Source organism: Rhinatrema bivittatum, chromosome 15 (genome assembly GCF_901001135.1).
Source record: "Rhinatrema bivittatum chromosome 15, aRhiBiv1.1, whole genome shotgun sequence".
In the NCBI taxonomy this organism is placed as follows: domain Eukaryota; kingdom Metazoa; phylum Chordata; class Amphibia; order Gymnophiona; family Rhinatrematidae; genus Rhinatrema; species Rhinatrema bivittatum.
In genome coordinates this window covers 8145257-8721972 of record NC_042629.1, presented here as the reverse complement: position 1 = coordinate 8721972, position 576716 = coordinate 8145257, and the positions used below count along the sequence as shown (strand labels likewise).

The 576716-nt window shown below is 44.2% G+C and overlaps 1 protein-coding gene across 5 annotated transcripts; it reads left to right on the top strand.

The window, feature by feature from the left end:
• Positions 1-130315: 130315 nt before the first annotated feature.
• Positions 130316-503386, top strand: NCAM2 (neural cell adhesion molecule 2). 5 transcript variants are annotated; one of them, XM_029578508.1, is made up of 18 exons: positions 130317-130511; positions 328363-328437; positions 335011-335217; positions 337302-337445; positions 351452-351589; positions 364927-365044; positions 367635-367795; positions 371202-371347; positions 374940-375090; positions 375498-375685; positions 380671-380767; positions 394614-394787; positions 419293-419412; positions 427370-427491; positions 433155-433335; positions 469292-469496; positions 495299-495415; positions 503037-503386. In XM_029578508.1, the coding sequence occupies exons 1-18, from the start codon at positions 130460-130462 to the stop codon at positions 503146-503148; spliced, it is 2508 nt and encodes an 835-aa protein (XP_029434368.1). In that variant the 5' UTR covers positions 130317-130459; the 3' UTR covers positions 503149-503386. The 5 variants fall into 5 exon arrangements, with proteins under 5 accessions (XP_029434369.1, XP_029434368.1, XP_029434370.1 ...); XM_029578509.1 differs by lacking the exon at positions 337302-337445 and having other exon boundaries at positions 130316-130511; XM_029578510.1 differs by lacking the exons at positions 469292-469496; positions 495299-495415; positions 503037-503386 and adding an exon at positions 448147-452805.
• The last annotated feature ends 73330 nt before the right edge of the window (positions 503387-576716 follow it).

Here is a 576716-nt window from a genome sequence, read left to right as displayed (position 1 = left end):
ATGGTTATCAAAAAACATTAGAAAATCAATATTCTTTGCTTAACATTTATAATATTTTTGTAATAGTAATAAAAAAAATCTAACTTTTGACAATCAGTCCTATAAGTTATACAAATTTTGAAATCAAACTTACTTGCTTAAGTCAGCTTTGAAAATTACACTGGCACAGCTACATGCACACCATTACACCTGCTATCTTGGCGCACTTAGTTTTCCAGAGGGAATTAAAAAATATACTGCTAAGTCTCAACCCTGTCCATAAACCATCATGTGGAATGTCTTTCCACTTTGCACACAAAAGTGCACACATACAGTGTGTTTGCATAGAATTTTATCATATCAGTTGCACAACTTTCTAAAGAGCCATTTCTGTGATTAAAGCACTACTTTACCAGCAGAAGTTCCTTTAAAAATTACCCTCCTTATATGTACTCATTAGCTCTGTGCATCACTGGGAACCAGACTACACAATGGTTCTGAATGTTTATCAGATGACTCCCAATCAAGGATGTCTGGCTCTCTGTTTTATTCACTGTATGGACATCAGCATAATACTAATTATGGATCACTAATTGTAATGACTTCACGAGGCTTGAACAGAAGCATCACAGTTAAATTAAATTGCATTAAATTTTAGAGAATTAATTACTGCAAAGATGATTTGTTTTTAAAAAGTGAAATTTTGATGTGACATTTTTAATTGCTGCCACTGTTTTAATTAATGTCAGCTTTATTTAAATTGGAAGTGAAGAAGGTGCTTAAGATTCTCTTGCTTACCAGCTACAGAAAAAGACAACCTATTATAAACTATTTAGATGCCTGAAACTTAAATTTGGGCCTGCAATTAATATTCTTCTATGTAAGCTCCTAAGTAAGTTGCCTAGCGTTAAAAGTCTGTTTTAAGTGCATAACATTTTTTCTCCACCCTATCTCCACCCATAGTCACCTACATTTCAGGTACTTACATTTAGAGGCCTAATAAATATAGGGGGCAGGGTGGGGAGATCAATTTATTAACAGGTGATCAAGTCCCCTCTAGTAGTAGCTGGAGAAATCAGTTTGAGATCTATTTATTAACAAGTGTTAGCACACATTAACACATGCTGCTAGTAAATAAGCTCCACTGAGCTTAATAAATGCCACAATAACAGCCTCTAATAAGAGGCATTAGTAGGCCAGTTTCAAAGCTGATTAGGAAATCAGCCTCTTGATCTCACTGTACCTCCAAGAGGCAGTCAAAAAGGAGGTCATTGATTGAGGGCCTAATTTACTTTTTTCCTATTCTTTATCTATAGGGACAAAGCTTAATGAATCAGATCCTTAATCTGTTTTTCTTGTCAACAAAGTGAATTATTATCACAGAAACATTCCTTTCCACCCAAGTGTTCATTCTAAAGCCTCTTTCATGTATAAGATGCTTTATACCACAGAATTTTGTTCCATGCAGAAAGGAAAATTGAAAACCATTTGCATGAGTTATAAACAATTTATCGGAATAAACTGGCAATCAGAAAACTCCCTCCACGCATTCTCCTAACTTCATTTTGGGGGAAGTGCACACTTTTTCTTTGAAATTTGATGTAAAGCCTGCATGTAAAGCATATCCATGGACTATGCAACAATGTGGAGAGATTTAAAAAATGATATCATTGAGGCAGATATTTAAAGAAAAAGCTGCCCTCCAACATTTAAGCTCCTGAAACCTAGATTCATCAAATCACTATAAATATAGCGAAAATAGCGCCCGTGATAAAAAAGGGGCGGGTTTAGGGTAATTTGTAGCCTGCCGTATCGCATAGGTAAATACTGCACGCGGTGTGTCAGCACACGTGGCATTGCGTCAGCGCATTGCTCATTGTGTCACGGCGCGTTGCATCAGCACATGCTGCATCATTGTACGCAGCTCATCTAAATTAGTGCATGGTGTGTAATTTTTCCCAGTTTATATATACAGACTTCCTGAAACTGCCTCTTTGAGGGTGTGTCAAGGCATGGGTTAGAGGAGAGGCAGTGAGTAGTGGTCATTGGATTAGGAGCTAGTTCTTATTGCGATTTCTGATTGTGTTGTCCTGTTAAGAACATAAGAAATTGCCATGCTGGGTCAGACCAAGGGTCCATCAAGCCCAGCATCCTGTTTCCAACAGAAGCCAAACCAGGCCACAAGAGCCTGGCAAGTACCCAAACACTAAGAAGATCCCATGCTACTGATGCAATTAATAGCAGTGGCTATTCCCTAAGTATAATTGATTAATAGCCGTTAATGGACTTCTCCTCCAAGAACTTATCAAAACCTTTTTTAAACCCAGCTACATTAACTGCACTAACCACATCCTCTGGCAACAAATTCCAGAGATTAAGGGGCAGATTTTCAAAGGCTACGCGCATAACATACGTGTGTAACCAGAGAAAATCTGCCCCTGTGCGCACCCCGGGATGCGCATATGTCCCGGGGCTTTTGAAAATGGGCGGATCGTGGGTGGGGCCGTGGGCGTGATGGTGGTCCGGGGCAGGGCTGGGGCGTGGCTGCAGTATGGGGGAGGGGCCAGGGGCGATTCCAAGTTCCAGAGGCAGGAGTAACTCCATCAAATAAGGTAGGGGGGGATCCAAGAAAAAGTTCCCTCCAAGGCCGCTCTGATTTCGGAGTGGCCTTGGAGGGAACGGGGAAAGCCATTGGGGCTCCACTTGGGCTCTGCGTGCACAAGGTGCACACGTGTGCACCCCCTTGCGTGCGCCGACCCTGGATTTTATAACACGTGCACGGCTGTGAGCGCATGTTCTAAAATAGGGCATACATTTATGCGTGCCGGGTTGCATGCACAAATGTACGCCCGTGCATAAGTTTTAAAATCTGGCCCTAATTGTGCATTGAGTGAAAAAGAATTGTCTCCAATTAGTCTTAAATGTGCTACTTGCTAACTTCATGGAGTTCCCCCTAGTCCTTCTATTATCCGAAAGTGTAAATAACAGATTCACATCTACTCGTTCAAAACCTCTCATGATCTTAAACACCTCTATCATATCCCCCCTCAGCCGTCTCTTCTCCAAGCTGAACAGCCCTAACCTCTTCAGCCTTTCCTCATAGGGGAGCTGTTCCATCCACTTTATCACTTTGGTTGCCCTTCTCTGGACCCTCTCCATTGCAACTATATCTTTTTTGAGATGCGGTGACCAGAATTGTACACAGTATTCAAAGTGTGGTCTCACCATGGAGCGATACAGAGGCATTATGACATTTTCCGTTTTATTAACCATTCCCTTCCTAATAATTCCTAACATTCTATTTGCTTTTTGACTGCTGCAGCACACTGAGCTGATGATTTTAAAGTATTATCCACTATGATGCCTAGATCTTTTTCCTAGATAGTAGCTCCTAATATGGAACCTAACATCGTGTAACTACAGCAAGGGTTATTTTTCCCTATATGCAACACATTAAATTTCATCTGCCATTTGGAAGCCCAATCTTTCAGTCTTGCAAGGTCCTCCTGTAATGTATCATAATCTGCTTGTCATTTAACTACTCTGAATAGTTTTCTTTCATCTGAAAATCTGATAATTTCACTCGTATTCTTTTCCAGAACATTTATAAATATATTGAAAAGCACCGGTCTAAGTACAGATCCCTGAGGCACACTACTGTTTACCTTTTTCCACTGAGAAAACTAACCATTTAATCCTACTCTCTGTTTCCTTTTAACCAGTTTGTAATCCACGAAAGGACATCGCCTCCTATCCCATGACTTTTTAGTTTTCTTAGAAGCCTCTCATGAGGGACTTTGCCAAACGCCTTCTGAAAATCCAAATACACTACATCTACCGGTTCACCTTTATCCACATGTTTATTAACCCCTTCAAAAAAAGGCAGATTTGTTAGGCAAGACTTCCCTTGGGTAAATCCATGTTGACTGTGTTCCATTAAATCATGTCTTTCTATATGCTCTATGATTTTGATCTTTAGAATAGTTTCCACTCTTTTTTCCAGCACTGAAGTCAGGCTCACTGGTCTATAGTTTCCTGGATCCCCCCTGGAGCCCTTTTTAAATATTGGAGTTACATTGGCCTCCCTCCAGTCTTCAGGTACAATGGATGATTTTAATGATAGTTTACAGATTTTAACTAATAGATCAGAAATTTCATTTTTGAGTTCCTCAAGTACCCTAGGACGCATATCATCCAGTCCAGGTGATTTGCTACTCTTTAGTTAATCTGGCTACTACATCTTCCAGGTTCACAGTGATTTGGTTCAGTTCATCTGACTCATCACCCTTGAAAACCATCTCCAGAACTGGAATCTCCCCAAAATCCTCATTAGTAAACACGGAAGCAAAGAATTAATTTAGTCTTTTTGCAATGGCCTTATCTTCCCCGACTCCCTCGTGTTTCTTGCTTTGGATATGTTTTAAAAAGTTTTTATTATGAGTTTTTGCCTCTACGGCCAACTTCATTTCAAATTCTCTCTTCACCTGTCTTATCAATATTTTACACTTAACTTGACAATGCTTATGCTTTTTTCTATTTTCTTCAGATGGATCCTTCTTCCAATTTTTGTAGGATGTTTTTTCTGCTAAAATAGCCTCTTTCACCTCACCTTTTAACCATGCCGGTAATCATTTTACTTTCTTTCCGCCTTTCTTAATGCGTATAATACATCTGGACTGCACGTCTAGGATTGTATTTTAAACAATGTCCATGCCCGTTGAACACTTAACCTTTGCAGCTGCACCTTTCAGATTTTTTTCTATTTTCCTCATTTTATCAAAGTTTCCCTTTTGAAAATTTAGTTAGAGCTGTAGATTTAATTATTGTCCCCCTTCCAGTTATTAGTTTCAATTTGATCATGTTATGATCACTATTGCCAAGTGACCCCACCACTGTTACCTCTCTCACCAAATCCTGCATTCCACTAAGAATTAAATCTAAAATAGCTCTTCTCTCGTTGGTTCCTGAACCAATTGCTCTATGAAACCATCATTTATTACATCCAGGAACTTTATGTCTCTAGCAAGTCCTGATGTTACATTTACCATTATTACTGAACTGCCAATTGGTTAGCTTCCCTGATTTCTCTTAGCATTTCATCATCTGTCTGACCATTTTGTCCAGGTGGACAATAGTATACTCCTTTCACAATAATCTTACTCAACACACATGGGATTTCTACCCTTATATATTCTACTGAGCATCTAGTCTCTTGTATGATCTTTATCCTGTTGGACTCTATACCCCCCTGGACATAAAGTGCCACACCCCCACCAAGTTGATCCTCCCTATCATTGCCGATATAATTTTGTACCCTGATATAGCACTGTTCCATTGGCTATCCTCCTTCCACCAAATCTCTGTGTGATGCCAATTATGTCAATCTCATCATTTACTGCTATACTCTCTAACTCTCCCCTCTTACTTCTTAAACTTCTGGTTTTGGCATACAGACATTTCAAAGTGCTTTTTAGTTTGTATCAACAACCTGCTTTTCATTTGATAGAGATAATTTGGAAATCTTTAGCTCAGGTGATTTTTACATATAGGCACATGGACTATGTTTGCTTTTAATGGAACACCTCTCTGTTGGGATGCCCTAACCTCTCCTGTTTCATTAGTATCCTTCAAGGATACATTCCTCCTAACCATGCACTTCTGAGTGACTGTCGCCTTTCCCCCTTTTTCTAGTTTAAAAGGTGCTCTATCTCCTTATTAAAATTTAGTTTCCAGCAGCTTGGTTCCACTCTGTTAAGGTGGAGCCCATCCTTTCAGAAAAGTCTCCCCCTTCCCCAAACGTTTCCCCAGTTCCTTACAAAACTGAATCCCTCTTCTCTGCACCTTGATCCTCATCCACCCATTGAAACTCTGGAGCTCTGCCTGCCTCTGGGGATCTGCACGTGGAACAGGACGCATTTCAGAGAATGCCACCCTGAAGGTTCTGGATTTCAGCTTTCTACCTAAAATCCTAAATTTGGCTTCCAGAACCTTCTCTCCCACATTTTCCTGTCATTGGTGCCCACATGTACCATGACAGCCGGCTCCTCCCCAGCACTGTCTATAATCCTATCTAGGTGACACGTGAGTCTGCCACCTTCGCACCAGGCAAGCAAGTACCAAGCGGTCCTCAAGTCTACCAGCCACCCTGCTATCTACATTTCTAATAATAGAATCACCAACTATGATGGCCAACCTAACCCTTCCCTCCTGGGCAGTAGCCCTAGGGAGACTTGTCCTCAGTGCGAGAGGAGGTCCTTGCTACAGGATCACTTCCTGCTACACCAGGGTGATGTTCTCCAACTGGGAGACCTTTGTGATCTAAGGCAGCACTGGGGCTGCCAGAATGGATTTGGGACTCGGCTACTATGTCTCATCAATGTGCATCTCTGTCTGCCTCAGCTCCTCCAAGTCTGCTACTCTAGCCTCCAGAGATCGGACTTGTTCCCTGAGAGCCAAGAGCTCTTTGCACCGAGTGCACACATACAATCTCTCACCAGCGGGTAAAAAATCATACATGTGACACTCAGTGCAAAAGACTGGGAAGGCCCCCCTCTTGCTGCAGGACTGCTGCCTTCATCTTAATTTTGTTGAGTCCTAGTTAAGTTTAGGATACTAAGGGAGTTGAAATTAGAGTACTTTAATTTTACAAGTGAATTTATTAATTATTCAGCTAGTGTCCTATAAGGGGATGATAAACTTTCAATAAGAGCTGGTACAATAGCATGATTTAGATAACAGCCTGATTGATTTTTAATGAGAAAGTGTCTTCGTGCCTAAAATCAAGGGTTGAGTGGGTGGGAAAGACAGACACTAGAATTAACTATCTCTGGCTTACTTATTACCTCAGACACAACACAGACTCTAAAGAATATATCCCACTATTTCACCTTTCTCCAAACTTTTATTAGTCCAAAGATTTCCCAAAGCTATATTTACCAAACCTCTTTAACTATCAATTAAATGGATCTTTACTCAAAGAATTTAAGGGTTTGAGATTCCCACGCCGTTTCCAGTCCTTTTCTCCTGCAAAGAGTGTGGGGCCTCTGGAAGCTGGTGCTGTGTAATTCAATCCCTGGATCACTTGCTGTGACCTCTAGACTCTTCTCCCAGGGGATGCTGGGAACAGTATGCAGATGAGCCTTCCAGTTCTCTTCTTCTGCAAAGGGTACAGGGCTTCTGGAAGCTGGGGCCATGGAATTCAGTCGCTGGATTGCTTGCTCTGACTTCTGGACTCCTCTCCCAGGGGGATGCTGGGAGCAGTATGCAGATGAGCCTTCCAGTCCTCTTCTGTTGCAAAGGGTGCAGGGCCTCTGGAAGCTGGGGCCATGGTATTCAATCCCTGAATTCCTTGGTGTGACCTCTGGAATCCTCTCCCTGGGGATGCTGGGAGTAGTATGCAGATGAGCCTTCCGATCCTCTTCTACTTCTTACTTCTACTGTTCTTTACTGCTTTTCCTTCTGTTTATCTTTACCTTTGTCTGTGTGGGTGAAAGTTTCTGTTTGTCACGTTTGCCATTTGTCTTTTTTTGTGAAGGTGAGTGGAGAACTGTGGAGGAGTGTGGAGGAGGTTAGTGGATGAGTGAGGAGTAAGGAACTGTAGAGGAGTGAGTGGAGGAGTGAGGAGGTGTGCTGAGGAGTGAGGAGGTATGTGGAGGGAGGTGTGTGTGGAGGAGTGAGGTGTGTAGAGGTGGTTAGAGAAGGTAAGTTGGAGGTGTGGAGAGGATGGAGCATAAGAGGCATGGGGAGAGATGACAGTAAAGGCGTGAGGAGAGGAGGCAGGAGGACAAGGGCAGGAGTGTTAGGAGAAAGAGGAGTAGGAGTAGGGACAGGTACAGGAGTAGAGAGAGACAGGCGAGGATGGAGGAGGAGGACGGCAGGCTAGGGAGAGAGAGAGGACAGAGGGGAAGGGAGTGGCGTGCAGGGGAGGAGGGGGAGGAAGAGAGGGGAGTTGGGAGGTGAGAGTGGGGAGGGAGAGTGAGGAAAGGTAGGAACCTCTCCGGAATCAGAAGTGGCAGCCCCCTTCTGGGCAGCAGGACACTCTCATCGCGGGGCTATCAAATTCATCGTCCATTAGATTGAGATGAGCATTACAGGAGTCCTGCAGCATTATGCGCTGCATTTCAGCAGACTGGGCAGCCAAGACTTCAAAGGCAGCCGGGGGGCCAAAGCTGGCAGAATATAGCCCTGGCATCACCACGCGCAGCGGGGTACTATGAAGCAGGGAGTAGGAGCCCCACAGATACAAGGATATCAAAGAGCAGTTGAAAGCCCAGGTGGTGGCAAGAAATAAATATTAAAGGTGGACCAGAGGAGGAGTCTCTTGTCCCATCGTCCTCACCCCCATGGAGGAGCATCTCGTGGAAAGATTGGGACTGGGTGTCTTTGAGGGCATGGCTGAGTGGCTGCATACCATGCGAGCTGCAGCTGGTAAGTTCACCTCACTTACAAATGGGCAGGCAGCAATGGGGGTACGCATCATTTGGCATAAGATGCTCACAATGCTAAGAAGCAACGTGAACCTATTATGCCAAATGAAAAGAGGATATTAACTGCCATTGTTACATATGTTTTGTTTCCACAGCTCTCGCCCACAAAGCGGCCAGTGCCATCCAGGAAGCCCCAGGGACCAGCAATGCACCACCCACTTTGCAGAGGCTCTTCCTCATGGATGCCCAGACCCAGGTCAGTGAGGAGGAGGAGGAGGAGAAGGAACAGCAGCAGGCACAGGCTCAAGAGCCATTTGAGATGCTACAACTCCTGGATTCACCAAGCCCACTCAATGTCTCCCTCAACCTATCTGGCTTCATGGAGGAACAGAGCCTTGAGTGGCAGCCAACAAATTCTGCAGTACCTCAAGCCAGCACACCACAGCGCCAGCCCAAAGCACCATGCCCTCAGCAGGAGCAGCCCATAAGCCCCGTGATGCCAATTTTGGAGGCCCAAATTCCAGCACTCCACACCACCTTCACAGTACCGCCACCAGCACTCCCTCCAGCACCGGCACCAGCACCAAGAACATACCTGCCACCAAGAGGAGGAGTCCATGCACGAGCAGCTGGACTAGCTGGAAAGGAGACATGCAGTACACCTCTGACACATACGGGCAGAGCTAGTGTGCCTCAGGAGGGTTGTCAACAGGCAGAACCAGATCCTGTGAGAGCAAGCAGCTACAAACACGCAGAACGTGATGATGCTGGCCGCAGCTGTCAACAGCATGACAAATGTGCTGACACAGATCCTGCAAAGGATGCCCAAGCTGCCAGAGTCTTCCTGAACATCAGTAGAATCCACACCCTGAAGCAGTCCCTGGGATGACAGATGCCTGAGGGATAGGCCCCCAAAATCCATGCCATCCCCAAGTGACAATTTATGATGTGGCATGGGTCCATAAAAGTTTTAAAGGTGGTGCCATCGAATGGCAAATAAGAAGAGTTGAACCAACAATCCTGGGTGGGCCCTTGTACAGAGCTGGTATGCTGTCTAGATGGGAGAAGCCTGCAGGGACAATCTTCATTACAGAGTAGCCATGCCAGCATGCAGAAGGGATGGTCTACTGTTAGCCATTGTGGTCTAAATGTTCCAAACTCAGTCAGTTGTGGACAGTTGGTCCGGAGGGTACTCACTGGGGAGATGTCCAGATGAATTACCTCCCGGAAGGTGGAGCTGTAACTCAATACAGGCACCAGGCAAGACGAAGTCCAGTTCCAGGCAAAGTCGAGGCAGGCGGCAGGCAAGGCAAAGTCCAGTTCCAGGCAAGGTCAGGGCAGGCGGCAGGCAAAGCAAAGTCCAGTTCTAGGCAAAGGTCAGGGCAGGCGGCAGGCAAAGCAAAGTCCGGTTCCAGGCAAGGTCAGGGCAGGCGGCAGGCAAAGCAAAGTCCAGTTCCAGGCAAAAGGTCAGGGCAGGTGGCAGGCAAAGCAAGGTCCGGTTCCAGGCAAGGTCAGGGCAGGCGGCAGGCAAAGCAGAGTCCAGTCCAGGCAGGTCAAAGTAGGCAAAATCAAAGCTACACACCAACAGCACCAAGGAAACCTTGTTGCAAAGGCAGAGAGCTTCTCCGGGGAGAGGTTTAAATCTCCCCGGGTGTCTGACGTCACCTCCGGGGCCGACCAGACTTTCCCGCCTCTGCCCCTTTAAGGGGGCGGGCCTGCCGTGCTCTCCCTGACGCTGCTTCCTGGATGTGAGGAGAGATGCGCCGCGGCCCGCGCGATCCGCGGCCGGCATCGAGGGACCAGTCTGGTTAGGTAGGAAATCCCAGCCAGGATCACAACAGTACCCCCCCCTCTTACACCCTCTTCTAGAAGGACCAGGCTTACCGGGGTGTGCAAAATGGAAGTTCTGGAGTAAGGTCTTATCCAGGATGTTTACGGATGGTTCCCATGAGTTCTCCTCCGGACCAAAGCTCTCCCAAGCAATCAAGTACTCCCATCGCCTGTGGTTACGACGGACATCAAGAACTTCCCGTACTTGATAAATTGGACCATCCTCAGAAGCAATTGTGGGTGGTTGCGAGGGGGCAGCATGGAACGAAGAATGGATCACAGGTTTAAGCAAGGAGACGTGGAATGAATTATGAATATGGAGATTGGTTGGAAACGATAAGTGACTGGACCCAAGCGTTTGCTGACCAAGAAAGGTCCAATAAACTTAGGAGCCAGTCTCATAGATGGGACCCGAAGACGTATGTGACGGGTACTCAGCCAAACACAGTCTCCCATGTTAAATACTGGATGTTGGAGGCGGCCGCCGCACGGGACAGCTGAGCATTAGTAGACTTCCAAAGTTCATGAAGTTGTGATGCGGAAAGGTGGGCCACCGGAGAGGCAATCGAAACTGGCAAAGGAAGAGGAGGTCGGGGCTGCTTCCCATAAACGATCTGGAAGGGAGAATTCCCATTGGCCGAGTGCTTGTGTGAATTGTGTGAAAATTCGGCCCAGGGCAATAGTGAGGACCAATCATCCTGACGATCATTCACAAACAGGCGGATGAATGTCTTCAATCCATGATTGATGCGTTCCGCCTGTCCATTCCCTTGTGGGTGAAAAGCAGTGGTGAAGTCCAACTGTATCCCAAATGTTTTACACAACGCACCCCAGTATTTGGCTGTAAACTGTGGACCTCTGTCTGATGTAATGTGGTGTGGTAGACCATGAAGATGGAACACATGAAGAGCAAACAGTTTTGCTAACTCAAGAGCAGATGGTAGCTTGGGCGGAGGAATAAAATGTGCCATCTTTGAAAATCGGTCGACCACCACCCAAATAATCTGATTGCCGGAAGAAGCAGGGAGGTCCACCACAAAGTCCGTGGAGATATGGGTCCAAGGTTCCTGAGGGGGGGGGTAGGGGTTGGAGGAGGCCCCAAGGTCGACCAGGTAGGTTTCTGTTGGGCACATTTTGGACAGGAGTCCACATAAGCCCGTACATCCTTGTTACAATCGGGCCACCAATAGTAGCGGGATAGTATGTACAAGGTACCAGCTCTTCCGGGATGGCCCGCCGTGAGGGAATCATGTGCCCAAGAGAGTACCTTGGGACGACGGCGAAGAGGGACCACTACCTTTCCTGGTGGCGCCGTCCTCGTGACGGCCAGGACCACTCTGGCCGGGTCAATAATATAGCTGGGGGAGTCAGGGTATCATCGGTCTCATGCAGTCGGGACAGAGCTCACGTTCTTTGTTGCAGGTCGGTACCTTAATAAAATCAAAACGACTAAAGAACAGTGACCACCGAGCCTGGCGTGGGTTCAATCGCTGTGCCTTACTAAGGTATTCCAAATTCTTGTGATCTGTATAAACTGTAATCGTATGTTGTGCTCCCTCCAGCCATTGCCGCCATTCCTCGAAGGCCATCTTAATGGCCAGCAATTTGTCTCCAATCCCGTAGTTCTTTTCTGCCTGGGAAAATTTGCGAGAAAAGTAGGAACAGGGGAGTAGTTTCCCTTGATTGGAGTGTTGGCAGAGTACCGCTCCAACCGCTACGTCAGAGGCATCCACTTCCACAATAAACGGTCGCATGGGATCAGGATGATGAGAGACAGGGTTTTTGTAAAAATGCAGTTTTTAGATCCTCAAAAGCCCTTACTGCCTCATCAGGCCAATGTCTGGGGTCTGCTCCCTTTTTCATCAGGGCCGTGAGAGGTGCCACCAGGTGAGAAAATCGAGGAATGAACGTCCTGTAGAAATTAGCGAACCCTAAAAACGTTGTAGGGCCCGGAGTCCTACTGGTTGTGGCCATTCTCGGATGCTAGCCAATTTATCAGGGTCCATTTGAAAACCAGTGGTAGAAATAATGTAGCCCAAAAATGGTAATGATTGTCTTTCAAATAGACATTTCTCCAGTTTTACAAATAACCGTTTTCTCGCAGTCGTTGAAGAACTTCTCTAACCTTTATATGGGCGGCCAGAGTTTTAGAGTAGATAATATATCATCTAGATAGATAATTACTCCTTGGTACAACATATCTCGAAATATTTCATTCATTAAATTTTGAAAAACCGCTGGCGCATTACAAAGGCCGAATGGCATTACCAGATATTCATAATGTCCGTCTCGTATAAAGCTGTCTTCCATTCGTCTCCAGGTTTAATCCGCACCAGATTGTATGCCCCCCGTAAGTCCAGCTTGGTGAATATTCTAGCTCCATGAAGGCGATCTAGTAATTCCGAAATCAGTGGGAGGGGTATCGGTCCTTGCGAGTTATCGCATTAAGTCCGGTAGTCGATACATGGTCTTAATGACCCGTCTTTTTGGGAACAAAGAAGAACCCTGCTCCTGCCGGAGATGACGAAGGTCGAATAAATCCTCGTTCCAGATTTTCTTTAATGTACTGGGACATAGCTAAAGATTCAGGCCCAGATAATGGATACACCCAGCCCCTAGGTGGACAAGAATTCGGAAGCAGGTTAATGGCACAGTCAAAGGTGCGATGAGCTGGAGTATCTCTGCCTCTTTTTAGAAAATACATCCGAAAAATCTGCATATTGGATGGTGGTAGCAGCTTAGAAGTGGCTAGTTGAATTCTGGGCTGAGGTCTCTGCTTTAAACAGGTAGTAAAACATCCTGATCCCAAGCGGTAATTTGAAGAGTTTTCCATCAATAATGGGTGCGTGCTTTTGTAGCCAGGGAGGCCCAACACTACCGGATGGACTGCCTTTTCCAAAATGAAGAAGGATATCTCCTCCTGATGGAGGACTCCCGTCTGGAGTTATTGGTGCGGTGCAGGTGGTGACTTGCCCTGGAAGATTCTCCCCCTGAATCGAGGAGATGTATAATGGAGACTCACGATGAAGTGTCGGTAGTTGTAGCTGGTGGACCAGCTCAGCCAGAATAAAGTCTCCTCCAGAGCCTGAGTCGATTAGGGCCAGTGTGGTGAGCGATCCTTGAGGAAAATAGATAGTAACCGGAACAGTACATTGAGGGGTGAGACTGTTCCCTAGGGTCAACCCCTAAGACCTAGGTTCTGTAGTTTCCCGGATGATCGGGGCACTGAGCTAGAAGATGCCCCTTATTACCGCACTATAGGCACAGTCCCATTCTCCTTCGGCGTTGTTTTTCCTCTGTGATCAGATGCCTCCTACCCAACTGCATGGATTCCTCCTTGCCTTCAGTGGATACTCCGGAGGGTTAGAGGAAATCATTGGGGGAGAAGGTGGGAGCCAAGGGAACTGTGCGATGGTAGGCTCTCACTTCCTTGGCTCGTTGCTGTAGGCGACGATCAATACGACCAGTGAGGTCAATCACCGCTTCAAGATCCTCTGGAATCTCTCACGCCGCCAACTCATCCTTGATACGAGGGGAGAGTCCTTCCAGGAAAATTCCTCATAGACAATCATTCTGCCAACCCAACTCAGAGGCCAAGGTGCGGAATTCCATGCGAACTCTGCCAAGTCCGAGTGCCTTGGCGTAGATTGAGGAGCTCCGAAGAAGCAGTAGATTGACGTCCTGGTTCGTCGAATACTTGACAGAAGGTCCAAATGAATCGTGGTAAATCATTCAAATAGAGTCTCCTCGTTCCCAGATCGGGGATGCCCAGGCTAAGGCCTTTCCATCAAGTAGAGAGATGATGAATGTGTCTTGGTTTGATCCGAGAAAACTGCTGTTCTTGTAAGGAAATCGAATGAAGCACTGATTTAGAAACCACGACATTGCTTGGCATCTCCAGCGTAGCGGGGCGGAGCAGGCATGTGGGTTGTTACCAGGCTTGTTTCGGTGTGCGCAGATGCAGGTGTTGGAGCAGCCACTTCTGCCTCCACGGAGTAGAGTCGATAGCCGGTTTGCTAAGCGTTCCACCGTGGCGGTCAGGGGCCTCAAGGCATTGTTGTTGTTGTTGTTGCTGCCTCTGTTGCATGAGCTGTTGAGCCAGGCCAGGAATAGCCTGAAGCCCTTGCAAGTCCACCGGGTCCATGGCCTTTTCAATCTGTTCCAAACTCAGTCAGTTGTGGGACCCTTGGTCAGAGGGTACTCACGGGGAGATGTCCAGATGAATTCCCTCCCGGAAGGTGGAGCTGTAACTCAATACAGGCGCCAGGCAAGACGAAGTCCAGTTCAGGAAAAGTCGAGGCAAGGCGGCAGGCAAGGCGAAGTCCAGTTCCAGGCAAAGGTCAGGGCAGGCGGCAGGCAAAGCAAGTCCGGTTCCAGGCAAAGGTCAGGGCAGGCCGGCAGGCAAAGCAAAGACCGGTTCCAGGCCAAAGGTCAGGGCAGGAGGCAGGCAAAGCAAAGTCCGGTTCCAGGCAACGGTCAGGGCAGGCGGCAGGCAAAGCAGAGTCAGTCCAGGAAGGTCAAAGTAGGCAAATCAAAGCTACACACCAACAGCACCAGGGAAACCTTGTTGCCAAGGCAGAGAGCTTCTCCCGGGGAGAGGTTTAAATCTCCCCGGGCATCTAACGTTCACCTCCGGAGCCGACCTGACTTTCCCGACTCTACCCATTTAAGGGGGCGGGCCCCTGCTGCGCTCTCCACGACGCTGCTTCCTGGATGTGAGGAGAGACACGCCGCGGCCCGCGCAATCCGTGGCCGCCGTCGAGGGACCAGTCTGGTTAGGTAGGAAATCCCGGCCGGCGATCGCAAACACTAAAGCCCTCCTCAATGCTCTGCCCGTATCCCAACCTTCCTTGAAGAGGCCTCCAGTCCACGGTCAAGCTGCAGCCTCTTCTCATAATGTCTCATCTCCTGCTCTGGATACTGGTGTCTCATCTCATCTCAGCTCCTGTTACTGCTACCTCCATGCTGCTGGGTCTCCTCCTGGGCCTCCTACCTCCATGCTTCTGGATCTTTTTCTAGTTCCTGCTGCCTCCATGCTGCTGGATCTCCTCCTCAGCATCCGGCCTCCATGCTGTCTCTTTGCTCCTGGTCCTGCTGCCTTCACTTGAACTCTACTTGCCTTGCCCCTTAGGCTGGCCCTTGAGTGCACCTTTCAACATGGATTGTCTGGAGCATTTTCAAAGCCTCACCATAGCAGGGCTACAATCAGCTCCAACATTAGAGCTATACTGTAGCTATTGGGGATGCTACTTCTGCTTACTATGGTCTTTAATGTAATCCCCCGCTGGACCCCCAGGGACTTTTGGCCAGCCTGGGGGGGCCTCCTGACCCCCACAAGACTTGCCAAAAGTCCAGCGGGGGTCCGGGAGCGACCTCCTGCACTCGGCCGTATTGCCAGTAGTCAAAATGGCGCCGGCGCTACCTTTGCCCTCACTATGTCATAGGGGCCGACCTTCGGCCATCCATGTCCTACCATGTGACAGGGGCCATCCATTGCTCCTACCATGTTGACAGGGGCCGACAATGGCACGGATACCCTGTAACATGGTAAGGGCAAAATGGCCATCGGCGCCATCTTTATGAGTGGCGGTCGATGGCCCGAGAGCGGGAGATCGCTCCCGTGCCCAACCTGGACACCAGGTAATTTAAAAGTTTTTTGGGGGGGGGTCGGGAGGTGGGAGAGGCTAAGGGGGTCGGTTTAAAGGGTCGGGTGGGTTTTTTTTTTTTATCGGGCCATCGGCGCCATTTATATTAGTGGCAGCCAAAATGGCGCCGATGGCCCGAGAGCGGGAGATCGCGCCGGGACCACCCCACTGGACCACCAGGTATTTTAACATTTTGGGGGGGTTCGGGAGGGTGGGGGAGGGTAAGGGATTGGTTTTAAAGGGTCGGGGTGGGTTAGGGGTTGTTTTGGTGTGCTGGTTTTCCCCCCCCCCCCCCAAGACGTTCGGGGTGCAACATGACTTCACTTCAGCATACCACCCCCAGGATAATGGGCAAGCCAAACGCACCAACCAGACCCTGAAGACCTTCCTCCACTCATTCATCAATGACAGACAGGATGACTGGTATACCCTGCTAACCTGGACAGAGTTTTTCCACAACTTGCACACCCATTTGGCGACTGGCACCTCACCCTTCCAACTGCTCTATGAGCAGCAACTCCATTCCCTCTGGAACAGTACTCAAGACAACCTCCAGCAGGCAGCTGAAGCAGCCAAGAAGGGGGCCAATAGACACCGCTGCCCAGCTCCTCTCTTCAAGGTTGGAGATAGGATATGGCTGAGTACCCGCCACATCTGCCACATCCGCCTCCAAGTGCCCTCAATGAGGTTGGCTCCCAAGTACGTTGGCCCCTTCGCGGTAACTAGGTCCAGTTACTTACCGCCTATGCCTACCCTCAATCTTGAAGATATACAACACGTTTCATGTCTCCCTTCTGAAACTGCTAGTACTATCCTGGCCCCATCACAAGTCACCAGAGCCACCGGACGTCATATCTGTAGAAGACTAGACATACCAGGTAAAGGAGGTGCTGGACGTGAGATGCCATCACAGATGCTGGGAATACCTGATCACCTGAGAAGGATTTGAACCTGAGGAGAATACCTGGGAATCCACCTCGAACATCCTTGACAAGGCTCTCCTCCAACAATTCCACACGGCTCAGCCTGGCAAACCTGATCCTTCTAAGAGGGAGTGTAAAGGAGGGAGTACTGTTAGGATTGCCGGCCATGGCCACCCGTGGCTGGGCCCCCTTACCTGCTCTGGCAGGCATCCGGTTCCGGCCCTCTCCACCGCACGGGGAGGCCAGGCCCCGAATTCTGCAGTGGCAGCCTGCCCACATGGCATGACACGTTGCCAGCTCAGCCTTGGTGCCCGCCCCCTAGGTGCGTGTGCACACTGCTCTCCTCCTTTTAAAGGGCCCATGGCGGGAAACTTCAGCGTGGCCCTGGAAGATGACATCACCTCGCCCAGGTATTTAAACCCGGCTCTGGCTTCTGCACTTCGCCTCAGCAATGGGTCCTGCTCAGCTTTTGAGTGCGCTGTTTGCTTGTTCCTGATCCTAATCCCGCGTTCCAGCTTGCCTTCCTGATCCCACATTCCAGCTTGCCTTCCTGATCCTGCATTCCGGTCCAGCTTCCTGTTCCTGTGTTCCTGCCCTGGCTCCGTTCCTGCTCCTGCCCTCAAACTGACTCCCTGGTTTTGATTCCTGTCTAGCACTTCGTCTCTGCTTGACCTCTGCCTGCCCTGACCTCTGGCCTGTTCCTGGTATTGCCTGTCCAAAGTGTCCATCGCCTGCCTTGACCCTGCCTGCCTGATGCCGTATTGCCTTCTTCCTGGACTCCTTGACATTAGAGACCCGCACCTAAGTCCTGCCGGCCCCGGCACCCAAGGGCTCTACCTGCGGGGAATGTGTGCTAGTAAAGGTGAAGCTTCAGTTGGGTCTTCTCCACCTGCATGACCTCCCGATGACAAGGACCACTGGGGACCTTCCCTAGATGGTGGTGTCAACCTCGTCTCGGCTCAAGGGTCCACATACGCAACACAATCCCTGCACCGGCTACCTCAGTTCATGCTGCCTCTAAACCACCATCATCATGCAAACCATTCATCTGAATCAGCCCAACATCGATGGCATTAGGTGATCCTTGCCACTCCACGTTCCGTCCATCACTGCATCCCCACATTCAGTAGACAGCTTATAAACACCAACTACCTCCCTCCCTAAAGTTGCAAGGCTCTGTGACAGCTTTAGCTCTGGGAAGCCTGCACACCCCCTAATAACTCTTAATTCCTATTGAAGACGCCATAGCGGAAACTCTAAAAATGACCAAAGTCTATTTATCATCTATCAGACAATTACTATCCCACTTGAAATTGATTTTAAACCATCAGAAAATCAAAATCCTTGTATTGAACAGAAAATCCACCCTTAATAGAACTATCCAGTTTAAAACCAATTTCATGCAAATTGAGTCTGTTACCCAGGTTCGGGACTTAGGTATTATCTTTGATCATGAACTAAAATTGAATTCAGACATAAAACATAAAATCAGAGAAGGTTATCATAAACTTCATGTGTTAAAATGTCTAAAACTTTTATTTGAATTTAATGACTTCTGTACCATTCTGCAAACTTTGATATTTTCTACACTTGATTATTGTAATTCCCTTCTGCTTGGTTTACTGGCTATCTGTATGAGACCTTTACAATTATTGCAAAATGCGACCGCAAGAGTTCTATGTGGAGGGAACAGATACGATCATATTTCACCCACCCTGATTGCTTTACCCTGGCTCCTGATCAAATATCAAATTGACTATAAAGTCTTATGTTTCATTTATAAATCTTTAAATCATGAAAAAATGAATGGTTAAATGGCTCACTCCATCTGCATACCCCTGAAAGGAACCTAAGGTCTGCAAACAAAGGACTACTCAGTTCCTACCATCAGAACTGCTCATTTATCAGAAGTGAGAGAGAGAGAGCAATTTCGATTGCAGGCCCAAAACAGTGGAACTTGTTACCATGTGAACTAAGGCTTCAGAAAGATTTTGATGTTTTTAGAAAGAACTTACAAACTTGGTTATTTAAAAAGGCCTACGACAGTTGAACTTTACATACCAGTCAAGCATGCTCTTGTTGAACATTTTATTTGACATGTAACATTAATTTCTTTTATTATATTTTATTTCTCTTATATTTAATTTTATGTTGGTTTATTTAATACAAAGATTTTATAATTGTAAACTTTATTTTTTATTCTGCAAGTTGTATTTTAACATTTCTGTACACTGTTAAGATTGTTTAACAGATTGACATTATATAAAAGTAATACATACATAAATAAATATTAGACCCGCTTCAAGCAGAAGGTGGAAAAGGCTCTGTGGCAGGGGTTGGGGGGGGGGGGGCGGTGTGCATGACAGGCAAATTGAACTAATGTGTTCATGTAAGACTGCATATTAGATGTGTCACACTGGCTACTTTCACACCTCCACCCCTCTCTCAACACTAGGTATAAAATGTGAGCATACTAGGGCAAATTTTAGAGTACAAGGCGTGAGGCCATTCATACTGCAGCCCATATGCTCATCTGTCAGAGGCAGCCGTTCTCAAGAGTGCAAGCACTCGATCACTGCTGTCCAAAAGCCGTGTATGCACAAAGAATGCACACACACTGCTTGCTCTGGGGTATGTTTTGCTGTGGCAAGGGAGGGAGCTCCAAGTGCAACATTACCCCCAGACACAGAGATTGACAGAAGGTAACACAGCAAGTTACTCACTGATCAGCACATCTTTTGAGTACGGACTACCTGCAGCACTTCGTGCACCTTCACATGGCCAATGTGTATGTTTCTGGAATATTTGTCAAACAACATTAATGTCTGTGGTTGCTTGTCCTTAACTGCTAATGAGATAGTTTGAGTCTTTCCTCAGCACTGATTATCTATACCTGGCCACAGAAAACACATCTGTCAGAGCCATATATGATACCTACTTTGTCTGAGGTACTGACATGGTCCCCTCAAGGGCTTAGGAGACACTAAATGCATGTCTAGCAAGAGACCAACCAGAAAGGCAAACAACCATCATCATGGCAACCACATAAGACCTCTGGAAGCAGTCGGCCTATGCATTCAGTACTGTGTTCCGTTAAGTATGGAGGCAGCTTGTAGGCTCATTAAGTCATGGTTTATGGTTTATTATTTTTCTATAACGTCACATTGGCGGAGCCTTCACAACAATTTACAATCAATTACAAGGGAAATACAATAATATATTAAAAGAATTAGCTAAAAATTAAAAAGATAAAAAATACAGAAATCATATAACTTAAGTTAAAAGATTCAAAAACTAAAAAGTAAACATCACACATCACTGTTCGATGTAAAGCGCCGCTACAGGCACTAGTTTTACGTTACGCTGTGAACCGATGTGATATCATTGATGAATGTCGGTATATAAAACCTTTTAAATAAAATAAATAAATAAATAAATAAACTCTTCTTAAAACAAATATTTAAATAGCAAAGGACATTATTACTAAATTAAAAAAACAATTTTTAACTGTATTAAGCAGGCAGAAAAGTTAAGCCAATGTGCAACTAGTGCTCTTGCTCTGTATAGGCACATTTAAAGATAAGCCGATGCGTAACTAGTGCTCTTGCTCTGTATAGGCACTTTTAAAGATAAGCCGATGCGTAACTAGTGCTCTTGCTCTGTATAGGCACATTTAAAGATAAGCCGATGCGTAACTAGTGCTCTTGCTCTGTATAGGCACATTTAAAGATAAGTCAATGCGTAACTAGTGCTCTTGCTCTGTATAGGCACATTTAAAGAGCCAAGGGGGTAATTTTCAAAGGAGTTACGCGCATAAATGTAACTACTATTGTAGAAATTTTCAAAAGCCATTTACTCACGTAAAGTGAACTTATGCGAATAAATCCTATGGACGATTCAATGGCATATATTGTAGCAATTTTCAAAAGCCCACTTACTCGAGTAAAGTGTATTTACATGCGTAAAACCCAGATTTACGCATGTAAATGCTTTTTAAAATCCGCCCCCAAGTTTTTAACGCTGCTTTGAATTTTTTCTTATCTTCTTGCAGTCTCAGTTGAGTTGGAAGGGAGTTCCACACTTTTGGTCTTGCAATTGAAATTACACGTTCCCTTACTTGACTAAGTTTGGCAGATTTATTGTTGGCACAGTTAAACGTCCTTTGTTGCTTGATCTCAGATTTTTTTGCGGAACGTGCGGATGTATTTAGCCACTCAGTTCTTTCATTATATATTATATTATATATTATATAGGCTGTTTTATATTGAACCCGATAAAATACTGGAAGCCAATGTAGGGAAATCAGAGTAGGTGTGATATGATCATATTCTATTTGTCCAGTTAATATTCTGGCGACCGAGTTCTGCAATAGCTGGAGAGGTCTAATAGTAGATGCTGGTAAATCTAAAAAAAAAAAGATATAGTTGCGATGGAGAAGGTACAGAGAAGGGCAACCAAAATGATAAAGGGGATGGAACAGCTCCTCTATGAAGAAAGGCTGAAGAGGTTACGGCTGTTCAGCTTGGAAAAGAGACGGCTGAGGGGGGATATGATAGAGGTCTTTAAGATCATGAGAGGTCTTGAACGAGTAGATACGATTCAGTTATTTTCACTTTCGAATAATAGAAGGACTAGGAAGCTTTCCATGAAGTTAGCAAGTAGCACATTTAAGACTAATCGGAGAAAATTATTTTTCACTCAACGCACAATAAAGCTCTGGAATTTGTTGCCAGAGGATGTCGTTAGTGCAGTTAGTGTAGCTGGGTTCAAAAAAGGTTTGGATAAGTTCTTGGAGGAGAAGTCCATTAATGGCTATTAATCAATTTTACTTAGGGAATAGCCACTGCTATTAATTGCATCAGTAGCATGGGATCTTCTTAGTGTTTGGGTAATTGCCAGGTTCTTGTGGCCTGGTTTTGGCCTCTGTTGGAAACAGGATGCTGGGCTTGATGGACCCTTGGTCTGACCCAGCATGGCAATTTCTTATATTATGTTCTAAAAAACCATTTAATCTAATCAATATTGGCAAAGATTAACGCTTGTAAAACAGTTCTAAAATCTGATTGGTCTAAGAATGGTTTCAGCCTTCTCAAAGTTAATAATTTAAAGTAGCCATCCTTCAGTTTGGAGGCTATATGTTTCTTCATAGAAAGCTCAGTATCAAGGATGACCCCAAGGTCTCTAGCAAAAAAGGATGGTACTATCTTAATGTTACCATCGAGTTCCAAGGCTGGGATGGCTTTAAAATTACATTTTCGTTCAAGTAAAATTATTTCGTTTATTTTCATGTTTAAAATTAGCCTCACATGCTGAAGCAGTTTTTTATAGCAGCTATATAAACTTTAATAAATTCAAGTGCTTGTTTTATAGTGTTATCAATTGGTACCAGAAATTGTATGTCATCCGCATACCAAAAAAATTTTAGGCTTAACCCATTAAGGAGATGGCAGATTGGTAATACATAAATATTGAACAGAGTAGCCGACAGAGTGGACCCCTGGGGTACTCCTGTGTATAAGGGAATCTTTTCTGATATGGAATTCTTTATTTTAACTTGAAATGAGTGGTTTTTAAGGAAGGACATAAACCATTTTAAAACTGTATCTGTGATGCCTATTTCTTTTAAGCGACTAACTAAGATGCCATGGTCAACAGCATCAAAGGCTGACAACAGTATCATCAGCTGACAACAGTTTATCTAGCCTTAATGTTATACACAGAGCAGATCACTATCAGCATAGGAGCACACCTGCCCTGCTCATCACATGTGGTGTTAGTCACAAAAGTGACTAACACCACATGAGGCACAGCCTAGAGGACAGCAGCTCTTCCTGGTTGGCCACAGGTTGTGGCAGCCATGTGGATCAGCCAGGGCCTTAATCATAAAACCATGAAAACTTGTGGAGTGTTGTTGGAAATAGAACTGTCTGGAAGCTGTTTGGGGCAGGAGTGCTCAGCCTATGTGCTTTAAGGGTGTTCACAGATCACACCGGGACTGTAAGCAATACTAGGTATTGCTACAAGCAAACTATTCTACATATTTTGGGCATACATACATATGTACATACTTTAGCACCACATGACTATCCTTGAGTCATTATGATGAAGGGCCTTGCAGCATCGTGACATCTCCATATCTGACTAAGGCTACCTGTGATGGCTTAGTCAAAGCCAGGAGCTCCTAACACACCTTAGCGCTGGGTTCTATGATGTCAACCTTTGTTTAGGAGAGATGTATGCGCTGTTAGCATCATTAGAAACTATACTGTGATGGTAACATCTCAGAGGTCATAGGAAAATACAAGTGAAGGCAGGACACTGATTCCCAGTCCTGCCTTCACAGAGCTGGACATGCATCCTTGTGTAGCCTCCATGAGAAGCTAATCAAACCTGCTTGATAATCCAATGGCCAAGGCCCTCACCTTCTGCACATTATTATTTTAAAAATGCATAGCTAGGTGTAGTAGGGTGCATCTGTATAGGAGTGCCTACAAACACCAAGAGGAATGCTAGTTGGAAGGACCTGTGAGCATTGTGGGAATAGCACCAGGTAGCACAGGCACTTTTCAAGAGGCTGTAAGTGAAGGCCTGCTAATTGAGCACTCTGATGTCAGCAGAAGGGTTGCCAACTGCCTCCTATTTTCAGGATAGGTAGATGCAGTGCTGGTTTTGAAGCCATTACATGCTGGTATTTCATCTGATTTCCTTATCACGTTTCCTAACAAATTGAAGACTATAAATATCTGCATACATAGGAGTAAGACCAGGAATGGACAAATATGTCCTGTAAATCTGGAGCCAATTGGTAAACCTAGTCAGCAGTGGCTTTGAAACTGCTGAAGCAGTGGTGTCATCTGTGACTTGGCACGCCCATGTGACACTCAGCCTCCCCAGTACAGGTTTATAACTTCACATGCACACGTTTCTCAGTTAAGGATTGAGGCAGTAAAATGGGAACTCTGTCACTGAAACCTTCAACTGTCTACCTCTACCTTTAGGCTGTGCCTTTAAGCTTCACAGCTATTTGAGATTTACAGCATTTCTAGAGCTGTTGTGCTGCATGCTGGAGGCCCAGCTGGGGTCCCATCACACTTATGGCACTATCTCATTCACATGTGAGCACTAGGATGAGGCCTGCTGGGGAGGACTGGCAAACCAAATGGTGCTAGCTAGGCCAAGCTATTACTTAATGTTGGCAGTTGTACACATACGACCCACACATGCCTCTTTGTGTGTCACTATCAGGAAGAACACATAATGGCAGCCACATGATTTTGATGTTGTTATCTTTACTTTGACTGCTGTTTTTCGAGTACAGTCTACTGCTCCATTGTCAAGATGATTCCTGAGTAGGCATACATGTTTTCTGTTACACACTGACCCAAACAGAGAAGCAGTGAGAGAAAGAAAGATGATAGAGAGGAGAACAGCAGCTAACTCTCTACTGGCCTCCTTTCCCTGGAAGGGGATGTGGTAGTTAAGGCCTAACAGGCAAAGTAGTGTTGTATAAGGTTTTGGCAAAGCTGGTTGCCACTCAGCGTGCTGTCCTTAGCTCGTGCTGGGACACATGGGGGATCCGGGGGGAGATCCGGATTTATCTCCATTTGTAGTCTATGCCATAAAGTGAGATCATGGAAGACACAGCAAAGCAGCACTATATCTACAACTTTGGGTGGGGCATACATTAAAGCTCCATCCGGCTTCTCAAAACAGCGAAAGCGACTTTTGAAAAATCCGAAGGTGACTAGCGGGTAGCACTTAAGGCCTTGTTGTACCTTGTCTTTGCCGGCGTGTTGGGAATGGCAATGGGGGTAAGAAGCCAGGGCCTGCACCCATACCCAGAATCTCCTGTGTCAATGACAGATTTAAGCCATCAATCATAGCATTGTCAGTTGCAGATCTGGATAGCAAACCACAGCATCCTATAAGATTGTATAAGGTAGCCTGTACCTTTCCCTTAGACTTAAAGGTTGATTTGCCTAGCCTAAGTGAATATCACAATGTTCTGGGCCAGTATATGTGCAGGATAGCAGTAGCCAAAAGTAGCTTAGTTCTTCAGGCTAGTAAATGACATCTGGCTATTCCAACAACTGCGTGCCAGGCCCTCACATTGAGCTGCTGGAGTGTAGCAGGCTGCCAACCTTGAAGCAATACATAAGAGCTGCCACACCTGTGTTAGCTGCAAAAACGGCTCCGCATGGTGTGTTTGCAAATGTCCCGGCCAGCTCTGCAGTATGTCCTCCATAGAAACCAAATTGTGAGCCCCGACCCAGGGAATATGGCATGTCACCAATATGCACATCGCACTGCTTCTGGTTGAGGTGTGTGAGGGTCAAGACAAACTGTGGTCGACAATCTAGATGATGCCTCACTAACTAGTAGGGATGTGAATCGTATTTCTGACGATTGAAAATATCGTACGATATTTTCAAAATCGTCAGAAATCGGGGGCTCCCCGAAACTGATAGGAAAAACCCACAAAATTATTCGTGGGGGTTCTCTTATCGTTTTGGGGGAGGGCGGGAAAAACGGCACACAAAAATACCCCCTAAACCCACCCCGACCCTTTTAAACTAATCCCTTAGCTTCCCCCACCCCCCAAAACCTTTTACAGGTACCTGGTGGTCCAGTGGGGGTCCCGGGAGTGATCTCCCGCTTCCGGGCCGTCGGCTGCCACTAATCAAAATGGCGCCGATGGCCCTTTGCCTTTACCATGTGACAGGGTATCCGTGCCATGGAGGGAACACTGGATGGCCGGCGCCATCTTTAAAAATGGCGTGGGTCATCCAGTGCTCCTACCATGTGACAGGGGCTCGGGCGCAGCCGATAAAAAAAAAAAACCTGATCGGGCCAGACTAAAAAAAAATCACAATGTGAATCGGAACCGATTCCGGTTCCAATTCACATCTCTACTAACTAGCCCCACGTAATCAGGCAGTACCAGCAACATGGACACTTCAAGCTTGTCATTAACCAGTGAGATTTAAATAGCTTCCACTGGGAGGATAGAAACAGGGCCATTTTGAAAATGAGCAAGTTGAAAATATATAGCGCCCGTTCAGACACCAAGCTTTAGGGCAAGTGCACCTCACAAAATTTGTTGGCTGCAGCATGGGGTGAAAAAGCTAGGCTCTTAGCCAATGGCTTGCAGATGTAACTGTACAAGCCACTTGTCATGGCAGTCATGCTTTTCCTCCCCCCCCCCCCCCCCCCCCAGCCATCTGCTCTGTCCTTGCCGTTTGCCGCAAACACATAGCCAGAGATGAAATAAAGAGTGCCTCTTACCTACAGGGCAATCGTCACAGTACAGGCCATCCTCAGAATTTTCACACAGACCCAACTGCCTAAGTATAAAGGAATCGGGCACGGCTCCCGGGTACCTGGCCACCACATCGAGGATGCACATTTGACCACTTGCACATTGATGGAGTGGAAGAGCTTTCTGTTGCGGTATATCTCCTCCCTGTCACGGGGTGGGATGGTGGCCACGTGAGTGCAGTCGATGGCTCCCAGAACATTGGGAAAGTTTGCAAAGGCATAAAAGCCTCTCTTCAAGTCCATCAAGTCCTGCCTATCCCGAGGAAAAGCTATGTAGTGATTAATGCAGTCAGAGACTGCTGTGGTGACCTGGTCCAGACAGCATGAAAAGGTGTTTTGGGATATTCCCTCGAAGACCCCTACTGTCGTTTGAAAGAAGCCTCTTGCCATGAAATGCAGGGCGGCCAACAGTTTGGTGAGGCCAGGCACTGCGTGGGAACTTTGTGTGACTGGATTTAAATCCCCTTGGATTTCTTCATATAAATCCAGGATAGCCCAAGAGCTGAGGCGATACCTACAAACCACATAATCCTCTGGCAAGCCCAACAAGGACGTTTGTGGAGGAACGATGTGCTCCCTGTATCTCCTCTGCCGTGGCTGTCCTGGGCCCAGACCCTGCATGGCCCATTGCACTGCTTGTGGTAGTGGGACTTCCCTAGGAGGGTTTGGAATAGGCCTTGCCTATTCTTGAGGTTGTTGCTGTTCCACCTGTTCAGTGAACCTCTAGAAGCATCCAGTATTCCCCAATAATTAAACGCCACAAACATTATGGCTTTAGTAAGCTATACCAGGTAAAACAGGTCTTCTTATTAGGGCACTAAGGCCTGGTAGGTGTTTCTGTTACCATTCCTGTTTTTATCATGCTGCAATAAGGCTGCGATAATACCTGTGATCCACGATATTGGCCACAATAAATACTTTTTTCACTGTGCTGCAAAAAAAAAAAAAAGGTGTAGTTATTTCCAGCATTAAATCCAACGATAGTGTGCATTACTCTATTGTACGCCACGCTACCAGACCCTCATTTCCATTTACTCCACCCAAACTCCTCCCACTTAAATACTAATTTTAAATTTGTATACGCAGTTCACGATGCGGTATTTATCTCGCACGTTAGACCGTTATCTCACATATTAGAGCCCTAATGTGTGCGATAACGCCCTAATGCAAAATGATAAATGACCCTGTAAGTTAGGTGCTTGTTTTCAGCCAAATTTAGGATCCTAGGATTTCAGTTGAAAATGCACATAAATTTAGGAGCCTAAAACATAGGATCCTACATTTAGACCTGCTAATCATTTTTTATATAGGATCCTAAATTAGGTGTCTATTGCTGGCAAGTGCTGCTAAGAGTGATTTTCAGCACTAGACACCTAATTTAGGAGCCTGCATTTAAGCAACGAATGACTGTGTAGTTTCTTCTGGGGCTTGACTTGGAGGATGGGACCATAACTGTTAGTGAATCTTATGGGTCTGTTTAATCTCAGGACTGCTGTACTGTGATCAGAAAGCCTAATCTTTGGGAAAATACTAACTAAATTAGTGACATCTTCATATTAATTGATTTGATTGTGTCACAGTGATATAGGCCTTATCTATTAAAGAAGAGTTTCTAAATTAGGCCAGATCATTAGTACTATAACCAAGAGTTATATGCTTTCTAAAGCCTACTAAACTCCACAATTTATAATGTCAGAGTTCTCTGCACAATTACTTCGCTTAGGCATCCAGGTCTGCTGGGAATATTTCTAACAATTTTTTTGTTCCAGCAAGGTTGCAGTCACAAATTAACATAACCCCAATATTGAAACAACATTAAGAGGAAGCAGGAAAATGGGTTCACTGTCATTGATTCATCTCTCTCTATCTCGATGTGCTTTTTTCTCCTCCCTGAAGTGTAGCTGGAATTAAAAATCATGATTAAAACTAATGAGTGTTTCATGTTGTAATCCCTTCTGAAGTTGATATTAAAGAAAACTCAGGTGAAGCTTCACAGGACTGATAAAACTATGGAGACAGAGGATCATAAACCAGTATAGAACATTATCTGTCCTATTGTCATCACTAATAATGCTAGAGATCAGCACTTTGGAGTACAATTTCTGGAACCAGAAATCTAAATAAATAAAAAACATGATCCTGCTAAAAATTATACCCAAGGAATTAGAGCTGACCACATAACGAATCCTTTGCAGTTTATATCTAAAGCCCTTGTCACTGTTATTCATACCATTTGGAAGTCTTACTGCATCAAAATACAGTAACACCAAGATCTTAACTGGATGCACACAGATGAATACAAGTGGAGCACGAGGTTAACAGTTAAATGAAATTAGGGAAAACATCTACAATTTTACTATATCTCCAACTTTGACTCTTCTCTTCAGTTTGGTTGAAAGTATAGAAACTATCCACCCACCATCCAAGATCCCTTTGCCTTAAAAAAAAAAAAAAACAATCCCAGCATATTAAATACATCTTAAGTGCAGTCTGAAGACATAGATCTTGATTTGCTCAGTTTACACACTGCAAGCCTAGAACAGGTAATTGGTTGCTAGTTTAATTACAAAAAACAAGCCTTGGAATCCTTCACCATTGCATCATGTCAATGTTAGTTCATCAAACTGCTATCAGCACTGGGTTTTTCCTTCTCTGAATAGCAATTTCTTTCATGGGGAAAGCAAGAAGGAAGGAAGGAAAATCTAAAATACAGTTAATCATCACAGCCGAGGCTCTGCTGGAGATCAAAACATTTTTACAAACTAACAGGGTCATTTATTATTTTGCGTTAAGGCCCTAATGCACACAATAATGCCATAATGCACATGCAGGCCAATACAGTAAAACTTGCAGGAGAGCGGGCGAGTGCAGGCCACTCTCCTGTGCGCGCGATTCAGTAAATAAAATTACTCAAATTAGGGCCCGCGGTAAAAAGAGGCACTAGGAACACTAGCGTGTCCCCAGCGCCTCTTTTTGGACAGGAGCGGCGGCTGTCAGCAGGTTTGACAGCTGACGCTCAATTTTGCCGGCGTCGGTTCTCAAACCCGCTGACAGCCATGGGTTCGGAAACCAGACGCCGGCAAAATTGAGTGTCCTGGTTTTCAACCCGCGAGCCACGGGCCGATTTAAAATGTATTTATTTATTTATTTTTGATTATTTTTAACTTTTGGGACCTCCGACTTAATATCGCCATGATATTAAGTCGGAGGGTGCACAGAAAAGCAGTTTTTACTGCTTTTCTGTACACTTTCCCGGTGCTGAGAGAAATTAACGCCTACCTTTGGGAGGGCGCTAATTTATGAATGTAAAATGTGCGGCTTGGCACGCGGGAATGACTAATAGGGTCATCAACATGCATTTGCATGTTGCGGGCGCTATTAGTTTCGGGGGGGTTGAACGCGCATTTTCAACGCGCTATTACCCCTTACTGAATAAGGGGTAAAGCTAGCACGTTGAAAACACGCATCCAAATGCGGGTTAACAGTGCGCTCCACCGCCGACGGTCAGCCCCTGTGACATAGTGAGGGCAAAGGCTATCGGCGCCATTTTGAATACTGGCAGCCGACGGCCCGGGTGCAGGAGATCGCTCCCAGACCCCCGCTGGACCACCAGGGACTTTTGGCAAGTCTTGTGGGGGTCAGGAGGTTCCCCCAAGACTTGCCAAAAGTCCCTGGTGGTCCAGCGGGGGTTCCTGGGAGTGATCTCCTGCACTCAGGCCGTCAGGTGCCAGTAATCAAAATGGCTCTGATAGCCTTTGCCCTCACTATGTCACAGAGGCTACCGATGCCATTGGTCAGCCCCTGTCACATGGTAGGAGCACAAGATGGCACCGGCCATCCATTGTTCCTATCATGTGACAGGGGCTGACCAATGGCACCGGTAGCCCCTGTGATATAGTAGGTCAAAGGCTATTGGTGCCATTTTGAATACCGGCAGCCGAGGGTTTGAGTGCAGGAGATGGCTCCCGGACCCCCCCCCCCACTGGACCACCAGGGAGTTTTGGTAAGTCTTGGGGGGGAGGGGGCAAGAGGGTGGGGGGTTGTACTTAATTCAATTTTAGCCGGGAAACAAATAAGAATTAACTCATGTACGTATCGGGGGCCCCCCCCTTGCCGAATGCAACCTATCTGCCCTCCCAACGAATACGAATACCGAATGAACGTATGGTGTCCCCTCTGCCCATCCCTAATGCATAGCAAAGGGGGTTTTAGCACTGAAAATAACTACACCTTTTTTTCTGTGCATTGTGCCTGCGTTAGCTGTACATTACCGATCGAAAACGATTTATCGCAAATAGCATTCTCTACCTGGCTGCAATCAAGCTAGGTAGAGAGTACATTGTACAAATCAATTCCTCTTTTACCTTTCATTCCAAATGACAGAAAATCTTCACTGATGTCAGCTTTGCTGTTTGTACCTCTGAATGTGTATGTAAAACAACCCCCTCCCCCAAACATACTCCACCCCCAAACCACACCGGAGTTAATATGACTCCTCTTACAGTGGTATAAATAGTAGAAGTAACATAGTGGGCCCTGTAGAAGCTTGCTCCCCCCCCCCCCCCTCTCTCTCTCTTTCTTTCTCTCTCTCTGCTATAACAAGTTTTAAAATATTCTGGTAAAGTATGTCTTTCATCAAAGCCTTAAAAATATGAGAAACCTTTGAGTTACTTAGCAAGATGGGCAAGCTGGGTCAGATTAGATCAGACGATCTCTCTAAAGCAGGAGGAATGGCTTAGCTTATCGATCTATTTCATCTCTGCTGTTGTTCACACCAAAGCTTGACACAAATGTAAATTTGGCTCCAATATCCTGTATCCACATCTTATAAGCCATCTATTTATTTCCTGAAATGCTGACACAGGGAAAACAGCTGCAGATCTGCCACTAATTCAAGGTCATTATGGACACTTGAGCCATTCCTGGATTTGTAACGTCTATCTCATATTAAATCTTTCTGCAGTTATACTTCTGCATTTCATAGTAACAAATATAGGGCAACAAATCCTAGAATGGCTATGAATGGGAGTATAAAAGACAGGTGTGACTGCAGGTACTCCTCATAGCTTTGAGATTTGGAAGTTAAAGCTAAGATTGAATGAGAAGAGGCAACTCTTAACTTATTGCAAACCAGTTTTTCAGCTTCCAATTGTTCTGCTATGTTTATTAACCTTATCCTTGTTTGTGTATTACTTTAATTCCAACTCTTTTTTATATGCAGAATTTTATTACTTTGTAGAGTGAGATTAGGGACTTGTTCTATTTAAAGGTCAGATTAGCTTCTGTAGTCAAGGCTTCCTATAAACCTGCTGTCTACAGCTTTCTCTGTCAGGCATTGCAACAATCCTATAGACCTCCCAACAGTCTCACTATTCTATGGTAGCTAGTAATGAGTACTTATCAATCGATGGTACAAAGTGTTACATAAGGAGAGTATGGTGTGATAAAATGCACTCTAGTCATTTCTGTAGCTCAGCTACACAATCTAGGTTTCAAAATGTTTTCTCAGTAATGTATGTTTCCTTATGTTTATTTTGTTAATGCTCTATATGTTATGGTTTCTCTTTTGGTGATTTATTTGCTATTCTACATGAATTTTACAATTCATAGTGTTCGGAACTGGTAAGACTCTACAGTTTAAGTCTACAAGAGCACATGAAGTCATCATGCCATGCAATGTTACCAATGGGTTCCAAGGACATAAGAAGTTTCCATACTGGGTCAGACCAAGGGTCCATCAAGCCCAGCATCCTGTTTCCAACAGTGGCCAATCCAGGCTACAAGTACATGGCAAGTACCCAAAAACTAAGTATATCCCATGCTACTGATGCTAGTAATAGCAGTGGCTATTTTCTAAGTCAGCTTGGTAAAAAGCAATTAATGGACTTATCCTTCAAGAACTTATCCAAACCTTTTTAAAACCCAACTACACTAACTGCACTAACCACATCCCATGGCAACAAATTCTAGAATTTAACTGTACGTTGAGTGAAAAATAATTTTCTCAAATTAGTTTTAAATGTACTACATGCTAACTTCATGGAGTGCCCCCTAGTCCTTCTATTATCTGAAAGAGTGAATAACCAATTCACATCTAGATCTCTCATGATTTTAAAGACCTCTATTGTATCCTCCCTCAGCTATCTCTTCCCCAAGCTGAATAGCCCTAATCTCTTTAGCCTTTCCGCATAGGGGAGCTGTTCCATCCCCTTTATCATTTTGGTCGCCCTTCACTGAAGCTTCTCCAGTGCAACTATATCTTTTTTGAGAAGAGGTGACCAGAATTATACACAATACTCAAGGGGGCGGATTTTCAGAGCCCTGCTCGCGTAATCCGCCCAAAACCGGGCGGATTTACGCGAGCAGGGCCCTGCGCGCCGGGAAGCCTATTTTACATAGGCCTACCGGCGCGCGCAGAGCCCCGGGACTCGCGTAAGTCCCGGGGTTTTCGGAGGGGGCGTATCGGGGGCGTGTCGGGGGGGCGGGCCGAACCGCGCGGCGTTTTCGGGGCGTGTCGGGAGCTTTCCGGGGGCGTGGCTCCGGACCCACCCCCAGGTCGTTCCGGGGGCGCGGCTCCGGGGGCGGCTCCGGGGCGCGGCTCCGGACCCCGCCCCCAGGTCGCGTCCCGGCGCGCAGGAGGCCCGCTGACGCGCGGGGATTTACGCCTCCCTCCGGGAGGCGTAAATCCCCCGACAAAGGTAAGGGGGGGGTTTAGACAGGGCCGGACGGGTGGGTTAGGTAGGGGAAGGGAGGGGAAGGTGAGGGGAGGGCAAAGGAAAGTTCCCTCCGAGGCCGCTCCGATTTCGGAGCGGCCTTGGAGGGATCGGGGGTAGGCTGCGCGGCTCTGCGCGCGCCGGCTATACGAAATCGATAGCCTTGCGCGCGCCGATCCAGGATTTTAGCGGATACGCGCGGCTCCGCGCGTATCTACTAAAATCCAGCGTACCTTTGTTTGCGCCTGGAGCGCAAACAAAAGTAGGCTATTCGCGCTCGTTTTAAAATCCGCCCCAAGGTGCGGTCTCACCATGGAGTGATACAGAGGCATTAAAACATTTTCCATTTTATTCACCATTCCCTTCCTAATAATTCCTAACATTCTGTTTGCTTTTTTGACTGCTGCAGCACACTGAGCCAACGATTTCAATGTATTATCCACTATGACACCTAGATCTCTTTCTTGGGTGGTAGTTCCTAATATGGAACTTAACATTCTGTAATTACAGCAAGGATTATTTTTCCCTATATGCAACACCTTGTACATGTCCATATTAAATTTCATCTGCCTTTTAGATGCCCAATCTTCCAGTCTCACAAGGTCCTCCTGCAATTTATCACAAACCACTTGTGATTTAACTACTCTGAATAATTTTGTATCATCTGCAAATCTGATAACCTCATTCGTCGTATTCCTTTCCAGATCATGTATAAATATATTGAAAATCACCGGTCCAAGTACAGATCCCTGAGGCACGCCACTGTTTACCCCTTTCCACTGAGAAAATTGACCATTTAATCCTACTCTCTGTTTCCTGTCTTTTAACCATTTTGTAATCCACGAATGGACATCACCTCCTACCCCTGACTTTTTAGTTTTCTTAGAAGCCTCTCATGAGGGACTTTGTAAAACACCTTCTGAAAATTCAAATACACTACCACTACTGATTCACCTTTAACCACATATTTATTAATCCCTTCAAAAAAATGAAGCAGGTTTGTGAGGCAAGACTTCCCTAGGGTAAAATCCATGCTGACTGTGTTCCATTAAACCATGTCTTTCTATATGTTCTGTGATTTTGATCTTTAGAATAGTTTCTACTATTTTTCCCAGCACTGGAGTAAGGCTAACTGGTCTATAGTTTCCCAGATCGCCCCTGAAGCTCTTTTTAAATATTGGAGTTACATTGGCCTCCCTCCAGTCTTCAGGTGCAATGGATCAGTAGCATGGAATCTTCTTAGTGTTTAGGTAATTGCCAGGTTCTTGTAGCCTGGTTTTGGCCTCTGTTGGAAACAGGATGCTGGGCTTGATGGACCCTTGGTCTGACCCAGCATGGCGATTTCTTATGTTCTTATGTACAGATTTTAACTAATAGATCAGAAATTTCATTTTTGAGTTCCTCAAGTACCCTAGGATGCATACCATCCAGTCCAGGTGATTTGCTACTCTTTAGTTTGTCAATCTGGCCTACACAGTGATTTGGTTCAGTTCATTTGACTCATCACTCTTGAAAACCATCTCTGGAACTGGTATCTCCCTAATATCCTCCTTAGTAAACACAGAAGCAAAGCATTAATTTAGTCTTTCTGCAATGGCCTTATCTTATCCCTTTTAACTCCTCAGTCATCTAACGGTCCAACCAACTCCCTCACAGGTTTCTTGCTTTGGATATATTTTAAAAAGTTATTATGAGTTTTTGCCTCTAAGGCCAACTTCATTTCAAATTCTCTCTTAGCTTGCCTTACCGATGTTTTACACTTAACTTAACATTTATGCTTGTCCTATTTTCTTCAGATGGATCCTTCTTCAAATTTTTGAAGGATGTTTTCTTTGGCTAAAATAGCCTCTTTCACCTTCCCTTTTAACCATGCCGATAATCAACTATTTTCCTTATTTTATCAATGTTTCCCTTTTGAAAATTTAGTGTTAGAGCTTTAGATTTACATATTATCCCCCTTCCAGTCATTAGTTCAAATCTGATCATGTTATGATCACTATTACCAAGTAGAGATGTGAATCAGAATTGGAATCGGTTCGGATTCCGGTTCCGATTCACATCATGTTTTTTTTTTCGTCCGGGACGATCACGGTTTTGTTTATCGGCTGCGCCCGAGCCGATAAACAAAAAACCCACCCCGACCCTTTAAAACTAATCCATTAGCTTCCCCCACCCACCCGACCCCCCCCCCAAAATGTTTTACAGGTACCTGGTGGTCCATTGGGGGTTCTGGGAGCGATCTCCCGCTCTTGGGCCGTTGGCTGCCACTAATAAAAATGGTGCCGATGGCCCTTTGCTCTTACCATGTGACAGGGTATCCATGCCATTGGCTGGCCCCTGTCACATGGAGGGAGCACTGGATGGCCGGCGCCATCTTTAAAAATGGCGCGGGCCATACAGTGCTCCTAACATGTGACAGGAGCCAGCCAATGGCACGGATACCCTGTCACATGGTAAGAGCAAAGGACCATCAGCGCCATTTTTATTAGTGGCAGCCAACGGCCCAGGAGTAGGAGATCGCTCCCGGGACCCCCAATGGATCACCAGGTACCTGTAAAAAAATTTTTTTGGGGGGGGTCGGGAGGGTGGGGGAAGCTAAGGGATTAGTTTTAAAGGGTCGGGGTGGGTTTAGGGGTTATTTTTGTGTGCCGTTTTCCCACCCTCCCCCAAAATGATAAGAGAACCCCCACAAACAATATCATGGGGTTTTCCTATCATTTTGGGGGAGCCCCCAATTTCTGACGATTTTGAAAATATCGTACGATATTTTCAATCGTCCGAAGCCCGATTCACATCCCTATTGCCAAGTGTCCCCAGCACCATTACCTCTCTCACCAAAGCCTGTGTTCCACTAAGAATTAAATCTAAAATAGCTCCTTCTCTCATTGGTTCCTGAACCAATTGCTCCTTGAAGCAGTCATTTGACATTTATTACATCCAGGAACTTTATGCCTCTAGCATGTCCTGATGTTACATTTACCCAGACAATATTGGGGTAATTGAAATCTCCCATTATTACTGCACTGCAAAATTGGTTTGCTTCCCTGATTTCTCTTAGCATTTCATCATCTGTCTGACCATTTTGTCCAGGTGGACAGTAGTATACTCCTATCACTATACTCTTACCAAACACACATGGGATTTCTATCCATATAGATTCTACTGAGCATTTACTCTCTTGTATGATCTTTATCCTGTTGAACTCTATGCCCTCCTGGACATAAAGTACCACACCCCCACCAAGTTGATCCTCCTTATCATTGCAATATAATTTGTACCCTGATATAGCACTGTCCCATTGGTTATCCTTCTTCCACCAGGTCTCTGAGATGCCAGTTATGACTATCTCATCATTCACTGCTATACACTCTCTTAGTGGACATGATTTCATCAGATCATGGCTCCAGGTGAAGAGCAGGTCCAATAAAACAAATCAGAAGGCGGTCCCATGTAGCCAACGCAACAAACAACAAAGGGACTACTTACACCGTGGAAGAAGAAACTCTTTCCTAATGTTAATCCATTGTGTTACACTCTCATTCTTAAATGATATTTCTTTATATCAGTCTCACAATTATGATATAAATGTTCAATATCCAACTCTTTTGAACACTTGAAATATATAGTTTACGGTTAACTTGTCTAGTAAATTCTATTGAAATTTTATTATTAATAATACGATGCATTTCTCTTCACATTAATTTTTATTGAGTCTCTATTGAATTTACAACTTCAGTGATAGAGATATTAATACTGTTCTATTTGTGAAGTACTTAATTTCCTTTCAGAAATGATAAATTGGTATTGTCATATCATTTCTCATTCATTAAGAAATAAAGGTCAACAAACATGTTGTTGTGTGAAACCTTTTTATTGAACTAATGTAATATCTTTCGGACTATCTTATGAGAGCAATGCTCCATTGATCAGGTCAGGGCACAAGGAACTAAAGAGGATATTGCCTGAATATACAAGTAAATTATAGGTTAGAGAACAATGCTGTCTTGTTTTCACAGCTGTAGGGAACTGTAAAGCAAAAGGGTGGCATCAACGCTGTTTTTCTCATCAAGAAAATCCTTCCTTGGCTGTTGCTTTGGGTTGATAATACATACTTTTCACTTGTATATTTTCTTTTTTCTTCATTCTAATATTATGTTCTATATATAACCTTATGTAAGCAAAGGACTAGTCTTTATAATAATTGAGATAAGGAAGCCCTTCTGAGCAAGTCACTGACTTGCATGGCTAGGCAAACGCCAGTCCTTGTAGACACCGAACAGCTTGAGTTTTCAGAATATCCTCAATGAATATACATGAGGCATGAATGTCTCATATGTGTATCTCTACAGCACACAGACAGATTTACAAAGTTTCATTGTATACAAATCTCTCTCATGTATATTAATTATGGATATTTCGAAAACCTGGGTGTATTGGAGGCCACAAGGACTGGAGGTTGCCTGCCCCTCACAAAGGCTTATGACCTAATATACAATGCTATAAAATAAATAGTGTACAGCATATATGTTAAAGAAAGAGGCTGATGTACCAAACCCGAAGGGATTTCCTGAGAGTTATTGGCCTCTTCATGTGAAAGTTTGCTACTGATGCAATTGAGCTGGGTAAGAAGCTTTCACATAAAAACTTTCCCCTGAGATGGCCAGAAAAAACGATAATTATACCTCATTGAGGTGTAGCTATCTTTTTTGCAAAAACTGGCATGTAAAGCTGTTTTTGAATGGCAGTTTGCTAATTCAAAATATTGAGCTACTTTGCATGTTATAGAAGCTCATTAGTTATGAATTGATATAAACTTTCGAGCATAGTGGACTACATACAAAAGTTTACAGTTGAGAGTTCCAAAATTGCAAAGGTATTCTCGAGAGGGGATGGAGTAGAAAAACATAGGCAAACAGCAAAATGTTGCCTTTTTTGCCTGCTTTAGGGCAGTTGTTCTGAACCTTTTTCCCATCATGACACATCTGATAGACCACATTCACACATGTGTGACGCACTGCTCATTACAATTAACAGTGGAAATAAAAAATAAAGGCTCAGTATTATTTTTATTGTTAAGAATGACACAAGGGAAAGAGAAGTACTCTGTCTGAACAGAAACTGCATAAATAGTAAACCTCCCATACCAAAACAGCACCAATTTCCAGCACTCAGATGGTAACCACTTTACCTAAGAAAAGGCAACACTGAATTCACCTCCTATTAGGAAAACGGACGAAGCCAAGCTGCTATAGATCCCTACACACAAACTACTCACCAGCTGAATACCTCACCTCAGTCACATGTGCAGACCCTCACCTAACAAAGAATAAAGAGAAACATGCAGACAAAAACTGAACTGGAAAACACAACAAGCCAGAGAGACTGTATGCAGTGTAACAAAGGAAAAAGAGAAACATCACCAGTCCTCATAAAACAAATCAAGAAATATAAAATCAATAGCAGTAAAACCATACTGACAAAATGAGCAGATTATTTCAAAACAGCTGATGAATGTAATATCCAATAATTAAAAATCTCATATACAAAATTTCTAGATACCAATAAAATACTTCAAAATAGCAGACACAAAGACCCAATAATGAAAAATAATATGGATTAAAAAAATGCTTTGCTCTGCATACCTGGGAACATTTGATATCCAGGTGACCTGAGATGGTTTTGAATTTGCAGGAGGAGGGATGGTTTGCTTGCAACTTTCTCCTCACTCTCTTTCAGTCATACACAAACGTTCTCTCTCGCATTGGCTCTCAGTCACTCACATATACACATGCTTTTCTTCTTTCACTTATATAGTCTCTTAATCACTCATTTACACACATGCTGACTTTTCACACACATATATAGGCTTTCAATCACACAGCTACATATATGCTCTTTCTCTCACACACATAGACTCACACACTTTGTTGAAATCAAGAAGTGGATCCTTGGGCCGACCGTTGATGGAAGACGGTCAGGAGGCAGTTCAGGTAAGCAGGCAGGCAGGTAGACTGGCAGGCAGGCAGGCAGGCTGGCAGGCAAGCAGGTAGACTGGCAGGCAGGCAGGTAGACTGGTAGGCAGGCAGGCAGGCTGGCAGGCAAGCAGGTAGACTGGTAGGCAGGCAGGCAGGTTGGCAGGCAAGCAGGTAGACTGGCAGGCAGGCAGGCAGGCTGGCAGGCAAGCTGGTAGGCTGGCAGGCAGGCAGGCAGGCTGGCAGGCAAGCTGGTAGGCTGGCAGGCAAGCAGGCAGACTGGCAGGCAGGCAGGTAGACTGGCAGGCAAGCAGGCAGACTGGCAGGCAAGCAACTTCCTTGGTGACTGTGTTGCAAAGGCAAGGAAACCTAGGAGACGCCGGGTTTAAATCCCCCCAGCATCTGATGTCACAGAAGGAGGTCTGATGTCACAGATGGAGGCGTGTCACAACAGTACCCCCCCCCCCCCCTTTTACGCCCCCTCCTCAAGGGTCCGGGTTTATTGGGATTGTCATGATGAAACTGGGTTAACAGGGACTTGTCCAGTATATTTCGGGCAGGTTCCCAAGAGTCCTCCTCAGAGCCGCAGCCCTCCCAGGCCAATAGATACTCCCATCGGCGGTTGTGGAAGCGTACGTCCCGTACTTCCTGTACTTGGTAAACAGGATCTTCGTTCGGGGAGGTGGAGATCGCATACGGTGTGAGCCGATGGAAACAGGAGAATATCACTGGTTTCAACAACGACACATGAAATACATTGTGGATGTGCATGGAGGATGGCAGACGAAGTCTATAGGACACCAGACCAACTCGTTCTGCCACCTGGAAAGGGCCGCAGTATCTGGATGCCAACTTACGTGATTGTCCAGCTAAGTGGAGATTCTTGGTACTTAACCATACTTTAGTACCGGGTAGAAGTGTTGGAGCGGCACGTCGGTGGTGGTTTGCACAGCTTTGTGCTTTCTTTGCTGCAGAGGTGAGACGTCGCTGAAGGGCTCTCCAGAGATCGTGAAGTTGGGTAGCCACTGTCTGGGCCTCCGGAGAAGCAACATCGATAGGTACCGGGAGCGGGTGTCCTGAGGTGGCGTCCGAAGACCGTTTGAAAGGGAGATTGCCCAGTAACCGAGTGAGTGTGGTTATTATAGGTGAACTCAGCCCAGGGAAGGAGGGAGACCCAGTTGTCCTTTCTCTGCGAAATGAAGCTTCGGAGAAACGTCTTGAGGGAACGGTTCATCCGTTCGGTTTGCCCGTTAGACTGTGGGTGAAAAGCGGTAGACAAGTTTAGTTGTACCCCAAACTTTTTGCAGAGGGCACGCCAATACCGGGCTGTGAATTGGGGTCCCCGATCGAAGACAATGCTCTGTGGAAGGCAGTGGGCCCGGAAGATATGTTGCGTGAAAAGAAGTGCTAGCTCTGGTGCAGACGGAAGCTTAGGTAATGGTACCAAATGTACCATCTTAGAAAACCGGTCTACGGTGACCCAGATTACTGTGTTACCCTCGGAAGGAGGCAAGTCCACCACGAAGTCTGTGGCAATGTGAGTCCATGGTTCTGTAGGTATTGGTAGAGGTTGTAGAAGACCCCAGGGTCGGCCGCCGAGAAGCTTCTGTCGGGCACATACCGGGCACGAGTCTACGTAAAGTCTCACATCCTGCCGGACTCGGGGCCACCAATAATGATGGTTCAATAGATCGAGCATCCTCCCTCTGCCGGCGTGGCCTCCAATGAGGGAATCGTGGGCCCATTGCAGGACTTTCTTCCGGTCTTTGTGTGGAACAACTATTCTGCCCTGTGTAGAGATTGTGGTGCTGGCTAGTTCGATCTTTGCTGGGTCGATGACGTGTTGAATAGAGATGTAAATCGTGTCCTCGATCGTCTTAACGATCAATTTTGGCTGGGAGGGGGAGGGAATCGTATCGTCACCGTTTGGGTGTTTAGAGTATCGTGAAAATCGTTAAAATCGTGAACCGGCACACTAAAACCCCCTAAAACCCAACCCCGACCCTTTAAATTAAATCCCCCACCCTCCCGAACCCCCCCTCCCAAATGCCTTAAATTACCTGGGGGTCCAGCGGCGGTCCATAGCTAAATCGGGGGAAGGGGGAGGGCAGGAAAACTGGCACACTAAAACCCCCTAAAACCCACCCCGACCCTTTAAATTAAATCCCCCACCCTCCCGAACCCCCCCAAATGCCTTAAATTACCTGGGGGTCCAGCGGGGGTCCGGAACGACCTCCTGCAGTCAAATCGTGTTGGTCTATGGCCGCCGCCATTTTGCGCCACCATTTTGCAAAATGGCGGCGCAGAATGGCGCCGGCTGAAGACCACACGATTCAATTGCAGGAGACCGTTCTGGACTGCCGCTGGACCCCCAGGTAATTTAAGGCATTTGGGGGGGGTTCAGGAGGGTGGGGGATTTAATTTAAAGGGTCGGGGGTGGGTTTTAGGGGGTTTTAGTGTGCCGGTTTTCCTGCCCTCCCCTTCCCCCGATTTACGATTTTTTGACGATAAATCGGGGGAATTGGTATTGTATCATGGCCCTAATGATTTTTGATGATTTAAAATATATCGGACGATATTTTAAATCGTCAAAAAACGATTCACATCCCTAGTGTTGAAGGGGTTCATCCTTTTCATCCATGATGGCATTCCGAGAGAGCGCATCCGCTCGAACATTCTTAGATGCTGGACGATATTTGAGGGTAAAATCGAAGCGACTAAAGAATAGCGACCATCGTGCTTGCCTTGGGTTGAGTCGTTGAGCTTGGCTGAGGAACTCCAGGTTCTTATGGTCGGTATAGATCGTGATGGGGTGAGCGGCTCCCTCCAGCCACTGTCTCCATTCTTCAAGTGCCAACTTAATGGCAAGCAGTTCCTTGTCTCCTATACCGTAATTACCTTCGGCTGGCGTAAACCTCCTTGAGAAGTAGGAGCAAGGCAACAAACGCCCAGAGTCGGAGCTTTGAGACAGTACTGCCCCCACAGCTATATTGGAGGCATCAACCTCCACAAAGAAGGGCCTTGACGGATCTGGATGGCGCAGACAAGTGTCCAACAGGAAGGCCTTACATGCCTCGGCTGACCAAACGCGCGTGTCGGCCCCCTTTTTGGTCAAGGCGGTCAGAGGTGCGACCAGTCGGGAATATTGAGGTATAAAGTGCCTGTAGAAATTGGCAAATCCTAAAAAACGCTGCAAAGCCTTCAGGCCTACTGGTTGGGGCCAATTCTTAATGGCGGACACCTTACTTGGATCCATGAGGAATCCCGTAGGTGAAACGATGTACCCAAGAAAAGGCAGCGACTCCTGTTCGAAGAGACACTTCTCCAGTTTAGCGTATAGGTGGTGATTACGAAGGATTTGGAGCACTTGCCGAACCTGTTGCCTATGAGAGGTCAAATTCTGTGAGTAGATGAGGACATCATCTAGGTAGACTATCAAGCAAGAGTTCAGCAGTTCGCGGAGGACCTCATTCATGAGGTGCTGGAACACCGCAGGAGCGTTACACAAACCGAAGGGCATAACCAAGTACTCGTAGTGCCTGTCCCGGGTGTTGAACGCTGTCTTCCACTCATCCCCAGGATGGATACGCACCAAATTGTACGCCCCCCTTAAGTCCAACTTGGTAAATACTCGGGCTCCCTGGAGTTTATCCAATAATTCTGGAATTAGCGGAAGCGGATAGCAGTTCTTTTTAGTAATGGCATTTAATCCCCGATAGTCTATGCATGGTCTCAAGGACCCGTCCTTTTTTGCCACGAAGAAGAATCCCGCCCCTGCGGGTGACGTTGAAGGTCGGATAAAGCCCTTGGCGAGGTTCTCAGCAATGTATTCAGACATTGCTTTGGTTTCAGGTTGTGATAGTGGATACACCCTGCCTCGGGGTGGAGTTGCTCCAGATACCAGTTCGATGGCGCAATCGAAAGGACGATGTTGGGGCAAAAGTTCTGCTTTTTCCTTAGAAAATACGTCCGTGTAGTCCGCATAATGACTGGGAAGGGTGAAGCCGGTGTGAGCCAAGGGAATGTGCTGGACTGGTAGAGACTTGATACAAGATTTGAAGCGGTGAGGACTCCATTGGGTAATTTGCAAATCGCTCCATTGGATCACTGGAGAGTGCTGCTGGAGCCAGGGTAGGCCGAGGATCACCGGATGAACTGAGTTCTCCAGAACCAAAAACGAGATCTCCTCAAAATGTAGGATCCTGGTCTGCATGATCAGTGGTGCAGTCTCGGTAGAAATGTGGCCAGGCAGGCAGGTACCCTGTATGGAAGTAATCCGTAAAGGAGGCTCCCGGGATTGTATGGCCAGGCGGAGCTGATGTACAAGATTGGCAGCGATGAAGTTCCCTCCTGCCCCAGAGTCAATGAATGCCTGAGTCTTGAAAGACCCTCCGGGATATCTGAGGGTTATAGAAACGGTACATAGAGGAGCAGCATTCAAACAACCTAGGAGGCACTCCTCCCTTACTCCTAGGCGCGGGAGTTTTCCGCTCACTCTTTGCACTGAGCGAGGAAGTGACCTTTGCCCCCGCAGTACAGGCACAAACCCATACTACGGCGCCGCCGCCTTTCTTCAGGTGTCAGGGACGCTCTTCCCAGCTGCATGGGCTCCTCGGATGTGACTTCCGTGGACGTGCTAGCCCCCCGTGGGCCTGGTGGGAATGGGCGAGGAGAGGTTGGAGCCAGCGGGACTAAACGGCGGAGAGGACGCCCCTCTTTGGCCCTCTGCTGAAGGCGGCGATCGATGCGGCCAGCCACTTCGATGAGAACATTGAGGTCCTCCGGAAGGTCTCGAGCCGCCAATTTGTAGAGATGTGAATCGTGTCCTCGATCGTCTTAATGATCGATTTCGGCTGGGAGGGGGAGGGAATCGTATTGTTGCCGTTTGGGGGGGTAAAATATCGTGAAAAATCGTGAAAAATCGAAAAAACGTAAAATCGCAAAACCGGCACATTAAAACCCCCTAAAACCCACCCCCGACCCTTTAAATTAAATCCCCCACCAAATGACTTAAATAACCTGCGGGTCCAGTGGCGGTCCGGAACGGCAGCGGTCCGGAACGGGCTCCTGCTACTGAATCTTGTTGTCTTCAGCCGGCGCCATTTTCCAAAATGGCGCCGAAAAATTGCGGCGGCCATAGACGAACACGATTGGACGGCAGGAGGTCCTTCCGGACCCCCGCTGGACTTTTGGCAAGTCTTGTGGGGGTCAGGAGGCCCCCCCCAAGCTGGCCAAAAGTTCCTGGAGGTCCAGCGGGGGTCAGGGAGCGATTTCCCGCCGTGAATCGTTTTCGTACGGAAAATGGCGCCGGCAGGAGATCGAGTGCAGGAGGTCGTTCAGCAAGGCGCTGGAACCCTCGCTGAACGACCTCCTGCAGTCGATCTCCTGCCGGCGCCATTTTCCGTACGAAAACGATTCGCGGCGGGAAATCGCTCCCTGACCCCCGCTGGACCTCCAGGAACTTTTGGACAGCTTGGGGGGGGGCCTCCTGACCCCCACAAGACTTGCCAAAAGTCCAGCGGGGGTCCGGAAGGACCTCCTGCCGTCCAATCGTGTTCGTCTATGGCCGCCGCCATTTTTCGGCGCCATTTTGGAAAATGGCGCCGGCTGAAGACAACAAGATTCAGTAGCAGGAGCCCGTTCCGGACCGCTGCCGTTCCGGACCGCCACTGGACCCGCAGGTTATTTAAGTCATTTGGGGGGGGGTTCGGGAGGGTGGGGGATTTAATTTAAAGGGTCGGGGGTGGGTTTTAGGGGGTTTTAGTGTGCCGGCTCACGATTCTAACGATTTATAACGATAAATCGTTAGAATCTCTATTGTATTGTGTTCCATAACGGTTTAAGACGATATTAAAATTATCGGACGATAATTTTAATCGTCCTAAAATGATTCACATCCCTACCAATTTGTCTTTTATCCTTGCAGCAAGTCCCTCTAAGAAGATTCCATGGAGCGCGTCGTCCCGCCATCCGACCTCCAGTGCGAGGGTACGGAACTCCAAAGCATAATCGGCCAGGGACCGAATTCCCTGCCTGAGTTGGAGCAATTCGGAGGTTGCGGAGGTCTGGCGAGCTGGATCATCAAAAGCTGCCTTGAAATCAGCTACGAAGACATTCAAGTCATTCAGAACCGGGTCGTTCTTCTCCCACATAGGAGATGCCCAGTTCAGAGCCTGACCGTCCAGCAGCGAGAAGATGTAGGCCACCTTGACAGCGTCCGAGGGGAACTGGTTGGGCAGGAGAGCGAACCTTACGAAGCATTGGTTCAGAAAGCCTCTGCAAGCCTTGGAATCTCCCGCGTACCGTGCTGGTGCAGGGAGTTGCGTAAGAGTGTGAAGGGTCACCACCGGAGCCGGAACCGGGTCCGGAGCTGGTGCTGGCGGACCAGCATCCATCCGAGCGGCCAGTTGCTCCACAGTGACAGCCAGGTTATCCAAGACCTGTTGCTGCTGTACTAGCCGTTGAGCCAGTCCGGGAATGGCTTGAAGGCTAGCGAGGTCTGCCGGATCCATGGCCTTTGCAAACTGTTATAATCAAGAAGTGGATCCTTGGGCCGACCGTTGATGGAAGACGGTCAGGAGGCAGTTCAGGTAAGCAGGCAGGCAGGTAGACTGACAGGCAGGTAGGCAGGCTGGCAGGCAAGCAGGTAGACTGGCAGGCAGGCAGGTAGACTGGTAGGCAGGCAGGCAGGCTGGCAGGCAAGCAACTTCCTTGGTGACTGTGTTGCAAAGGCAAGGAAACCTAGGAGACGCCGGGTTTAAATCCCCCCAGCATCTGATGTCACAGAAGGAGGTCTGATGTCACAGATGGAGGCGTGTCACAACACACTTACACACATGCTCTCTCTCTCTCATTTACACACAGGCTCTCAATCACATACTCACATGCTCTCTCACCTACACCAGCTCTCAGTCATACACAGACACACATGTTCTCTCTCTCTTACTTTTGCACAGGCTTTTAAGCATACATACACATGATCTCTCTCACACATATAGGTTCTCAATCATATACTTACATTCATGTTATCTCTCTTACACACAAAGGATCTCAGTCACACACAGTCTCACACAAACAGGTTTTCAATCACACACTGTGTCTCTCTCTCACACACACAGACACACACAGACACACACACACAGGATCTCAAACACATATGCTTGCTCATGTGCTCACTCTCTCTCTCTACCAAACTAGCAGCAGCAGCACCCTCCTCCACTTCTAACCCTAGAGGAAGCAGCACCTTGTCCACTTCCAGCACTCATGGCCTCGAGAAAGGAGTCCCATTTGCTGCAGACGCTGATGCTGCTCCTCTTTTGCTCTGAATTGTGCCACTCTTCTTTGGGCTGTGCCTCTCTTTTTCAGGCCGATGCTGTCTGCACTAGCATGGTCTCTCCTTCCCACGCACATGGATGCTGCACACCATTTCCTCTTCCGGGCTACAGGGGGGCAGGAAGAAGAGACCATGCTGGTGCTGCTGACTCCAGCTCTCCTGCCGCGTTCCACCTGGACTGTCAGCATTTTAAGCCCAGGTGGAGGATGAGTTCCTATTTCGCTGGAGCGGGGGAGCAGCTGGGCCAATGGGGGCCCGGGAAGTGTGGAGACAGACCTGCGTGTGCTTCGCGAGACACTGGTGTGTAGTGGAACTCCAGTTGAGAACCAATGCTTTAGGGTGTTTTCATTTGTTCATCCATATGTAGTCCCTTTCAAAAAGGTTTTGCAAGTTAGCATATGAGCCTCGAAATCAGAAAGTGGATTATGTGAACCATAACAGAAAATCCAGTGACTATCCATAACAATGCAGTATATATATGAGAAGATGAATATTATGATAGAAAAAAGTTGCCTTTGAGGGAAGATATACTAAAATTCCTAAAGCCAAAACATGAAAGAAATATTGCTGAGGGAATGATTATACACCCCAAGTGAGCCAATGCTTTCTCACTATGAAATAGAAGCAGCACTTTATACTGTTCAATCCTACAAATAGAGAGAGATTTTATGAAATCATCCATATTGTATTTAATAGGGATGTAAACTGATTTTTTTGGTGTGTCATTTTTGTTTCAGGTTGTTATCTGTTTAATTTCATTTTTAAAATGGTTTGGAGGTTTTTATTTCATATTTCCCTAATTTTGGACTTAGTCAAAATACAAATTTTATGAAATTTCGTCTTTATTTTTTTGTTTCGGGGTGTTCCCCCGAATGACAACAAAATTGTCTATTTTGACTAAAACAAATGAACATCCCTAGTATTTAATGTGAACTATTTCCTTCTTAGGTCTTGTTCATTCCATGTATAGACAAGGGGGTGGGGAGACTCTCATGGCCATTACTGCTCTAGTGCTTGAGTTCTTCAACCTTTGCCCTCATAATGCACTTGAGATGTATTTTAGTGGCCAGAGAAAACAGGACCTGGAAGGTGCTAATGCTTGTCTTAGAGGTTCAATACTTCATTTGTGCCAATATTACAAAGCATAACATTCTTGTCAGATACTGAGGCCATTGTCAAGTACAATGAAGGAATTTCTATTTTGTAAATGGACATTGCCATAAATAAATAATCTTTATTTATTGTTTTCTAAACTAGAAAGCACATTTTTTGTAGCACACTGCAGCTCCTTCTAAATCAGCATTGGTCTTACCCAAGTGAATTAACATTTACAAACAGTAGCATTTCTCAGCAAAGTCAAGATTAGGCCAATATGTGGTGATTAACGATGTGTTTTTCAAAAGCCTTCTGGTGCATTTGTTTTCTTTTTAAGCTTGTCCAATACTCAGAGGTTTAGAAATAGTGAAGAACATCGATTAATTTTACCCTGTGAGCCAAAATCTGCCTCTTCATGATGATTATGGTGTAGATTTTGAATACAGAGGGAAAGTAGAAGTGTACAACATCTGAATAACTTAACAGCACATTTCTAGTGGCTGTCTATAAGCATTAATCACTGATGCATATTTTTACTAATGTGGGTATACTATTACCAGCTTTTGAGATGTTAACTGCAATTCCTATTTTATCAGCTCCAAATTCTACATATTTAATTCTGTTCATGCTATTGTTATTGCTTTAACTCACTAGTTAAAAAATGTCAAGACGACAATCCTGAGCTTAAATCTAGAGATATTTATGTCCTAAAGAGGGTATTAAAAATGATTGGAAAAAATCTGCCGACAATGTACCTTGGTTCTATTTCCAGGTACTGCACTGTGTGTTCCATTAATCAGTACAAGTTGGAATATGGATTGAACTTGATAGCAAGGAGCAAAATAACATTTCATAAACATTTTCTGCTTAACCTGGCTGCCAAATAGATTTAGGTTCCAAGGCCAATTCAAACCATGTTATAATTATACATACAAGTGAATTATCTGCCAAGAAAGACCAAATCAGTCAATCAGATTGGCTCTGTCCATCTTATCTGCCATATATGTTCCCTTTTTGTGAAATAAGTACCTGCAGTATGGGATGGAACTGGATCCCATCATTTGTTCTGCTTTTGTCATTTACATTTGTCGCTGTTCCCTCAAATTCAGGACAGACAGCAGATCTGGCAGAAAGATATTTGTTGACTTCCACAAATAAAAATAATTCTATCCTATTTTAAAAACTATGACTTAGAAGCACTGCTGATCTAAGAAAATATAAATAGACATTCTGTATGCATCTTTTAAGATTGCAAAATTAATTCATAATACATAATTCATAGTATAAATTGCTGAGCTATCAATAATAAGGCATGAGCTAGATTCAAAAAACAAAAAAAAAATCATTACCAGTTTCATTACAATATACAAGAACCTCATTAACTCATTTCAAATATGCAGTCAATCTCTTGGAATTGGGAGGAGGAAGTGTAGTGAGCTTGCTCCTTCAGTGATGTTGGCTTGATCTCAGCACAAGGAATAAGAAATAATTGACTACACTTCAGTCATTGCACTGCCTCAATGTGCTAAAACCCACTCTACATGTCCTGCTCCACAGATCTCAGTGGTATATGTATGAGGAGTGGGGGTGGGAAGCCATACTGGGTCAGACCAAGGGTCCATCAAGCCCAGCATCCTGTTTCCAACAGTGGCCAATCCAGGTCATAAGAACCTGGCAAGTACCCAAACACTAAGTAGAAAAATAACAAATATCTGTCAAAGGAAAAGGAAGTTAAAGATAATATTGTTTTACATAGGCTTTAAGGAGGTTGTCATGGTCCCAACCAGATTTGTTCAAAACACTAGAGTCAAATTTGCAAGTAGACAAACAGGTTCAGTCTCTCAAGGACCAAGCATGTAACAAACCTGAGACTGTGGCAGCAGGAAGCTTGTAGACTGGAAACAGGAGTGCTGGCCTTTACTAGTTGCAGGAACATAAAACTAGCTAACAATGTTGAAGCTCCATAGCAGCTTGGCTAGGCAGCTTTCTAGCTGCTGGAAAGACATCCAGTGTACCTTTATAATTTCTCCCAGGATGGATCCGTCACATCAGAGTCATTGGTTCGCACATCAGGTTTATGACTTACAGGATCCTGGATTTGGCAATATCATCCGATGGCACAGAAGCTAGGGAAACAACTTGTCTTCCTGAACAGATCCCGGTGTGAGGTGTGCCAAAAGTTCTTTCCCCAAAAAGTGGCCTCAAAGTACAAAGGGCTGCTCTAAATGGTGATCTCAGAATATTCCCAGTCAGATGAGTCCAGATACACTTCACCCGAATCAATGTTTTCTCATTCACAATGAGATAGTTCAGACTGGAGGCCTCCAAAGTCTAATAAATTTGGGGGCAGAAACATGTGAATACAATATTCATGGAGGCCTCAACTTCCTGCTAACGTATACTCCGTGGTCCTGCAAGACCTGGATTTCTACCCTCCACTCTTGCTTGGAATTGTCAAATGCTTACTATACCATGTCTCTATAGGATTGCTCTAGCAAGCTAATAATTTTAAAATAAATTTGTTTACGGTAGGACATGGATTAACTGCATCTTTAACATCTCCTTCATGAATTTCACCAGCTAACTTTATGCAGCTAACTGGTTAGCTCTTTGGCTAGCCAGCTTTGAATATCAGAGCTAGCTAGATAACTTACCTGGCTAACTCAACTCCTCCCAAATACACCTTCAGGACACTCCTAACTTAGCTAAATTCTAGCCTCCTAATTCATTAGCAAGTTAGAATTTAGCTGGATTAGTGCCCAAATTTTCATTTAGCTGGATAACTTCTGAGCTATCCAGATACATGCTTATGAATATGGACCTCTTTCAGTATGTTTTCTTATTTCAGGGACGGGATTATTAGTGTGTTGTGAGCAGACGGCACTCAGGAGCAGACATGAGTGTGAGCCCTTGGGCCATGGCACAACCATGGGCAAGGCTCCAAGGTGCATGCCATGGGTAGGTGAGCACATCCAAACATGGGCTGGACAGAAGCTTGGAAGACTTGGATACTTGGTACACTTAAGCCTCTGCTGAACCTGCACGCACAGAAGTGAAACCCAGCAATGCAGTGCTGGTCTCTGGTATAGCTCTCTGGCCACTCTATAGCCTTTTTGCATCAGCAACTTGGGAATGGCTTGTGCATCAGGTCAGATGAAGACTGAGGACACAAGATATGATGTGACAAAGGCTTGGACATAAATCTGGAGACGTAGACAAAGCAAGGGCTGAAGACTCAGTAGACTCTTGATAAGACATGTCTAGTCATGGACCATGCCGACAGCGACGCAGACTCTGGACTTGGAACCAGCTGAAGACAAGGGATCCAGGCAAAATGAGAGACCAGGTAAGACTGAAGTTAAGCTTTCCTCTGACTGGAACAAGCTCTCCGATTACAAGAACAGGATCTCTGAACCAGGAACTCAGAACAAGGTTCAGGAAATCAGACTCTAAAACCAAGGATGAGGACTCTGAAGACTTGAACCAGCTGTGGACTCTGACTGCGGGCTGGAACAAGAAGACCAAATTAAATCCATCATAACAGGAACATGACCACGGCAGACCTTGAAGGACGAAGAATGCCATGGACAACCATGAAGGTCCTTGCAAAGGCTAAAGGGACTAGAAGAGAAATCCTTTTATAGGGCTGCAGGCATGATATCATCAAATCAGAGAGGGCGTTTCCCACTGTGGTCCCTTTAAATCATGAAAAGAGTTGCCCGTGCACGCCTAGGAGGACATTAGGTGCAGGAGTGGCATCAGAGGCAGGAGCAGCAAGACAGTGGCATTTCCAAGCCACACTGGATGGTCGAGGCAGTATAACCATGAAGAAGCAGATTGGAAGAGGACCCAGCACCACACAGGAGTGGCAGCACAGCTTGCCAGCATAAGCAGTCCCTCTAGGTCACAGTGGAAGATAGCGTGGCATCGGTGGTCAGCAGCAATGGCAGCATTGGGGGTGAGTGAACTGCTTACAGGGCACAGGCCTGTCCCGTGGGCAGTAAGTGCAACATAGTGCTGCTCTGTATGTTTTAAATTTTATTTCAATTCAGTTCATTTTCTGAACCAAATTAACATAAACAATAAAATGGGGTATCCCTGATCCCCCTTGGACTTCCATTCCTGCATCCTGAGGTCTCCTCAGACCCCTCTGACCCTTATCTTTGCCAACAGGCCAGAGCCCATGCTTATTTGGCTTGGGTAAGCCAAGCCCAGCCGGATCTCCCCATCCTCCAGAAATGAGTCAGGTCCAGGGACCTTCCTCGACTCACCATCTGTGGGAGTCTTGCAGGAAGAAAAGTGCAGGAGTGATCCCCACTTATTCTTGCCCCACTTCATCTCTTTAAAAATTGGGCTGTCCCACCCCCAAGGGCAAGGCTAATGCCAAAGTAACATCAAAATGCACCAGCTCCATTTTATTGTGCAGTCATATGGTCTCAAGACCAATTGGATTATTAGTGAGAGTTGGGAAGGTCATTGGGGCCTGGAGAGGTCCCAGAAGACCCTGGGAAGCAGCGATGAGGACCAGGAGGGCCCAGGGAGGTCACACTTTTTACATTTATTTTTATATGAATTGAGAATACCTGATAATGTTGGGGTATTTTCAGGCAAGGCTATTTTCAATTTGTTTCAGTCAGAATGAATCAAAAATGGCCTTTTACAGTTTGAATGCACCATTTGATTTACAAGAATATACACCTCTAACAGGCAGCAGAAGCATATAACCTAAATCACTTCAGACAACCTTTCACTAGTGTTATGAAGTTGATGTCTTCCTAATCCTCTCATCTAAAAAGGTTGCATTAAAATCTGTTACCTTGTTCCAAATGCAGGCCATCTCACCTCTTCCAAGCTGGGATCTTAATTACAACAGATCCTGCATCACAGGCATTACTCTGAACTGCTAGCAGGTAAAATTTTCCAATGAGTGGTCACGAAGCACTGAAAAACTCTCAGGAGGTAAGCTGATTGAGCTCTTTAATGATTCTTGCCAGATAAGCAAATTTTAAAGCAACTGAGTTTGTGGTGAATTAAAACACACTCCCACTGAGACCAAACTTCTGCAATTTCCCCTAGCTCAGTACTCCAGATAAATGCTGGAAGGCACTCCTTTCACCTCCCAAACCTAGAAGTCAACTTGGGATTTCTCTAGCGAACACAATACCCCCTCACCAGAACGTACAGTACCAATATGCCCAACTAACTCAAGGGTGCATTAGACAAGGATGAACCAACTGACTTAGAAGTGGATCTGACAACCTATTACAAGGCAGATTACATGGGTTTTCAGGAACAGGGTCATCATTAGACAAATATGACAAACATAAGCACAGCAGCCCTTGTATCTGAAGGGGCCCCATAGTGATTACACTAGGGATGTGAATCGTTTTTCAACGATTAAAATTATCGTCCGATAATGTTTATATCGTCTTAAATCGTTATAGAACACGATACAATAGAAATTCTAACGATTTATCGTTAAAAATCGTTAAATCGTGTTAGTGCGCACTAACTCGAGTTAGTGCGCACTAACTCCCCGTTAGTGCGCACTAACTCGATTTAGTGCGCACTAACTGAAAATGATACAAATAAACACTTTCCAGGTCACTGAAGGTCAGTTAGGAATGAATATGTGTTCCTATTGGCTGGCTGCCCTCTTATCTATTGATGTTACCAAGGTTACCACTGAGGTGATGGTTGGGGGGATGGGAAATGGAACTGGAAACTAACGAACACCAACAGAAAATGAAACAAAGTGTTCACACTTCCCAGGTCAGTAAAGGTCACTTAGGAATTAATATGTATGTATGTATTCCTATTGGCTGGCTGTGCTCTTATCTATTGATGTTACCAATATGGTTGGGGGGATGTGAAATGGAAACAGTTGGAAGCTTGACAAAAAAAGTAATGTAATGATCAGCACTCACGTGACTAGAACTTGTTTGTTTATTATTTTTGTTAGCAGGCACCTGAAATGCTAGTGCATGTTGAATTTGCCAATCACTGTGCATTTTAGAAAGGTGGTCCTGGCTGGAACTGTACACAGTTCAAATATATGTAATTGATTGTTGGTAAGTGTATTTTTTAAGTAGCCACACTGGCACCAGTATGTTTACTTTTCCTCCTACTTAACTCACTAGCTCAGCTTTGTAAGAAGGGCTTCTCTGCTTGTGTGTTGTTTTTGTTTGGTGTGAGGAGAGCAGAAACATCAGATCTTTATTCAATCTACTACAGTCATCTCTTACAGTGCCCTATCCCTATTAATACCAGGAGTGTTGTGATCTTCCTGCACACAGTGCCCTAACCCTGATACCAGTCTGAGACAGCTCCCTCCCTGCATTACTAGTGAGAGGCTGGCTTCACAGACAGGGGGGAGCTGCCTGACTCTCACTCCTGACTTCCCCCATGTCCCAGCTAGTGAATGGTGTGTGGGTGAGGGGGGGGGGGGGAGGATGGTGAAGTCTGAGACAGCTCCCTCCCAGCATTACTAGTGAGAGGCTGGCTTCACAGACAGGGGGGAGCTGCCTGACCCTCACTCCTGACTTCCCCCATGTCCCAGCTAGTGAATGGTGTGTGGGTGAGGGGGGGGGGGGGAGGATGGTGAAGTCTGAGACAGCTCCCTCCCTGCATTACTAGTGAGAGGCTGGCTTCACAGACAGGGGGGAGCTGCCTGACCCTCACTCCTGACTTCCCCCATGTCCCAGCTAGTGAATGGTGTGTGGGTGAGGGGGGGGGGGGGGAGGATGGTGAAGTCTGAGACAGCTCCCTCCCTGCATTACTAGTGAGAGGCTGGCTTCACAGACAGGGGGGAGCTGCCTGACCCTCACTCCTGACTTCCCCCATGTCCCAGCTAGTGAATGGTGTGTGGGTGAGGGGGGGGGGGAGGATGGTGAAGTCTGAGACAGCTCCCTCCCTGCATTACTAGTGAGAGGCTGGCTTCACAGACAGGGGGGAGCTGCCTGTCCCTCTCTCCTGACTTCCCCCATGTCCCAGCTAGTGAATGGTGTGTGGGTGAGGGGGGGGGGTGTGGATGGTGAAGTCTGAGACAGCTCCCTCCCTGCATTACTAGTGAGAGGCTGGCTTCACAGACAGGGGGGAGCTGCCTGACCCTCACTCCTGACTTCCCCCATGTCCCAGCTAGTGAATGGTGTGTGGGTGAGGGGGGGGGGGAGGATGGTGAAGTCTGAGACAGCTCCCTCCCTGCATTACTAGTGAGAGGCTGGCTTCACAGACAGGGGGGAGCTGCCTGACCCTCACTCCTGACTTCCCCCATGTCCCAGCTAGTGAATGGTGTGTGGGTGAGGGGGGGGGGGGTGGATGGTGAAGTCTGAGACAGCTCCCTCCCTGCATTACTAGTGAGAGGCTGGCTTCACAGACAGGGGGGAGCTGCCTGACCCTCACTCCTGACTTCCCCCATGTCCCAGCTAGTGAATGGTGTGTGGGTGAGGGGGGGGGGGGAGGATGGTGAAGTCTGAGACAGCTCCCTCCCTGCATTACTAGTGAGAGGCTGGCTTCGCAGACAGGGGGGAGCTGCCTGACCCTCACTCCTGACTTCCCCCATGTCCCAGCTAGTGAATGGTGTGTGGGTGAGGGGGGGGGGGGAGGATGGTGAAGTCTGAGACAGCTCCCTCCCTGCATTACTAGTGAGAGGCTGGCTTCGCAGACAGGGGGGAGCTGCCTGACCCTCACTCCTGACTTCCCCCATGTCCCAGCTAGTGAATGGTGTGTGGGTGAGGGGGGGGGGGGGAGGATGGTGAAGTCTGAGACAGCTCCCTCCCTGCATTACTAGTGAGAGGCTGGCTTCACAGACAGGGGGGAGCTGCCTGACCCTCACTCCTGACTTCCCCCATGTCCCAGCTAGTGAATGGTGTGTGGGTGAGGGGGGGGGGGGGAGGATGGTGAAGTCTGAGACAGCTCCCTCCCTGCATTACTAGTGAGAGGCTGGCTTCACAGACAGGGGGGAGCTGCCTGACCCTCACTCCTGACTTCCCCCATGTCCCAGCTAGTGAATGGTGTGTGGGTAAGGGGGGGGGGAGGATGGTGAAGTCTGAGACAGCTCCCTCCCTGCATTACTAGTGAGAGGCTGGCTTCACAGACAGGGGGGAGCTGCCTGACCCTCACTCCTCCGGGGTATTGTGATCTTCCTGCACACAGTGCCCTATCCCTGATACCAGGGGTGTTGTGATCTTCCTGCATGCAGTGCCCTATCCCTATTAATACCAGGAGTGTTGTGATCTTCCTGCATGCAGTGCCCTATCCCTGATATCGGGATGTGTGCAAGAAGATCACAACACCCCCGGTATCAGGAATAGGGCACTGTGTGCAGGAAGATCACAACACCCCCAGTATCAGGAATAGGGCACTGTGTGCAGGAAGATCACAACACCCCTGGTATTAGGGATAGGGCACTGTGTGCAGGAAGATCACAACACTCCTGGTATTAATAGGGATAGGGCACTGTGTGCAGGAAGATCACAATACCCCTGGTATCAGGGTTAGGGCACAAGTTCTAGTCACATTGACTGATCACATTACTTGTTTTGTCAAGCTACCAACTGTTTCCATTTCCCATCCCCCATATACTGTCAGTAGGAAACTTGGTAACATGAATAAATAAGAGGGCAGCCAATAGGAATACATATTCATTCCTAAACTGACCTTAACTGACCTGAAAAGTGTCAAATTGTATCATTTTCAGTTAGTGCGCACTAACTCCCAGTTAGTGCGCACTAACTCCCGTTAGTGCGCACTAACTCGAGTTAGTGCGCACTAATCGGAAAAAACGATTTTTAACGATTTTTTAACTAAAAAATCGTGCCTAAGACGATTTTCTTGCCCTGCCACACGATTTCTATCGTTAAGACGATATGGAAAACGATTCACATCCCTAGATTACACTGTCCTAAAGACATCCCTGCAGCACAGGCTGACAGCAGACGGAGGAAGCCCATTTAGTCTTCTGAAGAAGGCTGTCTTTAGACCGCAGCAGGACCTAGTGTGGTTAGAAATTGCAGGGCTTTCCATAGACTGGCAACTATCTAGGAACTTGCCACCTCTCAGCAGCCATGCCCACAGTTAGATGTTATGGGAGAAATTTGAGGAAGAACTGGTGTAGGGAAGAGGCGGGGTCCGCATGCTTAACCCAGCTCCATGCTCCTTCCATCAACCCACACTACAGAGACATCTTTAGGTCTGTGTAATGTGATTGCTGCAGGACCATTTCAGCTGCGGGGTGCCTTCAGTCACACCTTTCCAAAAACAGCTCTGGCATTGGTATGTTTCATAATTGTAATGCAAGAGCTGAAGCTGAACTTGAGAAAAGCAAAGAGAAGGGAGAAAAGGAAGGGAGGGAGCAAGAGAAAATGCTCTCAAGGATAGGATGTGGATGAGTATGCAGGAAGAATTTACAAAGGCAATTTTCAAAGCAATTTCTGTAAATCTGTCTGATAATTGTGCACTTATATAAGGATAAAGGTAGATTAATGTAACCTTCAAAGGCAGCACTAAACTCAGTCTGGTGATCTACTACTCACTGTGAGGTTTAGTTCAGCTCCAGTCATGCCAGGTTATTTCTCTGACATTGCACTCCACATTTAGAGCACACCACAAGGCAATGGGCCTTCACCTCCTGGCTCCCACAACACAGTCCTCAACCCTCAAGTTGCCAGGATAATGTGGCTTTCTCAGCAACTCCTTTTTGAACTGTTGAAAACCTATCCAGATACTCAGGGGGTGGAGCCAAGTTCCAAGCTAACTGTGTTTGAGGCTGCTTCAGAATAAGCCACTCTGTGGCTGTCCCTGCAGGACACTGTTTCTACTGATCAGACCCTGTCCTAAATCCACTGAACAATGTTTTGCCTTGACATCTCCTCACCCTGCTCCTCCTGTTTTCTGCAAGCTGCCTGGAAAGGCATTGCTGAAGCAGGAAGCAGAGAGCTCAGTGAGAATCATTGCTTGGGGTTCTGCTTGACAAAGTAACTGAGATCTAACTGACTTCCCTGGTTCACACAACAAGTGGAACTCAAAGCTGCAGATCTGGAATTCACAAACTTCAAATTTTGGGTCAGCAATGAGGTTTGTTGACGGAACTGCGGTGGTGCCATGTCCAGAGTTTAGATGATAAGATTAACGTAAGGCCTGATTTACGTAATGGCTTTTCTCCCATCCTGTGTCTATGAGAAAAATGCTTAGTAAATGAGGCCCTTACATTGTCAATTCTCAACTGATTCCATGGGATATCTGAAATTAACCAATGGATCTCATTCTCTCCAAGGGGCAGTGAACACTGCCTGCCTTTGCAGCAGCCTCAGCCCTGGCAAACCCAAAGTGTGGAAGACTCATCCACCCAGCAACACATAGCCCTGATACTGAGCTACTGGATGCTCTGCTTTACATATCGTTATATACAGACCACAGCAATATAGCATTAGCATGGGTCTTGCTTTTCTTTATATACAGACTGCAGCACTACAGCGGCAGCATGAGTATAGCTCTTGTAAAACAATTCATAGAACACCAACTTACTCTTCATTATTTGTTCACAGTGGAGTAAATTTACAACAAGAAAGTTACTCGTATCTCTCCCACTCTTACCAGTGGGATCTGCACCATCCAAAGCAGTTACTCTTGTGTTGTTGATGTTTCATAACCAGAAACATACAATGAGAAGGAAGGAAAATATAGATAGAGTTTAAATTCTCCTGTGACTTCATTTTCTATGATTTTATACTTCAGCTCCTCTGCTTTAATATATTTTGAGTGGTAGAGGCTATGTTACTCATTTTTCATTTATTTATATTCCCATGTCATGAAAACAGCAGCCTTTGCTTTAGCCAAGTTTATAGCTTTAAGTGAAAAACTGCTGAGTACACAATTTTGGGTACCCTGCAGCCCTAACTAACATCTGTGAGGGTTCTCCTGTGCAAAGATATTATATTTTTGCTTTTCAAGCAAAGCACAGAGAAGCGGGGCACAGACACCATGATGTTCTTATTCTGAATTCATAATAGCATTATAAAGCATTGTAGACTGCTTGGTCAATCAGATGGCTTGAATGGATGACAAGTGCATCAGATGTCACTGTGAGCAGGAGAATGGCATTGACCCAATATCACACCAACCATAGCAGAGATGTGGCCCAATTTTATAGCAGCCTGCCAAGGACTGAAGTCCATGTGCAGGTGTTGCACATGTTAGTCGACCCAGAGGCACAAATGAACACCTGCTAGAGAGCAGATTTGGATATCCATGTGAGCATCTACATGCATACTCATGTAAATTGAAAGTACATGCACAAATGCTGTTCCCACTCCAAATCCACCCCCTGGCAATACCATTTAGCAGTACCCATAAATGTAGTGTGAAATCTCTTCCATGCATATTTTTATGAGTAAAACCTCAGGGTAATTTTCCAAAAGTCTATTTATGTGTGTGAATAATCTCGAAAATTACCTCCAAAATGAGGTAGCTTTTACTTACATGAGAACATTCTCTCCTGCCAACCTGGACACACTAGCGATTCTTTCACACAGTAGTGATCTGCAATTCTAAATCCCTCTAACAAAATCATTAGAAAAACAGCATCACTTATTTCTGAATATATGCTCACAATAAAAGAAAAACGTGCGCAACTGATGAACCCCCAAAACACTGAAGTAATTTGGCTGAGCCGAAACCCAACAAAATCCATTCCACCAGATATAGATCTTGGAAATTGCCAATCCCAGCAATTCAAGTGAAAGATCTAGGAGTTCAAATCGATGAAAATCTAACAACGAAAGTCCACATCAAATCTGGTTTCTACAAGTTATGAATCCTGAGTAGACTGAAACCTTTACTTAGCACAGTAGATTTCAGAACGGCATTACAATCTCTAATATTCTCAAACCTTGATTACTGTAATTCCCTATTTCTGGGACTGCTGACTAGTCACTTAAAACCACTGCTAGTACTGCAAAATGCTGCAGCTAGACTATTGTCCGGAGCAAGGAAATACGACCACATCACCCCAACCCTGATTGCTTTGTATTGGCTCCCTCTGCAATCAAGAATAATTTACAAAGTACTTCCAATAATATTCAATAACATTAATCTAAACAACAACCTGATGGGAATAACATTTAAACCACATATTCCCCCACGAAAGCTTAGATCACAAAACAAAGGTGTCCTAGAAATCCAGACCATAAGAGACTCTCATCTAATGCAAACAAGAGAAAGAGCGATAACAATTGCCAGCCAGAAGCTATGGAACTCCATGCCTGAGGACCTTTGAACAATAACAGACAATAAGAAATTTAAGAACAAGTTCAAAACTTGGCTATTCAACAATGCCTAGTCTGACTGAAATCTCCAGTTCGTCATGAGTCCAATAACCATAATATGTCCTGAACAATTCCCCCCTACTCTTTCCCCCCCCCCCCCCATAATCTGGTTATGTTTTCCTTAATACGTCTTTGAAGTGTACTAGTGAACCCTCTGTCTCTGAATGTGTATCTAGGTTACTACTTGTATGCAGCTCCCCTCTGTATCTCATCACGTATTTATGAGTGTAAAACCTGTACACTGTTGTGAACTAGTGATTCTCACATGGAATGACGGTATATAAACCTCTCAAATAAATAAATATATAAATACATAGATAGATAAATATCTAAGTATTAGTATCACCTCTGAGAGTTGGTATTATCTGATCTGGCAGATCTCCACTTTGATTCCCAGCTGCCAGGATCCTCGTGCAGTAATAATAATAGAATAAAAAACAAAAATAAAAGCTTAAGGATTTCAAAGGTGGGAAACGGGAGGCAGTGTTCTATCATTTCTTCATAGCAGAAAGATATACTTGTGTTGAGTGTTTGACAGAGACAATAAGCATTGTGTGACTGCATTTGATTTATGGCTGCACTTATCTGTTTGAATGTGTCTGAGCTTCCATGATTATTTTTCCATGCATCAGTAGCACAGGAATGATACTCTGCGGCCCTTTTCTCAAAGAAGCATCTTATACAACAGATGAGAAGCTGTTTGCAGAGTAGAGAAGCTGTGATCCTTACTCCTACATTGTGTGGAAAGAGTTTGGGCTACAGGTGACCCACATCGCCATGTCATGTATTGCCTGGCTAAGGGAGCTTTTCACCTCCTGTACTACTTTTATTTATGATTTGTTGAGAAAACAATAAGAAATCTTCACAATGTTGTAAGCATTCACACACACCATTTTAACCTCAATCCTTTAAACACAAGCCAAAACAGGTTGAGAACAGAGAGTGTTGGGGGGGAGGGGGCTCTGTATATAAAGATGGGGGAGACCCAGACTCATCCTAACTCTGTATCACTGTGAGATGTATATAAAGATGTGAGAGACCCAGACTCATCCTACCTCTGTACCACTGTGGGATGTATATAAAGATGTGAGAGAGACCCAGACTCATCCTAACTCTGTACCACTGTGGGATGTATATAAAGATGTGAGAGACCCCCAGACTCATCCTACCTCTGTACCACTGTGAGATGTGTATAAAGATGTGAGAGAGACCCAGACTCATCCTAACTCTGTACCACTGTGGGATGTATATAAAGATGTGAGAGACCCCCAGACTCATCATAACTCTGTACCACTGTGAGATGTATATAAAGATGTGAGAGACCCCCAGACTCATCCTAACTTTGTATCACTGTGGGATGTATATAAAGATGTGAGAGACCCCCAGACTCATCCTAACTCTGTATCACTGTAGGATGTATATAGAGATGTGAGAGACCCAGACTCATCCTAACTCTGTATCACTGTGGGATGTATATAGAGATGTGAGAGACCCAGAATCATCCTAACTCTGTACCACTGTGGGATGTATATAAAGATGTGAGAGACCCCCAGACTCATCCTAACTCTGTATCACTGTCGGATGTATATAAAGATGTGAGAGACCCAGACTCATCCTAACTCTGTACCACTGTGGGATGTATATAGAGATGTGAGAGACCCAGACTCATCCTAACTCTGTACCACTGTGGGATGTATATAAAGATGTGAGAGACCCCCAGACTCATCCTAATTCTGTATCACTGTGGGATGTATATAAAGATGTGAGAGACCCCCAGACTCATCCTAACTCTGTATCACTGTGGGATGTATATAAAGATGTGAGAGACCCAGACTCATCCTAACTCTGTACCACTGTGGGATGTATATAAAGATGTGAGAGACCCCCAGACTCATCCTAACTCTGTATCACTGTGGGATGTATATAAAGATGTGAGAGACCCAGACTCATCCTACCTCTGTACCACTGTGGGATGTATATAAAGATGTGAGAGAGACCCAGACTCATCCTAACTCTGTACCACTGTGGGATGTATATAAAGATGTGAGAGACCCCCAGACTCATCCTAACTCTGTATCACTGTGGGATGTATATAAAGATGTGAGAGACCCCCAGACTCATCCTAACTCTGTACCACTGTGGGATGTATATAAAGATGTGAGAGACCCAGACTCATCCTACCTCTGTACCACTGTGGGATGTATATAAAGATGTGAGAGAGACCCAGACTCATCCTAACTCTGTACCACTGTGGGATGTATATAAAGATGTGAGAGACCCCCAGACTCATCCTAACTCTGTACCACTGTGAGATGTATATAAAGATGTGAGAGACCCCCAGACTCATCCTAACTCTGTATCACTGTGGGATGTATATAAAGATGTGAGAGACCCCCAGACTCATCCTAACTCTGTATCACTGTGGGATGTATATAAAGATGTGAGAGACCCCCAGACTCATCCTAACTCTGTATCACTGTGGGATGTATATAGAGATGTGACAGACCCAGACTCATCCTAACTCTGTATCACTGTGGGATGTATATAGAGATGTGAGAGACCCAGAATCATCCTAACTCTGTATCACTGTCGGATGTATATAAAGATGTGAGAGACCCAGACTCATCCTAACTCTGTACAACTGTGGGATGTATATAGAGATGTGAGAGATCCAGACTCATCCTAACTCTGTACCACTGTGGGATGTATATAAAGATGTGAGAGACCCCCAGACTCATCCTAACTCTGTACCACTGTGGGATGTATATAAAGATGTGAGAGACCCAGACTCATCCTAACTCTGTACCACTGTGGGATGTATATAAAGATGTGAGAGACCCAGACTCATCCTACCTCTGTACCACTGTGGGATGTATATAAAGATGTGAGAGAGACCCAGACTCATCCTAACTCTATACCACTGTGGGATGTATATAAAGAGGTGAGAGACCCAGACTCATCCTAACTCTGTACCACTGTGGGATGTATATAGAGATGTGAGAGACCCAGACTCATCCTAACTCTGTACCACTGTGGGATGTATATAAAGATGTGAGAGACCCACAGACTCATCCTAACTCTGCATCACTTTGGGATGTATATAAAGATGTGAGAGACCCCCAGACTCATCCTAACTCTGTACCACTGTGGGATGTATATAAAGATGTGAGAGACCCAGACTCATCCTACCTCTGTACCACTGTGGGATGTATATAAAAATGTGAGAGAGACCCAGACTCATCCTAACTCTGTACCACTGTGGGATGTATATAAAGATGTGAGAGACCCAGACTCATCCTAACTCTGTATCTCTGTGAGATGTATATAAAGATGTGAGAGACCCAGACTCATCCTACCTCTGTACCACTGTGGGATGTATATAAAGATGTGAGAGAGACCCAGACTCATCCTACCTCTGTACCACTGTGGGATGTATATAAAGATGTGAGAGACCCAGACTCATCCTACCTCTGTACCACTGTGGGATGTATATAAAGATGTGAGAGACCCAGACTCATCCTAACTCTGTACCACTGTGGGATGTATATAAAGATGTGAGAGACCCAGACTCATCCTACCTCTGTACCACTGTGGGATGTATATAAAGATGTGAGAGAGACCCAGACTCATCCTAGCTCTGTACCACTGTGGGATGTATATAAAGATGTGAGAGACCCCCAGACTCATCCTAACTCTGTACCACTGTGAGATGTATATAAAGATGTGAGAGAGAAACCCAGACTCATCCTAACTCTGTACGACTGTGGGATGTATATAAAGATGTGAGAGACCCAGAATCATCCTAACTCTGTACCACTGTGAGATGTTTATAAAGATGTGAGAGAGACCCAGACTCATCCTGATGCTGTACCACTGAGGGATGTATATAAAGATGTAAGAGACGCAGACTCATCCTAACTCTGTACCACTGTGAGATGTATATAAAGATGTGAGAGAAACATAGAAACATATAGAAACATAGAAATGACGGCAGAAGAAGACCAAATGGCCCATCTAGTCTGCCCAGCAAGCTTCACACATATTTTCTCTCATACTTATCTGTTTCTCTTAGCTCTTGGTTCTATTTCCCTTCCACCCCCACCTTTAATGTAGAGAGCAGTGATGGAGCTGCATCCAAGTGAAATATCTAGCTTGATTCGTTAGGGGTAGTAGCCGCCGCAATAAGCAAGCTGCACCCATGCTTATTTGTTTTACCCAGACTATGTTATTAGCCCTTATTGGTTGTTTTTCTTCTCCCCTGCCGTTGAAGCAGGGAGCTATGCTGGATATGCGTGACGTATAAGTCTTCTCCCATGCCGTTGAAGCAGAGAGCCATGCTGGATGTGCATCGAAAGTGAAGTATCAGGCACATTTGGTTTGGGGTAGTAACCGCCGACTCATTAAGACCCAGACTCATTAAGACCCAGACTCATTAAGAACATAAGAACATAAGAAAATGCCATACTGGGTCAGACCAAGGGTCCATCAAGCCCAGCATCCTGTTTCCAACAGTGGCCAATCCAGGCCATAAGAACCTGGCAAGATCCCAAAAACTAAGTCTATTCCATGTTACCATTGCTAATGGCAGTGGCTATTCTCTAAGTGAACTTAATAGCAGGTAAATGACTTCTCCTCCAAGAACCTATCCAATCCTTTTATAAACACAGCTATATTAACTGCACTAACCACATCCTCCGGCAACAAATTCCAGAGTTTAATTGTGCGCTGAGTAAAAAAGAACTTTCTCTGATTAATTTTAAATGTGCCCCATGCTAACTTCATGGAGTGCCCCCTAGTCTTTCTATTATCCGAAAGAGTAAATAACCAATTCACATCTACCATTCACATGGATTGCAATCATTAGTTTAAAAAATTAATCTCTGACACGGTAAAAAAAAGGATTTTTCAAGCTATACACGCTGAAACGTATCAAACCACTCTTATACCCATATGACTTTCGCACAATACTACAAGCAACAATATTATCAAAGCTTGACTACTGCAACGCACTGCTATTAGGTCTACCAAAAACTACGCTACAACCATTGCAAATGTTACAAAACGCGGCTGCCTTCATCATTACTGACACACGCTGCTACGAGCACATCAACTCCTGCACTTCAATCGCTACACTGGCTACCCGTTGCATCCAGGATTATATATAAATCCATGACCCTAATTCACAAAGCCATCCATAACTGAAATATGCAGTGGTTCTCAGAACACCTATACTTCAAAAAATCTAACCGACCAACCAGACTCCAGCACCAAGCCAGACTACCGATCCCCTCTCCCAAACTAACCAAACTTGCTTCCACCAAAGAACGATCGCTCACCATAGCTGGAGCAACTATTTGGAACAGTATGCCCTCATAACTGCGCCAGGAACCTTGTCACAAAAAATTTAAGCAAAACTTAAAAACCTGGCTGTTCAAAAAAGCCTACCATGACCTGATTGGGACACATTAAACCTACCATGAACTGATTATGACACTTTCAACCCGCTGACGTCGCTTTTACCATCTCCCACAGTCTCCCTCTCCTTCCCGACCCCCCCCCCCTACCCGAAATACTCCCTCCTAGGTATTTATCGTCTCTTACTAATTGTTGGCTCCTCTTCTCATCTCTTCTCCATTGTTATTTTCTATCGTAGACAACATAATTACCCTCTTAATGTTGATTATTTATTCTCCTAGTTATTGGTGAAAATTACTTCTTGTTTAATGCCACTGGTTAATAAGTTTTATTGTAAAGCCCTTTGCTGAATTAATGTTGCTTGTAAACCGAGGTGATGAGCCACACGTGCCGCGGTATATAAAAAAATCTTTAAATAAATAACTCCCATTCTAGACCTCTCATGATTTTAAACATCTCTATCATATTCCCCCTCATCCGTCTCTTCTCCAAGCTAAAAAGTTCTAACCTCTTTAGTCTTTCCTCATAGGGGAGCTGTTCCATTCCCCTTATCATTTTGATAGCCCTTCTCTGTACCTTCTCCATCGCAATTATATCTTTTTTGAGATGCGGCGACCAGAATTGTACACAGTATTCAAGGTACGGTCTCACCATGGAGCGATACAGAGGCATTATGACATTTTCCGTTTTATTCACCATTCCCTTTCTAATAATTCCCAACATTCTGTTTGCTTTTTTGACTGCCGCAGCACACTGAACCGATGATTTCAATGTGTTATCCACTATGACACCGAGATCTCTTTCTTGGGTTATAGAACCTAATATGGAACCCAACATTGTTTAATTATAGCATGGGTTATTTTTCCCTATATGCATCACCTTGCACATCCACATTAAATTTCATCTGCCATTTGGATATCCAATTTTCCAGTCTCACAAGGTCTTCCTGCAATTTATCACAATCCGCTTGTGATTTAACTACTCTGAACAATTTGATTATCTCACTCGTTGTATTTCTTTCCAGATCATTTATAAATATATTGAAAAGTAAGGGTCCCAATACAGATCCCTGAGGCACTCCACTGTCCACTCCCTTCCACTGAGAAAATTGTCCATTTAATCTTACTCTCTGTTTCCTGTCTTTTAGCCAGTTTGCAATCCATGAAAGGACATCACCACCTATCCCTTGACTTTTTACTTTTCCTAGAAGCCTCTCATGAAGAACTTTGTCAAACGCCTTCTGAAAATCCAAGAATACTACATCTACCGGTTCACCTTTAACCACATGTTTATTAGGGATGTGAATCGTTTTTTGACTATTTAAAACAATCGTCAGATATATTTTAAATCGTTAAAAATCGTTAGAGCCACGATACAATAGCAATTCCCCCGATTTATCATCAAAAAATCGTAAATCGGGGGAGGGGGAGGGCGGGAAAACCAGCACACCAAAACAACCCTAAAACCCACCCTGACCCTTTAAAATAAATCCCCCACCCTCCCGAACCCCCCCAAAATGTTTTAAATTACCTGGGGTCCAGTGGGGGGGTCCCGGCACGATCTCCCGCTCTCGGGCCACGGCTGCGTTTATAGAAATGGTGCCGGTGGCCCTTTATCCTTACCATATGACAGGGCAAAGGTTGTGCCGGCGCCATTTTGGTTCCTGTCACCCGACGTCATGAGTGCAGGAGATCGCTCCCGGACCCCCGCTGGACTTTTGGCAAGTCTTGTGGGGGTCAGGAGGCCCCCCCAAGCTGGCCAAAAATCCCTGGGGGTCCAGCGGGGGTCTGGGAGCGATCTCCTGCACTCGTGACGTCGGGTGACAAGAACCAAAATGGCGCCGGCGCTACCTTTGCCCTGTCATATGGTAAGGGCAAAGGGCCACCGGCGCCATTTCTATTAATGCAGCCATGACCTGAGAGCAGGAGATTGCGCCGGGACCCCCCCCCACTGGACCCCAGGTAATTGAAAACATTTTGGGGGGGTTCGGGAGGGTGGGGGATTTGTTTTAAAGGGTCGGGTGGGTTTTAGGGTTGTTTTGGTGTGCCGGTTTTCCCGCCGATTTACGATTTGACGATTTTTTTAACAAAAAAACCCATGATGATCAGATTTCCCTCCCCCCCCAGCCAAAATAGATCATTAAGATGATCGATCACACGATTCACATCCCTAATGTTTATTAACTCCTTCAAAAAAGTGAAGCAGATTTGTGAGGCAAGACTTGCCCTGGGTAAAGCCATGCTGACTGTTCCATTAAACCATGTCTTTTTATATGTTCTTTGATTTTGATGTTTAGAACACTTTCCACTATTTTTCCTGGCACTGAAGTCAGGCTAACTGGTCTGTAGTTTCCCGGATCGCCCCTGGAGCCCTTTCTAAATATTGGGGTTACATTTGCTATCCTCCAGTCTTCAGGTACAATAGATGATTTTAATGATAGGTTACAAATTTTTACTAATAGGTCTGAAATTTCATTTTTTAGTTCTTTCAGAACTCTGGGGTGTATACCATCTGGTCCAGGTGATTTACTACTCTTCAGTTTGTCAATCAGGCCTACCACATCTTCTAGGTTCACCGTGATTTCATTCAGTCCATCTGAATCATTACTCATGAAAACCTTCTCCATTACGGGTACCTCCCCAACATCCTCTTCAGTAAACACCGAAGCAAAGAAATCATTTAATCTTTCTGCGATGGCCTTATCTTCTCTAGGTGCCCCTTTAACCCCTCGAACATCTAACGGTCCAACTGACTCCCTCACAGGCTTTCTGCTTCGGATATATTTTTAAAAGTTTTTACTGTGAGTTTTTGCCTCTACAGCCAACTCTTTTCAAATTCTCTCTTAGCCTGTCTTATCAATGTCTTACATTTAACTTGCCAACGTTTATCCTTTATTCAATTTTCTTCTGTTGGATCCTTCTTCCAATTTTTGAATGAAGATCTTTTGGCTAAAATAGCTTCTTTCACCTCCCCTTTTAACCATGCCGGTAATCGTTTTGCCTTCTTTCCACCTTTCTTAATGTGTGGAATACATCTGGACTGTGCTTCTAGAATGGTATTTTTTTTAACAATGACCACGCCTCTTGGACATTTTTTACTTTTGTAGCTGCTCCTTTCAGTTTTTTTCTAACAATTTTTCTCATTTTATCAAAGTTTCCCTTTTGAAAGTTTAGCACGAGAGCCTTGGATTTGCACACTGTTCCTCTTCCAGCCATTAAATCTGTGAGATGTATATAAAGATGTGAGAGAGACCCAGACTCATTCTAACTCTGTACCACTGTGAGATGTATATTTATTTATTTATTTGAAATTTTTTATATACCGACATTAGTGTGCAAACATCATACCGGTTTACATTGTAACTAAAAGATAGAAAAATATAATGAACGGGGGGGGGGGGGGGGGGGGAAACAGGTAATTGCAACAGGAAACTTGCAGACTGGAAAGATAAAGTGGAGAAAGCAACTAACTAATCTCTTGTTATGGTGTAGCAAGAGGATTGGTAGTAACTTATATACAAAAGGTAGTAACTTATGTACAAGGGGCTTATACGTATCTCAGTGTGAAACGCAGAAAATGCTGGTGCTCCAATCGGATGGGAATATGGAGGTAAGCCTCGGACAGATCCAAGGATGTCAAATTCCCCCAACTGCACTGCCATTATCACTGAGCACAATGTTTCCACGCAAAAATGAGTCACCCGCAAATGACAGTTGACACCTTTGAGATCCAGGATGGGACAAAAACAGCTCTCCTTCTTGGGCACACCAAAATAAATGGAATATTATTGACCCGTATTTTCTTGAGATGTGGGCACTGGGACCACAGCCCTCAGTCTGAGGCGTCTTGACAGTGTATACTGCACTGTACTGCCTGCTTCTTCTGCAGGGAGACCCTATGAACACTGCGAAATTCCAGCGCATATTTCTCTCATATCACCTCCAGGACCCACTGATCCAATGAGATTTTAACCCCTCTCTGACAAAACACAGAGGTGCCCCCCCCCTATCTTCTGTTCCTAGGGGTGGGGTGGCAAACCTTCATTGGGATGCTCGGGAGGGTCCCTACCCAAGCCTGCGCCCTGTCTGGGACGAAAGGACTGAGACTTACCAAAAAGTCGAGTTCTCTGAAAGGTCGCTCCTCTGTAGGGACAAAAGCGCTTGGATCCCCTGGCACGATCCCTCATGCCAAAGGAGCGCAGCATCTGTTTCTTATCCTCCAACAACCAAGGAATCGGGGATTTGCCCCACTTACTGGCCAGTTTCATACCGAAACCCAGGCTCATGCTGACACTGCACCACTGTGGGATCTATATAAAGATGTGAGAGACCCAGACTCATCCTAACTATGTACCACTGTGGGATGTATATAAAGATATGAGAGAGACCCAGGCTCATACTGACACTGTACCACTGTGGGATGTATATAAAGATATGAGAGACCCAGATTCATCCTAATGCTGTACCACTGTGGGATGTATATAAAGATGTAAGAGACCCAGACTCATCCTAGCTCTGTACCACTGTGGGATGTATATAAAGATGTGAGAGACCCAGATTCATCCTAATGCTGTACCACTGTGGGATGTATATAAAGATGTGAGAGACCCAGACTCATCCTAGCTCTGTACCACTGTTGGATGTATATAAAGATGTGAGAGACCCAGACATCCTAACTCTACCACTGTGGGTTGTATATGAAAATGGGGGAGACTGTTAGGTTCGTGCCTCTTCTCGCCCCTTGCTCAACTCTCTCTACCTTGGAAGTGACTCCCTTTGGCTCCGACGGAGAATTGCGGCCACGGCTTCTCCCTGCCTCTTGGTCCCGGTGTCCCCAGGCTGGCTTGACGCTACGGATCCGCCATGTTCCTGATGACATAAGGGCACTCGCGCGCGCTCCAGACTTAGTACCAGCAAGGGCGTGAATCTCGGGGACGTCCCCTGTACTGATGTCATCCATCTTCACTTTAAAAGGTCTTTGTTTGGTAACCTCTAACGAGTTAGCAAGGAACTCCATCAGGGCTTGCTTCGGCAGTCCACGCTATTTGCAACAACGATCCGAGTCAGCCAGGGGAATCCTTCTCCACTGCTCAGCCTTTTCAAACTTACCAGGAGTACCCGGTCCATGGGGGCTCCACTCTCTCCTCTTGATTTCAGATTGCCAAGATGGGAACCGTTACTCGCTCCTCGAGGGCCTATGTCCCTGAATACCCGGAAGACTCCTCATTGCCTGGAAGCGATCGCGAACGTGATCACAGTGAGTTCTATTGTACATAGGAATCGGTACGTGCTCCACGAGGGCCTACATTCTTATAGCTCAGAAGACTCCCTTCCTTCCAAGACGTTATCGCAGGTACGGAGATCAAGAGTTACATTGGCAAGATTACAGATAGGAACCGGTACTCACTCCACGAGGGCCCATGTTCCTAGGATCCTTTACAGACTCTTCTACTCTAGAAGCCATTTCATATACAACTATTGTGAGTTCTTATTACAGACTGTTTTTTGAAACTAGTGCTCGCCTATGGCTCCTGTTCCTGAATGTACTGAAGATTTTCTGTGGCATAGAGACCTTTGCAGACATCTACTATTGTGAGTGTACCATCTTGTATCTAGTATACCCTGTCTACTCACTACTTCTAGTCCCTCTCTACAGCTCAGCGACCCAGAAATTATATTCCAGTATCAGAAGGACTTCAGCCCTGCCGGACACCTTGACTCACTACTGCCACCACTGGTGGTCCAGCTTCCAATCTAATAAAGAACTATTGTGTTTATTTCATATTCTAGCGTAGCCGGTGGTTCCTCTCAGGATCTCCTCTTGGGGGAGCTGTCATCTGCCATCGGCCCAGGGATTCACCATTTCCTCCAAGTGGTCATTCCTTACACTACTATCACTCTGTGGGAGCCAACCACTACAGACCACTAACACCACTTACGGAAGTATTATATAGATAGCCAACTCCTCTTTCTATGGGACTTGCCAGCCGCCTATATATAACAGATTGCTACTCCGTAGCGGAGGCATGATAGATTGCTATCTCAATAGCATATATACCTATTGTTAGTTCCTCTCCTCAGAAGAGTATCATTGAACAGATTGCCAACTCCTCTTCCCTGAGAGAGTTGATCCATACAAATTGCTACCTCCTTTCCTTACAGGAGCATCTAACAGCAGTTCGCTAACAGATCTTCAGATAGCTAACTCCTCCCCTCTGGAGGAGCAGATCATGACAGATTGCTACTCCTCCCCCTTTCAGGAGAAAAGGAGAACAGATTGTTAACTCCACCCTCCTGGCAGGGTAAGCGATAACAGATAACTAACTCCTCCCCTCTGGAGGAGGAGAGCGATAACAGATTGCTAACTCCAGTGAATCCGGCTGATAATATGAAACACTAACTCCAGTGAATCCAGCTGAAAATTTGAAATAATAACTCCAGTGAATCCGGCTGAACATATGAAAATTTAACTCCAGTGAAATTTGCTTTCAGGAAAAGTATTGGGGAAGCCTAAAATTGAAGCCAGTCTTCAACAATAGAATTGGAGAAGCAGTACTCCTGGGGATTCAGCTCAAGGTATTGGATGTTTGTAGCCCATGGACCCGGCTCACCTTTCTGCCTTGCAGGCTATACTGGGCCTGGCTCAACGCCTTTCAGAACAGCAAGAAACCCTGGAGAAACTTACTGCAGCCTTTCACCAGCTTTATACATAGAAGACACAAGATACCTTACACTTCACTCTACAACCTTCATTGTTTCCTACAAGTCTCTCCAAGACCAACTACATTCTGTCTTATTTGGATGGGAGAGCCTTGTCATGGGCTTCTACCTTGTGGGAACACAAGGACCCTATCTTGCAGGACATATAAGGATTTATGGACTTGTTTAAATCTGTCTTTGATGACCTGCTCGTATGTCTGTTGCTGGATTTGCTTTGGTGGACTTAAAGCAAGGCAACAGATCCCTGGTGGAATTTGCCATTGAATTTAAAACTCTAGCAGCAGAGCTGCGCTGGGACCCTAGATGTTTGAAGACACTATTTAGCAGAGGCCTAGACACTCGCATAAAGGATGAGTTGGCTGCTCATCAGACACCAGACTCGCTGGAAGAATTGCTATCCTTAGCCACTCGGATTGACTGGCGGCTCCGAGACAAGGTGAAGGACCACCGGCCTAAGGTGTTACCTGGGTTAAAACCAACCAGTGCTCCTGCACTAACAAGGGGAACATCACCTTCTGCTGTGGAGAAGAAAGACTTTTTTCTCAAGTTTTACTGTAAACCGGCGTGATGTGCCCTATGAACACCGGTATATTAAAAGCTGTTAAATAAATAAATAAATAAAGAACTGCAAAAATCTGGTCCTGGTCACTTGACGTCTAAAGAGAGAAGATACAGAAGGAAGAACGGCTTGTGCATGTACTGTGGTCAGCCAGGCCATGATGTTTCTGTTTGCCCTAGTCGTCCGGAAAAGCCTGAGTCCCGCAGGAGGACTGTTCTTGAGCTATACAGCAATATCTTCTCCACTCTCTTGTCCAGTCTCAATGAACTCTGAACCAGTGATGGTTTGAATCTACACCTTGAAGGACTCAGGGGCAAGGGACAACTACCATCTCAGATGTTTTGTGGATTACCTGAGGAGTCCATGTGGTAAATTTGAAGATCCGACATTGTATCACACTATGAAATGGGCCTTGGACGATTATTTTCACCACCACTTCTTTTGAGGATCTTATCAACATCACCAGCAGTTTTCTAAATTCTGCAGGTAGTCAAAGTGGTTGCTATGCATGCCATAGCTAGGTGGCACTCTTCATCAACTATGTCTTCTTGGATTTACAAATTTGAGAATATTACTACAGTCTACCTACTTGGAAGTCGTGCTGAAGGACTACATCACTGTTGATTCCAAAGTGGAAGTTCTCTAACTCTCAATATAGTGTTGGTCCACTCGGAGGTCGTGCTGGAGGTTTACAGCACTGCTGATTCTGAAGAAAGAAGATATTCCTAGCTACCAGTATTGTGATTGGCCTACCCGGTGATCATACTGGGATGACAGCCCTGTTTGATTCCAAAGAAGAAGATATCTCTATTCATCAACTTTACTTAAGGATTACTCGGAAGTCGTGCCCATAACCTATGGCACTGGTTGATTCCGAGGGAAAGAAGAAGATGTCTCTACTCAACTTCATTGGATCATTTGGAAGTCGTGCTGGGGGTTTACAGCACTGTTTGATTCCGAGGATGAAGATTTATCCATCCATCAGCCTGTTCGCTTTGCTGGTATTATCAATATCTCTCTTCCAGCATCCTGTGGAAGAGCCACATCAGAAGTGGATATTGGACCATTTCTACATCACTACTTCCACTGAAACCTCAGTGATGTCCATGGCAGCCCTCTCATTGCTGCTGACATCATTATACATTCTACTAGATTCTTCAAATCCTCATCTACCTGTGTTATACGTACTTGAATTCAAGACTTTGAGACCTTGGATGTTTCAACAGAGACTGAACTTTGTTTGCCATGAAAGGCTTGGACCCCAAAACCATCTTTGGGATCCTTAGACCCATTGGATAAAAGATGCTCATCAGTTCCACCTCATGCATCTCTGGTACTTAATCTGGTACCCAAAGAGGAGATCACCGTTTGAAGGGGGGTACTGTTGCGTTTGTGCCTCTTCTTGCCCCTCACTCCACCCTCTCTACCTTGTAAGCGACTCCCTTCGGCTCTGACTGACAGCTGCGGCCATGGATTCTCCCTGCCGGTGTCCCCGGGCTGGCCTGACGCTACGGATCCGCCATGTTCCTGATGATGTAAGGCCACGCGCGCTCCAGATTTTGTACCAGCAAGGGCACAAACCTCGGGGGTGTCCCCCGTACTGACGTCATCCATCTTCACTTTAAATGGTCTTTGTTTGCTAACCCCTAACAAGGTAGCAAAAACTCCATCAGGACTTAAGAACATAACATAAGAAATTGCCATGCTGGGTCAGACCAAGGGTCCATCAAGCCCAGCATTCTGTTTCTGACAGAGGCCAAACCAGGCCACAAGAACCTGGCAATTACCCAAACACTAAGAAGATCCCCTGCCACTGATGCAATTAATAGCAGTGGCTATTCCCTACATAAATTTGATTAGCCGTTAATGGACTTATCCTCCAAGAACTTAGCCAAACCTTTTTTGAACCCAGCTACACTAACTGCACTAACCACATCCTCTGGCAACAAATTCCAGAGCTTTATTGTGCGTTGAGTGAAAAAGAATTTTCTCCGATTAGTCTTAAATGTGCTACTTGCTAACTTCATGGAGTGCCCCCTAGTCCTTCTATTATCCGAAAGTGTAAATAACCGATTCACATCTACTCGTTCAAGACCTTTCATGATCTTAAAGACCTCTATCATATCCCCCCTCAGCCGTCTCTTCTCCAAGCTGAACAGCCCAAACCTCTTCAGCCTTTCCTCATAGGGGAGCTGTTCCATCCCCTTTATCATTTTGGTTGCCATTCTTTGTAACTTCTCCATCGCAACTATATCGTTTTTGAGATGCGGTGACCAGAATTGTACACAGTATTCCAGGTACGGTCTCACCATGGAGCGATATAGAGGCATTATGACATTTTCCGTTTCATTAACCATTCCCTTCCTAATAATTCCTAACATTCTGTTTGCTTTTTTGACTGCTGCAGCACACTGAGCCAATGATTTTATCCACTATGATGCCTAGATCATTTTCAAGGGTGGTAGCTCCCAATATGGAACCTAACATCGTGTAACTACAGCAAGGGTTATTTTTCCCTATATGCAACACCTTGCACTTGTCCACATTAAATTTCATCTGCCATTCGGATCCAAGGTCCTCCTGTAATGTATCACAATCCGCTTGTGATTTAACTACTCTGAATAATTTTGTATCATCCGCAAATTTGATAACCTCACTCAACGTATTCCTTTCCAGATCATTTTTATATATATTGAAAGCACCGGTCCAAGTACAGATCCCTGAGGCACTCCACTGTTTACTCTTTTCCACTGAGAAAATTGACCATTTCATCCTGCTCTCTGTTTCCTGTTTTTTAATCAGTTTGTAATCCACGACTTTTTAGTTTTCTTAGAAGCCTCTCATGAGGGACTATGTCAAACGCCTTCTGAAAATCACCTTCTGAAAATCCAAATACTTTATATCTACGCTACTTGCAACAACGATCCAAGTCAGCCTGGGGAATCCTTCTCCACTGCTCGGCCTTTTCAAACTTACCAGGAGTACCCACTCCACGGGGGCTCCGCTCTCTCCTATTGATTTCAGATAGCCAAGATGGGATCTGGTACACTCTCCTAGAGGGCCTATGTCCCTGAATACCCAGAAGACTCCTCATTGCCTGGAAGCGATCACAGACGTGAACACAGTGAGTTCTATTGTACATAGGAATCGGTACTCGCTCCACAAGGGCCTACATTCCTATAGCTCAGAAGACTCCTGTCCAAGACGTTATCACAGATACGGAGATAAAGAGTTACATTGGCAAGATTACAGATAGGAACCGGTACTCACTCCACGATGGCCCATGTTCCTAGAATCCTTTACAGACTCTCTTCTACTCTAGAAGCCATTTCATATACAACTATTGTGAGTTCTTATTACAGAATTATTATAAACATCTTCTTCTTTTCCTCGGAATCAACCAGTGCCATAGGTTATGGGCATGACTTCCGAGTAATCCTTAAGTAAAGTTGATTAATAGAGAAACCAGTGCTCGCCTACGGCTCCTGTTCCTGAATGTACTGAAGACTCTCTGTGGCATAAAGACCTTTGCAGACATCTACTATTGTGAGTGTACCATTTTGTATCCAGTATACCCTGTCAACTCACTACTTCTAGTCTCTCTCTACAGCTCAGCAACCCAGAGATTATATTCCAGTATCAGAAGGACTTCAGCCCTGCCAGACACCTCAACTCACTACTGCCACCACTGGTAGTTTAGCTTCCAGTCTAAAAAGAACTATTGTATTAATTTCATATTCTAGCCTAGCTGGTGGTTCCTCTCAGGATCACCTCCTGGGGGCGCTGTCATCTGCCATCGGCCCAGGGATTCACCATTTCCTCCAAGTGGTCATTACTTACACTACTATCACTTTGTGGGAGCCAACAACTACAGACCACTAACACCACTTACGGAAGTATTATATAGATAGCCAACTCCTCTTTCTATGGGACTTGCCAGCCGCCGATATATAACAGACTGCTACTCTGTAGTGGAGGCATGATAGATTGCTATCTCAGTAGCGAAATACAATATACCTATTGTTAGCTCCTCTCCTCAGAAGAGTATCATTGAACAGATTGTCAACTCCTCTTCCCTGAGAGAGTTGATTCATACAGATTGCTACCTCCTTTCCTTACAGGAACATCTAACAGCAGTTCGCTAACAGATCTACAGATAGCTAACTCCTCCCCTCTGGAGAAGAAGATCATGACAGATTGCTACTCCTCCCCCTTTCAGGAGAAAAGCAGAACAGATTGCTAACTCCGCCCTACTGGCAGGGTAAGCGATAACAGATAGCTAACTCCTCCCCTCTGTTGGAGGAGAGCGATAACAGAGACCCAGACTCATGCTGACGCTGTACCACTGTGAGATGTATATAGAGATGTGAGAGACCCAGACTCATCCTAACTCTGTACCACTGTGGGATGTATATAAAGATGTGGGAGACCCAGACTCATCCTAATGCTGTAACACTGTGAGATGTATGTAAAGATGTGAGAGACCCAGACTCATCCTAACTCTGTACCACCCTGGGATGTATATTGAGATGTGAGAGACCCAGACTCATCCTAACTCTGTACCACTGTGGGATGTATATAAAGATGTGAGAGACCCAGACTCATCCTAACTCTGTAGCAATGTGAGATGTATATAAAGATGTGAGAGAGACCCCAGACTCATCCTTACGCTGTACCACTGTGAGATGTATATAAAGATGAGAGAGACCCAGACTCATCCTAACTCTGTACCAGTGGGAGATGTATATAAATATGTGAGAGACCCAGACTCATCCTAACTCTGTACCACTGTGGGATGTATATAAAGATGTGAGAGAGACCCAGACTCATCCTAACTCTGTACGACTGTGGGATGTATATAAAGATGTGAGAGACCCAGACTCATCCTAACTCTGACCCACTGTGGGATGTATATAAAGATGTGAGAGACCCAGACTCATCCTAACTCTGTACCACTGTGGGATGTATATAGAGATGTGAGAGACCCAGACTCATCCTAACTCTGTACCACTGTGGGATGTATATAAAGATGTGAGAGACCCAGACTCATCCTACCTCTGTACCACTGTGGGATGTATATAGAGATGTGTGAGACCCAGACTCATCCTAACTCTGTACCACTGTGGGATGTATATAAAGATGTGAGAGACCCAGACTCATCCTACCTCTGTACCACTGTGGGATGTATATAGAGATGTGTGAGACCCAGACTCATCCTAACTCTGTACCACTGTGGGATGTATATAAAGATGTGAGAGACCCAGACTCATCCTACCTCTGTACCACTGTGGGATGTATATAGAGATGTGTGAGACCCAGACTCATCCTAACTCTGTACCACTGTGGGATGTATATAAAGATGTGAGAGACCCAGACTCATCCTAACTCTGTACCACTGTGGGATGTATATAGAGATGTGAGAGACCCAGACTCATCCTAACTCTGTACCACTGTGGGATGTATATAAAGATGTGAGAGACCCAGACTCATCCTACCTCTGTACCACTGTGAGATGTATATAGAGATGTGAGAGACCCAGACTCATCCTAACTCTGTACCACTGTGGGATGTATATAAAGATGTGAGAGACCCAGACTCATCCTAACTCTGTACCACTGTGGGATGTATATAAAGATGTGAGAGACCCAGACTCATGCTGACGCTGGAGAACTGCAAAAATGTTATCAGTATAAAGAAATCGCTGTGGGATTGATGGACCACATCTCTTGCCAGTGTTAACCAAATGTATCAAAGAACATAAGAACATAAGAACCTGCCATACTGGGTCAGACCTAGGGTCCATCAAGCCCAGCATCCTGTTTCCAACAGTGGCCAATCCAGGCCATAAGAACCTGGCAAGTACCCAAACACTAAGTCTATTCCATGTTACCATTGCTAGTGATAGTGTTATGCTCCGGCTTGTGGACCCTTGGCCGATGGGAGGATGGTATACCTTTCGGAAGGTCCGTAGGCTCTCTTGTCGGGTGGCGAGGCAGAACAGGAGGCGGGACCAGCTGACCCTTGGCACTGGAGGCTGAGGCGAATACGGAGGCAACGAAGAGACGAGATGAGGCGCTGAGTCTTCACCACTGGTGGTCTGCGGTCCCCCCGGGAGGAGCCCGTAGGGACCCGACCTCTGGGACTTAGGTGGACCTAGGGAGGTCAGAACAATGGTGCAAAGGCCAACTGGAGCTTCGCCCTGGAAGCCCACGGTCCCCCCAGGAGGAGCCCGTAGGGACCCAGGCCGCTGGGACTTAGGTGGGCCCTTGGAGACGGAGTCTTGGAGGAGTCCTAGGTCGAGTGCCAAAGGGTCGTTGCTCACCAGTCTGAAGTCGTGCACCAGAGAATCACTGTTTGCCAATCCGAAGTCAGGAACCAGAGAATCACCGTAAGCCAATCCGAAGTCAAGAACCAGAGAATCACCGTAAGCCAATCCGAAGTCAGGAACCAGGAACACCAAGACGTAACAGGAGCAAGAAGCAGGAACTCACCGAGGCAAGCAGACTCAAACAACACTCGCAAGAGACGTTGCCAAGTCAAGGAATGAGCAGAGGAAGCTTCCCTATATACTTCCTCTGCTCTGGATCATTGGAAGCAGGTGAGTCTAGTTAAAGGGACCAGGTCCCTTTAAATGGAAATGAGTTGACCGGGGCCATCTTGGATCCCATGGCGGCGGCCATCTTGGATCTCCTGGGTGGAGGAGAGCCGCTGGGGGAAGCAGGACGGTTTCCCCTGCAGCGGGCAGCAAGGGCCCAAGTCGGAGCCCTCCCCCGGGGCTTTCATGGCGCTGAGAGTCAGGTAGGGGGATGCGGTCGTGGGGCGCCACGGCCGCGGAGCACAACAGTTAGCAGTGACTATTCTCTAAAAGTGACATCTCCTCTAAATACGTGTTGAAATGATCCTCTTTCAGCATTTTTTCAGTGCAGTTCATATTTCTCAGTCCAAAATGATAAACTTTAGGGCCCTGTGGAGGACTCTAATACTAAACGGGTTCTTTAGAAGATTTTTTCCCGTGGCTCGGATGCCTCTAGCAATCAGTGTGCTACTTGCTGCCTCGACTTCTGACGATGGGATGTTTTATTTTTGGGGATAATATTAATGTCTATCATTCTGGGTAGGTGTTTCTAAGCCTTCTGACACTTTAGTTGCATATTCTCTATGTGTGTTCGGCCTCTGCATGCCAGATCACTGCACTGATTTTGGCACATAAGCAGGCTGCCATGGTGGCTCTCCTTTGAAACTGTGCCAGCATACTGCCCTAAAGCAAGTGGAAGCAGGCTGCTCTTTGGTCTGGATATTTGATGCCTTCAAATATCCAGTTGCCTGTGCTCCCTACGCCTAAATCCTTACTCAGTTCTATGTTGTTTCTACTCTGACTGCAGCGTTTCTACGATTCCTTTCCATTACAAGGGCAAAGATGGGCTAGAACTTTGTCTAAGAAGAAAGATTTTCATGCTCCAACACCACTGGTGTCAAAGGTTAGTGGGGTGCTGAATGGACATGAAAAATAAAAAGATCGCTAATATAAATATTGGCAGAGAGGATCAATGGCAGTTCCTTCTGCTTACATTAGGGATATGCATTTGGATGATCCAAATGTGAAAAGCTCAACAAATGAGTTGATTTTCAGTTACGCAAACTATTTTTGGAATATTTTTTAGTTCAGTAATGTTGGCTTTTTTCCAGAACATATCTGTCAGATTAAAATGTAACTAGAGAAAAGCCAAAAGCTTATCTTCTCTTTCTCCGTGCTATTAGCTTTAGATAATACAGCCATAGAAGTAGTAATAAAGACACTGCCAGCACTGAAATCCCTTTGGTATCTTCCAATTAAAGGAAGAAGCTTCATGTTGTGTATGATGTTGCTGTTGCAGCTGAGGTACTAACTCAAAATAATAAAAAGATTATATGCTCTATCCAACCCTTCCCCCGGAAAGCCATGGACATGCACAACCACTGCATCTTACAAAATGTCTCTCTCTCTTCATTTCCCCATATCAAGTTAGGGCTGCAGTCAGTATTCTTCTTCTGCCAAGAATATAACCTCTCCGCCCTTGAATTCATTCCCTCAGCTTTTTTTTGCATTATTGAACTGGGCAGCTTGTTTCAAAGATAGTATCAGGTAAGAAATGAATGCCGGCAAATTACAATAGTTAAATACAGAATATAATTTGCAGGTAGTGCATTTCAATTGAAAATACCTCCTCATAGGATATTGTCTGCATTGGTAAATTTTTTTTTGCTCAGGATATTTTCATAAGAACATATGGAACATTAAGGTGGCAAATATGAAGAAGTCACACAGCAGAAATGTAGGCACATATTATGCACCCTCAAGGTTAGGTAGATTTTCAAGATACAGTGGTAAAAAAGAACTCACACATATTGCCTCTGCTGTTTGCCTAGCTGGGGTTCCCAGGGAGAACATAAGAAAATGCCATACTGTGTCAGACCAAGGGTCCATCAAGCCCAGCATCCTGTTTCCAACAGTGGCCAATCCAGGCCACAAGAACCTGGCAAGTACCCAAAAACTAAGTCTATTCCATGTTACTGTTGCTAGTAATAGCAGTGGTTGTCAACTTAATTAATAGCAGTTAATGGACTTCTCCTCTAAGAACTTATCCAATCCTTTTTTAAACACAGCTATACTAACTGCACTAACCACATCCTCTGGCAACACATTCCAGAGTTTAATTGTGCGTTGAGTAAAAAAGAACTTTCTCCAATTAGTTTTAAATGTGCCCCATGCTAACTTCATGGCGTGCCCCCTAGTCTTTCTATTATCTGAAAGAGTAAATGACCGATTCACATCTACCCATTCTAGACCTCACATGATTTTAAACACCTCTATCCTATCCCCCCTCAGCCGTCTCATCTCCAAGCTGAAAAGTCCTAACCTCTTTAGTATTTCCTCATAGGGGAGCTGTTCCATTCCCTTATCATTTTGGTAGCCCTTCTCTGAACCTTCTCCATCGCAATTATATCTTTTTTGAGATGCGGCGACCAGAATTGTACACAGTATTCAAGGTGCAGTCTCACCATGGAGCGATACAGAGGCATTATGACATTTTCCGTTTTATTCACCATGCCCTTTCTAATAATTCCCAACATTCTGTTTGTTTTTTTGACTGCCGCAGCACACTGAACCGACGATTTCAATGTGTTATCCACTATGACACCTAGATCTCTTTTCTTGGGTGGTAGAACCTAATATGGAACCTAACATTGTGTAACTATAGTATGGGTTATTTTTCCCTATATGCATCACCTTGCACTTATCCACATTAAATTTCATCTGCCATTTTGATGCTCAATTTTCCAGTCTCACAAGGTCTTCCTGCAATTTATCACAATCTGCTTGTGATTTAACTACTCTGAACAATTTTGTAATCATCTGCAAATTTGATTACCTCACTTTACGTATTTCTTTCCAGATCATTTATAAATATATTGAAAAGTAAGGGTCCCAATACAGATCCCTGAGGCACTCCACTGCCCACTCCCTTCGAGAAAATTGTCCATTTAATCCTACTCTCTGTTTCCTGTCTTTTAGCCAGTTTGTAATATTTTTAAATATTGGGGTTACATTAGCTATTGGGGTTATATTAGCTATTACATTAGCTATTACATTAGCTATTGGGGTTACATTAGCTATCCTCTAGTCTTTAGGTACAATGGATGATTTTAATGATAGGTTACAAATTTTTACTAATAGGTCTTACATTTCATTTTTTAGTTCCTTCAGAACCCTGGGGTGTATACCATTCGGTCCAGGTGATTTATTACTCTTCAGTTTGTCAATCAGGCCTACCACATCTTCTAGGTTCACAGTGATTTGGTTCAGTCCATCTGAATCATTACCCATGAAAACCTTCTCCAGTATGGGTACCTCCCCAACATCCTTTTCAGTAAATACAGAAGCAAAGAAATCATTTAATCTTTCTCCGATGGCCTTATCTTCTCTAAGTGCCCCTTTAACCCCTCAATCATCTAACGGTCCAACTGACTCCCTCACAGGCTTTCTGCTTCGGATATATTTTTAAAAAGTTTTTACTGTGAGTAAAATGTTTTTACTGTGAGTCGAATTGAAAAAGTAATTCTATGTTTAAGTATTCTTCTCTGTGGCCCAGGAACGCCTGTTTGCAAATTGGCTACATCTAGTCAAGATGTGAAAGTACGCAGCTTTATTTAGCTGCTTTCCACATAGTAATCTTCTCACCCATAGATCTAGGCCTCTAACTCTGTGATCATATGCCTCAATTTCTTTTGAAAACTGTGCTTTTGTCACTTAAAAGGGCAATAGTAAAAGCTTTTTCCATAGGCAAAATGCATTTTACCGGTGGAAGTCAGAGCTTTGATTATTACCCAACCTATCAGTGGATAAAAGTACCCACATTGTTCTTTCACCTGGGGATTGACGAGGCAGTCCTGAGGAGTGGAGAGAGGACAGAGATGTGAACAATGTGCACTTTTGCTTTCAATATTTCTGCACACCCCGTGGGTTAAAATTGTCCGTGGGCTTTGCAGCAGCCTGTGGAGGCTGATTATTGCTCCTAAAATGTACATCTCCCTGCCACAGAGAAACCTCCATTAGCAGAACTTTAATTCAGAACAATCATGAAATGAAAATGTGAGGCTAAAGACATTCTGAGCCCAGTCATAGCTAGTATAACTTGGCTTCCTGTGAAGCCAACACAACCCTGGCACAGTGGAACATCTCTTCACTTTGGCTAGAGTAATGCACATAGAAAACTTTTCATGCTGTTCCACGATTCAGGCTTTTACTCTGCTGCATTAAAGCTACCTTCACCCAATTATCTTTATGACCAGCAGCCTGAGCTGTAAGATAATGACTTACTACTATGGTACTGAACTTCTTCAACTCAGAGGAGTCCATCCTTTTTACAGAGAAAAGGGACAAATCCCAGCTATTCTGCCAATTCTACACCTGTGGGTAAAACAGATCATTAGAAGGCAATTTGCAATATTTATGTTACATTACACACAAATAATATTTGCAAGCAGGATAATTATATGGAAACTAGATGAGGGTAATTATGCCCCATTTATGTGAGAAGAGACCTCGTATCATAAATATCACACCAGTCTAACATATTATTATGCAAGAAGAAAACATTTGCATGCATTAAGAGTATAGGTTAGAGTTATAGTATTTGATTCACCCATTTTGCAACCAAGGTGAATATTTGGGCAGGCTGAATATAACATTTGGTATTCAAAACTAGAGCAGAGGCTGCACAGGCGGCTGAACAAGGGCAAACAGGGGGATTGCTGGCCTGAACCTCAGTTTCCCTTCTTGGACATAGAAAGTTGCTCTCAGTCAGAGAGCGTACAAGGAAAGAATATGGCATGGCAGTCGCCCATGAATTTCCATGGGAGCTCAGTAGGGAAAAGGGAGGCTGGCTGGACGGATTCACTCCTTCTCTGAATAAAAGCCACATATCTAGGTGAGTGAATAGCCATGTCTTATTATTATTATCAGCAGTTTATAACATTTTTGCCAGGTACGATGAGCATCTTCAAATTTGCTTATTTTATTTGGACTCTGAGGATAAGTGAGTGTTTGAACACCCTCCTAACAGTGGCTAAAGGTCCTCTTTTAAGACAGTAATTATTCAGGAAAACCAGATATTTGACTCTTATTCACCTCATGAAGCCCAAAACCAGTGGGAGTAAATCTACCCTTTGGTTTTTACTCCACATAAGGAGAGTGATGCAGGGAACAGAGCTGGCTGCAAGGTTGAGGCTCACAGTACAACATGATACAAGTCCTAGATTTACCTTCCTGGCTCTTTTACCCCTCCAAGAATGTGTAGCAACTTGTGGAATTCACCATCAACTCAAGAGACTGAATTAGTGATTTGTGCAGCTTCCTGCAAGCATTCACAGATATTCACAACTTTCAACAGGATTTAAATAAGGTTTAACATAAGAGGCTGTCAGCATAGGGTCCCTTCCAGTATAAGAAGCACACATGGCTGTCACACAATCACAGTGAAATAGTCCTGAAGACAAAACTTTTAGAGAATGGCATACATCCCAGAGGAAAATAAATCTGAATTATGTAGTTTCTCATCTTCCTCTGGGTAGAAATTGATGATGCATGTTTCCATTCACATCTCAATATTCACACTTGCGTATAGCAGGTTCTGTACAGTGGGGGATGATTTATAATAATAATAAACTCCAATGCCTGAGCACTGCACAAGTGTTACTAAAGAATCACACATTTGTGTTTCAAATGTAAAATATCAAGAAATGTTACAGTACAAACCCAGGAGAAAGGTCAAGGATGAACTGTGTGAGCCATGTGCAGTGGAAGTCCCTGGTCTGTTTTGTAAGGAAAATTGGATATGAGGTTGGAAGCCTTTCACGCAAATTTAGGACAGGCGAGTGTTAGAGGCAACTTTGTTTTAGTAGAAGGTCAGTCTGCTTCTTCTGCTCTCATATTCTCTAAGAGAGGATGAAGCATGTGCTTTAATATTCTGCCCTGCTTTTAAATATTACAAGCATCCCTTTAGTTAAATAGAAGCAGCAAAGCCGCTCGGTCAAGATGATCTCTTTAAGGCTGAGCGTTTATAATGAGGAACTTTTGGATCTACTAAGCTCCCTTCCTTGGGACACAGCCTAACTATCCTGTTTTGTTTTTCAGTGTCATTCAATTCAATAGATGCTGAAAAGAAGGCTCTTACAATCACAAGTGAGTCATCTCATGAGCAAGAGAACTGTGGATGCCAAATGGCAATAAAACAATATTCTTATGCCTGAAAGAGAGATATATTAGCCAGAAATTATCCATTAAATCCCTGTGCAGCTACGTTCTGAAGCTGGCATGGAGTATTAATGTAAACATTGCTCAAATATATATTACCTTATAAATGGCTAAACATATTTTGGAATAAAGCATGCCATGCTAGTGCTGTCTGCAGGATGATATATAGAAATAGTGAAGAAACAGCAGACTGGGCTTACAATGCATGCGGTATGGACGCTGCTGTGCTAAGAACACAGGATATTTTTGTGAGGTTAATAATGGTCACATTGGCCCCAGATGCGGCAAGCTGCCAGCACTGCTGACTTTCACAGTCTTTTTGTTTTTCGGGTTTGAAAATGTTTTCTTCTGTCTCATTTGAAAGTGATCAGAGACCTCAACTCATTATACGAGTGACATTTTATAAGACTGCTGCTCTTCTCTCATTCTAAAGCCATTCTGTCCTGGGGAGAGTCTTGGAAGCCTAATAACCTATAGAGATGTGATGCATGTTCCGAGCACATGTGCAGAAATCAATCCAATTTATGGGGGATCAATCATATTACAATGGACATGTTAGTATGATACACTAAAAAGAGGCATGATCTGATCTCTTTCAATCCTTTTTCCATTTTATTTTATGTTTTCCTAACAATTGTTTTGTTTTATCATCTATTTAATTATAGGCTGTTCATGGTCCAAACTCCACTGAGAATGTTCTATACAAATATTGCCTGTTTCATGCAGGAAAGATATAAAACATATGAAGAATTACCACATAGTCTTAATAACGTCAACAAAAGTATAAGGTGAGAGCTTTTCAATGGACTTGGGATACTTTTTTGCAAAATGGGTTTTTATGCCAAAAAATTGCAAAACGCCTACTACACACATGCAAAAATGCCAAAATGTGAGCATTTGTGCAAAATATTTCACAGAACACGTTTTGTAAAAAACCCCTTTTATTTATTTATTTATTTATTTATTTATTTAGTGATTTTTTTATATACCGGGGCACGTTAAAAACATCACCTCGGTTTATAATAAACAATAATTCAGCAACAGGCTTTACAGACAAATTGAAATAAAGTGGACATGATATATATCAAAATAACAACAAAATAAAAACAAATACAATAAACCAATGGTGATCATATTCCCTAGTTAATGGCAAGTCTAATAATAAATGGTAGTTCAGAGACCAATAAAGTCAAAATTAGCAGAGAGAAGGATAAAATCGGCGTGTAGCAATGATTCAGGGAGAACAGGAAAAGTAATTGGCATTTCAGAAGAGGAGAGGATCATTGAGTGTAAGCTTGTTCGAACAGCCATGTTTTGAGGTTTTGCTTAAATTTCTTATGGCAGGGTTCGAGACGCAGGTCGGAGGGCATTTTGTTCCAGATGTTGGTCCCGGCAATAGAGAATGTGCGGTCTCTTGTAGCGACGTGCTTAATGTGTTTAATTGTAGAAGAGGTGAGTTTGGCTTGGTGCATTTTTCTTATTGGTCTGTTTGATGTGCGGAAAATAAAATGATCGGAGAACCATTGCATATCTTGGTTATGGATCGATTTATGTATGAGGGAGAGAACTTTGAATAAGATTCTAGATGCTACAGGAAGCCAGTGAAGGAACATGAGAACAGGTGTAATGTGTTCATGGCGGTGAGAGTTAGTGAGTAGGCGTGCAGCAGCATTTTGTAGCATCTGTAATGGTTGTATTGTGTTTTTGGGGAGACCTAGTAGTATGGCATTACAGTAGTCCAGTTTTGACAATATTGTAGCTTGTAACACTGTCCGGAAGTCATGTGGATGTAGAAGCAGTTTAATTCTTTTTAGAGTACGTAGCTTGAAGAAACCGTTTTTGATTGTGGCCGTGATGAAATTCTTTAAGGAGAAGTGATTATCAATGATAACGCCAAGGCTGCGGACTTGCTGTAAATTGAGGGAGTCCGATGGTGAAGGTAGAGTAGGGTTAGCGGAGATGTTATTGTGAGGTGAGATGATGAGGAGCTCTGTCTTCGTAGTGTTGATTGCTACCCTTTTAGTAGTAAACTTTCACATATAGCCCACTGTTTACAAACATTTATTGAAATTGCCCAGTAATGAGCTGCTGCAATGCATAATTATGCAAAGCAACTCATTATTGTGCAATTTGTGAAAACAGTCACACAAAAACAGCTTTGCTGGCCCATATTTGCAAAAAAAAAAAACCCAAAAAACCCTACACCTCAGAGAAGTATGGTTAGGTTTTTGCAGCCAGCATTGCATGAACAAGAGTGTGGGCTTTTAAAGCCCCCTCCTCTTGCTCCCCTCTAAAACTGTGGTCCTCAACCCTGTCCTGGGGGCCCACCAGCCAGTCAGGTTTTCAAGATATTCACAATGAATATGCATGAGGGAAAATTTGCATGCACTGCCTCCATAACATGCACATTTTCTCTCATGCATATTCATTGTGGATATCCTGAAAACCCAACTGTTTGGTGGGCCCCCAGGACAGGGTTGAGGACCACTGCTCTAAAAGGTTATGATATTTGGACCACCACCTTTCCTCATAGCCCCCAAAGCTTACTCAGTAGGTTGGCATTGTCTTTTGGGGTTAGTGATGCTCACTCACTATTGCCCTGTTGGCATCATTTTCCACAATGGCACTGGCTGACTGGATAACTTTGTCAGATGATGGGCACATCCAGCCTCACATCTATTCACCTACAGATATTTAAATTTCCTGAAGGCTGCTCAACCTTCCATGAGGTAAGCAAATGGTAGACACACTCTCCACTTTATATAGATTTTTAAATTATTGAATATGGATGCATAAGATGGACATTACCCAGGGTAGAAGCCTTGAAGATTAAAGTTTAAAAATGTACAGGTCGATTTTCAAAGGGCCACACACACAAATACCTGCACGCATTTTCTAAAGGGCCTGGCCACACCATTAGCTGCTGTCCAGGGGAAGCACGAGCTGGCTGTGGACCCTTGGCCCGAGGAGAGCATTGTTACTACCTGTGGGGAGGAGCCCCACAGGCCCACACTGTCAGGAGGCGAGGTCAGGCACAGCAGGGAGCTCTGGGTAGGCTGTGGAGACATCTTGAGGAGGCAGGATGGATTCTCACAGTAGGAAAGAACATAAGAAATTGCCATGCTGGGTCAGACCAAGGGTCCATCAAGCCCAGCATCCTGTTTCCAACAGAGGCCAAACCAGGCCACAAGAACTTGGCAATTACCCAAACACTAAGATGATCCCATGCTACTGATGCAATTAATAGCAGTGGCTATTCCCTAAGTAAACTTGATTAATAGCCGTTAATGGACTTCTCCTCCAAGAACTTATCCAAACCTTTTTTGAACCCAGCTACACTAACTGCACTAACCACATCCTCTGCCCAGGCTGATGATAATACCTGGGCAGAGGCCCCCAAAGGGGAAGGTGCTAGGCAGGCTGTAGAGCGGGAGGTGCGAGATTGCCATGCAGGAGGTACTCCAGAGAGGCAACCCCAAGGGGTAGAGCTGCGCAACGAAATGTCGTAGGCCAACCCACGGAGCAGGGAAGCCCAAGTCAGGTCTCTGATTATGACATGTGCTCAACCCCAAGGAGTGGGAAGCACTGACAGTCTCTGTATAGCATGAAAGCATGCCCCGAGGAGCGGGGAAGTGCTGGCAGTCTCTGTATAGCTCGAGAGCGCGACCCCGAGGAGCGGGGAATTCGGACAGTCTCAGTATAACACAGAAGCAATGCCCCGAGAAGCAAGGAAGTGCTGATAGTCTCTTGGATAGCACGTGGATGCAGCCCCAAGGAATGGGGAAGCGTGGACGGTCTTGTACAGCACATAGGCACCACCCCAAGGAGGGATGAAGCACTGAGGTAGAACTCCCAAGTGGTAAAGGTGTTCCAGGGGGCAGCCCCAAGGAGCAGGGAGCCTTGCAGGGTAGGACTTCGGGTGCAGGGCCAGCCCGAGGAGTGGGGGAGGCCAGGAGATCCCCATGGAGTGTGTATACTGGCCCCTGAGGAGCAGGTACCAGACAGAGTCCAAAGTCCAAGTAGTCCGATAGCATAGCCACAGGAACATGGAGGCAGGAGCTAGTAGAGACATATGGAACTCGTTGCCAAGTCAACTAGCTGGGGGCAAAGGTGGAGCTTAAGTACCTTGATCCGACAATGTCATCAATCAGGGATGCCCCCGAGGTTCCCACCGAAGAGACTTCAAAGGAGGGCCCGGTGGCACGTGTGTGTGCCTAGGAAGGCCTGGAGTCGATGTGGGTGGTGGCGGCGGCATCTCAGCCACCACGAGGAGTCCTGAGGAACGTGGCAGTGGAGACTAACCTGCGCCATGAGCAGGCCCGGAGAGGATAGGAGAATGGTGCAGGATGTGAGTCAGTGGCGTAGCCACGGGTGGGCCTGAGTGGGCAGCTGCCCACCCAATTTAGACCCAGGCCCACCCAACTGACAGCGGAACTGCAAGGCTGTCACGGGATCCCATCCCCGCAACAGTGAAGAGGAGAACCCATGCCTGGTGCGCCACCACAGCACATGTGGGGAAGCGGTCCTGCAACCATATGGCCGACCGATCTTCCTGTTTGGGGGGGGGGGAAGCGGAAGTGCCGCACACAGCTTCCACTTCCTCCCCCCAAAGCAGGAAGATCAGCTGGCCTCTCCTGCTATCTTCGGGCCGTACGGCCGACCGATCTTACTGTTTGGGGGGGGGGGGGGGGGGAGGAGAGCGGAAGCGCCGCGCACAGCTTCCGTTCCCTCCCCCCAGAGCAGGAAGATCAGCTGGCCTCTCCTGCTGCCACCGGCCTCCTGTGTACGGCCGACCGATCTTCCTGTTGGGAGGGGGGGGAGAGGAGAGCGGAAGCACCGCGCACAGCTTCTACTCCCCCCCCCCCAGCAGGAAGATCGGTCGGCCGTATGGCTCGAAGATAGCAGGAGGCCAGTGGCAGCAGGAGAGGCCAGCTGATCTTCCTGCTCTGGGGGGAGGAAATGGAAACTGTGCACAGGCTTGAATGTGTATGTGTGGATGAGAATGGGAGCCTTGGTGTGTGTGTGTGTGGGTGAAAATCGGAGCCTGGGTGTGTATGGGAGTGAGATTGGAGTCTTGAATGTGTGTGGGTGAGAATGGAAGCTTGAATATGTGGGTGAGGATGGAAGCTTGAATGTGTGTATATATGGGTGAGAATGGGAGCCTGGGTTTGTGTTTGGGTGAGAATGGGAGTCTGGGTTTGTGTGTGTGTGGGTGAGAATGGAAGCTTGAATATGTGGGTAAGAATGGGTACTTGAATGTGTGTATGTGTGGGTGAGAATGGGACCTTAAATGTGTGTATGTGTGGGTGAGAATGGGAGGTTGAATGTGTGTATGTGTGGGTAAGAATGAGAGCTTGAATATGTGTATGTGTGGGTGAGAATGGGAGTATGGGTTTGTGTGTGTGGTTGAGAATGGGTGCCTGGATGTGCGTCTGTGTGTGCATAAGAATATAAGCCTGGGGAGGGGTGAGAAAGTGAGAGCTTGTATGTGTGTCTGCAGAGAATGTGAGCTTGGGGCGGGGGAGGAGAGCATACGAGAGTGAGAGCTAGAGTGTGTGAGGGAGTCTGTGAGAGAAAGCATGTATGTATATATGTGTGTGTGTGGAAGGGAAAAAGACAGTAGTAGAAAAGACACTGAAGAGGAATTAGGAAATGAGCGACAAGGGAAAAAATGGGAAAAAGAGACCAGGACCAACTGATTAGAAAAATACAAAGATCATACAACAAAGGTAAAAAAATATATATATAGAGAGAGAGAGAAAGAGAGAGAGAGAGAGATCTTAGCAATTTAAATATGTCATCTTTGGGAATGTGCATTCTTATATTTTTGAATTTTGCTCTTTAAGTATTCCACTGTTCAGACATTTTAGTTTCTCAGCTTTCTATTTTGGCTTTATCTGCATGTTTCTGTTTCTAATTTATAGTCTCTTATTTCTATATTAGGTAAGGGTCAGTCTCAGTTTTGCCTGTGTGTGTGACGGAAATGCAGTATTTCTAGCATATAGTTTCTCTGTAGTAGTAGTAGTAGTAGTCCAGCTTGTTCTGTTATTCCCATAGGTGATGTATTAATGTTCTAGGGCCTGGTGTGGTATTTGCATTGCTGCTTTTTCATAAGGTTGCTGTTTGAATCCTGAGAGTCAGTGCTGTGACTGTATGGCAAGGTTCCAGCTGCCTCTTTCTTTGCAAGAGTTTGTTACTTCACAAAATAGCAGTGGAGGGTTATTTTTTGCTGAGATGGCACCAGAATTTGAAATTTTTTTTTCATGTTACTTGTAATGTGAATTGCCCTAGCTCTGCGCTGCACCTGTTCTGATGATTAATTATATTTTATTATATTTATGAAGATTTCTGGGTTTCTGCAAAGATGGTTCATGAAAGAATACATTAATTTTTGTTTTATTATATGATTGGATTTGATTGTTTTCTATACTTGAAATAATTGAAGTAAATTATTTTAAAGTTTCATACATGACACATAATGGCTGTTGCAAACTACTTAGAAAGCCATTCTAGGGTGCAGTATATGGCATTATTTATCAGTAAGAAAACAACTAGTAGACTTGCATGCCTTGTGCCCACCCATGTTAACCTTGTGCCCACCCAAAAAATCAATTCTGGCAACGCCACTGTGAGTAGACACGATCGCAGCCGTCTGTGACCGACGGTCATAACACCAGCCAGTGCACGGAGATTGCTTCTTCTCCACAGCAGCAGTAAGTAATCAAACAAAAAAAATTAAGAAGGTAGGTAGGGGTTAGGGGTCAGGGAGGAGAGGGGAAAGGGTAGGAAGGATAGGGATAGGAAAGTTCCCTCCCAGTTTGCTCCTTAATTGGAGCAGACTGGGAGGGAACTGGGAGAGGCCCGATTGCGCTGTCGCTCATAGCTTATAAAATCCCCCCTTACGCATGCAAGAATCACGGGCCGCTTGCATGCTCCCATTGGATTTTATATCTTGTATGTGCCGGCTCGCACATGTTATAAAATCGGTGTGTCCATGTGTATGCACTGGTTACCATGCACACATGGACAGCCGCACGCTGCTTTTAAAATCGACCCATATGTGTGTTACCATGTGTCCAATATATGTGCACTTATTTACTTTTTATTGGAGTATCCTTATATGTATTTTGTAACTAGCTCCCCAAAGCCAGTCAAGAAATGTATTGTTAGTAGGGATGTGAATCGTTTTTTAACGATTAAAATTATCGTCCGATAATTTTAATATCGTCTTAAATCGTTATAGAACACGATACAATAGAAATTCTAACGATTTATCGTTAAAAATCGTTAAATCGTGTTAGTGCACACTAACGGGAGTTAGTGCGCACTAACTCGAGTTAGTGCGCACTAACTGAAAATGATACAAATTGACACTTTCCAGGTCAGTAAAGGTCAGTTAGGAATGAATATGTGTTCCTATTGGCTGGCTGCCCTCTTATCTATTGATGTTAACCAGGTTCCCACTGAGGTGATGGTTGGGGGGATGGGAAATGGAAATGGAAACTCAGGAACACTAACAGAAAATGATACAAATTATTGACACTATCCAGGTCAGTAAAGGTCAGTTAGGAATGAATATGTATTCCTATTGGCTGGCTGCCCTCTTATCTATTGATGTTACCAAGGTTCCAACTGAGGTGATGGTTGGGGGGATGGGAAATGAAAACTGTTGGTAGTTGACAAAAAAAGTAATGTGATCAGTCAATATGACTAGAACCTGTGCCCTATTCCTGATACCAGGGGTGTTGTGATCTTCCTGCACTCAGTGCCCTATCCCTGATACCAGTCTGAGACAGCTCCCTCCCTGCATTACTAGTGAGAGGCTGGCTTCACAGACAGGGGGGAGCTGCCTGACCCTCACTCCTGACTTCCCCCATGTCCCAGCTAGTGAATGGTGTGTGGGGTGAGGGGGGGGGGGGGATATGGTGAAGTCTGAGACAGCTCCCTCCCTGCATTACTAGTGAGAGGCTGGCTTCACAGACAGGGGGGGAGCTGCCTGACCCTCACTCCTGACTTCCCCCATGTCCCAGCTAGTGAATGGTGTGTGGGTGAGGGGGGGGAGGATGGTGAAGTCTGAGACAGCTCCCTCCCTGCAATACTAGTGAGAGGCTGGCTTCACAGACAGGGGGGAGCTGCCTGACCCTCACTCCTGACTTCCCCCATGTCCCAGCTAGTGAAAGGTGTGTGGGTGAGGGGGGGGGGGGGAGGATGGTGAAGTCTGAGACAGCTCCCTCCCTGCATTACTAGTGTGAGGCTGGCTTCACAGACAGGGGGGAGCTGCCTGACCCTCACTCCTGACTTCCCCCATGTCACAGCTAGTGAATGGTGTGTGGGTGAGGGGGGGGGAGGATGGTGAAGTCTGAGACAGCTCCCTCCCTGCATTACTAATGAGAGGCTGGCTTCACAGACAGGGGGGAGCTGCCTGACCCTCACTCCTGACTTCCCCCATGTCCCAGCTAGTGAATGGTGTGTGGGTGAGGGGGGGGGGGAGGATGGTGAAGTCTGAGACAGCTCCCTCCCTGCAATACTAGTGAGAGGCTGGCTTCACAGACAGGGGGGAGCTGCCTGACCCTCACTCCTGACTTCCCCCATGTCCCAGCTAGTGAATGGTGTGTGGGTGAGGGGGGGGGGGGGGGAGGATGGTGAAGTCTGAGACAGCTCCTTCCCTGCATTACTAGTGAGAGGCTGGCTTCACAGACAGGGGAGAGCTGCCTGACCCTCACTCCTGACTTCCCCCATGTCCCAGCTAGTGAATGGTGTGTGGGTGAGGGGGGGTGAGGATGGTGAAGTCTGAGACAGCTCCCTCCCTGCATTACTAGTGAGAGGCTGGCTTCACAGACAGGGGGGAGCTGCCTGACCCTCACTCCTGACTTCCCCCATGTCCCAGCTAGTGAATGGTGTGTTGGTGAGGGGGGGGGGGAGGATGGTGAAGTCTGAGACAGCTCCCTCCCTGCATTACTAGTGTGAGGCTGGCTTCACAGACAGGGGGGAGCTGCCTGACCCTCACTCCTGACTTCCCCCATGTCCCAGCTAGTGAATGGTGTGTGGGTGAGGGGGGGGGGGGGAGGATGGTGAAGTCTGAGACAGCTCCCTCCCTGCATTACTAGTGAGAGGCTGGCTTCACAGACAGGGGGGAGCTGCCTGACCCTCACTCCTCCGGGGTATTGTGATCTTCCTGCACACAGTGCCCTATCCCTGATACCAGGGGTGTTGTGATCTTCCTGCATGCAGTGCCCTATCCCTATTAATACCAGGAGTGTTGTGATCTTCCTGCACGCAGTGCCCTATCCCTAATACCAAGGGTGTTGTGATCTTCCTGCACACAGTGCCCTATTCCTGATACCAGGAGTGTTGTGATCTTCCTGCATGCAGTGCCCTATCCCTGATACCGGGATGTGTGCAAGAAGATCCCAACACCCCCGGTATCAGGAATAGGGCACTGTGTGCAGGAAGATCACAACACTCCTGGTATTAATAGGGATAGGGCACTGTGTACATGAAGATCACAACACCCCTGGTGCCAGGGTTAGGGCACTGTGTGCAGGAAGATCACAACACTCCTGGTATTAATAGGGATAGGGCACTGTGTGCAGGAAGATCACAACACCCCTGGTGCCAGGGTTAGGGCACTGTGTGCAGGAAGATCACAACACTCCTGGTATTAATAGGGATAGGGCACTGTGTGCAGGAAGATCACAGCACCCCTGGTGCCAGGGTTAGGGCACTGTGTGCAGGAAGATCACAACACTCCTGGTATTAATAGGGATAGGGCACTGTGTGCAGGAAGATCACAACACTCCTGGTATTAATAGGGATAGGGCACTGTGTGCAGGAAGATCACAACACCCCTGGTATTAATAGGGATAGGACACTGTGTGCAGGAAGATCACAACACTCCTGGTATTAATAGGGATAGGGCACTGTGTGCAGGAAGATCACAACACCCCTGGTGCCAGGGTTAGGGCACTGTGTGCAGGAAGATCACAACACTCCTGGTATTAATAGGGATAGGGCACTGTGTGCAGGAAGATCACAACACTCCTGGTATTAATAGGGATAGGGCACTGTGTGCAGGAAGATCACAACACCCCTGGTATTAATAGGGATAGGACACTGTGTGCAGGAAGATCACAACACTCCTGGTATTAATAGGGATAGGGCACTGTGTGCAGGAAGATCACAACACTCCTGGTATTAATAGGGATAGGGCACTGTGTGCAGGAAGATCACAACACCCCTGGTGCCAGGGTTAGGGCACTGTGTGCAGGAAGATCACAACACTCCTGGTATTAATAGGGATAGGGCACTGTGTGCAGGAAGATCACAACACTCCTGGTATTAATAGGGATAGGACACTGTGTGCAGGAAGATCACAACACTCCTGGTATTAATAGGGATAGGGCACTGTGTGCAGGAAGATCACAACACTCCTGGTATTAATAGGGATAGGGCACTGTGTGCAGGAAGATCACAACACCCCTGGTGCCAGGGTTAGGGCACTGTGTGCAGGAAGATCACAACACTCCTGGTATTAATAGGGATAGGGCACTGTGTGCAGGAAGATCACAACACTCCTGGTATTAATAGGGATCGGGCACTGTGTGCAGGAAGATCACAACACCCCTGGTATTAATAGGGATAGGACACTGTGTGCAGGAAGATCACAACACTCCTGGTATTAATAGGGATAGGGCACTGTGTGCAGGAAGATCACAACACTCCTGGTATTAATAGGGATAGGGCACTGTGTGCAGGAAGATCACAACACCCCTGGTGCCAGGGTTAGGGCACTGTGTGCAGGAAGATCACAACACTCCTGGTATTAATAGGGATAGGGCACTGTGTGTAGGAAGATCACAATACCCCTGGTATCAGAGTTAGGGCACAAGTTCTAGTCACATTGATCACATTACTTGTTTTGTCAAGCTACCAACTGTTTCCATTTCCCATCCCCCATATACTGTCAGTGGGAAGCTTGGTAACATGAATAAATAAGAGGGCAGCCAATAGGAATACATATTCATTCCTAAACTGACCTTAACTGACCTGAAAAGTGTCAAATTGTATCATTTTCAGTTAGTGCGCACTAACTCCCGTTAGTGCGCACTAACTCGAGTTAGTGCGCACTAATCGGAAAAAACGATGTTTTACGATTTTTTAACTAAAAAATCGTGCCTAACACGATTTTCTTGCCCTGCCACACGATTTCTATCGTTAAGACGATATGGAAAACGATTCACATCTCTAATTGTTAGTCTAATAAAAAAGTCTCACCTTATATTTTTTGTTGAACTTTATTTGCATGTATTTGAGTGGACTAATCACATTATTCTGTATATTTTAAAAATACTTCTATACTGCCACTCATGGTAACATTGTAGTGATTTCCAATATAAAATTACATATGTATAATATGAGACAATACTCTATATTTCTGACCTGGACAGTAGTCTAAACTGGAACTAACGACTCATTCAAATTGGCTGCAGAAAGATTTCTTTTTTTTCTGGTATTCCTTAGAGATTTCTATATATACATATATTTTTTGTTAACATTCCCTTCCAAATTCCCACTGAAATAACCACATCTTTAGAATTTGTTTTAAAGGTAATTATTTCACTCTGTAATCTTAGCTGCTCTGGCATGTTGTTCCAGGCAATAGGTTCCACCTTGGAAGAGGCACAATCTCTTATTTCACCCAAATGTGCAATCTTAATTGATGGAATTTCTACCAATCCTTTAATTTTGTGAGTGGAGAGATCTAGGAGTACAGACTCTCACCACTGAACCCAAAAATAAAGATGTTTTTGATGTTGATCAATTGTTCACTGTATCAGACTATGGAATTATTCTCCAGCTGTTTTTTGTTCTATGTAAACCGGTATGATTTACATGTAATGTAAGAATGTCGGTATATAAAAAATCTAAAATAAATAAATACATAAATAACATCAATACCTTATAGTCGATCCATGCTCACTATTCTAGTTCATTCTTAACTATTTGGTAAGTAAGTGAGGTGTCATTGAAAAGCTGTGAAACATCCACATTAACCATGTTCCTTCTGAGGAGCCTAGGAGAGGGGAAGAGATTCCAGTCCTCATAATACCTGCATATAGCTACAAAGATCAGCTATCACTGGGGAAAATCTCTACAACTGAGGAGCAGGTCGACCACTGGAGAACATTAGAAACACATTTTTATGGAGAATTGTGAGTTTGTGTCGCAGTCTGTCAGAACAAACACAGTACAATCATTTACATAGAAACATAGAAACATAGAAATGACGGCAGAAGAAGACCAAATGGCCCATCTAGTCTGCCCAGCAAGCTTCACACATATTTTCTCTCATACTTATCTGTTTCTCTTAGCTCTTGGCTCTTGGTTCTATTGTTTCTCTTAGCTCTTGGTTCTATTAAGAACCAAGCTCTTGGTTCTATTAAGAACCAAGAGCTCTTGGCTCTTGGTTCTATTTAGACTCAGGTTGTCCAAATTCTCCAAAGAATGAGATTGCTTTCTAATTTGCAACACAATGGTTCAACATATTTGAGGGTAGGGTACATTCCTTGCAGTAGACGTCTCTAAATAAATATCAAAACTAGGACAGCCTCCTGTCATGGCGTTTACACTAATTTTGTACTCTAAAGCTCCTTGTTTATTGCTGCCCCATGATCAATGTTTGTAACACTGCTCCAGCATCTTAAAGAAATGGCACATCCCTGCTCACTTGCATAGATCTATTTTTTTCACATGAAAAGCTGAAGTATTGAGTTCATCTCCTTCTTCCTGATACTGTTTAAAACAGATGCCTCGCTGCTATATTTACACACTATACTCTGCATGGCTCACCACTTCTCATCTTCTAAATATATGTTTTCATGCAGCAGTTTTTTTTGTGACACAGTGCAACAGAAAAAGGAAAAACAAAAAAGAAACTGAGCATGATTTAACAATTAAAAACTAAAATTAGGGCTATTTAGGCTGTGAAGTAACATTTTCAATACCTAATTATACATTTCAGCCTGGCATTTCTGTGCTCAGTCACATTTTAAGAAGATCTGTGCACAATGTGCGGATACAGTGCTTTCTCAGCCACAGCAATAGACTGTGAAAATGTGTCCATCTTCTCCTACCTGCAGTAATTGATTGGAAGTTGTCCAATAGATTATAGGATCCAAGGCAGCATAGTTTTACCAGAGATAGGTTTTGTAGACAAATATAATACATTTCTTTGACCAGAAAGTTAGATCAGGGGAGAGTGCTAGATGTAGTGTACTGGATTTCAGTAAGGTCTATGACATGGTTTCACATTTGCAACTTATAAACAAACTGAGTGCTCTTGGTATGGCCCCTAAAATGACTAACTAGGCTAGAAACTGGTTGCATGAAAGGCGACATAGGGTAGTGGTAAATGGAGTTCACTCTAAGGAAAAGGGTGATTATTAATAGTGTGTCACAGGAATTTGTTCTGTTTAACATTTTCATTAGCAATATTGTTGAAGGGCTTGGGGAAATGTTTGGCTATGGACAATACCAAAATCTGCAACAGAGTGGAAAATATGAGGAGGGATCTAGTGAAGCTAGAAGAATGGTCTAGAATTTGGAGGCTAAAATGTAATGCTAAAAAATGCAGTCATGCATTGAGGCTGCAGAACCCCAAGGGAGCAGTAGTATATGGGGTTGCAGTTCTTCTGTGCAAAAAACAAGAGCAGAATCTGGGGTGATCATATCTAATGATCTATTATTACTAGGGATGTGAATCGGGCTTCGGACGATTAAAAATATCAGACGATATTTTCAAAATCGTCAGAAATCGGGGGCTCCCCCAAAACGATAGGAAAACCCCACGATATTGATTGTGGGGGTTTTCTTATCATTTTGGGGGAGGGCGGGAAAAACGGCACACAAAAATAACCCCTAAACCCACCCGACCCTTTAAAACGAATACCTTACCTTCCCCACCCTCCCGACACCCCAAAAACTTTTTACAGGTACCTGGTGGTTCAGTGGGGATCCCTGGAGTGATCTCTCTCTCCTGGGCCGTCAGCTGCCACTAATCAAAATGGCGCCGATGGCCCTTTGCCCTTACCATGTGACAGGGTATCCGTGCCATTGGCTGGACCCTGTCACATGGTAGGAGCACTGGATGGCCGGCGACATCGTGTGCTCCTACCATGTGACAGGGGCTGACCAATGGCACTGGTAGCCCCTTGACATAGTAAGGGCAAAGGCTATCAGCGCCATTTTGAATATTGGCAGCCGACGGTCCGAGTGCAGGAGGTCGATCCCGGACCCCCGCTGGACTTTTGCCAAGTCTTGTGGGGGGTCAGGTGGGTCCCCCAAGACTTGCCAAAAGCCCCTGGTGGTCCAGCGGGGGTCCGGGAGTGATCTCCTGCACTCGGGCCATCGGCTGCCAGTAATCAAAATGGCACCAATAGCCTTTGCCCTTAGTATGTCACAGGGGCTACCGGTGCCATTGGTCAGCCCCTGTCACATGGTAGGAGCACAAGATGGCGCGGGCCATCCAGTGCTCCTACCATGTGACAGGGTCCGGCCAATGGCACGGATACCCTGTCACATGGTAAGGGCAAAGGGCCATTGGCGCCATTTTGATTAGTGGTAGCCGACGGCCCGGGAGCGGGAGATCGCTCCAGGGACCCTCACTGGACCACCAGGTACCTGTAAAATGTTTTTTTTGGGGGGGTCGGGAGGGTGGGGGAAGCTAAGGTATTAGTTTTAAAGGGTCGGGGTGGGTTTTTTGTTTATCGGCTCGGGTGCAGCCGATAAACAAAACCACGATTGGGCCCAATGAAAAAAACCCACATGTGAATCAGAACTGGAATCCGAACTGATTCCGGTTCCGATTTACATCTCTAATTATTACTATAATATTGGTTTGTGGTCTTTGTGCTTGATTTTAATTTTGCATTGAAAGTTTATTTTTGTATGGTCTTTGTTTAATGCTGCACATTTTAAAATTATTTTGTATTTATATTATTTTTATTTGGTTTCTATTGTACATTAGCTAGAACCTTTCAGGACTGGGTGATTGATAAAGATATGCTATAACTAAATAAATGTTAAGGTGACAGCAAAAGCCAGAGAGATGCTTGGGTACATAGGGAGAGGAACAGTCAGCAGGAACAAGGAGGTGATATATCATTTGGCAAAGTGTGCAGAATTCTGGAGACCGCATCTTCAAAAGGATGTAAACTGGATGTAGTTGTTCCACAGGCAGTTACTGAAACAGTTAAGGGTCTATTATAGAGCAAATAGGGACAGACTTAAAGATCTAAACATGTACACCCTGGAGGAAATGTGAGATGGGGAGATATGATAGAGACATTTACATACCCCCAGAATCTCCAGGGTGGCATTCTCTGAAATGCTTCCTGTTCCACGTGCAGGTTCCCAGAGGCAGGCAGAGCTCCAGAGTTTCAATGCATTGATGAGACGATGGTGCAGGGAAGAGGGATTCAGTTTTGTAAGGAACTGGGGAAACTTTTCGGGAAGGGGGAGACTTTTCTGAAAGGATGGGCTCCACCTTAACCAGAGTGGAACCAAGCCACTGGCACTAACTTTCAAAAAGGAGATAGAGCAGCTTTTAAACTAGAAAAAGAGGGAAAGCCGACAGTCACTCAGAAGTGCATGGTTCCGAGCAATGTATCCTTGAAGGATACTAATGAAACAGGAGAGTTAGGACATCCCAACAGAGAGGTTCCAATAAAAGTAAACGTAGCCCATGTGCCTATATGTAAAAAATCACCGAAGCTAATGATTTCCAAATTGACCCTAACAACTGAAAAGCAGGTTATTAATACAAACAAAAAACACACTTTGAAATATCTGTATGCCAATGCCGGAAGTCTAAGAAGTAAGATGGGAGAGTTAGAGTGTATAGCAGTAAATGATGAGATTGACATAATTGGCATCACTGAGACTTAGTGGAAGGAGGATAACCAATGGGACAGTGCTATATCAGGGTACAAATTATATTGCATTGAAAGGGAGGATCAACTTGGTGGGGGTGTGGCACTTTATGTCCGGGAGGGTATAGAGTTCAACAGGATAAAGATCATACAAGAGACTAAATGCTCAGTAGAATCTATATGGATAGAAATCTCGTGTGTTGGGTGAGAGTATAGTGATAGGAGTATACTACTGTCCACCTGGACAAAATGGTCAGACAGATGATGAAATGCTAAGAGAAATCAGGGAAGCTAACCAATTTGGCAGTGCAGTAATAAAGGGAGATTTCAATTACCCCAATATTGACTGGGTAAATGTAACATCAGGACTTGTTAGAGACATGAAGTTCCTGGATGTAATAAATGTCTGCTTTACGGATTTAGTGAGAGAGGTAATGATGGTGGAGCCACTTGGCAATAGTGATCATAACATGATGACATTTAAACTAATAACTGGAAGGGGAACAATAAGTAAATCTACAGCTCTAACACTAAACTTTCAAAAGGGAAAATTTGATACAATGAGGAAAATAGAAAAAAACTGAAAGGTGCAGCTGCAAAGGATAAAAGTGTTCAACAAGCATGGACATTATTTAAAAATACAATCCTAGAGGCGCAGTCCAGATGTATTCCACGCATCAAGAAAGGTGGAAGGAAGGCAAAACAATTACCATCATGGTTAAAAGGTGAGGTGAAAGAGGCTATGTTAGCCAAAATAACATCCTTCAAAAATTGGAAGAAGGATCCATCTGAAGAAAATAGGAAAAAACATAAGCATTGTCAAGTTAAGTGTAAAACATTGATAAGACAGGCGAAGAGAGAATTTGAAATTAAGTTGGCCACAGAGGCAAAAACTCATACTAAAAACTTTTTAAAATATATCAAAAGCAAGAAACCTGTGAGGGAGTCGGTTGGACCATTAGATGACCGAGGGGTTAAAGGGGCTCTTAGGGAAGATAAGGCCATTACAGAAATACTAAATGAATTCTTTGCATCTGGTTTACTAATGAGGATGTTTGGGAGATACCAGTTCTAGAGATGGTTTTCAAGGGTGATGAGTCAAATGAACTAAACCAAATCACTGTGAACCAGGAAATCACCTGGACCAGATGGTATGCATCCTAGGATACTAAAGGAACTAAAAAATAAAATTTCTGATCTATTAGTTAAAATTTGTAACCTATCATTAAAATCATCCATTGTACCTGAAGACTGAAGGGTGGCCCAATGTAACCCCAATATTTAAAAAGGGATCCAGGGGTGATCTGGGTAACTATAGACCAGTGATCCTGACTTCAATGCCACAAAAAATAGTGGAAACTATTCTCAAGATCAAAATCGTAGAATATATAGAAAGACATGGTTAAATGAACACAGTCAACATGGCTTTACCCAAGGGAAGTCTTGCCTAACAAATCTGCTTCATTTTTTTGAAGAGGTTAATAAACTTGTAGATAAAGGTGAATCAGTACATGCAGTGTATTTGGATTTTCAGAAGGTGTTTGACAAAGTCCCTCACGAGAGGTTTCTAAGAAAACTAAAAAGTCATGGGATAGGAGGCGATGTCTTTTCGTGGATTACTGGTTAAAAGACAGGAAACAGAGAGTAGGATTAAATGGTCAATTTTCTGAGTGGAAAAGGGTAAACAGTGGAATGCCTCTGGGATCTGTACTTGGACTGGTGCTTTTCAATATATATATAAATGATCTGGAAAGGACTATGACGAGTGAGGTTATCAAAGTTGCGGATGATACAAAATTATTCAGAGTAGTTAAATCACTAGCGGATTGTGATACATTACAGGAGGACCTTGCAAGACTGGAAGATTGGGCATTCAAATTGCAGATGAAATTTAATGTGGACGAGTGCAAGGTGTTGCACATATGGAAAATAACCTTTGCTGTAGTTACATGATGTTAGGTTCCATATTAGGAACTACCACCCAGGAAAAAGATCTAGGCATCATAGTGGATAATACTTTAAAATCGCCGGCTCAGTGTACTGCAGCAGTCAAAAAAGCAAACAGAATTTATTTTTTATTTATTTTTAGTTTTTATAAACCGACGTTCCTGTATAAAATACATATCACACCGGTGTACAGTGAAATAAAAACTGTCGCCACGTGGGTGGCTTACATTGTAACAAATAACATTTAAATAACAATATAAATACATTTAACATTTTAACAGATACAGTGAAGATTAGAGGAGATTTGAGGAGATTACAGTAAATGAGATTACAGAGAATGTTAGGAATTATTAGGAAGGGAATGGTTAATAAAACGGAAAATGTCATAATGCCTCTGTATCATTCCATGGTGAGAGCACACCTTGAATACTGTGTACAATTCTGGTCGCCGCATCTCAAAAAAGATATAGCTGCAATGGAGAAGGTACAGAGAAGGGCAACCAAAATGATAAAGGGGATGGAACAGCTCCCCTCTGAGGAAAGGCTGAAGAGGTTAGGGCTGTTTGGCTTGGAGAAGAGATGGCTGAGGGGGGATATGATAGAGGTCTTTAAGATCATGAGAGGTCTTGAATGAGTAGATGTGAATTGGTTATTTACACTTTCGTATAATAGAAGGACTAGGGGGCATTCCATGGAGTTAGCAAGTAGCACATTTAAGACTAATCTGAGAAAATTCTTTTTCACTCAACGCACAATTAAGCTCTGGAATTTGTTGCCAGAGGATGTGGTTAGTGCAGTTAGTGTAGCTGGGTTCAAAAATGGTTTGGATAAGTTCTTGGAGGAGAAGTCCATTAAAGGCTATTAATCAAGTTTACTTAGGGAATAGTCACTGCTATTAATTGCATCAGTAGCATGGGATCTTCTTAGTGTTTGGGTACTTGCCAGGTTCTTGTGGACTGGTTTGGCCACTGTTGGAAACAGGATGCTGGGCTTGATGGAACCTTGGTCTGACCCAGCATGTCAGTTTCTTATGTTCCCATGTACAGAAGGCGAGCCTTAGGTGTCACAGAAACCTCTAGAACTAGGGGTCATGGGATGAGGGTTAAAGGAATAATCTAGGGAAATATTTCTTTATGGAACAGTGTAAGAATTCAAGAAATCTTTGGAGAAGCATAGAGGATCTCTGAGTTAGAGGAAGGGGTTTTAAAGCAAAGTGGGCAATGCCAATGGCAGACTGGATGGTCCATAAGGGCTTGTTGTATGTTTGTATAAGAAGAAAATAGCTTTAGGTACATGTGAAGACAAAATGATAAATCTCTCCCAACTGACATATCTGCAGTAATGCAAATGCTGTTATTTTATCTGAATCAAACAATCACTTATGAAAAATCAATTCAGATTATCACTATTGTCACATAGCAAATCAGTGGGCGTGTACAGTGTTCCCTGAATCTCTAATGCGTCAGTTCAGTTCTAATGAGGAACGGGAGCTGCAAAGCTCTCTCAGTTCCACAGATTAGTATTTTTGGAAATAATAATGAATAAGACAGGGAAATGGCTTTTGAAACTCTAGACATTTCCCTTGTGGTCTGTATGAATGGGGGCTGTAGGCTGCATGCTTGCAAGCACCAAAGAACTGACAAGAGTGTTACTGCTGCTCTGAGATGAGAAAAGCAATGAGGTTCCCTCTGCTTTCATTCTCAGTGGCATTTTGAATTAGCATTGTTTTTATTAATAAAATGTCCCCATTTCTTTTCCTAATTTCTACTTACATCAATGCAAGCCTTCTCTGCCCATATCAGCGTAATCCACTCCAGGTATAAATGAGAACAAGAAGAGGCATGAAAGAGGGAGATGCACGGAGTAACACTCCTTCCAGAAGCAGAGAAGAGAAACAGCAGCATTAGACAGACTTCCCGTATGGCTCTATCTCTAAACAATTGCTTTCTCTAAATCATTCTTTTCATCATTGAAGATACTGAATGCTGTGCGATACATTCTCAGTTTCTGTGTGTTACTATTCTATTTGAGAAGAGGATTACAGTAGGTAGAATTGAATTCATAAATTAGACTTAAGAGTTGCAGCTTTCTGGGGAAACCTTTAGCCCATGTCTGAGTCTGGAAAGCAGAGGATTCCCCAGAGGGGACCTGCAGGTTGCCCACAGACACCTGTCACACTTCAGCTGCCTGCAGTATATTTAGGACACATTAATATCACTTACATTAGAAAATAATTCATGCACTGACTCCGCATCAGTCACTTGGCAAGTGAAATCCCACAGAATATACAAGACAAGCATCACTGAAGACTGAAGATATACAGATTTACCACCTAACTCTAGCCTGGGACATGCTTCATGTGGCATATAGAAACAAATCCTATACTACCTGATGGCCAATATCTATAATGATGTCAAAATTCTCATATGAGGCACTTATTATTCCCAAACTATCACATTTGGTGTAGAATCCAAGACAACTAGAAAGGCATTGGATTAGATTTCAGAGACTGAATAATGATGGCTAATCTTGTTCTGTTTTCAAAGAACAAGTTTATATCTTTTTTGAATATATTGAACACAATGGTCCTTGGTCCAGTTAATGTGCTACTAGGTTCATTAACATTGGGTGCTATGTACTAAACATTTTCCCATTGACACAAAATGGGAAAAAACCCTTTAGTACCCAGCACGCACAAGCATTTACCAGTCTCTTCTTACTTCATCATCTTTCCTGACATAGTTTCAGAAGAACTGCAGATATAACACATATATACAAATGCTCCTGATGAGTATTGTCCTTCCTATACTACTCCATACTTTCTCCCCACCTTTCCAACTTGTAATTCTCTTTATTCATTACTCATCTTCCATGTCACGTTAAGTATCTTCTCGCTGGTTTTACAATGTCCATCCATGAGCGTGGCCCTTTTTTCATCTTTCACCATTTATTCTGCCATCTGGAATTCCACTTTCCCTGTATGTCCACTGCTGCCTTCCCTCTTTATGGGATAGGCCTGATCTTCTCTTTTTCTTCTGTTCACCTACTTCCACCTAGCTGGTTTCTGTGACTTCTCTCTTTCCATGCTCCTTTGCATCCTTGGAGTACAGAATGTTCCTGAGGTCAGCAGATCCACTGCCAGACTTGTCCCATCATGTGCACCCTGGGAGGATTACAACATCCATTCAGAGTCATCACTACCAGAGAGATGAGCACAAGAGTGATGGAAAGCAATGAGTCAGATTGTATCCATTTTATTCATCAGTCCTGAGCTCTTGAAGGATGGTGATACATTTATATAATTATGATTAAATTACATGATACTATTTTTTATATCTATCAATACTGGTTTGGTATCAAGTTCTGTGTTATATTTGCTCACATAGTACCTTTTACACTCAGATAATGTAGTGTAATGTTTGTATAAGTCTTTCAAATAGATTGTAGGTTAGAGTTTTTCTTGTATATTTGTGACTTGCTCTTGAAAGTAATGACCCCTGCACTGACCTGGAGATCGACAGTTTGTCATGGACCTTATTTCCACATTGTTGCAAACGTGGGGGATGCGGTCACTTGCTCGAGGATAGTGAGCCCTTGAACCATGGCATGACCCCAGAGCGAGACTCCAAGGAAAGCACCATGGGAGGCGAGCGGTTCGGGCACAGGCTGGACTTGGAACGTAGCTTGGATTAGGAAACATAGCTTAGTCGAGACAGTTCATGGAACTTGGAACATAGCTTGAATCATGAAACACAGCTGGAAGTCTGGAATGAATCTAACTCAAACCTCCGCTGAATCTGAACGCACAGAATGAGACCCAACAACGCAATGCTGGTCTCAGGGGTAGTCCTCCGGCCACTCGATAGTCCTTTCAGACCCGTTGCTTGGGAACAACAAGTGCGTCAGGTCAGACGAAGGCCGAGGACAGGACACGGCATGACATGGACTCAGAAGACCTGGATCTTGACACAGAGACTTGGAACTGGAGACAAAGACTCGGAAGACTTGGAACTGGGGAGAGTCAGGAACAGGAGGAGTCCAGCCTCTCAGGGCACTGCACCTCAGTGCACCCTACACAGCCCCTGTGGGCTGGACATGGACCACACTGTCCCACTGCGCGCCCTACACAATCTGCCTCAGGTTGATTGCGGACCACGCGGGGAGTGGGACAGGCTCAGGACTGAGACTCAGACGAGGACAAGAGTCAGGTCATCACTTAGAACTTGGAACAAGGCTTGGAACAAGGAAAGGCAATCTGCTCGCTGGTCAAGCTCCACAAGCCTGGAACTAGGAACACGAACAGGAACTCAAGATTTATCTTGGAACTTGAAACTCTAGAAACAGGAATAGACTCTGAGGACTTGGAAACAGGCCCTGTGTCAGGAAGCGCCCTACACAGCTGCCCATGGCTGGTCATGGACCACGACGCTGGCATGCCTGAAGGAAAGATGAGGGAGAATCCAAAGACCAGAACATCAGGAGCTTGATTCAGAAGACTGGACAAAGGACCAACGAGAGACCAGGAACACAGAACAGGCAACATGATGGAGCTCTGAAGGAACAAGAAAGCCAGGAACTGGGATGAACTGGAACAGGAGAATCAGGAGCATCCAACAAAGAAACCAGACCCATCAAAACAGGAGAAGACCACGGAGGACCTTACCAGATGAGGAGACCCTGGACAACCATGAAGATCCGATGCGAAGGCCCCTAGGAACTGAAGGAGAGCCCTTTTATAGGGCTGAAGATAGGACGAGGTGATGACATCATCAGTTGGGGCCATGGAGCTTTTCCCGCCGCTGGCCCTTTATTCAAAAGAGGTGCACACGCATGCCTATGCAGAAGCCTGGCATGGCAGGAGTCTCAGTGTTGGTGGCGTCCCCGCCTGGAATGAGTTGGAGTCATCACTGGCGCTCCTGCTGTGAAGATCAACAATGGCAGTGGCTCCATGCCATGAAGAAGGAAAGCGGCTTCGGCAGCTTCATGCCACAAGGAGAGGTATTGGGTCTGTGGCAGTGCTGGGCCCAACAGCAATGGCAGAAGCGGCGGCAGTGTTAGGCCAAGTGATGGTCAGTGGCATCGGCAGTATCCGGGCTGCAGTGGCCCAGCTGCAGAGAAAGCAGCAGGGTCGACGTCGGGCCCAGAGGTGAGTGAAGTTCTTGTGGGATGGGCTCCACAAATGGTGGGCGTAATAGCACCCCTTCCTCAAAGCCCCCCTCTTCAGCCTCTTCTCTTCGGCTGAAGACATGAAGGTATTGATACCAGCTGGGGAACTTGGGGTCCAAACACAGGATCTAAAGATGCTTGGAAGAAGCTGAAGCGAGGAAGCATTTGGAGCATACTGGACACAGACGCAATTAAAAAAAAAAGAAGACATAACCCAGATTTAACTGTAGGCACAGGTGTAGTAGCTTCTAGGTGTTTTAGTCTGGATCTTGGGTCTTACTTGATCGAGACAGAAGTCTGGAATGCATTAGCCTCATCTTCCTGCTGTTAGCAATGATGGAGGTAGTTAAATTGAAGCATGATTGCTTAATTCTTAGAAGTGGAAGTGTTGTACCATAGAAAATGAGTAGCTAAACCTGCAGATTACAACATCTGTGTTCTGTTAACCTGATTAAGATGAGACCATCTGAATAGCAGATACTCAGAATTATCTGGTTCCACAGAGAACTGGCCTCATGGATTGTCACCTCAGCAGCACCATTGCACTTTTCCTGGGGGAGGAATAATTAAGTACAAACTGAGAAACAGCAGCATGCATCTCACCTTTTCCTGCCCCCTCCTCAAGTTTCTCCAGGCAGATCCTCTACTTCCATGCATGGGACAGTAAGAGTGAGACTTATAGTTTCTACTTCCAGTCAGCCGGCAATAATCTGCACTCCAAGAAAACTCAAAATAAATGGTGTTTGCTAATTTGCATTGTAATTATTCAGATTAGTTTCTTCATTTCAAAGAGGCAACCCATAAAACAATTCATTATTTCAGCAATTAAATGATCAGCAAGCTAATCAATACAGCACAGCTTCTAATGCTCTCATGTATCTTGCTATTGCTCCTATTAGCTATTAAAATACTCCAAAATCTATTTTTTATTTTCTTACAAAGGCAGGCTGAGGCTGTATTAGTAGTTTACAGATAGACCAAAAATAGAAAAAGGTATTTCTCATGCTACATAAAGCCTATTGTTAATGAGTTTGCTATCACAATGCCCTGTAGTAATTATCTACCAAGGTAATTATTAAATACAGATTTGCTTAATTCCTTACAACTAAATTGTCATGAATTGCTGGACTAGGCTCAGGGTACACCACCTGGGGAGTGGTATAGGATGGCTGGTCAGGGCATGGGCTGGTCTTCTGCCTAGCCAGCCCCTTCCCCCACAAGTTGGGACCTTGGGATCTGGGGGTCAGTAGAGCTTGGCTGTGGTGGTAGTACATCATGCTGAGCACAGTTAAGGACTGGAGCTTGAGTTGGAACAGAGTGAAAATAAGGACAAGAATGCGGGCAAGGACTGGAACTGAAGCTTGAGTGCAGGCAAGGACTGGAAATGGACAAAGACAAGACAGGAAAAGGCAAGGCAAGGACAATATGGAACAAGGAACATAAAGGCCTGAAAGCAGTTATACAAGAAGCCCATAGGGTAAGGCCCTGAAGGGCAAGGCAAGGAGAGGCCTAGATAGTCCACAGAGCAAGGCAAGGCCAAGCTAGTTAAGAGATCAGGAAAAGGTCTAAGTAGGCAGCAGGGCAAGGTAAAGAGAAAGAAGGCCCAGAGGCCAAATGGCAAAGGTAGGCCTGGGTGGGCCACAAGGCAAGGCAAGGCAAGGCCCAGTGACCACAAGACAGGGGTAGGCAAAAGGCAAGGAGCAAGAAGGTCTGAAGACCATAAGGCAAGGCAGGGAAACACAGCTAGGGTAAGGAATAAAGGGAGACTCCATGCAAAAGTGAGGAAGGTTTGGCAAGGCTGGATTATGTAGGACTGGAGTTTGGGTGTGGTACAAGCAGAGAGGAAGAATTTGGCAAGGCTGAAGACTAGGTTCACCGAGAACGCCTGGTGTATAGGAACTGCACCGCAGGTTGAGTTGGATGCCCTGTGAGGAGACAGCTTAGGTGGCTAGGAGCAGAGCTCACTGGAGGCCTCTGCAGGTGGGGAGGCATCATAGTCATCTAAGTAAGGATACAATGAGGCTGCATAGCAGACGAAATCATAACATAAATGATGGTTCATTACTGTATACTTTTATCAAGAAAGAATTATTAAATTCCTTGAGAGTAACAACCTTGCTCAGGGTACTGCCAGTAGAATATATGACATGGTATTACATGGAACTTCATTGTCCTAAGCAGCAAAGAGCCTGCCCTGCATCATGGAATAACTCATCACAGTTACCCAGATAAACTGACTGGTCTGAAAATCTTCCTTCTTAGAGACGCTAACAATTACACACAAGGGTCACAATGGCCCAAACCATTGCCAAGAACTTTTCCCTAACAACACCCTTGTAACAAATAATTAATGAATTCTAGAACAACAAATCCATAAAATCCAAAATAGATCAGGAGTACATGCTTTAACTGTAGACTGGAATGGAGCAGTGGACTGACAACCAGTGAAGATGGTTCACATCTTTCTTCTCCCACTGATGTGCCTTGTGATTTTGAGTGAGTCATGTCATCATACATTGCCTGAAGAACCCACCTAGGGGGTCATTTACTAAGCATTTTTCCCATAACAGAATGGGAGAAAACCTTTAGTAAATGAGTCCCTTAGATTGTAAGTGTTATGACCGTCGGTCGCAGACGGCTGTGACTGCTATTACTCACCTCGTGTGCTGCTGCCCTCTCTCCTATGGGAAGACTCGAGGGTGTGGCTAGCCGCCTCCGACCCTCATGGCTCCATTCCAGGACTCCCCAGGGCGGCGAGGATGCCGCCGACCTCCATGTCTCTCCCGGGCCTTCCTAGGCACGCGCGCGCGCTCTATGGCCCTCCTTTAAGGATGCCAGGCGGGAACCTCAAGGGCGTCTCCCCTTGATGACATCACTAGCCCTGGACTCTTAAGCACCATCGGGGCCTGGCTCTAATCGACTTGGCAACGAGTTCCCTCCTTGCTGAATCCTGCTGGTTCCTGCTCCTCCCGGCATGAGACACTCTCGGGTACTTGCTCCTCGGGGGCCCTGCTCCTGTCTCTGGCTATCTGCTCCTCGGAGGGCCCTGCACCTCAGACACTGATTGCCTTCTTCCCTGCTACTCGGGGTTGCTCCAGGAATTACTCCTTCTGTGAGACTCTACTTCTGTGTACCCTGCTCTGTGGACCATTGCCAGACTACTCTTCCTGTAAGACTCTTCTTTGGTGTACCCCGCTCTTTGGACCATTGCCAGACTACTCTTCTCGTAAGACTCTACCTCGGTGTACCCCACTCTGCGGACCATTGCCATTCTATTCTGCCTTGTGCAGAGCAATGTAGGTGTACCCCACCCTGCGGGCCACTGCCTCACCGCTCTGCTTTGTGGAGACCCAGCACTGGTGTACCCCGCTCCGCGGGCCATTACCATTGCTTGTGACTAGCCGCACTCCCCCACTCCTTGGGGTAGTGCCTGTGAACTTGGGACTGTGCTGCGGTCCCATGCTCCTCGGGGCAACGCCCTGCATATCGCTGTCACTACATTCCGCTCCCCACTCCTCGGGGTAGCATCCTGCCTACCCCGTTTATTGTACCGCACTCCCCCGCTCCTCGGGGTGGTGTTCTCCTGCAGTGCCAGAGACCCCTGGGCTTCCCCGTGTCCCAGGTAAGCCCATGTCATTCCCTCGGTGCTAACTCTCTCTGTGGCTCCGCCCCCTGGGGTCACCCTTGCAAGCACGTCTCCATACCTTCCTGCATTCCCCGCCACTCGGGTCCTGTCCAGCACTCCACCACTAGGGGGACCTATCCTGGCTACCACATCTATACCCCAGTCTCCTGCTCTCCCACTTCTCACTGGGCTGTGTCACCTGTAGCTCAGACCTCGCCTCCCGACGGTGAGGCTCAGTGGGGCTCCTCCCCATGGGCGGTACCACCTCTCACCTCGGGCCAAGGGCCCACTAACCTACAAATCCTAACAGTCAGAGAGAGGCAGAGACCTATCTTCTGTGCCTGAACAGTATCTTGCCTTAAGCATGGGTTTGGAAAAGTAAGTAAATAAATCAAAATACAATTCTAATTGTAGCGTAAGTTCAGAATGCAAGATAGCTTGTTGTGGGCCATAGGCAGTAAATGAATTTCCTAGTTGTTTAATTCCAATCCACTAGCGGCAGAATATAATTTTTGATGAAAAGAGTTTAGCTTGTGAAAGTAGGTCACAGATGTATTAAATGAGTCCAATAAAAGGGTATTGCCTACTATGTTGACCCTAACTTCTACACATTGAAAATACAAGCAGTGGAATGCAAACTATGAGATCTAGACTGGGTACACATCAACTGAGAATCCGTCACAAATTATTCTGAGGCGGTCAGTACACTGCTTTGTTTGGGCTTGGATTATACTTCCAGTTAATCCTGACAAACCTGGTATCTGACCATGTCTCAGCCAATGTTTTCCTATCTTATGGTGTGGTAAAGAGTGCTTTACTGTAGCAGAGGCAGATACCCCCAGTGCCTTGGAAAGCAGCAGAACATGGTGGTAAGGTAACAGACAACCTGGCAGGTCCTCATGTATTATTAAAGGCATTGTTTTATTTGATTCTCAAACATATATGTAACAAGTAGAATTTTATTAAATGGTAAGAGCCTGAGGAAACCTTTTGGAGAAAAGCAGTGTTTTCTCATTTAAATAAAAATTGCTGAAACACAATAAGTTGAATGTGGAGCACTTAAATGCAGAATTAGTGCTTTTTAATGTGAATAAAGTTCATTTTTATTTCATTGATTTCTCTGCACTTAACACGATAGAATCAGGGCGAGTCTGGTAAAACCAGGACAGTGCATCATTGTTGTTGGAACTGCTTTGTACAGAAAGCTTTTAAAAGAATAGAGCCTGGATGATTTATATTTCTCTCATGCTCTGTACAAGTTATCTTAATATCCTGAGCCAGGAATGGTAAGTACTCAGCTGATTAAAACTTTAGAACAAAGAATGTGTGCTTAAGAGCAGGCTGGACTGTCAGCTCATCCCATCGCTCGACACACAACACCCCTACATAAGCAGTTTTCCTTCAGTGCGCAGAGCCTAGTATTAGATTCCTAGACACAATGTCTCTCAAACGTAAGGACGCAATCTCCTCGCCCTCTGAAGGGACGTGAAAGATTTCAGGAAGGATTCTAAATAAGGCCTAAGAGGACCAATTTCCTTTCTGTAGCATCCACCGTCCATGCCCTTTCTTTGTCACACTTCTGCAGTCCTGATACTTTCTCTCCACATGGACTCCTGAGAATGTACCTGCCTGCCCATCCTGAAATATTGATACTACTGCCTCCTTTTCTTTCATCGCCCCCAGACTGCTGCTGTCTTCCATACCTCCCTCTCTCCACCTCAGCTACAGCTGACCCTCCTCCTCCTTTCCCACTTACAGCTGAAGCTGCTGCTTCTGTGGCTCAGTCTGCTCTGCCTCTGCAGGAAGAGAAGCAGCATCAGCGCTCACTGCTGCAGGGAGGGAGAGGCAGCAGAGGAAGGTTACAGGGGCAGCACAGACAGGTAGGGAGAGGCAGATAGGGAGAGGCAGCAGAGGGAGGCAGCAGAGGAAGGTTACAGGGTCAGCACAGACAGGTAGGGAGAGGCAGATAGGGAGAGGCAGCAGAGGAAGGTTACAGGGGCAGCACAGACAGGTAGGGAGAGGCAGCAGAGGAAGGTTACAGGGGCAGCACAGACAGGTAGGGAGAGGCAGCAGAGAAAGGTTACAGGGGCAGCACAGACAGGTAGGGAGAGGCAGCAGAGGAAGGTTACAGGGACAGCACAGACAGGTAGGGAGAGGCAGCAGAGGAAGGTTACAGGGACAGCACAGAGAGGTAGGGAGAGGCAGCAGAGGAAGGTTACAGGGGCAGCACAGGCAGGTAGGGAGAGGCAGATAGGGAGAGACAGCAGAGGGAGGCAGCAGAGTGATTTGGCAGAGGCAGGTAGGGAGAAGCAGCAGAGGGAGGCATCAGAGGAAGGTTACAGGGGCAGCACAGACAGGTAGGGAGAGGCAGCAGAGGCAGGTAGGGAGAAGCAGCAGAGAAGAAGAGGCAGCAGCGGCAGGTAGGCAGAAGAGGGAGCAGAGGCACATAGGGAGAAGCACTAGAGACAGCAGAGGCAGGTAGGGAGAGGCAGCAGAGGCAGATAAGGAGAGGCAGCAGAGGCAGGTTGCAGGTTTGTTGGGGAGCAGCTCCTGTGATCAGGGGGCAGACTGCATCAGCCATGGTGTTTGTCGGGGAGGAGGTGAAAGGAAGGAGATGGAGAGAGCAGAGGGTAAGGGTCACCAGGAATAAAATTGTGGGAGGGAAATATCAGAGACTATAGGGCTTAGAATTGGGGCTGACAGGGAGTGAGAGAAGGGAGGTGAAACAGGATTTGGAGGAGAAATTGGAGGGATCATAGCAAAATTGGCATGAAGGTAAAAAGAGAGATTCAGGAAGTAATGCCAGGCAAATTTCGCAGTGGCCTTTCTGTGAGGGGTAAGAACATCTATAGCAGTGGTATTCATTCCCAGCCATTGAGCACTGCCACAGATCAGGTTTTCAGGATATCCTTCATGAATATGCATGAGATAGATTTGCATGCACATTGCCTCAGTTCTTTTAGTATCTATTTTTAGTTGCTTGTAACCCATTCATCACATCGATAGCCATGAAAAGTGAGGTACGAAATACATAAACACAATTCAAAACCAATAAAATAATCATGGGGAAATCTATCCCATGCATATTCATTAGGGAACCAGGCCCGTTGGCGGCACTCGGGGGCTGGGAGTAAAAGCCACTGGTCTATAGAGAGAGCGTTTAAAAGAGACGATGGGGTCTAAAAGTGAAAAAAGGCAAGAAACCGAAATGAAGCAGATGCACACAAAGGTAGGAAAGTCTTTTGCTTTCATGAATTTAACATTTGAATTCTAGTGAAAATGAAATTTTCTTGTATATTAGTTGGTTTACAGCTGCGAACAAATTTAGAAAAATATGTTACATAATTGCTGCAGAATCTCAGAAGCTAGGTTGCAACATTTTCTCATCCCCTCCTACAAAATCTACCCCTGTACTGTTACAGGAGCCCGAGGACCTTCCCCTGGTTCCTCTGAGCAGGGCATTAGTGCAGTCAGTGCTCCGTCTTTGTCTTTGATTATTCTCCATTAACAGCATGGCTTTTGTTCCACTACTATGCAATTTGCACACATGAGGTTCATAATTGTCTCTGGGAGGCAAAAGAATGCAAAACAAGAATAATCTTTCTTAAGTTGCTTGGTGGAGCTTTCTGGAGCAGGAATGACAGCTATCAGCTGCTGAAGGCATTCTGCTGCCCCCCTATATCCCCTCAAATGCTTTTAGAGCTCATCTAGCTAACCTTCAAGCATCACATTGTCTTCATTACAACTGGAAAACTTACCAGCCTTGATCAACCCAGTTCTTCAAGCATTATCGATTCATTGCTAAAAGCTACTCTTTATAGAAAACATGAATTGGCTGTAGCAGACACTCATTGCTCTGGATGATTTCATATCATATTGCACTTGTGTGCCTTTGCCTATAGAAAGTTGAAATGAGAAAATCCTGTACTGAGGCAAGTGCCTGTTTTCTCTTTGTGTTCCTGCTTCCAGCACACATGGGAGGTAACATTTTTGTGCTCATAGCTTGAAAAGAATCATATTAACCTTCTTTCCAATGCACTATAATTAAATATTTAAAACTGTTATTATTGTAGTGTAAACTGGACTGTGCGCATCTTCTCTTCACAAGACTATATAATTACTGCTATTATCACAGCGATGGCAGTGCATTAGCAGAATCTGATTTCCTTTTCAGTAAATTTAACAATGATCTTGTACAAATCAAGCCTGGACAGGCATAGATATATATTCTGGGCAGAAACTCTTGCTCCATTGATCAAAGTACTTGAGCTTCAAAACTTCTTACACAACTGTAATAAAATCCTGGATGCTTCTGAAAGCTGAGGCAGAAGAACTGGCGATTTCCAGATCCACTGTAAGGTTCATCTGCAAGATCTCTGTTGTGGCCATTAATTTGCTCTAACCGAGCTTCCCCGTTGCTTTTATTCAGAAACTTCCAGACTGTTATTTGAAATGCTTTGATGATTTCGTTCTTGTTCACTGTTAAGAAAATAAATAAAAACCCTATTACAGACAGAAATCTGACCTTTCTAAATGAAATAAACCTGGATGCAGTGGCCATGGTGAGAGTGCATCGAGCTTCCAAGAACAAACTGGGATAAGCCATAGGTGTTGGAATGGAGTGGGCCACCTGGGCCATGGGCCACCTGATTTCTTCAAGATAGTCTCTGTGCAGTGGAGTCAGCACTGCTTACACCATGTGACCAGTCTGAGCCCGGCTGCTTCGGTGTTATTCTATGTGGCACTGCTGCTGCCTCCTCCTATCATTATTATGTCTGCCGCCACCTCCTTCCCACCCCTTGCCACTTCATATCCTCATCTTGTCTGCTGGGCTGAAGGACAAGAAAGCTGCTTTGTTGCCTACAGGGGGACACAGGCCATGACCGGAGACATCTGATTGCTGGAGAGGAGGGAGGGTCTGGGTGATGCTGGGAGAAAAATGGGGTTAGGAGATATTGGGCAGAGGGTGGAAGAAATTAGGAAATCAAGAGAGATACTGGGCATGGAAGGGGCAGAAAAATGGGATCAGGGAATGTTTGGAAGAGGGTGTCATAGGAATTCTGGGCAGAGGGTAGAGGAGTGAGAGGAGTGAGAGAGAGTAAGGAAGGACATTGGGCAGAGGATGAGTAAGAGGTTAGGAGTCCAGTGGGTTGGGCAGTATTGGGGGAGGGGAGAGAGCAGGGCAGTAGACACTGGGCAAAGAAAGGAGGAGGGGGTCCCAGGGGAGTGAGAGGGTGGAGCTGGAACTTGGGTGGTTTGTTTAGCCTTGCATAACCAAAAATGGCATTTGACAGCTTATGGGATAAGTTGAATGGAGCAGTAGTTACAACAATAACATCAGTGCTACGGCTGCATCAAGCTTCTAAGAAGGTTGGGGTAACCTGAATGGAGGCACCGAGATTAAAACCCAAACTTCAGAGAGCAAGGCGTGGGGAGGGGAGATGTTGCTTGATGGATTGTTAGAAAGCTTGGTGCTGCTAACACATGGAACAGGATCTGAGTGCTGGAAGAAGAGGAGGTAAAGGTCAGCACATGAACAGGTTCTGAGCAAACTATGCAATCACTTGGAAAGCAGTGAAGGTCCAAGTAAAAGACAGGGGGAGAAGGAGATCGCTGTTGGGTGTTGAAGAATGTCAACTGGGCAGATCGAATGGGCCAACAGGGTCTTTTTCTGCTGTCCACTATGTCTAACAGGCCTTACATGCAGCTACATTCTGCTAACAAATTAAACAGAAGAACAGCAAAGGCTCAATTAACTTAGTAAAATCGACATGCATGGCTTTTGTTCCACTACTGTGCAATTTGATTTTCCCTTTGGAATCTGTTAAAATGCACACATTTCATATGCAAATTGTAAGTGTTTGACAGTGAGCCATCTACTTCAAAGGTTTGATAATGGTCAGTATCAGTTCTGCATGATGAGGGTCTCAGGTACAGATAATTGTTCACAACATTTTACAAGCATTATTTGTGCATTATTATCACATGATAATTTTCCTCTAGAGACTGCAACCGCCACACAATCTTGGCTATGCCTCCAAGCTATAAGCTTTTATTTTACTAAATGTACATCTTTGGAAAAGATATGCCCCGTTACTGTCATGGTTTGTTTTAACGCATCCCTCCAGTACCACCTTCCCTTTCTGCTTCCCCATTCCAAAGTTACACGGAATGTGTTTCAAACCTTGAGGCATGTTAAATATCGCACTTTGATCCAGAACAGGGAGCAGAAGGAGCTTGCCAAAACTTCATACACTTTTTTTCCCCTCATGAATAAAAAGGGAATCCTTTTAATGATATCCAGAAAACATGGCAGTACTACAGTCATTATTGTAGAACTGATCCTTTGCAGGTCCAGGAGGGAATGTCACAATGCACTTATTGTTTTGTAGGAGATTTATGCTCACATTTTGGTAAGAGATAGCTTTTATGAGCTTGACAGTAACATAATAAAGTATTGAGCGGCATTACCTCATCTCCATAAAATGTTTGAATTCATTACAAGTGAATTAATGTGTACCTTCAATTCTTTAGAAAACCTGCAGTCCATAAATCCGGAGGAGCCCCAAAATACACCGGCTGTGCTTCATCAGGATATGGAAACGCTAATTTTTCTAAATTTTATCAGCTTCCATTCTTCCTTTTAGGCTGTAGAGACCTTTAACTATTAATTACGTAGTACAGAAAAGAAGATTTTGTATTTTATATGTCTGATCTAGTTGGTGTATTATAGTTGTCTTGCTGGTAGTTACTCCCTCTCCCTGCTGTGAAAGTGAGTGCAGTTTTCCCAAAGTCCTCACTGTGCTCATCTATCTCTCTAATAAAGTAGGGATAAGCTCTCATTTTGAAATGACATAGAAACATCCATGTTGTTTCCCATCCAAAGTGACACAAAAAACCCCCAACATTTTGTTTCATGTTATATCATTTTAGTGTGTGCTAAAATGCTTTAATGCATCCGAAATGTAATGCAGAATGCATCATACATAAGAAAAAATATAAAACGAACACAAAACAGATTTTTTTCCTATGCACACCCTGTACCAGAGTGAGCTCTTTTTTTTTATTTGGTGTTATGAAAGTAAACATGCCAGTAATTTGTTCTAGGCATTGATAAAGTCATGTTTTGCAATAACTTGATATTAAGTTACAGCAAAACTTGATTTCAGACTGGTGTGTATATACAGTGTAGGACAGCAAAGGATGTTTTTTTAAATAGAAGTGTGAAAGTGAAGCAGATCATGTGCTTACGAGCAGATGTTGTAATGTTACAGCAGAAATGCATGCAAGCATTACCTCCTCTCTACTCATCTGTGCTTAGACAATATTGAAGCTATTCTTTGCTCTCGTTTCCACATGCCCCTTTCTGTTGGGTCACCAGCTCTGTTTATGCTCTGGTGTTGAGTATCCCTAGGGATGATACTGTCTCAGGATGGATTACAGCTACCTTCACGAGCATACCATCCTCAATTGTTCCACTACTTCTTTTCACTCTTCTCCTCCTTCTCTAGTTAAAATATATCACACCACTTTCCATTGTATGCCTTCTTTAAAGCATATATATATATAAACATATATATAAACATATATATATGTTTATATTTTGCATCTTCTCAGAACATTGCTGAACCACAATCCAAGAAGGTAATTTTCTGCAACACCTGAAACAGAATATCAGCCAAATTTTCAGTTAAGCTAGATTTTTTTTCTTCATTTTTGTTAAACCAACTCAATTTCTAAATGTAGATGCCCCCATGTTTATAAAAGTCATTACTTAAGAATTCTGATTCAGGAACCTTTTCATTTATTTGATTAAAATAGATTTGGGAAGAGGAGAAAAGACTGATCAGCGGGAAAAGACAGGTGAAAGCAGTGATCATCCTTAATGATTAGAGGGACAATGCAGGTCTACAACAGACCTTTTTCTAGGGCAACACCGTGATAGTATGCCACAGCAACAAAGAGCTTCTTAAATATTCATTCCCTTTAGAATCAGGGTAGAACAAGATTTTGACTAAATATACATTTAAATAATTGTGAGGGAAGCATTCTGCAACTTTCTTCTATTGATAAAATATCTATCCTACAAGTTCAAAATCAAACAAGAATAACAAAACAAGCCTTCCCTGGAGAGACATACAGAGCTGAAAATGTACACTAAAAAAAAGGAAAGAGAAGGGGAGATGATACAAACACATTCAAATACCCAGCAAGCTTTTATGTACCAAAAAGAAGCGTTTTCCAAAGAATGAAAAGCAGAATGACAAGGGGTCATCAAATGAAGCTGAAGGGAGAAAAGCTGAAAGGGAATGTGAGAGAATCCTTTCACTGAGGGATTGGTGCACAGCTCAGCAGAGGTTACAGGAACCACAACAGTGGCAGAATGGGAATTTAAGTATGCCTGGGACAGATACAAATTACAAAGGCTCTTGAGTGGTGGCTGGAAGGAGGGAGTTAATCAGTGATTGAGTAGTACAGCAGGGGTATGCATAAGATAGATTTGCATGCAGTTTTCATGTTGGAAGCCCCTACAGTCCCAACATACTGCGATTGGTATCTCAGTACCGGTCTATTGTTACACAAGGCAATAACAGAACATTTCTTGACATGATACACTGCAAGTATAAACAATACAGGTAACACACATGGTTTGGATAAAGCTTAATTCAAGTTTACATATCCAGTCCAAGTCAGTTCACAGTAGTTCCTTTCCAAACACCAACACAGACAATTCTTAAGACACAAGTTTTACTTACCAACTTTAATTCAAGGTTTCAAGGCTTCTCATTACATAATATTGCAGTAGTGCACATAGGTGGAAGAGGTAATTGGTCTTTGTCCAGGATCCCAAAAGGTACCCTGGCTTTCCAGCCATCTAAGTACTATGAACACCTGCCAGGTGTTCCAGCATTCCTTTTTAACCTCCAAGAACCTGTCTGAGTTTTCAGGGGTGGGGTTTGAGGTTTGGGCTGGAACCCACACATGCAAAACTTCTCAGTCTGCTTAACTGCCTCTCCAGCAACCTTTCATAGACAGATCCTACACCACTGAGTAGGGAAGACTCTAGTTCAAGGCTAGCCACAACACGTTTTGCCCTAATGGAGGCAGTGCATGCAGATCAGGGATGTGCATTTGTTTGCGATGAAATAGGAAATATAGACGATATTTCCTATTCTGTCGCCTTTCGGGGGGTTGACAAAACGATAAGAAAACCCACGGAATTTTGTGCGGTTTCTTAGCGTTTTGGGGGAGGGAGAAAGGGTACATTAAAAAAAAACCCAAACCCACTCCAACCCTTCAAATTACTTAAGATGGCGCCAGCTGTCCATTGTTCCTACCATGTGACAGAGGCCGGCCAATGGCACTGATAGCCCCTGTCACATGGCAAGGACAAAGGGCCACCGGTGCCATTTTGTTTACTGGCAGCTGTTGGCCCGAGAGCGGGAGATCGCTGGACCACCAGGGACTTTCGGTCAGGAAGGTGGAGGGTGTAATTAATTAAATCTGGTTGGGGTGGCTTTTTTTTTTGGTTCGGGACAGCCGGAAAAAAATCGGCCCGAACCGCGGGAAACAAAATTTCCTGCGGCGAGCCGATAATGAAGGCCGAACCAAAAGGTTTGGCCGAATCACATTTCTAATGCAGATCTCTTTTATGCATATTCATTGTGGATATCCTGAAAACCAGGTCTGTTTGTGGTTCTTGAGGACCAGAGTTGGCTGCCCCAGAGCAGAGTCTATAGGAGTACAGTAGACAGGTGCAAATGGGAGACCCAGGTGATCCTTGTCTGATAGCATATTAATGTTTCCAAGACAAACACATATTGTAGTACATTTTTTGTGCTAGGAATTTGGTATTCCAGAGTGAAGAAGCCAATAAAGTCAAATATGACTGTTTTGTCTACTTTCAGAAATACAAATGCATACTACTTTCATTACGACACTACTAGATGACTATACAGCACATCCAAGAATTGCAGGTGATGACCCCCAGCATTAGTGTCAGAACAGCATGCCGTTTATCATCATGGCATCATGCTGAACTTAAAAGTGAAGCATAAAATAGTGGAAAAGTTGCATAATACAGCCAATGAGCCTCATCAAGAAGATCCTTCAAACCTGATTCAAGGAGCCAGTCTATCTTAAAAACAAGCTGACAACAAGAATCCTTTCTGGGAAATTATCAAAACAGGTTTGTGCTGACCTGGTTCGATCACATAGATCATGCCCTTAGGCAAATGAGGCCCAAAGCTAGTGTCTGTTTACTGCATTAAAATTAGAATAAAAAGCAGTAGAGATGTGAATCGTGTCCTCGATCGTCTTAACGATCGATTTCGGCTGGGAGGGGGAGGGAATCGTATTGTTGCCGTTTGGGTGTGTAAACTATCGTGAAAATCGTTAAAATCGTGAGCCAACACACTAAAACCCCCTAAAACCCACCCCCGACCCTTTAAATTAAATCCCCCACCCTCCCGAACCCCGCCCCCAAATGCTTTAAATTACCTGGGGATCCAGCGGTGGTCCAGAACGGCGGCGGTCCGGAACGGCCCCCTCAATTGAATCCTGTTGTCTTCAGCCGGCGCCATTTTTCAAAATGGCCGCCGCAAAATGGCGGCGGCCATAGAAAAAAATGATTCGACGCAGGAGGTCATTCCGGACCCCCGCTGGACTTTTGGCAAGTCTTGTGGGGGTCAGGAGGCCCCCCCAAGCTGGCCAAAAGTTTCTGGGAGTCCAGCGGGGTTCAGGAAGAGATTTCTTGCCGCGAATCGTTTTCCGTACGGAAAATGGCGCCGGCAGGAGATCAACTGCAGGAGGTCATTCAGCGGCGGTCCGGAACCCCCGCTGAACGACCTCCTGCAGTCGATCTCCTGCCGGCGCCATTTTCCGTACGGAAAACGATTCGCGGCAAGAAATCGTTTCCTGAACCCTGCTGGACTCCCAGAAACTTTTGGCCAGCTTGGGGGGGCCTCCTGACCCCCAGAAGACTTGCCAAAAGTCCAGCAGGGGTCCGGAACGACCTCCTGCGTCGAATCGTTTTTTTCTATGGCCGCCGCCATTTTGCGGTGGCCATTTTGAAAAATGGCGCCGGCTGAAGACAACAGGATTCAATTGAGGGGGCCGTTCTGGACCGCCGCCATTCTGGACCACCGCTGGATCCCCAGGTAATTTAAAGCATTTGGGGGGGGGGGGTTCGGGAGGGTGGGGGATTTAATTTAAAGGGTCGGGGTGGGTTTTAGGGGGTTTTAGTGTGCCGGTTTTCCTGCCCTCCCCCTTCCCCCGATTTACGATTTTTTAACGATAAATCGGGGGAATTGGTATTGTATCGTGGCCCTAACGATTTTTGACGATTTAAAATATATCGGACGATATTTTAAATCGTCAAAAAATGATTCACATCCCTAAAAAGCAGACAGTGTATCTTCTACATCAGGAGATCAGATGAGTCTAAGTCCCTGGTGAGACCTCATTTGGAATAGTGTGTACTATTCTGGAGACTGCGTTAGTCCAGACGGTGGCTACTAAAATGGTCAGTGGTCTTTTGTTCTAAAGCATATGGGGATAAAGATGTAAATGTACATTCTAGAGCAGAGGTTCCCAAACCAATCCTGGAGGTCCCCCAGCCAATCAGGTTTTCAGTTTATGCACAATGAATATGCATGAGATAAATTTGCAAATATGTGGATATCCTGAAATCCTGACTGGCTGGGGCAGCTCCAGGACTGGTTTGGGAATCACTGCGCTAGAGGAAATGGGCGATATGATAGAGACATTTAAATACATCCAAAATTTCTATGCACTGGAATGGAAAGGGGGGCTTTAGAATGAGAGGTGAAAGGGAGTAGACTCAGAAATAATCCATTTCTTTACAGAGAGGGTAGTGAATGCATTGAACAACCTCCCTGTGGAGGTAATGAAGACAAGGACAGTATTTGAATTCAAGAAAGCATTGGACAAGCACAGGGGATCTCTGAGGGAGTGGTAGGGATTGTAAAGCTGCTGAGAATGGGCAGACTAGATTGGCCATATGGTCTTTTTTTCATGTTTCTATTATCTTTCATAACAGTAATTAATTATTTTAATTCAGAGGGGGCCTGCTGTATTTTAACACCACCACATCTGTCAAAAATGCTATGGAATTTGTTTCTTCCATATTTAAAATAGGCACAGTGATCTTGTGCTTATGAAAATCACTGATTCTGTATTCCCTAAGAATGTAATTCAATTTCTTTTGTCTGCTCTTTTTTCCTAATTTCTGCAGGAAGCTGTAAAAAATCAAGCACACGTTTTCTCTGAAAACATGGCCCAGTGAGATTTTTTCTAGCACTATCTTTTCTGTTCTTAGAGGAATTAAAAAAACATGACTGTGCACTGGTAGTATGATGGAAGCAATGGTAAACCTGCTGAAACAGGAATTGGAAACCATGGGATTGGCATAACTAAACCTCTGGAAAGCTAAATATTTCCAGTGTCTTCAAAACCCCTTGTAACACATTCTCTCGTTGCCTCAGCTGGAAAACATCAGATTATCATGGACCGCCTGCCTCCCTGTGCCCTATGCTATGATACTAACCAAAACCTTGCAATGGGGCTACCTCTCCCTGCTCACAAAGCAGCACTATCTGCCATGGTGCTGACCTGCCGTTTCAGAAAAGGATAGCAGTAGTGACTTCATGATGAGATCGCCCAACAAAAAACACACTGCAGAATGAATTTCTCTGACTGTGTTGTTGAGCCATTTTATTCTGTATTGGAATTACTTCCATGGACATGTTAGACAGAAAACAGAAGTGTAAAACTTGCAGTGTAGCACTCAGCAGCTCAGGGAAGTATACAGACGTAATAATAATAACCCAGTCCCTCTCCAAGGGCACTAGAACTGCTGCACTTCTAAGCTCATGCTACTAATGGAGGCCAGCGCTCCCGTCTCTCCCGATTATGAACTGGAGTCACATTTTCTGCCCCATAGCAAAGAAGGAAACCAACATCAAGTCAATGCTAAAATGTCTCAAATGCTCCTTTTTCCCCCCTAAAGAAAAGCAAGTGTTGGTAGAACAGTAAAGAGACAAAATATGAATGAAATGTTACAATTCTTAATGGCCCACACTGGACAAACACATGTGAGTGATTATTTATTTATATAAAAGATTTGTTAACTGCTCTTCTAATGTTCAGGGCAAGGCACAAAAAACATTCATATTAATGAACAAACATGTCCCCGCACTGTACATGCTCTGAAAATCAGCAGCTGCCTATGCCACATATCCACAGTACCTGAATGTAATCCGCTTTGAAAGGGTTGAAAGGCAGAACAGAAACCAAATAAATAAATGGAATCACTCACAGGCCACCGAGGAGGAGGAGGAGGAACAAATCTGAAAATCCCAGGTACACTTTGTGCACTGCTGTCCTCCTGGGCAGAAAGGTATGTGTGCTGGGGAAGCCCAGGCAGAAAGGGTCCTACCTGGGTAGCTGCCTTCTCCTCTGACATGACTAAAGTGAAAGCCCCCTCCCATGTTGTGAATGTGCTCTATTCAGGGTTCGCCCCAATGACAAGCTTCTCTGGAATGGCAAAGAGAAACGTGCATGCTCCTTCACTCTTATGTCATCTAGAGGATGCCAAGTTTACCAGAAAAAAAAATGTCCCCATAGCTTCATATGATACATTTCTGGACTGCTCCATACATATGGATCTTTGATAAATGCTTTGGGATTGTTTTAGTCTTTGAATATAAAATAGACACAGTCCTTAGCACTCATTTACTAAGCATTTTCCCCACAGACATAGCATGGTCCTTAGTGCAGTGTTTCCCAACCCTCTCTTGAAGGCGCACACCTATCTAGTTGGGTTTTCAGGATACCCACAAAGAATATGCATGAGACAGATTTGCATATACTAGGTTCCAGTATGCAAATCTATTTTATGCATATTTATTATTACATAATATCGATGGCAGAAAAAGACCAAATGGTCCATCCAGTCTGCCTAGCAAGTTTCATCTGGAAGTAACTGCCGCTCCATGCAGGTTACCCAATATTTCTGTTAAGGATGGTAACTGCTGCTCCATACAGGTTACCCCGATGTTACTGTTAAGGATAGTAACTGCCACTCTATGCAGGCTACCCACATGTTACTGTTAAGGGTTATAACTGCTGCTCTATGTAGGTTAACCCCATGTTATGTTAGGGGTAGTAACTACCACTCCATGCAGGTTACTCCCTTGTTACTGTTAAGAGTAGTAACTGCTGATCTGTGCAGCTTACACCCTTGTTACAGTTAACGTAGTAACTACCTCTCCATGCAGGTTACTCCCATGTTACTGTTAAGGATAGTAACTGCCACTCCATGCAGGCTACCCACATGTTACTGTTAAGGGATATAACTGCTGCTCTATGTAGGTTACCTCCATGTTATGTTAGGGGTTGTAACTGCCACTCCATGCAGGTTACTGTTAAAATTAGTAACTGCCTCTCCTTGCAGGTTACTCCCATGTTACTGTTAAGGGTAGTAACTGCCTCTCTGTGCAGGTTACCTCCATGTTTCTAATAAGGGTAGTAACTGCTGCTCCGTGCAGCTTACACCCATGTTACTGTTAAGGGTAGTAACTACCTCTCCATGCAGGTTACTGTTAAAATTAGTAACTGCCTCTCCGTGCAAGTTACCCCCATGTTACTGTTAAGGGTAATAACTGCCTCTCCATGCAGGTTACTCCCATTTTACTGTTAAGGGTAGTAACTTCCTCTTTGTGCAGGTTACCTCCATGTTTCTAATAAGGGTAGTAACTGCTGCTCTGTGCAGTTACCCCCAAGCATTATGCTAAGGGTAGTAACTGCTGTTTCATGCCAGTTACCCCAAAGCATTATGTTAAGAGTAGTAATATTTACAATCAAATCTAAGCAACTATCAAACCCTTAACAAAATTACTGCTAGCAACATTATTACGTGGTTGAGCAGCCTTCCTGATAATTCAGGCAAAGCTGCTTGAATGTGCTTTGCTTTTGGACTTGCCATAGAAGCAGTCCTGTGTTTTTTTTCTAATTTCTGTGTATCAGTACCCCGGACTGCAAACATTAGGGCCTAGCATTGGCCATCATCTGAATCCAATTCCCCTTTATGCCATTGAAAACCCAACTGGTTAGGGGTGCCTAGTGGAAAGGGCTGGGAAACAGTGCCTTTGTAAGACATTCAGACAGCGAACTAACCCAGCTTGCAAAGTGTAAGCAAAAGTGTAAACGAGCAGCTGTAAAGCCTTTTGATGGAGCTGAAAGCTACAGTTAAACTGGAAAGTATATTTTAGAACATGTGGAATGTGTTTTTATTAATTAGCTTATTTCATGTTTTTAAGTTAGCACATCTCAGGGAGGTTTTCCATTAATCTGCAGCTTGCTCTGAAATCCTAAGGGAAGGCAGCTCTTTCTGAAGGCACTTTGTACACAGCAAGACAAAGGAATTCACATTCTTTCTGCCTAACATTTTTATACTTTTTGAAACAGCTTAGCACAAGGTATCCTGAAAATAGGGAGCCAGCACTCAACTGTTCAACTTCTGCAACAGTCTAAGCTTTTCAGAAAGCTAATAACTGCAAACGTTGTCACCCTAGCAAACCCCCTCTGTCCCTCTTGTTTCATGCATAGGGAATAAGGGAATGTCCAGGCATAGTGCAACAGGAACCTTGCACAGCCACTTCTCAGCCTGGGTAAGAGGGATCCCTTGGCATTTGCTTTGTGATGGAGTATTCTTCACTTTACAGGAAAATGTGAGACCAAGGAGTGAATCTCTTTTACCAGAAGAAAACTCTTATGTGCAGGAGGCATAGTCATGTCTTACTGTTGTTATTTTATTGGTGGAAATAAAGACTCAGGTTTGAATAGCTCCTTATGAAATTGCCTGGTATCTGGTAGGCTGTCAGGAACTGGGTTATTCGCAGGTCATGAGACCTTTCCATGGGAGACAAGAATAGCTTAAAGCAAGTTCAGTCCTTGAGGCCCCCTAACAAGTTGGGTTTCCAGAATAATCTTAATTACTATTGTTATTGGTTTTTATTTGATTTATATACCACATATATTTGAGACAGTGTACGAGCAAGTCACTTTCATGCACATCTTTAGGTTTTTCTGAATACCCGAGCAGCTAGAAGTTGCACAGGAATGGAGTTGTCCACTCCTCATCTAAAGATGTTGCAGTTCCTGTGCTTTCCAGACTGGAAAAGGTCTTTCTACATCATCTCTGAATTACCCTCATGTTGATCCCATAAAAAGTATTCAGAGATCATTCTAACCAAGCTGATTGCTCTGTTAGAGGCCAACAAGGGGATTCCCAGGTCCTTCCTCTTTGACCTGGTCCTGTGGGGCAGTATTTTGCTTTTGCTCTTTCACATTCTACAGTTTAGGAAGTCTTGACCACTGTGATATGCCTGCAGGCATCCAGTTTAATCTACTTGACATTTTTCAGGTAGTTCTGTTTGTCTCAGAGATTTACTTGATGCATGAAAGTATTTACTATCCCCTGTGGCTCTTCTGTCAGATCTACTTCCAGGGCTTTTTTTCAAGGGGTACTTGCCAGGACTGAGTACTGTCTGGCTCAGATGATTCTGCTCTGCTGACATGTAAGCAGGTCCCCAGTTTTGCAGCTGTACATTCATACTATTTTAAGGTGACCACTCTCTTCCTCTCAGGGAAGCTTTGATGTGATACTGTTGATTGGTAACTTTCATTAATGGTGTGAGCTCATGAAGTAAGGGAACTTGTCTCCTCCCCATTTCTCTTCTGGGCAAGCTTTGAAGATGTCTCTGCAGTAATGACTGCAAAAGAGATCACCGGACTTCAATTTTCTGCTATAAAGGGACCAATTTTCAAACTGTCTGCTTTGAGGGAAAGTTTGCAGTTACTAAGCACCAGATTTCAAAGGGATCAAGTTTCTTTGGGGGCTGGAGACCAAACTGAAGGTAAAGATTCTCAGGTCAGGGGTTCTGGGGTCCAAATTCTGAGACCTTGTTATTGATGCTATGTGTGTGTGGGTAATGTTGGAGCTACTCAATTCTCCCATTATTGATGTTGTTTGTGTATGGGGGGAGTGAGGGTGGGGAGAGAAGGTGTGTTACAGCCACTGAGTTGATGTTGTATTATTTATTGATGTTGTGTGTGTGTTGAAGGGAGTTATGTTGAAGTTGAAAAGTCCTTTGCTATTGATGCTGAGTGTGTGTATGTGTTTTTATATTGGAGTCACCAAATCCATGTATATTGCTGCTCTGTTTTGAAATATAATCTAGAACCTGCCAAATCCCCTGTTATTGATGTTGTATATTTCTGGGATAATGTTGGGTCACTGAGCCTCTTGTTATTAATGTGGTTTGTGTGTGTGTGTGTGTGTGTGTTTGTGTGTGTGTGCTTGTATGAGTATGGGGGTTATTAATGCATAGCCAATCCCCCTTGATTTAAATGATATTTTGGGGAAGTGGGGCTGGTTGGTCCTTAAAGGCAGGGGCCATCCTTGGTTATACGGATGGAAAACCTGTCCTTGGTGGGCTGCTTCCTTAGGGGCAGGAACAATTTCAGGGGGGGGGGGGAGGAGAAGGAGAGAAGTTCCTGTCTTAAGAACCCATGGGGAAGTCCATGCTCAAGTTCTCATGAGAGTGAATCTATCAAGATGTGGGTTCCTTTCTTCAGGGGTCTTCCCATTGATATGGCCAGCATCAGTGGGAATCCTCGAAGTACCAGGGAGGTTTGACTTATCTCTTACTCTGCTGTTGAGGGCATGCATTTTCTATGTGTGCACTGAAGTTCTTTTACTGCTGAATGACCTTCGATTATGTGCACACTCATGCTGCACCAGAGATGTAATCAAGCTGCGCTTAATTATCTGTCTTAAAATGTTGGCCATTTTTTGGGTGCACGTATGCTGTGCACATCATTTACTTATTACTTCAGTAGTAAACCTGAATCTAAAGTATTCACATTATAAAAAAAAAATGCGCACTAAATATTGAACAGAATTTTTAAGCCACATTGTACTAATATCAGCCCCATTTTCGCAAAAATAAAAAAAATGAAATAAATTCAGCAGGTGCAGATGCTTGCTCACCTCGAGCTGAACTTGCTTTTTGTTCATTGAACGCAGCACGGTGGAGAAAGTATCTGCTTCTGTGTGCTGAGGAGGAACTGATGGACAGTAGGATGCTGCTTTCACATCAGGAAGTATCTCCCCTCCCTGGTTAGGAGAGCCATGAGGGTGAGGAAGGGGAAGCCCCGGGAGATTTGGAATCAGGACATGAGCCCTTGGGAGGAGAACCTCTCATCCATCTAACTGCTCCCTGCATTCCCAACCCTCATCTCACAGCAGGAAAAGCAGCTTTATCCCCGCCACCCAAGATCAGTACTAAGTCGCCCCCATCCTGGGAATCAGTAAAATACTCCCCCTCCCCCCCATCCCAGGTCACCACTAGCTCCCTCCCCCTGCTCATCGCTCCCCAGCCCATATTTTTGTAATCCTTCCTCACTTTCTCTCTCAACAGCGCCGGTGCACCCCTACCCTCTCCAGAGCTCAGCACTCCTCCCCCCCCCCCCCCCCCCCCCATCCCTCTCGGCGCGGAGGAATCGGCAGTGATGTGCCGGGCTGGCGGAGGGACATGTGTAAGGGATAAAGCCCCCGCTGCCGCCGCAGCTCTGCGCAGTCAGAAAGGAGAGAGCGGGGCATCGGAGCCGGAGCCAGCCTGGCAGCGGGAGCGGGAGCTGTCCACCACCGCAAGCTCCTGAACATGAGCCTCCTCCACCTGTCCCTGTTCGGACTGCTCTTCACCACCGGGCACGGTAAGAGAGCTGGCACACTTATCTCTATACTCTCTCTCTCTCTCTCTCTCGTCTATATACAGGGACACACACAGCACACCCGTGTATAAACACTGGGGAACACTCACTCATCGCTGCACACACACACACACACACTGTCTCTCATCTATATACAGGGACACACACAGCACACACATCTATAAATCAGGCATCTCTGCACACACACACACACACACACACATCCATAAACAGGGGCATACATTCGTCACACTTCTCGCTCATCACAGCAATTCCCAAGCACATCCATACTCAGACATCTGCACGGAGAGCCAGGGACACATCCACACCTCTTCACTCACACGCAGGGACACTGAGACTCCTTCATGCTCACAAAGTCACAGACTCTGAAAGGATTTCCCAAAGGCGAAGGCAAATATTATAGGAAAATGTGAGAGCACTGCAGTACTTTTTGCTCTGAAGTGTCGTCCGTTTTTCCTGTCTTTCCCAATAAAATATTATATTTTTCTAAGGGCATGGACCCAAAGACAAAAAGGGCCATGGAATGTGCATTAAAGTTCTGAGAGTTTAAATTCAGCTGCCACTGTATTTTTGTGTTTCATGGTCTGTAGGTAATTGAAACTGCCTTCTCTCCTCTTCAGTTTGTAGTTTCCTGGCTAAGTAGATGCTTGTTTTCAATTTGCTCCAAACTAGATGTGTTTGAAGGGAAGGCACTGAGTGAATGAAGGGTATTGCGAAGCCGGGTTCCCTTTTCCTGGTTCTTTGAAAGATGTGGTGAAGACTTGCTGGGACACAAACAGGGTCCAGCGCTGCTGATTTCTGCTGCGGTCTGGTCCTGCATGGGCTGGATGCATGATTAAGAGATCGGATATTTGTTTCTTGGCTTGCTCCTGTGGATCGGAGATGCTGACAGTTCCCTATTGTTGGTGCAGTTGAATGCAGTCATTTAAATGGCTTCAGTCTGGGTGCTGGTGGAAGGGGCTATGGGAAGCAGCCAGTAAAGGCTTTGGTTTCTGCAGCAGGCTGGGCACGGTCAGGGCTGGAGCCCGGAGCTTTGTAGGGGTGTGGGACCCTCTCTGGAGCAGCAGGGGGTGCTGGAGCTCCACATCTGCCCTCTCCCGGCTCTGACACGCTTCCTAGACTGCCTTCTGTCATCCCTCAAGCACGACTTGGCATTTTGGATGTAAAGCCTTCATTTCTTCAGCCTGCCGAGGGCGAACACTCGAGCTGATGACCCGATCTTACACAGATTAGCTGCAAGCACTTTCTGAGTCACCGAAACAGGGAAGGAGCGCGAAGTTCTTCTCAAGTGGGTGCTTCAGCTGTTGCACTTTCCTGACACCCAAACCCAATAAATCATTTGATTTTTGGGGTGGGGAGGTGGAACAACCCGGGTATCTACTCAAGTCTTTCTTAGATTTTTTTTTTTTGTGCTAAAGCTTAAGCTTTTGTACTTCTTGTAGATATAAAAAGCAAGGCATTTGAATATTGATAAGGAGGAAAATGTTTGATCATTTAGTACTGAAGAAATATGCTCTTTAGAGTGGAGAGAAATACTACTGAGATACTGAGGGATCCAATCTAATGCAGTGAAGCAAAGGGAAAAGCAGCCTGCACACTTACCCAGCCTGGAGTCTGGGCTTCCTGATTCAGGATTAAAACAGGCAGGAATGGGATGAGAGACTTCACTTGGACACATTTTTCAGTGCTGGCAGAGACTGCAAGCCACTGAAGGCAGAAGATGCAGTTAATTGCTAATATTTAAGCAAATCTAACAGAAAAGGGCAGGATTGGTAAAGTCGGGTGATAGAACTGTAGAAGTTTAAACACAAAAATCCATTGGATTGGACTGCAAGTCTAAGAGCCCTAATCCCCGATACAGAAATACAGAAAACCAGTTCATGTAATGGTGTGTGCAGCCTGTCCGAGTTAATCGATCTGTCTCCCTGTTTCTCTTTGTTATGCACTTCATGCTTCAGGGTCAGATGTATAGGAGGAGTGGGGAACAGCAGAGAATGCAATGGCTCCTTTAGCCTCATTTACTAACCAGGGTTTATTAGCTCTCACTGTCATCCTTCTGCCCTCTTGAAAAGCACCACAATATCCTGTCTAGCAGTTTTAGCCCCCTTATCTAGAGATAATGTTGGAGATAATTTTCAGAAGCATGTAAGTGCATACAATGCAGTTCTGGATCCTTTGAAAATTGCCCTGGGGCTTTCCTGTGTCCTTTTACTTGTACTACTAAGGGGTGTTCCGTGGGCGGGGAAAGCTTTTCCACTATACTTTTGATTTTTGAATGCATGTGTGCAGTGTTTCTGAGGACATTCACATCTGCTCGCTACATGCGGTCCCCTACTTTCTGCACAGAAGCCCACCTTAGGGCTGTAGTGCACCTATCCTTTGGGTGCAGGCTGTTATAAAATTTACACTCCTTGTGTTTTATTTAAGAGCAAACAATGCTGAACAAAACCAATTATGCGCAAAATACTACCACTGCAAAGCAAAGATATTTTTTTCTCCGTGTGTCTGTATGTCTTGACTTCTTCAAACCCTGATAGGCTTACAAAATCATAGATGAATCTTCTAAATAATAATATTGCAATAACATCCAATCAAACCCAAAGAATTGTCATAGGATCGATAAAATTATTGCAGGAAACTAAACTATCATGACCCGGGTGCTTGTGAAGTAATAGCCATAGTGAAACAATTAGTTATGTCTTTATTGTGTGCTGTTGTTGGTAGCATGAAATGAGTGATGCGTTTTTTTTAAAATTGCAAAAGAAGATAGCTTTAATTTTATCAGTTAGGTTTTTCCACAGAGTCTCAACATTTTGAACTGCAGTAAGTGAATCTGGGATTGAATGGCATGTGAAACTGTAGAGCTTAAATGTGTATCAATAACATGGCCTACACCATCCAATGTTCAGCATTTTGAGCTCCAATAGTTTCTCCACTAGAGTGAATGACTGTTCCCCCTTCAAGCAATCCATGTAAGGTCCAAATTTAATTAGCAATGGCAAAATCACTTAACATTTTGCTATCCTTTCTCTTGTATGGAAATAAAGTAGTCAGGACATCTCCTTTCTCCCTACCAAAAGCATTGGGAATCTGAACAGGGAAACTCTAGCTGTTGCTGCACACATGAAGACAGATGAACACGCAACCATGGACTGCAGACAATTGAAAGTCTGAACTTTCATTTGGGAGTTCATTAAAGGAAAATGGAAATCACATTTGTGACTACATATATTAGAAAAAAAAAATCTCATTTTTCAGAGGGAAGCTCCTGCTTTGGATTTATTTATCAGATGTCGAGGAACAAAGGAACACTCCTTCCTATGATTTTAACTTTCAGATGACACAATCTCTCAATCTAACTTTGTACCTGGAATAATAGAGAAAATACCTTGCCCAGGGTTACAAAAGCATGAGTGGGAGAAGCAGGATTTGAACCCTGGCTCATAGCCTGCTCTAACAGCTAGGCCGCACCACCACTTTGTTTCCCACAGAGACTTCTTCCTGTTTAATACAATGGTTTTAGTAATGTTTTACCATACAGGGGATCATGGAATATTTAACTCAGCAGTTGCAAACTGAGGTGCATTGCAACGTGCATGATTCAAGAGATGTAATTTAAATTACAGCAATATAATAACTGAATAGCATGGACTGAAAGGAAGTGAATTATGTTTCTCAAGTGATTTTATATCAATCAAAATGATTTTGAAGATGTTTGATACTCTGATAACATTTCTGCTTATTGATTCATTCTGGTTGAATGAGTGGATGGGAGGTGGAGAAATGCCAATTTATGACAGTTCCAGCTTTGAGTTTGCTTGTTTGCCTTTTCTTGCCATCTTGCCAGCTGATTTAAGTGATAGAGTAGCTTTTCATATGTACAGCATTTTCTCCAGTGTAGCTTGCCATTCTTTGCAAGAGCAGTAAACTGCTTCTAAATGTATAATTTGGGATTCATTAGAAGTATTGCCAATTGTTTTCATATTTTATACATGTATCTAGCTGCTTTAGCTTTGATTTGTCTGTGTGCACGTCTGTGTATATGTTTGCTGGTGCCCCTTCCTAGGTTTCCAATCACCCTTTGCAATGTTTACCTCGACAGAAAGCTGATTGATGCTAAATATTCCATAGTTAATTCCATTCTATAGGCCTACACTGAGCCTTTGGTTTTGGCCTGGCCCCAGCTGCACAGTTTTTTTCTTCATGTAAGAGAATGAGTGAATGACTATAATGTTGACCAACACCAACTTCACTCTCTCTCTTCCTCATTTCTTCCCCAACCATGGCTAATAATCTTTACACTGAGGCTGTCAAAAATGCCAGTTGTTGGGAATGAGCAACATGAAAATGTGCAGCTTGATTTATGGAGGGTTTTGGCAGAGGTGACTTTCAGCCAGGTTACCGACCTGGAACCTTCTTGAACTTGCGTCCTTTTCCGTCCTTTTGGAAAAAAGTTAAAGATGGAATCTGCCACTAACCTTGACCGGATACATTTTTTTCTTTTTTTTTTTTAGAAAATTACCCTTGATCCCATTTTCAAAAGGATTTTCATTGTGAAGGTCTATTGGAAAAGTCTTCAAAGAAGACCTTTAGAGTTTTATTTAGGAAAACCTATTTATTATAGGTTGTACATAAAGTCATAACAAAAAACTATGCTAAATTTAGTATGTGCATTTCTTCATTTAACCCCAGACCCTATGAAAAATTTAATTTTTTACATAAGAGCTTATAAACACTATATTAAGTGATCGAAATAGGCATGTTTGAATGTGTCATAAAAGTGTGCATCCTAGGTCAGTGAACCTGCAAAAATGTTCATAGGTTTGTTGTGTTAGTTTGATAAAAAAAACAAATCAGTGTGGATTTTTGAATTGATGCATCTGCACCAGAGATGGAACAAATGTTTGCAATGTTTACCTCGACAGTGCCAGGAGTAGGAGATTTGTTGCAGATTTCCACAACTGGAAAATTTGAATCTATTGTGACTGGAATTTACTCAGATAATGTAAATGAATTTTCTCAGTAAATCTGGAGAAAATCCAACCATTCCTGAAATTCACCTGATCTGAGAGTTCAACTTTGCATTTTTAGTATATGAATTATCATGTGCTAAAGTCAAAGTTTTTACTGTTGAAAAGGTTCTAAGATACTCTTTGGTCTCTTAGGCCTGGATTCTCCATTCTCACACAGAATGGTGAATCCAGCGGTAATGGGGGACGGGCCTGCAAAAGCCGGCAGCCATCGCACCACCGCAATGTTATTGCTGCTGGCTTTTGCACCCAATAGCGCCACCGTGAAAGGTGGCGCTATTGGGTGTGCTACTGGCAACAATAACGGTGCTTACCTTATCGCCGCCAGTGAAGATAACACCGTGTCCGCCTCCTCACCGCCCCAACTCCTCCCCCGGCAAACTATCGCATGCAAAAAAGGACTTTTCGCATGTGAAAAGTCCCTTTTCGCATGCAATAGGCTTAGAAAATGATCTCCTTAGGATACATTAGCTTCTTATAAATGGTAAAATATGTAAGATTCAAGATTACATTTCATATGGTGGATTCTAGATGCTCTTAGTTATGGTTGCCATGACTGTATTCCATAGTGTTTTTCATTTGTTTCATTTCTCTGCTATGTGGTATTTATAATAATAATAAAGAAAAGGGGAAAACTGCAGTACATGTTGCATATTTTGTAATCTCACTTGTCAATATTAGATCTGAAGATATGCCACATGACAAGAATAAATGTGAGATATTAAACCAGTTCTGAGCTTGGAACTCCTCTGAGGAAGGAATATGTCAGCTTATGAAGGTTAAGACATGTCTGGCTTTGAAGATGGAAAGCTGTTTCTGATGCAAAGGCTTAATAGCCAACCACTATGGACCCATTCAAGAAATGATCTGTACAGAATGTGAAATGACCCAGAAGTTTATGACCAGATAATATCAAGAGCATCACAATCTCAGTTTTCTGACTTTGAGTAGTGGCAGGCATGGTAGGCAACTTTTGAAAATGATCGGGAGGGCTACGCTCACCACGAATTACCCCTCTCTTGACACAGTGAATGAATCGTGTTGGTATCAGGAGTAGTCAAGCACTCACAATGCCCACAGAGCTGGCATCTGTGAGGCTAAGAACCCTTCTCCTCCTCATGTGGCTACACCACTATCAACAATGCAGGTCAAGGTATATAGGGAAGGGGTTCTTGCTTTCTTACCACTAAACACTTAAGAATCATAAAAACGTTCTTGATCCTTTAGGTATAAGCCTAGGATGCTCACATGCATTATGACTTTAATGCATTAACTCATCCTTTATTGAGGAAGCATACAGGATCTAAGGGGCATGTAGGATTCTAATAGCAGTTAGGTCCTCAACTATTGCCTTCTTGATTTTCTAAGTCATTACATTTGATATCATTTCTGATTGTATTTAGGGTGCATTTTATGATTTGGTAAGTAGCATACATTTGCAATGGTTTTCCTTTTGTCTTGTTCCTTTTGGTATAACCTCAGGACTAGATGTGATTTGAATTCTATATCTATATCTCCACATTTCAGATCACAAATAAGTAGGTTTAATCATTGCTTTTATGTGTGTTTGTTATAAGTGTGGGAGGAAGATGGTTTGAGAGTGGGGGCTAAATGCTTCCAGTATGAAGACCGAAAACCAACATTTAAGTTTGATTGTAAAGTGAATTAGTTTCAACATAGTGACAACTGAAAGGTCACCTGAATTGGAAATGTCTGCTCATCTTATCTCCTGCAAAGACTGCACTCTGCCAGAGTCAGGAACCAATCTGAAGGGTCATTTAGTCATGGTTGATGTATAATTTTTGGTCCTTGAGTTAATAATATCCAAAGCTGAAACAATTATAGATCCTACATAGTTTTATCCCAGGACTCTGGTTTTTTTCCCCAGCTGTTCCAGTACTTATATAATTTCCTTCAGACAGGTCTTGTAAATAGCTTTCATGATGCCAATTTACATTTTCATATCTCTGTTAAGAAATCTCTCACATAACATTTGAAAATGAAGATGGTCTATATAGTACTTTAATATAAAAAGTCATTATGAAAGTTACAATATGCCTACAGCTGCACCTAGTGCAGTCATTTGTAAATAATATGGGAGCTGTGCATAGTACAGATGCACCTGTAAGTAGTACGGGACACAATATGCCTACAGCTGCACCTAGCATAGTCGCCTGTAAATAATATGGGAACAGTTATAATAAGCCTACAGCTGCACCTGTTAATAACATGGGAACTGTGCATAGTATAGATGCACCTAGCACAGTCACCTGTAAATAATATGGGAACAGTTATAATAAGCCTACAGCTGCACCTGTAAATAACATGGGAACTGTGCATAGTATAGATGCACCTAGCACAGTCACCTGTAAATAATATGGGAACAGTTATAATAAGCCTACAGCTGCACCTGTAAATAATATGGGAACAGTTATAATAAGCCTACAGCTGCACCTGTAAATAATATGGGAACTGTGCATTGTATAGATGCACCTAGCACAGTCACCTGTAAATAATATGGGAACCGTTATAATAAGCCTACAGCTGCACCTGTAAATAACATGGGAACTGTGCATAGTATAGATGCACCTAGCACAGTCACCTGTAAATAATATGGGAACAGTTATAATAAGCCTACAGCTGCACCTTTTAAATAACATGGGAACTGTGCATAGTATAGATGCACCTAGCACAGTCACCTGTAAATAATATGGGAACAGTTATAAAAAGCCTACAGCTGCACCTGTAAATAACATGGGAACTGTGCATAGTATAGATGCACCTAGTACAGTCACCTGTAAATAATATGGGAACAGTTATAATAAGCCTACAGCTGCACCTGTAAATAACATGGGAACTGTGCATAGTATAGATGCACCTAGCACAGTCACCTGTAAATAATATGGGAACAGTTATAATAAGCCTACAGCTGCACCTGTAAATAACATGGGAACTGTGCATAGTATAGATGCACCTAGCACAGTCACCTGTAAATAATATGGGAACAGTTATAATAAGCCTACAGCTGCACCTGTAAATAACATGGGAACTGTGAATAGTATAGATGCACCTAGTACAGTCACCTGTAAATAATATGGGGCGGATTTTCAGAGCCCTGCTCGCGTAAATCCGCCCGGTTTTGGGCGGATTTACGCGAGCAGGGCCCTGCGCGCCGGGAAGCCTATTTTACATAGGCCTCCCGGCGCGCGCAGAGCCCCGGGACTCGCGTAAGTCCCGGGGTTCTCGGAGGGGGGCGTGTCGGGGGCGGGCCCGGTCGTCGCGGCGTTTCGGAGGCGTGTCGGCAGCGTTTTGGGGGCGGGTATGGGGGAGTGGCTACGGCCCGGGGGCGTGGCCGCACCCTCCGTACCCGCCCCCAGGTCGCGGCCCGGCGCACAGGAGGCCCGCTGGCGCGCGGGGATTTATGCCTCCCTCTGGGAGGCGTAAATCCCCCGACAAAGGTAAGGGGGGGGTTTAGACAGGGCCGGGCGGGTGGGTTAGGTAGGGGAAGGGAGGGGAAGGTGAGGGGAGGGCAAAGGAAAGTTCCCTCCGAGGCCGCTCCGATTTCGGAGCGGCCTTGGAGGGAACGGGGTAGGCTGCGCGGCTCGGCGCGCGCCGGCTATACAAAATTCATAGCCTTGCGCGCGCCGATCCAGGATTTTAGTGGATACACGCGGCTCCGCGCGTATCTACTAAAATCCAGCGTACTTCTGTTTGCGCCTGGAGCGCAAACAAAAGTAGGCTATTCGCGCGCCTTTTAAAATCCGCCCCTATGGGAACAGTTATAATAAGCCTACAGCTGCACCTGTAAATAACATGGGAACTGTGCATAGTATAGATGCACCTAGCACAGTCACCTGTAAATAATATGGGAACAGTTATAATAAGCCTACAGCTGCACCTGTAAATAATATGGGAACTGTGCATAGTATAGATGCACCTAGTACAGTCACCTGTATGTTTTTTTATTTATTTAAAAGTTTTATGTACCGCTTTTCCATAAATGTTCATAGCGGTTTACAACATTACATACACAGTTTAAAACAAAAACATTATGGTACAAAAAATTCAGTATAAAATGCACTTATACAATGTATTTATTTAGTTATTTAAAACTTTTATATACTGTTCTGTATTCTTTCACAATGGTTTACATAAAGTATAAAATAAGAAAAATATAAGATACAATAAAATAGAAAAATAAAACAGAAATTACAAATAACAGTTAAAAGTACAATAAAAATATCAAATAGAGCAGATGCAAGGCCTAACAAAATTAACATAATAGATTAAAATTTTTTTTAAAAACAAATGTCATGTCTCCTTTATCATATTTTGCCAGCGATACTATTAATGATTTATATCTCACTTATCAGAATCAGTCAAAAAAAAGGTCAGTCATATTCCTCACTGCTTTCAAATGTTTTTTTAAGTAGCCATGTTTTAAGATGTTTTTTAAAAGATGTAAAATCAGTGTGCATTCTCGTCAGGTGGAAAAGAATTCCATTTCTTCAGCTCTGCAATTGAAATACTTTATCTCTAACTTCACTTAGATGGGTCAATCGAATGGAGGGCACAGCCAGAAGACCTTTATTCTATCCTATACTTCAATTCATTCCATCTGCTAAGTAGTGATAGGGGAGCTGTGCATAGTACAACTGCACCTAGTACCGTCACCTGTAAATAATATGGGAACTGTGAATAGTACAACTGCACCTAGTACAGTCACCTGTAAATAATATGGGAACTGTGCATAGTACAACTGCACCTAGTACAGTCACCTGTAAATAATATGGGAACTGTGAATAGTACAGCTGCGCCTAGTACAGTCACCTGTAAATAATATGGGAACTGTGCATAGTACAGCTGCACCTAGTACAATCACCAGTAAATAATATGGGAACTGTGAATAGTATAACTGCACCTAGTACAGTCACCTGTAAATAATATGGGAACTGTGCATAGTACAGCTGCGCCTAGTAGTCAACTGTAAATGATATGGGAACTGTGAATAGTACAGCTGCGCCTAGTACAGTCACCTGTAAATAATATGGGAACTGTGCATAGTACAACTGCACCTAGTACAGTCACCTGTAAATAATATGGGAACTGTGCATAGTACAACTGCACCTAGTACAGTCACCTGTAAATAATATGGGAACTGTGAATAGTACAGCTGCGCCTAGTACAGTCACCTGTAAATAATATGGGAACTGTGCATAGTACAGCTGCGCCTAGTACAATCACCAGTAAATAATATGGGAACTGTGAATAGTACAGCTGCGCCTAGTACAGTCACCTGTAAATAATATGGGAACTGTGCATAGTACAGCTGCGCCTAGTACAGTCACCTGTAAATAATATGGGAACTGTGCATAGTACAGCTGCGCCTAGTAGTCAACTGTAAATGATATGGGAACTGTGAATAGTACAGCTGCGCCTAGTACAGTCACCTGTAAATAATATGGGAACTGTGAATAGTACAACTGCACCTAGTACAGTCACCTGTAAATAATATGGGAACTGTGCATAGTACAGCTGCGCCTAGTACAGTCACCTGTAAATAATATGGGAACTGTGAATAGTACAACTGCGCCTAGTACAGTCACCTGTAAATAATATGGGAACTGTGCATAGTACAGCTGCACCTAGTACCGTCACCTGTAAATAATATGGGAACTGTGAATAGTACAACTGCGCCTAGTACAGTCACCTGTAAATAATATGGGAACTGTGCATAGTACAACTGCGTCTAGTACAGTCACCTGTAAATAATATGGGAACTGTGCATAGTACAACTGCTCCTAGTACAGTCACCTGTAAATAATATGGGAACTGTGAATAGTACAACTGCACCTAGTACAGTCACCTGTAAATAATATGGGAACTGTACATAGTACAACTGCACCTAGTACAGTCACCTGTAAATAATATGGGAACTGTGAAAAGAACAACTGCACCTAGTACAGTCACCTGTAAATAATATGGGAACTGCGAAAAGTACAACTGCACCTAGTACAGTCACCTGTAAATAATATGGGAACTGCGCATAGTACAGCTGCGCCTAGCACAGTCACCTGTAAATAATATGGGAACTGCGCATAGTACAGCTGCGCCTAGCACAGTCACCTGTAAATAATATGGGAACTGCGCATAGTACAGCTGCGCCTAGCACAGTCACCTGTAAATAATATGGGAACTGCGCATAGTACAGCTGCGCCTAGTACAGTCACCTGTAAATAATATGGGAACTGCGCATAGTACAGCTGCGCCTAGCACAGTCACCTGTAAATAATATGGGAACTGCGCATAGTACAGCTGCGCCTAGCACAGTCACCTGTAAATAATATGGGAACTGCGCATAGTACAGCTGCGCCTAGCACAGTCACCTGTAAATAATATGGGAACTGCGCATAGTACAGCTGCGCCTAGCACAGTCACCTGTAAATAATATGGGAACTGCGCATAGTACAGCTGCGCCTAGCACAGTCACCTGTAAATAATATGGGAACTGCGCATAGTACAGCTGCGCCTAGCACAGTCACCTGTAAATAATATGGGAACTGCGCATAGTACAGCTGCGCTTAGCACAGTCACCTGTAAATAATATGGGAACTGCGCATAGTACAGCTGCGCCTAGTACAGTCACCTGTAAATAATATGGGAACTGCGCATAGTACAGCTGCGCCTAGTACAGTCACCTGTAAATAATATGGGAACTGCGCATAGTACAGCTGCGCCTAGTACAGTCACCTGTAAATAATATGGGAACTGCGAATAGTACAGCTGCGCCTAGTACAGTCACCTGTAAATAATATGGGAACTGCGCATAGTACAGCTGCGCCTAGTACAGTCACCTGTAAATAATATGGGAACTGCGCATAGTACAGCTGCGCCTAGTACCGTCACCTGTAAATAATATGGGAACTGTGAATAGTACAACTGCGCCTAGTACAGTCACCTGTAAATAATATGGGAACTGTGCATAGTACAACTGCGCCTAGTACAGTCACCTGTAAATAATATGGGAACTGTGCATAGTACAACTGCTCCTAGTACAGTCACCTGTAAATAATATGGGAACTGTGAATAGTACAACTGCACCTAGTACAGTCACCTGTAAATAATATGGGAACTGTACATAGTACAACTGCACCTAGTACAGTCACCTGTAAATAATATGGGAACTGCGAAAAGTACAACTGCACCTAGTACAGTCACCTGTAAATAATATGGGAACTGCGCATAGTACAGCTGCGCCTAGTACAGTCACCTGTAAATAATATGGGAACTGCGCATAGTACAGCTGCGCCTAGTACAGTCACCTGTAAATAATATGGGAACTGCGCATAGTACAGCTGCGCCTAGTACAGTCACCTGTAAATAATATGGGAACTGCGCATAGTACAGCTGCGCCTAGTACAGTCACCTGTAAATAATATGGGAACTGCGCATAGTACAGCTGCGCTTAGTACAGTCACCTGTAAATAATATGGGAACTGCGCATAGTACAGCTGCGCCTAGTACAGTCACCTGTAAATAATATGGGAACTGCGCATAGTACAGCTGCGCCTAGTACAGTCACCTGTAAATAATATGGGAACTGCGCATAGTACAGCTGCGCCTAGTACAGTCACCTGTAAATAATATGGGAACTGCGAATAGTACAGCTGCGCCTAGTACAGTCACCTGTAAATAATATGGGAACTGTGCATAGTACAGCTGCGCCTAGTACCGTCACCTGTAAATAATATGGGAACTGTGCATGGTACAGCTGCGCCTAGTACCGTCACCTGTAAATAATATGGGAACTGTGCATGGTACAGCTGCGCCTAGTACAGTCACCTGTAAATAATATGGGAACTGTGCATGGTACAGCTGCGCCTAGTACAGTCACCTGTAAATAATATGGGAACTGTGCATGGTACAACTGCGCCTAGTACAGTCACCTTTAAATAATATGGGAACTGTGCATGGTACAACTGCGCCTAGTACAGTCACCTGTAAATAATATGGGAACTGTGCATGGTACAACTGCGCCTAGTACAGTCACCTGTAAATAATATGGGAACTGTGCATGGTACAGCTGCGCCTAGTACAGTCACCTGTAAATAATATGGGAACTGTGCATAGTACAGCTGCGCCTAGTACAGTCACCTGTAAATAATATGGGAACTGTGCATAGTACAGCTGCGCCTAGTACAGTCACCTGTAAATAATATGGGAACTGTGCATAGTACAACTGCGCCTAGTACAGTCACCTGTAAATAATATGGGAACTGTGCATAGTACAGCTGCGCCTAGTACCGTCACCTGTAAATAATATGGGAACTGTGAATAGTACAGCTGCGCCTAGTACAGTCACCTGTAAATAATATGGGAACTGTGCATAGTACAACTGCGCCTAGTACAGTCACCTGTAAATAATATGGGAACTGTGCATAGTACAGCTGCGCCTAGTACTGTCACCTGTAAATAATATGGGAACTGTTCATAGTACAGCTGCGCCTAGTACAGTCACCTGTAAATAATATGGGAACTGTGCATAGTACAGCTGCGCCTAGTACAGTCACCTGTAAATAATATGGGAACTGTGCATGGTACAGCTGCGCCTAGTACAGTCACCTGTAAATAATATGGGAACTGTGAATAGTACAGCTGCACCTAGTACAGTCACCTGTAAATAATATGGGAACTGTGCATAGTACAGCTGCGCCTAGTACAGTCACCTGTAAATAATATGGGAACTGTGCATAGTACAGCTGCACCTAGTACAGTCACCTGTAAATAATATGGGAACTGGGCATAGTAATTTAAATATTTTGGCTGTGCGTGGGTCTGCTGTTGCCCTGGTATTTTTTGAATAAATCACATGCATGTCAATTTTTAAACCAAGATATATCTTTTCTTAAAGATTTTACTACCTCTGTGACTGAGTTCAGAATTTTATAATGTTTATTTCTGACTTTTTAAGTCAATTAGGCAGAATTGTTGTTTTAATCTCCCTGTGGACTTGAAAGAAATTGAAGAATTCCAGTGGGTAAAAGCACAGACCCCACACTTGGATAGATTGTGCTGTGAGATGTAATGCCACCTGGTAATGCATTCACAGAGGAATACAAACTTTAAAATTGCTCTCTGAAATGTTCAGGGTTATTTCCTTTTGATATGCAAGATACAGCACCAGTCACATGTGAAAAAAGGGGAAGTGCTCACCCAAGATAATAGTTATCAAGAATGTTTTTAATTCCAGGCTTCACTTGAGCCACGTTAAATGTTTCAGCTGTCAGGAGTGTTGTGCTACTGTTTTCTTCCCACGCTTTGGATGAATCGCATAGAAAGGGGTTAGTTATGAAGGACAGAGTGAGAGCTTTGCAGCCATTACATATAATACTTTTATGGTGCACTGCAAGTCTCTAATGTGACTTTAAACACTTGGGCATTCACTCTATTCCCTTTTTATAAAAACCATTGTGAAGTAAGATATTTCCTTTGTTTCTGCTTTGGCTGTTCTTCTGATGCTGTGAGGGATCTACAGGATAGATGAGGCCCAGAGATGTAGGAGGCAGGATAAGTAGCAAGGAAGTGTTTATTGGGAAAAGAAACTCAGGAAAAGATAAAGTAATTCTGGCTTTTGGCCTTAAAAAGTCTAACATCAGTTTAATTATAGCTTTAGTTCTGCAGACCCACTATTCAAGAATCAAGGAAATCCTTAGTTTATAATCTAAGGGCTTGATTTTAAAAAGTATTTACACATGTAAAACTGAATTTTACTCGAGCAAATGAATTTTACTAGAGTAAGTGGGCTTTTGAAAATTTCTATAATATATGCCATTAAATTGTCCATAGGATTTGCTCGTGTAAGTGCACTTTACATGCGTAAATGGCTTTTGAAAATTGCTACAATAGTAGTTACATTCACATGTGTAAATCCTTTTGAAAATTCACCTGTAAGAGAAGGACTTGATTCTTTAAGCATAAGTAAGGCTCAGGGTTTTGTAGTTCAGCAAACACACCAGGCTGAGGGCTTGAAAGTAGGAAAAGTACTAATGCCAACTAAATTCCTGCAGAGCTTCTGGCTACAATCAAATGAGAGGATGCAGCCAGGGCACGTTGAACAAGAATAAGTGGTTTAAGAGCCCACAGAATGAACTCCTTCCTTTCTATAATTCAAGTTTTCCTTACCTGGCTGGGGGAGATTGGGCAGGTACTCTGTAGGAAGTTTTCCACACTCTGGCCCTTGGCTCCTTCTTTGAGAGGGGATTGAAGAAGACGAGGATGGGCCTGTATGACCCAGCAGCCCTTCCATACTCTTTCTCGTTATCCTCCAGTTCAGGAAAGTAGTTTTTGCTTGAGTTGGTTGGAAGGGCCTATAGTGTCCTTCACAGAAATACAATACCTTGTCCTTCCTGCAAATAAAATAGATTTTCAGACTGTCTGGATCATTGGCAAGGTCCATTTTCTTTTTTAAAGTTATCTGTTGACTGTTAATGTTGATGGTGAACAGGGGCAGATTGCAGGAAAATATCAACCCAGGGGATTTTTTTTTAAAACAGGTTCATGTGATTCAATGACTCCCAAAACCACACCAAGCTGAGCTGGAACACAAACGCCTCTACTGTCAGGGATGCTGCTCGCCCCTTCTCCAATATCACACTCACCTTCACCCAATCTTCAAATTCCTTCTTTAATCCCCCACCCCAGGGGTTTTATACCCTGTACCTACAGGCTACAGCTGGTGCGTTCAGCTGCTGGGTTCTGCAGCACTTTGCTGTCCTGGTGGTAGTGGGAGAGCTGCAATGCGATGGTCCCTCTCTCCTTCTCAGTTTTTTATCTTTACTTATTTTGTCCCCGGGCAGTGCTGTTTTCAGTTCCAGTGCTGCCTGCCAGTGCTTACTTTCCCTTCTTCCATCTCTGAGGCTACAGGCAGGCTCTTTCAGCCTGGCAATAGTCTGTTTTTTTCTCCCTAGGAAGGGCCCTGAGGTTATCTCATCCAGTTAGTAAAAAGAAAAAAAAAGAAAAAGAAAAGGAGGTGGGAGAAACAGGAAGGCGGGCTGGGGCCAGGACAGTGCAGCTCCAGGTGGAGCATCAAAGAGAGGCAGGAGAAATGCAGGCAGTGCTCCGACTGGAAAATAGAGCAGCATTTCATTTTTATTTTCAAATATATGCAGCAGGCAGGGGTCATGAAGGTGCTGGCTTACCTGCAGCAAGTACAAGCCTGCCTTCGATCCCTCCAAAAGTGAAGCTCAGCATGTCTGCACACAAAAGCAAGGAGCTAACTGCTAGTGCAGTTGAGCCACAAGGAAAGCAGAGGAGTCTGAGGAAATGACACCTGACCAACCTAATCAGCCCACTGGGGCATGTTCAGTCCCCCGATAGGCCAATCCACCCCTGATGGTGAAAAATGTCACTCCTGCGTTTAGGCACAAAATGGATCCAAAACAGCCTTACCTTCCTTACCTTACCTTCCTTCCAGTGTTGCTGAACAGGGTGACAAAGAAATCCCACATAAATCAATCAGTCAGTCAGTCAATCACTGGAAAAGTTTCTTCTAGAAGATGAAGAGTAATTCAATTTCTCTTCTTCTTCATCACCCCTACTGAACACATCATCAAGGTGTCAAACTGGTGTCATTTGCAAGTGTGCTTTCCATCTGAAGGATTCCTGTTCACTTGGAGCTGGTCTAAGGACTCATTTTATTTCATAGTACTTGAGAGTGTTGTGACTAGCATACTTTGATTTTCATTCACGAAGGAACCATCCAAAAGCATCTTTATATTATTTTACTTAATTTCTCAGTGCCTTTTCCAGCCCTAATCCAACTCTACTGTTGTGGTTGAAACAAATGAAAAAATAGTATGACCTATCTCTTTATCTTTGATCTCTCTATCTTTTGTCTTTCAAGGGAAGAACCCATTTCCAGAACTCTGAGGTTGTAAAGAACATCTTAAAAATAAAATTGGGCACACACACAATAATGGGAAATTTCAATTATTCCAGTACTGATTAGGCGAATATTTCATCAGGACTTGATAGGGATGCAAAGTTTCTAGATGCCACAAATGACTGTTTTTATGGAGCAGCTGGAACCGATGACAGGAGGAACTTCTTTACAGCTAGTCCTCAGAGGAATATAGGACTTGGTACAAGGAGTAACAGTGGCAATGCTACTTAGTAATAGTGATCATAACACAAGTACATTTAACATAATCACTGGAGGGAGGGCATTAATGCAGTAACACTTAACGTTGAAAAGGGAGACTATGATAAAATAAGGAAATTTGAAAAAACCTGAGAAAGAAGACATAAGAAGTTGCCTGAGAAACCTGAGAAAGAATGACATAAGAAGTTGCCATACTACTCAGACCAAGGGTCCATCAAGCCCAACATCCTGTTTCCAACAGTGGCCAATCCAGGTTACAAGTACCTGGCATGTACCCAAACACTAAGTAGATCCCATGGTTGCAAAGGTTGAAATTGTGCATAAATCCTAGACATTCTTTAAAAAATACTGTCTTGGAAGCCCAGATAAAATGTTTTTGATCATTTAAAAAGGCTGAAGGAAGACCAAGCGACTGCCAGCATGACAGTGCTGACTCAGAGAGCTCTTCCCAGCTCAGTTTGCAGCAGTGCTCAAGAGAGAAAATAGGATGATAGGAATTATTTGGAAAGGAATGGAGAAAAAAATGGAGAATATCGTAATCCCTCTGTATTGATCAATTGTCTGACTGCACCTTGAGTATTGCATGCAGTTCTGATCACTACATCTCAAAATATAAATAGATTTAAAAAGATATGGAGAAAGGCAAGAAAAATAAGAGAAGATGGAATGGCTTCCTTATAAAGAAAGGTTAGGGCTCTTCAGCTTAGAGAAGAGATGACTGAGAGGGAAATATAAATTTATATCATTAGGGTGGGGGGAGTGGAACAGGCAGGTATTTACTTTTTCAAATGGTATTAAAACTAGAGGAGGCTCCATGAAAATAACAGGTAGCAGATTTAAAAAAATCATAGAAAACATTTTTTTCACTCAATGCACAATCAAGTTTTGGAATGTGTTGCTGGAAGATGTGGTTAAGCCTGTAAAAGTCTGAGGCCACCAAAGTCTTTGCTTATGTTTTTGTTTACTTAATCCTCCCTCCTCTGAGCTCCTTCAATATTCAGGAATACCTGGCCTGAGAGAAAGGTTGGAAGCCTATTTGCACAACTGTTCTTCAGCAGCCTTTGAAGTTAATACTCGTGGGCCTCCCCAGGAAAACAGTTTTGGCTAAGCCCCTGGTTTGCATGTTGCCTTTAAGTAAGACACAGGGACTCTTGTAAGAGCCTTTGATTTCTTCACGGTGCAAGCAATATGTTGCAGGCTGGATTTCTATGGTTTCCTTTGAATTCCACTCTGCGTGCTCTCCTGTTTGCTGGACATACTCCTCTTTAATTCAGAATTTTTAATAAGCTCCTATTAATAATCCATATGTAGTCTAAGGCAGATCTTAGACTGATCAAGGAAGGGGGAAAGGCATGTTTTAGCCTTTATTTAGAAAATAAAGAATGTTTACTCTTCCATTGACATTTCTCACAAGAAGGAATTTTAACTCCAGAAAAACTAGATTGATGGATGAGTAATACACATGCTTTATTCATGAAACTTGAATTCTAAAGCATCTGGAACATGTAGAGGCAGCCGTTAGTAATTGGAGTTCCCTATTATAACTAGGGTTTTCAGTGACGTTGCCCCTGCTAGAGCCACTGCTTTCAAGCAGGTTTATGAAGACAAGAGATGGATGATTCCTTTATTGATAGATAAGTGATGCCAATTATGCAGAGCAGAACGTGCTTGACGTAAACATCGTTTCAGCTCCCTTCTGAAGTCTTTTAAAAAGAAGATGCTGGACTACAAGATTTTAGTGGCATCATCCAAGAAATAATTTTATTCCAAGCAGATTTGTGAGATTGGTTTGAATCCCAAAGTTATTTTTGGGATTGCAAAAAAACTTTTAATGAACCTTCTATATCTAATAAAGGGAGAAGAACCTGCTCTTGCTCAATCTCCTGTAATGATTTCAAAGACCATTTAAAGTCCAAGACTTGAATTTGCTAGTTAGCTTTCAGAGAGTGCCTCCTTGGCATACCAATTCCTCATATGCCCCCTTAGTCTTATGGTCTGATTTCAATTGTATCTCCATGTCTGAGATCACTCAAATCATTGCCAAGTTGAACCCTTCATTTTGCCCTTTAAATATATGTAGTATGCCCACTTTGAAGATCACCAGAGACTTAATTGCCCCCGCTCTCACTACCATTGTCAATCTCTCATTGTCATAGTTCCATCTAACCTGAAGCAAACTATTATTTTATTTATTTATTTATTTATTTATTAACTTTTATTTACCGACATTCGTGAAGCACATCATGCCGGTTTACAAAGAACTCAGATGAGATACAGCAAAACAATATAACAGTATAACAAAATAACTTTATAAACAATGTAATATAATATTACTAACCAAAAGAATAAAGAATAAAAGACAGAACTGAACAAAATAAAACAGTACAAAGGCATTACAAAAGGAACCAAAGGAGCAGAAGATTTAAGGGGGAGGAAGGGGGGGGGAGAGGAGGGGGGAGGGCGAGGGGAGGGAGGGTGGGTAAGGGTTTAAGAGGGGAGTGGGAAAAAGGGGGGGGAAGAGGAGAGGGAGGGGAGAGAACCAAAGTTAAAAGGAATTAAAAGGGAGAGAATACATAAGACTTAATACATGAGACTTAAGAGAGGTATTACTTAAATAAGTAGAGTTGCGGAAGAATCGAAAAAAAATCGCGAAGGCGGTGGAAAACGCCAGGTCGTTACTAAAAACGACCTGGATTGGATTGGATTGGATTGGCGGTGGAAAACGCCAGGTCGTTACTAAAAAAACCTGGATTGGATCCTTCAGCTCCTACTAGTTATAGTCCAATTCCCTCTCTGTCATTCCAGTCCAAACTATTAGAAACCACAGTCCTCAATCAATTAGCTGAGTTTGTTGAAGAAAATCAGATATTAGACCCCTTTCAAGTGGCAGTGGAGGAGTAGCCTATAGAGATGTGCAGCAGGGACGGATTCGTCCCATTCGGTATTCATATTCATGGGGAGCCAAATCCGTTGCATCCATTCTCAGGGGACCCCAATCCTTTCATTAGTTACGTATGTATTTGTTTCCCAAACAAAACCCCATCTGAACCCTTTAAATTTAATTAACTACAATCCCCCACCTTCCTGACCCCCCCAAGACTTACCAAAAGTCCATGGTGGTCCAGCGGGGGTCCTGGCGTGATCTCCTGCACTCAGGCTGTCAGCTGCCGGTATTCAAAATGGCACCGATAGCCTTTGCCCTCACTATGTCACAGGGGCTACTGGTGCCATTGGTTGGCCCCTGTCACATGGTAGGAGTAATGGATGGCCGGCGCCATCTTGTGCTCCTACCATGTGACAGGGGCTGACCAATGCACCGGTAGCCCCTGTGACATAGTGATGGCAAAGGCTATCGGGCCATTTTGAATACCAGCAACCAACAGCCCGAGTGCAGGAGATGGTTCCCGGACCCCCCGCTGGACCACCAGGGAGTTTTGGTAAGTCTTGGGGGGGTCAGGAGGGTGGGGGGTTGTACTTAATTCAATTTTAGCTGGGAAACGAATAAGAATTAATGCATGTACGTATCGGGGGGCCCCCCTTGCCGAATGCAACGTATCTGCCTCTCGACGAATACGAATCCCGAATGCAATGTATGGCGTCCCTCTGCACATCCCTAGTAGATACCAGGAGGGGATGGGATGGAATAGAGAATAGAGCAGTTTGTCTTGTCTCTGTCTCTTCCAGCCTCACCCCCTCTCCTCCAGTTCTCTGCACTGGGTGGGGGCTGCAGCAGGAAGCAGAAGGCTGTTCTTTCATGACAGATTCAGCACAGCTGGGAGGCAGCAAATCCTATGTGGGCCTGCTGCCCTCCCCACCCACCCCACACCTCGATTTTTGCTAGCCTAGGCACAGGCCTAGTGCGCCTATTGGGAAATCCAGGCCTGGGGAGAGGCAAATCCTGCAGAAAAAAGGAAGTGTTAATGCCTCTATGCTGGTTGTTGTTGTTGTTGTTGAGAACTGAAGGAATATTTTGTTCAGTTCTGGAAGTGAACCTCCAAAAGGATAGCAATGACTAGAGATATTCCAGAGAAAGGCAATAAAAATGGTGAGAGGTCTGCACCAAAAGCCCTATAACAAGGGTGGCCAACTCCTGTCCTCAAGAGCCACAAACAAGTCTGATTTTCAGGATATGCACAATGAATATCCATGAGAGAGGTTTGCCTTCGCTGCCTTCATTGCATGCAAATCTGTCTCATACATATTTATTGTGGATATCCTGAAAACATGGTTTGTTTCTGGCTGTTGAGGTCCAGAATTGGCCATCCCTGCCTTAGAGAATTGAAGAGATATATAATAAAGATATTAAATATTTGAAAGGTATTAATAATGTACAAGTAAACCTTTTGCAAAGGAAAGAAAGTTGTAGAAGGTCATGACAGGAAATTCCAAGAAGGTAGGCTCGAAAAATGGTGGAAAATCTTTTTTGTGGAATGAGTGGTGGATGCCTGAAACACCCTCCCATACTCAGTGGTGGAAGCTAACATGACTTTAAAAAGTTATGGGATAAACAGAGGATCCTTACTTGCAAAAGGTGAAGAGCTAGCAAAAGATGACCAAGTGGTAGCACAGGGTATGGGGGTAGTCGAAATGTAACCTGAGCACGGCAGCAGTTAAGCCCCTAAGAGCAGTGGCATGTCAATAACTGGCTTAGAAGAAGACACTGGAGCAACCGCAGTGAGTGACCATGGCTGCAGCCCAAGACTGCTCAATGAGTATGAGAAGCATGGATGTTTGGAAGAATAACTTGGGTGGATTATGTAAAAACATGGTAATAAGACATGGGAGAGGAAATGCGTGTAGGATGTGATTCTGGTCTTATAAGAAAAAGGAGTGTGAACAGATATTTTTTGTCATTTTCTTTTTTTTTTTTTAATTTGCTTCATCTCTTCAAAGTAAAAAACCCAAACAATCACAATTTTAAAGTAGAAAGAAAAGTATTGCACACCCTTCACCACTCCTGAGCCCTCCTCCTTATTCTCCCATCCCATTTCTCCTGGCACCAGTGGACTAACTCCAGCAGCATATTTAATGTCTTCCATATAAAGGGGCACCAGTTTCGATCTAGCCAGGGTCATTTTGTATAACAAAATTAACAAGGGTGCTGGCAGAGGAAGGCCCAGGCCAGGTTGGTGCCATTTTGTAGGGATGAAATAAAAAATGATGCCAGGCTTGTTCTGCCAACACCATTTGTAATTGTAGTAGTGACAATAAGGAGTGACCGGGGACCACTCCTGCCCCTCGAAGACCATCACTGTGGTAAGAGGCTTCAGGGATGGAGGAACTGGGAGGAGGGCCCAGAAGTTTTGTATCTTAAAATCATTTTAAGTAAATGAAAAGAAATGAACAACAAATGAAATGAAAGAAAAAATCAAAACAAAAATTGTCTGTGCACCCAATCCAAATTCTTCTGAAACTGTTATGGATGGAACGAGTTCAGTGGGGCGGGGGATTGGGAGGAGGGCCTGGGAGTTTGCTCCTTTTCTGTAGCATGCCTTTTTTAATGAAAGGAATGACATTTCCATTCCCTTGATCTGCTTTCTTCAGAGGCTCCCATGAGAACCTAAGTCTCCCCAATTGCAGGCACCTAAAGTGCCACAGTACAAAAAGGCCAGCCCAGTAGAGATTTGTTGTTATCACTTTCAAGGAATGCCTCTGTTCACCACAAGTGTTGGATGGGAGTTGAAGGTTCAGGTAAAAAACATGTGGAGGAGGAACTGCTGTTGTTTGAGTAGAGGGATTTATATGATCATCTATCCAATGTGGAGAAATCACAATTGGGCAGATTGGATGTAGAATTTGATCTTTTTATTGCTGTCATTTACCATGTTACTATGTATGTTACTAAAGTATTTAATCCCCCCCCCCAAATGATTTACCCTGATCCTCCTCCCCATTGAAAAGTTCCTAATCTTTGATCCATGACTCAGCTCCCCCCTCCCCCCCCCCCACCCAGATCAAGGCCCTGACAGCCCACATCAAGGTCCCTCCAAACATCAAGGTTCCACCAACCTGAAATCCCCCCATCATAAAGCATTAGCCCCTCCCCCCCCCAATCCCTTTCCACTGCTATGGAATACATCTCTCACCATATCTGAGTGTCCTGGTTTTTGCCAGTAGGAATGATAGTAATGAAGCACTTCTAGGCAATGCCAGAAAATCTCCCACATTCCTCCTGCCAATGATAATTGGGACTCTCTGGATTGGTAAATTATTCATTACAATGGAGTAGAGGGTGGGTAGGGACTCATTGGGAGGTTCTTGATGGTGGGTTTCATGTTAGGGATGTTATGCTTGGCAATCCATGGGCTTCCCCATGAACCGCCACACTCACTCCTGGGTCCAGGTCATTGCCATCCCCAGGTCATTGCCATCCCCCTCTCAGCCACATGGCAGGGCACCATGCTTTGACAGAGTAAGGTACCGTCAACCTGCTTCACGGTCGGACACTGCTGATGCTCAGCCTAGCCTCCCCTAGATGTACATGTGCAAAACGTTACCCTATTTAAAGGGCCCACAGCAGGAAATCCCCCACAGTACCCATTGATGACCTCACAGGCTCAGACTTATAAAAGGCCTTCACGCTCCCTTTCTCACTGCCTCAGCATCAGATCTCCCTACTGTTCGGTAGCATGTGTTGTTCCAGTGTTCCATGTCTACAGTCCTTCACTTCCAAGTGTTCTTGTCATCAGTTCTTAAGTTCCAAGTATCCAGTTTTTCAGTTCAAGCATCTTTTTCCTCAGTTCAGTTCCAAGCGTCTTTGTGTTCAGTTCTTCAGTTCCAAGAGTCCTTGTCTTCCGTTTTTCAGTTCTCCGGTGTCTCCTCACTGCCTGCCTGTTCTTCTTCTTGCCTTCCTGCCTGCCTATTCATCCCACCTTTCCCTTAGGACAGATTTTTGGTATTGACTTCCGGACTTGCTTGACTACCGCCTATCACCAACCTCTGCCTGTCTCTGGATATGCTGACCACCACCTGCCACAGACCATTGCCTGCCACCAGATATATCTATCCTTCACCCACTCTGACCCAGCTGTCCAGATGGACTTCTCCATCATCAGCAGAGGACCCCTACCTAAGGCCTGCCGACCCAATACCCAAAGACTCAACCCGAGGGGAATGTGGGCTGGTAAAGGCAAAGCTCCAGTTGGGCCTCTGCCTCGTCCAACTCCACCAGCTGATGGCTCCTCCCTGCAGGTTGCGCCAATCCCACCTTGGTCCAAGGGTCGATGAACACAAGGGGTCTAGACGTGAGGTGTCAGGACCTTGATGCGAGGTGTTAAAACCTGGACCAGGGAAGTTTGTTTTTTCAGAGGACGAACAATCTTGGTGAGGGGAAAGAATTCTCCTGTACAAACTAGCCCAAAAGAAAAGGACCAGTTAACATGAGAGACAATAATCATAAAGCAGATACAAAAACTCTTAACACCTGGTGCAAGGAAGGCAACTTTTGGATTATATCAGGCATAGATGAAATCATTCATGGAGGAGAGCATTGCATGCTATTTTATGTGCACCATCTATAGCCAGATTTACATATGGTCCTGATTCATTTGCAAGCATATCCACAAAAGTGTCCAGAGAATGTTTTAACATGCACACTAAGCCTTGGTGCACAGCCTAGGCCCCTTAATCTGAAATCTAAAAGTGCTCCAGAGATATTGAGAAAATAATGCCAATAACCACTGAAGCAAAGTTTGATATATCTGCCCCAAATGAAAAATTCTCTTAGTATCATACTTGGTAGACATAAGTAAAGAAAACCTAGCCTCAGTTTACAAATGCAAACTTGCCAGTCCTGGTAGTCTTTTAACTGCACTGAACAGTTCAAGGTTTTTCTGAAGCTTGCACTGATGAATTTTGTCCTCCATGTTTAGAACATTAAGTCCTTTCATGGTTTGCAGTTAAAAACAATGAGAGGATTCAGAGGAGTCTGACTGCTAGTTTGGTACGCTATATGATATCTCCATATTCAAGAGATGCTTGTAACGCACATTCAGAGAGTTCTATTCCAGATATGAAAATTCAGAGAGAAAAGATATTTATTCATTACTGGCAAGCTGCTTTGCAAGTCATTCATAGTGTTCCACATCTAAAGTCATTTGCATACATCTCATCAGGTAGGAAACTGTATTCCAGCCAAAAAGGATGCAATTTCCATTAAATATAACTGTCAAAAGGCACCAAATCAATGCATAATCCACAGGCTGAATTCAAGAATGACATGTCCTAGTTGTTTTGAGATTATTTGCCCTGAGATATTATATTGTTTAATAAATTTCTTCAGTGTAAAAAGCCTTCAATCCTATTCATTAAAATGGGTTACACTGTTCATAAAGGCAGATTGCTTAGAATAGAAGATCCATCTAGAATTCAGTGGGGGGATTTACAAACAATAAAAAGATATAAGGAGATGAAAAAGAGTAAAGAAGGCCCAGCTGTTCCATACTGGAAGATATTGGCAGGGTGGTGTATTTTGGCTTTCTGACTTCTTCACTTAGTGCATTGTCCTGAAAGCATCTTCTCAGTACGTCAAGGTAGCATCTGATACTGCCTACAGTCCACCAGCCAGCCTTGGCGTTTTCTATATTATTATTATGGAAGATCTCTTTTTGGGAATTCTAATATCAAAAAGGACCAGTTTTACTTTTTGCTGAGACTTTTCTTATAAAAGATGACTTCTATTTATGATTTCCTGACACTGTGTTTAACTTTTCCCTTTTGGTTTGTTGTTGGTTCACATTTCAGAAACAGCTCCTGCTGAGCCACAAGGCACCAAGTATAATTGGATTGTTCAGCTGATGCACTGGAACAGATTTCTTCCATCTCATACAGGATCACTCATTCTTATCTCCAATGGTAGTCTACAGAGAAACTGCTCACAATAGCACAATATTTTTCCTTTCTCCATAAGCACTTATAATACAGTCATCCATTACTAAGATTATAATCTTTGGTATCTCAAACTCCTAATTATTGCACCAGCATTTCTTGTATTCACAGCTCTCTCTCTCTCTCTCTCTGGTGGATTTTGCTATAGACTTCTGCCAGCAATGCTCAATGTGACAGTCACAATGCAGCCTAGGAGCTTGAGGCACTTGGAAATTAAGAAGGTCTTCTTCCTTCTCACTGACCTAGTCTTTATGAGAATTAAAACATCAGAATGTCAAACTACATGAAGGATCCAGAGCAGAAAGGACTTTAATGCTTGCCTGTTTGCTGCTGTAGGCTGTGCAGTTGGTGAGGCCTTTCTTAAAAGTCTGGTGTGCATCTCTACCATAAAAAAATACAGGGCTACTTTTTATGGTAGGCAAATCCTTATCTGGTTTGTTTAACCTCTGCACATAGAAGAGATGCGTGCCCCAACAATACTGAGTGAGGTTGCTTAAAGAGTCTCTTCTGGAGGGGAGTCAGTCCCAGATCAGAGTATGAAGATTCAGGTTAATACTGAATGACAGAATTAAACTAGAAATGCAGTTAATAGCAGATATCAGAGACTGGAAAAACCTCTGAGGAAGTTATTTGGCCTTATTCAAAGTTACAGCAACCAGTCCTGTGCTGATATTTCTTTGTCTTGTGATTGATTGATTTATACATCGCCTTGAACATAGGAAAGGTGGTTCAATAAGCTGAATTAACTGATAATAGTGAGTGCTTATAGGATTTACTAAGATTGCTCAGAATCAAATCAAAGATATGTTAAGAACATAAAAGGCACCAAGCTGGGTCAGAGCTCAGTATCCGACAGTGGCCAAGCCCAATCCAGGTCGCTGGAAGATCCTAATGGAGAGATCCATTCTCAGTTGTGGGGATTCCAGAATCTACCAAGCTAATAATTTCTGTCACCATGTGATTTCTTTACCCGCAGAGCACTGTAACAGACCCTAGAAGAAAGATGTTCAGACGTTCTCAGGCACTGCATTCTGCTTTCTTTGTGACTTTCTTTTCATCCATACTAGGCTTGAATAGAAGTCTGTCCGTCTGCTTTATACAGTACTCATCTGGAAAAATGTTAGAAAATGTGGGTGTTATTTTTATTTCCAAAGTAGAAAGAGTTAAATTGTTATTTGGCATAGAAAGTAAAAATAATGGTCCCAGAATCAAAAGATCCTTTCCAATAAGGGCCACACTTACCCTGAGCAGGTGAACCAGCGCAGCTCTGAAGCTGGGAAAACGCTCAGTGACTTTACAGAAAACAAATGCAGAGCAGACTCAGAGGAGCAATTCTTTTCTCTTTTCTAGTCTTACTTTTGTTAGTTTCTTTAATCTACAAAGTGCCTGCAGCTTTGTTTATTTGAATAATGCTGCTCTGGTGAGAAATGAAAAGGAAGTGAGACTGATTTTTTTCTGTATAGTTCCTTCCATTCACTTCCTCTCTTCAGCCTGGACTGCTCAGTTTTCTTCTCTGATAAGCTGGGCTATTTCTTTCCGAGACAGTGAAAGCATTTCTATAAAACATAGATTCCTTCTGATTACAATTGTGCATTGTCAGGTTGCTGTGTGCCTAGCTGAGCTGAATGCAAAGTGCTGGTAATCCATACATCCTTTCTCCGGCCTGGGATACCTGCCAAATCGATGTCAGAAATGGCAACTGTAACAAATATCGCTCAGTTGAACTTGATCAGTAAGGTCTTTCAGTCAACAATTAGTTAAAACAAAAGAATCTATTAAAGTGTCCTGTGGACCGTACAGTGGTTTCTTAAGAACTGGTAGCAGGAGGAGGTCGCAATGCCTAGTCTTGGTTAGGGCTCCCTTCCAGTGTTTGTGACTCCATAGATCAGTCTCTATTAACCACTGTCACAATTTTGGAGCAAAGTTGCTATATAAAGTTTAAATAAATGTTTAGCTATTGTTGGGGATAGTGATTTCTGAAGCAGCTATATTCATTTATCAATTATTGTATTTTTTACAGTATTAACAATGTTGATGACTGATGCAGCTAATTCCCTTGGGCTCAAGTCAAACTGTTTAATATGCAGTCCCGGATCTGTTGTTTATTCCCCAGCCATTTGAATTCTGCTGCACTCGCAGTATTAACATTGTGCTTGTAGTGCAAGATCCCAGGCAGTTGCAGCTCTGTCACTCTGTGCACCATATTAAACAAGTCATTTAATCTCCCTCGGCTTATTAGATTTGGAGACTGTTAGGGGAGGAAAAGCTGTACCAAGCATCTCCAATATTGTGAGTAGTCACAGTACCGGTGAAAGAAGATCATTTGCAATGATAGTAGAGCATGGTTATGTCCTGCATCATTTTATCTGGAACTATATACTAGGGGTTTGGTTGACTTCTTAATAGCATTGCTTACTGCTGAGGATCTGGAGCCATTTCTTTAACTGTGGGAAGCAGAAGGAATGAAATCCAAGGCATCAGCAGCAGCAGCAGCTACAGCATCACTTCAGGGCCCTATTGCAGCCTTGATATTCCGCATCCCGAAGGGAATCTGTGCATGCACCTGTTTCCAGACAGTGGAGAGGAGCAAGTTTGCACAGGGCTGATAATGTGGCAGTAGGTGCAATAGAGAAGTGAGAAGATTGACCAAGAGGAAAGGCACCTACTTCCAAGTTCCAAACTGAATGGATAAGAGAATGAAATCTGGATTTTGGATATATTTATCTATGTGCGTGCATCTGCACCCTGTGTAGATCTTGCCTTGTAGTAATACTAAAAAGTGCTATAAACACTCAGGGCCCAGAACCTGTACCTTAGATATAAAGAGGAATACATCAGTCTATGCGGCTTCAAATGGAGCCTGTCAAACATTGGAATAAATAAACGGAGTTAGAGGTCCCAGTCCAGCTCCTCATGGAAGAATATGAACAGGGGCGGATTCCCGATGACGACCGGCCCAGGGATTCGCCGCCTAGGCCGGCACAGGAGATACCACGAGGTCTGCCGAGCGCGACTCTGTCACGGCCGCGCTCGGCAGACCACGTGACTAGAGTGACCGGCCCACCGGGGGATGCCCGATCCCCCAATAGGCCAATCCACCCCTGAATATGAATAACTTGCACTCCTCCTGTGTACTTCTCCCCACCCCCACTCCAATAAAAACGTTATTTCCACCCTGTGATAATTCCAGGTAATGGAAATCATAAGCATTAATGAGCCCTGAGCTCCCTTTTCATTCCTCATGGCTGAAGGATTCTGACAGGTCGGGCTGGGGTCAGGCCTGCTTCCTGCTATTCAGTGGAAAACCAGATGCCTCTATTTTCTCTCTATGAAGTCAGGTGGAGCATATAGTGAGAGATTTGGAGGTAAAACTGCAATCTGATTTGTCAATGAAAGAGAACATCAGATAAGTGGCAACTAGTGCTTTCATTGAACTAAAAGCATTACAGGGTTTGAAGTCTCCTCTAACAACAAATGATTTTTGCAATATAGTTCAGTCATTAGTCACTTCTAAGCTGGACTATTGCAATGTAATATATATTGATGCCCAGCATATATGTTGCGCTGTTTATAGGCAGTGCAGAATGCAGCAGCAAGGTTATTGACAGGCACAACAATGTTCCCTCCATTGATGAAGGATACAATTTGAAATGGTAATGATTCATCGTACGCTAAAAGGTGATTCTCCAATGTGCCTTACTTCAGTCTTAAAATTGTACAAGCCATCACGTATGCGTAGGTCAGCAGGTCAACTGCTTTTCTGTGACTGGCCCACACTTAAGCAAGAGCAATGAGTGACTCTCAGAAAGCAGCTAAAGCTTTTAATGTTGCTTTTTCTTCTTTCAGTATGAATTAGATTTGTTTTCATTTTTATCTCCAGTTAATGTGTTTTGTTGAGTATTTTGTTAGCTTTTTTTTTTTTTAATATTTGCACATTTGTTTTGAATGTTCTTTGTATTAATTGTGTATATACAGTACTTCTGCTACCTGCCTAGAACCATGGATAGCGCAGATTATAAAAGTACCAAGATCAATGGGTATTCCTTCAAACACGGACTAACAGGCCAATACAGTACAGTGCGCTCCGATGGAGCGCACTGTTAACCTGCCCTTGGACGCGCGTTTTCCCTTACCCCTTATTCAGTAAGGGGAGGAAAACGTGCGTCCAACCCGTGGCACCTAATAGCGCCCTCAACAAGCAAATGCATGTTGTGGGCGCTATTAGGTATGCGCGCGGGATACAGCCAAGCCACACATTTTACTTTCAGAAATTAGCGCCAACCCAAAAGTCGGCGCTAATTTCTTCCGGCACTGGGAAAATGCACAGAAAAGCAGTAAAAACTGCTTTTCTGTGCACCCTCCGACTTAATATCATAGCGATATTAAGTCTGAGGTCCCGAAGATTAAAAAAAGTAAAAAAAAAAAATAAAAATTGAATTCGGCCCGCAGCTGTCGGGCCGAAACTGGACACTCAATTTTCCGGCATCCGGTTTCCGAATCCGTGGCTGTCAGCGGGCTCGAGAACCGACGCCGGCAAAATTGAGCGTCGGCTGTCAAACCCGCTGACAGCCGTCGCTCCGGGCTAAAAGGAGGCGCTATGGACGCGCTAGTGTCCCTAGTGCCTCCTTTCGCCTGATTCTACCGCACCACCTCATTTGCATACTGTATCGCGCGCGCCAGGAGAGCAGGCGTTCGTCCACTCTCCCGCGTTTTTACTGAAACGGCCTGTAAGTTACTGCTTTGTTGCTGGACGTCTTTCACTTCCTGTGATGTTTGAGGCAGAAACACTTCCCCTCCTCTCTCCAGGGCCCACAGATGGAAGAACTCTTGAAGTGAACTGCTTAAGTTTTGCATGTCTTCTTTCTGTGAAAGTCCTTCTAACTAAGCTGGGCCTCTGGGACTGCACTGGGTGAGAACCCTGGGCCACATTTGCATCATTAATTAGGTGAGCTCAGGTGCGTTACTAACCAGCTGTTAACTACCTAATGAAGTGCACAGGTGCAAGTTCATGCAATCACTGGAGCCATAGCTAACGTCTCCCAAACTTAGCTTGAGCAAAGGAGCTTCATGCTATGAAATGGACTCAAAGCACCCTGGTTTCATGTTCTCACTTGCATCCTGGGCCCACCTTGAAAAATGTTTTGCTAGAGACGCTGGAAAGGACTGTGTCCTCTGCTCGCTCTCATTCATGCAGGCTGCTGATTGAAGGGAATAGTAGGATGAAATCCCATTTCTAATGGGGATCAGTCAAAGCTTGACCCACTTCCTACAGTTTGACTTCAGATGGCAATTAGCAAAAAAACAAATTGATGATAGAAATGATTTTACAAACATCAACATCAGAAATGTAAGCTGAGCTTCCCATCCCCTTCTGAACCATGGAAAAAGGCAAATCCTGTTCTTTTAATTGGATTTGCAGGTGCAGGTAAGAAGTCTGGCCTGGGATCTAACGAGCAGGGCTGATATCAGAAAAGCTTTTGGCAGTGTCATTTCTAGTTTCATCCTGAAAACCACAGGCCCTGCCATATTATCAGTCCTCCTGGGGATATGCAGGTGCGTCATGTGTGTGCAACATGGAAATCATATGCGTGCCATGGCGCGGCTGCAAGATGCAAGAAATTGCTTTGTAAAATGAGGGGCAAGGCACAGAGAACTACTTTCCATAAAGCAGATCCCCCTTCCATTCCAATGAAGATAGTAGAGTTTAGGGGTGTGCATTCGGATTGACCGCATTAGTAAAACGCAACTCATATTTTTTTTTTTACTTAAAAAATTGATTCGACATAAACGATCGGATTTCCCACATATCGAACATAGATATGTTCGATATGTGGGAAATCGCGATTGTTGAGCCAAAATAAAAATATAAACCCCCTCACCCTCCTTAATCCCCCCCCCGACTTACCACAACTCCCTGGTGATGGAGCGAGGAGTGAGGACGCCATTTCTGCAATCCTTGGCGAGAAGCATGTGACGTCGGCGGCACGTCGAGTGACGCCGGCGTCACGTGATTCCCGGCTCGTTCGCGCCGGACGGCTCGTTCGGCCCAAAAAGAACTTTTGGCCAGCTTGGGGGGGTCAGGAGGCCCCCCCAAGCTGGCCAAAAGTTCTTTTGGGCCGAACGAGCCGTCCGGCGCGAACTCGCCGGGAATCACGTGGCGCCGCGTCACTCAGACGTGACGTCACGTGATTCCCGGCTCGTTCGCGCCGGACGGCTCGTTCGGCCCAAAAGAACTTTTGGCCAGCTTGAGGGGGTCAGGAGGCCCCCCAAGCTGGCCAAAAGTTCTTTTTGGGCCGAATGAGCCGTCCGGCGCGAACGAGCCGGGAATCACGTGACGCCGACGTCACGTGATTCCCGGCAAGGATTGCAGAAATGACGTCCTCACTCCTCGCTCGATCACCAGGGAGTTGTGGTAAGTCTGGGGGGGGGATTAAGGAGGGTGAGGGGGTTTAAATTTTTTTTTTGCACATATGTACATATACCCAACTCATTGGATTTTTTTTATGTCCATATTGGCCGCAAGTGGGACCCCCTTTCGGACATAAAAAATATGAACATAAAATTTTGCTCTGCACATCCCTAGTAGAGTTTACAAGCTTGCCACTTTTATTCTGCATGCCATGTGGCCACTCCAATCTCTATTCAGACCTCATAGAAGCATACTGCTGCCATGTGTCAGGCATGTAGATGGCATGGACAACTGCCAAATGCACTTAGGAGTATTTAAGAATGGGAGATGTGACCATAACTAAATATGCATACTGTTTATTCCAAAATGTAAAATTATATTAAAACAAGAAAGCATGGCTATAAAACAAGACCAAAAGATGAAGAAGGAGTGCAGACGAGATGATATTCTGAAGCAATCAGTGCTGCGGCTTTCAGGGATTCATTGGAAATTTGCACCTGAATTATTTGCACTCTAGAAGGAGAATGTATTTAATCTAACATATCCGCCATGGTATTTCCTCTTTTTAATATCACTGGGACAAAGAAAGTCCTGGTGCAGTTTATAACCATGTGCTAATCACATGATAGCCGGAGAGATCCTGTAAGGAAAGGTTCCCTAGAATCAGACTTCTGTTGTTTGCAGAAAGGGATTTTCTTTTATATATTCTCAGGATATTGCTTTGAGTTTTCACATCACAGCATTTCAGTAATAATGCAGCTATATGTTGCTGCCCCTGAAATTGTGTTAATATACACAACTTTTAAGCAATGCAAATCCATACTGAACAAAACAGCCCTAATTATTTGTTCCCTGTTTCTTGGCTCTTGGATGCTCTTTTATTCCCATAGGCCCCTTTGGAGAGAAGCTCCTGGATCACAAAGTCACTGATTGGTCCAGTGGGAAGAGAATGCCAGAGAGTGCCAGGGAAGGCTGACATAGGAGTTTGCCATCAAATTATACTTAATGTATTTGGTAGGGAATTTTTTTTTTGGAGGGGAGTTGGGGGAATAGGGGATTCAGGAACTTGTATCTTTCTAAAGAGTTTAGCACTCCCAAGATGCTTTTGAAACATTTGCAAAACTTGGCGTAAACAAATTCTGTTAGAAAGAGTCCAAAGTCATGGGGTACCTGAACACAGTCCAGGAGAGAGGGAGTCTGGATTCATGGGCACAGTCCAGTGTGATTCTGGATTAGTGGGGTTGATGAGCATAGTCCGGTAGACAGGGAGTCTGGATTAGTGGGGGTCATAAACATAGTCCAGTGGAAATCTAGATTAATGGAATTCATGAGCACAGTCCAGTGGGAGTCTGGATTATTGGCGTTCATGAGCACAGTCTGGTAGAGAGGGAGCCTGGATTAGTGGGGTTCATGAGCACAGTCTGGTAGAGAGGGAGCCTGGATTAGTGGGGATCATGAGCACAGTCTGGTAGAGAGGGAGCCTGGATTAGTGGGGTTCATGAGCACAGTTTGGAGTGTCTGGATTATTGGCGTTCATGAGCACAGTCTGGTAGAGAGGGAGCCTGGATTAGTGGGGATCATGAGCACAGTCTGGTAGAGAGGGAGCCTGGATTAGTGGGGTTCATGAGCACAGTTTGGAGTGTCTGGATTATTGGCGTTCATGAGCAAAGTCTGGTAGAGAGGGAGCCTGGATTAGTGGGGTTCATGAGCACAGTTCGGAGTGTCTGGATTATTGGGGTTCATGGGCACAGTCTGGTAGAGAGGGAGCCAGGATTAGTGGGGTTCATGAGCACAGTTCGGAGTGTCTGGATTATTGGCATTCATGAGCAAAGTCTGGTAGAGAGGGAGCCTGGATTAGTGGGGTTCATGAGCACAGTTCGGAGTATCTGGATTATTGGGGTTCATGAGCACAGTCTGGTAGAGAGGGAGCCTGGATTAGTGGGGTTCATGAGCACAGTTCGGAGTGTCTGGATTATTGGGGTTCATTAGCACAGTCTGGTAGAGAGGGAGTCTGGATTAGTGGGGTTCAGGGAACTGGGACTGCAGTGTAGGAAGGCTTACTCCTGGCTACCTGTTACACACAGTGCAGCTCATGGTCCTGCCTGTGCTCTGCTACTCACGTTTGTAAATTATAAGGTAAAGAGGGAGAAAGTGTTATAGACACCATATGATTTCTGGCATTGCATTCTGCCATAAGTTTCTGAGTTTTATTTTTAAGCAGGAATGTGAAGTGTGGCCATTTTTCTTTCTAAATCTGAGACATGCATCTTGTCCTGCTTGGTTCAGGCTTAGTCGGTACTGTTCATAATGGCTCTTCTATTCATGGCTCAGGAGCAGCTCCTCTGAACACTGGAATTTTTGTCTTTGATATTTAATGGATCTGGCCTAGCATTGTGCTTTTACGTATAGTGGAGCTTCAATACGTGGAGAGGTCAAAGGAAGAGAATAAAAACTGTTAGAAATCTCACCCTGTGAGTACTCGAGAAAAACAGCATTAGGATGCCTGAAAATACTCAAAGAAAAGAGAAAAAAGAAAACCAGTGTATAAAGCAAGAGTTCTGAGAATTCCAGGAGTGAGCAGGATTAATTCAGGCATCCGTGGGCCTGGCAAAAGACTCTCCATTAAATCTCACATTTAAAATAGGCATTGCTTGGCTTTGTATTTTTACTTAGTTGTACTTCATGTTAGAATGGAACAAAACTTTCCCCTGGCATACAATACTGTTATTACCTCTAATACTCTGCCATTACTTCTCCATGGTTTGTTTGAAAGGACCAAAATTAAGGATGTCACCAGGGGTGTCATGGGTTTCTTTGTACTTGGTGATTCAGGTGTGGAGGCCCATGGAAAGCAAACCACCTGGAAAGTAAATGGTCAGAAATAGATAACTGCCAGTTCTCATTCATTCAGCACTTTAGGTTCTACGCTTTACGGCCAGATTTACTAAAGCTTTCCTTGTGTAGATAAAGGAGAAAAGTCTAGAAAAGCAGGCCCTTAGTCTTTATTCTTTACTGATTTAAGCTGAGTGTGGGGCATACAGAGTGCAGCTCCTCTCTAATTGCATCTCCTCCACGAGGAGCTCCTCAGCATTGATGTTTAGGTCTGGTTTTTCGGGTTCTTAACTGCAAGTTTCCATCTTACATACTATAAGCGACTGATTCTCTATCCACCTAGACTGAGAACTGGGTGACTGTGGGCTAAATATGCATGTGTAAATTTAGGTGATTCAAAGCAGGTACAAAGTCTGGCACATGAGCCACATGCTGTCTACGCGTGCACCTTTTGAACATGTAGGGTGCATGCATACGTCCCTGGAATGCCTTTTTCTCCACTGCTCATTTTGTACATGTTCGGTAAGTCACACTTAGGTAGCTGAATATCCACGTCAGCACATTCAGCCAGACTCCATGCATAACTCCTTATTTTGTGCACGTATCTTCTGAGTCAGCTTTTGAGAATTTACCCCAAAGACTTGAACTGTAGCTTGTGTTATGTGCACAGTAGAAGTAGCTGAGCAACTATAAATTGATTTTGATGAATGATATAATATTGAATTTAGGGCTATTTATTTAACAAGTGATGCCAAAGAACCAACAAAACCTAACTTCATAGTTTGGCAACTAAGGAGCTCATTATCATATTAAAGGAGCATGCTGCTATTGAAGACAGTGCCAAGTCAGGTTTCACAATATCGTGAACAGTTCTAGGAAGATACTTCCCTCGGATTGTTAGATGACACACTACAAGGAAATGTAAAACATTCAAGTTATTTTTTACGATCACTATATTTTTATTTTTATTTGATCTGGAACATTCCAATGTATTTGCACTGTACTTTTTCGATACAGGTGGATTATTGTCCTCTTTCTTCTTAATGTTGGCAAACTATGACTTCAAACACAAACCAAGGCTGACAATGGCATATTTGTTCAGTACAGTGGTATTTGGATATTTCTTTTCTGAACATGTCAATATTTAAAGGTATTAAATGGTGCATTAGTATCAAGAACAACTCACTATATTTAAAAAACCCTACTGTGAATTAAATGAGATGAATCACATTTGAATAAGTACCACATACTGATATTCTGCCATACTATTCTGACTAATGTTCATATGTTGCTAAAAATTCTAATTCAGCCCCGGCTTTCACCAGAGCTGCCCCATGGTCTTGTTTGGGAGTTTTTCCCTATTCCAGGTCTTTGAATTTATGTCCCCAGAGCATTGTGGAATTTTTCTGCTTGAAATCAGCACTTCAAATAGCAAAATGCCATTAGGCGGGGCGGTACCCAAATGTCAGATATGGTCTGGTCTCCCATGAGAAACGGGATTACTGGGCTGCTTTTACACATCCACGTGTCGTATTTTCCTGGAATATGAACAAGACAGAGCATGTTCTTAATGGGACACCTAACAGCAAAAGTACACACAAAACAAACCCATTATGAAATGAAAGCTTTTGGGAATTACATTCCCTTCATCAGAACTTAGCTAGCAGAGAAACTGTTTTCTGTGGATGGGCATTACAGGATAGCATAGCAGACACAGCTTCAATGGGAGGCAAAACTTTTTTTTTCTTCATTTATTGAATTCCTGTCACAAAGGTAACATAAACTTAGTCCAGCGGTTCTGTCCTCAAGGGCCACAGATGGGTTTGAGATGTAAATTAGCCTTATTATAAGACCATATGTTTACAAATACATCTGATGAATATTCATTGTAGAGATCCTGCAAACCAGGCTTGTTTGGAGCCCTGAATGAGAATTTCCTGTTTTATTCACAAGATCAAAGAGAAATTTATAATGTAAAGACCATAAAACCCGAGAGGTCCATATGAAGTAAGCCGGTGTGTGGACAAGTTATCCACCTATGGCCTAGATTTATCAAAAAGTAGTAAATATTGCATGCGATTTAAAAAGGGGCATGTTTTATGGTAATATTTATCACAATCAGGCCAATACAGTAAAATCGGCGAGCACCCGCTCTCCCAACGCGTGCCCAACTCTTCTGGGCGTGCGATCCAGTATTTAAATGAGGGCCCGCAGTAAAAAGAGGCGCTAGGGACACTAGCTCATCCCTAGTGCCTCCTTTTCGACAGGAGCGGTGGCTGTCAGCGGGTTTGACAGCCGACGCTCAATTTTGTCGGCGTCGGTTCCCAAACCCGCTGACAGCCACGGGTTTGGAAAACGGACGCCGGCTAAATTGATCATCCATCTTCTGACCCGTGGGCCATGTGCCGATTTTTAATTTTTTTTAAATTTTGGGGGCCTCCAACGTAATATCGCTGTGATATTAAGTCGGAGGGTGTACAGAAAAGCAGTTTTTTCTGTTTTTCTGTAAACTTTCCTGGTGCCGGCAGAAATTAACGCCAGCCTTTGGAAATGCGTTAATTTCTGAAAGTAAAGTGTGCAGCCTGGCTGCACATTATACTTTCTGGATCGCGCAGGAATAACTAATAGGGCCAACTTGCATGTTGCGGGTGCTATTAGTTTCGGGGGGGGGGGGGGTGTTGGCCACGCATTTTTGACGCGCTATTACCCCTTACTGTATAAGGGGTGCACTGTACTGTATCAGACTGAATGTGCGTTAGATAATAGATAATAGATAATAGTGCAAAGTGCATTAACACCTGGGTAACATCAAGCTAGGTTGAGAGAACATTGTACAAATCTCATCGTTGTCTCACTCCAAAGGACATCAAATCTTCACAAGACTGTACTGTTCTGTTCGTATTTCTCACTCTGCATGTAAAAGTGGCCCCTAACCCCTACACTACTACCTAAACCTCACCTCGAGTTACTAGGTGGCCTCCTATAGTAGCTAACTACTACACAAGTCTTGTAGATAGTCTCTCTCTCTCTCACTCTCGATTTAAAAATTCCCTTATGGGCACAGCTTAACACTAATGTAGTTATTTTCGGCATTAAAACTGTGCAATAAAATGCGTTATGGCTTCGCCCTTTGCAAAGCCAGCCCACTTTTACAAAATCCTGCCCCCAACTCCTCCCCAATCCCTCCCCTTGTAAAAATTACCATCGCACCATGCGTTAAGGCATTTTCGCATGCGAAAATGCCATAATATGAGTTGATAAATGACCCTGTATGTTAGTAAAATAGCTGGATAATGTTTCATGGATATTAAGCAAGACAAATGTGCAAGTTAAGCTTTGGTGCATAGACCTCTTTATCTCCTAAATATATTTCACTATGGGCAAATTTACTTAGTTAGGATTATCCAAACTAGTGCAAAATCTACATTAGGTTATTGTGTTGATGATGAATGAGTGAATGAGGACAGAAAGTATTTTGGGCTTCTCTTGTCAAGCAGAATATGAAAATGCTAGGTCACCTCAACCTCGTGAAACAGAAAAGCAGAAAATGTCAGCTTTCCCACTAGAGAAGAAACAAAGATCTCAAAGGTATATGTGACAAACTTCTCCTGGAAAGCTTTAACGTCTTATTTATTTTATTTATTTATTTATTTATTTATTTATTTATTTATTTATTTATTTGAGGTTTCTTTTATACCGATAGCCGTTTGCACATCGTATCGGTTTACATACAACTAATAACTTATGGGCAAAGCCCCTTACAAAGAACAGTATAACAATGTGGAAACAAATATACAGGAGATATAATTGTAATAAAATAGAACTATACAATAAAATACAAGAGATATATATGTATGTGCGAGTAGGGAGTATGGGAGTTACTTAGGGAACTATATTCAAGAGGATATCTTAAGGAGAACACTTATGCTGGGGGGGTCATGATATTATCAATACAATAACTTCAAACTATAACACATTGTAGGAACAAGGTGTAAAAAACAGCAGTGAGGAGCAGAGTAATTTAGAGATTCAAATGGAGGGTAGGGGAAAACAAAAATGGAGATAAGGGGGGTGGAAGAGAGAGAAAGAGGGTGAGGGAGGGCAGAAAGGAGAGCTTATAGATGGTAGGAGAGAGGGAGATCTTTACACGTCTTAAATGTATCATCCTACTAAACCTACTTTATGCATCCAGAAAATGCACATTGAGCTTTGCTTTTACCATCTGAGCGCCTTCAAGAGAATTTTATATGCACTTTTGTGTCTTCAGTAGCTAGAGTGCCATGTGCAGACACTCACACACCAGCATATGCCTGACCGGTAACTCAAGGAAGATATATATCCAACAAACCACTCAACGAACTTAATGTGTGGGTGTAAAAGTTTAATGCTAAAGAATAGCAAAAGTCTGTTGAAGGACCACTTTTAACATGAATTTAATGATATCAAAGTTCTTAAATCCCTACTCCTTTCAGACTGTTACATTATAAAGAAAACTCCATTATAGCCAAAAAATAGTGAAGGTGCAATAAACAGTGGAAGGGTACCTAGGGATATATTAATTTAATTTTTCTATTTCGCCTTTTATAACTGGTCAGCCGCTTCAAAGTTGATTACAGTATAAAAGGTTAGGTTTTATCTGTATTATATATAATATAAGATTTCTCTCTTATTCTGTGTGTGTGTATATATATGTTTACATCATTATGATACATGTCCAGCTTGTTGTCTCATTGCAATGCCGAGCTAGAATGATTAATACTGACAGACATTACATTATGTCCATTAATTGTATTACTTGCTGATTCCATCCCCTGGCGAAATACTAAAGCCTTTTGTCTGGGCTTGAAGAATAGTTCTATGCTATACTCTAGAACAGTGGTTCTCAACCCTGTCCTGGGGACCTCCTCAGCCAGTTGGGTTTTCAGGATATCCACAATGAATATGCATGAGAGAAAATTTGCATACTAGTGTATACTAGTGTATGCAAATTTTCTCTCATGCATATTCATTGTGGATATCCTGAAAACCCGACTGGCTGAGGGGGTCCCCAGGACAGGGTTGAGAACCACTGCTCTAGAACCATCTAGTGTTGGTGCCCAGTGCACAGGATTAGCACGGACAAGTATAGGGTGTTCTGAAACAAGATCAGTTCACCACGGCAAGCTCAACTCTTTACAAGATTGTTATTATCACCCACCTTCTTAAGGAAGAACTTATCATTTTGTGTTAGTAGTATTTTTTAATATTTATTTATAGATCATTATGTACATTTGGTTTAATGTTTGTTTATTAATTTTAAAGTATGTATCTCAAAATAAATAATGACATTTTTTCCTAAAACTTCCAAAATTTCCCAAAACGTTTTCTAAATATTTATCTTTCAAGCAATAGTATTCTTTCATTTCTGTATTACATGTAAACTAAAGCAGCATGAAATAATTTACAATTGAATTAATATACAAATTGAACTTTGTATAAATGTAATAGCCATCATATTTATAATTTATAGAGAGCAAGTACCTAGTTAATTGTTTAGCTTGTGTTTTAAAGCTGGGAGTGACCATAACACATGTATCAAAGTCAGTGTTTATTGAGATTAGCAAATAGGGGCTTGCTGGATGTCCCAACAATACATCAGGCACATCTGGGGAAAGTCTGAGATTGAGTCGTGTCTGCAGTGGGGTCAATTTTGTGGACCTCGATGCTAGAACAACTCAAGTAATGTCAGACATGTCTACATTCCAAAAGCACTGAAAACATGATTCAGCATGCATATGGGACAAGAGGCTCTTGGTAGTGGATAGTGCTGAGAGGTGGGCAATATTATAGCCTGGAGAATCAGGGTGATGCGCAATGATTGTTGAGGGGTGCTTGTATCGAGTTTTGTGTTCAGTATATTATTCATTTTTATATATCTAAGATCTGTTTTTTTTTATTTTTGTGTATGTTTAACCTTTTGTAAACCACCACGATCTGAGGCGTATGCAGTCAATACATTATTTTAAATACATAAATGAAGGATACTCTAGACCATGTCTTTAATTTTGTGTTGTACTGGATGTGACCAGCTGGTGTAGGCATGGTAATAAGAAAACAGATTTGCAGATTTTGAGTAATTAGTAAACAATTTATTTTACTTTACCAAATGGATAGAGTTGTTTCATATGTAATGTGTATAGAATATAAATAAAATATTATAAATGTAAAATGTTACTGATTAGTACATTCAGTGAATACAGTATTTTTGTCGATTATTCTCCCTACACTTTTAATAATCTCATAAAGACGCTCACTGATAATTGGAAACCCACAGGACATACACTCCTTCCCTCTTGCTGTATAAACCCTTCTTGGAACGCTATTCAGAACCTTTAAGCTCTTTAAAGGGGCACGATTAGAACACTGAATCAGTGGCTTGCAAGGATATGCCAGAAGCACCAGATACAAATATAAAAGGTGCAGTGCAGTGCTTTCAAGGCCTTATTTTTGCTGATTAGCAGAGAACTCTTCTGTTAGTAAATCATCCTATAACATCTTTCAGGAGAAAAATATGTAACGTGCGTGACTTTACAGCATGAGAAGTTTTGACAGTGATTGAGGACATCCGATTGGTGCTTTGACTATTACAGGGAATCTGGAGCTCTGTACAGGAATGGCGTGAGCAGGTTATATTAGGAGCTTTACTCAGCTGTAAGATTTATTCTCACAATTTGCCTAAAAGGGCACTATTCCCTCTGCTAATTTGTGAGTTTGCCCACTTGGGCATTAGAGAAATACTTTACCTTGTGCAAACAAATGTTATCTGATATTCCCCATTATAAAATTGCACTTTAATTTCTGTTCTGTGCAATACCTTCTCTAGATAACAGCAGAAAAAACAACAAATATATACAGAGATATAAAATATGAACTATATTTGTTTTACAATATTGTGATTTCTATAACAAAAAATATGTAGAAATTATTTTAAGAGATAGAGATTTAGGGGGTTTATTTTCCATGCAAAACGCTCTTTTCGCGTGTGAAGGCATGCAAATTAGATTGGGGGCGGAGTCGGGGCAGGAAGGGAGCGGAGTCGGTGGTGGCTTCGCTGCCAGCGATAATGTTACTAACGTTATCATCGGCAGTAGCGCACCCAGCGGCGGATTCCCGGGGATTCGCCGCCCAGGCCGGCCCAGGACACATCACGTGGTCTGCCTAGTGCGACTCCGTCACGGCTGTGCATGGCAGACCACGGGACTGGAGCGACCGGCCCACTGGGGGATGCCCGATCCCCCGATAGGCCAATCCGTCCCTGAGCGCACCGAATAGTGCCACCTTTCACGGTGGCGCTATTCGATGCAAAAGCCGGCAGCCGGCACACCGTGGCCACCGAAATCGCAAAGGCTCTCGCAGGCCCGTCCCCCCTTCACCCCCGCCCCCCCCCCCCCCCCCGTTTTTGCAGGATTCGTCATTCTGCGAAGAATGATGAATCCAGGCCTTAGTTAGTTCTTACATAACAAGGACTTTTTAAATGTAAGGGTTTGTTGAAAGTGGGATCCATCCAATCGGATGTCCTCAATCAACAGCAAGCTGCTGTTTTTGTGCATTAGAGATGTGAAACGCTGAAGAAACTCTGGGAAGCCGTGTCTGCTACCTGAGCACCAGGGCCGGTGCTGGCTTTTTTGCTGCCCTGTGCGAACAATTACTGTGTTGCCCCCACCACCACCATCACCACCCTCGTTCATTCATTGTCCCAGACTCACCAAAAAAATCCCAGCTCCCTCCAGTAATGCAAATTTTGAAAACTGATACTGTCTACTCCCCCGCACCGGGTATTAGATGTCCTAGGCGAACTTTATAGCCTTGCACAATGCCCCTTGGCCACCCAACTCCTCCCTCAGTCTGCTCCACACACAAGAGGTACGCATTTATAATAACATTTTACATGAAAAACATCAAAGTACCATATTCTGAAGTAAAAATATCCCTTACATTATATTTACATGCACAGCTGTGATGCTGACCAGAAGTCCTGTAAAAACACACTTGGAGCCCATATGGTATTAGGCCTATTGTATTGTGTGTTGTGTGTGAGCTTGACCCTCCAAAAGGCTTAAAACACTACTACACAGGAGAATACCTCACCTCAGTCACACCTGCAGAACATAACTAGACCCTAAAAAATACAGAACAGAGCAACCAAAAAGTAGAACTGTAAACGTGACAAAAACCTGAACTGGAAACCACAAGAAGCCAGACTCTCTATACAGTAGAAGAATAAAACCAAAACCATCACCATTCCTCAAAGATCAAGAAATAAAATCAAGAAATAAAATAAATACATAATCATAATAGTAAAGACATGCTAATAATAATATTCCAAAAACAGATGACAAATAAAAGATCAAATAATTAAAAACTCACATACAATTTTTTTTAAATGTCCCAAACACCAATAAAATATTTCAAAACAGTAGACACATCAAATAAACCTGAAAATTGACACCCTGAGATTGTTGTGGAATAGTGGGAGTGGGGTACACACACATACACACACCCCTCACTCCCTCACTTCCTATCACAGGCATCTTCAGCTCTTCTTTGGTTGAAATCTGCCAGCAGCCATGGGCCCTCCTCTTCATTTCAGCAGGCAGGCTCTCATTTTCACACACACTCTCTGCCCATCCCAGGAAGGCTCCCATGCATGCATGTGCACACACATACACATACACGCTCATCCCAGGCAGGCTCCTATTCACACACATACACCCATCCCAGACAGGTTCCCATTCACTCGCGTGCACACACACACACACACACACACACACACACACACACACACCCCCATCCTAGGCAGCCTCCCATTGCACCCATCCCAGGTAGCCTCTCATTCACACACACCCATCCAAGGCAGCATCCCAATCATACACACACACACTCACTCATCCCATGCAGCCTCTCATTCATACACACACACTCATCCCAGGCAGGATCCTATTCACACACATACATCCATCTCAGACAGGTTTCCATTCACTCACTCACACTCACTCACACACACACACACACATACACACACCCATCATAGGCAGCCTCCCATTGCACCCATCCCAGGTAGCCTCTCATTCACACACACCCATCCAAGGCAGCATCCCATTCATATACACACACACTCACTCATCCCATGCAGCCTTCCATTCACACACACACACATCCCAGGTAGCCTCGCATTCCAACACACACACACACACATCCCAGGTAGCCTCCCATTCACTTATGCACACACACAACACAGACAAGTTCCCATTCACATCCACACACCCCACATTCAGACCAGGCAGGCAGGGTCCATGGGTCATTCCTCCTCTGCTGCTGCTGCTGCTGCTGCTGCTGCTGCTGTTGCCGCCAGCCTGAATCTTCTTCGTTGGGGAGAGCAGCTGTTATGCATCTCCTCCTGAATGCTTGCCCTGTGGTAATTCAACACTCGTGGGCCACGAGGAGGAGTTGCTGCATGGGCTTCTTCCGCCGCTAGTGGAATGGAGTCTGTTGGAAGCTACACAGGCTTTCTGCTGCTGGTGGGATGGGGTCCACAGGCCTCCTGCTTTGTCCACCACCAGTGGGATGAGGTCCACCAGCGGTAGCACAGGCCTCTCCTTGCTCCCAATGCTGCCCCCCCTGGGTGGGCAGGTTTGTGCAGCCCCGTTCAATTGCACGGTTTGCGCATCCAGTTGCACCAGGCCTGCTGAGCACACGTGTTAGTCATTAAAAGGAAGGGCTTAGCAGTGTCACAGAAGCCACTCCTAATTGTCACCTACCACACCAGTACCCAGAGATAATGATACCCTAGGCTTGCTGAAAAGCGAAAAGGAAGCCTAATTGTCACCTGCTAATTTAATGGAATATGAGCAAGCAGTGTAGCTGCAGATGTCAGCTGACGAGCATTTTCTGCTGTGCACCATATTGTTAGAACTGATTGTACTGCAAGAAATGATCATTAGGCGTGCATCAGGACAGGAATCTCCTCTTCCAGAGCTCTGCATCTGTACTTACAGAATACAATTTCATTTTATGTTTTAAAATATGTCACTTGGGCCTAACTTCTTCGTTCTGTGTACTTCATTATTACTTTATATCAACATATAACAGTGGTGGTAAAAGTCTGATCTGAGCCCATCATGTTGTGAAGATAACACCATGTTTTTTTGTGGATGCATATACGCATCTTAATTCAACATAGTAATTAGCCTAAGGAAAATTACATTTTAAATAGAACAAGTCAAGATCCTAACATTTTCCTAACTATGTTGTTTTATAAAATCTGGTCTAGCCTTTAGTTAAAAATAATGAAGCAAGGTCTCCCTGATGGATAATGTGTAGTGGTGGTGGTGGGGGGGGGGGGGGGGGAGTGGGGACAAAAGGGAGACAGCAGGACAGCAGAGAGAAGAGGTTAGGGATAGCAAGAAAGAATAAAGGGAATCCTCTTAAATAAATAAAGAGGGAGCAAAGAGAAGAGTAGGAAGGGCAGCAGAGCAAAGGAGAAGGGGTAGAGGAGAGAAGGAGCACAGCAGAAAGGGGGATGAGAAGAGGAGAGAGTATGAGAGAGGAGAAACGGGGATGAGGAGAGAGATGGGAGCATAGGATGGAGGCTTGGGGAAAGGACTGGGAGGGAGAGAGGGAGAGCATCAGAAGAAAAGAGGAAAGAGGGGAAGGAGGAGTGATTGGAAAGGGAAGAGGAGAGAGGAAATGGGAAGAGGGAAAGGAGCATAGTAAACAGGAGGAAAGGGATGGAGGAGTGAAAGCAGCAGTAAGGAGGAAAAGGAAGAAGAGGCAAGAAGAGGAAAGTAGTGGCAGAGCTGAGAAGAGAGGATGGAGACCTGGGCTAGCAGAGGAGGAGCTGGGGTCTGTGTCATCTTTTGGGGGATGATCTGAGCAGAAGGAACCCGAAGTGAAAGAGAGGGGGTGGAGGAGGGAAGGGGCAGGTGGCGGGGCGGGGGAGGGGGAGGGGAGAGCAATGAACTGGCCCTTGACTACAAGTCATCATTTGGAAGAGGCCCACTCTGAACAATAATCGGAGACCACTGCTCTGCAGCTTTTTGCTGTTCCCAGAACCAGAGTGGGAAGAGGGATGAGGTGGAAACTGGGCCTCCCAGCACCACAAGCACAATCCAAACTCATTCTCCTGTGGCTGCTGCACACTTCACAGACTGCCCATATATGCAGCTTTTTTATATCAAACAATTAATGACTTATCTACCATATCTCATATTTTTCCGTTTGACTCTTGATGCTTGAGATGATGGTTTTTTGATTGCATTCCTATGGTTGTACACTGCTTTGTATGGGGGAAAATCCAGCAAAGAAAGTAATTCAATTTACTGGGCTTAAGCTCTTTTGCCACTGTGGCTCTAGGACTAGGGAAGTGGATCTGAGCTTATCTGATGTCATCATGCCCAAGTATCCCAATCAGAGTAGCAGCTTGGCGAGCAGCTCTGCTCTGCTCTGCTCTGCTCAGCAGCTTCCCTCCTGGGCCCATGCATGGGCTTCTTGTTCAATAGGGAAATGCAGGCAGGGTCTGGGAGCACACACTATGTGCTCTGATTTCCACCACAGACACTTGAGGGAGCAGCACAGCAATTGTTAGCACAGAGTGGCAAAACTGGTAGCACTGACTGAAACCAAACAATTCTTCTCTTTCAGCAAGAAGGCAACAGACTCTCTGCCAAAACGTTAATTATTGGTGGATACAGTAAGTTATTGACTATGTAGCAAACTGCTACAAAGAATTATTATTACTAATAATATGTTTTTAAATTATTATCTCATTAATTTATTAATCCCTTTAAGGAATACCTTAAAGACACCACACACATTTTCATTTACTTGATAAATGTATCCAAAGTTTGGGTTTTAATGTATTTGGACCTCAGTATCTGTTCTAGAGATGTGAATCGTGTGCCCGATCGTCTTAACGATTGGGTTCAGCTAGAGGGGGGGAAAAATCTGATCGTGGGTGATGTGGGTGATGTGAATCGGAATTGGTTCCGATTCACATCGTTATTTTTTTTTGTAGTGAGGCCCGACCCTTTAAAATTAACCCCTTGCCTTCCCCCACCCTCCCGACCCCCCCCCCCAAAACTTTTTACGATTACCTGGTGGTCCAGTGGGGGCGCGGGGACCAATCTCCCACTCTCGAGCCATCGGCGCTATTTTGGCTGCCACTCAAAAATGGCGCCGATGGCCCAATAAAAAAAAAACCCACCCGACCCTTTAAAAACGACCCCTTAGCTTCCCCCACCCTCCCAAGCCCCCCAAAACATACCTGGTGGTCTAGTAGTGGTCCCGGGAGAGATCTCCCGTTCTCAGGCCGTCAGCTGCCACTCATAAAGATGGTGCCGATGGCCCTTTGCCCTTACCATATGACAGGGTATCCGTGCCATTGGCCGGCTCCTGTCACATGGTAGGAGCACTGGATGGCTGGCGCCATCTTTAAAGATGGCGGCGGCCATCTTTAAATACGGCGGCGGCCATCTTTAAAGATGGCGCCGGCCAGCCAGTGCTCCTACCATGTGAAAGGGGCCGGCCAATGGCATGGATACCCTGTCACATGGGTGGTCCCGGGAGATCACTCCCAGGACCACCACTAGACCACCAGGTATGTTTTGGGGGGCTTGGGAGGGTGGGGGAAGCTAAGGGTGGCAGCTGAGTGGCAGCCAAAATGGCACCGATGGACCGAGAGCGGGAGATCAGTCCCCGCGCCCCCACTGGACCACCAGGTACTCGTAAAAAGTTTTGGGGGGGTTCGGGAGGGTGGGGGAAGGTAAGGGATTCGTTTTATAGGGTCGAGGTGGGTTTAGGGGTTTTTTTGGTGTGCCGGTTTTCCTCGCCCTCCCCCGATTTACGATTTTTCACGATAAATCGGGGGAATTTCTATTGTATCGTGACTTAACGATTTTTGACGATTTAAAATATATCTGACGATTGTTTTAAATCGTCAAAAAACGATTCACATCCCTAATCTGTTCTTAAGAAGAAACTACATCAACTAAAACAGAATAAAACTGTATTTCTAGGCAATAAACCAATACATAATATTTAATTACCCTCTGGACAGCTAATTAGATGATGTGCACCCATAACAGATGGAGCAAAGATAACCGAGGATAAAGCTAAGACACTACTCATTATGTGGTGCATGAGTTGGTTAATATCTGAGCCGTCTTCAGGACATGCATCTCATTTTGGGTGGTAATTGCAGTTGTATTTGAAAGAGATACATTTCTCTCACTCACTCCCACTATCTGCTTTTGAGACCTGGACCAGAATCTCCTCACCCCATGCACTCTCTCTTCTCCCTTAGTACTGAACTCGGGGATTTTCTCCTGCAAGGCCCAGGCAGATAGTCTCTAGAGTTTGCCCACAGTTTCTCATTCCTACTACAGCCCTGCACTCCTTTCCTGTACACCCGGGCCCACACACTCCCATGTCCTGGAAAGTATTTCAAGGCCCACAGCAGGGCTTCTGTCTCCTGCTAGTGTCGATGTCATATGTATACAAAGCATTTCATCAGTGCTGGCTCAACAGCCACCATGCAGACCTTCTTTTCTGTTTTATTACATCTTAATTAATAATAAGTGCTAAACCTTTGATTAAACCACACTGTATCATAACATCAGCAGAGCAATTGAAGGTTTCCCAAGCTTGTAGCCATCAAAAGGGTGATTTCCTGATTTATGTGTGTTTATATTACTATACACATTAATATACCGCCACATATATGCAGACACATCGAGAGATACATCTAAGAAATTCCTTCAGACTTTTCCTTTTTCTATTGATAATTTCTGCAGCTCTCTTCTAGATTTGTTGTATACAATGCGAGAAAGAGATCTCTTCTTCTGTTCCGACATTCCTTTGGAGTAGATAGAAGGGACAGTGCTATATCAGGGTACAAATTATATCGTAATGATAGGGAGGATCAACTTGGTGGGGGTGTGGCACTTTATTTCTGGGAGGGTATAAAATCCAACAGGATAAAGTTCATACAAGAGACTAAATGCTCAGTAGAATCTATATGTGTAGAAATCCCATGTGTGTTGGGTAAGAGTATAGACAGGAGTATACGACCGTCCACCGTCCAGATGATGAAATGCTAAGAGAAATCAAGGAAGCTAACCAATTTGGCAGTGCAATAATAATGGGAGATTTCAATTATCACAAAATCCCAGCGTGCAAGAAACAGGTAACCAAGTCCATCAACAAGCTTATAGTCAATTTTTTATTAAGATGATGTTTTTAAACAGCAATCATTCCTGGCAACTCCATAAATCTTCAAACATGCAAGTAAACAGTCCCCCGACACGGTCCGTGTTTCGCGGTAGCTGCATCGGGAGGGACCCACGATTAATGTTATCTATGGTATAAAAAACAATAAATGATGGACCATATAGAGAGGGCTATTAAACTTATACAGGTTTTCAAAGAACAAAAACATACCTTATATATTCATCATGGAGCGCACCGGCTCGTACACTTAAGTGAACAATTTAAAGAGGCAGTTTTGGCGCCAAAGACAGAAAATACCGCGAGAGACTCGCAACTAAACTCCTCCCCCACAGAAGTGTCAACTAAACAGGAACCATTCAATGTCTTTGTTGAGACCTTTTGGATGGACAGTAGATAATTTAAAGATCCACTTTTGTTCACGTCTACCCAGGATTTCAGAATAATCCCCTCCCCGGAACGGGGGTACCACCACCTCTAAAATTGAAAATTGTAGATCAGCAATGGTGTGATGATGTTGAACCCAATGTGTAACTAGGGGTTCGTCCATCCTGAGTAGACGGATGTTCGAACAATGTTCTATGATTCGGGTCTTAACCATCCTAGATGTCTTACCCACATACAGTAGAGGGCACGGGCATTGGATGACATAAACCACGCCCCTCGTGGTGCAATCTGACCTATATCGGAGTTGGTGAAAAAGTCCAGTAACAGGATGAGTAAAGGAATTTGACAGGGTGGTGTGACTACATACTGTACAATGCCCACAGGGACCATGCTGGCCAGCACCACTCTCCCTCAGTTGTCTATTAAAATTTGCGTGAACTAACTGGTCCCGGAGATTGCTGCCTCTCCGAAATGTGAACCGCAGTGGTCCCTGAAAAAGCAATGAAAGGGATAGATTCTCCCAATGTCTCCGGATCATAGCCGCAATAGCTTTACTAGCAATAGAAAAGGGCAAAATACAATTAAAGCATTGGCCTGCATTATCTGATGAGGGGAGGAACAGCCAGTCACGGTCAGTGTATAACGCCCTTTTAAAAGCTTTTTTGACCACCCGTATGGGATACCCCCTGTCCAAAAACCGCTGAGACAACACCTGGGATTGATTCAAAAAATCACTCCTAGAAGAGCACAGACGTTTTAATCTTAAAAATTGTCCCGTAGGAATGTTGTCTCTCAGGGGTATGCCAAAAGCGTGTTCCTGTCAGTTTCCTTCCTAAACAGTGTAGTAATGTATCGGTCATGTGCTACAGAGATAGTGACATCAAGAAACGCGACTTGTGAAGCGTGAATGCAGAAGTTAAATTGTATGTGTGGGTTGAGAGAATTTAACCAGTCAAAGAAAACAAAAAATTGAATGTCTGTCCCTGTCCAGATGAGCAGAATGTCATCAATGTACCGTAGCCAAAGGGCCACATAGGAGAACCAATCAGAGGGGTAAACCAAAGAAGTTTCATAGTCGTCCATGTAGAGACAGGCCAATGAGGGGGCCATAGTGGCCCCCATGGCTGTCCCTTTAATTTGTTGATAGTACTTATGGTCGAACATAAAGAAATTTTTGGTCAAAGCTAAAGTGGCCAATTGTAACAAAAATGAAGTAGACAGCCGCTGTGGGGCCGGTCGTTGATTCAAGATATTTTCAATCAATTGTAATGCTTCTGGCTGAGGAATGTTTGAATATAATGAGATGACATCAAGAGTTACGAAGAAGAAACCCCCCGCAGGAACAGTAGAGTTAGATAGTTTCGTGATCAAATGTGCAGTATCTTTAACATACGACTGAATCTGGGATACAAATGGTTTTAAAAAAATGTCAATAAACTGCGATAATGGCTCCAGCAAAGAATTAATACCTGATACAATTGGGCGGCCTGGAGGGGCCACCAAGGTTTTATGAATCTTAGGTAAAACGTAAAATAGAGGCATGACCGGGGCGGAGTTCACCAGAAATTTCGCCTCCCTAGTCGTAAGCATTCTACAATCGAGAGCCTCCTGAACTGTCTTTGATGATGTTTAACAAGTCTGGTGTGGGGTCCTCTGAGAGCAGTCTATAAAAAGAAGTGTCGCTAAGTTGACGCAACACCTCCGTTTCGTAGTCTGCTTTGCCCCACACCACTATCCCTCCACCCTTGTCGGCCGGTTTAATTACAATGGATGAATCTTTAGACAAATCCCTTATTGCTGTGGCCTCCCTTTGGGACAAATTATACTGTACAAACTGTTTTCTAGTGGCAAGTGCCTGAGCATCCTGGCTTACTAGGCGCTCAAAAGCCCCTAATAAAGGGTTTATAGGGCCCGGAGGGGTCCATCTGGACTTCTTTGAGATCACTGAGTTATCTAGAGTGGACGGGGAATCAGTAAAGAACAGTTTCAATTTCAAAATCCGGAAGAATCTGTAAAGGTGAACCTGTACATCAAACGGGTCGCACCGAGTTGTAGGTACAAAGGACAAACCCTTCTGTAAAGTTCTCTTTTCCACATCAGACAAATGACGGGTGGATAGATTGAATACAGTCTCAGGACTTACTGCCAGGCATCCGGGAGACGTGACGGGGGACGAGGTGTTCGAGTCGTTTTCTGTCCCGACTGGTTTGTACCTGTACGGGACCGTGTGACGCGCGTTTACTGCCGGGCCATATTACTGTACGGCAATATGGCCCGGCGCCATTTTGCTGTACGGCAATATGGCCAGCGCCAATACGGCCAGCGCCATTAAGCAAAATGGCTTAAAATGGCGCCGGCCATATTGCCTTACAGGAAAATGGCGCCGGCCGTACGGCAACACGATTCGAGTGCAGGAGGTCGTTCCCGGACCCCCGCTGGACTTTTGGCAAGTCTTGTGGGGGTCAGGAGGCCCCCCCAAGCTGGCCAAAAGTCCCTGGGGGTCCAGCGGGGGTCCGGGAGCGATCTCCTATGCTCATGACGTTGGGGAACAGGAACCAAAATGGCGCCGGTGCCATTTTCTATCAACGCGCCCAACGCCCGAGAGTAGAAGATCACAACAGGACCCCCCCCCCACTGGACCCCAGGTAATTTAAGTCATTTTGGGGGGGTTCGGGAGGGTGGGGGATTTATTTTAAAGGGTCGGGGTGGGTTTTAGGGATGTTTTAGTGTGCCGGTTTTCCCGCCCTCCCCCTTCCCCTCCCCCTTCCCCCGATTTACGATTTTTGACGATAAATCGGGGGAATTCCTATTAAATATCACCTCTAATGATTTTTGATGATTTAAAATATATCAGACGATATTTTAAATCGTCAAAAAATGTTTCACATCCCTACTATTTAGCCAAAACAAATCCTTCAAAAATTGGAAGAAGGATTCATCTGAAGAAAATAAGCATTGCCAAGTTAAGTGTAAAACATTGATAAGACAGGCGAAGAGAGAATTTGAAATGAAGTTGGCCGTAGAGACAAAAACTCATAATAAAAACTTATTAAAATATATCCGAAGCAAGAAACCTGTGAGGGGAGTCGGTTGGACTGTTAGATGACTGAGGGGTTAAAGGGGCTCTTAGGGGAAGATAAGGCCATTGCAGAAAGACTAAATGAATTCTTTGCTTCCGGTGTTTACTAATGTTGGGGAGATACCAGTTCTGGAGATGGTTTTCAAAGGTGATGAGTCAGACGAACTGAACCAAATCACTGTGAACTTGGAAGATGTAGTAGGCCAGATTGACAAACTAAAGAGTAGCAATTCACCTGGACTGGATGGTATGCATCCTAGGGTACTGAAGGAACACAAAAATGTAATTTCTGATCTATTAGTTAAAATCTGTAACCTATCATTAAAATTATCCATTGTACCTGAAGACTGGAGGGTGGCCAATGTAACCCCAATATTTAAAAAGAGCTTCAGTGGTGATTGGGGAAACTATAAACCAGGAAGCCTGACTTCAGTGCTGGGAAAAATAGTGGAAACTATTTTAAAGATCAAAATCATAGAGCATATAGAAAGACATGATTTAATGGAACACAGTCAACATGGATTTACCCAAGGGAAGTCTTGCCTAACAAATCTGCTTCATTTTTTTGAAGGGGTTAATAAACATGTGTTTAAAGGTGAACCAGTAGATGTAGTGTATTTGGATTTTCAGAAGGCGTTTGACAAGGCCCCTCTTGAGAGGCTTCTAGAAAAAATAAAAAGGCATGGGATAGGAGGCGATGTCCTTTCGTGGATTACAAACTGGTTAAAAGACAGGAAACAGAGAGCAGGATTAAATGGTCAATTTTCTCAGTGGAAAAGGGTAAACAGTGGAGTACCTCAGGGATCTCTACTTGGACTGGTGCTTTTCAATATATTTATAAATGATCTGGAAAGGAATAGAATGAGCGAGGTCAAATTTGTGGATGATACAAAATTATTCAGAGTAGTTAAATCTCAAGCAGATTGTGATACATTACAGGAGGATCTTGCAAGACTGGAAGATTGGGCATCCAATTGGCAGATGAAATTTAATGTGGTCAAGTGCAAGGTGTTACATATAGGGAAAAATAACCCTTGCTGTAGTTACACGATGTTAGGTTCCATATTAGGAACTACCACCCAGGAAAAAGATCTAGGCTTCATAGTGGATAATACTTTGAAATTGTCGGCTCAGTGTGCTGCGGCAGTCAAAAAAACAAACAGAATATTAGGAATTATTAGGAAGGGAATGGTTAATGAAACAGAAAATGACATAATGCCTCTATATCGCTCCATGGTGAGACTGCACCTTGAATACTGTGTACAATCCTGTTCGCCACATCTCAAAAAAGATATAGTTTCAATGAGGAACATACAGAGAAGGGCAACTAAAATGATAAAAGGAATGGAACAGCTCCCCCATGGGGAAAGGCTGAAGAGGTTAGGGCTGTTCAGCTTGTAGAAGAGATGGCTGATGGGGTGATATGATAGAGGTGTTTAGGATCATGACAGGTCTTGAACAAGTAGATGTGAATCAGTTATTTACACTTTCGGATAATAGAAGGACCAGGGGGCATTCCATGAAGTTAGCAAGTAGCACATTTAAGACTAATTGGAGAAAATTCTTTTTCACTCAACGCACAATTAAGCTCTGGAATTTGTTGCCAGAGGATGTGGTTAGTGCAGTTAGTGTAGCTGGGTTCAAAGGGGGTTTGGATAGGTTATTGGAGGAGAAGTCCATTAACAGCTATTAATCAAGTTTACTTAGAGGTAGATCTTAAATAATTATGCGCGCGCGTATTTTTGTTCGCGCAACCGGTGCAAACAAAAGTACGCCGGATTTTATAAGATACGCGCGTAGCTGCGCGTATCTTATAAAATCCGGGGTCGGCGCGTGCAAGGCTGCACAAAATCGGCAGCCTGCGTGCGCTGAGCTGCGCAGCCTGCGTGCGCTGAGCTGCGCAGCCTGCATCCGTTCCCACCGAGGCCGCTCCGAAATCGGAGCGGCCTCGGAGGGAACTTTCTTTCCACATCCCCCCACCTTCCCCTCCCTTCCCCTATCTACCCCACCCCCCCAGTCCTACCTAAATCCCCCCCTACCTTTGTTGTGCAAGTTACGCCTGCTTGAAGCAGGCGTAACTTGCACGTGCCGCCTCAGCATCCCCCGGCACAGGCTGGAGTGCCGGGGGACTCGGGACCGCCCTCCCGGCCTGCCCCGAACCGTCACCACGCCCCCGGACCCACCCCAGACTGCCCCCTGATGCCCGGACACGCCCCCGGACACGCCCCCTCGTCCCTTTCATGAAGCCCCGGGACTTACGCGCATCCCGGGGCTTTGCGCTCGCTGGCAGCCTATGCAAAATAGGCACGCCGGCACAGGGCTTTTAAAATCCAGCCCTTAGGGAATAGCCACTGCTTTTAATTGCATCAGTAGCATGGGATCTTCTTGGTGTTTGGGTACTTGCCAGGTTCTTGGGGCCTGGTTTGGCCTCTGTTGGAAACAGGATGCTGGGCTTGATGGACCCTTGGTCTGACCCAGCATGGCAATTTCTTATGTTCTTATGTACTTACCATTCTCTAAAGTAAATATATAGGGACCTATGTGCTAAATGTTTTTCTCCCATTTTGGAGGCAATTTTGAACTGCCTGCATTGTTTGTAATATGCCCAGCACTTTAGTAGTTCAGGCCCTTGGTGAAGAAGATTGAAAAGAAGCTGTACCACTTAGAGCTGAGCTCCATCCCCACTACTTCTGTTATATCATTTCTAGAAACTGGAGCTATAAACGAGTCCATGCATCATTATGGCATATAAGTAACATAAGTATCACTTCCAAATTAGTAATTTTGTTTGCACAGATAAAAAAAATCCCAGGGTCTTGGTCTAAAAAGTGTGAGGTGTATATTAATGCTCATCCTGCCCTGATGTGCTGTCCCCTCCAGGCTTCCTCAAGCAATAAAATTCATTATCATGTTTCTGAAGTGGTGTTTGTGTACATGGGCACCGCACCACTGGTCTGAAGCCATCAGATAGTAAAAGCGCTAGCTTCCTCCTTTTATATCCCAACACATTGCATCAGCTCAGGCTCTCATCTTTTGATGCCTGAAGAACAAATCAACAAATGCAGCATTCCTCAACAAATCAAATTGAATACATGTTGTAATTATTGACACATACTTTATTTTTTTGCTGCTAAAAAAAAGCTGTTAGGGGAAATGTGAGATGTTGTGCTACGATGTGAGACATCCTGCACCATTATATTGATATATAGCCTGATATATGTCCTTACAGCAGAAACAAATTAATTCTTCTTTGGTATAGGAAAAGTTAGTTTTATAAATCTGAATGATATTTTGCCATTTCCACAACTAAGAATCAGATCTTTACAGCTAGACATTCTCTCTTTTATTAAACAATTTTATTGCATAATGTTCTTGCTGATACCGGTGAACAGGAAATGCATATCAAAATTAAACAGAAAAATGCAACTCAATGTGGATATCAAATGGAACATCCAGAATGTATGCAATATGATACATCTCTAAGGGTCTGATTTATTTTCTCTCATTCAATGCCTATAGCAGAAAAAAGCCCTAATAAACACTTATCCCTTAAAAACTGTGAGGTGTTATGAGGTTTTACTTTGTACAAATGTAGCAATTTCACTTTTACCCAAAGCCTGGGAAAATAATAAATGTGGTTTATCTTGTAGCATAAATAGTCTTTAGAGAACATTTCACATTTTCTCATGCATGTATTCTTTTGTATAAATTCCCATTGCAAAGAGACAAGGAATATCAGGTAAGGAGAAAGTAATTTGGTAATATAATTTAAAGATAAAATTCCATTCTTGTGTTCTGTTTCACTTTGAACCCATTTAAGTGACAACCTAAGACTCACCAACTAATAGTACACAAGCCGGTGGAATGTCAATGGGCAACTGTTTAACCCTGATACAAGAGGCATACAAGTTATTTCCATTTTAATAAGATTAACTTTTCCTGCCTATGAAAGAGAAGAAGTGAACCAATCCTCTAAGTTATTCCTAATCTTATTGATATGGGAAATGAAAAAATAAAATGGAATAAATCATTCAGCCAACTTTGGTTCTGTATTCCTAGACCTCTCATATTGTCTTGCGTTATACAGAATGGAGCGGCTTCCAATGAGTCATCACAGTGCGTAATGAAGAGGGCTTTGATGTTTGCCACCTAAACTTGTATTCTGTTTTATGAGACCATATAAGGGGATAACACAGTACAGTACACATTTCTATTTGGCTTGGTGAATTAATTTAGATGTTGGTCATCAACTCATTACCAGCAAGGCTGGATGAGATTTTATGGCCAGAGAAAAAATCAATGGACTAGTCCCATCCTGAAATTCCTTGTTTATATTTGCAAAGTCTGATAATATTTTTAGTCAATAGCCAATTTTTTGATAGAACTGAAACCCATAAAGGAAAGACCTTCATGGTTGTAACTTCTTTTCCACATCTGGATCCACAGTAAAGAAAGAACAATCAAAGAGAATCCAGTTTAGTCTGAAAGGGTTTGCTAGCCCCTTTCTCCATAATCATTTAAAATAAACTTTCTCACCACCCATATTCAGAATGTTTTACATAGCTATTGGTATTTATATCATGATATTTCTCAAACCATATTCCATATTTTACCATCAGTGACTAATAATTAATATATCTTATAAAGTCAAACAAAGAAAAAATGGTATCTGATCTGTACCACTTCTATTGCTTCAATAAGTTGGCCACTGGGGCTATATATGTAAGGGATATGCATATATCTTCCATGTATATATTTTCAACTATAAACATTTAAAATTACAGAGATTATGCTACATGAATATGCATTCATAAGAAAACTGAATTATAAAAATATAATCTAACACACATGATAAAATAGGCAGCATGCAACTGTGCACAAGGACCTTTTCTGCAGTGTGCATTGTAATAAAAGATATAATGAAAATACAATACATACATATTCATACGAGTGGCCTTCATCTTACAACATCTCACTGTGGCAATGCAAGTTCTGTAAAAGCATAACCAAAGGGCCAGTATTCATAGACAGAATGAGAGACAATCCTTAGTGAATTAGTCCTGAAGACTCCTCTCAGAGCTCTGAATGTAGAATATTGTTGGAAGTTCTATTCATAAAGGCAACAAATATTCTGTGGTAGAGACCAGCAATATATTTTTTACAATACTAGCAAATCCTCTGCCTGCATAATGTGCAAAGGCAGGCAATTTAAACCAAATTGCAAGTCTGATCTGTGCCACTGTAAAGGTAAAAGGCAAAATATATTCTTTCCAAAACGTAATCTAGTAAAATGCAGCACAGTTGCTACAGTCGGGGTTGCTATTTCTATAACAAGTCATCCTAGTCAGATTGCAAAGTCAAAAGAAATATTTCTATGCAGCAGCACAAACATGCATGTCAATGTTACATTTGCTACCCACGGACTTGCACATTAGCGCATGTGAAATTTAGGAGAATGTTGGTAGTTAGTTGGTTGCCTGGTTAGCTGCTGGCTTGTGAAATTTCCTATGTGGCTGTTGGAAGTGAATGGTTCACTGTTCACTGCTTCTGAGGCCCATAAACTGAGAACTAGGGACGATGATGATGATGATCAGAAACATGAGAAACCTTGTGATTTTAAGAGCCAGAGTTGCTGCCATTGTAAAACGGTGTCCTACATAGCAGCTGCACTCCTTTAGAAAGATTTTCCTTGTTAAAAGAACCTGTCACAAGAATATTACAGAGTATATAGCATTACATATTCTCACTATTGCTTGTCAACAGAAAGATTTATTGGCCCTTGGGGAAAATCTTAACTTCAGCTTCATCAGAGTCAACATTTACCTGTTGGGTCAATAAATCTGATGTTAATCTTGAGAAAAGTCAATACATGCATCTTGCCTGTCAGGAGCGAGTATGTCATTACTAATAAGATCATTATTTTTCTCTTTCTTCCATATACTGATAATTGGTTGCTTACCTTTATCTCTTCCTCACTTTTAGACAAATATAGATAATAAAAAATGTAAAGGACTTATAAAAATAATGTGCAATATATAAATTCTATATCTATATGTATGTGATGTGTGTTATTTAATTATTTAGCATCCTACCCAATACACATCTGTGCACATAAAATACTACCTTCATGAGAGTTACAGAGTTAATTATGTGTTATAATTTGTGAATATTATAATCAAATGGCAAGACCAGAATTGAACTGAAAAGTCGTTATTTACAGTAAATGAATTATTGCTGAACATGGGCACTGAAGCACACCTTGCACAAGGTGTGCTTCAGTGCCCACTGAAACCAACCACTAGTTGGTTTCAGTGGATAAACAAGACTACAGCTTTATTACAATTTAATATAGAATTGCTCCTCTCCTCCCATGACATAGTAGGCTATAAGCTGTTAGCCACTTAAACTACGTAACTACATGCAGTAGACCAACTGAGGAATGCCCCCTAACCATGTGCATGCTCTTAACAACCAAACCAGACATTCCTCCCTGATCGCACTAAACTTCTGCCCTGAACAGCTTGGCCCTTCTTATTCATCTTTGCATCATGCACTGCACTGATGCACCCAACCCCAGGTTGGTATCCAGATCATTTTATTCATCCTAATGCCTTTCTACAGTTCAATGCTTATGTTTAACAGTTTCCAACTCATGGAAGAACTCCTCTACATATATGGATGCTTTGAAAACATTTATATGTGTAAAATTAGTATATATACACATAAAGTGCTTATACTCATGTATACACTATTTTATCAATTCAAAATAATGTGCATATTTTTGGTTTCATACGCAGATTTAAACGAGATAAAAAAGGCCAATCCAAGTCACAAGTACCTGGCAAGTTCTCAAACATTAAATAGATCTCAAACTAAAATTCCTTACTGATTAATAGCAGTTTATGGATTTTTTCCTCTAGGAACTTATCCAAACCTTTTTTAAATCCATTTACACTAACTGCTGTAACCACACCCTCTGGCAATGAATTCCAGAATTTAACTATGCGCTAAGGACCGGATTCTCAAAGGGTTATGCGTGCTGGGCCTATTTTCAAAAGGCCCGGCGACACACATAAAGCCCCGGGACACGTGTATTGCAAAAAGGGGTAGTCCGGGGGTGGGACGGGGGCATGGCCAGAGACTCCCGGCACAGCGGCCATTTGCTGCTGTGCCGAGGATCGCATGCCGGCAGTTGTACGGTGCGTGCAACTTACAGCCGGGATATGCTTGCTCAGCAGTGTGTAGAACGCATGTGCGAAAGATAAGAAATGTGGAATGTATAAAAAGTTACTCCCTGCTTGGGAGGGGGTTGCAGTCTTACTGAGCAATTCAGCTGCATCTGTTATTTTTGCTGGCAAAAAGAAAAAGAATAAAAACTTTTCCTATCTCGGACCAAGTGCCTGGAGTCTTCTGTCTGTGCCTGCTCTTTGTAGCCTATTACACTAGGGCTGAAGTAAGTTTTAAAACAAGAAAAAAAAACCCGAAAAAGGTAGGGGGGAAAGGGCGGTGGAGGTAGGGGAAGGGAAGGGAAGGTGGGGTGGGGGGGGTAGGGAATGGGGGAAGGCAGCACAGCCTGGCGCAGGCTCGGCACACACAAGGTGCACAATTGTGCACCCCCTTGTGCACGCCAACCCCTGATTTCATAACATGCGTGTACTTGCGCGCACATGTTATAAAATCGGGCGTACATGTGTGCGCGCCGGGTAGCATGCACACATTTTAAAATCTACCTCTAAGTGAAAAAGAATTTGATTTGTTTTAAATGAGCTACTTGCTAACTTCATGGAGTTCCCCTGGTCCTTCTGTTATCTGGGAGAATAAATAACTGATTTACATGAACCTGTTTTTGTAGACCTCTGTCGTATCCCCCCTCAATTATCTTTTTAGCCCTACCCTCTCTAGCCTTTCCTCATAGGGGAGCCATTTCATGCCCTTTAACTGCTCATACCTGATCTACATGCAGCAGTACACATGCATATATGGAGAGTTACCCTCTTACTGCTCGAATTTCACAGGCTTGCATGTGCCAAAACTGCAGGATACGCGAGGGACTCGGACCTGTGCGTGCCACACTTATTTTAAAAGGTCTGCGGTCCGTGCAAAAAAAAAAGGGTTTCTGAAAAGGGGTGGCGCGTGGGTGGGACATGGGAGGGCCAGGACTGCACCATGAAGCCAGCACATAAGTAGTTACGCGCACAAGTGTGCTTTGGTGTCCCCTATCGTGTAACTTTACTTCTGTGTGTAAGTCATGTAACAAAAAAAGCAAGGCTGGTCAGTGGGGTTTTAAGGCTCGGGGCTAATAGGGTAAAAGGGAGGCAAGTTAGCTAGGGGGTTTAGGAAGTCCTCTTCCTTACTGGGGCGATCTGGGAGCAAACTGGGAAAAAGACCTATTGCGTCACTGCACGTGCCTACTAAAATCCCCCCACTTGCGAGCTTGAGACGGCATTCTCGCGCACATGCGCACATGGATATAAAATTGTGCGTGCCTGTATGCGTGAACAGCCAATTTTATAACATGCGCACATATACGCGGGTATGTTAAAAAATGGACATGTCCATGTGCGTGCGTCGGCAAATGCGCACTTCTTAACTTATAACGTGCATACTATATTAATGCTATTATCCATTGTATCCTGTTGCTGCAAATCCTATCCAAATATATATGGGAGCAACTTCCTCCTTCACAGCTCCATGATGAATACACCCACCCTTCCACCTACCCTCCCTCTGAGCACCAGATATGAAACGTTGCTCATGTTTTCCCTTCATAAGTGCTTTTCCTCAACTTTAATTTTTAGAATCTCTCTCCTTTCCCTGTCATTGTTCACAAAATATTTCAATCCTTTACGCTTCTCTCCCTACGAAGTCCCCTGACAAGCTTTCCTCTGTTCTTCTGCTGCCTAACCAACTATTCTTCCTTCCTTCCTTTATCTGTGTAGTGGAGATGGAGTGGCGCCAGGCACTTGTGCCTGTCTGCAGAATGGAAGTGGTTGTATCTCCTCTAATACATCTTCCAAAACAGGTCTTTGATTAATGGCAGCCATTGTCACTGTCTAAGTAAAATGCCATAGATTGCTTTTGAATAATTTATTGATGTGAGTGGTAATTGGATGGAACTCATTGTATGCAGCAATGAAGTTGTAAAAGAATCTCCCCGTGTTCAGTCTTTTCTTTATATCTTGTCATTTACTTGCCTGGAAATATTTTACATGAACAGAATTTACACAAAACAACATCTGACTAGAGAGATGTTGTTACGCTATCCTGCTAACAGACTCCAGATCGTGAGCAGACTCTTCCACAATATATTTTAACCATTTGCAAATAAGATCATTTGAAAGTAATATATTCCTTTCCTGCACTCTGTGGTCAGACTCATCAGAGAAAACATGCAGCTATTAGATTTATTATTACGCCAAGCTGCAGCCTTGAGTATTTGCATGAACTCTGTCCCTTTTGTGGAAGCTGAAATATACTTGAAGAGATCCTTTATGATTAATAATTAGAGATTAAGAATAGACAGACACACAGACTGTAGAAAGCAGCCTGTGAAATCACAAGAACATGTCAGCATTATGTTAGTCTTGAAAGCTTCTATGCAGTTGAGTCTAGAAAGAAACAGTTTTCCTGGGTGCAGGATGGGGCGAAGCATGTAAAACTGGCTTCTACCACTGGTTGGATACCTGCAGGAGGCACTTTTCATAGCAGTGAAACCACTGTCCAGCTGTGAAAGACATACTGATTGAATAAGATTGGCTGATTTATGCAATTCTGTGCATAAAACCTAGCTAAGGAGTGACTGCTCATTGCTACTGCAAAGGCTTTGAAATCTGTCCTTTGCCTTGCAATCATTAAATTAAGTGATCAGAGTTACAGGACTCTTAATTACTTTTGTTTCTTCCTGATATTCCTGCAAAGTAAACTGAAAGGATTCTTCCGACTGATTAAAGCCCTGTTGATTTCTGATTTGTACTTTGAGAAATATTATCTCCATTTCTAGGCTTGTTCAGTGAAAGGACAGATGAAGTGGCAGAAGGGGGCTAGTACAGAGTACGCTGATTCCTGTGAACTTTAGCTGCAGTTATTCTCGGATAGAAATGTCCAGAGAGCAGTTATCAGTACCACTGGAGTGCACTTGAACCTTTCATGCAGCTAATGAGGGCAGCATACTGCACGCCTTTCTGCTCAAACTCTTCCTACAAAACGCTCAGGCCTTGCTCTCTTTAGCAGCAGAGTCTGAATTGCAGGTTTTGATTAGATTCCAGGCAGAGTCAAAAGGACAGAAAGCCAGGGTAGGGCAGGAAGCATTTAACCTTCACACATTTCACACTTTCGTTCTTCAACATATATTTTTCCTTGCTGTACTACTGTATGATACCATATATCAAAATTTGTTCTACGGACTGTAGATTCCTGGAGAGAGCACTACCTTTGTTTTCTAGCATAGGATATGTGGGGCAGACAATTTTCACAGCCATTTTTGTCTGTAAATAGTAGGGATGTGAATCGTTTTTTGACGATTTAAAATATCGTCCGATATATTTTAAATCGTCAAAAATCATTAGGGCCACGATACAATACCAATTCCCCCGATTTATCGTTAAAAAATCGTAAATCGGGGGAAGAGAGAGGGCAGGAAAACCGGCACACTAAAACCCCCTAAAACCCACCCCCGACCCTTTAAATTAAATCCCCACCCTCCCGAACCCCCCCCCCAATGCTTTAAATTACCTGCGGATCCAGCGGTGGTCCAGAACGGCGGCGGTCCGGAACGGCCCCCTCAATTGAATCCTTTTGTCTTCAGCCGGCGCCATTTTGCAAAATGGCCGCCGCAAAATGGCGGCGGCCATAGACAAAAACGATTCGACGCAGGAGGACGTTCCGGACCCCCGCTGGACTTTTGGCAAGTCTTGTGGGGGTCAGGAGGCCCCCCCAAGCTGGCCAAAAGTTTCTGGGAGTCCAGCGGGGTTCAGGAAGCGATTTCTTGCCGCGAATCGTTTTCCGTACGGAAAATGGCGCCGGCCATACGCGGCAAGAAATCGCTTCCTGAACCCCGCTGGACTCCCAGAAACTTTTGGCCAGCTTGGGGGGGCCTCCTGACCCCCACAAGACTTGCCAAAAGTCCAGCGGGGGTCCGGAACGACCTCCTGCGTCGAATCGTTTTTGTCTATGGCCGCCGCCATTTTGCGGCGGCCATTTTGCAAAATGGCGCCGGCTGAAGACAAAAGGATTCAATTGAGGGGGCCGTTCCGGACCGCCGCTGTTCTGGACCACCAGGTAATTTAAAGCATTTGGGGGGGGGTTCGGGAGGGTGGGGGATTTAATTTAAAGGGTCGGGGGTGGGTTTTAGGGGGTTGGCTCACGATTTTAACGATTTTTTCACAATATTTTTAAAACCCAAACGGCAACAATACGATTCCCTCCCCCTCCCAGCCGAAATCGATCGTTAAGACGATCGAGGACACGATTCACATCTCTAGTAAATAGTAATTTATGCATGCAAATCAGCTGTCTGAATATGGCTAAAGCTCTGTACGTTATCTCACAACACTCAGAGATTTATCCACATTTAAGAACATAAGAACATGCCATACTGGGTCAGACCAAGGGTCCATCAAGCCCAGCATCCTGTTTCCAACAGAGGCCAAAACCAGGCCACAAGAACCTGGCAATTACCCAATCATTAAGAAGAACCCATGCTACTGATGCAATTAATAGCAGTGGCTATTCCCTAAGTAAAATTGACTAATAGCCATTAATGGACTTCTCCTCCAAGAACTTATCCAAACCGTTTTTGAACCCAGCTACACTAACTGCACTAACCACATCCTCTGGCAACAAATTCCAGAGCTTTATTGTGCGTTGAGTGAAAAATAATTTTCTCCGATTAGTCATAAATGTGCTACTTGCTAACTTCATGGAATTCCCCCTAGTCCTTCTTTTATTCGAAAGTGAAAAAAACCTAGTCACATCTACTCGCTCAAGACCTCTCTTGATCTTAAACACCTCTATCATATCCCCCCTCAGCTGTCTCCTCTCCAAGCTGAACAGCCCTAACCTCTTCAGCCTTTCCTCATAGAGAAGCTGTTCCATTCCCTTTATCATTTTGGTTGCCATTCTCTGTACCTTCTCCATCGCAACTATATCTTTTTTGAGATGCGGCGACCAGAATTGTACACAGTATTCAAGGTGTGGTCTCAGCATGGAGCGATATAGAGGCATTATGACATTTTCCGTTCTATTAACCATTCCCTTCCTAATAATTCTTAACATTCTATTTGCTTTTTTGACTGCTGCAGCACACTGAGCCGACAATTTTAAAGTATTATCCACTATTATGCCTAGATCTTTTTCCTGGGTGGTAGCTCCTAATATGGAACCTAACATCGTGTAACTACAGCAAGGGTTATTTTTCCCTATATGCATCACCTTGCACTTGTCCACATTAAATTTCATCTGCCATTTGGATGCCCAATCTTCAACTCTTGCAAGGTCCTCCTGTAATGTATCACAGTCTGCTTGTGATTTAACTACTCTGAATAATTTTGTATCATCCGCAAATTTGATAACCTCACTCGTCGTATTCCTTTCCAGATCATTTATATATATATTGAAAAGCACTGGTCCAAGTACAGATCCCTGAGGCACTCCACTGTTTACCCTTTTCCACTGAGAAAATTGACCATTTAATCCTACTCTCTGTTTCCTGTCTTTTAACCAGCTTGTAATCCACGAAAGGACATCGCCTCCTATCCCATGACTGTTTAATTTTCGTAGAAGCCTCTCATGAGGCACTTTGTCAAACGCCTTCTGAAAATCCAACTACACCACATCTACCGGTTCACCTTTATCCACATGTTTATTAACCCCTTCAAAAAAATGAAGCAGATTTGTTAGGCAAGACTTCCCTTGGGTAAATCCATGTTGACTATGTTCCATTAAATCATGTCTTTCTATATGCTCTATGATTTTGATCTTGAGAATAGTTTCCACTATTTTTCCCCAGCACTGAAATATATAAATAAATAAATAAATAAATAAAATATAAAAATATAGGCTCACTGGTCTATAGTTACCCGGATCGCCCCTGGAGCCTTTTTTAAATATTGGGGTTACATTGGCCACCCTCCAGTCTTCAGGTACAATGGATGATTTTAATGATAGGTTACAAATTTTAACTAATAGATCAGAAATTTCATTTTTGAGTTCCTTCGGAACCCTAGGATGCATACCATCCGGTCCAGGTGATTTGCTACTCTTTAGTTTGTCAATCTGGCCTACTACATCGTCCAGGTTCACAGTGATTTTATTCAGTCCGTCTGACTCATCACCCCTGAAAACCATCTCTGGAACTGGTATCTCCCCAACATCCTCATTAGTAAAGATGGAGGCAAAGAATTAATTTACTTTCTGCAATGGCCTTATCTTCCCTAAGACCCCCTTTAATTCCTCTGTTATCTAATGGTCCAACCGACTCCCTCACAGGTTTCTTGCTTTGGATATATTTTAAAAAAAATTTATTATGAATTTTTGCCTCTATGGCCAATTTCATTTCAAATTCTTTCTTTGCCTGTCTTATCAATGTTTTACACTTAGCTTGACAATGCTTATATTTTATCCTATTTTCTTCAGATGGATCCTTCTTCCAATTTTTGAAATGTTTTTTTGGCTAAAATGGCCTCTTTCACTTCACTTTTTAACCATGACGGTAATCGTTTTGCCTTCCTTCCACCTTTCTTAATGCGCGGAATACATATGGACTGCACCTCTATGATTGTATTTTTAAACAATGTCCATGCCTGTTGAACACTTTTAACCTTTGCAGCTGCACCTTTCAGTTTTTTTCTAACTATTTTCCTCATTTTATCAAAGTTTCCCTTTTTAAAATTTAGTGTTAGTGCTGCAGATTTACTTATTGTCCAAACCTTTTTTAAACCCAGTTACACTAACTGCTGTAACCACATACTCTGGCAATAAATTCCAGAGCTTAACTATGCACTGAATGAAAAATAATTTTCTTCCATTTGTTCTAAATGAGCTACTTTCTAACTTCATGGAATGCCCCCTGGTCTTTCTGTTATCTGAGAGAGTAAATAACAGATTTACAATCACTTGTTCAAGTCCTTTCATGATTTTGTAGACTTCTGTCATACCCCCCTCAGTCTTCTCTTCTCCAAACTGAACAACCCTAACTTCTTTAATCTTTCCTCATAGAGCAGCCGTTCCATGCCCCTCATCATTTTGGTCGCCCTTCTCTGCACTTTCTACAGTGCAGATATATCCTTTTTGAGATGCGGTGACCAGAATTGCACACAGAATTCAAGGTGCAGTCTTACTATGGAGTGATACAGAGGCATTATGAGATCCTCTGTTTTATTCGCCAGTCCCTTCCTAATAATTCCTAACATTCTGTTTGCTTTTTGATCGCCACAGCACACTGGGCTGACGATTTCAATGCTTTATCAACTATGATGCCTAAATCTCTTTCCTGGGTGGTAACTCTTAAGATAGAACCTAAGGGGTAGATCTTAAAAAAGTACGCTGGATTTTATAAGATACACGCGTAGCCGCGCGTATCTTATAAAATCCGGGGTCGGCGCGCGCAAGGGGGTGCACATTTGTGCAACCTGCGCACGCCGAGCCCAGCGATGCTGCCCGTTCCCTCCGTCCTCCCCCCACCTTCCCCTCCCTTCCCCTACCTAACCCCCCCTAACTTTGCGCGCGCCAGCCAGCAGCCCCGCTCGTGTTCCCGTCCCGGGGGCTGGTCCGGAGGCCTCGACCACGCCCCCGGGCCGGCGCCACGCCCCCGGGCCTGCCCCCGAAATGCCGCGGCACGCCCCCGAAACGCCGTGTCATTTCGGGAACGTCCCCGGACACACACCCCCCCCCCCCGTCCTTCGAAAGCCCCGGGACTTACGCGCGTCCCGGGGCTTTACGCGCGCCGGCGGCCTATGCAAAATAGGCGCGCCGGCACATGAGGGCCATGCGCGCGTAAATCCTTCCGGATTTACGCGCGCAGGCCTTTTAAAATCCGCCCCTAACATTGTAACATGAGTATATGCTAATTTTTACACGAAAAATGTTTTGTATGTAAAACTTACACCCATAATGCCTTTAAAAAAGTCTGAAATCTAATTCAGCATTTATTGAGTTTTTGGTATTAACAAATTCATATTTACAAGTCAAGTGTGTCAAAGTATTATTTTTTACTATTTCTTTCTGAATACAATAATCTTTTTACAAACAAGAACACCTACAGCAAATTTTAGCATACAGCAAGTATGCCAACTAGCTAAGCACTTGATTTGATAAGCATTGGGAGGGTAATTTTCAGCAGCCAATGTAGGGCTAGTTTGTGTTTACAAAGTCCATGCAGACTTATGCACATAACTTCACTTTCAAGATTCCATGGTTGCGCGGAACCAGTGCCATCAGAAACACAGAGGTAAATGCATGCACATAGATTCGATGACTTTTTCTATGTTCATTGCTCATTGTTCAATGTAACGCCATAGCCGCGACTGTTCTGTTTAAATGGAAACCGATATGATTTGATATTTTTTTCAAGAATGTCAGTATAGAAAAATTCTAAATAAATAAATAAATAAATAAATAAATAGATTTACATGCAGTGCCAGCAGAAACCCAGGGGTAAATGCATGCACATAGATTTACATGCAGTGCCAGCAGAAACCCAGGGGTAAATGCATGCACATAGATTTACATGCAGTGCCAGCAGAAACCCAGGGGTAAATGCATGCACATAGATTTACATGCAGTGCCAGCAGAAACCCAGGGGTAAATGCATGCACATAGATTTACATGCAGTGCCAGCAGAAACCCAGGGGTAAATGCATGCGCATAGATTTACATGCAGTGCCAGCAGAAACCCAGGGGTAAAAGCATGCGCATAGATTTACATGCAGTGCCAGCAGAAACCCAGGGGTAAACGCATGCGCATAGCTTTACATGCAGTGCCAGCAGAAACCCAGGGGTAAACGCATGCACATAGATTTACATGCAGTGCCAGCAGAAACCCAGAGGTAAACGCATGTGCATAGATTTACATGCAGTGCCAACAGAAACCCAGGGATAAACGCATGCACATAGATTTACATGCAGTGCCAGCAGAAACCCAGGGGTAAACGCATGCACATAGATTTACATGCAGTGCCAGCAGAAACCCAGGGGTAAATGCATGCACATAGATTTACATGCAGTGCCAGCAGAAACCCAGGGATAAACGCATGCACATAGATTTACATGCAGTGCCAGCAGAAACCCAGGGATAAACGCATGCACATAGATTTACATGCAGTGCCAACAGAAACCCAGGGATAAACGCATGCGCATAGATTTACATGCAGTGCCAACAGAAACCCAGAGGTAAATGCATGCACATAGATTTACATGCAGTGCCAGCAGAAACCCAGGGGTAAATGCATGCACATAGATTTACATGCATGCTTTGAAAAATCCAAAGTGCATGCATAAATGTTTTCCCATGTCAGCTCCACCCCCTCTCTGTGTTACACAGAAATACATTTGAACATTTTTTTGTGCTCACTTTTACATGCAGAACCCATATTCCCCCCCCCCCCCCCCCCCCCCCCCCCCAGCAATTTTTGAAAGGACATTTCTATGCATAAAACCAGATTTCTGCACATGGATTACTTTGAAAATTCACCGCTAATATGACAGAGAAATGGAAGGAAAGCTTTGCCAGAAGTAAAAGTGAATTTTCAAAATGTTATACATGTAGAAACTAGCACATATTGGGCAGATTTAAATACCTGGCGTGCGTAAATCCCAGGGTTTACGCATGTGGCCAGGCATTAAGTGTGCCAGACAAATTTTCAAATGGGCCCGGCCACGCGTGTAAACCTGTTGCGTCCATCGGTCTTCGATGGCTTCGCCCCGCCTACCTCTCTCTACTTGCTGCTCCTCCCGCTCACCTTGGACTGATGCCCGCCGCGGTGTCTGTTTGCCGACCTCTCCGGCTGCCTCCTGCCATGCTCCTTCAAAGTACCTCTATGGCATGCGTGCGCATACCGCCCTCATCTTTATTTCCAGGTTGGAGTGAACCACAGGGGCGTCCCCCTGTTCTGACGTCACAACCCCAGGGTGTATCTGGCTACTACTTTTGCTGACTCATTGAGTTAGCAACTTCAGGATTCATACGGATGGGATTCGCTCTCCGTTCCTAAGCTACTCTGCCACTCCAGCTCTAACTGGAACTCTTACTACCCTTCGGGGTCACTAACAGGGTACCCGCTCCTCGAGTGCCTCTTTGCTTCTTTCAGGTGCTATCAGGAAACCGGTACTCGCTCCTCGAGGGCCCATGTTCCCTGTGTCGTTGCCTGCAACTTCTACCTTCTACTTGGAAGAACTAACTACATTCACCATCTGTGAGTACAGAAACTTCTCTCTCTCTACAGTACCGCTTCGCCGGAACCAGGTACTCGCTCTTCGAGGGCCTTCCCTCTGCTCCGGTGCCAGACCTCTTGTCTAGTGGAATATCTGCTACTGCTAGTGAGCACAACGCTACTCTCTGCTCTAAGGGATCAGGCACTCGCTCCTCGACGGCCTGCTCTCTCTGTCTTGGAGCTCTCCTATCCTACTTGGGACTCTGAATGCTAATTCTACTGTGTGCTCATAACTGAGTCTCTTTCCACTACAGCACTGCTTTCAGAGGATTCGCTGTTCCAGCGTTCTGTGAGAGACGCTCCCAGCCAGGCTCAACATCCACTACTCACTACTGCCACCTCTGGACACACAAACACAGATTCAAATCTGTGTTTGTGTGCCCAGAGTCTAGCCTGACACTGTGGTCCCTCACGGGACTGTCCCCCGTGGGCGTGGTCAGCTGCCACAGTGTCCAAGGATCCACCCAAACACCAATAACCATAACAGAACCCCAGTACGCGAATAAGCTTAAAGAAGAGATGACTGAGGGGGGATATGATAGAGGTGTTTAAAATCATGAAAGGTCTAGAACGGGTAGATGTGAATCGGTTGTAGCGTAGTTTTTGGTAGACCTAATAGCAGTGTGTTGCAGTATTTATTTATTTATTTATTTAACAGCTTTTCTATACCGACATTAAAGTACACATCATATCAGTTTACATTTCAACTAGAAGGAGGAAAATTACAATAAACGGGGAGGGGGGAAATTGGACAACTGGCAGAAGACAGTTTGAGGCTCTAAAAGTAGAGAGCATCGCACAAAATTGCAACAAGTAGGCGAGAAGGATAGCGATAACGGAACTAATTTTACAAGAGTACAAGAATTTAAAAGAGTACAAAAATTTAAAAACTTATTTACAGATTACATGACATGACAAAAGATTTACCTAATACATGGCCAAAACATTACAGATTACATGACTAAGAATTACAGTATTTACAGATTAACAAATTTCAAGAGGTCGGGGTTGGTAATCGAGGGAAATGGGGAAAGGACGTCGCAGTTAGTCCGGGAAGGCCTGGTGGAAGAGCCAGGTTTTTAGCATTCTTCTGAATTTATGGGGGCAAGGCTTGAGGCGAATATCGGGAGGTAGGGTATTCCATCGCATGGGACCAGCAATGGAGAAGGCACGATCCCTTGTGGCTGTGAGTTGGGCTTTCTTAAGTGAGGGGACTTGAAGGGTGTAATTCCGGTTCATTCTGGTGGGGCGGGAGGATTTTGTGAATTGTAGGGGTTCAGTGAGCCATGAGGAGTTTGTTGGTGGATGGCTTTGTGAATAATGGTTAGGGTTTTAAACAGGATGCGGAAAGAGATGGGGAGCCAGTGTAGGTCTTTGAGTATGGGGGTTATGTGGTCTGATTTGCGGGTGTTGCTAATAAGCCTTGCTGTGGCATTTTGTAGTATCTGCAGGGGTTTGATGGTGGAGAGGAGGAGGCCAAGGTAGAGGGAGTTGCAGTAGTCGATTTTGGATGACAAGGTGGCTTGAATGACAGTTTTGAGATCGTGTGTATGGAGTAAGGGCTTGAGCTTTTTTATAATCATGAGTTTGTAGAAACCTCCTTTAATAACGGAGGAGATGTGGTTTTTTAGGCTCAATTGTGGGTCTAATAGGACCCCTAGGTTTCGAACAACTGGTTGTGAGGTAAAGGCGCTGGTCATAAGGTCATTGGGTGGAGAAAGTTTAAAGGCCTGTTGGTTGTGGATGAGCAGTAGCTCTGTTTTGGCAGAGTTGAGGGAAAGCTGAAGGGAGGTTAGAAGAGTGCTAATAGAAGAGAGACATTTTTCCCAGAAATTTAGGGTGTCAGTCAATGATTCTTGTATCGGGATGATGATTTGGACATCATCTGCGTATACATAGAATTTGAGACCTAGGTCAGATAGATGATGACAGTAGTCAAGCTTTGATAGTATTGTTGCTTGTAATACTGTGCGAAGATCATATGGGTATAAGAGTGGTTTGATACGTTTCAGCGTGTGTAGCTTGAAAAATCCTTTTTTTTAGCGTGTCCGAGATTAATTTTTTAAACGAATGATTGCAATCCATGTGAATGGTAGATGCAATCCATGTGAATGGTAGATGTGAATTGGTTATTTACTCTTTCGGATAGTAGAAAGACTAGGGGGCACTCCATGAAGTTAGCATGGGGCACATTTAAAACTAATCGGAGAAAGTTCTTTTTTTACTCAACGCACAATTAAACTCTGAAATTTGTTGCCAGAGGATGTGGTTAGTGCAGTTAGTATAGCTGTGTTTAAAAAAGGATTGGATAAGTTCTTGGAGGAGAAGTCCATTACCTGCTATTAAGTTCACTTAAAGAATAGCCACTGCCATTAGCAATGGTAACATGGAATAGTCTTAGTTTTTGGGTACTTGCCAGGTTCTTATGGCCTGGATTGGCCACTGTTGGAAACAGGATGCTGGGCTTGATGGACCCTTGGTCTGACCCAGTATGGCATTTTCTTATGTTCTTATGTTCTTAAGTGCAGGGCCCAGATAAAGTGGCAGTTGAAGGGGGTGGGGAGGGGCAGTCCAGGGGGGTGGGGAGAGGTGGGGCTGGAGGCGGCTGGTATAGCGGTCATTTGCTGCAGTTGGCCAGTGCACGCAAGTTGCAACAACAAAAAAAGAGAAAGGTATGAAAAAGGATTTAGGGGGTGGGAAGGACAGGGGAAGAGAGAGGGAGTATGGACACAGGGGGTAGGGAAGTTCCCTCCCAGTCTGCTCCAATTAAGGGGGAAGGCTGGGATGTGTCGCCGCGCAAAAATTACATGTCCCTCCCTTGCGCATGCTGCCCACACATGCGCACACGGATTATAAAACATATGTGCGGATTTTATAACATATTATAAAATCGACGTGTCCATGTGCACATGCCAGGAAGTGCGCACACATGGACGCACACACATAAGTTTATGTGTGTAAGTGGTCTCTTCTCGTGTACTGTCTACTCTGTATTTTATAAAAGTTCAACATATGTGCATATTTTCACTTTCATGCCTGCATATATGCATGTAAAGAAGGACTGGTCCAGGGGGCATTCCCAGGCAGGGTCAACTTGTGAGTAAGCTGCTATTTTAAAACACACTTACATGTGTGTTTTCCAACTTGCTCTTGTATTTTTATACCTGCTAATTATCCGCTTTAAGTGATATTAAACATGTGTAGTATTGATTGGATAGTTGAACTGGAGGCAGTTCAGGCTGAAGAACCAAGACGGTCTTGATGACCTGGAGAAGGCCTGGGGAACTGGTGGACTAATCACTTAAAAACTGGCAATTTCAGTCATGCACGTGTTTTAAAATACATTGATCTACACATGTAAATCCCAACTAACGCAAATAAGCCCTACTTTATTTTCGCATGTAAAATATGGATGTGCATATTTTTAAATTGGTGGGTAAGCTACACTTGTCCAATGCATTGAAATATGTTGTTTCAATGCATTGTGTATATTCGTGCATTGATAAACATGCACATGTTTTAAAATACACAGGTATGTGATATATGCATGTAATAAAATACTATGGTAAAACTACAAACAGCCACATACACGTGTTTATGCCACCACATGCAGTTGTTGGAAAGTTATCTTTCTGTAAATTAGGGCTCCACGATTGACATTTTATGCATGGGTGAAAGGTAGAAAAAAGAACATAGAGGTTTAAATTTCCTGGGCTGGAGACAGACACAGTTGCATGTAGCCAGATAAGGTGCCACTGAATGTACTTGGCAAAAGTCATCTAAGTAACTTTAGGGCACCATTTTCCATGGGCAGACTCACCCAGCTAAGTTTATCTGGATAGTAAAACATTGTGCTACCTGGATAATTTTTAGCCAAGACCCCAAAATGCCCCTCTGCCCCTGCCCTGTCTCTCTTATCTGAATAAATGTTACCTGGATAATGATTACCCGGTAAAAATGTATCTAGTCGGCATGGTAGAAAATTGTAAACTCAGGGTTTATCTGGGTAACATAGGATATATGGATATATGGGAATCAAAATTAACAGTTCTCATCAAGATTTTCCATGAATTTAAGAGAATTTATTTCTATGTTTAGAACCAGTTTTGTTAAATAGACTCACAGTGAGGAGGTCACGTGATGCAGAGAGAACAGGCAGATGTGTCCTGACCTGCTCCGGGGTCCCCCTCCCCAAATCACAGATCATCGCTCTTCCTTCAGCAAGAGCTTGTTTCGTTTTTTCTTACCTGGTGCCTAGTTTCTCTTACAGTCCTCGCTGAGCCGGATGCATTGCAAAACCATGAGCTTTATGGCAGTGAAAACGGTTCAGAAGGATAGGCCGAAAACTGCCATGAGCACCAACATGGTCGCTCCTCTCAGCCCCCACACTGCATTGGCGGAAATCGCAGGTGATGCAACGAGGATTCTGGTAACGATTCTCACAGCCATGGATGAAAAATTGGGTAAATTGCACAACGAGCTTCAGTTGCTCCTGTCTGACCATGCTGGACAACTGACCGATGCAGAAACACGAATCAGGTTGGCCGAAGACCAGCTTCAGTCTTTGGATCGCGAGGTGTGCGCCGCTCAGTTGGACTTAGCAAAGCATGAAGCTAAGTTGGAGGATCTGAAGAATCGCTCCCACAGGAGCAACCTCCGGCTTATTGGCTTTTCCTGAGTCGCTCCCGGAATGAGATCTGCGTTCTTTTTTAGAAGGCTGGCTAAAACAGACCTTTAATTCCCCTGATCTGCTGGCAGGCTCCTAGATCGAGTGAGTCCACTAGGAAGATCCTAGATTACCATCATAAGGAAGAACTCCTGCAGTTCTTTAAACAGAGCTGAACCATAATGTATGAGGGTAACATTTTATTCTTCCTGGACTATTCTCCAGTGGTCTCAACACGCCGCTGTCTGTTCGCGCCATTGTGCTCTCAACTAGCAAGGCATCAGGTACGCTTCACCCTGCAGCACCTGGCGTGACTCAGGGTTTTTCATGATAACCAAACTCATTTTTTGGACTCTGTGTTGGAAACCCAAGCTTTCTTTCACTCCAGAAGCCCCAGTTGTTATGGACCCGTGATGTCTGCTATAACTTGACTTTACTGCCAACTTGCTTAACAGTGACGATGTCAGAGAGTTCTTTTGAAGGAGGGATTTTGGTTTCTCTTTGTGGGAGTGGGGCCCTATTGCATCTTATAAGTGACCTCCTAGATGTGCTTAGTTGCGCTTACCTTGTTGTTTATTATGGTTTATGGGTCTGCAGGGGGGTGGGGGGGAGGTTTCAGGGGGTTGGACAGGGAATAGGGTATAGGGGTAATGGGCCTTATGCAGAATATTTAATATTGTTGGGAGTATGTGGTTCTAATTTTCTTCAAGGCAGAGTGGCTTTTCGAGCTCTGCTGGGGCTTGGGCCTAGGCTGAGGGACCCAGTCCCTCTATTTGCGAAGAATTTTCTCTGTGTTTTTCTTTTCTTTTATAATACCATGTCGCTATGACTCAGACCATGCGTTATGTTACTTGGAACGTCTGTGGTTTGGATTGTGTAACTAAACATTTCAAGGTCTTACAAGCTTTGCAGCGCTGAAATCCAATATTGCAATGCTACAGGAAATGTGGCTGTCTCACCTAGAACACCGGAAGCTTTGCCGTAAGTGGGTGGGGAAAGTCTATGCTGCTCACATGATAATGGGGAAGGCAGGGGTTGCAATTTTGATAGGGAAATCTCTGTCTTTTCAAGATACACGTGTCATTGCTGATCCTGAGGGATGCTATGTACTTGTGGAGGACACTCTGAAACATAGAAACATAGAAACATAGAATTGACGGCAGAAGAAGACCAATCGGCCCATCCAGTCTGCCCAGCAAGCCTCACACTTCTTTTTTCTCATACTTATCTGTTTCTCTTGGCTCCTAGTAACCTTTGGTTCTATTTCCCTTTCACCCCCTCCATTAATGTAGAGAGCAGTGATGGAGCTGCATCCAAGTGAAATATCAAGCTTGATTAGTTAGGGGTAGTAACCACCGCAATAAGCAAGCTACACCCATTCTTATTTGTTTACCCAGACTATGTTATTCAGCCCTTATTGGTTGTTTTACTTCTCCCCTGCCGTTGAAGCAGAGAGCTGTGCTGGATATGCGTGAAGTATCAGTTTTTCTTCTCCCCTGCCGTTGAAGCAGAGAGCTATGCTGGATATGCGTGAAGTATTAGTTTTACTTCTCCCCTGCCGTTGAAGCAGAGAGCTATGCTGGATATGTATTGAAAGTGAAGTGTCGGTCTTCCTCCCCTGCCGTTGAAGCAGAGAGCTATGCTGGATATGCGTGAAGTATTAGTTTTACTTCTCCCCTGCCGTTGAAGCAGAGAGCTATGCTGGATATGTATTGAAAGTGAAGTGTCGGTCTTCCTCCCCTGCCGTTGAAGCAGAGAGCTATGCTGGATATGCGTGAAGTATTAGTTTTTCTTCTCCCCTGCTGTTGAAGCAGAGCTATGTTGGATATGTACTGAAAGTGAAGTATGCATTGAAAGCCACATTATCTATCAACAAATATTGAATAAGCCTAATAATTGGTAATACCTATAGCTTATGAACTCTTCATTAATTTTACATATTCTTGCCCACCTCTGTTTTGATTTTTTTTAATTTGGAGATGGCAGCCCTCCATCCTTCCGCTCCATGAAGGTGGAACACCAACCACTGGCCACTGGCATCCCGCTCCGTGAATGCCTCTGTGGCTACTGCCGCTCCGTGCAGTGTTTTGCTGCCTCCTCTTTAAACACTTCCTCTAAACCTGATGGATCCACAGTGTTTATCCCACGCCCCTTTGAAGTCCTTCACAGTTTTGGACTTCACCACTTCCTCCGGAAGGGCATTCCAGGCATCCACCACTCTCTCCGTGAAGAAATATTTCCTGACATTGGTTCTTAGTCTTCCTCCCTGGAGCCTCAGCTCGTGACCTCTGGTTCTGCTGATTTTTTTCTGACGGAAAAGGTTTGTTGTTGTCTTTGGATCGTTAAAGTTTTTCAAGTATCTGAAGGTCTGAATCATATCACCCCTGCGCCTCCTTTCCTCCAGGGTGTACATATTTAGATTATTCAATCTCTCTTCGTATGACATCCGATGAAGGCCCTCCACCTTTCTGGTCGCTCTTCTCTGTACCGCTTCCATCTTGTCTCTGTCTTCTGGCTTTTGCTATCGCCTTGTCGCATTGTTTCGCAGACTTCATATCATTAGACACTATAACCCCTAGGACCCTCTCCTGCTCCGTGCTCATCAGCCTTCCCCTCCCCCCCCCTCCCCCCCCCCATCGAATACAGTTCATTCGGATTTCCACTCCCCATATGCATGACTTTGCACTTCTTGGTATTGAATCTCAGCTACCATATCTTCGAACACTCTTCCAGTTTCCTTAAATCCAGTCTCATTCTCTCCACTCCTTCCGGCGTGTCCACTCTGTTGCAGATCTTAGTGTCACCCGCAAAAAGACAAACCTTACCTTCTATCCCGTCCGCAATGTCGCTCACAAAGATATTGAACAGGACCGGTCCCAACACCGATCCTTGTGGTACACCACTTAAAACCGCTCTCTCTTCAGAGAGAGTTCCATTTACCATCACACATTGTCTTCTGTCCGTCAACCAGTTTGCAATCCAGGTCACCACCTCGGCACTCACTCCTAAGCTTCTCGTTTTATTCACCAGTCTCCTGTGTGGAACCGTATCAAAAGCTTTGCTGAAATCTAAGTAGATGACATCGAGCGCTCTTCCTTGATCCAATTCCTTGGTTACCCAGTCAAAAAAGTCAATCAGATTTGTCTGACAGGATCTTCCCCTGGTGAATCCATGCTGCCTCTGGTCCATCAATTCTCCAGACTGTAGATAGTTCACTATTCTCTCTTTCAACAGTGACTCCATTACTTTTCCCACCACCGAAGTGAGGCTAACCGGTCTGTAGTTACCAGCCTCCTCTCTGTTCCCACTCTTGTGAAGCAGGACCACCACCGTTCTCTGTGGGAGATCAGTAGTCCTTTGCAACATTTATGCTCCGAATTTCTATTCCCATTCATTTTTCAGAAGCTAGTACAGCTTCTGGTACCATTTTTGCACATTCCCATGATTGTGGGTGGAGATTATAATTCTGTTTTAGATGCCAGCCAGGTTAGGTCACAGCACTCGTGGGTGCTCTCAACAGCCTCCCACAAGGGTTTACCATATTTGTGTTCCGCTTTAGAGCTTGTGAATGGCTGGAGAATGCTCCACCCTCTCCATCAGAAATTCACTAACATTTCCCGAGCGCATGCCACACAATCTCGCCATGATTATTGATTGATAAGGGGACCTTTGCTAAAGTATGGGACTCCCACATTGGACCATTAATATCTCAGACCATGCACCGATCTGGCTTGATGTGGAGGGCTCTCAATCAGATTCTTCTCAGCATTCCTAGTGATTCCCCAAATTTCTGTATAAGCAATTTTGTGCTTACCTTAAGGAGAAGTGGCAGGCATAAGTTTCATTCAACTCCGCACATGTGGACTCGCCCATTTTATTTTGGGAAACTGCGAAGACGGTGTTGAAAGGGGCAGTATATCAAATGTGTCCTTTAAAAATAGGTCTTTAACTTTGGAAATTCTTGCTCTTGAAAAGCGGCTTTATGCAGCTAAACGTCGCTATTGTTGCGGTTCTGGCCGCGAGCATCGCGGCAGGCCCTTACCTCCAGGCTCCCGGACCTGCTCCCGCTTCCAGAGGCCTGGGTTGCGGCCTGTTTGGCGGTGTCCCCGCTGGGGCTGCACCACTGCGAGGTCTCCCTTGGATGCCCGGCTCCTAGACGCGCGCGCGCGCCACTTGGGAGCTTTTCTAGGCCGTTTCCCGCCAGTAGTGACTCCGCCCAACTCCTGACATCAGATGCCGCGGCCTTCATAAGCTGGCTGGGCCACCCAGTCTTTGCCTTGCAACGGGTTAGCCTCCCGGTTTCCTGTTGCGCTGTGCCCCGGAGTGACTCACCTTGCTTCGTTGCTCCGTTCCTGCTACAGTACCTGCCTGGTTCCTGCCTTGCTTGCTACAGTACCTGCTTGGTTCCAGCCTGCCTGCTACTGTACCTGCTTGGTTCCAGTACATGAATCCTGCTACAGTTCCTGTCTGGTTCCAGTACCCGAATCCTGCTACAGTTCCTGCCTGGTTCCAGTACCCGAGTCTTGCTACAGTTCCTGCCTGGTTCCAGAACCCGAGCCCAGTTACAGTATTGCTACTGTCCTAGTCTGGTTCCAGTTACCTGTCCTGATCCACAACCCGCCTAAGTCCCAGCGGCCGGGCCCCTACGGGCTCTTCCCGGGGGGGCTTCGGCTTCCAAGGGTGAAGCCACCTAAGTCCCAGCGGTTGGGCTCCTACGGGCTCCTCCCGGGGGAGTACCAGTTTCCAGGGTGAAGAGAATCTACGTCCTGCCTGAACATCTGCCTCCCGGCCTGCTATTCATTAGAGACATTGACCACCTTTCCCAGTCTCCAGCAGGTCGGCCCAAGGGTCCACTAAACAGAGACTCCCATAACAGCTATGATGCCCATCCCACCCTCGCCTCGCAGCAACAATTTTTTGATCTTCAGACCACTTTAAATACCCTTTTACACCAACATGCAAAGAAAGGTCTGATGGGTTGTTTTTCTTATATGGGAATAAGATGAGGCAGACTTAAATTTGGTTCGGCGTGAAAAAGGGGCACCTTTAATAACTGCCCTACGTAATCCTGCAAGTCATTTAGTGAACGAACTCTGGCCCCTCTATTTGTCATGTTTTTTGAGATTTCTACCAGCAATTATCCACTGAAGCTTTGGGCTCTGAGAGCGATATCCAACGCTATCTGGAAGCAGTGGGCCTGCCATGTCTCTTGGACTCGCAATTACAAAGCCTCAATAGTTCTATACAGCTTCAGGAGATACTGCAGGAGGTCACTGCTGGACCCCAGGACCCGATGGTTTGCCCACTGAATTTTATAAATTGCTAGCTCAAGAAAGGATGCTCCCCTTAGCTGAAATGTTTCATGCTCTCATTGATTCCCAGCGATTCCCATTATTGCCTAATATAGCCATGATCACTGTTTTACCTAAAGGGGGTCGGGCATATCGCCCCATCTCCCTTATCAATTTTGACACCAAGCTATTAGCCAACATCATGGCTAATCGCTTGGGGAAGTTTCTCCCAGAGCTTGTGCGGAAAGAATAAATTGGCTTTGTCCCTTGTCAGAATACAGTCACAAATATATGGAAATTATTGGTATCCATAATCCATAGTCAACACCACTCACTGGCCTTTCTTCTTTTAAGCTTAGATGCAGAAGAAGCATTTGATCACTTAGAATGGAATTTTATGTTTCAAGTGCTGGAAGCTTTTGGCATTTCTGTTTTTTTTCTCCAAACGCTGCATCTACTCTACTGAGATCCCCGGGTTTTTGTGCATGTTAATGGCTTCAGGTCCAGTGAATTCTTACCGGGGAGGGTTACGCACCTGGGCTGCCCCCTATCGCCAATGGTATTCATTTTAGATCTGGAACCTTTTTTATGTTGGCTCCGGATGAACCAAGCTATTAGGGGGATCCCCATTGGACAATCAGCAGGCCCTATTTTTAAACTCTCTGTTTTCGCGACGATATTCTGCTACATGTCTCAGATCCGCAGAGGTTCCTACCAGCTCTTCTTTTAGACATAGAAGACTATGGGTGGTGGCAGGTTTTAAATTGAACCTTGACAAATGTGAGGCCTTGCCTGTTGACCCAGCCATGCGTAGAGACTAGGTTGGGTTTTTTTCTATGAAATGAGTCTCTGACTCATTTTCTTATTTGGGCATCACGATCACTACCGATTTGGCCTGTCTTGGGAAACTCAATTTTTGTCACCTGCTCCAAGCCACCCAGCACCTGCTAGCTGTGTGGCAAGATTTCCCACTTTCTCTTTCCGGCCAGGTCAGTCTTATTCAAATGATTCTTCTGCTTAAATGGCTCTATTTATTTCAAATTCTACCTTGTTTTTTATTATTCGTGATTTGGCTTGCTCAGACCATCTCTTACATCGTTTCCTTTGGCAAAATAAATGGCCCCGGTTTGCTTGGATGACGATCCAACATAAAAGAGAGGAAGGTGGTTTGGGTCTCGTAGATCTGAATGCATATAGTATAGCGTGCAGCTTCCGTCACACCGCTGACTGGTTGCTGGAGACATCCTATTTCACTCTGAGTTTGAACAAATGCTTCTCACACCACATCAATCTCCGCTATTTTTTGCATGTCTCTCCACAGGTTAACCCTAAATTATTGAAGCTTGGTTCATTGTATTTTCCCATAATTTGAGTGTGGAGATATTTTTGTACAGCCCTCCATCTCGGTAGTGCAGTTTCCTAATTTCTTAGGGATGTGAATCGTTTTCCATATCGTCTTAACGATAGAAATCATGTGGCAGGGCAAGAAAATCGTCTTAGGCACGATTTTTTAGTTAAAAAATCGTTAAAAATCGTTTTTTCCGATTAGTGCGCACTAACTCGAGTTAGTGCGCACTAACTGGGAGTTAGTGCGCACTAACTGAAAATGATACAATTTGACACTTTTCAGGTCAGTTAAGGTCAGTTTAGGAATGAATATGTATTCCTATTGGCTGCCCTCTTATTTATTCATGTTACCAAGTTTCCTACTGACAGTATATGGGGGATGGGAAATGGAAACAGTTGGTAGCTTGACAAAACAAGTAATGTGATCAGTCAATGTGACTAGAACTTGTGCCCTAACCCTGATACCAGGGGTATTGTGATCTTCCTGCACACAGTGCCCTATCCCTATTAATACCAGGAGTGTTGTGATCTTCCTGCACACAGTGCCCTATCCCTAATACCAGGGGTGTTGTGATCTTCCTGCACACAGTGCCCTATTCCTGATACTGGGGGTGTTGTGATCTTCCTGCACACAGTGCCCTATTCCTGATACCGGGGGTGTTGTGATCTTCTTGCACACATCCCGATATCAGGGATAGGGCACTGCATGCAGGAAGATCACAACACTCCTGGTATTAATAGGGATAGGGCACTGCATGCAGGAAGATCACAACACTCCTGGTATTAATAGGGATAGGGCACTGCATGCAGGAAGATCACAACACCCCTGGTATCAGGGATAGGGCACTGTGTGCAGGAAGATCACAATACCCCGGAGGAGTGAGGGTCAGGCAGCTCCCCCCTGTCTGTGAAGCCAGCCTCTCACTAGTAATGCAGGGAGGGAGCTGTCTCAGACTTCACCATCCTCCCCCCCCCCCCCCTTACCCACACACCATTCACTAGCTGGGACATGGGGGAAGTCAGGAGTGAGGGTCAGGCAGCTCCCCCCTGTCTGTGAAGCCAGCCTCTCACTAGTAATGCAGGGAGGGAGCTGTCTCAGACTTCACCATCCACCCCCCCCCCTCACCCACACACCATTCACTAGCTGGGACATGGGGGAAGTCAGGCGTGAGGGACAGGCAGCTCCCCCCTGTCTGTGAAGCCAGCCTCTCACTAGTAATGCAGGGAGGGAGCTGTCTCAGACTTCACCATCCTCCCCCCCCCCTCACCCACACACCATTCACTAGCTGGGACATGGGGGAAGTCAGGAGTGAGGGTCAGGCAGCTCCCCCCTGTCTGTGAAGCCAGCCTCTCACTAGTAATGCAGGGAGGGAGCTGTCTCAGACTTCACCATCCTCTCCCCCCCCCCCCTCACCCACACACCATTCACTAGCTGGGACATGGGGGAAGTCAGGAGTGAGGGTCAGGCAGCTCCCCCCCTGTCTGCGAAGCCAGCCTCTCACTAGTAATGCAGGGAGGGAGCTGTCTCAGACTTCACCATCCTCCCCCCCCCCCTCACCCACACACCATTCACTAGCTGGGACATGGGGGAAGTCAGGAGTGAGGGTCAGGCAGCTCCCCCCTGTCTGTGAAGCCAGCCTCTCACTAGTAATGCAGGGAGGGAGCTGTCTCAGACTTCACCATCCTCCCCCCCCCCCTCACCCACACCCCATTCACTAGCTGGGGCATGGGGGAAGTCAGGAGTGAGGGTCAGGCAGCTCCCCCCTGTCTGTGAAGCCAGCCTCTCACTAGTAATGCAGGGAGGGAGCTGTCTCAGACTTCACCATCCTCCCCCCCCCCCTCACCCACACACCATTCACTAGCTGGGACATGGGGGAAGTCAGGAGTGAGGGTCAGGCAGCTCCCCCCTGTCTGTGAAGCCAGCCTCTCACTAGTAATGCAGGGAGGGAGCTGTCTCAGACTTCACCATCCTCCCCCCCCCCCTCACCCACACACCATTCACTAGCTGGGACATGGGGGAAGTCAGGAGTGAGGGTCAGGCAGCTCCCCCCTGTCTGCGAAGCCAGCCTCTCACTAGTAATGCAGGGAGGGAGCTGTCTCAGACTTCACCATCCTCCCCCCCCCCCCTCACCCACACACCATTCACTAGCTGGGACATGGGGGAAGTCAGGAGTGAGGGTCAGGCAGCTCCCCCCTGTCTGTGAAGCCAGCCTCTCACTAGTAATGCAGGGAGGGAGCTGTCTCAGACTTCACCATCCCCCCCCCCCCCCCCCTCACCCACACACCATTCACTAGCTGGGACATGGGGGAAGTCAGGAGTGAGGGTCAGGCAGCTCCCCCCTGTCTGTGAAGCCAGCCTCTCACTAGTAATGCAGGGAGGGAGCTGTCTCAGACTTCACCATCCTCCCCCCCCCCCCTCACCCACACACCATTCACTAGCTGGGACATGGGGGAAGTCAGGAGTGAGGGTCAGGCAGCTCCCCCCTGTCTGTGAAGCCAGCCTCTCACTAGTAATGCAGGGAGGGAGCTGTCTCAGACTTCACCATCCTCCCCCCCCCCCTCTCCCACACACCATTCACTAGCTGGGACATGGGGGAAGTCAGGAGTGAGGGTCAGGCAGCTCCTCCCTGTCTGCGAAGCCAGCCTCTCACTAGTAATGCAGGGAGGGAGCTGTCTCAGACTTCACCATCCTCCCCCCCCCCCCCTCACCCACACACCATTCACTAGCTGGGACATGGGGGAAGTCAGGAGTGAGGGTCAGGCAGCTCCCCCCTGTCTGTGAAGCCAGCCTCTCACTAGTAATGCAGGGAGGGAGCTGTCTCAGACTGGTATCAGGGTTAGGGCACTGTGTGCAGGAAGATCACAACACTCCTGGTATTAATAGGGATAGGGCACTGTAAGAGATGACTGTAGTAGATTGAATAAAGATCTGATGTTTCTGCTCTCCTCACACCAAACAAAAACAACACACAAGCAGAGAAGCCCTTCTTACAAAGCTGAGCTAGTGAGTTAAGTAGGAGGAAAAGTAAACATACTGGTGCCAGTGTGGCTACTTAAAAAATACACTTACCAACAATCAATTACATATATTTGAACTGTGTACAGTTCCAGCCAGGACCACCTTTCTAAAATGCACAGTGATTGGCAAATTCAACATGCACTAGCATTTCAGGTGCCTGCTAACAAAAATAATAAACAAACAAGTTCTAGTCACGTGAGTGCTGATCATTACATTACTTTTTTTGTCAAGCTTCCAACTGTTTCCATTTCACATCCCCCCAACCATATTGGTAACATCAATAGATAAGAGCACAGCCAGCCAATAGGAATACATACATACATATTCATTCCTAAGTGACCTTTACTGACCTGGCAAGTGTGAACACTTTGTTTCATTTTCTGTTGGTGTTCGTTAGTTTCCAGTTCCATTTCCCATCCCCCCAACCATCACCTCAGTGGTAACCTTGGTAATATCAATAGATAAGAGGGCAGCCAGCCAATAGGAACACATATTCATTCCTAACTGACCTTCAGTGACCTGGAAAGTGTTTATTTGTATCATTTTCAGTTAGTGCGCACTAAATCGAGTTAGTGCGCACTAACGGGGAGTTAGTGCGCACTAACTCGAGTTAGTGCGCACTAACACGATTTAACGATTTTTAACGATAAATCGTTAGAATTTCTATTGTATCGTGTTCTATAACGATTTAAGACGATATAAACATTATCGGACGATAATTTTAATCGTTGAAAAACGATTCACATCCCTATAATTTCTTCCTCTGCTTGGGAACCCTGATTTCATACCGGGGCTTACTAAGGGCATATTCTTCAGATGGGCTACCCAAGGGTTGAAGTGGGTCGGACAACTGCTCTTGGAGGAGGGCAATGTTAAACCTTTTTCCAGTATACGAGAGGAATTTAACTTGCTCAAGATGCATATGTTTGCCTGTCTGCATGACTGGAGTTATATTCAGTCCCTGTAAAACCCGGACTGGAAAAATGATAACAGAGCACTCTTATCCGATATATTAGGCATGGAGGATCCATTCTCTCACTCTATATCATATTATTATAAACTCCTGCTGCATTTGAAGCCTACATTAAACTTTGCAGGCTTACTGGCGCAGTGGCAAAATGAACTGCCCTTAGACATGAATGCCTCTCAGTATGCTTTATGCTTTAAATGTATTTCAATAATTGTCTGTGGCCAAGATCTCTGGGAAACTCAGTATAACTTTCTTATACAATATTACTATTCCCAGGTGCGGGCTTCCCATCTCAAACTTACTGTCTTGCCCATCTGTGAGAAGTGTACCCAATTCCCCGGTACTCTGGGTCATAAATTTTGGGGTTGTGTGAAAATTCAAACTTTTTGGAAAGCAGTAGTTGCTTACATCTCCTGAGTCGCTGGGTTTCACCTCCCCCTGCAAACTCATGTGCTTCTTTTTGACCAATTGCATGGGGTTACTCTGGGGCAAAGACACAAAAGATTGTGGCTTCGGAAAATTTTATTAGCCAAAAAAAACATTCTTTATTATTGGATGGGGGTAGACTCCCCAAACTTGACATACTGGAAAAACCAAATCCACCATCTTTGTCTCAATGAGAAATTCACAGAGCGGATTGATATATCCCATAAATCCCGATCGTTTCTGCTTATTTGGGATGTTTATCTCCAATCTTTGCCTCATAGAGCTCGCAGCTCCATACTAAATGTCCTTTCTCTGCCCTCTGCCTATTAACTCTTTTGCTTTCTTATGTCTTTGTGACTTCTATGCCCTTTGTTGTTCACCAAGGCTCTAAGGGGCTGGGTCATTGGGCTTAATTTTTCTACAAAGGCAGCTGTGAATGTTCTACCAGCTCGCCTTCTGTAGGGTTGTTGATGCTTACATATAGAAACATAGAAGCATAGAAATGATGGCAGAATAAGACCAAATGGCCCATCCAGTCTGCCCAGCAAGATTTCATACTTTTTTTTTTTAATCTCTCATACTTATCTGTTACTCTTGGCCTTTAGTGACCTTTTGGTTCTATTTCCCTTCCACCCCCACCATTAATGTAACCTTTGGTTCTATTTCTCTTCCACCTCTGCCATTAATGTAGAGAGCAGTGCTGGAACTGCTTCTAAGTGAAGTATCTAGCTTAATTGGTTAGGGGTCGTAACCGCCGTAATAGGCAAGTTACTCCCACACATATTTGTTTACCCAGCCTGTGAAATTCAGTCCTTGTTGGTTGTTATCTGAATATAAATCCACTTTTCTTCGTTCCCCCCTGCCGTTGAAGCAGAGAGCTACTCTGGATATGTATTAAAAGTGAAGTATCAGGCTTAATTGATTCGGGGTATTAACCATCATAACAAGCAAGCTACACCCATACTTATTTGTTTACCCAGACTGTGTAATTCAGTCCTTGTTGGTTGTCTGAATATAAAATCATCTTTTCTTCATTCCCCCCTGCCATTGAAGCAAAGAGCTACACTGGAAATGGATATGCAATGAAAGTGAAATATCAGGCTTGTTTGGTTTGGGGTATTAACCGCCGTAACAAGCAAACTACTCCCCGCTTTTTTATGAATGCAAATCCTTTTTTCCACATTTCCTCTTGCCATTAAAGCATAGAGCAATGTTGGAGTCGCATTAACCGTGTGTATGTTTATTGAATAAGGGTATTATCTCCAGGTAGTAGCTGTCTTTCCCGCAAGCCACCCTCTCTTCATTCACATCCTCTAGACTTTATGGATCCACAGTGTTTATCCCACGCCCCTTTGAAGTCCTTCACAGTTTTGGTTTTCACTTCCTCTGGAAGGGTGTTCCAGGCATCCACCACCCTCTCCGTGAAGAAATACTTCCAGACATTGGTTTTGAGTCTTCCTCCTTGGAGCTTCAAATCGAGACCCCTGGTTCTGCTGATTTTTTTCCAACGGAAAAGGTTTGTCATTGTCTTTGGATCATTAAAATCTTTCAAGTATCTGAATGTCTGTATCATATCACCTCTGTTCCTCCTTTCCTTCAGGGTGTACATATTTAGATTCTTCAATCTCTCCTCATAAGTCATTCGATGAAGACCCTCCACCTTTTTGGTCGCCCTTCTCTGGAACGCTGCCATCCTGTCTCTGTCCCTTCAGAGATACAGTCTCCAGAACTGAGCACAGTTCTCCAGGTGAGGCCTCACCAAGGCCCTGTACAAGGGGATAATCCCTTTTCTTACTCGATATTCCTCTCTATGCAGCCCAGCATTCTTCCGGTTTTAGCTATCGCCTTGTCACATTGTTTCCCCGACTTCAGATCGTTTGACACTATCACCCCAAGGTCTCTCTCCTGCCCCATGCACATCAGCCCTTCACCCCCCATCAAATACAGTTCTTTCGGATTTCCACACCCCATATGCATGACTTGCACTTCTTGGCATTGAATCTCAGCCTGCCATATATTTGACCACTCTTCCAGTTTCCTTAAATCCCGTCTCATTCTCTCCACTCCTTCCGGCGTGTCCACTCTGTTGCAGATCGTAGTGTAATCCGCAAAAAGACAAACCTTACCTTCTATCTCGTCAGCTATGTCGCTCACATAGATATTGAACAGGACTGGTCGCAACACTGATCCTTGCAGCACTCCGCTTAACACCGCTTTCTCTTCAGAGTAAGTTCCATTTGCCATCACACATCGTCTTCTTTCCTTCAACCAGTTTGCAATCCAGGCCACCACCTCGGCACTCACTCCTAAGCTTCTCATTTTACTCACCAGCCTCCTGTGTGGGACCGTATCAAAAGCTTTGCTGAAATCCAAGTAGATGACATCGAGTGCTCTTTCTCTATCCAATTCCCTAGTCACCCAGTCAAAAATGACAATCAGATTTGTCTGACAGGATCTTCCCCTGGTGAATCCATGCTGCCTCTAGTCCAGCAATTCTCCTGACTGTAGATAGTTCACTATTCTTTCTTTCAGCAGTGACTCCATTACTTTTCCCACCGCCGAGGTGAGGCTAACCGGTCTGTAGTTACCAGCCCTCTCTCTGCTCCCACTCTTGTGAAGCGGGACCACCACCGCTCTTCTCCAATCTCTTGGCACCACTCCCATTTCCAGGGATCTATTGAACAGGTCACTCAGTGGAGCCGCCAGCACATCTCTGAGCTCCTTCAGTATCCTGGGATGAACCTCATCAGGCCCCATGGCTTTTTCCACTTTCAGTTTCCCCAGCTCTTCCCATACATTCTCTACTGTATAGGGATGTGAATCGTTTTCCATATCGTCTTAACGATAGAAATCGTGTGGCAGGGCAAGAAAATCGTCTTAGGCACGATTTTTTAGTTAAAAAATCGTTAAAAATTGTTTTTTCCGATTAGTGCGCACTAACTGGGAGTTAGTGCGCACTAACTGAAAATGATACAATTTGACACTTTTCAGGTCAGTTAAGGTCAGTTTAGGAATGAATATGTATTCCTATTGGCTGCCCTCTTATTTATTCATGTTACCAAGTTTCCTACTGACAGTATATGGGGGATGGGAAATGGAAACAGTTGGTAGCTTGACAAAACAAGTAATGTGATCAGTCAATGTGACTAGAACTTGTGCCCTAACCCTGATACCAGGGGTATTGTGATCTTCCTGCACACAGTGCCCTATCCCTATTAATACCAGGAGTGTTGTGATCTTCCTGCACACAGTGCCCTATCCCTAATACCAGGGGTGTTGTGATCTTCCTGCACACAGTGCCCTATTCCTGATACTGGGGGTGTTGTGATCTTCCTGCACACAGTGCCCTATTCCTGATACCGGGGGTGTTGTGATCTTCTTGCACACATCCCGATATCAGGGATAGGGCACTGCATGCAGGAAGATCACAACACTCCTGGTATTAATAGGGATAGGGCACTGCATGCAGGAAGATCACAACACTCCTGGTATTAATAGGGATAGGGCACTGCATGCAGGAAGATCACAACACCCCTGGTATCAGGGATAGGGCACTGTGTGCAGGAAGATCACAATACCCCGGAGGAGTGAGGGTCAGGCAGCTCCCCCCTGTCTGTGAAGCCAGCCTCTCACTAGTAATGCAGGGAGGGAGCTGTCTCAGACTTCACCATCCTCCCCCCCCCCTCACCCACACACCATTCACTAGCTGGGACATGGGGGAAGTCAGGAGTGAGGGTCAGGCAGCTCCCCCCCTGTCTGTGAAGCCAGCCTCTCACTAGTAATGCAGGGAGGGAGCTGTCTCAGACTTCACCATCCTCCCCCCCCCCCCTCACCCACACACCATTCACTAGCTGGGACATGGGGGAAGTCAGGAGTGAGGGTCAGGCAGCTCCCCCCTGTCTGTGAAGCCAGCCTCTCACTAGTAATGCAGGGAGGGAGCTGTCTCAGACTTCACCATCCTCCCCCCCCCCCCTCACCCACACACCATTCACTAGCTGGGACATGGGGGAAGTCAGGAGTGAGGGTCAGGCAGCTCCCCCCTGTCTGTGAAGCCAGCCTCTCACTAGTAATGCAGGGAGGGAGCTGTCTCAGACTTCACCATCCTCCCCCCCCCCCTCACCCACACACCATTCACTAGCTGGGACATGGGGGAAGTCAGGAGTGAGGGTCAGGCAGCTCCCCCCTGTCTGTGAAGCCAGCCTCTCACTAGTAATGCAGGGAGGGAGCTGTCTCAGACTTCACCATCCTCCCCCCCCCCCCCTCACCCACACACCATTCACTAGCTGGGACATGGGGGAAGTCAGAAGTGAGGGTCAGGCAGCTCCCCCCTGTCTGTGAAGCCAGCCTCTCACTAGTAATGCAGGGAGGGAGCTGTCTCAGACTTCACCATCCTCCCCCCCCCCCTCACCCACACACCATTCACTAGCTGGGACATGGGGGAAGTCAGGAGTGAGGGTCAGGCAGCTCCCCCCTGTCTGTGAAGCCAGCCTCTCACTAGTAATGCAGGGAGGGAGCTGTCTCAGACTTCACCATCCTCCCCCCCCCCCCTCACCCACACACCATTCACTAGCTGGGACATGGGGGAAGTCAGGAGTGAGGGTCAGGCAGCTCCCCCCTGTCTGTGAAGCCAGCCTCTCACTAGTAATGCAGGGAGGGAGCTGTCTCAGACTTCACCATCCTCCCCCCCCCCCCCTCACCCACACACCATTCACTAGCTGGGACATGGGGGAAGTCAGGAGTGAGGGTCAGGCAGCTCCCCCCTGTCTGTGAAGCCAGCCTCTCACTAGTAATGCAGGGAGGGAGCTGTCTCAGACTTCACCATCCACCCCCCCCCCTCACCCACACACCATTCACTAGCTGGGACATGGGGGAAGTCAGGAGTGAGGGTCAGGCAGCTCCCCCCTGTCTGTGAAGCCAGCCTCTCACTAGTAATGCAGGGAGGGAGCTGTCTCAGACTTCACCATCCTCCCCCCCCCCCTCACCCACACACCATTCACTAGCTGGGACATGGGGGAAGTCAGGAGTGAGGGTCAGGCAGCTCCCCCCTGTCTGTGAAGCCAGCCTCTCACTAGTAATGCAGGGAGGGAGCTGTCTCAGACTGGTATCAGGGTTAGGGCACTGTGTGCAGGAAGATCACAACACTCCTGGTATTAATAGGGATAGGGCACTGTAAGAGATGACTGTAGTAGATTGAATAAAGATCTGATGTTTCTGCTCTCCTCACACCAAACAAAAACAACACACAAGCAGAGAAGCCCTTCTTACAAAGCTGAGCTAGTGAGTTAAGTAGGAGGAAAAGTAAACATACTGGTGCCAGTGTGGCTACTTAAAAAATACACTTACCAACAATCAATTACATATATTTGAACTGTGTACAGTTCCAGCCAGGACCACCTTTCTAAAATGCACAGTGATTGGCAAATTCAACATGCACTAGCATTTCAGGTGCCTGCTAACAAAAATAATAAACAAACAAGTTCTAGTCACGTGAGTGCTGATCATTACATTACTTTTTTTGTCAAGCTTCCAACTGTTTCCATTTCACATCCCCCCAACCATATTGGTAACATCAATAGATAAGAGCACAGCCAGCCAATAGGAATACATACATACATATTCATTCCTAAGTGACCTTTACTGACCTGGGAAGTGTGAACACTTTGTTTCATTTTCTGTTGGTGTTCGTTAGTTTCCAGTTCCATTTCCCATCCCCCCAACCATCAGTGGTAACCTTGGTAACATCAATAGATAAGAGGGCAGCCAGCCAATAGGAACACATATTCATTCCTAACTGACCTTCAGTGACCTGGAATGTGTTTATTTGTATCATTTTCAGTTAGTGCGCACTAACTCGATTTAGTGCGCACTAACACGATTTAACGATTTTTAACGATAAATCGTTAGAATTTCTATTGTATCGTGTTCTATAACGATTTAAGACGATATAAACATTATCGGACGATAATTTTAATCGTTGAAAAACGATTCACATCCCTACTACTGTAAATGGAATTACATCTACTCCACTCCCCTCGGTTTCTTGTTAATTAGCGACTGTCCTTCTCCAGGGTCCTCTTTAGTGAACACCGAACTGAAGTATTTGTTTAATTTTTCTGCCATTTCTTCGTCTCTCTCTCCACACATTGATCTTTTCCACCTTTCAATTTTACTATACCACTTTGGACTTTTCTCCTTTCTCTGATGTGTCAGAAAAATGTATTGTCACCTCGCTTTACCTCTTTGGCAATCCTTTCTTCTGCTTGACTTTTTGCCTTCTTGATTACTTTCTTCGTCTCCCTCAGTTCTACCAGATATTCTTCTTTGTGCTCCTCCCTTTGGGATCCTTTATATTTCTTGAACGCTGTTCTTTTAGACTTTATTTTGTCAGCCACCTCCTTTGAGAACTAGATAGGTTTCATTTTTCTTTTGCTTTTCTTTACTTTTCTAACATATAGATTAGTTGCCTTGGTAATTGCCCCTTTTAGTTTGGTCCACTGTTGTTCCACATCTCTCTTGTTCTCCCAGCCTACTAGTTCTTCCTCCAGGTACTTCCCCATTTCATCAAAGTCCATGTTTTTGAACGGCAAAACTCAGGTCTTCATGCTTCTTCTTCGTATCCTTTGTGTGATATGAAACCATACCGTTTGATGATCACTGGTGCTGAGGTGGGCACCCACCTGGACATCAGAGACATTATCTCCATTAGTGAGCACTAAATCGAGTATAGCCCCCTCTCTCGTGGGTTCCATTACTATTTGTTTGAACAAAGCCCCTTGCAGGGCATCCACTATTTCTCTACTACTGTTCGATTCTGCAGAAAGAATTCGCCAGTCTACATCTGGCAGATTAAAATCTCCAACAATCACCACTTCTCCCTTCTTTCCCATCTTTTGGATGTCTTCAACCAGATCTCTGTCATGCTCTTCCTTTTGATTTGGAGGCCTGTAAACCACTCCAATATAAATGGATGCCCCATCATCTTTTTTTAGGTCAGCCCATAGTGCTTCTTCATTGCCCCATCTTCCTTGCAGCTCAGATGCTTGGATATTGTTTCTGACATAAAGAGCCACTCCTCCCCCTTTCCTGTCCTCTCCGTCCTTCCTTAACAAGTTATAGCCCAGTATTTCCGTATCCCAATCGTGAGATTCCGTGAACCATTCCATTTCTCCATGACAACAACAATGTCCAAGTCCGCCTCCACCATTAGGGCTTGCAGATCTGGGATTTTATTGCCCAAACTATGAGCAATTGTGCTCAAAGCTTTCCAGCTTTTCTCGTTCAGGTTACTGCTTTTCCTGGACTCCTTTTGTGACTTTAGTTATTTTATCCATTTCCCCTGTCACCATGAGCTTTTTCCTTTGGTTATTGATCTGGAATTTCTTTATGCATTGTGTTTCTTCTCTCTTTTCAGATAACATTTCAATCTTTTTCTCAAGAACTTAATTATCTTGTGCCCAGGACAGGAATTTGGGGTAGGTTGGGGGTAACTTGAGATTCTCGCTTATGATTTTCCATTCTGTTCTTCATATGCCAATGTTTCTTGTTTGGTTGCATTGTGTTGTGAAAATCAATAAAAATATTTAAACATAAAAAGTCTCACAGTGGGAAAATGTCTCTGCTTCTTCATTAGGGGATGGAAGAGGGTTTGGTTGTTGCTGTCAAAACTTTTCTCCCCATTTGCTTAAGTGTGGAAATAAAGAGCTGCTTACAACAGCAGAACCATTTGATGTATTACTTCTGGCAAAGGCAGAAAGCTTATACAGAGATTTCCTGTCTCTCAAGGGTAGGGGCAATGGGTTACAGCTGTTTTCTTCTTTCACTTTAAGATAAGTTTCGCTTTACATATTTCCAATGTTATTCTTGCTGATTTTTAGTTGACGTGCACAACACAAGCAAAAATAGATCTTACGCTTATTAAAATATGCATGATGTGTGTGTGGTGGGGTGGGACCTGGAGAAAGAGACTGAAATACAGGACATGAGATATGGATGCCAGGCACAGAATCTGAAAAGTCATGCTTCCTTGATACCTTATTTAAGCTGAATACAAAGCGGTGGATTCACTAAGCCTCAGTTCTGAGAAATTTAGAGTGTAAAAATGATAGGAGTAAATCTCTATAGAACATGACTAAATATCCCATGAGTCAGCCCAAATATTTTGCAGTATTAGAAAAAAATACAGTAAGCTGAATACTGTCAGATATTTAGTCATTTACACAGCTCAGCAATTGTGCAGAATTGGGGCCCAAGGGTTTAATAACATTCTAAGCCTATAAGAAAATTTCTCAGTGAATTGTACCTTAACTGTCAGCAGGGAAATGTATATTACATGTCCCTCTTTATATAAAAGAATTTCCTTTTGATGTAGAGTGAACCAGTGCACAAGGTTATGGAGGTAGCTCTGAACTGGTTATCATTATAAAAAAAAAAAAAAGATTACACCTTCTGAATTTCAGTAGCTGTCTACAAACCCAAATGTGTGTCCATCTGGAGGGGAAATTTGTTCTTATCTCTTCAACGTACCCATACACATCTAACAGAGCAGTGTCAGCAGCACTGGAATTACTAATGTTGAAAAATTAGTTCTTATACTGATGTCTTGCTGTGTATTGTATCAGTTGAAAAGCATCTTATTCTGCATAAATTGCTAGCCTTTAACTACTGACCAAAGACCCGCTTTTTAGTGAAAGCAGAGTGATTTTCCTAAAGAAAAAATGGACTGTTTTAGGGCCAGCAGTGACATTCACCTCTCACTCTGGCTGCGTTAGGCAAAAGTAATTTGTCACAGTTCTAAATGGTTCCAGGTCAGTGACCAGGCAAAAGTTCAACACTGTGTGAAAAGTATCTTCTAATGTTAAGAATGAAGATTGACCATTAATCGTAAGAAAATTGCACCAAGAAACAACATCTTATCCAGAATGCTAATGAAGGGACTCTGCATGTTACTGCAGACCACATTACATAGGCAACTGCTCTGGGAGGGAAAGCAGAGAAATCTCCAGCAAGGAGAGGGATAGTTTCCAGTTCATCTTCATTGTCTTGGCAGTACCCCAACTAGGAGACAAGGCAAGGCATTAAGTAAAGTCACTAGTCACCGCGCTGGGTCAGTCTCGTAGGATGCAGGGGTAACCCCAGCAATTTCTCTCGTTTTAATAGCTCATGGTCTTTTATAATGTGGGTGGGAGAAAGGGGGAACTGTGTAAAAAGGTGGCCAATGACCATCAAGGCCCACCCATTAGTACAGAATAAACTAGTGACATTTTATTGACTCAAGAGTAAGGTAAGAAAGAATTCCTTTACAGAAAGAGTATGCAACCCATGGTGAAAGCAAAAGCTGTAACTGAATTAAAGAGTGCCTGGAATGATTACAAAGGAAAAACCAGAGATCAATTAGGGGTCTAAGGTATTGCAACAGGAGGTAAATTAGGCAGCCTTGATAGGACTTGACAGCCCTTATCTGCCAGCATCTTCTAACTTCCTCTGCTTCTTAGTTACCTCAAGGAGAGTGAGAAAATCTTTTTTTTTGCCAGCAAATCCTTTTCTCTCCTTATCTTTTTAGTATTTTTTTTTCTTCTTTTACGTATATAAGGATATAAAATTATCAAAAACAAGTGTAAATATACCAGTTTCTCTAAGAAGGATTTAGTGGCCAAGCGGTGTCTTGCAATTTGTTTTAGTTTTGCAGACTTAGGAGCTTCAGAACATTTAGTTATCAAGAAGGATTGTAGGCTTTTTGAGAAAAAAGTGATTTCAAGTGACATTATTGTCTTCATTGCAAATAGATAAAGAAGTGAATGTTAAACATCCCCAGCAAAAAAAACAAACTTAAAGGTGAATTTTAAGACCTGTGGGGGTCATTTTCAAAGGAGTTACGCATGTAAATGTGACATACCATCGTAGCAATTTTCAAAAGCTATTTAATCGAGTACAGTGCACTTACTTGAGTAAATCCTTTGGACAATTCAAAGGCATATATTGTAGCAATTTTGAAAAGCCCACTTACTTGAGTAAAGTGTATTTACTCGAGCAAAAACCAGTTTTGCTCGAGTAAATGCTTTTTAAAATCTACCCCTGTGTGCGGGAGCACATGTGCACGCGTTTGCCGGCTTGCACACATGCTGGTATAAGCGTGCCTGCTATAAAACTGGCTATATGCATGTCCATGTGTGCATGATTTTACATCGTTGTGGGCATGTGTGTGCAAATGCGGCCTCGATTGCATAAGGTGGGAGATTTTAGTAGATACGTGCGCCGAGTTCATTTCCAGTTCACCTCAGTAAAGCAGAGGCCTTTCTAAACTCTCTCGCTACTTGTCTCCCTTTTATTCCATTAGCCCTGACCCTTAAAACTCTGCTGACTAGCCTAGTATTTTTTGTTTCATGGATAGGGACCCCGGCGCACACTGGTGTGCGTAAATACTTACGTGCTGAGTTTCATTCATATTTCCTGGAATGTCCATGCCACGCCCAGACCATATTCACACCCCACCCCTTTTTTGAGATTCACGCGTGCCCGGGTGACTCTTAAAATCTGTGTGGTGTGCGCTGGGCTGCTACTACACATGCATATCTCCCAGCTTTGGCACGCGTAGGGCTTTTAAAATTCACCCACTAACGTCTTCAACACTAGGGCCATGTGTACTAAGTATTTTCCATTTGACCAGTGGAAGACAAACTTTAAAGCCATTTATCTGAGAAAATAAACAATGCTCTAAATTCTCCTGCATATTTTGAAACTATACAGGCAACTCAACATTGTCCCTAACATGCAAAAATCATTTACGTAGTACATCTGGTCTGCAGTCATACAGCCAGAGGATTGGAATAGAGATGTGAATCGGAACCGGAATCGGTTCGGATTCCGGTTCCAATTCACATGTGGGTTTTTTTCCATCGGGCCCGATCGCAGTTTTGTTTATCGGCTGCACCCCAGCCGATAAACAAAAAACCCACCCCAAACCTTTAAAGCTAACCCCTTAGCTTCCCCCACCCTCCCGACCCCCCCAAAAACTTTTTACAGGTACCTGGTGGTCCAGTGGGGGTCCCGGGATCGATCTCCCGTTCCGGGCTGTCCTTCCACTCCCGGGCCGTCGGCTGCCACTAATCAAAATGGTGCCAATGGCCCTTTGCCCTTACCATGTGACAGGGTATCCGTGCCATTGGCCGGATCCTGTCACATAGTAGGAGCACTGGATGGCCGGCGCCATCTTGTGCTCCTACCATGTGACAGGGGCTGACCAATGGCACCAGTAGCCCCTGTGACATAGTAAGGGCAAAGGCTATCGGCACCATTTTGAATACTGGCAGCCGACGGTCCGCGTGCAGGAGGTCGCTCCTGGACCCCTGCTGGACTTTTGGCAAGTCTTGTGGGGGTCAGGAGGGTCCCCCAAGACTTGCCAAAAGCCCCTGGTGGTCCAGCAGGGGTCCAGGAGCGACCTCCTGCACTCGGACCGTCGGCTGCCAGTATTCAAAATGACGCCGATAGCCTTTGCCCTTACTATGTCACAGGGGCTACCAGTGACATTGGTCAGTCCCTGTCACATGGTAGGAGCACAAGATGGCAGGCCATCCAGTGCTCCTACCATGTGACAGGATCTGGCCAATGGCACGGATACCCTGTCACATGGTAAGGGCAAAGGGCCATCAGCGCCATTTTGATTAGTGGCAGCCGACAGCCTGAGAGTGGGAGATCGCTCCCTGCGCCCCCACTGGACCACCAGGTAATTTTAAAACATTTTGGGGGGGTTCGGGAGGGTGGGGGAAGCAAAGGGGTCATTTTTAAAGGGTTGGTGGGGGGTTTATTTATCGGGCCATCGGCGCCATTTTTATTAGTGGCAGCCAAAATGGCGCCGATGGCCTGAGAGCAGGAGATCGGTCCCGGGGCTTCCACTGGACCACCAGGTACTCGTAAAAAGTTTTGGGGGGGTTCGGGAGGGTGGGGGAAGGTAAGGGTTTAGTTTTAAAGGGTCAGGGTGGGTTTAGGGGTTGTTTTGGTGTACCAGTTTTCCCGCCCTTCCCCCAAATAACTCCCGTTAGTGGACACTAACCCATTAACGATTTTTCATGATAAATCGGGGGAATTTCTTTTGTATCGCGCACTCTAATGATTTTTGACGATTTAAAAAATATTGGACGATTTTTTTAAATCGTCAAAAAACGATTCACATCCCTAGATTGGAACACAAACACAAGTAAGGAGCTGAGGTTGTGTTCTACCATGGAAAGGCTTGACATCTTCATAGGCACCAGCTCTATGGGTGTTTGGGCACCCCCAACAAATCTGCTTCCTGTGCCACCAATCTACTGGATCTGTGACAGCTGAGAGGAGCTTGAAAAAATGACATGGGAGGTAGAACTGATATTGGGAGTGCTCGAGTATCCACAGCACCACAGGGCAGTGCCTGTGCCTCTTAATTTAAAAGTGTAAACTGCTTTGTAAATTCTTAGATAACTTTCAAACCACCCCACATGGCCCCAGATATGTATGTATGTGGCTGCGTGGAGATCTATAAAATACACAAATGTCTGCGCCAAACATGTGCGTATGTTTGGTTACGCATGAATACCTGCAATACATTGAACGCATGCACATTTACAACCTATTTCAAAAATAAATGTGTATAATTTTCCACATGAAAGAAATCATGACTTGCTTGTGTAAAACCCTGTTTATGCACAAAAGTCAGTATATTTTAAAACATGCCCACATAATTGAAATCACCAGTTTGCAGAAGCTCCACCACCCAGTACTTCTCCAGATTCAGCCCTCCTAGTTCTTTTCTCTAAACTCTTCCCAGTTCACCCAGAGCTCTCACCCAACCATGTGTAAAACAATAGATGTAACTGGTATCAATTACGTAAGATAATTAGCAGGTATAAAACTATACAAATAAGTTGACAAATATATGTGCTCAAGTCTCTTATAAAATAGCAACTTGTGCATGTAACTCTTGGCCTCATTCCAGAACGCTCCTAGACTGTTCTGTTTTATTTTGTGCACAAATGTGTTCATGAGACTGAAAATACTTGCAGACTTTTAATGTTTTTAAAATAGCAGGAACATATGTACACACTAATTATGCATGTATATGCTAATTTTCTGCACATGGTTTGAAAATTCAACCCTTAAAGGTGAATTTTAAAAGTCGACAAGATACTCGCGTATCTAGCACAGCGCAGACACCTAGAAAATTTTCAAAAAGGGTCAGGGCATATGCGTGGTCTCAGCAGGGCAAAGGCCTTTCAGTGTATGAACCGGAGATATGCACGTAAATACTGACGCAGCCCGGTGCACACTGAAGCCTCCTGCTGTGCAACTTTACTTCTGCTACGGATGACGCGTAAGTTAAAAAATAACGTAAAATAGGAAGATCTGCAGGGTTTTAAGGGTTGGGGATAATTGGAGAGAGTGAAGGCTAATAAACGGGGGAGGGGGATGGTTGAAAGTCTTATCTCTTAACTGGGAGAATTAGGGACAAACTGGTAAAACTGGGAATAGCGTCAGCAGGCACCACTTTTAAAATCCCCCGATTTACGCAATAGAAGTGGCATTTGTGTGCAGATGTGCATGAGGCCAGGCTATTTTATAACATGCGGGTATATAATTGCACAAGTTAAAAAATAGCCACGTCCCTGGGTGTGGGTACCGCGCGCCATTTTAACATTTACCTTCTTAAGGTTAATCTACAAACATTGCTACAGAGGGCCAGATGTACTAAGCTCTCCTCCTATAGAGACAAAATAGGAAAAACAACCGTTTAGCACACAGAGGAGTACATTTTCAGTGGAGTTCCATCTTAGTAATTTTCAAAAGCTCATTTACATAAAACCTTTTGAAAATGAAGTGAAATTTCAAAAGAGTTACATGTGTAAAAGTAGCAATTTCTAAAAATCATTTTATGTGTATAAATCCTTTTGAAAATTACCACCTGAGATGCCAAGTATCACAATTCTAGGAAGGAGATTTTAGGCCAGGCCACATCTTGATTCATTCTGGTACCTGCACACTCATTTTAAATGGTAGAAGCAGGGACTATACATTCCACACTGCAAAATCCACAACTAGCCAAAAGTCTCCTTCCTTGAACGAGATCTCCTGGCAGCTCTAAGTCCATCTGGTCCAGAGTGAGGCATGTTGGAATCATTATACAGTATGAAGTGTCTTGGGCGTGTTGTCAAAGCTCACTTTGTGGATAGATCTTCAGACTAGAAGATTGAAGAAATCACCTGCTCTTGACTGCTGCATTCATACTTCAGCTATCAGTGTCACTTGTTTTGTGAAGTTGCCAGGTTGGAGTGGAGAGAGAAATGTTAATACCCTGATAATGTTTAGAAAAATAAGAACTGAGTCAAGGTCATTTTTATAGACTCCAGAAGAGCTGTTATATTCTCACTATAGGGTCTGTGAATTTGGCTTCCATGACAGTCCAAGTGAAAAAACCCCCACATATTTATTTATAAACATGCCTTGGCCTCCTTTTCTCACAGTTTTGTGCCCTTGTCTCAATTTCTTGTAGTTGCATTATCAAATTCCCTCTGGAAACTTCATAAACTTGCTGAATGTGAACATCAAAACGAAAAAGTATCATTGGTTGACGTTTCTGTTTGGTTCCAAACTTCACTGTCCATATTCCTGAATTGTATTCGATTAAAATTAGATGGCTAGCATCAGTGTGAATATTTAAATGCAATGTATTTGTACACATAGGGGCAGATTTTCAAAGGGGTATGCGCGTAAGATACGCACGTACCCCCCAAAAACCTGCCCCAAGCTCCCCCTGCGCGCGCCGAGCCTATGTTGCATAGGCTCGGCGGGGTGCGCAAGCCCCGGGACGCGCGTAAGTCCCGGGGCTTTCCTGGGGGGGCGTCTCGGGGCGTGTCAGTGGCGTATCGCGGCAGCGCATCAGCCAGGGGCGGGACCGCGGGTGTGGTTCCGGCCTGGGGGGCATTTCAGGGCATGGCCGAGGCCTCCAAAACTGCTCCCGGACTGGGGAATCTTGTCAAACAGGGGGGTTTAGATAGGGCTGGAGTGGTGGGTTAGGTAGGGGAAGGGAGGGGAAGGTGCGGGGAGGGGGGTAAAAGGAAAGTTCCCTCCGAGGCCGCTCCGATTTCAGAGCGGCCTCGGAGGGAATGGAGGCAGGCTGCTGATTTTGCACAGCCTTGCACGCGCCGACCCCGGATTTTAAAGGATACGCGCAGCTACGCGCATGTCTATTAAAATCCGGCGCACTCTTGTTTGTACCTGGTGCGTAGTTTTTTAAAATCTACCCCATAGAGTGTGCCCTTTATTAGCAGTGAGGTGGAGGCATCACACAATACACATTGTGAGTGGAGCTGGAAAGGAACACTGTACAAAGATGCAGATGTTGTTAATGAGACCAATTGCTTTAACCAAGTAATCAGCATAGTGCTTTGGTTATGGAAGAAATTACCTTTGTCAGCCTTTCAGATTTATAATGTTCACAGGATATTTTTCTAAACTTACATCAAACCTTCAGCAGCGTTTCCTTTTTGTTTCATCTTCTGTGAAAGAAATAAGCATCTTCAGAGCCAAATTATAGCTTTTTTACCATCAAAATTAGCAATCAGTCATCCAGGAAAGATATGTAAATATTATCATTATTCTTAGGAAATTCATCTTGATTGGCATAAAAGACTTTTGCTTTTTTTTAGTTAAAGCTCTCTCTCCTAGTCAGAGCCAGTGTTTGGGGAGGGGGTGCTGGGCGATGGAAGGGTGCCCTGCCCAATTTGCCCGAAGAGAAACCTGGCAGGGCCATGGTAGATCCCCTAGAAGACGACTCCCTGATAATCTAGTGGTGGCCCAGAGGACCCCTAGCTGCGGGCCAGTGGACGTCTTTTTGGAAAATGTATGTATGTATGTATTTATTTATTTCAAAACATTTTGTATTCCACCTATAGCGATAAAGTTCGTGCTAGGTGGATTATAACAAAGAAAATAAATATAAAATATATGATAATACATAGAAACTTAAATATAATGGCTAAAGTAAGCATCGTTTCCTGTTATTAGCACCAGAGCATTGATGGGGCTGGAGCTCGGGAGCGCTCCAGCCATCACTCCCAGGGAGGCTTCTTCTTTTAGGTAAGGTGGATAGGTGGGGGCTTTGTGTGTGTGTTTGTGGGGGGGATCTGGGGTGAGCTGATACTGGGGGCATAGAGGGGGTTTTGATTTGCAGGGGGGAGGGTATTTGATGGAGGGGGCCAAAGAGAGTCTCAGCATGAGGGGGTGCCATCAGGTATGTGTGTGTGTGTGTGGGGGGGTCACCCAGGGCACCATTTGCCCTAGAACTGGCACTGCTCCTAGTTGATGTCATCTGTGGAGTGCAGTTTTATTTCTGGGGACTGCCAGCTGAAGATAATGATCAGACTAGAGATTTATCTGCAAACATTGGCAATAAAATATTTCCCATTGATCCATCTCAGTGATGAGATTGCCTCAGACTATTTTCTTGGTAAAACATTTTTTGCCATTCCTGCTATCCTTTATTCAGCAAAAATGTATTAGCACCTGATTTGAGTCTGAGTTTATCTAAAACAGACACAGAATTTTATTGTAGACATTTTTTGTATTATAAATTTAACTAATTTTCCAGGAAAACAAACTTGACAAGCAAAAGTCAAGAAGTGTCTGCAGACATGTTGTAATGTAACTTTTATTTCTTTGCACTTGTTTATGTTCTGTTTTTGTGCACACCCTCTTGTTATTTGTAAACCGGCATGATGGGGTTCCTAATCTCGAATGCCGGTATAGAAAAATCTATAAATAAATAAATAAATAAATAAATAATATTGTGAGGGTAATTTTTAAGAGCATTTCAACAGGTAAAACAGATTTGGCCTTTTAAAAAATTGCCTGCCTGATATGCAGTAAAGGGGTTCCTATGAACGGCGGTGGGGAGCGGTTTGCACTTGTGTGCATACTTTTGGATTTTATAAACTTTGGGGGTAATTTTCAAAAGGAGTTACACATGTAAATGTAACTACTATTGTAGCAATTTTCAAAAGCCATTTACTCACGTAAAGTGCACTTATGCGAATAAATCCTATGGACGATTCAATGGCATATATTGTAGCAATTTTCAAAAGCCCACTCACTCGAGTAAAGTGCATTTACACGTGTAAAACCCATTTTTACGCATGTAAATGCTTTTTAAAATCAGACCCTTAATATTGAGTTTTACATATGCAAATGCACTTTACGGGGGTAATTTTCAAAAGGATTTACATGTGTAAATGTAACTACGATTGTAGCAATTTTCAAAAGCCATTTATCTGCATAAACTGCACTTATGTGGGTAAATCCTATGGACAATTCAATGATATGTACTATAGCAATTTTGAAAAGTCCACTTACATGGGAAAAGTGCATTCACACGTGTAAAACCCAATGGGGTAGATTTTAAAAGAAGCGCGATCAGCCTACTTTTGCTTGCGCATCAGACTCAAGCAAAAGTACGCTGGATTTTAGTAGATACGCGCGGAGCCGCGAGTATCCACTAAAATCCTGGATCGGCGCGCGCAAGGCTATCGATTTTGTATAGCCTGCGCGCGCCGAGCCGCGCTGCCTCCCCCCGTTCCCTCCAAGGCCGCTCCGAAATCGGAGCGGCCTCGGAGGGAACTTTCCTTTGCCCTCCCCTCACCTTACCCTCCCTTCCCCTACCTAACCCACCCACCCGGCCCTGTCTACAACCCCCCCTTACCTTTGTCGGGGGATTTACGCCTCCCGGAGGGAGACGTAAATCCCCGCGCGCCAGCGGGCCTGCTGCGTGCCGGGCCGCGACCTGGGGGCGGGTACGGAGGGCGCGGCCACGCCCCCGGGCCGTAGCCACGCCCCGTACCCGCCCCCAAAACGCTGCCGACACGCCCCCGCAACGCCGCGCGCTCCGGCCCCGCCCCCCGACACGCCCCCCTCCGAGAACCCCGGGACGTACGCGAGTCCCGGGGCTCTGCGCGCGCCGGGAGCCTATGTAAAATAGGCTTCCCGGCGCGCAGGGCCCTGCTCGCGTAAATCCGCCCGGTTTTGGGCGGATTTACGCGAGCAGGGCTCTGAAAATCCGCCCCAATTTGAAGTGTGTAAATGTTTTTGAAAATCAGACCCTACGGGCCTGATTTTAAAAAGCATTTACTCGAGTAAAACAGGGTTTTACTCGAGTAAATGCACTTTACTTGAGTAAGTGGGCTTTTGAAAATTGCTATAATATATGCCATTGAATTGTCCATAGGATTTACTTGTGTAAGTGCACTTTACTCCAGTAAATGGCTTTTGGAAATTGCTACAATAGTAGTTACATTTACATGCGTAACTCCTTTTGAAAATTACCCCCTACCTCTATAAGTGGGCTTTTGAAAATTGCTACACTATGGGCCAGATTTTCTAACCTACGCACGAGCGTAGATTTGTGCGTGCAACCCGGTGTGCACAAATCTACGCCCAATTTTATAACACGCGCATATCATAAAATCTGGGGTCGGCGTGTGCAAGGGGTTGCACACTTGTGCACCATGCATGCCGAGCCCTAGGGGAGCCCCGATGGCTTTCCCCATTCCCTTCGAGGCCGCTCCGAAATCGGCCTCGGCAGGAACTTTCCTTTCGCCCCCCCCCCCCCTGCATTTTCCCCTCCCTTCCCCTATCTAACCCGCCCCCAGCCCTACCTAAATCCCCCCCCACCTTTATTATTTAAGTTGCGCCTGCCTCTGGCCATGCCCCGCCCTGCCCCTTTTTTCAAGCGCCGGGACATACGCGCGTCCCGGAGCTTGTGCGCGTAACCCTTTGAAAATCCGCCCCTATATGCCTAGGTTATTCCCAAATAAGTGCATTTTACACACGTAAATGGGTTTTGAAAATCACTACGATAGTAGGTTACATTTACACATGTAACTCCTTTGAAAATTACCTCCATATATTTTCCAACTTACTCATGCATTTTTACACCTGTAATTATCTTGCATAAGAGATTTTAAACATGTTTATTTTGAAGTACTGTCTGGGGGAGCTGGGGGAGCTGGGGGAGCTCAGGCTGGGTCTCGATGACCTAGAGATGGGCAAACTGATGAATTAGTAAAACTGGTAAATTCATTGAGGTGCACATGTTATAAAATACACCAACATGTGGGTAAATCCTATTTTACCTTCATGCATAAAATATGCAGATTTTTAAAATAGATGGGTAAAGTACACACATTCAATGCAATAATAGATGTGGTTTCAATGCACTGCATATATTCATGTGTAAGCCTATATGTGCGTGTATGTTGTAGGCGTCGGGGCGGCCTACCGCGCCGCCCCGACGCCGTTCCGTCCGCCCAGACCTGCAATCAAGGCCCGCCTACAACCACCTACCTCGAGCTAATAGGGAAGGCCCCAGAGAGACTTTAAAATCCCTACAGCACCGGATCCTGCCTCTTTTGACTCCAAATCGGCTCCAGCGACGGCGATCCGCAGCGGCACAGGCGGCAGCGGAAGCGAGGGAGGGCCTGCGCGATCGGCGCCACGGACCCATCGGGGTAAGGCCAGCTAATTTCTCCCTTCCCCCCGCTGGGTCCGCGAACGACCACGCGGCCTACCGCGCCGCCCCGACGCCGTTCCGTCCGCCCAGACCTGCAATCAAGGCCCACCTACAACCACCTAGCTCGAGCCAATAGGGAAGGCCCCAGAGGGACTTTAAAATCCCTACAGCGCCGGATCCTGCCTCTTTCGACTCCAAATCGGCTCCAGCGACGGCGATCCGCAGCGGCACAGGTGGCAGCGGAAGCGAGGGAGGGCCTGCGCGATCGGCGCCACGGACCCATCGGGGTAAGGCCAGCTAATTTCTCCCTTCCCCCCGCTGGGTCCGCGAACGACCACGCGGCCTACCGCGCCGCCCCGACGCCGTTCCGTCCGCCCAGACCTGCAATCAAGGCCCGCCTACAACCACCTACCTCGAGCCAATAGGGAAGGCCCCAGAGGGACTTTAAAATCCCTACAGTGCCGGATCCTGCCTCTTTCGACTCCAAATCGGCTCCAGCGACGGCGATCCGCAGCGGCACAGGCGGCAGCGGAAGCGAGGGAGGGCCTGCGCGATCGGCGCCACGGACCCATCGGGGTAAGGCCAGCTAATTTCTCCCTTCCCCCCGCTGGGTCCGCGAATGACCACGTGGCCTACCGCGCCGCCCCGACGCCGTTCCGTCCGCCCAGACCTGCAATCAAGGCCCGCCTACAACCACCTACCTCGAGCCAATAGGGAAGGCCCCAGAGGGACTTTAAAATCCATACAGCTCCGGCGTCGCGCGCCTAAGGAGCGCGACAAAGGGGCCTGCCCCTTTGAGCGCCCCTTCGAGCAGCCCTTTCTGACAGCCCAGAAGGCTGGCGTGGACCCCGCCCTTATACTCGGACATGTACAAGCGATCATTACAAAACCTCCAGAACCACCTTTGAACAAGGCAGTAAGTTGCGATATACGTTATACCTTGGACTGTAGTATACGGTTGTATCCGGCCTAACCCCAGGTAGCGTTTAATCTGCGTCTCTCTTTTCTCTTTGAAATGTGATACACACCGCCGTCACGCTACAAGCTGCTGTATACTGTGTCTAGCCTGGTTTTGTGCATATTTTTAGCATTATTGTTATTCCCTTTCAGCATTATCTCAATCATTCGTGGGCTTTTCACTTATAATTTGTCTGGCTGCCCTGCTCACCTCCAGTTTAACATCACAGTCCAGCTATGCCTCCTTTAATTGGTGACTGCCCCTTATCCTATCAGTATAGACCCCACCCAAATAGCATTTTTCCACTAGCACACCAGACCACACTCCATAAGTCACACACAACAAAAGAAGACTCATCCCAATACACACCCTCACACGCACCCAAGCCATCAGTCTCTCACTCATCTCAATCATTTTGTTCAACGCACAATCACTCCTGAAGAAAACCCACATCTTACATGACATTCTTACTGATTCTAAACCAGAATTATGCGCTGTCACTGAAACCTGGTTCAAACAACATGACACCCCTCTCATCAACCAACTTCCCCTAGATAACTACGATGTTTTCTCCATACCTCGGAAAAAGAAGAGAGGAGGTGGCATACTCCTGGCTGTTAAAAAAGACCTGCAACTTTTGAGCCAGAAATGTGATATCCCAAATCAGTACGAAATTGGCTTTTTCAAATCCAAATATCTCCAACTATGTCTCGTTTATACTCCCCCAGGTCTGCTAGAAAAGGATTCATCCCCCCTCATTGAATTCTTTGCTAACTCTCTATCCCTCGACGTACCCACGATTATCCTAGGAGACTTTAATTTACATGTGGATACGTCCCCGCAATCCCCCGCCTGTGAAGCTTTCCTGTCATCCCTTGAAGCAATGGGGTTCCAACAAATTGTGACCTCTCCCACACACAAAGCCGGCCATACCCTAGATCTTATTTTTATCAACTCATCCATTAACATAAGCAATCCCCCATCATGCATGGCAATACCCTGGTCCGACCACTCCCTGATTCAGACAAAACTCACCCTCCCACAATGTCCCCCCACCTTGCCCTGTCAGCCCTTATCCTTCAAATATCGCCAAACCTGTTCTGTAGATACCATTACACAAGCTTGCTCTGATATAGATAATCAAATTGACCTCTCATCCCCAGATAACGCCTTCTCCTCCTGGGTCGATCTTACAAGTACCATTGCCAATAAACATTGCCCAATAAAAATGAGACATGTCAACCCCAACCGTAGAAATAGAAAACCCTGGTACACAACTGCCCTAAGAATCCTCAAAACTCAGCTTAGAGCGGCTGAAAGGTCTTGGCGTAAACTCCAATCCCCTGCAACCAAAACTATTTATTACCAACACATGCACGAATATAGAAACTCTATCTTACAAACCAAACGTGAATACTATGCCAAAAAAATACATGGCCTCCAATATAACCCTAAGGCCCTCTTCTCCTTGGTTGCTGACCTTACCTCTCCCTCCCCCATACAACAACCAGCTATTTCATCTAAAAATCGCTCCAATGATTTAGCACATTTCTTTGAAAATAAAGTCGCCTCCATTACAGCACAGTTCTCTCATAATTTTTTCAACCTTCCTATTCCTACTTTCAACTCTGCAGTCTCCCTATCCTTTTTTGACCCCTCTTCCTCCCTGGAAGTAGAGAACATCCTAAAAAAAATGAAACCCTCATCCCATCCTTCTGAAACTATCCCCTCTAAACTCCTTCTATCTATACCTAAAGTGATCGCCAAACCCCTATCAAACATTCTTAACTGCTCCCTCGAGCATGGCACTGTTCCCAACTTTCTCAAGCGAGCGGTAGTGAAACCGCTACTTAAAAAACCCAATCTGGACCCCTCCACCTTATCAAATTACAGACCCATTTCCAACTTACCTCTCCTAGCTAAGGTCCTTGAAAAATTAGTGAATGCTCGCCTTTCCGATCATCTTGAACAAAACAATATTCTCCCGTCCACCCAACATGGTTTCAGGAAGCATTTAAGACTGAAACATTATTACTCTCCCTCCACGACACACTCATCAGAGGAACAGACGCAGGTTGCTCATATCTGATTGCCATGCTTGACATATCTGCTGCGTTCGTCACAGTTAATCATGATACCCTCCTCAACATCCTCAGGAATATTGGAATCACTGGCAAAGCACTGGCCTGGATACAATCGTATCTCCAGAACCGATTTTACACCGTCTTAGTGGATAACAATGAATCTGACCCGATCAGTCTCCCTCAAGGTGTACCCCAAGGTTCTTCCCTCTCCTCCACCCTTTTTAATATCTACATGTTACCCCTTACCACCCTCCTCACCAAACTCCACATCAAGCACTTCATTTATGCTGACGATGTGCAAATCATATTCCCCTTCTCTGACTCCCTCCAGACTGCGCTACGAAATTGGGAATCCTGTCTCTCCTCAATCAACCAACTACTCACCGATATGCACCTCGCACTAAATCCCAACAAAACTGAACTACTTATCATCTCCAATAGGCAACCGTTCCCTGCCATCCCCCCCACATACTCATCCACGATTTTCCCCTCGCACATTCGCAATTTAGGTGTCCTTATTGATAGTCATCTTACTTTTAAACCATTCATCATATCTATCTTGAAGGAATGCTACTTTAAACTGCAAACGATAAAAAAACTTAGACCCCTTCTACACTTCTCGGATTTTCGTACTGTGCTCCAGTCTATTATACTGTCAAAAATAGACTACTGTAATGCACTCCTCCTTGGCATCCCCACATCACACATCAAGCCGTTACAGCTGCTACAAAACGCTGCCGCCCGGATACTGTCAAAGTCCAAAAAAAGAGACCATATTACTCCCACCCTCATCCAATTACACTGGCTCCCAATTCGCTCAAGAATACTTTATAAAGTACTCTCCCTCATACACAAAAGTCTGCTACACTCCAATCTCAGTTGGATCAACCCCCCCCCTCCTCCCACGTACCTCCAACAGACCCACCCGCCCTGCCCTGCAAGGAACCTTACGCACACAACCCATCAAATCTCTCAAACTATCCTCCACCATAAGCAGAGCCTTCTCCCTTGCCGGACCCTCAATATGGAACTCATTGCCCTATGACATAGGCATGGAGTCCTTCACCCCCAAGTTCAAAAAAAAATTGAAAACCTGGCTTTTCCAGCAAGCCTACCCCCTGACACCATCCAATTCATAATTATTCAGCAACCTACGATTAAGTATGCTCCACGACCTCGACCAAGAATGCCCACGACCACCGATTTATGCCTTGACGTCTTTGACGACGACTGATGCTTTGTATATAGTTTTATGTATGTTATATTTATAGTTTCTCCCTATTTATTGACCTATTAAGTTTCATTGCCTCCTTCCCCGGTTATTTGTATTGTTGTTATTTGTAAGGGCGCTGCCCATAAGTTTTTTGTTCTTTGTGAACCGATACGATGTGCGAACGGCTATCGGTATATAAGAGACGTTAAATTAAAAAATAATAAATAATAAATAGGGTAGAGATATGTGTATTTTATAAAACGCATGTATGATGTATGCACATGTTATAAAATACTATAGTCAATCAACATGCGGCCATATGCAGGCATATATGCTTCTGTGTGCAGTTGTCTGGTTTTATTTTTATAGCCAACATATTTTAAGAAACAAGATCAAAGTCCCCTCAAAATCTTGAGCATTTGGAATGCAATTTTCAAAATCCATTCCCGCAGGTCTTTGCAAATTGCCTACTCTTGGGTAAATTTTCAAAATCCAGCGTGCAGAAATCCAGGAGATACTCACGTGGCTGGGCAGAGCGCACGCTGAGTGCATTTTCAAAATGGACTGGCCACGCATGTATCTCTCGGTACATGCAGAAGTGCCGGGTTATTTAAAAGGGGCGGACTGGGGGCAGGTTTTGGGTGGAGCAGGAGGCGGGGCGGGGCCGACCAGGACAACGCAATTTTGCGTACGGAACTTACTCCTGCTCCATCGTGTGGATAAGTTCAAAAATAAAAAAATGTAGTTGTTAGGGTAGGTTTAGAGGTCAGGGAGGAGAAGGGGAAAAGATAGGTAGAGGGATAGGGACGTTCCCTCCTAGTCTGCTCCTTAATTGGAATGGACTGGGAGGGAATTGGGGATGGTTCGATCACGTTGCCGCACATTTTTTATAAAATACCCACCCTTGTGCATGCAGGTCAGAACCTGTGCGTACATGTGCATGCTGATATAAGATCGGGCGCGCATGTGTGCACGCCTTTAAAAATTTGCCCTTCTGTGTGTGGGCAAAGTTATGTGTGGTTTGTCTTTACACCCATAACTTTATCTATGGTGAAGGGTGGCACTCCTGGAGGCAGGGTTGGGGAGGGGTTTGCACTTACATGCATCTGTTCAGATTTTCAAAAACATACATGCTTAAATTTATCCAGAAAAAGCAGGTGCAAAGTTATGTGGGTACTTTTTAAGGAAATTTTTAAAGGGAACATTTACCCTTTGAAAATTGGTGCAAAGTCCTATGGACTTCTGTGGGCAGTTTGAAAATTATCCTCTTAACTTCGTCAGGACATTGCAAGGCAGAAGAGTTATGGTGAAAAATACAGGTAACTCTTCAGCTTCTTAAAAATACACTCCACCTTCCTCCTACAAATACGGAGATAGGAAACCAAAAGAGCAGCCATTGTAAATAAATAAAAAAATCTAGAATGTGCATTATTTATGGTATGGATCATTTTTAATAGTGTGCATAGGGCTAAATGTTATGGGTGCAAAGTAATGTTTCTGGGATAATTTTCAAAAGTGAAGTACACATATAAAATCTGCAGGTAGGAAATACCAGTAACACAATTTCCCCCTAACTAATTAATAATTAAGAACATAGGGGGGTCATTTACCAGACGGATCACACGTGATAAGGGACGTTTCGCACGTGAAAAGTCCCTTATCGCGTGTGATACCAAGATGGGGGTGGAGTCGGCCCCAGAAGAGGAGGAGTCGGGGCATCACCGGGGCTGACTCCGCGAAGACGCCGCGGACGATGTAAATGTAAGGGCCTTTTCGCGTCCTATTTCGCGCCCAATAGCTACACCTTCTATGGTGGCGCTATTGGGTGCGAAACCAGCAGCAATCGCACCGCGGCGGTGCGATTGCTGCTGGCTAGCGCAGGCCCCCGCCCCTCATTCCCTAAAGTATCGCAGGCCTGCGATACTTTAGAAAATGAGGCCCTTAGGCACTAATCTCAAAAAATTGCATTGCAGATTTCTTCTAAAGTATTTTAAATGCAAAAATAAGAAAATATGTGAAAAGAATATGCATACTAGAGACCAATGATTTAAAAAGTTGTGCATTTGTTACCTTTGTGGTTAAGAGACAAAATTTGCATTTCTCTAACCATGTGTAGTGATTCACTGCAAAGCACATTTACTTGTTATGAAGATCTCTTAAATGATGGCATTTTCTTGAGTTTTGCTACTTGTGTTTTTTTGTTTATTTGTAATAGTTATTGCCACATTGAAATCAGTTTTTTTTTATTATATTGACAACTATTATACAATCAACATGAATCTTTCTTTTTCCTGTCTTGCTCGTTTAAACCACAATTTGATGTCTGTTACAAAACTGATTCTTATCTTTAACATTTCAATCTGTTCCCTAGCGTTATCATTTTGCTATAAAATTGCAAAAAAATAGCACCTGCGATAAAAATACTACCACATTTTGAGAGAGAGAAAGAGAGAGAAAGAGAAAAAAAGAACCTCTATTAGGCTCTCATATACTGTACGTAAACTTTATACCACTGTAAGAGGGGCAACTAGTAACTCAGTTTATACACAGTCAGAGGCACGAACAGCACAGTAGACAGTGAAGATTTGATGTGATTTGGAGTGATGAAAGGTACACAAAGATGAGATTTGTAAATTGTACTCTCGACCTAGCTTGATGCACTCTCTACCTAGTTGCTATCAAGCTAGGTCAAGAGTACAATGTATAAGTCTCATCTTTGTGTACCTTTCATCACTCCAAATCACATAAACACTGATGTCTACTGTGCTGTTTGTACCTCTGACTGTGCATGTAAAAACTGCCCTCCAAAACCTCTCCCCCCTCTTACAGTGGTATAAAAAGTTGCCTAATATGGGTGCCTCCCCAGAAGCGCTCACTCTCTCTCCTTCTCCCTCTCTCCCCACCTCCCTCTCTCTCTCCTCCCAAAACAGGATTTGCAATATTTATCACAAATCATGTTTCAGGCATAACGCACAGCATAATGCCCAGAAAAAAAGGTGTAGTTATTTCTGGCATTAAATCCCACGATAGCATGCGTTATGCTATCACACACAACATTAAGCACCCCTCATTTTCATAAACTCCTCCCATTTGACTGCATTTTTAAAATTTGCATATGCATCTCATGATGCATTATTTATTGCATGTTGTATGGCGTTATCACGGGCGTTAGGACCCTAATGCCCACGATAACACCCTAAAGTGATTTGAAAAAGTATCCTCTTTGTAAGCAGACCCATGTATTAAAGCTCTGAGGAGAGCAAAGATTCAGCAGCCTGTCTTTTTATTGCTGCTTCAAACTGCAGTAGTAGCTATCAATGATATACAATTAATCTGATTGGGCAACAGTGTGTTCCATGTTTTTTACAAGACATATTTGGAGAGGAAAGCATTTATGGTGGAAGGGTTAATAGAGAGGTGGAGAGGCAGTGTCAGTCTCTCTCACCAGCCATTGTTCACAGCAAGAAATGTGACTCTGCAGAGTGACGGGGTATTGAATTTTGCCATTAATCAGGGAAATGTATTGAGGAGATATTTGTTCTCAGTGCCATGTCGAGATCAATCAAGCAGATGATGGTTTTAATTCTAAATTAAATGGGAAAGGGCTATGGAAGAGAAAGAAAATTGTTCAATAAATGAGACAAAGATTAGTGAAAAGCAATGGGATGCAACTGCACAGCTGAAAGACAGAACTGATTTTACCATTTAATCTACAGTCTTTCTGTAAGACAACTTGTTTTCATGTGGGTCCTGAGCCTTGTTGGCAAGCAATTATGTAAATATCCTAATTCACCTCTATTCCACTGTTCAGAGTCTTATTCCTCTTAATTACAAAATTGGGAGATGAAATTTCTCCCCTTGAACTGCGCCAAGATATTTGATCTAGTGAATATGATTTTTCCCTGCTTTGCTCAAGTTTGCTATGTAGTCTAACCAGCATGCAGTTTTCTTGTACACCAAGGGAATCATCATTCACAGGACCTATTTATAAAAATGGTGCCTAAAACATGTCACCACCAGCCAGCATGAAATGTATTAGTGCCACTTCCATCTACTAACATATGATTTGTTGGGATCCAGGTAATATTAGCATTTAGTCCACAGAATAACATTGTCCTGACAGAACAAACTGTGCATTTCATAACAATTACTTTGCTCATATATAGGGACTTGGTCTGAAACACATGTATTCATAGTGTTGAACAATACATGTGTTTGATTGCTTGAGCTTCTGTTTTAAACACGGATACATGGGTGTGCATCTGTGTGTGTGAGAATGGGAGCTAGGGGGTATGTATGTGAGAGAGAGAGAGAGCTTGTTGTTATGGTAGAGCACCTGAGAGTGAGAGTTTGTGTGTGTGTTATGGTTAATGGTGTTTGGGTGGATCCTTGGACACTGTGGCAGCTGACCATGCCCATGGCGGGGGGGGGGGGGGGTAGTCCCGTGAGGGACCACAGTGTCAGGCTAAACTCCGGACAGAAAAACACAGATTTGAATCTTTTATTAAACAGTTATGGAACCACCAGAGGTGGCAGTAGTGAGTAGTGGTTGTAGAGCCCGGCTGGGTGCATCTCTCACAGAACGCTGGAACAGCAAATCCTCTGTAGGGCAGTGCTGTAGTGGAAAGAGACTGAGAGTTATGAGCACACCATAAGATAGCATTCAGCGTCCCAAGTAGAAATAGGAGAGCTCCGAGACAGGGAGAGCAGGCCCTCGAGGAACGAGTACCTGATCCCTTAGAGCAGAGAGACTCAGTAGCGTTGTACTCGCTAGCAGTAGCAGAGATCCCACTAGGCAAGAGGTCTGGCACCGGAGCAGAGAGCAGGCCCTCAAGGAGCGAGTGCCTGATTCCGGCGAAGCAGTACTGTGGAGAGAGATGTTTTCTGTACTCACTGATATTGACTGTAAGTTAGTTTTTCCAAGTAGAAGGGTAGAGGTTGCAGGCAGCGACACAGGGAACATGGGCCCTCGAGGAGCGAGTACCGGTTTCCTGATGGCACCTGAAAGAAGCAGAGAGGCCCCCGAGGAGCGGGTACCCTGTTAGAGACCCTGAAGGGTAGTAAGAGTTCCAGATAGAGCTGGAGTGGCAGAGTAGCTTAGGAACGGAGAGCGAATCCCATCTGTATGAATCCTGTTACTAACTCAACGAGCTAGCAAATACTGTAGGCAGATATACTCTGAAGTCGTGACGGCAGAATAGGGAACGCCCCTGAGGTTTGCACCAACGTAGAGTTAAAGATGAGGGCGGCGTGCGCGCGTGCGCCCTAAAGGTACCTTGAAGGAGAATGGTGGGAGGCATCACCAAAGCCGGTCCGGGGATGCCGGAGAGAACGGCGAGCAAACGCCACCGCGGCCATCAGTCCACGGTGAGCGGGAGGAGCCGCAAGTAGAGAGAGGTAGGCGGGACGAAGCCATCGAAGACCGACGGACACAACAGTATGTATGGAAGAGCATGTTAAAGTGAGAGCTTGTATGTGTTTGCATAGTAGAGCATATGAAAGTGAGTGCTTGTGTGTGTGTTATTGTAGAGCATATTACAGTGAGATCAGGTGTATGTGTGTACAGAAAATGTGAAAGTGAAAGCTTGTCTTTGTGGGGGAGAGTATATGAGATTGAGAGTTTGTATTTGTGGTACAGCATGTGAGAGTGTTAGCTTATGTGTGAGTGTGTGTGTGTGTGTATGGTAGAGCATGTTAGAGTGAAAGCTTGTGGTAAAAACTAGGGGTGTGCATTCGTATTGACCACATATGTAAAACACTACTTATATTTTTTTTTTAACTTAAAAAAGTGATGAGACAGAAACGATCGGATTTCCCACATATCCAACATAGCTATGTTGGATATGTTGGAAATCGCGATTGTTGATCCAATTAAACCCCTCACCTTCCTTAATCCCCCCCCAAAGACTTACCACAACTCCCTGGTGATCCCTGGGACCCCCCAAGCTGGCCAAAAGTTCCTTTTGGGCCGAACGAGCGTTCCGGCGCGACCCCGCGGGGAATCACGTGACGCCGCGTCACTCGACGTGGCGCCGACGTCACGTGCTCCTCGCAAGGATTGCAGGAATGGCGTCCTCACTCCTCGCTGGATCACCAGGGAGTTGTGGTAAGTCTTGGGGGGGGGGGGGATTAAGGAGGGTGAGGGGTTTAAATTTTTATTTGCACATATGGACACATACTCAACTCATTGAATTCTGTTTATGTCCATATTGACCGCAAATGGGACCCCCTTTGGACATATGGACATAAACTTTTGCTCTGCACATCCCTAGTAAAAACACCTTTCTCTTAGTCAAAGATTTAACATAGCCATGTTGATATTGTTCTGTCTTTGGTTTCCTTTCTGCATAAGTGTTATTTTCTGAGTCTCACATATGAATCTGTCGATTATGCATCTCCTGATCAACTTTAAGTATCATTTTGTTGTTTGAGTAACACTTGACATTTTTTTTTCACCAAGTCTGAGTGAGTATAGCAGGGCTATGGCATTCTGGCTATGTAAAGCAGTATCTTGTATTTATAGGATAAATACAAGCAGTATCTTATATTTATAGGATAGCACAGTGGTGGAGCTACCCACTTTAGGCTCAGGCCCACTCAGTCTGACACAGGGCCGGAGCAAGCAATGCTATCGCAGGATTCCATCCCTGTGACAGAGAAGAAGAGAACTGGAGCTGCAATGCCATTGAGGGATCCTATCCCTGTGACGGCAAAGAAGAGGGCTGGAGCAGCAAGGCTGTCATGGGATCCCTTCCCCACAACGGGGAAGAGGAGGGCCGGAACTGCAATGCTGTCACGGGATCCCGTCCCTGTAACAGGGAAAAGGAGGGCTGGAGCAGCAAGGCCATTGCAGGATCCCATCCCCACGGTGGCAGAAGTAGGAGTTTCACTGTGCCTAATGAAAAGGCCCTATATTTGTGTGTGTGGGTGAGAATGGGAGCCTGGGTATGTGTATGTGTGTGTGTGAGTGTGGGTGGGTGAATGAGAATGGGAGCCTGGGGATGTGTGCATGTGTGGGAAGGAGAATGAGAACCTGGGCGGTGTGTATGGGAGTCTGGATGAGTATGGGTGAGAATGGGAGCTTGAGCGTGCATCTGTGGGTGAGAATAGAGCCTGAGCATGCATCTGTGTGTATAAGAATGGGAACATGGGTATGCATCTATGTGTTTGAGAATGGGAGCCAGGGGCTATGGATGTGTGAGAGAGATATAGAGCTTGTTCTTGTAGTAGAGCATGTGAGAGTGAGAGTTTGTGTGTGTATATGGTAGAGCATGTGAAAGTGAGAGTTTGTGTGTGTGGATGTATGGTAGAGCATTTGAGAGTGAGAGCTTGTGTATATGTGTATTATAGAGCATATTAGAGGGAGAGCTTGTGTGCATATGTATGTGTATACACAGAATTGAAAGTGAGAGCATGTCTGTGTGTGGGAGAGTATATGAGAGTGAGAGCTTGTGTATGTGTCTAGAGAATGTGAGCTTGGTGGGAGAGAGCATATGAAACTGAGAGCGTGTGTGTGTGTGTGTGTCTAGAGAATGTGAGAGTGAGAGCTTGTGTGTGTGAGGGAGTCTGTGAGAAAAAGCATGGGTGTATGTGTGTGTTTGTGTGTGTGTGTGTGTGTGTGTGTGTGTGTGTTTGTGTGAGGGAGGAAGGGAAGAGGACAGTAGGATAAGAAACAAAAGAGAAACCTTAAAAAGGAATTATGAAATGACCAACAAGGGAAAAGTGGGAAAAAAAAAGACTGGGATCAACTGATAGAAAAATATAAAGATGAGGCAACAAAGGTAAAATAATATATATTTTGAGATTTTTGCAATTGGAATATGCCATCTTTGGGAATGTGCATTTCTTATATTTTTGTATTTTTCTCTTTCTTCAGTATTCCAGAGTCTGGTTTCTCAGGCTTTGTATTTTGGTTTTGTCTGTATGTTTCTGTTTCTAATTTGTAGTCTCTTATATATTAGGTAATAAAGATCAGTCTCTGTTTTGCCTCTGTGTGACTGAAGTGCAGTATTTCTGCTAGCGTGTAGTTTCTCTGTAGTTGTCCAGCTTGTTCTGTTATTCCAGTAGGTGATGTATTAATTAGGGGTGTGCATTCGGTCCCTACGTATTGGCAATCCACAACGGATGTGCCAATATTCATTGTATTCGTGGGGAAGCGAAACGTATCGCGATTCCCCATGGATACAACAAATTTTCGCCGAATTATTCAGCCGCCAATTTAAACAACCCCCCCACCCTCCTGATCCCCCCCAAGACTTACCAAAACTCCCTGGTGGTCCGCGGGGGGTCCGGGAGCCATCCCATGCACTCTATACCCTCGGTACCAGTTCAAAATGGCGCCCATAGCCTTTGACCTGCTATGTCATAGGGGCTACCGGTGCCATTGGTCAGCCCCTGTCACATGGCCATCGGCATCATCTTGTGCTCCTACCATGTGACAGAGGCTGACCAATGGCACCGGTAGCCCCTGTGACATAGTAAGGGCAAGGCTATCGGCGCCATTTTGTTTCCTGGCACCCGATGGCACGAGTGCAGGAGATCGCTCCCGGACCCCCGCTGGACCTCCAGGGACTTTTGGCCAGCTTGGAGGGGGCCTCCTGAACCCCACAAGACTTGTCAAAAGTCCAGCGGAGGTCCAGGAGCAACCTCCTGCACTCGGGCCATATTGCCAATATTCAAAATGGCGCGGGCGCTAGCCTTTGCCCTCACTATGTCACAGGGGCCGAGGGTTGGCCCCTGTGACATAGTGAGGGCAAAGGCTAGCGCCGGCGCCATTTTGAGTACTGGCAGCTGCTAGCCTTTGCCCTCACTATGTCACCGACCGTCAGCCCCTGTGACATAGTGAGGGCAAAGGTAGCGCCGGCACCATTTTGAATACTGCCAATACGGCCTGAGTGCAGGAGGTCGCTCCCGGACCCCCGTTGGACTTTTGGCAAGTCTTGTGGGGGTCAGGAGGCCCCCCCCCAAGCTGGCCAAAAGTCCCTGGGGGTCCAGGAGCGATCTCCTGCACTCGTGCTGTTGGGTGCCAGGAACCAAAATGGCGCCAATAGCCTTGCCCTTACTATGTCACAGGGGCTACCGGTGCCATTGGTCAGCCCCTGTCACATGGCAGGAGCACAAGATGGTGCCGATGGCCATGTCACAGGGGCTGACCAATGGCACCGGTAGCCCCTGTGACATAGTAGGGCAAAGGCTATCGGCGCCATTTTGAACTGGTACCGAGGGTGTGAGAGTTCTCCCAGACCCCCGTTGGACCACCAGGGAGTTTTGGTAAGTCTTGGGGTGGTCAGGAGGGTGGGGGGTTGTAGTAAATTTAAATTTAGCTGGGTAACGAATAGGATTCGACTAATATCCGTATCGGGACGCCATACAGACGTATGCAACGTATCTGCCCCCCGACGAATACGTATCCCGAATGCAACGTATTGCGTCCCTCTGCACATCCCTAGTATTAATGTTCAATGTCCTAGGGTAGCAATTGCATTGCTGCTTTTTTATAAGGTTACTGTTATTTGAGTCCTGAGAGTCAGTGCTGTGACTTTATGGTATGGCAAGGTTCTAGATGCCTCTGCTTTTTACAGGAGTTTGTGTTGCTTCACAAAATGTTTAGCGGTAGAGGGATATTTTTTGCTGAAGTGACAGCAGAATTTGAATATTGTTTTTTCATATTGGTTGTAATGTGAATTGTTCAAACTCTGCTCTGCCCCTGTTCTGATGATTAATACTATTTTATTGTAGTTACGATGATTTCTGGCTTTCTGCAATGAGTATTCGTGAAAGAATACATTGATTTTTGATTTATTACATGATTGATTGGATCTGTTTGTTTTCTTTGCTTTTTACATGATATATTTGTGCATTTATAAACTGCAATACATATAAAATAAATTAATACAGATTAATAAGGAATCTTTAATACTTGTAAGTGCTTAAAATAATCGAGGTAACATGTTTTAAAGCAGCGGTTCTCAACCTGTGGGTCACGACCCCGGCGGGGGTCGAACGCCCAAAACACAGGGGTCGCCTAAAGCAGGGGTCCCCAACCACCGGTCCGCGGACCGGGACCGGGCCGTGGGAGTTTTTTGCCGGTCCGCGGCGCCGCCAAGCACCGGCAGGTGTGTCGCGCGCTCCCAGTCTCTCCTGCTGCCGTTGCCGCCGGGCTGTCAGCACGTTCAAGCCCAGCGGGAACGGCAGTGGCGCTAGAAGAAGCTCTGCACCCGCGGCTGGGCCTTTTCTTCTTCCTGCGCCTGCCCCCCCCTCCCGTGACCCGGAACAGGAAGTGAATCGCGGTGCGCGGGAAGGAGAGAGAGCTGTGCCGCGCGAAAAAGTAGCAGCAGCGGCTGCAGCATCGGTCCCCGAGCAATAGAAGCAGCCGGTAATGGAGAAAGGAGACAGCAGCATGAGCCTCCCGATGGCCAAGAAATCCCAATGGGATTCTTCTTTCTTGGCCAGCGGAGGCTGCTGCAGCTCCCATTTGTGCTCGGGGGAGAAGAGGAAGTGAGTGAGAGAAAGAGAGAGAAGCAGCCAGCCAGCCTGTGTGTGATTGACTGGTCAGAGAGCTGATGTGTGTGTGTGTATGTGAGAGACAATGAAAGTGATTGCTCAGGGAGATGACTGATGTGTATGTGAGAGTGTGAGACATTAGTCAGGGAGGTGACTGATGTGTGTGTGTGAGAGAGAGAAAAAGCATGGAAGTGAGAAGTCTGGGTATGTGAGAAAGCATGGGCGTAAGAAGCCTGGTGTTGTGGGGGTGAAAGAAAGCATGGGAGTGAGAAACCTGGGTGAGTGTGCATGCATGAGAAAGAGAGACTGCTTGGTAAGGTGATGGTGTGTGTGAAAGAAAAAGACTGGTGTGTGTGTGTGTGAATATGAGAGAATGTGATTCAGGGAATGAGAAGCCTGTGCACGTGGCGAGTGAGCATGGAAATGAGAGAGACTGGTGTGTGTGTGTAACAGAGAGAAAGTGATTATGGGAATGAGAAGCCTGTGCATGTGGAGAGAACAAGCATGGGAGTGAGAGACTGGTGAGTGAGTGAGTGTGTGTGGGTGTGTGTGTGTGTGTGTGTGAGAGAGAGAGAGAGAGAGAGACAGAGAAAGTGATTATGAGAGTGAGAAGCCCATATATGTAAGTAGAACACGGGAGTGGGAAGCCTGTGTGTGTGTATGGCATGAGAGAAACTGTTCAGGAAGGTGACTGGTGTGTGTGTGTGTGAGAAAGTGATTATGAGAGTGAGAAGCCCGTATATGTAAGTAGAACACGGGAGTGGGAAGCCTGTGTGTGTGTGTGTGTGTGTGTATGGCATGAGAGAAACTGTTCAGGAAGGTGACTGGTGTGTGTGTGCCAAAGACTGTTTGGGAGATGATTGGTGTGTGAGAGACAGAAACTGGTCATGGGGGCATGACTGGTATGGTGTGTGTGTGTGAGAGACATGGGCACTAAGGAAGAGGATCATAAGTATAGAGCTTAGCTTCTACTGCTGCTTCTGGTGAGTGCCACGGCCTGCAGGGAAGGGGAGTAGGAGAGCTGCTGGAGGGGGTAAGTAAAGGTGGCTTTTTAAGTTTATTTTTCTTGACTGCCATTTTAATTGTGTGATGTCTGCTTTTTTGAAATATTTTATTGGTGTTTGGAGAATGTTTAATAGTTTTTATGAGTTTTTAATTGTTGGATGTTCATAGCTGTTTTGAAACATTTATTCTGCTTATTAGTATAGTTTTACAATTATTTCTGTGTGGGGATCTATAGCTGCTTGCTAGTTCTGTTTTCCTAATAAGAGGTGTATTGGTTTTTAGGACCTGATTTAATATTTGTAGTGTTGCCTTTTCATAGATATGGTTGCTCCTGTTTGAGTGTATTCCATAATACAGGTGTAACTGTGTGCGGATTAGTTTATGTGCATTACTACAGATCCTGGGAGTATGTTAGGTCGGTTCTGTGTCTGTTACCGAGATGAGATATTTTGCTAGCATGTAAGCGTTTGTATCGGTCTTATTTGTTGTGTTTTCTCAGAGGACATGCATTGGTGGTAAACTGCTGTCTTTTCATAAGTAGGGCTATTGAGCCTGGAAATAGAAGGAGTTTGAGTTGCTGTTACTGAGATGTCACTAGAACCAGAATATCTTTTTTGTAGGGTGAGTTGTATGGGGAATGTCATAATTCTGCTTTACATCCATTATTGTGGGTCAGGGGGGTTCCTGTGGATACAAACTGTACTTTTACATCTAGCCCCGTGACAATCATGGGTCAGTGTGCCATGCATGTGAGAACCTATGGTGAGTTGAGTTACATTCACATTATAAATGTCATAATTAAATGATAAGTGTGCACTAAAATCCAACCCCATCCATAACCCCGCCCCCATATGACCAAAGCCCCACCCTCACCCCACCCTCACGGGGCGAGGGTGGGGTGAGGGGTCACCGCAACATGAGGAACTGTATTGCGGGGTCACGGCATTAGAAAGGTTGAGAACCACTGTTTTAAAGTTTCACGCATTATGCATAATGGCTGTTGCAAACTACCGGTACTTAGAAAGCCATTGCAGGGTGCAGTATATGGCATTATTTATCAATAAGGTAGGTCTCAGTCCTGCATGCCTACAGCTCACCCATGTTAATCTTGGGCCCACCCAGAAATTCAGTTCTGGCTATGCCACTGGGATAGCAGTTAATAATTACAGTTATATCTTGCGCCGCACACCAGCAAATCATAGCAACATAGTAAATGATGACAGAAAAAGGCCAAAATGTCCCATCCAGTCTGGCCAGTTGGGTAGATGAGTGTATAAATTCCCATGCTCAACCCAACACCAACTCCCTACACATCAAGTCTTTTGCCTGAACTTTCAATCCAATTCCTACCACTGCCCTCCATATCAGTCCTACCATTTCTGCTGCCAGGATTTTTTAGGTCTATCATTATCACAAGAAAACAGTTAATCCAATGCTCAGGTCCTGTCCCAAGTTTTCTAAAATTCCACCCAGCCACTAAAAGGTAAATTGGGGTACATAATAATAGAATATGTTTGGAAAATAAAATAATTTACTTATTTGTACTTAGCTTACTGGCCTTCAGAAATAAGTTTGAATTTTCTTAATGACTGAAATTTGAAGGTCCCTTTTTATTTACCATCCTTTGTTGTTAGTTGGAATGTATGTATATGCTTTCAGTGACATTTTATTGCGAAATTTTGTTACAAATGTCTCAAATTTATTTACAATGCATGGAGAGCAGAAGCGGTACAAATGGTCTTTAGCATTCTGAATCCTACTTTCTTAATCAAGCCTCAAGTGTATTTGAAAACCAAATTGACAGATTCGTTTCCCATCAACTGTCAAAGTTCTCAATTACACTGGGTGGGAGATGGATCTGGGCCTTTCAGAAGTGAAAAGATGTTGTATAGGCTCTTTGAAATTGTAGTATTTGCATTTGCCTTTTTACAAGGTCACAGAAAGAATATCTATAATAATGTAAACTCTCCTTAATTCTTTGGAGTAAATATTCAAAAGGGTTTTCACAGATAAGAAGCATGTGTTTGATTATATGCTATTTTTAAATGTCAAGAGAACATGCACATTTCCCTTTTTAACCATGGAATGAAAGGGCCCGGGGTGCTCTGGGAGCGGGGTTCAGAAGTAAGCACAGGAGCTGCTGTTTTGTAAGAGATACATAAGAACATAAGAACATGCCATGCTGGGTCAGACCAAGGGTCCATCAAGCCCAGCATCCTGTTTCCAACAGAGGCCAAACCAGAACCTGGCAATTACCCAAACGCCAAGAAGATCCCTTGCTACTGATGCCATGGGAGGCCATTTACTAAGTCAAGTTGATTAATAACAGTTAATGGACTTCTCCTCCAAGAACTTATCCAAACCTTTTTTAAACCCAGCTACAGTAACTGGACTAACCACATCCTCTGGCAACAAATTCCAGAGCTCAATTGTGTATTGAGTGAAAAAGAACATAAGAAAATGCCATACTGGGTCAGACCAAGGGTCCATCAAGCCCAGCATCCTGCTTCCAACAGTGGCCAATCCAGGCCACAAGAACCTGGCAAGTACCCAAAAACTAAGTCTATTCCATGTTACCATTGCTAATGGCAGTGGCTATTCTCTAGGGGGTAGATTTTTAAAAAGTGCGCCTTCGCGTACTTTTGTTGGCGCACCAGGTGCAAACAAAAGTACGCTGGATTTTAGTAGATACGCGCGTAGCTGCGCGTATCTGCTAAAATCCAGGATCGGCGCGTGCAAGGCTGCCGATTTTGTGCAGCCGGCGCACGCCGAGCCGCGCAGCCTGCCTCCGTTCCCTCCGAGGCCGCTCCGAAATCGGAGCGGCCTCGGAGGGAACTCGCTTTCACCCTCCCCTCACCTTCCCCTCCCTTCCTCTACCTAACCCACCCCCCCCCGGCCCTATCTAACCCCCCCTACCTTTGTCAGGGGATTTACGCCTCCCGGAGGGAGAAGTAAATCCCTGCGCACCAGCGGGCCGCTAGCGCGCTGAGACGCAACCTGGGGGCGGTTCCGGAGGGCGTGGCCACGCCCCCGGACCGCCCCGGGCCGAAACCACGCCCCCGGGCCCGCCCCCGAAATGCCACGTCCCGCCCCCAAAACGCCACGCCGATCGGCCCCGCCCCTGGCACGCCCCCGACACGCCCTCCTCGAAAAACCCCGGGACCTACGCAAGTCCCGGGGCTCTGCGCACGCAGGCAGGCCTATGGAAAATAGGCGCGCCGGCAAGCAAGGCCCTGCTCGCGTAAATCCGGGCGGATTTACGCGAGCAGAGCTCTTAAAATCCGCCCCTAGGTGAACTTAATAGCAGGTAATGGACTTCTCCAAGAACTTATCCAATCCTTTTTTAAACCCAGCTACAATAACTGCACTAACCACATCCTCTGGCAACAAATTCCAGAGCTCAATTGTGTGTTGAAAAGTATTTTCTCCAATTAGTTTTAAATATGCTACTTGCTAACTTCATGGAGTGCACCCTAGTCTTTCTATTATCTGAAAGAGTAAATAACAGATTCACATCTACTTGTTCAAGACCTCTCATGATCTTAAAGACCTCTATCATATCCCACCTCAGCCGTCTCTTCTCCAAGCTAAGCAGCCCTAACCTCTTTAGCCTTTCATCATAGGAGAACTGTTCCATCCCTTTATCATTTTGGTCACCTTTCTCTGTACCTTCTCCAGTGCAACTATATCTTTTTTGAGATGAGGTGACCAGAATTGTACACAGTGCTTCAAGGTGTGGTCTCACATGGAATGATACAGAGGCATTATGACATTTTCCATTTTATTCACCATTCCCTTCCTAATAATTCCTAACATTCACTTTGCTTTTTTGACTGCCACAGCACACTGAGCCGACAATTTCAAAGTATTATCCACTATGATGCCTAGATCTTTTTCCTGGATGGTAACTCCTAATATGGAACCTAACATTGTGTAACTACAGCATGGGTTATTTTTCCCTATATGCTATACCTTAAATTTGTCCACATTAAACTTCATCTGCCATTTGGATGCCCAATGTTCTAGTCTTGGAAAGACCTCCTGCAATTTATCACAATCCACTTGTGATTTAACTACTTTGAATAATTTTGTATCATCTGCAAATCAGATAATCTCACTCATTGTATTCCTTTCCAGATCATTTATAAATATACTGAAAAGCACTGGTCCAAGTACAGATCCCTGAGGCACTCCACTGTTTACCCTTTTCCACTGAGAAAATTGACCATTTAATCCTGCACTCTGTTTCCTGTCTTTTAACCAGTTGGTAATCCATGAAAGGACATTGCTTCCTATCCCATGACTTTTTATTTTTCCTAGAAGCCTTTCATGAGGGTCTTTGTCCAAATGCCTTCTGAAAATCTAAATATGCTACATCTACCGGGTCACATTTATCCACATGTTTATTAACCCCTTCAAAAAAATGAAGCAGATTTGTGAAGCAAGACTTCCCTTGGGTAAATTCATACTCACTGTTCCATTAAACCATGCCTTTCTATATGCTTTGAGATTTTGATCTTTAGAATAGTTTCCTCTATTTTTCCCAGCACTGAAGTCAGGCTCACTGGTCTATAGTTTCCCAGATCACCCCTGGAGTCCTTTTTAAATATTGGGGTTACATTGGTCACCCTCCAGTCTTCAGATACAATGAATGATTTTAGTGATAGGTTACACATTTTAACTAATAGATCTAATATTTCATTTTTTTAGTTCCTTCAGAATCCTGGAATGCATACCATTCGGTCCAGGTGATTTGCCACTCTTTAGTTTGTCAATCTGGCCTACTACATCTTCCAGGTTCACAGTAATTTGGTTCAGTTCATCTGACTCATCACCCTTGAAAACCATCTCCGGAACTGGTATCTCCTCAACATTCTCAACATCCTCATTAGTAAACACAGAAGCAAAGAATTCATTTAGTCTTTCTGAAATGGTTTTATCTTCTCCCCCTTTAAAACCTCGGTCATCTAACGGTCAGACCGACTCCCTCACAAGTTTCTTGCTTTGGATATATGTTAAAAAGTTTTTATTATGAGTTTTTGCAACCATTTCAAATTCCCTTGAGAATGTTTATGCTTTTTTCTGTTTTCTTCAGATGGATCCTTCTTCAAATTTTTGAAGGATTTCTTTTGGCTAAAATAGCCTTTTCACCTCACCTTTTCACCATGCTTGTAATCGTTTTTCCTTCCTTGCACCTTTCTTAATACATGGGACACATCTGGACTGCGCTTCTATGATTATATTTTTAAACAATGTCCATGCCTGTAAAACACGTTTAAGCTTTCCAGCTGCAGCTTTCAGTTCTTTTCTATTTTGCTCATTTTCTCAGTTTCCCTTTAATATTTATAGCTGTATGTTTACATATTATGCCCCTTCCAGTCATTAGTTCAAATTTGATCATGTTATAATCACTATTGCCAAATGGTCCCACTACCATTACTTTCCTCTCCAAATCCTGCGTTCCACTAGGAAATAAATTTAGACATTACTGAGCTTATTCATACACGTTTATATCTGCTATTTGACACATACAAGTTAAATTGGACTTGTCTTTTGCCTGCACTTTTTGGGTGAGAGGTCTGAATGAACTGCTGGGGGTTCAGTGTGAAGTTATATAGGGTCTATGTGAACTGGAGATGGATTGGGTGAACTGGTGGAGGTATTGACAAACTGGTGATTTCTAGAGATGTGAATCGTGTGCCAGATCGTCTTAACGATCAGATTCGGCTGGGGGGGGGGGGGGAATCTGATCGTTAAGATATGTGAATTGGAATCGTTTCCGATTCCAATTCACATCGCTAGGGAGGCCCGCGCCGCTAAAAAAAACAAAAAAAAACACCCGACCCTTTAAATCTGGTTGGGTGTTTTTTTTTCTCTCCCTGAGGCCCCCCCGAGGCCCCCCTGGTGGTCCAGGGGGGCCTCGGGGGGCCTCGGGGAGAGATCCAGGGGGGCCTCGGGGAGAAGAGAGATCCAGGGGGGCCTCGGGGAGAGATTTCCCGGCATCAGCTGTTCTAAAAAAAAAAAAAAAATGGCGCCGATGCCCCTTTGCCCTTACCATGTGACAGGGTATCCGTGCCATTGGCCGGCCCCTGTCACATGGTAGGAGCACTGGATGGCCGGCACCATCTTTAAAGATGGCACCGGCCACTTTACTCATCAGCCCCTGGCCGGCACCATCATGTTGTCTACGGCCGGCGCCATTTTGCGCCGCCATTTTGCAAAATGGCGGCGCAAAATGGCGCCGGCTGAAGACAACACGATTCGATTGCAGGAGGTCGTTCCGGACCCCCGCTGGACCCCCAGGTAATTTAAGGCATTTTGTGGGGGTTCGGGAGGGTGGGGGATTTATTTTAAAGGGTTGGGGTGGGTTTTAGGGTGTTTTAGTGTGCCGGTTTTCCCGCCCTCCCCATTCCCCTCCCCCTTCCCCCGATTTACGATTTTTTGACGATAAATCGGGGGAATTGTTATTGTATCGTGGCTCTAACGATTTTTGACGATTTAAAATATATCGGACGATATTTTAAATCGTCAAAAAATGATTCACATCCCTAACGTATAATATCTTTTTACGTGCTTAAAATATACACATGTATGTTTATGAAATAGGCAGAGAAAATTTGCGTTTTCTTGGTTATAAAATACTGGCATAAATCTCCACGTGTTCACTTATGTGAGTAAATGCTGTATCATGGATAGATTTGAAAGTTAGGCTCCCTGAGTAAAATCAATGTACTTACTATGGGGCAGAAAAGCCCTACCTGTGTAAATCCAGCTGGGGGGGGGGGGGGGGTTATGCGTGCCGGGTCTATTTTCCATAGGTCTGGTGACGCGCACAAGCCCCGGGACACGATAATGTCCCGGGGCTTGAAAAAAGGGGCAGGGCGTGGGTGGTCTGGGGTGGGGCAGGGGTGTGGCCAGAGGCCTCCATTGGGCCTCTAGGCCGGGGGATTGCGCACTGGCACTTGGCCGGTGCACACAACCTATGCCTGCCCAGAGGCAGGCGCAACTTGCAAAACAAAGGTATTGGGGGGGGGGGGTTAAGTAGGTCTGGGGGGGCGGGTTGGGAGGGGAAGGGAGGGGAAGGTGGGGGGGGGGCCTCGGAGGGAACAGGGAAAGCCATCAGGGCTCCCGTAGGGCTCGGCGTGCGCAAGGTGCACAAGTGTGCACCCCCTTGTGTGCGCCGACCAGGGTTTTTATAACATGAGCGCAGTTGTGCGCATATGTTATAAAATTGGGCGTAGATTTGTGTGCGCCGGGTTGCGCGCACAAATCTACGCCCACGCATAGGTATTAAAATCTGCCCCTATATGAATAACCCTGAAGATGAATGCAGTGTCCCTGAGTCAGAAGGATACAACTTCTATCTTGCCCTGGTCTTCTCCAGCAAAATAGTCTTTGAACCTAAAGAATATAGATTGAAAAAGGATGAAACTCCACTTACTGTGAAAATTGTACACTGCAGAAGAAGCAACATTGCCAGCAGGTAGTTGGGAAGAGTTGGTTACATGTATTTAGAGATATGCAGCTTAGTCAAAGACTTGATACATACAACGCCCATTAGTTTTACACGGTAGCAACCTGTTCTAGTTCAGAGACTGCGTTGACTTTATCAAGGTCTTTTGCCATGGACGCAGAATAGAAGCCTTCATGAATCAGATGGATCTCCCATCCCAGATGTATGCAAGTTGTCCTAGCTACTAGAACATATGCAGCTATTGGGTTTAATTTGAATCTCTTACAGGGATTCAGAGAGTTAATGCAGTACAATGATAATCAAGTTTGGGACTAGTATATCATATTGCTTGTGCATTGGATTAAAGAAGACTTGGGAGACATCAAAAGCAAACATGTGATATATAAAGGAAGACAAGATACAGAAATCAGTTTTTCAAATTAATCTTTTTTAAAGAAGAGAAAGCCATAAGGGGCTGAAGTTTTAAAATCAGGTGCATACTTTTGATATCAGAAAAGTGTGCACATGTGCAAACCCTTCTCAAACTCTACCACCTCTAAATTGGGTTAAACTTGCATGCGTACAGGACACTTGCACATCTGGCAGGTGATTTTGAAATGAGTCATTTTCACAGGTTTTACCCATGGAAATGGCTTTGAAAGTGACCCTATTCATAGTAGAATCTTTTGACACTAAATGCCAACCAGCAAAAGCATTGTTTTAATCCAGTTTTGTCTGAAAGAGAACTATTACCCAGGTGGCTACAGTGCAATGAAAAATAAACCTGTATACAGGTGAACACAGAATAATCATATTCCACAGCAGCACAGCGAGAAATATTTCTTGATGCATGGTTTTAGGTTGTTTTAAAGAGTCACATGACCAAGCTTTTTTGCCTCATATGCCTTATAAGTCAATGAGAGCTGTTCGTTCTTCCCAACAGGAATTATTGAGAGTGCCTTCTTATCCAGAAATCAGTGAAGGAACAAGGCAGACTGCCTTTATGTACCAGACTCTTGAAATGTCTGTGGTTATGAATTATTTTCAATTCAGGAAGGGGGTTAAGACTTATTTTTCTTCCAACAAGTTTTAGTGGATGAATTTTATATTATAAGTAGATTATTAGGGATTTCTGTTGTATATATATTCTTCATATTCTTCATAGTTTGTGTTTTATTGTCTTTGATGTTTGTAAGCTGTTTTTGACTTTTGATGATGTGTTTTATTATTTTTATTCTGAACCACCTCAATTTTATGTGATGAGGCAGTATATCAAGTTAATTAAACCATAATTTAATTGATAGTAGATTAGCACAGAGATTTGGGATCAGGAAAGACATATTTAGTATTCATTTTTTGTGATCAGAGGATGCGTCACATCCACCTCAAGAGATGAACTTGAGACTTATGGAACTCCTGGAACAATATTTCAAAGTTTACATTAAAATCAGGCTTAATAAAAGATGTCTGCTTTCCATCAGAAAGGTGCTAATTGAAGACTACATCAAAGAAACTGCCAGTAGAATATTGAGTTATAACTAATTCATTATTGAGTAGAAGTTTACTGAAGGCTAATAAAATATACTAAGAAATATTTCTGTGATTCATACAATTGTATTGGTAAATTTAAAACAAACGTATTACATGTCTTTTTCATGGCAATGATGCAGTTGACTTTGGAAACAATTAGTAAGTTTTCCTTCAACAGTGGGTAATTATACCTTTCAAGCATAGTGGATAAAAATAATTAATAATAGTAATTGCAGGTTTTGTTGCATGGTTGGTTTGTGTAGGAGGACGTTTTTAAATCTGCATAAAAAGAAAAACATTCAGAGCCTGATCAATAATGATTGTTCTCTGGGTGAGAGGGAGGGATGTCTCTACATGGAAACGTATCTTCCATGTCATTTTAAATATGAGTGAATCGTGGAAGCGCTTTCCTATGAACATTCGCTAATAATAAGTGATAATTACTCAGTAAGGACCCAAGTTTCATTAGCCAGATGATATTCAGATGTGATTGAAATCCTGGCATGGCAGAAACAGAATCTCCACTGAAAGGATAATGCTGCTACGTTAAAGAGAATCTTCTCTAGCCAGAATCGAATGGTGCTGATGCTTTTTGTACCATTTCCTGTCTGTGCTTTGCTACTGGGAATTTTCATGGTAGGATAAGCAATGACAGGGTATGATACCATCACTGTATAACTAGGGTTGGTTCCTCAGTTCTATAGTTAGGGCTAACAACCAGCAAATTCAAGTTTACTTTAAAACATGCAACCTCTTCTTTATTTCAAAATTCTGCTAGACTCCTAAGTGATGGGCAGAAAATGTCAGAATAATACAAGCAGTTAAAAGTTTATAAATTCTTTTTGTTTTTAATGTCAACACAAGATAAACAGTGTCACTATGTACTTTCTCTCATATGCTGTTAAACATGTGAACTATAGCTGTAGCTTTAGAGAAAGACGTGAAACTTCAGGGGGAAGGGAGGGGGGAATGGGTTGGGTAAAAGTTTATAAATTCTACATGAACCTTGTTGTTTAAGCTTATTTGTGCAAACATCATAAAACACTTATTAAAGGACTGGCATTGCCAGTACTGACCCATGGGAGTTCCAAACCCACAGTGAATGCATGGAGTTATAGAAGTTGAGGGAAGGAGCAGGAATCACGGTGAAAGAGTTCAGGGCGGCTGTTTTCCACCTCTGTCTCTGCTGCTGAGTAACCTGCAGTGATCCCTGGCTTGGGGGAGGGGGCTACTGCAGCAGTGTGGGGCCCCCCAAGACCAGCCCTGGCCATTGCCTGTGTTCAGCTTCTAACTCCTTGGCTTGTAAAACTTCTTTGGGTTATACTTTCTGGTGTTAAAATATCATCACCATTCACAAAAAAATGTGTATGACTTTGTACTTAAACATCCAGGACCAGCAAAATCATCTGTCTTAAAATTACATTTATGTTGAGGCATTAAAGGTCCAATCTACATTTAAAAAATGAAAATGGAGAGACAATGTATTATTCTGAACAAAATCTCTCTGTAACATCCGTAACAGGAGCCAGCATCTCCATCTAGTGGAAAAAAAGGTTTCCCTAGCACGTTACATCCAAGAAAATGGAGGCGTATTTATTATGCAGACTGTGGATAGTGAAAATGCTGAATGGAGTTCAAAGGAAAATGAATTGCTAGCAGGAGATTAGAATGGAATATCAAACTGACGGTTCCTAAATGAAAACAGATGCATTTCTGCAAACTATTTACCATTGAGTGTTAATTATACTAAGGGACTGAAACGGAGGTCATAGAAGAGTTGCAACTGGTTCACAAGGAGGCCTCAGATCAGTCTCTCTGGTGATGAGGAAGTAGTACTTGCTAGAGCTTTCCTTCTCCTAATTGGAAACCTTAAAATGAGTGTTTAATGTGATGTTTATATTGCACGAGTAGAAAAGAATGAGCAATGTGATATGTAGCAAGGAAACTTCTCATTTCCAGAAGCATTTATTTAGCATGACTTGTTATCTTCAAGTACATCACGCTGTCTTATTCACAAGTGCTACTGTGCCGGAGTGTATAATCATTTTGGGAATTAGGAAGGGAATTTGCTGAGGCATCGATATAAGCTATATTGTGCTGAAAGTAAGCATGGAAACCGTTGTTGAAAAAATAAAACGAGATCTACAAGATGCATAAGAACAGATAAAAATAGAAAAGCTTCCCAGATAAGACCCAGGATGGCCTGACTAAAAGAGGCAAAACGTTGTGATGGCGAAACCGAATGACGGTATACAAAACACCTTAAATAAATAAATAAATAAATAAATAAATAAAACAAAGGAGAATATGCAAAATAAGGTGTGAACTGTTAACTTCTTAAATAATTGATTAATTGATTACAAATTTCAAAGTGCTTCAAAGAAGTTTAATTGTAACACAGATATGCCATCCCACAGACAGTACAGTCCCCTGACAGGAATGACTACAAGAGGTTCACCCTTGACTTGCTTCATTTTCCCAAACGTTGACAGCAGCCAGAATTACATCTTAGTCCATCTGTTGGGCCTGTACTACAATCATGCTGACAGCGGTATTTTACTGACATGAAAAATCAGAATTCAAAAGAATTGTAAAGTGACATAGTGAAGTGCTATCTAGACTTATTCACATTTATAATCGTAAATGCAGACTACGTCTTCTGAGATAGATCTCACCAAAATAACGCAAACATTTGTCTTTTCCCACTTGAATAAAATCAGATAAACATTTCTTCCACTGTGATGCAATAAAATTAAGTTGCTAATTTACTAATACATTTGCATTGCCATAGTTTAATGGGGGTTTAGGTTTCTAGCCAAGAATGGGACTAGCATGAGAAGAACTGAGTTTTTAAAATTAATTAACAGGTCCATGCAGGTATATGATATAGCGCAAATAGAGAGAAAACCAAATGCAACTCTTAGATAGCCTTCTGTCTGTTAATTTGGGAATAGTCGATAGATTACTTTATTGGCATCCATGAGCAATTCTTGTGCTCTGCATGGAAAGCCTTGTGCACCAATCGTCCATTTATACTAGTTATTTCACTTATTTATATTTTTAAGCTTTTACCAAGGCAGAAAATGAAAATATAACTTAAAGTTCTTTTAATGAAGACTAAAGTACCATCTAAATAGCTTATAATCAGCATAGCAACAGGAAAGAAGATGCAGTACCTGCTAATGGTAATTTAAAATCACAAGAATTTTCAGAATTATGAAATATTACTTGGCTATAATATTACTTGCCCTATTCAGCAAAGATTAATGCTGCATAATTTTTTCCTAATTTATATAATTCATCTACGCATGGAGGGGCATATATTATGCACGTAACCCCGAAACCCCGCTCCTGCATGCTCCGAGCCTATTTTGCATAGGCCCGGCGATGCGCGCAAGCCCTGGGACGTGTGTAAGTCCCGGGGCTTGAAAAAATGGGTGGGGTGTGGGTGGGGAAGGGCGGTCCGGGGGCAGGGAGTGGGCATGAACAGAGGCCTCTCCACTGCTGCTGGGCCCGGGGAGTGTGTGCGGCACTTGGCCGGCGCGCATAACCTACGCCTGCCCGGAGGCAGGCATAAATAAAAAAATAAAGGTAGGGAGAATTTAGGTAGGGCTGGGGGGCGGTTTAGATAGGGGAAGGGAGGGGAAGGTGGGGGGGGGGGCGGAGGGAAAGGGGAAAGCCATCGGTGCTCCCTTAGGGCTCGGTGCGCACAAGGTGCACAAGTGTGCAACCCCTCGACCCCAGATTTTATAATATGCGCACGGCTGCGCGCACATGTTATAAAATCAGGCATAGATTTCTGTGCGCCGGGTTGCGCGCACAAATCTACGCCCGCGCGAAGGTACGGATATCTGGCCCAGATTATAGAGGTGAGCATGGACATATTTTTTGGTTTAAGCTGTTGTTTTGATTTAGTTTCCTGTTTCATTTGTTTATTTTATTTATTTCCATTAAAGCCAGTGAGATAAGCAATGCTTCCTATTTTTGATTCTAACATTAGAGCTTTCCATCCAAGTATTTTGAAACTTGCTGGCAAGCATCAGCAGCAGATTTAACAGTATCCTAAGATACCAACAGTGGCATGAGCAGCCCAAAGCATTAAGATGGTCACGTTCAAACCTGTTCGCGGGCGTCCATTTGTGCGCGCGCATATTCATGCGAGTGCCAAATCGCATGTGTAAGTGGGGGGGATTTCATTAGATGCACGCGGTGACACGATAGACCCTATTCCCTGTTCCCTCCCAGCCCATCAGTAAAGGAGCGTACTGGGAGGGAACTTCCTAACACCCCTAACTAACCTGCCTCCCTTTCCCCCTACTAATCCCAACCCCTAAAACACCACTAACTACCCTTCATTTTTTGTTTTGAAACTTACCTGCCTCGCCCAGACCCTACCTCTGGCCTTTTTCACAAACTCTTTCTTCTGCGCGAATGGACAGATACGCAGGCATGTCGCATCCACATGCATATCTGCCTGTTTTGGCGCGCATTGGGCTTTTAAAATTTGGCCTTGAGGAGCAAAGCAGTCCAAACAGAGGCATGAACAGCCCCAGGGCAGCATAAGAGGGGCAAAGAGCACAATGATACGTCTAAGGCACTATGAGAGAGGTAAAGCAGCACAAACAGTAGCATGAACATCTGTAAACACCATGACAGAGGGAATGAAGCAGCAGTAGCGGCATGAAGACCCGAAAGAAGTATTGAGAGGGTAGAGCAGCACAAACAGTTGCATGAACAGTGTAAGACAAAGGTTTATGGCAGTAACTACAGTGGCACCAATACCCTAAGACATAGCGTGAGATGTATGGCAGCTAGGGGTGTGCATTCGTTTTTGCCATATTGGCGATCCACAACGTATATTGCACTATTCGTAGTATTCGTGGGGAAGCGAAACGTATCGCGATTCCCCACGAATACACGAATCTTCACCAAATTATACAGCCACCTAAATAAAAATTTAAACAAACCCCCCACCCTCCGGAACCCCCCCAAGACTTACCAAAACTCCCTGGTGGTCCAGCGGGGGTCCAGGAGCCATCCCCTGCACTCATATCCTCGGTGCCAGTTTCATCATGGCGCCTATAGCCTTTGCCACAGGGGCTACCGGTGCCATTGGTCAGCCCCTGTCACATGGCCATCGGCGCCATCTTGTGCTCCTACCATGTGACAGGGGCTGACCAATGGCACCGGTAGCCTCTGTGACATAGTATGGGCAAAGACTATCGGTGCCATTTTGAGTACTGGCATCGGATGGCTGGAGTGCTGGAGGTCGCTCCGGGACCCCCGTTGGACCCTCAGGGACTTTTGGCCAGCTTGGGGGGGCTTCCTGACCCCCACAAGACTTGCCAAAAGTCCAGCAGGGGTCTGGGAGCGACCTTCTGCACGCCGGCCGTCCGCTGCCAGTACTCAAAATGGCACCGATCGCCTTTGCCCTCACTATGTCACAGGTACCGACGGTCGGCCCCTGTGACATAGTGAGGGCAAAGGCGATCGGCGCCATTTTGAATACTGGCAGCAGATCGCCTTTGCCCTCACAATGTCACAGGGGCCGACCGCCGGTACCTGTGACATAGTGAGGGCAAAGGCAATCGGCGCCATTTTGAGTACTGGCATCAGACTGCCGGTGTGCAGGAGGTCGCTCCCGGACCCCCGCTGGACGTTTGGCAAGTCTTGTGGGGGTCAGGAGGCCCCCCAAGCTGGCAAAAAAGTCCCTGTGGGTCCAACGGGGGTCCCGGAGCGACCTCCTGCACGCCGGCCGTCCGATGCCAGTACTCAAAATGGCGCCGATAGCCTTTGCCCATACTATGTCACAGGGGCTACCGGTGCCATTGGTCAGCCCCTGTCACATGGTAGGAGCACAAGATGGTGCCAATGACCATGTGACAGGGGCTGACCAATGGCACTGGTAGCCCCTGTGACAAAGGCTATCGGCGCCATGATGAAACCGGCACCGAGGGTGGGAGAGGGCAGGGGATGGTTCCCGAACTCCCCGCCGGACCACCAGGGAGTTTTGGTAAGTCTTGGGGGGGTCAGGAGGGTGGGGGGTTGTAGTTAGAGGTGTGCATCCGTTTTCCACGTATTTGTAATCTGCAACTTATTTTTTGCTATCTGTTAAATACGTGGGGAGGCGAAACGCATCGAGACTCCCCAAGTATTAAACAGATTTCTGTTTTATTCGGCCTCCTAAATAAAAATTTAAACCCCCTCACCCTCCTGACCCCCCCAAGACTTACCAAAACTCCCTGGTGGTCCAGCGGGGAGTCAGGAAGCCATCACTGTACTCATTTGCCGGTTTCATCACGGCGCCGATAGCCTGTGTCACAGGGGCTACCGGTGCCATTGGTCAGTCCCTATCACATGGTCACCGGCGCCACCTTGTGCTCCTACCATGTGACAGGGGCTGACCAATGGCACTGGTAGCCCCTGTGACATAGTATGGGCAAAAGCTATCGGCGCCATTTTGAGTCCTGGCGTCGGACGGCAGGTCGCTCTGGGACCCCCGTTGGACCCACAGGGACTTTTGGCCAGCTTGGGGGGGGGGCTCCTGACCCCCACAAGACTTGCCAAAAGTCCAGCGGGGGTCCGGGAGCGACCTCCTTTCACACCGGCCGTCCGATCCCAATACTCAAAATGGCGCCAATCGCCTTTGCCCTCACTATGACGGCGATCGGCGCCATTTTGAGTATTGGCATCGGACGGCGATTTTGAGTCTCAAAATGGCACCAATTGCCGTCATAGTGAGGGCCTAGCCAACTGGAAGGCCCAAGATGGGAGAAGAACAGGCTGCAGGAGCGGCTCCCTGCCGTGAAGAAGGAAGGCAAGCTGCAGGCACCGGCAGGGACGGCTTCCCTGCCAGCTGAAGACCCTGGCAGCAACGAGGACTGCTCCCTGCTGTCTGAGGACCTCAGGAGCGGCTCCAGCCACAAAGGCTGAAGAAGGATGCTGAATGCCAGCAACAGCAGGAGCAAGCAAGGCAAGGACGGCCTCCCTGCCATCTAAGGACCCCGGCAGGGCAACAACAGAAACAGGAGCAGCTCCAGCCATGTCAGGGAGAGCCGGAGTGGCAGCGGTAGTCCCGGCCGCGTGGGAAGGCTCCCAGCAGCTCAGTCCTGCCGCGCAGGGCAGAAGACTTCCACATTCGGGGGAGCAGTGTCAGCGGTCCGACTTGCCAAGAAGGTAGGGGGCCTGCCCGCGCTCATCGCGAGCAGGTTCACAACAGAAATAGTCTCCCAAATCTGTGCAGGAATGCCTCAGGCTGGTCAAGGGAATTCCTACCATCCAGGGCTTGGAAAAAGGTAGAGCAGAAGCACCCCTTCCAACTGGCAAGAATACTCTATCTCCACCTCTGCACAGAAAGATAAATCTCTTTCTCTTCCCAAGTTTTACTGATACACTGGATATTAGGCTTTGCCATGTACTCACAGTTGGTTGATTAATTCTTTGCTCTAATTGCAGTCCTTAGATCTCTTCCTTGAATCCCTGGTGGAAGAGATCCCTTGGAGCAGGAATTTCTTTACTCCGACACGGGCAGGAAAGGCAGTCAAAAAATTCTTCCAGGATATTGGATTTAATTTTTTCACAACTGAGAATAACATCACTGAGGCATCTTTTCTAATCTGCCTAGGCCCAGACCCAGGGTTCCCCATTCCCTGAGCCCTGGAGCTGAACAGGCTCCAGCATGGCCCCTACCACTTAAAAGCTTCAAGTCCAAAAAGATGCACTCAGAGGGATAACTCCCATCAGACAGGTTGTGTACTGGCTGGGCAGAAACCCTTCTGACAATGGCTAGGCCTGTAAAATAACAAAAACTAAGCTCCTCTCTACCTCTGAACACTGTTCACAACTCAAAGGACTGCCTTCTAGAGATGTGAATCGTGTGATCGATCGTCTTAACGATCGATTTCGGCTGGGAGGGGGAGGGAATCGGATCGTCGCCGTTTGGGTTTTTTAAATATCGTGAAAATCGTGTAAATCGAAAACCGGCACACTAAAACATCCCTAAAACCCACCCCGACCCTTTAAAATAAATCCCCCACCCTCCCAAACCCCCCCAAAATGCCTTAAATTACCTGGGGTCCAGAGGAAGGGTCCCGGTGTGATCTTTTACTCTCGGGCCTCCGGTGCTTGTAGAAATGGCGCCGGCGCTACCTTTGCCTTGTCATATGACAGGTCAAAGGTAGCGCCGGCGTCATTTTGTTTTTGTCCCCCGAGGTCAGGAGCGTAGGAGATCGCTCCCGGACCCCCGCTGGACCCCCAGGGACTTTTGGCCAGCTTGGGGGGGGCCTCCTCACCCCCACAAGACTTGCCAAAAGTCCAGCGGGGGTCCGGGAACGACTTCCTGCATGTGAATCATTTTTCCGTACGGAAAAACGATTCGCGGCAGGAGATCGCTCCCGGACCCCCGCTGGACCCTAAGGGACTTTTGTCCAGCTTGGGGGGGCCTCCTGACCCCCACAAGACTTGCCAAAAGTCCAGCGGGGGTCCGGAACGACCTCCTGCAGTCGAATCGTGTTGTCTACGGCCGGCGCCATTTTGCGCAAAATGGCGGCGCAAAATGGCGCCGGCCGTAGACAACACGATTCGACTGCAGGAGTTCGTTCCGGACCCCCGCTGGACTTTTGGCAAGTCTTGTGGGGGTCAGAAGGCCCCCCCAAGCTGGCCAAAAGTCCCTGGGGGTCCAGCGGGGGTCCGGGAGCGATCTCCTACGCTCCTGACCTCGGGGGACAAAAACAAAATGGCACCGGCGCTACTTTTGACCTGTCATATGACAAGGCAAAGGTAGCGCCGGCACCATTTCTACAAGCACCGGAGGTCCGAGAGTAAAAGATCACACCGGGACCCTTCCTCTGGACCCCAGATAATTTAAGGCATTTTGGGGGGGTTCGGGAGGGTGGGGGATTTATTTTAAAGGGTCGGGGTGGGTTTTAGGGTTGTTTTAGTGTGCCGGTTTTCCCGCCCTCCCCCTTCCCCTCCCCCTTCCCCCAATTTACGATTTTTTGACGATAAATCGGGGGAATTGTTATTGTATCGCGGCTCTAACGATATTTTAAATCGTCAAAAAACGATTCACATCCCTACAGTGCCTTCCAAGCTGTAGCAAGGTTGCAAGTGGGCTGGCCATGGATTCTCCAATTATTAAGCACCCAGGGCTTGCTGGTAACACGAGAAGATGGCTGGCTTATGCACAGTATTGTATACATAGAGACAAGAGAATTCCTACTCCTTGGAGTTTATAGCCAAGAATGAAAAAAACACACAATAATAACCAAATAAGAGGCTTTGAGTTAAAAGAGCAAGGCCACAATACTAATTTAGTCACTCCTTTACTTATTGTCGATTGGTCCATTCACTGTCACATGTCAGTGAAAGGAACAATCCCCTTTCAGGACAGCCTTCTGAAAGGCGATTGGTCCTTTCATAAGAACATAAGAAATTGCCCTGCTGGGTAGGGCCAAGGGTCCATCAAGCCCAGCATCCTGTTTCCTACAGAGGCCAAACTAGGTCACAAGAACCTGACAATTACCCAAACACTAAGAAGATCCCATGCTACTGATGCAATTAATAACAGTGGCTATTCCCTAAGTAAACTTGATTAATAGCTGTTAATGGACTTCTCCTCCAAGAACTTATCCAAACCTTTTTTGAATCCAGCTACACTAACTGCACTAACCACATCCTCTGGCAACAAATTCCAGAGCTTAATTGTGCGTTGAGTGAAAAATAATTTTCTCTGATTAATCTTAAATGTGCTACTTGCTAACTTCACGGAATGCCTCCTAGTCCTTCTATTAGCCGAAAGTGAAATGTCAGTGAAAAAGACCAATGGGCAATAAGTGAAGGAGTAAATAAATTAATATTAAGTGCCCGACACAATAATATTGATTAATTCACTCCTTACAGTGCCAGCAGTCAGGTTCCAAAAATGGACTCTGAATTTATCAGCGTCTGTTTTCCTAACCCATGGATCTGCACAGGTTAGGAAAATGGACAAATTTATCGGCGTCAGTTTTCCTAAACTGTGCACAGCCAGAGGTTCATGAAATGGATGCTTGCCAACTGAACATCCGTTTCCTGCACCCCACTGCCAGTGCTTTTTTTTCTCACTTTTTTAAAAATTATTAATTATTATTTTTTTGTATTATTTTTTTTAAAGATTTGTTCCTCCTAAATATCGCAATGATATTAAGTAGGAGGCTGTACAGGAAAGTAGTTTTTTCTGCTTTTCTGTATTAGTTTTAGGAGCGCTCAGCAATTAACGCCTGCTCCGGACAGGTGTTAAATTCTAATCACAAAAATGTGCATCTAAAGATGCACATTTTTATTTGTTTTGGGAGTGAATAGCTAATATCCTCATTCACATGCATTTGTAGGTGATGAACACTATTAGTTTCACTCCACGTTGGACGCGTGTTGTAGAAGAGCTGATCCCTTAGGGGCGGATTTTCAGAGCCCTGCTCGCCTAAATCCGCCCAAAACCGGGCGGATTTAGGCGAGCAGGGCCCTGCGCACCGGTGAGCCTATTTTACATAGGCCTACCGGCGCGTGCAGAGTCCCGGGACTCGCGTAAGTCCCGGGGTTCTCCGAGGGGGGGCGTGCCGGGGGCGTGTCGGGGGGCGGGCCCGGTCGTCGCAGCATTTCGGGGGCGTGTCGGCAGCGTTTTGGGGGCGGGTACGGGGGCGTGGCTATGGCCCGGGGCGGTCCGGGGGCGTGGCCGCACCCTCCGTACCCGCCCCCAGGTCGCGGCCCGGCGCGCAAGAGGCCCGCTGGCGCGCGGGGATTTACTTCTCCCTCCGGGAGGCGTAAATCCCCGGAGAAAGGTAAGGGGGGGGTGTAGACAGGGCCGGGTGGGTGGGTTAGATAGAGGAAGGGAGGGGAAGATGAGGGGAGGGCGTTAGAGGATTCCCTCCAAGGCCGCTCCGATTTCGGAGCGGCCTTGGAGGGAACGGGGGTAGGCAGCACGGCTCGGCGCGCGCCGGCTATACAGAATTCATAGCTTTGCGCGCGCCGATCCAGGATTTTAGTGGATACGCGCGGCTCCGCGCGTATCTACTAAAATCCCGCGTACTTTTGTTGGCACCTGGAGCGCCAACAAAAGTACGCCAACGCGCCTTGTTTGAAAATCTACCCCTTACTGCATAAGGGGATTAGTTAGCACCTATATAAGCTGCGTCCAACTGCGGGTTATACAATGCGCTCGGCTGAGCGGACTATATTGCATCAGTCCCTAAGTGGATCCCCTGCTACTAATGCCAGTAATAGCAGTGGCTGTTCTCTAAGACAACTTGATTAATGGCAGTTAATGGACTTCTCCAAGAATGTATCTAAACCTTTTATAAATCCAGCTACACTAACTTCATTAACCATATCCTCTGGCAACAAATTCCAGAGCTTAATTTTGTGTTAAGCGAAACAGAATTTTCTCCGATTTGTTCTAAATGTGCTACTTGCTAACTTCATGGAGTGCTCCCTAATCCTTGTATTATTTAAAAGTGTAAATATGAATATCTACCTGTTCTAGACCTCTCATGATTTTAAACACCTCTATCATATCCCCCCTCAGCCGTCTCTTCTCCAAGCTGAACAGCCCTAACCTCTTTAGCCTTTCCTCATAGGGGAGCCATTCATCCCCTTTATCATTTTGGTCGCTCTTCTCTATACCTTCTCCAATGCAACTAAATCTTTTTTGAAATGTGGCGACCAGAATTGTACACAGAATTCAAGGTGCGGTCTCACCTTTCCCTTCCTAAGAATTATTAGGAAGGGAAAGGTGAATAAAACGGAAAATGTCATAATGCCTGTATCGCTCCATGGTGAGACCGCACCTTGAATTCTGTGTACAATTCTGGTCGCCATTGGAGAAGGTATAGAGAAGAGCGACCAAAATGATAAAGGGGATGAATGGCTCCCCTATGAGGAAAGGCTAAAGAGGTTAGGGCTGTTCAGCTTGGAGAAGAGACGGCTGAGGGGGGATATGATAGAGGTGTTTAAAATCATGAGAGGTCTAGAACAGGTAGATATTCATATTTACACTTTTAAATAATACAAGGATTAGGGAGCACTCCATGAAGTTAGCAAGTAGCACATTTAGAACAAATCGGAGAAAATTCTGTTTCGCTTAACACAAAATTAAGCTCTGGAATTTGTTGCCAGAGGATATGGTTAATGAAGTTAGTGTAGCTGGATTTATAAAAGGTTTAGATACATTCTTGGAGAAGTCCATTAACTGCCATTAATCAAGTTGTCTTAGAGAACAGCCACTGCTATTACTGGCATTAGTAGCATTCTGTTTGCTTTTTTGATCTGCACCTGAAAAGCAGCTTCCTGTTTCTGCTCAACCCTCCTTTCATAGCAAGTTAAAGCATTTTCAAACAAATGGTTAACAATGACAGGAGAAGTAATATTACTTCTCCTGTCATTGCCCAAGGTGAGGCTTCTGCAGAGTTCTAGCTTTAGGATGGGTTTTCATCCCAGAGCTATATTCTAGAAGCCCCTAGGTACTGTAACAAGAATATACCTGAAAATATACTGGGAGAGATTATTTCTTTCCAAGTTTCTGTCTCCTCAGATGTAAACTCTTCTCTGTATATAGGGCCTGTTGCTTGGCCAACCTCGCTTAACGGCGCGGCAGGGTCCTCTGCCGGCTCCCTCATTGTGACAGGGAAACCCACCGACATGGATGCCGCCCAACTCATGCGTCTCAGCAGGCTTGCTAGGCGTGCGCGCTCTACCACCTTTTAAAGGGCCAGCAGTGAGGGAGTCCCCGCGGCCTGGGGCAATGACGGCAGGGCCAGGGCTCTACTTAACCAGAGTCCTGGCAGTCTGGGATTGCCTCTTCAATGGGTTCTGATCCTTGTGAGCTGCTGGTTGCTGCATTTTTCCAGAGTTCCTGTTCCTGAGTTCCTGTCTCCGTGCTCTGGTCCCTGCATCCTGATTCCCACCTTGGATTGTCTTCTGGCTCCTGATCTTGGTTCATCTCCTGAATTTCACTTGTCTGCCACCTGTCCTGACCTTGGAATGCCTCATCTGCTGCCCGTCCTGACCATTCCTTCTCCTTGCGCCATGGGATTCTTCTTCACCAGGAACCACCACCTAAATCCTGCTGGCCCCAGCACCCAAGGGCTCAACCTGCGGGGAACAAAGGCTCGTATAGCTGAAGATCCCGTTAGGATTCCTGCAATGACAAATTCCGCCTGCCGGACTTGCTGGGGCCTCCCCTCCAGGTAGTGACAACCTCACCTTGGCTACTGGTCCATACCCCAGCTGGCAACAGCTAACAGAGCCAGTGCAAGCAATTGTGCTATCCCGTGCAAACAATTTCCATGCTGCCCCCCCCCCCCCCCCATTTTAGGGCCGATACGAGAGCCGTCCTAGGCAAGCCATTGTGCCAAGCATCCTTCTCCTGTCTCCGTCCCTCCACCGTCTTTCTCTTGCGAGCCTTCCTGATTGGGGGGGGAAGCGGAAGCTGTGCACGTGCGCACAGGCAAACAGAGACAGGCCTCCCCAACGGCTGACGGCAGCTTGAGCGTGGCAGCTTACACCTCTCTCCTCTTTGGCTGCCGGCAGCCCCGTGGTCTCTCCTGCTGCTGCCACCTCGCTGCCACCCCCGGGTGTGCCACCCTGTGCAAATGCACAGTATACACACCTGGTCACGCTGGGCCTGTCTATACACTGATTTTGCATAGGCTAAAACACCCTGACCCAGAGGACTCAAAGATTTAAAACATGCATGCATACAATCTGGGCTTCCAATAGGAAAAGATAGCTCAGGAACAAAATGTGTTAGGAAGTTAGTGCTATGGTTTAGTACTTTTAAAAAATCAATTGTAAGATCTGAAATTCAAATCATAAGTAGTATTGGAAATAAATAAATGTGTGATCCAATTTATGCATTTAATTGACTGCTGTTCTTAGGTGAAATAACTAGGTCACCAGTTGCTAAGCAGTCCATCTAACAAGGTTGGAAAAGTCTTCACACATAATTAGATGTGCTTGAGTTGATGAAAGTCCCCAGGCTGAACATGTGGGAACACAAAATTCTATCTTTTCCCACGTGGTCAGCAGATACAATCATTTATAGACTAGTGTCTTGTAAATTTGCAGGGCAGATTATGGATGCCTGAACCAGAGAACATATTCACGTGTAGTTAGGGGCACGAGAGAGATTAACCAACTGCTCCTTGCTGGGCTTTCTGGAATCAGTTTAATGCATGCTCTATTGCAACGATTCTGAACCGGTGTGTCGCGACACACCAGTGTGTCACCAAGCACCAGCAGGTGTGTTGCGGCTCCCGGTGTCCCACTGCCCCAGTTGTGCTTCCCCGTTCCCTGCCCCCATAGGCCAATGGCAAGCCTCCTCCATTCTTCCTGCCCCTGCACAGGCCAATCGGAAGCCTCCTCCCTTCTACCTGCCAGTGGGAATAGGAAGAAAGGAGGAAGCTTCTCATTGGCCGGTGAGGCAGGAAGAAGGGACATAGCATAGGTTGGGGGTGGGGGGGGATGGGAGGAGTGGTACTGTCGAAACAAGGCCACCAGGGGAGCTCATCCCCATGGCGGTGAAGAAGCCCAACCCAATGAAGCAAGGCCACCACAGGAGCTCATCCCCATGGCGGTGAAGAGGAAACCCGACCCCATTGAATTAAGGCTGCCACGGGATCCCATCCCCGTGTTGGCAAAGAGGAAGCCTGGCCCTGGCCAAGCAAAGCTGCCATGGGAGCTCATTCCCGTGGTGGCAAAAAAAGAAGTCCCGCTGGAGTAAAGCCGTGGCAGAACTGGAGCCTATCCCTGCAGCAAAAGAAGAAGAGGTTTGGAGGTGAGGCCCGGTGCATGCATGTGAGAATGGGAGCCTGAGTGTGGGTGTGAATGGGAGCCTGGGTAAGGGCTGGTGTGTGTGGGTGTGAATGGGAGCCTGGGTGGGGTGTGAATGGGAGCCTCGGTGAGGGCTGGTGTGTGTGAGTGTGATTGGGTGTCTGGGTGAGGGCTGGTATGTGTGGGTGTGAATGGGTGCCTCGGTGAGGGCTGCTGTGTGTGGGTGTGAATGGGTGCCTGGGTGAGGGCTGGTGTGAGTGGGTGCGTGCTGTTGTATGTGGGTGTGACTGGGTGTGTGCTGGTGTGTGTGTGGGTGTGAATGGGAACCTGAGTGTGGGTGTGAATGGGAGCCTGGGTAAGGGCTGGTGTGTGTGGGTGTGAATGGGAGCCTGGGTGGGGTGTGAATGGGAGCCTCGGTGAGGGCTGGTGTGTGTGAGTGTGATTGGGTGTCTGGGTGAGGGCTGGTATGTGTGGGTGTGAATGGGTGCCTCGGTGAGGGCTGCTGTGTGTGGGTGTGAATGGGTGCCTGGGTGAGGGCTGGTGTGAGTGGGTGCGTGCTGTTGTATGTGGGTGTGACTGGGTGTGTGCTGGTGTGTGTGTGAGTGTGAATGGGTGTGAGAGCATTTGTGTGTGATTTTGAGCTTGTATATAAGAGAGAGCATGAGTGTGATTGAGAGAGACACTGGTCAGGGAGGTGATGTGTTTCTGGGTGAGAGAGATACTTGTCAGGAAGATGACTGGGGTGTGCATGAGAGACCAAGACTGGTCATGGAGTCTAATTTGGGGTATGTGTGTGTGAGAGAGTGACTGGTTGTGGTCCCTAAGAAGAGGATTGTGAGGACAGAGCTTCAGCAGCCGCTGCTGCTTCTGGTGAGTGCTTCTGGCATGCAAGAGAAAGGAGCAGGAGAGTTGCTGGAGAGGGTAAGTAAAGGTGGCTTTTTAAATTTATTTTTCTTGATTGACTGCCATTTTAATTATTGGGTATTATGTAATCTGTCTGTTTTGAAATATTTAATTGGTATTTGGACAATTTTTAAATAATTTTTATGAGTTTTTAATTGTTGAATGTTATTCTGTTCATCAGCTGTTTTTTAGTATAGCTTTACAGTTATTTCTGTGTGGGGATCTATAGCAGCTTGGCTTGTTCTGTTTTCCTAATGTTAATGTTTAGGGCCTGGTTTAATATTTGTAGTGTTGCCTTTTCATAGGTAGGGTTGTTAATGTTTGAGTGTGTTCCATAATGCAGGTGTAACTTTGTGTGGATTAGTTTGTGTGCATTATTGGAAATCCTGAGAGTCTGTTAGGTGCTATATTTCTCTTTCCATTTCTCCAGGTTTGCACTGCATGCAGAGTGGCTGTTTTGGTTTTCCATTCCAGTTTCTGTCTCCATATATTAATAATGTGTGGTCTTTCTGTACTTGGTGAAGGTCAGTTCTGGGTGTGTGACCGAGGTGAGGTATTTTACTAGCATGGAGGCATTTGTATCAATCTTATTTGTTGTGTTTTCTGAATAGGATATGCATTAGTGGTAAATTACTGTCTTTTCATAAGGAGGGATATTGTGCCTGGTAGTAGAAGGAGTTTGTTTTGCTTTTACGGAGATGTCACCAGAACCAGAATATCTTTTTTGTATGGTGAGTTGTACAGGTGAATGTCCTAGTTCTGTTCGGCATCCATTGCTGGGGGTCAAGGAGGTTCCCGTGGATGCAGAGTGCATGTTTACATATAGCCCTGTGACTGTCAGGTGTGTCCCGGCCGAAAAAATGTTGAGAACCACAGCTCTATTGGATGCATGGAAGAGCATCCCATGGAGGCAAAACCAGTATCAGAACAGGATGGGGGCCAGGTGCTCTTTTTCTCCAATCATCATCTCTTCTGCATGGAAAGTGAAGGTAATGTTGATGATCAGGTGCTATTAGGAAAACTTGATGGACTTATCTATCCAGTCTTATCTATCATCATATTCTGTTTCTATGATTTACTAGGTCTCAGAGTCTTATATTTTACCATTTGTCTTTGCAAAAGGTAAAAGAGGAAGAATGTAGTAAAGAACGTTAAAGCTATCACAAGCATTTACACACATTAATGGCCAATGTTAGTGCAGGTTGGTACATCAGTGGTGATTTTCTGGCAGGTAAACCTAGGTTACCAACCTGAAACCTTTTGTCTCCAACCTAGAACCTTTTGGAACTTACTTTCTTTTCCCCACTAGGAAAGAAGAAGTTGGAGGATGCTGCTGGCCCTGACCTGATACCTTTTCTTTAAAAAAAAAAATACAATTACTACTACTAGGCCCCATAGTGGCCTAACTTCCTTTTTTCTTTTTAACACATTAATTGAAGGCAGAAAAATATTCAAGTGGGGCACCCAGACTGCCCAGTAATAACTGCTGCGCTGTCAAAGGCACTAGTGAGATGCACCTGGTGGTTTAAATCAACTCTCTATTTATTTATTGGGGTTTTTTTATACCATTATTCGAATAAACATCACAACGGTTTACATAGAACTGAGGAGAAATACAATGAACAGGGTGAGGGAAAGAGGGGAGCAGGGAGAAATAGAGGAAGATAGGGGAAAGGGGGAGGAAGACAAGGACAGCGTAGGGCAAAGGACAAGCCGAGGGTTATACAGGGTGCATAAAACAGTAACAAAATGTCAAGCGGTAAGTAGTAAGTTAGAGGAAACTATAATACATTAAGCCTCAACAGGGCATCAAACAGTATAAACTATGATACAGAGAGCCTTAAACAGCGAGCGTCAAGGAGTAGTAGAAGGCAGGAGATTAAGTAATCGACAGGGGGCATGGGCAACCGGGTGCAACTTGGCATCGGAGACCAAGTGGGGAAAGGAGGCTAGGGGTGGTTAAGATCTGGGAAGGTTTGATTGAAGAGCCAGGTCTTCAAACCTTTTTTGAATTTTTTTGTGCAGACTTCTAGACTAAGGTCCAGAGGCATAGAGTTCCAGAGGGATGGGGCCGCTATGGAGATGGCTCATTCCCTTGTGGAAGAAAGGTGTGTGATTTTGAGGGAGGGGGTGAGGAGGGTGCCTAAATGAATGGATCTAGATGGCCGTTTGGAAGAACGGAAACAGGGCGCATCGTCAATCCATGAGAGATTGTGGTTGTGATTTGTGAATGATTGTAAGGGTTTTATGTACTATACGGGCCAGGATGGGGAGCCAGTGCAATTCCTTAAGGATGGGGGTGATGTGATAAGCTTTGCGGGTGTTAGTCAGGATTCTTGCCATGGAGTTCTGGAGAATTTGGAGGGGCTTAATGGTCGTGTATGGAAGGCCTAGGAGTAAGGAGTTGCAATAATCCAATTTTGAGAGTAAGGTCGCTTGTAGGACTGTACGGAAATCTTGTGCATGGAGCATGGGTTTGAGTCTTTTTAGGATATTTAGTTTAAAGAAACCATCTCTTATGGTGGTGTTGATGTGCTTTTTAAAGGTGAGTTGATTGTCTATACAGAACCCAAGACCTCGCACATGAGATGGGAAGGTGTTGAAGATGAAATTGGGGTCTAGAAGGTCAAGAGGGTTGAGTGGAAGAGGGTTCTGATGATTGGTTATAAGGAGGAGTTTGGTTTTCGATGTGTTAAGGGCCAAATGGAGATTGGTAAGGAGGGTGTTTATGGAAGTGAGGTAGTTTTCCCAGGCCATGAGGGTTTTGTGAAGTGATTCCTTGATCGGGATGATGATTTGGATATCATCAGCATATAGGAAAAATTTGAGGCCGAGGTCAGTGAGGAGATGGCAGAGGGGCAGAAGGTATATATTAAAGAGGGTGGAGGATAGGGAAGAGCCCTGAGGGTTGCCTTGGGACAGCTGGATGTGGGAGGATTCTGATTTGGCAATTTTAACGGAGTAGGCTCTATTATTTAAGTATGAGGTGAACCAAAGTAGGGCAGTGTCAGTGATCCCAATATCTGTTAATCAGTCCAGGAGGATCTTATGGCTGATAGTATCAAAGGCAGCTGAGATGTCAAGGATGGCAAGGATAAAAGATTGCCCATGATCCATGCCTTTGAGTAGCATGTCAGTTAGGGAGACAAGGAGGCTTTCAGTGTTGAGGGATTTGCGGAAGCCGAATTGAGATGGGTGTAGGATATTATGATCCTCAAGGTAATCGGAAAGTTGAGAGTTTACTATCTTTTCCATGACTTTGGCCAGGAAAGGAAGGTTGGAGATGGGGCGGTAGTTAGAGGGGTTGGAAGGGTCAAGGGAGGGTTTTTTAAGGAGGGGCTTGACCACAGCAAGTTTAAGTGGGTCTGGGACTTTACCATGGGCGAGGGAGCAGTTAATAATTTCAGCCAGGGGTTTCGAGATGATGGCCGGGATGGCCAGTAAATCTTTAGTAGGTATGGTGCAGAAGTGTGTGCAAATAATTATAACCCAGAATACAGCTTGAAAAAGAGAAACAATCACAATGTGAAAATTCAGCTGGAGAAAGAACCTCTTTGAAAGGTGTATAGCATAACCATCATAAATAGCCTCAGTAAAGCTTGTGGCTTATATGTAAAAACTCGTATTGCTCTGGGCTTGTCTAATCATAGGTTGTGAAAACACTTACAATGCCCTAAACAGGGCTATATGTGCAGCACAAACACTGTAAACATTTCAATAACTAGTGGATGCACTTATCTTGGTCCACGTGAGAATTAGATGGCAAACAGCCCTGAAGTGCTTCCTCCCGACACCACAGTGTTTCGGAGTCTGTTACTCCTTCTTCAGGGACCTTCAGGGAAAAAATCAGCCGTCTACATAAATCTACGTGGGAAAAAAAGAAGTGAGAGTTCTTGAAAATGCTTGCCGGCTAATATAATGCAATGGTATACAACTGTTCTTTAACTGAAAAACAGCGTTTGCTTGTGCGCTAAAACAATATGAAAATTTTAGATAAAGTTTACAAAATTGCAACCTAAATGTATTTCAAAGAAGGGCCGTCTGTCCAAAGATGAAAGTACTTACGTGCACCGTCAGAAGTGCAGCCTGCCACCGTTCTGTTTGACAACTGACAGCTTGAGGCGCCAAAAGATGCTGAATTTAAGGCGATTCCACCGACTGACTCGGTGGCAGGAAATGACGTCTGGCGTTCCAAATAGGGGGATGTCCATATATGGGGATTGACGTAATGAAGAAATCCCCTGCTGAACTAATGCCCAAAAAAGGTCAATGACGTCACGGACTGCGGCCATTTTGGAGCGGATTTCTCAGTCACACTATGAGAACGCTATAAGAACAAGAGCGATGTGGTGAGCAGTTCAAACCAAGGAAAACCACTCTACTTTTTCATTTAAACCCTGTGGTTCCACAGATTGCAATTTGAAAATCAATTTGTTCTCTTTATGATTCAACAAGCTGGAGCGATCTCCACCTCTCCAGTGTGGGGGGATATGTTCAAGAATAACCCACTTAAAATCAGCAAATGAATGTGTGTGGGAAATACAGTGTTGAACCTCTGGGGCTTTTGTATCCTGATTGTTGATCCTGCTACAATGTTCTATGAGTCGAATACGAATCTTGCGTTTAGTTCGTCCAACAAACATTTTTTTGCAGGGACATTGTAGAGCATATATCACAAATTCAGTATTGCAATCGACAGCTTGTTTGATCTGAATCTGGAGTCCAGTGTGAGGATCTTGCCAAACAATACCTACATGTGCTTGAGAACAAAAGGAATAATTGCCACATATAGTTTGTCCTACCTGTTGTGGGTGGGAAACGACCTGTGAGGCCGCTCTAACTACCCTTTGTTTGATATTCGTGCCACGAGAATATGCAAACATAGGAAGATCTTGAAAAATAGCGTGGAGGCTTAACACATGCCAGTTGTTTAAAATAGCTAATTTAATGTGGGATGTAAGGTTTGTGAATGGTAAGACACGAATTAAACTTGGAGCATCCTTCTTTTGTTTGTACTGTAATAATTGGTCTCTATCCGAGAAAGTGGCTCTCTTGTATGCCCTTTGAATGACGCGGGCAGGATAACCTCTCTCCTGGAATCTTTCACACAATTTATCTGCTTGTTTGTGAAATTCATGAATATCTGTACACAATCTCCGGATGCGAAAAAACTGGCCCACCGGGAGGCCTTCTTTGAAACATCTTGGATGGTGGCTCTCAAACCGCAGATAGTTGTTTCTATCTGTTGCTTTTCTAAATAGCGTTGTATGGATGCCTGAAACATCTTTCTGAATTTGAATGTCCAAAAAGGACAATTGATTCAAATGATAAGTGAGACTGAACTTAAGATTAGGGTTTACTTGATTGAGCCACTGATGAAATTGTAAAAGAGATGATTCTGTGTCAGTCCAAATGAAAAATATGTCATCTATATAACGAGACCATAATTGTACAGACTGAAAAAAAGGGGATGTGTATACGTGATCCTCCTCAAATTTGGTGACATATAAATTAGCCACATCTGGGGCAATGGGCGAACCCATTGCAACTCCATGGATCTGGAGATAACATTTCTGTTCAAATGAGAAAAAATTATTGAACAATATGAACTCTGTAAGTGCAGTAAGAAATTCTGATGGTATGCGTTGTGGTCTAATTCTGTTGTCAATGACTTCTTGGACCAATTGTATGGCATCTATTTGGGGGACATTAGTATAAAGCACCTCCACATCCAAGCTTACTAAAAAGCTATGACTGGGGACATGGTTTACCCTGGCAAGTTTGTTAAGCATATCTGAAGTGTCTTGAATATAGGAAGCGGAGTTTTTCACTGCTGTGCGGAGGAAAAGGTCCACAAACTTGGCTAGTGGTTCTAAAATAGACCCATTAGCTGAAACTATCGGTCTGCAAGGAGGATTGACTAAGGTTTTGTGAATCCTGGGGACCCCGTATATTACCGGGGACCATGGTGATGATACCTGTAGATAATTGTATTCTCTTGAAGTGAGAAAACCCTGTGCTTGTGCTTTATGTAATAGATCTTGAATGTTGCTATGTAGAATAGAGGTGGAATCAACATCCAGAGGTCGATAATATTTCCGGTCGCTGAGCTGATGTGATAATTCTGCACAGTAATCTTCACGGTTCATGATGACGGTGGCCCCACCTTTGTCTGCAGGTTTAATAACTATTTCCGTGTTATTTGCCAGGGCTCTCAATGCTAAGTTCTCTTCTTTGGAGAGATTAAAAAAAGTACGATGCTGTCTGGATTCCATGTTAGAAATGTCTTGTAGGACAAGCGTCTGAAATGCCTTAATCTGTTCGTCTGCCACACCTGGAGTTTTCCAATGGGACTTGTTTCTAATGATCGATATATCTTGTGTGGCTGTTGGTGATTTGGAAAAGAAATGTTTGATCAGCAACGATCTGAAAAATCTATATAAGGATACCCAGCAAGTAAATGGATCATATCTATTCGTGGGTACGAATGAGAGATCTCGATTGAGGACTTGCTCTTCATGACATGTGAGATTGTATGTGGATAAATTGATTACCGACGATTGGTTGTGTTTTGAGACCGGGTGAATGGCTTGTTCCATAGTGAATCGTCTTCGGTACTCTGTTGTTGATTGGTCTTTCTTGCGTAGGATCAAGGGGGGCGGGTGGGATATCAACGCTTCTCTAAAAAAGCAGCTGATCGCTGTGCACGTGGTTCCTGATGATCATCTGATCCACTGGATGAATCATCGGAAGCAGCAAATACCACCTTTTTTGGAGCTGTGGTATTGTCTTCCTTCTTATTGAGCCATGAATAAATACTGGCCTGGGCGTAGTCGTTTTTGTGTCTTTTAAATTTGGCAATTTTATTACGTTTAATGTCAGTTTTAAATTTTTCAATGGTTTGTTGAAGTTCTTCCATAGCTGGTTGAACCAATTCTATTGCTGTATTGGCTTTGAATTCTTCTTCAATAACCACGATCTCTGCTTGAATCTCCTCGGTGACAATTTTAGTATACTCTATTATTAAAAGCATGAGTCTAGCGAACACTTATTCAGGATCGCCGCCCATTTAGAAAGAAAGTCCGGTCTGTCCGTGAACATTAAAGGTGCCTTACTGATGCGTAAACCACGTGGTATAACTTGTTGCTTTACATATTCTACCATAGTAATTCCATGCAGTGCAGCGCGAGTGTTTCTTTTGTACAAAATGAGTAAATCTCCCAAACTGTCCGGTGGTCCAGACAAGGGTGTAGAATCAGAAAAAAGTGATGTTCCTTGAGCAATATTAGTGACATGTTCGGCTGAATAGCTGAATATGTCTTTCCAGTCTGATGCTGCCATTGCTATGAATGGGAAAAAGCTGACAGTAGTCAAATAATTATAACCCAGAATACAGCTTGAAAAAGAGAAACAATCACAATGTAAAAATTCAGCTGGAGAAAGAACCTCTTTGAAAGGTGTATAGCACAATTGTCATAAATAGCCTCAGTAAAGCTTGTGGCTTATATGTAAAAGCCCGTATTGCTCTGGGCTTGTCTAATCATAGGTTGTGAAAACACTTACAATGCCCTAAACAGGGCTATATGTGCAGCGCAAACACTGTAAACATTTCAATAACTAGTGGATGCACTTATCTTGGTCCACGTGAGAATTAGATGGCAAACAGCCCTGAAGTGCTTCCTCCCGACACCACAGTGTTTCGGAGTCTGTTACTCCTTCTTCAGGGACCTTCAGGGAAAAAATGAGCCGTCTACATAAATCTACGTGGGAAAAAAAGAAGTGAGAGTTCTTGAAAATGCTTGCCGGCTAATATAATGCAATGGTATACGACTTGGAATTTGAACTTACTTAATATTGCTCAGTCAGTTCTTTAATTGAAAACCAGCATTTGCTTGTGCACTAAAACAATATGAAAATTTTAGAGAAAGTTTACAAAATTGCAACCTAAGGGGCGGATTTTAAGAGCCCTGCTCGCCTAAATCCACCCAAATCCGGGCGGATTTAGGTGAGCAGGGCCCTGCGCGCCGGTGAGCCTATTTTACATAGGCCTACCGGCGCACGCAGAGCCCCGGGACTCGCGTAAGTCCCGGGGTTTTCTGAGGGGGGCGTGTCGGGGGCGGGCCTGAACCGCGCCGCATTTTCAGGGCGTGTCGGGAGCGTTCCGGGGGCGGGCCCGGGGCGTGGCTACGGCCCGGTCTGGGGGCGTGGCTGCGCCCTCTGGACCCGCCCCCAGGTCGCGTCCCAGCGCGCTAGCGGCCCGCTGGCGCACGGGGATTTACGTCTCCCTCCGGGAGGCGTAAATCCCCCGACAAAGGTAAGGGGGGGTTTAGACAGGGCCGGGCGGGTGGGTTAGGTAGGGGAAGGGAGGGGAAGGTGAGGGGAGGGCAAAAGAAAGTTCCCTCCGAGGCCGCTCCGATTTCGGAGAGGCCTCGGAGGGAACGGGGGTAGGCTGCGCGGCTCGGCGCGCGCCGGCTATACGGAATTGATAGCCTTGCGCGCGCCGATCCAGGATTTTAGCGGATACGCGCGGCTACGCGCGTATCTACTAAAATCCCGCGTACTTTTGCTTGCGCCTGATGCGCCAGCAAAAGTACGTTAAATCGCGCGGTTTGAAAATCTACCCCTAAATGTATTTCAAAGAAGGGCCGTCTGTCCAAAGATGAAAGTACTTACGTGCACCGTCAGAAGTGCAGCCTGCCAGCGTTCTGTTTGACAACTGACAGCTTGAGGCGCCAAAAGACGCTGAATTTAAGGCGATTCCACCAACTGACTCGGTGGCAGGAAATGACGTCTGGCGTTCCAAATAGGGGGATGTCCATATATGGGGATTGACATAATGAAGAAATCCCCTGCTGAACTAATGCCCAAATCAACCTATGATTAGACAAGCCCAGAGCAATACGAGCTTTTACATATAAGCCACAAGCTTTACTGAGGCTATTTATGACGGTTGTGCTATATACCTTTCAAAGAGGTTCTTTCTCCAGCTGAATTTTCACATTGTGATTGCAGAAATGTGTGCTGCAGGTTTGATTCTTTTTAAGGTAGATTCAATTTCTTTGGCAGAGGTAGGCTCAAGAGAGGCAAGGATGGTGTTAGGAGTTTTGGGGAGGGGGTTAGTGGGTATGGGGTTGGGGTTGGGGGAGAATTGGATGAGGATGTTGGCTATTTTGGTTTTGAAGAATTGGGCAAGTTCTTCACATTTGCTTTCTGCTACCTCATCCATGTTGGGGGGGGGGGGGGGGGGGTGGAGGATTTGGTGAGTTCTGCTACATAAGCGAAGAGGGCTTTGGGGTTGTATTGGTAATCATGGATTTTTGCAGAATAGAAATCACGTTTGGTCTGAAGAATTGCTAGTCTGTAGGAGTGGAGCGTGGATTTGTAGGAAGCAGCAAGTTTGGAGGAGGGGTTTTTACGCCATGATCTTTCTTTGATTCTGAGGATGTTTTTTAGTTCTTTTAGTTTGGGATTGTACCATGGTTTTCTGGTGCTGCGCGATTGGGGTATCTCTTTAGTAGTAAGGGGGCATAGTTGGTTGGATATCGTGGAGGTGATGTGATGCAAGGGCTGCGTCTGGAGAGGAGAGATCTAGAATGCTAAGTGATTTGGAGCACGAGGAAATCAATTCATCTGTGGGACAGGATTTATGCTAGGAAATAGAATAGCTCTGAGTGTAGGTCTGAGTGAGGGGGGCCTTTGTGGTAAGGAGGGCCTTGATGAGGGAGTGGTCAGACCAGGGGACAGGTGTGCTGGTAGGTGTGTTCAGGGATTGGAGACTAGAATTAGTGAAAATAAGATCTAGGGTGTGTCCTGCTTTGTGTGTGGGGGAAGAGATAAGTTACTGGAAACCAAGAGCATGTAAAGCATTGAGGACGGTCTGGCAGGATGAGGTGGGAGGGGTGGTATCTACATGGAGATTAAAATCTCCTAAGATTACAGCAGGAATGTCAATGTTTAGGTTATCGGATATGAATTCAATGAGAGGGGAGGGGTTGTTTTCCAAACAGCCGGGTGGGGCATATATGAGACAGTTTTGGAGCTCTTTGGATTTAAAAAGGCCGATTTCCAGTCTGTCAGGGGTGGTGATGTGTAAGTGTTTAAGTTTGAGGTTTTTTTGGCTATAAGGAGTAGGCCTCCCCCTCTTTTTTTTGGGTCTGGGGATAGAGAATATGTCATGAGTCTGGTGGAGAAGCTGATTTAGGAAAACAGTGTTAGTGCTCTTTAGCCATGATTCGGTGATGGCGCATATTTCAGGGTTAACATCCGTGAGTAGGTCATTGAGGATGGGAGCTTTTTTGTGAAGTGATTGGGCATTAAATAATAGGATGACTAGGGAGGTGAGACCCAGAAGTTGTGTTAGTGGGGAGACCATGATTGGAATGAGTGATTTGTGCTGCACAGGGTGGCGGAGGATAAGGGGGGATGGTGAGTCTTTGGAAGGGAAAATGAATAGAGGGGATGGGGTGAATGGACATTGTGAAAGCAGAGGGGATAGAAGAAGAGAGATTGTAATGGGTAGGGGAAGCGGGAGATAGAGGCGGTAATGTTTGGTAGGGGAGAGAGGGCATTCACTACAGGGGTGTCTCTAGACTTTCTGGAAAATATATGATGCATGTATTTTGGAATATAAACTAAGTACTGTCTAAAAATATTATCCTATCCTGAAGCCTCTTCCCAAAGGAAAATACCACATATTCACTAAAAATCATCATTGATTTCTTGAATATGGCATCTTGGCAGATACCTAATTCAACACAACAAAAGGGCCCTGAAAGAAAATGATATCTAGCTTACCATGTTTCCATACCACATTAAGCTCAGTGGGTTTCCTTTTTCACAGTCGCCTAATATGTAGCTGGCCTCATCTGTCAAGGAAAAGCAGGTGTGAGGAGTCCAAAATAAATGAGAATAAGTGACGGGGACGAAAGTAGAATTTGTTTCTGATTAAATGAGAAAGGACAAGCCACATCCTGAAGCTAATTGTATTTTTCAGTATTTCACTCTCCCCTTGAAATCCAATTAGAAACAAGCTATTATTAAGGCCCCATGGCATCCACATTACAGGAAAAAATCTCCAACATGGAAATGGGAGGTCCTCCTTCCTTCCATTACTGCTGTACTTAATTCTAAGGAAGTTTGCTCTCCAGACAAGAGGAATATGAACCAGACACCCTTTATCGAGTTGTGACATTGAGGCAGGCTGGAAAGGATCATTTTGAAAACACCAACCTCAATATTGATGCCATTTCACACCTGATAATGTTTGCTGCAGCACAGTACTTAGGAAAATCAATTTTCTTTTGTTCCAAATAACTTATTCTGTTACTGCCGATAAATTTTCTTTTCTGGCCAAGTAACCATGTCAGCAACAGGCGCAGGCAGAGAATGCTATAGGTGGGTCCATCAATTCGTACTGCACGTTGAAAAGCTTTCAGTGCTTATGAAAATCCTTTCCAACCTCAGGAATTCACCTCATAAGGACTGCTTTTTATAAAGTTCTACAGGGCCAAATGTTCTTAAGCACTGAGCTTTTGGAGGAGCTCAGAAAGAGATTTAGAATCCATAGGTATGTCTTCAATGGAGTGGCCCTTTTGTGCTGTTTAGCATTTGTACACACTACCTAGCAAATGGAGTGCCAGATTTCCTAAGTCATAAATTCAGCCCATAATGCCCCTGCATCGCACATACACCTGTGAAGGAAAGGAGAGATCTGTACACCAGTTGTCCATGTGATGCCTTTTCCCTGGAGAAACTTAATTTTTAACATTTTGAATTTGGATTTTTTAGCCCATTTTTTTCAAGTAATGCTCAAGGTAACTTACAGCATTTTTATTTTATAATCCAGGCGCAATAAGAGATCTACACTTCTGTCAGCAGTTCAGTTGCGAAGGTATGACAAAATGAGGGTACAACATCTCAAACATGTTTTTATATATTTCTTTTTTTTAGTTAGTTCAGTATAAGTGTCATCTGTAACTTGTTTGCTGATCTTTCTGTCTGCATCTGCCATCTAAACTAGCCTGGCCAGTGGTTCCTGAGGACCAAGTTGAGAACCACTGCTCTAAAAAATAATGCTCTACTATCTCTGTGAGTCTTCTAGTAGCCAAGAATTCTTGGAGCTGCTGCAAAGGACACTTCCTGCATTCACTTGCGCAGTGCATCATAAATACTGCTACCATGGTGATTTGGGGATAATTTTATAAACAGCCATATAAGAAAGTCGACAAATATGTGCATAAGTTATACCAACATATGCATGTGTGTTTGCTTTGAAAATGATCCCATCAAAACTACCCCCACACAATTGCATCTGCTATATGTTTTGAGAAAATGTACAGACATACTTTAGAAAGTGGAAAAGTAAGTGCAAACCCCTCCCCAACTCCACCCAGAGAACATCTCTGCTCAGTGTGCATACAGGACACACTCACATAGGCTTAGCCACATATTGGGTGGGCAGCTTTATAACAGGGGGAATCGTGTCTTACCTGCAGAAAGGGCCTTACGCTCAGGGCTGAATTTTCAAAGCCATTTATTTACTTGCAGAAAATCATGCTCTAAACAAAACGTGTCTGAAAGGAAACAGCCCAGGGCTCTGTGCATATAAAAGTACTTCTGCAACCTGGCTGTGCATGCACTTTACTGCAAACTAGGGCTGTGCATGCACTTTACTGCAAACAGGTGGCAGTGTTGGGACTTCCACGCATGCTCTTTTCATTTAAAAAGGATGCATACAAGTTTACTTGTACAAGTTATGCTCTCTGAATAGGGGCTGTAACTCTGTGTAATTTAATCTATGTGCATAACAAACCAATTATCTGTACATTGTTTTAAAATTCATGGTAAAGTTTGCATATAAAAGCCGGTATGCACAGATGTTGTCCGAAAGTGCACAATTATAAAATGACCCTTCCTATGCATAACAAAATCTCTTAGCACTAACAAACATTTAGCATTAAATGACAGCCAACAAAACTATTGTTTCAAGTATTTGGAATTCTGTGAAAGAGAGCCATTGGCTAGCTTTCTGTTATTCGGGTGGCTACTGTGCAATTAAAAAGAAACTTTTACACAGGTGAGCACAGAACAGCCACATGCCACACGGCCAGAAAGATACTCCACCAGTCAGATCTGAGGAATAGCAAGACCCTGCAAGCCTCTGTAAATGTGACAAATAAGCTTCTGTCCATTGCAGGTCATTCACAACTTCTAGAACCTCCATTTCCAATAGCACAGTGCAAGGTTAGAGGAGGATATGTGTAGACTGTTGATCCCTAGAAAAGACGGTGTACTTATCTCTGGCTGATGATTCTGTTTTTCACTTACAGGCAGAAACCATAATATAAAACTTAAAATCCTCTTTTTGTAATGTACTAATTGTTTTAACCAATTTTTACATGATACATCCAGATAAGAAATGCCATATAGAGTCAATCCAAATATCCATCACTCTCAACATCCTGTCTCCCACGGTGGCCAATCCACATCAAAAGCATCCGATGGGATCCCAAGAATAATAAACTGAAGGAGCTGCTTGAGCATGTCTACAGTGGGTGGATTTCATCAATTGGCCTTAACTGGTTCATGCTATCTTCCATTTATGATGGGGTGGTTAAGGATGTGGGGAGTGGAGGTTGGGGTGCCATAAGGCATTAATCTGCATAGGTATCTCTGCTTAACCTATCACTGCAGCAATCCTTCAGCTAAGGGCAAAGTACATAACTCTCTTCCAAGCTTAGCACCAGTTGAATAGATCTTAACTAAACAACAGGATTCCTGTCCAGAAATCATATTTGGTGTTTTTGCCCTGGCAGTGCACAGTATGGTTGCTGGGCCATGGAGGCACCCTTCAATAAATCATATTTGCAGTGTTCTGTATATAGTGCTATAATTCTGAAAGATCAAGTACATTTTACATCTTCCAGGGTTTACTTTAGCCATGTGTATCTTCTTGCCTTGTTCCTTCATATTTAGTTTAAATAATATTGGCATGGAGGGAGGGTTATTTTTAGGGGAGGGGCACTCTATTCCAGCTCAATGCTAATATTAGTTAAAAGGGAAAACTTATGAAAAATTGTGGAATTCCTTTTTTAAAAATGTTGGCTCTGCTCACTTTTGTCTGCTCCTGGATGAGGGGGTCAGCAGCCCTATTTGTGATAAAGGAACCTGAGTGCACAGGTAATCTAACAATCACTATCTCTTCAATTAAAAAGAGACACCTCAAGAGGTTTGTCACTTTCAAGAGACACCTCAACCATGAGTATAGGCCAACAGAAAGTGTCATAATTAAATGGCCACAGAAACATGGTGACTTCCATATCGGTATTGCTCATTAAAGTTAATGACTGCGTTAGATGTTTTCTTGTTGTTACATTTTGGGTCAAGCTTCTTACTAATGAGGTAAAACTGGATTCTAAACACAATTTGAGAGTAAGAGGGAAACTATCTACAAGTCCCTTGTAGTAGTTAGCTATATCTCTATAGGAGGCCCATCTAGTAACTCGAGGTGAGGTTTAGGTAGTAGTGTAGGGGTTGGGGCCACTTTTACATGCAGAGTGAGACGTACGAACAGAACAGTACAGTCTTGTGAAGATTTGATGTCCTTCGGAGTGAGGAAACTCACACAATGATAAGATTTGTACAACCTAGCTTGATGGACTCTCTACCTGAGTAACATCAAGCTAGATGGAGAGAATATTATACAAATCTCATTGTTATGTGAGTTTTCTCATGCCGAAGGACATCAAATCTTCACAAAAGTGTACTGTTTTGTTCGTACGTCTCACTCTGCATGTAAAAGTGGCCCCTAACCCCTACAATACTACCTAAACCTCACCTCGAGTTACTAGTTGGACCTCCTATAGTAGCATAAATAGCCGCTTACTATGGTGCCACCACCAAAGGTGCTCTCTCTCTCCCCCGCCCCCCTCTCCCTCCCCCTCCCCCCTCCTCCTCCCACATCTCAGGCCCTTTCCCAGCCTTAATAATGCCCAAAATGGAATTTGTGAGAAAATCGCAAATAGCAATATGGGCATAACTCATGATATCGCACTGCTTAATGCATTAAAACTGTGCGATAACATGTGTTATGGCTTCACAAAGACAGCCCTCTTTTGTAGAAATCCTGCCCCGACTCCTCCCTAATCCCTCCCCTTTTAAAAATGAGTATCACACCATGCATTATGGTGCTTATTGCATGCGTTAAGGCATTTTTTGCATGCAAAAATGCCTTAATACATAAAAATGCCATAACGCGTGTTGATAATTGACCCTGTAAGTGTTGATGTTTTATCTTAAACAATCATACACTTATGGTTAAAATAATGAACATTGTACTTGAGTGAATTAAAATGAGACCAGTTTATTATCAGTCTTAATTTGATGGATTTGTTTCAATATCCGAATTAAAAAGCAACTTATTTATGAGTTAGTAAGTTTGATTTGAGTATTTAATGCTATCTATTCTGTAGACAGCTTTTCTTTCCCCACTGTCAGTGCAAGAAATGATAAGGAATAGGTCTTGCTTGGTAGTTCAAGGAATTTCCCACTCTGTCAGCTTCTCATTTGTGCCCTGTCTACAGCTTAGGAATGAAAAACCAGTTTGTATTTAAAGAACTATTGTATATCTGCTAGGCAGCATTCTTGCCATGCCAAATGTTGATTCACTCCATGCACGAGGGTAGAGTTTTCTGTTAGTTCAGCTTTCTGAACCTTGCACTGATCATAGAGAATTGTACTGAAAGTCAACAGCTTTTCCCCTGAGGTAGTGATGCCATTAGTAAGAAAAAAGATGGCAGCTTTTTCTCTTACTTCTATTGTCCTAGAAATACTTGCTATATTGTTTGATTAGCTTCACTTTCCTGTCAGAACATGGTTTGCTGTTCATGTCCAGGCTTTCATATCAGCAGGTGAACACATATGCGCACGTTCATCAGCCCGTGCCGTGATGAAACCATTTTATAACATAAGCATGTATATGTGCGCATGTCGACTGTGCATACATGTGAGTGCAATTTTAAGTGGATGTGTGCCTATGCATGCAAATGCTGCTTTTACTATGTAAGTGGTGAGATTTTAAAAGGCACACGTGCCGACACCATTACCAGTTTTACTACCGTGTTTCCCCGAAAATAAGACAGTGTCTTATATTCATTTTTGCTACCAAAGATGCACTAGGCCTTATTTTCAGAGGATGTCTTATTTTTCCATGAAGAAGAATTCACATATATTGTTGAACAAAAAAATGAACATTTATTATATTCTGAATAGTTGTCTGGTTATGCTGGTTTGTGATGACAACTAACTGTGAATCCTGCAGGGTAAAAAAATCTCAGCTGCATGCTCTGGTGTTCTGTGCGACGGGCATGCTCCCAAATAAAAACTTTGTTAGGTCTTACTTTCGGGGGAGGTCTTATATTTAGCAATTCAGCAAAACCTCTACTAGGTCTTATTTTCAGGGGATGTCTTATTTTCGGGGAAACAGGGTAGTTCATTCCCAGTTCACCCAGGTAAGGAATAGGACTTCCAATCCCCCCTAGTTTAATAGCCTCCCCTGTTAGCCTTGACCCTTAAAACCCCTCCAATTTGTCTATTTATCTTTATTTTATAACTTGCATGTCATCCATAGCAGAAGTAAAGTTACACGGTAGGGGTCCTCGGTGCACGCCTGTGCGCTGAAGTATTTCTGTGATAGTTTTAAGTTAAAATCCTGGAATGCCTATGCCCCGCCCAGAACACGCTCACACCCCGCCCCTTTTTTAAAACTTTTCATTTGTGCGCATAGCAGCAAGTACGCGCATATGCAGGTGGCTTTTAAAATCCACTCAGTGCGCGCCAGCTCCGTATATTCCAGCACCCCCTGATTGCTACATGTGTCAGCCTTTTAAATCTCACCTCCTTTTGTAACCAGACTTTTGTGACTAGACTAACTGAAAGATGCCTCATGTAACCTGATCTAATACAATAAGCTGGGGATATTAACAGCTTGGCTCTCTGCCCCACCATAATCGGTATCCAGATCTTGGAGGGCAGTTTTGGAGAAAGTTAGGTGAAGTGTATTCATCCCTTAGGAAAACTCTGCTCTCCTAGGAAATGTCCCTGTCCTTTCACATGAAAGAGAAATTTTGACATAATCTACCACCTACTGCAAGTCTGTCCTTCATAAGAGAGGTAGAAAAGCCCCCGTTAGCTGGAGTCCATGAGCTCATCTCCGAGTAGATTGTGCAGGACCTTGCTGGCCCATCCTTTCTAGTGACACAAAGCAGGAGTGTGATGTAATTCTAGGCTATATCACATTATGCTGAGTTAATTAGAAGAAAATGACTTTGCAAAGGCAGGTATAATTGCTCTCTTGGTAGAAATATGCCAAAGTTTGCATTATTGTGCGCCATTAATTCATGAATAAAATGGACTGCAACGCTAACATTGTACAGTAAGATTATAGATAAAATATTATCTTTCAGAAATGACCACAGGTGCAAATCAGTGCTCTCACTAGCCTCACTAGCATGTAATGATATCTTATAAAATATGAGAGAGAAATTATAATATGAATTAATGCAAACATACATATTATACATCTGTAAATTATTAGTTTTTGGTCAAAAAGCTTTAGCCTTGTTTATTAGCTAAGAATACTGAGAACTTAAAAAAAAAATATTTTTCCATGTTGTGCAAATTCCTAAAGCTTTGTTGTGCTGTTAGCACAGCAAGTAATTAGCATGCACACTTTTAATATTTTATCCTGCTGAAATGTCTGAAATTCTACAGAGAAAGAAACCAAGCCATTAGCAAAGATGTGGCTGAAGGCTTGGTATCATTAAGGCAGGAAGCGCCCGTGCAGCCTTAAGATGTCCGTGAGACCTCACAAAGCACTGAATGTTACGTCCGTGGTATTACTAATGTTAATCGGAAGGCTCCTCACTTCGTGCACGTCATTTCTCAGTATGAATTACCAGCAGCTTTCTGTTGCTTCAGAGCAAAGCAGAGATTTCCCCTGGGGAATCAGAATGCCTTTCCAAAAAGGACAAAATGAAGTTTGATTGCCGGCTTTGTCCTTGAACGTGAAATAATGCTGCATATAATTGGAGTGGGCATCTCTCCTCCCTCCTCAAGAGTTTAGTCAAGAAGGAAAACATCAGTAATGGAAACTACTTGACCTGGAGCTGGCAGGCTGTTGAAAATTCATGCAATTCCTTGGACTCTTCCCAGCTCATAACATTGACAACCTCTCGACTGCCTATAAATCAGGCCTAAAGGCTGAGTTGAGAACATTTCGGCTGTCCATGAAATCATACTCTTCAGCTGTAAATACTTTTTAATGAATCTCTTGTTTAAAGTTGAAATATTAATATTTCTAGACCATAAAAAATGTAATGCTCAGATGACAGGGAAAAGAAAAATAGTAATTTGACCATATCTTGGTTCTTAATGATTACGGTATTTGGAATTGTTGAAAATGACATAAACCGAGTCAGCACTTCAGTCTGAAAAAAGATTATGCTTGCATAATTTGTTAATACATTCTAAATACAAATGATATCCTCTACTGTGTCATGCATCAGTTTGTTCTTTTATATGAACTGGAATTGGGAATGCAATTTGGCAATTCTTTTTAAAATTAAAATAGGATTCTGCTAGCCAATGTAGTAGTAGTAACAAAAAAATAACAAAATGGTGTGAGTATATATGATACTAATTTAATTTCTCTTTCTTGTTTTCTATCATGGTAACTGCGGTATCCTTCCTACATGGAAACAACCTCCATGAATCTTGAATTTCGACATGTTCTGCATCTATCAATTATCTTCTGATAGGTAAGTAAATAATTGTATTGGCTGAAGAAGGACTATATATTATGTACATTATTAATGTGATTTTAAGGACAATTCTTGAGAATAATGGATTAGTTTCCAGGAACTAATGCTTTTAATACAGTTTGTTGAATACTAAAGTGCTTTTTTTTCTTAGCAAATTGAAACATAGTAATGTATTAAGCCCAATTCATTTTGACGCCAATCCTAAACTACATCTGAGTCATCTTGGATACTCAATAGGGCTCCCCAGACCTGTCCTGAGGACCCACAATAAATATGTGTGAGATAAATTTGCATATACAGTTTATGAAGATTCATTGTGGATATCCTGAAAACCTGACCGGCTGTGGTCCGGAAAGCCCTGCTCTACAAGACTGCAAAACCAGACCAGTCCAGTGAGGTGAGGACTGCTGTGATGGAAATGCAATCCTCCTGTGTTCATATCTGGCAAGCAGCACAGAGAGGGCTTTGTTTATTAAAGATTTGTGACAGTTTTTCCTCCCATTGGGCCTGATTTTCAAAAGCATTTACACATGTAAAACTGGGATTTACACATGTAAATACACTTTGCCCACATAAGTGGGCCTTTGAAAATTGCTGCAATATGGGGCAGATTTTGAAACCAGCGCATGCGGGGTACATTTGTACACGTAACCCTTTGAAAATCTACCCCTATATTCCATTGAATTGTCCATAGGATTTGCTCGCATTAGTGCACTTCACATGTGTAAATAGTTTTTGAAAATTGGTACATGTAAATCCTTTTCAAAATTATCCCTATAGTTTACAAGGGTTGAATGTTGATAGAAAATGGTTGTAAGTCTTTAAGAAATTAAGCTCCTGTGGTTTAGAAGTAGGAATGATTTGAAGGATCACACATTTGTATTCCCAGACCAGCACGCCTGCTCCATGTCCCATCAGATACTCTTAATGCACAGCACCCTGCTCCATTAATCTCTGCTCCAGTTGTCTTCATAATGAAGTGTTTTCTTTCCTAAAGTTAATTTGGAGATGGGCACGGGATGCAGCATTCTCTTTATTGTGATTGCCATCTCCTTGATGTATTATTTTTTTTAATTCTAGCAGGATGTTTGGCAATAACCCAAATGTTAATGCAGTGACATATTGGAACTTTGGTCTTACTCTAAAGCTGCTATGTGTCATCTCAGTATGTTATGGGCGCACATCACCTCAAATGACTCTTCTCTTTGCAGAGCTTTAATGTGGACACAGAACCGGAATGCCCTTGTCAAAATAAATTCTGCTTTTGCACAGTATCATCCCAGTTTACGTCTTGAAAAATGAATTGCATGGTAACAGTGTAATAGATTAATTAAAATTAGTTGACATGTCCTGGTTATTGGTATGAAAAATTATTTCCAGCCATCTTTATGAAGAGTCAAAAATCCATGTATATATATAAATGAATTGCAGGTAATAAAGTGAAACATGATTTCAAATGAGTAGCAACAATGAGGGATGGATTTTATAATTTTGCGCGAGCGCGTACTTTTGTTCGTGCACCAGGCGCGAACAAAAGTACGCTGGATTTTATAAGATACCCGCGTAGCCGCACGTATCTTATAAAATCCGGGGTCGGCACGCGCAAGGAGGTGCACATTTGTGCAACCTACGTGCGCCGAGCCCAGCGCGCGCTGCCTGTTCCCTCCGAGGCCGCTCCGATTTCGGAGCGGCCTCGGAGGGAACTTTCCTTCGCCCTCCCCCCACCTTCCCCTCCCTTCCCCTACCTAACCCACCCCCCCGGCCCTATCTAAACCCCCCCTTACCTTTGTTAGCAGATTTACGCCTGCTGAAAGCAGATGTAAATCTGCGTGCGCCAGCGGGCTGCTGGCGCGCCATCAACCGACCCGGGGGCTGGTCCGGAGGCCTCGACCACGCCCCAGGCCCGCCCTCGAAACGCCGCGTCACGCTCCCGAAACGCCGCGTCATTTAAGGAACGCCCCGACACGCCCCTTTTACGAAGCCCCGGGACTTATGCGCGTCCCGGGGCTCTGCGCGCGCCGGCGGCCTATGCAAAATAGGCGTGCCGGCGCGCGAGGGCCCTGCGCTCGTAAATCCGGCCGGATATACGCGCGCAGGGCAATTAAAATCCGGCCGTATGTGTACCCAAAGAAAGGTCTGGGATAGCCTTGAAATATCACCATCTCTGGAGAATGCGCATGCGAGTTACTTAAAAGTGGCATGGCCTGCAAGGATGCTGGTTCTAGTTCAGGACATGCGTTTGGAGTCAGTATGGCAGATGCATTCAGTGCAGTTTTAGCTTGCATTGCAGTGGTGCAGGAATTATTTTGCTGTGTCAGTGAAGTCATGGCCATTTCATGGAAGCCTACAGCAACAAGCACGTGATATGGTCTGAGAAACTCGTGATAATAATGGATGAGGGAGGGCGGCAATGGAACAATAAAACTCTGTCTCTCATCTGATGCTAAAGCTTCTCTCTTCATAAAAACAGAAGATGTAATGAGGCTCGTTCCCTTTCAAGTCTGGTAGGTACAGCTATCAGATACCCAGAATCACTACACTGGGTTCATTTACCTGCACCTCATGTTTAATGGTCGGGGCGTTTATTGGCTGGAGGAACGCAGGAAGCAAACCCATGGATTTGCTGCTGCAAGTTAAATTGTTGTAGTGTTTATTGAAGGGTGGGGGGGGAGAGGAGGGGTTGCAGGGGGATTTTGCTTTGATCCAGAAGTTTCCTCCTGAACCTCCCCAAGCATACCTAGCTTGATCAGATGATATCTGCATTGATTGGAAGGATTTGTCCTGTAAAGTCTGCCCTGGATGGTTTCTATACACCATGTTTTACTTTTTGATGTCTCTACAGTTTCATTCTTTTATTCACTGTCATCTGAACTCTGCAATATTTAGGTAACTAAAATCATTCCTATACCTGAACAGAATAAATAATGATGAATGCAGATTTGCAAATGTCTGCACTGTGCCATTGCAGTGGCATATGGCAATGATTCTTATTAACAAAATGACAATGACTTTTAGAGGTGGGTCCATCAGGTAAATTCACCAAGGACCAGTAATTACAGCATCACCATTCTAGGATATTGATTCCCACTTCAGCTTAACTACCAAAAACCCTAATTCAGATGAGTCAGGCTGAGTAAATAGCAAAACTGCCAGTTCTTATTCCTCAAAGATTGATGTTTGTGTTACTACTGTGGCTGAGAATATCAGAAAAAGGTTCTAAATTTCCCACTGGGTGCAAATGCTGGATTTCTGGAACGGAGAACCCCAGGATTTGTAACTGCCACCATGAAGCCCCAATATAACCTGAATACAAATACAAAATGAGTGGTCAGTGAGCACTAGCATAGCCATTAGGGATGTGAATCGGGCTTCGGATGATTGAAAATATTGGACAATATTTTCAAAATCGTCACAAATCGGGGGCTCCCGATAAGAGAACCCCATGATTTTGTTCCTGGGGTTCTCTTATCGTTTTGGGGGAGGGCGGGAAAAACGGCACACCAAAACAATCCCTAAACCCACCGACCCTTTAAAACTGTTCCCTTACATTCCCCCCAAAACCCCCTTACATTCCCCCCGAACCCCCCCAAAACTTTTTACAAGTACCTGGTGGTCCAGTGGCGGTCCCGGGAGCCATCTCCCGCTCTCGGGTCATCGGCTGCCACTAATCAAAATGGAGCACTGGATAGCCCGCACCATTTTTAAAGATGGCGCCGGCCGTCCATTACTCCTACCATGTGATAGGGCTTGGCCAATGGCACGGATACCCTGTCACATGGTAAGGGCAAAGGGCCATCGGCGCTATTTTTATTAGTGGCAGCCGACGGCCCCGAGAGCAGGAGATCGCTCCCGGGACTTCCACTAGACCACCAGGTACTTGTAAAAAGTTTTGCGGGGGTTCGGGAGGGTGGGGAAAGCTAAGGGAACAGTTTTAAAGGGTTGGGTGGGTTTTTTTGTTTATCGGCTTGGGCGCAGCCGATAAACAAAACCGCGATCGGGCCGCACAAAAAAAAATCTCTAATAGCCATACATGGCAGCCCTATTATAATCATGAGGAGGGTGCAGTGGTCAATATGAAACTGTCCAGGCTTTCATGCAGCCCAACTTCAAAACAGGAATAATTGATGAACGAGAGTGGCCACTGTTGCTGCTTTATTGTTGCCTCCCCTTGAAACAGCACTCGTGTTGGGGATGGGATTTCTTTCCTTCAGTAACTTTCATTCGGCAGTCAGTTCCTCTCTGTTATATTAAAGCCTTTTGCCTCTGCTTTGGACAGTTTCATATTGACCACTGCACTATCCTCCTTTCCTGGGCTTATTGATGGGTTGGTGCATTTTCTGGCTCCTTTCCTCTCTTGTTGCAGCCCTATTATAATGAAATTATAAATGGCACTGCTGTGCCGGTTAATTAAAAATGTAGAACTTGAGCACTTGAGAAGCTTTGACAGAATTCTGTGTCAGTTTGTGGTATAGATAGAAGCTGGAGTTTTAAAGAGATTTGCGATGGGCACTGAGTGTTTTGTGGGTCACGGTTTCTATGTGGTCATCTTAAAACAACATACAACTAATAAACAAAAAGAAAAAGTTAGAAAAAAAATGTAAAACACACCTTCAGTATTTAAAAAAGACATGATAGACTCCCCATCCTCAGATCATTATCCAACTTCTTCTTTACTGAATGGATAGACTCCTGTTGTGAACCTGTCCTCGACGAGTGCGGGCAGACCCCTACCTTCCACGGCCAGTCAGGCCAGACGTCGTCCCTCACAACTATCCAAGCCGTGCCACTCTGGGCTTCTCCGCGATCCTGGAGCCACCGGCATGATGCCGCTCCTGCAGCCTGCCTCCTACTCCGTCCTTCGTGGCTGTGCCACTGCCAGGGGACCTCGGACGGCAAGCAGGCCATCTTTGCCTTGCCTGCCTCTTCTCTATCGTCGCGGCAGAAAGCCGCTCCTGCAGCCTGCTTTGTTCCTTTCTTTAGCCGGCAGGGAAGTCGTCCCTGCCGATGCCTGCTTCATCCAAGCGGCAGGAAGCTGCTCCAGCTCGGGCCTTCCATGTGGCAGGGACGCCACCAGCACGTCCATCTGCTCCTGCTTCCTCCTGCCTTCTCCTAGGCGTGGGTGCGCACCTCTCTTCTGCTCTTAAAGGGCCAGCAGCGGGAAAAGCCCCATGGCCCTTGGAGATAACATCATCGACCTGCCTTGCTTCAGCCCTATAAAAGGGACCCTGTGTCAGTCCATTGTGGCCTTTGCAAGGAGCCAGTCCACTCCTGGACATTCCTGTCCTTCGCTCCAGGAGTCTTCTATGGTCCATCTCTTCTTCAAGGTTCTGTGTTTCCTGTTGGAGCTCCAGGGGAGATCCGGGAAATTACAGACCGGTTAGCCTGACTTCAGTGCCAGGAAAAATAGTGGAAAGTGTTCTAAATATCAAAATCACAGAACATATAGAAAGACATGGTTTAATGGAACAAAGTCAGCATGGCTTTACCCAGGGCAAGTTTTGCCTCACAAATCTGCTTCACTTTTTTGAAGGAGTTAATAAACATGTGGATAAAGGCGAACCGGTAGATATAGTATACTTGGATTTTCAGAAGGCGTTTGACAAAGTTCCTCATGAGAGGCTTCTAGGAAAAGTAAAAAGTCATGGGATAGGTAGCAATGTCCTTTCGTGGATTGCAAACTGAAAAGACAGGAAACAGAGAGTAGGATTAAATGGACAATTTTCTCAGTGGAAGGGAGTGAGCAGTGGAGTGCCTCAGGGATCTGTATTGGGACCCTTACTTTTCATTATATTTATAAATGATCTGGAAAGAAATACGACAAGTGAGGTAATCAAATTTGCAGATCATACAAAATTGTTCAGAACAGTTAAATCACAAGCAGATTGTGATAAATTGCAGGAAGACCTAGTGAGGCTGGAAAATTGTGCATCCAAATGGCAGATGAAATTTAATGTGGATAAGTGCAAGGTGATGCATATAGGTAAAAATAACCCATGCTATAGTTACACAATGTAGGTCCCATATTAGGTGCTACTACCCAAGAAAGAGATCTAGGCGTCATAGTGGATAACACATTGAAATTGTCTGTTCAGTGTGCTGCGGCAGTCAAAAAAGCAAACAGAATGTTGGGAATTATTAGAAAGGGAATGGTGAATAAAACGGAAAATGTCATAATGCCTCTGTACTGCTCCATGGTGAGACCACACCTTGAATACTGTGTACAATTCTGGTCGCCACAACTCAAAAAAGATATAATTGCGATGGAGAAGGTACAGAGAAGGGCTACCAAAATGATAAAGGGAATGGAACAGCTCCCCTATGAGGAAAGACTAAAGAGGTTAGGACTTTTCAGCTTGGAGAAGAGACGGCTGAGAGGGGATATGAGAGAGGTGTTTAAAATCATGAGAGGTCTAGAACGGGTAGATGTGAATCGGTTTTTTACTCTTTCAGATAATAGAAAGACTAGGGGGCACTCCATGAAGTTAGCATGGGGCACATTTAAAACTAATCAGAGAAAGTTCTTTTTCACTCAACGCACAATTAAACTCTGGAATTTGTTGCCAGAGGATGTGGTTAGTGCAGTTAGTATAGCTGTTACGATCCCTCCTGTTGCTGCGCTACAGGAGGCATCTCACCTTTTCCTCTGGAGGCCGCCCTGAAGCCAAGGCCTCGCCTGTGAACTATCCAGGACTTGCTCCAGGGCCTGGGAGGGCTCGTTGTTCTTGAGGCATGCCTGTGGCTTGCTTGGCTCTGCTTGGACTTCCTGGTTCGGCCACGCCCTTCTCCCTAGGGGCCAGCCCGCAGCACTCCACCGCAGTTATAGGGCCGGAGAGGGGCGGTCCAGGTGAACTCCTCCCAGAGAGTTGCCTGCATACAGCAGTATAAAAGGACTTTCACTTCAGTTCCTGTTTGCCTTTGGATTGGGTTTCACAGTTGCCTGTGTTTTCTGACCAATCTAGGTCCTCCGTGGTCTTTGCTTGTCTTGACGGCTCCCTGTCCTGTGTCTCTGCCTGTTTCCTTGATGATGGTTCCCGATGTTTGTTCCTGATCCAGTTCCTGATGTTTCTACTTGCTTCAGACTGCCAGGAGTGCAGTAACCCGCTTCTTCCCTGCGCTTGCCCCATTCTCAGCGTGGTCCGTGACCAGTCTTCCTGGGCTGTGTAGGGCGCACAGTGGGACAGGGTTGTCCGTGACCAGCCCATTCGGTCCGCCCATGTCGGTGGGCTGTGTAGGGCGCCCTGAGGGACAGTGCCAATGTCTCCGCTTCAGCCCTCGTCTCTGAAGTCTCTGCTTCAGCCCTCATCTCTGAAGTCTCTGCTTCAGCCCTCGTCTCTGAAGTCTCTGCCTCAGCCCTCATCTCTGTCTTCGCTGCAGTCTTCATTTGTGATGTCTTCTGTGTTCCAAGGACTCTGTCTGCCCTCGTCCTCTGTCCGGCCTGCTGCCCAATGCCGTTACCCAGCGGCAGGTCCGAAAGGGCTTGGAACAGTTGGAGGACCATTCATCAATCAACATTGCTTTGTTGGTTGCCGTGGGCGTGCAGGTCCGGCTGAGGGTCAGACCCTGTTCTCTCGTCCTTGCTTCAGCCTTGCCTCACCTAGCCCTCCATGCTTACACCGGCTCACCTCCCACGGTGTGGCTTGGGGCTCCTCCCTGAGTCTCGCCGTGGCTCAAGGGCTCACTACACCTGCTCTAGAGGCGACCGCGCTCCTCGCGCTCGCAACAGAATCCAAAAGGCCTCCAAGCCCTCAGTTTGTCAGCAGCTTGGAGGACGCGCTCGTAACAATAGCTGTGTTTAAAAAAGGATTGGATAAGTTATTGGACGAGAAGTCCATTACCTGCTATTAATTAAGTTGACTTATATAATAACCACCACTATTATTAGCAATGGTAACATGGAATAGACTTAGTTTTTGGGTACTTGCCAGGTTCTTATGGCCTGGATTGGCTACTGTTGGAAACAGGATGCTGGGCTTGATGGACCCTTGGTCTGACCCAGTATGGCATTTTCTTATGTTCTTATGCTCTTATGTTCGTCTGAGCCTTTGTTCCTGATGTTCATCGTCCAGAGGTCCCATCGTCCTGTGAGTTAGTTCCTGAAAGCCTTGATGTTCCAGTTGTCCTGTTGTTTGTGGTTCCGTTCCTGAAAGTCCTGTTCCTCATCCTGATGTTCCAGATGCTCCGTGTTCCTATTGCCTTGATCCTGACACACCTATCCTCACTTCTGCATCCAATTCCCAGGTTCCTGGTGCCCACCTTTCCTGGCATGCCACGTCGTGGTCCATGACCAGCCCATGGGATGGCTGTGTAGGGTGCTTCGTGGTACAAGGCCTCCTTCTCTGCTGCAGTGCAAGCCTCCGGGAGACTTCTGTTCTGAAGCCTTGTTCCTGTGTCTCTTGTTCCTGGTCTACGGAGTTCCCTTGCTTCTGCTCCATCCATGACTAAGACACTGCCAGGACCTGCCCCACTTCAGCGTGGTCCGCAACCAGCCACAGGCGGCTGTGTAGGGCATGCCCTGGTGCAGGCCGCTTCAGTATCTCTGCCTTGTTCCAGTTTCAGCTTCTATTTACCTCGTCTTGTGTCTGCTTTGCATCCAGCGTGGTCTGTGACCAGCCCATGGGTTGGCTGTGTAGGGCGCGCTGTGATGCAGTGCTCACCCAGTACTTTGCCTAACTCCTGAATCACTGCTTGAACCTCTGAATGATCCGAATTCCTTGAATCCTTGTCAGAGTCTTCAGAGTAACCTTGAACCTTGCCTGAGTCCTCGCCTGAGTCTTTGTCTGTGCATCCAAGTCCTCGCCTAGTACCCTAGTCTACGTCTGTGTCTTCATGTTCCTGCCCTCAGCCTCCATCTGGCCTCATGCACTCGTCGTTCCCAAGCGGCGGGTCCGAAGGGGCTTTCAAGTGGCCGGAGGGCTACTCTCGTGACCAGCATTGCGTTGCTGGGTCACACTGGTGCGTGCAGGTCCAGCGGAGGCCGGGTCCAGCCCAGTTACTGTTCCGGATTCCATCGCTTGTCTTCAGTCCAGCCTTGCTCCTGTCCTGCCCATGCTCGGGTATGCCTCGCCTGCCTCGGCACCTCTTTGGAGTTCCTCTGGGGTCGAGCTGTGGCCCAAGAACACACATTTTCCTCAGAAGTGGAACTGTTCTCCTAGCGCTTTCTAACAACTCCCCATTCCTATATACACCGAACACCTCCAGCAATTAAGCTTCAGCTGTGTCACTGGAGAGGGTCTTCTGGAGGTGCCAATCTACACTTGGCAATCTACACTTGGCACCTCCAGAAGACCCTCTACAGTGACATTTCTCTACATACAGATCCTTCCCAAATTCCCCCTTGCACTCACATGTAAAGAATGGACATGTATATCTTGGAAGCTCCTGGACTACAGCATATTTTTTTTATCTATCCAATAAAAAGGTATTCCAGCCAAACAGATTACAAAAGAGCACTGACATATTTAGAGCTGTGCTTTATCCAGACTCTGAGCTATTCCAGAGATCCTGATAATCTATGTGAAAGTATTCAGACTAATGACAATGTATGATAGCTAAAGCTGCTCAGACATTACTGACAGAGCAGGATGTTTTCCTTTACAAATAAGTGCTTCAGAATATCAGCATCTCTCTGAAAATGTTTTTTGGGAGTTTCTTGGTTTGAATAAAGGCTTACAATGAGAATTAAGACATGCACACAAATAGAAAGAGACAGAAAGTAAAAGTGAGGAATCGGAGTGTGCCTATAATAATTATCTAAAGCTTTGTGTGCCACGGATGCCTTTCAAGCTTTTCCAGTAATGGACTTTATTGAGGCTTCACACTTCTCAGGGAAATTTCCATTTATTTGCCTTGACCTGAGCCATCGATTCTCTGATGACCTGTCATATATTTTTGCTTGAAGCTAATTCTTGGTGAAAAGAAATCAATAGTTTATTCTGCCCATTCCGGTGATGATGATTTCCCTGTATGAGACAAATGATTAAACATTGGTTTGCTACAATATTCCTGTATCTTGCTGACTGTAGCTGTAGCCCGTTTGACATGGTGTACTGGGCTCATGATCCCTGCACTGCCGTTTGAAGTATGTAGTGATGGGCATGCCATGACGATGATGCTATGAAGCATTAGGGAGGAAGCAGTTGTACAGAATTAAAAGTGATCTATGTAGAGTGAACACATCCAAAATATACTGTAACACCACAATTCGTCTGTTATGATTACTATCACCTCCAGTGAGGAAAATTATTTTTGTTCTCAAATACCAGACCTCATATAAGGGCATGAGTTGTAATGCTAAATAGCATATATTTAGTCAGCCAGATTTTATAATCATAGGTCAGTTATGAGTATTTTAGTATGCTTCGTGAATCCCAAACACCGAGTAGGATTAATAAAAATGGTATGCAGTTGCATAAATTGTAGAAACACGTATTCTTAAATTATTCAATTTCCAATAATAATATCAAGCTTCCAATAGCATGAACCTAGCTTTGTTAATGCAGTGAGGAAACGCCATGTTCTTCATGCGAGGCTAGTATGGAGAAAAGCCCGACACTGGATCCGTGTTTCAGCTAGTGCCTTCATCGGGGGCCGAAATAGATGTTTCGGAGCGGCTTGAGGTGGCAGCGTCTGCCGGTAATACGTTTCTTTGAAGAAACGTATTACCGGCAGTACCAGCAGACGCCGCCACCTCAAGCCGCTCCGTAAAATCTATTTCGGCCCCCGATGAAGGCACTAGCTGAAACACGGATCCAGTGTCGGGCTTTTCTCCATACTAGCCTCGCATGAAGAACATGGCGTTTCCTCACCGCATTAACAAAGCTAAGTTCATGCTTTTGGAAGCTTGATATTATTATGGGAAATTGAATAATTTAAGAATACGTGTTTCTACAATTTATGCAACTGCATACCATTTTTATTAATCCTACTCGGTGTTTGGGATTCACGAAGCATACTAAAATACTCATCACTGACCCATGATTATAAAATCTGGCTGACTAAATATATGCTATTTAGCATTACAACTCATGCCCTTATATGAGGTCTGGTATATGAGAACAAAAATAATTTTCCTCACTGGAGGTGATAGTAATCATAACAGACGAATTGTGGTGTTACAGTATATTTTGGATGTGTTCGAATCTAGCTGCTACCACACACTGACATTTTAAGAGAGTCCTTATAGACTATGTAGAGTGAATACACAAATTCCTTTAGAGATTGCAGCACAAATGTGGCAAGCATTCATAGGCATTACAAATACATTTATTAGAGAAGCTCATTATTATTTCTTCCATGAAAGTTTTCAAGAGACATTTTAATTGGTTTGATTCTACTAGTAACGACCTTGGATTTTTTAGGAGGTCAAAACTATTATATTCATTCTTGGAGAGTATTCTTAGATGGCAATAATTTTAATTACTAGAAAATTATGCACAGTGGTGTAAGAGGCAGCTGGTAGTAAAAAGTTATCTGACAGGATAATGTTGTAAGGGAAGCAAATGGTCTAAAGGAGAGCCAGTACTAGCTCAGTTAGGTGAATTGCTCCTTGATAGTCCTCAGTGGGGAGTCAAAACTTTGCAGGCTCAAATATTGAGGCCACCAATTGGTGCCGTGGACATGCACAAGTTGCTAAAGGCACTACAAATTTACCACTGTTCTCCATTGTGAGCTTGTTTATGCAAATATTTCATGCCGTGAATGAATAATGGATCTTAGGAGCTGATGCATATTAGCTTCCTATCAAAAGCCTAGTTGTCTGCACAGAGTCTTCATCATTATGCTTGTTGTTAAGTGATCAGCTTGGCTATACAGTATTGTGAGACCAAAAGTATACTTTGGTTAGTAGAGCTAAGGAAACATGACATAAGAGCTACAAAGGAACTTAATGTTAAATATCTTGGTCTTATTTATTGACTGGACCTTGTAAATATAAAACTTGCTATCCCTTTGAAAAGGTTCTGAATGAGTTGGCCTTAAACCTTAATTTTAGAAGTGAGTGGGTTGGGGTGAAATCTACGCACATCTTTTCCATGCTGACTTTACCCCACTCAGGGTTAGGGCTCTGCGTATAAGTTTGCTTACCAAGAGCTCGGATAATTGCCCTTTCCTGCAAAGTTAAACCTGCTCATCGCAGGATATAAATTCAGCAGTTAAACTTACATGTGTACTTTCAAAAATAAAAAAGTATAGGGTGAATTTTCGAAGAGTTCCGTATGTAAAAATTAGCATATATGCAATTAAGTAGCCTGTACTCATGTAATTAATATTTTATAAAAGCTGAATGTGCATGCATACTTTACGTTTCATGTGCACATATTTGTGCATAAACAAGGGGCGGTTTAAGGTTTCTTGGAGCAGGGCCAACAGTTACACATGTAAATTGCTATTTTAAAGAAACACCTGCCAACTTACTTGCCTATTTTTACACCTGCAAATTTTCTGGCATAGACTTATTTATTGTGTATTATTGGCTGGGTGGGAGGTGGGTAATGATCTGGAGAAGGACTGCACAAACTGGTGGAGTAATTGGTAAACTGGTTAATTTCCATTACGCATACATGTTTTAAAATATACCAATTTCTGTGTGCTTTATGCAAGCAAGTCCTACTTTATTTTTGCGCCTAAGATATATACGTGCATATATTTTTAAAAAAGGTAAGAGAATTGAACTGATTCAATGCATTAAAATACTTACTTTCAATGCATTGTAGGGATGTGCAGAGGGATGCCATACGTTGCATTTGTGATTCGGATTCGTCGGGCAGCAGATATGTTGCATTCGGCCCTATGGCACCCCGATGCGTTAATACAGCGATTTCTATTTGTGTCCCAGCTAAAATTAAAATTAACTACAACCCCCCACCCTCCTGACCCCCCCAAGACTTACCAAAACTCCCTGGTGGTCCAGCGGGGAGTCCGAGAACCATCCCCTGCACTCTCCCACACTCGGTGCCGGTTTCATCATGGCGCCAATAGCCTTTGTCACAGGGGCTACCGTTGCCATTGGTCAGCCCCTGTCACATGATCATCGGCACCATCTTGTGCTCCTACCATGTGACAGGGGCTGACCAATGGCACCGGTAGCCCCTGTGACATAGCATGGGCAAAGGCTATCGGAGCCATTTTGAGTACTGGAATCGGACGGCCGGAGTGCAGGAGGTCGCTCCGGGACCCCCATTGGACCCCAGGGACTTTTGGCCAGCTTGGGGGGGCCTCCTGACCCCCACAAGACTTGCCAAAAGTCCAGCGGGGGTCCGGGAGCGACCTCCTGCACGCCGGCAGTCTGCTCCCAGTATTCAAAATGGCGCCGATCGCCTTTGCCCTCACTGTGTCACAGGGGCCGACCGTCAGTACCTGTGACATAGTGAGGGCAAAGGCGATCGGCGCCATTTTGAGTATTGACATTGGCTGGCCGGCGTGCAGGAGGTCGCTCCCGGACCCCCGCTGGACTTTTGGCAAGTCTTGTGGGGGTCAGGAGGCCCCCCCCAAGCTGGCCAAAAGTCCCTGAGGTTCCAACGGGGGTCCCGGAGCGACCTCCTGCACTCCGGCCGTCCGATGCCAGTACTCAAAATGGCGCCGATAGCCTTTGCCCATACTATGTCACAGGGGCTACCGGTGCCATTGGTCAGCCCCTGTCACATGGTAGGAGCACAAGATGGCGCCAATGGCCATGTGACAGGGGCTGACCAATGGCACCGGTAGCCCCTGTGACAAAGGCTATCGGCACCATGATGAAACCGGCACCGAGAGTATGAGTGCAGGGGATGGCTTCTGGACCCCCCGCTGGACCACCAGGGAGTTTTGGTAAGTCTTGGGGAGGTTCAGGAGGGTGGGGGGTTTGTTTAAATTTTTATTTAGGTGGCCATATAATTCGGGGAAGATTCGTATATTCGTGGGGAATCGCGATACGTTTCGCTTCCTCATGAATACTACGAATAGTGCAATATACGTTGCGGATCGCCAATACGGCGAAAACGAATGCACACCCCTAATGCATTGCATGTATTTGTGCCAGGATAAAGATATGCATATTTTATTATAGATGCAGGTTATAAAATACTATCATAGATCTATGCACGGTCATGTACACACTTGTATGTCATCGTGCGTAGTGTTTGAAAGTTACCCTCCATGCATATAAATCTCAAAGCCCTCAATTCTTTCTTCCTCACCGCATGCAAAAGTACTTGTGAAATTGGGTTATGTGCACATTTTAACATGCACTGAGCCCCTGCAATTTTATAGAAGCCATTTATACAGATAAAAACACGTTTTAGTCACATAAATATCTTTGAAAATCCGGCTGAAAGTCACAAGTAATTTAGGGCCAGATGCACTATTGGGTTTTTTCCCCATTTTGTGTCCATGGGGAAAATGCTGAGTACATTGGGCTTCATCTATGCAAAGGTCCCCATTCATGGACCCATTACTTGACTCTAATGGTTGCATTACTTTAGCATTGCTTGCTTTTATGGATTAGCAGGCAGGTTGAATAATATATAAAGGATTTTTGGTACATTATGCCTTCAATATGAGAGCAGTTAAAAAGTAATATGTATCTGCTTTTTCCACAAACTCACATATAAAAAAAATCAGGAAGTGTTTTTAACAGACTTTATCATCAACTGTGGCGCACAGCCTGGGGGCTTTCCTTTTACAAACTCCAGTGGTGTGTGAGTTAAAAACACTTTATAATTGCTCGTAAGCCTTTATTTAGATTTTATTAGTTAATGTTTCACATTTTCCTAAAGCATTTCTGTTTTTAACAGCTTCTGGGACATGAATACCTGCTTATCAACTGCTGATCTAATGAATTCCAGTGTTTAAGCTGTGGAAGAACTTAAAATTTGCAATTAATTGTTAGGAAATCATCTTTTAGAGACAACTATTCATGTGTTAGTTAATTTTCACTCAGTGGCTTTCATGACAAGAAATAGAGGAGCACTGGATTTCATAGTAAACTGAAGCTTTACGAGCTTTCTCCAAACCAAGTTACACTTAACTATTTCTGTTAGAGATGTGAATCGTGTCCTTGATCGTCTTAACGATCGATTTCGGCTGGGAGGGGGAGGGAATCGTATTGTTGCCATTTGGGTGTGTAAACTATCGTGAAAAATCGTTAAAATCGTGAGCCGGCACACTAAACCCCCCTAAAACCCACCCCGACCCTTTAAATTAAATCCCCCACCCTCCCGAACCCCCCCCAAATGCTTTAAATTACCTGGGGATCCGGCGGTGGTCCAGAACGGCGGTGGTCCGGAACGGCCCCCTCAATAGAATCGTGTTGTCTTCAGCCGGCGCCATTTTTCAAAATTCTATTGAGGGGGCCGTTCCGGACCGCCGCCGTTCTGGACCACCGCCGGATCCCCAGGTAATTTAAAGCATTGGGGGGGGGGGGTTCGGGAGGGGGGGGATTTAATTTAAAGGGTCGGGGGTGGGTTTTAGGGGGTTTTAGTGTGCCGGTTTTCCTGCCCTCCCCCTTCCCCCGATTTACGATTTTTTAACGATAAATCGGGGGAATTGGTATTGTATCGTGGCCCTAACGATTTTTTGACGATTTAAAATATATCGGACGATATTTTAAATCGTCAAAAAATGATTCACATCCCTAATTTCTGTAGTGAAATTTTCATATGGATCAGACCAAAGGTCCATCAAACCCAGTCTCCTATTTCCAACAGTGGCCAATTCAGGTCAGAATTACCTGACAGGATCTCAAAAGGTCAATAGATTCCATTGTAGTCAGATTATAATTCTTGTTGACAGCATTGGGAAATCAAGTAGAATCAACTGCTAGTGTGAATAATGCTATGCTGCAGTGAGTTCATGTCAGAAGGAATTTATCTCCAGAGAAATACAATTTTAATTATCATCCCTAAGGAAGCTACTTCATAATATTCTATGGGTCTTAGGTTGGTTCTATTGAAACCAAATTACCAGAAGATAATGTCCACCCTGATCCTCAGGTTTCCTAGGGGTCTCTGTTATGGTCAATTCTGAAATTTAGAATATCTGAAACAGAATGATCAATACATGACATCTTCTTAGATGATCTGTTATACAGAAAATATTATACCCAAGCGAACATAGTTCCTAGTCTAATAAAAAAAAATTGTAGTTTTACTCACAGGCTTCAAAATCAATTAAAAAAAAAATCAAACTCTTGAAGCCCAGTTTCTCACAAAGAATAATTATTTTTCCCTGTTCTTTCTCTGAGGGTAGACTCTTGACACTTCTCAATATGCATTATTTGCCATTCCCTGGAGCCCAGGAAGGCTTTCTGAAACTCAGTGTGTCTCACTCATTAACAATTCTAATGCGGGATCTGGCACAATGGACTTCATGCCTTCAGCTGAATGTTTAAAGTTCTGGCTTGTATTGATTTAAGACCTGCTTCCCTAAAGAGTTACCAAGGAGAAAATGTTGTAAAACTGTTTTTCTTCCTTGGTTTACTTTGTGCACTGGTGCTCAGAACTCCATAGTGATGGCAGTTATATCTGTGGTGTCGTCTTCCAGTTGAAGATCTTATCCAGGCATTTAATAAAAAGGTTTCCACATGAGGAGACTGAGACAGAAATCTGTTTGCATCTCTAAGCCTCACCGAAACTATCAGATGTTTAGAGTTGATTTCCAGATTTATGAATCACATACCTCCAAAATTAGTTTCAAGCATTTCCACTCTGTGCAGAATAATCTCCCATGTTTTATACTATTCCTTCCAAGGCTTCTCTTTCTATCTTGCTCCCCAGCCTCTTATTGGGAGCTATTTTATGGTTTCCTTTGTTTCACATGTGAGACTGTACTTATGTTTTAATGTTAAAAAAAAGCAACTTACCAAAACTTACACATTATCAAATTGTAAAATAATATATCAGTAGCAATTTTTTATTATTAACTTATTCTCTTACAGTCCAATTTTTATCACTCTATAAAATGAGGTGGGAGTGGCACAGTTTATAAAATACCACGCGTTTCTGCCCCAAAAGTTTGCATGCATGTTTTAGTACGCGTATATATTTGCAATGCAGGAAAACACATACTTCCTCTACCCATTATAAAAAGTTGAACACATATATTTTACATGTGTAATAACTCCGAGTTATGCACAGAGACAGGTATTTTATAAAGAATGTTCAGCCTTTATTTCTGAAAATGCGTGCATAAACTTGGAATCACCCAGACCCTCCAACACTTAACCAGACCTCTCACCCAAAAGATGCAAGACAAAATACAAGTGCAACTTAATTAACAAGTATAAAAGTACCTGGACAAGTTTGGAAATCTGCATGCATATACCACTTACATAACAACTTGTATGCGTGCATCCAAATCCCACACTGCAACATCTCTGAATCACCCCTTTTTTTCTCTTGTTAACATTTACATGTGATACTGTAGGTATGTGCAGAATTCATGATGCTTCCAAAATAGTGTGTGTATATATATATATATATATATATATGAACTTAGATGTGGATGTGGTTAAGGCAGTTAGTGTTTCTGGGTTTAAAAAAGGTTTGGGTATGTTCTTGGAGAAGTCCACAAACTGCTTGTTGCTGGCATTAGTAGCATGGGATCTATTTAATGTCTAGGTACTTGCAAGGTACTTTTGACTTGTTGGCTACTGCTGAAAACAGGATGCTGAGCTTAATGGACCCTTGGTCTGACCCAGTATGATATATCTTATGTTATGTACTTGTGTTCTTAACATAGATTTCCAATACTGGTTCAGACCAAAGGCCCATCAAGCTCAGTAGGGATGTGCAGAAGACAAAAATTTGTTTCGGTTCATTTATTCGTTTCGTTGGGACCCCAATTAATTTCATCAGTTTCAAAGAAAAAAAAAGTTTAATTTATTAGTTTGATTCATTTTTCGTTTGCCATTAAAGTCAATGGGGGAAGTATTGCAACATATTTTTGGCTGCAGAATTGGGGTTTTCTTATCAATTTGGATGAAACCTCTGGGGAGCAATCATCAGAAGGGGAAAAGAGCTCCAAGGTACTTAGACTGTGGCAAAGTGGCACCAAAGTGGCATGAATAGCCTAAGGCACTGCAAAGGGGTACCAGGAGTGGCAAGAGTGTTTTAACAGAGGGGCAAAGCAGCAGCGAGAGTGTCAAAAACACCCCACAGCTTCAAAAGAGAGCACCGATAACAGTTGCATGAAACCTCGAAGGCAGCATGAGAGGCAAAGTGTCAAGCAAGTGGCATCAACATCCTACAGCACAATGAAGGGGGAACATAGCAAGCAGAAAGACTAGCACCAACACACTGAGGAACCATGACAGTGGCAAGAACACCACAAGGAGTAGAGTCATCTGACATCTAGTGCATGGCAGCAAGGCAGAGTGGCAGAAAGCTGGTAGGGGCAAGACAGGCTGGCACAGTGGAGATAGTCAGGTCCCTCTGGTGTTGATAGGGGCAAGACAAGCAGGCACAGTGGAGATAGTAACTAGTAGTCAGGTCCTTCTGGTGTTGATAGGGGCATGACAGGCAGGCACAGTGGAGGTAGTCAGGTCCCTCTGGTGTTGATAGGGGCATGACAAGCAGGCATAGTGGAGGTAGACAGGCTCCTCTGGTGTTGATAGGGGCAAGCAGGTAGGCACAGTGGAGGTAGTCAGATCCCTGTGTTGTTGATAGGGGCATGACAGGCAGGCACAGAGAGCTGACCACCACTGTGCCCTCCTTTTGTACCCCTCCCCCTCATGAGGGGGGCAGGGAAGGGGGAAGGGGGTCAAGGACTCCCTCTTCCCATGCGATTGTCAACCGGGGCATACTGTCCACCCGACCCATCTTGAAACATGGACCAAGGAGTCTAACACACGCGCTAGGACATGAAAGATGATGAACTATGCCTGGGTGGAGCCACCGCAGGTGCAGATCTTGATGGTAGTAGCAAATATTCAAACGAGAACTTTGAAGGCCGAAGTGGAGAAGGGTTCCATGTGAACAGCAGTTGAACATTGGTCAGTCGGTTCTAAGAGATAGGCGAGCGCCATTTGGAAGGAATGCGTGATGGCCTCCATTGCCCTCAGCCGATCGAAAGGGAGTCAGGTTTATATCCCCAAACCCGGAGTGGTGGAGACAGGTGCCGTGAGGCATTCATTGCGGTAACGCCACCGATCCCGGAGAAGCCGGCAGGAGCCCCAGGGAGAATTCTCTTTTCTTTGTGAAGGGCAGGATGCCCTGGAATAGGTTCACGGGACCTGGGGGTGGTTCCGGCGGGCGCGGCCACGCCCCCGGACCGCCCCGTGCCGAAACCACACCCCCGGGCCCGCCCCCGAAACGCTGTGTCCCGCCCCGAAAACACCGCGCTGATCGGCCACGCTCCCGACACGCCCCCGACACGCCCCCTCGAAAAACCCCGGGACTTACGCGAGTCCCGGGGCTCTGCGCGCACCGGTAGGCCTATGGAACATAGGCGCACCGGCGCGCAAGGCCCTGCTTGCGTAAATCCGGGCGGATTTACACGAGCAGGGCTCTTAAAATCCGCCCTTATGTTTCTGCTTGTAGTTGAACAATGCTCACTGCCAGACAGCCACTGCAACTCTCACACTATCTCCCACCCACACCACCCAAACCCTGCCTGCAACCTACCCCAGGGGGTAAGATCAGCAGCAAAATGCCACTGCTAGCAGCTTGTCTAAGTGGGTGAGACAGAGAGACAGTCTGAGTGCAGTAAAAAAAAAGTGCAGTAAAAAAAGCCTGGCTGGCACATCAGCAAAAAAAAGAACAAAAATCTTTTTCAGCAATAGCAATAGCTCTGATTTTCAGATAGAACCCAAGAAGAAAGTGCACTGTAGTACACTTGCTCAAGGTAGAAAAACACCAGGATCAGCATCACAAAGCAGTGATTGGCTGAATTAAAAAAAATGATTTGCTCTGATATGTTGGCATTCTGGTCTCCTTGCCAACCTGTCTGTCTCACTCTATGATACTCCCACATGACCTTCTCCTATTGCAAAAGGCTGCTAAGAAAGCTCTGTGAACCAAACGAATTAAACTAATATGATATGTTTCATTTGTGGGGGATTGTCATTCATTTTGCGGTCCCACAAATGAAATCAATAGGGACCTTGTTGTTGTGGATGTGACATTCATTGTAAACGAATGCACATCCCTAAAGCTCAGTATCCTGTTTCCAGCAATACTAGGTAACCAGTACCTGGCAAGATCCCAGGGGGATAGATAGATAGACTTCCAGCTGCTTATCCCAAGAATAAGCAATGGATTTCTCCAAGTCCATCTTAATAATGGTTTATGGATCTTTCTTCCAGTAACTTGTCTAAATATTTTTTAAACCCAGCTACACTAACAGCTTTCACCACATCCTTTAGTAAAAAAATATTTTCTATATGTCTTAAATGTATCACTTAATAACGTCATTGAATGTCCCCTAGTCTCTGTACTTTTCGAAAGAGTAAAACAAGCAATTAACGTTTCTAGACCTCTCATGATTTTAAAGGCTTCTATCATATCCCCCCTCAGCCATCCTGGCTGTCTCTGTTTAACTTGGAGAACCCTAACCTCTTTAGTCTTTCCTCATAGGGGAGCAGTTTAAAAATTATAAAGGGGATGGAACTGCTCCCTTATGAGGAGAGATTAAAGAGGCTAGAGCTGTTCAGATTAGAGAAGAGCTGGCTAAGGTGGGGGATATGATAGAGGTCTTTAAAATCATGAGAGGTCTAGAATGGGTAAATGTGAATCGGTTATTTATTCTTTCGGGTAATAGGAGGACTAGGGGACACTTCATGAAGATAGCATGGGGCACATTTAAAACTAATCAGAGAAAATTATTTTTCACTCAACGCACAATTAAACTCTGGAATTTGTTGCCAGAGGATGTGGTTAGTGCAGTTAGTGTAGCTGGGTTCAAAAAAGGTTTGGATAGGTTCTTGGAGAAGTCCATTAACGGCTATTAATCAAGTTTACTTAGGGAATAGCCACTGCTATTAATTGCATCAGTAGCATGGGATCTTCTTGCTGTTTGGGGACTTGCCAGATTCTTGTGGCCTGGTTAAATGTGAATCGGTTATTTATTCTTTCGGTTAATAGGAGGACTAGGAGGCACTCCATGAAGTTAGCATGTAGCACATTTAAAACTAATCAGAGAAAATTCTTTTTCATTCAACGCACAATTAAACTCTGGAATTTGTTGCCAGAGGATGTGGTTAGTGCAGTTAGTGTAGCTGGGTTTAAGAAAGGTTTGGATAAGTTATTGGAGGAAAAGTCCATTACCTCTATTAATCAAGTTGACTTAGAAAATAGCCACTGCTATTACTAGCATCACTAGCTTTTGGGTACTTGCCAGGATTGGCCACTGTTGGAAACAGGATGCTGGGCTTGATGGACCCTTGGTCTTACCCAGTATGGCAATTTCTTATGTTCTTATATTTACTTGTTCCATTCCACTCATTGTTTATAGTCCTCTTTCGTATCTCCCCTCAGTTGTCTCTTCTGCAGGCTGAAGAGCCCTAACCTCTTTAGCCTTTCTTCATAGGGGAATTGTTCCATCCTCTTTATTATTTTGGTCGCCCTTCTCTGTACCTTTTCTAATTCTGCTGTATCTTTTTTTGAGATGTGGTAACCAGAACTGCACACAATACTCAAGGTGTGGTCCCACCATGGAGTGAGATATACATATACATGCCTATTTTACATGCAGAAATCTTGTGAGAATTAACCCCTGAGCATGGTATTCTGTTTTCCTCTGTTGTATATTGAATCAAAGATGGGTAAAAACAAAATTCTGTAACTACTTCTGATGGATATTTCTGGGTGAAAAGCTGCATTTTTTCATTTGCACCTCCATAAACATCATTGCTAGTCAAGAGATTTGTATTATTTAGGTTGAAATGAAGCTCATTGTTCTGTGGAGAGGGACTGGGGAGGAGGGAGGGTGTAGGGAGCTAGTTTTGGATTTAGTTAAAAAGGTGGTTGCATTGTTAATGCACAAGGCTGGGAGGGTGAACTCTTGACCTGCTGTCATTAACATGGATTTATTATTTTGGTCATTAACATGGTGGGAGGTCAGGCCTCCCTCCGATTGCCCTCTGATGGGCTTGAGGACTATGCCTTCGGTTGAGGTGAGGAGGGGTTGTGACTGAGGTTCACCAGTTCTTGGGCTGTCTACCCTGCCTCCCCCTCCCCCCTCCCCCGTTCTTTCCCTCTCCCATTCAGAGATCCTTATGGATTTATTTATTTATTTATTTGTTTGTTCAGTTTTATATATCGTCATTCGGTGCAGCCATCATAACGGTTTACAAAAATCAAACAGAGAATAAACAATTAAAAACATTGATGCATAAATTAATAGTGGGAAAGATGAAGGGATCGGGGAGATGTTGGTGGTGAAAAAGGGAGCATAAGGAAAAGAAGGGAAAAGGATAGTGGTAACAGTATTGGTATTTAAACATCTTCAGGATGGTCTTCTAGTGTTGTTAATTATAGGTTCATATCGCTATTATAATGGTCGTTGCCAGATGATATTTCATTATCTCCTATGCATGAGTATGGTTGGTAGTCTTGGTTAAAATTAGATTGTTGAAATAAATAATTGTTAACATAGACTTTATGATAAAGAAAAGTCTTTAAATCCTTCTTGAAAGTTTTGATATTAGTTTTAGTTCTTAAATAAGGTGGTAAGGAGTTCCATTTTTTAGGACAGGCAATGGAGAAAGCTCTATTTCTTGTTGTTGAAAGATGAGCATCTTTGATGGGTGGAATTATTAGATGAGAAGTGTTATTTGATCGAAGATTCCTGTTGTTGTTCTGTAGCGTGATTTTTAAGCTTGTTTGTTTGTGGTGATCGGAATGAATTAATTTGTGTATAATTATTAAAATCTTATAATCAATTCGTGATTTAATAGGGAGCCAGTGTAGTGAAGATAATATAGGGGTAATGTGATCATTCTTTTTTTCCAGTTAAAATTCTTGCTGCAGAGTTTTGAAGAATCTGTAAAGGCTTGATGTTGATATATGGAAGGCCAATCATAAGGGAATTACAGCAGTCAATTGTTGAGAAGATAATTAGTTGTAAAACTGTTCTGAAATCTACTAAATGTAGAAAAGGTTTTATCTGCCGTAGAATTAGGAGTTTGTGATAACCTTCTTTGATTTTGGTGGTAATGTGGTTATTATAAGATAAGTTATTATCAATTATTACTCCAAGGTTTCTGGTGTGATTGACAGGGGATATTGGCTTAATTTGATTGTTAGTTGTGAATAATGGTGGTGGTAATACAATGGGTTTTTTGTTCATTATAAGTATTTCAGTTTTATCAATGTTGATTATGAGTTTTAATTTTGTAAGGAGTTGCTTGATTGATTCAAGTAGTAAAGGTGTGTCTTTATAAGTATCATCAATGGAATTTTTTATGGGAATTAAAATTTGTATGTCATCAGCATAAAGGTAATGGGTGATTTGCAGATCATTTAATAGCTAGCAAATTGGTAAAAGGTATATGATAAATAAAGTTGCAGATAATGTTGAACCTTGAGGAACTCCAGTATTGAGGATAATTTTTTAGAAATGCTGTTATTAAATGAAACTTGATAAGTTCTGTTGGAGAGATAAGATGAAAACCATTGTAATGTAGTCTCAGCTAAACCAATTTCAGATGGTCATTCTAGAAGAATTTGATGATTAACTGTGTCAAAAGCTGCAGAGGTCAAGGAGTACTAGTAGGTATTGCTTTCCATTATCAAATCCTCTTAAAATAGTATCATTTAGAGAGAGAAGGTATTTCTCAGTATTTAGGTTTTTTTCTGAAACCATATTGGTTTGGAGATAGGAGGTTGTTAGTTTCCAGGTAATCATCAAGTTGAGAGTGAACAACTTTTTCTATGATTTTGGCAATAAAGGGTAGATTAGAAATAGGGCGATAATTTGATAGGTTATTCGGATTGAGGTTATTCTTTTTTAATATGGGTTTGATAATTGCAGATTTGAGACAATTAGGATAATTTCCTTCAGTAAGTGAGAGATTGATGATCTTGGTGATTAAATTTGTTATAATAGGTTCAATTGACTTGAGGCTTGTAATGTGTATGCTATCCAGAGGGTGGTTGGCAGGATTCATTTGGTTTTGAGCAGAAGCTAGAGCTGCCTCCGGTTGATCAATTTTCACAGGGGTTGATGGAAAGGGAGTGATGTTGCCCCCTCTTTATTAGAGTCTCCCACTGCCTTTCTTATTCCCCCTTGGCTTGGTGGTGTCTCCCACCTTCTCTCCCGTTTTCTGAATTTCTATGTTAGAGTTGTAAATATTGTTTTTTGTTGCAGCTGTGGAGGAACCCAAACCCAGGTTTACTCAAATGTATTGATCTGTTACGTTTATGGGTTGATGCAGTTGGAGCCTGTCAGTGTATCAGCTCTGGGACAGTGAGGTTGCTGAATGGGCTGTGTGTCCTCTTCTTTTAGGATGTGACAGAGAGGTGTCGGAAGCCTTGGTTGGCTGAAGGGAGTGTACTGCTGGGCTGTGGCTGTACATAAAACCATTAGATATGCCATACTGGGTTAGACCAAGGATCCATCAAGCCCAATATCTTGTCTCCAATAATGGCCAACAAGTCACAAGTACCTGGCAAGTACGCAAACATTAAGCAGATCCCATACTATGGATGCTGGCAACAAGCAGTGACTGTTCCCTATTGATTAATAGCAGTTTATGGACTTCTCCTCCAGGAACTTATCCAAACCTTTCTTAAACCCAGCTTTGCTAACTGCCTTAACCTGCTGTAGACTTTGACAAAGCTATGAGAAGGCACCTTTTGGCTTAGTTGTTTATGTTAGTAATAAACCATGGCCTTTGCTAAACACTTTCTAGGAGTGCTTGTGTATTATCTGTAGGTATGTGTGTATGTGGGGGGTGGGTGACATGTGGAAAGTGTGCTGAGACATTCCTGCCTGCCTATGTTAGTAGAATTAATAGTGAATAAACCAGTGGCAGGTCATATCTTTCTACTGAACTGACTGAATACATTTGAATTGTAGCCTAGAAACATTTTTCCTATTCCCGATTTATCCTTTGGGAAAAGAAAACCCAATATATACAGAGATTATATACAGAGGCAAGCACTTGACAAATTGTTCTCTTGTGAATCTTTGACACTGCACTGTGCAAAATATGTAGTGTGTGTGTTGCAATAATATTTCATAATCCCAAAAGGGAGGATTATATATGAGAAGCACAATTGCTCCCTTTTCTGAAAGAGGGTTATCACGGCATACTGCAATTTGCTCCATGAAGTCTATTCCTATTCTTTATTGGATATACTATTAACATAAGATACATCTATCATTGCAGACAAAATCCATTAACAGAAATTCTCACAGGGTGGTTCTATAATGAGGCAGGGGGAGGCGGTTGCTTCAGGCAGCAGAATTCTGAGGCGGCAAAAAAATGCCCATCTTAAAGCGCCCCTGCAGCATCTGCCTCTCCCTGCCCTCAATGTCCTGCCCTACCGCAGCTGCCGATTACCTCACACTCACACTACCCTCAATGTCCTGCCCTACCGCAGCTGCCGATTACCTCACACTCACACTACCCTCAATGTCCTGCCTTACCGCAGCTGCCGATTACCTCACGCTCACACTACCCTCAATGTCCCGCCCTACCGCAGCTGCCGATTACCTCACGCTCACACTACCCTCAATGTCCTGCCCTACCGCAGCTGCCGATTACCTCACGCTCACACTACCCTCGATGTCCCGACCTACCGCAGCTGCCGATTACCTCACGCTCACACTACCCTCGATGTCCCGCCCTACCGCAGCTGCCGATTACCTCACGCTCACTCTACCCTCAATGTCCTGCCCTACCGCAGCTGCCGATTACCTCATGCTCACACTACCCTCAATGTCCTGCCCTACCGCAGCTGCCGATTACCTCACGCTCACACTACCCTCAATGTCCTGCCCTACCGCAGCTGCCGATTACCTCACGCTCACACTACCCTCAATGTTCCAAACCAGCTGCACACATCTACAAAATAAATATATGGCATCCCATGTCATAGCAGCACAGGCGCTGCACAGGTTCACCATTTTGCCAGCTTCCTCATGCTTTGATGCCTGGCTAAGCAAGATACCTACGTGCCAATTGCAGTTCAGTGGTGCTTGTGCAGAGCTGCGTACAGTGCTTTCTGTTTTGCAGGTGGCATTTGAGTCCCATGAGACCACTGTGAAGTCTTCCCTTGCAGACCTGCTGATCATCAAACATGTAAAGAAAAAAAAAGGCCAAATTTTAAAACGGTCTCGCACATAAAAAGTGGGGGTTATGAGTGTGGCCAGGCCTTGTGCACGCTGTGCGCATTTTCAAAGGGGTCCAGCCATGCACATAACCCCCATTACACGCAGAAGTGCCTGGCACAGAGAAAGGGGCGGTCCGGGAGGTGGGGCTGGAGGCGACCATTGTGTGTGTGTGTGTGTGAGATTTGCTGGCCTGCCATTTGCCGCTGTGCTGGTGAAGCGCATGCCAGCAAACTGCAGGCGCACACAAGTTGCTTCTGCTCCAATGGAGCAGTAAGCATTAATACAAAAAAAAAAAAGAAAGGTAGGCAAAAGGGTTTAGGAGGTAGGGAGGAGAGGGGACGTGGGAAAGAGTATGGGTAGGGGGGGTAGGGAAGTTCCCTCCCAGTCCACTCCTTAATTGGAGGGGACCTGGATGGAACTCAGGGAGGCCGCGCATAATCTTGAAAAACTGGGCCCCCCTGCGCGCTCCGCCCGCACATGCTTGTGTGGATTATAAAATCCATCACACATGTTCACGCAGCCATGGGATTTTATAACATGCACGGGCTGGCGCACGCATGTTATAAAATCAGTGCGTCCGTGTGCCGGGAAGCGTGTGCACATGGATGCGTATACGCACCTTTTAAAATCTACCCCAAAAGGGGCAAACAAACCTGAATGAGCCTTGATTCCCACCGTTCCTATGCTGCTGCCTCCTTGGCCACTCGTCTCAGTGGCCCGTGAGAGGGGAGGTGGCCAGGCAGGGGACTCACACTGTGGGGAAAAAAAGGTGAGTCTGCCGAGGGGGCCTGCAGGAGAGTCAGTTCACACACACACACACACTCACACTCTCACACTCACACTCTCACTCACACACCCACACACACCCACACACACACACACACACACACACACATACACACACACTCTCACACTCACACACACACACACACACTCACACACTCACACTCACACACACACACACACACACCTGAGGCAGGACAGGAGTAAAAGAGGACAGTGAGCTGCTGGGTGGAACAGGACACCTGCAGCCTACAGCAGAACTGATTTTGAGCAGCAGCAGCAGGACAGCAAATCACACACACACACACACACACACACACACACACCCACAATGGAGTCTGGGGCAGGGCGGAGAGCAGAGCAGGAGACCTAGAAGGCATTGAATATGCAGGCTGCAGGCCCTGCTCTTCAGTAGCAGCCTTGCCTGCTGTGACACTTGCTGGAAACTATTGAATATGCAAAGGCTTCTGGAGAGAGATATTGGTCTTGGGCCCAGGTGGGGTGAGGGAAGACAGTGACTGAAACAACTGGTCTTTGCGGGGAGTTCATAGTGACTGGTGAGAGAGAGACTGCTTTAGGGGAGGGAGTGACAAAGACTGGTGAGAGAGACTGGTCTGGGGGAGAAGGGACAACAGTGACTGAGAGAGACATCTGGGGGAGAAGGGACGGCAGTGACTAAGAGAGACTGGTCAGGGTGGAGGAGGTGATATTGATGAGAGATAGACTGGTTTGGGGGTGGGATGACAGTGGCTGGTGAGTGAGCAGTGTTGGCCTTTGGGTTGGACACACTGGGCAGTATGAGCAGAGACCCAGTGAGGCTGTGGCAGATCCAATCCCCATGTGGCCCAAAGAAATGGGGATGTCTGAGAGTGAGAACCTCTGTGTGTGTGTGTGTGTGTGTGTGCATGTCTGAGAGAACAAGAGCCTATATGTGTGTATGTGTACGAGAGCTTGTGTGCATGTGAGAAAGGAGGAGCCTGTGTCTATGTGTGTGTGTGACCCTGCGTATGTGTGTGTGAGAGTTTGGGTGTGTGTAAAGGAAGGGGGAGTGTGTAAGAGAATGAACATGTGTAAATATGTCTGAGGAAGGATAACGTTTGGGCGACCCCTCTCTCCCAGTCCATGACAATCTCAGGATGAGTGGAGATCAAAAGATCCCAGGGTATGGAGAGCAGGAATATTTTTTAATTCTTATTAGTTTTAATTTTGGGGAGTTATTTGATGTTTCACCTGTTTTTAAATATTTTAATGGTGTTTTGGGAAATTTATAACATTTTAAGTTATTGGATGCTCTAGTTATCAGATGGTTTGAATTTTTTTTATTTTATTAGCCTGGTTTTACTAGTATTATTCAGGATTTATATTTCTGATTTTATTGTTTGATGTTTTATGAGGAATGGTATTGTTGCGCTGCGTACAGCGTCTGGCTTGTTGTGATTTCCAGTTCAGTTTTTCTTTGCACATTTTTGCCGAATTTTAAATCGGCCTCGTGCAAATATTGTCACTTATGCTTGTGGCTGGGCCCGGCCACACAGATAAGTGACAATACACGCTTAATAGCTTGCCTTGAAAAGGGGGCAGGCCGGGGGCATGTTCTGGGTGGGGAGGGGTGGGGTGGGACGGAGGCCGGCCGAGATAGCGGCCATTCCCAGGGAAGCACCCACCTGCAGCCCCAGCTCGGGAGCTGAAGTAAATTGAAAAACAAAGAAAAACAAAACAAAAAGGTAGGGTTTAGGGGGTGGGGAGAGGAGAGGAGAGAGGAAGAGGGATGGGGTTTAGGTAGGGGGGTAGGGAAGTTCCCTTTCAGTCCACTCCTAAATTGGAGCAGACTGGGAGGGATGGGGGAAGACCCGATTTCGTTGCCGCACATACTTTTACAAAATTAGCCCCCCCTTGCGCGTGCCATCTGCACATGCGTGCACGGATTATAAAATCTAGTGCACATGTGCGTGCGGCCCATGGATTTTATAACATGCGTGTGCCGGCATGAACATGTTATACAATTGGCGTGTCCATATGTGCGCACCTTATAAAATCTACCCCATTATGCTTTATGGTCTCTTTATTCTATATTCATCTCCAACTGATTCCTATGGATATATTTTGTATAATTTATGAGGTGTTTAATATCATCTGAGTGAATAAGATTTTGTATCCGTTTTTAGAATTGTTGATGCAATGTTATCAAACAATTTTACAAATAGTTTTCCTGGGCGGCTAGAATTAGCTAGGGCTTTCTTTATTGCCACGTGCCAGATACAGTTAACGGCAGGCCAAGTTATTCATAGTCTATGGATGTGCTTTATTTCTTGGCTATTTAGATAAAAATTTGAAATTGTTTTGACTTAATTCTGCTCATTCTGATAAAAAATGAAAAATATCTTTATCCAGTAGATGCAGCATTTCAGTATTTGAAAGGCGATTGCTGGGTTGGTGGGGAAACGGGGAGAGTTCAGAGGTCAGGGGAAGAGCAGTGTGCTCACCACCTCTAATCCATAGCAATCCATTTGCCCTTCTTTCCCACCACTTTCTGAGTGTCTGCCTTTTGTGTGCCATCTCATTCCTCGCCTCAGGCAGTCGGTTGCCTTTAGGGAGGGACCCAATAATGCTTCTGATTGATCTCTCCCCACATTGGATGTTCCTGCGTTTCAGGGCTGGAAGCTTGAGATGTAAGAATGTCATATCCATGCTGAAACCTGAAGGGACAGACATTGTCAATGATTCTGCTCAGAGTCCCAAACCATAAGACCATCTTGAAATTTTGTCAGTGAAGTGAAAATCCCGATCTTTCTAGTAGGACCAGACTATGACTCCCATAAGCATAGCTGCTGTTATACAAGGCCAAATTTTGACATTCCTCTTGAGCTTTGAAGTGTCAAAAAGCAGAAAATAAAAATCAGATAAATAAAAAAAAAAGATGTTCTTAGAATTCACTAAACATCAGGAGTTTGTTTTCTTGGCAATGTCTTTTGTGCTAGAGTCTGACCTTCCAACCTGTCAGTATCGAGTTACTTAGGGTTGTGGCACTTTTCAGGGAGTTAGCTCAAGGGGTCCACTTAAATCCAGAGCTGATCTCAAAGCAGTCTGGCTCTTCCTCAGCATTCTCCACCCCCATTCGCATTTAATATTTACTCTTTTGTTGATTCAGAGATGGGTTTGAAGGCTGAGTTGTCAAATTGGTCACAGAAAAGATATTTATTTATTTATTTATTTATAGATTCTTTTATACCGAGGTACGTATAGTTATACATCACTTCGGTTTACAGGGAAACAATAAATTAGCAACAGGCTTTACATATAACGGTTTAAACAGTAGAACAAATATCAGAAACAGTCTTTACATTTACCAGTAACAGGCTTTACAAATAATAAAATAACGGAATACAAGGGAAATATACTAACTTCATTAACTATAATAACCATAATATATTAATCTTCAAGAGTTACATAGGAACAATAAACTGTCGAAGGCAAAGTTCTATGTCACATTAGCGTCCATAGGACGCTAATGTGACATAGAACTTTGCTAATGTGATAGGATAGGATACATCGGAAGTTCTTTTATGGAACAAACGGATTCATTAATTTACTTCTATTTTTGCTTATCTAATTTAAAATGCTCTAGGAAAGATACACTATCATAAAAACGTCAATCACATCATCATAAGACAATAAAACATTACTACTCATGTTAAATACATTAGAATAACACTATAATAATAAGACCCTTCCACACCCATATAAAAAGTAAAGAATAAGAAACATTAAAAGCAATCACCTCAGGTCCCTTAGCGTAAGAACTGAAAAAGTCATCTGTAAAATAATAAACTCATCTTAAAGGTTTCAAAGATCCAAGCAACACAACAGTTTCAGAGCTAGGAGAAGAGCAAACCTACGTAATGGAGAGCCAGCTAAAACTTGTTGGAAAAACTAGATCTGCCCCTGCTTCTGGAAGGACAAGTGCTCCCTCCCATTCAATGGCAATTAAGAGGCACACTGGCATAATGTATTGCTAATTTATGATATTTAATATTCAAGAATGGTATTTTTTTTTTAAGTTTCATTCCTGTTTGTGTCCTCCCCATTCTGTTTTCTCCATTTCTCCATTCTTCTGTCCCTCTTCTCCAGCCTCTCATCCCGTCAGTCTCTCATCCATCTCCCCTCTCCCTCAGCCTCCCATTCCTCTCATTCAGTCTTGCTTATCTTCCCCCTTCTCTTCTCCCATTGCTCTGGGCTACTGCAGCCACTGGACCTCTTGTGGAACCTGGAAAGCAGCCAGCAGGGGAGGCGACAGTGCCCACAGGAGTAAGGCCAGAGCAGGCTTTAGCAGCAGTGAGGGAGAGAGCATTCCTGCTCAGCAGTGGCAGTCGTATTAGGGACTTCCCAGCTCTGGCAACACTTGTCTCAGCTTCCCATTTGTAGGAGACAGTGGGATCTTCCTTATACTGTGCCACACTGTCACATGTGTGCAATCACACCATGACACCAGTGCACGGTTTAGTAGTACAGACATCAAGTATCTGACTCGCTAAGGCTTGCTACCTCCCTGTCTGTGTCTATGGGAAAAAAAGCCAAGTTTAGTAAACTGCAGTTAGGCCTTTCATCTTTAATGTTTTATGTGGATCTTTATCATTTAAACACTGTTTTTTTTCAAGCTACTCTGCATAAAGTGACACATTCCAAGTCTATTTGCATAAAGGCATACAAGTAAAGAAAACGTCTGCTGGGAAGTAGGGCAGATGGTCCGATACAAATATTAAAGTACCATATGCAGGAAATGTTCTTTCAGTCTGGGATCCAGCCACAATATTTCTCTGTAGTTAATAACTTAAATTATCTTAAGAAACAGCAACAAAATGCAATTTGCATGGCACGGAACTAATATAATAGAAAATATGTTTAAAATGCAATAATTATCTTTGATTAAGGAGCAATATTTCTGTTAACTGTCATGCTATTTTCTATGCATGCTGGTGTGTATTGCCAGTTTAGGAAGTGGTCTAAGACTGTGATAATCCTATAGCTTGACATATTTCTATGGCTTTAAGTTTTGAAAAGAGTCAGCGGCTATTTGGCTAGGTTTCATTGCAACGCTGTTCTCTCTCTGGATCACACATTGGATTGGTCAGTCCTAATGCGGTCTGCAGTGGCAGCAGACGTTATGCAGGATTACCCATTAGGAGCAGCTGGTACCTGCCTAGGGGTGCTGTGCTGTTCAGGGCACCATGAGTTAAAAGTGGGAGGAGTAGGCCACCAGTAAATAGGAATCCTTGATAAATTTGGGAGCCTCCATTCTTCATCATCAAGTCAGCACAGCACCCCCTCTCCTTGAGATGGGAGCAGGAATGGGGAAGGCACTGAAGATCTTGCACCAAGGGACATCTGCAATGTAAACCCAGAGTATGGGTCTTCATTTCTTAGGTTCCCAAACTGAAGTAAAAAAAACAAAATGCTGATGTCACATGAACTTCAGGAAGCTCCTGCAGTTTCCTTCCAGTTTCGCCATTCCTGTGGACAGCCAAATAAGAGCCGTGTGCCCCAGATATAGGGAGGGTGAAATCCTCCCATAAACAGCTTGAAAGGCTGATTTGCAGGAATGACCAGGTTATTGACGTATTTCTGACATGTCGGAAAGATGTTTATTGACTGAAGTGATGCCATATTGTAATCTGGCATTTACATCTTTAACATCAGCCACATTCCTTTGTCGTGCTACTAAGGGCGGTCACTGCTAATGCATTATCAGTAAATGTTTCCCAGGGTACAAAACACTTCAGAACATTTGCAGAGGGTTTTCTTCTTTTGTCTTTCAGCTGTTCTACAAGTATCGATTTCACTAAGCAAGGCAGAGCTTAGTGTGGGGGAATCCAAGTTTTTCACATGCACAGGTACCGTATAGTTCAATCATGCTTTTCGGGAAAATCACCTTCTTTGGTTTCTGTAACAGTGTGAGATCAACATTTTCCCAAAATTGGTTTAAAAGTGACTAATACAAAAGCAATGCTATGAAGCCACATTGCAGCCGTCGGGCGCACTTCTGGTCTCACGTTCCACTTCTGCAGTCAGTAGCAGACCTTGGGCAGCTTACAATGCACTGAGTACGGAGTGCAGTGGTGATATCAAAACACCGCAGACAGGGCAATCTTTGGTTTCCTTTTGAAATCCAGGGGCAGCTTTTCTAAGCAGCAGAGTTGTGTATTCCCTACCATTGCAGGAACCAGGGCCTTTATAGACAAATGTGGTGTCACTTGGCCAATTTAGGTTTTGCAACTGAGAAATCCCTCAATATGGAACAGCATGTCAATGCATAAACAGGCCGAAACAATACAGTGTGCTCAGCTGAGCGCATTGTTTAACACGCGGTTGGATGCAGGTTTTGGACACAACCCCTTACACCATAAGGGGATTAGCGCATCCAAAAAGCACATCCAATCCCCCGTGAAACTAATAGTGCTCATCACATGCAAACACATGTTGATGAGGCTATTAGATCTTCTCCCTAGATCCAAATGTGCACCCGAACTGTGTGGCTTGATTGTATCAGCCTGAAAGTGTTTGGGTAACCCATAGGGATGTGAATCGTTTTAGGACGATTAAAATTATCGTCCGATAATTTTAATATCGTCTTAAACCGTTATGGAACACTATACAATAGAGATTCTAACGATTTATCGTTATAAATCGTTAGAATCGTGAGCCGGCACACTAAAACCCCCTAAAACCCACCCCCGACCCTTTAAATTAAATCCCCCACCCTCCCGAACCCCCCCCCCCAAATGACTTAAATAACCTGCGGGTCCAGCGGCGGTCCGGAACGGCAGCGGTCCGGAACGGGCTCCTGCTACTGAATCTTGTTGTCTTCAGCCGGCGTCATTTTCCAAAATGGTGCCGAAAAATGGCGGCGGCCATAGACGAACATGATTGGACGGCAGGAGGTCCTTCCGGACCCCCGCTGGACTTTTGGCAAGTCTTGTGGGGGTCAGGAGGCCCCCCCCAAGCTGGCCAAAAGTTCCTGGAGGTCCAGCGGGGGTCAGGGAGCGATTTCCCGCCGCGAATCGTTTTCGTACGGAAAATGGCGCCGGCAGGAGATCGACTGCAGGAGGGTCGTTCAGCGAGGCGCCGGAACCCTCGCTGAACGACCTCCTGCAGTCGATCTCCTGCCGGCGCCATTTTCCGTACGAAAACGATTCGCGGCGGGAAATCGCTGCCTGACCCCCGCTGGACCTCCAGGAACTTTTGGCCAGCTTGGGGGGGGCCTGCTGACCCCCACAAGACTTGCCAAAAGTCCTGCGGGGGTCCGGAAGGACCTCCTGCCGTCCAATCGTGTTCGTCTATGGCCGCCGCCATTTTTCGGCTCCATTTTGGAAAATGGCGCCGGCTGAAGACAACAAGATTCAGTAGCAGGAGCCCGTTCCGGACCGCTGCCGTTCCGGACCGCCACTGGACCCGAAGGTTATTTAAGTCATTTGGGGGGGATTTAATTTAAAGGGTCGGGGTGGGTTTTAGGGGGTTTTAATGTGCCGGTTTTGCGATTTTACGTTTTTTTGATTTTTCACGATTTTTCACGATTTTTCACGATATTTTACCCCCCCAAACGGCAACAATACGATTCCCTCCCCCTCCCAGCCGAAATCGATCGTTAAGATGATCGAGGACACGATTCACATCTCTAGTAACCCATATATATATCCTGTAACATTAAAATGAATCTTTCCTTGCTCCTGTATACCAGAGCTTTCTATGTGTCGTGAGTGCCTCAGGATATTGGTATCTTATTCAGAGCCCCACCTATCCAATTCAATCTCTGAGATCCTATGATATATCCTCAGATTAATGGATGGATGGAAGAACAGTCCAGCTCTGCATATAGATTTTATTTAATGTACATTTCCTATGTGAACAATGATTTTAAGTTAATTGGATGTCAGTTTTGCAAAACATTGTTTCAATTTTTCTGAGATAATGGTAAAAATGATCATCAGTAGGGATGTGAATCGTTTTCCATATCGTCTTAACGATAGAAATCGTGTGGCAGGGCAAGAAAATCGTCTTAGGCACGATTTTTTAGTTAAAAAATCGTTAAAAATCGTTTTTTCCGATTAGTGCGCACTAACTCGAGTTAGTGCGCACTAACAGGAGTTAGTGCGCACTAACTGGGAGTTAGTGTGCACTAACTGAAAATGATACAATTTGACACTTTTCAGGTCAGTTAAGGTCAGTTTAGGAATGAATATGTATTCCTATTGGCTGCCCTCTTATTTATTCATGTTACCAAGTTTCCTACTGACAGTATATGGGGGATGGGAAATGGAAACAGTTGGTAGCTTGACAAAACAAGTAATGTGATCAGTCAATGTGACTAGAACTTGTGCCCTAACCCTGATACCAGGGGTATTGTGATCTTCCTGCACACAGTGCCCTATCCCTATTAATACCAGGAGTGTTGTGATCTTCCTGCACACAGTGCCCTATTCCTGATACTGGGGGTGTTGTGATCTTCCTGCACACAGTGCCCTATTCCTGATACCGGGGGTGTTGTGATCTTCTTGCACACATCCCGGTATCAGGGATAGGGCACTGCATGCAGGAAGATCACAACACTCCTGGTATTAATAGGGATAGGGCACTGCATGCAGGAAGATCACAACACTCCTGGTATTAATAGGGATAGGGCACTGCATGCAGGAAGATCACAACACCCCTGGTATCAGGGATAGGGCACTGTGTGCAGGAAGATCACAATACCCCGGAGGAGTGAGGGTCAGGCAGCTCCCCCCTGTCTGTGAAGCCAGCCTCTCACTAGTAATGCAGGGAGGGAGCTGTCTCAGACTTCACCATCCTCCCCCCCCCCCCTCACCCACACACCATTCTCTAGCTGGGACATGGGGGAAGTCAGGCGTGAGGGTCAGGCAGCTCCCCCCTGTCTGTGAAGCCAGCCTCTCACTAGTAATGCAGGGAGGGAGCTGTCTCAGACTTCACCATCCTCCCCCCCCCCCCCCTCACCCACACACCATTCACTAGCTGGGACATGGGGGAAGTCAGGAGTGAGGGTCAGGCAGCTCCCCCCTGTCTGTGAAGCCAGCCTCTCACTAGTAATGCAGGGAGGGAGCTGTCTCAGACTTCACCATCCTCCCCCCCCCCTCACCCACACACCATTCACTAGCTGGGACATGGGGGAAGTCAGGAGTGAGGGTCAGGCAGCTCCCCCCTGTCTGTGAAGCCAGCCTCTCACTAGTAATGCAGGGAGGGAGCTGTCTCAGACTTCACCATCCACCCCCCCCCCTCACCCACACACCATTCACTAGCTGGGACATGGGGGAAGTCAGGAGTGAGGGTCAGGCAGCTCCCCCCTGTCTGTGAAGCCAGCCTCTCACTAGTAATGCAGGGAGGGAGCTGTCTCAGACTTCACCATCCTCCCCCCCCCCCCTCACCCACACACCATTCACTAGCTGGGACATGGGGGAAGTCAGGAGTGAGGGTCAGGCAGCTCCCCCCTGTCTGTGAAGCCAGCCTCTCACTAGTAATGCAGGGAGGGAGCTGTCTCAGACTTCACCATCCACCCCCCCCCCCCTCACCCACACACCATTCACTAGCTGGGACATGGGGGAAGTCAGGAGTGAGGGTCAGGCAGCTCCCCCCTGTCTGTGAAGCCAGCCTCTCACTAGTAATGCAGGGAGGGAGCTGTCTCAGACTTCACCATCCTCCCCCCCCCCCTCACCCACACACCATTCACTAGCTGGGACATGGGGGAAGTCAGGAGTGAGGGTCAGGCAGCTCCCCCCTGTCTGTGAAGCCAGCCTCTCACTAGTAATGCAGGGAGGGAGCTGTCTCAGACTTCACCATCCTCCCTCCCCCCCCTCACCCACACACCATTCACTAGCTGGGACATGGGGGAAGTCAGGAGTGAGGGTCAGGCAGCTCCCCCTTGTCTGTGAAGCCAGCCTCTCACTAGTAATGCAGGGAGGGAGCTGTCTCAGACTTCACCATCCTCCCCCCCCCCTCACCCACACACCATTCACTAGCTGGGACATGGGGGAAGTCAGGAGTGAGGGTCAGGCAGCTCCCCCCTGTCTGTGAAGCCAGCCTCTCACTAGTAATGCAGGGAGGGAGCTGTCTCAGACTTCACCATCCACCCCCCCCCCCTCACCCACACACCATTCACTAGCTGGGACATGGGGGAAGTCAGGAGTGAGGGTCAGGCAGCTCCCCCCTGTCTGTGAAGCCAGCCTCTCACTAGTAATGCAGGGAGGGAGCTGTCTCAGACTTCACCATCCTCCCCCCCCCCCCCTCCCCCACACACCATTCACTAGCTGGGACATGGGGGAAGTCAGGAGTGAGGGTCAGGCAGCTCCCCCCTGTCTGTGAAGCCAGCCTCTCACTAGTAATGCAGGGAGGGAGCTGTCTCAGACTGGTATCAGGGTTAGGGCACTGTGTGCAGGAAGATCACAACACTCCTGGTATTATTAATAGGGATAGGGCACTGTAAGAGATGACTGTAGTAGATTGAATAAAGATATGATGTTTCTGCTCTCCTCACACCAAACAAAAACAACACACAAGCAGAGAAGCCCTTCCTACAAAGCTGAGCTAGTGAGTTAAGTAGGAGGAAAAGTAAACATACTGGTGCCAGTGTGGCTACTTAAAAAATACACTTACCAACAATCAATTACATATATTTGAACTGTGTACAGTTCCAGCCAGGACCACCTTTCTAAAATGCACAGTGATTGGCAAATTCAACATGCACTAGCATTTCAGGTGCCTGCTAACAAAAATAATAAACAAACAAGTTCTAGTCACGTGAGTGCTGATCATTACATTACTTTTTTTGTCAAGCTTCCAACTGTTTCCATTTCACATCCCCCCAACCATATTGGTAACATCAATAGATAAGAGCACAGCCAGCCAATAGGAATACATACATACATATTCATTCCTAAGTGACCTTTACTGACCTGGGAAGTGTGAACACTTTGTTTCATTTTCTGTTGGTGTTCGTTAGTTTCCAGTTCCATTTCCCATCCCCCCAACCATCACCTCAGTGGTAACCTTGGTAACATCAATAGATAAGAGGGCAGCCAGCCAATAGGAACACATATTCATTCCTAACTGACCTTCAGTGACCTGGAAAGTGTTTATTTGTATCATTTTCAGTTAGTGCGCACTAAATCGAGTTAGTGCGCACTAACGGGGAGTTAGTGCGCACTAACTCGAGTTAGTGCGCACTAACACGATTTAACGATTTTTAACGATAAATCGTTAGAATTTCTATTGTATCGTGTTCTATAACGATTTAAGACGATATAAACATTATCGGACGATAATTTTAATCGTTGAAAAACGATTCACATCCCTAATCATCAGTCTTTTAGGATAATGAAGCAGCATCCAAAGATTTTTGGGTTTAAGCTAAAAAAGATGTCCTAAAGTATTTCTAATTTAAATCAAGGCAATCCAAGATGAAGGCTCTTTATAATTAGCTCTATTTAGAAGCCATAGGCTGCCTGCATTCATGATATAGCAGTTACATCGCCCAAGTCCCATGTCAGCTGTGAACGTTATTCTCCCTCCTGTAGCAGGTTCCAGTGCGCTCTGTCAGGCACTGGCAGTGCATTTCTCAGACTCTACAATAGTTAGGCTAATGGCCTTGGATTGCCTCTGCATCTGTTACTTTGTTAAGTTATAGATTAGCTGTCCAAACTGTCTTGTTCTTCTGTACATAATTCTCTTTCTTCATACTCTGCATTTGATTCAGGGAAACTTTCTTGTTTTCACTGTCAGCTACTTCCCCACTTCCAAATCCCCAAATTAGCACCTTTCATGGCAGACATGAGCTCAACTGATCCCACGGAAGAGAGACCCAAGGTGAAACATACATTCAGATCTTTTGGAACACCGAGTGCGTCTCCATCAAGATATCGAGCTCATCTTTTCTGTTGGTTACTTGTATTCTCTCCATGGGTCAAGGGGTACATCCTGATGTACTGTATAAGGCCAATTCAGTAATGCCTTCCCAGCTAATTTATTTATTTAGGATGGAGGGTAGGAAACGTCAGATCACTTCACAAATTTAAACGGTTCACCTGCTGCTTAGAGATACAATAGGTTTATTTTATCTCTCTCTTGCTCATTACCTTTTTTACAAATACTGTTTTTCTCCAAAGAAACCATTTGACATAGAATGCCAAGTGCTCCCATTCTGGATATAAATAAAGAGACCTCATTTGTCAATTTTTAAAACTACACTAGCAATTTTACATCTGGTTTACAAAGATCTTGTGATGAAAATAAAATTGGCCCATGTCCACAATGTACCTATTTGTGTTCAGGCATTTGTCTGAAATAAAGAATGGTTTTCAGGTTTTGCAGTATTAAATAACAAATACTAAGAGCAAAGCTGAATCTTGCAGGATTCTGGCAGAATAGAACATTACCCCATGTATATTCTGTTTATTTTATAGCTATTGGAGAGCCTGAAAGTATAGAGTGGTATAATCCACGAGAAGAGAGAATCATTTCAACTCAGAGAGTGGTGGTTCTTAAAGAAGGAGTTAGATCACGCCTAACAATATACAATGCAAACATAGAAGACGCTGGGATCTATCGTTGTCAAGCTACAGATTCTAAAGGACAAATGCAAGAAGCTACAGTTGTGCTGGAAATGTATCGTAAGTGATTTACTGAAATACATAACTAAGCCTCATTTATGTTATAGATGTGCTTCTGAATGTGTACAGTAAACACATTAAAGCTGTGGAGTCCTGATTTTAGCAGGTTTTGTTGTTTACTTCTTACCAGATATTGTTCGATATCACATATAGGAGAATAGTCTGCTTGTAATAAACTCTCTTTATAACAAACATGAATTGATCTTTCTGTTCCAAAATGAGTCCACTGTAATACAAGACACTGTACAACAGTATAAGAAAAGCCAAAAAGCATTGTAAGATATATAAGGATGAGAATTGGACAGTCCGGTATAATCAGCAGTTCAGATTCAGAATAGGGCCTGTCACCATGGATGCAACTTCAAACTTTCTCATTTGGTCAGAAAAAAACTTGCCCCTTTTTAAATGAACTTTTCAAAAGAAAGACAACACAAATCATGTCACTCCAGAGCATATGATATTTCCTGGAAATAGTTGGCACATTATTTAGGTCACATTCTGCTGAATCAGTCTGTGCTGTAATTTCAGTATAATTTCAATGAAGTTATTCAAAATGGCCCCGTTGATTAATTAGAGCAAAGTGAGATCAGCCTTGACCTTGCTGGCGATAATTTGCCTGATCACAGTTTCTTTCTAATCCATTAGCCTAGGAGTACATGGGATTCCTAAAGTAGCCAGAATGCCTGTTTATGAAATGTAGGGAAAGACTATTCTCAGTGATGGCAAATTCTCTCTTATCTGCTTTTGACACAATGACATGCCTGGAACTCTGGTTAATTCATACAAAATAATAAATTCTGAAGTTCTCCATGGGACAGGCTTCTACTTTCACAAGATTCAAAGAAGTTAACACTTTAGCATCTTCAGGGCTATGTACATGGAAGACAAAAGGCCTGCATTCACTAAGGCTTTTCTCTCATTCTGTGCCTATGGGAAAAATGTTTTGGAGGTAATTTTCAAAGAGTTACATGCATAAAAATGAGCATATACAAATGTACATATCCTGTACTCACGCAGTCACTATTTTATAAAAGTCAGAAGTATGTGCATACTTTAACTTTCATGCACACACACGCACACATATGCACATAAAAAAAGGATGGTTTAGGAGTGTCGAGATGGGACCAGCAGTTACTAATTATCTTGCATAACTGATATCAGAACTTGTTCATTGTGTATTACTGACTGGGTGGGAGGTCTGACTGCACTGGGGGGAGTTCAGACTGAAGAAGCAGGAGGGTCTCAATGATGGAGAAGGACTGGGCTGACTGGTGGAGTAGATGGTAAAACTGGTAATGTCGATTATGTGTGCAGGTTTTAAAATATACTGATTTGCACATGTAAATCGGGGGTTTTCGTGAGTACGTTGTATTTTATATATGCACAAATATTTTTAAAATAGGTAGAGAAAGCATGCGCTTTCAATGCATTCCATGCATTCATGCATAAGAATACATACATGCATTTGTGGCGGGGTAGAAATGCATGCATTTTATGAATTGCTTGAGTTATAAAATATTACATGCGCTGTCAACTGGAATTGTTTGAAAGTTATCCTTATGAATCAGTCCCAATGTTCTTCCTCCATAAGCAAAAGAGGATTAAAGATATTAGAGTGGACATCAATTTTAAAAGTCATTGTTTTCTTCACCCTTTCCATTATGCACTAAAATAAATTGCTGTCAGATGTTTTCCTCATTTCTTGAAAGCAGAGCTGCCAAAATCATTGATTAGAAGCAGAGCTCAGCTACAATGCTAATTTATTTATATAATTTATATCCTGCCTCTGCTCCATTATAGAAAGTTGGAGGTTACACGATTCGGGGGGGGGGGGGGGGGGGAGCTAGTGCAAAACAGAAAGAGGCTGTAAGGCATCGTGCATCTGATTCATATCAGCGAGCCTTGTGCAGCCGCCGGCAGAGATCTTTGCCAGTCTTCCTGAAAGCCTCTGATGCTTGCAGATATATTTGTGGTTTCCACGTCAAGTGTTTAAAGACAGCTCATCTTTTATGGCGCATTATTTTGAAACTCCGGAGGTGAGACCGGAATGCTTACTGTGCTTTGCATCTTCTCGTTTCTCACAGAAAAGCTCACGTTCAGAGATGTGAAATCTCCCCAGGAGTTCCGGCAAGGGGAGGATGCGGAGGTGCTCTGCCATGTCAGCAGCTCCCCAGTGCCCCTGGTCAGCTGGCTGTATAACACGGAGGATCTCACCACTACTGCAGACAGTTAGTATCTGAAGCTGTGATTTCTGGAAATTGGCCCTCACTTAATGAGAGACGTGCTGGAGGTAAAGGGGTACATGCGCAGGAACCCTGGTTTGGAGGCTATAAGGCGCGCCAAAGCCAAGAAATATGTGCTGAGGTTGGGCTGGTGTGCGCCGCGTGGAGTTTGCAAAGCACACGAGTACGCATGTATCTCCCAGTGTCTGCACCCACATTTTTTTGACAAAAGCGGTGGAGCATGGGTGCTCCATTTCTCAATGAAATCTTCGTGTAAGTATTTTATGTGCACAAGTGCATGCCAGGGTCCCCTACTGCTTAACTTTACTTCTGCTATGGATGGCATGTAAGTCCTGAAGCAAAAAAACATTAAAGGGCTTAGCTGTGTTTTAAGGGTTGGAGCTAACAGGGTTCTACGTTGACTAGGGGGGTTAGGAAATCCTATCCTTTACCTGGGTGGACTGAGAATGAACTGGGGAAACTGGCATTTGTGTCGGCACACATTGTCTACTAAACTCCCTCCACTTTCGCCATAGAAGCAGCATTTGCATTTGCACACATGTATGTGCGTGCAGCCTATTTTATAACATGCTCACATATACACACATCTATATAAATAAAAATGTTAAATAGTTTGTACCAAATCGCTAATCTCAGCAACCACTTAACCGATTGCGTTCAAATTTGGACACAAATTTCACCTCACATACGGCAAGGATCTTCTACACTTACGTTACATATATGTCACACCGGGGGCTGGTAAAAAAGTTTTAAAATTTGGTTGCACAAAACAGCGACATCTGGTGGACGTAAGCGGAAGCTCTTACACCTTGCACAAACGCTCACACCCCACACACACGTGACCAATGTTTGCGATTCATACACCCTCCGAGCAGACACAAATCCACCCTCCTCACACCCCCCTGCACACATGCCAGTTGTACTTATTTCACACACCCTCAAAAAACACACAAAAACCCACTAAATTCCAGCATGCTACACCGGGAGGCCACTCACATGCCACATGTGTCGCAATTCCCACACCCTACGAACTCACACACAAACACCCTCCTCACACCCCTCACACACATGACTTTTCTACTTACTGCCCTCAACCTCCGAACGCACGGAAAACTGCAGAATAGTTCGGGGCTGCTCCAGCGGGAGGGGGCAACACCGCTCCGGGACACATCGCATACACTACGGCTGTCGGCTGCCAGCAATCAAAATGGCGCCGACGGCTCTGTCCCTTACTAGGACACTCGGGAACGCCAATGGCGGCAGTAGCCCATGTGACATAGTAAGGGCGAGGGCCCGTCGACGCCATTTTATGAACTGGCAACCGGCGCACCTTCGCCCTTCCTATCTGAGCGAGACGACCGCTCCCATTGCTCCACCTCGAGGGCCCGGCGCCAATACTTCCATGCCGGAATGAACGCCCGCTCCACCGACTACCATTTTTGAAAGCTATCGTCGGGCCTGCAAGGGGGGGGGGGGGCGTGGGGATGTTCTTGCGTCCATGTTCGGGGGGGGGGGGGGGGGGAGGGCCAGGGGGCAGTTCCGAGATTCTGCAACTCTTGTGGGTTAGTCTATTTCGCCGGCCTGGAGGGGGGGAAGAGAGGGTGGGGGAGGCTTATATAAACACAACGTTTCTGTGGGGATTACTTTGGGGTGCAAAGGGGGAGGGCACACACAAACACATACACAAAATGTGCACCATCTCCAAAAGGTTACAAAACTGTCAGGGGAGGAAGAATGAGGGGAGAGGTGAGTGTGAGGGGACAGAGTTGGAGTGGGGACAGGGGAGGGAAAGGGGGGGGGAAGGGGGGGGAGTGAGCAAGGGGGAAGGGGCAGGGGCAGGGAGGGCAAACGGAGGGCAAAGAATCTGACTCAGCCACTGCAACGCGTGGCAGGGGTCCGCTAGTATGTTATAAAATGGCCGCATCCATTGGTGCGAGCCAGCATACATGCATACATGTGTGCCCACACGTCTGTTTCAAAGTTACTATCTCTGTGCATAGAAGTGTGCTGGGAACACAATGTTTCATGTGCTTTTATGGCCATAGTAAGTAGGCAGGGGAAGGATTTACATGCACCCTTTGCACAAAGTTACCTGATCATGTATGCTGCGATGGGCTCTGTGCATACCCATGAATTTTCAAAGCAGATTTATGCATATATTTTTCCGGTACTACAAGAGAACTACAGCTTTGGCCAGAGATTCACCTATGGTTTATCTTCATTGCTTATATAAATGATCATGTTCAACCAGGGAAAAGGAAATGTGTTCATCTTGTTTTCACAGTTCTGTATATATTTAAAAGGAAAGCTAAAAATCTAGAATAATTGAGGACTGCCATTTAAAAGTTAATTTGCTGTTATGTTACGGAGTATTTATTAGTAGGTACTGAAAAACCAGTCCAATTTGTTAAGACCTTTCCACTTCCAAAGCACAGACAGAGCTGAGGGAAAGAAGGAGGATTGCTTTAAACTCTTCGCAGCATACAGACTACAAACGAATGGTCAGTTCTGCTTACAGTCTAGATTCTGTGCAGTAATTAAACAGTTTAATCTAAGTGAGATATAGTACAGACAGCACAACAAAATCCAAAATAGTATTTTAAATGGAGCATGACTGGTAAATGTGATTGCATTTGACTGTGGGTTGAAGCTAGTTAAAGTTTATATTTCAAGGCTTTCTGTGATACAGCAGAATTAAATAAATAGTAGTTTTCAGGAGGTGTCAGAAATCCCATATTCTATAATTTCAAAAGAGGATGTAAAATCAGCCACGCCTGTAATGTTTAACACAAAGTGTTTAACCGTCATATGCATGAAACTTACCTTTTCAAGTTCTGACTCCTTTTGGCAGTCAATCTGTGACAGCAGCTGTTCCATGGCCATTCTCCTCATGACTGTCCTTTGCATGTTAGAGAACTAGAGCAATCAAGCATGGCACAATAACACATACATTGCAGGTAAAATCATGGAGACAGACATGTTGGATGACCGAACATTGTGAAAGCATCAACGTGGATTGCTGTCAGTGAGGTTCTGTTTCAGTTTTGGTTTTCGCTTTTCCTTGTACTTGGATTCCTGGATATCATTTGAAGAGCAATTGGTACAAAAGGGAATGTGCCCAGCCATAAGAAGTCTGCTTTCTTTGGTTTGAATTTTGTCTCTCCTTCATGCATCATAGCAACCTGAACCAGGAACATGAAAGGAATGATTTCACATAAGAGTTTGACTGCAAACAAGAGGTGATTGCTTCCATACAGTTGAAGTGTCTACTCTGAGTCTTAAAGAAAATGAGATCAACTACACTGGAGAACTAGCCAAGCTTCTTTCAGAATTAATCAAAGGGAATGAATAAGTGTACCACAAGGATAATCAGCCTTTGAATAAGTGTATAAAGCTGTTGGAATGACTAGAATATGTCAACACCAAAAATGTTGAGAGGTTAAGTCTATACTCTTTGGGAACTTGGATTTACTACCACATCCGTGCTATAATTAATTGTCACAAATTTTATTTGGCAACGACCTTGAAAAGAAGTTAAATATTTCTATGAACATTTTGAATATCTCTGGATCTCATTGTTTGTGGAATATATTCCTCAGGAACCTCAAGAAATTGGGAATATTGTGTTTTGTAAATTAAGGATAATATTTTGTTTGAACAACTTGCTACATTTGTTACTCTATGGAGGAGGAATTTGCTTTTGAAGAGTTGTTTAAGCCTTGCACATGGAATATATAATACCACCTATTCATTCTGGATAACATGCATGTTCTTACATGGCTAATTAACTGAAGATATGGACCGTGCATTACTCAGTTGGATTGGGAGACTGGCATGGATTCAGCTCTTGGAGGCTAAATGGATATCCCAGATAAGTGATACATTGTTACACACAGGATGCTTATTTTGCATATTTAACCAAGTTAAACACAAGGGATCTCACTTCTATATTTGTTTCTATTGAAAATTCCTGATCTTTTCATGGCATTAACTATAAAATGATTTCTTATTTTATGAACAGAGAGTAAATCTTGGTTTCCAACTTTACTGATAAGTATAGGTAATTTTCAAAGGAGTTACACACATAACCATACTATTGTAGCAATTTTCCAAATCCCACTTATACTTGTAATGTGCATTTACATGTGTAAAACCCAGTTTTATGTCTCTAAATCCTTTTGAAAATTACCTCCTCTGTGTCTAGATACAGAATTATGCTATAATCAAAGCCTCTGGTTTCCTGCAGCAGATTATGGGTAGATTCTACAGCAAAGGTTAAAGTCTGAGGCAAATTTTTTAGTATTTTGTGGCAATTATATGACATATTTGTATAATTATGCACAATGCTTTACATCATTAATAAGCACAAAAATCCAATTATTGAAAATATTTCACAGTGTGCTTAAACAACATTTTATACCATAGACAAATTTTATTTATTTATTTTTAATTTTTATATACCGACCTTCTTGCATAAAATGCAAATCAGGCCGGTTTACATTGCAAACTGAACAAGCAGGAAATATAATTCCTTAGTCGGATACATAGAACATCTAGAATTAAAAATGTAAAAGCAAACTTTTTAGATAGATTAATAGAGGTTAATTAAATAACAAACATAACTAAACTTATTTTACATAAAGCACGAAAGTTAGCACGAAGGGGAGCACAAAGGGGAAAGCCCCTTTGTCGCGCCCCTTCGGCGCGCGATGCCCGATGGAACGGCGTCTTTTACCAGCTCTGCTGTTAGCATGATGATGTCATTTTGTGGGCGGGTCTCATTCTCTCTGAGGACTCCCTCCGTTGTCAGTTTCAGTTTCATGGCGATTCTTTTTCATTTTTTTTTATGTTTGTTTATAAATAATACAAAATGTACCATACCCATAAAAGCAATTTAATAAGACCTGCAATAAACTAGACTCGCTGTTCTAACTTGAATTAAAACAGTCCAACCATTCTTTGTAGATGGCTTTTGTACATTGAGGGTTGATTAATATGGTAATAGGAGGATTTTATGGGGGGGGGGGGGGGAGCAGGGATGGATGGGTGTGCTGTAATTCTAATAGGATACTGGTGATGCTGGGGATACCTGCTTTCATGTTCAAGAACATTGAAAATAAAAGATATTTTCTGGGAAAAATTCTCACCTTTTTCAGTGTATGTGAATTTACGAATGCTGAAGATGAGCCTAATATATTTGAGCCTATACATATTTAAATATGTATAGTTACTAAAATGAATAAAATGTTATAAATTAAATTTTAACTAGAATGAGTGATAAAAAGAACAGCTTGTAAACTGTAAAAAAAATATATATTGTGCCAAAAAGGAGGGAAATCATGAAATAATTTCTACTTTTAATAATTAGATAAAATATCATACATAATGTGGGCCAGAGCTGGTGCTAAGGCTGCAGCACTCTGCACTGGTGTTCGTGATGCCCTGGAGGGAGGGAAGCCGACTGCATCTACAATGGTTGCTGCTGCCAACCAACTAACAACACCGAGGTTTCATCTCAAAGGAGGCAGCCATCCAAACCTCGGACTGGAGGAAGACCCCAGATCCATTTCAGTTATGCCATCTAGAGGAGAGAAAGGGGTGTCTGAGATAGTGAAGGCAAGGAAACAGGGGGAAATACATTAATATGCAATATATTAAAAACTTTGTATATATAAATACAAATCATTAAAAAATAATATATAAAAAATAGCAAAAATAATATGAAGTAAAAGTAAGGAATATGCCCCTCTTCTCCATGTGAATCAGCATCAGCAAAGGCAGCACCACCAATGGCAGCCTGCAGTTCTCTCTTTTGGTCACTAGATGTCAGCAGTCATACTGCCAGTGTGCACAGAACTGGAGAGTCCTCTCTACTTGAGTTGCATCTTCATTATTTTGAATTTCCTTTCCCAGCTATGCTGATCAGCTCTTTGCTGTTGGTGAGATTCTTATTGGATGAGAGTCAGAACCAATCAGCTTTCAACAAGTACTGCCACTAGCACCACGGGAGAGGGAGCAATAGTTTATAGTTCAGTGTAGGCAGACAATTAAATTTATTCCATGGTGGGAAGCTAGCTGCTCTATGTACTTGGCAGCTCCTTGTTTATTCTGAGGTAAAATATAAATTATGTAACATCTCCCATAGCTGTAAAATTGTGGGAAACTGAGGGTTATGACTATAATATGCAGTTTGTAGGTATGGATATTTAATTGTATTTATCTACACTCTGCAATATCTAATATGTTCAACATGGATTACAGATATATATATAATAAAAGTTCACAAAATAAAACCTATAACACTTAAAAACATACGTTAGAATATAAGCACAATGATGATGCTCTGGATTTAGTTCATTTTCCTGTACTTTAAAAACTTGATAAAAAGAGAAGCTTCAGTATACACGTTACTTATTTGTAATAATTTATTCCTTAATTTATTTTGATATGTTTTCACTTGAAGTGGTGCCATTATCATAGCAACTTACAAATTATACCATTTAAGTTCTTGCGTCAGGAATATTGACATCTATTGGCTGCTTCTACTGGCTGGCACTGCTGGGAGCTGTCTTGTTCCTTATGCATCAGCTTGGCTCTGTTCTGCTATTGAGATGCTTTCAATAGGTATCAATTGCAACATGGCGGTCAACAAAATCATTATGGATGGCGTTTACTACTAAAGTCCAAGGAATTTCATTTATTAAACCATTTAAACATATCATGTCAGTTTCTTTTAAACAAATATTTAAAATATGTTTAATTTAAAAACAGACAAATCTGTTTTCCTCCAGTGTTTACAAATCTAGATTTCTATGGAGTTCATAAGGCTCAGCTTTGGCTATTGAAGCAGTTCTCAACCAATTTGCAAATTATAAAAGGAATATTTTTTTTAAAGCTGAACATCATACAAGAGTCAGGGAAGATTTGCCTGGTGAAACTTGTATATGGAGCTTGTTGGATCAACTTAAAATTCTCCATAAATGATGTACATGAGCTCTAGAGACCATGTTGATTCTTTCCTCAATTGTGACAACCTTAAGAGAGCTCCATAGTCTGGATAAATTGTGTACAACATCTTTGAATAATGCTTATTTTGCTCTATAAAATGGTATCACAATTTGCAAACTATTTAGGTTTCTCCAGATCTACCATAGCTATTTAAACTCTGGTAGATGAATATCGCTCCAATAGTTTAAAATTATGCAGGAAAACTGTTTGTAGTAAACCTTTTTTATACCTCATATTAAAAAATATATGTTTTTTTTCAACCGATTTTATTCCCTTAAAGGTAAAATAAATTTATATTCAAAACACTTGGATAATTAGTTATGTATAAAAAACTTTATTGTCTTTGATAATATGATATGTAGAAACAATAAGCAAACTATAGTATTTTTATACTGTGCACCACTGCTAAGGTTGCCCTGCAAAAGAGATCAAGGATGTTTGAAACTGAATATATTGACAAGAAAACAATCGCTAGTGGCTAATTGAGGTCAGGAAAGGCTAATCACATAAGATCCTGAGGGGGGGTTTATGGCTTAAGCCATATTAAAACCAGTCATTAATGTGTAAGTGCTGACTTCAAAGCCTGATGTAATAAAGTCAACCTGTTTGGAGTAGCAGTCCACGATTATCCAGGGACTTTCAATGGTACGAGTTGCTAGGTGCAATCATTTTGTCTCCTGTAATTCACCTCGAACTCTGTGCGTGAAGAGTGTGGAATATAAAGTTTGATAGATGCTGGTCCTTTGATATTTTAATGTATTTTATGTTGTAATATAGTAACATAGTAAATGATGGCGGATAAAAACCACAATGGCCCAATCAGTTTTCCTAGATGAGCTTCATCCTCTTTTGGTAGATATGCAGATAAAATTTCCAAATATGATCCATCACCAACTTCCCCCTTTCATCTTCCACTAGTATTCTCTCCTTCCTCGCATACCTGTCCGAACCATGGCCAAAGTCCACCACAGTTTTGCCTTCACATAGGGGTCGATTTTAAGTAGGGATGTGAATCGTTTTTCAACGATTAAAATTATCGTCCGATAATGTTTATATCGTCTTAAATCGTTATAGAACACGATACAATAGAAATTCTAACGATTTATCGTTAAAAATCGTTAAATCGTGTTAGTGCGCACTAACTCGAGTTAGTGCGCACTAACTCCCCGTTAGTGCGCACTAACTCGATTTAGTGCGCACTAACTGAAAATGATACAAATAAACACTTTCCAGGTCACTGAAGGTCAGTTAGGAATGAATATGTGTTCCTATTGGCTGGCTGCCCTCTTATCTATTGATATTACCAAGGTTACCACTGAGGTGATGGTTGGGGGGATGGGAAATGGAACTGGAAACTAACGAACACCAACAGAAAATTAAACAAAGTGTTCACACTTCCCAGGTCAGTAAAGGTCACTTAGGAATGAATATGTATGTATGTATTCCTATTGGCTGGCTGTGCTCTTATCTATTGATGTTACCAATATGGTTGGGGGGATGTGAAATGGAAACAGTTGGAAGCTTGACAAAAAAAGTAATGTAATGATCAGCACTCACGTGACTAGAACTTGTTTGTTTATTATTTTTGTTAGCAGGCACCTGAAATGCTAGTGCATGTTGAATTTGCCAATCACTGTGCATTTTAGAAAGGTGGTCCTGGCTGGAACTGTACACAGTTCAAATATATGTAATTGATTGTTGGTAAGTGTATTTTTTAAGTAGCCACACTGGCATCAGTATGTTTACTTTTCCTCCTACTTAACTCACTAGCTCAGCTTTGTAAGAAGGGCTTCTCTGCTTGTGTGTTGTTTTTGTTTGGTGTGAGGAGAGCAGAAACATCAGATCTTTATTCAATCTACTACAGTCATCTCTTACAGTGCCCTATCCCTATTAATACCAGGAGTGTTGTGATCTTCCTGCACACAGTGCCCTAACCCTGATACCAGTCTGAGACAGTTCCCTCCCTGCATTACTAGTGAGAGGCTGGCTTCACAGACAGGGGGGAGCTGCCTGACCCTCACTCCTGACTTCCCCCATGTCCCAGCTAGTGAATGGTGTGTGGGTGAGGGGGGGGGGAGGATGGTGAAGTCTGAGACAGCTCCCTCCCTGCATTACTAGTGAGAGGCTGGCTTCACAGACAGGGGGGAGCTGCCTGACCCTCACTCCTGACTTCCCCCATGTCCCAGCTAGTGAATGGTGTGTGGGTGAGTGGGGGGGAGGATGGTGAAGTCTGAGACAGCTCCCTCCCTGCATTACTAGTGAGAGGCTGGCTTCGCAGACAGGGGGGAGCTGCCTGACCCTCACTCCTGACTTCCCCCATGTCCCAGCTAGTGAATGGTGTGTGGGTGAGGGGGGGGGGAGGATGGTGAAGTCTGAGACAGCTCCCTCCCTGCATTACTAGTGAGAGGCTGGCTTCACAGACAGGGGGGAGCTGCCTGACCCTCACTCCTGACTTCCCCCATGTCCCAGCTAGTGAATGGTATGTGGGTGAGGGGGGGGGGGAGGATGGTGAAGTCTGAGACAGCTCCCTCCCTGCATTACTAGTGAGAGGCTGGCTTCACAGACAGGGGGGAGCTGCCTGTCCCTCACTCCTGACTTCCCCCATGTCCCAGCTAGTGAATGGTGTGTGGGTGAGGGGGGGGGGGTGGATGGTGAAGTCTGAGACAGCTCCCTCCCTGCATTACTAGTGAGAGGCTGGCTTCACAGACAGGGGGGAGCTGCCTGACCCTCACTCCTGACTTCCCCCATGTCCCAGCTAGTGAATGGTGTGTGGGTGAGGGGGGGGAGGATGGTGAAGTCTGAGACAGCTCCCTCCCTGCATTACTAGTGAGAGGCTGGCTTCACAGACAGGGGGGAGCTGCCTGTCCCTCACTCCTGACTTCCCCCATGTCCCAGCTAGTGAATGGTGTGTGGGTGAGGGGGGGGGTGGATGGTGAAGTCTGAGACATCTCCCTCCCTGCATTACTAGTGAGAGGCTGGCTTCACAGACAGGGGGGAGCTGCCTGACCCTCACTCCTGACTTCCCCCATGTCCCAGCTAGTGAATGGTGTGTGGGTGAGGGGGGGGGAGGATGGTGAAGTCTGAGACAGCTCCCTCCCTGCATTACTAGTGAGAGGCTGGCTTCACAGACAGGGGGGAGCTGCCTGTCCCTCACTCCTGACTTCCCCCATGTCCCAGCTAGTGAATGGTGTGTGGGTGAGGGGGGGGGGTGGATGGTGAAGTCTGAGACATCTCCCTCCCTGCATTACTAGTGAGAGGCTGGCTTCACAGACAGGGGGGAGCTGCCTGACCCTCACTCCTGACTTCCCCCATGTCCCAGCTAGTGAATGGTGTGTGGGTGAGGGGGGGGGGGGGAGGACGGTGAAGTCTGAGACAGCTCCCTCCCTGCATTACTAGTGAGAGGCTGGCTTCGCAGACAGGGGGGAGCTGCCTGACCCTCACTCCTGACTTCCCCCATGTCCCAGCTAGTGAATGGTGTGTGGGTGAGGGGGGGGGGAGGATGGTGAAGTCTGAGACAGCTCCCTCCCTGCATTACTAGTGAGAGGCTGGCTTCACAGACAGGGGGGAGCTGCCTGACCCTCACTCCTGACTTCCCCCATGTCCCAGCTAGTGAATGGTGTGTGGGTGAGGGGGGGGGGAGGATGGTGAAGTCTGAGACAGCTCCCTCCCTGCATTACTAGTGAGAGGCTGGCTTCACAGACAGGGGGGAGCTGCCTGTCCCTCACTCCTGACTTCCCCCATGTCCCAGCTAGTGAATGGTGTGTGGGTGAGGGGGGGGGGGGGTGGATGGTGAAGTCTGAGACAGCTCCCTCCCTGCATTACTAGTGAGAGGCTGGCTTCACAGACAGGGGGGAGCTGCCTGACCCTCACTCCTGACTTCCCCCATGTCCCAGCTAGTGAATGGTGTGTGGGTAAGGGGGGGGGGGAGGATGGTGAAGTCTGAGACAGCTCCCTCCCTGCATTACTAGTGAGAGGCTGGCTTCACAGACAGGGGGGAGCTGCCTGACCCTCACTCCTCTGGGGTATTGTGATCTTCCTGCACACAGTGCCCTATCCCTGATACCAGGGGTGTTGTGATCTTCCTGCATGCAGTGCCCTATCTCTATTAATACCAGGAGTGTTGTGATCTTCCTGCACGCAGTGCCCTATCCCTGATATCGGGATGTGTGCAAGAAGATCACAACACCCCCGGTATCAGGAATAGGGCACTGTGTGCAGGAAGATCACAACACCCCCAGTATCAGGAATAGGGCACTGTGTGCAGGAAGATCACAACACCCCTGGTATTAGGGATAGGGCACTGTGTGCAGGAAGATCACAACACTCCTGGTATTAATAGGGATAGGGCACTGTGTGCAGGAAGATCACAATACCCCTGGTATCAGGGTTAGGGCACAAGTTCTAGTCACATTGACTGATCACATTACTTGTTTTGTCAAGCTACCAACTGTTTCCATTTCCCATCCCCCATATACTGTCAGTAGGAAACTTGGTAACATGAATAAATAAGAGGGCAGCCAATAGGAATACATATTCATTCCTAAACTGACCTTAACTGACCTGAAAAGTGTCAAATTGTATCATTTTCAGTTAGTGCGCACTAACTCCCAGTTAGTGCGCACTAACTCCCGTTAGTGCGCACTAACTCGAGTTAGTGCGCACTAATCGGAAAAAACGATTTTTAACGATTTTTTAACTAAAAAATCGTGCCTAAGACGATTTTCTTGCCCTGCCACACGATTTCTATCGTTAAGACGATATGGAAAACGATTCACATCCCTAATTTTAAGACCCACGGGCGTGCGTCCATGTGCACGCTGTTCCCAGCGCGCGAACATGGACGTGCCAATTTTATAACATGCACACGTCGGCGCAGGCATGTTATAAAATCCGATAGCCGCACACACATGTGCGCCAAATGTTAAAATCTGTGTGTGCATGTGTGGGCGGCCCGCAGCTTGCGCATGGGGATTTTACAAAGCAGTGTGTGGCGATTCCCAGTTCCCTATACCCTATCTAGCCTTCCTACCTTTTCCCTTCTCCTCCCCGATCCCTACCCCCTACCTATTAGAATCTTTGTTACTATATTGGTCCGTTGGAGCAGTAGTAGACTTCATGTGCCAGCAGGCTGCCGGAACGCGCTTCCCCAGGACAGTGGCTAATGACATTCCTGGCCTGCCCCCCACCCTCCCTGCCTAAATCACGCCCTGGCACTTCGATGCATAACAGGGTTTACGCCTATGGCTGGGCCCTTCCTAAAATGCGTGTGGTGTGCACAAGGCCCAACCACGCGCATAACCCCCCCGTTTTTTACGAGTGGGGCCCTTTTAAAATCGGGCCGATAATTTCTTGGAGCCCGGATACAATTGCACCACAACTGTTTTAGGTTGCAACTGCTGCTCTGTGCAGGTTACCCCACTGTTCTTCATTTCCATGCCACTAAGGACCCTCTGTACTTATTCTGCACTGTTTTGAATTACACTACTGTTTTGTCTCCAACACTTCCTCTGAAATGATATTCCAGGCATTTAGCTCGTGTGCTTGTGTTTTTGTGCAGAGCACACTATTTTTCCTGCACTTCTAAAACTTAAAAACAATTGTTATAGTGCCAATTTGAAAATTATTTCTGATCAGCCTAAGCCTATTGCAGAAGGCTAGAATCTTGGTAGGGGCCAAAGCATTGGACCACATAAGACCCATCCTACACAGACTGTACTGGCTTGCAGTAGAAACCAGGAAAAAATTCAAAACCCTTTTCTTCATCTTGAAATATGTGAACAAACATGCCCCAGAATACCTCTCTCCTACTCCCGCACTAGAGAGCACTGATCCTCCCAAAAGGCCATTCTCCCCCCCGTTAGCTTCTGTGAAACCGATCTTACAAGAATAAGGGTGTTCCGTTGCTCTACGTCCAAGATCTGGAACGAGATTACAGTATTCATTCCCTTTGAACCATGTTCCTGGAAAAAAAACCAGACATGACTGTTCAACCAGGCCTTCCCTGAGTTTGTTTATTAGGAAACAGCCAAGGTCCACTACCTTAGGACATGACACAATACTATGACTAATCTATCTGCTAATGTCAGTCTATTAAAACTGATTGCAATCTGCTTTGAGACAATTCCTGGGAAAAAGAGGAATATCAAATGTTTGTAACTAAATACACACCCATACATAATAGGCTAGAAGCCATGAATAATTGAGCAGAACCATTGATTTTTATGTAGGTTGACAATATAGCTCCAAATAAAGGACAGACCAAGCTAGTCCTGGCTCTTCACATAAGAAACCTAATGTATTAATTTAGCCCCTCTGCTTTGGCAGAGGTCCTGATATAATTTTTCCCCCATGGGGTTGGGTAGCAGAGAATTAATTCCCTCTGTCCCATATTGTGCAGTTTCTCAGTCTCAACCAAAAGGCCAAGAAGAGACCATCCCCAACTTATGGATGAGACATTACACTTACATCTTACCTAAAGAGGCTGAGGAGCAAGTTCATGGTTGGACTGCCATAACAGCAGGGCTACCTCAGCCTCTTTCGTTTCACAAGGCTATTTAATCACTCTATTCATGTCCTGCATGAAAGGTGTGTGCAATGGGTTGTCCAGTTGTACATGTCATAGACATCATGAGGGCAGCTCTTTGCTGACAGGGCATATTTGTGATTTTGAAGTATATCATACTATAGAGCGTGACTATAAGTCTACTGCCAAAACAAAGGCAAAACCCATATAGCAAAACTCCAATTGTACATTGAAATAAAATGATTGCTCCTCAGTGCAAGATTTACAGCAGCAATACATTTTAGGGCAGACAAATTGAACTCCTAAGATTACATTTTACTTTCAAATTTCAGTGTTTTGTTGATGAAAACTTTGATAGTGTCAGACAAGTGCGAACTCTGAATTGATTTAAATCAATGCAGCAAACTCTGGTCTTCTGTCATCTATTACTGATCCCTTTTTATGCACTGTCTCTCTCCAGGTCGATTCGCTATGTTAGCAAACAATAATCTGCAGATTCTTAACATCAGTAAGAGTGATCAAGGTGTATACAGATGTGAAGGACGAGTGGAGGCAAGAGGAGAAGTTGACTTTCGAGATATTACTGTTATTGTTAATGGTGAGGATTATGAATTCATACTTAAACTGAAGTTATCTTTCTTTATGACATTGTCAATACAGCTGCAATATAAGTTGTATTTTTTATAACACCATGTTTTCAATGAATCATCTATTTATCTCTTGTTTGTTTTTCCTGAGCTCTAAATTTATAGTATTTCTCTATTGATTATAATATGTTGCAAGGCAGAGTCTGAAAATGGGTTAGTTCTGCACAGCTCAGGTCATCAGCCAGGGCTGAGGGTGCTACAGAGGCACTGAGGAGATGGAATCGGTTATTGTAGGAGGGTGACATCTTGGTGCATGGCCCCTGCCTGAGGACTGTCACTGCCATGACTTGGAAGCGCATATCAATTCCCAGGGTAATTGTGACTGAACGCTCATGGTGCTTGAGGAAATGTTATATAATCCTGATCTTGTGTCTCGCAAACGTATAAGGATTTAAAATGTGTAGAATGTTATTAATTAGTGAGAAGATGGTAATGACTGTGGTATTTTGAATTTTCTTTATTTCAGTCAGAAGGGAAGCTGATTTTCATAATGGCCATTTCTGGTGCCTTTGTGGCTTTTACTCAGATTGACGAATACATTGTCAGCGGAGGGGGGGGGAGGGGGGTAATCATCTGACTACAGATCCTAGCTCCTGCCATATGGTGGCAGCAGGTGAAGTGGCTCTCACTGTAAGCTCATTTGGGAGCCGATGCAATACAGTGTGCTCAGTTCTGAAAGGTGATTGGTCCTTTCACTGATGTGATAGTGAAGGGACCAATCAGCAATAAGTGAGGGAGTGAATAAGTTAATATTAAGTGCCTGACATTTTAATATTGATTTATAAACTCCTTCTTAGGTGTCTGTAGTCAGGTTCAGAGAATGGATGCTGAATTTATCAGGGTCCATTTTCCTAACCTGTGCATGTGCGCTGGTTAAGAAAATGGATGCTAATAAATTCAGCTTCAATTTTCTTATCCGGCAGACAGCCGCTCTCGGGCACACGCTGTCAAGGAGGTGCTAGGGGCGCGCAATCACCCCTAGCGCCTCCTCGACTGCGCGATCCCTAATTTAAATATTGCATTGCACCCCCAGGAGGGGTGCTGGGGGCGTGTTAGGAAAGCGGGTGCTGAACACTCAGCACCTGCTTTCAGTGCAACATTTTTGCATCGGCCCCTTGATGCTCAGCAGAGAGGGGTTAAAATGTGCCTGCTCTGGTACAGATTGGATCTGCCGTTTTTGAAGACCCTAAAATAAATGAGAAATCTTCCAACATATTTAGAATTACCCAACACACTTTCAGTCAGCCCAGAAGAGAAAGTTCCAGGTCTAATGTCAGCATTCATGTGCTCCAGACTGCAGATGTGTTGCAAGGATTGGTTGGAAAATGAAAATTGAAACCAGTAATTGTTTTAAATGTTTTCTAAACAAAAAGATGATTCCTGGCTCTGATTCTAGGATTATCAGAAATTTGTAGCATTCTAGTTTTACAGTAGTCACATCATTTAGATGACATTCATTAAAGCCCACAGGGAGCTGCAGGCCAGGCCATGCAAGTTAATATTCAAAGGGAAACTCCCTCATTGAACCTGCATTGCAACAGGTGCTTAACAGGCTGATGTAAGATCAGTGCATGAAAAACGGGTGCTCAGGATTGATCACTCACTTTTCTAACATGCGCCCATCCACCTCTCCTGGGTGCGCGATGCAGAGGGCAAATGAGCTGCTGCATTAAAAAGGAGGCATTGAGGAAATTGTGTGGCGCTAGCGCCGCCTCAGCATCGCGCACCCAGGAGAAATGGATGCTCAATTTTACGCCGTCAAGACTTTAAAAAATGTGTACTCCTTTTTTTAGCTCCTCCGACTTAATATTGCCATGATATTAAGTCGAAGTAACTACAGAAAAGCGGTATTTTCTGTATTTTGGGGCTCCTCAATGCCAGCTCCGGGGCTGGCATTAATTTTCGAGAGTAAAAATGAGTGTGTCGGGTGAACATTTATTTTTTACAAAAGGGGGAAATAACTAATAGCCTCATCAACATGGCATTTACATGTAAGGAGCACTAATCTATTCACTGGTTTGGAATCCTACTTTGTATCTAATACGCTAATTCCCTTAAAGTTAGATTTTAAAAGCCTTATGTGTGCAAACATGGTCACATACGAGTGTAAGTGAGCTGTGTGATGTCCATGCCAGGAAGGGCGTGTGTACATTGAGGTATGTCTGCAAAAGTGGTCACATACGAGTGTAAGTGAGCTGTGTGATGTCCATGCCAGGAAGGGCTTGTGTACATTGAGGTATGTGTGCAAAAGTGGTCACATCGAGTGTAAGTGAGCTGTGTGATGTCCATGCAAGGAAGGGCGTGTGTACATTGAGGTATGTGTGCAAAAGTGGTCACATACGAGTGTAAGTGAGCTGTGTGATGTCCATGCCAGGAAGGGCTTGTGTACATTGAGGTATGTGTGCAAACATGGTCACATACGAGTGTAAGTGAGCTGTGTGATGTCCATGCCAGGAAGGGCTTGTGTACATTGAGGTATGTGTGCAAAAGTGGTCACATACGAGTGTAAGTGAGCTGTGTGATGTCCATGCCAGGAAGGGCTTGTGTACATTGAGGTATGTGTGAAAAAGTGGTCACATACGAGTGTAAGTGAGCTGTGTGATGTCCATGCCAGGAAGGGCTTGTGTACATTGAGGTATGTGTGCAAAAGTGGTCACATACGAGTGTAAGTGAGCTGTGTGATGTCCATGCCAGGAAGGGCGTGTGTACATTGAGGTATGTGTGCAAAAGTGGTCACATACGAGTGTAAGTGAGCTGTGTGATGTCCATGCCAGGAAGGGCTTGTGTACATTGAGGTATGTGTGCAAACATGGTCACATACGAGTGTAAGTGAGCTGTGTGATGTCCATGCCAGGAAGGGCTTGTGTACATTGAGGTATGTGTGCAAAAGTGGTCACATACGAGTGTAAGTGAGCTGTGTGATGTCCATGCCAGGAAGGGCTTGTGTACATTGAGGTATGTGTGAAAAAGTGGTCACATACGAGTGTAAGTGAGCTGTGTGATGTCCATGCCAGGAAGGGCTTGTGTACATTGAGGTATGTGTGAAAAAGTGGTCACATACGAGTGTAAGTGAGCTGTGTGATGTCCATGCCAGGAAGGGCTTGTGTACATTGAGGTATGTGTGCAAAAGTGGTCACATACGAGTGTAAGTGAGCTGTGTGATGTCCATGGCAGGAAGGGCGTGTGTACATTGAGGTATGTGTGCAAAAGTGGTCACATACGAGTGTAAGTGAGCTGTGTGATGTCCATGCCAGGAAGGGCGTGTGTACATTGAGGTATGTGTGCCCAGAAGAAGTAGGTGGAAAGGGGGCAGGGCATGGGTGTTTCAGAGGTGGGGCAGCACTGACGTGCATATCTCCTCATTTTCCCTTGCTGGTGCTGGAGTCTGGGGAGAGAGAGAAAGAGACTATGAGGCTCATTCTGATACTCTATATAAGGACCATTGTAAGGGGGCACTTTGCTTTGTGGTGAGTTTTCAGAAGGTGGGTTGGAATTAGGGGGTTGGTGTTACAGACAAATTCAGAGGTATCCATTGTAAAATTGACATCATTAAAGAATTTTTGACCTTACGAGTGATGACAATTCTAAAAAGTTGATTTGCACAAATCAACTCTTTTTCATCACTTATAAGGTCAAAAATTCCTTAAGGATGGCAATTTTTTTTTAATTTATGTTTTAATCATGTTTAAACAAACTTTTTTTAAACATTTGCAAAAAATAAATATTCTGTATACAGAGCAAAAATGCATGATTTACAAATTATCATCATATAACAACTCACATATTCATGTATATCAGAACCTTAGTCCTCCTCATGGGAGGAATTAATAAAGAAAGTCAGGTATTATTTGTAATTTAACAAATAATTATGAGTACTCTCTTTTTACTATGCAGTTCTCTACCTCAATCTGACTCTTTATCCATCAAAAAGGTCTCAAGATGACCGGGTTCTTGAAATACAAACTTGTTTTTTTGATATAGCACTGAGTTGTGTGTTGCGAGACACGTCAGGAAAGATTTGAATCTTTTGGCTGCAAAATAGAAAATCTTTGTTTTTAAAGTATTTCTGCATTGTTAGAGCTTTATCTCTTTCCCTGCAGAATGAGACCAAAAGTTTCGCTCTTTCTGGAATATCATCTATTGAGGCCTCAAGAAAAGAAGTCAAATTCGGAGATTCCCTTTGAACTATATCCATATCTTCCCTTTCTTCTTGAGACCTAATCTTTGTTTTGGGAATATAGTATATTTTTTAAATACTCCTTTTCTCTATTGAAGCGATAGAGAGTATTTCAGATAAATATTTTTTAAATAATTCAATAGGAGACAAAAGTCTGGAAATGGGAAAATTCAATAAGATTTTTCATCCTATTCATATTATTTAAATTTTCCAGTTATCTATGCATCATCAAGCTATCTTTTATGAAGGAAGTATTTGAGGTATGTAAAGATGACAATTGGGCAGTTACCATTTTAGAAGATTCATCTAGTTGGTTTAAATGTGTTTCATGCTTTACTATTTCATTCTTAATTTCTGATGTAACATTATTAAACTGTGCAATAGAGTTTATCAAGCATTTTTGCTTATTCAGTAAAACTTTCCAAACATCCCCCAAAGTTACTTTTTGCGGATCAATTGTATCAAATATCACATTTACATCTTATGTGGGAACTGATGTGGTCTGACAAGCAGATTCCATCTGGACCCCATCTCTAACTAAATTACCAAACAATGTAGTTTCAGAAATCGTTTCCATCACATTTAATACAGTAGTTTGGGGTATTGTTTCCATTTCACCCAATTGAACTTGAGGTAGCTGCATAAACCTGGGCTTTCTGGGGATCCTGAGGCAAATGAAATAATCGGAATAGAATTGCTGGCAGACTGGCTTACCCTACATGCCACATGGAAGTCCATTGGTCCTCTAACCGTTGGTGTACCCGGTGACGGTCAAAGGCTTAATTTCCTTTTTCTACCCATAAATGGGTGACTAAAGGAATCAGAAAATTTTCAAGGAGGGGTGCACCCCTTTGGCGCGTGGCTTCGGCTGCGCGCCGGCGGCTACACGCCACAGCCCTCCGGAATTTATCGGGTGGTCTGGCCCCACTCGATGACATCACCGGGGTCACACTACCAGCGGTGGTGGAACAAACGAGCTTCTGGGCTCTGGAAAGGAGCCCCATCTCAGTCCCACGGTTGTTCCTCTCTCCTGAGAGGTGACTCACTCACGACTCCTCCGGATTTCCTGCGGCAGCCCTCCGGAATTTATCGGGTGGTCCGGCCCCACTCGATGACGTCACTGGGGTCACACTACCAGTGGTGGTGGAACAAACGAGCTCCCAGGCTCTGGAAAGGAGCCTCGTCTCAGTCCCGCAGTTGTTCCTCTCTTCTGAGAGGTGACTCACTCACGACTCCTCCCTAAGGATGGCAATTTTACAATGGATACCTCTGAATGTGTCTGTAACACCACCAGCCTAACCTCAACCCACCTCCTGAAAACTCACCCCGAATCAAAGTGCCCCCTTACAATGGTCCATATATAGAGTATCAGATTAAGCCCCATAAAGAGGTTCTCTCTCTCTCCTGATTTTCACCAGACTCCTGAACCTATAACAAAGTGGTATATGTAAGATATCTGCAGACATGCACATGAAGAGCATTTTATAACCTATCAGCCTAATTTTAAAAGCTCGGCACACATTAAACCTGGAGATATGCGCCAGGCCACACGCCACATGTCATTAGGCACTGTCCTGCTGAAGCATGCCTCGGCAGCCGGCCACATATGCAACCTACTACTGCTCAAGAGAGCAGGTAATTATTCTAACAAAAAAACAAAGTTAGTTAGAGGGGTTTTAGGGGTCAGGGCGGATAGGGGAAAAGGGAGGCAGGTTAGCTAGGGGGTTTAGGAAGAAGAGATGTGAATAGGAACTGGAATCGGTCCCGATTCCGGGTTCAGGGATTATAGTGAAATATTTTTTGTGCGGTCCGATCGGGTTTTTGTTTATCGGCTGCGCCTGAGCCGATAAACAAAAAACCCACCCCGACCCTTTAAAACATATCCTTTAGCTTCCCCCCCAAAAAAACTTTTTAAAAGTACCTGGTGATCCGTTGCCCTTTCCATGTGACAGGGTATCCGTGCCTTTGGCCGGCCCCTGTCACTTGGTAGGAGCACTGGATGGCCCGCACCATCTTTAAAAATGGCGGGTGGGTTTAGGGGTTGTTTTTGTGTGCCATTTTTCCTGCCCTCCCCCAAAACGATAAGAGAACCCCATGAACAATTTCGTGGGGTTTTCCTATCGGTTTCGGGGAGCCCCTGGTTTCTGACGAGTTTGAAAATATCATACGATATTTTCAATCGTCAGAAAAACTATTCATATCCCTGTTAGGAAGTTCCCTCCCAGTCCGCTCCTTTATTGGAGGGAAATGGGGAAAGGCCCTATTAAGTCTCCACGCGCTTCTTATAAAATGTACTCCCTTACATGTGTGAGTCGGCACTCACATGCATATGCACACACTGATATATAATCGGAGTGGGCGAGTAATGGATTTTACAATATGCACACTGCACACGCATGTTATAAAATCAGCACATACATGTGCACGCACTGGGAACCGTGTGCACATGGACCCCCGTGCATGGGTTTAAAAATTGACCCTTAATGCATGTAGGTTATGAAATAGCATGTAGTTTTGTGTGCGGAGAGATATGCACGGCCATATTGAATAAGGGGTTATGGATGCGCATTCAAAATGCACATCCAACCACGGGTTAACCTGTGCGTTGGCCTGAGCACACAGTATTACATCAGCCTGTGTGTATGGCCCCAAAACTATGAGGAAGGATTTCAAAATGAAATTCTATCCGTCCCCATCCCCAGTGCCTCCCACTTCTGGTGTGGCTAATGGTAGCTACACAATTTTAGCTATATTCACAAGGACAATAATCAAATCCTATTTTATGGGGGTAAACATTTGTTTACCTGCATAAAAATTTTAGATTGCTGTCCCCCTTAACGTTTTTGTAAAAACCATTACCTGGAAAAAATTGCTTTTGCAATGAGTTTCCGATCACTGCTTTACAATGGGTCTTGTGTTTTTTGTCAGAGTTTGTTGAAAAATTGGAAACTACCAGCTTAGGTAAAGAGTGTTTTATAATGGATCTGTTCCTTTTATAAATAAATTCTATCACAGTCTCTCATTGGTTTGCAGATATTATAATCTGAGCCAGCTGGCTCAGGTAATGAGTTCTGTACATATCTCATCAGTCTTAGTTCAGGATTATGTGTTGTATTAGAGATTTTAATGCCTTTGGATTTTGAGGTGTTAGCATCTATAGGTCACACACTAGTCAAATAAAAAATGAATAGTACAGCTTCACATAAATTGGTGTCTTAATTTAATTGGACTTTATATTCTTAAAATGGCTTACACTCCCTGCAGCCCCCTATATGTGCACATCTATAACTATGCTGTCAGAACCATTAGAGTCTCTGGCAGGTGTTATTAACTTCCTACAGTTCTCCGTGGGTTGACTGTCTGCCTGTTTTACGAATACAGCTCTTTCTCATGGGAGAAAGAAATATAAAAGTGGCCGGAGATAATTGTAACATTTGTAATAAAAAGAATGATGCACTCTGCTGGAAAATTATTTCCAGCTGTGACCAGGGAGCTGGAGTTAAAATGCTCATTTCCATCAGGGGTTATTTTATATTGCACGTTTCTACCGGGGAGGGCCATACTGAGTCATCTGACAAGCTGGAAAGTTAGCCAGGTAACTCTACGGATATTCAGGCAGTCTTCCCTGCATTATACCTGGAGAGATATTTGCATAACGTTAGGCCAAGTATTTGCCTGACTTGACTTGCCCAGCTAACTCTGGTACTGAATGCTGAAAGCCATCACCGACTCAGGTACATTTTGTGTGGGCAATGAGTTACTGAGAAAAAAAGTAGCCAGAAAGCCGGGGAAAATATTCAGATCTTGGGTTTTGTCCAAGTAATACCAAATGTAAATGGTAAAAAGCCTTAGAATATTGAGCTCAAGCTGTTCCTTCATATTCCTGCCTCACAGCGCACAGACGCGAAGATGATCTGTAATCTGAGGAGAACTCTTATTCCCTGTGTTTCTGAGAGGCTGCTGGAAAGGAGGAATAACACCAACAGCTTAAACCTTATTTTTCATTGTCTTCGAAGCAACTGTTCCTTTATTATTTTACTGTTATAGATTCCACTTCTGTTCTAGATCTCACCTTCTTATTATTAGTAGGAATATCTAACCAAAGAATAAAATGATATTGCATGTGAGATGTGTATTTATCAAATGGCCGTGTCAAAATTTAATAATTTTCAAATGAACATCAATAGTGTTCTCTCTGGTATAAATCATCTGATTTGGGTAATGAGGTTGTACTCATTGAAGTCAACCTTTAAAATCAATGTTACAGCATATTTATTCTTTACCACTGTATGTGTCCACAACAATACATGAGATAGAGTAGGGACAATTCATTCATGCCAAGACTTTATAAACAAGCTTAAGAGAATCTTAGGGGCTGACGCAATATGGTGCGCTGAGCCGAGCGCACTCTTAACGTGCAGTTGGATGCGGGTAGAATGCATCCAACTGCATCCCCTTATTGCATTAGGGGATTGATTAGCGCCTGCTAATCAATCCCCTAATGCAATAAGGGGATTTGCGCCTATTCAACACGCATCTAACGCAGAGTGAATGTAATAGCGCTCTTCACATGCAAATGTATGTGAATGAGGCTATTAGGCATTCACTCACGATACAAAAAGAAAAATGTGTGTTTCCGACGCACATTTTTTTTTTTCAAAATAATTTTTATTGGGAGGGAAACATTACCGTGCTGTGACAGAAAAAAAGGAACAAAAGGTAAGTACACACACAGTATAAGCAACACAGACGGAGCAACACCGTAACTTAGGAAAAACAAGTAGCGCCAACAAACATCATATAAAACAGCTGGAACATCTCTGTCCCATTACATTTTATCAACTTTTTTCCAGGCATTAATAGATGTGCGCATCAAAAAAATAATAAAAAGAAAAGAAATAAAAGAAAAAAAATTGACGAATGGGCTCATCACAAAAACCGATGCCAAGTTTATTGGTGTTGGTTTTTGTTACCGGCAGACAGCCACGAAAACCGATGCTGATAAACCTGGTGTTAGTTTTCGTGGCCGTCCGCCGCTAAGGATAAACTGAATAGAGATGCAAGCATTCAGGACCCCTTTCCTCACACTTCAATGTCACTCCCGAAATTAAAACTCCAGGCCGTAGGCCGTGCTCTGGGAGAAAAAGCTCAGTAAATTAGGCTCTAAGGGGCCGATGCAATAAAGTCGCGCAGAAAGCGGGCGCTGAACAGTCAGCGCCCGCTCTCTTAACACACCACATGGTGCCCCAAAGGGGGGCGCCATGCAATATTAAAATTAGGGGGTTGCATTAGCAAGGATGTGCTAGGGTCCCTAGCGCATCCTTGCTAAGTGAACCCAAATGGTTTTTGTGACCGCCGGGGTTTATCGGCGTCAGTTTCCCTTATTGCCATACGGCGGTCACGAAAACCAACGCCGGGTTCGCGTTAGCAAGGATGCGCTAGGGACTAGCTAACGCAGCCCCCTAATTTTAATATTGCATGGGGCACCATGTGTGCGTTAAGAGAGCGGGCGCTGACTGTTCGGCACCCACTTTCTATGCGACTTTATTCATCGGCAGATCCTAATTTACTGAGCTTTTTCTCCCACAGGCACATACAGGGGGCCTGGAGCTTTAATTTAGGGAGTGACATTGAAGTGTGAGGAAAGGGGTCCTGAATGCTTGCATCTTTACTCATCCGTTAGCTTTCAAAAGGTGCTAATTCTCCCCCCAAACTTTGCTGGCTGACTTTTATCTAATTTCAATGAAGGAACAAAGAAGTGATAAAGCTATAAGGAAAGATGGGAACTTTTAAAGGGGCGCACATTGATGCGTGTGCATGGGCTCGCACCCAGGAACATGGCTGGTTGATAATATCCGCACGTATCTTATAAAATAGCCTTGGCGGGCGAATGTGCGCTCCCTATTTTGCCACTGGATATGCACAGCTGCACCCATCCGTTGGGAGCTGCGCAAGTGGGGGAATTTTATAACAGGCGCCTTCCACGCCATCACCACCCAGTCTAGAGCTGGGTCCTTGAAACCCCGCTGGCTCTTTAGCCTGCATGCCCTGCCCCCAGTTACCCCAGACCCCTTAAACCACTCAGGAATGCCTGTTTTGTTGTTTTGTTTTTCTTTTTAACGTACACTTCTTCCATAGCAGAAGTAAAGTAACACCCAACTGGTTGTGCACCCAGGTGCGTAAGCACTTGTGCACACTTCTCTTGCCCCATGCCCCTCCCATAACATCCCCCTTCCTTGTTCCACGTGAGATATTCACAGATGCGCATGCATGGAGGTTGCTTTTAACATCGGGTGGCCACGTGCAAGTCTTACATGCTTGCACATCTCCTGATTTTGGCGAGCGCCCAGCTCTTAAAATTCACCTTTAAATGTTTGAGAGAGGCAGGAAGTGTTCTCCGAGTTTAGGCTTCTGTTGCAAGGAAAAGCAGGTATGCTGCAAGGAGTCAGAGCTAGTGCCCCCCTCCCCACGCTGCCGACTGCAGTCGTTCAGGTGAGTGACAGCGGGCGATAACTGAACTCTCGGGAGAAAAAGGAACACTTGTATGCTGCTGGCACAGTGCTCTCATCTTCATCCATTTGATGCACTGACCTCTAAATAGCAGCCAAGGGAGGACCTAATTAGCATGAAAGAAAGTTCTCTGTTTCATGGAAGCTGTGTGGCTTGAACAATTTTCTCTTTGGCATGAGAATCCTGGATTCATTTGCTGGTCATTTTAAAGGCTAGATTCCAAGAAACCCATTTTATTATATTTCCTGGGAGTTCAACTTTTGCTATCATGTGCTTTCATTTAAAACAAAATAGAAAATCCTATTTTCTTTCCAAAAAATGACCGCTCTCCCAAAATGCTTTTTTTTTTTTTTTCATTTTCAAATAGCCCTTCTCACCCCTACCCCCACCCCTGAAAAAAGCTCATGCAGCCAAAAAGCAAAAATCCCCTTGGGCTTGCCATCAGCCCTCCCAGCCGCCTCCCATGGTGAAATGGGGCAGGAGAAATCCCATCAGTTCAATAACCCAAAATGGTGAAAGGAGGGAGAAGCGCACAATCCTATCTCTTCTTCAGCCCCTCTGGACCCTTCCCCTGAGCTTTAGTACTGCGATGCACCAAACCAACCTACAGTGAGGATTCGCCATGGGAGTCTAAAAGTAGATCTTTCCATCCCTTTCCAAGCCAATCCTTTATATGAGAAGCAGCCAGGCAGCCCTGGACCCAATCCAGTTGTCCCACCCAATCACAGTCCGAATCTCTCCTAGTGTACATATGATATTTGTTATACATTTATTATATTCCTTTATTGACCAGGTTGGGTAGTCAGCTGCAAATTCAACAGACTTCATGGCCTCTGTATTCAACATTTACTCTGCCATTGAGCTTTTAGATACATTTTAATCTCTTCCGGTCAGATATTTTAGAATCATTTGCGTTAGTTATCTTTATAATGATGTGCATTCTTACAGCTAATCTCACTACCTCTGCTTATTGTGCACAGCACTGCCGGTAACAGTCTATGTATTGTTCAGTAGCACATAATATCTGCTGAACAGAAAATATTACTTCAGCATTTCAAACTAAAGCGTTTTCCCAAAAGTACCTTATAGATGTAATAGATACAAATTGCATTTCTTTTTAATTTGGAAAGTATTTAAGCAGTTAAGCAGATAGGTGCTTCTAAAGCGTAAGCTTTTGTGCTGTATATCTTTAGAGAAAGAAAGAAAGTCAGTTGTTTCTTCAATGATTGAATCCTGTGTTTAACACTGACATACATAAATCCAATATTTCCAAATAAGAACCTCACCAAATGAATATAATATATCACACAAATAACCCCACCTGGTGTTTTTATTTTTATGTGGATTATTTGCTGTATACCCGCTCAATATTATTTTTCTGTAACCCAGCTCAATAGATTTTTTAATAATATAAGTTTGAATAAAAAACCGGAGGCGGGAGGGTGCGTTAATGATTACAAGAACTATGGCACCTGGAAGGTAGCCCATTAACATATGAAACCATCCCCTGTTCTCCTAACAAATTTGAATTAAAAACACAAGCAAATTAATGAATATTAACAATTGTAAATATTGAGCGGGTATACAGTAAATAATCCACATAAAGATAAAAACACCAGGTGGGGTTATTTGTGTGATACATAAATCCAAGGCAGAGAAACCCAGTCTTCTGACCATTCTCCCTACCTGCTCCAAGGCACCAGAGACTGCCTCCCCCCAAGCTCTAAGGAACCTCTGTGCCTATCTCAGTGTTTCCTCAGTAACCAACCATCTCCACCGTGAGCCTGTTCCATGCACCGTCCACTAGCCACTTAAGTTACTCCAAGTCTGCCCTTCCAGCTTCATAGCAAGACTGATTGAAAACCAGTTTGCCTCAAAAAATGTGTTTGAAATATTAAGATTGTCGTCCTTGTTTAGTTACTTAGGATTGGGTATAAACATTTTCCCTAGTATGGTACTTTTGCATAGAAAGAAAAAGTTAACATTTATTTATTTATTTTTAATTTTTATATACCGGAATTCCTGTATGCAATACAAATCAATCCGGTTTACATGTAACAAAAAGGTTGCCCTGGTCTGGGAGGTTAGACCGGGGTTTTTTACATAGAACATTGAACAATAACAATCAACCAATGAACATTAACATTAACATTATTACAAGGAACAATGAGAGTATCAATAATATTTAACAAATAATAAATAACCTTGTTCGTGTTTTGAATGGTATGTGTGTGTTCCCCTTTTTACAATGGACTTTAGTAGCGTATATCGACTGCAGTAAACGGTTATATAATATGTCCTCTATTAAATGACTGTTAAATAGGCAGGCAAAAGGCTACATCCTATCTAACATAAGCATTAGGACTACATGTTTAAGTTGGGCCTCTGGGAGTTCTGCACAGTATTAACTCAGGAACATTGTTATTTTTTTGTTTTGCAACAAATAAAATATATTTGAGTACAATGCAAAGAAATGGCAAACTCCATGTACAATAATCCAATTGGTATCCAGAGAAAAAGAAAAAAAATTCAAGGACTGACCTCAAACCCACAAAAAGCGAGGGTGTCAGACTGAACATTTTTTTTTAATATCTTCTCCAGTCCCTCCAGCTATTACAATACCACAGAGGACCTTCAATGCTACAGCAGAGCGACAAGAGGCAATAACATTAATCTGTCGTGCCACTGGCTCACCGGAGCCTGAAATCTATTGGTACAGGTAAGCAAAACTCTAGGAACACTAAAACGTGTTACTTTATCATTTCTAAGACCCACAATAGTATATCTTGGAAGTCTTTTGGTCAAAATGCAGATTATTTCTCAACCCCTTTTCGGCAAAAGTTCAAGTACAGCATCTGAGCCTTGAGCTGAGGATGGCCATTGGAGGATTAACACTTTGCCACCCGACCACATTGGGAACATGATGATGATGTTGTGACTAGGGATGTGAATCGTTTTAGGACGATTAAAATTATCGTCCAATAATTTTAATATCGTCTTAAACCGTTATGGAACACAATACAATAGAGATTCTAACGATTTATCGTTATAAATCGTTAGAATCGTGAGCCGGCACACTAAAACCCCCTAAAACCCACCCCCGACCCTTTAAATTAAATCCCCCACCCTCCCGAACCCCCCCCCAAATGACTTAAATAACCTGCGGGTCCAGCGGCGGTCCGGAACGGCAGCGGTCCGGAACGGGCTCCTGCTACTGAATCTTGTTGTCTTCGGCCGGCGCCATTTTCCAAAATGGCGCCGAAAAATGGCGGCGGCCATAGACGAACACGATTGGACGGCAGGAGGTCCTTCCGGACCCCCGCTGGACTTTTGGCAAGTCTTGTGGGGGTCAGGAGGCCCCCCCCCAAGCTGGCCAAAAGTTCCTGGAGGTCCAGCGGGGGTCAGGGAGCGATTTCCCGCCGCGAATCGTTTTCGTACGGAAAATGGCGCCGGCAGGAGATCGACTGCAGGAGGTCATTCAGCGAGGGTTCCGGCGCCTCGCTGAACGACCTCCTGCAGTCGATCTCCTGCCGGCGCCATTTTCCGTACGAAAACGATTCGCGGCGGGAAATCGCTCCCTGACCCCCGCTGGACCTCCAGGAACTTTTGGCCAGCTTGGGGGGGGCCTCCTGACCCCCACAAGACTTGCCAAAAGTCCAGCGGGGGTCCGGAAGGACCTCCTGCCGTCCAATCGTGTTCGTCTATGGCCGCCGCCATTTTTCGGCGCCATTTTGGAAAATGGCGCCGGCCGAAGACAACAAGATTCAGTAGCAGGAGCCCGTTCCGGACCGCTGCCGTTCCGGACCGCTGCTGGACCCGCAGGTTATTTAAGTCATTTGGGGGGGGGGGTTCGGGAGGGTGGGGGATTTAATTTAAAGGGTCGGGGGTGGGTTTTAGGGGGTTTTAATTTGCCGGTTTTGCGATTTTATGTTTTTTTGATTTTTTACGATTTTTCACGATTTTTCACGATATTTTACCCCCCCAAACGGCAACAATACGATTCCCTCCCCCTCCCAGCCGAAATCGATCGTTAAGACGATCGAGGACACGATTCACATCTCTAGTTGTGACCATTGGCAAAGAAGAATTAAACCTCCTGCTAAAAATATCCTGCATTGAAATGCAAGTCCGTGATATTGTCAGTTTTGGGACCCTGTATTGTTCATGGTAATGCTGTTTGATTCTACATGCAAAGTGATTCCTGTACGTGAAATGATAAATTCTGAATTCTCTAGCAAGGTAGTAAAATTAATTGTCTTTCCAGATTTGGGTCAGTGTAGACTATAGCCAGCTCTTAATATGAAGATTAACATTCTGGAAATGCAGAAACAGTTCATTTCATTTACAGACTGTATTCAAGCCCTTTGCCTTTGAAGCAAGGCTATGGAACAGAATGAACAAGTCTGTATTCCTCTGTGATTTTTATCAGATATTTACAATTAGAAGGCTCGGCAAGTGAAAAATCATGAGATACTAGCAGGCATGCCTTCTTTGACTTTGAGATGTAATTAAACAGTTTAAAACTTTATTAAATATGTACATAATTAGTTAGAATTTTATGTGATTAATTATTTTTGATTGCTCATTTGACAAGGGAATATTTATTCATTGTAATATTCTATATATGTCTGCTTGTTCTCTTTCATAAAATCAACTTTGCTTTTAGTCTAGTCTTTTCCCTGAGGTTCTAGCTAGAAATTAAGGATTGAAGCCATAATGGAAAGTGCCCTGCCCAGGACAGTCCATCTGCACCATCTCATGTTTAGTCAAAGAAGTGATGTGCCCACGAACAAGAGATAATTTAAAGAAGACGCAATACAACAAAGTCATCGCAGCTTAGAAAAAACAAACAAAACTGATTTACTAAGGCAGAAGTTAATGACTAATTTTGTAATCAATGGAGCTGATTTATTAAAGGTTTATGCCAGTTTTGCTCCAGTGCCAAACCCAGCCAGTCAGATCCACAATGAATATCACTGCCTCCACTGTATGTAAATGTATCTCATGCATATTCATTGTGGATCTCCTGAAAACCCGCCTGGCTGGGCGTTTCCCCAGGACAGGTTTGGGAACCATTGCTCCAGATTTATGAATGAAAAAAGTCTATTTTGAACAGTGAAAAGACTTTCCAAATCAAAAATCCTTAAACGCAAAACCTGCCACCATTTTCAAGACAAAATAGTGTGGTTGCTGTGCTGGTCCATGCTAGTCATAATCATCTAATTATATTCCATTAGAAAGTAAAGAATGGGGAGAAGGGAAGAGTTTGCCGTACTCTGTTTATGGTGCGTACCCCTCTTCTTCCTCAGGAATGGAAAGCTCCTGGAAGAAAATGACAAATATTCACTGAGAGGAGGCAACACCGAGCTAACCGTGAAACACATATCAAGCACCGATGGGGGCTCTTACATCTGCCGAGCCTCAAATAAGGCAGGGAGCGAGGAAAAGGAGTCATTCCTACAAGTTTTCAGTAAGACATGGTCCATCTTTCTATTTCCTCTCTCTTTACAATGAGCAGCTGGCATTTAGAATCAAGTTGAAGGGTACAGTCCACCGCCACGCAGATTTCGGAGCATTTTACTTTTTTGATTGTTCTATGAGAAGTTAACTTGCTACTGTACTTGTGAGAAACATTCAAAAACCCCATCACAGTGCACACAGAAGCTGTCTCCTGAATCTGATGTGTGGGTTGTTTGGTTTTTTTTTTTTTTTTGGGGGGGGGGGGGGGGGTGAGTTCAGGTCACATGACTGCTGAATGAGTTGTTTTGGTGTCTGATTTGGAAATATGTTAGCCCATATGGAGGCTTTTAAAGGCCCTACAGGAAATCATGAAATGCAGTGCATGGCATTCCTGAAGAATATATTAGCAGGCTGAGGAGATACATTAACAGATAGCTGTGGCAACTCATTTTCTGCCCTACCAATGTAAAAGGGTCCATTTGCTTATCAGGTTACAAATAAATCTAGTTGTCTGGGTGTTTTTAATTCAATGCTAAAAGTCATGTTTTGACAGTCCGAGAAAGCTGTTGCAGGCAGTCATGTTCCTGAATTCTCAGCATGCCTGGGGAATACATCATAAGCACGATGAGTCAATGTGCAGCTATCAGAGCAGTGGAAAAATGCATGACACTACCAAACTTCAGAAAAAAACAGAGCTCCTTATAGTAAATAGGGATGTGAATCGTTTTAGGACGATTAAAATTATCGTCCGATAATTTTAATATCGTCTTAAACCGTTATGGAACACAATACAATAGAGATTCTAACGATTTATCGTTATAAATCGTTAGAATCGTGAGCCGGCACACTAAAACCCCCTAAAACCCACCCCCGACCCTTTAAATTAAATCCCCCACCCTCCCGAACCCCCCCCCCCCAATGACTTAAATAACCTGCGGGTCCAGCGGCGGTCCGGAACGGCAGCGGTCCGGAACGGGCTCCTGCTACTGAATCTTGTTGTCTTCAGCCGGCGCCATTTTCCAAAATGGCGCCGAAAAATGGCGGCGGCCATAGACGAACACGATTGGACGGCAGGAGGTCCTTCCGGACCCCCGCTGGACTTTTGGCAAGTCTTGTGGGGGTCAGGAGGCCCCCCCAAGCTGGCCAAAAGTTCCTGGAGGTCCAGCGGGGGTCAGGGAGCGATTTCCCGCCGCGAATCGTTTTCGTATGGAAAATGGCGCCGGCAGGAGATCGACTGCAGGAGGTCGTTCAGCGAGGGTTCCGGCACCTCGCTGAACGACCTCCTGCAGTCGATCTCCTGCCGGCGCCATTTTCCGTACGAAAACGATTCGCGGCGGGAAATCGCTCCCTGACCCCCGCTGGACCTCCAGGAACTTTTGGCCAGCTTGGGGGGGGCCTCCTGACCCCCACAAGACTTGCCAAAAGTCCAGCGGGGGTCCGGAAGGACCTCCTGCCGTCCAATCGTGTTCGTCTATGGCCGCCGCCATTTTTCGGCGCCATTTTGGAAAATGGCGCCGGCCGAAGACAACAAGATTCAGTAGCAGGAGCCCGTTCCGGACCGCTGCCGTTCCGGACCGCCGCTGGACCCGCAGGTTATTTAAGTCATTTGGGGGGGGGTGCGGGAGGGTGGGGGATTTAATTTAAAGGATCGGGGGTGGGTTTTAGGGGGTTTTAATGTGCCGGTTTTGCGATTTTACGTTTTTTCGATTTTTCACGATTTTTCACGATTTTTCACGATATTTTACCCCCCCAAACGGCAACAATACGATTCCCTCCCCCTCCCAGCCGAAATCGATCGTTAAGACGATCGAGGACACGATTCACATCCCTAATAGTAAATACAATCCTTCTTTCAAAGACTTGTTCATTTTCAAAATTCTTGGAGCATTGTGAACAACTTTCCTTCCATAACTGCAGAGGATACTAAGCTGTCATAATTACAGCAAGCACTCTGGGCATTACAAGATCCTGGATCTGGCACCAACTTGTTTTGACTACCCAAACAAGCTAGAATATAGAGTTGGGGCCTCATTTTCCAATATCGCAGTGGTAACGTATGAGGAGGCGTGTCCAATGCAAATAAGGCATTTTCCGTGCAGCGGGGAAACATCGCGTGACGCGATGTTTTCGCCATTTGCGGAAAGGGATTCGCAAATCGTGAAAACATCGTGCACTGCGATAAAACAACCAATGAATCTTTGCAGTACACAAATGTGTCCAAACAGCCTATTTCCACTCTTAGGTGCTGCAAGCAACATGTTATATGAAACTGAGCAATTGTCTCACAGAGAGAGAGAGAGAGAGAGAGAGAGAGAGAGAGAGAGAGAGAGAGAGAGAGAGAGAGAGAGAGAGAGAGAGAGAGAGAGAGAGATTATATACTATAGTGCTTATGCCCTAGACAGGTATTTGTATCCCTATGGGAGGGCCACCTAGTAACTCGAGGTGGGGATTAGGTATGAGCGTAGGGGGTTGGGGGCCACTTTCACATTCAACATGAGACGTACGGAAAGAACAGTGGTCTCTAGTGAAGATTTGCTGGCCGTCGGAGTGAGGAAACTCACTCCAAGAAGAGATTTGGGCAACGTTCTCTCCACCTAGCTTGTTGTTGCCCAGGTAGTGTCCATCAAGCTAGGTGGAGAGAACGTTGCCCAAATCTCTTCTTGGAGTGAGTTTCCTCACTCCGACAGCCAGCAAATCTTCACTAGAGACCACTGTTCTTTCCGTACGTCTCATGTTGTATGTGAAAGTGGCCCCCAACCCCCTACGCTCATACCTAATCCCCACCTCGAATTACTAGGTGGCCCTCCCATAGGGATACAAATAACTGTCTAGGGCATAGGCACTATAGCAAGGTTCTTTTTTTCTCTCTCTCTCTCTCTCTCTCTCTCTCTCTCACTCATATCTACCATGTGCTCATATTATTTCTATATTTTGAAACTACAATAAAAGAATGTAAACATTAATATAATGAAACAGGTAATAATATCAGGTTTGTGATACCTTATATCCAGAGTTTAATGAGGAAGTAATATATTTTATCTCCATAAAGGTAATAGCTAATCTCAGAAAACAGTTTTTTTTAAATCTAGAATTAAAAAAAGAACACTTTAAAATAATCCATTACTCATTATTTTGGATCCAAAAATTATTAATTGGGAAGTATTCAAAATACAGCTCAAGGGTCACAAATTTTAGTTCTTATTTGCAGGATGGCCTGAATACCACTCAGTGGATGCATGTAGTATTTTGACCTTCCTGTCATGCTCTCCATACATCTACTCTTAGGAATTCTATCAGATCCCCTATGCATGAAACAATTATGAAGCCGCAGTCCACAAAGTGTGACCACGTAAATATGCCAGCACCAATAATACTAATACATGCAGGTATTCTAATGTAAAGTCTTTCTTTTATAGTACAGCCTCATATAATAAAATTAAAAAATGACACCACAGTGGAGGATGGCATTGCAACACTCATATGTGAAGCAGAAGGTGAGCCTGTTCCTGAAATTACATGGAAAAGAGCCAGCGATGGAATGACTTTCTCAGAAGGTGACAAGGTAATAGTGAGGGACCCAGTTTTCATGGCATAGTGTCATATAACTTACATCATATTATGAATATTGCAAGCAAAACACTTCGCATCATTTGGAATTTAAAATGATAGTTTGAATCATGTTCTGAATAATAAACAATCAATGCAATTGTTAGGCAGAGAAGGCCATTGTAGGGCAGAGAAAAATCTTGACACTTAATAAAAAAATATACTGATACATTTTCTGTCAGTGAGTTTAAAGTAGGGATGTGCATTCGTCTAGGATGAATTAGGCAATTTCAACAAAATTGCCTAATTTGTCCTGGTTCGGGAAGCCCGAATCCTGAATGAGTTTTTCCAGAAATTTCAGGAAAAATTTGTTTTCGGGTTTAGTGCGCACTAACGGGAATTAGTGCACACTAAATCGAAATTCAGGTCCCCCCCGAATTTAAAAGGCCCGAACCGCGGGAAATACAAAATTTCCAGAGGTGGGCCGAAAACGAAGCTCGAACCAAAAAGTTCGGGCTTCGCACATCTCTAGTTTAAAGTAGCACTAGAAGTGAACAGAAATTTGATAGCTGATCAGCTTTCGTGATTTCTTAAAATGTCACATTGTGTCCTTTCTTTGAGAGATGAAGGCTCGTGCATTTAAGACAAGAAAGGAGATTCAAATCTGGGCTTTGACCTATAAAAGGCCTCCATACAGGACTGATACTACAGACACAAATTGGGCAAATGACTTTAGTGCATCAGGCCTATAGTATCACAAGAATAAAGATTATGCACATCCACATTCTAGAGCAGCGAGCCTGAGGGGTGCCACTTGAATATGGCAGCACTACTATGTGTTGCACCTAGTCAGATGAGGAAAATGGAGACAGTCTTACAACAGAAAAAGTAAGCAATGATGAGGAATTTGAATTTGGTATGTTTTACTCCTCTCCGAGAATAATCCAGAGATGGTCCTGATTTATAGAGAGGTAATATTCCCTAGTATTTACAAAGTGTCCCTGAGAAGGGACACAATAGAAGTTTATGAAATCATGTGAGTTGGAACAGGTAAGTAGGGATGGTTATTTACCCTTTTAAATAATACTAGACTTAGGCATCATTATTGACTCCAAATTATCTGTGACGCACAATATATCAACAGTAGTGAACAAATCATTTTTTAAGCTTCACATGCTGAAAAAACTAAAGCCATTACTCTTCCCAGCTGACTTTCGATCAGTAGTTCAAGCATTAATCCTGACAAGTCTAGATTACTGCAATGCATTATATTTAGGTTTTCCTAATGTCACTACTTGTCCATTGCAACTCATTCAAAATTCTGCAGCTCGTATTCTATACAATTTATCCCGCAGAGACCATATGACTCCGACATTACAACAGCTTCATTGGCTTCCCATACCTTACCGTATTTCTTACAAAATCCTTACAATAATGTTGCGACCCCAGTCGCCTGCGCGGCGACCGGGTCCTTACCTGGCCTCCGGGCTCCCCAACCGCACCCCGAGCCGCGTGGCAAGAGGCCTTCCTGGCCGCATGGCAGCGGCATCTCCCTCGTGGAGACGCCGTCGCGTCCTGTACTCAGCCCCTCCCCCTGCTGGGGAACACGCGCGCGCGAAGAGCCAGCCTTTGTAGGTCCAGCACCCGGAAGTGCTGAACCGCCCCTCTCTTGACGTCAGACGCCGGCAGACTATTTAAACCGGCACCTGGCTCCTCAGCTTTGCCTTGCAACGTGGTCACTCTTTGGAGAGAGTAGTTGCTGTTCCTGAGTTCCAGTGTTCCTGATCTTGGTTTGTCTCATGATTCTGCCTGATTGCTGCCTGTCCTGATCCTGGTCTGTCTCACGATTCTGCCTGATTGCTGCCTGTCCTGATCCTGGTTTGTCTCACGATTCTGCCTGATTGCTGCCTGTCCTGATCCTGGTTCTTCTCTCGATTCTGCCTGTCTGCTGCCAATCCTGACCCCAGTCCGCTCCAGGTTTTCCTTCACGCCAGTGACTCTCCTGTCCCAGCGGTCCGGGTCCCTACGGGCTCCTCCTGGGGGGACCTCGGACTTCCAGGGCGAAGCCACCTAAGTCCTAGCGACCCGGGCCTTAACAGCTTCTCTGGTAGGGTCACGGGTTTCCAGGTGAAGATCCTTCCCTTGCTGAGTGTGTCTGCCTTCCGACCGTCATCTTGCCGGTCGGCCCAAGGATCCACACCCAGACCGTAACACAATAATACACAACTTACTATACAACTCTGAATGGCTATGTTCTCTACTCAGGATATATAAACCAACTAGACAACTACGCTCTATGGATTAAATGCATTCTAGAGGTTCCATCAATAAAAACGACAAGACTGGAGCTTTCTCAGTTGCAGGTCCTCATCTCTGGAACTCTATCCCAGAAGAAATCAGACTAATACAAAATACAAAAGAATTCAAAAAAATATCTGAAAACATACCTGTTTACAGTAGCCTACAATATCAGTTAATTGACTATAATGCCTAATAAAATAATCTGATTCACTTGATAAGATTTGATACTGAATGTAGAATCTAAAGCTTAAAGTTCTTTGTCAATTTTATACCGCATTAAGTTAGAATGAATGAATAGTATTGTTTTTAACTATGTATGTTTTTATTTGTAAACCGCTTAGACGGTCAGACCCTGACCATTTTGCAGTATATAAAAGCTTTAAAAATAAATAAATAAATAGCTAGGGATACTCCATCAAACTAGCAACCAGTGGATTCAGTAGAAAATACTTTCTCACTCAGTGCACTATCAAGCTGTGGAATCTGTTGCCAGAGGACATGATCAAGGTGACTAGCACAGTGAATAAAAGAGGTCTTTCCCCATTTTATGGTTTATGTATTTATTTATTTATTTAAAAACTTTTCTATACCGTCGTTAAGTTAAATACCATCACAACGGTTTACAGAAGGGCAACATAAAGAGAAATATGGGTGGTATAGATTACAAATTACTCGTGTGCCATCATAGTACGGTAACAATGTAAAATAATAAACTAGGTATGTAAATTAAACCTGATTGTTAGGAACAAATTAGGCAGTTTGATTTTAACATTAATATGCTTATGTAGGTTACTAAAAACTTCTAGCTTGGTGCATCCTTATCGCTCAACTATTTTTCTCCTTTTCTTTATCTTTATAAAATGCTTGTTTAAAAAGCCAGGTTTTCAGATTAGTTTTGAATAATTTCAGATTTGTCTGTAGTCTTATCTCGAGTGGCATGGTATTCCAGAGTACAGGACCAGCCAGTGACAGTGCTCTTTCCCTTACTTGCGTGAGATGTGCTGATTTGACAGAGGGGACAGTTAGTAGAGCTTTATTTGCAGATCTCAGGTTTCTTTGTGGTACATGCACGCGCATGTATGGAGGAGGCCTTTTACAGGTCAAAGCCAAGATTTGAGGTCTTAAATGCCACAGCTTATCCAGGTAGCAGGCAACAAGAAATGAATCTACTGGAAACTTCCTGTGATCCAGAATGTCCACTGTCAGAGACAGGATGCTGGGCTAAATGGACCTTGTTCTGAGCCAGCATGTTAGCAGACCATAAATATTTAGTAAAATGTTAGTTTTTTTCCATCTACTAAAAACAGAGCCCTGATAGCCGAATAGAGATGAAAGGTCAGCCAGGGAAGTCGCTGCTTCGTATCAAAGGCGTGACATTGTCGGATTCTGGCAGATATGACTGTGAGGCTGCTAGCAGGATTGGGGGTCACCAAAAGAGCATGTATCTGGAGATTGAATGTAAGTCCTGACCTTTTAATTACAATGGCATTTAAAAGCACTGAAGAAAATTAATTTTCAGCAATGTGTGAGTGCTTTCATTTGAAATGAAATAGCAAGTTTCTACATTTCCTATTTTGCATTGTTTTCTTCCTGTCTGTTCTGTGTGTCTGTTCTGTGTGTCTGTTCTGTGTGTCTGTGTGTCTGTTCTGTGTGTCTGTTCTGTGTGGTAGAAACACCGCCCAGTCACGGGCATAGAAACTGTAATAGACTGTTTATTCTCCCTGATAGTGGAAGGATAGCAATAAATTAACCAAACGTAACCAAACTGGCTGATTTCGCATGAAACTGCAGAGCCAGATGTTCTTAAATGTGCCTGAAGCACCCCAGTCATGCACACTATGTAGCCCTCTCTTTTGTTTTTACAGATGCTCCCAAATTTTTGTCAAATCAAACTATATATTACTCATGGGAAGGTAATCCTATTAATATCAGCTGTGATGTGACTGCTAATCCCTTGGCATCAATTTACTGGAAAAGAGAAAAAATAGCATTACCTGCAAAAAATATTAGTAATAAAAACACTCATGATACAGAAAGGAAATTGCTATTAGAGGTAAGCCTTGAAATCCAGGATGCTGAATGTAGAAATGATAATTAGCAAGTTTTGTGCTATGGCTTTGACTGTTAAACTGGCAAATTTAGAAGAGATGAGTTAATGGTTATTAAACATTTTCCTGAAAAAGTAAGAACATGTTGCTGTGTAGGTAACTAACTTCCAAGCCCCATCATTTGACTTCTGCTCTTTGCATAATGCTTGCAGACTGAAGGGAAATCAGGTGGCCTCAACAAAGCCTGGGCCTCTATGCATGCATTTGGATTGCTTTCTAGGTTTCTTTGTGTCATTTCCTAGTACTGGCTCTCTTGACGAATACCTTCTTATGGCTTGCAGTAAGAAAGTCAGCGTTGAGCACTCTAGTTTAGTAATTTGGAGTTCTTCCTTCCTCCTCCAGCTCAGTGTGAACCAGGACTGGGATTCTGGCCCCATGATCCTTCATTTGCACTTACCCAGGCATGTCCCCTCTATTTTAATAGACTCTGCCTCCCATTGTTCCTAATTTAGTCATTGCAACAACAGTCCTCAGGCCAGAAGCCATGTACCAGGGATCCATATATAAATCTAATCACCAGGTGTTGCCTTTAGTGATGGACATAACCCTCTGCCACCTCTCTCCACCAAAAATAATCAATGAAGAATGAGCTCCACACAGGGAATGACCTATCGCCCAACAATAACAAAACACTCCAACGTAGGAAAACTCTGCATCTGCTCAATGCATCAACAAAAAGGGGTAGATTTTTAAAAACGGCGCGTTCACGTACTTTTGTTCGCGCTCCAGGCGCAAACAAAAGTACGCTGGATTTTAGTAGATGCGCGCGTAGCCGCATGTATCTGCTAAAATCCAGGATCGGTGCGCTCAAGGCTGCCGATTTTGGGCAGCCGGCGTGCGCCGAGCTGCTCAGCCTGCCTCCGTTCCCTCCGAGGCCGCTCCGAAATCGGAGCGGCCTCGGAGGGAGCTCTCTTTCGCCCTCCCCTCACCTTCCCCTCCCTTCCTCTACCTAACTCACCCCCCCGGCCCTATCTAAACCCCCCCCTACCTTTGTCCGGGGATTTACGCCTCCCAGAGGAAGAAGTAAATCCCCGCGCGCCAGCGGGCCACTGGCGCGCCGAGATGCAACCCGGGGGCGGTTCCGGAGGGCGCAGCCACGCCCCCGGACCGCCCCGGGCCGAAACCACGTCCCCAAAACGCCACGTCCCGCCCCAAAAACGCCGCATCGATCGGCCCCGCCCCCGACACGCCACCGACACGCCCCCGACAAAAAACCCCGGGACTTACGCGAGTCCCGGGGCTCTGCGCGCGCCGGCAGGCCTATGGAAAATAGGTGCGCCGGCGCGCAAGGCCCTGCTCGCGTAAATCCGGGCGGATTTACGCGAGCAGGGCTTTTAAAATCCGCCCCAAAATGTTAGTTCAGACGGAACTATTTAACATAGTAACATAGTAATGACAGCAGAAAAAGATCAAAATGGTCCATTTAGTCTGCCCAGCAAGCTTCCCAAGATAGTAACTGTCGCTTCATACAGGTTACCCCCATGTTTGTTAAGGGTAGTAACTGCCGCTCCGTGCAGGTACTACCCCCAAGCTTTTTTATTTATTCCCATCCTCTAGCCTTTAGGGGTCCACAATGTTTATCCCATGCCTCTTTGAAATCTTTCACAGTTTTAGTCTTCACCACTTCCTCCGGAAGGGCATTCCAGGTATCCACCTTTATTTGTTATTTATTTAATTTGAAAATTTGTATTCTGCTAATCCATAGATCTCAGCGAATAACAAACTCACTTGCTTAATAGAATACAACAATAATTTAAAAACAAAATAAAAATGAATGTACAGTTACAATAAAATAACACCACTCAATACAGATAATGTAACGAAAATAGACAATACAAACATGAAAATCATGGAGCAAACCTGTTGGGTCATGTTCTATCTGGGAATGCCTGCTTAAAGAAATAAGTTTTTAACAATGTATGGAAACGGAGCCAATTATTCTCTGACCTAATGAACTCAGGTTGTTCGTTCCATAGATTGGGCCCAACGACGCTAAAGATCCAGCTACGAGAAGTCGCCAGGTGCACTTGTGTTAATGAAGGAATTTCTAGCAGATGTTGAGTAGATGATCACAAACTATGGATAGAACGATATGAGAAAACTAACTACGTAATACATGCTGTAGCAGTTCCATGGATGGCCTTCCAAACCAAAGATAAAACCTTAAACTTAAAACTCCAGATAATAGGCAGCCAATGTAGATCAGTTAGAATGGAAGAAATGTGTTCAGCAATCAATCTAGCTGCTGAATTTCTGATTAATTGCAAAGCTTGAAGATAGGATTTTGGAAAACCTAGCAGCAAGACATTAAAATAATTCAAAGAGGACAAAACCAGAGACTGAGTCACTGGAAATCAGAGGACAAAAGAAACAGCTTCAATGAGTAAGCGGATTGTAGTAAGTGGATTGTACTACTGATGAAATGTGAGCCTGCATGGATAATGAGGAGACCACCCCCAGGTTACGGGAGCTTGTTTGTCAGGAATAGGATACCCCGCAAACAGAAAAAAAAATGGTAGTAATTTCATATATGGCTGATTACTTTACTAATTATGGTTACGGTGCCATCAATTTAATTATCACTACCACTACCACCTATTCAGTTCCAGCATTTAATGCTGAAAAAAAACATTTTTTTAAACAATCTTTTTATAAAATTGCATTTAAAAACATTCAATTTCAATGAACTTCAGGCTATTTTCCACCGATATATGGTGCGTACCAGCATATGATAAACACTTAACTTTGATGAGCCGCCGAGAACCACAGGATGAGCGAATCTTTAAACCCAAACCATCCCAACGTGACCGAGTTTCAAATAGATTTCTTCTTCAGAGGTTAAGATGACATACTCTCCAGTGGTTTGACTTGAGCAGGATCTTCTGACATAGCTTAATGCTAAACTGTCTGCTCTGTGCTTTATAAAGAAATCCTCATGACCTGGAATCATCCAATCATTGAAATAAAGAGCCAGTGAAAATACTAAATACATTCTGGGGGTGGGACTGGACCAATTAAACAACCTACCAGAACAATGATGGCCAATCCAACTCTTCATTCACCCCTCCCTCCACAGAATCCCAGCTGTGGAAAACCCAATGCAGGAACCGAACCAGAGATCTTCTATGTGGAAGTGCACAGTACTGGCCACAGCCCACACCTCAAGCCCCCTTTCAGATCAATGTGTGGCCCAGAAGGTTAGGGTCAAGATCACCTGTGGAATTGCACCTACAATTCTGGTGCAGAATGTTATTACCTTGTGCTTCTGCTGAAAGGGACTAAAGATAAAAATGTACATGAAAGGTTGAGGGCAATAATCAAAAGCATTTTACCTGTCTGTGGTTAATAGAATGCATATTTTTCAACATCATGCATGCTTGCATCCACATATTGCTGAGGCAGACCTGGGGCAGGGAGGGCTGAGAATGGGACAGTGCATGTAAAACCTATTTGACTTGTTGCCTTCTGAAAAATTAGACAGAGAAAGCAGGCAAAAATCACTGTGCTTTTGCTTTGCTTATTGGTGCAAACCATGCAGGTAAAAGTGCTTGTGGAGTTTGTACCAGTGCAAGTGCATTTCTTTACTGCAAGAAAATGCTAAATCCATGGAAGCTCCCTCTACCCGAAGGCAGATAATTCAAGACTGCATGGACGGTGCGCATCCTGCTTTCCACTTTCTATTACCTCCAGGCAAGCCAGCCACAAGCCATGCTGATCAGAGAGCACCCGGACAGAAACTATATTTGGAAATTGGTTTCCGGTTGGCTCGCTAAGCTGTTCAAGTTTCTGCTTCCTGGCGTGTCAGTGACTCTCTTCCCCATGTGCCATCTGCATTGCCAACATTTCTCTGTGGGAAGAGAAGCAATTTCGTCTTCTATTCATTATGATAAACAATCAGCAATGAAAGAGCTATGAGAGCTGGTACTGTCATTTAAATTCAATTATATGACAGGCTCAAAATAAAGACCTAAGGGTGTTATTTAAATGTTACAGGACTTTTTTTTAAATTATTTGCCATTAGTATTCCAGCAGTACAGGGCATTCATTTGTGTCTAGGGAAAAATGTGAATGCATTCTTCTCCTTTAGGAAGTGGATTCTAATTTAAAAAAAAGAAAAAAATCCTCCACTTGGTATTAATCCATTGTATAATTTTCTTATGTGCATACTTTAATAATAAATAGGAAGCATTAATGCACGTAGGACACTTGCTTTTTATTGACAATGATTTTCATTTTAATTTTAAACTCAAGTGCACATATTTCCCATTAATTTAAAATATATTTAAATAAATTAGCTCTCAGGTATGAAATACCTATGCAGCATGTAAAAATAGGGAGCGGATATTTCTCCTTCCTCCAGCCAGAGTTACTCGTCTTCATTTCTTCATATCAAGTAAATATATTCCTCCTTGTAGTCAAGCTTTAAGTGATAATGGAATTGAAATGAGCACATTTCCAGTGGCGGGGGGGGGGGGGGGGGGGGGTTGTTGTGTTAAATGTAGTGGCTTGAAAGCTCTTTAACGCTACACTGACGTTCGCATGTATTCACTGGGTGAAGCTGCAGATGATGCGGCCGCCCGGAGCATGTGCCAGCTCCAGTGCAGCTGCAGCTGCCTCCGTTACTCCCTCCTGTCCTTCCCCCAGTACTTTAGGAGCTTTTCCTTTTTGTACAAATTGATTTTGGGGCGTATTCCGAAAGACGAAACACATTGTTTTACCCAGCACAGAAAGGAATGTTAGTTATGTGATTGGCTCAAGGTGTTATTGAAATGTTACTCAAGCTTTTCTCTTTAATTTGATTAGGGGGGGTTCAGAATACCATAATGCAGTTTTATTTCAAGAAGAAATGATTTATAGCATGCTGTTGGAAATTCTGCATTGAGTCATATTTAATCCTTTTAAAGTACAACTTTCATTTATTTTTGATAAGATTACTCCATTATCTGACAATGATTTTGGAAAATACAACTGTACAGCTACTAACAGAATAGGCACAAGATTTCAGGAGTTCATCCTTGCACTGGCAGGTGAGTAAATCCCTTCTGCTTATAATAATGCTCTAAAAGGAGTGGCCTAGGGGGATGGGCACAGGAAAACCCACTTCTTCTACTGACACTCTTTGTGACAGTGGGCAAACCATTTCATCTCCCGTCGTGAACTCTTTGGGGAAGGATTTATGCCTGAATACTTAGACAGCACTGCATGTGGCCAATAGCACTATAAAAATGGTAAGTATTGCATTATAAAAATCCTAGCTATTCCTCTAGCAGGAAAATGTCTTATTTTCCATGAAAAATTCCCCATTGTACATTAGAGGAGAAGGGCTTGTGTCACAACAAGCCCGTAGCTCAGATTAAATTACACACCTGAGTAACCTTATTACTGTTATTATGCTCCATGGTACCGTCATTTCTCTGCAAGTATCAACTCTAGTATGACTCCTTTTATAATCAGAGGACTGCGTTAAAAAGTGCCTGTGTTTGTATTAATATCACCTGTCCAGCCTTGAGATGAATTAATCTAAGTGGTAACCCTTTTACTGGAAAAAATATGACCTTTGCCCAGTTGGAATATATTGAAGACAGCAGGTGTCGGGAAATGTTCCTTATGACAGAAGTATAATGTAATCTTGTTATTTTAATGGAAAGTCATAGTGGCCACTCTCACATCGCCAAAGTCATAGAATGAAGGCAATTGATCACTTAAGATCATTATTCCCTCCCGAAGGCTTACCTGATTTATGTTCTCTCCTAGACCATGGAGTCAATACTTGTTCCATTTAAATCTGGAGATATTTCTAGAGCACTTTCTCATTTTAATTTATGAAGTGGAAGGCAGATCTGGGGCTTGTAGCTAAGACCCCTCCTTCCCCCATTATGATTTTATGCATTAATGTCTAGAGTTGGATGTACTCTTGTGTATGTTGCCATATTTTAATCATGACATTTCAGCAAGAATCCAAGAAACTGAAGCTGTTTAGTTTTTGTTTTGGTCTACATTCAGCTTGCTCTGTAGGAGTTGTATCCTTTTCTTCTATTATTTCTTGGACGTTTTGATGCATCCACAGAATGCATTCGACTAAGTTATTAGATAACTTTTACAATAAAAAAGACTGTAGTATCCTTTTCTTTAGGTTTCCAAGCAGGCTAGTGATTGCTAGTAAATGTCTGAATGGGGAAACACAGAGGGTGTGAGATAGCATTCAAGGAACCTCCCAAAGGGTCCTCTTTTTAGCATTTCTTATTTGACTTCCAGTGTGAAAATGAATGCACTGGGGAGTGGGGGCTGGAGAAGCGCATATTGCTGTCTTTATGATTTCATGAACAATTAGATGGTAACTTTTGAATAAGCAAGTGGTTACACATGTACACATAGGCGTTGGTGCACACACTCAGTTACATGGCAATTTTATAACATAAGAGCACATATGCACGTGATATAAAATAGCCTAGGCGTACATGTGTGCACCTAATTTTGCAAGTAAGTGTGCACAGCCATGTAAAGTCAGGTTTGAGCCACGCAACGGGGAATTTTAGAGCAAGCACACGTCCATGCCATGGCCAGTTTCACCAGTTCATCTACCAGTTCACACAGTCTAGAGCTAGGTCCTTCAAACTAACCCTAGTTCTTTAGCCTGCACTCTCCCCCAGTTACCCGAGACCCCTTATACCCCTCAGGGATGCCTGTTTTTTTTTTTTTTAATTTACATCTCCTCCATAGCAGAAGTAAACTTACGCAGCACTGGACCTGGTGCATAGGTACTTGCATGCTCATCTCTTGGCCACACCCCAGAATGTCCATGCCCCACCCACACCCTGCCCCTTTTTTCTCTGATGTAAGATGTGCACACATCGCATAGATGGTGCATCCCGTTAGACAAACTAGACAGTCGCCTAGGGCACCCAACCATTAGGGGCGCTGAAGAGCAGCCATATGGGGCCATACGCGGAGCCTATCCCTCTCGCAGCAAAGAGGAGTAGAGATTCAGCAGAGAAGCACACACTCGGCACGTGCAAATAAGGTAGGAGTCGGGGCTGAGACTGGAGGTGGGGGGTGCGACTGGGGGGGGGGGCGCAAGGCAGAAGGTTCACCTAGGTCACCTAATTCCCTTGCACCAGCCCTGGTATATCAGCACATGTGTGCACATCCTCCCACTTTATAAAATCGGGTGGACACATATGTGCTAGGTGCACGCATCTCTTTTAATTCACCTTTAAGACTTTACAACTAACAGAGGGAATAATGCTTAAACGGCATCAAATAACCCAAACTAATAATGCAAGAAAACAAAGAGATTGGAAAAGTTTTATGTTGTGTAAATGCTTGAAGGATTTGACCTCTACTTGAATTTTAGTGACTAATTCAAGCAGCTCATTTTTGGCAGTTTATATTCAGACTTGTCATGACATTCATCTAATTGTAGTTCTACATGTTTTGAAGTTTGAAATAGTATAGATAAAAGTATATTTGAAAATGTATTGGATAAAGGACATTTAAATTTAGTAATGAGATGTATGATCATATTCAGAACTCCCTTTGGGGCAGATTTTCAAAGGGTTACGCGCGTAACTCCGAAAACTTGCTCCTGCATGCGCAAGCCCCAGGATAAGCATATGTCCCGGGGCTTTGAAAAAGGGGCGGGAAGGGGACGGGGCCAGGGGCAGACCCGAGTCCTCTGGCACAGCGGCTGTGCCGGGGGATGGCTTTACCCAGGGCAAGTCTTGCCTCACAAATCTGCTTCACTTTTTTGAAGTAGTTAATAAACATGTGGATAAAGGTGAATCGGTAGATATAGTATACTTGGATTTTCAGAAGACTTTTGACAAAGTTCTTCATGAGAGGCTTCTAGGAAAAGTAAAAAGTCATGGGATAGGTGGCGATGTCCTTTCGTGGTTTGAAAACTGGCTAAAAGACAGGAAACAGAGAGTAGGATTAAATGGACAATTTTCTCAGTGGAAGGGAGTGGACAGTGGAGTGCCTCAGGGATCTGTATTGGGACCCTTACTTTTCAATATATTTATAAATGATCTGGAAAGAAATACGATGAGTGAGATAATCAAATTTGCAGATGACACAAAATTGTTCAGAGTAGTTAAATCACAAGCAGATTGTGATAAATTGCAGGAAGACCTTGTGAGACTGGAAAATTGGGCATCCAAATGGCTGATGAAATTTAATGTGGATAAGTGCAAGGGCATATAGGGAAAAATAACCCATGCTATAATTACACAATGTTGGGTTCCATATTAGGTGCTACAACCCAAGAAAGAGATCTAGATGTCATAGTGGATAACACATTGAAATCGTCAGTTCAGTGTGCTGCGGCAGTCAAAAAAGCAAACAGAATGTTGGGAATTATTAGAAAGGGAATGGTGAATAAAACGGAAAATGTCATAATGCCTCTGTATCGCTCCATGGTGAGACCGCACCTTGAATACTGTGTACAATTCTGGTCGCCGCATCTCAAAAAAGATATAATTGCGATGGAGAAGGTACAGGGAAGGGCTACCAAAATGATAAGGGGAATGGAACAACTCCCCTATGAGGAAAGACTAAAGAGGTTAGGACTTTTCAGCTTGGAGAAGAGACGGCTGAGGGGGGATATGATAGAGATGTTTAAAATCATGAGAGGTCTAGAACGGGTAGATACTCTTTCGGATATAAGAAAGACTAGGGGCCACTCCATGAAGTTAGCATTGGGCACATTTAAAACTAATCGGAGAAAGTTCTTTTTTACTCAACGCACAATTAAACTCTGGAATTTGTGGCCAGAGGATGTGGTTAGTGCAGTTAGTATAGCTGTGTTTAAAAAAGGATTGGATAAGTTCTTGGAGGAGAAGTCCATTACCTGCTATTAAGTTCACTTAGAGAATAGCCACTGCCATTAGCAATGGTAACATGGAATAGACTTAGTTTTTGGGTACTTGCCAGGTTCTTATGGCCTGGATTGGCCACTGTTGGAAAAAGGATGCTGGGCTTGATGGACCCTTGGTCTGACCCAGTATGGCATTTTCTTATGTTCTTATGATTTGTGTGCGACGGGTTGTGCGCACAAATCTACGCCCGCGCGCATGTTATAAAATCGGGCCCTTTGTGTCCCTAACCTGAACATTGCTGACTGGCTCACTCTTCATATCGGTAACAAAATGCACTTATTTCTTGATACAGAAGATACTGTATTGATAAGGATAAGGGTGGGAGATAACCAGAAAACACATAGGATCGGCAAAGATATACAAGCAGACAGACTGGGTGGGACATGAAGACCTTATCTGCCACTAATTACTATGCCAGGATGTCATTTTCTTAATTTTATCTGCTCTTCCTCTCCAAAATTACCTCAGTCAGAATATGCTGTGACATACCTCCAGGGCCAGTGCAAGGGTATTAGGTGCCCTAGGCAAACATTATAGCCTGGCGCCCCTCCCCCTACTTCCCCATACACAATTTTAAATTATGTATATATAACAGATTTACCCAAAATGGAAACTAACATACCAAAACAATTAGCAATGAATTTTAGTGACCATCATATTTGGGCAGTATGTGTTCATGAATACACATCATTGAATGTGCATTGCAAATCTTATGTTTGCCACATAATTTAATCATCGGTCATTTTTTTCAAATTTTTTGTGATGCGAAGCTTAAGGTCATTATGTCATCTCTTATAATGTATATTCTTATTCACAAAATGATTGCACCACTTAACTTTTGAGCTTGCATAATTCACGTAGTCAGCCCAAAAAACTGATTAGTCAAAATCCAGGATGTAAAAGTAGCCCGAAACAGTCCGTGTTTCGGAAAGCGGGGTTCCTTCTTCACGGGGCTAGTTGTTGTTCTGGCGTTGTTCCGGCGTTGTAGAATTCAACTTCAAAAATATGTCAAAATACAGAGATTAAAGGTATCGTGTAGACAGGTCTCAACATTTACACAGTGTAATACACTAACAAGTATGTCTAGTTCTTCAAAATGGGTTTTTAACATAACCGGGTTCCATATCTTATAGACATGCTTGCGTCTTCCGCGGTATTTCAACATCAATACACTGTGTATTACACTGTGGGGAGGATTTTAAAACCCCTGCACGCCTATTTTGCATAGGCCGCCGGCGCGCGTAAAGCCCCGGGACGCGCGTAAGTCCCGGGGCTTTCAAAACGGGGAGGGAGGGGGCGTGTCCGGGGCGTTCCCGAAACGACGCAGCGTTTCGGGGGCGTGTCGTGGTGTTTCGGGGGCGGGCCCGGGGGCATGGTGCCGGGCCGGGGGCGTGGTTGAGGCCTCCGGACCACGCCCCCGGGACCGGAGGACGGAGCGGGGCTGCCGGCGACGCGCGCAAAGTTAACTTTGCCGACAAAGGTAAGGGGGGGGTTTAGATAGGGCCGGGGGGGGGGGTGGGTTAGGTAGGGGAAGGGAGGGGAAGGTGGGGGGAGGGCAAAGAAAAGTTCCCTCCGAGGCCGCTCCGAAATCGGAGCGGCCTCGGAGGGAACAGGCAGGCCACGCTGGGCTCGGCGCGCGCAGGTTGCACAAATGTGCACCCCCTTGCGCGCACCGACCCCGGATTTTATAAGATACGCACGGCTACGCGCGTATCTTATAAAATCTGGTGTACTTTTGTTCGTGCCAGTGGCGCGAACAAAAGTAAAAGTACCCGCGCGCGTAGTGTTTGAAAATCCGCCCCTGTGTATAATTAACGTTGAGACCTTTCTACATGATACCTTTAATCTCTGCATTTTGACATATTTTTGAATTTGAATTCTACAATGCCGGAACAACGCCGGAACAACAACTAGCCCCGTGAAGAAGGAACCCCGCTTTCCGAAATACGGACCGTGTCGGGCGACTTTTACATCCTGGACACTGACTAATCAGTTCGTTGGGCTGACTACGTGAATTATGCAAGCTCAAAACTTAAGTGGCATAATCATTTTGTGAATAAGAATATACATTATAAGAGATGACATAATCACCTTAAGTAGCGCATCACGAAAAATTTGAAAAAAATGACCGATGATTAAATTATGTGGCAAAGATAAGATGTGCGATGCACATTCAATGATGTGTATTCATGAACACATACTGCCCAAATATGATGGTCACTAAAATTAATTGCTAATTGTTTTGGTATGTTAGTTTCCATTTTGGGTATTTGTTTTTCAACTACTACCACCACCACACAAACGTTTATATGTGTATGTTTGAGACACTGATTTTTGAGTGATTTGTATATTTTACATGAAAAATAACATTCTGAGGCAAAACTAATATACACGTTTTTGTGATCGTTACATGTACTGTTGTGATGCCAACAAGAAAACCTTGCAACTTGGAATTCATATGGCATCACACCTATTATTGTAACATGTTTCATGTCGGCATGGTCCTCCTGTATCAACACAGTACTATCTGCCAACACTCAAATAGTAACAACCCTACCTATGAAAAGGAATACCACAAATATTACACCAGAATCTAAAATATCAATATACCTCCTATCAGGAAAACAGAACAGGACAAGCTACTACAGATTTCTAAGGAGAAACCACATGCTAAAAGAATGCTTCTTTTCTTTGCAAGCAGAACACAGACTCTCAATAAATACAGAATAAAGCCACCATAAAGTAGAAATGTGCAGACAAAAACTGAACTGTAAAACGCAACACACGAGACTCTATACAGTGCTACAATGGAAAAACAAAAATGTTGCCATTCCTCATGAAACAAACAAAATCAAGATATTTAAATCATTAATCATAATTTTAAAATCATAGTAATAAAATCATTTAAAACCAGCTGATGAATAAAATATCCAATAATTAAAGACTCATGAAAATTTTGAAAGCTTTCCCAAACACAAATAAAATATTTCAAAACAGCAAACACATAAACACCACCCAATAGTTAAAAATAGTTAAAAATAAGGATAAAAAAAATCACCCACACTTTTGATTTTCAGTCTGAGCTTGTCATGGGTTAGTGGGAGAGGCGGTGGCTGCGATACAAAGACTTTCCTCCTCTTTCACATACACATGCTCCAACACAGACATAGTCGTTTACTCACACATATTCATACACACACTCTATCTCTCCCATACATGCTCTCTCACATACACACACACATATGCTCTCTCCTCCATATGCTCTCACATACACATTCACTTGCTCTATCTCACACACACACACACACACACACACACACATTCTCTCTCCCCCTTATGCTCTTTCAAACACAAATGTTCTCTCTCCCCCACAGGCTGTCACCCCACACTCTCGCTCTTCCTCACACGCTCTTTCTCACAAACACATACTCTTTTTCCCCCACATGCCCTCTCTGCCCATATGCTCTCATATACACAAGCACTCACTCATGCTCACACTCATATATACTTGTTTTTTTACTCTCCCTCCTAGGTGAAGGCCGCAGCAGCAGCTTTCTTCTTGGACTTCCATGGCATCAAGAGGCCTCCACTGTCTTCCTCATTCAGCAGAGATGCTGCCTCTCTCCTGCCACATGGCCCGGCCGATCGCGCCTCTCTCCTGTTGCGCGGCCCGGCCGATGCTACAATTGACCCTATCAGTCTTTTCTTCCGGCTGTGCCTTCCAGCTATGATTGGTTATCCTTCTTCCTGCCCACGCGGGCCCACAACACATTTCCTCTTCCGGTCCTCGAAGGCTGGAAGAAGGAGGTCCAATTGCCTAGGTCCTGCAGCTGCCAACAGTGTTGGGAATTGGGACAAAGGTTTTTCACAAATCTGAGCAGGTCCGATGGAAGCAGTAGGTGGTTGCTGGGTTATCCCCAAACCTGTGGCACCCTAGGTGATTGCCTAGTTTGCCTAGTGCTTCCACTAGCCCTGTGTACCTTCAATATAGAACCTTTGATTGAATGGACACCCTGTCTGATTTTCTGACTCAAGCATGATCAGTGTGTGCCCTATGGAACATCACCTCTCAACCTAACAGATGAGGTACAGTGCGAACACAAAGTTATTGTTCCACTCTGTTGTATCACTACATACAGATCTGCCTGGGTTTAAAAAATTTGGATACAAATTCAGAGCTGAGACTTAACTCAATGCAAAACCCTACAATGCCAAACTACTGCTAGACTCTCTTCCTTTGACACCACCTCATCTTTGGAAATCGAATCTATCCTAAAAAAAATCAGACTCTCTATACACCCATCAGACACCATCCCCACAAAAAATCTCCTCTCCATCCCCGGGATTATCGCTAAACCCATTTCGAACATCATAAACAAGTCCATTGTACTTGGCAGTGTCCCCAAAAACCTTAAACATGCCATTGTGAAACCCATCTTGAAGAAGCCCTCCATGGATCCCTCGGATCTTTCCAACTTCCGACCTATCTCCAACCTGCCACTGATCACAAAACTCCTTGAGAAAGCTATAAACAGACAGCTATCAGACTATATGGATGAAAACAACATCCTATCCCCTTCACAATATGGTTTTCGCAAGCACCATAGTACTGAGACCTTGCTCATTTCTCTCTCCGACCATATCCTAAAAGGTCTTGATAAAGGTCTCTCACACATCCTAATTCTTCTTGACATATCCGCTGCATTTGATACCATCAACCATCACATTCTATTAGAACGTCTCAGCGACATTGGTATCTCAGGCTCGGCCCTTCAATGGTTCCATTCCTACCTGGCTGAAAGACAATTTAGCGTACAAATCGGAAATTCCACCTCCAAACCTCATGCTCTAGCTCAAGGAGTACCGCAAGGTTCATCTCTATCCTCTACACTTTTCAATATATACCTCCTCCCCCTCTGCCATCTCCTTGCTAAACTTGGCCTTCCGCACTTTATATATGTGGATGATGTGCAGATACTGATTCCGGTTACAGACTCAATACATAAAGCTATAGAAACCTGGAAATCCGCCCTCTCTGTTATCAGCAGCCTGCTATCCAACAACTTTCTCGCCCTCAACACCGCTAAAACGGAACTCATCCTCATTTCACCCCCCAACATTTCTCCTTCTCTAACAATGAACAATGATCCCTCCACTAATATCACCTTCCCTCCTCACGTACGCAGCCTTGGCGTCTCCCTAGACAGTCACCTTAACTGCAAAAAATTCATCAATAATACCCTGAAAGACTGCTTCTTCAAATTGCACACTCTAAAAAAACTCAAACCTCTGTTACATCTCAATGATTTTCGTACCATATTACAAGCCCTCGTCCTATCGAAAATAGATTACTGCAACTCCATGCTGCTGGGCTTACCTAAAAGCACCATTCAACCGCTGCAACTACTCCAAAATGCAGCTTCCCAGATACTCACCAACACCCACAAAAATGATCACATAACCCCTGTACTCAAACATCTGCATTGGTTACCCGTAGCATCAAGAATTACCTTCAAAGCTCTCACTCTAATTCACAAATCCCTTCACAACCAGAACATGCACTGGTTTAAAGAGCATTTCACCTTTCACAACAATAATAGACCCACTAGAAAACAATACCTGGCCACACTACATACCCCCTCACCCAAGCTGACTAAGCTTCGCGCCACAAATGAAAGGGCCCTCTCCCTAGCAGGCCCTTTCCTCTGGAACAAACTACCAACCTCTCTCCGCCAGGAAACTTGCCCAAAAATATTCAGGCAAAACCTCAAGACTTGGTTCTTCAAGCACTCCTACACCTAACCGCCCGCACTTTCCATCACCACATTGTATATTTCTCTCCACGGCTACCCCAGTCTCTCACCGTCCTTGCGATCTTATCCCTGTACATCACTTATATATAGCATTATCTTTGTATCCTACATGCAATCCTGTGTATATATGCTTTCTCAACGTTTACGAATTTAGTGCTCCACTAAGTTTATTTAAGTTTTCCCTGTAAAGCCTATTGATAATTTTTGTTCCTCCTTAGTTACGTGTTACCTGTAAAGCTTGTTCCTCTTTTAATCATGCGTTACCTGTAAAGCCTGTTGCTAATTTTGTTCCATGTAAACCGATGAGATGTTCCCAACGTTCGTCGGTATATAAAAGCCGTTAAATAAATAAATAAATATTATATTGGTAATTAAATTCAACATTTACCACTTCTTTAATAGTTACCACCTCTCCAAAAGGAATAATTGTTCACATATTATTTCAACAGCTGCCAATCACAGTTAATTGCTAGCTTTTCAAGCATAAGGACTTCTGGTTTCTCACATTAGAAATGGCTCTTTAGGAGACAAATATTGCTTATAATAATTGTTACTATGGAAAAGATTCATCTCCTATTGTTAGACATCCAGTAAGTGATTAACAGATTTGATAATGTAATATTCCACTCCATATTTCATATGTTACCGGCAAAAGCTCATGTGATATAAACAATAGCTTCACTCCCGTCCTCTCATTACTTATGTAAACAAACTCTGGTCCACTTCATTTACTCTACTGTGCGTGGCCTAATCTAAAAGAGCCAATGGAACTGGAATGTGGGACTAGGCATTCTTGCAATTGTGATAGTGGTTACCTGGGCCATGGACAGAAGAATAAACTCAGACTCAGCTTGGGCACATGATTGATGGAATCCTGCTGTATTTTTCCCTTTGCTTTTTCACACTTGCATCCATTCTGTTCCAGGTTCCTCTTGCTAGAAAACTGAGGGGGCATTCGGTTTAATTATTTCATTATTTTCATAACTAAAGCAAGATTTTACAACCTATGGGGACATGTGTGTGTGTGTGTGTGTGTGTTTGTGTGTGTGTGTGTGAGTGTATTTTGTGTGTGTTTGTGTGAGTATATTTTGTGTGTGTATGTGTGAGTGTGTGAATATGTGTGTGTGTGTGTCTGTGTGTGTTTGTGTGTGTGTGTGAGTGTATTTTGTGTGTGTATGTGTGAGTGTGTGAATGTATGTGTGTGTGTGTCTCTGTGTGTCTGTGTGTGTGTGGGTCCATACAAATATGTGCAAAGGTTTAGGCAGCCCTGTTGACATATGTATGCTTTCTTGGGACCAGGTGTACGTGCATATGCAGATATTTAAGAGCAGACTTTCAAAAATGGAAACTATGCACATAAATGATTTCTCTACCCCCAACTCCTTCCCCAGAAACACTTCTCACAAGTGCCATACAAGTACCAGCAAAATTGTTCCCATGCTTACTTCTACATGCACAACCCCGGGGGACATTTTCAAAAAGCCATTTTACATGCACAATTGCTTTGAAAATCTGACCCAAAGAGTGAGAAAACAAGAAGAAACTGAATAAAGATTTCCTGTTGATGTCTGTCGCACTCCATTAGTAGAATGGGTGATGTACTGGGGCTTTTCTCCTGCATTCGGCTTCATCCATTGTCTTACACATGTGAGATTCTTCCACCCAGCTGATTACTCAGGGTGAGTAATGTATGGATAACCTAGTTTATTCTGTCTTAATATTCATGGAAACAGATTAAAATTGCTTCCCAATCAGTGACTGAATACAGAGGCATTTTGGATGTCAGGCATTATGGCCGGTCTCCTTTTCAATGGAAACAAATTCATGGAGATATTTGCAAGGCTATAAAAAGTTGTTATACCCCTTTCAATTAGAAAATACAAGGGATGCAGAAAGCAGCTTTTGGCCTGGTAAATCCACAAGGCACACCCTATAAAATGATGGCAAGATGGTAACAATGACTTAGTATAGATTATTACTCTTTCTAAAAAGTAGCCCATTCCTAATTAATGATTATCTGAGCAGTAAAACGGCAGCCGTCTTCCTGAGGCATAGACACTTCTCCTGCTGAGTACCAGGTCACCGCTGTGTAAAGAAGAGGAGGCAGAGGTGCACGGAGGGGAAAACTGTGCTTTAGGCACAAAAATGGAAACTGCCCACCCACGCAAGTGTTGCGCCTCTATGCGCAGGCATTTCCTTACAATGCGCCGAGAGTGGGATTTGGGAATACACTCAGACATTTGCAATTGTAAATGTATGTGTGGAATTTTTCTCAGAAAAATGACCTACATGGAGTAGCACTTGTTTTTTTTGGGATAATTTTCTAAATGAAAGAACATGCATACGTTCACTTTAAAAAGTGCTTCAAAGTCTGCAGGTAAAAATGACCCCAGGCTTTGCATTTCTACAGTCACCAAAGACATCACATCCAGTCTAAAGAAGAAATGGTTTCATATGAGCTTCAAAGTGTGGATATTTTTAGATTTAAGTACTCACCTTTCCAAATCTGAGTTCAAGGCAAGTTACAGTATGAATTTCTATAAGGGGTATATTTACCAAGGGGCCAGTATTGAAATGCAACCAGCTATGTATATTAGCCAATTCAGACCTTAGAAAATCCGGCGGTAATAGGGGGCGGGCCTGCGAAAGCTGGCATCAATCGCACCTCCATGCTGCTATCGCTGCTGGCCTTTGCACCCAATAGCGCCATCGTAAAAGGTGGTGCTGTTGGGTGCGAAAAGGGCCCTTACCTTTTCGCTGTCAGCGACGTCTTCGCGGTGTCTGCCCCAGTGCCGCCCCGACTCCGCCCCTTCTGGGCAAATGCCGCCCAGAACCTGCCCCGATCTAGGTATCGCACGCAAAAAGTCCCTTTTTGCATGCGATCCCTTTTGAAAATGACCCCCTAAGACTTATCCGGCTAACTCACACAAGATATCCAGCAGCACAGATAAGTTATCTGGGCATGTTAGCTGGATAGGTAGCAACACCTAGTTACGCCCACTGCCCACCTTCTGAATACAGCTAACTACTTATCTGGCTAAATAGCATTTGAATATGGACCCATACAGGTTTACTCCCATATAATATCAAGTGGGTACACGCATGTGCATGTAAATCCCACTTCTACTGCGTAAATCAGGGGATTTTAAAAGGGCCGTGTGCCAACATCATTTCCAGTTTTACCAGTTTGTCCCCAGTTCACCCAGTTCCTCTGACCCCCATTGGTTTGATAGCCTTCACTCCCCCCAGTTAGCCCAGACCCTTCAAATCCCACAGATCTGCCTAGTTTTCTTTAAATTTAAACTTACACAGCATTCCAGTTACATGGTGTGTGCCGGTCACATCAGTATTTATCCACACATCGTAGGTTCAGCCCCGAAACACCCATGCCCTGCCCAATAATGCCACAGCCCACCCCTTTTCGGAAACTTTCGAGACTTGCGTGCTGCAGCTTTAAAAACCTGCTTGACACGCACAAGCCCGACTCATTTGCACATCTCCTAATTAATACACGTGTTGGGCTTTTAAAATCCACCCTAAACTTTTTATCTGAGGCAGTAGAGGATGAAGTGTCTTGTCCAAGGTCACAAGAAACATCAGTGGGAGAAGTGGGATCTGAATCCTGGCTTTCCTAGTTCTCAGCCTGCTATTCTAACTCCTAGGCTACTATTCAGGCTCATCACATATCTTTTCTATAGTGCTACTAGATGTTCATTTTTAAGATTGTCTTCTTTATTTTATACTGTATTTCCAATACTTAAAGTTATAAATTAATATTTTTAGAGAGGACATATGCCATATTTTTTGTAGGCATATGTGCGGTAGGGTACAAATGTGTTAACAATTCTTTTTTACAGGAGTTGATCTGTTTAATGTACTTATAATTTAATATAAAAAGAGAAAAAGAAATAAACAATCTCTACTATTATTTGGAGAAACAATTATTGTATGTGAAAGAACAGCAGTACCAAAGTCATCTCCAGGGTGGTATTACCCTGTATGTTCACACTCTATGTCACTTAATTTCTCAAATAAGAGATTATGCATGAATTGTTTGCGTGGTATCAATATTTTGTTTTAATATTTTGTCATGTTTCTGTCTTTTTCTGCCTAGGTGATTCACCATTGCAGTGGTGAGTTGCATTCATCACACCACCCTTTAAGCTGTATGTATTTTTTTCCAGATGTACCGTCCAGTCCCTATGGGTTGAGAATTATAGAGCTGTCACAGACATTTGCCAAAGTCTCTTTCAATAAACCAGATTCGCACGGGGGTGTGCCCCTTCATCATTATCAGGTGGATATAAAAGAAGTGACCTCAGAAACCTGGAAAGTCGTGCGCTCACATGGAGTTCAAAGTGAGTGTGAAAGTAATTATCAAACAGGGAGGTCATTTTCAAAGGAGTTATGCATGCAAATGTAAAATACTATTGTAGCAATTTTCATAAGCCCATTTAGAATATAATAGCATAGGGGCAGGCCATCATGCCCAGTATCTTGTTTCTAACAGCAGCCAGTCCAAGTCACAAATACCTGGCAGGATCCCAAAAGATTTTGTTGCATTTAAATGTGTAAAACCCAGTTTTAAGCGTGTAAAATCTTTTGAAAATTACTCCTTAATACTTAATATGCTCAGAACTTTACTTGATTTTTCTCATCAAAAAGGTTCCATTTATTTTGTCTTCTTTCCCTCCTCTATAACATTGTGCATTCTCCTGATTCATCTTACTGCCTCTCAGACCTCAGTCGTAGGCTCCCAGCTCTCTCACTTGTACCTACTTTTCCACTGCTCCTCTCTGCCTCTTGACACACATCATCTCACTATTTTCTGCACCTGGGGTTTTTTCTTTTTGCTTTGTTTCAACCGATTGCCATTCAGGTATTCTCTAGATTTCTGGTATGTCCGAAACACACCAAAGAGGCACTCAAGAGTGAACAGCAAATATAAAACATTTTGTATGTGCTATATTTTAGGTAGAAATATTTCAATAAAGTAGTGAGGATGCCATGCAAATCTACTTTATGTACAGAAGCATTTGTAATCTTGTAAGAAAAATTGGAACAGCTTTGTGCCATTACGTCAGTAGTCTGAGCACTGCTTTCTATGAGCAACCGGGAATATTTCTTTTAATAGTATAAAAATGTTCACTGGTAAAAGGAGAAGGATCCTCCTGAAGGGAAGAATTATGGGGCAAATCTTTAAACTTACGCGAGCGCGCAGATTTGCTCGCACAACCCGGCGCGAAGAAATCTAAGCCCAATTTTATAACATGCGCGCGCTGCCGCGCGCATGTTATAAAATCCACGGTCAGCGCGTGGAGGGGGATGCACAATTGTGCAACCTGCGCGTGCCGAGCCGAGCAGCCTGCCTCCGTTCCCTCCGAGGCCGCTCTGAATAGGAACGGCCTCGGAGGGAACTTTTTTCCGGCCCCCCCCCCCACCTTCCCCTCCCTAACCCACCCCCCAGTCCTAACTAAATCCCCCCCTGCCTTTGTTTAGAAAGTTACGCCTGCTTGCGTGTGCCGGCCAGCTGCCGGCACGCCATTCTCCGGCCTGGGGGCTGGTTCGGAGGCCTTGGCCACGCCCCTGGAACGCTCCCGGGCCAGCACCATGCCCACAGCCCTGCCCCCGGAACGTCCCCGAATGCCGCGCTGCTCCCAGCACGGCCCCAAGCAAAGCTCCGGGACATACACGTCCAGGGGCTTTACACGTGCCGGCAGCCTGTGCAACATAGGCGTGCCGGCGCGCAGGGCTTTTAAAATCTGCCCCTATGTGTGTGATGCTTCTAGCCTGATAGTGAAGGGGCAGTAAGGTGCATGGGGATCTCCCAGTTCTCCTCACCTTCGATATACGACCATCTTAGAAGTACAAAACATAACTGCTAAGCCATGTCACAGCTCCCAGTATGGTGGCAAGTACAATTTCAGGGACCGAAGAATAAAGGTGAAACTTTTCATAGAAATGAGCTGGCACTGCAGGATGTTTATCTTGCCATTCTGGGCTCATTTAAATACTATAGAAATTAGATTTGTGGCAATTTTTGGTGAGAAAGTATAGCCAAGTTTCATGGAAAAATGGCAAGTTGCCAAAATATTTGTGCAAAATTTAACTAATGCTGAATCACTAATGAGCTGACTTCCAGGATTTCTTAGCTCATTTGTGGTTTTGTATAAGTTTTTCCAAGAAGGTTCGTAAGTGTGTGCAAAAACAGCAAATAGAATATCTAGAAAGTCATTAACAGAATTATGTCCGCTATTTGCAGTATTGGGAGCACTGTTGCATTTGCAAAACCCTTCACTATTTAACTGTGCATGCTGTACAGTTCATCATTTTTTCTTATTTTGTTCTTTAAATGTGTGTGTAAATATATACATAATGATGGGAACTTTGAAACGGGTATATGGGCACCCGTGTACATGTGTATATAGGCGCGTGGCAGAGGCTCTACGATTTTATATCCTGCACGCAGATACACGCACATGTTAGAAAGCAGGCCGGGCACGTAGAGGTGCGCTCCCTATTTTATATGTGTACATGCACATCAGGGAAATGTCAGCTTTGAGACACACAAATGAGGGAATTTTACAGCAGGTACGCATCAAGGACACGACCAGTTTCACCAGTTCATCCACCAGTTTGCCCAGTCTATAACTAGATCCACACTTCTTTAGCCTGTACTGCCCCCAGTTAACCCAGACCCCTCAAGAACTTCAGAGATGTCTAGAAATAGTTTTCTTCAGACTTACTGATCATCCATTGCCCCCAGGCGCGTAGCTACTTGCGCGCATGTCTCCTGGCTTCTCCCTGGAATGCCCAGGCCCCTCCCACATTTCACTCCTTTTTTCCCCCCAATAAGAGATGTTCGCGCATCGGTACTTGTGTGAGAATGTGGGTAGTTTATAAAATGGGGTGGACATGCATATGTGCTAGATGCGTGCCCATCTCCCAGTTTTGACACATGTATGTCTTTTGAAATTCCCCTTTATACATCTACGCATAATCAGTGCACACGAAGACAGAGATTTAATATAAATACAGAAAACACATTTTAAAGGCATTTATCTGGGTAAATAGGTATTTAGCTTGAAGTGTCTAACGTTGTGCCCCTCAGAGAAGCTAAACATACCTGCAGCCTTTGACAGTGAGCTGTTAGCTGTTCAAATGTCCAAGTGCTATTCATCCACTGGTGCATGCCATTGAGATGCATGCACCTGCAGCTCATTGTTAAACCATCCTGATAGAAAGACCAGAATTAATTGTTTGCTCATAATAGTTTGATTTTGCTCATGCTTGTAATTGTGTATTTTCTAGAAACATTCAAGTTACAGATCTATTTATTTATTTATTTATTTATTTATTTATTTATTTAGAGGCGCTTTTTTTATCCCGATATTAGTGGGTACATCATATCGGTTTACATCAGACAGTAGATGGAAAGTACAAAGAACAGGGAAAAGGGGAGGGGACAACATAGTGCAACAACTAGAGAAAACTAAATAGAGGAACAGAAAAAAAAAACCAAACTGGAGAGATGTTTTAATAACTAGAAAAAAAGCCTAACATTTAAAATCTCACTAGGAATGGATCATCATGAGATTTTCAAATTCCTCAAAGGTATCAGTAATGCACAAGAAGCAAATCTTTTTCAGAGGATAAAGGTCTAGAAGTAGGAGGCTTCAAAGGGTAGATTCAGGAACAACATCAGGAAACATTATTTCATGGAAAGAGTGATGGATGCCGGGCATGACATCCCAAGGGAGGCAGACCAGTACCTGAATGGAATCCTGCTTTGAAATGCCGAAAAGCAGAATAAAATATCAAGGAAATAAATAAATGAATGAATACAGCACGGGATAGGCACTTAGGATTCCTGATTGCAGAGCAAGAGAACCAGGGTCTCTGGCACTCCACCAGGAATGAAACTGAGCCAAGTAGAAATTTAAGGTTCCTATCTACAGTCAGATTCTGTGTTTCTATTACCAATGAATTCCCACTTATGTACAACTTTTTAAGATGCTATTTGTGTAAGTGAGGCTGATATATTAGTTTACTTGGATGAGCAGAAATAAAGATCAACAAAAATATTACACAAACAAGTTAATTGTCAAAGCAGTTATGCATGTAAAATTAGCATATGTGCACTTAGACGGTAACTTTCAAACCAACACAGTGGCGCGTGTACATCGGTGCTTGCCCAGGTACATGGCCATTTTATAACTTGCAAGCATATATAAGTGCATGATATAAAATAGCCTGGCTGCGCGCATGTGTGCTTAATTTTAAGTGAGCATGTGCATGGGCATGCAAATCCCGCTTTTACCATGTAAGTTGGAGGATTTTAAAAGGGGCGCATTCCCTTGCCATTCCCAGTTTCACCAGTGGAGGTCCCTGGCCACATAACTTTATTTCTGCTATGGATGACATGTAAGTTATAAAATAAAAGGATCAAGCCATTTCTGAGGGGCTTAAAGAGTCTGGGGAGTGTAGGCTATCAGGCTTAATTGATTCGGGGTATCAGACTTAATTGATTCGGGGTAGTAACTGACGTAACAAGCAAGCTACACCCATGCTTATTTGTTTACCCAGACTATGTAATTCAGTCGTTGTTGTCTGAATATAAATCATTTTTTCATTCCCCCCTGCCATTGAAGCAGAGAGTTATGCTGGGTATGCATTGAAAGTGAAGTATCACTTATTTGGTTTGGGGTAGTAACCGCTGTAACAAGCAAGCTACTCCCCGTTTTTTTGTGAATGCAGATCCTTTTTTCCACATTTCCTCATGCCGCTGAAGCATAGAGAAATGTTGGAGTCGCATTAACTGTGTGTAAGTTTATTGAATAAGGGTATTATCTCCAGGTAGTAGCCATCATTCCTGCAAGCCACCCTATCTTCATTCACATCCTCTAGACTTTATGGATCCACAGTGTTTATCCCACGCCCATTTGAAGTCCTTCACAGTTTTAGTCTTCACTGCTTCCTCCGGAAGGTTATCCCAGGCATCCACTACCCTCTCCATGAAGAAATACTTCCTGACATTGGTTCTGAGTCTTCCTCACTGGAGTTTTAAATCGTGATCTCTGGTTTTGCTGATTTTTTGCAATGGAAAAGGTTTGCCGTTGACTTTGGATCATTAAAATCTTTCAACTATCTGAATGTCTGTATCATATCACCCCTGCTCCTCTTTTCCTCCAGGGTATACATATTTAGATTCTTCAATCTCTCCTCATAAGGCATTCGAAGAAGACCATACACCTTTTTGGTCGCCCTTCTCTGTACCGCCTCCATTCTTTCTCTGTCCCTTCGGAGATACGGTCTCCAGAACTGAGCACAGTACTCCAGGTGAGGTCTCACCAAGGACCTGTACAAGGAGATAATCACTTCTCTTTTCTTACTCGATATTCCTCTCTCTATGCAGCCCAGCATTCTTCTGGCTTTAGCTATCGCCTTGTCACATTGTTTCGCCGGCTTCAGATCGTTAGAAACTATCATCCCAAGGTCTCTCTTCTGTTCCGTGCACATCAGCCCTTCATCCCCCCCATCGAATACATTTCTTTCGGATTTCCACACCCCATATGCATGACTGCACTTCTTGGCATTGAATCTCAGCTGCCATATCTTCGACCAATCTTCCGGCTTCCTTAAATCCCATCTCATTCTCTTCACTCCTTCCGGCGTGTCCACTCTGTTGCAGATCTTAGTATCATCCGCAAATAGACAAACCTTACCTTCTATCCCATCCATGATGTCACTCACAAAGATATTGAACATGACCGGTCCCAACACCGACCCTTATTTATTTTTATTTATTTATTTAACGGTTTTATATACCGACATTCATCAATGATATCACATCGGTTCACAGCGAAACAAGAAACTAGTGCCTGTGGCGGCGCTTTACATCGAACAAGTTTAACATAATACAATTAGAACATATTGAAACATAATAATTAGAGAGTAAGGAAAGGTAGGGGAAATAAAGCATTAATCTAAAATTAAAATAACATGAATACAAGAGGGTAAAAAGAGAAAAAAGGAGGAAAAGTGACAGAAGAATGAAATTAGATTAATAAATTAGTGTAGGCAAAGATTGCAGGTATATACAAAATGTACAATTATAGGGAATAACATGAAATATCAAATGTGAAGGGAAGGGGTGAGGAGAGGGGGGGAGAAGAAGGGGTAGGGAGGGGGTAGGGTAATACAGAAGGGAGTGAGAGGAGGAATGATGTATGCTTAGGGAGAAACCAGTTCGAGGGGGACTCATCCGCATTTAGTGAAAATCTGGGTCAAGGGGGACAGAGATGGGAGGGCATAGATGAGAGAAATGAGAATTTAAGTGTATGCTTTGGTGAAGAGCCAGGTCTTAAGCTTGCGCTTGAAAGTTTTTGGGCATTCTTCTTGGCGAAGTTCAACTGGCATTGTATTCCAGAGAATGGGCCCTGCGATTGATAATGCACGTGCTCTCGTGGAGGTTAATTTGTAGAGTTTAGGTGAAGTGGTGGGCATGGTGGCGAGATGAATGTGTCTAGTGGGTTTATTGGCTTGGTGAAATCGGAGGGAGTCATTGAACCAATTCATTTCGGGGTTGTACAAGGCCTTGCGGCACTCCGCTCATCACTGCTCTCTCTTCCAAGTAAGTTCCATTTACCATCACACATTGTCTTCTGTCCTTCAACCAGTTTGCTATCCAGGCCACCACCTTGGCACTCACTCCCAAGCTTCTTGTTTTATTCATTATCCTCCTGTGTAGGACCGTATCAAAAGCTTTGCTAAAATCCAAGTGGATGACATCAAGCGCTCTTTCTTGATCTAATTCCTTAGTCACCCAATCAAAAAGGTCTATCAGATTCGTCTGACAGGACCTTCCCTTGGTGAAACCATGCTGCCTCTGGTCCAGCAATTCTGCTGCTTGTAGAAAGTTCACTATTCTTTCCTTCAGCAGTGACTCCAATACTTTTTCCACCGCCGAGGTGAGGCTAACCGGCCTGTAGTTTCCAGCCTCCTCTCTGCTCCCACTCTTGTGAAGAGGGACCACTGCCGCTCTTCTCCAATCACTCGGCACCACTCCTGTTTCCAGGGATCTATTGAACAGGTCACTCAGTGGAGCCACCAGCACATCTCTGAGCTCTTTCAGTATCCTGGGATGAACGTCATCAGGTCTCTTGGCTTTGTCCATTTTCAGTTTTCCTAGCTCTTCCCATACATTCTCTTCCATAAACGGAGTTTCATCCATTCCACTCCCCTCCAGTTTCTTGTTAACTAGCGTCGGTCCTTCTCCGGGGTCTTCTTTAGTGAACACCGAACTGAAGTATTCGTTTAATATTTCTGCCATTTCTTCATCTGTCTCCACCCATTGATCCTTTTCACCTTTCAATTTCACTATACCACTTTGGACTTTTCTCCTTTCACTGATGTATCTGAAAAATATTTTGTCACCTCGCTTTACCTCTTTGGCAATCCTTTCTTCCGTTTGACCTTTCACTTTCTTGATTACTTTCTTCGTCTCCCTCAGTTTTACCAGATATTCTTCCTTGTGATCCTCCCTTTGGGATCTTTTATATTTCTTAAATGCTGTTCTTTTAACTTTTATTTTATCATCCATCTGCTTTGTGAACCAGATAGGTTTCATTCTTTTCTTTATTTTTCTAACATATATATTAGTTGCTTCAGTAATTATTCCTTTTAGTTTGGCCCACTGTTGTTCTACATCTCTCATTTTCTCCTATCCTTCTAGTTCTTCCTCCAGGACTTCCCCATTTCAACAAAGTCTGCTTTTTTGAAACACAAAACCCTGGTCTTCGTGCGACTTTTCTGTATCGTATTAGTGATATTAAACTATACCGTTTGATGATCACTAGTGCTGAGGTGGGAACCCACCCAGACATTAGAGACATTATCTCCATTAGTGAGCACTAAATCAAGTATAGCTCCCTCCCTCACAGGCTCCATTACCATTTGTTTGAACAGAGCCACTTGCAGGGCATCCACTATCTCTCTACCTCTGTTAGATTCCACAGAAGGGATTCTCCAGTTTACATCCGGTAGATTAAAATCTCCAACAATCACCACTTCTCCCTTCTTGCTCATCTTTTGGATGTCTTCAATCAGATCTCTGTCTAGTACTTCCATTTGATTTGGAGGCCTGTAAACCATGCCAATAAAAACGGATGTCCCATCATCTTTTTTTAGGACGGCCCATAAAGCTTCTTCTTTGCCCCATCTTCCCTGCAGTTCAGATGATTGGATATTGTTTTTGACATAAAGAGCCACTCCTCCCCCTTTTCTGTCCTCTCTGGCCTTTCTTAATAAGTTATATCCCGGTATGGTAGTATTCCAATCATGTGAATCTGTGAACCACGTCTCTGTGACAGCAACAATGTTAAACAGTTAATCCTTGGTCAAGGTTGTTCTCAGGACTCTGTATCTGCAATTGAGTTTGATACTAGAGATGTGAATCGTGTGCCAGATCGTCTTAACGATCAGATTCGGTTGTGGGGGGGCTCGAATCTGATCGTTAAGATATGTGAATTGGAATCGTTTCCGATTCCAATTCACATTTTTTTAGGAGGCCCGCACAGCAAAAAAAAACAAAAAACAAACATCCGACCCTTTAAATCGACCTCCCGACCTGACCCATCGCTAATTATTTTTTTTCGGAGGCCCGTGCCGCAAAAAAAAAAAAAAAACACAACCGACCCTTTAAATCGACCCCCCCCTCCCGACCCGACCCGACCCATCGCTAATTATTTTTTTACGGAGGCCCGCGCCACAAAAAAAACAAAAAAACCCATCCGACCCCTTAAATCGACCCGACCCATCGCTAATGATTTTTTTACGGAGGCCCGCGCCGCAAAAAAAAAACAAAAAAAACCCATCCGACCCCTTAAATCGAACCCCCCCCCCTCCCGACTCGACCCGACCCGACCCATCGCTATTTTTTTTTTTTACGGAGGCCCACGCCGCAAAAAAAAAAAACAAAACCCATCCGACCCTTTAAATCGACCCCCCCTCCCGACCCCCCCAAAACCTTTTAAAGTTACCTGGTGGTCCAGGGGGGCCTCAGGAGACCTTGGGGAGAGATCCAGGGGGGCCTCGGGGAGAGGAGAGATCCAGGGGGGCCTCGGGGAAAGATTTCCCAGGCATCACCTGTTCTAAAAAAAAAAAAAATGGCGCCGATGCCCCTTTGCCCTTACCATGTGACAGGGTATCCGTGCCATTGGCCGGCCCCTGTCACATGGTAGGAGCACTGGATGGCCGGCCATCTTTACTCATCAGCCCATAGTATAATATGGGCTGATGAGTAAAGATGGCCGGCGCCATCTTTAAACATGGCGCCGGCCATCAGCCCATAGTATAATATGGGCTGATGAGTAAAGATGCCGCCGGACATCCAGTGCTCCTACCATGTGACAGGGGCCAGCCAATGGCACGGATACCCTGTCACATGGTAAGGGCAAAGGGGCATCGGCGCCATTTTTTTTTTTTTAGAACAGCTGATGCCTGGGAAATCTTTCCCCGAGGCCCCCCTGGCTCTCTCCCCGAGGCCCCCCGAGGCCCCCCTGGACCACCAGGTAACTTTAAAAGGTTTTGGGGGGGTCGGGAGGGGGGGGGGCGGATGGGTTTTTTTTTTCTTGCGGCGCGGGCCTCCGTAAAAAAAAAAAATAGCGATGGGTCGAGTCGGGAGTAGGGGTTCAATTTAAAGGGTCAGATGGGTTTTTTTTTTTTTTTTTTGCGGTGCAGGCCTCCGTAAAAAAAAAAATAGCAATGGGTCGGGTCGGGTCGATTTAAAGGGTCAGGGTGGGTTTAGGGGCTTTTTTGGTGTGCCCTATTTAACGATACAATACAAATGCCCCTGACGATAAATAGTGGGCATTTGTATTGTATCGTGCACTCTAACGATTTTGGACGATTTTAAAATTATCTGACGATAATTTTAATCGTTCAAAAATGATTCACATCCCTAATTGATACTCTCACCTTGATTGGCTTACTAAGTTAAACTTTTACTTTGCTGGACACAAGAAGCTTTGGTGCTTCCTGTCTCCTGGCTAAGCACAGCCCAAAGGACCAGATTGACCCCTGGGACAAAACAGCTCACTTTCAGGTTTCAATATCAAATCTGCCCCTTACTAACAGAACAAGGCACAAACTTTGGCAAATAGAAAGCTCTATTACATTAAAGCACAGGTAAATAAAATAAAATTGCACTTAGATTCAGCAGAGGTTCTGATTCTTGAGAATCCCAGCTCCAAAGAGTTTTAGTTCGCAAGCACTTCAACGGCAGGGGGGAATGAAGAAAAGATTATTTATATTTAGACAACAGCAACAAGGACTGAATTACGTAGTCTGGGTAAACTAATAAGTATGGGTGTAGCTTGCATGTTACGGCAGTTACTACCCGAATCAATTAAGCCTGATACTTCACTTTCAATGCATATCCAGCATAGCTCTCTGCTTCAGCAGGGGGAATGAAGAAAAGTGGATTTATATTCAGACAACAACCAACAAGGACTGAATTGCACAGGCTGGGTAAACAAATAAGCGTGGGAGTAGCTTGCTTATTGCAGCGGTTACTGCCCCTAACCAATTAAGCTAGATACTTCACTTAGATGCAGTTCCAGTACTGCTCTCTACATTAATGGCGGGGGTGGAAGGGAAATAGAACCAAAAGGTTACTAAGGGCCAAGAGTAACAGATAAGTATGAGGGGAAAAAAACGTGTGAAAGCTTGCTGGGCAGACTGGATGGGCCATTTGATCTTCTTCTGCCATCATTTCTATGTTTCTATATTTCTATACCGGGGGGGAGGGGGTGGAGGACCTAATTGTTAACTGGGTGAACTGGTGGACAAACTGGTAAACTGACAATGGCATGGGTGCATGCCCCTTTTAAAATCCCTGACTTACATGGTAGAAGCAGGATTTGAGCGCCTAGGCGTGCACTAACTTAAAATTTGGCACACATGTGCATGCAGCCAGGCTATTTTATAACACACGTGCATATATGCGCACAAGTTGTAAAATGGCCTAGTCCCTTGGCATGCACTGATTCAGAAGCAACAATGTGCGCCCACACGCAGGTTTGAAAGTTATCATCTATGTGTACCAGATATAGGCAGGTTATAAAATACTGTAGTAGATCTCTGCACATAGATGGGGCCATGTGGAGTTCTTTGAAATTTATCATCAATTTTTTTTTTGACTCAATACATTTCAGGAGTAATTTTGTAACATCACATGTAAATTAGCCATCAGTCAGCAAATACATGCATAAGTTACACCAATTTTCAAAGCAAATTTACAAGGATAAGTTTGCTTTGAAAATTATCCTGACAAAACTAAGCATACAAAAAAAACACCTGCTATTAAAAAGTATGCATGTAAGCCTCTTCCCGTGAAGTACCTCTCCGAATGCATGTCAAAGTGTGCATGCAGCTCCTGCAATTCTCCAAAGGGCCATTTCTGCCAATAAAGAATCATTTTTCCCTCAGAAGTGCTTTTGAAAATGACCTTCCCTGTAACTAACTTTCAAGTGTTAACTCCCAAAAGCAAGTCAAGAAATATACCACGCAAGTCCAATAAAAAGGCCTCACCTTATATTTTTTATTAACTTATTTCCATAAGAACATAAGAAATTGCCATGCTGGGTCAGACCAAGGGTCCATCAGCCCAGCATCCTGTTTCCAACAGAGGCCAAACCAGGCCACAAGAACCTGGCAATTACCCAAACAGTAAGAAGATCCCATGCCACTGATGCAATTAATAGCAGTGGCTATTCCGTAAGTCAACTTGATTAATAGCCATGAATGGACTAACTGCACTAACCACATCCTCTGGCAACAAATTCCAGAGCTTTATTGTGCGTTGAGTGAAAAAAAACATTTCTCTGATTAGTCTTAAATGTGCTACTTCCTAACTTCATGGAATGCCCCCTAGTCCTTCTATTATTCGAAACTGTAAATAACCGAGTCACATCTACTCATTCAAGATCTCTCATGATCTTAAAGACCTCTATCATACCCCACCTCAGCCGTCTCTTCTCCAAGCTGAACATCCCTAACCTCTTCAGCCTTTCCTCATAGGGGAGCTGTTCCATCCCCTTTATCATTTTGGTTGCCCTTCTCTGTACCTTCTCTATCACAACCTTATCTTTTTTGAGATGCAGCGACCAGAATTGTACACAGTATTCCAGGTGCGGTCTCACCATGGAGCGATATAGAGGCGTTATGACATTTTCCGTTTTATTAACCATTCCCTTCCTAATAATTCTTAACATTCTATTTGCTTTTTTGACTGCTGCAGCACACTGAGCCGACGATTTTAAAGTATTATCCACTACGATGCCTAGATCTTTTTCCTGGGTGGTAGCTCCTAATATGGAACCTAACATCGTGTAACTACAGCAAGGGTTATTTTTCCCTATATGCAACACCTTGCACTTGTCCACATTAAATTTCATCTGCCATTTGGATGCCCAATCTTCCAGTCTTGCAAGATCCTCCTATAATGTAACACAATCTGCTTGTGATTTAACTACTCTGAATGCTTTGTATAAGCTCACATTTTACACACCCATTGAAAAAACATTTTATTAACATTTTATACAGAATACATTTGTTTGTACTATTTCAATGTATATGTTGAAAATATCACAACCTTTCAAAATGGCAAGTCCATTTGAGATTTTTATCGAGAGGCATTCAACATGGCTGCAGGCCCAGAGCTCTTTGTATAGATTTCTCATTAATTTATCTTTAATTGTAAACATTAAAGCCTTGTATATGTCTGAAAATAAACCTTTATTAGGTCTATGATTATCTGGTTCCCTGCCAGGCCCTTTTGTAAAAACTGTACAGTAAACTCAGTGGCCATGTAATTCTTAAATACCTTTATTACTAGTACTGCTAGCATTCATAGCACTCCCAGGGTTGAGCTGCTTTTCTATATTGTATAGTAAGAGCCTGATTACTCCCACCCCCCATTCTTTGCCTATGGGAAAAAAAGCTCTAGCAAATCAGGCCTTAAATGCTTTGCTTTCATTCTCTATTCAATCTCACAGAAGGACTGTGGAACGATGACTTCTAGAAAAGGTTTCTTTGGGAAAACTGTAACAATTTGACATATAGAAAAAGGAATAATTTGGATTTTAATGCTTTGCACATTTTCTCTACAATAAATAAATAATTATTTTCACAGTCAGGAACAATGATGGTAAATTTTAAACTGGCACATGGGCAATGTGCACAGATTCATCAGTCCACGCCCAGGGACATGGCTATTGATTAACATACGCATGTATATGCACATGTTATAAATAGCCTGATCATGTGCACGTGTGCATGCATATCCTGCTTCTACCACATAAATGGGGGGATTTTAAAAGACACGCACACCTACTCCATTGCCCGTTTTCACCGTTCATTCCCAGTTCACCCAGTTAAGAGAGAGGACTTCCAACCCCCCCTAGTTTAATAGCCTCCATTCTCCCCTGTTGGCCCCGATCTTTGAAACCCCACTGAGCTGCCTAGATTTTCTTTGTTTTATAAGTTGTATGGTATCCATGGCAGAAGTAAAGTTTTATGACGGGGACACCGATGCGTGCCAGTGCGTATAAGTATTTATGTGCAAATTTAGGTTACAATCCCAGAACACCCATGCCCCGCCCAGACCACGCCCACAGCCCACCCTTTTGTAACAACTTTTCATTTGTGCACCAGCGGCAAGTACGCACATATTCGGCCAGTGTTTAAAATCATATTCATACATTACATTTACTAACTGATAGGCACGGCGGACTCTTAAAATTTACCTTTATGTGTTTTAGTACAGACTTAATTTAGAGTATAAGCAAGTTATACGCAGATAGAGCCTCCTATGACACCTTTAATTATAGGAGTGTGGCAGTAATTCCAGGGATGATTCTGTTTCCTCACATGATATAGAAATCTGTTCTTCAAACATGTTCTTGCAAGTGATCATCCGTATTATTGTCAGGTAGTGATTGCCACTTCTCAGGTATTCATGGGAATTGATTTTTGCTTGCCTAAAAGATAATGATTTTCTCTTTCATCATAGAAATCCTTAGCCCTTCCTTGAAGAGACATTTGCAGTAAAATAAACACTGGATGAAAATCTGGATTATCAGTCCACTGGAAATATTTTAAATCCATTTGAAACCATTTTTGCATACTTGTGTAATCTCTTTGCTGTAAGCCAAAGCATGGTGTTTAAAGACAGCAAAACAGAAGCTTTCAGGGAGCAGAACATTTTAGTGTTTTAGGCAGGGGCAGATTACAGGAAAATATCAGTCTGTTTTTTCAAAACCAGCCCATGGGATAACTGACTCACTCATATGCTTATCTCACTTTGGTCTGATTCAGGCCCTCATCAAATAAACAATAAAGACACCATAAAGTATAAACAGAAATGTGCAGACAAAAACTGAACTGGAAACTGAAACACACCAGATTCTGTATGCAGTGCAACAATGGATAAACAGTAACTATTCCACATAAAAAAAATCAAACAATATAATCAAGAAATATAAAATATATTAGTAAATGATACTAAACAAATGAATTAATATTTCAAAAGAGCTGATAAATAGAACATCCAATAAATAAAAATGCATTGGGAAATGTTTAAAATATTTCCCAACCATCAATAAAATATTTCAAAACAGCAGACACATAAAATAACTAATAAAAATTAATTTAAAAAAATTATTTATTCTAGTCACCAAAAAATATAAACCAATGTACAAACAAAAACTGAGCAGAAAACCGCAACAAGCCAGACACTGTATATGAAAAACAAAAACATTACCATTCCTCATAAAACATCAAACAATAAAATTAAGAAATATAAAATACAATAGTAAAACCATAGGTGTAGATTTTCAAACCTGCACACAGGCGTACATGTGCATGCTACCCGGTGCGCACACATGTACGCCCGATTTTATAACATGCGTGCGTAGGCATGCGCATGTTATAAAATCAGGGGTCGGAGTGTGCAAAGGGGTGTACAGTTGTGCACTTTTCATGAGCCAAGCCTGCGCTGAGCCACGCTGCCTTCCCCCGTTCCCTCCCAGGCGACTGCCAGCACGCGATCCCTGGCACAGCGGACATGCAGAGTCCTCTGGCCATGCCCCCTCCCTGCCCCTTTTTGCAAGCCCCGGGACTAACATGTGTCTCAGGGTTTTACGCGCATCGCCAGGCCTTTTGAAAATAGGCCCGGCATGCTTATGACTGGATTTACGCGCATTACCCTTTAAAAATCCGGCCCACCCTAAAATAATGAACAAATATTTCAAAATGGCTGACAAATAGAAGCTCCAATAATTAAAAATTCAAAGGAATTATGCATGTAAATGTAACATATTATTGTAGCAATTTTCAAAAGTCACTTAAGCACATAAAGGGCCGGATTTTCAAAGGGTTATGCGCACACCAGCCTATTTTCAAAAGGCCCAGCGATGCGCGTAAAGCTCCCGGGACACGTGTAAGTCCTGGGGCTTGCAAAGAGGGGCGGGGAGGGGGTGGGGCTGGGGCATGGCCAGAGGCCTCCTCACGTCCGCTGTGCCAGGGATCACGTGCCGGGAGTTGGCCAGCGCGCTCGACTTACTTCAGCCCCAGGGCTGATGTAAGTTTTAAAACAAGAAAAAGAAAATGAAAAAGGTAGGAGGAAAGGGCAGGGGAGGTAGGGGAAGGGAAGTGAAGGTGGGGTGGGGGGGTAGGGAACAGGAGAAGGCAGTGTGGGCTTGTTGCGGGCTCGGCATGCTCAAGGTGCACAATCGGGCACGGCCTTGCACGTGCCGACCTCCGATTTTATAACATGCGCACATGTTATAAAATCGGGCGTACATGTGTGCGCACCAGGTAGCCCGCGCACAGGTTTGAAAATCTACCCCAAAGTGCACTTACGCACACAGATCCTAAGAACAATTCAATGGCATATTTTGTAGCAATTTTCAAAACACCACTTACATGAGTAAAGTGCATTTATACATTTAAAACCCATTTTTAAGCAGGTAAATGCTTTTGAAAATGTTTTTTCCATTTTACTGTTTTGAAATATTTGGAAGACACATCAAATAACATCCTATAATTTAAAACAATAAGGATAATAAAATCTTGTGCTTGCCGTCCCTGAGAATGTTCAGTTTCCAGTCATCTTTTGATTGTCACACATTATCAAGAGAGAGAGGATGCACAAACTTTCTCCTCTCTCCCTCTCATCCACATACATCCTGACAGAAGCAATCTTTTTTTCTCACATACATACAAAGACAGTAGCATACTCCCTTGCTCACAGCCACAGCCAGCCAGTAGGGATGTGCAGAGGGCACGGATTCGTCCGATTCGGCATTCGTATTCGTCGGCGGGCAAATTCGTTGCATTTGTCCAATGGTGCCCCCGATACTTTGATATGTGCATTCGTTTTCCGGTTCCCATTAAAGTCAATAGGGAAGTATTTGCAGCCTATTTTTGGCAGCAGAATTGGGGTTTTCTTATCAATTTTGATGAAACTTCTGGGGAGCAATCATCAGAACAAGAAAACAGCTCCAAGGTACTTAGACTGTGGCAGTGGCACCAAAGTGGCATGAATAGCCTAAGGTACTTTAAAGGGGGAAAGGGATACCAGAAGTGGCAAGAGTGGCAAGAGTGCTTTAACAGAGGTGCAAAGCAGCAGCAAGAGTGTCAAAAACACACCACAGCTTCAAAAGAGAGCACCGATAACAGATGCATGAACCCTCGAAGGCAGCACGACAGGCAAAGTGGCAAGACAAGTGGCATCAAGATCCTACAGCACAATGAAGGGGGAACATAGCAAGCAGAAAGACTAGCACCAACACACTGAGAAACCATGATAGTGGCCAGAACACCACAAGGAGTTGAGTGAGTTTTCTGGTGTATGGCAGCAAGGCACAGAGACAGAGGGTAGATACAGGCTGGCTACACCCGGGGAGAGTTCCCTTTCGTTTCTACAAGAAAGGGCTCCCTAGAATGGGTTCGCCCCTAGAGTGGGGTGTTTCCGTTGGCGTCTAGTGAGCTCTCGCTGGTCTTTTAAAATCTGGTAGACGTAGCTGATATACAAACGAGAGTTTTCAAGGCCGAGACAGAGGATGGTGCATGTAAATAGCTGTTCAACATGGGTCAGAGGGCAGATACAGACTGGCTACACCTGGGGAGAGTTTCCTTTCCTTTGAGCCAGGAAGGGCTCCCCAGAATGGGTTGGCCCCTAGAGTGGAGCATGAGCCTTCAAAGCGTGGCAACGTGGAGGAGGGTGCCATGTCAATAGCAGTTCAACATGGGTCAACCGTTGCTAAGAGATAGGCTGCAACACCAGGGAGAGTTCCCTTTCTTTGAGAAGGAAAGGGCTTCCTTGCAATGGGTTGGCCCCTAGAGTGGAGCACGAGCCTTCAAATGTGGCGACCGAGCAGGGTGCCATGTGAACAGCGGTTCAACATGGGTCAACCGGTGCTAAGAGATAGGCTGCAACACTGGGGAGAGTTCCCTTTCCTTGAGCAGGAAAGGGCTTCCTTGGAATGGGTTGGCCCCTAGAGTGGAGCACGAGCCTTCAAAGCGTGGCGACCTGGAGCAGGGTGCCATGTGAACAGCGGTTCAACATGAGTCAACAGGTACTAAGAGCTGGCTGCAACACCAGGCACAGCGTTAGAGGTCAGGTCCTCATAGGGACGTATGGCCTGGACAGAGGACAGACAGGCACAGCGTTTGAGGTGAGACCCTTGTACGGATGTACGGCTTGGACAGTGGACTGTTAGGCAAAGCGTTTGAGGTCAGGCCCTTGTAGGGACATACAGCCTGGACAGTGGACGGACAGGCACAGTGTTTCAGATCAGGTGCATGTGCTGCAGTGCTTATATTGTCTGGAGTATAGGAGGCAGTTGGAGCTGCTGCAAGGCTTTCAATTGCTTTTATTCATCTTGCTATTCACAGGGAAAATTTGAAACCCAAGCAAAGGCAGGTTTACTTTCAAAAACACTAGCATTTCCATCAACTCTGGTGCCAGCTTTGAGCAGTGAGGGCTCATGATATTGAAAAGACACGATCACTGGGCACACTGGTTGGTGGACATGACAGATATCGCTGAGCCACTTTGGCTAGGTGTGGCCAGACAGTGGACTTGGGTGCCCAATATGCCAGCAGATCTGTCTGCATGTTCTCTGTCGGCTCTGAGAGATACCGTGTCACTGACAACTGTGCTGGTGCCTCCTTTATTTGGGTGGGCTGAGAGTCACTCATGCCAGCTGCTTTCTCTCTCGCCCATTGCACAACAGATGAATCTTTATGGGCAACATGCCTTTGGCATTCTGAAGTGCAGGAGCAGCACTCTGTCGCTGACAGAGTGCTGCTCCTGCTTGGGCTAGCAGCACAACTCTCTGAAGTGCCCGCTGTTTCCACCTCTGCTTCACGCCTAATCTGTCTCTGCCTAAGGCGCTCCATGGACTTTTGCTAACAGCAGGTCCTTCACCAATTATAGACAATCGTACTGTAGGGCGAGTTTCCCTTTCACACGGGGATCACAGACTGTGGCAAGCATGTATGTGTTCTGTTTTGTTAAAGGCCTTAATCTCTCTTCCACCTGCTGCTGCAAAACGTCCAGACAATGCAGCACCTCAACTGTCATTCCCTCTTCCTGTTTAAAGGCCTCCAAATGTTCATCCAGGAAATTAACTATAGGGATGATGTCAGCCAAGGTGGCCCTTCTGGAACTCAGCTCCTCCATGATATCCTTGAAGGGCTACAGAACATTTACCAGCTGACTCATGATTAACCAATCATGATGCCCTAGGGGATTCTGCACACCTATGTCCATTGTACCAGAAAGTTCATGAAGGGGTGTCTGCAGCTCCACTAACCTCTCGAGCATCATAAAGGTGGAATTCCACCGGGTGGCAATGTCTTGAATGAAATGCTTGTGAGGCATCCCCAAATCAGTCTGCTTTGGTCGGAAAACCTGCCCCGCCTTAACACTTCTGTGGAAGTGCGCTGCTATGTTCCTGCACTTCTGTATTAACCTATTCAGGTATTCATTCTCTTTGTCATTGGAATCCAACCCCAGAGCTGACTTCACTACCAGGTGCAGAGTGTGTGCAAAACATCGGATGTTCTTAAAGTGCCCGTCGTTTATTGCCTTAACCATGTTTGCAGCATTGTCTGTGACAAAGAACCCTGCCTGAGGATTCCTGTCTTGCTGGTGTAGTTGCCAGCCCTCCAGCATGCTAGAATATTGGCTGCGGTATGGGCCTGGTCCGTCAGGTGGGTGTGCAGTAAAGCCCACTTCCACCCTGATACTTGTTCCGTAATAGAGCTGCTGGCTGCCCCTGCCTCAGCCAGGTCCCACCAGTGTGCTGTCAGGGAGAGGTAAGAGTGTGCAGCATTCATGGCGGTCCAGATATTGCAGGTGAAATGCACTCTCCCCTCTGACTTAGTTAGCAGCGCTTGCCAGCAACTGCGACACTGCTTGTACAGGCTGGGGATGACCTTTCTGCTAAATGTGGTTCTGGAGGGGACTTTGTAATTTGGAACTACGACCTTCAGAAAACGCTTGAAACCCACATTCTCCACTAACTGCAAGGGCTGGTCATCAAGGGCATTTCCCCAATGCTCCTGGTTGCAACGTTTGAGGCTTCCTGCCTCCTACCCCGGGATAGCATTACTGCACTCCACCCCATTTCCTCCATGGTGGGTTGTCGCTTATGCCACATGTCAGGGGGTTGCTGGCCTGCCACCTGACTGCTAGAAGGTGATGAGGGCGTGGACTGACTCTGCTGCTTGTGAATCACTTTACGCTGCTTGGAAGGGGTCCCCTGACTGGTACTGCCACCATCCCCAGATGGCAGTATTGTTGTTGGGTGTTGCCTCTTCATATGATGCATCATGCCAAAATTAAAGAGATATCCCATTTGCTTGCTTCTGCTAATAGCCCTGCCACAGTAATTACACTGAGCAAAACGCGGGTCATCCGTCACTTTAAAGTGGCTCCAGATCGCAGATGTCTTTCGTGATCCTCCCTTCTCTAAAGCCTTGGGGGGTGCACCCTGAGAAGCAATGCCAGGGGCCTCAGTCACCCTCTGTGCCTGCGCTGACTGCTCTTCCTCCTCCTCATCAGTTTCATCTCTCCCCTGCTGCACTGAAGTGGAGGCTAAGACAGGACTAACTGATCCTCCTAAAGCTTCGTCAGCTATTACTTCTTCCGTTTCTGATGAGAATCCCACACAAGATGATTCTTCATCTGAATCAGAAGCAAACAGTGACTGTGCTACATTGTCAATGCTAAGTCAAGACTTCAGACCCCCTGCTGCTTTTGGGTGTCAACATTTTGTCTGGCATGACTCAGCCTCCCCTTCCCTCACCTCCAAAACTTCGTCAGAAACAGGTGGCAGCGATGGCGATGCATTATGGTCAGATTTCATTTTTTTCCAGATGGAACTGCCTGCCCCTCCAAAGAGTTTAGATTGCAACAGGTCACTTTTAACTTTAATGGGGGACTGGCAATAGTGGCTTTTGAAGTGCCTCCTCTGCCAGTCCCAATCACAACCACATCTAGCTTTCCCTGACATTATGGATTTAATGTCACTGCCTAGTGCCTACTGGCTGCCCACTGTCACAGTGCCTTGCTATGCACTAATGTAACGTGTGTGGTGTGCACACACACACACACAGCTTGCGTGTAAGCACAAAAGAGGCAGACCGGGGATTTCACTGCACAGAATGTCCCAATAATAATGTTCAGTCTGCTAAACTGCCAGTCCACTGAAGCCCAGTGCACAGAGACTGAGTTGAATTATACAAAATCAGTTTAAAAAAGCTGGAATTGTTGGCACAGCAGGAAAATCGATGAAATATATTTTCCAATGGAAATTCTAGCAAACTAGCTAAAAATGGAATATATCTCTCCCAGGCACAACACCAAAATGGTGCTTGCTTGCAGCATAGTCCAGAGGGTGAATTAAACAAAATGGCACTGCTAGCAGCTTCTCTCCCTGGCACAGAGAGACCGTCTCAGATCACCTAAACAAACTGCTTAAAAAACAAAGGCTAGCTGGCACAGGCACTGCAGCCAAATAAAGAATAAATATCTTTTTTTCTCTTTACTAACTAGCCTAGCTAGCTCTGAGTGCAGCCTCCTTCCACAGAGACCACCTCCCCACACCACACGTGCAAAGTGCGTGGCACGCCCCATGCTTAAGTATATATAGTGCTGGGTCATCAGGAAAATCGTCACTGAGCACTGAATGACAGCGCAACTGGCTGCATTCAGTGCATTTCACTGTTTGCTTCTGATTCGCTGCATTCCAGTATCCATGCCGTATTGTCCGAACCACTCTGACAGGGCTGTGAGGTCACTGATGACTCACAGGAAAGGGCTGGTTTTTGGCTCTGGATACACCCAAATGGCGTCCTCCGATTGCAAATGGTGGTGAAGAAAATCGCGCACTGTGCGCCGTGCAACAGATGAAATGGATGATACGTTATATTCGTGGGGAGTCGCAATATGTTTCACTTCCCCATGAATATAACGAATAGGGACATATACGTTGTGGATTGCCAATACATAGAAAACGAATGCACACCCCTACCAGCCAGAAACATGCTCCATATCTCTCTCACAGACAAACAGAAGCATGCTCACACACAACACAAAAACACACACAGAAGCACCCTCTCTCTCTCACACATACATACCACACACACACACACAGAAGCACTCTCCCTCTCTCACATATACACCACAATCACAGAAGCCTCCTCCCCCTCTCACATACACACCACTCACACAAGCACCCTTCCCCTCACATACACGCCATACACACAAGCACCCTCCCTGTCACAAATACATATCACACACACACACACAAGCTCCCTCCTTCTCTCACATACATACACACACACACACACACACACAGAAGCACCTCCACAATCTCAAATACATATACACACACACACACGCACCAGCCCCCAGCTGAGCAGCTCCAGTATTTGGCTCCGCCAGCCTGATCTCTAGTGGCAGCAAGTGACTCCAGTCTTCAGCCCCACCAGCCTGGTCTCCAGTGGCAGCCAGTGGCTCCAGTCTTTGACCCCACCAGCCTGGTTTCCTGCGGTGGCCAGCAACTCAGTCTGATATGGGCTGATGTTGGATAGTGCCTCCACAGGCATGGGGCCGCTGCGACCAACACCAACCATGATTGGGCCTACCGGCCCACCAGGACTTGCCCAAAGCCCTGATAGTCCAATCCCTGGTTTTAGGTGAAATATTAGTTCAGGATTGTGATATTTTCCTGTAACTTACTTTCTATGGCAGTAGACAGTAATGGTTATTTTTAGGTGTTAGAACTTGCTGCAGCATATGTGTCTGAGCTATAGTTGATTAAATATATTATTTTAAACTTTTTATTTTTAAATTTGCCAAAATTACAGAGAACAAAGCTTTGGACAGAAACTTAGACAGTTTAACAAGGAAAAAAAAAATATATCATACAACATAATCCATTGAATATAATGCCCGCTTGATTTTGACGTTCTAACCATAAAAGAGGGGAGGAGAGAAACACAGGAGATACAAAATCAAAGAATAAATTAAAAAAAACTAATTGGAAATTAGACTAGCATGACCCAACCCTATTTCTCACATAGGAAAATCAAAACTTATATCAAGGAGACACTGGAGAAACAGCCATTTTCTTCCCATCAATACAAGATTTAAGCTGATCTGGAACAAAAAATATATAAGAATATTTTCCAAATTTTATGACACACTTACAGGGATATCTGAATAAAAAAGAAGTCCTCAAACCCTGAACCTCTGAATGTAAAGCCAAAAATCCCTAAACCTTTCTTGTATTACCTTAGCCAGGTTAGGATAAATCCTGACCGGATGTCCCAAAAAATGTGTTGACATATTTTTAAAGTGACTTTTCATAATGAAAGACATGTCATGCTCACTGAAAAAAGAAACTAATAACATAGCCCTCTCAATTATCTCACTAGAGGTGGATTCAAGAAACTGAGTTAAATTGGACAAATCCAAGGAAGTTTGAGTGGCATTACCCAGGCTAGGAATTTTCTTAAATGGAAGGAAATATACTCTATTAATTACAGGTATAGACTGGACTGGGAGATATAAAATATCCAGAAAGAACTTCCTAAGGCCTGGATTCACTAATGCCGCAAGGCTTAGTGAATCCCGGAGCTAACGGGGGCAGGGGGTGAAGTGGGGGCGGTCCTGCGCTAGCCTGCAGCGATCGCACCGCTGCGATGCGATCGCTGCTGGCGTTGCCCCGAATAACTACACCATAAAAGGTATAGTTATTCGGTGCAAAATAAGCAGCGGAAAGTCTCCTTACCTTTTCGCTGTCGGCGCCGTCTTCACGGAGTCGGCCCCTGACGCCCCGACTCCTCCTCTTCTGGGGCCGACTCCGCCCTGATGTAGCTAGCGCAGGCCTGCACTAAGCTTTCCAGCTATTGCACGCTTGCGCTGGTAGCACAAGCGTGAGATAGCCTTAGAAAACAAGGCCCTAAGAGTCATTTGGGGTGATTCACCCATTACTCTAGGGAAATCGGTAAATCACAAATTGTGAAATCTCAAATAATTTTCGCACTGTTCCACTCTATGGGATATGGCCTCACGCTCTTCAATCATAGTACCATTCGCAGGCTCCAATTTGGAAACAGCAACTTCTAAAACTCCAATTTTCTCTGAATGTTCTCTGCTGAGCTTGTGCAAGGGACCCCAATTCTTGAGATAACGTTCTTACCCTGAACTGACTCACCAAAAGCCGCAGAAACACTAGCAAGCAGCTCAGTATTGAGACATTTCACCCATGGAGAGAGTTCAAAACAGTATAGTGCTTGCTCCGATATTCCCATATCCTAGGTGTCTCCTTCACGGCTTTCTCCAGTTGCAGCAGGATCTCTAGCACCGGCAACTTCCACAACTGAAATGCTCTCGATGAGGTCATCGTTGGGTGCATGGAGATGTCAGCGTTGCTGTGACTGTGCTTTCTGGGGGGGGGGGGCAAATGATGATCCAGCAGGCTCAATGACACCTCTTCCCCAGCCGAAGAAGGATCTCCTGCTCCTGCCTCGGCAATGAGAGTGCGTACCCGCACAGCTTCAGGGTTAGGGGAAACCCACTCCATGATAGCCATTTGCCTGAAGTGGAGACTAAGGTCTGGAGGAAAGACCCAAACTTGACCCTTCTGTTTAGAAGGCATGAAAAACTTTCAAACTGAGAGAACAACAATGGCAGAGCCAAATGGAGAGATAACAGCTTAGGCAGAATCTTGACTCCTCCCCTGATATTTTATTTATTTATCCAGATTAGTAGAGATTTAATGGGGCCTATTTACTAAAAGGTGTTAAAAGCATTTTTCACTAAATCATGCTAAATCATGGTTAATATATTTCTGCTAACGTTAATGAAAAAATTCCTTGGTTAACAAGAGGAATACTTAAATGAGCTGTCACATTCAAATACATGCAAAGCAGCTTATTAATATTTCCATGTGATTTACATTAACCCCTGGGCTGATGACAAAACTAAACTACACTATCAAAGATTTAGGTAAGTTGCCCTGCATGCTCACTTCGGTCTTTAGTATCTGAGTAAGGCAATTATATTCAGGATATTCCAAGATTCACTGCATATAAATTTGACACAGATGTTGACCAGCTGTCTTTTTTATTGAATAAGTAAAAGTCATTAAATCAAGGCCATGGATGCTAATAGACTATATGGAGTATTATTATTGTATTTTTGTTATCACTTATGCCATTTTGTAGCTAATATCATTGTTTTAAATTTGTAAAGAAATCCTTTTGAATCTTTCCTTTCAGCTGTTGTTCTTCTGAGTGATTTGGAACCAAATACAACATATGAAATTAAAGTGGCTGCAGTGAATGGAAAAGGGCAGGGGGAGTTTAGCAAAACTGAGATCTTCCAGACTCTACCAGTCCGTAAGTAATTATTTCATTTCCAAAATACCCTTCCTTGTGCTCATGCTTGTTTTTCTTCCATCATAGTAACATAGTAATGACGGTAGAAAAAGACCAAAATAGTCTATCTAGTCTGCCCTGCAAGCTTCCCAAGGTAGTAACTGCCACTCCGTGCACCATGTTTCTCTTATGGGTAGTGCAGGTTATCCCCCTGCTCTGTGCAGGTTACCCCCCTGTTTCTCTTAAGGGTATTGACTGCTGCTCTGTGCTGGTTTAGTTTTTTTATTTATTCCCGTCCTCTAGCCTTTAGGGATCCACAGTGTTTATCCCATGCCCCTTTGAAATCCTTCACAGTTTTAGTCTTCATCACTTCCTCCGGAAGGGCATTCCAGGCATCCACCACCCTCTCAGTGAAGAAATATTTCCTGACACTGGTTCTAAGTCTTCTTCCCTGGAGTTTCAAATCGTGACCCCCAGTTCTACTAAATTGTTTCCAATGGAAAAGGTTTGTTGACAACCCCGGATCATTAAAACCTTTAAATATCTGAAGGTCTGTATCATATCACCCCTGCTCCTCCTCTCCTCCAGGGTATACATATTCAGGTTCCTCAACCTCTCCTCATAAGTCATTTGATGGAGACCACCCACCATAGGACAATAAATATATTGAAGAAGGCTTTGTGATTATGTGTAATTAGCTATAGGGGATGTGCAAGATATACACCCATTATCAATAAAACACTAACACAAATATGACAAAATCAACAAAAATCAACTGAAAATCAAACAACTGTCCAGACAGATTGAGAACGCTTTACAAAAAGGCCAGCCGAAAAAGGAAAGTCTTAAGCATAACCTTGAAAGATTTCGAACAAGAGAGAATTCCAAACTATTTTTTATATTTTTATCTTAGTCTCCACTAATTAGGGATGAGAGGAGGACAGATGAAAGGGTAGAAACTGACCTGATGGAAGAGGTTGGGGTGGGAGAAATTTGTAATAGTTGTTACAGTTTTAATTGTAGTTCTTTGTGTTATGGCTTGCCCTTTTGATGAATATGTGAATTGGAACTCGCTCAGGGCTGAAAGGATGAGCATGCAATCCAATGTAACTAAATAAACTTGACATTAATTAGGCTCAAGATCTGAGAACAGATTTTCCCTGAATGTTTCTCTGCTTTCTGTAATTGTGATAAGATTAATTTAAGAATATGCTCTATTGACCCGAGATATATTTAAAAAACTCAGTGGGATTGGAATCCTGGCATCCCTGCTTCCCAGCCCCTGCTCTAAAAACTAAGCTACTCTAATATTGTACATGAAGAAGAGAACACTGAATAATTCGGTATCTTTATGAAAAAACTTAACAAATAAAAATAGTGACCAACCTTTAAAACAATTAAATGAACCAAAATAAAAAAGTTGCTGCTTCACATCCTTAATAAATGGTAGTTACAACATTTATTATAATTCTTGTAGCTAAGAAGTTTACATTTATTTACTAGGCCTATTCAATTGACTTAAAAATACAAGCCCGAGTGTTATGTTTTTGTAAGAATGTGAACCCTGGGCCGAGGTAAGAGGTGTCTCCACCCACAGGGAGGAGCCTTGTGGGCCTTACCGTTGGCAGGCGTGGTCTCAGAGATGCAGGACACAATTATGGATGAAAACTTTATTATACAGGAAAGAAACTGAACCCGCAAAGCAGGAGAGGCAATAAAGTACAGTTCTGAGCAGAGGAATATACCTCAGATTTCGAGATCTGGTAGTGGCCCACAGAGCGGGGTACGCCGAGGATGTCCAATCAGAGGTGTTGATGACGCTGACATCTGAGGTGCAGGGACTTGGAGAGGATCCTGAGGAAGATGTGTTAGTAGCCTGCAGTGCAGGTATACTGGAGCGACTCCTACTGATTAAAGTGCGGTAGTGGCCCGGGACACGGGGTACACCACAGAGAATCTTCAGTGAAGTAGAGAATGTTAAGTCCGTAGTAGAATACTCACAAGAGGTAGTTCCAGAAGAGTGTCCCGAGAAGCGGAACAGTCAGAGGTCCAAGGCAGGAAGACCCTCCGAGGAGCAGATAGCCGGGAACACAGAAGGGCCCCCAAGGAGCGGGTACCCAAAGTGTTCGAGTGCCAAGAAGGAATTGGAACCAGAAGTCTAAGCAAGAAACAGATTCAGCAACGAGAGAACTCCTTGCTAACTCATTGAATCAAAGGGCCAGTCGGTTTAAGTACAGCCGCGGATTGACGTCATCCAAAGGGGACGCCCCCGAGGTTCTCGCCATGACGTGTACAAAGAAAGCCATTGCACATGCGCACAACTAAGTGATTCCGTAAACAAGATGGCGGTCGGGAGTGCCCACGCCATCCCAGGGACACTAGGCAGGTCGGCAATGGTTAGCAGAGGCCGCCATTCTTCCCAGGATCGACAGTGCGGCAAAGAAGGAGGTGAGCCTGGGTAGTCGCAGCCGTCTGCAAACGACGGGCTTAACACCGAGTTGTGGAAAATTCTTTGTTGCTGTATATGTACTTTGATTAATATTGCATTTTATATTATACCAATATCATGTACATCATCCTGGAATTATGAAACACTTTATTACTGCCAATAATATTTTTTTACTAGAACATATTATTTTAAAATATGGATATAAGTACACTCTGTCATTCTCTTTTTTTTGTTAAATTTTGGCATCCGGTTCAAATTAAAATGTTCTGACTTTTTTTCATGAACAGTTTGTGAATGCTTGTTAACTGCAATTGGCCAATTTTAATTTGGGTCTGTAGAGGCTTTCAGAATGATTCCAATTACTGGAAGGCTAAGTGTATAATTTTATGACTGGGACAAAAAACAATGTATTCTGTTTATAATCTCTTTTCAGCAAATGAGCAGATTTTTGTATCTTTTTTTATCCTTACTTTGGTCTTTGAGAGAGAAAGTTTAATTACTACCATATATTTTACTATTGTTAGGCTTAATTGATCATTAAAAGTAGTATACAAAGGGTATCTGCTACACTTCCCCAAGTCCTTGTATTTTATATTTTTATTGTGTTAACAGTAGTGTTTGGGACTCTTATAACAGGAGCCCGCGAAGCATAATCTACTCACGCTGCTCTGCCAACGGGGGCAGCCCTGCCTGTGAGGATAACCTGGATAGGGTGACACACAGATTCAATATGTGACGTCTCTGCAAAAGCACGAGTGACTTTCAATGCATGCTAGTTTTTTGAGTGAAATGGTCTCTAAGAATACAGTTTCTGCCTGGTCTGAAATGACATGCTCATTTTATGCAGGCCACCATATGGTGCTTGGCACTAGCAGCTTGGATCAGAATTTATCTGGCAGCCTAAGGGCATAAGTCCTTTTATCTTTGTCCAAGACCATGTAATCAATCCACTCCCCTTATTTGTAGGTTAATGATTTGATTTATCCCATTACTTTCAATACTGATTAATAAAGCAGCACGTTATAAAGAAACCAATGCATCAAATTATTATTCCATTATGAAGGCTAAAAGTAATGCCTGTATCACAACCTCTAAGCATAAAACAAATCATCCTGAATAACTGAAACAGGCATTTGAGGAGAAACTATTTCATTACAAAAGTCAGTCAGTGCTAAGGGAACGACAGGCAGGATCTGCTTGTTTCTAAACACAACAGACCTTACTGCATGCACAGATTGGAAAATATTATTCTCAGATTCGGACCCAGCATGATTTCTGATCACACGACTACGTCACCAGGGAATTCTGAAATGGAATAACTTCTTGCTGGAAAACAGGGAAGCCACACGGAGGGCAGGCATTTTGCAGCAGCTCATTACACGTGTGGACTGTTAAACACAGGGTCGGGAACTTTTCAGCAGGTGCGCGGGCACATATGTGCGTAAGTTTGTCGGCCCAAGCCCAGGGACGCATCCACTATATAACATACGTGTGTTTATGCCCACATAAAAAAGCCTGACCGGCCGCACACGCATGTGTGTGCAATTGTAAATGGGCATGCACCTATGAGGGCAAATGACTCTTCTGCACTGTAAGTGGGGAAAGTTTCAAAGACCCACGCGCTGACCCCAATCCCAGTTTGCTCAGTTCTTTCCCTCTTCACCCAGGTAAGAAATAGGACTTCCAAACCCCACTAGTTTAATAGCCTCTCTTTTCTGCTGTTATCCCCACCAATCTGCCTATTTCTCTTTATTTTATTACTTACGTGTCACTCACAGCAGAAGTAAAATTACACGGCAGGGGACTCAGGCACAAGTATTTACGCACAACTTTCTATGTGAAATCCAGGAATGTTCGTGCCTCGCCCGGATCTTGCCCAAACCCCGCCTCTTTTTTGGAACTTTTCATTTGACCGCATAGCGTGAGATTTGTGTGTACACGGGAGGCTTTTAAAATCCACTTTGGGTGTTCCGGCTCGACTTGTACACGTATCTATCGGTTTTGGTGTGCACCAGGCTTTCAAAATTCACCTGATAAGTTCTAACAGTTTTTAAAACAAACTTATGCATTTGTTTGCTTTAAAAATTACTTCCGCAAATCTACCCACATTCAATTACATCTGCTAATTTGGCACAGGTACTTTTGAAATAAAAAATGTATGTGCGTAAGTGAAAACTCCGCTAGAAACTCCACCTCCAGGAATGAGGGTAAAAATGTGCACATAGAGGTCTTATTACCCAGAAATCAGGCAGTCAATTTTATAAAATGACATTTCCCTGGATAAAATATGGCCTTTAAAATTACTCAATGAACTCAATACTTGTAATGATTCAACAACTTAAAAGGGAGAAAAAATATTCAAAAATCTTTTATAGAAAAAATGTTCATAATATAAGGGGGGGGGGGGTCATAGTGTGGTCAACTAGAGCAGACATATAAGAATATAAGAGGCGCCAAGCTGGATCAGAACAAAAGTTCATCCTGCCCAGCATCCTGTCTCTGACAGTGGCCCATCTGGATCTCCAGGAAGAATTCAGCAGACCCCAAAGAGCAGATCCATTTCTTGTTGCTCACTCCTATGGATAAGTGGTGGTTTTCCCAAGTCTACCTGGATGATAATGGTTTATGGACTTTTTCTCCAGAAATTGGTCCAAACCCCTTTTAAACCTTGCTATGCTAGATGCCTTGATCACATCTTCCAGCAACTAATTTCACAGTTTGATTGTACTCTGAGTGAAAAAAGTGTTCTCTCCAATTTGCTTTACATTTGCTGCCTCTTAGTTTCATGATGTGTCCTAGCCATAATTGAAATGGTAAATAACCATTCCCTTTTTACCCATTCCATCCCACTCATGATCTTTTAAACCTCTATCATGTCCCCTCTCTTCTCCAGGCTGGAGAGCCCCACTAGTGTAGCCTCTCATCATGGTGGAGCTGTTCCATTCCCTTTATCAACATGCCATACTGGGTGAGACCAAGGGTCCATCAAGCCCAGCACCCAGTTTCTCCAACAATGGCTAATCCAGGCTATAAGTACCTGGCAAGTACCCAAAAGCTAAGTCTATCCCATGCAACTACTGATGCTAGTAATAGCAGTGGCTATTTTCTAAGTCAACTTGATTAATAGGAGGTAATGGACTTCTCCTACAAGAACTTATCCAAACCTTTTTTAAACCCATCTACACTAACTGCACAAACCACATCCCCTGGCAACAAATTCCAGAGTTTAATTGTGCGTTGAGTGAAAAATAACTTTCTCTGATTAGTTTTAAATGTGCTACATGCTAACTTCATTGAATGCCCCCCTAGTCCTTCTATTATCCAAAATAGTAAATAACTGATTCACATTTACCCGTTCTAGACCTCTCATGATTTTAAACACCTCTACCACATCCCCCCTAAGCCATCTCTTCTTCAAGCTGAACAGTCCTAACCTCTTTAGTGTTTCCTCGTAGGGGAGCTGTTCCATCCCCTTTATCATTTTGGTTGCCCTTCTCTGTACCTTCTCCATCACAACTATATCTTTTTTGAGATGCAGTGACCAGAATTGTACACAGTATTCAACGTGCGGTCTCACCATAGAGCAATACAAAGGCATTATGACATTTTCAATTTTATTCACCATTCCCTTCTTAATAATTCCTAACATTCTGTTTGCTTTTTTGACTGCTGCAGCACACTGAGTCGATGATTTCAATGTATTATCCACCATGATGCCTAGATCTCTTTCCTGGGTGGTAGCTCCTAATATGGAACCTAACATCGTATAGCACGGGTTATTTTTCCCTATATTCATCACCTTGTACTTATCCACATTAAATTTCATCTGCCATTTGGATGCCCAATTTTCCAATCTCACAAGGTCCTCCTGCAATTTATCACAGTCTGCTTGTGATTTAATTACTCTGAATAATTTTGTATCATCTGCAAATTTGATTACCTCACTCATTGTACTCCTTTCCAGATCATTTATAAATATATTGAAATGCATGGGTCCCAGTACAGATCCCTGAGTCACTCGACTGCCTACCCCCTCCACTGAAAAAATTGTCCATTTAATCCTACTCTCTGTTTCCTGTCTTTTAACCAGTTTGCAATCCACGAATGGACATTGCCACCTATCCCATGACTTTTTACCTTTCCTAGAAGCCTCTCATGAGGAACTTTGTCAAATGCCTTCTGAAAATCCAAATACACTTCTACCAGTTCACCTTTATCTACATGTTTATTAACCCCTTCAAAAAAGTGAAGCAGATTTCTTGGGTAAAGCCATGCTGACTTTGTTCCATTAAAAGTGCCTTCCTATATGTTCTGTGATTTTGATCTTTAGAACACTTTCTACTATTTTTCCTGGCACTGAAGTCAGGCTAACTGATCTATAGTTTCCCGCATCGCCCCTGGAGCCCTTTTTAAATATTGGGGTTACATTAGCCACCCTCCAGTCTTCAGGTACAATGGATGATTTTAATGAGTTCCTTCTGAACCCTGGGGTGCATACCATCTGGTCCAGGTAATGTACTACCCTTCAGTTTGTCAATCAGGCCTATGACATCTTCTAGATTTACCGTGATTTGGTTCAGTCCATCTGAATCATTACCTATGAAAACCTTCTCCCGAACGGGTACCTCCCCAACATCCTCTTCAGTAAACACCGAAGCAAAGAAATCATTTAATCTTTCCGCGATGGCCTTATCTTCTCTAAGTGCCCCTTTAACCCCTCAATCATCTAACGGTCCAACTGACTCCCTCACAGGCTTTCTGCTTCGGTTATATTTTAAAAAGTTTTTACTGTGAATTTTTGCCTCTATGGCCAACTTCTTTTCAAATTCTTGCTTAGCCTGTCTTATCATTTAACTTGCCAATGCTTATGCTTCATCCTATTTTCTTCTGCGCATGCATATTATAAAATTGCATGTCCATGTGTGTGTGCCGGGTAGAGCGCACACATGGCCGCATGCGCATATCTATTAAAATCTATCCCTTAGTGTTTGGGTACTTGCCAGGTTCTTATGGCCTGGATTGGCCACTGTTGGAAACAGGATGCTGGGCTTGATGGACCCTTGGTCTGACCCAGCATGGCAGGTTCTTATGTTCTTATGTTCATTATGTTTTCCCATTGTGTAAGCAATGTGCTAGATCCTAGGAGTGACAGTAGATGGCAGCTACTACTTTGGTGGCCCATCCTGGATATAGGGATTATCTTTTCAAGATATACCTTTGCAGCCCTTAAGACTTGCAAAGGTTCTGTATACATTGTCAGGTTTGAGAGGGTAGTGGGTCCTAAAAAATGAGGAAGAGGAACATGGATATGTGAGGAAAAAGTAAATGACATACTGAGGATCTAGATGTATAATTCTTGACAAATGTTTAGAGAGTCAATGTCAATGTACTTAATGGGGACCTTTGAGTCAATATAAAGTCTTCTAACTCTTGGGTCTTTTTTGCTGTAATGACATTCTGAAGTTTTACTAGAACCCATGGCAATGCCAGTAAAAATATGGCCCCCCTCACTTCGTATTGTTGTTTTAGGTGAACCAAGCCCTCCATCAGTCCATGGGCAACCAGGAGGAGGAAAGAGCTTTAAGCTGAGTATCACTAAGCAGGATGATGGTGGGGCTCCCATTCTGGAATATATTGTGAAATACAAGAGTGTAAGTACAGTTCTTCATATGCCAATCAAAAGGCTTTTTTTTTAGGTCTTTCATGTTGTGTATTTAAGAGCATGTTATTGATTTAGCTGCCATGAGTATAAATCCAGTTTGAAAATCATGGGTAATGCCAGTATGTGCATGGACAAACATATGAGCAGGAAGTTCCACCTCCATGGGAACCTACATCGTGTGTTTTTACATGCATACTTGTAAAAATCACAAGTATGCACATACATGTTTTCCATGTCTTGACGCCATCCTGGAATACTTCTGGCTTGTCCGGGGAATGGTGCACTCAGAATCATATTACCTGGACTACCCCCCCAATCCAGATAATGCTCAACAGCAAATTGAACTGAGATTCTTGCACAGAAATCCCTTTGTCAATTCTCCTCAGAACTACTTCCGCAGTTTGCTCTGACAACAGGCACATTCTGAAGGCTCGCCCCAGCTACCATGAATTACTAATGCAGGGCACCAAGGCCAGATCTGGGTTACAAAGCATACTTTTAACTCCTCCTCCAAATGAAAAAAACAGTAGGCAGGAACTAAAGCAGGAGGGGTGTAGCTGGGATTAATTGAGGGAAGGTTACCTTTAATTGAGTATATTCTTCTATGATATAGGTTGTCTTCAGCACTGTTAATCAGGCCCTGCTGAAACACTAGCTTAACCAGTTTGTGCTATGGTAAACAACTGATTTGGGAAAGACTATTCACAAATAGTAATACAACTGCCCAAAGTCACTCTTCTTAGCATTGCCAAGATACTGTAGTGTCTAATCAGATATGTATATATACATACACACATTGCTTGGAAGTAAACTTTCTGTACCCTTTTCTGTAGTTGGAATCAAATCTGTTATGATGTATAAAGATTGTTGGGCTTATCTGATACAAATTTGTGCAGCTGCATCACGGCTTTCTTATCCAAAATGCAGACATTAAGTAGGAAGAGTTTTCAAAAGAATGTTCAGCTGTCATTTTGGCTCACAAATGAAAAAATAAAAATAAAAAAAGGGATCCTGGCTTTTAAATGCTGTCCTAATTAGTAATTATGCATACTGTTGTATGTTATTGTATGTTATATTGAATTTTCCTCTTTTTAAGTATATTTCTTCATTAAACTAAAAGGTGGGTTTTAGGAAGAATGTAAATGTGGGCCACTTTATCATAGTAAAAGGTCTCTGTCTTCAAGAGTCTATTCAACAATAAACTGGTACCGTGACTAAGTGGGAGAAATGAGCAGTTCAGGGACTGCTTTCATTATTCTGTTTGGGGCACGCCACGCTTACACGAATCCCCTTTTTCACAGAAAACATTTTGAGCAACTGGTAAACAGAATACATAACAAAATATATTAATAAATTCACCTCCGATAAATAACAGATTTCTCTGCTCAGGCAAAGGAATAGTGATATACTCTGTAATAGGGATGTGAATCGTGTCCTCGATCGTCTTAACGATTGATTTCGGCTAGGAGGGGGAGGGAATCGTATTGTTGCCGTTTGGGGGGGTAAAATATCGTGAAAAATCGTGAAAAATCGTGAAAAATCTAAAAATTGCAAAACCGGCACATTAAAACCCCCTAAAACCCACCCCCGACCCTTTAAATTAAATCCCCCACCCTCCCGAACCCCCCCCAAATGAGTTAAATAACCTGCGGGTCCAGCGGCGGTCCGGAACGGCAGCGGTCCGGAACGGGCTCCTGCTCCTGAATCTTGTTGTCTTCAGCCGGCGCCATTTTCCAAAATGGCGCCGAAAAATGGCGGCGGCCATAGACGAACACGATTGGACGGCAGGAGGTCCTTCCGGACCCCCGCTGGACTTTTGGCAAGTCTCGTGGGGGTCAGGAGGCCCCCCACAAGCTGGCCAAAAGTTCCTGGAGGTCCAGCGGGGGTCAGGGAGCGATTTCCCGCCGCGAATCGTTTTCGTACGGAAAATGGCGCCGGCAGGAGATCGACTGCAGGAGGTCGTTCAGCGAGGGTTCCGGCGCCTCGCTGAACAACCTCCTGCAGTCGATCTCCTGCCGGCGCCATTTTCCATACGAAAATGGCGCCGGTCATACGCGTATGGCCGGCGCCATTTTCCGTACGAAAACGATTCGCGGCGGGAAATCGCTCCCTGACCCCCGCTGGACCTCCAGGAACTTTTGGCCAGCTTGTGGGGGGCCTCCTGACCCCCACGAGACTTGCCAAAAGTCCAGCGGGGGTCCGGAAGGACCTCCTGCCGTCCAATCGTGTTCGTCTATGGCCGCCGCCATTTTTCGGCGCCATTTTGGAAAATGGCGCTGGCTGAAGACAACAAGATTCAGGAGCAGGAGCCCGTTCCGGACCGCTGCCGTTCCGGACCGCCGCTGGACCCGCAGGTTATTTAACTCATTTGGGGGGGGTTCGGGAGGGTGGGGGATTTAATTTAAAGGGTCGGGGGTGGGTTTTAGGGGGTTTTAGTGTGCCGGCTCACGATTCTAACGATTTATAACGATAAATCGTTAGAATCTCTATTGTATTGTGTTCCATAACGGTTTAAGACGATATTAAAATTATCGGACGATAATTTTAATCGTCCTAAAACGATTCACATCCCTACTCTGTAATGAAGGCAAATATTTAAACTACCCCACTTACGGACAATATAAGACTTAATAGTTTGAGTGATCACACCATATAAATAAATACTCTGTGATGAGTCTTAGGAAAGGTTGTAAACTCTGTAATGAGTCACTGGAAGGATAGTATACTCTGTGATGAAGGCAAATATATAAACCACCCTACTGAATTGAAATTTGATTTAATAGATTGAGTAATCACTCTATGGGCCACATTTTTAAAAGCCCACATGCACAAAAACCGGGAGATACGGGCATGTGGGCGCTGCCCGCATTTTACAAATGGCCCAGTCACACGCATATCCCCTGATATGTGCCAAAGTGCTGCGCTATGTGAAAGGGCCGGGTCGGGGTGGCGGACCATGGAGCAGGGTGGGGATGGGGCGAGGAGGTGGCCGACCGGGACAGCGGCCATTAGGCCCTGTCCCAGGGAAGCATGCGCCGGCAGCCAGCTAGCATAAGAACATAAGAAGAACATAACATAAGAAAATGCCATACTGGGTCAGACCAAAGGTCCATCAAGCCCAGCATCCTGTTTCCAACAGTGGCCAATCCAGGCCATAAGAACCTGGCAAAAACCTACCCAAAAACTAAGTCTATTCCATGTTACCGTTGCTAATGGCAGTGGCTATTCTCTAAGGGGTAGATTTTAAAAGAAGCGCGATCAGCCTACTTTTGCTTGCGCATCAGACTCAAGCAAAAGTACGCTGGATTTTAGTAGATACGCGCGGAGCCGCGCGTATCCACTAAAATCCCTGGATCGGCGCGCGCAAGGCTATTGATTTTGTATAGCCGGCGCGCGCCGAGCCGCGCTGCCTAACCCGTTCCCTCCAAGGCCGCTCCGAAATCGGAGCGGCCTTGGAGGGAACTTTCCTTTGCCCTCCCTTCACCTTCCCCTCCCTTCCCCTACCTAACCCACCCGCCCGGCCCTGTCTAAACCCCCCCCTTACCTTTGTCGGGGGATTTACGCCTCCCGGAGGGAGACGTAAATCCCCGCGCGCCAGCGGACCTCCTGCACGCCAGGCTGCGACCTGGGGGCGGGTACGGAGGGCGCGGCCACGCCCCCGGACCGCCCCGGGCCGTAGCCACGCCTCCGTACCCGCCCCCAAAACGCTCCCGACACGCCCCCGAAACGCCGCGACGACCGGGCCCGCCCCCCGACACGCCCCCGACACGCCCCCCTCCGAAAACCCCGGGACGTACGCGAGTCCCGGGGTCTGCGCGCGCCGGTAGGCCTATGTAAAATAGGCTTACCGGCGTGCAGGGCCCTGCTCGCGTAAATCCGGGCGGATTTACGCGAGCAGGGCTCTTAAAATCCGCCCCTAAGTGAACTTAATAGCAGGTAATGGACTTCTCCTCCAAGAACTTATCCAATCCTTTTTTAAACACAGCTACACTAACTGCACTAACCACATCCTCTGGCAACAAATTCCAGAGTTTAATTGTGCGTTGAGTAAAAAAGAACTTTCTCCGATTAGTTTTAAATGTGCCCCATGCTAACTTCAAGGAGTGCCCCCTAGTCTTTCTGCTATCCGAAAGAGTAAATAACTTACTTTGGCTCATCAGAGCAGATAAGTTTAAAAACAAAAAAAAAAGCTGGGTAGGTAGGTAGGAGTCCATGTGCTGGGAACCGCATGCACATGGACACACGCAGGTTTAAAAATCTAGCTTTTTATAAAAAAATACTCTGTGATGAGTCATAGGAAAGTTAGTATATTCTGTGATACATCAGAAGAAGGGCAGTATGTGATGAGTGATAGGAAGAGTGGTATACTCTGTGACACGTCAAAGGAAAAGAGGTATATTCTGTGTCAAGCCATAGGAAGGGTAGTATACTCTGATGTCATAAAAAGGGTGGTATGTCCATGATGGGTCATGTGCTAGGTTGTTCAATCATTTTCTGATGGCCAGTTTAGGGAAAGATCCCTCTGAGGTATCTCCCTGGAAGGAAGCTTGCTGGGTTACTTTATTGGTGTGCACTTTCACCTTGTGGTAATTGCAGGCCTCATGAGCCTCCCCAAGCTCCAAATGTGCCTGAAAGCTGATTTTCAAAGCAAAATGCACCCCAGAAAAATCCCATGGTGGGATAGCGCCTCAGGGAGTCTGTACAGGTGCAAAGCATGCAGGGATCTGAAAATGAAATCTTCACATGTACTTCTGCAGGCCAGCCCACCAGTACCACCGCTTTAGCCTGCTTGCATACGTCTGAAAGGGTTTTTCTACAAATAAACACTGGTTTATCCACGAACGTGCCTCCTTTATGGGATATGATCTGATACTGCAGCAGTATGCACATCGTTGGGCTGAATCTCCCAGGGAATTATAATAGTGTTCTGCTATATGCATATATTACCTAGAATCTTGCCAGAGCAAGATCTCTCACAAAACTATGGTTGAATTATCTGCTACAGTAAAATGTTTTAGCGGCATAATAGAAAAGTGCTAACTTTATGTAAGATATGATTAGATGGTAAACAAACCCTAACTAGGCTTCCGGTCCCAGAGCCAGAGCAGTTCATAGTATCCACTCTTTCTGCAGAAGTGGTGGCTGCGTAGATTGATCATCTCATTAGCAGTAACAACTCCGAATGCTTGAAGAAGCAAGAGTTAGCAGCCCACAGCTTCGGTAGGAGTATGAAAGAAAAAAGCAGAAATCCTTTCAGTTAGTGAGAGCAGGCCAGGGATTGCAATGGCAGGAGTGCAGTTCTAGAGCAGGCATTTGCAGCTGCCAGTAGGTATTATGCGGGTCAGAAGTTGTTCTTTCTTGAAAGCTCCAGCATTTCACAAGGCTTTGAAAGCAAAGTGCCATGGCTGTAAGTGTAGCTTAAGTACTCTAGCTCAGCCTAGTGCATGGTGGCTTCCTAGTTAGCCTTTCTGGAGCTCTGGTTTTGTTTAGAAATTCAGTCATTTAAAAGTCTCTAATAAATGCAGGTGCTCATATTAAAACTTATATTATGGAAATTGAGATCTAGTGAGAATAACCAGGCAGTGATTTGCAGTTTGAAAGTTTTGCAGCTTTTAGTGCTGAAGGGATAAATCAATATTTGTGTTTTAACAGAAAGACAAAGAAGACCATTGGCTAGAGAAGAAAGTGCAGGGTCAGAAAGATTACATTACCTTGGAACATTTGCAGTGGAACATGGGCTACGAAGTGCAAATTACTGCTCTAAATAGATTGGGATATTCTGAGCCAGTGCTGTACGAGTTCACCATGCCACCCAAGCCCAACATTATCACAGGTAAGTGTGCTATTCTGAACTCTCTGGCAGGCAAACCTGGTTTCAGACTGTTTACAATGAGTCCCAGGTCTGGGGTACAAGGCCTGAAAGAGTTATTTATCCTATCCAGTGTGCTCCTGAAATCACTTTCCTTCTCTTACTGTCTGGGCAGTCTGTGACACACATTCATGTGGATTCTTTGCCAACCGTTTGACTGTGATCGACATATACTGTAAATTCATATTTGCAGGACGTGTAATAATTTGGAAATTGTGAGTCTCAGTCATGAAACAGCAGAGTACTTTTTATCCATTCACGGAAAACTCCCATTAGCCAAAAAACCTTGCAGTCTCCATGCCCTAATCCTCTACCTGGAAAACCTCCTTTTATCCTGCACTGCAGAGCGGAAAATTGCGAGGCAGGGAGGGAGAGCAGGTTAGTGATGGACTGAGCTCAGTGGCTGGGTAGGGTCATAGGGGTGTGGCCACACATGCATCTAATTGCATGACTAGGGGGAAGGAAACGTTTACTTAATTGGGAATATCCATTATCCAGCATTGTTACCAATTATTCTGAATAAAAAATGCTCCCCTGTACATACCTCACAAATGTGAATGCTAAAAATGCGTAGCCCTGCATGTACCCATCCGTCATGGATACGCCTTTTCTTCAGTTTTGCATTGGGATTGGCCTTTGGAGTCTCTGCTGCCTTTCCCTTCTCAGCACCTGAGTCTGAAGTCAGAAAAGCAATTTGAATCAGTAGGAGAATACAAAGAAAAAGACTTGCACTTTGTGACAGAAAAATATTATAGTTTGCAAGTCATAAATTCACATTTTTTCTTGAATAAACCACTGGAGGGACACTGTATGAAGCACTATGGTTTCTCAGGTTTATGGACTGTTGAATTACCTACAAGCAGAAGCTCAGCAGGGTGGAGCCTGGCTTGGAGGTGAGCACGTGTTTCAGGGAGCTGGTGAGAGCTTCCTTCCCAGTCACTATTAATCCAATTCAATAGTATGTTTTAATGGAGCACTATGCTGTCTATGCGCATATAGGGCTACTCATGTATTGTAACTCACATTTTCAGAGCAGACTTCGGAGCGGAAATTTGCTGTGAAAATAATTGCAGGCTTACCTGCATAATGTTGATTTTCAGAAGTACGAATGTAAAATTATGCATACCCATTTACACTTGCCATAGAGCAGGCATCCATTTACATATGCAATGCTGATTTTTAGAAATACTCATGTAAATGATTTCTCTGCTTTCAGAATGTCTCAGCACAACCCCCTCCAGGCAATTTTCAAAAACCCATTTATGCGATTAAATCCTTTTGAAAATTCAGCCCTAAAGCTCTAGTTGCACCTTTTGAAATCCTAATGATGCCGATCCCCATGCCATGGCTAAATTCCCAATCATAGGGAGGGTGTATTGTTTATTTATTGATCTGATTTATATTCTGCTCTTTGGCACTTCAAAGTGGATTATATTCAGGTACTGTAGGTATTTCCCTGTTCCCAAAGGCTCGCAATCAAATAAATCTGGCACCTGCCAAAATCACACTTTCAGGCAACAGCCTAATTAAACTTAGAAAAGGCTCTTTTCTTAATTCTTTCTTAAGATCGGCAGAACATTCTGGAAAAAAGGGTGATTCAGATTTCACTGTTGTTTCTTTGAGGGAATGAGCTGATGCAAATTCCACGTCTTATGAGAATCTGCAGATTTTGTGCTACTATTGAGTGGGTGGTTGGGCAGGGGGTGCCTATGTTTGAAAATCCCATGAGCATGCTCACAGGAACTGAACACGCACACGCTATGGACTAACTTAGCCATGTCTGAGAAGAGCAATTAGCAGCCAGGCCAGCTCATCCCAGCAACTACCTTTGAAAATTGCTTTCTCCAAGGATTACAAAGCTGATTTAAAAACATGGATTGATCCTTAGTTCAAACTTTCCTAATTGGTCTTATCCAGCTGAATGAATCCTACAGAAAGATGGCTATAGCAGATTGTGATCTGAATTAAATTGAAGCAAAACCAAGCAAATTCAACTGAAACAGGAAATGTCCTTCATATTTCTTCTTTCCATTCATTCTTGTTTCTTTCATTTTCTCCTGGGCCTCCCTTCCAAACCCTCCCAGCACCTTCTTACCATAATTTTCATTTCCTTTGTGGGCCTGGAGGGATCTTTGCTTGGAAATGGATCTGCAGACTAAGGCTGGCACCATGCAAAATAGTAGGGATGTACATTTGTTTCATCCGTTTCATACGTTTCCTATACAAGCATGTAATATGAAACGCATGAAACAAATTCACATCTAATTGGCATGTAATGGGAAACGAATGAAACGAATGAAACAAATGCACATCCCTACAAAATAGCAGCAGCCTGGGATGGGGGCCTTGCCCTGACCGCCATTTTGTAAGAAGGAAATAAGCAACGGCACTGATCTGGAAGCCTCAGGCCTCAGCTTACTTGTAGTGGGGCAGAAGCAACCGGGGATCATGTTGGGGGTGGAAGGGATCAAGGGCAGCCCCAGGAGATGGTTGTTTCTCTGACAAGGTCTGACACTTTATTTTGTTTTTCATTCCAGTTTTTTCTTTGTTTTAATTCATTTCTTTTATTTTTTTGTTTCATTTGTTTTTATTTATTTAAAATGGAAAAAAATATTAGGGATGTGCAGACAAAAAGTTTATGTTGATAAGTCGAAGGTGAGGGTTGATTTCGGTCAATATGGACATATGGAGAATTCCATAAGTTGAGGGTCTGTCCATATGTTCACCGGTTCCCTAAATAAAAATTTAAACCCCTCACCCTCCTTAATCCCCCCCCAAGACTTACCAAAACTCCCTGGTGGTCCAGCAGGGAGTCAGGAAGCCATCCCTGTATTCCTTTGCGAGGAGCACGTGACGTCGGCGTCACGTCGGAGTGATGCGTACGTCACGTGCTTCTCCGCGCCTCCGCTCCTGGACCCCCGCTGGACTCAACCAGAACTTTTGGCCAGCTTGGGGGGGCCTCCTGACCCCCCCAAGCTGGCCAAATGTTCCGGTTGGGTCCAACGGGGGTCCGGGAGCGGAGGCGCGGAGAAGCACGTGACGTACATGTCACTCCGACGTGACGCCGACATCACGTGCTCCTCGCAAAGGAATGCAGGGATGGCTTCCTGACTCCCCGCTGGACCACCAGGGAGTTTTTGTAAGTCTTGGGGGGGTCAGGAGGGTGGGGGGTTTAAGTGTTTATTTAGGTTCAACGTATTCAACATAGCTATGTTGAATAAGTTGAAAATCGTGATGCGTTGCGCATCATCACTTTTTTAAGTTTAAAAAAAAAATAAGTTGCGTTTTACATATGCGTTCAAAACGAATGCACACCCCTAAAAAATATCTAGAGACATCCCTAATAGCAGATATGAACAAAAGAAAGAAGAGTGAATTTGGGGATTAATAAATTAATAAATTAATAAATTTGGGGACTTGACTTGTTGATGTTGAATTGTGCTGAATTCTATAGACTAGAAGGAGTCTATTTCTCTGAAACTGGCATGGACATACTGGAAGCAGCAGCTTGAGCTTGAAGTGAGGACTAGTGAAGCATTCTTGACCCCATTTAAGGCAGAAGTGACCAGGACCTCATTTTCATTTTAGGAATGGATTTGTACCTAGGAATCAGGTCAGTAACCTGTGACCTAATCACCACCTCTAACAGTATGGTGGAGGGTAGGGATGTGCAGAGCAAAAGTTTAAGTTCATATGTCCATAAGTCGAAAGGGGGTCCCATTTGTGGTCAATATGGACATATGGAGAATTCCATAAGTTGAGTCTATGTCCATATGTGCAAATAAAAATTTAAACCCCTCACCCTCCTTAATCCCCCCCCCCCCCAAGACTTACCAAAACTCCCTGGTGGTCCAGCGGGGTCAGGACGCCCCCCGGAGTGATCGCACAGAAAATGTCAAGTTTGGTCATATGATCAGCACTCCAAACATTGCATCATTTCCACATTTTGTCTTTGGCAATTTTTTTTAATAAAGGTTTTTGTGCCTCGCTTTTTCTTTTCCTTCAGTATATCTAAAGGCTACAGGTAGTTTTGTTGATGGTTTGATTCACTTTCCCACTTGCAGCAATTTAAATAGTATTGTGTTCCATATTCAGCCTAGGGAAAAGAATCATGTGATGCCACGTCGGAGTGACGCGGCGTCACGTGATTCCCCGCGCGATCACTCCGGGACCCTCCGTTCAACCCAAAAGGAACTTTTGGCCAGCTTGGGGGGTGTCAGGAGGCCCCCCCCAAGCTGGCCAAAAGTTCCTTTTGGGTCGAACGAGGGTCCCCCGGAGCGATTGTGCGGGGAATCACGTGACGTCGGCGCCACGTCGGAGTGACGCGGCGTCACATGATTCCCCGCGGGACCCTCCGTTCGACCCAAAAGGAACTTTTGGCCAGCTTGGGGGGGCCTCCTGACACCCCCAAGCTGGCCAAAAGTTCCTTTTGGGTCGAACGGAGGGTCCCGGAGTGATTGTGCGGGGAATCACGTGATGCCGCGTCACTCCGACGTGGCGCCGACGTCACATGATTCCCCGCGCGATCGCTCTGGGGGACCCTCGTTCGACCCAAAAGGAACTTTTGGCCAGCTTGGGGGGGCCTCCTGACACCCCCAAGCTGGCCAAAAGTTCCTTTTGGGTCGAACGGAGGGTCCCGGAGCGATCGCGCGGGGAATCACGTGACGCCGCGTCACTCCAACGTGGCGCCGACGTCACGTGCTCCTCGCAAAGGAGTTCAGAAATGGCAGAAATGGCGTCCTGACTCCTCGCTGGACCACCAGGGAGTTGTGGTAAGTCTTTGGGGGGGGATTAAGGACGGTGAGGGGTTTAAATTTTTATTTTGGATCAACAATCGCGATTTCCAACGTATTCAACATAGCTATGTTGAATAAGTTGGAAATCCGATCGTTTACGTGTTATCACTTTTTTAAGTTAAAAAAAAAAAAAGTAGCGTTTTACATTTAAGTTCAAAACGAATGCACACCCCTAGTGGAGGGAAGACAAAGGGCCAAAAGCAACCAGTTGGTCCAATAGGCTACGATTTAGATGATTGGTTGAGTCTATCTGGCAGGTAAGTGTGGCAGGCTGGAAAGAAGAAGTAATATCACAAAGATGACTTGGATTATGCCAAATTGTGTATGGTATGTGATATGTTCTTTGATAAGCTTGATTTGATAATTCAGTTGTGGAATTTGTGCATATTTGTTTCTTCCAATATGTCAGGAGGCTGGGGAGAATTCCAGAAAGATGAGCTACAGGTTCTTACATAGCTGTAATATCTATTACTTGAAAGATAGTTGGAATATCATCTTTTCTAATCAATAATAAGACTAGGAAGCTTTAGTAAGAGAAGATGTGACAATGTAATATATTCAGAGGGATAGCAGTGTTAGTCTGGTGTAGCAAGACTACACCCACCTCTTACATTGATACCATGTTTGGTATCTGTATGGTTGCAGATGTTAGAAAATAACTGTCAGTTCACATTAATCAGGGAAGAGATTACAGTTAAAGTGCAAAATACTGAGGACTGTTTGGTATGTAAATGCAGTAGTAAACTGTTCACTGGTGAAAGGTGAGACTCCCAATCCTTCTGCAGAAGGAAACCAGATGGCTTACATAATGGAGAAAAAGGGTCCAGACTCCAGATGGCTTAAATGAGAAGCTTGACTTTCTCTTTCATTTCAGCAAACTACCTACTATCAGGGCAAGACATGCAAAGTGAGTCTGTCGGCAAGGAGGAGATATAAAGTCACATAGACCTGTGTTCCTCCTTGCAAGGACAATGAATATTCACAGACTGACAAAGGAACAAGCATCGCCTACAAATGCAACCTGTTCACCAGCAGCAATCAATTCATTCCACAATTTGATGTCTGGGGAAGCAATGTGTTTTCATTGTTTGGGAGAGAGGGTTAATGAATTCCTTATCATAATTGTCTCTTTCTAACATTTTTTCTTGAATGAATATCTGGATATATTTGTAGTATGCAAACAGAACCCTCATTGAAAATTTGAGTATGATTTAATAATTTTAGCCACTCATAATAGGCACTCCGGCACTCCCAGTGCCTTCCTTGCCTTCTAATTAATCATAGGCTAACACATAGCATGTTTCTTTTATTTCTAAATTTTTCCTTATTGCAAATAAAATTCCAGTTTTTTAAGTGATTTTTGAAAGTCCATCATGTCAATCGAAAGTGTCCTGATGCTGGGCTTGTTTTGTATTCTGCATCAGGGGCTGGAGATGGAACAAGATCAGTGTCATCTGATTGTTTCCTCATGTGCTCTGCCATACATTGTGCAACACTGTATTGGTACTAGAGATGTGAATCGTGTCCTCGATCGTCTTAACGATCGATTTCGGCTGGGAGGGGGAGGGAATCGTATTGTTGCCGTTTGGGGGGGTAAAATATCGTGAAAAATCGTTAAATCGTGAGCCGGCACATTAAAACCTCCTAAAACCCACCCCCGACCCTTTAAATTAAATCTCCCACCCTCCCGAACCCCCCCCAAATGACTTAAATAACCTGGGTGTCCAGCGGCGGTCCAGAACGGCAGCGGTCCGGAACGGGCTCCTGCTATTGAATCTTGTTGTCTTCAGCCGGCGCCATTTTCCAAAATGGCGCCGAAAAATGGCGGTGGCCATAGAACAACACGATTCCACGGCAGGAGGTCCTTCCGGACCCCCGCTGGACTTTTGGCAAGTCTTGTGGGGGTCAGGAGGCCCCCCCCAAGCTGGCCAAAAGTTCCTGGAGGTCCAGCGGGGGTCAGGGAGCGATTTCCCGCCGCGAATCGTTTTCCGTACGGAAAATGGCGCCGGCAGGAGATCGACTGCAGGAGGTCGTTCAGCGAGGCGCCGGAACCCTCGCTGAACGACCTCCTGCAGTCGATCTCCTGCCGGCGCCATTTTCCGTACGGAAAACGATTCGCGGCGGGAAATTGCTCCCTGACCCCCGCTGGACCTCCAGGAACTTTTGGCCAGCTTGGGGGGGGCCTCCTGACCCCCACAAGACTTGCCAAAAGTCCAGCGGGGGTCCGGAAGGACATCCTGCCGTCGAATCCTGTTGGTCTATGGCCACCGCCATTTTTCGGCGCCATTTTGGAAAATGGCGCCGGCCGAAGACAACAAGATTCAGTAGCAGGAGCCCGTTCCGGACCGCTGCCGTTCCGGACCGCCGCTGGACACCCAGGTTATTTAAGTCATTTGGGGGGGGTTCAGGAGGGTGGGAGATTTAATTTAAAGGGTCGGGGGTGGGTTTTAGGGGGTTTTAGTGTGCCGGCTCACGATTCTAATGATTTATAACGATAAATCGTTAGAATCTCTATTGTATTGTGTTCCATAACGGTTTAAGACGATATTAAAATTATCGGACGATAATTTTAATCATCGAAAAACGATTCACATCCCTAATTGGTACAGCATCTCAAAACTCTTTGGCACCTTGGGAAAAACTCAAGCAAATGAGACTTATCCCATTCCATCTCCAGTCCTCTGCTGCAGAATACAAAACACGGCCAGTGTCAAGGCACTTTCAATTGATAAGATGAACTTTCAAAAATCCCTTAAAGATAAGTTGGAATTTTATTTGCAATAAGGACAAATTTATAAATAAAAGAAACATGCTACCGTATGTGTTAGCCTGTGATTAATTAGAAGGCAAGGCATGCATTGGAAGTGCAGGTAGTGCCTATTATGAGTGGCTGAAATCCCTTAAAGATAAGTTGGAATTGTATTTGCAATAAGGACAAATTTATAAATAAAAGAAACATGCTATGTGTTAGCCTGTGATTAATTAGAAGACAAGGAATGCATTGGAAGTGCAGGTAGTGTCTATTAGGGATGTGAATCGTTTTCCATATCGTCTTAACGATAGAAATCGTGTGGCAGGGCAAGAAAATCGTCTTAGGCACGATTTTTTAGTTAAAAAATCGTTAAAAATCGTTTTTTCCGATTAGTGCGCACTAACTCGAGTTAGTGCGCACTAACGGGAGTTAGTGCGCACTAACTGGGAGTTAGTGCGCACTAACTGAAAATGATACAATTTGACACTTTTCAGGTCAGTTAAGGTCAGTTTAGGAATGAATATGTATTCCTATTGGCTGCCCTCTTATTTATTCATGTTACCAAGTTTCCTACTGACAGTATATGGGGGATGGGAAATGGAAACAGTTGGTAGCTTGACAAAACAAGTAATGTGATCAGTCAATGTGACTAGAACTTGTGCCCTAACCCTGATACCAGGGGTATTGTGATCTTCCTGCACACAGTGACCTATCCCTATTAATACCAGGAGTGTTGTGATCTTCCTGCACACAGTGCCCTATCCCTAATACCAGGGGTGTTGTGATCTTCCTGCACACAGTGCCCTATTCCTGATACTGGGGGTGTTGTGATCTTCCTGCACACAGTGCCCTATTCCTGATACCGGGGGTGTTGTGATCTTCTTGCACACATCCCGATATCAGGGATAGGGCACTGCATGCAGGAAGATCACAACACTCCTGGTATTAATAGGGATAGGGCACTGCATGCAGGAAGATCACAACACTCCTGGTATTAATAGGGATAGGGCACTGCATGCAGGAAGATCACAACACCCCTGGTATCAGGGATAGGGCACTGTGTGCAGGAAGATCACAATACCCCGGAGGAGTGAGGGTCAGGCAGCTCCCCCCTGTCTGTGAAGCCAGCCTCTCACTAGTAATGCAGGGAGGGAGCTGTCTCAGACTTCACCATCCTCCCCCCCCCACTTACCCACACACCATTCACTAGCTGGGACATGGGGGAAGTCAGGAGTGAGGGTCAGGCAGCTCCCCCCTGTCTGTGAAGCCAGCCTCTCACTAGTAATGCAGGGAGGGAGCTGTCTCAGACTTCACCATCCACCCCCCCCCCCTCACCCACACACCATTCACTAGCTGGGACATGGGGGAAGTCAGGAGTGAAGGACAGGCAGCTCCCCCCTGTCTGTGAAGCCAGCCTCTCACTAGTAATGCAGGGAGGGAGCTGTCTCAGACTTCACCATCCCCCCCCCCCCCTCCTCACCCACACACCATTCACTAGCTGGGACATGGGGGAAATCAGGAGTGAGGGTCAGGCAGCTCCCCCCTGTCTGTGAAGCCAGCCTCTCACTAGTAATGCAGGGAGGGAGCTGTCTCAGACTTCACCATCCCCCCCCCCCCCCCTCACCCACACACCATTCACTAGCTGGGACATGGGGGAAGTCAGGAGGGAGGGTCAGGCAGCTCCCCCCTGTCTGCGAAGCCAGCCTCTCACTAGTAATGCAGGGAGGGAGCTGTCTCAGACTTCACCATCCCCCCCCCCCCCCTCACCCACACACCATTCACTAGCTGGGACATGGGGGAAGTCAGGAGTGAGGGTCAGGCAGCTCCCCCCTGTCTGTGAAGCCAGCCTCTCACTAGTAATGCAGGGAGGGAGCTGTCTCAGACTTCACCATCCTCCCCCCCCCCCCCCTCACCCACACACCATTCACTAGCTGGGACATGGGGGAAGTCAGGAGTGAGGGTCAGGCAGCTCCCCCCCCTGTCTGTGAAGCCTGCCTCTCACTAGTAATGCAGGGAGGGAGCTGTCTCAGACTTCACCATCCTCCCCCCCCCCTCACCCACACACCATTCACTAGCTGGGACATGGGGGAAGTCAGGAGGGAGGGTCAGGCAGCTCCCCCCTGTCTGCGAAGCCAGCCTCTCACTAGTAATGCAGGGAGGGAGCTGTCTCAGACTTCACCATCCTCCCCCCCCCCTCACCCACACACCATTCACTAGCTGGGACATGGGGGAAGTCAGGAGTGAGGGTCAGGCAGCTCCCCCCTGTCTGTGAAGCCAGCCTCTCACTAGTAATGCAGGGAGGGAGCTGTCTCAGACTTCACCATCCTCCCCCCCCTCCCTCACCCACACACCATTCACTAGCTGGGACATGGGGGAAGTCAGGAGTGAGGGTCAGGCAGCTCCCCCCTGTCTGTGAAGCCAGCCTCTCACTAGTAATGCAGGGAGGGGGCTGTCTCAGACTTCACCATCCTCCCCCCCCCCCTCACCCACACACCATTCACTAGCTGGGACATGGGGGAAGTCAGGAGTGAGGGTCAGGCAGCTCCCCCCTGTCTGTGAAGCCAGCCTCTCACTAGTACTGCAGGGAGGGAGCTGTCTCAGACTGGTATCAGGGTTAGGGCACTGTGTGCAGGAAGATCACAACACTCCTGGTATTAATAGGGATAGGGCACTGTAAGAGATGACTGTAGTAGATTGAATAAAGATCTGATGTTTCTGCTCTCCTCACACCAAACAAAAACAACACACAAGCAGAGAAGCCCTTCTTACAAAGCTGAGCTAGTGAGTTAAGTAGGAGGAAAAGTAAACATACTGGTGCCAGTGTGGCTACTTAAAAAATACACTTACCAACAATCAATTACATATATTTGAACTGTGTACAGTTCCAGCCAGGACCACCTTTCTAAAATGCACAGTGATTGGCAAATTCAACATGCACTAGCATTTCAGGTGCCTGCTAACAAAAATAATAAACAAACAAGTTCTAGTCACGTGAGTGCTGATCATTACATTACTTTTTTTGTCAAGCTTCCAACTGTTTCCATTTCACATCCCCCCAACCATATTGGTAACATCAATAGATAAGAGCACAGCCAGCCAATAGGAATACATACATACATATTCATTCCTAAGTGACCTTTACTGACCTGGGAAGTGTGAACACTTTGTTTCATTTTCTGTTGGTGTTCGTTAGTTTCCAGTTCCATTTCCCATCCCCCCAACCATCACCTCAGTGGTAACCTTGGTAATATCAATAGATAAGAGGGCAGCCAGCCAATAGGAACTCATATTCATTCCTAACTGACCTTCAGTGACCTGGAAAGTGTTTATTTGTATCATTTTCAGTTAGTGCGCACTAAATCGAGTTAGTGCGCACTAACGGGGAGTTAGTGCGCACTAACTCGAGTTAGTGCGCACTAACACGATTTAACGATTTTTAACGATAAATCGTTAGAATTTCTATTGTATCGTGTTCTATAACGATTTAAGACGATATAAACATTATCGGACGATAATTTTAATCGTTGAAAAACGATTCACATCCCTAGTGTCTATTATGAGTGGCTAAAATCACTTAAAATAAGTTGGAATTGTATTTGCAATAAGGACAAATTTATAAATAAAAGAAACATGCTATGTGTTAACCTGTGATTAATTAGAAGGCAAGGAATGCATTGGAATTGCAGGTAGTGCCTATTATGAGTGGCTAAAATCACTTAAAGATAAGTTGGAACTTTATTGGCTTGAGGGTTCTATCTGTAGCTGTGATCATAGTTCCTTCAATTTTGTGGCACATAAGTGATGGTGGTTTTATACAGTACAGAAAATAACTGGTTCCACTCTGTCCTGTGCTAGATTTTCTCTTCTCTATAATTGTTTGAATATGCCTGTGCTGATTAACGGCCAGTTTGAATGCATTTGGAGAATCTATTTGAAGTCTGCTCACTACAGCTCTAGTGTTTTCTTTAATTAGTTCTGGATGTTGTGCAAATTCCTTTTCATCTGGCTAGCTTTATTTTTATGTGAAATCTCCCAGTTCATATTATTCTCTGTAAACCTCTCTGGTAGTGAATTCTGTTTGTAAAGCATACCAGGAAACTCGGTACTGTTCTCAATTGTTGATTAGAAGGAGCATTCTCGATTTACAACGCGCTTCAATGACAGAGCAGGCTGCATTTCTGCAGATTTCTCTAGACTTTATGCACATGGGTATTGTGATTATATGTACTGGCCTCATGGTAAATAGTATTCATCAATGTCTAGATGCTTCACAGACAGAAACCTCACAGCTCTGTACTTTCTGGGAACTCACATCATGATACAAAGATAGAGGGAGAAGACATTTACTATTATTGTTGTATACTTAGAACCTTGTTTTAATTAAATCCTGTAATAAGTTTTGGATCATTTGAATAAGAAATTACATTTGAAACATTTAAGAAGTTAAAAATACCTAAACTTATTTGCAGGTTTCATAAGTAACTCATTATCATAACTTATTATCATTTAATAACAAGATGACAAGTGGGAGTGATGAAAAGCCATTGGGCAGAATTGAAATAGATATGGTTTTAATTTCTGAAGGACATTTATTGCAAGGTTAGAAAAAACAAATTCTTAAAATGAATAAAGCCAGATTATTCTCCGATTTCAGAAATGCTATCCTGGGTGAATCTGTGATGCACAGATGGACAAGGATGGCAGATAAGCACAGTAAGCTCCATGTAGCCAGCCAGATCTTCTTCCTTTTGCAATGCCATAGACCGTAGTTGACTTTCTATCTACCTAAAAGTGTCAGCTACAGTAACACTGAAGCTCCTACTCATAGAGAAAAATAAAACTTATCAATAAGATGAATTTGTAAAGAATTATGCATTTAGAAGCACTATCAAATTCTTTTCTCAGTTAGAGGCTGTATTTGCCACTGAAAATCTACTAAAGACCCTCCATGTTCTCAGATCCTTAAACCCACCACTTCTTGCCATCTCTCCTCCTCTTCCTAGTCCAAAACCCCCCAGGTCTACTGAATGAAAGATAAGCCCCTGAGGATTTTATCTTAACCTAACAAACTGGAATAAACCCAGACCTGAAAGGTTCTAAGATTCAATTAATCAGTGAAAATGAGATTATCTTTACAGATTGTGCCAAACATACCTGATTTTTCAGTGTAGGCAAATAAATATCCTAGAGCAGGGCTTCCCTGTCCTCAGGACTCCAGTCAGTCAGGTTTTCAGAATATACACAATGAATATGCATGAGACACGTGCTCACATACTGGAGATCCACTATATGCAAATGAAATACATGTATATTCATTGTGGGCAGGGGCGGATTGGCCTATCGGAGGATTGGGCATCCCCCGGTGGGCCGGTCGCTCTTGTCACGTGGTCTGCCGAGTATGGCTCTGTCACAGCCACGCTCGGCAGACCACGTGGTATCTCCTGGCAGGCCTGGGTGGCGAATCCCCGGGCCGGTCGTCATCGGGAATCCGCCCCTGATTGTGGGTATCCCTGGGCTCTCCAGGACAGGTTTGGGAGGCCCTGTTTACAGATATATTGTCATTAAGGGCATGATTGACTAAGTCCTCTCTCGCATGATGGATATATGGGAAATAAGCATGTAAAATCAGGCATATCCTACGGCATGACTTTTATAGAAGTTACAGCATTTTAAAATTATCTGATTACGGTAAATAGATTAAACAATATCAGAAATATTTTGACAAAAATAAGTGAATTTAAAAGTACTGTTTTTTTCACATAAAATATTTGGATCTATAATTGTGTAATATTATATTAATTATGGTTTCTCTTTTTTTTTCCCACCCTCATCTCTTCTTTTCCACATTTATTTTATTTGAAATACTTTTACATCCTGATGTTGCTTTTTCTTGGTAAATTGCTTTTCCTTGTGATTCTTCTGTCCCGCTTACACTGCGCTGTTGTAGAAAGATGCTGCGAAGATAGTCATGGTAATGCCGGAGGTCGGTCATGGCAGCAAAGCGCTGCCAGTCTCTCTTTCATTGTAGCCATCAGCGTATCATGCTTACTTGAATAATGTGGATCAAGTATGTGCAATATTACATTTTGTTTCTCTGAGAATGTTGGGAGTGAGGCAGGGAAGAAACCAGATTCAAACTGAGATTTCCTCTATCTATGCAATTCTACACAATTACATGTTTTACAACATTATTTCTACATGGAGAACAAAATGAACTCAAGTACTTTCATCAACATGCGTATTTCTCCCTGAACAGAAAGAGACTGGCTGCTTTCCTTTATCCAAGGATCCATGCATTACATATTACATTCCTGTTTCTTCAGAGGACTCATCTACATATGTCACTGGGGTGCTGCTGAGACATCCCTTTCCCATTCTCTTCATAAATCATAATGCACACTGCACTCATATTAATGCTCAGCTTTTCACACAAGGCAGGAAATTCAAGCTGGGCCAACCACTCACAGCAGTGGATCACCTTTAGCAAAGATGTTTGTTAATGATTTAGTTTCACTATGGAATCTTCATATCTAGAAAACACTTCTACTTGTATGTGGTACAAATGCAAGCTCGTTCAATACCAAAAGACATTGCATGAGAATCGCTGAGAGCACAGCGCAGTTTTAGGATCTATGAGCAGACTAAAGCAGCTTTTGTTATTACTGAAAGACATTTCTGCACTAGCTGTACTTTGCTTGGTTTTTGCTTTTCTCTTTTTGTAACTGCTCTGGTTGAGTCATGTTATGATGTCACAACAGCATGACATCTTCATGTTGACAATTTTAAGAGCTGGAACCACATGTTGGTTTGTATATAAAGATGTGTTTTTTTCTGTATGTCATTCTGAGGAAGGTTCCATAATGAAGCAGAAACACTAGTAAGCTGGGGGTGCTATGCCTGGCATTTATTTTTTTAAATATTTGCCGGCTGAAATAACCAAAACTAGTTAATGTCCACCAAACTCAAGATGCTATGCACCTTTATTTTTAATATTTTATAAAGCAAGTATAAAGTAAGATAAGAATTGTACATTTCCCCTTTAATATATTTTCTATTGAAAATAAGGAATTCTTGATAGAGAAAGGGAAGCCAAAGAAAAGTTTCTAAAGCCTAGCACTAGATTTTTTTACTCAAGCATTCCTCTCTGTATTTCACCTTGTGAAGCAGCCTAGTTATTCCCTGTTATTTCATTTCCTCTTCCCTATCATACTGGCTCCTTTATAACAGGTCTCCATGGCATCTTCCCACTCCTGCCTGCTTGCTCTCATAACACAGAACTGCCACTGTCGACTATCACCCCTGCCATTGATGTGAGCTGCCTATGGAAGAAGAGAAAGGGTTTTCCTCTATACTTTAAACTTAAAGAAAAAATAGAAGAAATATTGTAGCAATATTGTTACCTGACTTTATATTGTGAAGACCTCTTCAGAAGATTCATATTGTTCTTGCTTAGTGATATGGGAAATGCTGGATAAGTATATTTACTCTTCAAAGCTTCATGTTGATACTAAAAGACCTTATATAGCCCATAGTGTAATGGTTTTCCCAAATCTTTATGTTTTATTCAAGGTCTGATCTATAGAGTGTTTACAAAGTAATTGATCCTCTTATAGAACAGGCCAAAATAAAGGGGTATTTTTTGTAGCAGTAAGGGAATTATTTATGGATTAATAATGTCTTTAAAATGGATCTTTGTCATAAGGATTGACAAAGCATAATAATATAATTAGGATATACACATGCATACACTGCTTAATATATTCCTTAAATGTCTTGTTATGACAATTGTAACTTGATTTTTTTTTTAACAGTCAAGTGAAATGAAGTACACAGAGGTCTTCCAAGCACCAATAAAAATGCTGATTTATCACATGAACCTTGAAAACCACTGGAAGTCTCTTAGGTCAGAATTCTGAACCATTTAGTCTGAAACATGGACTTATGTGGTCTTGAAAGCTCATGTGCTATAGAATCTCTTTTGTTGGCATTTTCAAAAAGTATCCCAACCTATGATGACTCCAGCTTTCTTCAGGTTCCTTATGGTTGCTAGAACTGGGCTAGAAGGGAATAAAACAATAATTCTTTGAGGTGTAGTTCACCAGTGGTATCTTCTGTTCTGTGTGTATTGGTGATGACACCTGAACCCCTAATACTGTGTTACAGGATAAATCAATAGCCATTTGCATGGCATGCTTTTTATTTGATAAGAAGAGGGAATAAAAAGCTATTTATATACTGCACTCCTGTTTTATGTAAACCAGCAAGATATGTTTTCATGATTGCCGGTATATAAAAACCTTAAATAAATAAATAAAATAAAATTTATAGGAGTATTTGCCCTTTATTTCCTGTTCCTTATATTCTAAATTTCAACAACTTTCTTAACAAAACTGAGACTTTTTAGTCAAATATATAAATAGTTTAAAATTTAAATATAAATGAATAAAAGTGTATGTGGAGAAAAAGCACTATAATATCCCTGTACATGTAATATTTATTTATTTTAACATTTAATATATTAGTACTTTTGATATATTGCTCATCTGATATAATTGGAGAGAATCAGTTTTTTGTATTTTCTGCAGATGTAAAATATCTTATTTTCTTCATATCCTTTTTATGTAAAATGATGTTCCAAATGAGCTTTGAAGCAAAAAAGGGCTTTACTCATTAATCAACTGGAGTCATGTACACTGTAGCAATTACATTTCCTACCTAATGCTATCAAATTAGAAACTGATTTATTGCACTTTAAACCATTTAGAACTTCCTGATTAAAGCATTTGAAATACAATTGACATTATGATCTGAAATGTTAAATTGAATATTGTAAATATTTTATATATTTCTGGTGTATATTATTTAATACTCAAGTTACATTAATTAGTATAGCAATCATTAATTTAATCTATAACTGCAGAGATAAAATAGTTTAGGAATGAATATCAGGGGCCATTTCTCACATCGCCTTCCTTCTATTCTGTGAAATTTAAAGATGCGTAAAAGACTCTGCACAGATGGACATATCCATATAACTGCCATGAATGTTCCTTAAACTAACCTGAACATCTTTACCAACATGAAAAATATATGCCATGGTCTGAATATCTCCTGATCTGTGGCCTTTTATGCAACTTTGGGCAAGATTCGCTAAGGAGGCTTTTGAAAATTGCTACAATAGAGGCTATTGAATTGTTCATAGGATTTACTCGAGTAAGTGCACTTTATTCGAGTAAATGACTTTTGAAAATTGCTACAACAGAATGTTACATTTATGCATGTAACTCCTTTGAAAATTCCCTTCTATGTGTTTTTCCATAGAGACAGAATGGGAAAAAAGTTGTAGTAAATTAGGCCCTTTGTGGTCCTGATTTTGAAAAATTCCTAATGCTAGTTAATAAGATCACAGTAATAATGGAAAGTAATTTTCAAAGGGACTTCTGCAAATAAAGTAGTGTTTAAATCACATGAATGGGTCCTGCGATTGATACACACATAAAATTATGTCCCCTCATTGCAAGGAATTCCTTACAATGAGGGGACATAATTTTATGTGTTGATTTGTACAGTGTACTCTCTACCTAGCTGCAATCAAACTAGGTAGAGAGTACATTGTACAAATCAACTCCTCTTTTATCTTTCATCGCTCCAAATGACTGAAAATCATCATTGATGTCAACTTTGCTGTTCGTGTTCGTACCTCTGACTGTGTATGTAAAACTGCCCCCCAAACCCACTCCACCCCGAATTAAAAGGGCCCCCTCTTTGTGGTATAAATAGTGAAGTTACATGTTGATCTCTGTCTCAAAGAACCTTTTTGGTCAGTAACAGCTTGTGGAAATTACCTATGCGATGCAAGAGCAGGGAAATTAGCTTAACCATGCCCCTTTTTTTATCGTGAATGTTATTTTCATTATATTTATAGATTTTTGATTAATCTAGGCCTTAGTGTCATTTGCAAAAAGGCAAACATTTCCCTCTAATGTCTCTACAATATCACTGACAAAGATATTGAACAGATCCAGCCCCAGGACTAATCCTTGAGGAAGGCCACTAATCACCTTTCTCTCCTCTGAATTCCATTTACCACTCCCCTCTGTGATTTATCACTCAACCAGTTTCAACTAATTTGATTCATAAACATAGAAATGATATTCATCTGAATGTAATATTACCCATAATAAATTACCAACAGCTGGTAACTAGCAGCAGATTTACAACATATTTTAAGAAAGTATTTTTTCAATCAATGCATAGTTAAACTGTGGAATTTGTTGCTGGCAGATGTGATCAAGGTAAATATTATAGCTGGGTTTAATAAAGCTTTGGACAAGCTTCTGGAAGACAGATCCATTAACAATTATTGGTCAGACACTTCTAGGAATGAGCAACAAGAAATGGACTTCTCCCATTAGCATCTTCCGGTTACACGTGATTGAGCCAGATTGGCAATGGTGTAAGATGGATGGACCATTGTTCTGACCCAGCATGGCATGCTGGTCTTGTTTAGCTTATATTGAGCTGACTTCAATTTAAATGAACTTTCAGCCTCATCCTGGCCTAGTGACTGCTGAAAATGAGCTTAACGACGCCAGCTCTCTTGGTCACCCAGCAGCTTTAGGCATTTGGCCCCATAGTTTTTCACAAAAGACATACAGGAGTTTACAAATTTTCTTATTCAGCTTGTAGTTTGAATTGTTTCAACATTTTTTATAGACTTAGGGGTAGATTTTAAAACCTTGCACACGCGTGCACACACATGGACACGCGATTTTATAACCTGCGCATTCAGGTGCACGCATGTTATAAAATCGGGGGTCGGCGCGCGTAAGGGAGTACACAATTGTGCAATTTGCACGCGCCAATGCCTCTGGCCTTCCCCTGTTCCCTACCCCTTGGCCTGACCTTCCTACCCCTTTCCCTGGCCTTCCTGCCTCCTAACCCTAACCTAACCCCCCAAATGTTTATTTTACCTGTTTGTTGCACCCTGCCAGCACGCGATCCCCCAGCACAGCGGCAAATGAATGCTGTGCTGAGAGCCTCTAGCACTGCTTCACCCCGCCCACTCCCCGATGCCCTGGGACATACGCGCATCCCGGGGATTTATGCGCGTGACTGGGCCTTTTAAAATAGGTCCGGTGCGCATAAAGCTGGTCACGCGCGCAACCTTTTTAAAATCCAGGCCTTAGGGAGCAAGTCGCTAAAGCTTTTTGCTTATTCTGTGTCTATGGGAAAAGCTTGTGATAAATCAGGCTCTTTGTACCCCTGTTGATTTTATGAATTCATTCAGTATGTTTTCCAGGAGCACACTAAACCCTTTCATTTGTTTGTATATAATTACGTTTTTGCTGTTAATATTAACTGTTTTCCATATTTTTATACACATTTTGTAATGCGTACATTGTGAAGCATGTTTCATTCTTTTAATTAACTAAATATTTGTATTTTTATTGCTAAAATGAAATCCGATCACTCAGAAAGACTGATATTCCTTATGCATCGCAGCTGCGTGCCATTCTTTTCCCCAGACCCCCTCTTGTATATTATGTGCCTTTATATTTTCTAAATCCAAGCTGTCCATGATTAAAGAGTTTGTGAAAAGCTTCCCTGATCATTTTTCCAGCACGTCCTTGTTAATGACATTTGTTGCTTTGTATTTTGTGCGTTGTGTTTGGAACCTGCAAACGTCTCTCCATTTCCAACTGCCTTCATTCACATTGTGCAGCTTTTACTCTGCAACCTTGTGCACTCTGCTGTGAATGCCTCTTTTCTTGCCTAACATAACAGCCAAAACTGTACCCCACTTAACCTGTTTTATGAGTTGGTTAATGTCCTTTTTATTTTATGTAACCTGTTTCGTAATAAAGAAAACGGATAATTACACCTGAGCTATGTTTTCTTTATTACTCTTGAAGCCTTTGCAGCCCTGGGTCAATGCAAAATTCTTTTTTTCTTTAAATAGTACATTAGCAAGCAGACCTCAATCTAACTATATTAAGGAGGGGGGAGAACTTCTGACAGGGGGTTTCTTTAAAGATTCTGGCTCTTATCTAAGGACACAGAATGGTGCTCAGACCCGCACTTACATGGTGTTGGCAGAAATCATTGTTGCCTCAGATTAATGGGAGACCTTGCTTGTATCTATTATTTAAGTGCTGTCTCTTCGGTGCAGCCATTCAGAAGTTTTGAAAAAATGAAATGTTAGGGGAGATGCACAGTTTCACAACTACACAAGCAAATTAATGTGCAGGTTCTTTGCATGTTTGCAATTATAATTACAATTATAATTATGATAATTGATTCAGGTATGATTATACGATATTGCAGTCAGGCCACAGGTCCTTTATCCTTCGATCTAAATGTTTCTAATATTAAAAGCATGGGTAATAGTGGCCTTATATAATATGGCATCATTTTATCTGTTTTTGTATAGGAAGAGCATAAATGGCTCTTCCATTTTATTTAATGGAAACCCAAATTAAAGTGAGTATGCTCATCTTAAGACTCCTGAAGCATTAAGTGCATGCAATCAGTGTTAATTTTCTAAATAAAAAGAAAACCAAGGCTGGATCCAGTGGCAGTCTCTACCTTCCATTTTTTTTCCCAATGGGGAAAAGAAAGCAAATTCCAGAAGGTTCCGGGTGGTGATGTGGCATGACCTGGCAGAAAATTGCCACTGCATGCAGTGAAGGATGGGTCACAATTTCAGCTGCATGATTCTTTTATTCAGTTTTTAATCTATAGTCATCAAATTAGGAGTGTTATGGGATTGCTTTAAATTTAGCAACATGATCTAACCAAAAATGGTGTCATTATTATAAAATGTATATAGTTTTCTAGGGCTGTAAATGTTTATGCCATTAATACATTTCTCAGTTCATTTCTACATTGCTTCTGTCTGTGTATTCATCAGATTAAAGACAATGTCATACAATTGCTTTTTGGACATTGAGAAAACATGTAAGATATATAAAGAGTACTATTTGACTAAATTGCTTGTTTTCTAGTAGAATGGCCTGGTGTGCGCATTTTTTGAAGATGATAATGCTTTTGCATATATGTCGTCATGTTAACATGATGACATCATATGTGCATAAAGCAAATCGTTCTGATTCCAGTGCAGATCTGGCACGTTTGGTACAAAGCACCTACCATTATAATTTGGGGGGGCAAGGGGAGAAGGAGTGACCCTAGCAGTTTCCTCCTGCTACCTTGCACTTCCAGTTCATTCAGAACCAGGGCTGGGATCTGGTGCCAAGAGCCTTCATTTGGAACTACCCAGGAGCGTTTATGACCCCTCACATCTCACTTGGCCCTCCAAGTCATCACAGTGAACATCCTCAGCCAGGAGCTCCGCTCCAGGGCCCCAAACTCAGCCACAGGTTGTCGCTGTGGCACAATGGCCAGGGAAGGTGAACACTACCTCTGCAGCATCCTCAGGCCTGGTAGCAGAAGATCCATCCCAGGAATTGCACTCAGTTCCTCCTGCATGGCAGTTTGCAGCACTGATGCCGAACCACCCCTGAAATGAGATGCAAAGGAAAAGGGGAAATCTCAAATGGAAAGAAAGAAATACATTTGTAAATTAGTAAAGATAAAGTAAAATGAACAGCAGTTTCCAGTGGAAGCTAGTCATTTGTTCAGGTTCAAGGAGTGGCGCTTTGATCACATGTACAATGCCCAGTCCAGGGGAAGAAGGGCTCCTCTCAAAATGGTTTTAGGAATCTAAATATTTCAGCACATTGTTACAGTTATCATCAGCACACGTATTTCTATATTACAGTAGAATATGATTTATCAGTGCTATAGCATGCAGGGGTAGCGGGGAGAAAGAGAGTGAGAAGTAGAGACGGACATTCCTGCTGTGTACTGCATGTCACCAATGACATACTGAGGACTTCTGAAAGGGACAAGCAGTCATACAGATACCATGATCGATTCCACTAATGATATCATAATGATTCTATTTACCAGTCTCTGAACTCACTTTAAAAAACATTTGTTTCACATTGTATAGAAATTCATCAGCAGTAATCATTTCCAGTCCTAGAGAAATGTTCAGATGGTAAATATGTCTGGGATTTTAACAAGCAAGCTCTGTTTTCTCTGGAGCAAATGGCATTTTCTTAATGTATTTAATATCTCAGAGGTAGATATTCAACATAGAACATTTGTGTAAGTTAGCCGGATAAGATTTATCCATCTAACTTTCTTGTGATTTTCAGCAGCATGGTGCTGCTTAGCCAAATATATCCAGCTAAGTTAAACCTGCTCTATGGCAATTTTACCATATCTGATTAACTTAACTGTATTAGTCTGAATATCATCACCTTGATCCTGCCCACAACTTATCCAGCAATCTACTTAGCAGGCTAAGTGCTCATCTTGCTAAGTGGTGACTACTGAATGTAGCTGGATATTCAAGGGCCATCACTTAGCCTGATAAGTTGCTACTTATTCAGCGCTACTTAGCCAGATACCAGGCTCTTGCAGGCCGATACAGAAAAATGCACGGGAGACTCGCTCTCCCGGCGCGCGCACAGGCCACTCTCCTGGGAGCGTGATTCAGGAGGGTGACCTATGCAAATTAGGGCCTGCGGTAAAAGGAGGCGCTAGGGACACTAGCGCATCCCTAGCGCCTCCTTTTTGATAGGAGTGGTGGCTGTCAGCGGGTTTGACAGCAAACACTCAATTTTGCCGGCATCGGTTCTCAAACCCGCTGACAGCCACGGGTTCGGAAAACGGACGCCGGCATAATTGAGCATCCGTCTTCCGATCCGCGGGACGATTATTATTTTTTTTTTTAATTTTTACTTTTTTTTTACTTTTGGGGCCTCCGACTTAATATCGCCATGATATTAAGTCGGAGGGAGCACAGAAAAGCAGTTTTTACTGCTTTTCTGTGCACTTCCCCGGCGCCGGCAGAAATTAACGCCTACCTTTGGGTTAATTTCTGAAAGTAAAATGTGCGGCTTGGCTGCACATTTTACTTTCTGTATCACGCGGGAATAACTAATAGGGCCATCAACATGCATTTGAATGTTGCAGGCGCTATTAGTTTCTGGGGGGTTGGACGTGCGTTTTCGACGCGCTATTACCCCTTACTGTATAAGGGGTAAAGCTAGCGCATCGAAAACACGCGTCCAAACCTGGGCTAACAGTGCGCACTGTACTGTATCGGCCTGTTAGTGAGGAAAAACTTCAATTATCACTAGGTATATCCTAGAATCCGGCCTGCTCCTCCCTGCTCCATTATTAGAAAGGGGAAGCCCAGGGCACACCTAAGCAGTGCTGAAAACTCACCCATGGTGTTAGCAAAATATAGGAGATTTGGCACCCAGCTGAAATTAAATCAGACACCCTTTCCAGGACATTGTGCTGTTTTACCATGATTGAAAAGGCACAAACTAAGGGCAAAGCCAGGCCTAGCAGAAAGCTTGCTTTGTAAGGTGTCTTTACTGTGCACACAACTACATGCACAGCCTTCAGATGTGCAAAGCTCTGTAAGGCCTGTGGAGACTGTAATTGATATTTCTTCATCCAGCTGAGCCCTCTGAGCAAATTTGGACAGTCCAATTAGACTCAAGGTAAAGTTAATTTTGCTCTGTTTTAGAAATAAAATGCTCGTGTCTGCTTTTCCAAATACAGCCCATATTTTTCAAGACCCTTCAGAATACACAGATGTCTAATTGGGTTGCTAGCTGTACATTTTCTAGGCTAACACATTACGTTGTGCCGAATGTGATGTTATATTTTGACAACATTACAGCATGTGGCAGACACAGCCTGCAAGGATAAGACACAAAGCGAAGCAGAAAAATGAAAAGATGTTATTTACTTGCACAGTGACAACTGTACTGGAAGAAGCTTCATTCCTCTATACTGGGGTATATAATTTGAAGTTTTTATTCTGTAGAAGTACAAGATAAACAATCAGGACTTTGTATTTGTCAAAATCTAATTTAATGCATAAACTTTGTCTTGGCATTTGTAAGACTTTTACTCACTACATTGTATATTTGATGTTTACCTGGTGATTTTTTATCTTCTAACATTGTAAGGTGAACAGCAAAAGCTAAACAGGAACTTCTACAAAGGACTGGCAGAGCAGCTGGCAGAGTTTCAGAAACTGATAGATATCATAGGAGGAGGAATGGAATCTGCATGTGGCAGTGAACAATCCTAGGAAGGCAATCCAGTCTGGCAGCTCAGGGAAAGGCTCCCTGGGTGGACTGGAGCTGAGGATGCTGCAGAGGGGACCTCGTGGACAGATTGCAATGTTCTGGAAGGAGACCTGGTATTATCGCGCCAATGACTGGACTGAAGTTAGCCGGGAGAGGAGATATTAGGGGGAAAAAAATCCCCGGGTAGCTGCAAATGAAGGCAAATGGCACCAGATCAGCTCATTCTACCTTTCAGGTTTCTTGCCTGTTCTTTATAAGTTTACATTTGGGGAAGCCTTCTGTAAACTTGCCTCAGCAATGTCTATTAACAGACCCTTCAATCACAGATAGGGTTGCCAACTGGATCCAGATTTTCAGGACAGGTTGATCCAGTCCTGGTTTTTACTCTCTTGCATGCAAGTACTTATAGTCTTGCTTTTCTTAGGGAATGCAAGAGGGAAATCAGAATAAGTCCCAGCATGCAATATGGTAAAACCCAGGACAGGATCAACCTGTCCTGAAAATCTGAAGCCAGCTGGAAACCCTAATCACAGAAGTTCAGCTTCAGACTATTTAGAATTCAGCATTTAGCTGGTATGACCCACAAATTTGAAATTCTTCTCCATCAAAGGTTCAGGAAAAACTTAATTACCTGCATTTCCCAAAGAAAGTCAAAGCATGGTTTGTGCTATAATAATTCAGGATGCACATTCGAGTGAAGGTCTGTGATTTTATAATATGCAGTGCTCTTTCTTAATGTATTTTATTCATAATTGATTTATAAGGATTTATATTTTATATTTTAAATACTAAGGTAATTTTGAAAAGGATTTATGCACTTAAAATGGGTTTTATATGAGTAAATGCACTTTACACACACATAAATAGCTGGGGTATATGCCACTGAATTGTCAATAGGTTTTACGTGCTTAAGTGCATTTTAAGCATGTAAACGGGCTTTTGAAAATTGTTAGGATTTATGATACTTTTGCACATCTAAATCCCTTTGAAAATTACTCTCATTATGTTGATTTTATTTTGTTATTGTGTCCTTGAAGAAGGTGGAAGAGCACATTAATAAATGCAACCCTGGTTCTGACTGAGCTGGAAGCACAAAAGGAGGAGGAAAGGGGTTGCTTGACTTGGTCTGAAACTATCTCTGGACTGACTGGTTAAAACGAGGGACCTGGCAACGCTTTATCTCTCCTTTGAGGTGCGTTGCTTTTAGTATGCGTGCTTTATACTAGTGAATTTCCAGTTGGTTTCTTTGACAATCAGCTATAAAAGTGCAATGCCAAAGGCTGCTCCAAATTACCCCCATTATTCATTGAAGGTGGACCCTGGCACATTTCATGAAACTAACATCCAAGCATATTAAAAAGGAAGCAGGAAGTTTGGTGCATCTGAGATTAGACAGTTTATGCGTCAGTGTTTCATTAACTTTGGAAAACCATTTGCCTGGCAGAAGCCTTACAGAAAAGGCAGATTGAAGACATGCCAACCTTTGTCTAGTAAGTTCATGTTCAGATACTCATATGATGAAAAATAGGAAGGAGAACTATTTCCATTGAAAGGGCAGAATTGCAAGACTTCTGCAAAGTAGTGTTTAAAACACATAGCTTTTCTTTTTGCTAAACCTCTCCTGCTATGTTCACCCTTATTAAGTTTCTCAGATTGTTGGTATTTTTCCTAAGCTACGACGGTACCATGTGTGACAGCAGCTCAGTGTCTGCTGTTCTCTTTAAAGCCAAATCAGTTTGCTACAAGAAATCCTACTGCATGCTGTAAAAGATTTGTAAAAATCTAGTAATGCCTATAATTAGGGATGTGCACAAAAAATGTCATTTTGTTTCATTTTTAACATTGACATTTTTAAATTCATTTTTCATTTTATTTGACATTTATTTTGGTTGAATGAAACATAATAAACAACAAAGCAAACAAAAACCATATAAAAAAACTTTTAAAAAAGGAAAGGAAAGGACAGGTACATCCTTCCCTCCACCAAGGTCCCCTTCCCTGGTGTTACTGCAATAAATAAAAGGAGCCTGCCCCATCCTCCTGCCCTCCCCGTGCCCCTCTTAGCCAATCTGTGGCTTTGTAGAAATTAAAATGTCGCCGGATGACCCTGAAGCTGGAGCCATTCTGCACAACAGAATAGCGCCTACTTCAGGGCCAGCAGGTGACAGTTTGAAAACATAGAAACATAGAAATGACAGCAGAAAAAGACCAATCGCCCAATCCAGTCTGCCCAGCAAGCTCCCACACTTATTTTCCCATAATTATCTGTTTCACCGACCACCAAGTTCAGGGCCCTTGTTGGTAACTGATTCAAATTTCCTGCCATCCCCTGCCATTGATGCAGAGAGTAATCTTGGAGCTGCATCAAAAGTGAAGCATAAGGCTTAATGGTTAAGGGTAGTAACTGCCACATCAAGCAAGTTACCCCGATGCTTGTTTACCCAGACTGCACAGATCCATGCCTTGTTGGATGTTGTCTGAATGTAAATCCTCTTTTCCACATTTCTCCCTGCCATTGAAGCAGAGATCAATGCTATATATGCATTCAAAGTGAAATATCAGGCTTAATTGGTTTAGGGTAGCAACTAGGGATGTGAATCGTGTGCTTGATCGTTTTAACGATTGGGTTCGGCTGGGGGGGGGGGGAAATCTGATCGTTAGAGATGTGAATTGGGATCGGTTCCGATTCCAATTCACATCACTAATTTTTTTTAGTGAGGCCCGCGCCGATAAAAAAAACCCACCCCGGCCCTTTAAAATTACCCCCTTAGCCTCCCCCACTCTCCCAACCCCCCCCCCCCATCGGCGCCATCTTTATGAGTGGCAGCCGACGGCCCGAGAACGGGAGATCGCTCCCCACACCCCCCCTGGACCACCAGGTAATTTTAAAAGGTTTTTTGGGGGGTCGGGAGGGTGGGGGAGGCTAAGGGGGGTCGGTTTAAAGGGTTGGGTGTTTTTTTTTTTATCGGGCCATTGGCTCCATTTATATTAGTGGCAGCCAAAATGGCGCCAATGGCCTGAGAGTGGGAGATCACGCTGGGACCCCCCCCCACCGGACCACCAGGTAATTTAACATTTTGGGGGGGTTCGGGAGGGTGGGGGAGGGTAAGGGATTGGTTTTAAAGGGTCAGGGTGGGTTTAGGGGTTGTTTTGGTGTGCCGGTTTTCCCGCCCTCCCCCCAAATAATTCCCGTGCCCGATTTAACGATTTTTGACGATAAATCGGGGGAATTTGTATTGTATCGTGCACTCTAACGATTTTTGATGATTTAAAAAATATCGACAATTTTTTTAAATCGTCAAAAAACGATTCACATCTCTAGCAACCACAATAAGAAAGCTAACCCCATGCTTATTTGTTTACCCAGACTGTGTAGTTCAGTCCTTGTTGGTTGTTGTCTGAATGCAAATCCTCTTTTCCACATTTCCCCTTGCCATTGAAGCAGAGAGCAATGTTGGAGTTGCATTAACCGTGTGAAGGCTTATTAAGTAAAGGTAGTAATCACCAGGTAGTAGCCTCCATTCCAGCAAGCTACCCCCATGGCTCTTCGCTTTATTCCCATCTTCTAGCCTTTATGGATCCACAGTGTTTATCCCATGCCCCTTTGAAATCCTTCACAGTTTTAGTCTTTCACTTCCTCCGGAAGGGCATTCCAGGCATCCACCACCCTCTCCGTGAAGAAATACTTCCTGACATTGGGTCTGAGTCATCCTCACTGGTGTTTCAAATCATGACCCCTAGTTCTACTGATTTTTTTCCAATGGAAAAGGTTTGTTGTTGACCATGGATCATTAAAACCTTTCAAGTATCTGAAAGTCTGTATCATATCACCCCTGCTCCTCCTCTCCTCCAGGGTATACATATTTAGGTTCTTCAATCTCTCTTCATATGTCATTTTATGAAGACCATCCAGCTTTTTGGTTGCTTTTCTCTGGACCGCCTCCATCCTGTCTCTGTCCCTTTGGAGATACGGTCTCCAGAACTGAACACAGTACTCTAGGTGAGGCCTCACCAAGGCCCTGTACAAGGGGATCATCACTTCCCTTTTCTTACTTGATATTCCTCTCTCTATGCAGCCCAGCATTTTTCTGGCTTTAGCTATCGCCTTGTCACATTGTTTCGCCGACTTTAGATCATTAGACACTATCACCCCAAGGTCTCTCTCCTGCTCCATGCACATAAGCCCTTCACCCCCCATCAAATACAGTTCTTTCAGATTTTCACACCCCAATAGCATGACTCTGCACTTCTTGGCATTGAATTTCAGCTGCTATATCTTCGACCACTCTTCCAGCTGTCTAAAATCCCGTCTCATACTCTCCACTCCTTCCGGCGTGTCCACTCTGTTGCAGATCTTAGTATCATCTGCAAAAAGACAAACCTTACCTTCTATCCTGTCCGCAATGTTGCTCACAAAGATATTGAACAGGACCGGTCCCAACACTGATCCTTGCGGCATTCCACTTAACACTGCTCTCTCTTCAGAGTAAGTTCCATTTACCATCACACATTGTCTTCTGTCCGTCAACCAGTTTGCAATCCAGACCACCACCTTGGAACTCACTCCTAAGCTTCTCATTTTATTCACAAGTGTCCTGGCGGGACCGTATCAAAAGCTTTGCTGAAATCCAAGTAGATGGGACCCTGTGGGGCAGAAGTGACTGGGGATCACTCCTGTCCCATTGCAATTTCTACAAACCCACAAATGGGGTAAGGTGGGCACAGGGAGAGCAGGAGGATGGGAAGGCCTGGGTAAGGGGGTGGTTATTTATTTATTTTTTTTGGTAGGGGCACCTTAGCAGTGGGTTGGGAGTCTGCATTTTGAAACAAACCCATTTAATTTATTTTGGTGTCTTTTGAAACAGCACATAATGAAGTGAAGTGATTCACTGAATTTTTCATGTCATTTCAAAACAAATGCACACCACTACCTACCATTGTCATATACAAAACAGCAATAAAGATATGAAATACCTGAGCTATTGGGAGTTTTTTCCAACTTTGAGATTTCCACTATTGAAGACTTTATGCTACATGTAACGGACAATCACATGCAATCATCAGCTCGGCCCATCCATAATTTAGTAATTTTATTCACAACTGAATAGTGACCTTCAGAATGCAGATTGTCACCTTTGATAGAAGCTATTTCAGAAACAGCCATATTCATGATCAGAATCCATATATTTGTAATTGCATGAATAAAAATATAAAATATGAGGACAAATGGGTGGAATCAATCTTAATTTTCAGTCACATGGGTTTCTACCTGACCTGACTTGATCTATTTCAGATCAACCATCACTCAGTCAAAAAGTTCATAACAGTCAGGGAGCTGTTTTCTTTGTTTTATTGTAATATCTTTGTTGTTTGTGTCTGCTACTTTGTTAACCACCTTGAACTTGGTTTAGAGAAGTCTATATTTTTTTAATAAATAAAAATAAATAATAAATATGCTCTACATATGTCCCCTCCACCTCCTCACCAGGGCCACTTTACCCACCTAGAGGGCCCTAGAGAAACTTTTGTGGATGGCCCTCTTGACTGCCACCCTCCCTCACTTATACAACCCCCCAGCACTTACTTCATTCCCTCCCATCCTCCTCCAGTTATTCTGATCTAGTTGTCCCGGGGGGGGGGTAATATATGAACACACTGAACTTTGCCCTGACGACTCTTGAGGCCCTCTGCATCATGCTTCAGCCCCTCGAGGCAGCCTGTTAGAAGCAGAGCAAAGAAGAACCATCCTAATCCAGTCCCTCCCTTCATGACATTCAATGAAAGGGGGGCAAGCTGTTACTGTGCAGAGCAACTGCTGCTTAAGCTAAACCGTTTCCCCTCTCTCCTCCTGTCTGCAGGAAATAGAAGGGGAATGGGTAAAGCTGGTATGGACAGCAGAGCAAAGAAGAAGAATTCAGCTTTTATCTGCATATTTCCATTTCTTGTTCTGCGTGGGTGACTGAAGTGAGGTGTTCTTCTAGTCCATAGGTTCTGTACAGAGATCTTTATTGGTCTAGTTTGTTCGGTTTTCCCTGTAAGAGGGATATTCCTAGTGGAATATTTGCAGTGTTGCCTTTTCATGTTGGGGTGTTGCTGTTTGAGTCCTAAGAGTTAGTTCTGTTTTTGTATGTCAAGCATGCTACAGTATGTGGGTTTTTAGTGAAATTTTTGCAAGGCTTTGTGTTACTTCATAAACAGTTTGGTAATAGAGGAATTTTGCATCTCTGTTACTAAGGTGTCAACAAGAACTTGTATTTGTTTTCCTATGATAAGTAGAAAGGGGAAACATCTTGGTTCAGCCTAGCCAGCCATTGCAGAGATTACCTTCATTCCATGCAGTATGGTTTGCATTTATAAAGCAGTATTTCTTGATTTTTTTTTTGTTTTTTTACAATCTACCCCCAAAAATCACAAATGATATTCATTAGTTACTGTGACAAAATTTCTGAAACAGTTATGATTTGTACACATATGAAACAAAGCTTAATATTTAAAAGTATGATGTCCAACTATATCTTTTTACAGGATTGTTCTGGAGGGGTGGTAGTAGTATCAAATGATTGTTGAATTTATCAAAAATCGAAGTAGGAGAGACCTAAGGACTTGAAAGTTAATTGAGAAGGAAGGATTCAAGGCTGAAGGTTCTCTTAGCCTAGCATGCCTAATATTCTTGCATATGTCCTACGCATAGAGTCGGGCCCTTCACATGACTCTCGCACAAGTTCACACAGACCAGAAGGAAGAAAGGGCCTCCTGCGGGCTGCTTGCATCACTGGAAGAATGAGGCAGCGTGCGGCTTCCCTCCTGTCAGTAGGCGTAGCAGCAGGATTGGATGACTGGGTGGTGGGGCGGGAAGATGTAGAGTTCTGAGGTCGGGGCAACAATTACTATGGAAAAAATAAAAGGGCCATCTACAAAACATTGCCAAGCATCCCTTTCTTGGTGAAAGCATCCCTGATTAAAGTGCAGAGTGGCTCTTCTTTACACATAGGTAACATCAGCCCTGCTCCTGACATCAGGGTGACTTGCAAGCTCCCTATATCCAATGACTGTTGAAACTGTTTCCAAACAATGCTGGGCCAAAATGGGAGCCTGGTCAGATGGAAACTAAATCAAAACTGTGACACAGAACCGACAAGGCCTTTTTTTGAGAGGAGCAGGGATATCACTTCCTTAGGATGGAATAAGCAGGAAAACAAAACATCATACATATAAGCCTATGCACTAAAGATTTGTGTGCATGCTAAGGCCAAATAGTGAGCACCCAGTCACACACTGTGTTCTGAGGATCTGTTTCCAAAAACCAGTCAGCACTTCGCTTAGGTACCCAAGCTCATGTCTGAACATTTTTCCCTATATTTACACTTATGCAGGCACCTAGAACCGAAAAGCAATGTGTGGTACCTCACCCTAACTTTGCCACTTTAGCCAACCACTTTTTAGGAACCTGAATTTTAACCCCAATTATATCCTAATTTTCAAGCATGCATGGGGGTAACTTGTTGGTTTGGCAGTTACTATCCTTAACCGATAACGGGTAGATTTTGAAAGGTGTGCGCATCGATTTTGTAATCCATATGTGCATGTGGCACGAGCAAGGGAGGGGAACAGTTGAACAAATTTTGCACGGCAACGCATCCCGGCCTTCCCCAGTTCCCTCCCCATCCCTCCACGCCCCCTGGACTGCCCCTTTATCTGGGCCTGGCACTTTGGTGTGTAACGGGGGTTATGTGCGTGGCCGGGCCCCTTTGAAGATGCATATAGTGCACACAAGGTGTGGCCACACGCGTAATCCCTGTTTTTAACACACGCAGGGGAATACAAATTTGACTGTATGCCTTCATACTGTTGATACAACTCCATTATTGCTCTCTGCATGGGGAAAATAGGAAAAGAGGAATTAGATTCAGACAGCAACCAACAAGGACATTGAAGTTTAGGGTCTGGGAAAACAAATAAGCATGGAGGTAACTTGCTAATGTGGCTGTTACTACCCTTAAGCAATAAGCCTGATAATTTTGATGCAACTCCAACATTGCTCTCTACTTCAACAGCAAAAGGTAATGGGAATTGGACTCAGACAGCAACCAACAAAGGCCCTGACTTTGACAGTTTGGGAAACTAAGTAAGGGGGTGACTTGCATGGAGCAGCAGATGCTATCATTATGGGGGAGGCCTGTATGGTGCAGCTGATACTACCATAAGCTTGCTGGGTAGACAGGACCGTTTGGTCCTTTTCTGCCATCATTTCTATGTTTTGTTTCTATGTAATTTAGGTTCCTAACTCTTTAAGATAGGTGGTAAAACCCTACCAAAATAAATTTCGACCCCAGTGTCTAAGCTAAACCAACATATTTATCATTGTAATAAAATTAACATACCTGTAGGTAAATGTGGGGCCATCATATGCAAATTCGGCTTTGGTGCGCATGGTATGCTGACCTCCACTCACTATTTACATTGGGCCTGTTAATATCTGCAGTAAGAAAGTTATATTGGCTAAAAATAAATTGCTCCCCTAGAAACAATATCTTATTAGCACAAAAAGGGTAAGTATATAGCAATTTCAAATAAACCTAAATACATACATTCAAAGACATTTGTATTCATTTAAACAACTTATGTGATGGTTTATACCAACATTCAAATTTATACTGAACAATCAAATATAAAAACAATTTTTATATCTCCAGTATTTATGTAGCAAAATATGAAAGATACCATACAAATGTAAGACATACAAACAGAGATAAGATAGATAAGATATTCAACCATGTATCACACATGACCAAACACACCCCCACATCCACACAAAAATATTAAATTCAAAAATAAAATCTAAGGAAATGCAACTTTACAATAGGCACTAAACTCTCTCAAAGGCATAAACCCTTCCTGGAAAAATGACTAAAAACTTCAATCCAACTTGCTAATGCTTCAGTGTTTCTTGAGAAGGTGACCAGATCTTTAATGAAAACCATAGATCTTTGTATAGGGGATAAACCCCAAATTGTCATCCTAAAGTGGAGATCTTCATTAAGAACAAATTCCCAACTGGGGCCCAAGTTTCGCCTCATAAACTCTCGGCTGCTTCCGGGGAACTAAAATACAAGGAAAAAACAATTGAAAACAAAAAACCTTTTTAGGTAATAATTCCAGAAAATATATGCTTTCTAGATATGTTTGGATCCTTGAGGTTACCAGTGAATCCTGGTGCCGATTGGCAGTGCTGATGCAGGAGTGCATGGAAGGGATCTTTGCTGATTAATTTTGGTTTAAACATAATGTTTTGCTATATTTGATTTGCAGTTGGTAAGTAGTATTTTCAATATATATATTTTTTGGTCATTTTTCCAGGAAGGGTTTATGCCTGAGAGAGTTTAGTGCCTGTTGTAAAGTTGCATTTCCTTAGATTTTATTTTTGATTTTAATATTTTTGTGTGGATGTGGGTGTGTGTTTGGTCATGTGTGATACATGGTAGAATATCTTATCTATCTTATCTCTATTTGTATGTCTTACATTTGTATGGTATCTTTCATATTTTGCTACATAAATACTGGAGATATAAAAATTGTTTTTATATTTGATTGTTCAGTATAAATGTGAATGTTGGTATAAACCAAAACCATCACATAAGTTGTTTAAATGAATAAAAATGTCTTTGAATGTATGTATTTAGGTTTATTTGAAATTGCCACCATACTTACCCTTTTTGTCCTGTTAATATCTGCCTCAGAGCCGGTGTTCATATTTAGCAAGTATGCTCCGGCTCAAGTTCTCCCATACTAAGAGGCCTCCTCCTTGATGCAGAGCTCCTAAGCAAAGTCTCTATTCCTCCTTCCCCTTGTCCCCCAAAATCAAAAGTTACCCTTTTATCCCTCCGGAATGGATGCTTATCATTTGAGTGAAATTCAAGCATGTATCTAGATAATGAATATTGCTTCTTTTTGATTGCTTTGTTTGATAAAATTGCATTATCTTTTGGATTAAGATTGATCAGTAGCCAGCAATGCCAGCAATGATAGAGAGCATCATGCATGTCTCTGGCTTCTTTAACCCTGGTGATTATTTCCTTTAAGCTCATTAAAACATACAAATGAGCCCAGTTCACCAATTTGCAGCAGCCTACAACCACCATCCAATAGACTGGAAATGGACACTTGTGGCCTAAAGAGAGCTTGTTAGAGATGTGAATCGTGTCCTCGATCGTCTTAACGATCGATTTCGGCTGGGAGGGGGAGGGAATCGTATTGTTGCCGTTTGGGGGGGTAAAATATCGTGAAAAATCGTGAAAAATCGTAAAAAATCGAAAAAACGTAAAATCGCAAAACCGGCACATTAAAACCCCCTAAAACCCACCCCCAACCCTTTAAATTAAATCCCCCACCCTCCCGAACCCCCCCCCCCAAATGACTTAAATAACCTGCGGGTCCAGCGGCGGTCCGGAACGGCAGCGGTCCGGAACGGGCTCCTGCTACTGAATCTTGTTGTCTTCAGCCGGCGCCATTTTCCAAAATGGCGCCGAAAAATGGCGGCGGCCATAGACGAACACGATTGGATGGCAGGAGGTCCTTCCGGACCCCCGCTGGACTTTTGGCAAGTCTTGTGGGGGTCAGGAGGCCCCCCCCAAGCTGGCCAAAAGTTCCTGGAGGTCCAGCGGGGGTCAGGGAGCGATTTCCCGCCGCGAATTGTTTTCGTACGGAAAATGGCGCCGGCAGGAGATCGACTGCAGGAGGTCATTCAGCGAGGCGCCGGAACCCTCGCTGAACGACCTCCTGCAGTCGATCTCCTGCCGGCGCCATTTTCCGTACGAAAACGATTCGCGGCGGGAAATCGCTCCCTGACCCCCGCTGGACCTCCAGGAACTTTTGGCCAGCTTGGGGGGGGCCTCCTGACCCCCACAAGACTTGCCAAAAGTCCAGCGGGGGTCCGGAAGGACCTCCTGCCGTCCAATCGTGTTCGTCTATGGCCGCCGCCATTTTTCGGCGCCATTTTGGAAAATGGCGCCGGCTGAAGACAACAAGATTCAGTAGCAGGAGCCCGTTCCGGACCGCTGCCGTTCCGGACCGCCGCTGGACCCGCAGGTTATTTAAGTCATTTGGGGGGGGGTTCGGGAGGGTGGGGGATTTAATTTAAAGGGTCGGGGGTGGGTTTTAGGGGGTTTTAGTGTGCCGGCTCACGATTCTAACGATTTATAACGATAAATCGTTAGAATCTCTATTGTATTGTGTTCCATAACGGTTTAAGACGATATTAAAATTATCGGACGATAATTTTAATCGTCCTAAAACGATTCACATCCCTAGAGCTTGTAAGTGTCAGAGAAGGAAAAACGTTGAAACAGAATAGTCTGCATTTCTGCAGTTAAACCCGTTTCACAAACAAAAGCTTGGTAATGGTTTAATGCATCCGACAAGCTTCTTATAGTAATTAATGTGTCGCGTGATTCATTACTGTCTCAGCATCAGCAAAGAAGTGTCTTCCTTCCCTAGCACGAGAGAAAGCTGTCACAGAAACACATTTAATACCCCTCTCACGCTGACTCCTGCATTAAATGTCTTGCATGGAATAGGTTTCCCAGTCTTTGAGAAATGTAAAGGATGGGCACTTTGTTTCTGGTTCTCGTCTGCTGCTTACACTAGATGAACTATATCCTGCAGCTGACATATCCTTATGAAGCAATTATCACAACTGAGACTAATCCACTAGGGGTTTGTTTTTTTTTTACTTCAATGTTAAATATTTATTTCAATTTTATTACTTTCACTATGTTTAATTTATTTTGTGACTGGTAGTCAATGCAAATATCTTGCAGTTTTTTAGCTTTGGGTTATAGCCTCTGGCTTCATTTTCAGGATTAGTTTTTCAGAGTGATACTTGTCTGGAGTTTTTAAAACCATATTTGCAACCCTGCGTATAGGACTAATGTAATAAAAAAAAAGCACAGCATCAGTTATTAAACTGAAGCAAGCTTGGCTGTAAGGACTGCGTTAATGTTTGATTTAATTCTATGCATTATTCAGTTATTTTGGAAACACAACAAAATAATTCCACTGAGGACCAGCCACGGTCTTGCAGCTTCAATTTCATTTAATGTTTGGTTCCAAGCTTTTCTTTATTTCAATAAGCAATGCTGCTCTAAAATGGAGGTTTGATTTGCAAACTAGAATCTGTATTTCTTTTGAAGATACCCTTTTCAGTGGCCTAGGGCTTGGGGCAGTCATCGGCCTGGGAGTAACTGCTCTTCTGCTAATCCTGGTGGTGACCGATGTCAGCTGCTTCTTCCTTAAACAATGCGGATTGTTAATGTGCATAACAAGACGAATCTGCAGGAAAAAGAGTGGATCCAGTGGGAAAAGTAAAGAACTGGAAGAAGGAAAGGCAGCATACTTGTGAGTATAGCAGAGTCCCTGGAAAATAACTTTCCGGCTTTTGCACACTTATGCAGTGCGTTTTCTTTCAGCCTTGCAATAATAGATCTGCTACAGTATGTAATTTCCCACTATTAGTTACTTCTGCTTCTTTGACAAACAGGATTTTTTTGGTCAGATATTTTTGCTGACTGAGTACATAAATGCTGGAGGTATTAAATGGTTATATTTTTTTCTCTGCTTGTTTCACTTGTAAGATAAACAGTTCAATCTGCCATGATTCCTGGGGTTAGGGGGAGGAAGAGAAGCCAAGCAGTGACACCTAGTGAATGGATTTAGGGTCCCAGATTTTGCCAGCGTCCTTCACTGCAGTGACTGACCTAAAGGAAGTTGGGAGGGGATACGGATAGGATGAAAAATAGCTTTGATTAGCTGCAAATGAAATGTCATAGTCCAGCAGTGGTGAGTCCTGATTGGGCTAGAAGCCTAGAAACAGGGAAGGTAACGTTCATAGCAGCGCGCGGGCGCACAGTTGCGCACGTTTGTCAGCCCGCACCCAGGGATGCAGCCATTTTATAACGTACGCGCGTATGTATGTGCATGTAATAAAATAGCCTGACCGTGCACACATGTGCACACAATTTTAAGTGGACAAATGCCGCTTCTACCGCATAAGTGGGGGGAGTTTAGAGGGCACACATGCCGATGCCATTACCAGTTTTCCTGGTTTCCAGTTTGCCGAGGTAAGGGATAGGACTTCCAACCCCCCTAGTTTAATAGCCTCCCTATCTCTGACCTTTACAATCTCGCTGATCTGCCTAGAAGTTTTTGTTTTATTACTTACGTGTCATCCATAGCAGAATTAAAGTTAAGTGACAGGGGACCCGGGCACACACCTGTGTGCATATTTACCCATTAATTTCAAATTAAGATCCAGGAATGCCATTGCCCTACCCAGATCCCACCCACTCCCCATTTTTTGAAATTTTGTATGCACATATCCAGCTGGCTTTTAAAATTTGCTCGGTGTGCATGGGCCTGACATATCGGCGCAACTCCTCATTCTGGCGCATGTTGAGCTTTTAAAATTCACCTTTAAGGCAAGGATATTGCAGCAACTGAATGATGCCAGCTCAGGGATCAAAGAACAGTATTGATGGAGTTCAAGATCTTGGTTATTTGATGAGTAAGGATTCAATTTTCTGAAAACAGTGTCATTGAATCTTTTTCCTGAAGCTCTGCACAATAAAAATGTTCTTTCTTTATTTGGACGACATTTAGATTTTGCAATTAAGCGTTCACTCTACGCAGATTACAGAAACCCAAACTGATTAAAATAGATAGAGCATAGGGCACACATTAAATAAAGCAAAAAAAGGGGGAAAAAATGCTAGATCTAGGCAACAGCATTTCCAGCACCCAGATCAGCTCCAAAACAGGTGCAGGCTGCAAAACAATAAACTCCTCAGTTGTAAAACCATAATCAAAATACACAGTCTAATGCCAAAAAAAAAAAAATATATATATATATATATATATTGTGGAACAAGTTACCACTGCAGATCTGCAAGAAGTAAATTACTTACATTTTTGTAAAAAGCAAAAAATGTGGCTTTTTCCTGAGGCTTTTTTCCTGGAGAGCAGATGGGATTGTACAGAATATTGGACATGAGAGACAAAGGGTAATTGGCCTTATTTAGAAAATGTGTTTAATGATTGTATAAAATAAATTAGGTACAGTGTAGCACATTTTAACCGGCACTGCCTGATGTGCAAAGTGGAACCATCTAGCTGGGGATTTCTATTATTTTACTTGTATTTTATTGTCTGTAACTTTGTGTTTTGAAATTTTAGATTATTTATACACTGCTTTGATTGGTTCTCAGACCAGAAGGCAGTAAATAAGAAATGTTAAAGAAATGTGGGGCCAATGCAATACAGTTCACTCAGCTGAGTGTACTGTTTAACCCACAGTCAGACGTGCATTTTGGAGGTGCGTCTACAGCCCCTTATGCTATGAGGGGATTAGTGCATCCACAATGCACGTCCAACACACCGCAAAACTAATAGCGCTTATCACATGCAAATGCATGTTGATGGAGGCTATTAGTTATTCACCCCACATGCAAAACAAATGTGCTTCCAGAGCAGGCCTCTGTGACATGGCAGGAGCAATGGACGGATTGCTCCTACCATGTGACAGGGGCTGGCCAATGGTACCGATAGCCCCTGTCACACGGAAAGGGCAAAGGGCCTTCGGCGACATTTTGATTAATGACAGCCGACGGCCTGAGAGGGGGAGATCGCTCCCGGGACCCCGCTGGACCACCAGGGGCTTTTGGTAAGCCTTGGCGGGGGGGGGGGGGGGGGGCAGGCAAGCCTTGGGGGGTCAGGAGGGTGGGGGGTTGCAATTAATTAAATTTGAAGGTTTGAGGTGGATTTGGGTTTTTTTTTAAATGTGTCCTTCCCCCCCCCCCGAAATACGATAAGAAAACCACATAAAATTTGTGGGTTTTCTTATCATTTCGTCGCGCACCCAGAAATGCAATGGAATAGGAAATATTGTCTCTATTTCCTATTTTGTTGCAAACGAATGCACATCCCTAGAAAATACTGCTTTTCTGTACATCCTCCGTCTTCATATCATGGCAATATTAAGATGGAGGAATGAAAAGTTTAAAAGATAAAAAAAAAAAAAAAAGAGCGCTGGCGGCCAGGTTAGGGTAAGGGTTAATGAGCGTCCATTTTCTGAACCCGCCGGTTGTGTGCCGGTTAGGAAAATGGACACCAATAAATTCAGCGTCCGTTTTCTCAACCCGCTGACAGCTGACCTCTCCTGGGCTCCCGCTGCCAAGGAGGCACTAGGGGCACACAATCAACCCTGGAGCCTCTTTGGCAGCATGACCCCTAATTTAAATATTGCATTGCACTCCCAGGAGAGGTGCCCAGGTGCATGTTAGGAAAGTGGACGCTGAACACTCTGTGCCACTTTGGGTGCACTTTTATTGCATCAGCCCCAAAGTGTACCAAACGATGCACCAAATGGCACTGTAAAATGATGTACTGAGCAAGAAACGCATTCACTGATGCCACTTCATTTACAAAAATGGCAAATAGTAGTTATTTGTAATAGCACGGGCTATTTAATGTTTTAATGACTTCAAAGTTCTTTATTTATTAGAGATGTGAATCGTGTGATCGATTGTCTTAACGATCGATTTTGGCTGGGGGGGGAGGGAATCTGATCGTCGTGGTTTTGTTTTTTTTTTTTTTTAAATCGTTTAAATCGTAAATCGGGGGAGGGCGGGAAAACTGGCACACTAAAACAACCCTAAAACCCACCCCGACCCTTTAAAATAAATCCCCCACCCTCCTGAACCCCCCCAAAATGTTTTAAATTACCTGGGGTCCAGTGGGGGGGTCCTGGTGTGATCTTCCACTCTCGGGCCACGGCTGCGTTAATAGAAATGGCGCCGGCGCTACCTTTGCCCTGTCATATGACAGGGCAAAGGTGGCGCCGGCGCCATTATGGTTCCTGTCCCCCGACGTCATGAGCGCAGGAGATCGCTCCCGGACCCCCGCTGGACCCCCAGGGACTTTTGGCCAGCTTGGAGGGCCTCCTGACCCCCACAAGACTTGCCAAAAGTCCAGCGGGGGTCCGGGAGCGACCTCCTGCACTCGTTGCCGTATTGCAAAATGGCGCCTGCCGCATGGCCGTATTGCCGTATTGCAAAATGGCGCCGACCAAAATGGCGCCATACGGCCGGCGCCATTTTGCAATACGGCAATACGGCCGGCGCCATTTTGCAATACGGCAACGAGTGCAGGAGGCCGCTCCCGGACCCCCGCTGGACTTTTGGCAAGTCTTGTGGGGGTCAGGAGGCCCCCCCAAGCTGGCCAAAAGTCCCTGGGGGTCCAGCGGGGGTCCAGGAGCGATCTCCTGCGCTCGTGACGTCGGGGGACAGGAACCAAAATGGCGCCGGCGCTACCTTTGCCCTGTCATATGATGTCGGGGGACAGGAACCAAAATTAATGCAGCCGTGGCCCGAGAGTGGAAGATCACACCGGTACCCCCCCACTGGACCCCAGGTAATTTAAAACATTTTGGGGGGGTTCGGGAGGGTGGGGGATTTATTTTAAAGGATCGGGGTGGGTTTTAGGGTTCTTTTAGTGTGCCGGTTTTCCCACCCTCCCCCGATTTACGATTTTTGACGATAAATCCGGGGAATTCCTATTGTATCGCGCCTCTAACGATATTTTACGATTTAAAATATATTGGACGATATTTTAAATCGTCAAAAAACGATTCACATCCCTATTATTTATTGCACAAAATCATTAACAATGATAAATCTGAATGGCTTAATGCAGCTTTGCATCTGTATACCCAAAGAAATCTTAAATCCGATAATAAAGGCCTTCTAGTGATCCCTTCAGTGAGAACTGCCCATCTGAGTGAGGTTAGAGAGAGAAAGCTTTTTTATTGCCGGATTTCATTGTGGAATTCTCTACTCCCAGATTTAAGGTTGAAATCTGGCTTTTAAAAAAAACCTGAAAACAAGGCTTTTGTAGGATCAATATTTTTATGCTAATGGTTTTTTGAATTGATTTTATGAATTTTGTATTAGAACTATTTTAACTGTTAATGTATTAATAGTTATTTATACTTGTGATTTATTGTCTTATAAACTGTTATGATTGGTCACAGAATTACCACACTATCTTAGCATAGGTAGTTTCCCTGGAGGGCCAGCTAGTAACTCATGGTGAGGTTTTGGTGGTCTAGGGTTTTGGGACCAGTTTTACATGCAGAGTGAGAGGTATGAAGAGCAAAGTAGACCTCAGTGAAGATTTGACATGATTTGGAGTGAGGAAAGTCAAACTAAGATGAGATTACTTCAATGTTCTCTCACCTTAGCTTGATAGTACTCTGGTAGAGTGTCCGTCTAGGATGCCCGGGAGGAGCAAGGGGCCTGAGGCTGTGCTCGAAAGTGTGCTGGCAAGGTGGGGAGCCAGAGGAACCAGCTGCATCATTCCAGTGGGGAGCCAACAAGGAGGAGTTGTATCGGCAGTGGCTCCCTGCCATTACCAGAGTCCCAGGGCCTGCCTGAGTCGTGCTGTGGCGGGGGTAAGTGCAGGAAGCCGGTCGCAGCCCTCTGTGACCAGCAGACATAACAGTACCCTCTCCTTTAAGCCCCCCTCCTGAGGGTCTAGGTTTCCTGGGTTAATCCATATGGAACTGTCTGATTAGGCCTTTGTCTAAAATGTTGGAAGATGGCTCCCAGGAATTCTCCTCTGGCCGAATCCTTCCCAGGATAGCACGTACTCCCATCTGCGACCCCGTCTCCTAACATAAAGAATCTCAGGAGCTTGGTACATGGTCTCATCTTCGGCGGCAAGTTGGGGTGGCTCTGGGGATCTCCGGGAGGGCCAGGAGAGTACAAGAGGTTTTAGGAGTAAGACATGGAAACAATTGTGTATCTTCAGATATGTCGGTAGGCAGAGCTGGTAAGTTACAGGCCCCAGTTGCTGGAGTATGGGGAAGGGGCTGATTTAGCATGGGGCCAGATGCATGGATGGAACCCTCAGGCGAATGTGACGAGTGCTGAGGCACACCTTTTCTTCCCACTGGAATTGAGATGCTGGTCTTTGATGGCGATCAGCAAATTTCTTAGCCATCAGGACAGCCTCCTGAATCATCCATTGAGTGTGGATCCACAGTGCTTTCAACTTCTCAGCTGTCATCTGAGTGGCAGGCGAAGGGACGGACAAGGGGAGCGGTAAGGGTAGAGGTGACTGCTTACCATAGATGATTTGGAACTGTGAAGCTCTAGTAGTGGTACAGGGAAGCGAGTTATGAGTTATGTGAGTTAGCCCAATCGTCTGGATGAGCATTGATGTAGGTTCTTAGGAATTGTTTCAGGGCACAATTAGTGCACTCTGCTTGGCCGTTCACTTGGGGTGATAAGCGGTCGTGAAATCCAAAGAAATATGGAATTTTTTGCAGAGGTTCTGCCTGCCAGTACCTTACCTAAGGGCCCCGATCTGAGATGATATGTTGGCGCAGCTCATGTAGATAGAAAATGTATTGATCAAATAACCATGCCAACTGGGAAGACCGCAGCAGCACCAAACGAAAACCAGGTAGTGCCATGAAATGCGACATTTTAGAAAAGTGGTCAACCACCACCCAAATGACTATGTTGCCCTCCAAGGTGGGTAGATCCACAATGAAATCCATGGATACGTGCATCCAGGGTTCTTCAGGGGCTGGTAACAGGTACAACAGGCACCACGATTTTCATACTGGAGGCTTCTGCTGGGTGCAGACGAGGCATGAGTCCACATATGCCTGGATGCCCTTGTGCATCTCTGGCCACCAGTAGAACTGTTGGAGTAGGGCCAGCATCCAGGCCCATCCAGGATGGCTGGCAATGTGGGAATCATGAGCCCAGCTCAAGACCTTGTTATAGAGTCTTCTGGGAGCAACTGTCTTTCCCAGTGGCACAGTCTGGGTGGCAGTAAGGATGACTCAGGCAGGATTGATGATATATTGTGAATGAGCGGGAAAGTGCAACAAGCTCAGAGATTCTTGGCTGCAGGTCAAAATCAAATCGCATGAAGAAAAGGGCCCAATGGGTTTGTTGCACGTTGAGGCACTGTGCCTGCTAGAGATTTCGAAGTTTTTATGGTCCGTGTAAACTGTAATACGATGTTGCACCCCCTCAAGCCACTAACCCCACTCTTCAAATACGAGTTTAATGGACAAGAATTCTTTGTCGCCTATGGCGTAGTTCCGCTCAGCTGGGGAACATTTCCTAGAGAAGGAGGAACAGGGATGCAGGGTTCCCGATGGATCATGTTGGCTGAGCACCACCCCTACTCCTTTGGAAGAGGCATCCACTTCTACCATAAACAGAAGCCATGAATCCGGGTGCTGGAGGCAAGGCTTCTATAAAAAGGCATCTTTGAGGGCTCGAAAGGCTTCGACTGCTTCGGCGGGCCAGTTCTTGATGTTTCCCCCTCTTGCGTGTTAGGGCCATGAGTGGTGTGGCCAACTTGGAATAATTCCAGATAAAACTGCAGTAGTAATTCACAAAACCAAGGAATCTTTGAAAAGCCCGTAAGCCAGTGGGTTGTGGCCAATCCTCAATGCAACTGAGTTTTGCTGGGTCCACCTAGAACCCGTGGTTGGAGACTATATAGAAGAGATGTGAATCGTGTGTCTGATCATCTTAACGATTGGGTTCGGCTAGAGGGGGGAAAAAAATCTGATCATGGGTGATTAACCCCTTACCTTCCCCCACCCTCCCGAACCCCCTCAAAACTTTTTACAATTACCTGGTGGTCCAGCGGGGACCGATCTCCCGCTCTCAGGCCATCGGCGCTATTTTGGCTGCCACTCAAAAATGGCGCCAATGGCCCGATAAAAAAAAAACCCACCCGACCCTTTAAAAATGATCCCTTAGCTTCCCCCACCCTCCCATGCCCCCCAAAACATACCTGGTGGTCTAGTGGTGGTCCCGGGAGCGATCTCCCGTTCTCAGGCCGTCGGCTGCCACTCATAAAGATGACGCTGATGGCCCTTTGCCCTTACCATATGACAGGGTATCCGTGCCATTGGCCGGCTCCTGTCACATGGTAGGAGCACTGGATGGCCGGCGCCATCTTTAAAGATGGCGGCAGCCATCTTTAAATACGGAGGCGGCCATATTTAAATACGGCGGCAGCCATCTTTATGAAGGCAGCGGCCATCTGCAAAAGCATACACTTAATTTTTCACTATACCTCACCACTGTTCCCACTCTCCACACTCCTCCCCTGTTTCCCTTTCTTCCGCCCCACTCTCCCCTCCCTTTTCTCCCCCACCTTCTTTTCTTTCTCTCTGCCCCCCTCTTTCCTTGCTCTCCTCCCTTCTCTTCCCCATCTTATCTCCTAGCCTGATTAAAATTAACCTCATAGTTTTCTTTCTTTTGTACATATGTATATAATTGCAATTCTTGTATATAATTTTATTGCAAAACTTCCCATATTATTGTTCCCCCCTCTCGTTAATGCCTTGTTATCATGTTTTTTACTGTTCAATGTAAAGCGCCATGCCGTGCGTTTGTTTTTGCGTTACAATGTGAACCGATATGATATCCTGGATGAATGTCGGTATATACAAATTTTAAATAAATAAATAAATAAATAAAGATGGCGCCGGCCAGCCAGTGCTCCTTTCATGTGACAGGGGCCGGCCAATGGCATGGATACCCTGTCATATGGTAAGGGCAAAGGGCTATCAGCGCCATCTTTAGGAGTGGCAACCGACGGCCTGAGAACAGGAGATCACTCCCGGGACTACCACTAGACCACCAGGTATGTTTTGGGGGGATCGGGAGGGTGGGGGAAGCTAAGGGGTCATTTTTAAAGGGTCGGGTGTTTTTTTTTTTATCGGGCCATTGGCTCCATTTTTGAGAGGCAGCCAAAATGGTGCCGATGGACCGAGAGCGGGAGATCGGTCCCCGCGCCCCCACTGGACCACCAGGTACTCGTAAAAAATTTTGGGGGGGTTCGGGAGGGTGGGGGAAGGTAAGGGATTCGTTATATAGGGTCGGGGTAGGTTTAGGAGTTTTTTTGGTGTGCCGGTTTTCTCCGCCCTCCCCCTCCCCCGTTTTATGATTTTTCACGATAAATCGGGGGAATTTCTATTGTATCACAACTCTTAACGATTTTTGACGATTTAAAATATATCTGACGATTGTTTTAAATCGTCAAAAAACGATTCACATCCCTACTATATAGCCTAGAAGTGGAAGGGATTCTTTTTCAAATACGCGGTTTTCCAACTTCGCATACAGGCGATTCTCCCTTAGGCGTTGTAGGACTTTGGCTACATCCTGGCCATGTGCATACAGGTCCCTGGAATATACCAAGATGTCATTGAGATACACGACCACACAATCAAAGAGGAGGTCACAGAACACCTCATTCATGAGGTTTTGGAAGACAGCGGGAGCATTGCTAAGACTGAACGGCATGATCAAGTACTCATAATGGCCATCCTGGGTGTTGAATGCCATCTTCCAGTAGTCGCCTTCCTGTATATGAACCAGATTTTAGGCCCCCCCCCGGAGATCCAGCTTAGAGAAGACCCTCTCCCCCTGAAGGTGGTCGAACAGTTTGGCAAGGGGAGGAAGCGGGTAACAATCTTTCACGGTGATGGCATTCAGGCCGTGGTAATCAATACATGGCTGAAGGGTCCCATCCTTCTTGCTGACAAGAAGAAGCCGACCCCTGCTGGAGAGGTGGATTGTCAGATGAAGCCCTTTTGCAGATTCTCCCGGATCTGGCACGGATCTGTTGTAGGGACATGGCACGGATCTGTTGTAGGGACAGGGGGTAAACCTGTCCTCGAGGAGGTGTGGTGCCAGGTACCAGTTTGATGGCGCAGTCATACCCTCGGTGTGGGGGCAATGTATCAGCAGCCTTTTTTGAGAACACATCTGCAAATTGGCCATATTGTGGAGGCAACCCATCTAGGACCAGCGTACTGGAACAACAAGATGGATCCGCGACCCTTTCCAAGTAGGTCTTTTGGCAAGTGGAACCCCATTGGGCCAACTGTAGTGAGGTCCAATCGAACTGGGTCTTGTGCAGCTATAGCCAGTGTCTCAGCAGCCTTTTTTGAGAAAACATCTGCAAATTGGCCATATTGTGGAGGCAACCCATCTAGGACCAGCGTACTGGAACAACAAGATGGATCCACGACCCTTTCCAAGCAGGTCTTTTGGCAAGTGGAACCCCATTGGGTCAACTGTGGTGAGGTACAATCAAACTGGGTCTTGTGCAGCTGTAGCCAGGGTATGCCGAGCACCACTGGATGGATGGCCTTCTGAATGACGTAGAAGGAGAGATATTCCATGTTGTGTGGAACTATGCGGCATTTCAACAGAACAGTGAGGTGCATGATCCTGCCTGGAAGAGGATTCCCATGGATGAAGGAAAGGGTCAGCGGGACTGGACATGGGCGGGTGGGAAGTAGCTGCTCCACAATGTCCTGCATCAAATAATTTCCTCCCGCTCCGGAATCTACTAAGGCTAGAGTTGGAAAATCATGTCCTCCCACGGAGAGTGTCAATGGGAGTGTTAACGGGGTAGCTGGCACGGTCAGGCCTAGGGACAGTCCCCTGGTGAGACATAGGCCAGGAATTTACAGGACGGACAGGGCAATGAGCAATGAGATGCCCAGAGGCTCTGCAGTAAAGGCAGAGGCCAGCCCGTCAACACCTCTGGCGCTTCTCAGGAGATAAGGGCCCTCGGCCCATATGGATAGGCTCCTCTGTTGGTCCTTCTAAAGATGGGAGAGGCTGCGAAGTGGGTGAAGGATGTTGAGAATGGCTGAAAGCAGCCACACACCTCCTCAGGCCTTTTAGCTCATGAGCCCTCTCCTGCAGACGGAGGTCTATCCTGCCTGCCATCTCAATAAGAGCATCAAGAGAAGTGGGAAGCTCCCGGGCCGCCAACTCTTCCTTGATCTTTGAGAATAGCCCGTCCAGAAAAATGGATCTAAGGCAGTTCTCCTTGCAATGGAGTTCGGTAGCCAGAGTTCTGAATTCAATGGCATAATCCATCACAGAACGTCCTCCCTGGCGAATATGCAGAAATTCGGTGCCAGAAGCTGCCAGACGTCCAGGATTCTCAAACACTGTTTGAAACAGGTCCAGGAACCGGGAAGGTCATAGAGAATAGGATCTGAGTGCTCTCATAAGAGGGATGCCCAGGCTAGAGCCTTATATTCGAGTAAGGACAGGATAAATGTCGTCTTGGTAGCACTGTCGGGAAACAGTGCAGCCTGAAGGCAAAAGTTCATATTGCACTGATTAGGAAACCCCTGACATCACTGGGGGTCACCATCATAACGAGGAGGAGTGAGCAGCAAAATGACTGGGCAAGGAGATGGTGCCGCCATCAGGGGCCTCGGTGTGGGTAGAAGATAGGGATGTGCAGAAGAAAAAAATGTGTTTCGGTTTGTTCATTTGTTTCTTTGGGACCCCAATTCATTTCATTAGTTTCAAACCAAAAAATAAATAAATATTTGTTTATTAGTTTGATTTGCTTTTCGTTTGCCATTAAGTCCAAAGAAACCCCAATTCTGCAGCCAAATCCTGGCTGCAGAATTGGGGTTTTCTTATCAATTTGGATGAAACTTCTGGGGAGCAATCATCAGAAGGTCAAAAGAGCTCCAAGGTACTTAGACGGTAGCAAAGTGGCACCAAAGTGGCATGAATAGCCTAAGGCACCGTAAAGGGGCAAAGGGGTACCAGGAGTGGCAAGAGTGCTTTAACAGAGGTGCAAAGCAGCAGAGGGAGTGTCAAAAACACACCACAGCTTCAAAAGAGGGCACAGATAACAGTTGAATGAACCCTCGAAGGCAGCAGGAGAGACAAAGTGCCAATTGGCATCAACATCCTACAGCACAATGAAGAGGGAACATAGCAAGCAGAAAAGGTGTCAGAAAAAACCCCAAGGCACCAATAAAGGGACAAAGCAGCAGAAAAACTAACATGAACACACTGAGGAACCATGATAGTGGCAAGAACACCACAAGGAGTAGAGTCGTCTGATGACTGGTTTATAGTAGCAAGGCAGAGTGGCAGAAAGTTAATAGGGGCAAGACAGGCAGGCTCAGTGGAGGTAGTCAGGCCCCTCTGGTGTAGATAGGGGCAAGACACGCAGGCACAGTGGATGTATAGTCAGGTCCCTCTGGTGTTGATAGGGGCAAGACACGCAGGCACAGTGGATGTATAGTCAGGTCCCTCTGGTGTTGATAGGGACAAGACAGGCAGGTAGAGTAGAGGTATAGTCAGGTCCCTGTGGTGTTGATAGGTGCATGACAGGCAGGCACAGTGGACGTAGACAGGCCCCTTTGGTGTTGATAGGGGCAAGAAAGGCTGGCACAGTGGAGGTATAGTCAGGTCCCTGTGGTGTTGATAGAGGCAAGACAGGCAGGCACAGTGGAGGTTGGCAGGTCCCTCTGGTATTGATAGGGGCAAGACAGGAAGGAACAGTGGAGATAGTCACTAGTAGTCAGGTCCCTCTGGTGTTGGTAGGGGCAAGAAAGGCTGGCACAGTGGAGGTATAGCCAGGTCCCTATGATGTTGATAGGGGCAAGAAAGGCTGGCACAGTGGAGGTTGGCAGGTCCCTCTGGCATTGATAGGTGTAAGACAGGAAGGCACAGTGGAGCTATAGTCAGTAGAGATGTGCAATCGTTTATCACGAATTAGGCAATTACAAAGAAATTGCCTAATTCGTCCTGGTTCGGGGGCCCCGAAACCCGAAAAGGATTTTCCCCGAACTTCGGGGAAAATCCATTTTTCGGGTTTGTATGGGGAGAGAGGCACTTTTTTTTTTTTAAATTAAAAACCACCCCAAACATTAACATTAGCTATAATAACACCCCCCCCCCCATCCCGATCCCTCCCCAAGACTTACCAACATCCCTGGTGGTCCAGCGGGGTCCCGGGTGCCAGTTGTCCCTCTGTGGCGTGCCCAGTGTGCTAATGCTAGCCACACTCAAAATGGTGCCGAATAGCCTCTGAACTACTATGTCACAGGGGCTACCGGCGCCATTGGTCAGCCCCTGTCACATGGTAGGAGAACCGACCAATGGCGCCGAAAGCCCCTGTGACATAGTATGGGCAAAGGCTTTCGGCGCCATTTTGATTATTGGCAGCCGACGACGACATCGCTCCCAGACCCCCGCTGGACCCCCAGGGATTATTGGCAAGCTTTTTGGCCAGCTTGGGGGGGCCTCCTGACCCCCCCCAAGGCTTGCCAATAATCCCTGGGGGGTCCAGCGGGGGTCTGGGAGCGATGTCGTCGTCGGCTGCCAATAATCAAAATGGCGCCGAAAGCCTTTGCCCATACTATGTCACAGGGGCTTTCGGCGCCATTGGTCGGTTCTCCTACCATGTGACAGGGGCTGACCAATGGCGCCGGTAGCCCCTGTGACATAGTAGTTCAGAGGCTATTCGGCACCATTTTGAGTGTGGCTAGCACTAGCACACTGGGCACGCCACGGAGGGACAAATGGCACCCGGGACCCCGCTGGACCACCAGGGATGTTGGTAAGTCTTGGGGAGGGATCGGGGTGGGGGGGGGGGTGTATGTAATGTATTAAAATTAATTTAAATGCGTGGGGTGGGGTTTTTTTTAGCTTTGTTTTCCCGCGTCGTTTTTTGGCCCGGTTTCGGTTTTCCCCGTTTAGTTTTTTTTTTTTTTCAAAAAAACTAAACGATAAAAACCAAACTTTACCACGAAGTATCCGAGTCAAAAAACGACCCGGTAGCAAAACACGAAGCACATCTCTAATAGTCAGGTCCCTATGATGTTGATAGGGGCAAGAAAGGCTGGCACAGTGGAGGTTGGCAGGTCCCTCTGGCATTGATAGGTGTAAGACAGGAAGGCACAGTGGAGCTATAGTCAGGTCTCTCTGATGTTGATAGGGGCAAGACAGGAAGGCACAGTGGAGGTGGACAGGCCCCTCTGTTGTTGATAGGGGTAACCACAACTCTGAAACCGTGGTTCAACTGGTCAATATCAATTTAACACAATTCTAGAGCCAACCTCAAGATTGCCTATGTAGACCCCTTACTCTAAGGGTCTGTGATTGGCCACAGACTCTAATATGGTATAGGGTCACCTTACTTTTTATTACAACAACTTTTTTAATGTATTTTTTAATATTTTTTGTCCATTTAATAAAATCTTTGTCACCAACGTGCTGCTGAACATTTTTAACACCAACTTTGGCTCACAGTTTACTATATTTCAGAATACCAGAAGAACTTAAATACTCATCCGTTAGAAGTTCCAATCCCGACACGATCGTGTTTCAGACAGGGTCCTGCCTCAGGGGATTCACTTTTATAACGACACAGCAACCGTCCAAGACTGTCCTTTATAATTCAGCACCTCACATTTCTGGCTTCTATATTCTTCTTCATTATGGGGTAGATTTTCAAACAAGGCACGTTGGCGTACTTTTGTTGGCGCTCCAGGCGCCAACAAAAGTACGCAGGATTTTAGTAGATACGCGCGGAGCCGCGCGTATCTGCTAAAAACCTGGATCGGCGCGCGCAAGGCTATTGATTTTGTATAGCCGGCGCGCGCCGAGCCGCGCAGCCTACCCCCGTTCCCTCCAAGGCCGCTCCGAAATCGGAGCGGCCTTGGAGGGAATCCTCTAACACCCTCCCCTCACCTTCCCCTCCCTTCCTCTACCTAACCCACCCGCCCGGCCCTGTCTACACTCCCCCTTACCTTTCTCCGGGGATTTACGCCTCCCGGAGGGAGAAGTAAATCCCCGCGCGCCAGCGGGCCTGTTGCGCGCCGGGACACGACCTGGGGGCGGGTATGGAGGGCGCGGCCACGCCCACGGACCGCCCCGGGCCATAGCCACGCCCCCGTACCCGCCCCCAAAACGCTGCCGACACGGCCCCTAAATGCCGCGACGACCAGGCTCGCCCCCCGACACGCCCCCGACACACCCCCCTCGGAGAACCCCGGGACTTACGCGAGTCCCGGGGCTCTGCGCGCGCCGGTAGGCCTATGTAAAATAGGCTCACCGGCGCGCAGGGCCCTGCTCGCCTAAATCCGCCCGGTTTTGGGCGGATTTAGGTGAGCAGGGCTCTGAAAATCCGCCCCTATGCGCGGTCCCACTTAGGACGCGCTCATTCCTATATAATCAGGTATAGTCACGTATAGTCAGGTATAGTCAGGCCCCTCTGGTGTTGATAGGGGCAAGAAAGGCAGGCACAGTGGAGCTGGACAGGCCTCTCTGAAGTTGATAGGGGCAAGAAAGGCTGGCACAGTGGAGGTATATTCAGGTCACTCTGGTGTTGATAGGGGCAGGACATTCAGGGACAGTGGAGGTAGTCTCTATTAGTTTGGGCCCTTTGGTGTTGATAGGGGCAAGACAGGCAGGTACCAATGGAAGTGGACAGGCCCCCTCTGGTGTTGATAGGGGCAAGACAGGAAGGCACAGTGGACGTATAGTTAGGTCCCTCTGGTGTTGATAGAGGTAAGACAGGCAGGCACAGTGGAGGTTGGCAGGTCCCTCTGGTGTTGATAGGGGCAAGACAGGTAGGCACAGTGGAGGTCAGCAGATCACTCTGGTGTTGATAGGGGCAAGACAGGTAGGCACACTGGATGTAGACAGGCCCCTCTGGTGTTGATAGGGGCAAGACAGGCAGGCACAGTGGAGGTCAGCAGGTCCCTCTGGAGTTGAAAGGGGCAAGAAAGCCTTGCACAGTGGAGGTATAGTCATGTCCCCCTGGTGTTAATAGGGGCAAGACAGGTAGGCACAGTGGAGGTCAACAGGTCACTCTGGTGTTGATAGGGGCAGAACATGCAGGCACAGTGGAGGTAGTTATTATTAGTCTGGTCCCTCTGGTCTTGATAGGGGCAAGACAGGCAGGCACAGTGGAGGTATGTCCCTTTTGGTGTTGATAGGGGCAAGAAAGGCTGGCACAGTGGAGGTATAGTCAGGTCCCTCTGGTGTTGATAGGGGCAAGACAGACAGGCACAGTGGAGGTATATTCAGGTCCCTCTGATGTTGATAAGGGCAAGACATGCAGGCACAATGGAACAGGACAGGCCCCCCTCTGGTGTTGATAGGGGCAAGACAGGCAGGCACAGTGGAGGTGGACAGGCCTCTCTGGAGTTGATAGGGGCAAAAAAGGCTTGCATAGTGGAGGTATAGTTAGGTTCCTCTGGTGTTGATAGGGGCAAGACAGCAGGCACAATGGAAGAGGACAGGCCCCCTCTGGTGTTGATAGGGGCAAGACAGGAAGGCACAGTGGAGGTATAGTTAGGTCCCTCTGTGTTGATAGGGGCAAGACAGGCAGGCACAGTGGAGGTCGTCAGGTCCATCTGCTTTTGGTAGGGGCAAGACAGGCAGGCACAGTGGAAGTGGACAGGCCCCCGTGGTGTTGATAGGGACAATTAAAGCTGGCTCAATGGAGGTATAGTCAGATCCCTCTTGTGTTGATAGGGGCAAGACAGACAGGCACAGTGGAGGTATTATCAGGTCCCTCTGGTTTTGTTAGGGGCAAGACAGTCAGGTACAATGGAGGTAGGCAGGTCCCTCTGGTTTTGGTAGGGGCAAGACAGGCAGGCACAGTGGAGGTAGTATCTAGTAGTCATATCCATGTCATGTTGATAGGAGCATGACAGGCAGGCACAGTGGAGCTTGGCAGGTCCCTCTGGTGTTGATAGGGGCAAGACACGCAGGCACAGTGGAGCTATTAGTCAGGTTCCTGTGGTGTTGATAGGGGCAAGACAGGCAGGCACATTGGAGGTAAACAGGCCCTACTGGTGTTGATAGGGGCAGGAAAGGATGGCACAGTAGAGGTATAGTCAGGTCCCTCTGGTGTTGATAGTGGAATGACACGCAGGCACAGAAAGATGACCGCTGCTGTGATCTCCTCTGGAACCCCCCTCCCCCTTGCAAGGGAGAAGGGTGGGGTGGGGAAGGGGGACAGGGGCACCTGCTCCTGGCATGACTGTCAACCGGGGCATACTGTCCACCCAACCTATCTTGAAACACGGACCAAGGAGTCTAACATGCGTGCTAGGACCTGAAACATAGAAATGAAACATAGAAATGACGGCAGAAGAAGACCAAACGGCCCATCCAGTCTGCCCAGCAAGATTTTCCACTTTTTTTTTCTCTCACATACTTATACTTATACTCTTGGCTCTTAGTAACTGTTTTTATTCTATTTCCCTGCCACCCCCGCCATTAATGTAGAGAGCAGTGTTAGAACTGCATCTAAGTGAAATAGCTTAATTAATTAGGTATTAACCACCGCAATAAGCAAGCTACACCCATGCTTATCTGTTTATTCAGACTATGTAATTCAGTCCTTGTTGATTGTTGCCTGAATATAGATCCACCTTTATTCATTCCCCCCTGCCGTTGAAGGAGAGTCATGCTGGCTATGCATTGAAAGTGAAGTATCAGTCTTGCTCCCCTGCCGTTGAAGCAGAGAGCTATGCTGGATATGCGTGAAGTGTCAAACTGAAAGATGATGAACTATACCTGGGTGGAGCTGCTGCGGGTGCAGTTCTTGGTGGTAGTAGCAAATATTCAAACAAGATCCCCAGGGAGAGTTCTCTTTTTTCTTGAAGGACAGGGCACCCTGGAATGGGTTTGCTCCAAGAGAGGAGCTCGAGCCTTGGAAAGTGGCGCAGTTCCGGCGGCATCCGCTAAGCTCTTGCTGGTCTTTGAAAATCTGGGGGAGATAGCAAATATACAAATGAGAACTTTGAAGGCCGAAATGGAAAAGGGTTCCATGTGAACAGCAGTTCAACATGGGTCAGTTGGCACTAAGAGATAGGCGAGAACCATTTGAAAGGGATGTGCAATGGCCTCTGCTGCCCTTGGCCCATCGAAAAGGAGTCGGGTTCAGATCCCCGAACCCAGAGTGGTGGAGACGGGCGCTGTGAGGCATCCAGTGTGGTAACACCACTGATCCTGGAGAAGCTGGCTGGAGCACTAGGGAGAGTTCTCTTTTCTTTGTGAAGGACAGGGTGCCCTGGAATAGTTTCTCCCCCAAGAGAGGGGCCCGAGCCTTGGAAAGAGGCACAGTTCCAGTGGCGTCTGGAGAGCTCTCACTGGTCTTTGAAAATCTGAGGGAGATAGCATATATACAAATGAGAACTTTGAAGACCGAAGTGGAGAAGGATTCCATGTGAACAGCAGTTCAACATGGGTCAGTTCAGACTCCTGGGTTATGCCTCCCCACCAGCAGATGGAGACAGAGAAGTTTTGACTGACTCTGTCCTTTACCCTCAGGTGCCACCTACAGTCCGTCAGTATTATGTGGTATCAAAGCGTTTACTTTGAAAACATTAAGCAGGCCAGTCACTTGAATGCTTCATCTAGGAATAATGGAATAGGACTCCGGTTCTATTTTGTTGGTTTTTGGAACTGGGACCATGATTAACAGGGACGGCCGGGGGCATTCGTATTGTGCCACTAGAGGTGAAATTCTTGGACCAGTGCAAGACGAACCAAAGCGAAAGCATTTGCCAAGAATGTTTTCATTAATCAAGAATGAAAGTCGGAGGTTTGAAGACGATCAGATACCATCGTAGTTTCAACCATAAACGATACCGACTAGAGATCCGGTTGGGTTATTCCCATGAGCTGCCGAGCAGCTTCCAGGAAACCAAAGTCTTTGGGTTCCGGGGGGAGTATGGTTGCAAAGCTGAAACTTAAAGGAATTGATGGAAGGGCACCACCAGGAGTGGAGCCTGCGGCTTTATTTGTCTCAACATGGGAAACTCACCCAGTCTGGACACGAAAAGGATTGACAGATTGATAGCTCTTTCTCGATTCTGTGGGTGGTGGTGCATGGCTGTTCTTATTTGGTGGAGCGATTTGTCTGGTTAATTCCGATAACGAACGAGACTCCTCCATGCTAACTAGTTATGCGACCCCCAGTGGTTGGAGTCCAACTTCTTAGAGGGACAAGTGACGTTCAGCCACACGAGATCGAGCAATAACAGGTCTCTGATACCCTTAGATGTCCGGGTCTGCATGCGCACTACACTGAATGGTTCAGCGTGTGTCTACCCTTCGCCGACAGGTACGGGTGTTGTGTACGTCGTTGTCTGATGTCTCTGCTCCGCCCACCTTACCTTGTTGGCAACTCCCTCCGGGGTTGATGGAAGGCTAGCTACTGTGGCGTCTCCAGGCCATCCTCCTCCAGTGTCCCTGGACCGGCTCGACGCTGCAAGCCGCCATGTTGACCAGATGCCTAAGGGCGCGTGCGTGTGCGCGGCCCGACTGATATACCAGCGTTGGCGCGAACCTCAGGGGCATCCCCCTGAGATGACGTCATCAGCTCCAGATATTTAAGGTCTCAGTTTTCGCTAACAAGACGAGTTAGCAATGGCATTTGCTACCTCCGGGTATCACTGCGGATGGGATTCGCTATCTGCAAACCTAGCTACTCTGCCTCCTCGGACTTCACTAGAGGTACCCACTCTTCGGGGGCCTCGCTCTCTCTTTTTCTTTTCAGGTCGCAGTCCGGAACCGGTACTCGCTCCCCGAGGGCCCATGTTCTGGACCAGCTCCTGAGTACCACTTCTGCTAAGAAGTCATCGCTGCTTACAACTTTAGTGAGTTTCCATCTAACTTTCAGAGCTTTCCCTGGGACCAGGTACTCATTCCTCGAGGGCCTACTGCATTCCAACTCCTGGGCTGCCTTAAGAGACTATGGTATGAGTGTTATCATCAAGGACTTGTTCCAGAACTCTGCATATACTATCTACTCACTTTCTTAGTTTCTCTACAGCTTAGTTACCTCGGGATCGCTGTTCTAATACCTGAGGGACTACAGCCCAGCCCGGCGCTTCCATCTCACTACTGCCACCTTTGGTGGTTTAATATACTGCTTACTAAGAAGTCTTTGTTGCTTATAACATCAGTGAGTTTCTATCTCTCAGAGCTTTCCCTGGAGCCAGGTACTCGCTCCTCGAGGGCCTAATGCATACCAACTCCTGGGCTGTCTCAAGAGACTATTGTGTGAGTATTACCATCAAGGACTTGTTCCTGAACTCTGCATGTCTTGTGTACTCACTTTCTTAGTTTCTCTACAGCTCAGCCACCTTGGGATCGCTTTTCCAGTACCTGAGGGACTACAGCCCAGCCGGGCGCTTCCAGCTCACTACTGCCACCTCTGGTGGTTTAATATATTGTCTAATAAAAGAACTAGTGTGTGTCTGTCTCCTATACTAAGCCTGACCAGTGGTCCCTCTCGGGATCTCCCCCGTGGGCGTGGTCACCTGCCACTGGTCCAAGGATCCACCCACAACTATTCTAAATAATAACAGATTGCTATCTCCAGCAACTCCGTTAATAACAGTCTGCCACTCTCAGCTTTAACAACAGAGCTCTAATAACAGATTGCTAATTCCCAGCTTTAACAACAGAGCTTTAATAACTACAGGTAACCCACTGAAACCCGTTTGTGATAGGGATTGGGGATTGCAATTATTTCCCATGACCGAGGACTTCCCAGTAAGTGCGGGTCATAAGCTCGCGTCGAATAAGTCTCTGCTCTTTGTACACACCGCCCGTCACTACTACTGATTGGATGGTTTAGTGAGGTCCTCTTATATTTTGTAAGGCCCACAGTGGACCCTTGGATACTGTGGGCCTTACTTTGTAGTGACATAAGGCACGAGACAGACAGGCACATCAATGAGTTCAGGCCTTTGTAGTTACATAAGGCACGAGACAGACAGGCACAGCAATGAGGTCAGGACCATGTGCTGATATATCCGGAGCATATGAGGCAGGCAGAGCTGCCGCAAGGCTTTAAAGTACTTTTATTCATCTTGCCATTCATAGCGAAAATCTGGAAACCCAAGCAAAGGCAGGTTCACTTTCAAAAACACTAGATTTTCCATCAACTCTGGTGCCAGCCTTGAGCGATAAGGGCTCATGATATCCCCTGTCATTGAAAAGACATGTTCACTGAGCACACTGGTTGGTGGATAGGACAGATATCGCTGAGCCACTTTGGCTAGGTGTGGCCAGACAGTGGACTTATGTGCCCAATATGCCAGCGGATCTGTCTCCATGTCCTCAACGGGCTCTGTGAGATACCATGTCACTGACATTTGTGCTGGTATCTCCTTTGCTTGGGTGGGCTGAGAGTCCTTCTTGCCAGCTGCTTTCACTCTTTCCCATTCCAGAACAGATGATTTTTTAGGGGCAACATGGCTTTGGTGTACTGAAGTGGAGGAGGAAGTACTAGCTGTCACTGACAGAGTGCTGCTCCTGCTTGGGCTTGCACTACTCTCTGAAGTGCCCGCTGTTTCCTCTTCTGCTTCATGTCTAATCTGTCTCTGCCTATGGTGCTCCTGTTCACAGACCTTTTCTAACAGCAGGTTCTTCACAAATGTGAGACAATCGGACTGTAGGACGAGTTTCCCTTTCACACGGGGATCACAGACTGGCGAGCATGTATCTGTCGTCTTTTGTTAAAGGTCCTAATCTCTCTTGCATCTGCTTCTGCAAAACGTCCAGACAACAAAGAACCTCTGCTGTCATTCCCTCTTCCTGTTTATAGCCCTCCAAATTTTCCTCCAGAATATTAACTATAGGGATGATGTCAGCAAGGTGGCACTTCTGGAACTCAGCTCCTCTGTGGCATCCTTGAAGGGCTGCAGGATTTTAACCAGCTGACTCATGACTAAGCAATCATGATGCCCTAGGGGACTATGCACACCTATCTCCATTTCCAGAGAAAATGGGGTGTCTGCTGCTCCACTAACCTCTGCAGCATCATATAGGTGGAATTTCACCGGGTGGCAATGTCTTGAATGAGATGCTTGTGAGGCATCTCCAAATCAGTCTGCTTGTGTCGGAGAACCTGCCCCGCCTTCACACTTCTGTGGAAGTGCGCTGCTATGTGCCTGCACTTGTGTATTAATGTATGCAGGTATTCATTCTCTTGGTGCTTGGATTCCAACCCCAGAGCTGACTTCACTACCAGGTACAGAGTGTGTGCAAAACATCAGATGTTCTGAAAGCCCCCGTCAGATATTGCCTTTACCATGTTTGCAACATTATCTGTGACAAAGAACCCTGCCTGAAGATTACTGGCTCTCTGGTGTAGCTGCCACCCCTCCAGCATGTCTCTGATGCAGGATAGAATATTGGCTGAGGTATGGGCCTCGTCTGTCAGGTGGATGTGCAGTAAAGCCCATCTCCACCCTGATACTTGTTCACTAATAGAGCTGCTGCCTGCCCCTGCCTCAGCCAGGACCCACCAGTATGCTTTCAGGTAGAGGTAAGAGTGTGAAGCGTTCATGGTGGTCCAGATATAGCAGGTGAAATGCACACTCCCCTCTGCCTTAGCTAGCAGTGCCTGGATGCGACTGCGACACTGGTTGTACAGTCTGGGGATGACCTTTATGCTAAATGTGGTTCTGGAGGGGACTTTGTAATTTGGAGCTAAGACCTGCAGCAAACGCTTGAAACCCACATTCTCCACTACCTGCAGGGGCTGGTCATCAAGGGCAATCATTTCCCCAATGCTCCTGGTTACAACTTTTGAGGCTGCTTGCCTCCTTCCTCAGGATAGTGTTACCGAACACCACCCCATTTCCTCCATGGTGGGTTGTTGCTTCTGACGCATGGCAGGGGGCTGCTGGCCTGCCACCTGACCGCTGGAAGGGGCAAAGGGCGTGGGGTGACTATGCTCCTTTTCAACCACTTTACACTGCCTGGAAAAAGGGGTCCCCTGACTGGTACTGCCACCATCCCCAGATGTCAGTACAGTTGTGTGTTGCTTCTGCATATGATGCATCATTCCAGAATTAGATGGCCCACTTGCTTGCCTCTGCTAATATCCCTGGCACACTGAGCAAAATGCGGGTCCTCCCTCACTTTAAAGTGGCTCCAGATCACAGATTTCTTTCGTGATCCCTTCTCTATAACCCTCAGGGTGGATGCTGGCACTGGAGTTGAAGTAGTGGGTGCACCCTGAGAAGCAATGCAAGGGGCATCAGTCACACTCTCTGCCTGTGCTGACTGCCCTTCCTCATCATCATCACCAGTTTCCTCTCTCTCCTCCAGCACTGAAGTGGAGGCTAAGATGGAACTAACTAATCCTCCTAAACCTTTTTCAGTTATTATGTCTTCCATTTCTGATGAAGGGAATCCCATACAAGATGATTCTTCATCGGAATCAGAAGCAAACAGTGACTGCGCTACATTTTCAGTGCTAACTAGAGTCTGCTGTCGCACTGCTGCTTTTGGGTCTCGCTCTTTTGCTTTCTCCACTACCCCAACTGCCTTGGATGGCTCAGCCTCCCCTTCCCTCACCTCCAAAACAGGGTCAGAAACAGGTGGTGGAGGTGCATCATCTTTAAATTTAATTTTTTTCTGGCTGGAACTGCCTGCCCCTCCAGAGATTTTGGATTGGAACTGGTCCCTTTTTAACTTTAATGGGGGACTGCCTCTTGAAGTGCCTCCTCTGCCAGTGCCTCCTCTGCCAGTGTCAATCACTTGACCTGTACCTTTCCCTGACATCATGGATTTTAATGTCACTGCCTACTGACGATTTGGATTAAAAGGATTATTTCTTTATTGGTTGTACTGAACACCACTGTACCAATATATGTGAGTGTGGAAAACTACACACATACACACACACACACACATACACACAGTGCAGTGTCTTGCTATACACTACAACTGAGACTGCTCTATGTGCACAAAAAAACCCTAAAACCCAGATGCCTACTGGGGATTTGGATTAAAAGAGCACCACTGTACCAATATATGTGAGTGTGGAAAACTACACACACAGAGACACACATTGCAGTGTCTTGCTGTACACTACAACTGAGACTGCTCTATGTGCTCAAAAACAGTACTGAAACTCCAGATAAAACACTGGAAGCCTCAGCCTGACTACTCCTGCTGTGAGTCTGCAAGCCCAATTCCTACAGTACTCACTGTGATGCTGCTTGTAGTAAAACAATACCCACTGCCAGACAGCCACTGCAACTCTCACACTATCTCCCACCCACACCACCCAAACCCTGCCTGCAACCTACCCCAGGGGGGTAAGATCAGCAGCAAAATGTCACTGCTGGCAGCTTGTCTCAGTGGGTGAGACAGAGAGACAGTCTGAGTGCAGTAAAAAAAACCTAGCTGCCTAGCACAGAAGCACAAAAGGACAAAAATCTTTTTCAGCAATAGCTCTGATTTTCAGCTATTGAATAGATAATTGAGACACTCTAATCAGCAAACAACGCTCTCAGATAGAACCCAAGAAGAAAGTGCACTGTGGTATAGTTGCTGAAGGTAGAAAGAAACCAGGATGAGCATCACAAAGCAGCGATTGGCTAAATTGAAAAAATGCTTCGCTCTGATATGTTGGCATTCTCGTTTCCTTGCCAACCTGTCCGACCCACTCTATGACAGGGCTGTGAGGTCAGTTATGACTCACAGAAAAGGGCTGGTTGCTATAGATCAGGGGTGGGCAAGTCCAGTCCTCGAGTTGTATGCAAATAGATTTGCATACAACTGAGGCAGTGTGTATGCAGGTCTCTCTCATGCATATTCATTAAGGATATCCTGAAAACCCGACTGGTTTGCAGCCCTCGAGGACTGGAATTGCCCATTCCTGCTGTATATACTCCCACATGACTTTCTCCTATTGCAAAAGGCTGCTAAGAAAGCACTGTGAACCAATATGATATGTTTCATTTGTGGGGGATCGCTATTCATTTCGTGGTCCCACAAATGAAATGAATAGGGACTTTTTCATTGCGGATGGACATTCATTGTAAACGAATGCACATCCCTAGTAGAAGTGCCATACTCGCTGAAGCCACCAAGTCTAAGCAGGTGTTAAGGCATTCCATGGATGCCACCAGTGTCTCCAGAACCCTCTGCTGTTCCAAGATCTTCTGAACCAGGCCCAGAATGGCTTGCAGTGTGGAGGCCTCCGTCAGATCCATGACCTTGGCTAACTGTCCTAGTGTGGACCCCTGGGCTGAGGGGGAGTTGGCACCACTGAGTATTGAAGAGGGTCAGAGCAGTCGGCAGTTGTCGGGGTCGATGTCCAGGCAAGAATTTAGGATGGTGGTGAAGCTCATATCCAGGCAAGGGTCATGTCAGGCAGCAAATCTCATGGTCAGTTATCCAGGCAACGGTCGTGGCAGGCAGCAAATCTCATGGTCAGAGTCTAGGCAAGGACAAGGTTCAAAGACAATCCAGGGCACAGAATGGGTCAGGAACTCAGGAACGCACCCCTGGCACAACCAGGAGCAAGGAGCCAAGGCAAGGTCTGCAAGCCAGACCTTAAGTAGAAAGGGCTGCCGACATCCGGATGGAGGGGCTGCGGCATTCTCCCACCACGCGTGTCTAGGAAGCACAGGAGGAGCGAGGGGCCTGAGGCAGTGCTTGATCGTGTGCCGGCAAGGTAGGGAGCCAGAGGAACCAGCTGCTTCAGTCCGGCAGGGAGCCAGCTAGGAAGAGCTGCATTGGCAGTGGCTCCCCACTGTTACCAGAGTTCAAGGGCCTACCTGAGCCACGCCGTGGTGGGGGTGAGTGCAGGAAGCAGGTCGTGGCCCTCCGCAACCGGCAGACATAGCAGTTTCTTCTGTGAAGAATGCGGCATAGGAGGAAAAAAGAAAAATGCCAGGACTGTAATAGACCACACAGGTCAAATGTTAAACTGCCATCTTGGCTTGACTCCTCCCCCTATGCTTGCAAAATTGTATTCAAAATAATAGTTAATGAGCTGCTGCTATAAAAATGATCAAAATCAACCATTAGCATGTAGCAAATCTGCAGCACTCTATTAGGTGTCAATTTTTTTTTTTGTGAAATTTCCCATGGCAAAACTTTGCATGCTGTTTTTCTACAGAGCTTATTTGCATTTAAGTGCTGCAGAAAAATACTGTATGCTATTTTGCAAATTTTGTGCATGTTCTAGATAATACCTTTCCTCCTTGTGTTCATTTCAGAAGCATTTCGTTTTCCCCAGACAGCCAGTGCTGCATTTTTTATTTGATTACATTTCTTTGTCACAGAGGATGAATCTCTTTCCATTGAACCCTTCGCACCAGTCCAGGCAGTTCCTTGTGGATTTTCCATTAACCAGGAATGAAGTGGTATGGTTGCCATATTAGTCCATCTAGATATGTCAAAATAAAAAAGTCTAACAAGTTATAGGTCAGACATTTTCTTTTAATGGGAAGAAATTCAATAGCAATTAATATTTTTAAAAACATCTTCTAGGAAAGATGGATCAAAAGAGCCAATAGTGGAGATGCGACCTGAGGATGAGAGGATCACAAATCATGATGGGAGCCCGGTAAATGAACCAAATGAAACGACACCGCTGACAGAACCAGAGTAAGTACCATGAAGTCAGAATTAGTATTCTTTACATCTTTTTTCTATATATTCTGACTTGTAAGACTTCCATTTTTAAAGCTGTCCGATTACTCTTTGCTGGTAAATTCATTATGTATAATCTTCAAAAGTCTCTCCAGTGTTTCAGCAAGACTAGAGAAGCTTTTGCCTATTCCAGCACAGTCAGCCTGCCCCACATTTCATCTGGTTTTGGGCGTGTAGTCATTAGGAGTCTCCATAAAAGCATACTTGGCATAGTCTTTTTTCCAACTAGATATTTTATTCAAGGCTAAATATTATTACAAAGAGGCTGTGAGCTTGGCTAGCAAACACCACATGCCTACTGAACGTTACCAACATATTTTGTTGAAACACCATTGGTATATAATATAAAGGACAGTACTGGCTAAAACATTGTGTTCTGAAAATCGCTTGGTGTTGTATGGGGGAATAAGTTGGATTCTCACAGCTATATTCTTTGAAGGTCTGTCATTCAAGTCATGAAAATAGCATTATACCCACAGGATTCGCATGTATCTTGGCAAGCCCAAAAAAAGGTAGAATCTGAAGTAACCATTCTAGAAAATCTTAAATCTTTCACACCACTGCCTGGAAGAGAGCTGATGCAGTGAGATAGGGCAGGGTTAGTAATTTCACATTCACACTCTACCTCCTCTTGTCAAATTGCATGATGATATATATTCACCAGCAGTGAATTCCCAGCTTAATGGAAGATGCTTTGTATACTGTGTGAGCACATGGCCATCACTGCCTAGTGTTCTCTGGGATTTAGTCCGCTGTTCCTAGGAGCAAGGCTAACCTTGGCAGTTTGCAGCAGCACAATGAAAGTCCAGTAATACAGATGTCAGTGCTTATCACAGACCACCTTTGTAATCATTCCTGTCAAAAGGGGGTCACTTCTATTCTCTTTCTTCCCTGTTACTTGTATACGATTTTGCTGATATATGGTGACATCTTGACCACAGAGTAATAAAGAGGTTTTGCACTAGAGAGTCAGATTTTCAATGCCTTAAGGTTTTACTTCTTCTGAAACAATGCCTGTTTATCACAGGCTCTTCCTGGGACAGACAAGGGATTGAGCACATTCTCCATGCAGTCAGTAATTAGAGTCCTCAGAAATGGGTCTTTAACTTGGTAAATTCCCTGTTTTAAGAACAAACAAAAACATTGGTTCCATGATCTAACTATTCTGTGGCAAATTATAATGGTGGAACATATCTAGAATTCAATGTTCACTCTTAAAAACTTCAAGGAAAATTTGTGAATTTGGAAAATAACATTCTTCCATTTTTCTGTCTTTTTGCCGCCTGTTTTTGGGCATGTTTCTTCTGACAAATTTCAGATGTTGTCTCTGATCGTGTTTGTTGCGATCCTGCCCGTGAGGAGCGCAGGCAGGCTTCTCACCTTACACAGCCAGTCGGGCCGCTGTCGTCTACTTCTTCGCGGCAGGCCTGCCGCCGTTGCCAGGCTCCCCCCCCCCCCCCCCCCCCCCTGCCTGCCTGCCCAGTAGGGTGAGGCCGCCGGGAGCCCTCCAGTGTGGCTGGGACCTCCGCTGCCGCTCCGGCTCTCCCCCGACGTGCTGCAACACTCCCGGGGTCTTCAGCCGGCAAGGAGGCCATCCCTGCCGGTGCCTGCTTCAGCCCGGATCCTTGCCTGCCTGCCAGTACCTGCAGCCTTCCTGCTCTGTCTTCGAGACTGGAAGCCGCCTCTGCTACCTGCCTTGCTTCTCTGAGCCCTCCGTGGCTGGGGATGCCACCAGCCTGGAGTTCTCTCTTCCTGCGGCTGGTAGCCTCTTCTGCTCCGCTGCCTGCCTGGCTTCCTCAGGCCTTCCACGTGGCTGAGGACGCCAACTGTGGATCCTGCTTCTCTTCTTCTTCCAGCTCTCCTTAGGCGCGGGCATGCACCTCTCTCCAACTTTTCAAGGGCCAATCAGGTGTGGCCCCCTGCTGACCCCTCCCTGGGCATTGTCCTCTCCAGCCCTACAAAAGGGCTCAGCGTCCATTCCAGCTTTGCCTTCGCAAGGAGTTGGTCACTCCTGGGATCCTGCTGTCCTTCGCTCCAGGAGTCGTCCTTGTTCCAGCACTTCTTCAAGGTCCTGTGTTTCCTGTTCTTTGTTGGAGCTCCTCGTCTTGACCTGTTGTCTACGTTCCAGTCCAGATGTTCACCTGCTGTTCCTGATGTTCATGTTCCAGCCCTAAGGTCTGTCTCCTGATCCGGTAATCCGTGTTCCAGTCCACATGTTTGTTCCTGATGTCTGTGACCCAGCTCTGATGTTGTTTCTCCTGATCCTGAAGTCCTTGTTCCTGTCCAGCTGTCCTGAACCCCTGGTTCCTCGTGCCACTCTTCCTGGCATGCCATGTCGTGGTCCGTGACCAGCCCTACAGGCGGGCTGAGTAGGGCGCTTCATGGTGCAAGGCCTACCTCACTTCTGCAGCACTAGCCTCTGGAAGACTTCTGCTTCTGTACTTATCCCTGGTCTACAGAGTTCCTAGTGCTTGCTCCATCCGAGCCAAAGACTCTGCCAGAACCTGTACTCCCAGCATGGTCCATGACCAGCCACTGGTGGCTGAGTGGGGCGCACCTCGGTGCAGGCCTCCCCAGCTTCTGAGACATGCTTCATTCATTGCTCCACATCTCGTCTAGAGGCTCTTCGAGTCCAGCGTGGTCCGTGACCAGTCCCGCGGGTGGACTGTGTAGGGCACACTACGTTGCAGTCTCATCCCAGTGCTTTACCTGAGTCTTCTGATTAACTTGAGCCTTGCCCGAGTCTTCTGATTACCTTGAATCTTGCCTGAGTCTATGTCCTCAGTTCCTCGCACCCTTCCTACATTGGTCCTGCTCCCGCAGATGTAGGACAGGGTGGTCCGTGGCCAGAACAGTGGTACTGGCTGAGTAGGGCGCCCTGAGGGACCGTGCCACTGTCTGTATACCTGAGTCTCGTCTGTGCATCCAAGTACCTCGTTCCTGATTCTCGTCTGAGTCTTCATGTTTCAGTCTTCGCTGCCCTGGACTCCATCCGGCCTTCTGCTTCTTGCCGTACCCTGCGGCAGGTCTGAAAGGGCTTGGAACGGTCGAAGGGTTGTTCATAAGACCACCATTGCGTTGTTGGTCTTCTGAAGCGTGCAGCTCCGGAGGAGGGTCAGTATCTCCAGTCATCTATCTTCAGTCCAGCCTCGCTCCTGTCCAGCCCATGTTCGGGCATGCCTCGCCTACCGCGGCACCTCTTCGGAGTTCCTCTGAAGGAGCCGTGGCCCAATAACACACATCTCCTGGTAAGCGGACCGCTCTCCTAGCGCGCCACAACAGTGTAGATCAGAATCCAAGTCATTTCCTGCCAGGCTGCCAGTTTCAAACGTAATCTGTTTATACATCTCATCTAGTGAGAATGTTTATTATAAATTGCAGAAGTATCAACAACCTCCATTATATTGCCATAAAATATAAACGTAGCCCCTAACCCAACCTCTCCAGGGTAAAGGGGCTCACATGGAAGGTCATGGACAATTGTAGCTCCCATGCTCCCAGGTTATTCCTGCACATGATTTAAAGGGCAAATCTTTCAAGGCCCTTAGGGATTTTGTTTTCTGGAGGTCCTCTACAACAGTCCAGAAGGAAAAATGCACACTGCCAACTGTGTATGTATTCTCGTAAACTTAAATGCAGGTAAAATGTCACAATGGATACACTTTTCTTTTTCTATAGTACACCTAGATGCAAAAAAAATAAAAGTTTCCATAAATAGTCTCGGTCAACAATAATTCTGTACACCCTGGCATTAGGTACTTTTTAGTGAGGAAAACTCTTCCTGGTATTCTCTGTAGTTGTTCCTGCAAACTGGATGCAGACTCTTGAATCAAATAGATAAGAACTGGAAGCTTTTTAGTAGACAAAGACAGAAAAGCCTCATACAGCATCTCTAGAGTCCTCCTTATAATTCCAGCTTGGAAATTCCATCAATTGAAGCAATCTCCCTTTAAAATTAAAGAAGTAGAGAAATATCTCTCGCTTCCTTGGGATCATCTCAGATTTTTCAATTTATTTATTTATGTGACAGCTTTTCTATACCGACATTAAAGTACACATCATATCGGTTTACATAAAAACAAAAGGTGGAAAGTACAATTAACAGGGATGGGGGGGAGGACAACTGAAAGAAGGTTCCATAACAGCGAAATCTGACAAACCAAATGAAGGAGAGAAATAGGATAGAGATAACATGATTAACAAGTATGGGAATATACAGAATATACAGGATTACTTGATTTAAAAATTTACAAATAGTCTACAGGGTTGTTTTACACTGATTACATAGGGTTTAACAGGGTTACAAGTTTATTAGATTAAGTAGGCTAGAGATGGGGGGGAGGGGGGGCAGGACGGAGGTGTCAGAAGAGTTAATCCGGAAAGGCCTGGTGAAAAAGCCAGGTTTTTTAGCAATTTTTGGAATTTAAACAGGCATTGCTCCAGACGGAGGCCGGGAGGAAGAGAATTCCAAAGAGTGGGGCCCTCAATGGAGAGGGCACGGTTTCTTGTTGCTGAGAGTCAGGCTTTCTTAAGTGTGGGGACTTGTAGGGTGCATTTGAGGTTCGTTCTGGTGGGGCGGGCGGATTGAGCTGGTAGAAGTGGTTCATTGAGCCATAGGGAGTTATGCGTGTAGATAGCTTTATGTATGATGGTGAGGGTCTTGAACATAATACGGGAGGAGATGGGGAGCCAGTGTAGGTCTCTGAGGATGGGGGTTATATGGTCTGATTTACGTGCGTTACTGATTATCCTTGCTGTCACATTTTTAAGTATCTGGAGAGGTCTGATGGTGGAGAAGGGGAGGCCAAGGTACAATGATTTGCAGTAATCCAACTTAGATGTTAGGGTAGCTTGGATAACAGTTTTGAGGTCATGAGTGTGGAGTAGGGGCTTGAGCTTTTTTATGACCATGAGCTTATAAAAACCTCCTTTTATGATGAAGTTAATGTGGCTCTTGAGGCTCAGATGAGGGTCAATTAGAATGCCTAGGTTTTGTACAGAGGATTGTGAGCTGAGAGAGGTGGTCGAGGGATCGTTAGAAGGGGTCGGCATAAGGGTCTGCTGGTTATGGATGAGGAGGAGCTCAGTTTTAGTAGAATTGAGGGAGAGTTGAAGGGAGGTGAGCAGAGTGTTAATAGAGGCAAGGCATTTCTCCCAGAAGGAAAGGGTGGCAGTTAGAGATTCACGGATAGGGATGATGATTTGGACATCATCTGCGTAGATGTAGAATCTGAGCCCGAGATCAGATAGATGATTGCAGAGGGGGAGGAGGTATAATATATTACAGTAATCCCCCTTGGGCTTCAAGAGACCAAAAGGGCTCCCAAGTCCTGAAGGCCTGAGCACCCCAACTTTGGCCACAGCTACTTTCCCAGGACAGAAGACAGCAGTCATCTCCCTTGGAGATTGCACACCAGAAGAATCTGAGCCATGAAGGCACAGGACTAGGAAGCATCAGATATCTCCACAGCTCTTACTTTCTCTGAGCCTACTTGTAAGGGGCACTTTTGTGACTCCTTACATAAATATCAAAACATGAAGTATTTTCCTTCTGTTAAGTTTTTCTGTTTCCATAAATTAATAGAGTTATGTCACCGAGGGTTGAATGTTAACGCAAAATATCTTTTTATTGGAATTTCATTAGCTTGATGGTAAGATCAGAGGCATTTTACTTGCCTAAACTATATGCAGGATATTCCATTTCTAGATCCATGCAAGTACTTTTCCGAGAAGTATATATGATCAGGTAGTTTTCCAAATCATCAGCACCAGCAGTTAATTGTGTTGCACTCACTTCTCTTTCATTTGTGCTCCTAGAGCCACATTTTCAAAGGTTTGCAGTACAGCTGCAATATGTTTAAAAGTGTAATACAGATGTGCAAAGGGACCAGTCACACATCTTTTATGTTATCTAAGGGAAGAAAGTGTCTAAGTAAATTTAGACAGCTAAATGTAAACAGCCAAGAAAGCCGGCAGTCTGAGATGTGACCTTGTAACAGGACACACTCAACTAATTTTCAATATGCTAAACATGTAAATCATTCATAGGTTACTGCACCAGGTATTTTCAGTAACCCAATTCAATATTCAGATGGAGCATTACAGGTCTATTGTCTTTGTGTTTTATGTGTGAACAGACTTTGGCAGTGGTACATCGAAGTAAAATTTCAAGTGGTTCATTTAAAAAAAAAAATGTGACTGCATTATTGTGGTTGAATTTAGAAACTGTGCATGTACCAAACTTTAAATGTGTAAATAACTAAGATAGCATGCCACTCTGCCAACTCTTCAAGCATTTGTTTTACTCGCTTTGGAAAATGGAGCCTAGTGTCTAACCCACTAGAATATATGATGATAACTTTTACACAGGCACGTGGGTGCATATGTGCGCACGTTCATCGGCCCGCACCCAGGGATGCGGCCCATTTTTAACATTCACGCTTATATGCATGCATGTTGTAAAACAGCCTTTACACATGCACGCATGTGTGCATGCAATTTTAAGTGGATGTATGCTTATGTGCATAAATGCCACTTCTATCACATAAGTTTGGTTTTTTTTTTAATAGACACACATCAACACCATTACTAGTTTTACCAGTTTGTTCCCAGTTCACCCAAGTAAGGAGTAGGACTTCCAAGTGCCCTATTTATTTATTTATTTATTTAGTGATTTTTATATACCGCGGCACGTAAAAAGATACATCACCTCGGTTTACAATAAACAATAAATTAGCAACAGGCTTTACAGACAACAGGCTTTACAGACAGTAAACAATAAAAACTGCAACAGGCTTTACATAAATAACGGATTTAAGGGGTACATAATATAACTCATTTTAACTATTACGAACAAATGCATAATATAAATCAATTACGAAGCAGGAGAGAAAACAGGCAAATAACCTGTTAAAGTCCTAGTTTAATATCCCTAGTTTAATAATATAGTTTAATAGTTAAAGTCCTAGTTTAATATTAATAGTTTAATATCCTCCCTTCTCACCTGTTGCACCGACCCTTTAAACCCTGCTGCTGTGTTTAGTTTTTTTTGTATTATGACTTACATGCCATGCCAAGCAGAAATAAAGTTATGCAGCCCTGGGGTGCGCCTGTGTGCAAATTTCAAGGTGAAATCCAGGAGCATCCATGCCCCATTCAGACCACGCCCATGCCTCTCCCCTTTTTCAGAACTTTTCATTTGTGATCGTATCAAAAGATACACATGTACAAGGGTGGCTTTTATAATCCATTCGGCACACGCCGGCCCGACTTGTGCATGTATCTCCCAGTTTTGACACACACTGGGCTTTTAAAATTCTTCTTTATGCTCAGGGGTGGATTGGCCTATCGGGGGATCAGGCATCTCCGGTGGGCCGGTCGCTCTAGTCACGTGGTCTGTCGAGCGTGGCCGTGACAGAGCCGTGCTCGGCAGACCACGTGGCATCTCCTGGGACGACCTGGGCGACGAATCCCCGGGCTGGTCGTCATCGGGAATCCGCCCCTGTTTATGCTTACAAGTTTATTTGTTTATATTTCTCTTATGACAATATGCTAAATTTGTATTGTTTTGCCACAGGAAACTGCCTTTAAAAGAAGAAAATGGCAAAGAAGTTTTAAGTCCGGAAGTGATAGAAATTAAAATTTCTAATGACATCATCCAGTCAAAAGAAAATGATAGCAAAGCATAACAGGAAAACTACAAAGGCCTGAATCAAGATATATCCATATGATTGGAGCAACTGTGGGAGCAGGACCTTTACAAATGACCTTACTTTCTTGGGCAATGTAAGCTTTGAATTGTCAGTACAAGCAGTCATAATCCAGCTCTTGCATCTGCCTGCCAGTCTGCTTTTAATTCATAATCCTGACAGATTCCAGTCCCTTTGTATCAAACTGATAAATATGCAAAGTGAGTTCTTTAATTTATTTTATGACTAAGGTGTTCTATTTATAAAATATTTTACATTTTTATTAATAACAAAGACTTAGTTTCATAAATCAAATAGTGATGCACTGTAAAATTCAGTCTAATCAACTGGCACATAAACCTATTGAAAATGATGCATCCAGAGCCCAAAAGACAAACTTTTACTGCTGTGCTTCTTATATGGAAGAAGAGATTAAAGACTTTTCCAGTATGTCACGCTTACTTCTGGACATTGCCCCATTTATATACTGCAAAATAAATTATTATAGAGATCAGTTATATTAGCCATTCTGAAAAAACATAGGAAGGAAGATATTGACTATTATAATTTTGTGGGCTTGAATGAGAGACCTTACTGTATATCCACTCAGTAACATGTTTGATTGATATTTAGAAATGTGTATATAGCATCACATGAAAAATGCATCTGTGAAAAGAAAACCACAGTGTGAGATTCTCTTTTACAGAAACCAGTGAGTGGATTTAAGGGTGCTCCCATTCTCTGCCTGTATAAATTGGGCCAAAATGGAACTTACTTGCATTTTCTTGTGGTTTTATTCTTTTCTGATGTTTGTTTTAGGTTTTACTTGCTCTTTTTTTTAATTCCTTTCAAATATAGAAAATGAACATCTGTTTCCAGTAAAGCTGCCTCCATAGGGTGTCTATGGCAAAGCTCTCGGTAACAGGTCAAGTCAGTAGGGCACTTCAGTAGGGTTGATTCCCCTTCATTGCTGTTCTACAAATTTAAAGCCACATTAAAGGATAGTACCATTAAAAAGAAAGTTTAAATATTTGACCCTCCAGTCAAATAAATATGCTTTGATGAATTAAAACTTAATCACCATTTCCCTATTGTTTTTTCCTGCCATGGAATATGAAATGTATTACGTTAGTCCAATAAGATTTGTTTGGTTATTGATCTTCATTTCCTGCTCTGGAAGAAATGGGGGTCAAGGAACTGGTCAAGGTCTGATCAAGGTACAGACATAATAAGCACACATTACCAACAGCTTTAATGAAAGAAACATGTAGCCAATGTAACATGAGTTCCTGTTTTACAATATGCAGGAGAAGCAAGATAGCCAAGGTGCTTTCCTACAAGGCAGGTAAGGACTGAGACCCAGGCAGCTCAGCATGATTCAGCGTACTCGTTTACAGACCCAGTCCTGAGCATTAGGAATATGTTGTGCCAGCAGGGATTAAAAAGATGTGCTATTAAGGGTGGTTTTCCCTTTGGGTCAATCAGACTTTGGCTGGGTGTAACCAAGCCTACAAAATCGGGGGATCAGAAACAGTACTACTTCCCGGACACGCCACTGCGGAATGGCTCTCCCTGCAGGCCGGGCTCCCACAGCCAGCCGTCACTAGTCCTTACAGGAACAATCGGTAACCTGTGGCAGGCTATACGCTACCAGACTTTGCAAAATAGACTATTGCAATGGTCTGCTTGTGGAAGCTGGTCCCTTCTGAATCTAGGAGTAGCTTTCAAACTCTGTGCAGAAGACTGTAAGCTGGGGTGGGTAAGGGAAGGGGGTGTCGTTTTACCCACAGCTTTTCAAAGTGGAAAAGTTCTCTTTGGAAATTGATTTGGAAAAAGTCCGCACACATACCTGCACCTGCTCTTTGTCTGGGTAGTTTTTCAGGGGAAATATGTGTGCTTACATTAAAAGTAGAAGCAAAAGTGCTAAGTCTTCCTCCGTCCCAGCCCAGGAGTGCCTCTTCTGTCAGCGCAGAAACCTGCGCATCTAGTGGCACCGCACAGCTTACTTTGCACACAGATCAAAACCTGGATCTCTCTATGTAAAACACAGTTTTATATGCAGAAATAGTTTAAAAATAGTCTGCCCTTTCTTTATCTCATAGTCCTGGACCTTTAAAAGGAAAAGTGTAATATAGAAAGCATGTGATTTGAATGTCTCTGCATTGCCTTAATAGCAAATATATGAAAACAAATTATTTTATGAATTGAAACAATGTTGTACGCGACAAATCAAAATTTATTAAGGACCCCTTGTACTGGAATTAAACGTTCTGTCAGTGTTTGACTGGACTGATGGGACTGAAGGAAGCCTTGCCAGTGTTTCTGATTTATGGAGTAAGAGGTTTTTGTTTAAGTGTGTGCCAAGCAAGGAAAGGTCATACCCTGAGAGGTTTTTAGGGGTTTTTTTTACAATCAGAAAGAATGCTCCAGACTAACAACTGTATATTTTTGCAAAGTTTCCAAATGGGAAACAGTTTGTAGTAATTGTAAGATATGTTAGCAACTAGAACATGAACTGTTTATTTCCCATTTTTTTATAGACTGGAAATACTCTACATCTGTAAAAATATCTCCCTGGATGTCAGACAGTGAGTCTAAATGTTAGTGTAACATGTTGCAAGCATTGACTGAGTACAAGTAATGGTCACAATCATCTGCAGCATTGTATTGCTTTAGATTCTTTTTCACATGAGATGTTAATTAAATTGTTGACAGTCTGGCATCACGACTTCAACCCCTATCTCAGAAGACGCAATTAGACAATAAAGAACCTGCTTTTATTAATTGGCTAATATGTTTACAATTATCAGTATTTTTAAAAGATCTGAAAAGATGATTCCTTTAATGATAACAGGAAGAAAGAGCTTCATTGTTCTCCTTCCATTGATGAATCCAGGCCAGCTGTAGGTTATCTTTCATGGGGATTGCCAATGCAACAATCACTCTGAGTCTTTGCTGTTGTCTTATGCCACTAAATCTTTGCCTTCCTGATTGTTCCCGGATATCCACCTTCATTTGTCTACTCCTAACACTACATGCTTTGTCTCCTTTTACACCATCATCTCATCAGACTGACTGATTTCAGGATTAGGTGCAGCACACATTTGCAGCACACATTTCTTGCTGGAGAGGAGGCTAGGAAAGAACGTTTTTGATTTGTATTTTGATTGGATGCTATAACTAAAACAGTAATGATCACGCTGCTTGTCACTGGTCTACTGATCTCACACAGTTTTTACAAAACAAAACTGAAACAAACTTCTTTTGATTAGAAACAAGAATTAAATAGTATGATATCATTTAATCTTTGCACATTTATAAATTAAATGTGCAGTGGATAAAGACCATGGTTTAACAGCTGAGAGAAGAATTTCTGCAGTAAATGAATTAATCCTTAGGCTATTGCGTTTGAAGTTCAAGGCACAGCTCAATCAGTTCCCTAGTCCTAGTATATATATATAACAAGGTTACCCTGTATGAAATCATTTCCTGACAGAGAAATTAGCTTTAAAAGCACCATCATAAAGAATGAATGTGAGCAATAGGACGAGTGATGGCAGATAAAGTCTACCAGTTGGGATTCATCCACTTTGGGAAGTCTAATAAAAGTACCTAACTGCTTCTGATAGTGGAGCTGATGTACTATACTGGGGTACTGATTCTGATAATGGGGCTGAGTAAAACTTAGCAAAGACAGCTATGAACAAGAAATCAGGTATTTAGTCAGCACTATTCGGCAGTTTAGCACTTGAAGCAATTATTGCAAAGTTTTACTCCTTCACAAATGGTAAAATCCTGCATGGAAAATTGTTATGTAACAATATTTTAAAAACTACTGAGAAGCAAAATCATGCAAAGCAACTCATTAACCATCATGCAAAATTGACTTTGGGAATGAAATGTCACATCTCAATGAGGATGCATGCAATCTCCTTTCCTAGGACTTGCATTTGGAAGTTTGAATATATTTATGCAGTTTATCAGAAACAGCATCAAATCCAATATAATTTAAGGGATTATTTTGATCAAATTAAAGGATTAGAAGTTATGACGTAAATATTGACCTCATTTACTATCAGTTAATTTGATCTGATTTTTTGGAAACTTTTGGGCCTTAGGTTTGGACTTGAATTTCTTTTTCTTTACAAAATTTCCTACAGAAAAATGTAGCTATATTTTTATACCCAGCCAATTTGCATGTGTAAAACAATGGCATGCAAACTTCACAATACTGCACATAAAACAGCACAGTTTAGTACCTCAGCTTCAATGTCAGAGTGAAGCTTGAGTTTCTAGTTTTAGCAGAACATGGTGCTAGGGAATAATCCCTACAATGGGCTCTAGTTTGGCTACTGGCAGAAGGTAAGCAAGTTTGCTATGAGAAGAATGAAATGATAACCCAGGCAGGATCACCTAATCAGGAGGAGTGAAGCAGACGTTCTACATACCCAAATCATTTCATTAGTATGGAGAGAAATCAAAACCTAGATGGACCTGTACAGTGGAAAATTATTAATCTAATCCTCACTATTTGAATGTTCATAATTTACTTGCCATCAGTCACAAGAAAAAATGTGAAGAAATGTGAAGAAAAGAATATTGTATTGTCCAGAACTACTGTGAGGGGCAAATCCAGTTCTCTAACCAATCTGTATCCAATGACGCCAATCACATGACTTTGAGACCAGCATAATAAGGCAGATTCAGTATGGCATCGATTCGGCAAATACAGTTTTAATAGATGTTGACAACAACATGTTTAGGCTCATGAAGATTCATTTCATCTTCTGCAAACTATTGGTTGTAGAATTCCAAATATGCCAAATGATTACATTTGCTAAAAAGCTATGTTCTTGTTCATGACAGTATGAAGTCAGCCTCTGAATTGTGTTTCAAAATATATAAAGTACTAGCAAATAATAGCATTTCAACAGCAACAGTGTCCTTTCATGTATTTTTATGCAAGACATGTTTTAAAAAAAAATGTTCCCACATATCTCCTATGTAGAGGTTTTATGGACTGGAAAAGACAACCAATTGCGCATTTCAGAGATCTGTGGCATTTATAACCTTTCTACGCAGGCATCAAGTTTGAATCAGGCCTTCTTTTATCCAATCTAATGCTGGCTAACCATCCACTTTACAGTTTAGGGATTCTATATTCAATATTCATGAGTCTACCAACTCCTTATTTTTTCTAGTTTCCAGTTATTACATGTGTCTTTATGATATGCTGTATATATATATATCTAAAGTGTACAAAAATGCAAATGTTGAAGTTTTGTATTTATGAAAAACATTGAAAGTATGGATTATATCAAAATTATTTGTCACTTCACCATTTGTATATTCATAGTAAAGATACTTTTACTTTAATAAAGGGTTGTACTTATATTTTTTTCATAAGCATATTTTACGAGTAATGCATGGCTACAGTAGATGCGATTAGTGTTTTGAGCGCTTATGTAAATATAAAATGATTACAATGCATTGAAAAATGTTGGAGACAAATCAAGCCTCATGAGAAAGCAGATTGTGATATTGTATCAGCCCATAACAAGGCACTAACAAATGAAATAACAACTTGACATCTCACATTGCTCAGGCTTCCCTCATCAAAGTCATTTGAATAAAATGAGCTAATATAACTTACTGGCTTATTATGTTAAGGCGAATAATCAAACAAACTCAGAAGGGATTTGAAGGGAAATACACATAAAGGAGCAGATCTTAAAACATACGCGCGGGCATAGATTTGTTCGTGCAACCCGGTGTGAACAAATCTACACCCGATTTTATAACATACGCTCGTTGCCGAGCGCATGTTATAAAATCCGGGGTCGGCGCGCGCAAGGGGGTGCACGCTTGTGCACCTTGCACGCGCCAAGCCCAAGGGGAGCCCTGATGGCTTTCCCTGTTCCCTTCAAGGCTGCTCAAAAATCGGAGTGACGGCCCCCCCCCCCCCCCAGCTTCTCCTATCTAACCCACCCCCCATCCCTAACTAAACCCCCCTACCTTTGTCGAAAAAGTTACGCCTGCCCGTGCTGGCTGGCTGCCGGCGCGCCATTCCTCGGCCTGGGGGCTGCTTTGGAGGCCTCGGCCCCGCCCCAGAACGCCCCTGAATGCTGCACCGCCCCCGACACGCCCCCAACATGCCCCCAACACGCCCCCCAAGCAAAGCCCCGGGGACTTACATGCGTCCCGGGGCTTTGAGCACGCTGGCGGCCTATGCAACATAGGCACACCGGCACGCAAGTCCCCTGCACGCGTAAATCCAGACACACTATAAATCCAGCTTTCACTTTCACAACCTTTTTCCCTCTTCTGTGCTTTTATTATTTATTTGTTTATTTATTTATTTGTTTTTATATATCCACGTTCGTATGAAACATTACATCGGTTTACAATTAAATGTCAAATACACAATTAAAATACATTTGAATTACAGAATTATGATCGTAAAATCATAAAATATAAATATATGTTACGCTCCGCGGCTGCAGATGGCTGCGACTGCTGCTGCTTACCTCTCTTTTTGCTGCTTTGGCTCCGTTAGGCGAACTCACGGCCTCTGCCAGCTTCCGGCCTCTGTTCCCAGGCCTAACGGTGCAGCATGGATGCTGCTGACCGCCATCTTACCCTCGGGGTTCCCTAGGTACGCGCGAGCGCTCCCCGACCTACTTTAACCATGTCATGGCGGGAACCTCAGGGGCGTCCCCATCAGATAACATCACTCAACTCTGATATTTAAGCTTGCCAGCCCACACAGCCAGCAACTGAGCAACGAGTTCACTTGCTGTATCTACCTACTCTCACTTCAGCGTTGTTCCGGTTCCTGCTTCCGTGGTGTGAAACTATTGGGTACCCGCTCCTCGGGGGCCCTTCCTTGTCTCTCGGCTATCCACTCCTCAGAGGACCTTTCACCTGGACTCCTGCCTGCCTCACTTTTCAAGGCTTTCTACGGAACTATTACTTGTCTTCAGTCGCTGTGAGTACCTCGCTGTGGACCTCTCTTGTAATATCTATGTGTGCAACTTCTCCGGTGTACCCCATTCTGCGGACCATTGCTGTGATTCATTAGAGGAGCTACCTCCGGGTCTACCCATCTCTATGGACCCAGTGTAAGTACAGTGACCTTAATTATCTCCCGGCACCCCCGTTCCTCGGGTAATGCCACAGCTATTGCCTGACTCCAGTCATCCGAGCTGAGTCTGACGTCAGCATCTGCACTGTCGCTCCACGGCCTGCCTCCTGGGGTCACCCTCTCTTTCTCCATCTATCTCTCTGCTGTATATCATCCTGCAGCCGAGACTCCGCCTCCCGACGGTGAGGCTCAGTGGGGTTCCTCCCCTGGGTGGTACCACCTCTCACCTTGGCCAAAGGGCCCACATATTTACAAATCCTAACAATATAATTCTGATTGGACTTGAAATAGTGATAGTTTTTGACATCTACACATCAAAGGGGCTTTGGATATTGTTTTACATTGTGCCCTTATAACCCTTTCCTTCTATGGAAAAGTTTACAAGAGCAGGTCCATGAAAGCAGTGCTCATCTCAGCTGCTAAAAGCATTTGGCTTTTCAGCTGCTGCCTCACAATGTGTCAGAGGTAATCATAACATCTTTTATTGTACACATGTCACATATTTATTTATTTGATCTTATTTCTGCAGTCTGCACAATGTTCAATGAACATATTATTCTTTAAATCATTAAAAAGTATTTGAAAGCCATAGTACATCAACTCTCCATAAATATTTACTTCTTCAGAAGCCTCTAGTTTCTGGAAAGTTGCGGATAAAGAAAAGGATATGATGCCATTGGCCACCCAACATTTTCTTGGAATTAGTTCCTGTAATTCATTAATGGGAGACCTGCTGTTCAATAAATAAGCCAGGAGAATCATTTCTCATCTTATCCCTCACTAAGTTTACCACTTGATCAGCTAATTTCATCCTTGAAGTGAATAAGATACATTGCTGCTCTATTTAATGGTCATCTGGCCTATGATGTCCATATTCCAAATGTTCTAAAAGAACTAGAATCTAAAGAAATAAACTCACATGCCTTCACGACTTGTGCATATGAACTGTAAATGAAACAAAATGAGTAGATAGGGTGCTGGATGCTATATATAAGGCGTGCTAGACATGTGAAAGAAATTACAGTTTTTTCTGATAGAATTCATTTAGCCACAGATTCCAGGGATCATACAGGAATGTATAATCAGCTGCAGATATGCTTTCAGATTAACAGAATGTACTATAAGCAGGGATCTCTTTGGGTTCAAAACAGAAAGCTTAAAGCCCTATTATTCACATAAGCAAGTGCCACTCTGTAATCTGAGGGCATTCGTCGTAAGAGATCTCTGCATCATGACAATGCAATTGAAATGCAGTCAAAGTAAGAACAATTTGAAATGTTAGCCCCCTTTCCAAATAATACTCAAGGTGCCTTACAGGACATGAGTAATTTAGGAACAATAAGACCCTGTCCTAAAGAGCTTATTTCTTTGTGGGTATCTGAGGCAATGGGAGATAAAATGACTTGCCCAAAATCACAAGGCGTGGCAGAGGCCTGGGATTTTAACCTTGCCTTCTCCTGCTTCTCAGCCCATGCCTTCTGCACAAGGTGCCAAACCCCTTCTTTAGTTCTGAAAGAAGCATGTCTTGCTGCACATTTGCACTTTTATATTTGCAGGTTGAAGATTTAACTGCGTAAAAGAATGAACAAAAGTCTGGAGAAGAAACCTACTGCAGTTATGTATTCAAAACAAATTTGACAGTTACAAAAGAAATAAGGTTATAGGTAAGGACTGCGGCCTCACTCACAATTTGCAGAAAATTGTAAAAAAACTTATAATAGAAAATGCAAACGGCAATTTATAATGCATGGGCTGGATGCGAGAAAGGAAGCCTCTTTAATTGGGCGACTGAAGTCTTGTGTTGTGTTTCTTGGTATGCGGGGCATGTCTGGCTGCAGTATTTTCTACCATCTGTATGTTAATGAAGGTCAGGCTGTCAGCCCCCAGAACAATAGACAGTACAGATACATGGTGTTGCCTGCTGTAAGGCGGTCATTGCAACCAATGAGAGGAGCATTAAGTTCGGCTTAATTTGCACATCAGGAGCATTTGATTGTAAACTGAGGCAGGAGAGGGTGCACTGCACAGTACAATACATTGGTAGCTAGAAATGTAGAAAAGGGAGACTAGAGATAAAGCACAGCATATATTGTTTAGAATGACAAATGTGAAGTGAGCAACAGAAACAAGAGTTAACGCTTAGTTGCCCTTACCTGCAACAAGTCTTTTGCACAGCGTTAGACTGCAGTCTCTACTATCTGTAAGTAAAAACGATGTGTGTAAAATTAAATTCTGTACACACAACCCTTCTTCATCACACCCAGGCTTATAATATTGTGCAGCCATCTTCTGGGCTCTGAATTCTCTTTCAGGTAAGAAAGAAACTCCATTCGAGAACAGGATGGGAAGCAGCAAGGGGAAAAACTATGCCTGCTGTCTCTCAATGGGTCCGATGCAAAGCCCTGCGCTCAGCTGAGTGCACTGTTTAACATGTGGTTGCATCAGTAGCATGGGATCTTCTTAATGTTTGGGTAATTGCCAGGTTCTTGTGGCCTGGTTTGGCCTCTGTTGGAAACAGGAAGCTGGGCTTGATGGACCCTTGGTCTGACCCAGCATGGCAACTTCTTATGTTCTTGGACATATATCCGCAACCCCTTATGCTATAAGGGGATTAGCACTTCCAAAACACACGTCTAACCCCCCCCCCCCCAGCAAAACTAATAACACTCATCACATGCAAATGCATGTTGATGAGGCTGTTAGCTACTCTCCCCAGGTCCAAAAGAAAATGTGCACCTGAATCACAAATTTTTTCGCTGAGAAATTAACGCCTGCCCAGAGCAAGCTTTAACTTGAACTTCTGAGCAGCCCAAAAAAAGTGTACAGAAAAGCAGAAAATAAAGCTTTTCTGTACATCCTCCTCTTAATATCATGGCGATATTAGGTGGGAGCAACCAAAAGGTTTAAAAAACGTGTGCCAGTGGTTAAGAAAAGGGACACTCAATTAATGAGTATCCCTTTTTCAGAGTGGATTAGAGCAGTGGGCTATGAGCTAGGAGACCAGTGTTCAAGTCCTACTATTGCTCCTTGTGACCTTGGGCAAGTCACTTTACCCTCCATTGTCTCAGGTACAAACTTAGGTCTGGAGTTATCAAAATGTGATAAGTATCGCATGTGATAGCAAAAGGGGTGTGCTTTATGCTAATATACAGTTTATTGCAATTTGCACTAATTACCTATGCAAAGAGCTAAGTTAGTGGAAATTGCAATAACATTTTCAGACTTTGTGATAAGTGCCATACCTGTTGCATTTCCTGCATATGACCACTGTTAATGGTCTGGGGGGGGAGAGTGAGTCTAGCCATAATGCCCTCTCCCTAGATAGGTATTTTTATCCCTATGGGAGGCCCACCTAGTAACTTGAGGTGAGGTTTAGGTATTAGTATAGGGGGTTAGGGGCCACTTTGACATTCAAAGTGAGACGTGAGATCTTGTGAAGATTTGATGACCTTCGGAGTGAGGAAACTCACTCCAAAATGAGATTTGTGCAAGGTTCTCTCCACCTAGCTTGATGGACTCTCTACCTGGGAAACATCACGCTAGGTGGAGAGAACATTGCACAAATCTCATCTTTGGGTGAGTTTCCTCTCTCTGTAGGTCATCAAATCTTCACAAGAGAGCACTGTTCTGTTCATACGTCTCACGTTGAATGTTAAAGTGGCCCCTAACCCCCTACACTAATACCTAAACCTCACCTCGAGTTACTAGGTGGGCCTCCCATAGGGATACAAATACCTATCTAGAGAGAGGACATTATGGCTAGGCTCGCTTTCTCTCTCTCACTCTCTCTCTCTCTCAAGTGGTTGTATGCAGGAAACACAACAGGTATGGCTCTTACCACAAAGTCTGAAAATGCTATTGCAATTTGCACTAACTTAGCTCTTTCCATAGGTAATTAGCACAAATTGGAATAAAACACACCCCTTTTGCTATCACATGCAATACTTATCACATTCTGGGGATAGGGGAATACCTACAGTACCTGAATATAATCCATTTTGAAGTGCTGCAAAAAGTGGAATAAAAAAAAAAAAAAAAGCAAACAGCTTTGAAAATTTCACCCCATTGCTAAAATATCTTTGCAACCACCACAGACAAAGCATCCCTGCATATGAGACAAAAGTCATTTTTATTCTTAAGCAAATCACCACTTTTTAAAATGTATTCTTTCTTAGGCATTTGATAATTAATTCTTGTTCAGTAGATGCTGAAGCTGATAATAAATTATATTCTTTGGAAAAAAAAAGATACTGGAAGTCTTTATTCACCTTGGGTCAAAAAGATTTCTATTAAACTTGAACAAAGCTTCTTCAGAATGAGAGCACTTAGAGCAGAGTAGGGGGTTATTATAACTTACGCAATAAAAAATACCTGCATGGGGTAAACGTGCTTTCTTCTTTTATCATACAATTTTCTTTATTGAATAGTTTTACATTTTAAAGAAATGGGTCCAGTGTAAATGGGAAAATATAGTTTAAGCTATTCTGTATCCCTTTAGTTGCCATTAGCAAAGTTAAGGTCCTCTATAGCATGGCCATTACCCATCACCTCCATTCCCTTTCAATCTGTTAGTGACCAACTAGGCCTCCAACTTTCATTAACGACATAGTCCCAGCTCTCCCTAAAGATCTCCCACTTGTGTGGTCAGTAAGGAATATCTTCCTTATCAAAGTTGTTTCCTCATGAAGATTCTGGAATATCCGAGGTTATGAACTGAAGCCAAAAGACATTTCAACAGCAAGAAAGTATCCCTGACTGATATGAAACATTTATTCACTCTGGGCAAACTTCACTTATTTATTTATTTATTTATTTATTTATTTATTTATTTAACAGTTTATTTATTTAACAGTTTAAATTATTTTTGGTGTTAGAAGGTTGAACACTGGAAAAATTTAAATAGCAACTATCATAAAAGCAGATATTTTGGAAATACTCAGTAAAAATGCTAATATCCACCTTTATCTAAAAAAAAAAATGAGAGTTCATAAAAGCAGCATTGTCTATGTCCAGAAACACCTATTTCCCTAAAACGATGGCTTTATTTTTGACCCAGCAATTTGCTCCTGCTCCTTCCAACTAAGGGTGGGTTCTGGCACCAGGAGCCTTTATTTACAACTAACTGTGGATCTTTTCTCCACCCAACTCATTGCAGTGACAGTCCTTGGCTGAGGGCCTGCACCAGCCTCCTTACAGAACCCTTCAAGTATGCACTCTAAATTCAACCCCTAGTATTACCATTGTATGATGACTGACTATATGACTTTCTCCTTTCCAGTGGCTATGAATGCTGTCTTCATAGTATTCCCAGCTGTGGCCAATCCAAAGGAACCAAAGACCTGAGTCAGGAATCAATCCCGTCCTTCCAAATGGATTAGCCTATACATACTTTTTATTCACTTCTGGAAACACAAATGTATTTACTCCTGCTGGAGGCTGTTGTAAGTCGTTTGGTGCCCTCTTCCAGTCATACATTGTCCATTAATTCCTAAAAGATGAAATATGTCAAAATCAAACAATTTTAAGGTTCAGGAAAAATGTAAATGTGGTGTATTTGGATTTTCAGAAGGTGTTCAACAAAGTCCCACATGAGAGGCAGGAAACAGAGAGTAGGATTAAATGGTCAGTTTTCACAGTGGAAAAAGGTGGACCGGTGCTTTTTAATATATTTATAAATGATCTGGAAAGGGGTACAACGAGTGAGGTGATCAAATTTGCAGATAACACAAAATTATGCAGAGTAGTTAAATCTCAAGCGAATTGTGATGAATTGCAGCAGGATTTTGCGAGACTGGAAGATTGGGCTTCCAAATGGCAGATGAAATTTAATGTGGACAAGTGCAAGGTGATGCATATAGGGAAAAATAACCCTTGCTGTAGTTACACAATGTTAGGTTCCATATTAGGAGCTACTAGGGGTGTGCATTCGTTTTGAACTTAAATGGAAAACGCAACTTTTTTTTTTTTTTTAACTTAAAAAAAAGATGAGGCTTAAACGATTGGATTTCCAACTTATTCAACATAGCTATGTTGAATACGTTGGAAATTGCGATTGTTGATCTAAATAAAAATTTAAACCCCTCACCCTCCTTAATCCACCCCCCCCCCCCCCAAGACTTACCAAAGCTGGCCAAAAGTTCCTTGAGGGTCCGGGAGCGGACGCGTGGGGAATCACGTGACGTCCGCGTCACGTCGGAGTGACGCGGCGTCACGTGATTCCCCTCGGGTTCGCTCCCGGACCCCTCGTTGGGCTCAAAAGGAACTTTTGGCCAGCTTGGGGGGGCCTCCTGACCCCCCCAAGCGGCCAAAAGTTCCTTTGAGCCCAACGAGGGGTCCGGGAGCGGACGCGTGGGGAAATCACGTGACGTCCGCGTCACTCTGACGTGGCGCCGACGTCACGTGCTCCTTGCAAAGGAGTTCAGGAATGGCATCCTGACCCCGCTGGACCACCAGGGAGTTGTGGTAAGTCTTGGGAGGGGGGGATTAAGGCGGGTGAGGGGTTTAAATTTTTATTTGCACATATGGACATAGACTCAACTTATGGAATTCTCCATATGTCCATATTGACCGCAAATGGGACCCCCTTTCGACTTATGGACTTATGAACTTAAACTTTTGGTCTGCACATCCCTAGGAGCTACCACCCAGGAAAAAGATCTAGGCATATAGTGAATAAATACATTGAAATCGTCGGTTCAGTGTGCTGTGGCGATCAAAAAAGCAAACAGAATGTTAGGAATTATTAAGAAGGGAATGGAAAATAAAACAGAAGCTGTCATAATGCCTCTGTATCGCTCCATTGTGAGACCGCACCTTAAATACTGTGTGCAGTTCTGGTCACCGAATCTCAAAAAGGATATAGCTGCACTGGAGAAAGTGCAGAGAAGGGCAACCAAAATGATAAGGGGCTGTCCAATGAGGAAAGGCTAAAAAGATTATTAGGGCTGTTCAGGAGAAGAAATGACTGAGGGGGGATATGATAGAAGTCTACAAAATCATGAAAGAACTTGAACAAGTTAATATAAATTGGTTATCTACTCTCTCAGAGAATAGAAGAACCAGGGGGCACTCCATGAAGTTAGCAAGTAGTTCATTTAAAACAAATTGAAGAAAAATCTTTTTCACTCAGCACATAGTTAAGCTCTGGAATGTATTACCAGAAGATGTGGTTGGAGAAGTTAGTGTAACTGGGTTTAAAAAAGGTTTGGATAAGTTCCTAGAGGATAAAACCATAAACTGTTATGATAGTAATTAATAAGCAATAGTAGTTTGTGTTTAGGTATTTGCCAGGTACTTATGGCCTGGTTTGGTCACTGTTGGAAACAGGATACTGGGCTCGATGGACCCTTGGTCTATCCCAGTATGGCATATCTTATGTTCTATGTCCTTTACTTTAGCTGGGCAGCCTGTCTTGCATCAGGAGTGATATGCTAGAGATGATTACACTCTATTGCTAGCAACTGGGATATATCCTTGGCAATATGGGCAAACCAAACGAACCAGTTAGCCATCATCCACTATGTCTGTTTATTCATTTATTTCACTTTTTGGCCACTTCCTCATAAATCCTACTCATAGCTGATAATCTGAGCAATACATAATATACTGTTAATTCACTCATATTACTATTGATTCATTTTCAAAGGAGTTTCACATGGAAAAATAGCATATATGCATTGCATATAGCATAACTGTGCTATTACAGATGAGCTATAAATATTTTACTAAATAAATACATAAATAAGTAGACATGTATTCATGTATATGTTATTTTATACTCAGCCCACAAAACACAGTCCCCATGTCTGATAGATTTATTAATACTCAGTGAAATGAACTTGCGTATGTTCATTCAAAGACTGTCATATCATCAACCAATGGTGACCTAAAGAGAGCCAAAAGTTGTTTTGTTCTAATTTTCAGTCCAGTCCTTGTTTTTATAGAAACAGTTTTTTATTCGTTCACTCTTGAGCTCCAAGAATTTGAAGTTAACTGCAAAAAAAAAAAACACATTTTTGGTGCTTGGTTCAACTTGATATTTAGATTAAGCAATCAGTTTGAAGCTAAGAAGGTCATTTTATGTGCAAATTAAAAACTTTCTATAAAAACAAAGACTGGGCTGAAGATTAGACCAAAACAACCTTTGTTCTGTGTAAGTTGCCATTGGTTGGTGATATAATGGTCCATGAAAGAACATACACAGGTATTTCACTGTGGGATTAGTAAATCTATAAGACACATTGGGAGTATTTTGTGGACTGAGTTTGAACGTTTTTTCCCTAAATATTGATTTGAGTTCATTGTTTGTTGGTATATGCATATTTTTCATTTTGTGCACATATTTTACAGATGCAAAACAGGGGTATTCTGGCACAGGGTCAAGAAGTACAGGCAGAAGAGTAGCTATAAAGATATACATATAAATTATTGAACATATTTTGAACAATTTTACACCTAAAAATTGACTCGCACAACTGAAATCTGACCTGTCTGCAATTTTTGGGTGAGATGCCTGGGTGAAGCAGTGGGGACTCAGTGGAGGTGAACTGGTGGAGGTCTCAGTGAATTGGGTGATTTTAAGTATGTGCGCAATTATTTTCAAATGGTGTACATGCATTCTTAATTAAAACCTGCCACTGAGTACAAATTGGGATTATGTGAACATGGGGTTTTTTTGCACCTAAAATATATGCACATGTGTTTGTTTATTTATTTATTATTTTTAAATTTATTTAGCAATTTTTCTATACGAACATTCGTGGGAACATCATATCGGTTTACAGTGAACTAAGAGAAATATATCATAACGGTTTACCATGAAACTGTATAAAATAGGTAGAGAAATTAAATGCTTTCATTGCATTGCAAATATTTAGGTGCAGATATATATGCATGTACTTTCAGAGTAGAACTACTTGGTCATTTAAAAATTGTATAGCTTCTGCTGCATACTTTATAAAATACTAGGATAAATCTCCGCACATCCACTTACATGTGCAAATCCAGTACCACACTAATACATACAGTTAATTATCTGTTACAAAAGCTAATATACACAGATTACTTGTTCTCCTTCTTTATACCATATATAAATAAAAAAATAAATAGAAAAAAAAATATATATATATAAAGAGAAAGAGAGAGAGAATGTGATTGCTAAACAAGAACATGAACGATGATTTTGTAAACCTTTGTGATCTTATTCTGGAATGACGGTATATAAAGCGCCTAAATAAAATAAAAATAAATTAATACTATACACAAAACACATCCATATAGTTAACTACTTATTTTTATTTATACCATAACACTTCAGAATACAAGAAATATTCAAGTTTTAAATGAGTTAACAGAAAAAAATAAACATAAGCAGTGTTCATCCAATTCAAAACAGAAAAGAAGCAGAGAAACAAAATCAGAGATGACAGTAACAAGCCGATAACGAAACACATCCGCACAGCAAGGAGGAAAAGAAAAGTATTACTACAGAAAACATGTACACAAGAATTATTAGAACTTGCCCCCAACACCACCAAAAACATATGTACATTGGCCAAAAGCTGCTGTACCTGGACACCCAACTCAAAGACATAATACAGACCACATCATCAGGTGACAGCCATTGAACTCAGATCTAATATCTCTCTGATCAGTTTTGATTACTCTAACCACTTATGCTTTATTGTACTGTATTTTTCTCATTCTGTCTCTAGCCAAGAGATATCTAGTAGATATATACAAGCTTCACTCATTGGAAAATCTTCTGATAGGCAGATTCCATGTACAATGATGACTAAGATAGTATATTCTGAACTACTACAAATAGGTATGTTTTGCCAATATGCAGACATTATCTTGTAGCTGGCATGGTGAACTCCCAAATGGACTTTATTATTCCTAAAATATTACAAAAGCTGAATATCCTATGCTGTACTTTAGTTGGGTTTGTCAGCTGGAATGCAAATGAGATTTCTACTGGAAAGGAACAGAAAACTAGAAAACCACTTATGCTATGCAGACTACTAGTTTTGTGACATCCACAGAATAATATATCCAATGGGAAGTAATAAATATTACTGTGTCTTATGTTTAAACTCAGAAGGCCAGCTTTTCCAAAGAGCTGTGCTATAAACACAGAATGGCATTAATGTGTTTGAGCTCAAGATGTCTTCTGTCAAATACTTCTAAAATATTAGTAGGGTCAAATTTAATATTGTACCACATAAAACTTGTATATTGCTTAGTATCATTGGTTGGGTTCATCTTTATAGGGGGAACTGAGATAGCAGTCTTGTGGGATTTAGCTTCCCCATGTGGGAGCTCCATCTTATCCCTTGTAGGGGCGACAAGTCCTTCTGCTGCTGCAGCATGGTTTGTTTTCCTTAGGACTGAGACTTGGGTGAAATATTTTATTGTGCCTTTTGGAATCCTTTCCTTCCTCTGGTTTTGCTTTCCTCTGTTTTTAAGATCTGCCTATTCTAGTACCCAGGGACTCAGTTCTGTTCCCATCTTAAGAGTGGTGTTTCTCACTGAGAGAGAACCAAGGGACCATCAGTGTCCTTGTAGAGGAATAAATTCCTATTTATTCCCTGACAGGAGTAAGAGGATTTGGAACAAGTTCAGTGGCACCCAGCCAATGTACCCATGACCATTTTACCATCCAAGTACAAACTGTGGAGTGAGGAGAATATGGAGCTACAGTATGGGAAAGGGGACTTTACACTAACACATCTCAATTGGGATAACATTCTGTCCACCAGCTATTGGAGGGAAGCTTAAAAACTACCCCAGTGATTGGAAGGGAGAAGGAATAAATCGACTGGAAGATTAAGGGCCACATCTATGGAACACACTACCCCCAGATCTACGCCAGGAACAATGTCTTCTCTCCTTTAGAAAGAAACTGAAAACTTGGCTGTTTTCTCAAGCCTTCCCCTGATGAGACACTCCCCAACTAGCAATGACTCTTACACCCCCCCCCCCCCATCACCTTCCCTCCCCACCTATCACCTTCCCTCCTCGCCTCGAGCCTATAACCCCCGCCTGCCACTGCCCCACCTCTAGCCCTCGTAGTCTCCCCGGTATGATGACCCCTCCACTTCCTATCTAAAGGATCCTTTAAGATTGAATCACTTAGTTAATTTAGCCACTAAATTAGCCTCCATGCTAATCAATTGTTTTAGTTGCCTGTTCGCATTTCTGTTAGAAGCGTTATGTTAAACTCATTCTTTTTCTTTTCCTTTTCTTTCCATTGCCCTGAATTGTACTCCCTGTTCATTGTAACTTTCTTTCTTCTAATTATGGTTTCCCCTGGTTTTGCTGTAAACCGGTACGATAAGACTTGGTCTTGAACATTGGTATATTAAAGAATGTAAATAAATAAATAAACAAAGAAACAAATAAATAAATAAATAAGGTCACACACATATTGAAAATCTAAAGCTGTACAATGAGCTATACTGAACAACAAGCTGTAAAAAAACCCTTCTTAGCAGTTTTCATCCTTAATCATTAACAGGTCGATACTGTAACATGCAGTTGAAGATTTCCCGTCTGTAACGTGCTGGGAGCGCACAATTCGGACGCGTAAGGCGATTCAGCGATACAGTCTCCAGTTTCACGCATCCTTAGCGCTTCTTAAAACAGACGCATAACCCTTTCCGCATGCAGCATGTATATGATATGTAAATGAACGAATTAGCTGTATAATGAAGGAATTAGCAATTCCCCTCCGATACTGTGACGCGCGCTCAGATTATCTCCTTTGTAACCCGCTATTTTGCCGCGTCCTTAACCTGTTAGTTTACCGCTACCCTCTACTTGGTGTTAGTGTGGTGTTAGTGTGGTGTTCGAAAATTAAAACGGGAATAAAGTGTAAAAAATGGTGTAAAAAAAGTGTAAAAACATTGCTTACCTGCCCTGGCCCCGTCCGGTCTCCGGTCTCCGGTCTCCAGTGCAGCCCCAGTCCTGTCCCCTCCTCCCGAAGCAAAAAAAAACAAAAAACCGAAAAAGTAGCAAGGCTCGGGCCTGCTACGGTAGTCCCTTCTCCCTTCTCCTCTCCTCCCGATTTCGGCGCTCAAGGCGGCCGGGTGGGCGTGCATTCATCCAGGCAGAGGGAGCCGGCGGCGAAAGCAGCCTCCGGCTCCCTCTGCCTGGATGAATGCACGGCCCCCGCCGGCAGTGAATGAATGCCCGTGCGATTTCGGCGCTCCGGGCATGAGCGCCAAAATCGCACGGGCATTCATTCACTGCCGGCGGGGGCCTCTGGATGAATGTATGGCCCCCGCCGGCAGTAAATGAATGCCCGTGCGATTTCGGCGCTCATGCCTTGAGCGCCGAAATCGCACGGGCATTCATTCACGGCTCGTATAGGCCCGTGCTGCCGGCGGGGGCCGTGCATTCATCCAGGCAGAGGGAGCCGGCGGCGAAAGTGGCCTCCGGCTCCCTCTGCCTGGATGAATGCACGGCCCCCGCCGGCAGCAAATGAATGCCCGTGCGATTTCGGCGCTCAAGGCAGTCACATGACGTGACGTCACGGCATGAGCGCCAAAATCGCACGGGCATTCATTCACTGCCGGCGGGGGCCGCTGGATGAATGCACGGCCCCCGCCGGCAGTAAATGAATGCCCGTGCGATTTCGGCGCTCATGCCTTGAGCGCCGAAATCGTACGGGCATTCATTCGCTGCCGGCGGGGGCCATGCATTCATCCAGGCAGAGGGAGCCGGAGGCCACTTTCGCCGCCGGCTCCCTCTGCCTGGATGAATGCACGCCCACCCAGCCGCCTTGAGCGCCGAAATCGGGAGGAGAGGAGAAGGGAGAAGGGACTATCGTAGCAGGCTATCGTAGCAGACTATCGTAGCAGGCCTTGCTACTTTTTCAGTTTTGTTTTGTTTTTTTTTGCTTCGGGAGGAGGAGACAGGACTGGGGCTGCACCGGAGACCGGACGGGGCCAGGGCAGGTGAGCGGGGGCTGGGGGATAGTTTGCCGAGCATCGGGGAACATAACTGTCCACTTCCTGGTACCTGTCATTTCAAATGTCATTTGAAATGACATTTGAAATGACAGATACCAGCGCGGCCGTGAAGCGTTAGGCCCGCGAACCCAGGATACTGTATAGGCGCTCTATACAGTAAAATGGGTTGCGCGGGCCTAACACTTGCCTAAGGCTTCGCAGCCACGGCATGCATTTGCATGCAATTAGAAGAGAGTATAGAGCGGTAGGTGAAGATAACTGTGCATGCGGGGAACGAGGGTGCGCCTGACACTGCCGCACTGTTTCTACCGCAGCCTTAGAGTATCGACCCGTAAGCTGGAAACCATGTGTCTCCAAGTGTGATTATTAGGGCTTGAATTGAATATGATCAATGCTCAGAGCCTAGAAGAAAATACACCCTCTCCATTTATCCCCCAGCAGGGAATCTTGGACAATAGACTGGAGAAGCATCAAGAGAGGACAACAACCTAAACCCATATTAGAGGTGTGGTCTTTGGGGTCCTGCAAGGGGGACACCAGCCTAGGAGTTACATATTTGATTGCAGAGTCCAATTTTCTTGATTTGCAGAATGTTGAGATTGTAACTTTACCAAATCTTTTTATATAACTAGGATCATGCTCTTTTAAACCTATAGCATCCTTGGTAGAATGTACCTTATAGCAGTGATGAACGTATGCATTAGTTAATGGAAGTGGTTTCTACTATTCACCTTTGTGCTGGAACATTCTGCAGAAAAGATAAATATGATTGCTAGTACTTGGATATGTCCTACTGCATTCTGTATGTCTAACATTATGCTCCTAACCTGAATGTTTGGTGCAGTATGTCTACAAATGCTTGAAATATTTCTACTGAAGAACAGAAAACCTGTAATAAATGTGCATTCTGTACAGTATGGGGCAGATTTTAAAAGGGTTATGTGCGTATATTACATGCATAACCCTTTTAAACCCGCTCCTGTGCGCGCCGAGCCTATTTTGCATAGGCCTGGCGATGCGCGCAAGCCCCGGGACGCGCATATGTCCCAGGGCTTGAAAAAATGGGTGGGGCGGGGCGGTACGGGGGTGGGGTGGGGGTGTGACCAGAGGCCTCTGCTAGGCCGCTGAGCTGGGGGATCGCGCGCCGGCACTTGGCCAGCAGGCATAACCTGCAACAAAGGTAAGGGTTTTATTTATTTTCGGGCTGGGGGGATGGTTAGGTAGGGGAAGGGAGGGGAAGGTGGGGGGCCGAAGGAAAGGTCCTTCCGAGGCCGATCCGATTTCAGAGCCACCTTGGAGGGAATGGGGAAAGCCATCGGGGCTCCCCTAGGGCTCGGCGCCAGCAAGGTGCACTAATGTGCACCTCCTTGTGCACGCCGACCCCAGATTTTATAACATGCGTGTGGCTGCGCGTGCATGTTATAAAATCAGGCGTACATTTGTGCACGCCGGGTAGCGCACACAAATGTACCCCGCGCTTGTAGATTTAAAAATTCGGCCCTATTTCTGGTTGAAAAGCCACCATATTTCTTTTGATTTTCACACTCATTTTATTGTCTGTAATCAGGGCCGGTGCAAAGGTATTGGGCGCCCTAGGCGACCCTTGCGCTGCCCCCCCCCCCCCCCCCCAGTCACGCCCCCTCCCCCGGTCGAAACCCCCCCCCCCCTACATGTTTTGGTGCCGACTGCTCATGGCCCTGAAAAGCACACAGTCTCTATTTCTCTTTGCCGCGAGCACCACATGGCTGCTCTTCGCCGCCCCCTATGGCTCGGCACCCTAGGTGACCGCCGAAGTTCTCCTGATGGACGCGCCGGCCCTGTCTGTAATTAGTCATATACTTTAACCTTTTGGGCTGAGAGATCCTTTATTTGCCTTCTTTCCCTGAAGTTTTTGTAATTGTGCAGGTCAAGGAACCTGGTGCTTAACCTTGTTACCTTTGCCCAGAACACATCCTTTCATCAAATGAAATGTTTGCACAAAATCACATGTATCAAAGTTATTTAAACTTTCACCCTAGGTTTCTGAAAGAGTACAAGCAAAGACTCTGTGATGCTATTTAATTAGACCATTACAGAAACCTAAATCCCTTTTCCCTAAAGCATATCTATCTATTAATTTCTTCGGTACATATCCAGAGCCCTGAAAATACTGGAGCACAGATTATATTAGTAGCATCAGCTCATCCTTCCAAGGTGCTTCATAGCAACAGATCCCTGCAGTAATTGTGGAAGGGCCCAGGGTCTCTTTGTAGCTCCCAATCCTGTGCTTAGGGACCTCCAAGTCAGTTGGATTTTCAGAATATCCACAATAAATATTTATGAGATGTCTCTGTATACATTGGAGGCAGTGTATTCAAATGCATCACAGATATCCTGAAAACCCAACAGGCTGAGGGGCATTGAGGGCTTGGGAAACCCTTGTTTAAAAGAAAGGAAGAGAAGAACAAGGGAACATTTTAAAGGTCACAAAAGCAGCAATATAAGCATTTTAAGTATAATTACAGAGAGGAGAGAGCTTCATTAATATAGTCAAATAATTGCAAAAGGAATTATTCTGTCAAAAAGTGCAAATCCAAAAGAAGAACAGAGGACACAAGGCAGTTGTGGGTGTGAGAGAGAGAAAGAAAGATGATGTGGGTGGATGTTAGGGGTGTGCATTCGTTTTCGACGTATTGTGAATCCGTAACATATATGCCATATTTGTTGTATTCATGGAGGTTCCGAAACGTATGGCGAACCCCCATGAATACAACAGGTCACCAATGAATAGGCACCCCACCCTCCTGACCCCCCCAAGACTTGCCAAAAGTCCCTGGTGGTCCAGCGGGGGTCCTGGAGCGATCTCCTGCACTCGGGCTGTCGGCTGCCGGTATTCAAAATGGCGCCGATAGCCTTTGCCCTTACTATGTCACAGGGGCTATCGGCGCCATTTTGAATACCGGCAGCCGACAGCCCAAGTGCAGGAGATCGCTCCAGGAACCCCACTGGTCCAACAGGTACTTTTGGCAAGTCTTGGGGGGGGGTAGGTAAATAACTTTAAAGGGTTGGGATGGGGTTTTTTGGGGGGAACAAATGTATTTTTGACATATGAACGGATCGGGGGCCCCCAAGAATGGATGCAACGGATTTGGGCCCCTACGAATCCAAATCCCAAATGGGACAAATCCGTCCCTGCTACACATCCCTAGTGGATGTGTGAGAGAGGGGATCAGCATCAGCTCCCATCTCAAATATCCCCCTTCATTCTTCTTCCTTCTCTTAGTAATGGATCTCCTCTTCCCACATCTATCTAGTGTCCTCTAGTCCTTCCCCTCCCTCATCCAAAGATCTCATACCCATGCTGCTGCCCCTTCCTTCCTTCCTTCCTTCACTAGGATCCCTTTCTCATACCCAAAAAAGTAAAAAAAGAACAAAGACCATTGCCTTTTCAGAAGTATTACCTGTTCCATAACTTCAATTTCTGGTTCAAAACATAGTGTAAAGCAAGTGGTTTTGGATACATTGGAAGCTGGGCCCTGTGTCTGGAGCAGTAAAAGGATATAAGGTAAGGATGGCCTACATTTGTTCTTGGCTGGAAAGAGGATGCTAAGCAAAATATTCAGAGCATAAATTATCAGGCATTTAAATTAGAGTGGGGTGGCAGGAGATGGCCAATGAAATTCCCATGTCATCCCCAAGCAATATAGGAAATGGGAGGAGAAAACTTCAATCGGCTCAAAATAGCAGAAAATGTGACTTGGCAGGGCAGCAAACTAAGGCCTGGATTTATCAAAATGCACTAAATATTGTATGTGATAGGAAAAGGGGCATGTTTTATGGTAATAGGCAGTTTATTACAAAGTGTGCTATTTTAGTGCTTTGCATAGGTATTAGTGCAAACTGCAGTAACTCTTTTACGATAAGTGCCAGAATTGTATTTCCTACATACACCCACTGGGGGGACCATTTTAAGCTGCTGGAGATCCTACCTGGGTAACATGAAGCTAGGTTGAGAGAACATTGCACAAATCTCATCACTGTGTGAGTTTCCTCACTCTGAAGGTCATCAAATCTTCACAAGAGAGCACTGTTCTGTTTGTACGTCTCACTTTGAACATCAAAGTGGCCCCTAACCCCTACACTAGTACCTACACCTCACCTCGAGTGACTAGGTAGGCCTCATATAGAGGTCTAGTACTCTACCTAGTATGAGGGCATTATGGCTAGGTTCTTTCTCTCTCTCTCTCTCTCTTCCGCCCTCTGGGTATAGAAGGGCCCTGATAGCTAGGCTGGATCTCCAGGAGCTTAAAACTACTAAAAACAGCATTTGCAAAAAATCACATAGTGCAACAAAGCCCTATCACATGGCTTTACACAAATGAAAAATTGGCCACAAAACCTGCCCCAAACTCCTCCCCTGTTTCTAATTTGCATCACACTATGCATTATGGCATTTTCACATGCATTAAAGGTGTTTTTTGCATGCAAAAATGCCTTAACACATGTGAAAACGCCATATAGCACTTTGATAAATGACCCCCTTAGAAAGAAAAGTTGGAAAGCTATGACCACATATGCTCATAGTCTGGGCAATAAAATGTCAGACCTGCATGTCTTGATGGTGGAGGTGGACTTGGACAATGGACATCGTTGTTGTTTCTATGGAGACCTGGTTCAGAGAGTCTCATGATTGGGATATGGCCATCCCTAGCTATAACTTGTTACGGAAGAACAGGGAAGGGGGAAGAGTAGCTCTTTATGTCAAAAACAATATCCATACAACTGAAATGCAAGAGATGTGGGGTAGGGAAGAAGCATTATGGGCTGTCCTGAAAAAAAGAGGATGGTGCTTCCATTTACATTGGTGTGGTCTACAGTAGAGATGTAAATCGGAACTGGAATCGGTTCCGATTCCAGTTCCAATTCACATCGTTAATTTTTTTTTTGTGCGGCCCGATTGCAGTTTTGTTTATCGGCTGCGCCCGAGCCGATAAACAAAAAAACCCACCTGACCCTTTAAAACTGTTCCCTTAGCTTTCCCCACCCTCCCAAACCCCCCCAAAACATTTTACAAGTACCTGGTGGTCCAGTGGAAGTCCCGGGAGCGATCTCCCGCTCTCAGGGCTGTCGTCTGCCACTAATAAAAATGGTGCCAATGGCCCTTTGCCCTTACCATGTGACAGGATATCCATGCCATTGGCCAGGCCCTGTCACATGGTAGGAGTAATTGAAGGCCGATGCCATCTTTAAAATTGGCGTGGGAAGCTAAGGGAACAGTTTTAAAGGGTTGAGGTGGGTTTAGGGATTGTTTTGGTGTGCCATTTTTCCCGCCCTCCCCCAAAATGATAAGAGAACCCCAGGAACAAAATTGTGTGGTTCCCTTATCGGGAGCCCCCGATATCTGACGATTTTGAAAATATCGTCCGATATTTTCAATCGTCCGAAGCCCGATTCACATCCCTAGTCTACAGACTTCTGACTCAAACAGGACATCCAAAAGGTAGGAAAGAAGGGAGATGTATTGCTTGTTGGAGATTTTAACCTGCCGGATGTGGATTAGAGCATGTTATAAAATATAATTACGATGCGTGCATGCATGCCGAATTTAAAAAGAATAAAACCGAGCGGCGATGTTATCCAGCCATTCCCTGTTCCCTCCCAATCTGTTCCAATTAGGGAGCAGTCTGGGAGGGAACATCCCTATCCTCCTCATTACCCTTCCTACCTTTTCCCCTCTCCTCCCCGACCCCAAAACCCACGCTAAGTAATCAAATTTTTTTGTATTTTATACTTACTTCTGCTCAGCAGCTGAAGTAAGTTGCAAAATGGTGCTGTCCCTGCCGGATATGCTGTTTCAGCACTTTATGGTCTCACTATTTTGATTTCCTTTGTATGCTAACACAAGAGCAGAGTCTCTGAGGTGCGTAGGAAAGAAGTGATTGAAACCAGAACACTGAATGTTTTCTGTCACGAATGTGGTGCTGTGTGCAACACCAGAATTATTCCTTCTAAATAAACGGTCTTTTTATTTTGTCCCTCGATCTATGAGTCAAACAAAAATAAATCTTTTCTATAGTATGGTCAATATTGCAGCTGGCAGAGCTGAACAACTGCTGCTGGACTCTATCAACAGGAGTCTAGCATATGTCACTAATTTGTACCCTTTATGCCCTTTGTTCCACTCAGGGAACTAGAAGCATCCAGATCTGGATGTGTGCCAGAAACCGTGCATGGACATGCCCTGTTGGGAAGCAGCTTTAGTAATACAGTTTTTTGTCTCAGAGGTTTAATTTCTTGATCAGCCACGCTGGCCATATGCTCATGTAAATAAAATGCTCCCTCTCTCCCCTTCTCATGGGTCACGGTGTACTTACCAGAAAGGAATGTAGTTCTATTTTAATGTATATAGACCACTCATTCCCACCCTATTTTACATTGAGGGGAAACTTGCACATCAATTGGTTGGGATTTGTGACCATCTGCAAGCCTTTGAAGCTTGACTTTAGCTGAACTCATTGAACTTGTTGCATTGCTGAAGACTGATCTGGATCAGGGGGCAAGTTGTCCCTAGGAGATTTTAAAAGTCAAATTAGCATTGGGAGAGGAACATTTGAATATTTTGCTAAATTACTTTCCAACAATGCTTACAATAGCAAACAAGTCAAAAGCATTAGCTAGCTGTTATGAAATTAAAGCAGACTTCTACACATTGGGAAAAATAACACATGCTATGCAGTCTCCATTGCAATATTGTTTTAGCTACACATTCATTTTATCTTCAGTGGGATGAAGGTTGGTGGTTTGAGAATTTAATTGAAATCTATGATATGTTGCAACCTCTAGTTCTCTGCGCTTCAGTAGCGCAGAACTAAAAGTCAAGAATTTGTTCTCTCTACTGAAGTGTACACAACAAACTACATTTCAGGTTTGTGTCATAACATCAAGCTACTAATTAATAAAATACATTTATTACAAATGCGGAAGAAAAGAAACATATACTTACAATCAGGGTAATGCTGCAGATAAATGATATGCCAGCAACCTGACTGTGTTTATTAGGGAATGTACATACTTATTATTATATTCTTAATAAATATTTTTCAAGTGGTCACTGTGTGTTTAACAATAGGGATGTGAATAGTTTTTCAACGATTAAAATTATCGTCCGATAATGTTAATATCGTCTTAAATCGTTATAGAACACGATACAATAGAAATTCTAACGATTTATCGTTAAAAATCGTTAAATCGTGTTAGTGCGCACTAACGGGAGTTAGTGCGCACTAACTGAAAATGATACAAATAAACACTTTCCAGGTCACTGAAGGTCAGTTAGGAATGAATATGTGTTCCTATTGGCTGGCTGCCCTCTTATCTATTGATGTTACCAAGGTTACCACTGAGGTGATGGTTGGGGGGATGGGAAATGGAACTGGAAACTCACGAACACCAACAGAAAATGAAACAAAGTGTTCACACTTCCCAGGTCAGTAAAGGTCACTTAGGAATGAATATGTATTCCTATTGGCTGGCTGTGCTCTTATCTATTGATGTTACCAAGGTTAACACTGAGGTAATGGTTGGGGGGGATGTGAAATGGAAACAGTTGGAAGCTTGACAAAAAAAGTAATGTGATGATCAGCACTCACGTGACTAGAACTTGTTTGTTTATTATTTTTGTTAGCAGGCACCTGAAATGCTAGTGCATGTTGAATTTGCCAATCACTGTGCATTTTAGAAAGGTGGTCCTGGCTGGAACTGTACACAGTTCAAATATATGTAATTGATTGTTGGTAAGTGTATTTTTTAAGTAGCCACACTGGCACCAGTATGTTTACTTTTCCTCCTACTTAACTCATTAGCACAGCTTTGTAAGAAGGGCTTCTCTGCTTGTGTGTTGCTTTTGTTTGGTGTGAGGAGAGCAGAAACATCAGATCTTTATTCAATCTACTACAGTCATCTCTTACAGTGCCCTATCCCTATTAATACCAGGAGTGTTGTGATCTTCCTGCACACACAGTGCCCTAACCCTGGCACCAGGGTTGTTGTGATTTTCCTGCACACAGTGCCCTAACCCTGGCACCAGGGGTGTTGTGATCTTCCTGCACACACAGTGCCCTAACCCTGGCACCAGGGGTGTTGTGATCTTCCTGCACACACAGTGCCCTAACCCTGGCACCAGGGGTGTTGTGATCTTCCTGCACACAGTGCCCTAACCCTATTAATACCAGGACTGTTGTGATCTTCCTGCACACAGTGCCCTAATCCTATTAATACCAGGACTGTTGTGATCTTCCTGCACACAGTGCCCTAACCCTGGCACCAGGGGTGTTGTGATTTTCCTGCACACAGTGCCCTAACCCTGGCACCAGGGGTGTTGTGATCTTCCTGCACACACAGTGCCCTAACCCTGGCACCAGGGGTGTTGTGATCTTCCTGCACACACAGTGCCCTAACCCTGGCACCAGGGGTGTTGTGATTTTCCTGCACACAGTGCCCTAACCCTGGCACCAGGGGTGTTGTGATCTTCCTGCACACAGTGCCCTAACCCTGATACCAGTCTGAGACAGCTCCCTCCCTGCATTACTAGTGAGAGGCTGGCTTCACAGACAGGGGGGAGCTGCCTGACCCTCACTCCTGACTTCCCCCATGTCCCAGCTAGTGAATGGTGTGTGGGTGAGGGGGGGGGGAGGATGGTGAAGTCTGAGACAGCTCCCTCCCTGCATTACTAGTGAGAGGCTGGCTTCACAGACAGGGGGGAGCTGCCTGACCCTCACTCCTGACTTCCCCCATGTCCCAGCTAGTGAATGGTGTGTGGGTGAGGGGGGGGGGGGGGAGGATGGTGAAGTCTGAGACAGCTCCCTCCCTGCATTACTAGTGAGAGGCTGGCTTCACAGACAGGGGGGAGCTGCCTGACCCTCACTCCTCCGGGGTATTGTGATCTTCCTGCACACAGTGCCCTATCCCTGATACCAGGGGTGTTGTGATCTTCCTGCATGCAGTGCCCTATCCCTATTAATACCAGGAGTGTTGTGATCTTCCTGCATGCAGTGCCCCACTGCCCTATCCCTAATACCAGGGGTGTTGTGATCTTCCTGCACACAGTGCCCTATTCCTGATACCAGGAGTGTTGTGATCTTCCTGCATGCAGTGCCCTATCCCTGATACCGGGATGTGTGCAAGAAGATCCCAACACCCCCGGTATCAGGAATAGGGCACTGTGTGCAGGAAGATCACAACACTCCTGGTATTAATAGGGATAGGGCACTGTGTACATGAAGATCACAACACCCCTGGTGCCAGGGATAGGGCACTGTGTGCAGGAAGATCACAACACCCCTGGTGTCAGGGTTAGGGCACTGTGTGCAGGAAGATCACAACACTCCTGGTATTAATAGGGATAGGGCACTGTGTGCAGGAAGATCACAACACCCCTGGTGCCAGGGTTAGGGCACTGTGTGCAGGAAGATCACAACACTCCTGGTATTAATAGGGATAGGGCACTGTGTGCAGGAAGATCACAACACCCCTGGTGCCAGGGTTAGGGCACTGTGTGCAGGAAGATCACAACACTCCTGGTATTAATAGGGATAGGGCACTGTGTGCAGGAAGATCACAACAACCCTGGTGCCAGGGTTAGGGCACTGTGTGCAGGAAGATCACAACACTCCTGGTATTAATAGGGATAGGGCACTGTGTGCAGGAAGATCACAACACCCCTGGTGCCAGGATTAGGGCACTGTGTGCAGGAAGATCACAACACTCCTGGTATTAATAGGGATAGGGCACTGTGTGCAGGAAGATCACAACAACCCTGGTGCCAGGGTTAGGGCACTGTGTGCAGGAAGATCACAACACTCCTGGTATTAATAGGGATAGGGCACTGTGTGCAGGAAGATCACAACACCCCTGGTGCCAGGGTTAGGGCACTGTGTGCAGGAAGATCACAACACTCCTGGTATTAATAGGGATAGGGCACTGTGCGCAGGAAGATCACAACACCCCTGGTGCCAGGGTTAGGGCACTGTGTGCAGGAAGATCACAACACTCCTGGTATTAATAGGGATAGGGCACTGTGCTGCAGGAAGATCACAACACCCCTGGTGCCAGGGTTAGGGCACTGTGTGCAGGAAGATCACAACACTCCTGGTATTAATAGGGATAGGGCACTGTGTGCAGGAAGATCACAACACTCCTGGTATTAATAGGGATAGGGCACTGTGTGCAGGAAGATCACAACACTCCTGGTATTAATAGGGATAGGGCACTGTGTGCAGGAAGATCACACACCCCTGGTGCCAGGGTTAGGGCACTGTGTGCAGGAAGATCACAACAGTCCTGGTATTAATAGGGATAGGGCACTGTGTGCAGGAAGATCACAATACCCCTGGTATCAGGGTTAGGGCACAAGTTCTAGTCACATTGACTGATCACATTACTTGTTTTGTCAAGCTACCAACTGTTTCCATTTCCCATCCCCCATATACTGTTAGTGGGAAGCTTGGTAACATGAATAAATAAGAGGGCAGCCAATAGGAATACATATTCATTCCTAAACTGACCTTAACTGACCTGAAAAGTGTCAAATTGTATCATTTTCAGTTAGTGCGCACTAACTCCCGTTAGTGCGCACTAACTCGAGTTAGTGCGCACTAATCGGAAAAAACGATTTTTAACGATTTTTTAACTAAAAAATCGTGCCTAACACGATTTTCTTGCCCTGCCACACGATTTCTATCGTTAAGACGATATGGAAAATGATTCACATCTCTATTTAACAAGCCCTTAAAGGATTTCCAGCCTCTCTTTCATTTCCTTTTTCGCTACAGTACTCTGTACTCAAATAATGCAAATGAAAACATGGATCTTGGTGTATATTTCCCCACTTTCTGTGGCATGCAATCCTCAGGTTTTATTCTCTGTGAGATGTCCTTCCATAAAACTGTTAGACAGGAGGAAAGGTCTGAATCATCTTCTAAGTGTAGAATGGAATTATTGTCAGTATATGCCAACTCCACACCCCATAGTACCCTGCCAGTGCACTGCCTAGTGACCTCTTCTGTACGTCCAGTTTTTTCATGACATGAAAAAAGCAAATACAAAAATTATTTTTATTGGAGGATCAACATACCCGGCACTTTGTTTTAAATATAAAACCCCAAAAGAAAACCAAAACATTTTCTTCAGATTCTGGACATTATTTCTTAATATTTATTTTATTTTATTTATTTATTTATTTATTTTTATATACCGACATTCTTACATCAAATGCAAATCATACCGGTTTACATAAAACAGAAAAAGCAGGAAATATATTTCCATAGTCAAATACAATGAACATTTATAAAAATTGTTAACAAGCCATAAGGTAAGAACTTGGAAAAAAAGGTAACATATATATATTTGCATGTATGTTGTTATCAATATGACTATTTTAATGAATATGCAATTTGCATATTTTCTTATACAGCAGTATAGCTACCATGTTAAACCATAGAAATAAAAGTCAAACACATTGCAGAAATACCTTGGCTTTGAAATTAAATTTTTGACTAGTTCTGGAGAATTGAAGGGAGTAATGAACTCAAAAAATAGTAAAAAATATATTTTGTTAATCCAATAAAAACGTCTCATCTACTTGTTTGTTGCTTGTTATTTCTATAAAATTCAATAAAACAATGAACTTGAAACCCATTTATTAAATTATTTTCATTAAAAGAATAGTAAACTTTGAATTAGATGAGCATGGGGGGGGGGGGGGGGGCAGATCCAAGATGGCTGCCAGACTAGTTTGTTCGGCGTAAGTCTCCTCGGTTGAGAGTTAGAAGATTTCTTTTTCCTGCGAATTTCCATCTGCACCGATGCAAATTTCCATCTGCACCGATGCAAGGTACAAAACCGAGGGTTTTGTACCTTGCATCAACCCCGGCGATGCCCATAACTGGCCCAATGGATGTCCACGTTCGACACAGTGAGGCAGGAGCGGGACAATGGCCACTGGAGAGAGGAGGAGGGGAAGTTGAGCTCCCCTTTCTCCCTGGCTCAACATCGTCTTTTAGTTCCGCGGAGAGGACCCCTCCGGCGAATCCTGCGATTATAAGAGGAGCTGTGTTCCCGGGGCAAGCGACCAGCGACCGAAGTGTTGAGGGAGCAGGCCAGGCAGGGCCGGGAAGAGCTGCAGCTATAATCTCAAGCCTGAAAGAGACATCAGGGCTAGCCGGAATGGAAGCTGGGGAATTGAGGAAGACTGTGGGAGCAAGTGGTGGTGTATCCACAGTAGAAATTCCTCCTATGGTCCACAGTGTTTCCAATGACTTTCTCATTGGAAACACTGTGGGAGGCCATAAATGATATGAGGCATTCTATACTTAAACAATTAATATCTGTTGCATTGCAAGTTAAACAACAAGAATTTAAAATACAGACTGTTACAAATGAATGTGTGGAATTGGAAAACCAGGTTTTAGCGATCAGAACTGAACTAAATGTGATCCAATAAAATCAAGTAATGATGATCAAAGATAAGAATAGCACAGCGTTAAAGATTGAAAGTCTTGAAAATATGGTGAAAGGCAGGAATCTGCAATTTATAAAATTTACGCAGTTACCTTTAAGATCTCCTAGAGAGGTTTTTATGAGTTACCTGAAAGAGATACTTAAGATCTCAGATGATGCGCTTCCACCAATAACCAAGATATTCTATCTTCTTAAGCCTAGAATAACACGGGGAGAACAAGGAGGAGATAGTGATACAATAAGATCTTTAAGTGATCAGTTGCCTGAGATTGATTTATCCGCAGTTTTGGAGACATCTGACTCGGAGATGGCAGTCCCAGCAACTCTCATAGTGACTTTGGCACTAGAGACTGATAGGGAATGGCTATTAAAATTGGTCTTGAAGAATAGAAATGTAAACATTTTGGGTTGCAGAATTCGTGCCTTCCCAGACGTCTCATGAGAAACTCAGAAAAGGAGGAAGGCTTTTCTATTGTTAAGATCACAGGTTTTGTTAATTGGGGGGAAATATTTTTTAAAATTTCCTTGTAAATGTGTCATTAAATATTTAGAAAACACGTATGTTTTCTTCGATCCCCCGCAACTGACCCAATTTTTAATTGGGAAAACCCCGATAACACCAGCAACCCCCACAGAACCCTGTATAGAGACTCCTGGTCCCTCATAAATGGAAATTGTTCACTGTTTGAAAGTCTGGTAATTTTCTTTATATAGTTTTGTTATTACTTAAGGTTGAGAAACCTGTCCCCTCTTCTATATGAGGACTTGTATTAAGAGAGTTTTGTTAATAACGATATTTTCCTGATTGTATGATTTAAATTGTATAACATTTTGTCTGTGACAAACTCTCTAAATTTCCTGATTCAAGTCACTTCTGATGGAGCTCTCTGTAGTGATGGTAATGGCCCGCAGCGCAGGGTACACCAGATTGGCACTTGGTAGGTAGAAAATGATCCGCAGGGCGGAGTACTCACAAGGAGCAAGTTGGTTTCAGGAAGCCCCGGGGAACGGTGCAGATGGAGTTCCAGGTGACAGGCCCTCTGAGGAGCGGATAGCCAGGACGAGAGAAAGGCCCCCGAGAAGCAGGTACCTGAGACGTCCACGTCAGAACTGGAACTGGAATGCAGGGTCCTCAGGAAGCGAGGTGGAAATAGCAAGGATGTCACTGTTTGCGAAATTGTCTTTGGAGAGGGCCAGCAGGTTTAAATATCCACAGATCCTGACATCATCTGGAAGGGACGCTCCTGAGGTTCCTGCCATGATGTGGAAAAGACCAGCCTGTGTGCGCGTGAGCGTGTGCCTAGAGCGATCAGATGGCAGTCAGCGGCATCCGTGCCAACCCGGGAGGCCTGGAAGCGGTAGGCAGGTCGTAGGTAGCTAGCGGATGCTGCCAATTTACCCCATGGAGTTAGGGAGGTGAAGAAAGAGGTGAGCAGAAGTGGTTGCAGCCCTCTGCGACCGACGGGCATAACAAATATGATCCACAGGCCATTGGGTCCCTGCTTGGCTTGGCTAGAATGGGGATACCCACTATATTAGAGTGCGGAGCTAGAGTTACCTGATTTCTCAATGAATTAAACATTTCCAATAATGGGGACATTAGTATGGTGCTAAATGTTTTAGAGAAATATGGGGTATAGCCATCTAGGCCCAGTGATTTTCCCAGTTTTAGAGCTTTTATGGCATTAGCTACCTCAGCCTCTGGAATCTCCTTATCTAAAAATTATTTCTGGCCTTCTGTAAGAGGTATTAAATTCACCTGATCTAGATATTTATCGATAGCTGTGTCCTGGATATTGAGATCTGCTGCATAAAGCTCCTTGTAAAACTGGGTAAATCGCATTCTGATATCGTGATTATTGGTTAACATAGGTCCCTTATTATCCTTGATTTTAGTTACATTATTCTGCACAGTACGTTTGCGGAGTTGATTTGCTAGGAGCTTGCCGGCCGTATTTCCGCCTTCAAAAAACCTCTAGTGAGTAACTAATAAGGAGTATGCGATATCCACAGAGTCTAGGTGGTGTAATTGTTGGCGTAAGGCTACCAGCTTTTTGTGCTCAGCGTTTGATAGAGAGGTTTTATGCTTTGTTTCAGATTTTTAAGCTGCTGCAATATCTTTGTATGGTCTCCCAGTTTTTTATGCTTTACATAAGTGGCCCTGGAGATCAGATGTCCACAGATCACTGCCTTAAGGCAGTCCCATCGCATAGGTGGGGATATTTCTGCATCGGTTTTCATCTCTAAATATTCAACTATTATCTCTTCTAGTTGTTTATTAAAGTCAGGATCTTCTAAGAGTTCATCATTTAACCACCAGTAATGTTGTCCCCTATCTGAAGGACTCAGGGCAAGTGTAACCCAGACCGATGATGGTCAGACCATGTCATCAGGTCTATATCTAGCTGTCTTGTGTTATTTGCCAAACCCTTATCTATCACAATCATATCTATGCGTGAATAGGATTGATGAGCAGCTGAATAGAAGTATAATTTTGTGATCTGGGTAACCTAGAGTGCCAGATGTCAATTAAATTTTCCTGTTTTAAGTCACTGTTTTAAGTCACGCATAGCACATACTGCTTTAAGGCAGTATGTGCTATGCGTGAGGTGTAACTACATTCGGTAGAAGTATCCTGAATCGGAGTCAATGGTATATTAAAGTCCCCACCCATTATTATACTACCTTTTGCTTTATCGCGTATAACCTGTCCCAAATGGTCAAAATATGTTTGATGATTATTGGGCGCATAGACACAGGCAAGCGTGTATGTATGTATTTATTTATTTATTTAGTTAAAAACTCTTCTATACCATCATTAAGTTAATTCACCATCACAACAGTTTTTTTTTTAAACTGTTACATGTAAAGCCTGTTGCTAATTTATTGTTTCACTGTAAACCGAGGTGATGTATGTCTATACGTACCGCGGTATAAAAGAATCTATAAATAAATAAATAAATAAATAAAATACAGAAAGGCACAATAAGAAAAAACTGTAATTGGTATAGATTACAAATTGTACATGTGCCAACAAAGAACGGTAACATATTTTAATAAGAAAGGACTATGTGTTAATTAAGGCTTATATGTCGGTTGAAAAACTGTCAAGCGGTTCAAATCTAGCGTTAATATGCAATTGGAGATATTAGAGGAAAAAAACTGATTACTTGGTGCGTGCTTATCTTTCAACTGTTTTCCTCCTTCTCTTTGTCTTTATAAAAAGCTTGTTTAAAAAGCCAGGTTTTCAGACTAGTTTTAAATAGTTTCAAATTTCTCTGCAGCTTTATTTCGAGTAGCATGGAGTTCCATAGAACAAGTCCAGCCAGCGACAGTGCTCTCTCCCTTACCTGAGTGAGGCGTGCTGATTTAACAGAAGGAATAGTTTGTAGAGCTTTATTAGCAGATGTAAGGTTTCTGAGTGGTATATGTACGTGCAGTGCTGTGTTAAGCCAGTCGGCCTTTTCATCATGGATTAGTTTATGAATTATACTCAGTGCTTTGTATTGTATTCTTTGTTCAATTGGAAGCCAGTGTGGTTCAGCAAGTGTACCTGTGATGTGGTCTCTTTTCTTTTTGCCTGTCAAAATTCTAGCAGCGGAATTTTGCAATATTTGAAGTGGTCTAATAGTAACTTGAGGTAGTCCTAATAGCAGAGTTACAGTAGTCTGTGCTCGCGAATATCATTGCCTGTAGGACTGTGTGAAAATTATTCAGTGTTAGCAGGGGTTTCAGTCTTCTAAGGACCATTAGTTTGGCATAACCTTCTTTTAATTTCTGTGAATTGTGTTGTTTCATGTTAAGCTCAGGGTCAATTATTACCCCTAGATTCTGTACTTTTATTGCTAACTCTACGGTTTGATTATTTTTTATTGCAATTGTAGTTATGTAAGGTGTTGGGAAAGATTGATTTAGTGGACCCTTGGGCCGGCCTGCGGGAAACTGGAGGAAGATGGACTATAGTCTCTTCTAGGGACAGGCCGGGAGGTGGATACCAAGCAGGAGGTGGATGACGAGCTTCACCCTGGAAGCCGGTACTCCCCCGGGAGGAGCCCGTAGGATCCCAGCCGCTGGGACTTAGGCAATCGGAGGCTGGATCCAATGCAGGGCGGATACTGGAACTGGTCTGGAACTGAAGCAAAGCAGGTTACTGGAACCGGACTGGAGCTGAAGCAAGACAGGTTACTGGAACTGGGCTAGAGCTGAAACTAGACAGGTACTGGAACCGGACTGGAACTGAAGCAAGACAGGTTACTGGAACCGGACTAGAGATGAAGCTAGACAGGTACTGGAATCAGACTGGAACTGAAGCAAGAGAGGTTACTGGAAGCGGACTGGAGCTGAAGCAAGACAGGTACTGGAACCGGACTGGAACTGAAGCACGCGCCTAGAAGGGAGGCATCCCGGAAGGGCTTCTCGGTGGCGTCCGTCCCGCGGAAACGCCATGAAACCGGCAAGAGACTCCCCAAGGCGGAACAGGACCATGGAGGTGAGAGCCGGGTCGCGACACTCGCGACTGGGACCACAACAGTAAGGTGTATATTTTTTCGTTCTTGGTGTAAGAATTCAGTTTTATCAATGTTTATTACCAGTTCCTTTTGGTTTAGGAGTTGTTTTATTTCGATACATATTAGCCAGTTTCATTGTTTCTTCGATTGTGTTTACGATGGGTACCAGTAGTTGTATGTCATCCGCGTATATGTAGTGTATTATTCCAAGTCCAGCGAGTAGGTGACATATTGGGAGGAGGTAAAAGTTAGAGTGTTACGGACAGGGCTGAACCCTGTGGGACTCCTGTTTGTAGTTTAATTTTGTCTCTTTTTGATTTGTACTTGGAAAAATCTGTTAAGTATGACTCAAAGCAGTTTATTGTTTTGTTATTGAGTCCTATTTCCTTTAGTCTATTGATTAGTATTTTGTGATTTACAGTGTCAAATGCTGCAGAGAGAGCCAATAGAATCAGAATGTAATGTGTTCCTGTATCAAAGCCTCTTAAGATATTGCCTGATAAAGCTAGTAATAATGTCTCAGTACTGTAGTGTTTGCAGAAACCATGTTGTGCAGGATATAATGTTATTATTTATTTATTTAGATTCTTTTATATACCGAAGTATAGCATGCTGCCTTCACTCCGGTTTACAATGTAACCAACATCAAACATAAAACGCATTCCTATTACTTTCTAAGTGGTTTGATAGTTGTTTTTGAACTGTTTTTTCAATTAGTTTGGCTATTATGGGTAAGTTGGAGACTGGTCTATAGTTGCTCAGATTTAGGGGGTCAAGGTTCTTTTTCTTAATGATTGGCTTAATGATATAGTTCCTCCCCTTACTTTATTGATTAGCATAAACCTTCCCTCAGGGTCTGCATAACTTGATTTAAATTCAAAAACCACATCTTTCTGGATCAATATCCCCACACCTGTATATTTAGCTGAGCGAGAACTTGCCGCAAAAAATCTATGGGGGTAGGTCATTGAGTCATTAGAGACTCATACCTCTTCTTGAGGTGGGTTTCCTGAATGAAGGCGATATGAGCAGCAAATCTGTCTAATTCTTTATATAAATGCCACCTTTTTTTTTGGAGTATTGAGCCCCTTAACATTAAGAGACATAATTTTCATTAGGTCAGACATTCTTATTCAAAGGCATTCATAGTATCTCACACAGCACATAACCTGTACCCCTTCTAGATTCCGATATGTATTAAGAGCCCTGATCACCCCTCTCATGCTATATAATAACCACTGCACTACTAGCAGTTCCCAAGACCAGATAACTATTCACCCTCCCTCCCAACCTCCCTGCCCTCCCCCTCCCAGTCCTTCCCCGCTAGCGAAGTGTACCAACCTCTCTAGATACACCATGAGAGGAAATAATCGGGTGGCAGCTGCGGCCTCCCTCACCAGGCAGTTATACTTATTAACTATCAGTCACAATGTATAGTGTTCTTACAACTTCCAGCTTGATCTTCAAGTCCCATGCAAAGTACGCTGCAGGTTCTCCACTCATTTCACAGTTGCGAGAGAGTGCAACCTGTTGATTAGTGGCAAATCTTTAATCTCAGTCCTTCTCTCCTTTTCATGGGTTACTCTTAGCAGAAGAAATCGATCCCGCCGAGTTGCATTACAGTCTCTTGCCCCTTTTGTCACCCTTTGCCAGCGAGGTTGATCATCTATGGTATGCTTCGCCACTGCCTTGGTCGTAGAGGGTAGAGTAATTGTAAAGCCCTGATCTTTTAGAATGGTAGCCGCTTCTGTGGCCATTTTTATCTTATGTGTAATGCCGTGAAGCATAAAACTTACTCAAAATGGGAAAAGCCATTTATAACGTATATTTTCGGTGTGAAGAAAACTGGTAACATTTTTCAGATCCTGTCTCTTTTTTAATGTGGTTGGGGATATGTCCGCAAACACAACAATTTCACTACCTTCCCACTGCCAGAGGTTTTGTTTGCAGGCCTGTATCAAGATTTTTTCTTTGGTGACATATGAGAGGAAACATATTATTATATCACGGGGCCTATTCTGAATTTTTGGCCCCAGTGTCTGATGCACTCTCTCAATTTGAGGAGTAGGTATGACCAACCATCGGAGGCTTTTGAGATAAGGAACAGCTCCAGGCACAGTTTGGTAATTGCTGCGGCACAGTCCACATACTCCGCGGACTCTGGTATGCTGCGGAATCGTAAATTACACCTGCGGGTGTGATTCTCAAGATCCTCTAATTTTTCCACCAGCTGCTCAGATTCTGACGCAGCAGCCATTTGTTCCTCTCTGAGCTGCCGGATATCTTCCGCATGTACAGCTGCGTGTATCTCTGTTTCATCTGTTCTCCGTCTTAAATCCGATATTTCTTATTTATTTATTTATTTATTTATTTTATAGCTTTTCTATACCGACTTTCCAATAACAGAATTACTGATCAATTCGGTTTACATTTTAAACTTTAACAGTTACAAGTAATTGTCTTACAATGAACAGGAAGAAATAACTTGGAAATAAATATATGGGGATTATAACATAGATACAATATATAAAGCCTAATGTAGGCATAGGCATAAAAACATAGGCGTGGGGTTGGGTATCGAATTTAGGACTGTCAGTAGGCTTGGGTATTGATTTTTTTTTTTGGACTGCCAAGGATTTGAAATTGAATTGATGAGTTCTTTGGGGTATTATTTGTGTTATTCATTGGGGTATTCTTTGGGGTTCGAGGAATGTTTGGAGTTGAACTTGTCTCTTTCTTATATAGATCTCTTGTCGGTTGTTTGAAAACCTGAAGTTTTTAAGTAGTTCTCTTATAGATTGATTAAAAAAGACCTAAAGGGGACCTTGGCAGAGATAAATCCAGCAAGCTGTAATTAAGGAAAAGCTTGGTGGAAGAGCCAAGTCTTAAGTCTTTTTTTGAAAACAATGGGGCATTGCACTGATTTGAGTTCAGGTGGGAGAGTATTCCAGAGTTTGGGGCCAGCTGTGGAGAATGCTCTTTTGCTTAACGCTGATTTCATTGGATGGATTTGGAGGTTGTTTCTGTAGGCTTGTCTCACTGGTCTAGTAGAGGTGTGCAGTTGTAAAGGGATTTTGAGCTCGAGTGGGGCCAGGTTGTGTAGTGCTTTGTGTATTGATGAAAGCACTTTGAAGAGTATTCTGAAATTGACTGGTAACCAGTGTAGGTTTTTTAAAACGGGTGAGATGTGGTCTCTTTTGTTGGTCTTGGTTAGAATCCTCGCCGATGCGTTTTGCAACATCTGTAGTGGTTTTAAGGCGTTTGCGGGGAGGCCCATTAACAGAGAGTTGCAGTAATCAATTTTCGTGAGTATGATTGCTTGCAGAACCAGTCGGAAATCTTGAAAATGGAGGAGTGGTCTAAGTCTTTTTAAGACTTGTAATTTGAAGAATCCGTCCTTTACTATATTATTGATGAGAGCTCTGTAATTCATTTGGTTATCAAGTATAACTCCAAGATTTCTGACTTGTGGTGACAATGTTATTTGAGTGGAGAGGTTGGTGCTGGGAAGTGAGTAGGTTCCATCTTGAGAAATGAGTAGGTATTCTGTTTTGTTTTGATTAAGGATAAGATTTAGGCTTGTGAGTAAGTTGTTGATGGCTTGTTGGCATGTATTCCAGAAATCCAGGGTTTTTTGGAGAGATTCAGTGACTGGGATTAGAATCTGTACATTGTCTGCATATAAGTAGTGGATGAGATTTAGTTTAAGAAGGAGTTGGCAAAGTGGGAGGAGGTAAATATTGAATAATGTTGGTGATAGAGACGATCCCTGTGGGACTCCCAAGTTGCAGATTGGTTGAGATTCTTCCCTGTTGACCTTGACTTTATATTGTCTGTTCTTAAGGAACGATTTGAACCAGTTGAGGGCTGTATCTTTAATTCCAATTTTTCTTCACGTAGTTCATTTAATAATTCATTTGTCTCCATTTTATAAGTTTTAATGTCCTCTCTCAAATCTCAAAACCAACCCCGAAATTTGTCTCGGCTGGGTACATCTGAGTTATTAAGACCTTGGCCCGGATCATGGCCTAGCTCTGCTTCTGGGCCCTACCCCGGTGCCATGCTCGCCTCAGTGGCCTCCAATTCCTCGGCATTCTTATTGTATGTAAATTTGCGAATATCAATTAATTTCTTCCTTACCGACATCCCCAGTGGTTGTTTGTTGTCTGGAGCTTAAATTCAGCAAATTGCGGGTAAGGATGGTGATAGATTAGCTGGGATTTTTAAACCTGGCGAGGGAGCTTGCTTTCATGCGACTGTTCACCCAGATGATGTCATTTCCTCTCCCAAATGCAAAGATTTCTAATGTAATCCTGGCTCATAAAATCAGGCTACAGATAGTTTGCATGTAAAAGTAGCGAAGGCCCCTTTGACAGCTGCCCATCTGTCCTCCACACTGAGAAATGTATGCACACCTTGCCCTGTGGGGAAAAGGGAGATGTAGGGAGCTGGAAGAGCAAGATATATGTAGGGGCTCATTTTTAAATCCCTGTGGGGATTTTGCACTTGTAAACTCTGCAGGACCTTCTGTACCCACTAGAGATGTGAATCGGAACCGGTATCGGTTCCGATTTTGGTTCCGATTCACATCGTGAAATTTTTATCTTGCAGTCCGATCGGGTTTTTTTTATCGGCTGCGCCCGAGCCGATAACCAAAAAATATAGCCGACTCTTTAAAATGAGTTTGTTAGTATCCCCCCACCCTCTGGAAACCCCCCCCCCCCAATTTTTAAATACCTGGTGGTCCAGCGGGGGTCCCGGGAGCATTCTCCCGCGCTCAGGGCTGTCGGCTGCCACTAATCAAAATGGCACCGATGGCCCTTTGCTCTTACCATGTGACAGGGGCTATTGGTGCCATTGGCCGGACCGTCACATGGTAGGAGCAATGGACGGCCGGCGCCTTCTTTAAAAATGGCGCGGGCCATCCAGTGCACCTACCATGTGACAGGGGCTGACCAATGGCACCGATAGCCCCTGTCACATGGTAAGAGCAAAGGGCCATCGGTGCCATTTTGATTAGTGGCAGCTGACAGCCCGAGCACGGGAGAATGCTCCCGGGACCCCTGCTGGACTACCAGGTATTTAAAAAAAATTTTTGGGGGGGGTCCAGAGGGTGGGGGGATACTAACAAACTCATTTTAAAGGGTCAGGTTGTGTCCTTTCTTCCCCCCCCCCAATACGATAAGAAAACCCACTAAATTAATCATGGGGTTTCTGATCGCTATCGGGGACCCCCCGATATCTGACGATATTGAAAATATTGGACGATATTTTCAATCATCAGATAAACGATTCACATTCCTAGTACCCACATCCCCTGCCAGAGAAGCATTTTCTCATAGGGCAACTCCCAGGAAGTGTAATCTTAGACACCTTCCTGACTCTGAAATACTTATGCAACCATCACAGGCTACTTCAGGAGAAGTACTGTCAGCTTCAGTGCGAGGGGGAAAACATTTAAAATAATGTAAAATGGACCAAACCATAGCTTGCATGAAGACACCTGACATGTTCATTTGGAAGGTTACTAGTTTCTCCTTCAAGTGATGCTAAGGTGGCCAGCTAAAAATGTGCACATCAATTCAAATGGTAATAATGGACTAATCATATCTTTAAAGATTAAGCAATTGATGCTATGAGCTCACATTTTAAAATGCAGTATGAATATGTAGCAGGAGCATTCTTCTGAAGAAATAAATACATTGATATGGAAAACATATTGAAGTCATTAAAATGCAGGCGGTGATGGTGCATTCTAAGATGAGGGTCCTAGAATTCAAGAAAACTAACTTTGTTAGCATAGGGGAGTGGCTCAAAGAGTCATTAATTTGATTGGAAAATCTAGGGGGAGTGGAAGAGCAATGGTCAATATAAAAAGCAGGATATTGTAAAGGCAACTAATCTTTTTGTTAGAAAAGTAAATAAAGGTGAGAGGAAAAAGACTGCTATGGTTTTCTAAATAAGTAGCTGAAAAAGGAAAAAAAGCTTAGCATTCATAAACTGTAAGAGATTGTAGAAACAATATCTGGAAAAGCTAATGTAAGGAATCATCCAGGACAAACAGGGACGGTAACTTTCAAACGTGCGTGCAGATGCACATATACACATGTGCGTCGGGGCGCGCCCAAGGACATGGCCATTTTATAGCATATGCACACATACACGCGTGTTATAAAATCACCTTAGCACGCATATGTGCGCACCTCATTTTAAGCTTGTGTGCGCCCAGGAGCATAAGTCAGCTTACGAATGCGCAACTGCCTGTATTTTAAAACAGAGGCGCATCCAGCCGAGGACCATTTTCACCAGTTCATCCAATGTTCTCCAAGGTTCTCCCAAACTGCCTGGCTATATAGCCTTCACTCCTCCCAGTTATCCCAGACCCAGATGTCTGTATCTGTTTGAAGCTTACACTTCCTCCATAGCGGACGTAGTTACACAGCACTGGAGCTGGCCACACACTCAGGCTCCTAGGTGCTTGCGCACGATGGGGTAGATTTTAAAAGAAGCGCGATCAGCCTACTTTTGCTTGCGCATCAGACTCAAGCAAAAGTACGCTGGATTTGAATAGATACGCGCGGAGCCGCGCGTATCCACTAAAATCCTGGATCGGCGCGCGCAAGGCTATCGATTTTGTATAGCCTGCGCGCGCCGAGCCGCGCTGCCTCCCCCCGTTCCCTCCAAGGCCGCTCCGAAATCGGAGCGGCCTCGGAGGGAACTTTCCTTTGCCCTCCCCTCACCTTACCCTCCCTTCCCCTACCTAACCCACCCACCCGGCCCTGTCTACACCCCCCCCTTACCTTTGTCGGGGGATTTACGCCTCCCGGAGGGAGACGTAAATCCCCGCGCGCCAGTGGGCCTGCTGCGCGCCGGGCCGCGACCTGGGGGCGGGTACGGAGGGCGCGGCCACGCCCCCGGGCCGTAGCCACGCCCCCGTACCCGCCCCCAAAACGCCGCGACGACCGGGCCCGCCCCCCGACACGCCCCCGACACGCCCCCCTCCGAGAACCCCGGGACTTACACGAGTCCCGGGGCTCTGCGCGCGCCGGGAGGCCTATTTAAAATAGGCTTCCCGGCGCGCAGGGCCCTGCTCGCGTAAATCCGCCCGGTTTTGGGCGGATTTACGCGAGCAGGGCTCTGAAAATCCGCCCCATACCTCTTAGCCCCTCCCAGAATGCCCACACCCTGCTCCTTTTCCCTTCAGATGTGAGATGTGCGGACATCAGCACTTGTGCATGCATCTGATTGCTTTATAAATTAGGGTGGACACATGCTAGTGCTGCTATATGTGAACCCATCTCCTGAATTCAGCACGTGTCCAGCTTTTAAAATTCACCTTTTAGATTGTAAGCCCTTGGGGACAGGAGAATACCTAGTGTACCTAAATGAAATCCAGTTTGAAGTGCCAGAAAAGCAGAATATAAATTAGATAGATAGATAGATAGATAAATAAAATCATGACAACTGTTCACTGGAATGGAGTGGATTTGCCTTCCTAAGCGGAATAGGGAGGGAGCCTGAGATCCAACAGATGAACTCAGGGCCTTAGACCTGATTCACACCCTGGTTATTTCTAACTTCTGCAGACAGGGAAGAGATACAAAGACTAAAAAGGCCAGCCTGACTGTCTGATTTGGTGTTTTCCAGCACATCTTCTACGCTTAAATGGGAAATATGTCCGTACAGGCAAAAGTGTGGTTTGGTTGCGAAAGAAGTAGGATAAGACAGGAATAAGAGAAATAAAAAATGGAGTGCTTTACTCATGTAGGCTGTTGTACTTTCAGTCTGTGGGACAATGGTTAACTTTTATGATCTTAAACTAGGAGAAATGCTACAGACACAGCAAGTCATCTGCAAATGGAAAGTTCCAGTAACATACACGGTACCTTTAGTCCACAGACATGCACTCAGAACAGAGATAATTCATGCTAAATTATGAATGCTTGCAGCAAAGTAGACAAAATGAATATTTGGAAGCCAGCAGTTCCCTAACGATGATCTAAGTTGCCAGAGGGGTAAATTATAACTCATTCTGAGCTCATATAAGGTGGAATACTCCCTTTTGGGTATTGCCAGCCTTTTCCTCCTATGGTATATTGAAAGACCCACATCACAGAAAGGAAGTACTATCAATATCCCAAGTGTTACACTGTTTACTGCAATCTCATCATCCGCTTTGAAAAAAAGCACTTCATACAGCAGATTAGAAAATAGCTCTGATTGGTGAGCAGGTTCATCAGCTGTCTCTAAATGTGCTTTCATTAAGCATCAACCATCACTGCTGTGCAATGGGGCCTCAATGAGATTAGTTTATAAAATTCTCTCAAATGTGTGTTAAAAGTATTTTATTTTAAGCCTTCACTGATTATGGTCTTGTTTAATAATAGCAATTGCACCAGTCAAGGTGTCTGTATCAAACATGTACAATGTTATTTTGTACAATAAAGCTGTCAGGGTTTTTGTCAGGCATACCAGCAACTGGAAATAGATTCAAAAGTAAGTCCCTGCCCAGATACAATCTGGATATGTCTATCACCCCCCAGGATCTGACAAGAGTCCTCCTCAGCAGCCAGTTTCCTGCAGATTCCTGCACCAGTCCAGGTGAAGCCAAGGTGAGCAAATCCAGGCATAGGGTCAACAATGGCTCCATCACATGGCAAATCCCAAATCCAAATATTCTACTCTTTTCAAGCCTTTGCTATACTAAGCAGAGGCTAGCTTGCCCCTCTATAGGTCCCAGGCAAGGTCAGTGATTTAGGGAGAGGTTCCCTACTCCCAGGCTTTACATTCCTACTTGCTAATTAGGAGGAGCTTGCTAATTAAGCCTGGTCTGTTACTTCTGGGCATCTCACAAATACAGCTGTTTAATAAAAAAAAAAAACAACCCTATTCCTATGTGTTTCCCCACTGCAGTTTATAAGCTGAGAGGTTTACTCCTGGGTATGTTACCGAGTCTCTATTTACTCATAAGTCTAGTCTGTACGCTGCTGCCATTGCCCACATAATTCTCTTTACTGCTGAAAACATTAGAGTTCCCTGGTGAAGCAACCCAATTAAGCAAACCACAAACTCCCACCAGGTTATAGCCTCACTAGCTTCTGCCTTGTTCCTCATAATTGTGGGGCTTTCCTCGTACACTTCTACAATACCTTTCCTTTCATTTTCAGTTTACAGCAGTATCCTTCTTAGGCAATTCTATCGCTTAACGCAAAGGTCATGTTGTGTGGAAAATCCTTTCTGAGTCTTCTCCCATAGTGAAACTGCTTAGCTGTTCTCCTGGCTATGTTCTCCCACAGTGATCTCCAAGCAAGGATCTCTCAGCCGCCCCTTGAATACCCCTCCCCCAAGTTTTCCATGGGGGGCTAATGAATCCACTCAGTCCTGAGTCATGGATGCTGGCCTCCAGCCCAACGGGCCAATGCAATATAAAGCACGGAAAGCGGGCGCTGAAAAGTCAGAGCCCGCTTTCCTAACGTGCGCATGGTGCCCGCAAGGGAGGCGCCATGCAATACTCAAATTAGGGGGTCGCAAGCGACCCTAGCGCCTCCTTGCTGACACGACCCTGCCGTGGCTGCCGATTATGAAGACCGACACCGGTAAACTCGGTGTCGGTTTTCATAACCAGCCATCTGCCAGTAATGAAAATGGCCGCCGATAAACTCGGCGGTCTGCTGAGTTATTTTTTTTTAATTTTTTACTTAAAAAAAGAAGTACAGAAAAGCAGTTTTTTCTGCTTTTCTGTACTTCTTTTATCTGCGCTCAGCTATTAACGCCTGCTCCATGCAGGAGTTAATAGCTGAGCGATAGATGTGAGTCTGAGACGCAAATTTATTTTTTTTGCATGTGGAGTGAATGAGTAATAGGCTCAGTCACATGCATTTGCATGTGATGAGCGCTATTACATTCACTCCGCATCTGACGCGGGTTAAATAGGCGCTAATCCCCCTACTGCATTAGGGGTGGATTAGCGCCTATTTAACCCGTGTCTGACGGCGGGTTATACAGTGCGCTCGGCTGAGGATACTGTATTGCATCGGCCCCCTAGACACTAGGCAGAGGTACCAATGGCCAGTGCAAGGGTATTAGGCACCCTAGACGAACCTTCTGCCCACCCCCCCGTCCAGGCTCATTTACTCAGACACACACACTTTTAGGTTCCTTGTCTCATTCACACATGCACCCTTACAAAGGCATGGCTGGCGTCCTAGGTGACCACCTAGTTTGCCTGGAGGTACCCCGGGAAATGTAGTTCCCTGCACAACTACTTTCACTTTTCCTTTACTTCTACCCAATCTTGCGCTGATACTATGGTTTTAACCAGGGATTCATGCGCAGGGACTAAGAGACAGACTGGTGTATCACCACACCAACACCTCAGTTCCTGCTGCAGCCCTCAACTCTTACAGGGAATGTTATGTTTGCCAGTTGCAGCAGGCTGCCACAACTAGCTTCACTCACCCTAGCACCACCGCAGACCCTGCAGTGCTGCTGCAACGCAGGCGGACCCCTTCTGTGGCCAGTGTACAGCCTTCTTCCTCAGTGTGCTCTCCAGTACATCCTGAAATGCTGACAGACACCACTCCTGGAGACCCCCATGTGGGAATGTCTCCCTTTGATGACAACACGGACTACTTTGATGACATCACAGACTCCTATATAAGGCTCCCAAGGATGCTTCCACAATGCTCAGCAATGGGTCTCCTGCATCTGCACTGCTTATTGCTGCTGCATTTTGGTTCCTGATTCCTGTTTCTGTACCTGTGTTCTTGATTCCTGTCTTGTCTCATCCAGTCTTACATTATTCTGTCCATTTCGCTTAGTATCTTAGTATCATATACCATCAGACCCCTCTCGACCTGATACAACCGCTCAAACTACACACTACGACCAGACCGACAAGGGACATTTATAAGGGATCACTCTATGTTCCCCCGAATAAAATGGTACACAGACTAAACTTCAGAGAGCGGGCTTTTTCAACAGCAGGTCCCTCCATTTGGAATGCCTTGCCCTCTGACCTCCGACAGGAAACCTGCCTTCAGACCTTTAAAAAGAAACTCAAAACATGGTTGTTCGGCCGAGCCTTTCCATGCGCCTAGACCAAATTTTACATCACTGAACTTTTAATGTACTGTTTTTTGCTACGCTTCACATAATCACTCATTATATCGCATAGATGTCTTAATGTTTAGAAGTATCCTTAGAGATTGGCTATCCTAGCCACCCTCACTCTCTGTATAAAGTTTGCCGATTGTTGTATATTCTTGTTTTCCCCCCCTTTCTTTTCCTAATCCCCAGTTGCTCGCCCTTGTTATAATGTAACTTTTGACTCTGCAAATATCTGCCTCTTGTAATATGTTTATTGGCTATGTTATTGTTAAAACTTTTGTTCGATGTAAACCGAGTTGATTTGATCTGCATCAAGAAATTCAGTATAGAAAAACCTTAAATAAATAAAATAAATAAATATCTTCTGTGTGTCTTTATCCACCAGTTGTCTAGCTTCCGAATTCTGACTTCTTACTTGGACCTGACCATGAATGCCTGCCGCCTGGACCTGACCTATTGCTTGACCTGACCACCTTTGTCTGCTGCCTGCCCTGACCTTGGCCTGTCCTTGGCTCCTGCAGTCTGCTGCCTGTCCTGACCCCAGTGTGCCCTCAGACCAGTGGCGTAGCCAGAATTGATTTTTTGGGTGGGCACAAGGTTAACATAGGTGGGCACAAGGCATGCAGGTCTACTAGTTGTTGTCTTTCTGATAAATAATGCCATATACTGCACCCTAGAATGGCTTTCTAAGTAGTTTGCAACAGCCATTATGTGTCATGTATGAAACTTTAAAATAATTTACTTCAATTATTTCAAGTATAGAAAACAATCAAATCCAATCATATAATAAAACAAAAATTAATGTATTCTTTCATGAACCATCTTTGCAGAAACCCAGAAATCTTCATAAATACAATAAAATATAATTAATCATCAGAACAGGTGCAGCGCAAAGCTAGGGCAATTCACATTACAAGTAACATAAAAAAAAAATTCAAATTCTGGTGTAATCTCAGCAAAAAATAACCCTCCACTAGAGATGTGAATCGTGTCCTCGATCGTCTTAACGATCGATTTCGGCTGGGAGGGGGAGGGAATCGTATTGTTGCCGTTTGGGTGTGTAAACTATTGTGAAAAATCGTTAAAATCGTGAGCCGGCACACTAAACCCCCCTAAAACCCACCCCGACCCTTTAAATTAAATCCCCCACCCTCCCGAACCCCCCCCCCCAAATGCTTTAAATTACCTGGGGATCCGGCGGTGGTCGAGAACGGCGGACCGCCGCTGAACGGACCGCCGCTGAACGACCTCCTGCACTCGATCTCCTGCCGGCGCCATTTTCCGTATGAAAACGATTCGCGGCGAGAAATCGCTCCCGGAACCCCGCTGGACTCCCAGGAAACTTTTGGCCAGCTTGGGGGGGCCTCCTGACCCCCACAAGACTTGCCAAAAGTCCAGCGGGGGTCCGGAACGACCTCCTCCGTCAAATCGTTTTTGTCTATGGCCGCCGCCATTTTGCGGCGGCCATTTTGAAAAATGGCGCCGGCTGAAGACAACACGATTCTATTGAGGGGGCCGTTCCGGACCGCCGCCATTCTGGACCACCGCCGGATCCCCAGGTAATTTAAAGCATTGGGGGGGGGGTTCGGGAGGGTGGGGGATTTAATTTAAAGGGTCGGGGGTGGGTTTTAGGGGGTTTTAGTGTGCCTGTTTTCCTGCCCTCCCCCTTCCCCCGATTTACGATTTTTTAACGATAAATCGGGGGAATTGGTATTGTATCGTGGCCCTAACGATTTTTTGACGATTTAAAATATATCGGACGATATTTTAAATCGTCGAAAAACGATTCACATCCCTACCCTCCACTGCTATTTTGTGAAGTAACAAACTCTTGCAAAGAAAGAGGCATCTGGAACCTTGCCAAACAATCACAGCACTGACTCTCAGGATTCAAACAGCAACCTTATGAAAAAGCAGCAATGCAAATACTACACCAGGCCCTAGAACATTAATACATCACCTACGGGAATAACAGAACAGGCTGGACTACTACTACAGAGAAACTATATGCTAGAAATACTCATTTCTGTCACAAACAGGCAAAACTGAGACTATAAATTAGAAACAGAAACATGTAGATAAAGCCAAAATAGAAAGCCTGAGAAACTAAAATGTCTGAACAGTGGAATACTTAAGAAAGAGCAAAATACAAAAATATAAGAATGCACATTCCCAAAGATGACATATTTAAATTGCTAACGTCTCTCTCTCTCTCTCTCTCTCTATATATATATATATATATTTTTTTTTTACCTTTGTTGTCTGATCTTTGTATTTTTCTAATCAGTTGGTCCTGGTCTCTCTTTCCCATTTTTTCCCTTGTCGCTCATTTCCTAATTCCTCTTCAGTGTCTTTTCCACTACTGTCTTCTTCCCTTCCACACACACACACATATATACATAAATGCTTTCTCTCACAGACTCCCTCACACACTCAGGCTCTCACTCTCATATGCTCTCCCCCCCCCCCAGCTAACATTCTCTGCAGACACACATACAAGCTCTCACTTTCTCACCCCTCCCCAGGCTTATATTCTTATGCACACACAGACGCACATCCAGGCACCCATTCTCATCCACACACACAAACCCATTCTCCCATTCTCACCCACACATACACACATTTAAGGTCCCATTCTCACCCACACATACACACTTTCAAGCTTCCATCCTCACCCACATATTTAAGCTTCCATTCTCACCCACACACACAAACCCAGGCTCCCATTCTCACCCATATATACACACATTCAAGCTTCCATCCTCACCCATATATACACACATTCAAGCTTCCAACCTCACCCACATATTCAAGCTTCCAACCTCACCCACATATTCAAGCTTCCATCCTCACCCACATATTCAAGCTTCCATTATCACCCACACACATTCAAGGCTCCATTCTCACTCCCATACACACCTAGGGTCTGATTTTCACCCACACACACACAAGGCTCCCATTCTCATCCTCACATACACATTCAAGCCTGTGCACAGTTTCCGCTTCCTCCCCCCAGAGCAGGAAGATCAGCTGGCCTCTCCTGCTGCCACTGGCCTCCTGCTATCTTCGGGCCGTATGGCCGACCGATCTTCCTGTTTGGGGGGGGGAGAGCGGAAGCACCGCGCACAGTTTCCGCTTCCTCCCCCCAGAGCAGGAAGATCAGCTGGCCTCTCCTGCTATCTTCGGGCCGTATGGCCGACCGATCTTCCTGTTTGGGGGGGGGGGGGGGGAGGAGAGCGGAAGCGCCACGCACAGTTTCCGCTTCCTCCCCCCAGAGCAGGAAGATCAGCTGGCCTCTCCTGCTGCCACTGGCCTCCTGCTATCTTCGACCCATACGGCCGACCGATCTTCCTGCGGGGGGGGGAGCGGAAGCTGTGCGCGGCGCTTCCGCTCTTCTCCCCCCCCCCCAACAGGAAGATCGGTCGGCTGTACGCAGGAGGCCAGTGGCAGCAGGAGAGGCCAGCTGATCTTCCTGCTCTGGGGAGAGGAAGCGGAAACTGTGCGCGGCGCTTCCGCTCTCCCCCCCCCCCCCAAAATTGGGTGGGCAGCTGCCCACCCAGGCCCACCCGTGGCTACGCCACTGCCTCAGACTCTTGCTTACCTGGCTACTCTAGGAACCCAGCTAAGCCCTGCCGGCCGTCAGAACCCAAGAGCTCAACCTGTGGGGGAGGCGGCTGGTATAGGTGGAGCTCCAGCTTGTCCTGCTATGAGGCACATTTGCCAGCTGTCAGTGTAGACCTCATAGGTTCGCCTATGAGCAGAGTCAACTATGCCAAAGCAACAACTCACTCCCGCACAACCCATCACAAGGAAAATGCCTCTTATCAGGTGACAGCAAATCTTTCTTGCTCAGTGATCCTGATAGATGCCTCATTTTACATAGTAGGAAGAGGTTCTACTTCCCCTCAACTATCCAAAATCCCAACGCAATACTGTAGTGCTCAAGAACACCATGGAAGTTTAAAATCTCTCTTTTATAGAAAATCTTCATGCTGTGTAATATATTTTCCTGCACTGATTTTCTTTCTTTACCCAAAGGTACTGAAATAAAATCAAATTAAAATGGTTTCCTGATTTTTAAAGTGCTGTTCATTTAGCTGTGAATTTTTAAAGCCATTTGCATGCAGAAAACACAGGTTTGAGCACGTAAATGGCTTACTATAAAATTTCCCCTAGATGGGTGCAAAGAAAAGTATGAACCTGCTTTTCTGCACCCTTTTATGCAGACAGAAAAGAGATGTTCCAGGGATGAGGTTGGGATTTCAGAAGTACGTAAGTAAATTCACATGCACATGGCTCCGCATTGCAAAGAGCAAGTGTGACTTTGTGCAAAGTGTCTGCAGGTACTTCTGCATAATTTTCTAAATGAATTGATATGCAGAAGCTCGTTTTGAAAATTGATGTAAATTATATGCACAGCTGCCACATAAGTTACCCGTAATGTTCCGAAATGACCCTCCTCAAGGACAATTTGTCCTCCTAAAGGGTAGCTAATGATATCTGCGTGGACTTTTAACAGTGGTAAGAGGCGTTGCTGGGGACAGGGGTGTTTGAGCTGTGGGAGTAAGCAGCACATGTGCATTTGTATTTTCAAGTGTTCGTGATGTTTTACCCCAAATCAGTTGCTGCAGAAACAAAAAATATGCGCGGACACTTTGTATACACACAGACCTTGGGGCTGATGCAATAATCTTTGCGGAAAGCGGGTGCTGACTTTTCAGCGCCCGCTTTCTTAACGCACACATGGCGCCCACAAGGGGGGGTACCATGAAATATGTAAATTAGCGGGTCGCCTCCTTGCTAACGCGACCCGCTACGGCTGCCGGTTATGAAGGCTGACACCGGTAAACTCAGCCTCGGTTTTCATAACCAGCCTGTGCCAGTTTATCGGCGGCCATTTTCATTACTGGCAGACGGCTGGTTATGAAAACCGAGGCCGAGTTTACTGGCGTCAGTCTTCACACCTTGGCGGTCTGCCGAGTTATTTATTTATTTTTTTTACTTTAAAAAAGAAGTACAGAAAAGCAGAAAAAACTGCTTTTCTGTACTTCTTTTCAATGCACTCAGCTATTACCGCCTGCTCCAGGCAGGCGTTAATATCTGAGTGGTAAATGTGCGTCTGAGACACACATTCATCTTTTTGCATTTGGAGTGAATGAGTAATAGCCTCATTCATGTGCATTTGCATTGCTAATCCCCCTATTGCATTAGGAGGTGGATTAGTGCCTAATTAACCCGCGTCAGGTTAAGCGTCAGGTTAAGCAGTGTGCTTGGCTGAGCGCACTGTATTGCATTGGCCCCCTTGTGAGCAGGTTGCCTTTAAAAATGAGCTACAAGGTACTTAGGTAATATAGTAATATAGTAAAAGATGGCAGATAAAACCTAAAATCTAGTTTCCCCAGCAAGATTTTAAGGTAGTAACTGTCGCCCCTTGCAGTTAAGCCCCAGGCTTTCTGATAAGGGTAGGCTGCTGCCCCGTGCAGATTACCCCCAAGCTTTCTGTTTAGGCAGTAACTGCCACCCTGTGCAGGTTACCTCCCAAGTTACAATAAAATGTTTTTCATACACACCGATCTCCACCTTTTCTTTACTGCTACACAGCAATCGTGGATCGGCTTCTGATTTGTTTTTTGAAACATTTCTAAGTGCCACTTATTTTTTTAATTTAAATTAATCAGTTTTTCATGGTGCAGATGGTGTGTGAAGTCACATCTCGGTTCCCTAAATTGTTGCAAGATGGCACTAGACCTTGTTGAGGCACACCATTGCATCTTAATACTACTTGTTAAAATAGTTGCTAAATTATAAATACATAATTAACCTCACTGAAACAGAATTCTAGACTTTCTTCATAGAAGCAATCAAAAGTCGATTGTAGAATATATAGTTTAATGTTCCCATATCTAGTTTACACACACACACAAGGCTTGGAAACATTAAACTGCATGTGTGTATATATATTTTTGTTACAGGACAGAACAAGAGAGGATGTTATCATGTGCGCTGTCATTTGGGAACGTCCAGGGCTCGGAGGTACCACACAGCAATGAGCCAGCACTAGCTCACAGCCATTTCAATCAAGCTCCAAGGAAACCAATGCAAACAACCATCAGCTGGTGCTGGGATGCCACACATGTTTGTATATGAGCGTATGTGAATAGACAACCACTTGTGCTGGCACAGCTTGCACGATTTCAGATCATTCTCTTCTACCTGAGTTTATGTTCAAAGTTTGTTTCTCACCAGTTTCTGCTTAATTTTAGGTGGTTGGAGTCAGAGTGGAAAACTTAAGATAAATCTAATAAAAGTTCTACAGCTTTTGAAGGTTGAATTATTGAAATATATATTCCATTTCCAGCATCCACCTAATCTGAAGCAAAAAATGGTGAGAAGCAAAAGAGAATAGCACACAACCATGCAAGATTCAAGGCCCTTCAGTTACCCCGAAAGGAAGTGCACATAAACTTATCCCATCCATGCTCCTCCACTAATGTACTATGTGTTACCCAGTGCCGATGCCCTGGAATAAACCTTCAACAACACTATATAATATTCCACAGGGAAGAACAAGATGGGGAATATTTTTCCTGACTGACCTTATGAACAAGATATGAAAAGGAAATTCAGCATTACCCAAACACACACAAAGGGAATGAACAGAGACAATGCCTTCCTAGCTCATTATCAGACTTTCTAGAGCTATGAATTTCGGCTGCTTGTTTCTCTCCCTCAACTTTATCACTCCTTTTTAAACAGATCACCCATGTTCTTCCCTCCCCTCACCTTCTACAGCTGTGAAAACAAACACGACTATTGTATTCCAACCTACAATTTACTCCTTAGCCTAGTTTCTATAGGGGAACCAGGCTAATAAAATGGTATCTCTGTGTCTGTCTCTTCTCTTACCCCCAATAACACTGAACCATTCATGCAATCTCATTCAAATTTTTGCCACAGATAGTAGAGCACCCAGTGAGCTCCCCCAACTCATACTTTCATATTTCCTCAATCTCCCCTTCTTTTTCTTTCCTATATATTAACAAACCAGTTCTGTCCAATTAAGATGAAATCTCAGGAAGGCCAGAGGACATCGTGATAGCAATTGAGCATTTCTAAAGCTGCTGTGCCATTGGTTAGTGCCTGTGGTCACCAGCTGATTCTCTTTTTGGCCTAGTCTCCTACAGGGAAAATCCATCTCCAACATTTAACATTGCACTTATTATACAGAAATGCACAGAATGCAAATTGTCATAACCCATTCCATACCAAGACCCAAGAAAAAGGGTGGAGGAATACTACTTGCTGCTAAAAAAACACTTTAATTTAAAACACATAAGCATCAACACCCTACCCAAATTAGAAATCGGTTTCTTTAAGTCCAGAGAACTGCAAATATTCTTAGTATACGCCTCACCGAACCAACTTGAGCAGAATCCCTCACCCCTCATCAAATTCATCACTGTCAACCTTAGCACCGACATACCCGCCATCATTCTAGGAGACTTTAACCTCCCCATTGATGACACCCATCCCACATCATCATGTGAGTCACTACTCAGCGCCTTAAATGCAATAGGCTTCCAGCAACTCCTCAACACTCCTACTCACAAAGCAGGCCACACCCTTGATCTTATTTTCATCAACTCCCTTATTACCAACAATCAACCCCCTACATGCACACCTGTCCCATGGTCAGACCACTCACTTATAAAAGCTCAATTCTCCCTAAAGACCTCTCCCACCACACCCCCCAACTGCAACAACAACTTTCAATTCAGAAAACCCTGCAATAAAGATGACCTAATCGCTGCCCTCAGTAACTCTTTATGCAACTTAGACCTCTCCAACCCTGACTTAGCCTTCTCCTCCTGGAACAACATTACTACAGACATAGCCAATTACCTCTGCCCCATCACATCCAAAGAAATAAATCATACTCAGCACACAAATAAACCTTGGTACACCCCAGCCCTAAAAAATGCAACCTCAGATTGATTGAAAGAAAATGGCGCAAGGATCGCTCTTCCACACACCTTGCCCTTTACAGATCCACTTTACACTCATACAGAGTCACCATCATCAAGACTAAACGTGACCACTATGCAACAAAAATTCACAAATACCAATACAACCTGAAGGCCCTCTTCACCCACGTTACAGAACTCACCAAAATAGCACCACCCCCCATCCCTGATGAGGAATCTATAGTCAAATGCGAATAACTCGCCCTTTTCTTCCATAACAAAATAGCAAAACTACTGCTTTGGTTCTCCCCCCATCTCCCCAAACAACCTCACTATATAGTAATCATAACTCTACTATGAATACGCTAGACACAACCTTTCCACTAGAAATTGAAACGGTACTTAAGAAGCTCAAGCTATTCTTCACACCCCAGCGACACTCTACCCACCAAAGCTCTCCTAAGCATCTCAAACACAATCGCCAAGCCTCTAGCGCAAATAATCAACTGCTCACTCACCACAGGCATAGTCCCTGACACCTTAAAGCAGGCCGTGGCCAAACCCATCCTAAAGAAACACAATCTAGACCCATCAGACCTCTCTAATGACAGACCCATTTCCAATCTGCCCTTCCTTGCCAAAATCATGGAGAAAGTCATCAATACCCTACTCTCAAACTATCTTGAAACAAACAACATACTAGCACCCAGTCAATTTGGTTTCTGAAAACTCTTTAACACCGAAACCTTGCAGCTCACACTTACAGATGCCATCCTAAAAGGATTAGATCAGGGCCACTCATTAGAGGTGTGAATCGTGTGCCCTATCGTCTTAACGATCGAAATCGTCTGGCAGGAGAAGAAAATCGTGTTTGGCACAATTTTTTAGTTAAAAAATCGTTTTTTCCGATTAGTGCGCACTAACCGGGAGTTAGTGCGCATGAACCATTGTTAGTGCGCACTAACAGAAAATGATACAATTTGACACTTTTCAGGTCAGTTAAGGTCAGTTTAGGAATGAATATGTATTCCTATTGGCTGCCCTCTTATTTATTCATGTTACCAAGGTTCCCACTGACAATATATGGGGGATGGGAAATGGAAACAGTTGGTAGCTTGACAAAAAAAGTAATGTGATCAGTCAATGTGACTAGAACTTGTGCCCTAACCCTGATACCAGGGGTGTTGTGATCTTCCTGCACATAGTGCCCTATCCCTGATACGAGGGGTGTTGTGATCTTCCTGCACTCAGTGCCATATCCCAATTAATACCAGGAGTGTTGTGATCTTCCTGCACACAGTGCCCTAACCCTGATACCAAGGGTGTTGTGATCTTCCTGCATGCAGTGCCCTAACCCTGATACCAGGGGTGTTGTGATCTTCCTGCACAAAGTGCCCTATCCCTAATACCAGGAGTGTTGTGATCTTCCTGTACAAAGTGCCCTATCCCTGATACCGGGGGTGCTGTGATCTTCCTGCACAAAGTGCCCTATCCCTAATACCAGGAATGCTGTGATCTTCCTGCACACAGTGCCCTAACCCTGATACCAGGGGTGTTGTGATCTTCCTGCATGCAGTGCCCTATCCCTATTAATACCAGGAGTGTTGTGATCTTCCTGCACACAGTGCCCTAACCCTGATACCAGGGGTGTTGTGATCTTCCTGCACGCAGTGCCCTAACCCTGATACCAGGGGTGTTGTGATCTTCCTGCACACAGTGCCCTATCCCTGATACCGGGGGTGTTGTGATCTTCCTGCACGCAATGCCCTAACCCTGATACCAGGGGTGTTGTGATCTTCCTGCATGCAGTGCAATATCCCTATTAATACCAGGAGTGTTGTGATCTTCCTGTACACAGTGCCCTAACCCTGATACCAGGGGTGTTGTGATCTTCCTGCATGCAGTGCCCTAACCCTGATACCAGGGGTGTTGTGATCTTCCTGCACAAAGTGCCCTATCCCTAATACCAGGAGTGTTGTGATCTTCCTGCACAAAGTGCCCTAACCCTGATACCAGGAGTGCTGTGATCTTCCTGCATGCAGTGCCCTATCCCTGATACCAGGGGTGTTGTGATCTTCCTGCACACAGTGCCCTATCCCTGATACCGGGGGTGTTGTGATCTTCCTGCATGCAGTGCCCTATCCTGGTTACCGGGGGTGTTGTGATCTTCTTGCACACATCCCGGTATCAGGGATAGGGCACTGCATGCAGGAAGATGACAACACCCCTGGTATCAGGGTTAGGGCACTGTGTGCAGGAAGATCACAACACCCCTGGTATCAGGGATAGGGCACTGTGTGCAGGAAGATCACAACACTCCTGGTATTAATAGGGATAGGGCACTGCATGCAGGAAGATCACAACACTAACACGATTTAACGATTTTTAACGATAAATCATTAGAATTTCTATTGTATTGTGTTCCTTAACGATTTAAGACGATATTAAAATTATCGGACGATAATTTTAATCGTTGAAAAATGATTCACATCCCTACCACTCATACAGCCTTGCACTATTAGACATTTCTGCTGCCTTTGATACTGTAAATCATGACATTCTATTAAGACGCCTCTCAGAAATCGGTATCAAGGGATAAGCCCTCCTTTGGTTCAATTCATTTCTCACAAACAGGAAATACACAGTCAAAATCAGAAACTCTCCCACACAACTCACCCAAGGTGTTCCACAAGGTTCCTCCCTTTCTTCAACTCTCTTTAACATTTATCTCCTTCCCCTCTGCCAGCTCCTCACAGATCTCGGCATCCCACACTATCTATGCGGACAATGTCCAAATTCTCATTCCCATCCAAGAATCCCTAACCAAATCCATCAAAATATGGGAGAACTGCCTTAGCGTCATTAATCTTCTCCTCACCAACCTACACCTGGCCCTTAACACAGCAAAAACGGAACTCGTCATCATCTCCCAACCCCGCTAAGCACTGCCCAGTAAATAACCCCTCAGCTTCCACTACCTCCTTTCAACAGCATGCATGAAGCCTTGGAATTATCATAGACAGCCACCTGAACTTCAAAACATTTATTAATACAACCATAAAAGACTCCTTCTACAAACTCCAGGTCCTCAAAAAACTGAAGCCACTTCTCCACCTTGATGACTTCCGCACAGTCTTGCAAGCTACGATACTTACTAAAATCGACTATTGTAACTCACTCCTCCTGGGCCTCCCCGCTTCCTCCATCAAACCCTTACAAATCCTTCAGAATGCAGCAGCCAGGATACCAACACACACAAAACAGATTATATTACTCCCATACTTAAGGATCTGCACTGGCTCCCTATCCCTGCCCGCATTCTATATAAGAGCCTCTCCATTATTCACAAAACAATTCACAACAGTGACATGAATTGGCTCGATAACACCATCCATCTACACATCCCCAAGCGACCCTCCAGAACAGCATATAAAGGCACCCTTCACATCCCACCTCACAAGACATATCGCCTTCTATCCACAAAAGCGCATGCCTTCTCCATAGCAGGACCCACCCATTGGAACTCCATGCCGCCAGACCTTCATCTTGAAACATGTACTCAAAAATTTTAAAAAAAGTTAAAAATATGGCTTTTTAAGCAAGCATTCTCAGAATAATCTCGCTGCCCTTCAATCACCCTTCAAGAGCCCTCCCTCCCTCAGCCCCCATCCCCATCATATCACATTCAGAAAAAAATTAAAAACATGGCTGTTCGCCCAAGCATATCCTTGAAGAAGCCTCATGGTCACCCACACGGTCCTACACCCCACGGTTGCGTCCTCTTTCCGCCACACAAAGGAACTGTTTTTCTGCTAACTGCGCTTTCATATAACTTGCCTAATCGACTACACTGTGTAAATTGTATATAATTCTTACCATGCAAGCAATTACTCTCTGCTTACATGCTCTGCTCTCCAGTTAGAAATTGTTAACCTATCTTTTTTTCTAACAGCCCAGTTCCACACTCCCTGTTGTAATGTAACTTTCGCTTTCAATGTTAACTGGTTTACCCCCTAGTTTATTGTAAACCGGTACGATAAGACCTGGTCTTGAGTATCGGTATATTAAAAGAATTTAAATAAATAAATAAATAAATAAATAAATCCCCCCTCCCCGCCCCCCGCCACTCCTTCCATCCCCCCTTTCAGTTCTTTCTACTCCCCCTCCCTTACAGTGGCCACCATTAAATGTAAACTATAATTGCTTTGTCTAATCTTATATCATGCTAAATGTAAATAATAATATATCTTGTAAATATCAATGTATCTCCAGTTTAATCACTTCTAGTGATTTATTGCATGTTTTGCTTTCCATAATTTCTGCCTTTCCCTCCCATCCTGTATGCCCCTCATTTAATGTACTTTCTCCCTTGTTCTGTTTTTGAGTTACCTGTAAACCGATATGATGTTCCACACAAATGCCGGTATATAAAAACGTTAAATAAATAAACAAGCAAATAAATAAATAAATACATAAATAACCTTGTGCAAATTTCTGTATCAAAGAATGAAATGCGACATCATGAATATTCACAAGTATCCTTCTATATTCAGCAACATCATCCTTAGCTCATTTCGCTATGGTTTTATAAAACTCTGAAAAGCTGGTCACAAAAGTATTAAGGTAGTCCAACAAAAATGTTTTACCTATACCTTATTTGTTGATTTTATTTGCTCATTTTTAAAATAGATAACATAAACTTGTGGCCTTTTCCCATGAAGACAAAGAGCTGAGATATTGTTAAAAGAATGTGTGTCCAAGTCATTCTTTAGGGTCCATTGACCAATCAATACAATACTTAAGTTTCTAACTGGAAGGGTCAAGTGACAAGTGTTTGTTTTTTCCCCTTAAATCCACCACTATTATAAATACAATTTTCTCACCAAACTTTCTACCCTCCTTTCCTGCCACAATATAATTCTTATTTTACCATGTCTTTCACTAGAGGTGTTATCCTGAGACTTGCTGTGTGCTGGAAACCTGTGCTAGCATTTCCCATAGTAGAAATGGTTCTATAAAAATAAGGTTTCCTAACGTTTTTCTTTGTGAAGCAGCAGTGGTGTTCACTTATTGGTTGGATGAATCAGACTTTCTCAAAAATCACTCAGAAGTTTTGTGTTCTATTCTGCTTTGCCAATTCAAGAGTTATCATCTAAATTCAGTTCAGGCATCAGATACTTGCCTAGGTTAATATATTTCTTGTACCTGTTTTGCAAATCATGTAGTATATATCACAAGAGAAATGTTGCTTATTCAGAGACTAAATTGAAAGGAAATACGATATCTGTAGATTATCAAAGGCAAGGACGATAAGATATTCATGGGGCAAATCATTGAGGAGTAGTGCAGACTGCAGCTTAACATTAAATCAACTACCATTCATTCTAAACACAAACTGGAGATTTTCTGCAGGTCAGTTCCCTAGCCTCTAATTGTTTTAGGCTTTTCACTTTGTACATGTTCTTTGTGGAAAAGAACTCAATAAGGGGGCACCGCATCCACCTGACCACAGTTGTAGAACAGCACATACCTGCCGGGGAATGTAAAGTGCTGAGCTGTTCATGAAGAACCTGCCAGTGTCCTTACCACTCTTCAGAAATTCCCTATCTCTTCCTCTCTCTATAAGAGACCAGAAAAAAAGGATATGTTTAGAATAATCACATTTGTTCTGTTAGGTTATTTTACATATTTCAAAAGGTGTATTCCACCTGAATACTACAGAGTCATCTACATCCATAATAACTGGATTTATCAGCACTGTCAATGCTCATGTTTCTGTTTTGATTTAGGTCATCGTTGATTGATTTTAATGTAATTTCATGTAATTTTATTATGTTTGTTTTCCTGTTCCTCACCCCAAATAAATTAAATTAAATTTTAAAAAATGTATAGACCAGCTTTTGTGGATCAAAAAGTAACCCAAAGCAGTTTACAACCATTAAATATGGTAACATTATAACAACTGAATAATATAATAAAAAAACATAATGTAATCATAATTTATCAAATAAAATATAATACATGCATTACAATAATTCTACTTCAGTAATTCCTGTTGCAGATGTTTTAAATTTAGAGCATTATATTGGAATCACATTTCTTTCTTTAAACACTAGTTACATTTTTTTGTTGTATAAGGAATCTTTTCAGTGATTCTGCAGATGACATTTTCATGTTCTCGGAAGTGAATGGATTCATGCTCTTTGTAAAGGTGAGAGGATCCACAGACACACATTTAAGTCTCACATCCCTGCATATAATTCTCATTATTAGGGCTTTAAGGACTTTGAAATATCAAAACTTCTAATAAACTTATTAGGAATTCATTAAGTAATAGATTCTAATGGAATTATTCCCAATTTGACCTTTCACTCACTCCCTGAATGTAACAGGCTGATTTTGAAGGTCTCTGAGACATTTTCGGCTGCAGAACAAAATTTAAAGTATGTTTTCACTTTTTGCATCTTTCTTCATCATTTGAAATGTTAATTATTATTTTCTTCCCTTGTAACCCTCAGCTATTTTTCACATCTCTCATGTGTATGTAAAATCAAAAGGCCAAAAGGGGATTCAGAAAATAGTAGACAACACATTTATGAGGGAATGTGATGCCACCGTGCATGCATTGCCATAACTTGAATCTTTAGTTAGTTCTTTGGAATCAATTGGATTTTTTCTGGGATATTTTATTGTCTACTGAAGTAAAATATTATTTTGACTAATAATAAGGGCTGTTCAAAAGTGATGGGAAAAAAGCCTTCATGCATAGAGCCGCCCCCGCCTAACTCCGCCCGCAGCCCTGGGAACTCTACTATACCCGCACAGCCACTGGGCTGCTTTCCATGTACAAATCTGTGTGATACACAGAGATAATTGCCATCTTGATGGGCCCCAAGAAAAAAAAATCAATTTTATTGTATTTCATGTTCAATTAAGGTTGTGAAGGATGCCAAGAATATTGTGGAAGAATATTGTGCAAGTTTTCATTTTAAGAGGATTTCTTTGACATACCAAGCAGCTATCGCTGGCCTGGGATCTGCTTTCCTCTTCGGATTCTCTGACAGTGCTGTGATAACTGCAAAAGACAATTAGTTTTCAAAGGAAAATTGAGTGCTTTGTACTGCAGCTTTTGTGCTCATGAAAATCTTCTGAGCTGAGTTGCAGTAGAATAAGGATGTTCATTGGCCGCTACTAAACTGCCTGTTCTAATCTGCCCTATTTAAGGATATCTATGGCAAGACCAGCATTATGGCCTTGCAGACAATTCATGTCTTCTAGATCAAAGCTAATAGTCTGACATATTATGCATGATTTCTAAGAGTTCTTTTATTCCCTGGCATTATATGAAATGCATTTGGTCTCGATTCTATGTATTTATAATTCTGCCATTTACAGGGATGGTTAGGAATACCGAAAAGGTTAGCCTCAAGATTCAGTTTTTACTAAACTTACTGTTATGCACCTACCAAGTGCAAAAATTAAGAATCAGATAATATTGTTTAAAATGGGTAATTTTTAGAAGCAAAAGAGCAATCAAAAAATTTCCCAGCCATAACCCGACAAAGTACCATATATGCAGAGCTCCACAACGAGCATACTCAGGGAATGCACTGAGGTCGGGGAGAAAAATATCGTCCATGTTATCTTCCATGGGAAAAGCAGGTGCAGTGGGCATGTTATCCCCACAGCGATTTTCAAGCAAACGTCTGTGTAAAAAGAGCCCATGGACTTTGCGGCAATGCGGACACTGGAAATCATCAGATAGCAAGACAGATTCAATAAAACATAGAAACAAAGAGAAAGGTGCTGTCTAAAAGAATGGAATGGACTCGTTATGCTAGCAAGTATCACTTTCTTTTACTGTTCTTTCTAGACTAGGAAAGGGTAACAAACAGTAACCAATGTTCACACAGAACAAATCTTATTTTCAAAAACGAGTTTATTAGAGTTTCTGGAGAGAAAACTAAAACCTGTTAATGTCAGTCTATATTTATTGTTCTCTGGGAAACAGATTGAACTTGGTAACCCCATTAATATAAGAAATGGAAATCATATTTTAGTTTTAGTTCATTTTCTTCAACTTCATTTATTGCTGAAACACAAATTATATAGGGGTTTCTGTAGCTCAAGGTCATAAATGAGCATGCTCAGTCACTGCATGCATTCATTTTTTAATAATAGAACAACTGAGTCTAAAAGAGAGACAAGTGTAAAACATTGTTTTGGTGGTATCTTTTGACTAAATAAACAAGATGGTTACTTCCTCTTAGCTTTCATAAACCTCAAAATCTTCTAAAAAATAAATGTTAAAATTGTTCCCATACAAGAAATGGGAGATGCACAGAAGTGGCATTGTTTCAGCCTTGACTCATGCCAGACTTGACCAGGAGTAAATCCATTTGAGTGTGAACTCCACCAGCAGTGAATGTAAGGCACATGAATATGGTGTCTGTGGGCAATAGGGTATCCATGGTGGTTCCTCCTCCTGCACATTCTCAATATCTTTTTACTGGCTAAGACAAGTATGTATGTCTATTGTCTCTCTATTTATGATTATCTTAAAGATTATATTAATGATTCCACCTACTCGTTCCAAACAACTTACCTCAACTCAGAAGAGATCCATATCCCTAGGAAGTCCCAACCGAACTGAGAACACAGCATCATTTAAAAACCTTCAAAAAAGAACTAAAAACCTGGATGTTTACCAAAGCCTACCAAAACACCCAATGACTCTCAGATATTACTTCACTCCTGCTGGCCCTATGCAAACCATGTGGAACCAATGCAAGCACGTAATACATACATAACTAAAACCAAATAGTTTGAAATACGATCTACATTTATAAAGCCTACAATATTTATGTTGACAATCACATGAATCTTTAGAAACTATGTTAAACATCAAAACTTTTGTAAACCGTTGTGATGGCGAAACCAAACGACGGTATATAAAACTCGACAAATAAATAAATTAAATAAATAAATCTCCTGCAAAGCAACTTTTATGGCAATTACCATTCAGGAATTTTTAGTCTTGCCCCTCCAGGGGCCATAAAGAATGTTCCTGAATTGAGCCATGCTTTGTTGGAATGTTGCATGGTTCAGACAGAGGACATTAATAGCAATAGACTCTGCTGAGTGGTCCAAATCCAGGGAGTCCTTTCTCTGATATAGCAGAGATATATTATAGCATGAGTCCATATTGCTAATGAACAGCTTATTGTAGCAAATCATATCTCCTTTAGCTTAATAATAACTATAGACATGAATTCTGGGCTATATTTTCAAAAACATGTATAGCATTCTCTGTTTATGACAAATATTCTTTATAAAATAAATGATCTAAAAAACCTTGCGTTATTCGGAATGGTAAAATTTTCAGCTTTACTAGACATTGTCACTGAATTTGCTCTATATTAAGAAGAATATAATTGTCATGCTGGTCAATCCGAATGTCCATCAAACCCAGTATCCTGTTTCCAACATGGCCAATCCAGGATTCAAGTACCCGACAAGATCATAAACAGTAGATAGATTCCATTCTATTAACTTCCGAGGATAAGTTGTGGGTTTCCCCAAGTCTACCTGGTTAATAACAGTTTATGGACTTCTCCTTCAGGAATTTGTCCAAATATTTTTTAAAGCCAGCTTTGCTAATTGCCTTTATCACATCCTCTGGCAAAAATCTAAAAACTTGGCTCTTTAAACAAGCTTTTCAAAAAGAGAAGGGAGAATAGAAACCAGGGAAGTTCAAGATACAAACAATGAACACCCACACAAACAGTAAGGGGTAGATTTTTAAAAATTGCGCGATCACGTACTTTTGTTCGCGCACCAGGCACGAACAAAAGTATGCTGGATTTTATAAGATACGCGTGTAGCCGCACGTATCTTATAAAATCCGGGGTCGGCGCGATTTCGGAGCGGCCTCGGAGGGAACTTTCCTTCGCCCTCCCCCCACTTTCCCCTCCCTTCCCCTACCTAACCCACCCCCCCGGCCCTATCTAAACTCCCCCCCTTACCTTTCTTGGCAGATTGACGCCTGCTAAAAGCAGACATAAATCTGCGCGTGCCAGCAGGCTGCTGGCACGCCGTCACCCGACCCGGGGGCTGGTCCGGAGGCCTTGACCATGCCCCCGGGCCGGCACCATGCCCCCAGGCCCCACCCCCGAAACGCAGAGTCGTTTCGGGAACACCCCTGACACGCCCCCTCCCCGCCCCTTTTAGAAAGCCCCGGGACTTACGTGCATCCCAGGGCTCTGCGCGCGCCAGCGGCCTATGCAAAATAGGCACGCCGGCGCGTGAGGGCCCTGCGCGCATAAATCCGACCGGATTTACGCGCGCAGGGCATTTAAAATCCGCCCCTAAGGGTGTAGTTTTTAATAGAACTCATCACTAAAGGATAAGTTACAATTATAGAATGAGTCTTAGATTCAAAACTGCTATAGAATTGACCTGGACATGATGTTGGACACATTCATTCAACAACTAACATTAATTAAAAACTATGTTACCGAACCTTATGGCACCTGTGTAAACTGATAGATTTTAATAGCATTACTTTTATGTGCCTTACTGCAAACCATTGTGACGGTACCCAACTTAACGACGGTATAGAAAAAGATTTAAATAAATAAATGGATTTCAGAGCTTAATTGTGCATTGAGTGAAAAAGAAATTTCTCCTGTTTGTTTTAAATGTCTTTGCATGCCCCCTAGTCTTTGTATTGTATATAATCATTAAATGTAGAGTATATATTACAAGTTATGGATACTAATGAAATAATGTAACAACTGATCATTAAAAATATCTTTGTTTGGCATTAGCATCAATAGAAGCCATGCATCTTGTTACAATGCAATTTGATCAAAATTATGTAAGCAGAAAATGTGTAATTAAGGTTCTTATTTTTATTAGATTAATATCATACATAATACTTTAGTAGTTAATTGCTTTGTAACAAGATAGCTAGAGCAAGCTATGCATACAGAACGAGAGATCGCATTAGAAAATGTTTTAAAAAGCCATTCATCTATTCTACTATCAACACACCGCCAGTCATATTACTGTAAGTGGCCTCATTTAACTATTTAATGAAGCTTGTAGGAGTATACACTGACTGGTTGATATATCTCTGCAGAAGAAATACAGCCTTTTAGCTCATAGAGTAGAATCCAATTCCTGAGATCAGTGGTTCAAATAGCATAAACCAAAAAGTACTCTTAGCAACTCTGAATCAAGCATGCTATGATATAGATTTTAGAAATTCAAAAAAGAGAAACTTACTGACAAAGTGGTACTTATAATCCCCAACATTTCAGGCTAATCAACATTTCTCAAGGTTCTCAAGGTTTTTGAGATGCTGTGGGGAATTGCTTCTTTGTAGTTTTAGCTATTTGATTTACTCTGACTGGCCTCAAGGATCTTTTTCGTTCAGTAAAGGATGGCCTGGAGACACTGTGAGGAGCTGGAAAATGTTACTCTTTTGTTGAGATTATTGCTGCATCTTGAAAGACCATACAGTAGAATAAGACAGCCTATATTATCTACTGATATAACAAGCTGTCCCCATAGTGAAATTAAATGAAGCTATGGAAACTTAGTTGTAGAAAAGTCTAGACTGGCAGATTTCATCCGTATTACATTTTAGATAAAAGTTTCTACTGATGTATTTTTGACATTGGATAAAATAATACCACTGGCCACTCATTTAAAACCATACCTGATAGAAAGCAAAAGGGATTTTACAAACAACCAATTTTTGTGATTATAAATGTGAGGACAGGACAACGTTACAAACCATAGGTTCGGAAACAAGGGCTAAGTGCTTTATAGCAGATAAATGTATTACTGTTAATAGAGGATCATTCAGAAAGTGAGATCATGTGTCCTCCTGTGAGCCAATGGATTCATAGGCTATGTACGGTGGCCATATTTGATCCTTGTAGCTCAGAGTTAACTGTTATTATTCATGTAGATATTGACTCAGCATGAGCACCTCTATTAAACTGAATGTGACTTTTTACATGAATGGGTATAAATACCTGATATATTTTTTAGAAAAAAATGAAATACACAGTGCCTAATTTAAATCTTTCTGTTGCTGATGTAGAATTTCTCATACATAGCTGTTTGTAAGATATTAATCTGGTTTGTCTCATATAAAAAAGAGCATGAGGCAAAACAAGATAAGGAAGTCAATCTGCCGGTTGAGATAATTTAGTCAGATACATTTTACAAACAGGCAGACACTAAAATCTTTCACTAAAAATGACTTATACCTGATTTAATGAATATAAGCAGATAGACAGAGCTATATAGTACTAAGATAGATGGTGCCAAAGATCAGCAATGGGAATCCTGATAGAGATTTACAGTCAAATGCATCGTGGGAGTACCTAGGGCTCATAACAATGAAGAGATGTTACAAAGGAACATAGAAATATTATTGCCTATCTAGTCTGCCAATCCACACCACTCCTTCAGAGATCTCCTGCTTTCTTGAATTTGGATACTGTCCTTATCTCCACTAGCCCCACTAGAAGGCTGTTCTATGCATCCACCTCTCTTTCTTCCTTAGATTAATCCTGAGACTACCCTTTTCATCCTCATCCCATGACCCCTCATTCTAAAGCCTGCTTTCCATTGAAAGAGACCTTCCTCCTTTGCATTAATACCTCAGAAGTCCCTATCCTGCCTTTCCTCTAGGAAAGTGTTCTTATTTGTAAGGCCTGGGGGTCAGTGACATCTCCTATCAATCCTTTGTGGCTCCCTGACTCTTATAAGAACATAAGAACATGCCATACTGGGTCAGACCAAGGGTCCATCCAGCCCAGCATCCTGTTTCCAACAGAGGCCAATCCAGGCCATAAGCACCTGACAAGTACCCAAACATTAAATAGATCCCATGCTACTAATGCCAGCAACAAGCAGTGACCATTCCCTATTGATTAACAGCAGTTTATGGACTTCTTTTCCAGGAACTTATTCAACCCTTTTCTAAACCCAGCTACACTAACTGCCTTAACCACATTCTCTGGCAATGAAATCCAGACCTTGCTGTAGGTGCTGCCTCTGGAACAGCTATTCTGTTTTCTTTCAGCACACACAGCTCTTGATGACTTTGAGCTACATGGCACCTGTACTCCAGTGCTGTTCTCGCAAGACTGTGACAATAGTGCAGGACAAGGGACTGCATGGCTCAAACTCAGAGCTGTGCCAGAAGGAAACAGAGCTGTTGTTTCTAGGGATGTGAATCGTTTTAGGACGATTAAAATTATCGTCCGATAATTTTAATATCGTCTTAAACCGTTATGGAACACAATACAATAGAGATTCTAACGATTTATCGTTATAAATCGTTAGAATCGTGAGCCGGCACACTAAAACCCCCTAAAACCCACCCCCGACCCTTTAAATTAAATCCCCCACCCTCCCGAACCCCCCCCAAATGAGTTAAATAACCTGCGGGTCCAGCGGCGGTCCGGAACGGCAGCGGTCCGGAACGGGCTCCTGCTCCTGAATCTTGTTGTCTTCAGCCGGCGCCATTTTCGAAAATGGCGCCGAAAAATGGCGGCGGCCATAGACGAACACGATTGGACGGCAGGAGGTCCTTCCGGACCCCCGCTGGACTTTTGGCAAGTCTCGTGGGGGTCAGGAGGCCCCCCACAAGCTGGCCAAAAGTTCCTGGAGGTCCAGCGGGGGTCAGGGAGCGATTTCCCGCCGCGAATCGTTTTCGTACGGAAAATGGCGCCGGCAGGAGATCGACTGCAGGTCGTTCGGCGAGGCGCCGGAACCCTCGCTGAACGACCTCCTGCAGTCGATCTCCTGCCGGCGCCATTTTCCGTACGAAAACGATTCGCGGCGGGAAATCGCTCCCTGACCCCCGCTGGACCTCCAGGAACTTTTGGCCAGCTTGTGGGGGGCCTCCTGACCCCCACGAGACTTGCCAAAAGTCCAGCGGGGGTCCGGAAGGACCTCCTGCCGTCCAATCGTGTTCGTCTATGGCCGCCGCCATTTTTCGGCGCCATTTTGGAAAATGGCGCCGGCTGAAGACAACAAGATTCAGGAGCAGGAGCCCGTTCCGGACCGCTGCCGTTCCGGACCGCCGCTGGACCCGCAGGTTATTTAACTCATTTGGGGGGGGGGTTCGGGAGGGTGGGGGATTTAATTTAAAGGGTCGGGGGTGGGTTTTAGGGGGTTTTAATGTGCCGGTTTTGCGATTTTTAGATTTTTCACGATTTTTCACGATATTTTACCCCCCCAAACGGCAACAATACGATTCCCTCCCCCTCCCAGCCGAAATCGATCGTTAAGACGATCGAGGACACGATTCACATCCCTAGTTGTTTCTATCAGCAAACCTCCAGAGGAGGTGAGGGAGGCATTAGATCTGATTTGAAGGGGATAGGAATGGTGGAGGATGACTGGTAAGAGAGGTAGGAGGGAGTTGAGACTAGTTGGTATGGGGGAGAGGGTGTACTGTGGGAACAGAGGTTGGAGAAGTGGAGCTGGGGGAAGAGTAAGCTGGTGAAGAGGAACGGAGGACAGGAAAGATTGAAATGGACTGAAGGGGTGAGAAAGTGTGGGAAACCCATTTTAGTTACACACCTGACTATCTGGGCCAACCACATGATTGCTTTCCCACTGAAGTTCTTTTGCTAAAGTGTACTTTGCCTGCAAAATAATGCTCAAGATATACAGGTTTAGGTCTCTAAATATATCCCCATATGCTTTAGAATGAAGATTAATGATCATTTTAGTAGACACCCTGGTTTATATCCTTTTCAAAGCATGGTCTCCAGAACAGTCCACAGTTTTCCAAATAAGCAAAAATAAGTGTTATTAAGGAGGTCTATTTAGGGATCACTAGTAATTGTTTTTATTATTAAGATTTAGCGCTCACCTTTTTATTGGTAACTCAAGATGAGTTACATTCAGGCACAGTAAGTAGTTCCCTGTCCCAAAGAGCATAACATAAGAACATAAGATAGGGTCAGACCAAATGCCCATAAAGCCCAGTATCCTGTTTCCAACAGTGGCCAATCCAAATCACAAGTACCTGGCAAGTACCCAAACATTAGATAGATCACAAGCTACTATTGCTTATTAATTACCATCATAACAGTTTATGGAAATATCCTCTAGGAACTTATCCAAACCTTTTTTAAACACATTTACACTAAATGCTGTAATCATATCCTCTGGCAATGAATCCCAGAGCTTAACTATGCACTGAGTTGAAAATAATTTTCTTTGATTTGTTTTAAATGAGCTACTTACTAACTTCATGAAATGCCCTTGGGTCCTTCAATTATCTGAGAGAGTAAATAACCAATTTACATTTACTTGTTCAAGTCCTTTCATGATTTTGTAGACCTCTATCATATCCTTCCTCAGTCATCTCTTCTCCAAACTGAAAAGACCTAACTTCTTTAGCCTTTCCTCATAGGGCAGCTGTTCCATGCCCCTTATCATTTTGGTCGCCTTCTCTGCACTTTCTCAAGTGGAGCTATATCCTTTTTGAGATATGGTGACCCAAACTGCACACAGTATTCAAGGTGTGGTCTCACCATGGAGCAATACAGAGGCATTATGACAACCTCTGTTTTATTTTCCATTCCCTTTTTAATAATTCCTAACATTCTGTTTGCTTTTTTGATTGCCACAGCACAGTGGGTCTACGATTTCAATGTATTATCCACTAGAGATGTGAATCGTGTGCCAGATCGTCTTAACGATCAGATTCGGCTGGGGGTGGGGGGGGAAATTTGCGATGTGAATTGGAATCGTTTCCGATTCCAATTCACATCGCAAATTTTTTTTTTAGGGAGGCCCGTGCCGCTAAAAAAAACAAACCCACCGACCCTTTAAATCGACACCCCCCCCCCCGACCCCCCCAAAACCTTTTAAAATTACCTGGTGGTCCAGGGGGGCCCGGGGCGCCGGCCATCCATTGCTCCTCCCATGTGACAGGGGCCGGCCAATGGCACGGGTACCCTGTCACATGGTAAGGGCAAAGGGGCATCGGCGGCATTTTTTTTTTTAGAACAGCTGATGCCTGGGAACGGGAAATCTATCCCCGAGGCCCCCCTGGATCTCTCCTCTCCCCGAGGCCCCCCTGGATCTCTCCCCGAGGCCCCCCTGGACCACCAGGTAATTTTAAAAGGTTTTGGGGGGGTCGATTTAAAGGGTCGGGTGGGTTTTTTTTTTTAAGCGGCACGGGCCTCCCTAAAAAAAAGGGTCGAGAGGGTGGGGGAGGCTAAGGGGGGTCGATTTAAAGGGTCGGGTAGGTTGTTTTTTTTATCGGGCCATCGGCGCCATTTTAATTAGTGGCAGCCAAAATGGCGCCGATGGCCCGAGAGCGGGAGATCTCGCCGCGACCCCCTGCACTGGACCACCAGGTAACAACATTTTGGGGGGGTTCGGGAGGGTGGGGGAGGGTAAGGAATTGGTTTTAAAGGGTCGGGGTGGGTTTAGGGGTTGTTTTGGTGTGCCGGTTTTCCCGCCCTCCCCCAAATAATTCCCGTGCCATATTTAACGATACAATACAAATGCCCTTGACGATAAATCGGGGGCATTTGTATTGTATCGTGCACTCTAACGATTTAGAACGATTTTCGTTCAAAAACGATTTTCGTTCAAAAACGATTCACATCCCTATTATCCACTATGATGCCTAGATCTCTTTCCTGGGTGGAAACTCCTAAGATAGAACCTAACATTATGCAACTACAGCAAGGGTTATTTTTCCCTATATGCATCACTTTGCACTTGCCCACTTTAAATTTCATCTGCCATTTGGAAGCCCAATCTTCCAGGATCAGAAGATCCTTCTGCAATTCATCACAATCCACTTGAGATTTAACTATGCATAATTTTGTGTCATCTGCAAATCTGATCATCTCACTCATTCTACCCTTTTCCAGATCATTTATAAATATATTAAAAAGCACCGGTCCAAGTACAGATCCCTGAGGCACTCCACTGTTTACCTTTTTCCACTGTGAAAATGGACCATTTAATCCTACTCTCTGTTTCCTGTTAATCAACTTGCAATGCACAAAAAGACATCACCTCCTATCCCATGACTTTTTCGTTTTCTTAGAAGCCTCTCATGTGGGACTTTGTCAAATGCCTTCTGAAAATCCAAATACACCACATCTACCGGTTCACCTTTGTCCACATGTTTATTCACCCCTTTAAAAAAATGTAGCAGATTTGTGAAGCAAGTCTTCCCTTGGGTAAATCCATGCTGGCTGTGTCCCATCAAATGATGTCAATTTAAATGTTTTGTGATTTTATTCTTTATAACAGTTTACATGATTTTTCCTGGCACTGAAGTCAGGCTCACCAGTCTATGGTTTTCTGG

Coding starts and splice junctions, on each gene's coding strand:
- NCAM2 (XM_029578508.1), top strand. CDS start 130,460: ATGAGCCTCCTCCACCTGTCCCTGTTCGGACTGCTCTTCACCACCGGG. Junction 337,446..351,451: donor TCTCACCACTACTGCAGACA/GTTAGTATCTGA, acceptor GTCTCTCTCCAG/GTCGATTCGCTATGTTAGCA. Junction 427,492..433,154: donor ATATTGTGAAATACAAGAGT/GTAAGTACAGTT, acceptor GTGTTTTAACAG/AAAGACAAAGAAGACCATTG.